The 553854-nt window shown below is 41.3% G+C and overlaps 12 protein-coding genes and 3 long non-coding RNA genes across 75 annotated transcripts; 6 read left to right on the forward strand and 9 right to left on the reverse strand.

Annotated features, from left to right (window-relative positions):
• Positions 1 to 5028: 5028 nt before the first annotated feature.
• Positions 5029 to 80674, reverse strand: IL17RD (interleukin 17 receptor D). Of its 6 annotated transcripts, none has more exons than XM_029996248.2 (13): positions 80579 to 80674; positions 28873 to 28930; positions 25369 to 25494; positions 20631 to 20749; positions 20061 to 20181; positions 18997 to 19041; positions 18746 to 18897; positions 17855 to 17920; positions 17258 to 17312; positions 16192 to 16302; positions 14292 to 14476; positions 10625 to 11561; positions 5029 to 8349 (listed from the first exon to the last, which is right to left on the reverse strand). In XM_029996248.2, exons 4-13 carry the CDS (start codon positions 20676 to 20678, stop codon positions 8234 to 8236), a joined length of 1836 nt encoding a protein of 611 aa, XP_029852108.1. In that variant the 5' UTR covers positions 20679 to 20749; positions 25369 to 25494; positions 28873 to 28930; positions 80579 to 80674; the 3' UTR covers positions 5029 to 8233. The 6 variants fall into 6 exon arrangements, with proteins under 6 accessions (XP_029852108.1, XP_029852107.1, XP_029852112.1 ...); XM_029996247.2 differs by lacking the exon at positions 80579 to 80674 and adding an exon at positions 57966 to 58204; XM_029996252.2 differs by lacking the exon at positions 80579 to 80674 and adding an exon at positions 57570 to 57585.
• Positions 71689 to 83106, reverse strand: HESX1 (HESX homeobox 1). Of its 3 annotated transcripts, XM_029996253.2 has the most exons (6): positions 83028 to 83106; positions 80579 to 80680; positions 75756 to 76007; positions 75438 to 75643; positions 75051 to 75152; positions 71689 to 74081 (listed from the first exon to the last, which is right to left on the reverse strand). In XM_029996253.2, the coding sequence occupies exons 3-6, from the start codon at positions 75967 to 75969 to the stop codon at positions 73983 to 73985; spliced, it is 621 nt and encodes a 206-aa protein (XP_029852113.1). In that variant the 5' UTR covers positions 75970 to 76007; positions 80579 to 80680; positions 83028 to 83106; the 3' UTR covers positions 71689 to 73982. The 3 variants fall into 3 exon arrangements, with proteins under 3 accessions (XP_029852113.1, XP_040974742.1, XP_029852114.1); XM_041118808.1 differs by lacking the exon at positions 83028 to 83106 and having other exon boundaries at positions 75756 to 76014; positions 80579 to 80679; XM_029996254.2 differs by lacking the exon at positions 83028 to 83106 and having other exon boundaries at positions 75756 to 75838; positions 80579 to 80665.
• A 348-nt stretch (positions 83107 to 83454) lies between these two features.
• APPL1 (adaptor protein, phosphotyrosine interacting with PH domain and leucine zipper 1) lies at positions 83455 to 115842 on the forward strand. Its single transcript, XM_030043840.1, has 22 exons — positions 83455 to 83632; positions 88345 to 88443; positions 89540 to 89599; positions 91542 to 91613; positions 92442 to 92529; positions 94134 to 94175; positions 95007 to 95065; positions 95556 to 95702; positions 97189 to 97271; positions 97376 to 97534; positions 98893 to 99081; positions 99581 to 99623; positions 101359 to 101415; positions 103198 to 103289; positions 103943 to 104125; positions 106490 to 106539; positions 106928 to 107102; positions 107206 to 107242; positions 108749 to 108895; positions 109146 to 109196; positions 109560 to 109649; positions 110233 to 115842. The coding sequence occupies exons 1-22, from the start codon at positions 83579 to 83581 to the stop codon at positions 110380 to 110382; spliced, it is 2127 nt and encodes a 708-aa protein (XP_029899700.1). The 5' UTR covers positions 83455 to 83578; the 3' UTR covers positions 110383 to 115842.
• Positions 101710 to 103946, reverse strand: LOC115353838. Its single transcript, XR_003927717.1, has 2 exons — positions 103518 to 103946; positions 101710 to 102215 (listed from the first exon to the last, which is right to left on the reverse strand). It is a non-coding gene; the product is annotated as an uncharacterized LOC115353838 (long non-coding RNA).
• Positions 104891 to 129306, reverse strand: ASB14 (ankyrin repeat and SOCS box containing 14). Of its 4 annotated transcripts, XR_003927716.1 has the most exons (12): positions 128973 to 129306; positions 128529 to 128568; positions 127172 to 127383; positions 126602 to 126657; positions 124499 to 124630; positions 124243 to 124401; positions 122113 to 122358; positions 120235 to 120406; positions 118732 to 119275; positions 117721 to 117874; positions 116573 to 116913; positions 104891 to 106527 (listed from the first exon to the last, which is right to left on the reverse strand). XR_003927716.1 is itself a non-coding variant. In XM_030043841.2 (11 exons), the coding sequence occupies exons 3-11, from the start codon at positions 127297 to 127299 to the stop codon at positions 116720 to 116722; spliced, it is 1785 nt and encodes a 594-aa protein (XP_029899701.1). In that variant the 5' UTR covers positions 127300 to 127383; positions 128529 to 128568; positions 128973 to 129306; the 3' UTR covers positions 115622 to 116719. The 4 variants fall into 4 exon arrangements, 3 of the variants coding, with proteins under 3 accessions (XP_029899701.1, XP_029899702.1, XP_029899703.1); XM_030043841.2 differs by lacking the exon at positions 104891 to 106527 and having other exon boundaries at positions 115622 to 116913; XM_030043842.2 differs by lacking the exons at positions 104891 to 106527; positions 128973 to 129306 and adding an exon at positions 128698 to 128802 and having other exon boundaries at positions 115622 to 116913.
• Positions 129307 to 129880: 574 nt separating this feature from the next.
• DNAH12 (dynein axonemal heavy chain 12) lies at positions 129881 to 204737 on the reverse strand. The gene is made up of 74 exons (XM_029995981.1): positions 204536 to 204737; positions 202511 to 202674; positions 200224 to 200314; positions 199903 to 199929; positions 198769 to 198958; positions 196818 to 196893; positions 195795 to 195953; positions 194897 to 195092; positions 193528 to 193716; positions 192296 to 192446; positions 192095 to 192186; positions 191651 to 191829; positions 189491 to 189626; positions 188506 to 188631; positions 186665 to 186799; positions 185474 to 185667; positions 184343 to 184583; positions 183000 to 183185; positions 182432 to 182632; positions 181118 to 181312; positions 180768 to 180889; positions 180358 to 180640; positions 179610 to 179729; positions 179066 to 179222; positions 178658 to 178830; positions 177027 to 177179; positions 176372 to 176611; positions 175058 to 175303; positions 174629 to 174748; positions 173780 to 173889; positions 172684 to 172867; positions 171413 to 171553; positions 170418 to 170501; positions 170146 to 170334; positions 169343 to 169462; positions 168312 to 168500; positions 167479 to 167630; positions 166619 to 166757; positions 166365 to 166531; positions 165034 to 165289; positions 161994 to 162293; positions 160610 to 160788; positions 158821 to 159013; positions 158569 to 158730; positions 156380 to 156574; positions 155424 to 155557; positions 154914 to 155076; positions 154380 to 154460; positions 153012 to 153188; positions 152039 to 152170; positions 151503 to 151592; positions 149809 to 149949; positions 149431 to 149672; positions 148941 to 149088; positions 147926 to 148071; positions 146230 to 146442; positions 145041 to 145235; positions 143981 to 144173; positions 142822 to 142994; positions 142172 to 142312; positions 141056 to 141214; positions 139886 to 140030; positions 138904 to 139054; positions 138322 to 138575; positions 137613 to 137753; positions 136651 to 136788; positions 135495 to 135728; positions 134884 to 135069; positions 134307 to 134410; positions 133004 to 133208; positions 132671 to 132808; positions 132110 to 132201; positions 131784 to 131851; positions 129881 to 130668 (listed from the first exon to the last, which is right to left on the reverse strand). Exons 1-74 carry the CDS (start codon positions 204539 to 204541, stop codon positions 130478 to 130480), a joined length of 11883 nt encoding a protein of 3960 aa, XP_029851841.1. The 5' UTR covers positions 204542 to 204737; the 3' UTR covers positions 129881 to 130477.
• Positions 204738 to 206311: 1574 nt separating this feature from the next.
• On the forward strand, positions 206312 to 211139 carry PDE12 (phosphodiesterase 12). Its single transcript, XM_029995980.2, has 3 exons — positions 206312 to 207581; positions 208668 to 208746; positions 209486 to 211139. The coding sequence occupies exons 1-3, from the start codon at positions 206349 to 206351 to the stop codon at positions 209926 to 209928; spliced, it is 1755 nt and encodes a 584-aa protein (XP_029851840.1). The 5' UTR covers positions 206312 to 206348; the 3' UTR covers positions 209929 to 211139.
• A 7060-nt stretch (positions 211140 to 218199) lies between these two features.
• ARF4 (ADP ribosylation factor 4) lies at positions 218200 to 230171 on the reverse strand. The gene is made up of 6 exons (XM_030043532.2): positions 229726 to 230171; positions 222781 to 222861; positions 222159 to 222268; positions 220696 to 220767; positions 220045 to 220170; positions 218200 to 219150 (listed from the first exon to the last, which is right to left on the reverse strand). The coding sequence occupies exons 1-6, from the start codon at positions 229790 to 229792 to the stop codon at positions 219064 to 219066; spliced, it is 543 nt and encodes a 180-aa protein (XP_029899392.1). The 5' UTR covers positions 229793 to 230171; the 3' UTR covers positions 218200 to 219063.
• Positions 230172 to 233066: 2895 nt separating this feature from the next.
• On the reverse strand, positions 233067 to 270667 carry DENND6A (DENN domain containing 6A). 6 transcript variants are annotated; one of them, XM_030043531.2, is made up of 21 exons: positions 270538 to 270663; positions 266642 to 266777; positions 259936 to 259974; positions 259799 to 259841; positions 256139 to 256251; positions 255052 to 255132; positions 254567 to 254672; positions 253428 to 253507; positions 251260 to 251322; positions 250534 to 250589; positions 250068 to 250190; positions 249793 to 249888; positions 246440 to 246534; positions 243915 to 243980; positions 243754 to 243818; positions 243047 to 243136; positions 237931 to 237984; positions 237729 to 237838; positions 237029 to 237131; positions 235482 to 235556; positions 233067 to 234964 (listed from the first exon to the last, which is right to left on the reverse strand). In XM_030043531.2, the coding sequence occupies exons 2-21, from the start codon at positions 266669 to 266671 to the stop codon at positions 234833 to 234835; spliced, it is 1620 nt and encodes a 539-aa protein (XP_029899391.1). In that variant the 5' UTR covers positions 266672 to 266777; positions 270538 to 270663; the 3' UTR covers positions 233067 to 234832. The 6 variants fall into 6 exon arrangements, 5 of the variants coding, with proteins under 5 accessions (XP_029899391.1, XP_029899389.1, XP_029899388.1 ...); XM_030043529.2 differs by having other exon boundaries at positions 267975 to 270663; XM_030043528.2 differs by having other exon boundaries at positions 266642 to 270667.
• Positions 270668 to 270899: 232 nt separating this feature from the next.
• LOC115333444 (sarcolemma associated protein) lies at positions 270900 to 358419 on the forward strand. Of its 34 annotated transcripts, none has more exons than XM_029996362.2 (25): positions 270900 to 271019; positions 271158 to 272622; positions 307188 to 307341; positions 312955 to 313027; positions 314443 to 314479; positions 316025 to 316087; positions 317556 to 317651; positions 317957 to 318028; positions 318879 to 319019; positions 320675 to 320812; positions 322109 to 322277; positions 322363 to 322413; positions 323009 to 323059; positions 327387 to 327449; positions 333728 to 333784; positions 337201 to 337281; positions 337548 to 337607; positions 343619 to 343741; positions 344498 to 344572; positions 348094 to 348414; positions 349721 to 349838; positions 351422 to 351593; positions 353069 to 353203; positions 356730 to 356819; positions 357860 to 358419. In XM_029996362.2, the coding sequence occupies exons 2-24, from the start codon at positions 272425 to 272427 to the stop codon at positions 356811 to 356813; spliced, it is 2532 nt and encodes an 843-aa protein (XP_029852222.1). In that variant the 5' UTR covers positions 270900 to 271019; positions 271158 to 272424; the 3' UTR covers positions 356814 to 356819; positions 357860 to 358419. The 34 variants fall into 34 exon arrangements, with proteins under 34 accessions (XP_029852222.1, XP_040974806.1, XP_029852221.1 ...); XM_041118872.1 differs by having other exon boundaries at positions 307188 to 307335; XM_029996361.2 differs by lacking the exon at positions 356730 to 356819.
• Positions 358420 to 384622: 26203 nt separating this feature from the next.
• On the forward strand, positions 384623 to 401499 carry LOC115353825. 2 transcript variants are annotated; one of them, XR_003927713.1, is made up of 3 exons: positions 384623 to 384762; positions 387737 to 387812; positions 401386 to 401499. It is a non-coding gene; the product is annotated as an uncharacterized LOC115353825 (long non-coding RNA). The 2 variants fall into 2 exon arrangements; XR_003927714.1 differs by lacking the exon at positions 384623 to 384762 and adding an exon at positions 386713 to 387270.
• Positions 401500 to 402604: 1105 nt separating this feature from the next.
• Positions 402605 to 477083, forward strand: FLNB (filamin B). 5 transcript variants are annotated; one of them, XM_030043800.2, is made up of 47 exons: positions 402699 to 403168; positions 427684 to 427932; positions 428911 to 429008; positions 429922 to 430069; positions 433252 to 433370; positions 434126 to 434203; positions 434989 to 435151; positions 436442 to 436639; positions 438358 to 438495; positions 439738 to 439864; positions 440420 to 440556; positions 440911 to 441104; positions 441456 to 441569; positions 442162 to 442305; positions 442654 to 442777; positions 443038 to 443198; positions 443779 to 443869; positions 444123 to 444292; positions 446481 to 446598; positions 447318 to 447580; positions 448126 to 448723; positions 448954 to 449127; positions 449580 to 449742; positions 450125 to 450285; positions 451424 to 451591; positions 452188 to 452277; positions 453110 to 453233; positions 453506 to 453662; positions 455395 to 455584; positions 457467 to 457714; positions 459452 to 459526; positions 460248 to 460350; positions 461248 to 461388; positions 462983 to 463111; positions 463588 to 463761; positions 463909 to 464067; positions 464457 to 464660; positions 465266 to 465418; positions 465734 to 465856; positions 466438 to 466704; positions 467163 to 467300; positions 467391 to 467506; positions 469337 to 469469; positions 470517 to 470693; positions 473176 to 473394; positions 474348 to 474551; positions 475262 to 477083. In XM_030043800.2, exons 1-47 carry the CDS (start codon positions 402820 to 402822, stop codon positions 475447 to 475449), a joined length of 7959 nt encoding a protein of 2652 aa, XP_029899660.1. In that variant the 5' UTR covers positions 402699 to 402819; the 3' UTR covers positions 475450 to 477083. The 5 variants fall into 5 exon arrangements, with proteins under 5 accessions (XP_029899658.1, XP_029899660.1, XP_040974610.1 ...); XM_041118676.1 differs by lacking the exon at positions 473176 to 473394 and having other exon boundaries at positions 402770 to 403168; XM_041118675.1 differs by lacking the exon at positions 459452 to 459526 and having other exon boundaries at positions 402772 to 403168.
• On the reverse strand, positions 418469 to 420865 carry LOC115353824. The gene is made up of 2 exons (XR_003927712.2): positions 419737 to 420865; positions 418469 to 418836 (listed from the first exon to the last, which is right to left on the reverse strand). It is a non-coding gene; the product is annotated as an uncharacterized LOC115353824 (long non-coding RNA).
• A 9557-nt stretch (positions 477084 to 486640) lies between the features above and the next one.
• DNASE1L3 (deoxyribonuclease 1 like 3) lies at positions 486641 to 494713 on the reverse strand. 3 transcript variants are annotated; one of them, XM_029996296.2, is made up of 9 exons: positions 494517 to 494698; positions 492501 to 492671; positions 490711 to 490799; positions 489981 to 490073; positions 489463 to 489575; positions 488825 to 488937; positions 488312 to 488469; positions 487377 to 487473; positions 486641 to 487143 (listed from the first exon to the last, which is right to left on the reverse strand). In XM_029996296.2, the coding sequence occupies exons 1-9, from the start codon at positions 494529 to 494531 to the stop codon at positions 487015 to 487017; spliced, it is 978 nt and encodes a 325-aa protein (XP_029852156.1). In that variant the 5' UTR covers positions 494532 to 494698; the 3' UTR covers positions 486641 to 487014. The 3 variants fall into 3 exon arrangements, with proteins under 3 accessions (XP_029852156.1, XP_029852157.1, XP_029852158.1); XM_029996297.2 differs by lacking the exon at positions 492501 to 492671 and having other exon boundaries at positions 494517 to 494713; XM_029996298.2 differs by lacking the exons at positions 490711 to 490799; positions 492501 to 492671; positions 494517 to 494698 and adding an exon at positions 490178 to 490394.
• Positions 494714 to 496031: 1318 nt separating this feature from the next.
• On the forward strand, positions 496032 to 515227 carry ABHD6 (abhydrolase domain containing 6, acylglycerol lipase). Of its 6 annotated transcripts, none has more exons than XM_041118720.1 (10): positions 496032 to 496224; positions 503380 to 503444; positions 505149 to 505296; positions 508793 to 508949; positions 509363 to 509476; positions 509693 to 509825; positions 511124 to 511281; positions 511916 to 511970; positions 512457 to 512557; positions 513302 to 515227. In XM_041118720.1, exons 3-10 carry the CDS (start codon positions 505178 to 505180, stop codon positions 513476 to 513478), a joined length of 1014 nt encoding a protein of 337 aa, XP_040974654.1. In that variant the 5' UTR covers positions 496032 to 496224; positions 503380 to 503444; positions 505149 to 505177; the 3' UTR covers positions 513479 to 515227. The 6 variants fall into 6 exon arrangements, with proteins under 6 accessions (XP_040974654.1, XP_029899798.1, XP_040974656.1 ...); XM_030043938.2 differs by having other exon boundaries at positions 505153 to 505296; XM_030043940.2 differs by lacking the exon at positions 496032 to 496224 and adding an exon at positions 499514 to 499640.
• Positions 515228 to 553854: the final 38627 nt, after the last annotated feature.

Here is a 553854-nt window from a genome sequence, read left to right on the forward strand (position 1 = left end):
AGGTGAAATATTCTTTTTAAGCCAGGGACAATTGAACTGGAATCGACGGAAAAATAGCAATCAAGATGCCATAGTGGTTTTACAACTACTTTTTATCTGCTCCTAAAGCAGCAGTTCACAGAAATTAGACAGGTGTATGGGGACCTGGCCCTTTTCTAGCCCCACAGTTAGCTACACAGGGATTTATGTTTTAATCAACACTATGTTATGGGCAAAACCTGAGCTCCCAGTAGTATTAATATAAATAGCAGAATAGAGAAATCTTTGAGGCTGCTCAGGTCTGATTATTTCTCATGGAGTCTTGAAAAGTTGAGCCTTCATCATGGCTGCTGCCAAGAAAACTAGAAAACAGACGTCCCGCCCCCTGCTCCGGTAGTGCCGCTGAAGTGGTACCTATTACAAAAGCAGAGCTGCAACAGGCAGCAAATCCTGTCCAATTTTTATTCAGGACTTACCATGCCTGTGAAGGAAAAGTGAGTTTTAGACCCCTGTTTTAAAGCTTAATTTGGTATTCTTTATCCAGAAATGGGAAGAGATGTTCTGTTTAGAGACCTTTAACTTTTAGTCTATTTTATGTGTCCTCAAAATTTCCACTTAACTTACATACACAGGGAATGAAGGATTAGTTGATATAAATTCTGTAACATACTGGAATCCGCTCAACCACATCAACTAAAAATGTTGTCCAGGGAGATTTAACACTTTTTAGTAATTACTAATTTGTAATTTCTGGGTTTTAAGATGGTAATATATAACACAACTTGCAATTGTTGCTTGTTCAGCATTTTTAAATCTTAATAAGCATGAAATTTTCTTTAGTATGCAAAATACAGAATGCGTTACATGTATTATTACTTCAGTCCAAAACATTATCTTAAAATACAGTGACGTTTGACAGTTATACTTAAAAAAAATGTTTAACAAGCCAATGTAAAGGGAAGAGCAGGAATACTGAAATAAATGTACCTGTATTTCTCAGGTCTGAAGGCAGTCTAAGCAGAGGGTAAAGTTTAGAAATAAGAATCCTGCCCTGCTTTGCTGATTCACTGTAACTATTATTTTCACTCCACCCTCAGTAGCTGAGCATTGTCCAACTATTCTGCAAAGAGATGGTGGTTTCCTTCCTAACACCTAAATCACACCTTGGCATGTTTGCAAAAGCTACAACAAAGAGTAGACAGTTTCCTTTCTGTTGATGACTAATGACTTTTATGGGTACATCCCCTATATTAGATGTTGCTAAAGACAAGGAGATCTAATTCTATTCTCACTTTTAATTATTCTGAAATAAGTATGATGTAACTGACAGCAATGAAATCACTCCTGATTTTCAGCAAAATTATAAAGGAGTCATTCTTGCAAACCAAGTTCACATCAAGCAATGCACTTCCAGAGGAGAAAGAGGACCAAGGACTGCTATGGGGCTGAAACAGGCCCCTGCAGAGTCCGTCAAAAGGCTGCCCTAAGGTAACTCACACTTCAGAAGTCTCTCTGGGATGTAGAGGAAATAAAGCACATTGCTTAACATCTGCCCCAAATCTACCTCTTCCTTCTCTTGCGGTTCTCGCTGTGCCGCCCTCGTTTCCCACCATGCTCCATCAGTAGGTAACTTGTTGCAGCAGTGCCACAGAACTTTGAGGCATAAAACAGTGCCCTGTTGATTGTTCCATCATGCAGGTTATTGCAAAACAGCAAAAGCTGCAATACTACTACCTCTAACCAAACACACTGACAGGTTACAGACTGTTGAAAGAAGCACCATTATGGCACAAGACTGACATGAATCCCTGCATTCTGTCTTCAGCTGACACCAGCCTCCTCTCTGTTCTGAAGTGGATCTAGTTCCTATCCATTTCTCATGTAACATGAGGATAATAACACTTGCTTATGGCCTTTATATCCCCAGTTGCGCACTTGTGAGGAAAAAATCCTGACTTGTGACACACCAAACAACTCCTCTGATGCATGTCCCACTCACATTGTTAGTGTCTGATTTCATAACCAGACCCACTGAAAATGTTGAATCATCTGATAAATAAAGCATTACTAAAAAGGGTGTGGCCACAGCATTCATAAAAGGCTTAGAAAATGTTACTGAAAAAGACCTTTATATCGTGATTCTTGTCCCGCAACTTGCACTGTAGATTACTTTCACCAGGCAGTCGCTAGCTGCAGTGAAAACACTCTTGGCACTCATTTCATCAACGTAAAATCCTTCTGAAAACTTTTTTCTTTGAAACACAGTTTAGTTTGGAACTATGTAAAGAATAAATAGAACAAGTCCATTCCCTAAGTGTTTAATTTTCTCTTTTGCCATGCTAGGCATCCAGTCTTCTGACAAGCTTAATCCTCTGTAATGGGGTTAGAAATAAAATTTTCTCAGCCACAAAAGAGGCAACTTCCATTTTTAGTTTTGATCTGTATTTTTAGTGTACAGTCAAAGGTAATAAAGAACTCTTGGTCTGCAGTTGTTGGCAATAGTCAATATTCCAATAAAAGGCAGAGCATAGCCTCCAAAGGTTGCTTCACTCTGATACGGGAAAAACACTGTATCAGTCTCCCAGGCCCTTTGTATAATGTCAGGTTCCATGTCTGTTAGTAAGAAATGAATTCCTTGGGAAATTATGTTATGATTATCAACAGCCAAATATTTTTGATTGAGTAAAATCTCATCATGAACATGGTTGGCTATTACAGAAATTCAGAGCAAGTTATGTGAACTATTTGATGTTGATTTACAGTCAAAGGGTTAATACAGAATTTGCACAGGGAGCACACGTGTTACAGCATTTACAATTATGTGAAACCACAGATGCATACTTCCCCTGTGGAGAAAAAATACCAATTCCATAGACTATTATGAAATAAATTTACCTGACTTGTATAATCAACAAGACTGCCTCTCTCCAAGCAGATCTTTTTGCACACCATTAGCAACTAAATAGTTAGAATTCCAGCTAAATCAGCAGCAACAGGATGGCATTCCATACACTCACTCACACTGGTTCAACCTTCCATCTATTGTCAAGGCCTGTGTACCTAATCGGCAGAATCTGGAAAAAAAGTAGTTTGATTTCTGTGGTAAATCAGCCTGGAATGTTACAGCTCCCTATCCATTAAAAATGAAGTCTTTTTATTAATTGATGAAGAAAATTCTCCAGATGTTAATTTCTTCTTGCACTGATGTTTACTATTATAACTATTACATCTATTAATAGTTTATTATAAACTATTATATATAACTAAATATAACTAAATTGCCCGCCCACCCCAGCATCTTTCATATTTTCACATTAATGTTTTCAAACTCCCAGCCTTCCCAAAGTATCTGCATTGGAGCAAAATACCAAAATCACTAAGAACTGAGCTTTCAGCATTGAGGTAGGTTATAGGCAAACACTTCAATTTCTGGTCATTTAGGTGACATCTGACACTGAGGAAAGAACACTTCCTTTTCCTCTGCTTTTTGTGAACAGGACAATGTGACCAATCTCTACTTTTTCCATGGACTACTGTAAGTATGAAATCATTGTCAAAAGTGCAGCTGCCCATAAAAATGAACATCATTGGTAAATCAGACTTTAGATGGAAAAATTCCTTCAGCTGATCTATAGCACCACCTTTAACTTCTGACCTTTTAGAAATAATTCAGGTCTGACCAGTTACAGTTTGAATGTACATACTGTGTGCAGTGCACGTTTTTCACTAACTCAAAAAGTATTTGTTGTTGTGTGGTTTTGGTTGTTTGGGAGGGTTTTTTTTTTTTTTGGGGGGGGGGGGGGTGGATTTCAGTATCAAGTCACCACAATATTTAAATGCAAGATAAAAAAAGGAAAATGAGAGCTTGTTTCCTTAAGTTTTTTGAGATGTATTATCCACATGCACATCCTTATATTGAAGCATATCTTTTCACATCCTCAAGGCGGAAGAATTTTGGCCAACAGTTCCCAAATATCAGGAAAGCATCCTGAGGGTTCTCATGTTTTAAACTGAAGATATAAAAACTAGAGCAACACCTTCTTTCCATTTTCTTTCAACCACAAAGTCCCTCATGTACAGGGCTCCAAGACAGAGGACAGAGATTAGGACTGTGGGATATACATATGGATAACACATCTGAAAGAAGTCCAGTTCAGATACAGAGAAGTAACTTATCAAATTCCCTTTTGAATTACTAATGCAACTATTCACATGCTTAGTGACCCTTCAGAATGTCTCTGATTTAACTGGTGATAGAAACAGAATTAGGAATTGTGTGATAGAGGCCCAACCAAAGACGACAACAGGTATAAACATTTTAAACATCATCCTGTAAATTCAACATAGCTAATGTGTACACAAACTATCTAATATTAAGGAAGCCGTTCAAGTCTTCAATAATAACAAGTTTTACAGAGTCATTATAGATTTTTCTACAGAATTCTAAGCTTCATTGTGCCAGACCAAAAGTCCATTATAAAAACCTTCATTTACCTGAGCAACTTAAGGAATATGAGTGATTTCAAGGCTTATCCCTGAAATTACAGTTTGCAGGATTCATTGACTGGAACAGTGCTTTGAAATCCACTTGGATGAAAACAAAAAGCATACAAATCTTAGGTAATGATTACATCTTCTTTGACAAAACTAATCCAATCCAGGTTATTATGGTTTTGTAGTTGGTGTGGATAGGTTTCACTTGACATGCAGAACCATGTACTGCTAGGAGACGTTCAAGGAGGATATAGGAAAAATAATTACATAAAATCATATTAAGGCAGTTTTATTTAAAAAAAAAAAAAAAACAAACCCCAGACCCTGTCTCTCCAATATAAAAGTTTTAGAAAATTAAAGTTTCTTACAGTTGCCTGACTATATTAAACACCCACCAAAATATCTGTTTCACTTCCAGATGTAGTATGAATAGCAGTTAAAGAGTCTGGTTACTTGTGTGGTGTCCATAACTGCATTAAAAGTGTTTCGGATAAAACAATTGGACTCTTAAGCCAAATCTTCTTATATTACTAAGAAAAGCCCAATGAAAGAAACTGAACAGTAATGTTTTATTTTGATATTTGACTTCTAAATTATAGTATCATAAAAATTTTATTTCTGCAAATGTCAGCTGCAGTCTATTTTCAACAGTTGATGTGTTTGTGTACAGGTACAAATTATGGCAAAAACTATACTTATCATTTAAAATGTTGAACACACTGCTGTATCTCAAACCTTCAGCTTTCCAACGTTTCTTCCACCCTCCCAGAAAATACATTTTAAAACATCCAAACAACATCCACACACTTGAGTCTAGTAGAAATTAAAGGGATCCTTTCACTGTTAACATTCTGTTTAGAGTTTACTAATGCTTGAAAAGAGTAGTAAGCTAACCTCTAATATGTGTATTAACATATTTGTTTCAAAAATATTTTTTACAAGGATTTTTGCTGTTATTCTTCTTGAAGGGAAAATACAGAATTCTTGCAAATTCAGTACTGTGTCCTTCCAGCTTCTCAATATACACAATATTTTTCTAATTTTTTAAAGCACTGTAGCTTTGTAAAACAAAACAAAACAAAACAAACCCCAAACTATGCTAAATCAGATTAAGTATTACTTTGCTCAATTTTGTATATTTTAAGTGTGGGCTTGTCCTACTCTAAATTTTCAATTAATTAATTATATTCTCTTTCTTCTGAGGACATATAATATGCTGTTTCCACCTTATGCTAAGAAGGAATGAAGGAATTCTTCTTTTCTCCCCCTCCCTCCCAACAGATTTGATTGGCATCTGCATAGATCTTACAATTTAAAAAATAAATTTGCAGGATTGTACAGCAAATTTTGAAGAAATAAAAATAAAAACATTAATGACAAGTGATTCTTTGTGCAACTGCCTTCATCTGTTTTCAAAACTGAGCTTTCTTAGAGCTCAAAATGAAAACCTAATTCCATTAAAGTAATACCAATTCTGCTACTGAATGTAACGGAACAAGGAAGTCTTCCCTATCTTTAGTCTAGCATAAAATAAACAGTATGTGAGCTGGGACTTTCCATGGAGGAAAGCAGCATTGCCTTCACCAACTAACTGCTAAGAAATTGCCTCCTCCTCATATTTTGCAGCTTTGGCATTTCGATGCACAGCAGCTCTTCAGCACACAAATTTTGTAACCTTTCTGCCTGTCTTATCAACCCAAACTCTCTATTAAAATGGCAAGAATGGCACTGAATCAAGATCCTTCACAGCTGGATTTAGTGGAGGACCATTTACCTCTAGATTATTCTGCCTAGTTTGACCGAGGTATATTTCCACTTCAAAGAATGGGAAAATATGAAGAATTTTGCTTTCAGTACAGCTCAAGGCACAGCACAAAAAAACATCACTGAAGGTGCAGATGATTCACTATGTACTTAAAAACTACCAAAAAATCACTTGGGTGTTGCAAGTTTGAGGTTTTCCAGTTAGTGTTCTTTCAAATTCAGAAAACAGGAAGCGTAAGAAACATAACATTAATGGACAAGGCCCTCCAAACCTGATACATACATCTAGTTGATCACAGAATTCCGTATTACAATTGCAAAGCATGTCGGAGTTATGCCATTGATGGTTATGTTCAAATAATTGTTACAGCACTTTCTTACTCCAGTTGTGACAACAATTTCAAGTCTTTTGTTTGGAAATTCAAATGATTAAGTATAAACTGATGCAAAAAAAAAAAATTACCCTGGAGCTTTAAAGCTGCTCAGCCAAAACCATCACTGGTTTAACAGTTCTATCTCATGCTATTAAAATGAATAATACAATGTAACAGTTAGCAATGTCTATTTCTCATCTATCAAAACTGAGGTGGTTTAGTTCTCATTTGAGGTGGTTTAGTTCTCCCTTGACGTACTCCTAAAGTAACCTCCTGATAGTTGAATGCGAAGACAGGTTAAACGAGACAGACTCTGACTCCATGAGCAAAATTAGCAAAGGCACATTGATAAGGTGTCCTTTACTATTTTCTGTTATCATGCTTATTCCAATAGTGCCTAGAATTGCAGTTACATAGATGGGTTTTACTTACGAAAAGTTGCTCTTTGGAAACAGCAGGGATATTTTGGATGATGGTATATCTACCTGGTCACTACAGAAGAAAGGACATGCATGCTCTGTGTCTTTAGATAAACATGTCCAGTTTTAGTTTTGGCATTTTTTGTTAATATAACACTAGTAATATTATACTGCCTCAATCACTAAGTAATGATAAGTAGTACGAACCACAAAATAACTCATAGGCTTCTGTTTACTGGTTGGCTCAAAACAAAGTATTCATGCCTGTTAACTGCTTAACTGGTTTTACCCCAGGTAATCTTGTAGCAGTATGTTCTTGAAGGATAATATGAAATCCCCCATAAAGCATACTCATCTCATGGCTGAAAAAATCCAGAATGATGCCTTAAATACAAAATCTGGTCTTCCTTCCCCCGTCTCTTTAAAGTATTCTTTATATTAACTGTTCCAGGAAGAAAACAGGAAACTTCAGTTTCCTTGGTATCACTCAGCATATGCAGGATCTATACTGTTGTCTATTATAAAAATGATACTTCAGACTCAATATGGTACTATTTGTGAGTCATCATCGCCAGATTGTGGAGAAGAGATAGAAGAATCATACAGAAGAGGGAGACATGTGCTTATCTGAAATTAAATACTGAGACACATTTACATTTGGGAAAGAGAGGAGACTGTGAGGAAAGGAGCTCAAACATTTCTAAAAGAAAATAATTTCTGCTGATGAATTTCTTGATCTCACATTTGGCATTTTAGCTTGCTTCTGCAAATAATCCTGCTCTCATTCACTACAACACCCCTGCCATCAAGTATGTCAGCACTTAAAACTAGAGGCTGGACTACAAAATTTACTAAGACTTAACGTTCCAAGCTATTTTATATCCAGTTGCAAGATTATTTCTAGCAAAAAAAAGTCGATTTTGATTATGGCATCTGTAAACAATGTAATATCGTAACTTTTAAATTAATAATAGGAATAATTTTGAAATGCGTTCTCATCTATTTTTCCAAGCTGCATTTCTCAAATCATGAAAGACCAACAGATTCAAGTTTACTGGCCATAAAAAAATCCCTTAGGAATAACAGATCTTCTTCAGGGAGTATTTGTTCCTTCATGTAGATGTAGTGCTGAGACAGTGTGGTAGTTAAAGCACAAACAGAGGCTGTTGATAAAGTGGCAATGCATAACAATGCTGTAATGTATTATAAAGGAGCAATTGCCTGCAGTTCGTCAGTATGGATATGGCAATGAAGTTCTGCTTTACATATTCCAGGCACTAAGAATTTTGTAGCAGTGATTACAGGAGGTTCTTCTTCTCCTATAAAAGGAAAAAAAGTGAGGTTCATTAATTGAAACACTGATTTTCTATTTGGTCAACACTTTAGAAACAATGCAAAGAAAACTTATAAAAACCCTCTGGATCATAACGCCATACATTCATAATGCTGAACTACCATGCTCAGTAACTCCTTATCTAAAGAATTAATACGAATTTTCTACCCAGGCAGGGCTTCTTAGAGAAAACCTTGTTAGTGAAGGGACCTAGTAAAGGTTTGGTTGTTGGTACTTCCTCAAAATTAAACTGGTTTGAACTTCAGTTGATGATGCCCAATATGATGATCTCTTTGAGAATCTGCAGAATCAGTACTCTGCACGTGAACTGCACAGAAAGACAAAGTATTACAAATTATGTGATTTATGATTTTAATTGAAAAGATTAAATCAAACTGTCCTTTAAAGAAGAAAGGAAAGATCTACCCTGAGATGCTAAATGATAGAGCTATTCACTTCTGTTCTGACCAAGTAACGGATAAAAAATAGATAGCCAGAACAGAAATGGTACTGTGAATTCAGAGTAACAATTTGGACATGTCCAACTCTTAGAACAGGAATAAAAGCTAAAAAATTCTATCTACTCCTCTCATGATTAGGCATATAAATACTAGGGCTATAAATATTTTGTATGTCCGGGACAGTAAAAATATTTAATGGGTTGCACTCTAAAAGGCAGATGATGCTCAGTTCTAGATATTGTCTCCTTTGTACCCTGTACCTAATTAGGGCTGTGGTTTGGGTGAGGGGAGGTTTGAGTGAGAGTCGATCAGAGCAGTGCTTTTGGACAGGGACAGTGAATGGGAAAATGGCAGAAGTTATTGTGGTTTCTTAAGATGTTGGAACATCAGTGTTAAGATCCAACTCTACCAGCTAGTGCTGTAATATTTAACCTCTATAGCTGAAACATGTGAACAAGTAAGTATGTGACTTGAGAATTAATTACAGGAAAGACTGCCTCTTTCTTCCAGTGACTCCTTGGCAGCTGGGATACCCAGCTGACAGCTCTGTGATTGAATCAGGAGGGGAATACTGGTAAAGCATTCTCACAGAAAGGCCATAAATTTTAAACTAGCATCCTACTTTCATCCAACACTAGAACCTTTACAGATATCATCTGTAATTTTTCCAACAAATGTGAAAAAAGGCTACGTTAGAAGATGGCAGGAAATTAAAGAATATATTAAATTTGAAACAATAACAGAGTATTTGTGGCTTATGTAACGAAATCAGTAAATCTGGGTTTTTTCTACCTGAAAAGTTTTCAGGTTTTAGTTATTTTGTCCTACAGACTATCTAGCCTATAAATATAGATGCTATGTCTGTAAATCAATATCTCTATTCTCTCCCCCCAAGATAATTCTGGCATCAAATATTAGTTATGAATTATCTGAATAATAAAAAAATTAATCCATTTAGCCAAGAGAAAAGTCTAACAAATTACCTCACTGTCAACGTGCATTCAAGAAAGCAGAACAGCATACCACCATCAAAATGCAATATTCACCTGTTGTAGCTGCTTAAGGAAAATCTCGGCAAACAGCAGTTTAATCCTATGAACACAATTGCTGGAACTTTCCACGCTGATGTAGTTGTGATGCCAGTTCAATGTACTGTAACTGGTAAGGTCACATCAGCTTTTTATATAGCCTGAGGCAATATCTACACCTTCTAACCATAGGCATCTAAGCTGGGTATCTATTTCAGAGAGTGTCTTCCAAGCATTTAAATTCCTCCACTGAAACCCGTTTGTTCATTCCCCCCAGCCCCATATCCAGTGAGAAGCCTAATGTCATTCTGAAACTTCAGTTAACCACAGTACAGACTATATTCCTAAAGGTTCCAGCATGTGTTGGAGCAAAATAGGATGTCAGTTCTAGATTTATGGCTGTTCTGTAAGAATGCTTCACCATATCACCCTCTTCATTAAACCACACAGCTGTCAGCTGAGTATCCCAGCTGCCAAGAAGTCCCTGGAAGAAGGAAGCCATCTCTCCAATAATAGGTCAATTAATGAGAAGTGACTTATTAACAGAATTTTAGTGAACTCTTACTTAGCTAAGAATCCCCACCCCCCAATAAGTTAAGGAAAAGATTCATTTTTCTGAAATTATTGAAACCTATCTTTTTTACCATCTTTATACAATGCTTACCTTTCTCTGCAGCGTTCTATATGACTCCTCACATATTAAGTATTTTGAGATGGTAGAAATATGCACACAGTAACTGAACATAATTTTTGAAACACTGCTGTATCTTACCTAAACCTGATGATGAAGAAACACTTCCTGTAATGGAAGATGTTTCAATTTGGTCTGTCAATAGTCCTTCCATTAAAGGTAAAGATAATTCAGATGAAGGAACAGATGAATCATAGATTCCAGAATCTCGAGGCATATCTTTAAGATTTGAAGCTTTAACAACATGTAACAACGGCTGAAGAACAGAGCTGCCACCACCTTGAACGTCCTGAGTTTCTATATCTTCTCCAAGGTTTAAGTGCTGAATTATACAGTGAGAGTCTGAATTCCCCGCTGAAATATTTACATCTGTTTTCAGGTAAAAATCGTCATCCATCACCTGTTTAGTCACCAAGTCATTTAAAACCAAGCCTGAATCAAATTTTTCCATGACAGGCTCCGAGTAATGTAAAGAAGGTGGAGGAAAGGGAATAAATTGTTTCTCAAACCAGTCTGGTTCCTGATCAATGAACTGATGCATATTGCAAATGGCAACATAAAGGGACCTCCCAGATTTGCTCCTGAAATAATTCCTTTTACTAATGTTAACAGGAAACACCTCTGAATCCTGTACACTAAGATCTCTGGAGTGTAAATGCGAATACAGCTGAGGGAGATTGTCCATGAGTTTGTATTTTGTACTTAGATCCAGAATACCAGGGATGTCTCCTTCACAGGAGTAATCAAAGTAGACTGCAATGAACTTGCAGAGGTCATTTGAATTCTGCTTTGCTTGACGAAGCTTCTCTGCAACAGTCAACACAGCAAACAGAAAGAGTTCTCCTTTTCCTGCATCTTTGGTTATCCCTCTGTGTTTCCAGTTCTTTTTTTCAACAAAGTATTTCATTCCCTTGGAACACACAATGATGATAAACTGGGACTCGTTTATTTTTTTAATAAGCCATTCTTTCTGACCTTCTTTACAAATTTTTAGATCTTCCCACAAATCTAGAGCCACCTGGAAAAGAACAGAACATTCTGGTTGATATTCATTATAAGATATATTTGCTAATAAAATTTAAATGAGTTATACTCAGTGAGTCAGCTTGTATTTATCCAACAGTTGAGAATTAATGATTAATTTAACTACAGCTTGTCTCTGATACAAATACAAGCTGTTTTAAAAGAGAAATAAGTAATTATTAACATAGCATTGACAGCGGACAACCTGGAATCAATGATACTAACTATGTCAGTAGTTATTTGCTAAAATAAGCAAGGCCTCACATTCATTCTAAACTTGGCTTACAGGCTGAATATTTCAGTGGGCTAAGGAAGTAGGTGAATTGCTAAGGTAAAAAGGAGAACCTTCTGGGCTTGCTTTTTTTTTTTTTTTTTAAACAAGGAGGCTACTTACTACATGAACCCATTTTGCTGCTTACTTATTACATACCTAATTATACCCATGTTATGTATAAATTTATGGAATCAACAAGTAACAGTGCAAAGCCAGGTAGTTGAATGTAAACTGGTTCCTTAAAAAATAATGGATTTGGTACATCGCAATATTTCTCCGGGAATAAAAAGAATACAGAAAATGTGGCTGGACCAAGTAAATTACTATTTACTTATCTGATCAAATTAGATATCATCAACCCACAATAAACAATATATTGTGCCTGCTCAAACAATGTAACTGTTGTATATTTGGATTCTTAATGTGCTGAATGTGAAGGAAATCCATATTCATTTATCATGTTTTTCATATTAATGAAATCTGATGCCAAGAATTTTCATATCTAGATACAAACATAATTAGTGCCTATAACATCAAGCCCTTTCAGTTAGGCTGCAAAACAGCAGCAGCTTATCTCTGATAAGAAAGCTCTGAAAATTTAATCATAAGTGTTTTTTTATTTTGTACTTTGTCAAATTTTCTGAACATTCTACATGGTCTGAAATGCCGGTATACACCAAGATGAAGGGCACAATGCTTTATCTCATGAAAGAAAGAATGAGCAGGAGAATAACAGAAAAAAATAGATGCAAAAGACTTCTATAATAGATACACATCAACACTATTTATAAAGTCTTCTCTCAAGCATTTTTCCAGAAAACAAAGTATTTTTGCTCTGCTACCTCACCCATAACAGAGCGGAAAACTTTGCCATGTCAGAAGACAGAGAGTAGGTGGATGCCTAGAACACAAGGACTCATGAAAACTGTTATCGCAGAGTCAGCTACAAGAACAAAGTAATCATGCCTGAAGTGGTCAGGCAGTTGGACCAAATGATCATTGCAGGTCCCCTCCAACTGAACTACTCTATTCTATGCGCGGGGAAGAGAAGTCACTTTACAGCTGCTTGGGACATACTCTGACACTACCTGTACAATGCAGGTAGTTTTTCTTTTGTGTCTGTTTTTGCTTCTGTTCTTCAAAACACTGTCTGATCTCCTATCTGTGAGAAAGGATTCTGTTCTTCAAAACACTGTCTGATCTCCTATCTGTGAGAAAGGATTTTTAGTATGGCCATGTTATTATCTTAAATGACTGTTAAATGCCACTGGTTTTGTCCTTTATGAGAAAACATTCCAATACAATGTGAAAAACGGTTGTGCAACTGTTCCATTATGCATTGAGCAGCACTTTTTTGTATTAAGCTCCACAGCTTCAATAATAACACATATTATTTCTGTATGTAGACGCTATCAATATTTTGTTATATAAATCTTAAATGATGCCTGATACCATGTGTTCCATGATACACAGTTATAGCAGTAACAGCTCACCTTAACACTATTTCAAAGAAGTATGGTGTAGCAGGGCTAAAGTACATCTCTAAAAAGGGGATTTAAGTAAGTTACCTATAAAACACCCTACCTGAACTATTTTAAACATTATGAATGAATTGTGACCATCCCCCAACATGCGAGGCATCGATTATGTTACTGTGTGTGGCCACTAGAGGCCAGACTTGCTGTATAGTTCAAAAACTAGTTCCCGTTCACATTTAAAATCACGGTGGCAGGAAAGGCAGCAAAAATAGATTAACAATTGTCTTGCCTTTTTACAGTTGAAAAGTGAAAGACTGGCCACGTATTGATTATATTTTAGAAAGCAGTCTGAGATTCTAAGCCTAGTCGTTCAAAGTAACAATTTTAAATGTCTTTCTCATAGCTTTAAATCAAAAACAAGAAAAAGACATGCTGATTTTACAGCATTAATGGAACAGAAGGGAAGTTAAAAAAAATTAAAATCAATAAAAATTAATACATAATGTCAACAATTAATCCTAATTACATAGATTTTGCTCTATGAGTAGGAGTTTTGATGCATTCAACTACTTTAAAATTACAATATAAAACGTCTTTCAGGATTACTGAAGTTATCAGGTAGACACCAATACCTCTTTGTGGCTGCTGACTATAAAGATGCAAGACCTACTTAACAGAAAAAGCAGTTAATATGAAACAAGCTAAACATGGCTGAATGAAAGTCCTGGAACCAATACAGTACACATTTTCCACTACTTTTTTTTTTTTTTTTTTTTTTTTTTTTTTTACATGGGCTATGATCTGTTCCTTTTCCCTAAGTAAAGGAAATGTATATACCCAATATTTAGAAAAATAATGAAAGTTATCTCTGTGGAGAGATTGAAATACCTCACTTTCAAGCACATAATTATTATGAATTTTGGGGGTGCTGTTTCAATTACGGAAACTCTGTTTACAGAAGAAATGAGTTTACCTCACAGCCACAAAAGTCCTGAAGAAAATAAGCAAAGCATTGGATGACGTTAACGTGTTTCTGGCAATCTTTACTGGAATAGCAGATGAACACTTTTGGCCGGGGACGAAGTCTTTCCACATGGAGACCTGCAGCATATGCTGAAGATTCTGAGCTTTCCTCATCTAGATGGGAATATATATTTTCTAGATTGGAAGAAAGAAAGAGAGTTCACACTATAAAGCTCGGTTTTGTTCGGGTTTTGTGGGGTTTGTTTTGGTTTTGTTTTTTTTTTTTAAACTTTTGTAGGCATGTTACTAATGCATACAGTAATGACTTTTTTCATAAGAGATTCCTTTCCTTTCCAGCCTGAAAAACAAAAGTTGCACACGCTCTATTTATCCAGCTTATGAGTTGCTACATATGTGGAAAAAACTTTGAAAGTGAAATGTGCAATTATTACTGTACAACTCAGCAAACTCAAGAAAGGTTTATTTTTACAAATAGTGAGCTTGTTTCAACTCTATCCAGCTTCAACAGTCTTCACCCCTCTGTTCAAATAGTATAACCCTTAAAGATGTATCATCATCAAGAGTTCCCTGTATAACGGTCTTATTTTAAAAAAAAAAAAAACCAAAAAACTACAACACAAGCCAGGTAAGAATATTAAACTCCAGGAACACAGATCCCTTCAGAACATCATATAGTATCTCTCTGGTGTATATAGACACACACACGTTTGGACATTAATTTGACATTAATTTGAATTAGGATATGATTAATTTAAATCAAAATAGCTATTAGTGTTTCTTTCCTTGTATAGATGTTTTTATGCTGGAACATAAAAGTCTGGCTTTACACCAGACTAATTCAATCTAATTCTAGAGTTGATTAAACTAATTTGGAATAAAGCATGAGTATTCCAAAATAAGAATATCCATCTAGGGATTTAATTTAGAACAATTCAAAAGGAATAGCTTTTCTGGAACAACTCTCTCTGTAGACAAATCCTTACTGATTTGTCTGGGTTTTGTGTTGGAACTGTGCTAGCTGTGAGCAAAGGGATAGCTACAGAAGACCAGAAGGTAAAAGGATTTAACCCAGATGGCATATAGCACTTGCAGTATACCTCAATGCCAAAATTCAGATGGATAACACAGATATGTGAGGTTTGGGGAAGTAATCTCTTTTTCCATATCCATGAAACCGCATGATTCCCTAGATTCTACAAAAAATGCCAATTGATTTTTAACATCTCAATGTTTAACAAGTGTGGCTTGCCAGCTCCTGGACACAGTGGAGAGAGAAGTCAGCAAAGAGGGATGGAATCTCATTTAGAGAAACATCTGCAAGTAAGTCTTCGAAAGAGTAAATTTAGGAAAATGGCTTAGGATGAAGTGTAAAGGCAACTTCCAGGAAAGTGAGCAAATCTGGAATAATAGATACAGGCAGTATTCCAGAGAGTGCTGAGAATTGTATTGTATCACATGGCTTTACCTTCCTTCTCATTTAAAATAAATATGAATTAGACATTTCTGAGTTAAATAAGGGAATGTTTAAAATATATCAATTTACAGATCCGTTTGTATTCTACATGGTCATGTAGTACTTTCACAAATAAAATGAAACCCGAAACCAAAAATACTTCCCAACAGCAATTTTGCTCTCTTCTTTCTACAGTGAAGTCTTGATTTGTGATACAGTACTTTCTATGGCAGCAAATTACCATCAAGCACTGATTAAGAATTTGCTACAAGTTTCAACACACAAAAAAAGCTGTGGGCAATAAGGAGAGGGAAGTAGAAAAGAAAAGAAAGCTCTTCAGATAAAGGTATTTCTGGAACAAACCTACCAGTTAAGACTTTTTTGGTTGCAACAGTGCATCTTTAAGTGGAACTCTGTATTGAATAAACCCTCTTACCTTGCTGTTTCTTGCGGCACATCACTGTGAAAAGTGTTGCAAATGCTGAAATGACAACTAATGGGACTGTAATGGCAATAGCTCTTATTGGTCCAGCCCACGGAGAATGTACTTTGAAAAATAAAGCAGAATTAGCCATAAAAAATAAGCTATATTATAATTATCTAATCAAATCTTCACACTAGGAATGTAAAACTGCTGCAGTACACTATTAGCAGGTAATTCTCAAATATCCAGTAGAATCAAACATCATCATGTTCTGCTCCATTTTAAATTGGTTTTATGCTGACTGTCTCCATCACCACAGCATTAGAGCAACTAACACAAGTATCAAGTGCTGCATACCAACTCATACTTCCCCCCACAAGAACAACTTTACAGGAAGTGTAGTTTTGGTAAGATATGCAATAGTCATTTGGACCTGACAGATTTTTATTCCAGGGTGCTGAACTAGCCACTTAGAAACAACTCTCTTCCTGCACAGATTATCTTTAGCAATGTGCATTAGGATTCAGTCCCTTTTGCCCATTGCCTTCATCTGAGGCTATGTTTTGTATCTCCAGTTACATTCTGAAATCCCTATTTAGCTTCTCAATAACTGGTCTTATCCACAGACATGCTAAGCATTCACCTGACAGGTTTTCTAGACTGCTTGATTTGACTTCAGGGCTGAAGTACATAGGCAGGTAACACATTTAGACTGCTCTCTCAGTTTCACTACATTATTTCCACACTACTGCATGCATAAGTTGCATGCAATTAAGATATAGACTATGATTCTTCATATCCATATATACAACAAAAGTGACTTTCCCACACAGATTTCCAATGACATATTGATCTAAACTGTACTAAATATAAATGTACAGACAGGCAGATGCGTATGTACAAGTGCGCATGTCTGCTCTTTTTTCCTTAGGTCAAAAAAATCACAGCACAATTGCCTCAGTAGCCTTGATTATGGCAAAGAGACACAGGTCAAATCGAGATTTGTTTCCAACATAATTAAAACAATCTAAATTAATAAGGTAAATACTGTATACTGTTTAAAAAACAAAATTCATACCTGGTTTTAGCGCATAGTGCATTGTTTTCCTTGTTGTATTAGTGTCATCAACCAGCTTTGAAAAGTAAAAGTTGAATGTTATTTTGTGGATATTTAATTTTATTTATTTTTGCAATACATAAACTATAACAGCTTTCATGACCAAATGTGAAGAAACTTACTGTTCAAAAAGTTAAAATTAAAGAACACCACAAACTAGTAATTAGTGAAATCACCTTTGTTGGTACATAGTTTAATGTTGTAACATTAATTTTCAGAGTTCACATACTGTCACCATCAAGAGAAATACACAGCTTTTAAGTGTAGTAAAAATTGACCAAACTACTGAATTCCAACTAAAAAAGTCGAAGTCCAAGAATTACGCAGGCCCACAACTTTACTTGAAGGCACAGATGAAACTGCTATGCACTCAGGGAAGCAAAGCTATGGAAAGGTCAAGAGCAATCTGTATAAAAACCTTTACTTGCCCAACGTATTTCAGTAGGGATGTGAAGTCCAATTTTACTAGAGTATAACCTGAAATACTTTAATTTCAGTTAATTTCTCCATTAACATACTCATTTAGCTGTTGTACAAATGACTATTTAGAAATATTACCTCAATTATATAATCCCCTGGAGACACATTCTGAAGAATACAACTTGTAGTATCTGTATTTTGCTCCTACATCAAAGAAAGAGAATACTTTGCAAGCCATTCACATACTTTTAAAACCTAATAAAATATACATTCACATTGATTTAGAAATCTACAGTGCCCTCCTGTATTAAGACACCTTAAACCAGCAAAACTAAGTCTCTCCATTCAAATATGCAACGACTACAATCCTCTGCCTGCAGAACTAAAATATGATTAATTAAAAAAAAAATAAATTTTAAAAGTTTGGTCTAATATATAAACTCTACATTATGCCCTGGAGCTCCCTGGCTTTCAGAGACTTTGGATGAAAGGTTGACCACTGAGAACAAACTTGCCGTTGAATACTAACCAAAGTTAAGGAAAATAACACAGCAAATTGCAGCTCCCATAATAAGATTTAGGCACACAGCTGTACAAAATCACAGAGAGCCTAATGCCATGCACAAACTAAAATAATGGCTATCTTGTGCTATGATCTCAGGTGGGTAATCTATAAAGTGGTCAAATTTGGTGCAAAGGTGAAATAAAAAAGTAAAAAATAATATGTATAACAAACATAATAAAACTGCAGTTTGAAGTACTAATCAGTTGTAGTGTCTTCGAGAGAGAACAGTCTCCTCCCATTTGCTTATACTGTCCAGCTCCAATGGAGCCCTCAAGCCTGGTTTTGACTGAGGAGTGCTATCACAATACAATTATTATTTACATAAACAGTACCAAATAGTTTAAAAATTTTAAAACTGATAGCATTCTATACTATATTAAGTTTTTAAAGTTTCTGTAAAACCTTAGAACATCTAATGTTAATAGGTTTTGTGCTTGTAAGAGTTGCAAAACTCAGCGACGTACCTGCTTGCAGGTCTTCTGCTTAAACGGCCCTTCATGCTTAAGTTTGTAGTGAAGAAAGTAGTATCTAAACCCAAAGTTGTGAGGTGCATGATCAAAGGACACTTGCATGTTAAAACCCTGCTGGGTAACATTCAGGTTCCTTGGCTTCCAGTCTGTCAGAAGAGATATTAATGAATTAGAAAAAAAGTGGCTCTTCAAGTACAGTAACTTTTTGTAAGATGAATATACAGAAAGTATTACACTATACTTACAAGGTTTGCAGACAAGGTTTTCTGGCTGTAGCAACAATTCACATGCTACAAATACACACAAAAATTATTAATGATACAGTATCAAAATGCTATGCTATGCAAACAGAAAAAAGGAGGGCAAAAGAAGAGAGTTCATCATTTTGAAGACAATACCCCCATTTCTTTCCCAGTCTCTAATATGCATGGAGTAAATATATTTTGCAAACTTAACTTCTTTGTTATGATTTCAAGTCCCTTCTCATCTTTATATGCGAAACACAAGTTCATTAATTTGAAAATAGCATTCCTTAGTGAGACAAAAGGGATAGCACCAGGCACAGCACAGCAGGAGAGGAAGTTGAAACCAGCCTTAAATACATTTACTCCAAGTAAATAAGCATGCTGAGCACTATTACAAAGACAAACATTACTACGGTCTGCATCAACTGACAGACTTGAAAATATTTTAAGAAAGATTAATAGGGAAAAAAAAACCAAACCCAAGCAGGACAAATATCAACATTTCACTCCAAAAGGTACTTGCAGTTTCTCATTATACAGTTTAAGCACTGAGGAGCTTATTCAAGTTTCTTCTAACTCCAATGAGAACTGCTATGTAATTTTGAGAAATTCAACTTGATTTGTTGCTATCTAATTTTATATATACTCATCTCTAGATACCTGGTTTTGAAACCGTGATCTCAAAACTAAAAACAACCTGAGCTTCTTCACAATGTCCAGAGAGGAGAAGGAGCAAACCATGCGTCAAATGTTCCTGAGAACCATGGGAGTAATCCTGCTGTAAGCAAACATGAGGTAATCTCAGGCCTACCTGAGACTTTTCTTCTGGTTGTTGCCTAACACGTATTATCATACACCACATATTTATCCGCGGCATCCGAATTCTTTCTACGTTGCACCCAGATCTTCCTTCAAAGACTATGTCATTAACGATCTTAACCCAGACTCAGCTAACATCTTCATCTACTACATTCCTTTGTTGGGAAAACTAAAAAGCTGGGGTGGGGGACATGCCCATTGGTGAAGAGATGATAATGCAATACTATACTGTATGCAATACTTACGTCTAGTTCGGAAGAAAAATGGGTGGTAATTACTTTCATTTTTAATGGAAGGAAAAGGAACAATCTTTACAAAGTAATCTGTTTCAAACTTCAGATTTACAAAGCGCTGGGATTCCATTCCCTACAAAAAGACAAGATTGCAACATATTGTAAAAACAACTACTATAACTGGAAGTATCTTTCAAAACAAGCCCACAGTTTTGCAAACATAAGCAGAAATTAATACGTTAAGAATCCTTTATCCACTCCTCCATTGCAAATGGACACAAAGGATCTCAAAACAAAGTTGGATGTGGACTATTACAGATGTGCACCTGTACTCCAGAGCCACCCAAATGACAGCTTCCAGTTTCAGGAAAGCTTCTATAGAAGGGGACTAGATCTGTCTCTAGAGCAACAGCTATCACTAGTTTAAAGAGTAATACTTTTAGGAAGCGACTTGCATCCTAGTAAACAACACATTGTGTATATGCTTAGATAGAGATAGATTTATATGCAGCATAGGAAAACTTTCAAGACTACTCACACAATCAAGCAACAATGAAACTTTTCTTGAAACAAAGCACTTACTGTTCGTTTAAAACTGGGGCTGAGCTGCTTTGGATCTTTTAAAACCATCTGCTGGCATTGTCTTCCCTCTGATTTTAACTCCTCAAGTATTACTCGAAATCCTTTCAGGTATTCAATCCCTGCAAACAGCAGGGCATTTAAATAGAAGACTAATATTTCAAAAAGCATAACGTGGTATTTTATGTAATTTGAATATATTTGTCTTTAAAAATAAAACTTACCATTCATATGAAATACATCTGTGTTTTAATATCTGTTGTTGTACGTCAGTTCTTCCCGCATTTTCTATCTTGCCTATTTAGAACTCAATCTTTGGCAAAGGCTGCAATTACTACACACTTGTGTAATGCTTAGAGCAGAGGGGCCCACATCTCAGCTGGGGCTTCCAAATTATCACTGCAATGTAAGTTATCATTTCCTTCATCACCCTCAGGAATACTTTATAGTAACTTCACATTTCCATTATTAGCAATTAAATATAACATTTTGCTAGCAAATTATAGAAATACTCCTTTATAACATCTTCCTATCATTTCTGAGACTAGCAGATTAAAGTGATAGCCATTGTTACAACTTCTTTAGTTCTAGTATAGCATGGGATAACAGAAAACTTGACTTAAATGGAATGGAATTTATTCCAGTGCGTGAATACTTCCAGTTATTTATAACTGATGCCAGAACTACACCCATTTTTTTCAAGTTACTCTAACACAACTAACTCTCAGCACAGTGTCTTTACATTTCTTTGCAATGTTCAAATCGTGGAATTACTTCATTACATGACTAAAATGAGTCATGGTGATACAAATGTCAGAGGACAATACCAGAGTGTTACCCTGTGATAGTTTTGTGGCTCAGGTACCAAAGTCACTGCATAGTTCTTCAAGACTAACTACCACTACTCCATCTAATTACATTGTTTCAGCAGCATTACAGATAGATATTTATCAGAATAGATATTTATCAAAGACACAGCCACAGCCTTCGTAAGCTAAATGCTACATAAATCAAAATGGATTAATTTGAGTTTATGCTATGCTTGTCAAATTAAAAAAAAAAAATCCCAAATGTATGATTTACCACAGACCTCCTCTGTTTCACTAGTTTTCATGGTTTTGTGGGGGGTTTTTTAATGTTTTATAATTTTGTAGAAGATAAAGACCATGAGTTGCCCAATGTGTTCTTAATATTCCATAGAACAAAAGCACTATTTGTGCTTACATGAAGACCATGAAAGAGAAAGTGTTCAGCCTCCATGTTACCCGAGATGCTTCAACGGCAGTTCTGTCCTCACGCTTTCCAAAGGATTAACCTCTGATCATTACAAGAAAGAACACCAAGCTTTGTTTCCCATAGAGATTTGATTCATCCAGTCTACAGCTGAAGATTATCAAATGTTTTCAACTGCAGTTTTGCAGAAACAAGTGTAATTTTCATATACTCTTTTAAACCGCAGAAATTAATTTTTTTTTAATTTTAAAAAATTATGAAAGCATGATTTAATACTGGGAGGCCACAAAAAAAATGAGCTTTTCTTACCTAAAATGTTTGGTTTAATAAATGCAGGTCTAGGCTAAAAAATTTATATCAAGTTTAATAAATACACATTTGCATTATTAGCTATATCTCATCATTTAGGATGCAATCCTACCACATAAATGGGAACTTCCAGCTCTCACTAAATCATAAGAAAAACCTGATTTAAAAGCTTTTTGAGGGAGTAGGAACCATGAAATATCAAGTTCAGACTCTGCTGTATGAGAAGAACAACATGAAAAAAAACAAATTTCTGTTTTAATTTTGAAAACTGTACTGTGCTTAAGTCTAACTAGAATTATTTCATTGTTATGGAAAAGCACCTTTGCATTTAAAATTCTTTAATAAAGTATTAAAAACATTCAAGAACGAAACTCCACCTCTTTTATTTGCTAAACACTGGTGACTAAAAAAAATGAGTTTATATTAAGTTACTCTACTTAGGACCTCAATTAGTGTGAAGAAAAAGAAATTATGAGCAGGTGTTGATACAGAGAGAGTGCACTATAGCGCAGCAGTCTCCAAATTTTGTTGATCATGCACTCCTATCAACAAAAAAACTTTTGAGCACAAGCCCCCAGTATATTTATAAAATATACATAGGTACTACTGTGGTAATAATGTACATTATAAAATATAAACACACACAAAAAGCACGAGATAAAGATTAAAAACTACTTTTAAAATAATTTTATTAATTATATAAAAATTTTATTCCCACTTAAATATTAATAATAAAATATATTTTTGAGTGACAGCTATGTGATTGAATAGGCTTTGGTTTTGTTTTTTTTTAACCTTGGTTTAACACTTTATGATAAGGCAATTTGAAGGTCTGGTTCTAAGTTCAGTTAATTTCGTTACTTGGTTTTAATGGCTGTCATAGCAGAAAAAAGCACCTCACAAAGATACATGGATCCAAATGAAGGAAGTGCATCATCGGCTGCATTTACTAAATCATGATACTCATTTTTCACTTTCATCCTCCAATTATGCAAAGGTTTTTCTTGAAATTTGGCTAGTAAATTTCTATCTTCCCTGATGTCAGTTTTCTTGCAAACTAATCAGAATGTGTTGCATTTTTGTATTTTTAACAAATGGGTTGAAAACCCACCGAAACTCTGCATTCAGAAGATTTTTAAACAGGCTAGGAAATTCTGTTTCCTGATTTTTTAAGTGTAAAAACATGATAGTTTTATAGGTGAGAAGATGGCATTGTTTTCAGCAACAAAATCACATAACAAAGGAAACATTTCAAACATTCATTTTCAAAAAGCTCTTTCCATAGCATCAGTTTCTTTTGAAAAGCAGTTACTCTCACCCGTTATTAAAATGTCACCTTTACCTTGAAGAGAGACATTAAACGTGGTTTTGGTTTGTTTTTTGTTGGTTTTTTTTGTTGTTTTTTTTTAAGTATCTGCTAGGTAGCAAGCATACTACTGACAGCCACTCGGCATCACAGAAAAGGTCAGCAAATTTGGAAGACTTGTCTTTTTGTCAAAGAAGAATGCTTAACTCAAAGATTTGAGTTTGACAACTCTTAAGCACTTTACCACAAGATAACCAGTGAACCTCCCAGTGGCACAAAAGATTTTCATGGCCACTCCCCATCTCATTACAAAGTACTGTAAAGATTCTAGTATTTAAATGTCTTGTTTTTATAAAACTAACCACTGATGACATCCTGTGCACTTCTGGCTCCAAATTCATTGCTGCAATAGTTTCCCTATGAATGATGCAATGACTGAATTTCACGTGTGGTGCTATCAATGTAACGTTATGCCAGAATCCTTCTTTTCATTCCCTAATTTCCCTGTATTATTTCAGCCAGTTTTACTGTTGCAGGAAGAACAAGTGTTTCCCCAGTGGCATGTGGCTTTTTGTCTTTCACTATTGAGTAAGAAATCTCAAAAGAGAGTTCACAAAAAGAGGCTTCCAAAGATTTATCATTAAGTTCAGTGAAATTTTCTACTTTATTGAGTATTGCATGGCTTCAAACATTGCTGAGAAATTGTGGAGGTTTGTCTTCATGTTCCAGATGCTCAGTTTTCAAATGTCTTGCCAATCGTGATGGCTTCACAGTATCAGCTAATATCTCACGGCACGCTATACGCTTTCGGCAAGGTTCGTCATTAACAATGGCAGGTGTAAATCTGTATTTCAAATAATCTTGAAAATTTTGGCCAACTTTTTATCAGAACTGATTGGATAGTAATTGTTTTTACCTTCTAATGTGGCTGACAAAGAGCCTGTACCAGGAGTAGGGGAACTGTCAGCTCTACTATTTTCTTGTTCGCCTATGCTCGCATTATTAGTATTATCTTCAATTATCTGAAGCCACTTGTCCATTTCATCATGATTGCTAGTTTAGTTAAAACTAGATAATATAATCAGTAAATCCACTTAACCTGGCACACATACACAGCAATAAGTCACAATATGCTGAAAGCAAATGAAAGAGTGACGGCACCACTGTGAACCCCTCCACATTGTAGAACACCCACTCTTCCTTTAAGATACCTCACATACCACACGTGAAACATGAACATCTGACATAGAGACCAAGTAAGGGTGCCAGTGTCAATCCATATATATAGCTTAGTTTTTCTGTTCAAGATTTAAAAAATATGCAAATAGAAGTTCTAAAATTTTCTACACGTGCCCCAGGGGATCATCTTGTGCACCCCCCACTTTGGAGACTACTGCTCTAGTGGGCAACAAGGTACTTCCAGTGACATTTAAGTGATTGAGGAATATTGTTAATGACCAGACCTGACAAAGAAACACATTAAAGTTTGTATAGCTATGATTAAATAATGTTTTCCACCTGTAAGACAATCTGCATCCTAATGAATCTTTAAGTGTATTGGCAATTAAACTCAATCAATGCCACTGAAATGCACCAATGCCTTGGGGCAGAGAATAAAATCAGGGCTATTACACAGTTCTGAAGAGCAGGAAAAATTCAACAAACTGGAATAGTAAAAAGCAGTGTATGGCTGCAGAGAGCATCCTACTTATAAGGGTATTTCAAGTGAGCCAGTAAAAATAGCAGCTTTGCAAAGCTGTTAAGAATTTCTTTCTTCCTAAGCAGTTTGCTTCAATGATTCCAAGCATAATTTAATTATTTTACCTAATACCGATCAGCAAGAAGTTATTACCGAAGACATGATGAATTAGTCCATTTCCCTCTACTACTTACCAATGGCATTTGCTGTCCAAAGTATCGTCACTGCAACCTGTTCATAACATGCATACTGACTGATAGTTATATTCTGCACATCTCCAATCACGTGTTTTCCCACTGAATTCAGATAAGGTGTACAGTCTAAAAATATGGAGAAATAAATGCTTTAGGAAAAACATTCTAACCGACGTTCTTGTGCCATACCAGAGCAATTAAATCTTAATCTGCCAACAGGACCTAATCTTAAAGATCTATTCAAGCAACCAGTTTCCAACATGACCCGCATCTTCCCATGTAAATAAAGAATTAAGTTAATTTCCTAACTTTTCTTCAAGATTGAGCAAAGTAAAAGTACATGTGCACTATTTATTCTATAAAAATAAGTACTGTATAGTAAATCTATATTAAGCTTTTGTTTCAGGATTCTGAAAACCACAAAACTTTCCAAATCATTGAGCACAACCACCTTCACCACTTGCAAAACCCTAGTTCACAGGACTCCAAAGGAAATTACTGGTTTATAATACCGGTGTAGCCTGTACCACAGTGTAAAAACGACACGTTGGGACTCCTAAAAGAGAACAACTTTTCCTCACTAATTACTCAAAAGAATATGAGGACTGATATTAATTTTGTGCAGGTACAGAGCTTAGAGCAAGAGAATATTGGTCAATGATCAGGCACGTATGAGAACAACGAACATGAAGCTTTAGAACTGGTACTCAATAAGTGCTTTTTAACCACGACACTGTTTGATCCTGACCATAGAGAACCTACTGCCTAAATCCATCTCATGTCTGTCATCCATTCAATAGCCATATCCCCAGTAGATCATTTTCCTGCCACTGGATCCAGTCAGAACTAGTTTTGTCTTGTTATCCTCACAAAAACAGTGTACTCCCTTAAGTTACAGCTCTGCAACATGCGATTATAGAAAACCTCAGCGTTCATTATGAAAATAAAATATAAGAAAAACATTCTTGATTTTGTTATTGAACTTGACCATGTGTTCATGCATTCAAAACAAGAAAACAAATGACCCTGAATTTTATTACTTTTAAAGCATTACAATGTTTAGAGTCATCTTTTGTGGCAGGAAGAGAAGTAGCGGCCAGAGAATTCAACAGTTCCAGAGCACAGTATACATGAAGATGTGTATGAACAAACATTCTGCTTTTGAACTAGTGAAGCCAACAAAATCCAGAAAAAGTTGACCAGTAGACTATATATTGCTGACTCACTATTAACTCTAAAAAACTGAGATAATCTATATGCTATGTATTTGTCTATACAGAGTTTGTAGAAACGAAACATGAAAAACCAAGTGTTACGATAAGCCAATGCAGGAAATTGGAATTTAATTCAGAGGTGTGATCTTAAAGGCAAGGAAAGGAAAACTATTAACTGAAAAGCAGTTTTAGAAAATGGCTTCTTACTGTGAATAACAATGGTAAGGGATCTTTTATGTAACTGCCATGCAAATAAGAATAGAACAGTTTGTACAACATTGCCTTTTACAAAAGCTGGGCAGTTGGTACTTACTTTGCTGTTTGTAGAATTCTGTTGCTACGAGTGAACTCAATGACAGCATGAACTTCCTCTTAGGAGAATAGAGTATCTCTTTCAATGGAAAGTTTGAAGTAACAGTTTTTCTGCTAGGTCTGGATCTAATTAATAGCAAGCCCAAGATTTTGGATCCTGGTTACTAAAATTTTATGGTCAAATGACAATTTGCCAAAATGGAATATAGCACAAACGTCTCAAGTTTGACTGTGAGTCACTGATTTACATTTTTAAAGAACAACAGATTTAGGAAGAAAACAGAAGGGAAAAATTGCACTTTTCAGGAAACCACTTCTTTTACTTGAATACAGATCAAAATACTAAAACATACAAACATTTGTTCTTCACCTGAATAAATAATCTAACCAACTGATTTAACAACATAAAACACAGTTCGCTAGAGTTGCTGTGTGACAAACAAAAGCCTTTAAGTCCCAGCCAGCAAGTCAAATTCTCTTTTGTGCTGGCTTATTCACGATAAGTATGTATTTCCATATTATACAAACTCTTTAGCCTTGATATCAGGGAACTCTTTTTCTAGTACTGCAGAACTCAAATAACTCCTTTGTCCAGGAAGCATGCAGTGCCAGCAGAATTTTGAATTAACACTTGTCATTGGTTAAACACAGTTCCTGGTGCCAGAATTAATGGAAAAAACATGACAGATATGGGGACTTAAACAGACTCCATTGTGTTAACTATATGTGGGGATCTCTGTTCTGACTGGTATTATTTCCTGTTTTTCTTTATGTAGATTAAAAAAACATAAGTCTTTCGTAGTGACCACTTACCTTTTGTACAATCTGACATACTTAAATTTTGCTCATTTTAAATATTAACATCAAATTAGATTTAAAAAAATTCACAGTGAAGGATTGCAAATTCAGAAATTAACGTAAAAATAGAGGAGCAAAAAGATGATCAGAATGAAACAAAAGCACTATTGTTAGGTTTCCTGATACATGCTCTCAATGATGAAATTATACCCACATTCAGTATCTAATTTCTTTGGGTAGGCAAAAAACCCAACCTGTAACTTGCACTGGCATTAATACAATCATTAGTGCTGTAAATTAGGACCTTCTCTTGACTGTACATTGAGTTGATATTGATGATGGCCACTAACTGCCAAATAAGGATAAATTCCCAATGTAGTCAATAGCCATACTTTACTGACTAGACAACATAGATGACAAAAACCTTTAAAAAATGAAAACAAAAAGATACAGCTATTTAGCAGACGTTTGAAGAGGTTTGAAGTATTATTGCTGCAACCTGCTTATTACTGTTATTATGCTAGAGATTACTTTCTTCTTAGTTTAGCTGCAAAACAGACCACATCTGCTACAGGACTAAAACCATCTGTCTTCACTGAAAACGTAAACAGTAGTTTTCCACTAACCTCGTCCTTTAACTCTGCAGCTAACGAAAAGTTCCAACTACTTCAACTAGATGAAGAGATTCTACTCATCTTCAATATTCATATTCAATATTAATTCTTGCAAAGACACATTTTTAATATATTCAAATACAAACTACACGTTTTCTACCTTGAGACACTTTACACCACTTTCCTCAAAAATTACACATCAAAGATGTATAAAGCTTGAAATAATCCTTTCTTATGACTTTGTGTGTAGTGAACCTTTCAATGGCTACATTCTTTCACAGAATAAAATCATCCTCTATAATTTTCCAGCCAAATACTGGGCAGATGATGTACATCAATCTGAAAGTGAAACTACTACAAATTATTAATTCATTTTATTATCAGTGAAACACAGGAAGGAGAAGATCCACCAGACGCAGCAAAAACAGATCTAGATTTTAAAATTATGTCAATACTAAAGAGCTCATGCTATTCTTAGAGCCATTTTTAAGACACATGTTGCTATATATTGACAACTGTGATGGAGTCCGTGATTTTTGTGAATATAGTGCAAATTTTCAACTTACTGTCATATTTAAAGGTGATATTGAGTAGTCCATTGTTCTTGGTGACTGATGACAGCCCCTGTAGAGAAATATCAAGAAAATAATTTGAATAAAGCAAGCTACTTTGAACTTACGTAGATTTTTATTTTGTAAATAGTTTGTTGCAGGATCATAGAATTCATGATTTCTTTCCTTCTGTTTGGGCATAGCATCCATCAGTCTGAACACAGGCAATGACAGAAAAGATTGCATATACCTGCATGCACTCACCTGTCATCAACTTTCCAAATGTAATACTCAAAGAAGTGAAAACAAAGAGAAATGAAAGTCCAAATACAATATTTGCATGAAGACATGAAATTGTGACTTCGGTAGTAAACCTTGCCCAGTAGATGTGAATCATAGAAGCTTATTTTTGGAAGAAGGTTATGTGACATTCTCAACTTCGACCATATAGGTTTATCATGCCCATAAAAAAACCACACCTATTAATCGAGGATTAATGACAAATCAAATTGGGTTCCCCAGGGCAAACACAATGTAAAAGAAGAGAAGAGAGAAAGAAGAGAGAAGAATGTCAGTCTGAAAAAGCTGATCTCAATTCCACAGTCGTGAAAAAGAGTATAAGAAGTTCTAACAGACAGAAGAAGGAAAGTCACTGCTAAGCACTGTGGTCATAGCACTTCAGCTCTATTTTCTTGGTGAAGGTCAGTTGCAGGAAAGAAATTAAAGGTAGGAGCAAAACAGTAGAAGAACTGATGAAAGAGCACTCATCACCTTCCAGACACTCCTCATCCCATTAACTACCTCAGAACAGGTGGCTAAAGGACTCTACTACCTATTTGTCAGTTGGGCAAACTAACCCACCAAATTTTCAGCACTCAGAATTCATCTACAATCAAGTCATCCTTTCTTTTTTTTAAGTCTAATATTATTCAATGCTCACAAGAACTACACAGAATTCAAAGCTTAACATAAGCTGAGGTATGATAAGCCAGGACACAAAACCTATGGCCTGGTTCATCAGTGTGTCTGAATTGTATATGGGAGAAACTCTTACTACGGAGAGAGTATCAATGTCCAGTGTCTAGATATGTGCCCACACCTACCCTTCATTAAATTATTTTATACAGATATATTTATATGTAATTTATGTTTCTGTGCCTGATACCATTCTTGTGGAATTTATACTTCCATGTGCTTTGAGTCTTACGCAGTTTATACGCTGGATTACTTTCCTGTTGTATGTATTTATGTGAGAGGTCCCCATATAGAGGCCCAAATCATTTTACCATGTATTGTAAATATTCTGAAGAAATTCTGGCCAAGAAGAGCGTAATTAGACAAAAACACAGATGGAGAATTTATATTTCGATCTTCCCATTGATTATTAGCTAAAATCAACAAATAGTTAAAGGAGAACAAATGAAACAGTGGATTTTCCAACTGGAATAATTGAGATAATTATATCCCTTAACTTTTCCAGCAGAAGTGCATATCATAGAAATCCATTATGCTACATCAGACACACTTTCCTATTATCAAATACTATTAAAACAGATATTGCCACCCTTGCTGAGTGTCACAGAAACTGAGGACCAACAGGAGAACTAGTCCATTGCTCTCCCAGGGAGGAATCCAGACACATACGCAAGCTGGTGCGTCTGGTGTCTCTTCTATACGTACACAAAAGAACCTTGGACTTCAGAGACAGCAATACCTTACTCTTCAGAAAGCACTGAAATTGTTTTTGGAACGCAAAACATAGCATCACCCTCACCCTTACTAGACACAAAGTAGAAAACCATAACACTGATTCTTATGGAGTAATATCACTCCCTGAAAGGCAAATAACATCATATTTACCATTATCTTTACAAAAAATATGAGCCATTTACATGGAATTATATCTGGGTTTACAGCTACATTGTAAAGGACAGAAAGAACTCCAACATTAATTAGATGTTGTCACGATCACATGTAAACATTCACTGCATCTCACTTCATAGTCAGACACAGGTGTTTAGAGAGAAAAACAAGGTATGAGTTAAGTTACCTTAAAAAAAAACCCCCACAAACCCTAAAATACTACATAAAGAATGAAAGCAAAGCAGATCTTGATAGTACTGTTAAAAGTGAAATTTGTAATCTCACTTTCTTCTTAGGTGGCTTTTCATTTGTTTAACTTTGATTTAGTTTGGCATTAAACAAGCTGTTATACAAAAAGGTTTCCTGAAACAGGAAGGCGTAAATTTTTTTTCAGTCTTAACTTTTCTATTAATATTTGTTCTACTCCAACTCATTTTCTGTTTCTCTTAAGCTATATAAAATCTCACTTTAACTCAGTACTACAGCAAAGCAAAGACATTATGTTTGATACAATACGCAAAAAAAACCTATTGACTTTTCATATTTATAAATAAAGACAGATAAACCATCAAATTAATTGTTACCTGTCTTCCTTTTGTCTCCTAGAGCTGAAGTTTTGAGACAAATTTCACCAAAGCCCAGTGAAAACAAGCACAAATATTTTAATTCTTTAGACAGGATCTTTTATATCCTGTATTTAAAAAAAAAATAAATGCTTTTTACTGCACCTTTAATTGCATTTCTACTGGAATTATGGTGACAGCACAAAATATGTAACAGTAGAAGTATAAATCAATATACCACAATCATTAATAAAGTAGATGCAAAAGGTAAACATAACATAAGCCAAACTCCGCTGAACTTAAGCAGCACTTACAGGTTGTAAAACTTTGCTCCCAAGTGTATAAAAGGTTCAAAAAAAGGCTGCAGTAATTTGGGTGAGAATTAGGGTCACTTTAAAGTGCTGAACTAGCTAATTGTCATATGAGTAAAAACATGTAACCTAGTCAGATAATTTGATCATGCTAAACTTTGGTATTAATCCTCCAAGTACTTACTGCTGTGAGTTTAAAAATATATTCTTCCAGGAAGCATCCTTGTATTTAAGCCATAAAGTAATTGTGCTATTTAAATGGCTTATAGCTAAGACAGCTTGTTTAGAGCATCTTTCTTTAAAACTATAAATACTAATGCTGTGGCCTTAGGGCTCCACATTCTTAGTTAATTAACCACAAACATTTGTGAATTTACACGAAGCTTTTAATTCTGAACTTTACTAGAAAGCAAGTCTCCATTGCCTGAAGCTTTGTCTATAAAATCCCTTTGGTCCACATACGTTTATACACACCGACTGAGAAGGAATACGTAGGAAAGAAAACAGCCAAAACATCTTTTATGAAGAGCTATAGACCACTGGTCTTTAAAGAGATAATCAAAGTTGAAAGGGATACAGATTAGATTACCAATAACCTTGTTTGTAAAAAAGCAGGGAAGGGGGAAAGGGGGGAGGTGGTTTATCCATAACAACATTAAATCTCATATTATGTGAGCTCAAAGCACAGAACTCCGCAGAAAACATGATAAACTAAGATCCAAATCCTGCATCTACATTGGGCAAGCAAGCCAGAAAGAATTTCCATCACATATCACATACCTCAAATCACAGAGATCAATGCTCGATCTGTTCCTCAATCCATATGAACAACTTGGACAGTTAAGGTTAAGATCCTAAGATATCTTAAATCAGCACAGTTCTGAATAACACTAATACATATAATCTCCTGAAGAATGAATACCTAATTTGGATGTTCAAGGCATGTGCAGACATTTAATTTTATTTAAATATTCACCTTTCAACATGAAAGAGCACAAGTATTAATAACAGTCAAAGACTATTACATGAAGTTAACCTGTATTTTTGTTTGTTTATATTTTTCTAATACCTACACTTCATTTATGGTAACAACTTATTAATGAAATGCACTTAAAAAAACTCTTTTTACCCATTACTATGCCAGAGAGGAACAAAGTTAGAATTACATTTCCAGAAATAAAGCTTAAATGAAAATTTAGCCACATGAACTAACTGTGCCTCCAAAAAAAGTTAAATTTAACTAATGCCCGCCATCAGAGGCATAAGTTAAATACAACAGAAAGAAACAAAAAAAATCTGCTTGATTTTTATTGTTGAACTTCCTCTCTTCCTTTTAATCTAGAACATATACTGTTTCATATTTGAAAGTAACATCTATTTTTTATATTTGACAATTCCTGCCAGAGATGGCATTGGTGATCTCAGAATTGTCCTATGAATAACCATTTTTACAAATACTATTGAAATACACTCAACATTCAACTTCTGTTGAGCAAACACTCTTTCTTTCAATAAAGGCAATTTATGCATATGAATAGGCACTGTCAGGCAGCCACTTTAACATCAATACTAGGAAACAGAGATAGATGCTAGCACTAATTACAGAGATCTGTTAAAGGAGTTAGGAAATCACTACCCCTCAAGCATAGCCTTGTGCACCAGACCAAAACAGTAATCATGATTCATCTTTCATATGTTGTTAATCAATGCACACATGGTCCTAATTTCATGCTCCCATGAGGCAAACTGAAGGGACAATTGTTTTTGAACTCTAACATCAAGATGAATAATCAATGTTTATCATACTCACCGCTCAGTAAACTAAAAGCTTTATATTTGACATCTGCTCTTTTCGTTTTAAAGCTTTCTTGATGCTTTCAACCAAGTTAAAGTATTTTCTGTTTCTACAATCATCAGTAAAAAGATTAATTATCTGTACTGTTTATACGCCTGCATTTTGGATTGCTTCCAACAAAATATAACAAAATACATAATCCATGCTAATGTTTGCTATATAACTTCTGTGTACTCCATTGACTGCAGAATGAATTCTAAACCCTGGGTGGATGGGTTTGTACTGTTACTACTATATCCTTGGTGTAACTGACAATTCCAAACATAAATTTTGTTCAGATTTGGCTTTATATATACATATTTATGTTCCTGCACTGCATGCACAAATTATGGGAAAAACATTTTAAAGAAACATCTCAGTGACACTGCAGAAGTAAGTTTTAATAAAAGTGAATTCAAGGAGCAATAGCCTTCTCTGTACCTATTTCATATTTGAAACAGGGAACTAGATTCTTAAAAACATTTCTTTAAAGCTCTTTTAATAAGTTGGTATCTTTTGTGTTTCTTCTTATGTAAGCAACATAATGATTTACAAGAAATGACCAGATTTTGTTTGGTTCTTTGTTGTTATTTATTTACTTTTTCACTGCTTCATCTTTAGAGCCACTGCACGTAAATTCAGCCACAGAGGAGCTGAATGTGTCTTCATGGCATTGCATCTTGAATTTGGCCTGAGATATGAAAGATAAAGCACTGGTTTTACTTCACTATAAAATATGTATTGGGGAGGAAGAAAACCATCATTTTTGAGCATGAAGGAACTTCATGATTCATCCAACCCCTGGTTATCCTCTTGTTATACAAGCTGGTTAGCTGATTCTTCCCCAACACATCCTTGTCAAGAGCAGTCTGACATGTTCAAGGATCCCAATTTTTCTTCTACCTTATTTGTGAAAATTCAATGGTCAATCTCCAGGTGTTGTTAGCACATTACTTTTACACAATTGTCCCTTTCAGACAGAGTATTAGGTTGCCTGGTAGATCAATTAGGCCCTTCCTCTGAACTGGAAGAACCTTTGTTTCATGTGAACATACTTAATGCTTTGACTTTCTCAGCACAGCTCAGCCTTCCAGGGAGTAAGTAGATGCCTGGTGACCTGAGGCAGGCACAATACACTTCCCTTTGTTTAAAACTGTCAGGCACGTTCACATTTAGCATATTCCTTCTCCATCTCCCAGAATACAGCTTATTACCCCAATTTAAGCCCTGTAACTTGGAAAAACATTATGAAGCATCCATACTAGCCTTTTTAAAAAAAATGTTCTAACTTAAGCAGCAGTCAAAATCTTCTAAGAAGTCAAAAATTCAAAACCAGTACTGTATAGATGGCCCAGACACTGTGCGTTATAATCCAGGTGAATCATCATCAACAACAAACTACTTTACATAAGAATCTGGGAGACAAAACGTGTAAAACTTACTTTCCTAAACCAAACACAAGGAACTCATACCCCATTTGTATAAGAATTGTCCTGACCTTTTGTGATCATTAAATATCTCATTTTTTCACAAAATGACGACATTATCCATGGTTTCATGGTTGACTTCCCACATAGGTAATTACATTTCGTCTGAACAAATTCTTCTGCCATTTCAACTAGACATGGTTTTCTCAAGTTCCTCCTGTCATGAAAGGATATTGAATTGAACAGCTGCTGACTTAAATCCTGTCCTTAAATGTATGCATGTATACTTGTATGCCAGCTAGCTCCATGGGGGTCTTTTCAGATTTTGGGGGTCAAACATGCTGATTGAAGATCATGAATTGCAGTGTATCCTATCTAAAAAAAAAAACAAACAAAAAAACCTAATAAAAACAAACAAAAAAAACCCAGTAGAAATGCCTTTTCATTATGCCTCATTCCCAGCTATTTTAGTTTCTATTTAAAAAAGGCAATGTGGAAGATTACCTTACACATTAGTCAGTCTGACAGAGAGGTAAGAAATCATTGTAATGAAGAAATACTACAGAAAGTATTTACAGCATGACTCTTCAGTATGCAACATGGCTTCACACAGCTGTTCACTGAATGTATGTCAACTTGTTTACTTTAAGGAACAGACAGTCCTGAAAGCCACAATTTAACAACAATAGAAGCAAGTTTAATCTATACTGTTTGCCACCTACTGTGAAAATCTGAAGTCTCCGAGTCAAACCCAGGAATTCAATGCAGCAAAGCATGGAAGAAAAAGGGTACCAGCTCTTATTTCTCTCATGCAATTTGCAAGTTTGCCTAAGCAGTTTTCTGTAGTTTGCCCTGTCACAATTTTTTTCCAACTTCCTTGTGTGAATAATGTTTGGTAAATTAAAAGCCGTCTAAAAAACCAAACAAAGAGCCCCCTAAAAATCAACAGAATAAATATTTTCAAACAATGCACATTTCCCACAAACTTTACTGAAACCTGCTAGTATAAGGATATTTGGACAAAAGCCAAAAGTGTGTAGTTAAACCAGCGTTCTCTTAACTCTGGGACATGACCCCTGGCAGGAGAGTTGGAGAAAAGACGAGGTGTTTGGGAAGGGGAGGGGGAAGAAAAGCAATGCCAAGACAGGTGCACGAATGGTGACTGTGACTGCAAAGGAAGGGTGGTGGAAACGGTAAAGTTGTTTTTAGAGGAACCCAAGACAAATTAGTTTGAGAAACACTGACTTGTGCTATAAACAACAAATAAATAGAGTAATTTACAACTGAAATAATGGAGGAGGAGAAATTAATGAAGCCTGTTATGCATGCTTACTGCTTAACATACAACACAACTGTAAGATGAACAAGCTAGCTAATTATTCCACTCAAATTAAAGAATATATTTCTTCTTATGGTGGGATGTTATCTACAACTTCAATAAGCCTACAAGGTCCCACACTTAGAGGAACAATTGCACAGGCACTGAATTTTAGCTTACGCCCAAGCACTTCTAAACTAACCTGTCTAGGAAACAACTAAACCATATATTTTCATTCATTTAATTGACTGTCCACTTAATGTGCAAACATGCAGAGCCATAAGCTGAGAAGCACAGTCTTTCTCTCAAAGATGTTCAAAGAGAGTTAGAAGACAATCAAGAAAAGGTATCAAGAGGTGACTGAAGCTTGAGAGAACAATGAATATATGTTGTTTACATTAATATGTATATAATACATATGGATATATTCATTCATTCATTTTGCTTACCACATTAAGAAATGATGTAGCTTTCAGAGGAGAGGGCATCAGGGAAAAAGGAAAGCAAGTAAGAACAATACTTTAGAGCTACAAATTGTATCTTTCAAGATTTTATGCACATAAAGGTTTGCTGCTTCTACTAAATCAGTAAGTACTTGGCAAGCCAGCCAGATCCAAAAAGAAACCTTTTTCCTTTAAAGCTGAGCATATGCAATGGCACCTGGAGAACAACTAAAGGAACTTATTTCCAAAATCATAAATGGTTCACTAATAATGTTCTGCTGCCAGATTCCTACCTTTCAAATTGGAAACTCCTAGCACGAGCTCTTTGTTTGATCCCAGGTTTCATCCAAAGAAACAGAAAAGCTGTAAAAGCAACTAGGACTGACTTCGTAGGTTCAGTTTTAAGCTTCAGCCAGAACACAATTCAGAGTTACAACTATTTCAGGGTGGGTTTTTTTGCTCTTGGCTTCTCAATCTAATACCAAAGTGCACACAAAACCCCCCTAAGAATTCTGAGGGAAACTGTCATCAAATGTGGATTAACTGCTTTATTCATAACTGTTCTACCTAAAAAATTCTAATCTGAAATTTACTGCATTTTTGGAGATTTTCATTGCAAACAAACTTAGAGCAAGCAGACTGGAGATACTCCATTTGCAGTACAGGGTGAGTTTACCCGATCTGTAACTTTTGAAAATGGTAAGAACAGCTGCTTGCAAGGAAATCTTTAGAGCAGAACATCACATAAAGGCTGGAATGTGAAAAATTGGACATAGCACATATATTTTATTTTGTGCATATTCAGACAGTATCTTCCCCAATCCTAATCCTTCTCCTGTATTATCTGAAAGTCACTGAAATTCTTTAAGAGCTTTACAGTCAGAAAATATGAAATGCATATTCTTAGAAACTTAATTTTAATTCTTACTTACATGAATGAAACATAGAGGGACAACTAAGGAAAGTACTACATATTCACAGGAGCTCATGAATGTAAAGGAAACTAATGCACATTGGCTTTGTAGAACCAACATGTAAACAGACCAAAGTTTTGGTTTTGGAGGATATGGAGGCAAGGTAATTTAGCAATAACTCCACTTTACTGATTAGAGTGCCACAGAACTCATAAAACTTTTAAAGTAGACAGGATTTGGGATTGTTCCATCTTAATCCCTCCCTTTGAAGTAATGCAATTATTTTGGACATAAAAACCTATTCTTAGGGATTTAGAAACACAACTGTACTCATCCATAAGATTTTAAAACTGAGAATTCGTAAGCAGTATGGTTCAGTTCCAGGGACAATCAATTATTTGCTTGCCAAAATCCCGTGTTCCAGCTTTAAAGAATCTTTCACCATTCCCCCAACAGTATTTTTAATACCTCACATGAAACATGTTTTTGCAGGAGATGAAGTAAAAAAAAAAAAAAAAAAAACAAAAAACCAACGTTCTTTAAAATGATACAAGCATCAAGCATCTCTTCCCAAAGTTGCCATCCTTGTGAGCTACATAACTTAAAAAGGCTCAGGCAATGAGAAGCTGGGACTTCAAACATGATAGGCATCTACTCAGTATCAATGCAAAGGTATCTTTCAAATTAAGTTCAATATCATGAGCGACATAAGAATAACATACCAAGAAGCACCACATTTATTCCATATACAGCCATGTTATACAATCCCCTCATCAAAAGTGAGGGGCAGATTGCTATAGTTTCAGAACAGACTGGCATGATGACTGTATCAGACTTTTTTAATCTGGATTGGAAAAAAAAAAAAAAACAAAACACCAGCAAAAACAGAGGGACCATTATGTCAAACACAATGGCTAAAAATACTTTTTGGTTCGAAGAAAAGTTCTTGTGCATCAACTATGCTAATAAAATAAATTACCTTTCCCTATATATCTGCCCCTAGGAAGCAATCAAGTATTCCTCCCTTTCTTCCTTTCACAAAGTTAATGGACAAGCTGCATAAGCTGGCTTCCTGCAGAGTTAGAAACAAGTCTCAGTTATGTTGCCCTTCCTTCTAACGGTGTTAAAGCTATGGGCTTTGGTTCCTTCACTGCTACCCATTGTTACTCCCACCTCCCTGAGACAAGCATGCAGCAGAGATTCTTACTGCTGAACTATGTGCTTTTAGCAAATAAATTTTGTTTTAGAGCCTCCATCTAGTCCTGGTCCACAGGGAAGATGAAAATTACTCCCACAGCTTAAGCAGTAATACAATCAGCAGTGAGGATTAGAAGGTCCAGTGCTTACTATTTACTGATGATCCACATGGTTGAACTTCAGAGACACAGGCAGATACAGATTTAAAGCTTCAACTGCCAGGGAATTTATACACTCCTGGTTACCCTCTATGAAGTACAGCCATCATATTTGCAGCCAAAAAAACTCCATTTGGAATGTGTCAGAAATATACACAAAGCTGCACAAACACTTCTGGTCCACCTGAAGGATACTTGGAAGAAATAGTAGTCAAATATTCCAACTATACCAGCCCCTCTCTGCAAGCATACTGGAGCTTCCCCACTTACAGCCATCTAAGTAGGAAAAGTTCCACCAAACGATCATCAACACCAGGAATTTGAACACAACACAATAAAACCATCCAAAATACAGCTTTCCGTGGAGACGTTCTTGAGAATGTTTCTGAGAACCTCCAGTCTTGAATTAAGTTTACCTCAGAATTCACCTGATCATCAAGGCTGACTTTCTTCTCCTACGGTTTTGATTTTCACACTCCGCAAATCCATGTATTTTGTCCCTAAGTGTATTCAACCATCTCTTCATACAGAATAGCTTCTGCCATCAAGATTGTTGAGGCTTTTCACAATGAAAAAAAGGATGAAGACAGAACACATTCAAATATTCCTGTGTGCTCATCTCTCTTCAGTACTTGGATTTGAAAAGCATTAAGTATTGCTAAATCTTACTGTTGGAAAAAAATCAAGGAAATGTGTGTTTTAAGTCTATCTGTACTGGCAATCTCTTCAGGCATTATGTGCTATCAAGTCCCATGAGGTCTTTAACTACTAAAAAAGGGAACCTAAATACAGTTTTTAAAATAGAGATTTAAAGTTTGAAATAGTATTGAAACTCCAGTCTGACTGCATTCAGTTTCCACTAATAAAAGTCACACCCTATGGATATCACACTTTATAACACACTTGAACAAGTAAAACAGTTTAAGAGATGCATTTTTCCTACGTATTTCATGTTAAGTGCTTTTGAAAGTAGGCCAAAGCAAAGGTTACACATTCTATCTGTACAGCACGTGGCTAGTTCATAACTGCAATTTTTATACTAATTAATACACTATTTGACATGAACTGTGGTATCTGCTAAAACACTGATACAAACTGTATCACAACCTGCTTGGGCTTTAAATTATTTCACTGGTGCCATTTGCTTAACTACCATTTAAGCTTTTGGAATATTTTCATTCTAAATCTTTCTCATGAAGGATTGTTCTTAGCCAGTTCCTAGAACTTTGGAGCACTTTTTGGTTTTGTATTATTGCTTAAAATTGGATTATCCAATTAAAAAAAACCTATGGCAAAGAAAACCTACATCTTGGTAACATTTTTCAGTCAAAGCAGCTTTCGTTTAAACGATGAATGTCCATACTCACTAATAAGTAATAAAAGGAAATCACACCTTGGGAAAAATAGGAGGAACCCTAAAATCAAATGCCTGATGCACAAACACAGGCTTGGCATATGGGTCTACCCTCTCATGGCCTACTCTGACAAGATGCAGGAACGGTACAAAGTGCATTTAGCCTCAGGAAAAATACCATTGCTGTGCTGCTCTAAAGAAATTCCTCTGGTTTCCACACAATCAGCACCAATAAGATCCAGACTCATTCCACACTAAGTCCTTACAAGTGAAAGGAACCCAAAGAGAGGATATCCTAAACTGTATTTTCACCTACCTCACTAAAATTGCCAGTAATAAAAAATCATTTTAGAATACTGTATCAAACACATCAGCTGTTCAAGTGAAAAAAAAAAAATCAGCAAATACGTGTATTTTCTTACATAGCATTTCTATTGCAGTAACACCTGAAAGGTCAAGCTAGGCTAGGTGCCAGTATGCAAGAGGCTGTAAGTGATTATCACTATGGCATATTTTATAATGTCCAGTCATAGACCAGCATGTTCCTGTGGTGTTGCACATACACGTAAGGAGGACAGTGACATTCCTAAAGCCTTTAGATTGAAAAAAGATTCTCAATCTCACTTTCCTTCTCAACCAATTTTCTATGAAACGCCATAGACATGAAGGACTGACCATTAAAACACACAAACACCTTTTGCATTGTATTTTGAACAGAAGAATCATCTTGTGATTTCTCCCTGCTCAGAGACTCAGGGAACAGATTCATTTCCTGCTTTATCCATACCCTCTATCAACAACTTTGAGGAAGCCATTTAACACCTTTTGTGCCTTAGCCTCTCATCTGTAAAATGGGATAACAGAATTTCTCTTCCTCCAGTTGTCTATGAAATAATTTCAGATAGCAAAGTACTCAGAGCAAGGAGTTCCATTTAGACTGTGTACATAGACACACCACACACTCAGCATAATGAGATGCAGATTTCAGTTCGTGTCCTTTGGTGATATTCATAGTAACTAATAAGTTTTACAACAAATCCATAGTTTAAACTTTTCCTCTCTTTAAAAGAGGAATGCTTTTGTTTTACATACAGATTTAATTATTCTTTTAGTCTACACCTCAGATAATAAAACTTTTCCAAACTGCCCAAGTAAAGTAATAAATCTTGACCCTATTAAGGCTTGTTTTTCAGCTTTGCAGGAACACAAAACAGAAAAAATCCCATACACCCAAATAACTTACTTGATGCAGAGTTGATATACAGAAGCTAAGGCTTGACTATAAAAGAAAATAGATGCACAGTTTTCCACATTATAATTTGTGGATTATTTGCTTGAGTTGTTTTGATTAGTAATAAGGTATGAGGTTAAGTTATTATAACAGTATAATCAGGGTAACTGCTAATAAGTGCTGATATAAATTTGACAGGAATTATTTGAAACCTAAATTATAATCTACTGAGGCTTAGGAAAAAAAAAAACCCATACAAAGTTAATGTGTAAAACATTTAAGGACGAACAAAGGTCACACTTACAGTGGCAATATGCTGAGCTTTCCACAAGGTGATGTTCAAGACATGGAATTACAATCTAGCAGAAACAGGGTGTCAAGTCAGGTAAAATAATCATCTGCTCTGATTTTATTGACAGGGTATATTAACTTTTCTCTTGATTTTTAAGTAAATAGTTAGCTTTGTTTAATAATTTTACCATGATTGGACAGAAATCCATCAAGCAAATATAGCAAGTATTATCTGAACCCTATTTAATCTCTAACGTGATGATCTTCATTACTCCAGCCCAGATCCTCCAAGTCATGACACACACCAAATTCACTGCTTACCCATGTTCTGTAAAACAATCAATAAAAAGCTTCAGAACAGTTTTCTCTGTTTACAAATACACCCGTGCCACATCCAGGTATACACACTCCCAGAAGGAAAGCAACCATACTAGACTTTTATTATTTCCTTTTGAACACTACCATGAATTCCTTTTTCCTTCCATCTCTAACTTACTCAAAGCATAAAATAAAATATAATTAATTAGTTGAAAATGGAAGAACTCAAATGAAAATTATCAGCCAGATTTAGTGTTCACATGGCCACTACATGGTACAATTTTCTTCTCATATGCTCTTCTCACATAATTTTCCTCACAGTAATGCCGATAAGCTGGTTTGCACTGAAAAAATTAAACACATCTTTCATTAAATGACACCCACCTTTCATTAAATGAATTTTAATCAGTCTTATACAGTATCTGTAAAAAAAAATTAACACTTCTGCCTCTGCTACATATCTTTTAAAGAAAGAAATACACAATTGGTTCCAAACTTTTATAACCACATATTAATGCACAACAGTATGAAAACGAAAAATTGAGTATTTCAGGATGTTAATACATGCTGAAGATAAAAATGTAGAACTTTTTTCCACCAATTATAATGTCCCTTAGACAAACACATCCATTTAAAATGTATAATTATTTGAAATGCTTTAAACACTTCAAAATATAGAGCTATTCAAGTACCACTTAACACATGAAAAATATACAGAAACTTCAATCTGACTGCTTGAAGTTCTATTAATAAAGTTACAATCCATGGATCTCACACTTTATAATACATTTGAAAAGGATTCAATTTGAAGAAATCCATTAAGCTAGAACCTAATCATCACACAGGAGTTCACACTCTTAAAAAACCAACCCATTACAAATACAAAGGTCTGAGACTTTGAAGCAGTTTGGCCATCGTACAGTAACTCATCAAATTGCTGTTTGCTTGGCATGTACAGATATTTACCTGAAAATAAACTACTACTATTCCTTCTGCCTTGAAAAGGTTAAGGGATCAATATTGAAATACAGAAAGTATGAGAAATAAAGTAAGTAGTATCTTTACATAAAATACTATAAAGCAAAAAGAAAAGTTTGAAAAAGATTATACTCTTCTTAAATAAAATACTTCTATTACATCGATATTCACAGTGATTTTTCTGAAATCAGACACTTTCGCCCTAGACCGTAAGATTGAAGCGATTTGAAATGGAAATATTTCCTGTCCACTCACTGCCAGTTTCTGTTCCCAGAGTGATACAACAGATGACATCCAGTACAATAAATTCTTTTATTAACCATAAATTTGAGACTGCTTTAGGGATTTGAAGTGTTCAGTTTCATGCTGAAAAAATGTAATGTTATCCACAGACCATCAGCATGTGTAACAAAAACAGAGCCACAGGTTATGCGACTTTGATCAAATTATGAAAAAAATTCTTTTGAATTTAAAAATACTTGAAAAAGCATTTACAATAATTTTTTAACCTCTTATTTTTAAAGTGACACAAACTAATTGATCTTTTTCTGTAGGAAACAATCACTTCTAACAAAAAAGTCTCTATACAGGAAGTCAATACCATGAACAAGTTTCTTTCTAGTAGTCATCTTACTTAAGAAGCCAGAACTGCAACCTAAGTTCTAAGAGCTTAAGCATTTAAATACACAGATTATAAAATTAAATTGAAGCTGTATTTCTCTCAAACTTTTACTTGACTTCCTTTTATCAAAGTTAAACTGAATATATAAATAGCTAATCCTAAAACATTGAACAGGAAGATAAATACAATACAGAATATAAAACCCTTTCAGTTTAAACCTTCATCTCTATTAAAATAAAATTACATTATTGTAGTAAATTGAGAAGTAGATCCAAAGGCCAGCAAGTTTCACCTGCAATATAAATGATAACTTACAACAGGAATACTACTTGGACGTGATTGTAAAATATAAACATGGAAACATTTTTTTTTTTTCTGTTGCAACAAAATCTAACCATATTGGGGGAAGAGGGGGGAAATCATACCTGTAACTACAAATCAACTTTCTACATATAAGCATGCAAATAAACTACTGGAGTTTACATACTGCTAACTCCTGTGGTTGAATGGTATATAACAAACAGTAACTAAAAAACATACATACCAAAGGTAATGTGGCTACACTGAACATTAGTCATCCTTATCTATCAGCATTGTTAGATGATACTGGGCATTATTCTATCACTTTTTTTGTGGCTTTGATGCCTACATTTACTGCCAGAATGTAATTAAAAGGAAGTTCTGTCCCTGCAGCTCATTCTTTAGTGTGCTGAATGTCCCATTTTCAAACCTCTGCATGACATTTCACGGCTAGTAGTCCTTACTGAAAGAGAACCCCAAAAGTGAATGGCATGATTAGTGAATTACTCTTACAAATGCAACTATATGGAGCAACCTAAGCTATCCCAACTTGCATTATTCCTAACTAATGAATAAAAGATAAAGGTTTTGTTTCCATTGATGTTCTGAAGAAGCATGGAATAATAACTTTTCACCTGTTAAGGATCAGGCTGAGTTAGGTGTTTGTTTTGTCTTTTTGATTATTTTAACTTTTTTTGTGTTTAACCTATTACTCCTGTCAGAAGGTAAACTAAGGTAAAGATAATTATTAAACATCACCAACGTAATTTGCTGAAAAAATTTAAACAATAAAGCAAAGCTGTAACTATTTTGGAATAGAGCATGTTACTGATCCTTTGAAAAATATCTCAGCTAAATATTTTGCATTATATAACAACAAAAGCAAAACATTAGATATTCTTTTATAACAAAAGCATCAGGCTATGCGTCTGGCCCTTTCTTCTTTTAGGGCTGTTAATACATGCCTTGTGAAGCAGTATCAGGAGGCCTCAGATAAAATTCTGATGCAATAAATAAAATCAAAGCTCTTCATAATGGGGAATAATCCTTAACCGTGCTCTGTAACTACACAAATTTGCTCATAGATGCTGTACTAATAGGAGATGCTGTCTTCAGAGCAAGATAAGGAATAGAGAGAGTTATGTAGGCCTAGTGGGTCATTCTGCAATTTTAGCGGTAATCTGCCCAAATTCCATTCACAAACTATAGGCTGTATAGTGAAGTCCCCGCCTCGGGTTACAAATGAATACACTACTCTTCATTTCCTGGCAGGAAGGGTTGTATAGCATTACCGTGCACTCTGTGTTCCACCAAAGAGCTGGCTGCATTTCAACAGACACTGAAGTGATTTCTGAAACATTATCATCTTGTTTGTGAAAAATTCACCGTTTAAAAAATCTTCACATGAAAAATCTTGCATAATTTAGACTTTAAAGCTTCATGTATGCTCCGTATACTAACCTTAAACTCTTTTGATGAGATACTTTTTTTTAAAGATATCTAAGTTAAAACACCTCAAGAGTGGGAATTTTAAAAGTACCTGAATAGTTACATGGAACATTGACTTAATCACAAAATTAGCGTAGGGATTTCCTGACTCCCCTGTCCAGTCCTTGGCTCTTCCTTCATGCTGTAGTTCACCACTTCTAAACATATACTTAACATAACTTCATGGGGACCTCATTTTATCCATGTCATTGAAATTACCCCAGTTGTGAAAAGAAAAAAAAAAATTGGGATACTTTCAATTCAACCTGTTTTAATAGTGTGATTTACAATGCAACTCATGACCAGGTGCATTAAAACAGGTGGGGAGGAAAGGGCAAATAGCAACACCAAAGTGGGAGGAAGCAGATGGGAGTGAAAATTTCACTAACCACTTTCACTGCTGAGTCAATATAAAATGTAACTACACCCTGAGCCACAAAAGAGAACAAATCCCATTGAAAGTTACTAGGAGTTAGGGCACTCCATTCTCTTTCAGAATCCCACTCCAAGCTTCTAAGGATCCACTCACACTTACAGGGTGAAGCCTAAATCACCCATTTATACTGCGTATCTCTAAGACTTCAAGGGGTAGCCCAGCACCAGCTTGAAAACTTTGCTAAAAAGGTTTGCGATTCAACAACACCCCCTTCCCACACCATATTTAAAGCTCATTCAGACAGAGCAGTCTTTATGCTCAGAGTAAATTGCACAACTTACCAGTTCCAACTTCCATCCTCATTTTGTTACTACTGCCTATAATTAGGGGCAAGCCCAGACAGGTGGGTAACATTGATCCCCATAGGAACTGGAGGAATATGAAACAGCGCACACATGCTTTACGAGGGCTTTGAGACAAGATACAAACTGGCACCTGAATAGCTCAGACAGGGGAAAGGGATGGAATTCTTCATTGTCTGGGCAGCTGTACCCAAAGTTACTCTGGTACATTTAAAAAAAAAAAAAAGAAAAAAAAAAATCTATCCCTAAGGGCCTGTTTGTAAAGGAAGTTATTACTATGTGATAAACTAAGACGTAACTTCACAGCACACTACTTACTCTAGGACAACATACTATACAGGCTGTTCCAGGACACACCTACGCAACACTGAGATTGAAGATAGCTATTATCAAGAAAGCCTAAGCATTAGAAGTTGCCATGCTAGCAAACTGCTCTGCTTTGGATCAGCCACGAGCACAAGTATGATGCCCCACTAACACAGCTGTCCTGCTTCTGGTATTCAGCCTGCTGGCTCACAGCTGGTCCAGCTGTCTGCAGCACTGCCCTGGGCTGAGAACATGCACCAAAAAACTCTCCACACGGGCCGTTACTGTGGAAGTGAACTGCATTCTGAACTTGCATCCGAGTTTACTGGGTAGTAATACGGCCATATACACAAAGAAGTAGCCAGATAAAAGGCCTGTTTTTCAAGTGTGCAAAGCACCCAGCTTCTACAGCTGTTTAGTGCTAGGTAATCACAAAGCATCGAGGCATGCTCGATGGTATAAAAATCATGCTTGAGGTATAAAAGGCAAAATCCCATCAAAACGGAAGTCACAGTTTTGCCAGTAATTTTAACAGGTAGGATTTTAGCTTTTTAAAGAGAGCAAAAAACCCAACAAACAACAGAAAAAAAACGATTCAACAAAACCCTTGGTATTCTATGTTTAAAAAGAAAACAGATTGGGGTGTTTCCACAAGTAGATGACAAATAGAGGGCTGCATATAGTTTGTTTAAATCATTGTATAAAATAAAAAGATAATGTGACTATTAAAAGTCTCTAAAGTTGTATTTTTTTATGCTTTCTGATTCCAGGCCAGTCACACCTGGAATACATATGTTTAACTGAGCAGCTGATAGCTTCTAGTTTTAACAATTTAGAAGATTTACTGTTTGGACCTAAACATTCTCATATTATGCCTTCCTACTAGCTAAGCTAAATTCACACATAATTTTAACCTGCATTATTTAAGAAAAAATAAAATAAAATAATTCTCTTTTAGCCTGTAAAATTAAAATTATAAAAAGGGGACATTTACAAATCAGATTACTCTTTGGAATTTGATATGCAAATAGACGAAACTGAATTTCACTATGGATATGCAAACAAAGAAAAATTCTTTTCCTGAATCCCAAAATCTAACCAAATAGCTCATTTGAATCTTGGAGTTCTACAACTTCAAAAGAAAATATTAGAAACATACATATTTTTTTTTAAGTTATAAACACAAAACTCAAGAAAATAGGTTTATTTTGTAAAGGTAGGGTGTATTTTAAGTGACAATATTATGAGTTTGGGATTCCCATGGAGGACTAAAATCCTCCATTTGAAAATACAAAGCACAATTAATTAGAAAACACAGTTTGAGTGAAAAGTATTCTTGCAAAGAGTTCTTAGAAAGGATCACCTTGAATGTGTTTGATGCTGAGGAGACGCCATAACTTTTCTTCACACAAAAGTAGTCATCAACAGAGCACAACCAGATGTTAAGTTTTCTTTTCTTAGTTTCTGTAAACCTCTGTGACCTCCCTCAAATTAAAAAAGGGAATAGCATTTTTAAAGCCACAGGAGCTATCATTAGTGAAGCATTCTAAGGATTTTCATTAATTCATAGCCAGCCAACCAGGAATTTTCCCACAGCCGTATACAAAAAAAGTCAGAGAAGTCACTGATTGCTTGGTTGGATTTGAATGTAGTCAGAAGTAAGATCAGAAATATCTAGTCCCTCCCACTGATATAAGAGTGAAGAACATAGGGAAGGTCAGAAATTAAAATCCAAGCCTGCCCACCAACCACGAGGAAAATCCAGCATTGCCATATTACAGTGGGTATAGAAAATGGTTATTACATACAATTCTGTAAGGTAAGAGAATCATATAGACAGATCAATAGAAATCAATTATTTGGAAACCTTTAAACACAGAACGTGCAGTTCCAAGCAGAATTGCATGCCTACCATCTTCTCCACATAGCAGCCTCAAGACTTAGATTGATGTTGTCTAGTTGTTAGTGTAATACCCACCGTTTATAGCAACTTATGACCTGATACACACATTTAGTTGGAGCCCTTTGAACTGTGCATGCTCCTCATTTGATCCTTATAGTTTCTGTCAACCCAATGCTCCAGCACAGAAGGAGCTTGTACTTTAAATGTTAGATCATCAGAATACAAAGGTTACAGAAAACAGAAGAATGCATTTCAACAGCACTTCCCTTGAAGACGTTACAATGACCTCTGCATTACTGTGACAAGTTATGCTCTGCACAGCATTTGTAAAGGAAAAGGAAAAAGCCAGGTACAGACTCAAAGACTACTGGCTTGCAGACTCAATGCTGCCAACAAGAAGGCACACCTGTCAACACAGAGGTCACCATTTCACAGCCACCTCTGTACAATGTCAGATCACCAAGTGGTGCAAATTTGATTCAGATCAGTCATGGACACACAAGTCTAATTCTGTTGAATTAACCAGAATATACATTTCAGAGTCTGTGCTTTCAGGCCTGCAAGAAGAGATGGGATACCTGATCCAGCATGAAATCTCCTAGGACAAAGCCACCTCTCACATTTATTTGGGCACATTAGAATAAGCAGCATGAGTGATGTGGCCCAAAACCAGATTTACTGTCTTGCTGAATAACAGCCCAAGATCAGATCTGTAAGTGTAAGAAAAATAAAGGGTGCTCATGCACCTACATCTTTACACTTAAGAGGCAACATGAATAAAGATCATAACACGCATTTAAGATTGCTATGACACATGTTCCATATGTTCAATACCCATTTATGTACTACTGATAGATTTTGACACTTCATTGAAAATATTGCTCACTTGTCTTGTAGTCAGAATCAATGTGTTTTTCATGCAGTAGGTGAGCTATTAGTCTTTTTCTTCCTACCTTCCCTAGAAGTGCATGGCCTTCTCCCAAAAGGTCTTGATGGCTATTCAGAGGTACAGTGTCCTACCAGTGAAATGGAAGAGCAAGCATTCTTTGGTCATCTAAAAGAAAGCAATCCCTACGCCTTACCTTCTGCACCATGCACACCTGCAGTACTTGTTGTACTCCTTACTTCATCTCTACATAAACCTACTCAAAAGGTTTTGCTAGCCATGATTCCAGCCTTAATTATTGATAACATATTAAGAAAAGGATTTCATACTCAACTCTTTTAACCTGGTCATGATAGACTAAGGAACTCATCTAGGGTCAGTAATGGATTGTTTAACTCGAGTTGAAAGAGGAACAGAGGAGTTTAATGTACTGGATAGCTCTGGCAGGAGCAGACAACTACTTTTCCAAGCCAATAAAAGGAATTCATCCACCTGTTAGAAGACATTCATCACCTACTCCCTAAAGAGCCTACCAAGGAATGCAGGGGGCTTAAAAAGTACAGAAACAGCCACTTACAATGTGTCCTTTACCAGAATCTAACAGCATTTTGAGTTTCAAATGTGTGAAAAATCCTCATCAACAGCCAAGAGATGAGGAAAAACATGGGTGATCATTGAACAGGATACCTAATTAGGATGCAGACACTTCCTAGCCACGAAACTAGCTTCCTTTTGCTATCCCCTTACTACCTGAATGGTGCACCAAGAACAGAGTACCAAGAGGCAATGTTCTGGCATACCCACGGGACTTATGCACCATTATCAGCACAAGGAATAATAAAACGGGATGTCTGGAACAATTCTTCAAAGCCAATAGTGATATAACACTGTAACAGCCTTTGAGTGAGACAGAATTCCAAAGAATATAGTATCTCCTGAAACATGTACTCATGCTTGCTAAACCTCTAATCCAAGCTTTTAATTATTTTTAATAATCAAGTCAAATGCTGAGAGTACAAATCCCTACCTGCACATTTAATTTCCCTCATGCTCTTGGAATCTATCCATGCAGTGGTGAGAGGTGACAGGAGGACTAGAACAATGATGCAACTTGTACACATGGTTTCATGTACTATTGCTTATAATACCTTTCAAAACGTTGTTATTAACAGAAGAACCTTCTTGCTAATCTGCAGTTTTCCTTATCTTGGTCTGGAATCTGCTTCTGTGAAGCTTCCTCAGTGGGTTCCTGAAGTTTGTTGGTTTGTTTTTTTTTAAAAACAAGTCACTGAGATTTGTTCTTAGAACATCCTCCAGTTGACCTGTCCAGGTGACCTGTTCTAGAACTTATTCCAGAACCATGAACTGTGCCTCATCTCTGTTTTTTACCATGACGGGCTCCTCTGGTGCTGTTTCCCTCTCTTCTCCCTCCAACTCTGCTCTGTTAGGAAGTCTAAAGAAGCAGTGCATTTGGACAGATACTACCAAACAGAACAGGCCCGATGAACTGAGCAGTTAACACACCAGCTATCAGCTTGCCTTCTGAGAGTTGGTGGCAAATGAAGCAATTTGTAAGACAGAAAGCTTGGCAAGCAGAGACCCACTGAAAGCCGGTGCCACTAGAAGACTTAGCAAAAACTCAAACACTGATACAGAGTCATCAGAAGTACCTTTGCTGCTATACTGGTTACACCAAGCCCTTCTCAAAAGCAAAACTCAGGGCCTTATCTGTACACATGGCCAAGAAATTCTGTTCAAAGTGGTTTTAAGCCAGATGTAAAAACACTGCTGATAGGATAAAACAAAAAACAGTTAAGAACCTGCAGTTATAAATTATTTATGAGCTTTAGAACATACAGCATTAAGAATTCATGTATTTATTAGAAATAGGTTTACTGATAGTCTTCTGAGTTTTGGCGGCAAACAGGAAGTAATTTCTAAGATGGAACGCTTGATATACATAGACCCAGAGAAAACTGGACAGCCGCTGTAGTTTATTAAGAAATACGTCTTAACTGTACTTTCCTCTGTTCCTTAATATTTATTGTCTACACAGTTTGAGTCATTTCCAAAAATAACATCTGCTTGTTTTATACCAGTATGCCCATTTGGTAAGGGGCATCTTCTCCAACCCATGGAGGTCACCAATACTTTTTTTAAATCCAGGAATGATGTCTTAGATATGATGTTGAAAGTACAATTTATTAAGTAAAAACAGGTTCAGGCATGTTAAAATACAAATTTATACCCTGGCTCAGCTGGCAGAATTTTGGATAATCAAAGTGATAATATATATGTTTCTGTTAAATAAATATTGCAGTAAAACTACAGAAATGAATCTATGCATTACTGGCATAAGCCTGTATGATAGCATATTTCATACATTCTGTATGGCATGTCTAAATATTTTGATGGTTTTAATATTTTGTACCAGCCATGGAAACTGGTTTGCTGCTAGGTGACTGTAAAAGTGAGATTTGGTAAATAATTATTAGAAATCTTATACTAACACTATGATTGAAACAATAGACAAAAGTATAGCCAAGCAATTAACTAGTAGAGGTAGTTACTCATAAGTTTTGCAGTTCTTTGCTCTTATGACTAGATGTTCCCATACGCTAGATGAGAACAACGTTGAAACTGACCACATGTGATAGAAACTGCGTTAAGCTTCAAGATCAAAGAACAAGGACAAGAATAAAGACTTCAAGGACAGTCAACAAGAACTTCAAATGGGTTGGTGGTCGCAAAAGCAGCCCTTCGACTCGAATGGATCCTTCATTGCGCATGATCGGATGTAGGCAGTACGATGATAATCAGTTGCAATCATTTTTATGTATATGTATACTATTCTGATTAATATGCAATTAGTTTTTCTATATAACCTGTTTGTGCTAAAGCTGTGGCACGCACGCTAGGTGGAATTATCCCCCGTGCATCCAGCACTGCGATAAAGAATGTCTGCTTTCTAAAACTCCAAAATGAGTCTTAGAGAGTTTCTTCGACTGGCTTTCCGGTATCGTGTATTCACTACTTTAGTAAGTATGTATCTGGTTAAAGACTTTCTGAGAAAATCATGTAGGAGTTTTGGGTGTCAAGATGGGTGACTCCAATTGAGGAGAGCTGGAAAAGACAAATAGCTGGACAATGTAACAATTGTCATATACTATATGCATAAAAGGATAAAATTCTTTTTCAAGGTTGCACTTCAATTTTGATCGTTAAAGTCTCACATTACCATAATCTAAAATTAAGTACTCATATATACTGATCTAGCCATAGTTCCTTATTTTAAGTTATTGTAACTTGCACTTCCATAAAATATTTTTTCATAATATAGGGAGAAGGATATAACAAATAAACATCCATGTATTTTTTATATAACTTTTAAGTGTTTTTCTAGGTGTGATGTATTCAGGCATAATGTTCATTTTTAAATGTAAAAACAACACATGGTATAGAAACATCAGCATTAACCTAAAGTTTCAGAAAAAATGTATTTCAAATACACTTCATTATATTGGTAGCAGTATATATAAAAACAAAGCAATATACTTTAAAACTAAAAAATATTTTTACTTTTAAAAATTAAAAATGGTATTCAAGCTTAACCATTCTCCTGTAATATTTCAAACTACTCTTACCTTGTTTGCTTTAAAAAAACCATGCTAAATTTATGGGTAAAATTCCGCCTTTGAGCAGAATTAAGCAGGCAAGTTCACATCAAAGCTTTGTTTCATCATCTTTAGACTGATCTGTTGGAAAAGACAGCTGGTCCTTATTAAACACCCTTTAAATGTTGCAGTTTTAATTAAGTAACATCCATGTTATATTAACATTACCAAATAATTAACTAAAGAAAAGCTAGCATCATCTAATCATGACTGCTTAACATCTTTTCACCAGTGGACTATAAAGTATTAATCTATTAAAGCAGAACTTGTTCTCAAATAAGTGTCTCAAGATTTTAAATTAACAATTCTGATACAGTAGTTACTACACTCCTACTTGCTCAAAAGCAGATTTTGCGGGGAAGTAAGGCAGGGAGTGGAGTTCAACATCTAAACTAAGGGACACGATCTAGAGAGGAAATTAATCAAATCTGTAACAGTCCTAAGAGACTTCAGCTGCACAAACCTTGTTAAGTCAACAGCTTATGAATTAGCATCATATTCAAATTGCCCAATTTCACACAAACACACAAGGAAATATTTTATTTGTTAATACTGAGAGTCAGTTTCAATTACATAAGCAGGCTTATGTTTCCTTAATTTTCTTCTCTAGGTTGTGTGTTTGAATGCTCATTCTGAAAAAGCAGCATTTGAACTGTTCCCTCATAGTTCCTGAGGAAACATTCATGTGCTTATTTAAACACTAACATACTTAAGCTACTTGCATTTTTAAATTAACTTAAATAGGCAGACGGTCATCAACACTTTTTGACACTGGAGTAAAAATGGGGTCACATTCTCTGCTACATTACTTGGTAAATGAAACTAAAAAAAAAAACCAACCCCAAAACCAAACCCTGGAGTGATCTTGAAGCCAAATTCTAAGCTAAACAAAAGTAATACAGATGCTTACCTGCTTGACTGACCATGCTTGCAAAGCCTTGCACTCAACACGTTGCATTGTATCTAATCAGAGAAACGCACTAAGCTTCAAATGACACATCTAATCAATTCTAAAATGCTATCACATTGTTCTATATGCCAGTGGAAAGGAATCTATTGATTCTAAAAATTCAGAAAAAACGGAGGATACAGAACTGCTGGCATCTGGTCTGCAGAGCTTTCAACCAACTCTGGAACTGGTCTATAGATTAAAGAACCCCCTGATGGCAAACATTAACACCTTCCACCATGCTTCATCTTAGGTCTGTCTTCTGCTCAATACCCTTTAAAATTTTTAAATACTCTGCAGGAGAAAATCTGATTTTTTAACTGTTGGAAAATAATAAGAAATAAAGGGAGGAATTTACTCTGGTAAATTATTTCTTACCATTTTACAGGGTATTCTTCCTCCTAAATAAAGTTCCCAAAATTTATATTCAGCTGGGAAAATTATTTCAGTATGACTTCGCTCTGTGCTAAGAAAAATCCTAGCTGAAGAGAAGAATGAGTGTGTGTTGGGAGGGATGCTTGAGGAGATAAATGTACGGACAGAGCAGCATAAGCCTGAAGCATAATGAGACAGGCACAGCTCCTTATAGTGGAACGGTAGGAAATGGGGATCTTCAGAGTCTCTGCTATGAAAGAGAAAAGGAAACAGAAAGCTCCTTAAATAAAGAGCATAGAAGATGACACAGGGAGAGTTTCAGGGGAGGATGCATGGGAACAGAGACCCCAGTATGTCTGATAAGCTTTGCTTAGCAGAGCAAAGGAAGGTACAACTCTCTACCAACAAAAGGGAGGGAGGGGGAGGTTTGCTAAAATGCTGTATTATTTATTCTCTCTCATCATACAGTCTCATTAAATTTAAGCTTTATACTGAACAAGGTTCAGTGCCAGGAACTTCAGAGGAATTAAACATATGAAAAAAATTACTCATGTGTGTAGTCCCATTAGAATCTACAAAACAACTTGAGAGTAAAGTTGCTCATGTGTTTAACACTGAATAAATGAATCTGAAATATATTCAAATCATCATCAGAGCCCAAGTCCGTCTTCTCTGCACACCTCATGGCTTGTTTATAGGATGAAGAAAAAATCTGAGACTCCTTTTCCAGAATAGCTCCCCATGTGGACATACTTATTCTAGATTAAAAGAGGCCCTTCCCTGATTTTTTTCTTCTGGATAAAGGTATGCATATGATGTAGTAAGACCATCCATATGGAAAGCTACTTTGCAATACTGTTTTGCTTTAAGCAAACATTCTACCTTAATCTGAAATAATATTAAGGGTACAAATACATTAAAATTTCTGTTAAGCATCAATGAAAGAAATTTAACACTTAGCAAAGTCAATCCAAATTCTAAAATCCTGGACCCATTGAAATCACTGATAATTCTTAGCAACAGTAATGTTAAGTTACTTGTCCTAATATTAACTGCTTTCCTGCTGCAGACATATGTTGAGCTTGCAAGACAAATGCCAAAGTATTACTAGAGAAGGCGATTAATACAGACATATATTTTGCAATGGAAGTTGTAAAAAAAAAATAAATATCACATCTAAAGACTTTAGTTTTGAAAACTTTAGCTATTAAGAATAATTTCAGGAGCTACGAATCAAAACATCAAATACTCCCTCATCACATTCTTTTAACCAGTAGTCCAGTAATATGCTCTCATCAAGTCAAGCTTTTACTGCCACAAAATATTGAGGAAACTTAAAACTGTATTTTGTAGAGCGAAAGGAAGATGAGCATTACTTGTATAAATGTACCAAGATGGAACGCAGATTTTCAAAAACAACACTCTAACAATAAAAAAAGATTCATCAGGGGTGGGAAGCGCACCACACACAGTTTCAGCAGAGGAAAATATCCAACATGTGTGCGTATCTAGATGTACATACAAACACCCAGCTATCTACATTTTATTTCTCCTTAAACAACTGTTAAAAGTTAACTGATCTTTTTCTAGATTGTTTATTTATGCCATTGAGAATGACTTCAAGTGCTTCATTTACTGCAATCTAGACATTTTTACTTTCTCTATAAACAGAATTTTAAGATTTATTCATACCCTTAGCATACATTAATTGGACACAACTTACAAATAACCTGCAATAAGAATATCTATTTGAATAGGATACAATTACTTCAGGGCTTGTGTCTTTTCAATCAGTCAGTGTCCCTGCAGTGTTTAGAGTGGCAGAGGGGAAGTGGCCTGTGGTTAAACAGAGGAAATACCAAGGAATTTTAATAGAGCAAATAGTCTCTTTACTTCCTACAGGGTACTACTTCAAAGGCAACCCTGCTCCAGAGCAGACAATGTGTTAGAGGGGCCATCAGTCATTTAATAGTATGTCAAGTCTACTCAAAACTTACATGCAGACCAAGATAAATACCACATTAACTGAGACGATGGGTACCATCCTGCAGTCATTACTCTAGTAACGCTGCCCTGCCTGGATTATGTAGGTTATCATAAGCAAGATTGACAAAATCAGACTATGAAATTATAACTAAACAATCAGACAAGATAGGTAATAAATTGGCTAGGGAGATCTGAACTTGAAGCTGAGAATACAATGAAAACAGAAACTAGTACAAATAGTTAATAAGCTAAAATATTACATTTGTTGTGAGCAATAAAGACAAAGGGGGGTTTATGCTAATTGGACAGAGTGTATTTTTTACTGATCTAAAAGCCAATCAAAATAATTATATTAAAAGAATTATATTGTGGCACATTGAGCTTTAATACACACAGTGACATTCATTATGTAAGGAAAAATAAATCCAATACAAACTGCATCTGCATATCTCTGTAAACATCTAAATACACTAATCGAACATTATGACTTTTAATAGTGATAAGTTACTTAATAGCTGATGCAAAACTCGACAGAAATATACACAGTGGTCGATATGAGCCTGTGGAGTATCCTGCCTACGTCTGGTGAAACATACAATAGACAAACCGAGCCAAAACATTTTATTCCTAATTCTCAGTTAAAAAGACCTAATAGGGAAGTCCAAACCTTCAACTAGTTCCATCCAACACAAAGATTTAGGTCTTAAGCTTTACCAGGGTTTTAAGTTTGTTTTTCCACACTCCTCTTTAACACATTTTCCCAATGCTTTCGCCTTTCTAAACTATGCCCTACAAACTTCTGAACCGTGTGTTGCTGTAACGTTCTCAAAGGATCTGATCTGAAACCAAGAAAATCCTTAGTGACAGTCCAACAAAAAGGAAAAGCAATGAAAGTCAGTCGTGTTCCCCCCAGTGTTCCTGGATCACCACGCTTCAACTAAATTTGTAACTAGACATCAGGAGAAAGGAAAAACACAGAACAGAACACACAACTCCAAAGTTACTGAAAAATATCAAAAAAGGAAAAGCAATCCAGGAAAGTCTGACAGCGAAACGCACCAGAAACAGGAACAAAAGGCAAGGACCAGTAACAAAACGTTTATCACCTTCCTCCCCCCTTCCCCCTCCCGTAAATTTCCTACATCCTCTGTATAATGATCAGGCCCGAAGCTAAGACCCCAAGCCGGCCTCGAATCATTAAAATAACAAAGCCCAAGCGATCGCTTTTATCCTTCTGGCAGCGCAGGTCGACTTCAGGAAGGGGAGAGCGCAGGCGGTAACAGACCTGTCGAGGAGCGAGTGACTTCTTCACACTCCCTGCTTACAGGATGCCTCCCTCCCCCAGGCGAGAGACCAATAAATATCCCTTCCCGGGAAATGCCACCCTCTCCCCCGGCCGCAAGCTAACTACCAGACGCAGAGCGCTGGAGCTGCTTTATTAGTTGCAGAAGACGTTTTTCCCCCTCCACGGCAGCCCGCTCCCTCCTCGCACGCCCGGGGAAGTGCCCGCCCCACCTGTCCCGCTCACACGGCCACTTGCCCGCGGGACAGCGCCCGAGACCCCAGGTCGCAAAACGCTCAGCGTCGCCCCCCGAACGCGGCGGTTCGCAAAACGCCCCGCTCCGCGGACCCGCCTGCCCGCGGGCGGAACGGAGCGGCAACTCCGCTTCGCTCTACTCACCCTCCCTCCGCACGCATCGCCCGCCGGCCCCCTCCTGCCGCTGCCTCCTCCGGCGGCCCCAACGAGCTGGTGGCCGCCGAAACAGGCGACGAGCGCGAAGAGGAAGGAGCCGAGCTTCAGCCCAGGTGCCATGGTCTGCAGCGAGCCCAGCAGCGCCGGAGAACGGAGGCGGCCCGCCGGCACCGGGGGCGGGGGGGGAGCGGAGGGCGGCTGCTGCTGCCGCTGCCGCCGTCCTGTGCATGCGCGCCGCCGGCCCGGGGGCGGGGGGCTCCTCCTCGGGCGCGGGGCTCGGCCCCGCCGCCCCCGCCCCGCCGTCACCGCAGCCCCGGGCGGAGGGCCGGCCTGGGCCGCAGCGGGTGGGCAGCCTCGGCCAGTCGTGACAACGGGAACGAGGGGGACGCCCTGCCGCCGCCTCCTCCCCGCGGGCACCTCTCCCGAGGAGCCCTCGCTACGCTCGGCGGGGACGACAGCGGCGTTGTGCTGCGTTCCTGAAACACGGCGGGGTTCCCCAGTACCTGACCGTCCTTCCCGGTCTGCCTTACACGGTGCGAGACCGTACTGCTGATCCGCGTGCTGCGCTGTAGAGCTGGAGGCAGTTCACAGTAACCTATGGATTTTGGCTGCTTTTGGCAAGCAAGAAAGGATAGGTGCCACTTCAGTAACGGGACCGGTCCTCCTGAAACCATAGCGGTACAGCGCAAGTACTTGGCAAGGTCGGGGCCACAGGCCAGAAGTCAATCGCGCATCTTTAACAATTAAAGAGTAATGCATGAAATACTAAGACAGACAAGCTGGAGGAATATCCTATCATAGAATTTCAACTGCAGAAAATGCAACAGAAGTTGTATGTAGCAATAAATACATCAGCTTTTTCAGTTGGAGTCTCTAATTTTGCTTCGACCCAAACATTCTTCTTGAAAATAAATCACGTTTCTAATAAATTTCAAATGCAAGCTGCTCTGATACCTATCAGTGAATTATATCAATTACAAACCCCTTGCCTGAATTTCTCCAAATCATGTAAGAGACACAGAAGCCCAAGGCTCCTCTGAAGCACAGAACCACAGCATAATTTGGCTTGGACCAAATTGACCTCAGGGGGTCATTAGGTCTAACCATCTGCTCAAAGTAGTCCTAACTTCAGTTTTAGATCAGGCAGCTCAGGGCCTCATCATACGTCACTTTTACACATCACCTAACTCCAATTATTTTTTTAAAAAACTGATTTTAGTACATTCTGTTGCTGTGATTAATACTGGACAAAACCATAATCCTAATGGAACAGACAAACCCATCAGTATTATAAACGACATTATGTTTTGGATCAAAATAGTATGCAAAACCACCACTAAGCCAATCAGTTGAAAGGAAACATGACCAGTTGGCAATTTTTAAACTAGTACTGGTTTTGCGCCTACCATAGGGTTTTCTATCCTTTGTGACTATTGGCAAAAATAATACAATAAAACTCTCTTAAACTGCTTATTTAAGTTGATGAATCACAGTTCCTGCACTCACAGTTACCTTTGACAACAGGTTTGTGGTCTCAGGATCGTCATAGCCCTTCACTGTGACATGAACAGAAATTACATTCTTGCCATTAAACTTTTTTTAGCACGAATTGGAGATTAGGCCATAGTCCTTTTAAGGCTCTGGGAACAAATGATGCTTACTTTTGATCTCCATTTCCCGTGCAGGGTGGAATCCTGAAAAAGGCAGTATAAAGACTACTCATTCTACAGGTCGAATTTCACTGATTTCATGATGAGATATTTTCTAAGGTCAAGTATATCCCAGACCAGAATTAAAGTTTAGCACATGTTTTTTCACTGTACACTTCTATCTGGGTATTCTTGCTTCACTTTCTCCTTGCACTACTCAGAAGTGACCAAACAGGCTTGAAAACTATAGATGCCTTTTCTTTTTTTTTTTTCCTTTTATCAAGTCAGGTTGTATAAAAACTGTAAATAACTAGTCCTTTTATGTATTACCAAGGACACAAAGCAACACAGTATCACGGCTAAAGAAAGGAAGACATACGTACAACTTATTTACAGGACAACAATGTCTCTGCTGCCCATAACCACCCATAACAAGCAATGACTCCCTGTTGAACACATCTCCATTGATCTGCAAACAGATCTACTAAACCATGGCGAAATCTCTTTGCCATTTTCTGTTAACAGAGATGTAGACTGCTCAAGAAGCTGAAATTTTTAAGTGAGAACTAAGAGGAAAATTAGCATTATCTGTGCTATTGATGAATTAGCCTACAATGATTTTAATACAAAGATACAGAATGAATAGTGACATTTCCTAGGTAGCAGAATAACTCAAGAACTAACTCTTAGCTACCAGTGATTACACTGGCAGTACCCAGAAAGCAGCAAAATGATTGGTCTTACTCACTAAGACCTCAAACTTATTAGCCCAAAGCAAAGATGCCATCTGACAAAATCAGCATTGATGCCTCCTTCCCCATAGTTCAGCTTAAGCTAATAACAAAATGACACATCTGAAAAAAAATTACCTCCATACTGCCACCGTGTTCAACTTACATGAATGAACTGACTGAATACAGATGTATTTCATTGTTTCGTATGCATTTAGAGTAACTAACTTCCACTGAAATCTTTCGTGGAAAAGGGTAGAGGAGAGGTGGGAATCAAATGATAGCAGTTAACATTTTTAGCTAGATTCTCCAAAATGCTGCTAGCTCATGTAAGGGCAAAAGTGGCTGTGGGGACTCTGCTTGTCTGTAGGCTCTTTTGTCCTTTTTACAACAGTCTCTTGTTTCCAAATAGTATAGAACGTGTAATATCCAAAAGTCATGGGTATCAATATCATGCATTCTACAGCTGTTTTTTGTTGCCACCCTACCTTCTTGCTTAAAACTAAAAAGCATTTTTTTTTTTCCTTCCCCTTTCTGACCAGCTGTTCCCAGATGGAAGGGACAGTGAGAACTCAACAGTTCCTACAAAAACATGAAAACTCATGTAATAAGATGTTCTGATAATATGGTTAAAAATTCACTACCGAATTTTTCTATCACTCAGCAAAAATTCCTTCTTAGACTTGGAAGTTGTATGCTCCATCCATACCTCATATTTCTAGCAATGAAATCTCTCCCAAGATAGACTGATCTTGACTGGAAAAGGAGTTATGAAAACAGCTCACTTTGGGGCCAGAAAGCATGCATCATACTTGTAGAAATATTCAGCTTAATCAGACAATTGTGACTATTGCAGTATCACACTTCTGTTATAGATAAACACCTCCCACTGCTAGGAAACGAAGATGAGCTACGGTGAACCAAGCAGTATGTGAAAAGATTGGCAGCATCTCAGGAACCTCTTACAGGTCTGGAATCACAAAGTATCATCTTACTCTCCATAAAAGCAGAAATAAGATCCCAGAACAGAAAACCGGCAATGCAAGGGTCTTCTGGAACTTCATCTGGCAGATAATGGAAGGCAGAAAACCAGATCTTTTGAAAATAACTGCTTATACTAAAGTGTCCCACATGGGGATGGCTTACCTATGGAATGAACAGCTAGCATAAAAAGGAGGAAGATCTTCTGGTATCAAACCTCAAGAACAAAATTAGAAAGTGTGACATGGATGTGGACACTCTCAGCAAGGGCATGAACATTCTCACTGGTGTCAAGGGTCCCAAAAATTCTACTCTGATGGCATCTTTCATATTATAACATGCCATATTTTCAAAAGATCTGGTTAAGCTCCAATGAAAGATTATCAAATGGTAAGACAGTGACCTCAGGCCATAAAATTGAATTGAAATTTGAATCAAATCTATCAACTGTTATGAATACTTATGTTCTTCAAGGCAACTTTTTAAATTGCTAGGCCTTGAGAAATGTGCCAAAAATTCGTGAAAAACACTGAGTTCTGAAAGAAAAATCTGTATTACTAGTCCCATTTTATAGATGAGGAAACTTAAGCACAGAGTCATAAAGATGCCTGCTTTTATGTCATGCACACATGCTCAAGGCTAAACCAATAATTAGATTTGGAGTTAGGAAAGACTCTGCCCCCTAGTAAGACAGGAAAAGACCCCTGGGTGTAGTGGTTTTTTGTTTTTAATTTGCTGCTTTCTATAGACACACACTCAACTTCCTAAGGTCATCCAGACATTACCAGTGGATGCTTCAAATAGTGTGGGCCATGGACCCCAGATCCAGCTTCCAGAACAATTCCATCCAACTGGCTGCTTCTATCTTGCAAGTGGCAAAGAGCACAGCATGCTGTCCTGGCAGCCAGCTGCCTCCTGCTGTGTCCAAACATTTATTGGCACTTCTGGAGTAGCTGCTGCTGTGTCCAGATGGGACTTGAAAGTGGAATTAGATGCATGAATTCTGCTTTGACACTGGTAGCCACCACTTCTATACCCAGATACTTTGCAACAAGTCTTGAAATTGAGTATCCAGTCCTTAATGCTGAATAAGCTAGACCCTACAGAATCCTTTGCAATATACTGACAGTAATATTTCTCTCCCGCTTACTCTTTATGTCACAGTGTCATGTTTGACTTTTTTTCTTAAAAATCTCAAGTCTATCTTCAGGTATTTGGGGATGTTTTGAGGCTTGTAGAGTTCAGACAGTAAGGAGTGAGTGGTCTTGTGACCTTTCTGGATGACTTAATGTCTTCTACAGGAAATTGCACTTAATGACCAAGGAAGTTTCAGTCCTATATTCCTAAAGGCTCAAGTTAGCATCAGATGTAAGATTAAGTGATGGTGAAAAGGAACTGACTGAAACAAACCAAACAGTCATTATACGAAAATTACCTCTGATGACCATCAAAATAACAATTTATCAGTGACCCATGGATGCAAATCTTCATATAATATTACCACTCCCCAGACCTCACAGTTCTCTGTATCGTATACAGGGCAACTTGTTCTGCTGGCAGAGAACGTTTGCAGTCAAATGTCAAGTCTCTGTACTTCTTTTTAGTTTTGCATCTGATTATTCATATGAATATAATAAAGGAACAGACAGATGAGTTCCCTGCGATGATTCAGCTTACTGATGTGCCACCAAATACACTCCTCCCCGCTCCAAAGGCATGCTGAATTGACTCACTCTGTGGCCACATGTTGTTTCTCAGAAAAGAGCGAGCAGGGCAGGACTGCATCTTTCAGCAGCAGTCTTCTGTTACCCTGGATTAGGTGTAATATGAAACTGCACTTTCAGAGAAAAGTAGATTTGTGATGCAAAGAAAATGAAAAATTGCAGGGAAGAGTCATTTTTCAATAAAAATTCTGTTGAACTATTAATATTCCAAACCAACAACTGTATCCCCGAAGTTATCTATGTTTTATTCTTTAATAATAATTTTTAATGTTCAATTTTAAAATAAATTTTTTCTGCAATATAGGCATTTCATCTCAATCAACTATTAAAAATGCAAATCAAGATCCCCACAATGCAGTTTGAATAAATGCTAAAATAGTTAATAAAGTAATGTTTTTACAAAAGTTTCTCAGTTTTAGTTTTGATCTCAACCCTTTCTTATTACAGCACAATACTTTCCACCCAGACAACTTGTCATTTTTCTTCTGCAGGGAAATACAGGGGAGGGGAAAGGGGTGGGGGGAGCAACCCTAACCTGATTTAACAGTCTATTCTGAAATTCAACAGCATCCTGTGGCAATGTCTGCAAAATTAATCCTAGCACACTAAGAGACCCCTCACTGAGCATAACCTGCCTTAAACCCTTTCCCATTTAACTGAGGGAGAGCTATTTGCTCAAGCACTTCAGGATGACATCATTTGTTATTTGAGGCCAAAAGCTAAGGGTAATTAAGACTAAAGAAAATGTTTTGAAGATTTTTGTAATTAAAATGCATAGAGACACTCGTAACAGATACTGTTACAGAACAATAGGAACATGGCCGGAAGAATTAAAAAAATCTTACTATTGTATAACCATTATGGGAGAAGATTGGAAAGCACTTTGTCAATAGCACCTCATTCTATTCCCACTATGGGAAATACACAAACAAAAGAAAATACTAAGGCTGGAAGCATATGGAAATAGCAATCTTTGTTTATGTGATAGATACATAACAATATTTCAGAGAAGAATTTTAAAACATTTTATAGCAGATTTATAAAAGAATCCACAGCAAATCTACAAGACTGGGCTAAAAAAAAGAGGAAGGGGCCTGCTAGGAATGACAATTGTTGCTGGCAGCCCTACCTCTCAAACAAGCAAACTCAAGGTTCTTTCTATCTACAATCTAGCACATTCTTTTAAAACAAAAATTTGAAGTAGTTGGATCAGGATTGAGTTATCTGCTTATTTTTTGAAGGAGTAAGATAAATATGCAGACAAAAATAGACTGATCAAACACAATGAACAAGATTTGTTAATACTTACATAGAAAGTTAATGCATGTTAATATAAGTTAATTATTATTTGTTTCTAATTTGATGATAATAGTAACAATCACTGAAAACACCACTCCTACTAAACTGTAATTTGTGATAAAACTTACTGCCCAGGACTGTATGTTTACAGAGGAAAGAAGGGAAAGACTGGATCAGTTTTCTCATTTAAACAAGAATGTCTACAAGAAAAGGAGGTTTTCCACATAACTTACTTAGGTTTCACAAAAATATCAGAGAATCATAGCATGGTTTGGGTTGGAGGGGACCTTAAAGATCAGCTAGTTCCAACGCCTCTACCATGGGCAGGGACACCTTCCACTAGACCAGGTTGCTCAAAGCCCCATCCAACCTGGCCTTGAACACTGCCAGGGATGGGGCAGCCACAACCTCTCTGGGCAACCTGTGCCAGGGCCTCACCACCCTCACAGGGAAGAACTTCATCCTTGTATCTAAGCTAAATCTACCCTCTTCCAGTTTAAAGCCATTACCCCTTGTTCTATCACTAGATGCTCTTGTAAAAAAGTCCCTCTCCACCTTTCTTGTAGGCCCCCTTTAGGGACTGGAAGGCCTTTATAAGGTCTGCCCAGAGCCTTCTCTTCTCCAGGCTGAACAACCCCAACCCTCTCAGCCTGTCTTCACAGGGGAGGTGCTCCAGCCCCCTGATCATCTTCATGTCCCTCCTCTGGACTCGCTCCAACAGGTCCATGTCCTTCTTATGCTGGGGGCCCCAGAGCTGGATGCAGTACTCCAGGTGGGGTCTCACGACAGTGGAGTAGAGGGGGAGAATCACCTCCCTCGACCTGTTGGTCACGCTTCTTTTGATGCGGCCCAGGATATGGTTGGCTTTCTGAGCTGTGAACGCACGTTGCCAGGTTATGTTGAGCTTCTCGTCAACCAACACTCCCAAGTCCTTCTCGTCAGGGCTGCTCTCAATCCATTCTCTGCCCATCCTGTATTTGTGCTTGGAATTGCCCTGACCCATGTGCAGGACCTTGCACTTGGCCTTGTTGAACTTCATGAGGTTCCCACAGGCCCACCTCTCAAGTCTGTCAAGGTCCCTCTGGATGGCATCCCTTCCCTCCAGCACTTCGACCGCACCACACAGCCTGGTGTCGTCAGCAATCTTGTTGAGGGTGCGCTCAGTCCCACTGTCCATGTCACTGACAAAGATGTTCAACAGCACCGGTCCCAATAATGACCCCTGAAGAACTCCACTCATCACTGGTCTCCACTCCGACATCGAGCCGTTGACCACAGCTCTTTTAGTGTGACCATCCAGCCAGTTCCTTATCCACCAAGTGGTCCATCTGTCAAATCCATGTCTCCAATTTAGAGAAAAGGATGTCATGCAGGACAGTGTCAAATGCTTTGCATACATCCAGGTAGATGATATCTGTTGCTCTTCCCTTGTCCACCAATGCTGTAACCCTGTCATAGAAGGCCACCAAATTTGTCAGGCACGATTTGCCCTTAGTGAAGCCATGCTGGCTGGCACCGGTCACCTCCTTATTTTCCATGTGCTCTAGCATAGTTTCCATGAGGATCTGCTCCATGATCTTTACCAGGCACAGAGAGGTGAGACTGACTGGCCTGTAGTTCCTTGGGTCTTCCTTTTTTCCCTTTTTAAAAATGGGGGTTATGTTTCCCCTTTTCCAGTCATTGGGAACTTCCCCAGACTGCCACAACTTCTCAAATATGATGGAGACTGGCTTAGCCACTTCATCCTCCAGTTTCCTCAGGACTCATGGGTGCATCTCATCAGGTCCCATGGACTTGCGCACCCTCAGGTTCCTTAGATGTGGATGGTTATTCATTCTCCCAGTCCCTGCTTTGCCTTCTGTGACTTGGGCAGTGTGGCTGGAGCACTTGCTGGTAAAGACTGAGGCAAAAAAGTTGTTGAGTACCTCAGCCTTCTCCATATCCTAGGTAACCAGGTCTCCCATTTCCTTCCGGAAAAGGCCCACATTTTCCCTAGTCTTCCTTTTATCACCGACATACCTATAGAAGCTTTTCTTGTTGCCCTTGACATCCCTGGCCAGATTTAATTCTATCAGGGCTTTAGCTTTCCTAATCTGATCCCTGGCTGCTCGGACAATTTCTCTGTATTCCTCCCAGGCTACCTGTCCTTGCTTCCACCCTCTGTAGGCTTCCTTTTTGTGTAGGAGTTTGTCCAGGAGCTCCTTGTTCATCCATGCAGGCCTCCTGGCGTTTTTGCCTGATTTCCTCTTTGTTGGGATGCATTGCTCCTGAGCTTGGAAGAGGTGACCCTTGAATATTAACCTTGAATTACATCTAGCCCTAGCTGCCTGCATTCTAAGGGCAATGCTTCCCTATGACTTCTTTTCTGTGTCAAAAGGAATTAGAGCAATTTGCAATTATATTGTCAGATAGACACATCCTGTAGCATAGAATAAGATGCTGTTCCAACTCTGAAGTGAGATAATTGCATTTCACTGTATGCCTCATATCCAAATATCTACCCGGTAACTTACAAATATTTGAATCAAGAAAGGAATTAAAGTGGATACTATCACATTTTTTTAATATTCTACCCTGACTGAACACTTTGAAATTCAAGACAAACTGTTAAGAAATGCACAGTATTTAAACAGCACAAAGTAATTTCTTATCCGTCTAATGTGTTAAAACAGTGATAAATGAAAAGTCTGGTAGTAATAAGTGTTTCTGATGGCAAACCTTTGCATTGTCAACTTTGATATTACCACAGAAGAATTATATTAGTAGATACTGTACCAGAAGTTATTCTAAGTTTTACACTATAAGGGGTGGATTTTTTAGAATTACTGGCCACTTTGTCAAATGCTTTCTGGAATGTAAAAAGATTTGCTACTATAAATTGACTATGTTGGGCAGTCTTATAAACATGTATTCATGAAAGCAGCCTAAATTAATTTAGAAGCAAGATTTTAAAAGGTTGGCTGCCCACACCTGAATTCTTAAGGTAATAGCTAATTATTAATAAATGTTCAGACTATCAAAAATATTAAGCGCCCACCAATTTTCACTAGGTTCAGTTCAATATTGATCACTCAGAACATTTGAAAATCAGGCCCAACGTCAAGCATTTGTATGCACGTACAATATAAATTTTGTCACAAAGTTCATACAACAATTAAAATAGGTAGTCACCTGCTGGCATTCTGTCTACCTACAGCCTAACTCATGACTGCAGATTTTACTCAAAATTAATTTAACATGTAGAACTGTAATTATAAAATCTAGCCAGAAGAGGGCAAAAGCAGCCCAGCATTTTTATAGGCATTTCAAATACAGACATCACTGTTTCAAGATTTAGGAAGTCTGATTTAAAACAAAAAATCAAAGTGGTTAAGATGCAGCTAATATATAGCCAACAATCTTTAATGCAGAATATTTGATCTGCTATCTTCTAATTTCCTTAATATGGTATCATTCATAGAAACTGAATCCCAAGATATTTTGGAGTATTACTATGATTGATGCAATACTATTCCAAATATTAAAAGAGTGTGAAATCTATCATTAAAATATATATATAAATTTTCATTTAATATATAAAACATAATTTGGTTATACACAGACAAAAGACTGCCCCAGAATCTAGAAATTGTGGACAGGCACTTATCACCTTAGAAGTAGTAAAATGATACAGATTGGTAAAATAAAAATTCAGTGTTAAAAGAGCAAGAAAGAATTAGAGAAAAATAAGGTACTGTAATTAAGTTGGTACAAAGTTACAGTTGGTTTTTTGGGTTTTTGGTTTTTTTTTTAAAAGATCACCATGAGATAACAAGTTTGAAACACATGCTTACATATGCAATTTAAAAATGGCAAATTAATCAAATTTTACAGTGATAAGTAACAAGACTAATAACGTAATGTAGATAACTTTTAATGAAGGGGACTATCTTATTCCACCAGCTGACCTTTGTCCTTTTTGCTCCAAATTGCACAATATTAAGGAAAAGAGTGATAGACTATACTCATTGGGTTCTCCAGCCATCACAGTGGCAGAGGAAGAGTGGTTTAGGAGCTAGGAAAAACAAAATATTGGACTGCAAATCCAAAAAGAAGGAATATGTATTTCCCTCCCAATCCAGGTATGGTATCATATTTACAGGCCACACATACAGATCCTTACAATATCCCAAACCAGATTACCATGCCTGAAAATTGGTATCAAAAGCATTACTTGAGCCCTGTTTGAATCAAGAGACAATCTGTTTGCTAAAGGCACTAGACTACACCAACTGATTCGCAGCATGGATCAAAAAACACTTGAAAAATCTATTATTTCACTGTTCTTTTGTTCTTTGCATTTTTAAATTTTTTTTAATTAAGGCACAGGCAATGCACCACTTGTTCTATCACTCTAATACCAGCACTGTACCACATTCATATGATCAAATATAAAACATATATGGTGGTATGAAAGTCATCGGCAATTACATCACAACTACACCAAGGCCTGTATATGCCTAAGCATTTTTGATCATGTTCTTGCCTCATTACTAATAAACAGCATCCTGCAAAAACAGGTATTAGAAGAAATTCAAGTTGTTGCTTCGTCTGAACACAACAAATATACGATTAGTTTTCTATTTTGCTAGTTAATCTAAGAAAGTAAAACAGCAATGCTAATACTGTGCCATGCTAACATGGCACTTCATACTTTCTGAGATTCTCCTGATTTGGTCTAATACTGCCAGTCCATGCCAATATCAGCTTTGGGTGCCCAAAGTAGAAAGACTGGTCTTCCACATTTTCTGTCTAACCCTTTCCCCCTGAAGTCATGCAAGTCAAGGGACTATTCCCCCACAAAGGAATCTAGAACTGATGGCTCTTCAACAGCCCTAGATTCCTCTCCCTCACTAACAATTCTTTGCCCATTATGACCACTTGAACTTCCTTTGTCATGCAATCAGATGGGATACTCCCTCCCCCCAAGATGCTGAACAGCCCCAGCTACCCCTCACATAATGATCATTACTACTTTGTCTTTTTACTGTTCCATTATCAAATAAGTATGTAAGATATTCTAAATAGCTCTAATAAAAGTAACAGAATATGGTTTTGAGTCAAGATGAATCCATGACACAAATAACAGGACATGAAATAATAACGTAGGTCAATCGCTATTGTTCAAAAGTATTTGTGAAAATAAAATACCTTATATTTCCCATCCTATTATGTAATATTAAGTCTGTTAAAGCAAAGGGACAAAGAGCACCAACCTAACAATTGATAGGGAAACTAAGTCAATCCAAGGAATCAAAAAAAAAGAAGAAAAAAAAAAAGGTTATTTTACAACCAATTTCTAAAAAGCTTTGATTTTATAATTGCTAGTTAATGCAGAGAGTTAATATCAACTTTAAAATTAGCTTAATTTCATGTTAGGTAAACTGAAGGTGTTTGCAAATGATTTTATGCTACTTTTGTGCAAGTCTTTTGTTAAATCCAGTCACATAAATACTGGATGATTTTTAAAGCCACATTTCCTTTTAATAATGTTATGAACACAGCATTAATCTTCTTACATATAACTATAAAAAGTCCTGGGTTTCATTGCTCTGGAAGTATTTTCAATACAAAACCTCAAACAACTAGAAAATTGTAGATGTACCCACACACACCAGGAAAATTATAACATACAGCTTGCTGGTGTGCTAGCTTCCTATTTGTAAGAACAGACTTGATAAACTAAATAATTGCAAATTCAAAGTTTTAAGCGACAATTTAATGAATGGTGTTCTAAATCTGGGCTTTCAATGCTAACATTGGTAATTTACAGACTAAGTTTCAAACTATGCTTTTATGTATGCTTCAAGTAATAATATTACAATGGAACTTCGGAAGCATTGGCTCTTTGGAATAAATTAATTTGAATCTGCTTTTAGACCGTGAGCATAGGTCATCTTTTTTGGACAGCATTGGGCACTGCTGAAGTTTGTGGTTAGGGAAAAAAAAAAAAGAAAAAAATCAAAGATAGAGACACTAATTAAGAGAAGAACATCAATTTAAAACAAATAATTATGCAGCCCAGCATCCCAATTAGGGTCACAGGAACTGGACCTATTTGATGGATGTTGACGTAACAGCTTGCCAATATTAAGGTACTACGACTAGCCAGGTTTTTTGTTATAAGAGTTTTTCACCATCCTAGTAAATGTATTAGCTTATCACAGGGTCGACTGATCACTGGAGCCAATGCCAGGCAACATGGCTGGAAGTAAAGGAGGTTGTGGCTTCACAAATCTTACGTCAGAATAGGAACCAAGAAGAGTGAGACTTTTCTGATCACAGTTCTGAAGGGTAGATACACAAACAGAAACACTGCAAGGCAAAGTATGCAAAACTGGAGTGGGACCAGATTTCAGCACACATGGTAGCCTCTTCTGACAGTCTCATCCACTACTGTTCTTTGGACTCGCTGTGCCTAGACAGGGAACATCACGTATTGCATGTATTACCAAGCTAGCCCAGAAAGCTGCATATTATCAGGAAGTACAAGATTAGAAAACCCTGTGAAGTCCAGGCATATTTTTTTTTTTAAGGTGGAAAAAAATTCAGCTGTATTTGAGAAAGTGATGGCCACAATTTAACCCCATGCTGGTCAAAGTAGGTATAAATGTAAAGTTGAGGTTCTCCTTTAACTTCTTGATGCATTTACTTTGGAAAGAACAAACTAAGCCAGGATGAAGCAAATAATGCAATTATGCTATTAAACTTTCTGCCCTTCAGGAGTATGTGCTACACTTGTACTACCTTACACCAACCATCCTTCTGGTAACGTCTGCTAATTGAGAGCTGGATACCAGGGCTGGTGCTATTATTATTCTGCTACTATTCTACTCCTCTTAAATTGCTTTGTCAGACTTCCGTCACTTGAGACAAGTTCCATTATAAGAGACATTAGGTGTATTTAGGTATTTGCCAGATAATAGAGTAAGGTTCTTAGGCATCAATCTGTACAGATTAGTCTAATCTGTTGCTGCTGGAAACCTTGTTTCCAGCAGTAAAGTAGACAATAGTTTCAAATTACCTGCAGTAAGGTTAAGCTATGGGCAATATATGTTTTGGGGTGAGAAGAAAAACAACATAGAATTCATGCACTCGCAATATTGTCTTTACCTTTAACCAGATCAGGTAGGCATCTGAATTGAGATTCCAATTTCTCTAAAAACTATTCCTAATGGATTTGGCTCCATTTCTCTTAGGCATTTTTTTGAATGCAGGATACAACAGAAGTTGTTACTAATGTTATTTCCTGAATCCAACAAAGCATGAATAATTAACATTTCAATATTGGATAAAAGTTTTTATTGTCACACTGAAATAGGATTTCCAGGAGCAAAGTCAAACAATTCAAGATTTTAGAGATTCTATAAAAATGAAGGCAATGGGCCCATGAAGTTAAAGGACACAAAATGGCAAATACCTGTAGCCTGGTTCTAAAGTAATGCAGCTTTTCAGTAATATTTTTCAGAAAATATAGAAATGTTTTTTATTCAAACTCTTATATCTCAACCTATCATCCAAAATATCAACTAAGGACTGAGGTCAGATCACCCTTCCCTTTAGTCTTCCTAATATGAGACTACATAAAACTAAGCTTTTTCTATCACAGCTTTTCTCAAACTTACCTTTCATTCTATAGGACAGCAGATATCATGGATGCAAGCATCGAGAAAGGAAGAGCAATACTTGGTTTGTTCATGATATAACAGGTACAATGTTCTCTGGTAAAATCCTAACTAACTGCATTTCGCAATACCTTGCAAACATTCAGCAAAGCTACATTAAATCATCCATTGTAACAACTGAAATGTAAAGAGATGTCATAAGAAAGAACACATACCGACGGAAAAGCAGAGCATGTTAGAAGAGTTATAGGAATCAAAAACTGTCTGGAAGCAGTAGAGACAGGTCTTTAAAATTTTAAGACTTACCTCTTCTAGACACTATACTACATTGAAAGTAACATGCCAGGAAAAAAAAATCTGTTGTCACTTTATTAAACAAGAAAGTGCAAGTGAAGAACAATCTAACTGTATTTGCACTACTAAAACACTGCAAGATGCTATGGATTTTTTTTCCCCTTTTTTGCTATTTATATTTAGCCTATATTAATAATGATATGCTGACTTCTACATCCTCAGTGTCCTAACTGAGTTCATAGAAGCTGAGTGTCAGACTGTGAATGAGTCTGGTGGCTACGGTATGTAGACTGAAGACTGGCTCAAATTCTTCCTCCAGTGAATATCAAAGTACTTTGTATGAAGCGTTTCCACAAGAAATCTGGAAACCAACATCATAGCTCAGTGGATAAGCATTCCTTCAATGTGGGATAGTTAGTCTGAGATCTATACTCTGAGTTAGATAAAAACAATTTGAATGTCAGAAGCACTCACATAATTTCCTCTCCCTAGTTTTCAAAATTTTTCCCTATGCTTTTTTTTTTTTTTAAATCAGATACAATGATTCAGTTCAGTTTTTTGACTACTGTAAATATATTTTTCGTTCAAAATAAAACATTTTTCAAGTCAGCGAAGTGGGAAAATGCAATTAACAAAGCTTTATGTCTAAATTTTTGGGGATTTACTACTTCTTTCAGGTTTAAAGATTGAAATATCATTTAAAGTCAGCGCTTCTGCTGAACCATCAGCCTAACACAAAATGACTTTTTGTATATACAGCTGGGCCCATGTAGAACATATCTCCAGTAAGAAACACAGGCTGAAGTCTCACTGAAGGACACCAGCACTTCAAGCAAGTGCTTAAAGCGCTGCTGAACAAGGAATGGTATAAATGCATACTTACAATGTTTTCCTACATCATGGCCAGGAAGAGTTGGTTTTTTTGGATAAGGCTCTCCTTATGCATGTAGACTTCAGGCTGAATATCAAACATACTTTCATGTATTGTTAGATAAAAATGAATTCAACACCCTAAAATTAACTTGGAAATAGCCAAGTTCAAATATTAAATAGGCAAATATCCTAAATTAATTAAAATATGATATAAAAATATTATAATTTTCAGCTTCTTTAAACCAAACAATTCTTCTAAACCGAACAGTCAGTTGAATACTAGCCCTTCCATTTGAGACACCTTTTTCTAAAAATTATGTTCTTTATGAAAACTATCGTACTCTTTATAAATAAGCTATTTAAACTCCAATGTAGCACACAATCTGTTTCAGGTAGCAAATTCTATTTTGCATATTGTGTATTTCAGACTTTAAACAGACTTTTTTTAAAAGTATGAGGCTTTGTTAAGTCATCTTCAGTTAAGCTGCTGTAATTCATACTAGCTGAAAGTCTTGTGCAACCTATGGTTTGGATTTTTTTAAACTTCAAAGATATCTAAACTCTTCTGAAAATACTTATTAAAATATATAGGAAAAGTTTACTTTTTCCACAAAAAGTAGATTATAATAACTTTAAGTATTTAGTTTATTTGAATGAAAATTATGATAAACTTTCAAATCTGGGGATAAAGTCATAATTAATATATCACCGCTACTTAATACAAGTTATGAAAATTCCAAAAATTCTTCATGTGCTGTTGTACTGCCGTAACAGCAAACCATCCTTCTTTCTACTCTAGCAGGCTGGAGGTGAAAGTATTTTTCACCATTAGAAACTGAGATTCTCGGTGTGACCTTTTCAGCTTTGCACGACGGTTCTGGAACCAGATCTAAAATTGAAAGAAAAGGCGTGCTTTTCAGAAATACAGCACTGTAAGCAGAATAAGCTTTGAAACTTAAAAATACTCACATAACTTTACAGTATTTTGTGTAATGACATTAGTTTGGAAGTTCAATACAAATTTAAAATCTGCAGATGATGGCCTGTAGCTACCTGCAATAATTTTAACACCGCAGATGAAGAAAATAATACCCCCAGCTTAACTGGAAAGTGAGGACCAGCTTCACTGTAATTACTATAAAAACTAATATTAACTTCAGTGACACTGAATCAGACCCTGGAATATCCTGAACGTCTGGAATTCACACACAAGTCTTAAGGTGTTATTTCTTCAGCTGCTTAATTAATAGCAACATCAAGCTTCCCACCAACCCTAACATAATATTTGCATCAAAAGCTTAATAAACATCAAGGTGAGGCCCAAATTCTAATGTTTATGGTATGCTTCTTATCACATTGGACTACTGGAAATCAATAATTAAAATCCCCAAGTAGATTTTGCTTTTGGCCAGATGAAGACATAGGCTCAAACATTGGTTTAACACATGTGTGCTCTCTACTGAGTGTCTCACAAAATACTTAGACATTCATACAAATTATTTCAATATTTGTTTCAAATGTTTTTCAAATGATGACCAGCATAATATAAACATGATTTTAAAGTGCGGAGGCAAATATCAAGTTCTGCACATGATAACTAGAGATTAACAGAGCAGATATAACAAAAATTGTAGCGATGAATACCTCATCAATGCTATGGAAGAAAGTTTCATATTTCAGAAGGAATTCAATGGCTTCCATTTCACAAATCACTGAGGGCATACTACATGTATAAATTTACATTGTTTTAAATTGAGATTATTAAAATTATTGCTACTGCTATCAAACTACTTAGTTATATAACCAGAGAGTACATATAGATAGAATTACAGAAAAGTTCAAATACATTTTTATTTACCTGGATCCTGTCTTCATCTAAATCTAATTTGCGAGCTAGCTCTTCTCTAATATCAATGCCAGGGTAGGAGTTCATTTTAAAAACATTTTCCAAGACTTCAATCTGAGGAGATTAAAACACACTTGTTGAATAGTTATCACTACCTTCATAGCAGTAATAAAAGAAAATAAATACAAAAAAGCGTTTAGTTTGTTCAACAGGAGACTTCCACGCATAAACATAGATCTGCTGAAATTAGCAACATTACTGTTAATTTACAGTAGTTCCTGATTACATTTCTCTCTGCAGAGGTACGTCATACTTAATTAATCAGCTGTTACAGGCTTCTACCAACATTTTACTAAACTACATTGTTACTCATTTATTAAATACCGAGAAAATCCCTACCTGGTTTCTAGTGAATGCAGTTCTTGGTCTTCTACCCCTGTACCAGCTCAATTCTCGTTTGAAAGATAGCCTTTCAGTGACTGAAAAATATTTTTCACATTTCAAAACTTTTTCCTCTTGCACTGGATTACTGTTAGCACAAAATAAAGGATTTTCATAGCAAACAACAGGGATTTGCAGATGAGGATTGCTGTCGTCACCTAAAACTAGAAAAAGCAAGCAAATGAGAGTTTCAATTTATTCGTTTTCAGTAGAAACTACTTTTTTACGCTTTTAAAGGAGTAAAAGCTTGAGAGGTTACAAAACAGACTGACTTACCCAAGTTGGCGCATGCATCCATCCATGGTCTGTGAGGTTTCACAGCTGGAATGCCATCTTTTTTCTGCTCCAGTCCCAAAATACTTTCAATGGAAAACGAGCACGGTGTGGTTTTATTTTCTACAAAACCAGACACTTTCTGAAGATTCTGAGACGCTGATGTATTAGTGGCACGTAGCGTTGTACTTGCCATGCTTTCACCTTCAGCCAGCATAGCATGTATACTGTACTTGAATTTCTCCACAAGTCCTCCTTATAGCTATGTTGACAAGGGGGTTGGATTTGCAACGTCATTAATTAAAATCTTTTATTAGAAAGTTTTAGCATGTCAATGAAAACTCTCCCACCAAGAGGCACGAGGAGTTAATTGTTTATTTGTTTGCAAGTAATTAGCAACTAATGGTGACACTAGGGGGGCCACCAAGAGGGACAAAAAGTGTTATCTCTCCTAACCAGAACATCGACTTAACTTTCTCAAAAGAAGCTGTGCACAAATATAGTACCTCTCTTTTATTTGAAATCATTAATGTATAAAATCAGTTTTTTAAAAAACTTTATACTCTAATAGACTCCACTTACCTAAACATAGCAGCACGATAGGAAACCAGTCAAGTAATAAGTAATCTCATTTAAGTGAATTTCCTTCCAAGGAAATTTAAAAAATAATCTCTTAATGCTATTAGGGTAATCCCAATGAAAATGCCTCTGTATTTTCATATGCATATGTAATGGTGAACATGGTCAATAGAACAACAATAGCTTTTGGCATAAGGCACTGTGCAGCGGGTTGGCAATGTTGTCAAAGCTCAGTGTAATTGCCTTCCGAGTGCCTGGATTAGCTAACAGGAACAGTTGCACCAACTATTTTAAATAATTCATGCATTCATTTTTCTTATTAAAATAACTTTGTTGCAGCTTTTTTGAAACATACCGTATGTGAAATTTCCTGATCATTCTTTACAACATAAAAACAAAACTTAAACTAATAGAAGCAGTATGCTCAAATTTACTGGTTTAAAAACATCCTTTTACTGCTAGATATTCCTTCCTTCTTGTAGGTTTATAACCAATAGAAATTTAAGTCCTACAGAGCAAACACTTAAAATGACCAAAAATCATGAGTAACAGGGAGAAAGGAGGTAAAGGTTTTGTAATGAGGTTCAAAGTTTGAAAACAGAATTCTGATTTCATTCATTATAAAGAAAGTACCAACTGTAACATTTTTATATTCAAGCTATCCTGTGTCAGCCACACAGCAGTTCACGTCACATATTCAACACCAGCTTTTGGCTCAGGATAACCTCTCTACAGAGATTCCTCCTTTTCTTATTTTGGACAAAGCTTTATTTTATAGCATGCAAAAATGAAAACAATATTTTAATTTCAGGATGCAAAAGTGACCCCTCTTACATAAAACTTTTAATTTGGAGCACATTATGTAGGAGCACATGAGCATGTAGGACTATATGCTTTTAGAGGAAAAATCTGGTCCTCTATTTTTTCTTGTTTTACCATTTTCTCAGAGTAGTTTATTCTGTGTAATCCATCACTTTCGCATGGCTACCAACTAATATTAAGGAAATAAACAGTACCTCCACTTTGATTTTCTGTACATTTGTAAGCAACCCAAGACTAACCTTTAGGAATAGACAGAAGTAGGAAAATTGCTAAGGAAATGGTGCAGTCTAGAATTGATGATACTGTGCTGAGGGAGATTCTACAGAGGAAAAATGCAATCCATATGTGGCTTTGTATCAGAAGGACATTCAGCTGAAGAATGTTGACTTCCTGGACTGACTTTGTGTTGTGCAGTGATATTGTTGTCAAACCAATCTATCAAAGAGTGACAATTCAAGAAATGATCTTACTAAGGATACCTTATCAGCACATATCAATGGATCTTGAAGTGGCATCAGTATAACTGCAATGACCACAGGCAAGCTAAGCTCCAACCATCATTTAACAGCCTCAGCAACCACAAAGCGTAGACATACAAAAAAGCCATAAGGACCTATGTATGAAACCACTGCTTGCTGGAATATTTGGTGAACTAGAGGTCAGCAGGAAACCCTGTTAAGCAAGGGCCTTACAGCCCTTTATGTTTCAGTACAGCTGTTCCCAACAAGGCAACCTATGACCTTAACAAAGCAACAGGACTCCTCCTCTTGATTGCTGGCAGTTATTTTAAGTATTTAGATTGCACACCAAGTCCAGAGGTTACTAAAGAGATAATGCAAAGCCTCTTACACAGCAGTGATTGGTAGATCAGTTTTTGCCTCTACAGTCTCTACATGGAACACCAGGTCTTAAAAAAAAATTAAAAAAAAAATTCCCACAAAACACATTAAGTCAAAAAGAAAACAATGCATCTCCTTCTGTACTGAACTTGGAGCTCCTTACCGATTGCTCTGTCCCAAAGAGGTGAAAAGCATGATCACTAATAGAGACACAGCCTCTTGAATCCAGAAACTAATGGATAAAAACTTTAATAATACAAAAAACCTCTTAATAATTATAATATAAATAGCTAGTTTCCAAATACTGCCCACTAATTTTTTTTAAAGAACTTAAAAAAAACCCAAAAAAACCCAACACAAGCAGTGATACAAAACGTTTCAGAAAATATTTATTTCTTCTGGATGAATATGAATGACATTAACCCGAGCCACACAGCTGAGACTCAGATTACCACATACTTCAACTCTCAAAGTGGTAAATACCTTAATAGGTGTTCTTCTCAGGAAGCTATCAAGAACTATCAATAAAGACGGGCATAAGTGGTGGTAAGAGACACATTTATGAGGCACGTATCTTTCCCAAAGCTAACCATTAAGTCAACCATGAATTATAACTTATTTTTGGTCTCTCAGATTGTGAAAGATGGAAAAAAACTTCTTTAGGGTAGTCTGCTTTTAATTCCCAGTTGGAAACACTCATTCTTTCAGAGTTTTTAATGACTTTTCAGGAAAAAGAGATCTTTGTAACTCTCAAGAAGAATTTTCATAAAATAGGCCAAAACCAGTTAACTCATTTGCTAGGCACAGGTTAGAAGCTCACCAAATACTGCCACCTGGTGTTTAGCCTTGCCTTGCTGTTAGGTTCATTCAGCAATGTTATCTGAGTAAGAAACAGTGTTGTTATTAAAATGATCATATTACATTCATTTGCTCAATGTTGAATTGAATCAGACCTGGAGACTGCAATGCAGTCACTGAAACATATCAACACTCCTGTTTTTAAACAGAGTTCATGACTGCAACTGCATATAGGAACAGCAAGTACCAATGCAGAAGGTCACAAGGTAGATGCTCACACTATGCTCTCTAATTTCTGAGAAATTAAGTGAATTTGAAACACCATGTATCTAAGAGACCTTTATAATGCTAATGCAGCTCCACATAACTGTTTATGAAAATTTCACAAGAAAAGAGAAATTATTCTAAAGATAAGAAGTCCACATTATGCCAAAATTCCATCACATCCCTGGAAGTGTTCAAGGTCAGGTTGGTTGGGGCTTTGAGCAACCTCATCCAGTGAAAAATGTCCCAAAGGTGGGTTGAAACTAGATGATCTTTAAAGGCCCCTTCCAACCCAAACCATTCTATAATTCTAAAACAACATATATGTAGAGATAAATCTACTGGAAAGTCTGGCTGAAGGTCCAGCATTCAAATGTTGCTAGATTTCTTTGAAGAGTAGCTTTCTTGTAGAAGAAAGCTATTTGTTATCAAGATAAACAGTCAACAAACCTTTCTCTAAGAAATAAGGATGAAAATGTATTTTCCACAGGGCAGAAAACTTGAAGTTTTAGATCTAAGAATACCTGGTAGTAAATTTCTAGGAATTCCCACTGCAAGTGTAAATAGACCTTGAGCTTTCACTCAAAAACTATATTTCCTTATTGTGGCCCATTAGAAATGATCAATACTTCCCTTGCAACCTATATGAAACTACCTATGGAGTTTTAGCTAAATACCATTGTAGGGGCAATTAGAGCAACACAACAAACATTAAGTCGAAAATCCTAAGTAATCAATGATAGGAGAAGTCACTGTTCCTTGGATATGCAAATCCAATCCTCTTACAGCATCACATACTTGATGAGGCAGCAAACTAATGTCCCTTTCAGATTTTGTACCACTGGTTTTTTTGCCCAGGGACAGTAGAGTTCATCTGTTTAGTAGATGAAGCTCTTGTTCTTTAGAGATGTGAAGCCTCTAAGGACTCTGATTATACCAGCTGAAGAGACCACACCAAGAGTTCTTGCTGGCTTTGGTCTAAAACCCCAATGCTTACTGTTGCTACCTTTTGATATTCTCACCCATTGCTACTCCACTGCCAAGTCACCTTTCACAACAGCCTGTGCAATATTTTCAGCTTTTTAAGAAGGTATAAATGGTATACATGATCTTTCTTGATTACTTATCACACTCAAAAAAATTGCCTTTCAACTCACCTTTCCCACAGCTTCTTTACCCCACCACACAAGTATTTCACCACCTCAGATATTCTGCTGCATATAGCTCACTTTCAAATATGTTTTGAACATGAATAACAAAGATTATATTCAAAGCCAACTTCAAAACTCAAAAGTTTTTAGTTTGTGGGTTTTTTGTTTGTTTTTTTTTTAGGCAAGAATACCTCAAAACTCTTAACACCAATTTTCACAAAACATGACTAAAAGCAGTTAGCTATTTCTTGGCTGCAGTAAAAGCTATTTTTACCCAGGGAGATTAAGTGAACACAGATAAATTCAAGGTAAATCCAAGGGTGGCACTAACAGAAGTCTGAGAAACGGTAGGTAACATGGGAATAAAGCCTACCTTATCCAGACAGCTACTTTCACCCTCCAGCAGAGGCAAAATGTTCTCTCCATTGGGGGACACATCTGGAATCCTCTATAGAGACGTTGGCTGCTCTTCTCCCTGTTTACACAGTGCCAAGTGTTAGTTCCCCCCCATTTTTAAGGCCTCTTAGTAAGTATTTTGCAGAAAGAACAAAAAAAAACCCACCCACGAAACCACCCCACAAATCCAAAAACCCAAAAAAACCAACACAAATCACACAGTAACAAAAAGGCTACAATGCTGAAAAAAGTGTAACACTAAAAACACACTTATTAGACGGTTCAGAGGGATTCTTTAATTCATTACTATCAAATCTCATCTGTTGCTGTCAAATTTGTATCTCAAATAAAACTTTTTGATTCCTTGTAACACTTGTAAAAAACATACAGAAAAGGTAAGAACAAGAGTAGTAATATCTTATAGAATGTTTCAACATAAGGGCTCTATTAAAAAAGCTGACTACTAATAGGACCTGGTATGCTACAAAATTATTAGAAAGGCCTCTGTTGCTACTAAACCAAACTGAATCATTAAACTGAATAGCTAAGATCAACAGGAACAAGACACATTTTTATGCTATATGCCAGCTGAGATACCAAAGCACATTTCCACACATTAAAGATATATTTGTTAGTGTTTTGGTTTTTCTTCTACAAAACATTTAATTGTCAAAGAGCTGTTCTCTATTCATAGCAGGTAAAGTTCTTTTTTTCCTCTGCTTCTTACAGCTGTAAATATACAAAGCTAACTAAAACCAATTCCACTTAACATTACTACCTTCCTGAATTCTGCTAGGGAAATACATCTTATAGTACAAAACAGAGAGCATTTCTTACAGAACACTGCTGCAAAACTTAGTCACAAGTTAACTGATCTCAAAACCAGAAAGCTATGCACATATATATAGGTCATGAAACAATGCTAGTGTTCTGTCACATATATAATTACAGATACCAGACTTAGTCTTTAAAATACCTTGTAAGATAACTCTATATTATTACCCTCATATGACAGGGAAAGGAAGAAGTGGTGTGACTTGCTTCAGACAAGTGAGTCACCACCAGCTGAGCTGGTAAATGAACTGAGTGAACCGAGTTGTAACTTTGAAATTTCCTCACCACTCCCTACAAAAAAACCTGCAAACCGCCCCCCCTCAAAAAACTTTGTTTGTAATTTAATACCAGCCTTTTCCCTTATCTGCTTTTAAAGGTAAAACATGATCTGACACAACATAAAGAAAGGTCTCCACAGCAAGACTGCACAATAGTTAATCATTTGCTCTGCCAGATGACTTGGTATACTTTCTAATCTGGTTTTATACTAAGTTCACCTGGCCACATAAAGGCAAAACCAGCAAGGAAGCACCCTCTTGTTTTGTTTTTTTTAAGCTGTAATAATAGATGCATCTAAAAAGTTACCAATCATCTATTAAAATGCAGAAATTTAGTATCATCAAATAATTTCAGAGTTGAACCAGTTTACAAACTCAAATATTATGTAAAATTTGTTTTTGCTTTTGTTAGTTTTAAGTGTGAGAATTTTATGCAGCCTCTTGTTTGACACACAGTATATTTTAATCTGTTTTTAAATTAATGGAAATTTAGATGGATATTCTTGATTAGCAATTTGTACATACTCAACGCATCCTAAGAGACCTACTCTTAAAATATTAATTGCTTAACCTGTAGGAATAATTTAAAGTACAATAACTTTGGTCAAAACATACTAATCAGAAGGGGCAACTGAAGAATACGCTCTTCTTTAAACAGTGCACAGTGATCTGGTTCAATTCCAGCGAGCCCACACAGTAGTTTCAAGCATTTAAAATTGGCCACCAACCTACAGCACTAAGCTTATCCAGCCTAAGAAAGTAGGGAGTCCATTAGAGCTGATTATATTCTTGCTTCTGAAGGGGAAAAATGGTAGTCAGCAATATTTTTGGTTTTTTTAAGACACAAGCAGGAACACCAGGTCCTCAGCTGAAGTTATCACGTGGTAACAAAAAGTCCTCGGTAGTTAGGGATAGAAATACTTTCTTGATAGAAGCCCTGGTGGACGGTGGAGAAAGACATGTCAGGGATAAAAAGGGACTTCTCAAAAGAGACACTCCACGTCACACCAAAAGAGTGCAAAAGATGCTTCCATCATGACAGGGACAGAACAGCGTTAGTCCGACTGTGGTTCTGCCCCCAAGATAATTGTCTGTTCTGAGAAAACAGCAGCATCCAGCACAAACAGGGCTAGGGGGACATACTGAATTGTAACACAGAGCATGTAACTGAAAAGGTAAAAAGCAAAAAAAAAAAAAAAAACTTTGCTCGTTTTTTCCCAGCAACTTCGCTTGGCAACCATCATCTGCCCGAGGCACCGCCGGACAGACACCTCGGCGTGCAAAGGTCCGTTTCTGCCTCCGCTCCCCACTCACCTCCCCGAGCCGGGGGCGGCCCGGCGCGGCGGGAGAAGCGGGAGCCGATCTGACCGCCAAAAGGGCCCCGCGTTTTACTGACAGGGAGACGCGGGCCGCGGCTGACGGGGAGGGACGCACTCCTCTGCCCCCTCCCCCCCCCGCCCCGAGGGACGCGGGCGGCAGGGGCACGCGGGCCGCCAGCCGGGGCGCGGGCGGGAGCAGCGCGCGCCTCCCGCCTCGGGCAGCCCGCACGGCGAAGGGCGGGAGCGCAGCCGCGCGCCCACGCAGAAGCACGACGCACCTCTCACCGCCAAGAGCCCCACGCGCGCGGGTAAGCAAACAGATGGGCCCGCTCGCCAATAACAAGCTGGGCGGGCGGGGTGGGAGAACCAATAGAAAGACCAAGCGGGCAGCGGTGGGGGGGGGGGGGGGGAGGGCGGGGACATCCGGCGCGAAGCGGGGCGGGGGCGCCTGTGTTGTGACTGGGGAGAAGGGGAGGGGTCCGGTCAGCGGGGCGTGCGGTGGGGTGCGGGAGCTGCAGCGCCGCAGAGTCAACCCCGGCCGCCGCCATGCCCGGCATCGACAAGCTCCCCATCGAGGAGACGCTGGAAGACAGCCCCCAGGTACGAGAGGCAAGACGCAGGCCGGTGGGTGAAGGCCAGCTCGGGCCCAACCCGTGGGCGTCGGGCCTAGCGCTGCTCCCCTCTCGCTCCCTGCCCCCGCGTTCCCTCGGGGAGACGTTGGAGAGCCTCGGCGGCGGTCGGGAGGAGGGGGAAGCCCTCCCCGGCAGCGGGGCAGGGACGCTGCGCGCACGGCCAGGTGCCTTCCCGTCCTCCTCGCTCCTGTGGCGTGGCAGGGGCTTGGGGCCAGAAGTTGACAGCTCTCGGGCTGTCAGCTTCGGCAGTCGCCCCGGTCGCCCCAGTCTCGGCGACGCCTTCTTCCCGTTTGCATCACCGCTTCCTCCCAGGTGTGCAGCGGGCTGAGGAGCTGTTCGTAAAGCAGCGAGCTCGTTGACGATTTTCCAGAGGTACTGTGCTTCAGCATCGGGCGCCAGGGTGGTAGCTCGCATTGACTCCCTTAGTTGCCCACCCCTGCGTTTACATTCGTGATTTATTTTGGAGACCTCGTGTCGACAAAACCCCGCCTTACTTCTCAAGAGGATTTTTCTTATCTCAGTCTTTTACTAAAAACGCGTTAAGGTTTAATAGATACGTATGAAAAGCAGTTATTGGATGAGATTATCGTGGCGGTTGTTAATGCTGTGAGTAGGTGGGAAACCCATGGTGCTGAGAGGCCTTTAATTGCTCTGATGATATCTTCACTTCCATTTCTGCCACTTGACCTTCATCAGTCATGCCATATATTGCATTGGCATTTCTTTTATACTACTGTTAAGCAGGAAATGCTTTATTGGGTTGCACTGGTTTCTCCTGCTGGCAGCAACAACAGCAAGTACTTTGTACTGCTCTTCCTAGATGTGAAAAAAAAGTTTACAATATATTTTCTTTTATTACAGCCTTTTGAATTGTTTCGCTGCACTGTTTGTGTAGATGAACGAGACTTCCTATATTGTAATAACATACGCATGGGTAGTTTTGATTCCTCAACCACAGGAAGAGAAACCTTCACTTGCTTAATAGGGAATTTTGACCCCTAAAATGACAACCATTTTAACAAATCTCCATCAAGTGGAGGGACAAATTAGAAAAGGCAGCAGAAGAAGGCCATGCAGAAAGTGTATCATTGCTTGCCGAAGGACAGTGCTCCATATAGCTCAAATACTAGATGTTAGATGAGATCTAGCCTGTAGTATGGTCTCTGGCCCAGAGACTGAACCTGATGTACTCCCCTGAAGAGGAAAAATTTTTGAAAGTGTTATAATAGTAGTAATTTAACAAAATTATCTGTTGAAGGTCTGTTCTTAGTATACAGAAGGTAGAACTATTCGTATTTATAGGAAATGTTGAATGTAAGATAAACTTAGGATCCCTAAAAAGGGGGGGGAGGAGGGGGGCGGTTCCAAGCACTCAAGACTGGAATTTCACTTGGGAAGCACATGGAAAAAATTACGTATTGGAACGTGATTATAAATCCTAGAATCTTCCATTTGAGGTGATTTGTGATATAGACTAGCAAAGCCTAACTCAGCCCATTGAGTTTGATGTGCTTAAATTATTAGACATGCCAATATCTTCTCCTATTTTAGGTACAAAATTTTACATCCTTCAGTCAACCTAATATGCCAGGTGAATTCTGGCTAACCACCTCTTAGAAGGACATAACAAGGACTCTGTGGTCTTCTATTACATTAGTTCATTTCTATTATTTTGAAATCAGTACAGTGAAAATGGCAACAAATGTTGCTTGAAGAAAGAATAAAACCTTGCTTTCTTTAGGAGTTGCCATGACTTTCTGATTGATGTGTTTATGCTGTAATATTGAAAAAGATCATCAGCCTAGGTTGTTGTTTAGTGCTGAACTATGGACGGGAGTTTTGCACATTTGGACATGTTTCAGACACTAACTTTAGGTACATAAACCTCATATCAAACTCAATCTGAGGGAAGGAAAGGCTTTTCTTAAATGGCAAAACCCATTCGTTTCCTCTTGTCACAGGATAAAAATCTAACCACTGTGTTTTTAGACATAAACCAAAGGCAAGTTTACATTGTCTTTTGCTATGCAAAGCAGTGCAATTTAAATATTAACTTAAGACATATATTACACACGTACTCAGTGTTTATATATATATTTAGAGAGAGTTTCTGCTCAGACTTAGTTGCATATCTGAAGCATTGCACAATAAAAAAGCCAAGAGACTTGATAGTACAGGCTCTATCTCATGTCTCTTACACTACCATACATACGATTACATAGAATGCTTAACAGTTCACCGACTTCTAACTAGGTCGTTTCTTTGTGCAGCTTATCACTGGCAGTTTCTAGTGTACCTGCTCATATACATGGGTTGAAAGGATCTTAAAGAACGTGCAAAATGATGCAAAATTTTACTAGAAACATGAGTACATAATTCCTCTAATTTTTTGCTAAGGAATAGTCTGCCATAACTTGTGTACAGTTTCAGATTATTTTCTTTCCATCAATATCATACAATGTCAGTTTCAAGTTCAGACATCAATAAGTGGTATTTTTACAATAAAATACAGAAATGCTTTTATTCCACAGTGTTCAGCTTTAAAGAGTAAGCATAATCCAGAAACCTCACATGATACTCCTTTAAAATTACAAGTTCAGATTTATTTATGTTGAGGTTTAAAGGTCATGAGTATATAATTCAGTGGTTATGGTACTATGTAATTTTTTCTTTTTCATTCATTCATGTACGTCTCCTTTAATGGGAGAGTCACGGCTATTAGGATGACACAATGTGTTGCCACACTTGGCAAACATTTGAGTTCTCCACCTCTTTCCTCCTCTACCCCCCTTTTCTAGTTTTATTAACTAGAACCACCATTAAAGTGATTTATTGTGTTGAGGATGATGTTTGGGGTTTTTTTTAAATATTTAAGTATCTTGTAGGCATTATATGATATGATAATATTTGTGAGACAGCCAGGCATCTAATTCAAGTTAAATAAAAGAATTTCATGTCAAAAAAATAGTCAAATAATATACTTTGTACAGGTTTGGTATGTACTCCTTGATTATCATTAAAAGAAGAAAATCAGAAAAGTAGCTGAAAAAGACCTCCATGCTTCAAGGGCAGATGGGCTAAAGTCTAAGTCATTTCAAGACAAGTCTTTGACACAGCAAGAACCCCTAATAATAAAACCCACACAATTCATATGGAGTATGATCCAGTGCTTTTCGCTGATCTCATGAGAGAGGTTTTCCTGATGTCCAGACTTGTTGTGTCAGTCTTCCATTCTTTTCCCAGGTCCCATTAAGTTCCTTCCCTTTTTGAGGAAATAACAGTTACTTAGCCTAGGAAAGACCAAGAAAGAGAACATCCAATTTCAAGTGTTTAAAAGTCATAATTTTGGGAGGAAAACCCAGTTATGTACTTACAATTCTTTCCATTTTCTGTCTGGACATAAATTTTAGTGTAAACTTAAAGCACAGTCCTCTTGCTAAAACATTACTGGATTTAAAGGGTTTATTTTGTGGGTTTTGCAAGCGATACTCCAGTTTCTACATCCAAGCATCCCAACCAATATTTTAGATTAAGAAAAGCAAATACAGCCTGTGCAGAGTTATAGGTACATTCGCTGCTCTTCCCCCTTTTGGGTTTTTTGTCTTGGTGGAAGGAAGCTATTCGATGTCCTCATGGTGAGGAGTAACATTGCTTCCAAGTGCAAAAAGGATGCAAGAACACTGAGTCAGAATCTCATTTAAGCTTAAGAGCAAATTATGCCTGGGCAACCTGATTGCCTTCTCATCCAGAGTCAGTCATTTCATCATAGGGAAGAGCAGTGGATGTCATTTACCTTGACTTAACCAGGGATTCTGACACGGTCTCTGGTAACATTCACCTGGCCAAAACAGAGAAGTACAGTGTTGCGGGAGGACTGTGACCTGGGTAGAAAAAATGAAGTCTAATAGGTGGACAGTGATAAAGAGGTTGATTTTGAGGTGAATACTGCTAAGCACCTTCATCAGTGATGCAGGCAGTGCAATAGGTTGCATAGTTATCAAGCTTGTGGGCGACACCAACTAAGGAACAGACTGGCTGACAAGCTGGGGTGAGGACAAAAGGACAGATCTTTTCACTCCCTTTCACCATGGAGTGGTGAGGGGGAGAAACATGTATCTTAAGAACAACAAGATGTAGGTTGTACTGTTTTGGTTTGGCTTTTAGTTCCTCAGCCTGTTGATCACGGAATTGACTCTTGTTGCCCAGGTGAATTATAGGTCCAAGCACAGCCAGCAACTGTCTTTGTGCAGGGTGGATAGTATCAGAAAGCCACAGCCTTTGTTTTGATCTCAGTGCAGAAGAAATGTGTATACCTGGCATGCTATTTAATACCAGTTATCTTTACCCTTTTCCTTAGGGATGTACTATAGTGGGTCCAGTAGCTGCCCACAGTTCCAACTTTTTTATACACTTATCTATCTCCCTTGGTCCTTTCTTTTCTGAAAATGTACTTGTATTAACCTGGAGAGAAGCTGACAGTAGGAGTGAGGCTGAGCTTGGGTATCTTCAAGATTCTCTGGCTTGCAACAGGTATCATTCCTGTAAACAGTGTTGGAGGGTCTATAAACTTTGCACTAGTGAAACCTGAAACAATGCTATTTAAGTTTGAAATTTCTGTTACATTTAAATACTACTTTTCTAACTTGACATGTTAGTGTTTTGGCTGTTTCATTTTTGCAGACACGGTCTTTGCTGGGAGTATTTGAAGAAGATGCTGCTGCAATTTCCAATTACATCAATCAGTTATTTCAAGCCATGCACAGAATATATGATGCACAGGTAGTGTTAATGAAATTCTTGAATGCATTACAAAGCTTTTGAACCACACTTCATGTCTCTTGCTTTTTTTGAAATTATTATAACCTTTTTTTTTTTTTAAATTCCACATTCTTTAAATGTGGAAGTGAAATAAAATCATTAAATTATTGTTTTCCTGTATGTTAGGGAATGCTAAAGACTAAATACTTGTGATTTCTTTTGCAACAGAATTTCTTATGACAAGTAAAAAGATTTTCTGGTCTTCTAGTAGTTCTATTTTATTTCCCACATGCTTTGAAAATGTTTCCCATCATGATTTTAGTATATATAATAGTATGTACCAAGTGGGAGATTATTTTTTACCCACAATATATTCATGTTTCACTCATCATCTATAAGAAACTGCACTTTTATGCCAAAGACAGAATCTATTTTGTGTGTTTTTTCTGAACAGCTGAGTTTATGGCTGTATTTTTAATTTATTTATACCTGAACTGTTTGACTTTTTTACTGATTTGTTACTCTTGCTTTTCATATTTTTATTTTACTGTTGTTTTTACTTTAATGACTACTGTGTTTATTGTAGGTTTGCTGCTGTGTTTTATTTTACTGCCTTTCTACTTAGCTTTTAATTTCTGTGCCTTCTGCTTCAACTACATCATGAAAGATGAAGTTGTTCGATACCATGAATTTGCTAATTAGGTCCTGTCTGTGTACAAGTACAGGGCAGTTTGTAATGCGGTAGTACTGAGATTCATTGTAGTCTTTTCTTTCCTTTACAGATAACAAATTCCTAATACTCAGCAAGTAGGGCAGCTAATTTGAAATAATTAAATGCAGATATACACTGCATAACACAAAAAATACAGAAATCGATGCACATAGTACAGGCTGTGAACTTGGTATTTGTAAATACCGATTACCTCTAAGTCTCAGTAATGTTAGAGAGATGGAAGGGCAGGATGCTTAACTTAGGTTTTCTGAAAATCTGTAGTCAGATTTTAAGTTCCATGTTTGTAATAGTTTCCTCCTCAAATATGTCTTTTTTTTAATATTAATTTAAATCCAAAAGTAACAAGCTTGGTTTTCGTTTTTTTGTTTGTTTGTTTTAAATCAGAATGAATTAAGTGCAGCAACTCATCTGACTTCAAAGCTTCTGAAGGAATATGAGAAACAGGTACTGTGTAAATCATTGTTGTCATTGTGTGGTCAGGACTATGTATTTTTGTAGTCTTTTACCTGCCAGAGCACAGTGTAGAATATATTTAGGTTTGGTCCAGATAAAATAATTTCTGTACTTGGTGGCTCAAATCTTTGCCAAAAGAATCTACTGTCTTCATCGTAGTTCTTCCAACTAAAACAGAATGAAGTTCCTCTTAACTGTTATGAATATTAGTAAGTTCTGAAGTATTTTACTTTTGGATCAGCGTTTTGGGGGTTGGTTAGGGGGGTGGTGGTGTTTTGGTTTTGTTTTATAAACCTGTTTCCTGTTAAGTGCTTTACTTTTACTAGTCACAAAGAGAAGAGATTGCATAGCAGTCTCCATTTAACAACCATCATTTACTCTTAGCATGAGAATAATTCCATCTCTGAAAGCACAGATTGTGGAATCCATAACTTTCTCCACTCGTAGCCTGTACTATGAAGGGTTTCCTATTTGGAGCTATGCTACTGGGACCCCCTTTCTCAGATGCACGTTAAAAACAAAAAGTTGCTTCTTTTAGGGAGGCTGGCATTCCCTATCCTCATTCTCCACCTAATGAGGTGAACTGGAAAACGTACTAGTTACAAATTAATTTTGATTTTGTGAGTCTTTCTAGAGGGGTGAGATGACACTTTGTTTTTCCTTTGCTAATTGTTACTAACAAATAGGTGTAATGCAGATAGGATCAAAAACACAATGGTCCTGATCCAAAAGAATAGTGAGTATTCATACCTACAGTAGTCCCATTAGGAAGAGATGGAGAAACAGAAAGATGTAGAGTGTCTTTTTTTTGGGGGGGGGGGGGGGGGGGGGGGGGGAAGGAAGTCTTATATTCCTAATGACAGACTGGAAATGCTGCCTAAGATGTGTGTGCACACTCTGAATTATAGCAGGAATTAAATTATTTCTGCTTTTTTTTTGTTTAGAAGTAGCTGCAGTCATTTGAATTGCTTTAACATTGTTGATACAATTCCAAAGTGACTTTAATGACACAGCTATTTAATAAATTGCACTGTTTCTGCCGTTTTCTAGCAAAAATACAGTATTTGCAAAATCAAAATGAAAAGAACTAGTTTCAGCTTAGAAGAACCAATTAGGGCAAGATATTCTTATTCACTAGCAGTTATGGATATCAAAATATACACTAAATATCCTTATTTCAAGTACAGTTTGTTAGATTCATTGATAAGAAGGAGGGGGAACCTAACAAGCTGGAAGGAGGTGCTCAAAATTTTTAATAAAAAAGTTGGGTTTTTTTAATATTTCCAAGTGTTTTATGTATAGCTGCTGTAAATTAAACGAAGAATTGAATTAGCGTTGGACCTTTTAACTTATTTTTCTGATTTGTCTCCTTTGGACTGCATTTTTCCCAGTCAGGAGATTAGCTTAAAAATACACAAATAATGTTTTAACTGAATTATTTCTTTCTCAGTTGTGACCATTTTGGTCATAGTTTTGCCTCCATCGGGGCATTATAGAAGTAAACTCTTCTGGATGGTTTAAAAATTTCACATAATCTAAGATCTAGAAGCTTAAGATGAACACCAAATATTGCTTAATTTTTAATAATTTTAAAATAATTTGCAAAGCTGGATAAAAATCTTCATGGATGTCAAGTCTGGGTCTTTCCTGATTTTGTAAAATACAACATATTAATTAATTTATAAGATCATTAATTAGATTAATTAATCTATTTTAAAAATAGATTTTTAAAAAAAATGAGAATTGTTTATTACTTCTCCCCACCCCCAAATATTCCTTCTTCACAGGACAATAAAGAAGTGCTTCAGTGTATCTTAACTGTATAATATTTTAAAATAATGGAATACTTAATACATTCATAGACATGATTAATACAGTTTTATGAATGGCAGAAAACACTGCAAACAACATGCCTTGTTTTATTTTCCTTTAGCGTTTCCCACTAGGGGGAGATGATGAAGTTATGACTTCCACTCTACAACAATTTGCAAAAGTGATAGATGAGGCAAGTACTTGTATTTGTTTCACTTACTTTGCTAATGATGTCATGTGTAGACTTTAACTTGCTTAATCATTCCAGCCTTTTTTTAAGATAGGAGGTACAGAAACGGCTTTCATTTGTCAATAAGGTAACACTTAATTGTATATTGCAGCATATATTTGAAGTTATATAACCTGAAGGTAAAGAATCAATTCAGCAAAATGAGGATACACTGTTGAGAAAAAATGTAGTTTAACGTACTGGAGATACAGACAAAAAACATTACAGAATGGCAGCTAGAAACTATAATTTTATGAAGGTATTTATATTGTCTGATTTTAGATACCTGACTGACAAATGAACCTCCTGCTGTCTGTATTAGAGACAGAGACTGACTCTTATGAAAGACAGCTTAGCACACTTAAGATCTGAATCGGGATTTTTTCTGTGATCCCTCACACTTAACACTACTTAAACAGCATTTTGGGAGGAGGAACACAGTTGTTCTACCTCTGTAACCTGTCAAAGATGGGCTGTGATGTAGCTGGAGGGAAACCAAGAAATAAACTGACTAGTCATCAGAATGTATGAGGCCACTTCTGACATGATCCAGTAAGTTGGAATAGAGTTGGAAAAGTAGGGACAAATGCTAAACTCTAAAGGTCTTCTATAAAAAGCTAGTGGTAAGATCAGGAACCTAGAAAAGAATAGCTGCAAAAAATGAATGCAAAATTGTGTTTGAGTTGTACATGTCATCTTTGAGTGAAATTGATGTCAGCCTATCTTAATTTGATTTGATTTAGTCTCAGCACTGTTTTCCTAAAATTTCTTTCTTTCTCTTGTCTTTTATAGCTCAGCTCTTGCCACGCAGTACTTTCAACTCAACTTGCGGATGCAATGATGTTTCCTATTACCCAGTTTAAAGAAAGGGATCTAAAAGGTAGAGTGCTTGAACAAATACTGGTTTTATCAACAGCAGCAATAACAAAAACGTAGCATTTGATCTCCATAGCTCTTGTTTCACTAAAAAGAATACGCCACGTATTTTTCAGCTCTCAAAAGTATGCATCTCCCAATTTAAAAAAAAAAAAGTAAGTTATTTCTATTCATGAGATCGTTACGGTTGAAGAACTTAACACTATTACTGTTTCAACAGAAATATTACATTATGGAAGCACTTATCTTCTATTCAAGATTAAAATTTTGCAGTTACTGTAAACATTAGGAAAGAATAATTTGCAGATAATTTGCATGCTCAGGAAATATTTATATATAGTATAATACCATGACATCAATATAATGGCTGGACTAAACTCAAAAGGTAAAGTGCTGAAGTTGTAGTACTTATTATATTATTAAGATTTAGTAAGGTGGTTCTTTAACCCTGCTGGTAATACAGGTGGCTTCTTATATGCAGGCATAAGACGCTTCCAACTTCTTATTTTTTAACAGTTGTATCTTACTTTGCCTGGTCTAAAATAATATATAATGTATCTGATTGTGATAGATTTTACTCGAGATGCCAAAGTGAATAGAGTGGTGTGGCAAATGGGCTTAAACTATAAATAATGAGTTAAAACCAAAATAACTTAAATACCTAATGTGAACATCCTAGAGTGGCTATACGTAACACATGAACGTTTTAAGTCTAAATTGAAATAAAAATTATAACTCTTCCATAAGTCTTGTAGCCCTTTACAAATCTTGGGAAATACTTCTTTGGCCATAGTTTGTTACAAAATTACGGATTAAATAGATTATGCTTTTTGAGCAAGGGAACATGAGTATCTCAAGGCTAATATTACTCCTCAGAACATGGAAAAATCTGTTAATATTTACTGAAAAAGCATCCGTGAGGCAATAATCGCAAATTGAATTTTCCCACTGGAAGTTTTTAACCACCAGCTGATGTAGTATTTAATGACACCATACTTCTTTATCGACTTCATAGACACTTTCTGTAAAGCTTTTCCATGCTTTTTTGTCTTTGCTTTACCATAAAGCTGAACACCACTCTCTGTTTGTTTATGTTGTAATATGACACAAAAGCACAGTCAAGATCAGAACAAGTGCTAAGTATTGTACTGTGTTCTGTTCCTTGACACAGCGAGACTAAGTAACCATCTAGAACATGACTAATTTTAGGTAGGAGGAATCATAATGTGTTTGGGGCTTTCCTTTGATCCAGTGATACTTCCCTGTCTCCTGTGCTTCCACTTCCCCAACTCAGACCACAGCTCAGACCAGAACTATAGGTGACACATTTGTATTGACGATGTCTTTCAAAGTCTTTTGAAAAGAAGTTCCTCCTTAATTTAGTAGAGTACAGTATCTTTTTTTGGTAAGCTGGACAGCCACATAAGTGACACACAGGCCTTACGTAGGAGCAGACTTTCCTGGCCACATAGTGCCTGTACTGGTAACTCAGTATGGTACAAAGTGTGAGCTACAAGTGTTCAATAGTGAAACATTGCATGAGAAACCTTAATATATAAATGTTCTGTTAATAACAACTTACTTAAATTGTGATATGTTGTTTTGTAGAGATATTAACTCTAAAAGAAGTTTTCCAAATTGCAAGCAATGGTAAGTGTAAAATACTTAATGTTATAGATATTACAAGATGACACTATTATTGTAGATTATTTACTCAGAAAACTAGTGAAGATATTTGTAAGGCTTAAAGTGACTAACTAAGGTGTAATTCTTTTCAGTGATACTTAGGCACCCAGCTTTCCTTGGTTCACTTGTAAATCCCTGCTTTGTGTACTGAAGTGTTAAGGCAAATTGACAGTATTAGTCTTTTTTACATATTAGTCTTTTTTACAATACTTAAAATGTATATATAATTATTAAATAACTTAGGATTATGCTACCAAAATTACTAAAGCAGTAAGGTGCTAGCTCACTTCTTAAAGTCAGGACTGGATTAATAAATTTTACCTCCCTAAATTTAGTTTGATAGTTCTCTTCCCTATTGTTGGAAGTTACTTTTTTTAGCTAACTCTACTATATCCTTGTAGAAACATATTCTTTAAGTAAGGATTAAGTAAGGATTCTGCTTCTCTCAATGTAAATTGCTTCATTGGTTTAGAGGCAAAAAACATTAGATACAGGTTTTCATAATGGAAAGTTGTCTCTATTTATAGAAAGCTTCTGTCTCTGAAGAATATTAGATGTTTAGGGAAATTTGTAACAATTTGGCCATATTTGCATCTGGTTAGTATTTTTCTACAGCCCAAGTATTTGTGGCAGTGAAGTAATTATAAACAAGCAAGAACAATTCTTGGAGGTTTTAATATGACAGAACTTTGCATTCAGCTGGCTGTGCAACACACAGTGATATAAAAGGTTTTCTGCTGTTTCATAAGTCATTAATTTATCAAAATGATCATAAATTCTCTCTTCATTGCTTAGACCATGATGCTGCCATTACCAGATACAGTCGGTTGTCAAAAAGAAGGGAAAATGAAAAGGTTTGTAAAATAAAATACTTAATATAAAGATGTTTAGAGGAGATAAGAAATAATTTTCATCTAATACATATATGTATGATGGAAGACAATGTATGGCAGATTCCAGCTGAAGTTCGATAGTTTATGTTTTAGCAGTCTAGACGGTTTGTTTCAGAGCAGAAAAGCAGATTTCCCCAATACACGCCTGTGTTTGTAACACTGAAAATGCTCTAGGATTAAGATTGTAATACTATATTCAATTTATTTTTTTAAAGAAATAACCACCCTTTCCAGGGATAAAAGAATGCTGTATTTGTTTTTCATGTATCTCTCATGTATAAGTTAGAGAAGCAGAATTGTAGGGTAAAATATGCAATTGCTGATGATAGAGGGTAGAACATTTCCTGTGTTGTTTTTTCCATGCTGGCTATAAAGCTGTCCAGAAGGCATGTGATGAATACCAAGTCTCAACCATTCCTTTTTCTCCCTCCCCCTGTCTGTGTCTCTTTAGATCAAGGCTGAAGTTACAGAAGATGTATATACTTCAAGGAAAAAACAGCATCAGACTATGATGCATTATTTCTGTGCGTTAAATACTCTTCAGTACAAAAAGAAAATTGCTATGCTAGAACCCTTGCTAGGATACATGCAAGCTCAGGTAATTTCAGATTCTGAAAGCTGTAGGTCTGAAAGAAGATGTAAAAGTACTTAATGAAGGTTGATGCACTGAAATCCATTGCAAGACCTCTTTTGCAATCCAAGGAAGCAAATGGAGAAAAAGACATACCCCATTCTCATCCCTGTAGCTGTCATAGCTGCTGCCATGAACACTGTCATTAGCTAGCACTAGTCATTTCCCACTCAATATATGAATCTCAGCATGACATGCCTTCACTCCCATCGGAGAATCCTTTAGGAAAGTCTGGGTGACAAATACAAAGGTCTAATCCTACCCAAAACCCCAGATGGCTAAATTTACTGCATTGCCTAAATTTTCATTGCTAGGTACTTTTTTCCACTCAATCACTAATAGGAATAGCATATTAAAACATTCATGCATGCAAGTCCACATGGAGGTGTACCTTCTTAGAAAGTAATGTGGAGACAGTTAAACTCTTTCCTGTGGCAGCTATTCTGAGATGAGATAGTCTCTACTGTTTTAAATCAAGGGTATGGAAGAACTGGAATGCTAAAAATCATTCTGGCTTGGTTTTGTTTAATATAAATGAGTTCATGACTGGTTTATTTGAGGATTGGTGCAATAGAAAATACAATTATGAAAAAGTTCTTTGGAGAGTCTTAATTTGTATTTTCACAAGTATGTCATCGGTATGTTTTTTTTTTTTTTAAAGAAAAAAAGTCAAACTTTCCAGCATGTGGCACTGCCCCAGTGTCCCGAGTAGAAATTAACTTCTACATACTGTTTGAAAGCTTTTTCAAGTCCAAGAAGAACTCTTGCTTCTTTTTGAAACTTTGCAGCTTGTATTTAAGAACTAAGCTGTGGACCTTTTCTGTAACAAAGTAGATAGTGCAACCTGTCCTTTAGGTGCCGGTTTTTGCTGAATCTAAGAATGGGAAGGGCAGGGCCATGTCCTGTGGCTTCTCGTTCTGAGATTTCATATGGCTAAACTCAATTTAGATGTGGCAGTTTTTCTGGACCAATATGGAGTACACTGTTTTTAAGATACATACTGTCAGTTCCCCTTGGCAGTGTCCACAGTTAGAGGATGGTCCCGGACAAGTCCTCACAGGTTTCCCCTCTCCTGTGCCCCGCAAATAACCCCACCCGTAACACAACAGTTAGCAGGCTGGTGGGCTTGAAAAAGTATAGAGACACCTTGGGACCACTAAAAGATCAAAGCTTGTTCCTTTTCCAGGGCAGTTTCTGCATATTTCTGTATTTGCTCCAGGTGACTCTGTGTACATCCTCTTGACACAATGAAATCCCACTGCAGTGTCAGCATCAACCTTCACTTGCAAACAAAACTCTGTATTCTGCTCCTTTTATTGAGAGGTTTCAGTGAGAATGAGGAATGAAAACAGATTTCTCTGAGAAACTTTAACCTCCTGTGGTTTCATCTGTTAATTGTTTATGTAGTTTTATTAATGACTAAATTCTCCCTTTTCCTCCTCTTTTTTTAAAGATAAGTTTTTTTAAAATGGGTTCAGAAAATCTTACTGAGCAATTGGAAGAATTTTTGACCAATATTGGCACAAGTGTACAGAAGTAAGTTGGTTTTGTTGAATTTTAAACTGTTATCAAGACAATTATTTTTCCTGTTTCTACTTATTAATAAATTATCTTTGTTAATAACACATTATTTACCTTAGTGTTCGCAGGGAAATGGAGTGTGAAGTAGAAAACATGCAACAAACTATAGAGGACTTGGAAGTAGCTAGTGATCCACTGTATTTGCCTGATCCTGATCCTACGAAATTTCCTGTTCATAGAAATCTAACACGGAAGGCTGGCTATCTCAATGCAAGAAAGTAAGACTAACTTGTTACTTAAAAATTCCAGAATATTTAATTTTGGGAAAGGAAAGCTAAAAAAGTATGTAATATTTTTTTGAAGTTAGCTATGCTGATTTTACATACTTAGTTGAGTAAGTCACGTAGGAGCTATTCTGTTTCTTTCTTTGGACTCCTTCACTTAATTAGTATTAATTTCACTGTTACACTGAAATTGTGTCATTCAGGTGCAAGGCATAGTTATCGTGATTTTAGTCTAACTTTGCCTGGATTTTCACATCAAAAAGAAAACGTTTATCAGAGTGTAATTTCACTGGATTTTAATTGGAAAACAACAAGATTGCAGCTATCGGGATTGTTCTATAAGTATCTGTTAAAGCTTTGGGATTCAAGGTGCTAAAAAAATATGATGACCTTGAGATACACAAGCAAAACATTCTCTCTTAACTGAAATACACTTTGAATGGCTGCCTCAGTTTCATGAGGTAGTCTTTTGTCCCCCTGAGGGAGCTGTTACTCTATTTACTAAAGTCTAGCCACTGATTTTTATAGTTAACTAAAATAAGTCGTTAACACTCAGATTTTTTTGGTAATTTATATAATAAGGTCCAAGCAATTTTTAAAAAAATGTAGATTACTTTTACAACAACAGTTAGAGTAAAATACTCACTGAATGAGGCATGAATTTCTGTAGTAGAACACAATTGCAGCACTTAATATTGAAGAAAGTATCTGAAGAAAAAGGGAGGCTGAACTGCAAGTGTTATTGATTTTTAGTTTCAGATTGTTCCTCTTCTGTTATTCTGGGGAAAACTAAAAAAACCCCAAACCAAACCAAAGCAAAAAAAACCCAAACAAACAGAAAAACCCCAAACAAACAGACAAAAAAGGAACATGCTGTAAGCAAAATTTTGGAAGTCTTGTTAAATGATACAAAATACTTGGAGAATTGAGGTATCTTACATGAATAAGCTACTTCTTAACACACAGCTCTTCAAAACTTAGTCTTAACAATGTAAGTGCGGAGTTCAGAGGTATTATCAATTATATTGATAATGCATATAATTTGAATATGCATATTGTGTAAAGCAATACCGTAAAAGCTGATCATCAAAACTGAAGTACTTACGCCTTTTTATTCTAAATTGTTTCACATAATTTAATAGAGAAATTATTATTTTATGTAGTCTTTGCCCAGCAATAGGTTTAGCATGAAAAAAACAACAGATAGAAAGAGACTAATTTAGCTGTAAAGCTAACCTAAAACATTAAATGGGAAAAAGGTTTTCTTAACTGCCTAGATGGTTTGTTCCAAGTGATTTTCAGCTCAGCTGAATTCCTAATCTACTAACCAAGAACCTCTTTTTATCTTTTAGTAAGACAGGGCTGGTATCTTCTAGTTGGGAGAGACAGTTCTACTTCACTCAAGGTGGAAATCTGATGAGCCAGGCAAGAGGTGATGTAGCTGGGGGACTTGTCATGGATATAGACAATTGTTCTGTAATGGCTGTGGACTGTGAAGACAGACGGTACTGTTTTCAGATAACATCTTTTGATGGCAAAAAGTAAGTATTCTTACGTTACTATTACCTGTAAGTAATACTGGACTCACTAATTAAGAGAAGGATGGTCTACTTTGGCCAGATTATGGCTTGATGGATTTGGGGGGTATTTAGAAGCAAAATCTGGGGTGTCTTTTTAACTTTGTAATGTCTGGGGTTTTGTTTATAAGCTCTATAATGCAGATGAGTGGTATTTCAGAATAAAATTACCATAATCAGTTTACAATTGTGTATTATGGCATTTTGTGAGTGCTTAAGTATTACATGGGCACAATTAGAATTTTTTTTCCTTTTCTGTTTTAAATTGAAATGAAAACATAGATTTTTATTTTTTTTTCCCCACCCCAATTAAATGTTGACTGCACTTGGCATGTACACAGAATCTTCAGCCTTTCTTAATTTGTTGTGCAGTGTACAAACATGACAATGGAGTTTCCTGTCTGAATGTATTTGTGAGGCATTTTAAATAGACAAAATTGTCTTTTCCATTCTCCTCTTTCAGGTCTTCAATCTTACAGGCAGAGAGTAAAAAAGATTATGAAGAGGTAAGCTTATAGGAGGTTCTCATGGAGTCCAGTAATCTGTTGCACAGAAGTAATATGTTCATAACAATAGTTGGAATGCTCGTTTTATGTTCTCTAGGTGGGAAGCAGTGAACTTTTAACTCATTCTGTCCATAATGACAGGTTTCAGGAAGTCTGACAAAATATTACTGTGTTTAAATCCTAGAGAAAAAAATGTAGTTATGATTGCCACCAAGACCTTTTCAGTATTATGGAAGAAAGAAAGGGAAAAATAAAAAAAAAAAGCCCACAGCAAAATAGCTGGCAGTAATGGAATCGTGACAAATGCCACTTCTCCTTCCTGTTCATGCTTTCCTAACCATCTTTCTTCCTACCTGCTTGTCGGGAATGGAAAATAAAGGAAGTCTTAAGTTAGGACACAGATAATGATACAGGCAGTTGAGAAATGAGGAAAAACTGTTTTTCTGCCCCTGATGCATGATGGGAAACATGTTTCTATTTCATGAACAAGTTGAATCAGGAAATGTGAAATAGTTTGGTTTTGGACTGCTTTCAAAGCTGCTAGTGATCATTATTTCCAAAGAGTTGCTAAGTCTGGTGATGCAGATTTACTTGCAGTGGATGAATACCAGCTGAGAAATGTCAGTATTCAAATACTAGGTCGGCAACCTTATATGTTGTAGTAAATATTGATGGGGAAAGGAAATGGAAAAAAATCCCCACCCAACCAGCAGGGATATCTTTTCCCTACTTTTTTTAGCTATCTCTAGAGGTGAAAATAAGAAGTTTCTCTAGACTTTTTGCAAATAATAGCCTAATGTTATAGGCTTGTACGTGTCTAACAAAGAAGGTTCTAGTTATTACAAATTATGTTTTATTTGGACACCTTTTTACTGCTTTCCAAAGGCTTGCACAGAAGGGCCAAACTGATAGATTCATTACATTCATAGTCTATGAATACAGATTTGTCCAGAAACAAAGGAACAAATGCAGTAAGTGACATAAAGTATTTGTTAATTAAAAAGGTATGTCTGTCTGTATTGTTATTCAATATAGACTCTTCAGTAAGGGGCAGGATGGGAAAGAAAATGTTTTAAAAGCACTGTTGATTTAAGATACATTTGAGCAAGCAGCTGGATAAGGAAATACAGAAAATGGGGTACTTTCAGCCTGCATTCAAATTCCTCTGACAACCCTAAAAACAAGCTGGGGTTCAGTGGAGCAGCACACGTAGAATGCGTATAATCCACTTGCTTTTCAATTTCTCTCTGAAGGAGAAAACTAAGGAGCAAGAGCAGATGGTTTTCCATAGCACAGGGAGAAAGTAGATTCTAGCTTACAGATGCAAGAAATGGGCAAATTCCACAAAAGACAGATGGAATCTTCATAATGTCTTGAGGAAACAATGTCTTCTGCAGTCACAGAATAATGGGGTATGGAGAATCCTGATTTTTTTTTTTTTTTTTTTTTTTTTAATTCCTTAGAGTCATGATTTAAGCTTGCTTTAGTTTTGATCTTTAGTGTGACTAAAACAATTTTTTCAAGTAAAATCTGATATTGTAAGGTGCAGTATGCAGATAGTAGTGAACTTAGTGACAAGCTGGGTGCGCAGAATACTGGTTTGGCTCTCTGAAGTTACAAAGGAAGTAGAAAAAGTGCTGAAACTAGCCAACTCGGGTATTTAATCAAGTTCGTTAAAAAACTGTGAAAAACTAAATTTTTTTTCTTTCTTTCTTTTCCTCTCTCTCTTTTTCAGTGGATATGCACCATAAACAACATATCTAAACAAATATATTTAAGTGAAAACCCTGAGGTAACTTTACTAAAATTTATAGTATCAGTAATATGTTAAGATGTAGATATGCACAAGATTAAAAAGATATCTAATTGGATAGCACAGTGTTAAGCTGAGTACTTCCTACATCTCTAACTATAAGCTTTTCATGGTATGGAAGCATACAGTTCATTCTCTCCTTCATCTAAATGCTTATATAGAAAGCATTAAAGATACATGACTTTTATATTTGCTATAACTTTTTGACATCTTCAAGATCCTGTATTTGTATTTTGTATATGATACTTTGTTACAAATTAATATGACAAATACTCGAGATGGATCCATTTAATTTCTACTAGAGGGAACTGACAATCTTATGAATATGAATCTTATGAGCATAGCAATTTTGTAGGAAAAACATTTTCACTTCATGAAAGAGTTATTTGCCTTTTGAACAGTTATAAATTGTTTATTTGTTTCTTATAGAGAATTTGGGTAAGTTAATGTCATTTATATGGTTTACATTTATATTTATATAGTAAATTCGTATTGATACAAACTTACATAGTGATTTTTACTTGCTAAATTAGGAGAATTGGCCCAACAAAATCTGTTGGTTTATAACAGAGCATTTATCTCTATATAAAGTGTGTTGAAAGTGAAATTGTACTCCTTGGTGTCCCTGCTGAGGTCTGAAGCAGGTTATTCGAAAGGAAACTTTCCAGTTATCATATACCAGAGATGAGAACTGTAGATGCAGCAGTCAACAGGCAGCTAGTTGAATAATACAGGAATCCATCATTCGCCTACGTAACACAAGGCTCTTGCCAAATGAGCTGGAAGATCAAGATGAAATGGAAAGTGTGTCATGCCAGTTTTTGGTTTAGGAACTAAATACAACTTTGTAGATAATATAAGTACCTGGTTGACTGTCTTAAGTTAACTATACAGGTGAGAAACAAAACAGTTTTAGTGCAGAGCTCAGTTACCTAAAGCACATGTTCTGATGAATATACAGCTGAGGTTCTGTTTAGTCCTGGCATAAACAGGTGCAGCTCCCTTACATCAGTGAAGGTGTGTGCATTTACACCTCAATGTTAGTGCCTTCTCCTCACTTGCCAATGGCTTTATAGTCATTCTTATTTTCTGAGTCATATGCTCACACTAAATGCTGCTTCTTGTTTGTCTCCTGCACCTTCTCTCTCCAAAAATCCTCTTTCCTCAAGGACTTTGCTATTGGCTTTACTCCACGAAGTGAAGCCATCAGCATTAATACTGATACTTCAGAATTAGTGATTTCAATGAAAGATTAAAATGGAATTCTTCAATGGCAAATGGTCCATTATTTACTGAAATAACACTGTTACATAGTCCTTACTTGATCGTTGTTCATGTCTTGTTTTTTCAGAAAAATTTAAGTGTTCCCAAATTTCAAGTGCAGACTTTTGAATCTTCATGTTTTTTAGTTAGTAGTTGAGGACTGCATTTCTCAAATGACATTTTTCTTTTTCTTCCTGGCTACATCCACTTATTTTGTCAGACTTGTCATTGGGACTTTTCTCTAATGCTGGATTTTATTAACATTTGCAGTATTATAAAACAAGTGTATTCATTTAAATTTAGAAAGTGAACAGCAGGAAATGTGTTGCAAGTTAGAAGAAAATACAACAACTATGTTGGTGAAAATTTAGGAATGGAAGATTCTCACAAAAGGTTGAGCTTACAACTTCTGTCAATTGCATAGAAATAAAAATAAAATCTTAAAGCTTATTTTGAGGAAAATCTTTTCAGTTATTTTTTCCCATCTTTCTATTGCAGGAAATTGCTGCACGTGTAAATCAGACAGCTCTGGAGGCTGTTACTCCATCTCCTTCCTTTCAGCAGAGGCATGAGAGTATGCGGCCAACTATGTAAGTTAATGAACTATAGGTCATTTGAAGAGCACGTCTATAAAGAGAACCCTGGATAAAGTTCCAGGAAAAAAAAACCAAAACAAACAAACAAACAAAAACAACAAACAAACCAAAACAAAACAAAAAAAAAACAAAACAAAACAAACAAACAAAAAAAACCCAACGAAACCTTCTATGTTCAGAATGAAATCTTTGATAGGCTAGAGGGAAGTTTCTTGGACTCACCTTTTTAGCATTGTTTAGCATCCACTGTTACAAGTAATCTGGATTTCCAGCTGACTAGACAGTTTTGTTGGTTCCATCATATGTCTGGTTTGTTGTAGTAATGCATAATGAGATTTTTTTTTAATGTGTCCAACTCCTGGAAGCAGACCTCAGATTGTTTGAACATTAACATATAATCACATATGAAATATAGTACAGTCTGATGCAATTATTAATGCAAGTAGTAACTTTAACTTACTTAAATTTGACTCGGAATGCAGACTCCATTTTTGTTGACTATACCCTGAACATCTTCAGGTTTTTAGTTTTTATTTTGGTTTACATCCAAGTTTTGGAATATTGTATTGGTCTCCCATACGGTTTAATTTATTATCAACCAACCTGAAACTAAGATATCTTCATTTTGGTTTTTTGTTTTGTTTTAGGCAATCTCGTCCTCCTGCAGCTCGTACTAGCAGCACAGGGTCATTGGGATCTGAATCAGCAGCTTTATCGGCACTTTCCTTGGATTCACTTGTTGCCCCTGACACTCCTATACAATTTGACATCATATCTCCAGTTAGTGAAGATCTGCCTGGTCAAGCAAAATCTTCAGGGCAATCAGGCAGGTAGGAAATGTAGAGATAAGGAAAAAAATTCCTAAAGTTAATGTTACTAATTTTAAAACAAACAAGCTAACTAACTAACAAACAAGAAAACCATGTTTAGGGTGCAGCTCCAAAACACACATTGCCTTTGCCCTGACTCATGTCACAAAATTTGCAGTGGCCAGCGAAGCAAAACAATTTTTTAAATTGTTAAATTTAAATTTGTAAAAAATTGGCTTAATTACATGCACTAGATTCAAGGTGTAGTTTTCTATTTAGCAGTAGCTTTTCTTGCTTTAACAGCTAATGCTTTTATTTATTGATTTATTTTAATCTTTTGGTTTCACAAAGTATTTTCCTTTCCTATTGCTTGCTCACCCAGCAGCTTGGGTTATTTCCTCTTGGAAACTCAAGAGAAATTTGGTAGCCCTGCCTCCAGGTGATGATGGCATACGATGACACTCTTCTTAACCTGAAAGGTGAGTGAAAATGATCTAGGCTTCTAGAGTAATCTAGAATACAGACAAGTTAAAATTGTCTAAGAGCTTTAAACTTTTCCCAAAATATAAAAACTTTTTCTCCTACTTGTTTTTTTGTAAACTTCCCACTCAAAAATAATAACAGAAACCTGTAAATCTGCACTGCATTTCTGGAACTATATGTACAGAATTCAGACATTAAGAAAATATATTTGCAGATCCAGCTGCTCTTAACAACAACAAAGCAAGCTAAAAAGCTGACAACTAATTTACGTGACTTTAGTCACAATAATGTGTTATATCCCCCTGTCCTCTAGAAAAATACTTGAATTTTCAGTTGCACCTCACAGATACATAAGATTTAAAATTATATATATTCAACTCTTTTTTTTCTTTTTTTTGACAGTTTTCTTTTTGTTGTTTGGTATAGCAGGATAATGAGTTGACTAGCTAGATCCTTAAGAATACATTGATTTAAAGTAGACTTGAACTGTATTCCAGGAAGTGGAAAGGTTAATACTTCAGCTAAATTCATGTCATCAGTTATAATTCCATTCTAGAAAGTCGTATTTTTCATAGCAGGAATTATATAGAGTTGTGCTCAGTATTTTCAATTAACCATCACTGTCAATAAAGAACCACAGTGTTTCTACAGATAGGCAACATGCAACTTTAGAAGTATTAATTAATAAAAAAATAAAAAAAAAAAAAAGACTTTCCTTAGTTTCTGATGCTGATGACATATATTTAAATTTTACTTTTGCCTTTTGAGAGATCCTGTGAGATTTTGCATTTACTGTTCCAGTCTAATCTCAAATGACAAGAAAAGTCTGAGCAATAAAAGATGCTAATAAAAAGAATTTCCCTTTAGTATTTATTTACACAGGTCAACATTTAATAGGATGATTCTTGATTGAGTCCATGTTATATAAACATTGTAGCAACGCCATCTTGACTTCAGAGTTCAATCTAGAACAATTTTATTACTTTAAACTAGACATTGCTCAGTTAATAAGATTTCACTGATAAATCTGGCAGTTGGTATGACGTAACTGAACAAGAGACTGACATTTTTTTCTCTTGGTTCTGAAATTTACTTTTAGAACACTAGCTATTGAAAGGTGACACCTTCATTACTCCCCTATAAAACCTGATCTGAAGTTATTGAACCCTTGACAATTGTTTTTCAGCTACCAGTTAACCAAAGAAGAAAGGTTTTTTTCCTCTTCAGAAGTTTTAAATAAAATTTCCCCATTTCCCATACGCTTTTCAGCATTGCTTTACTGCTTTTGAAAAATGTAGACTTGGAAGCCTAGAGTATTTTCACTTTTCATTGTAACCAATAGCAATTCTGTCTTTGAGAGCCAGAAATAGCCACATTTCTCTTGACCCTCTAGGAGTAAAACTCCCGTGATGTTTTCAGAAAGCTGCATTTGAAACAAAACCAGTGACTTCTCTTCAGTAAGTAATTCAACAACTTGAGACAGTTATGAGAAGTGTGGTGCTCCTATGGAGTTCTGAAAGAACTAGCTTTTGGTTGTACTTCCTGAAGCTGTTCTGTGAAATTTCATCCCCTGAAATTACCTTTTCAAATATTAACAAGGTTTTGACTTGGGCTTAATTCAGATATAAAAAAAACCCATGTGAGCAAAACTCTCTATGGCAGCAATAGGACAATAATATCTGGTATTTTTCCCATAATTTGAGCCCTCGAATATAGCAATTTATGTCTATTTATGTCCTGATTCAATTGCTTGTCCTTATGATTTATCATACATTATTCCTCCAGATTGCACGTCTGTGAAATCATTACATGTTCTTATTTGATGCAGCATGAGACTACTACATTATTCATTAGTGGTTCTTGTAATCTGACTCCTGGTTTAATGTTTTCATTTTTTAATAGACGCACAAATCCTTTTGGTGAATCTGGAGGCTCAAAATCTGAAACAGAAGGTAAAACAAAAATTTTACTTCAATGCAAAATAAAAAATATAATTTGAAAATTATTTTTCCTATTTTCATCTGTAGCTTCTCCTTCTAATTTAACACCTGTTTTAGAATGCTTAGTTACATTAGCAATGTATTAGACAAGTTGAGTTAAATCAGGCTACTGTCTGAAAATCTGTTTTAAAAATAATTCATTGCATCTTTTGTATTCATTAAACCAAATGAAAGGATGCGTGACTTGCTGTTTAGTAATTGTACCTCTAATTCCTAAGTGTGAGCAATCTCTTTCCAAGCTATTAGAAGTTTGGAGTTTTCCTGACTGCAGTCCATCTTTGGTTTTGAATGGAAGACCCAAAGGGAGTTCACTTTTTTTCAATACTTTTCTTTGTCTTAGATTCAATTCTTCATCAGTTATTTATTGTAAGATTTCTTGGCTCTATGGAGGTGAAGTCTGATGAAAGTCCAGATGTTGTTTATGAAACGATGCGTCAAATACTGGCAGCCCGTGCCATCCATAACGTTTTCAGGATGACAGAATCACATTTAGTAGTGACTTGTGACTGTTTAAAGTAAGTTTGCTTCCTGACTTGTACTGATGTTTATTTACAGAATGATCTTCTTTCACTTTGGTAAAATTTACTTTCTGGTTTGTTTTTAAAAACAAATTTTTAGGTTAATTGATCCACAGACACAAGTTACAAGACTACGAGTAAGTAACTTTACATTTTAAGATAAATACCCAACAATGTAATTCTTCTACTTTAATACTACTAGATGTTAGCAAAAATCACTGACAGCATGAGATTTCCAGAAAAATTTCCACTGAAATTAGGAGACTAATGCATACATTTAAAAATAGACAGAAAAACACTAGCAAATCAGATTTAAGGGAAGTGATTTCAGTAGGTCAAAAAGGCTTTTGAAACTTTCTCTCCCCTGATTTGACAGGGTAAAATCTTAGGAAAAAAGAGTATTTTATTTTAACAATGTGTTGAATTATAAACATTTATATTGTTAGTAGAGAGGTAACAATAAGGTTGGAGTCTAATTAGTTCTGAAGTCCAAAAGGGTTTGCTTGGTGTTTGGGGGTTTTTTGTTTTGTTTTGGGTTTTTGTTTTTTAATGCATAATTGGTTTTTAATGCACAATTGCATTGAGTGTGTTGCACAGTTTCTGGGTTTGGGTGTTTTTTCCTAATTCTTTACAAAAAATGCACTTGAAAGAAATAAGTGGAATTCTTCTTAGGATATCAAATAAGGCCATCTTAATTTTTCAGTAATAGCAGTCTTTATTTTTCATATTTCAAAACTGTTCCTCCCTCCCCCTCTTTTTCTTTATGCACAATTTACGGTCTGTCATTTAATTTCTTTGGATCTTCTTTTAAAAACATCCAGTTTTTTGGGAACTCTGAATTACTTTCATTTCCTTAAAAGGAAATCCTAAGCATGTGAAAATATCTTGATATTTCAAGTAGAGCTTTTTTTCTTTACCTTTGTGACATTAAGTTCAAACCTGCCGCAAAGCTGTAAGCTTTTACAGGTGAGGTATATCAACTGAGTGCATGTCCTGTATTCTAAATGTGTACATTTCAGGTTAGGAAAAACTCATCCTATCAGATTATAACAGCTGTAGTAGGGGCTTTCAGAATTTAAAAACTTACATTTAAAAAGATACATTTGAAATTTCTAAGTCCACCCTCTTTTAGGAATAAGAATGCAAAATAGTTTTATTGTAACAAAATAATGAGGATATGTGGTTTGTTCATTTGGGATTGGGTTTTTTCTTTTTTTTTCTTAGATAATGCAGGAGAACTGAACTAATTGCAGTAAAGGCTTTGGAGTAGTGCCTTCACCTGGCACCAAATATTGAAATCTTAGTCACAAATGTAATTTGTATGAATTATGTCTCTTTAAAGAAAATAAAAAAGAAAAGGAGTATATTCACATTTAGAAAGATGACTATATTGCATCGCAAATGTGGTCCCCTTCTCTTACATGGAATGTGTTTTTTAGAAGTTTTCCTATCTTTTGAATAATTTAGTCCTTGCCTTCTGATCTACTGTTTGTGTTGCGTATTTACGTGTTTGGTCAGGTCGTAACTTCCGATGTGCTTGTGCATTTATGATATTGAAGTAATTAATGTGCAATATATTGAAACCTCATATAGAAGATATTTGGAACCAGTTTTAATATCTCCGTATTTGATCCTTTTGGCAGTTTCCTTTGCCCAATGTAGTCTTGTATGCTACGCACCAGGAGAATAAGCGCCTTTTTGGATTTGTGCTTAGAACTTCAGGAGGGAGAGTTGAGAGCCGCCAAACTTCCATCTGCTATATATTTGAATCAAATAATGAAGGGGAAAAGGTATTGGTGATGGTTATACTTGTATGAGTTTTGAGCCTGATGCAGATTCCAAGACATTAGATCCATTCAAGCTAAGGGATTTCTATGGGAGAGTATTTTGTTTATGTACCAAAAAACAGTTAAACCTGACAGTCTTAAGTACCTGCAAGTGCTTTAATATGCTATTATATCTAATTTGGGAATCTGGCTTAATTTTAAAGGCATTTTTATTAGAGTCTTTTTGATTATTTCCAATCTGTTTTGTGTTTAGATTTGTGACTCTGTTGGACTGGCAAAACAGATAGCTTTTCATGCAGAACTGGTAAGAATCTTTTGGGGGCAAGGGATACTTGTGAATGGAAGGGAGAAAGTATATTTAGTATGTGCAATAGAATATATTCTACAAGATGCTTACAGATGCAGTAATACTGTTGTGGTGTATTTTAAGGAAGGCATTTGTTTTCTAGAATTTAAACCCAAGATAAAAAGACTGACCAATGTCTACTGTGGAACAATATTCAAGATTATAGGATTCAGCTTGCAACCTTTAACAAACATACCAGTCATTTAGAAGAAGAATAATCAAAACTGTGGTATAACAGTTTTGAGCAACTCCTATAAATCAGTAGTGTATCAAACATCTCAGGCTGTTGTTACTTACTTTATTTACATTTTTGCCCTTTAGGATCGAAAAGCATCAGAAAAGCAGAAAGAAATAGATAGAGTCAAAGAGAAACAACAAAAAGAACTGAATAAACAAAAACAAATTGAAAAGGTACATTTCATCATTATTTCTTAATATTCTTTTTTTTTTCTACTTACTTCTTTTGCAGTTTTGTACTCCAAGCTCCACTTTCATATTCTTTAGTACAAGTTCATAGAACATTATGGAGCTAATTAATAGGACTATTTCCTGTGCAGATTTTGTATTATTTTCTATAGTAGTTTTTTAAAAGAGCTCTTCTGAGGAGATAAACCACAAAATGTCTTTATAGGAATATTTAAGAGCAGTGCTTGAAGGAACACCTTTCACAGGCCCAAAATAATTTCATTTGCTGACGAGGGTTCAGTTACACAGTGAGGAAGGGGCTGTAGACGAAGATACTTGTTCTGACCGGCTGCGTTTTGTGGGCTATAGGTACAGATGCATTAATGTGTTAGCTGTTCTAATAATGCCAACTAGTGAAACGTACATGTTTTGGTTTCCTCTTCAGTCTTTTAATTTCCTCTGTACAGAAAGCTGTCCATTGATAGTATTAAAAGACAGTTTAGAAATCACAATAATGGTATCCTGTTTCAATTGTAGATGGCTTTAAAGTTAACACTCCTTTTCTGATCCCCCCCCCTTCTCAAATTAGGACTTAGAGGAGCAAAGCCGGTTGATAGCTGCTTCCAGCAGATCGAACCAGAGCAGCGGAGAAGGACAATTTGTAGTGCTTAGCAGTAGTCAGTCGGAAGACAGTGATTTAGGAGAAGATGGAAAGAAGAAGAGAGAATCTGAAGCCTAAGGTTGCTTACTTTATTAAAATCGGAATCATGGGTATATCTGGTGAAATGGCACAAGTTCTACAAGAAGTGAAATGTAGGTGGAGGGTCTGTTGTATTATATAAAAAAACTTCACAATATGTAGACCCTGTTATGCCTTGGTTTTCCTTTCTCAGTTAAGTAAGTAAGTAAGTGATTTCCATTTTCATGTCAGTATAATTTCTCTTCTGTATGCCAGATGAAGCATGGTGATGCTACCATGTTTATTACAAAATAATGTTTTCTCAAGGCTTCTCTGCAGTATGGAAAAAACTGTGGGGTTTTTTTTCCCCACTTACCTCTCCGTGCAATTGACTGCTCTTGAAGCAAAACTTAAACTCTCATTGGACTTCAGCAGTACACTGAAATTTTTTCTTTACACTGCAGTATGGAGAACACCTTGCTGGAAACGAAGGTGGATGTCCAAATAAGACAGTGCTAAGCTTTATCTAATTTGTTGCACATAACTGTTCTTAGATTTAGAAAGAAAAATCCTTATTAACATCAGTGAGATGTGCAATAGTTCTAGACAGAAAGATCTTACTTTTTATTTCATATTGCACTGTATGATACTGTCTTGATTTTTTTGGTGAATATAATGCTGAAAGACTTCTTTGAAAGTATTTTTTTTCTCCTGTTGAGATCTAGGTAAGAGCTGATGAGACGCAGTTGCACTTTGCTGAGGAATGTATAAAGCATTCCTTATCAAATGATAAGAATAATGTATATATTCTTGTAGCACAAGTGCCATGTTCTTGTTTTTTCCCCAGTACATACAATTAAAAGCTGTAAGCCTTTGAGTTCACTTCTTATAAAACACGCTTAGAGTTGCAGGAACATCTTGAATTCTATCATTTGAAAAATCTTCTGAATATGTAAATGCCTTGCCACCAGTACACTACATTTACTGAAAACGAGTTGAGGCTCTTTAAGTCTCTTTATGGAAATTGATTTTGCAAACAGAATTTACTAGCTCTGAAGTAAGAGACTATGCTAATCTACATCCTACAGTCAATCCCATAAAGCATTTTTCAAAGCAGTGTCTGTTTACAGCTTGTAATCTGAACTCCGTGTTCCATACACTGTGTAATATTTATTTTGTATAGTACTAAATGTGCATTCACCTTTTGATCCATAAGAGAAAACTTGTTTGAAGATAAATATTTATTTTTGCACTAATTACTATAAATACTAAAATCCAGTGGAACAGAACTCTCTAATAGTGGCATGAAAGTAACAGGAAATGTAGAAAGAGAAGAATATAATTATACTCCAAGTTATAGTTTAACAGTTATGAGTGTTTTACAGTTCATTGCAGGGCATTTCTGGTGTTCAGGAATGGAAGCAATTTCCAGAGTATCTCCCTGTCAGCTGATGATGGCCCAGTCCTGCATAGCTGGAGTTGCTCAGTGCTGATGAAGTGAGTGAGGAATCTCAGGACCTCTCTGCTAGACGGCTGTAGGTGCATGGAGGCATCGGTATCCTTAGCTCTCCTCATGCACTGGAGTGGCCCTGTGTTGGCTAAGGCGGCACTCTCCTCCTGCCCTTTATGCTGGAGATGCGAATTTCCATGCAGAAGTTCACTGCATCTGGCTCCTGTCACAGGAGAGACGGGGGAGCAGTGCCTGCCCTTGCAGCGCCTGGGCAGGACTAACAGTCGTCTGCACTGGGGCCGCTACGGCAGCAGGAGCTAGAGCAGCTCTTGGAGCAGATGTTACTGGCACCACAGCCTAGGGAAGGGCTTGCGCAGCCTCGGAAGGGGTCACTTTACCCCTGCCTTAAAAGAGGAGGTGGAGGGGGAGGCGGAGCAGCAGAGACCCTCCAGGTTCTCTTCCCAAGTTAGTTAGCAACTCCTGTTCCAGTACATATTCATCCCCAGAGTAGCCAGCCAGTCACTTGCAGAAATACCTGCTTTTGCTGTTGCCCAGTCAGGCCAAATGGCATTGCCCTGTGGCCAATTTTGGCTAGCACACTGTCAGGTGGACCACACAAATCCAAGGCTTTTTTCTAAAGAGGAGTGGCATTTTTATTTCATATACAGTCTTCTATTTTCAGCTCTCATCCTTAAGAGGCTGTTTTTATTCTTGACAACAAAAATGGACAGAGGCAGCAAATCCAATTATTTCCCTTTTTGTGCCTAAATCTAGGCTTACAGATAGTGCATGGCAGTCAGTTTGTCTCTGCAAATCGTTCCAGTTCATGTTTCTTTCTCTTTCGGGTTTTTTGGGTTGTTTTTTTTGGTTTTTTTTTTTTACTTACTGATATTTCTGTTTTCTGTCAAATAATATGACAGCATAGCTCAAGGTTACTGTGTCTTACTGTATCTTCCTCAAGTACATGCTGAATACGAAGTAGTTTTGAAACAGCACAGGAAGAATATGAAATCAGTGGTCTCCAGCTTCTAGTATCTAGTCCCCCAGCTTGTCAGAGTAGGATTGATTAACGTGTTAACCAGTTTAGCTGCAATAGCGCTAGCTCCATACGGAAAACAGATAATAGATTAGCAATCTATCTCATCAAAAAGCATTTCTCATGTGTAGCCTGTTTTGCATTAGCCTTACTGAAGAAATGTCAGAAAATGGAATTGCTGTATTTTTTTCTTGATACCTACCATTATTGTTTTAGACATAAATCTGCAAAGATGAGGACGAAAGCAGGAGAATAAAGTTGGCAGATGAATTTACTGTCATACAGGATTTTTCAGATTTAGCAATATGTGATTGGAATTATTCCATTTGATTTTCAGGCTTTCCATCTATGCCATTACATGCAGTTTTTATAGAACAGACAGCATAGGAGCGAAGTGCATTTTATTTGTGTTGGATGATTCTCATCTTAACCCTTAAAAAAAGGGGAAATGACTAAAGAGAGCGGTTAAAAGAAAATAGATTGATATGCATGAATGAAGAGGGGGGGTGTGCTTATTTAGGAGAGTTTCACTGGTGTAAAGTGAGCAAAAAGATATAAAAGCATTTGGGAGAGTGATGAAAGCTGCAAGAGCAAATGGCAGGTCAGAAGAGATGAGGAAGTTAAATGGTAATGGTGCAGTGAGGTAGCAGTGGGGTGAGAATTACTGAGTTTTGCTTAAGGGGAGGAGCACATAGCTTTGTAATTAGAACTACCTCAAGGCAAAAAACAGCTGCTGAGGTTTTATCCATGCCCTCCTCCCCAAAATAAAAAAACTATGTGGTACCTTTTTTCCTGTGAGGTTTAGAACTACTTCATCGGAAAATATTTTTGTTCATTAAAAAATATTAGAGTGCTTAGTATTTTCCTAGAGAGTGTGACTTCTAATATAAACACCTCATGTTCTCCTGGGAAGAACTGTGGTAGGATTTCACCGCCTGAGCATTTTATTATTGTAAGTAAATTACTGGTTGGTTTCCTCTCCTGTAATTTATTTCTCCTGTTTAATATTTCCTATTGCCTTTTACTTACAGATTGATCTTTCAGGCACTTCAGCTGAAGCTGTAGTTTGCTTCATGTGCATCTACTATTATTTCAGACACTCCTGAAAATATTCTTTCAAGTACATGATTTTAAAGTGGCTTTGCATAGGTACTGAATCAGCAGTGTTGTTTCGGACTAACTTTTTATGTTGTTGATTGCAGCCTCATAGTTACTGCCACATTTTTTTCCCTTAGGTAAGGGGATATTAAGTTTGTTACACTATGTAGATTTACACACTGCAGACCAAGCAAGTCTTCTTTATGTATGTAATGGCATGAATATCAAAATATATAAAAGTGTGCTTATGGGTATGCATTTTATTGCATTATAGGTAATACCTAGCACTCCTCTATGGCCACTAATAGATTTCTCCAAGTTTAAATCAGAGGACAAGTTAAGAGTCATACACAACTTAGCCATATATAACTGGTTACGAGCGGGTAGTGTAAACTAATCTGAATTTGGTAGTCTATTACTTCCTTAATCTGTTTAGGTTTGAAATTGTATCAAGACAATTTACTATCTAACAGTAAAGTAATATTTAAGAATTAAGGAGCATTCCCCCTCTACAGTGCTGTCAGATTTCATCTTTATATGGATGTAAACCCAGAGCTGAAAATCCTGAAACAGCTGAAGCTATTTATGAAGATATACTTTATGTACGTTGATATAAAGAAGCAAATTTGACTATGCGTATGTTTAAGGTAAATTCTGATGAACTAGTTGCACAGAATTTAGGAGAAGCCAATGGAGAAAACTATGTTACGATATAGCCTCTTGTTATTTCAGAAATAATTCACGTAGAGAAAGACGACCTGCCTCTGCTTAGTGAATTTAGTAGAGTCTAATAGCAAGAGCTAATATTTTATATTCTTTCTGTTGCTCTATTCTACAAAATTTCTTGCAAGTCAATTAGCCTCCAAGGCTTTTCTTTTTAACTAAGCAGTAAGTTGAGTTGTTGGGGTTTTTTTTCCTGCCACAGCGGTATCCAGGTTGTCATGACAAGAGTAAGTCGGTGTGTCATTGTGAATGCACTTGTATTCCTAATGAAGTTTATATTGCAAGCCAAGGATTTTGTACAATCTTTCAGGTCATTTTTATAATAGAGTGAAGTGGTCAAATTCTTACAATGCTGTTCTGGATTGGTCCGGTTCTAGTGAAGTGTAAGTGATTTTTGCAATGTTTGAGACTGACTTACACATTTTCCCTGAATAGCTGTATTAAAAACCTTCAATGGCATACTTACGTCAACTTTGATTGTTGTGTCTTAATCTTGGAAAACATGGATAGTAAACATATTATGCCAGTCAGCATTTTGTAGATTAAATAAAAGCTAAGTTATAGTAACTTTCTGGGTGGGATTTGTACTGTTGCAAAAACCTCCTGCATTTTTCATAATACTGACTTCCAGGAAGTACCATTATTGGTGAAAGGATGCGTTCCCTTCCATTAAACAAAGTTTTAACATGCAGCTATCCCTCTGTTGTTGAAGTGTATCTCAATTTTCTTAATTTTAATTGTATTAGCTAGATAACCTCAGAGGAAGTTATTGTACTTTGGAACGCTGATAACTTATTTTTGCAACAATCAAAGACTGAACATTAGAAGAAGAAAATCCTTACCATTGTAGCTGGCTCTTTATAGTGCACACGTTGTTGTAGCCACATGACAACGTGTAGCACTATGCAGAGCTGTGGTTGTGATAGTGATCAGAATTCACATGTACAGAGGCTATACCAGCACAACCATTAACGTGGGTACCGATACACATCTTCACGGGCTTCATTAGTTTATTATATGATAAACACCATGTAAAAAGCAATGGGTCATTGCTACATTATGGTTAAATTTGTATTTTATAAGGTTTGTAGATTTTTCTGGGGAAAAGCAGACTTTTGAATTATGTAACTTCCATGATAAAGATGCATGTATAACTAGAAAAAAAAAATCTATGCTTACTTGATAATGAAGGAATAAATACTACTAATGTCAAGTGTGTTGATGAACTTTTTTTTTTCTAAAATACGGACTGACATCTGCAGTATTTTTAGAAAGAACAGGCATGCTGTGGGTCTCTCTGTACTATGTAAGACTTCTAAGACAACTGTGAATGCTGACAGATGGTGCTCCAAAAACTTAAGCTCCAACTATTCAAAAATTGCAAGCATGCCTTTGGACAGCACTGTGAAATGAAAACCTAGTTCTAGAGCGAGCAATCAAAGTACGTGGTGAATGAGACATACCAGTACCTGAGAATGAGATGCAGAACTAACGCGTCTTTCATCGGTATTTCACACTAGCTGCTGTGCTAAGCAGAGCTTTCTATAGCTGCTAATCCCATTTCACTGCTTAAAATGTGGGATTGCTTAATTGGGTGAAAAAAATAAATCTACTTAAGCTGCTCTTCAGAACTTCACTGTAGGACTTCACAAATAAAAACTACTTCTTGGCAAGAGAAAGGGAAGTACAAGACAGAAAAGAAGTATGTCCCTTCCCAGTTTTAGTTAAATCCTTGACCTTTAACTAAACCCTGAGTTTAACCCTGCAATAGGGGGTAGCGTTATCTGTTATGACAAGCTTTAACTTAGCAATAACACCAGGTTTGCAGACCTACATTTTACAGTTCCTTAACTGTTCACACTGAGCATTTAAAAGGCTATTGCCATAACTTTCAGATAGTTTATATTCCAGTAGATATGTAGAATGGTATCACCAATACTTACATTTTGGGGTTCTCCCAGTTTTCTTGAGGGGTGAGGGGGAAATGCTGGTATTCCTTAATACATAGGAGATAAAATCCCAAAAGAAAAAAGCAGCTGCACAACAGTCTTATCCATGTCAACATTCGCTTCAAAATATAGAACTACTAATTATGTACAGTTGAGGTTGTAGGTTCCTGTGAAGTTTTCCTGTCCGTAAAGATCATACTCCTTGTACAGTATGTAATCCTTCAAGCAGTTTGGCAGTGGAAGGAAGGTCATGAAGACTGGACAACGGAGACGCAACCGGCCCATGCATTCCCGTATCTTCAGACGACAAAGATGCTTCAGAGAGCGAGGATTTGCTAGAAATGAGAAGGCGAGACTGATATTAATAAGCTAGTTATTAAATTTTGTTCAGTTTATTTATTCAGTACTCTGCTACCTTTCAAAAGCTTTGTTCCCAATTTTGCTGCATATTCATTCTGTAAATAGTCAGATAAAATGAATGTGGCTGTCCCTGGACAACTGGACCTGTCCAGATCTAGCCTTTTTATCTTAGACCATACACCTCAGTTATATATTTACAATCATTGGCAGCTAAATCAACAGATTTTGTTTCTGTCAAGTTGGCTAAATATAGGTTAATGCAAGTTTAAGTAGTGAAGTTTGGGGAATATACTTTATTCCTAAATAACTGGTGCCAGTCTTCGGTCAACCTAAAGAAGCTACTAAAAGTAGAATTTTGAGTCACTACTTCTTAATCTGTGTACAAGCAAAAAGGACACAGAATTAATCTAGGCTAGAATTAAATCACTCAATTAAAAATAGTGATTTATTAGATTTGTTCCATCAACTTGAGGCAGGGGGGAAAGCTTTTCTCCCCTTGAAGAGGACTGTGTTGTCTACGTTGTAATTAAAGTTCGCAAGTGCTCTACATAGATTATGCGGTTACTGTCTGTCAGACTTCTGAAAGAAACTTAGTTGAAACCCTGCATAGACTGATTTTTAAGAGGTCTCTTACTGTCAAAACGTAACTTTTGGCCTAACAAGGGTCAAGAAAAGCACCAGTGTGATGTAAAGAAAATGAAAACTAAAATACTACCAACAAAAAAGGCCCCAATCCCGAAACAGCTTGTTTGTCATTTCAAATTTGAACACCAGATACTTACTTAAAATCAAATTGATGTCTGGCCAGAGTTCCTGTTCTTTGAGAACTGCTTCTAGCTTCCAGCAGATATTGACGTGATCGACGTAATCTAACATTACTCGCACTACTTTCCCAGACAGATGCTTCAACCATGACAAGGTTATCACCTCACAGAACTGATAGACACAAAATGTTTAATAGGATGATATTCAATACTCCTGTAAATGACTTCCGCCTTTGCAGGACAAGAGCAATTAAATAACTTCAGCAGAACACTAGGAAGAATGAGTGTTCTGTCAGTCAGGGGAGCTTTAGAGGTTGTCACAGCTTGCATTAAGCCTCACTAGTGGAATCTGAAAATCTGAGAGATGGTTATTTTGTACTAGATCTAAAAGTGAACTTAAGTAGCTGGATATTTAGTAACTAAGTGCTTAAAAAGAAGTGCTACCACTCACTAAGTGGAAGTTAGACTTGTGTCCCCACGTGCTGAACAGGGGGACCCACCAGCCCAGTGCATGCCACACCCCCTTATCTTCAGGTTAGAGAAGGGTTTATTAGGTTCAAGTGGACTTTGCAGACTACAAAACAATGATGCTGATGGGTGTCTCTAGGAACCTCTTTAGACTGGTCCAGGTTTGTTAATTTCTGCTCAGTGCTTTTTGTGCCAGCTCCAGGGGGTCCTTGCAACAGCCTTCCAGTACTAGTGTTATGACACAAGACAACCCAGCGAGCCAACCTGCAAGTCCCTGCTTTCACAGCATGGACAAGACTGCCCTGGAGAGCCAATTCTGTACTGATCATTAGCATATTAGCTATATTTTCATGATTCAAAAATATTGTTTATGATCATTTGCTGTCATGAACCAGGCCTCCTGACAACATCAATTTAATTTTGTCTATTCCTATCTTTAGTTGTAAACTGTCCTACAGTTTCAAAACTTCCTTTTCTGACACTGCATTACGTACATTTTCATTTAGCTTTAGGAAGGATACTGGTAGTAAAACAACATATGAAGCCATCTGATATACTTACCATTGTATCTTTGATAACAGTAGAAGTCCATCCATCGGTCACATACTGGGAATGCGAACTGTTTCCCTGAGGGCAATCAAAGCAGCGGTGCACATCATACCCATAGTTCATCAGCATTCTTAACATGACTTCATCTTTCAGAGCATACTGTAGAGCTGATGGAAAATGTGTTGTATTCACTCTGCAGAAGTAATTGACATTAGCCCCGTGTCGGAGCAGTAGATTCATTAACTCATAGTTGCCCATTCTCAAGGCTATTTGGAGACAGTTGATGGGATCTTGGTTTGGCAGGGCTCCAGCATTCAACAGCAACTGTGCTGAACAGATATCCCCGTTGGAAACAGCAAAGTACAACGCTGATTTCCGGTGGTCATCGTAGCCTTTGCGAACTCTTTGGTCCAGCATAAAATTGGCATCAAACCCAGATTTGAGGAGAAACTCAAGGCACTGAGGATGTGCTCCTGCTGCTGCTGAGTGAACTGGACTTATCCCACTTTCTTTAATGGCATCAAAGTTAGTAACTGGAACTAAATATTTTAGGGCTCTAAAGAATTAAAAAAAGAAGAATCTCAGAATCTTAAACATACTGGTTCACCTAGCTCAGTGTTTGAATTTCTCTGTGTTGCTGAGCTTCAGAATTCTTCATGACTGTATACAATTTTCTTAGTCTACCAAATCAGTACCATGGCATGCTATACCTCTGCATTGACTTTAATTGCTAATGATTAGATTGTTAGCCAGCAATGGATACTGACTTCACACCTACTACGCATAAAATATTATTATATTATACTATTATTCAGGAACAACCCCATTCCCTGCTAGCGAAATAATGATTCCTTCTCAATAGAAGCTTTTCCTGAATGTTGAGAGCACAGTATTATTGCTTAACCTATAGGAATTAGGGAATTTAATAGAATAGAATAGAATAGAATATATAACATGAATACATATATAATTTAATATATATGATACATTTAGGTTTAAACATAGATATAAAATACTAACAGAGGAATTAAGAATCCTCAGATTCTTAACCACAATGCAACATTCCTAGTATTGAAGACTTGTTTCTCACTTCTTACTGGTTGTGATTTTAGCATAACTATCCTCCAGTAACCTTCCTGTCTTTAAAATAGGGATAACCTTATCCCCTAAGTCTATTTGTTTATTTAGTACATTTAACTTCCTGTGATGGGGTGGAGATGAGGCATACCCAAAGAGAGTGAGGACGTCCCAAGAACCTCAACATCAGACTGCACAGCGTTACTATTTGTAGCAAGTGGGGAAATACTATAGGAATTAGTATGTTCATCCTCAAATGATGAAGATTTTAGCCTGACCAGTCTCTTACATTTAGACACAGAAAACTCATATTTACACAGTCAAAAATAGTTCCTTCTACAAAACTACAGATTTGCTGCCTGCTTTGAATAACGTAGAATTAGCAAAATTAATATTTCTCATGTCACCATTACTTCATTTTTAAGCATATTAACTCACAGAAAGTGTCCTCTATATGCAGCTCTGTGGATTGGCAAATGACCCGAGTGCTTTGGTACATTGGCATCAGCCCCATATTCTAGTAAAAGACTCAGAGAATCTGGATTTCCTCCTCCTGCTGCTTCAAATAAAACAGAAGCACAATCCATTGCCTGTGAAAGAACATTCGCACCTGGAAAGAAGCATCAAGGATTTTCACAGTTGTCACTGTAAATATCCAGCAATAATTAATATCTCCAACCGTCCAGTGATACAGTATTGTGAATTCTATTCTTCAGCAAATAAAACCACTATGGGCATAAACCTTCATGTTGGATCCTCAATTTTAGATGTGTTTATGTAATCCTGGGAACAAGAAGGTCCAAACTGCTTTGAACACAATTACATAGTAAGACTTGCTGCTAGAACTGGGCAAAGAAGGGGTTTGGTTCTTATTTATACAGACAATTGTTTTTTGGCTTACATCCAATGCATTTCAATTCTTCTACTTTACAAAGACAGATATAACTAAATATGAGAGAAGCCAGTATTGAAACAGTTCATACAATCCAGTTCCAGCACTGCTGAGCCATCATACAAAATTCCCCACCACAAATGTCATCAGGCCTTCCCTAAGGTGACCTGTCTCCATGAGAAAACAATATTGCATTTAAAAACAATTACAACTGCTCACTAAAATATTATTTGAATATTATGAAAATGTAGTCTTTATCAGGCCTTTACTTAACTACATCACAACAATCCTCCTGGAGCAGATAGCATTTAATTTTCTTTAGTAAGGGAAATTACTTCTGCTGCTATTTCCGAAGGTGTATTTTACAGTAACCAGTTTTCATCCAATCACAGAACTTTCAGAAGACTAATAAAAATGTGTGTAAACAGGCTAACTACTTTAGAGGGAATATATGTGTGTGTGTGCATATATATATATATGTGTGTGTATATATATGCACACACACACACACACACACATATATATCTTATAACATGAAATTTAAGATGCTAGGAATTCTTTAGATGGACCTCAACTCACGTGATTTGGGAGTCAAATTCTTCAAATATATTAAGATGCCATCCAAAAATGCAAACAAAGTATCTATCTGCTGCAGTGTGTCAGATTTACTTGCAGTTTTGCAAAGCATTTACTGATGACTACTACTACAGTTTGCTACAAGTAAGTAATCTTTAAAAATATATTTTGTATATGTTTGGATCTATTAACAATACAGGCTGTATACTCAGTAGCATGATAATAGTCCATTTCCTTTCACTTCAGTTATGTGAAGTTTTACTGGCTACTGAGCTAAGAACAATTTTTTGCCTCTGCATTTAGGAATAATTTTCTCTGTTGGAAAGAGGATTCACTTTCTCCCATTTGGGCTTTAAACATTTCAGTACTAACACACGTAGCTTACAATTTCTACTCACTTGAAGACTACCACCACAGAACCTACATGTTACTAAATCAATATCTACTGAGTTGTAAAACAGAACCACAGAATAGCTGAGGTCGGAAAGGACCTCTGGAGATCATCCAGTCCAAGCCTGTGCTCAAGCAGGGTCAGCTACAGCAGGTTGCCCAGGACAGTGTCCAGTCAGGTTTATAGTACCTCCAAGGATAGAGACTCCACAACCTCTCTGAGTGACCTGTTCCAATGTTCAACCACCCTCACAGAAAAAAGTGTTTTCTTATGTTCAGACAGAACTTGCTAGGTTTTAATTGGTGCCCATTGCCTCTTGCCCTGTTATTGGGCACCACTGAGAAGAATCTGGCTCTGTCCTCTTTACACCATCCCATCAGATACTTATAACACTGGCAAGATAGACCCCCACCTTGAGTGTTCTCTTCCTGTAACATCCTATGTAATAAAGTCTCACCTTTTTGCAATAAGAGCTCCATAATTTCTGTATGTCCAATCTGTGCAGCCAGTGCTAGAGGTGTAAGCCCATATCCACTGCGAGGGTCAGGATCTGCTCCAGAACGAAGAAGCAGCTTCACCAGATCCTTCCTGCCTAGTCTGGCTGCCTCATGTAAAGCAGTCCTCTTGTGGACACACTGCAAATTCACTTTTGCACCAGAACTTATCAACAAGGAGGCAATCTCATACGAGTCATGTTTAATTGCTGTAAGACAATAAGCGGAGTATCAGCCAGAATGTTTCAACACTATTCTATGCACTATGGCTTCTGTTACGTGGCAGCCCAGGAAAGCTCGAGCTGTTCCTGGCAGTGCTATTTATACACTGAGAAATGTCACACTACACTGAAAGGTTTTACTCATCAACAAGTCTGTTCTTTGTTTGCAGAAGAACATTAACTATTCAAATAAATAATTTTATGGTAATCTCTTTTTCTCTCTGTAATCCCCTGTTGCGTTTGGTAATGCAACAGAATGCAACTTTCCTTGCCACTAGATGGAGATCCTATACAGGGACTTGGTGCAGTCAGGAGCTGGCCTGCTCAGCTCTATTCGATCTTACAGTTACCATAATATGAAACAAAGTTTAAAATGACTGTGTCATATGCCTTCTTAGCTTAATAAGCTTGATCTGTTAAGTCAGTAAGGATCTTAAAAGAGTAATTCGCATTGGCTCCAGTGGATGGAATGACTAGGCAGCACCTTTCCCTCCTTCTCTCTTTGATCTCCCAGGCTGTGCAGCATAGAACAGTGAGTGCCCTTCACTGAGACAGATTAGGCAGAGAAGCTTCATGTGCCACAGCTGCTTGAAATACCACTGACAGCATACTATAACCTGTGATATCCCATTATCTGTAACCTACATGGCTGCTTTAGATATATCCCATACATCCCTTTCCTGGGGGATGGTGCATTTTAATATAGTGCACTTCAAAAGTATTTAGGAATTCTCTACATCTTTTCTAAGCAGGTGGCCCTGACTAGAAGCTTTAGTCATTTCAAAAGGATGGACTGGGGGTCCAGTAAGGAAACTTACAGTGCTCCTTTAGAACTCAGATAATGAGAACATGCTTTCCTTTTTTTGGCTAGGACTCAGTAAGAATAATAGCATCACAGCCCAAATTGAGGGAAGCAAATTAAATGAACACAGAACATTTTTTAAAAGCATCTTGGAAAAATACGGTTCCTTACAAATCAAGAATTACAGTTCTTGTGCATGATCAAATTAAAATGGCATTCACATTAAGAGTGATACTAGGTATGGGACCTTCTTCTTCAGTTAAAAAAATTCAAAGAGAAGTGAACCAAGAATTTAGGCCTGGCTAGCTTCTTCACTTGTCATACTTGGATTAATTCCAACAATGTCTGAATAGGGAAAAACACTGTTTTATGCTTTACGTAATGCAGATAAATCAGGCTGGTTTGCTATAATTTTTGAAAATCAAAACCAATTACCTTAGTTTTTGGGGAAAGAGAAGCTGATGCAATGAAAGAGATACCATGTAAGCAGAGAATATGAATGTTTTATGCCTGCAGACATGAAGGACAGTAATAGCATGAAAAAGCAGGTGGACCTGGTTATCTGGCACCACTGCGTAAATGATGCCAAGGAAAGCAGAGGATGACACTCTGCACTTCGTGGAGAAAGCTGTTTGATTCTTTGAGGAAAAAGATGTATGTTCAACCTGAACCTCAAACTCTTTGCAACTGAGGGACAGAAAATGGCAGGCATCTGGAGCTCCCTACATTGGATCAGACTTTGAGGAAAGATTTTTAGCTCCTCCTAATTCTAGGTTTCCCACACTTCAGTAGACCAATAAGGATAATACTTTAATTAATAAACAATGCTAAGAACTTTGTGGTGACAGTCCCTAACTTGGAATTGTCAGGTCATTTAAAGGCCTTGATTTTATTTACGAAAAACGGACGGGGACAGACACATTCAATACTGAGATTAACATTTTTTGCTCCTTATAGCAAAATATTTTAGATATTGATTTGAAGTCAAATATGTCAAATTGAAACCTAAAATGTGTACCTATAATCTCACCTCATTCCCTCACCTCTCCACCCCTAAATAAGGTATTCACCTATAACTAAAGGAGAATCTCCCTCTTCATTCTTAACATTGGGATTGCAGCCATTGAGCAGGAGAAAGTGGACATTGTCTACAAAGCAATTTCTTACTGCCACCAAGAGAGGTGTTTCCCCTTTTAGAGTGGTCTGTTCCCACGTAATGGCACGGGAGGCTGAAATACAGAAAAGCAGAACACATTTGAAGCTGGATGATTCATCAAACCTGACTTTGTAAAACTTTTTTGGTGGAAAACCAGAAGGACTCTGTACCTTTCAAAGTTATTTCAAGGATGTTCTTATTTAGCTGTGCTGCAGCTTCATGCACAGGAAGCCAGCCTTGCTGATCTGCTTCCTCAAAAGCAGAACTGTGCCTCACCAACTTCATCAAGGCTTCTTCTTGACCTGTGAAATTTTAAGACAGACACATATCCCATTACTCATCATAAAACAAAATTCAGGCAACTAATCTATTGAGTGCCATTTATCCCATCAGTGTATCTAGAATAAAAAACTTGCTTTGTCAAAGCAATTTTTTCTGAGAGACTGGTTTATATGAATAGAACAATCAATGATTGACATTGACTCACAAAGCATTTTAAATTATACATTGAAAAAACTTGCTTATAATTGTACGATTAAAATATTTCAAATACAATCCTCTCATAAGCAATAGTGCATGCAAGTTTAATGTATAAACAGGTGTCCTAGTGAAACTGTAGGAAAAAATATTTAGGTTGGCAAAATGTCATGGTTTAACCCCAGCCAGCAACTAGGCACCATGCAGCCACTCACTCACTTCCCCCCCACCCAATGGGATGGGGGGAGAGAATTGGGGGGGGAAAAAAAGAAAGGTAAAACTCGTGGGTTGAGATAACATCAGTTTAATAGGCCAGAAAGGAAGAAACTAATAATGATAATAATAACAAAAATAAAATTATAATAATAAGAAAAGGATTGGAATATACAAGTGAGGCACAATGCAATCGCTCACCACTCGCTAACCAATGCCCAGTTAGTTCCCAAGCAGCTATCCACCCTCTCTGGACAACTCCCCCCAGTTTATATACTGGGCATGGCATCACATGGTATGGAATATCCCTTTGGCCAGTTTGGGTCAGCTGTCCTGGCTGTGTCCCCTCCCAACTTCTTGTGCCCCTCCAGCCTTCTTGCTGGCTGGGCATGAGAAGCTGAAAAATCCTTGACTTAGTATAAACACCACTCAGCAACAGCTGAAAACATCAGTGTGTTGCCAACATTCTTCTCATACTAAATCCAAAACATAACACTATACCAGCTACTAGAAAGAAAATTAACTCTATCCCAGCCAAAATAAGGACACGAAAGTAAAAACTAAAATGAAGCTGATCTAATAGGGATGAGACTTATCTCGCTATTCCTACTTTTACTAACAATCTTATTGGATCTTTAATCAGCACAAGTGATTATGTTTTCAATTTTATGTCTCATCAAGAAACAGCAAAACTTTCTTGGCTGGAAAGCCTGTTTAAGTAGAGGCCTGGTTTCTGCTCTTGTTTTTTATCCCATCATTCCTGGGAGAAGGCAGTCTGCCCTCTGTTAGTTACAACTATAGGGTGGGGGGACAGACTGTTCTTAATCACTGCTGCTGAAGTTCTCCTATATATGGAAGAATTATATATTCGTAAGGCCAGACAGCAAGTGTAACTAGAGTTTAGACACATTCTCCATTGTGTATGGAACATTTATAGCATTTGCTGTTCCAGAAAAGACTTGGCTTCTTGATTTCTACTCCACTAAATCTCTCTATAACTACTATGATGTGTGCAAGGACTGGACTGAAAGTTTCCCACTGCCAGAGAACTGTCCAAACAACTGTACTACTTATGCTCATTGTTTAGTTATCTCTGTGACTCAGAGATATAAATTGATTATATCACAAAAAGTAGAAGTTTCAGAGGAGCAGACTAAGAGCATCTTGTGCTGGAATACACTAAAGTTTGGCAATTAAGGAACAATTCTGGAACACTCTTGAGGCAGAGAAGGGATTTCAATCTGGGTATCTCACAAAGTGGCAAATGCTTTTATGAAGTATTGACTGACTGAGGGCCTTGCCATCCTGTTGTTTATATTACAAGAAAGGTCTGGCATTGTCCCCTAATTCCAGGAGATTAAGCACTGGAATCTGAGAGGAGTGACATTTGAATCCATGTTCCCATCTAATAAATTAGCTTTTGGGTGTCCTGTTCTTAGTTGCTTCACTCCTCCCAAGACTATATAAAGAAAAAGTGCACTTAAATCAGGTGATCAAACACCCAAAATGTAGGCATTACTCGACAGTGCAATATCCAAGTGATTCCTCGGAGTACAGGCTTAGTGCGGTGTATTTGTACTTAACTGTCCGAATTGCTGCAATTATCTTTCCATGTTCTTTGCTTGCAATATACTGGAAACTGCATAAACAGAACAAAAATAAAGAGATAATTAAAAATTAATGTGAAGTTCAGGATATAATTATACCTTAATTTAAATACTCAAGTCTAGACTACATGTTAAAGTTCTGTAAGTTACGTAGGTTTTGTCAGGGTTTAACACATTAAAACACATTTTTTGTTGGTCTTCCCCTGCCACTATAAATATTGGATTTTTCACACAAAGACAACAATTCAATACTAAAATGAGGGAAAGCTACCATGCCAATCTATTTTTACATCACGTACTTATCTCCTTCATAAAGCCTTGTACTCATTTAGATATTGATGTAAAACATCACAAATTCCATATTTTTGAGGAAATGGGTATACTTTTTCAGGGAGAACTCAGAACAAGTGAGCTACCAGTGGTTTCCAGTATCCATTAGACAAGGTCTGAGCGATACAACATATGGACTCACAAATGAAAATAAGGTTACTACATGCTTATAGTAATGTCAAGAAAACACCCAAAATAGAAGTAGTAACTTACTACCTTTCATCCTCTGTTGCACTGCCACTGGTTTCAATTTTATGCTTATCTTGTAAGCTTTCCTGAATAGCTTGTTGGGTAGGGATTTCATCATCAGAATCATCATTGAACAGATAGGTATTATTATACATGGCAAATCAACACAACCTGGATCACTTTTCAAAGGGAAACCCTGCTTTTTAATTGGAAGCAGATGTTAAATCTTCAGGTTAAATCTGGAATAACAGAAATAGCAATCGCTGGTTAAGTATCAAGAGAAATGAAACATAGTTTAAAATAAATTATACAGAACCTCTCCATCTCAAGCTTCAGCCTTCTCCCAATTATTTAATTTTGCACTGCAAAGAGTTATTCTATTTAGAACAGAGTAAAGGTTTTCTATTCCAATAACATGTGCTAGCTTTTATCTCTGTTCCACAGACTGAACATACAGAATAGCTACTTGTTCTGGCATTACTTATTAGACAGCGACAAAAATAAGTAAAACCTAGTTTTCAGATAAATACTCATTCCCTCCTAAGTTTTTTAGACACTCAAATATCATCACAATTGTGCTATGATGTTTCCTTAGTATGACAACAGATGTGTAATAAGACTCAGGATGTTTTTTCAGTTTGTTCACAGAAGGCCTGGAAGTGAACGACAAGTGAAGGACATGAAAGTTTTTAATAATAGCTTTTGTTCAAACTGTTTCAATAAAGATATCATGAGGGCTATATCTTGTAGTCAGGAAAGTATTGTAGATTTGTGCTATTATGTGCATCAGCCTTCCAACTGAAACAACATCAAACTCCATGCTTGAGAAAAAGACCAACTTTACCATCTTATCTACATAATCTACAGCCATTTAGGACAGATAAACTTACAATTCTGCATTCTCTTCCTCAATGCATGCCTTTTTTTTCCTCATACTTGTAAGGGATATATATATAAAATACTGCAACAATATATATCCAAATACAGGCAGAAATAAAACACACTAGTATAACCACAATGGAGTTAATAATAATAAAAATAAAAGCTTAAGAATAGCATTAGTTTAAAAAAAAAAAATTAAAGAGTTCCCCAAATTGAAACGGTTCAATTAAAAATATTTTTACCCTTTTAAGATTGTCATACAAACAATGGAGCATAGAAATAAATCCCATTGATACTATCTGTTAAGTCTAGATGTTAAAATTTAAAAGAAATAATAAAAAATTATTAACAATCAAATCAATCATTAAATAGTATAATGTGTGTAGATGTACACTGTTATATGCATATGTAGTCACACTGTTCTTTTGTATATTCAGCTATGTGCTATTATAGTTTAAAATCACAGATGTTCTGTTAGGCTTAAACTTCTCATCTGTTTTACCTTATCAAAACTCCCACTTCTGTCTTTCAAGAGAGTTGGCCTGAAAAAAACAACAAAAAACACAGGGCAAACTAACATAAAAGTCATAAGAAAAACTGAAAGCAAATAAATAAATTTGCAAAATGAATGAGCACAGCAAAATGAAGGAAGTTGTCAACATGCCACTTACAAAGTTTGGAATAATTCTAGAAACATCTTAATGTTGAGGAGCAGTAATTCATAGCAAATCTGCATCACCTGTTACCTGATCCACCTAATGTGTGATTGCAAGGCCTTGCTCTGTAATTGCACATGTAACAAAATATACACACAAGTAACTGTTAGTATTCGATTATATCTATAGTACAATGAGTATATAAACGTTTTAAATCTAGACTATTTCTTTTTTGTAAAAAGACTACTTATTTTTCATATGAATTGAGAAAATATACTGGTTTTCCTCACCTTCTGAAAGAGGGAAGACCTCACACTTTGAAGAAGTGATTATTAAGTTGAAAGTGATATTATCAGGATTGAAAATGATCTCAGTAGAGCCTATGTCCATTAATAGCTCACTATAAATACCCGATCATAAGATACTCTGGGACTTTCTCCATGTTTCTTTCATATAGGTTAGTTATGTTTAATAATCTGACCTGACAAATGGTGTCAGGAAAAGGAGGAATTAAAAATCCAGTTTCTTTGTAAAAATACTTGTTAAAATTTCTGGAACGAGAATTTGAGAACTCTAAGTAGTAGCTATTACATTATGGAAAGAAAATTCTTTAGTGCTTTCCTAAGAGAGTAAACTGAAGATACTGTTAGGAGCTTACTTTTTAAGACAGCGTAAAAAGAAAAAATAAAACCAATAAAAGTAAATATTAAAAAGCAAATAAAATCAATTAAGAATGCTATGAAAAATTACTATGTGTTTCTGATTGCTTAATCACAATTCTTATAAATAGAAAAGCAAACAAAAGATAAATATATAGAGTCTTTAAACGGAAAAGCACAGTTTCAGAAAGACAGACCTACACTGAAAACTTACGCTGGTGTAACACACAATAAGCACAGACACAAAGGACATAGATGCCTAGTTATAATAGTGATGGTAGGATGGAGTGAGACTTTCATGTGCTTAGTTTACGCCTACCGTATTTTACAGAGGGGTCTTTACAAAGAAATTACGATGGCTGTGGCTGAATGCAAGGTGGAAATAGTTCTCTGCTAGAGGAGATCTAGGAAGAATGAGTAAATTTTTTTTTTTTTTTTTTTAAAGGAAACAAAAGTGCAGAATTAGTGAAGGAACTGAAACTGGACTGCCTCTCTGGAGCAATAGGGAAACAGATAACATTTTATGGCAGGTGGTCATAAGGGAGGTTTTTTCATTTATTCTTCACAGAAACTATTTGGAAAAAAAACCTTACAAAAATCAGAATATCTGAATTAAATCCTGAAAGGATGAATTTGCTGAGGAATGAAGGCATCAGAAGTACCTACTATAGACAGTTAAACAATTTCTCAAACTGCAATCTTCACTGATGCTATGACAGAACATAGGCTATAGAGAAATCCAGATTGAAATCCCAAAACTTACTACCTACTAGCTTTCCACTCACATAATTCAGCACTCTTAATGCTTCAAGTTCATCACCTGTAATGTTCCTCTCAGAAAGTGCAGACTATTTTCATTTTCCATTAAGATATATGTTGTGGTATACAAGTAATGCATAAAATTGATGTTTACCCATCAATAATATTACCAAAGGCTAAAATCCTAGCTGTATCTTCTATAGATAGTAAAGATGCTAATAATAATACACACTTATTTAAGACAAAATATTGAGGATCAGAAAATATTTTAGTATCAAAAAAGTCCAGATGTTTCTTTTACACAGGATTTTCTACTTCCTCTATAGGCCAACGACAAGAATGGGATCTTGTGAAGTCTGAATCTGAACTGTCCAAAGTTAGTCATCCAGCTGGCAGAGCAACGCAACACCTCGCTTGATCCAGTGTTGGACTGGTTTATCCGTGTTAAGCATCAGAGCAATGATGAAGTTAGTAGAATGTCCAGTAGTAGATAAGACTCCTTTACGCTCACTTGTCTTGTAGAGTGGGCAAACATACGCATTAGATTTCTTGATGTCCGATTTTGCAGCTTCAAAAAAACCCACAAAATAATACACATTCAGCAGATCTATTGATAGAAACATAATCTACATACAAATATTAAGTATTCACAGTAACATCCTTAAAGCTAAGTAAAAATGCAAAATTGTTTTCTGAGTAACATAATAAAATTATCTGGCTTTTTTGTGTGTTTTCTTTTGTAGTTTGTTTTGTTTTTAAACCCAACTAATTTAACTACAATTTGTTTTCAGGACTGGATGCCTTTCTGTGATTCTACCAGCTTTGTAATCATTCAAAGACACATTAAAATCTGAACAGTTACTTATTTAAAGCATAGTTTATACACAAGCTTTTAACAGCTCCACAAGAATTCTGGTCCAGCAGCCACAGAACCTAACTGCAATTCAATCACCTGAGATCCCAAGGACACAACTCAGCAGGAACTCTTTGTATGCCTAGACTGCTTACATGCAACTTGTGCAAAGTCTAAAGTCATGCATATCTGAACAGATTCATCCAACCTTAAGAGAAAGCACAGGCAGAAAAAGTGGAAACTTTATAAGACTGCCTATTAGCTAATAACATCTAAGTTGCAACAGTTGCAGTAGAAAGTCCTGCTGAAGTCAATAAACAAAACCAGGGATTTACTGCTCCTGATCAAAGAAAACAAGAGTTATGGAAAATGTCTTACTAGTATGACAGACAACTAGCATAGCAGCTAAAAATAACCTGAGCAAACCTTGCTAAATCATGTGAGGTAAAACACTGAGTCTCTGTAAGTCAATTAAAAGTTCTCCTCAACTTGAGTAGAGCCAAGAATTCAAACACCATGTGCTTTCCTACCCAAATTAATTTTTGGTTGAAAAGCAGCACCTAAACATATTTATAAAAAAATTCATTTAGCTAGTCCTTTCATCTAATTCATAATTATAAACATCTGTGGGGAAAGGGACAGGCCTATTGCTCAGATGAGATGAAGCTAGTAGGATCAGTTTTTAATGTAAAAGTCATAGGTCAGATGCACTTGACTTCCGTGCACATTTGGGTAACTTTGGTGAGGGTAGGAGCATCGATCTGTAAAAAAGGAATTCACTGTTGCAACTTCTTGTTGAATAGCTCACACTTCAGAGAAGTTATACTCACTTGGCTTTATCCAAATGATTGGCATCATATCAAAGAGCAATTTGGGATACTGCTCAGCTAACATTCCCCTGGTGAGAGAAAGCAACAAAGTAATTATTTGTGGCTTGGTGTTAAACTGAAGAGGGTTTTGGTGTGTGGTTTTTTGGTTATTACTTGCTTGGGGTTTTTTGGTTTTTTCCTTCTCCATTTTCCATGCATGAAAGAGTATTTCATTTGGTGTGTTATTTCAACAATATGAAAAGTATCACTTAAAATTTTTAAACAAATCTTGTTTAAGCACCTAGGAAAGCTTTCCAGAACCATAGTAAAACACTTTTGTTACTGACTTGGTCCTGTCCCAGCGAGCTCCATCTAAAAATAATCCATGGATATAAACACCATCTTCTGGTGCAGTATCAGCAGTATCCTGAGGAATAACCTATGAGAAATAAGTGTTCCATGTTATTAAACGTTCACAGCTGTTTGCTTTTTGAGGTATTATGCTAATAGCCACTTTTCAGAAGATCAATCCAAACTGAGAATAATACAGTAATACCTTCCTTTCAGTACCACTTTTATACAAAACTATAAAGACAGCAGATTTCTGTGGGTTTTTTAATTACCTTTATTGTAGGTTAGAAAATAAGGCTTTAATCACACAGACAAACATGTTACTCTCTAGGCTATTTTCTTGAGTGGAGTCCAGGTCCAATGAGAAAACGACTTTTAATATAACTCTTTTACGGATGTTATTTAACATGCCTACCTTACCAAAGAATTAAATGTATGTCTTCAAATTGCAGTGAGTTAGCTGCAAAATGAACCTTCCAGTCAGAATTTACTTACTACATCTCACTGCAAAATCAGGACTCGGATTAACAAAAGATGCATTTATAATTTCTCCCTACCTGAAATTCATATCCCAGAAGGTCAATAGGGATCCTGTGCTTCCTAGCATAGTTTTGCATAGCTCCAGTTAAGAAAGCTTGAGTAAAATAGAATCCTGACAGCCAAAAAACTGTGGGCTTCCCTAATTCATACCAATCCTGGAAAGCGAAAAATGACACATTCAATAATCAGAAAGAGACAAATCCCATATTGTTTGACCATTTTCTACATAACTGTAGTCAGAAAATCTAAGCAAAATCTATCACTCCTTTCCCAATACTCCTTTAACATAAATGACAAATTATATGAAGACGAGGATTAAATAGTTGGTAGTACTGCCTCTTGTACATTACCTGTAAAAATTTCAGCCTTTCTAGAAAATCTAGAATATAGCTCCCTAATGGTTTTAGACTTGGGTAAGAACGTTTCGCCCAATTCTCAGGAACTTTTCCAATAAGTAGACTGCCACACAGAGCCTCCAGTTCAGCATCCATAACAACCAGTCCTTTAATGGCTTTCTTCAGGTTAATTAGCGTAATACGAATAGTTTGGATTAAACTAGAATTTAAAAATAAAACAAAATTTTCACACATTTTGCATGATTTGTAAAACACAACATCCTCCATGGATTATGAAACCATCTACAGAACTTGTATAGCTGCTATGTAACTGTGTAATTAGCCACATCTGTAAAGTCATAGGTTTGTGCATTTGTGACAATTTATTTAAGACTAGGAACGGTTTAATAAATTATTTTGTTATATCTGAGAATACTCTGTTGGTAAGAGAATAAATTTGGAACTCCAAATGTATACACCATATACTAGATGAAGGAAAAAGGTTTAGATTACAAAAGAAGAGGTGGGTAGGGTTTGCAACAAAGGAAAACTGGGAGACTGAAGGCAAGAGAGCATTATTGAAAGTTTAGGAGAAAATGAAGTGGGAGACATGAAGAGACAAATAGAAGAAGGGGAAGAAAGAATGGAGGAGCAGGTGAAGATAGAAAGAAAATTAGGAAACAAAGTCAAAAGAGAAACTGGGGACCCAAAGAGAAAAATAAAAGTGATTATAAGTTTGTAATGCTAGGAGAATAATTGTGAAAATAAGGTATAGGAAGAAAGGCATCAGGGAATGGGAAAAAAAGGAATAATTTAAAACAGAAGCATATGAGACAAGAAATAAGCAGAATTATTTCCAACTATCACGGAAAAGGTTTCTTAAACTATAACTGTGCGTGTATTATAGTTTCTAACCCCTTTACCCTACAGGTCATAAATACGAAGAAAATAAAATATAATTGAAGATAAAGATGGTGAAAGAGAAAGTGAAGTTAAAAAAAACCCCAAACATAAAAATATTGTTCACATTCTCTTTTCCAAGTGCCTCCTCAGACTCCCTTCTTCTCTGTCATGTATTTTCCTCTTTCAGTTCATTTTGCCACTAGATCATTTTTCCTGACATCTATCCTACATTCTGACTTTCCACAAGGAGTAATGGTGCTTGGACTGCAGATATCACTGCAGACAATTAGAAGGGAACAAATAAATAAATAAAATATTTCACACAACATAGGGTTTACAGTGTATGATTTGCAGGAAAACTTTTTCTGCAAATGGAAAGATTTCGGTTACATTAAATAAAATATAACACTCTTACTTGTTAAATCTTTCCATTTCTTGCACCAACACAGTGTTCATACTTTCTTCATATCTCACAGGATATTTACTTAGGCAACCTTCAATGTCAAAATCATTTGGAAGCTGTAAATGACAACATATTTGGAAATCATGCCATATATCATTATGCATCAGTATTATATTAAAAATACGCAGATGTAAAAAATTGCAGGGTAATAGATACCATTAAACTTTCTGATGAGTATCTTATCAATACAGTATTTAGCAGTTTAATCTAAACAAAAATTATGGGGTTTTTAAAGTGATGTTTATCTTTTAAAAACCACCTAGAATTTTTCATACCATGAAAAGTTATGAATACATTTCAATTTTATTAATTTTAATCTTGTTCACGTGAATGAATCACTGTTCTTCCAAAGTTTACTCTGCTTTCTCTCTGTCTCCCATCTCCTATCTATTTATTACTTTCATGTTGCATTAAATCCCTCCCAGGAGGTTTTTCCTCCAACACGAAATCAATTTGACACTGAAGATTCTAGTTAAAGAATTTCTGCTTTGTAAAAAGATAAATTGGAATCACTGGTGTAATACAATACCTTGCTGAGAATATCATCTGCAATTTCATAAAGAGTGCTGTCACCACCTCCAGAAGTTCCCTGAGTGCCTCCTCCTTGTGTTAAAAGCAGAGATTCAAAGAGGATCTTAGTTTGCTGAAGATCTTTTGAAATATCCACATTTTCATGCAAACCAAATACCTCTGGTTGCTGACTAAAGGGAAGACTCTAAGACAAAATAAACAACAAACATCTGCATGAGATAAAGCAGCAGGCTTGGAATTAGATCGAAGTCTTCTTTAAGAAGCAGAGTGAAAAACTACCACTGACTTTAATTGAAGGTGGATAAGGACCTTAATGGTAGGTATTTGCAGACAGTATTATTGGTGATAGAGCCATCACCTCACTTAAAGAAAGCCATTCCATTCCAAGGAATTCTTGATTATCTATGCCAGGCCCTCCTGTTTACCTACTGATTCCCTCTGAGAAACGTTCTAGATCATGGCAAGGATCATACAAGGAAGTTAGGCAAGAAGCCAAGCACACAGTTTAATGTGCTGCAAAACTACCTTTTCAACACAAAGAAGCCTTTAAGGATTGTTTTTTAGTGCATCATCATTATAACAGTTCAAAATCTTGTTGCTACTTTTTACCTTAATAAACTCAATGTAGTCCTCATATGTGCCTTTTGGTGGAGCATAATAGTTGCCACTGGGAGAAAAAGTGTAACGAGGATTTTCAATTATATCTGGATTGTAGAAGTCATCCAGCATTGTCAGCAGTAAACGTCTGTCCCAGTCATCTGTCACTCGACCTCCATAGTTGCACTCACCAGTTAGGTAAGACACAGCTTCAAAAGGAACATGGCTATATTCATTTATGAATAACTGAAACAGAAGACATGAGTAATTCTAGAGACAAAATATCTGCAGAACAAGTGTGACCTACAGACTAAAGGGTTGGAAGCTATAGTGCATGTAAAACTGCAGTTTATGGAGTTTTCGCCCTAAGTGTTGGAAATTCAAATTCTGAAATCCTTTTTCAGGTAAAATTTCTGTTTAAAATAAAGAGGAGTTAGTAGTAAAAGCCTCTTCTGAATATCCAAATTAGTAAGTAAGTCATTCAAGTAATTCTTGAATTATTTTTAAGTGGATAGTTTTTCCAGTCTAAACTTTCTAGATGGACACTTTTCTGTGTCATGAAGAAATATGCATTTCATGTAATTTTTCTTCCAATTTTCAGAACCCTCTGATCTCTTTCCTTAACTTCTTGATAACTTTTCCAACTGTTCAGCCTCAGCTTCTGTAATTCACAGGTTTAGCTCTACTGACTTTTCTACACAGGGCCTGCAGAAGACTCAAGGTCAAGCAGTGTTCAGAATTTCATTTTAGGGAAGGAGAACAGTCTGAGGCTCTGTTTAACTAACAGTCTATATGTAGAAAAAAATAATTCCTCCTACTAACCACAAAAAACACCATAATAGGTGACTGTCACTGACACGTTGTTACTTAAAACACAGTGAAGTCTTATATATGACAATTTTAACTCTTATTATACTCATATATACTCATTATATTCCATACATCTATATGAATCTAAATCTCTCAAAGGACAATTTTAAATTTTATTTCATTTGTAATTTTGAAAGTATTTATAATATGATTGACATTCTTTGCCTTTGTAGCTGAACTGAAGCCATGAAAATCTATGAACATTTGATGTAGCATAAGTGTATTGCTCCTTTTTGACTATCAGCTTGTTCCTATGTTTTGCAAGATCTGAGTTAAAGGTAGCAATATAAGATTTTACCTGCAGCTGTCTGATACTGATTCGCAAGTCTGATTCATTAAATCCATAGGGTATATTCCAACCAAGAGGCCCAAATTTTCTTCTCTCCTGAACAAGAGCATGGAAAAAACAAACTCCAAAGAGCAGTTTCTCCCACACCTTTGAGAAAAACAAAACAACAAAGTATTATTAACTAGCCTATATGCTCATGCCAGTCTGTAACTTACATAGAAAACACACCATTTGATTAACACTCTCCATCTAAAGTACAAATACAGGCAACTATTAAGTATGCTGTGGTTATTTGACTTGGGAACAAATACACACATAGCGGCCACATGCAAGCACATTTAGGTAGTTCCTCAAGTACCATTACACAAGATTCTTCTCTTCTTCCATGTAAAGGGCAGCTGACTTCGTAAGAATTCAAATAGCACCAGTTACTGACTTTTAAGGCTCATTAGACAAACACAAAATACAGATGCATTGTGTAATATAAGTCCTTAGATGCACCCACTTATACCTATGTATATTGATTACCACATTCATATCTCTGAGTAATCCCACTGTTTTTTCACTTCCTTCATAGGTAATGATTAGCTAAGTAGTTTATCACTTACTAGTAAGACATATGGGGACTGCAGTACTGGTCCCTGGTAGCAAGAAAAGACCTTTTCAGTGCTTACCATCTCAATAATGATAGGTATGCCCTACTAATTAATGCTCAGAGTTTATGTACATTGTGTAATATGTGTGTGTAATAGGTATGTAATTTAATAAAGCTTAAGAAACCATTTTAAATATTGCCACATGAAATTACTTGGCAGAGTAATTCTCAACTAATCATCTTTATCATTGCAAAACATAAACTCACAACCATAGTAAGAATTTTAGCTTATATTATTCACTGGACAGAAATCAGTGTATCTGTGGAAAAGAAAAAAAAAAGAAAGAATAAAACTGTCAAGAGATAGGTACATTACCAGCTCCTTTTCTGGGCATCCAGAGAAGAATGCAGGATCAGAAATAGGATCAGAAAGAAATGACTGCAGTAGGTTTAACCGGAGACCAGTAGGAGGTTCATTTGTCATCTTCACTCCATTCTGCAGAATGTTTACTGGAAACTAGAAATAAGAAATAGCAAAACTCCGTTCAGAAAGTGTGGAATAGATGCTATATTGTAATAACAATATATTATTACTCTGTGTTTGTTATATAAACAATTATCTGTAAGAAATTACATTTTAAACATTAGAAGCTTTTAAAAAAATTCTCAAAGCCATCAAGAAAGTAAGACCTTGCTGTAAACAACAAACTTATATTTTAAAATGTTTTCTTGGTATTCAACACCCTATAAATAAAATGCAAAATTAAATTTTTTAATTTATGTGAAACAAAACCTCAGTGATGGCATAAAAACTTATTATAAACGCTGGCGAAATGCAGTTCCATTCATTAGTACACAAAATATTACACATCACAATATCAAAATATTACAACGGAAGCTTGGTATTACTATGTTTATTATTATTTTTTAAATGTACTTTCTCTTAATTAAATTATCTCTTCAACAGCCTCATTGTATTTCAGAAAAGTTCTGTATCATCAGGTCATTCAGGGATATGAATATTTCCAAAAAATGTCATCAACTTTTCCTTTCCCCAAATACAGAATATTTGGCAATGCATGTACCTTTGGTGAAGGGTAACTAGTAAGCCAAAGTCTGAAGACTGGATGACATTTTTCACTGCTAAACTCTTCACATATTTTCTCCAGCATTGGCATCCAGGAGACAGCTAAATGACAATTTTGTAAACAAACCCAGGTTCCTTCTTCCATTCCTTTTTGAATCATCTTTGTAGCTATAGGTCCTTGTCCTTGTCCTAGTGAGATGGACTCAAACTTATTTCCAGCCATATCTCTGTCATTTGCAAATTTCAGGAGGCCTTGAACAGAAAGCATAAGATTTTAGCATTTCTTCGTTAAAAAAAAGTTATGTCAGGAAAAAAAAATATTTAAAATTTTTTATTACTGTTGTGTTAAAATGTACATCTAATAAGATGGTACAGCTTTGATATAGAGTGTAAAATTTATTCAGTTTAAAATACCATTCCCATTTTTAGGGAGCACAGAATTTTACCAGTTGACATGAGGCACACAAATCTACTTGCACTAAGTGCAAAACAATCCTCATTATGTATTGAAGGGGAAATTCAGGTCCCTAATCTGAAAAGCTGTACTACGCTTTTGCTTTCTCTTTCTGTGTATACTTACTAGACATGGGATCTGCTCCTGGAGATAGCACAAATAGTAAAGGGATTGTAGAATTTGAATCTAAGTAACTTTTTGTTAGATCAAAAGGTGGTGGCTCTACAAATTTCTTCCCCAGTTTATCAGTTACAAATGTTGTTATAGCTGGACCAATCTGGTAAAAAAAGTAAATAAAACCATTAACATAAATTAAACATAACTGGATATTTGACAGCATCTTTTATGTACCATATATCAGTTAAATTCCTGAGCCTACGGACACCTCTCTGCTTTGCATGGATTTAAGACTAGTCTTGCAGAATGCTTCAGGAGCAAAGATTTCACCTCTTGTTGACAACCCGCCCCCTTTTTTTTTTCCTTACAAGAGGAAAAATAATGCTTTTAGAAAATAACATACCTCATATAAACAATATTAAATTACAGTAAGAGTTTAATTAAGGCTTTACCTGATGTGGAGGACCACCACATTCCCCCTTAGTAAATATTAATGTAATTATTTTTAATTAATTCTAAGGAGCAACTGCAATACATACTTTAAATCCTAACATTGATTGTTCCTAAAGTACATCCAATATAATTTGCTAAGTGCACCAAAGGTAGAATGTGTTAAAAATTCACCTTGGCTGTTCAAATGAACACATTTGATCTCTCTCTGCCTTGGAACCCTTTGTATGAAAGCACATGGTACTGGATACTCTGTGTATTTTTTCAGGCTAATATATCCTGCTCTCAAGTATATAACAGACTAAACATGAACAAGCACTTGAAGAAAACTAGAACAATGAGTATACTCTGAAAGATGCATTAAATCACATCAGACAAAAGATGTCAGCTGATGCTTGCGGTGTTTGTATTGCTCAACTGAAAAATAAGAATAGCATTTATTTTCTTAATAAAACAACAGATTAGTTATTTTAACAACCAGTGCAAACTATGCTACAAGACACGGAACAGTCTACAAACACTTGATAACAGATCATGTTACCTTGTCTGGTCTTAAGCACCGAAGAATTATCATCTTTTGTAATTCATTTAATGTATTACTCAATTGTTCTGGCAACGGAAAGCTTTGTGGCTCTTTGCTGTCATAAATTTTTTGCCATTCGCCTATGTTTTCAGAGATGTGACTCCTAGAGAAAAAAAGCACTTACAATTACTGTAAATACCTGGAGTCTGTTTTTTGATGTTTATCAGAAGCCAATTACATTGTAATGTCATACAAGCCACTCCACATCTACATCAGCAAATAATCCTACAGTTGAGCTTCTCCATGCTGAAGAGTGAAAAAATCTTTTCCCACCATGCTATTGCAGACATACAAGACTCCACCTGAAAGGTTCCAAGCTGACAATAAATTCTGCCTATTCCTCCAGCCAGCACTGCTTGGACCTTCAAAGGTCTGGTTGAATTTTCTGCCTCTCATACTTCATGAAAACTCCACTCTTTAACGGAAGAAAATGACCAGGAAATTCAACCAGGGAAAAAAATTTTTTTGGTTTCACGCAACATGCAGAGTATGTCCTCTGCAATGGGACTACTCCCAGACTGTTTAAAGGCTGGATCATCATCCAAATTGCTACTAAAACTTCACAGGGGGAAAAACACAAAACAGCCCCAAACAATTTCTTCTAAGAGAGCAGTGTTTCCGCAATCGGATCCAAATCCTCCAAATATTCAGGCTCTGTCAGCTATTTATACACAAGACTTGTACAGCCGTGCTGGCTCCAGAATTTAGGGTTAAATTCTATTTAAATCCAGGGTGAAATTGTCCTGATTTCAAGAGATTAGATTTTACCAGAAAAACTCCTCGCCTGGCACTGCAGTGGAATTTTGCTACATATACTTCTTTTGGCCTCCATTGACCCCCTTGAAACACTGTTTCTCTACCATGGAGACATTCCAAAAGAAAAGGTTCTTTAGGGGATGCCTCAAATAATTTAGAAAAATAGTTTAATTAAATAATATTACAATTAGCCAACCAACCGTTTGACTTATTTAAGTGAAGCAAACTTAATGATGAAAAAACGGGCTGGTTTTACCATATTGGCATTCTGGCACTGGTTTGGAAAACGTACAGGAAACTTTTCTTTCAGCATGTTACACATGCTTTGGTCAAAAACAATTAAGGCTAATTCACATCAACATTTTACTATACCTCAGTCCTTTCAAAGCTGGGATTTCACTTGCACGACATAATTCATCCCAGCTCTTATCTGGTAGCCAAGATGGATCTGGATTCTTATACTTATTCTTGAGACCCACACCCCCAGTTAGTAAGAACATAAACTCTTGATGTTCTATTTCATTTTTAGCCCTATATTAAAAAAAAAGATGGATAATATTCAGTTACTGAGATACGATTTTACATAATATAAAGAGTTGTTTAAAATTAATTACACTTCACTGCCATTTAGTAATACTTCTACTGCAGTAGCAGCTGAAATCAGATCTCAGTATTCTATATAGTTAAAAAACTGTATGGTAAAAATGACTGATTAAGACTATAGTAAGGGTTTCAAGGGGTAAATGGTATATATCTGCTTATTTGTTTTTAAAAGTGCAATTATTCCTGATTTTTAAAGGCTTTATAGAAAATAATGGGTTCTGGGAATACAGTAGCTTTACAAATTGGCCCAGGAAGAATGGTCCATACACAGACATGTACACATTGTAATTAAATAAGTATGCACATGATGGTTGTGATGGTGCAATTTTGAACTTATCTTTCCTTTCACAATGTAGTCACACAAAATCACAAAAAACCCAGGAAGACTAAACTGAAAAGCCTGTGGAAGAGGGAAGACTGCAAGCGAGACCTCATGATGTATGCAAAAGGATAAAAGAGAAAGAAGAGAGAAAATTAAAAACAAAGACAAAAGCTTGCTGGGATGGCACATTACTGTCAGATTTCTTTCTAAAACGTTTTCTTAAATAACAGCAATTGTTCCTGACATAGGATGCTATGTAGCACTACGCAGGTCCTTTAAAGGGAGTCAAAGATGTATCATTGACAAAACCATTGATTTTAATAAGCATAGGAACATTCCTTATGTAAAATGTCCAAAGCCTATACATAGTAGTGATGCATGTACTCACATACTCCATCACTTGTAAATATTATCAGTATTAGAAAACCCCAAACATTCATGATATTACTCCAAAGGCTATATTATCAATATACACGAGAACACATTATCTCAGCAATATCTTTTTCCACTATAAGAAAATCATTAGTTTCTGTTATTAAGAGACTTCACAAAAATGGGCTTACATGAGAAGATTACAACATAGCAAAAACGAGAAGAGCAGCTTGTCCTTTTCAAACAGTGAACGACACACATTGCAATACAAATTGTATGTAAAGTGGTCATTTAGATATCGAAGTCGCTTCTCCAAAATTTTGGATTTGTTACTAAAAAGAAAAGAAGTGAGAAACTGAGACTTCAAATTGAATAACTTAGGAAAATCAGTTAAGAAATCTAAATCTATTTAGGGTTGCAGAGGAATCATATTAGGCCCACGTGCTCCACAATGGTCTTAGATGCCCATTTCACCCAAGTTTCAATTATACTCAATGTTTTACAGCTCTTCTAAAAGTCCCAAGCAAAATAATGATCTGAAATCAATTTGCTAGTTAGGTGGTGCACTCATAGTGTTCGTAACGGAGCCTAGTTCAGAATCAGACTTCACCCTTTCTGTAAGTCACATTCTTAAAAATACTTAAATAAAGCACATGCTTACAGGTCATTGTTTGCTCAAACAGTAATTAAAAAGAGCCTTTACTTCATTAACAAATCACATTTTATTTCAAAAACCTGCATTTAACAAGGCATAAGAGGTACATGGTTTCAAAATGGAGGGAACTCTTTATAAGAAGAGAAGGAAAACACTTTATTTTACACCAGAAAAGACTGTATTTACCTATCATGAATAGAGTTGATGAAGAGGTTAACAAACCAACTAAGGGAGTACTGGTACATGGGATCAATGTTTGCCAAGTCCGCAATACTAAAGAACAGCACTGATGAATGCTTTGCAATAGGTCGATAACCTTCTCGAGATTCGGCTATTTTAAGTTCTGTTTTCTCTGCAATCTAAATATGAATAGTAGTTGATAAAAAAAAGCTTTCAATATTCTCTTTTGTACAAAAATATTACTACTTAATAACATTATTAAAATACTTCCATACAGCACTTTATAATGCCAGAGTAAGACAACTTTTATGTTCCAAAATGCACAGTCACAGTAGGTGATAACTACATTAGGTAAAATGAGTACTTGCCCTTAACATAGTACTGCCTGATCTATTTACATATACTACAGGATGCAATAGACAAAACAAAGGACAAAGGAGGCACAATGGTTTCGATGCATCATTTAGCACCAGAAGTATCAATCTTTATCTCTGCAATATTCAAAAACATGGGTAATTTCAGACTGGTTACGTATTTAAGCTCTAGTTATTCTACTGTAAATCAGCTTTATACAAAACAATACTTTGAATATAAAGAAGTTTTTCAAAATTTGACCATCAGACATATTCTGAGATTGCATTTGATAGGCATTAACAAAGAGCAGGAAGGCCAACAGCAGCTTGAAGGAAATGCTAGTATTGGATTTCTGTTAAGTCTATAGTAATAAAAAAAATAAAAATATTTATTCTCTTACCAATGTTATTTAGCTCTCATTGAGTTCAGCTGGTATTTTCATTAAGTACAACAAAAGAATCTGCATTTGCATACCTACGTTGGTCACCCAGATTATTAATGTCTCCCTGAATATTTTTGTCGTTTTAAAAAATTAGTTTCTTCTTTTATCTTAACATGTTACCTTAACTTCAAAATTTGTTACTTGTCACCCAGTCCTTATAGATAGATACATATTATTTAAATATTTTTAATTGGAGACTTAATAAACCACCAGTGAAGATGTGAGAACGGATCCAATTTTATTTCTCTTCAAATTTCACAAGCACAGAATTTCCTCCTTACACTTTGCATCTAATTTGCATTCCTTCTGCTAGATGCAACTTTTAACATTTCTATGTACTGTTAACAAAAACACATATACACTCCTTACCTGCTGTTTTTTTGTGATCTCATTAGCCATTATTTTAGCAGAATCCAAGACCTCGATAGCAGTCTCGTCTTCCAGAATGTTCCCTTCAGATGAATGTAAGGTTTCTAAAATTTTCTTCTCAATTTCTTTTAGATGCTTTTTATTGGCTGCAGATTGAAGGATGAGAGCATTTCTTTCCTCTTCTAATTCTGGTCTGATGAAAAAACAAATACCATAAAAACAGTCAATGTTCACCTTCCACTGACTGTAAAGAAAGCCCATGAAGATGACTCCCTTTTCGTACAATAAATATTTGTGAATGCTCTCCTCAGTTTAAATAGGTTGTTACTGTTCAGCATATGTTTATAATTCTGAGTATAGATTTCTTTGCATAACTTCAGTTCAGTATTTGGAAATGATGGTCTAAACTTTAACATCATAGCATTTTGCACATGTCAGTACATCCTAGTTTTCCTTTATTGTACCTCTTCTGCCTGAAAAAACTCCAAGTGATCTGTGGAGTAAGCTTACTGCTGGAAACACTTTTTTAGCAAACAGAATTTAGCCTAATTGCATAGCCATTTCTGTACAACCTAGAAACTACTTCTCTGTATCTCTGTGAGGGTTCAGATAAGACCCATAATCAGTTTCAGAGGTACTGTGCATTTATTTCATATGAAATTAAAACTAAATCCTCATAATTCTGCATCCTTGTCTGGAAGCTCAGTCAAATTGCAAAAATCACAATAATGACTTAAACTTCAAATAATATTTACATAGTTTTCTAACATGAAAGGAATATTTCAGGAGAAAACTGCCATGAAAAAACAATGATTTTACATCTGCTATTTTAATTGACTTGTGGACACATAACCCACAGTAAACAAGACAATCTGTTTCCCTAACAAGCTTTTTAGATATGACAACTAAAAAAACAACTTTTTTTTTTTTTTAAAGCTGTTACTGAGCAACATTTACACCATGTAACATTCATTTTGCTTTCCAATAAATTAATCTCTCATTTCCTTCGAATTGTGCCATAAAAACTTTAAATGGCTATTTGCCATAAAGAGAGACTTACCTCTCTTTTGCTACGACAATACCTAGCAATTGGTCTTCAAGTCCCTCTGGTGTTATCATAAAATTGAGTAAAGAAACTTTCGTAGCAAGTTCAGGCATATAATGTGGATTTCTCAGTTTTGTGGTAATAAAAAACTTGAAATCACTGGAATACTCAATAATGGTCTCACCAAGCCTGATACATTCCATGCCTCCTAAAGTTGAGATAAGAAATGTTAAGAACACCATTACCTTCTTCAATTACTTACAGAAAAAAAATTACTTTTGTGATTAAATAAAAGCAAATTTCTTGTCAATGACAAATTTCCTGAGAAGGAACAATAATTAATTAATTAATTAATTAATTAAATCTGATACTCTGAAAAATTCTCACAGACTTCAGTGAGACCACATTTTATCCTTAGCAGATAAAATCCAGTCAATCCAATTACTGCCGTACTTTCAATGTGCATATACAATACTGGAAATGGCAACAGAGCGCCATGGAATTATTCTTAAATATGATATTCTTAGATTATTCTTTCCTTGAATTACCTGTCTGAAATAAGAAACTCTAAAAAAAAAAAAACCAACCAAAAAAACCCCCAACAACCAAAGGGATAAAAAGTGTTTGAGCTTTTCTCTCTCTCTTTTTTTTTTTTTTTAAGTACGAATGTGAAAACCAGAAAAGGTAAACTATGTAAGAAGGAAGGAAAACATATTTGTGCTATTCTGCAATTTTTCTCTTTATCCAGGAGGAAAACAAAGCAAAGTTTTAAAACCAAATTCATAGCTACTTAGCAAGTTTCAGAGAAACACAGGAAAATTGTGCCTTAAGCAACATGCCTTGACAACTTTTCTTGATTTGTGCAAAATTTAGTAAATATTAGTATTAGACTAAAACATATGAAAATGAACAACCAAAACATAATTTCATTGAGAATCTTCCCTTTGCAGAGTCAAGGGTCTTCATTTAGTCTCCTATAGTGACATGGTGAAGGTTTTCACATAACACTACTATCATGTGATACATGAATGATATTTATTAAAAAATAAAATAAAACATCAGGCCATTGTGAAGTTACCTTCCTCTTACCACAGGCAGTAGTAAACCAGAGAGTAATAAGAAAAACATCAGACAGTACCATAGACTACAAGATGAACATTAATGTAATCTACTTCAGGGTTCAAAATTAATTTTTGTGTACCTTGTTTTAAAAGTCTGTTTAAGTAGCACAGGTTCAAGTGATGGGTCTAGTTCTTCTCCAACATTTTCTAGCAGAAGTGGAGTTCCAAACTGAATGCAGTTCTCCAGGGTTCTCATATAATCTGTGTCACTGACCTTGATAACATTCAGGCGGTTTTCCTTCTCAAAATTCTTGATCCATTTATTTGCTTGACCTTGAGGATCAATCATTAATGGCCTAGAACATACAAGACACAGTTTTCTCAGTGCTTGCAGAAGTTTTTCAAAAATTTAAACTATTTAAAAATGTTTCTGTGTCAGGCTGTCAAGGAAAAAGTGATACAATTTTGATTCTGTTATTTTAACAGATCAGTGAGAAATGGAGGTATAGATGTTTTATCATAATTTGAAAAGTAATACCAAAAATAGTTTTAAGAGTTGCAAAAAATGTTCATAACATTTTTATAAAATACACCAGAATGCAGAATTCTTGTAAAATCTTGTTCTGCCTCTCCCCTGGAATTCTCAGTATTTAGAATATATTTATTTTTACAAATTTTGAGTTCTTTCTCATACATTTCTTCACTTAAAAAAAAAGTCAACAATTAGCTGCAATTTAAATCTGATATGTTGGTATATCAGCTAGTATAAGGCTGGAAATATAAGTGGGGCAGGGAAAGGTGACAATATTTTAATTTTGTTTGACACATTTGACCCCCTTTGTACTTGCTGATTTCACCTATATGTATGTATTTTAATGTGAGACATGAATGATATCAAACACCTCCTATAACTGCACCCTCAGAGAATTCAGCAACATTCTAAAAATGGAATTACACACTTTAAGCTAAATATAATCTGAATCTATCACAAAGACTAATTCTTAAGAGAACACAGATCACAAAAACATCACTAGAAAGTTTTATAATCTTGTATTTCTACTGAGTGCAGATTATTTGCAGACAGCTATCACAAGTTTTCATATAATGTAGTAGATACTACCCTTGAAATAAAATTTCAGTTGGAATTTAAAAAAAAAAAAAAGTTGTTAAAGGTCCTAAACTAATACTTTATATAGATGAAAGTTTCACACACAATAAATATCTATAAAGCATTAAAATGTCATCTGACAGCCTTATAACCATAAGAACCTGAAGTGGACTGTGATATATCTGGACCCTGCAATTTACATAACCTGAGTCTTATCATTAAACATGTAAAGCATGAGGATTTATGTGTAGTTCTAAAACCAATTCTTATAAATGCTTTGCTAGCTAGTAATAGGACAACAAGGTACAATATTAGAAAAAAAGGAGGGGGAAAAGGAGGGGGGAAAGGAGCGAGGGGGGAAAAGAGGGGGAAAAGAGGGGGAAAAGAGGGGGGAAAGGAGGGGGGAAAGGAGGGGGGAAAGGAGGGGGGAAAGGAAAGAGGGGGAAAGGAGGGGGGGAAAGGAGGGGGGAAAGGAGGGGGGAAAGGAGGGGGAAAAAACTTTATCCAAGAGCACTTTCCTCCTGAGAGGAAAGCTTTCAAGTACCTACATACACAAATCTCTAAAGTGTTACACATCTTAAATTTCACAGGAGCTGGATATAAAGGTTCCACTCTTGATTTCAATCACATTGTCTCTACAGAAGCTACACTGTCTCTAGACATTGTATGTTTTTTTTTAAAAAAAGTGAAAGCTTGTTTGGATTTGAAAATTAAACCTTTTTGTCACCTACCAACGTCTCGAATTGTCAACAATGACCCCATTGTCTACAGAAAATATGTCCGTTGGCAAACCAGCAATATTCCAGGCTCTTATTTTTATTGGGTCACCAAGAGTCTTACTTAAAGAGAAATTCTCAGAACAAGGGATATTTTTCTCCTGCAAAAAAAAAAGGAAAGAAAAGAAAAGAAAACCCCGTTTAACTTTATTCCATGTTTCTTTACATCTTTTATTAAATGCCACTTAAATCCAAAGTGACTATGTGCAATTCCTTAAGAGTTTGAAATAGGTCAAGTATAGGAAAAATTCTGAGAAAAATAACATCATAGTTTCAACAGCTAGCTATATTTCCCCACTGAGTATTTACTCTCTCTCCAAATTTTGTAGGATTTGTCTAGTTTTTTCTACATTCTAAATGTGGGGATTTTGTTACATAAAGTTATGACAAAGCATTACCTTAAGAAACTCACACACAGTTGGAAATCCTCTAATGACTATATCTTCCAATAACTCAATACAGTAATCCAAGGCTGATTCGTTACTGTTGAATGTCACAGCCACAATCAGTGACTTCAAGTCACTTGATTTATGAATTATGGTGTTAGTATAAGTATGTTGGAACTGTCCCTTTGCAAACAGCATAATCGACCATTTAATTAACATATAAATATGTGCCAGTGTAAGTTATTATAGAAGTTTTTTTACATTATACATAACTGCATTTTAAAGTTAATTCTTTCATTTAAAGGCAAAAAGAGAAAATTCTGAGATTTTATTTAAGTAATAATCAAGCCTTACAAAAGTCAATGATGTGCTCTTGTTTCTGATATGGTACTTTAATTCTAGAGTAAATTAACTGATTTAATTAAATTAAAATTTACAGAATATTGGATCAGCAGAATTTATCCCATTGATCTTAATGAGTTTTACTAGGTTAATATTAAATAAATGACAAGCTATTTTTGAGGCCTTTTGCAGTAGTGTGAAAAAAAGCAAACAGTCATTTAAATCTAAGATAACCTTCTAACCTTGCACAGTTTGCTCCAGTCTTTGGTACATTCTTGTCGAAATCCAGCAGTAAAAGCTCCAAGATATGCTATCACACCAGCTGATATCAGAACATCTCCTGTCAAATTATCGTATGTGTCTTGAAGATCATTTGCAGCATTATTCCATCTATAACAAGCAGAAAATACAGAAAAAAATGGTGCTGAAACCTCCACATTAATGATATTGACAATAAAAATCAACCTTTTCTGTTGTTATCTTAACTTCAGGTGGAGAATAAGGACACTGTGTTTATGTATTTTCTTATTTTGAAGACTTTCTCTACAATTCTTCAATGTTGCTGCCCATATTTTTACATTACAAACAATAAGGAATCTTTCAAGGGCCCAGACTGTTACAGTCTTCAGCAGTACAGCCCTGAGAGATACAGCATTAAAGGCTCAGAGAACTGATGTTCAAATTCAGTTTCAACAATGGCTGTTATATCTGACATTTGAATGTTAACCTGACCTTGATTTCTCTCCACCAAGGCCTCCAATCAACTTCTCTGCTCGTTCTAGTTTTTTAGCACACAGATCAACCTGGAATTCTAAACGAGCCTTTTCTTCAGTTTTCTCAGTGAAGGTTCGTTCCAAAGCAGCCAAATGATTTTCAACTGCTGCAAGTTCTTCTCTCTTCTGATTCAAGAGTGTCAGTGTCTCTGCTAAGGACTGCTGTGCCTCTCTTAAACGCTCTTTCTTGGGTGCAACCACCTATTCAATTACAACCAATACACAAATGCTTAAAGCACATTTTTGTAACTTCATTATTTAATACAATGCTTAGGGTGAATATACCAAGCTAAGGAAAGATTTCATAGCACTGAGGGGACTAGGATCAAAAACGCACCTTTGCAACCCTGTCATACACCTCCATTGCCATAATCCATTTACATAAACCCTCTGCTGCTGAGGAAGCTTTAGCCACCTTTTGTGGATCAAACTCAGGATTAGTCAAGTACTCAGCCCGAATCTTCTGCATGACAGCTGCCTGGATAACAAAAGCATTACAGCTCATCAAAGTCTTGTGGCTGACACTTTAAAATTTACACTGATTGATTGCCATTTCTCTACACAATGAAATAGGAAAGAACTGCTCAGTGTTAACTGTAGTAGAAACCGCTGCTCACTTATTTCTTTTGATTTTTCCTATCACGCTTTCTGGTCTTTTCTTATTTTCATCCTAATCCTGTCCTATGCCTTTGGTATGTCTTCCATGTGGCAGCTACCTAAGTGCTAAGAGCATTACAGTCACATAGAAGCCTTAATTTACACTGTCCCTTGTGCAAAAGATGCTGATTTCATTATTTGCTGTCTTTTCTCATGACACAGCTGTTAGGGGTCATTATAAAAACGTGTTTCTACTAATCTAAGACAAATCCAAATGAATTACATTGCTTGTGCCTACTTTTGGGGACTATTTTTATAAAGGGCTATTTTTTTTTTTTATAAAAGACTATTTTTATATTCAATTTCCACTGAATTGGGCAAACAGCAAGAATCATACTCTCAGTAAGGTCTTCGAGGGAGATGGTCATATTTTAAATAAAGTTATATAGCTAGTACATTTCTGCATTTACTCTATATTCTTCTAGTATACTTAACAAAACATTACCCATTTTGTCAACGTTCATTCAATCAAAATACAACTAGAAACAGCCATTAAGAAAAGCATGAACGTGGGCAGTTATTTAAAAATAGAAAAAAGTTTATAATGCCAGAGTAATTGATTTAGAAAAACTAGTACAAAATAAGGCATAGAAAGGTTGGACAGGGATCACATGTTCCTTGGTTCCACAAAAAAACCAAACCAAAACCCAAAACAGAATACATGAAATGAGGTTAAAAGGACCCAGGTTCAGAAGAAACAGAAGAAGATACCTCTTCATACCACTTAAAGTAGACTTCTGGGATGGTTTGTAAAAAGGTCTTGTAGATACAGAAAGTTTACTTGGGCTTAAGCAGAGTAGAGAAATTACAGAAGAGAGATCCACTGACAGCTACTAAACACACAGAAACTACATCCAGCTTTGGAAGTCCTTCACTTAAAGTGCTGGAGGCTGGAAGAATATTTGGAGAAATTATCATATATGCTGTTCCTACTCTTTCCAAGACACCTGCTTATGGCCATTTTTGGACACAGGATAATGGACAGGACAGACTATTTACTCTGATACAGGTTTTTTTACGTGTTATTTTTACCTTTTGATGAGATACTACCTATAAATTGCAAAGTTAGAAACATTTGTGCACAGAATGACATTTCATTCAAATAGAAGACAGGCTGTCTTCCAAAAGAAATTCTAAAACCTTCTGAAATGCCACTTGGAATGCTCACCATGAGGAATTTTGACTCACTTTCCATGATCATACTCATCCTATAGGGATACCCTATCATATTGTAAAGATCCTTGGTCATAACAGAAGTTGACTAACTTGGGACAAATGGGGCCTCTGATATAGTATTTTCTAATTTTAATTTTTTTCCCTGCAAGAAAGCGTCTACATGGTAAAAATCACTGAAAAATTACACAGAAGTCTTACTGGAATATTGTCCTTGTCATACTCTTTCAAATCCTTTAAGAAATTCATGTCACCAAGCAGTTTCTTGCTTGGAGTCCAGTAATCCAAAATCTACAAAATACAGTAGGAAATATCTTTTCAAGCTTTCAAACAAACACACGAACAAAAAATGACAAATCTCTTTTAGCTAAAACTCATGTATATTTAATACTGATGACCTCGTATCTCCTTGAGACGTCAATAAAGGAGAAAGTCTATCAGATCAAACATTTCCCCCAAACCATGCCCAAACCCCAAAACTGAAGAATGGGTCAGAGAAGAGTTATGTATTATCTATTATGTAAATATAGAGTCAAGCAAATTAAATGTGTTGCCTTTGCACATTACAAAACTTTAAAAATTTGGAGTTCTGCAAGTTTTCAGTAAAATAATGGATGGAGGCCGTAAGTACTGGCCTACTTTAGTGGACCTTGGGTGATCTTGTTTACTGAAAAGTGCTCTGTGTTGAGAAGAACATGAATTACACTTGTATTTGAAACTATTGTCTGCCATTTTACCTTGCCTCCAGTCCCTGAAGGATCTGCAATTTTCTCAGGTTTTACGTCTTTCATGACACAGACAGCAGCCATGACAAGTTTGACACCAGATGGAGGATTTTTCATTGATTTGACAATTGATATATCAGAAGGCTTAAATAAAAATCACATTTAAAAAAATTACGACAAATGTTATGCTTTTCTCACCACTAAGATAAATGAACTAACAGAAAAAAGGGGGAATTATAACACCATTATCAATGAACATAATTAGAGAGGACTTTTAGATGGGATGATACAGTGTTAGCAAGACAATTAACAATATCCATCAATGTGTCCTATGCAGGGGAAATAAAAATGAAATAAATGCTAGTAACTGTAAACTAATGATTAATTAAAATTATCATTTAAAAAGTCCAGGGGTTTTTTTTATTTATTTTTTTAATTTTATTTAAAAAGTCCATGTATTTTTTGATACAATTCCGTAAGTGTCATCTAAGACATATCATATACTTCACAACTCCTACTAAACTACCTCCTACTATACTAAGTTCCTGCAGGACTTTCCCAACAATTCTGCTTTCAGATCATGTGTAAGTCATGACAAGGACAAAACCTTTAAAGCAAAGATCGAGATAACTCTTAGCTATAAACAAATGCCATGTTACACACTGGCAGTCAACATTAACTTCGCTCTAAGAGGAAATTCAGCTGATACCACTGCTGGTAACTTCAGGTTTTGGTTACTTTTACCACAAGTGGGCTTTCTTGCAAATAAACAATTTTTTTAAATGCCCCCCTCCCATTGGTATTCTGAGTACATGAAGAAGAAATATATTGAACAACGACTGTACAGGTCCTGTCCTTTGCCAAAACCAAGGAAATTTAACACTTTTCAAATTCTTTTCATCTTAGTGCATTCTTTCCCAAATAAATGGAAGGGTTTAATCATGTTAAATAACTCTTTCAAATGCTGAAGTTTAGATCAGCTTGCCTTCAAAGTGTCAAGAGCATCAAGTGCGGCCTCCAGGGCTGGGATCGCTTCTGCCAGGTCACTCTCACATTCATTTTTCAATGTCTGAGCTTCTTCAGCTTTTTCTGTAGCAATTTCTTCATCTACTTTTACAGTTTTTCTCTTTTGTTCTACTTCTGCAGATTCTATTTCTATAGTCTAAAGAAAAACACATGGGTGAGCTTCCTACTGAGCAGTGAATGATCAAATAAACTGAAATTACCCAGTATAGCGCTTATGGAATACTCTAAAATATAAAGAGAAAATTGAAGTATTTCAATATTTTCATATATTTTCAAATTATATTAAGGGAATAATTTGTTTCTTAGCATAATGCAAAATCATCATCGAGCTTTAACAGTAGGTAAACTGCATGAAATCAGATTACTGTCAATAAAAGCTATTTAAAGTATGTTTGAAGTTCAGGAGACAAACTCAATGTTTGTGCATCAGGCTACAATTAAAAAATGACTAGCTTTTATAGTGAGTTTTCATAGCTTCAAAGTCTATAACATTGACTACTAAAAGTTATTTTCTTTTCAGTGATGAGTCAAGACTTCATACAAGTACTCCCTTTTCAGTTCCACATAAGTGACATCTAGTTTTCTTATATGTTTGTAACAGTAGGTAGAAGAGAGATCACTGTATCTAAAAACACTTACAAATCAGAAGTGCATAAAAACATCAATCAAATCTTGGTTTTTTGTGATGTGACAGTAACATACTAGATAAGTGTATTTGCAAGCCAGAATTTTCAAAAACATGCAAGAGATTGGTTCCTACATCCCACTAAATTTCTATGAAGTGAATCCTTTCAGAAATCAAGTGTGTAATCTCTGTGTATGCAAAGACAGACTGTGCAAAACTGTTCTTGTTTATTTTGTATGCTGAAGAACTATATGTGGTTTTTGCAAAGTTTGTGAATGATTTTGGGAAATCCAGCCTAACCACTATTAGCATGAAAGTTCCTCTAACATCCTTCAGCGTGGAGCTTAGGCAAGGACTGTACATCCAGAGTCTGTACCTTACATAAAGAACACAATTTTCTTACAGTTCTAAGGATATAAGCATAAATAGTGACAAGTTTCACAATACTGCAAACCCCAGTAAACAAGAAGTAAGCTCAAAAACCTGAATTCAACTCTTATTTTCTGAAAGTCACATATCAGCAACCTTATACAGGCATAGTCTTTAGAACCTGACTACAATCAGCTGAGATACTGAAGTTGAAGTACATTGTATGATTAAGATTCCTCGTTCAAAGCTAATTCTTACAAAGGTGAAATTATGGATCCCAAGCATACACATGCTTACATTAAAAACCACAAAATTGTATTTGTATAACTCTACCTTCATCATGTTTGCATTATCAAATTTAGCCTCTTCCAGTTTGGGCTGCAGCTGAACTAGTTCTTGTTTCATCTCACCAACCTATACATATGCAGAAGAATCAGGTAGGATTCAGAAGTGCCAAGTACAATTTCCAACAAATTCTATAAGACCTAGATTTTACCTAATGACTAATTTATTGATAGAAGGAAATAACATTGTTTCAAATCAAAACACCTCAGAGACTTATTTTTTATCTCATATGTGCAATCTCTAATTTTAAGAGCTACATTCACTTACAGTCACCTGTTAACCATTTAGCAAAGGGAAGTTCTGTTCACATACTGCTAAGCAATACATGCTTATAGGTCTGTGGCCTCTAACACAACTTCTATGACTGTAAGAAAGAAAAGGTAAAATACATTTCTTATAGTTTTACTGTCGAAGCTAGAGCTAAACAAAATCTGAAGTAATGCTTTTGACTGACTTCTCCAGGAAAAGACCAGCTTTTGCCAAACATTTTGTATTTTCAGTTCCATTTTCGTCCTAACTCACTTGTGATTCAGCAAAAGCTAGTTTATCTAGTCCATTCACGTATTTCTTCTTGGCTTTCATTACAGCGTCTCGTTTCTGAGTAAGAAGTTTCCGAAACGCAGCAATAAGCTCAAGATAAGAAGCAGGAGTAACATAATTATGGCGTCCCAGACTTTGCAAGAACCTATTAAAAAAAAAAAAAAAAAAAAAAAAAAAAGAGTACCTTTAAGTTTTGTTTTCTTTTTTCTAGTTTAACTATTGTTAGCAAAGTTATGTAACTGTTTGACTAATAATAGGAGTAAACAATTTTGACAATTTTATATATTTTTATGCACGCAGATAGTATACATTAACTTTTAAAACAGAAACTAGTAGTAATGAAACTCAATCACCTGCTATATTGTTGTTTCTTGCTTCTGAAAATTCAACTTTTGAATTGTGTTGCTCAATTTACTACTTTCAACAGCATAATCTTTTCCCTCTTAATATTTCTATAAATTAATGAGTTGTTTTCAACAGAAACAGACTGACCTTACAGAGAGTGACAAAACTGAAGTATGAAAGTATTTACAGATTGGCACAACTTCCTGACGCTCACTGTCTGTGAGCTGAAGTGTTTCTAAGAACTTATTAGCCACACGTTCAAGGGCATCTTCAGGCCATGGCTGAGGGAGAATTGAAGAGAGAAGCATTTCTAAAATTCAGCTGTTAGCAGTCTTTATAATTTAAAAACAATTTTTACCATTCAAACCACCAGAATGAGACACACTAGTCCCAATTACGTCTCAAGAAAAATTAACTGATATGAGGGTTAGATCGGGCAGCAGGGTCACTACCCATGCAATCTTCTCTGGCAACTCCTGGCTGACCTTCTAGTTGAAAGCTACATATTGCCATTCTACCCAAAGATTTCTGTGTCTATGTCATCCTTTGGCAGAAAAATTAATTAATGTCAGCACCAGGCCAAGCTATAGAGCTAACCGCACTTCAGTGAGAGTAACACCCATTACATCGAGGATTGTTAACTACAGTAATTTTCCAAGTTTTATTCTGCTATAAAAGATCTACTGATAAGCAACAGGACTTGTATTTGCTAGCCATTCCCATGATGCATGACCTCTTAACACAGAGCAGAAATTATGATAATTTTACAATCACATTGAAATGGTTTCTCTAGTCCTTTAAAACACACATACTATGCAATAAAATGACAAATCACCATCACCAAACTGAGACTATTCACTACTTCAGAAATGTAAAATTTGTAGCAACAAAATTTAAGTTTCCTTAGTTGTAAAAATGCTTAGATTGCATATCAAAGAGCTCCCAAAATATTACAAAAAATGCCTATGCTATTTTAAAATTCTGAAAAACATGGAGTACTTCTATACAGAAGACAAGAGAAAAATCTAATGGGACATAAAAATACAGATTCTTAGAAAACTGAAGTAGTTTGTTGAGAAAACAATATAAATACTTTCACATACCTGGAACCAATCAATAGTACAGCAGTTGATGAGTGAGGGAAACTGCCTCAGACGATTGCGGAAAGCATCTCCAATTGGGCTGAATGCTACCACAATATGGAGATTTTCTTTGCAATGGTTCACAAAAAATGCAAACAAGGCCAAGGGACTGAGTTCTTCATGTTTATTGCCAGCCTGAACTATTGCACGAACACCCTTAGGAATAACACATAGTGTAAAAACTGTTATATAATTTCTCATTAAGCACTTCTAAAGTCCTATAGCAATCCTGTTAATGAGCATCACCATGAAGTAAATTTTTTATTGATAAATGAAACAGAATAAACTAGAAAAACTGTAGTAAACAAATAAAGTAGTAGTAAATAAAGTAGTAAATACTATTTGAGAATAGGATTACAGTATTTATCTGTGACCCTGACAACTCATTCTAGAAACGATCATCTGCTGCTTTGAGCAACTGAGAATACATCAGAACAAAACCTAAAAATCCATCCCAAGATGAGTTCCAGATGGATAAGACACATTAAGATCAGACAGAGGGTTAAGACATTCTGAAGAATCAAAATTCATAATCATATGCCTCAAGAAATAAAGAACCAAACGCTTCTAATGATAAATACAACTATCAGGTTTAACTACAATCAATCTTCAGTCATTCAAAGATTTAGAAGATAGAAACAGATGACGCAAATTACTACTCTCATTACACAAAAGCCACTACAATAAAAGCAAATGTTTTTCTCATCATCTACACTTTAAGTGCCACGTAAGTCCCCTAAACGATATTTCAAGGCATTAACTTACTAAGAACTTTTTTAGCTTTAATATTATACTAAAATATGCTGTATTTACCTAATTGGAGAGGAATATTTAAGTTTCAAACATCAAAACATATTCCATTTGTTCATTTACCAAAACCAATAATCTCTCAAAACAAGAAGAAACCTCTAGATTTGAAATTAAAGACTACTTCATAAAAGTATTATTATCCTCAATTAATTAACAATCCATGAAACACGGACTATAAACCCCTAAAACTCAAATTATTCTTCCACAAAAGCATGTATACTTTACATAATCCCACAATTCAAATAAAAGACAAAAATTAGTTTAGTAGCAATAGAGTAAAAGTGGAAATATTTGGATGGAGCCAATTTAAATGAGTAAAAACCAACTTTGGTCCAGTTGGCATATTATGGATAGCTACCAAGTTCTAGCATACACCAATTGAATATGTTCGTACAAACTATATAATTGCAAGAGCGCCACATTATCTTAATATTGTTATTATATACCTGGCAAGAATGAAACAGTAATAGAGAAAGATGATTAGAATTATAATCTAACTTCTTTGCAAAATACATGGAATGCAGGTATCAACATGCTCCATAACTTAAGCACAAGAACAAACAATACAGTAACATTTATCAAGTGACATAGCTATTTCAATAAAAAACATTTGTGTATGTACTAAGAACCACTTTGAATGTCAATAGAAGCATACCTAAGAAATTTATTAGTAAACATACTACAGAGATATGAAGAGAGCACAGCGTACAGTTCCAAATATTGTTAGCTAACATTGTTTCCAGCTTGATGTATTCAAAGACTGATGCCCCTCCCTCCCAACTGGTGACTGCTATTTTGAAAATCTAAGCCTGATTTTAGTTAGAAATTTTTTGAAAATTGCCTGAGTACATTGCATCTTTACTTCTGAGCCTGAATTCATGGAGCACCCTTCCCCAACTTCCCTCTGAGTAGAAATGTCAGGACTGAAATTCTGTCTAAAACGCCATAGTGTCCTAGACAGCAAGGGTCTATTGACAAAAGCAGGCTGTGTTTTTTTAAAAAAAAGTCTTTGTCCTTAATTGATCAATGAAAACATTATGAGGTACGTTCTTTTTGTGCACAATAAACTGCAAAAAATAATTATGGCCACAGGGTGTTTGTGAACAATCAAAGCTCCCTACGAGCACAACTTAATGTGTTTGTGAACAGAATGCCAGGTCAGAACTAAAGCTAGTAGTAGGCATAAGCTACTCCATAAGTTTAATAATAACTGGCTGATTTACCTAAGGTCTCAAAAAAAGTCACAGAATTAAGTGCATATATCCAAAGGCCACACTTCACACTGAACTGACAAAATGGCTTAAAAGGGAGGTGACATTAAAGAGAATTTCTAAAGATACCTCTATAATTTCTTGTTTTTCATCTGCTGCAAAAAGATTGGGTACTTCCCCACTGTTGAGGACACTGTCAACATCTTCTAAAAAGCTTTCTTCTTTAATTTGTGAATCCGTGATTATAAATACAGTTTTCAAGCCTTTTACACCAGCATTCTTCAGAAGACTCTAAAAATGCAAGACAGTTGAAATATTGTATATTCCAAAACATCCTTCCTCAGAATTAAGTAAAAATGCAGACAGGTTATTAATACTCACTTTCAGATCTTCTCTCCACTCATTTGTACCATAGGTCTTAGAAATCTCTGGTTGAAAAACACACATTTTTGCCATGAATGCTGCTAGACGAGTCAAAGACTGACGTCCACTTCCTCCCATTCCAACCAACAAAGCATTACCCCCTGGCTGCTTCAGAATGTGACTTATACGAGACAAATGTTCCAACACATACCTGTATTTGAAACGTGCTGGTTACCAGAACGGCAGAAATACATATACATATACATTTGTGAATGTATAGAAGTAGCATCTCCAAAACAAATTTCTGAAGGTGGGGTGGGGTGGTGGGAAGAGGAAGAAAGGGAGTGGGTTTGCACCACAAAATAAAAGTGAAACTTACAACTCTTCTATTATACAAACATCAGTATTTAGCTAAATTACAAATTACTACAAATTACTGAAAGGAATAGGCAGTGGTGAGAACAGGAGCACTACATGGATAAAGGTGTCAAAGAAAACCAACAGAAATTCTCTACTTCTAAACCATAACAGTATTATCAGTTTTAACTTTCTTGAAGTATAACAATTTAAATACTTTTAAAGGAACAACTGGGGAAAAATGGGTTATATCAACACCCTCTGCCTCTGGCAGTATTTTATAACTTACATGTGAAATAGATATTGGAACAACATCTTCAGAAAGCAGTATCTGCACATTACTGAGAGTCCTATCTATTGTGAAAACACAAGTACAGTTTATCTTGGAATATGCAGCAAGGTCTACAGGAAATGGCCTGTTTAAGCACAAGGCTAGGGGTAGTTAAAGTAAGCTGGGTAGCAGTTAAAAGTGGTCTCAAAAAAAGGGTAAGGCATTTCAAAGAAGATAAATTCTTGTTTATTTTGATTGGTTAGAAAAATAAGAGAGTCAAATCCAGGTGTTATCCATGAGATTGGACTCTAAGCCTACAGTCAGACATGCTCTCCCAGCTGCTGTTCAGTGAGGTAACTGGGATATTGCTTCTACACTCAGGAAGTGCCCTCTGATCAGAGGCCGCCAGCTCTTCAAACTCCCAGCATAGCTGTATATAAAGGTACTCACAAATCCAGCTTGTCAAAACGACCTAGACTGAAATAGACTGCTATTAGAAGTGTTTAAACTATCCCTAATTACCTTTATAAAGCATCTACGTGTCAAGTTACACTGGCAAGTATGAAGAGGCAGTAATCTCTAGCAATAAAGAGGAGGGGGGAGTTCTGACCTCCCAATCTGTCTCAGTTGTAGCTCTGCCTGATCACAAGTTAAGGTAACAATAGCAGCACGCAGAGTCTAAACTTTCATAGGATTAGCTACAGCACCAGGCTAGGTACACACCCCAAAGTGGGGCACAGCTGTGCTGCATCACAACGGAGCAGGCAGACAGCGATGATTGTGCTATATCTCACTCTGTACCTCACAACCATAGAATCCTTGTCCTTGGTGAAATGAAAGTCCAGTGGCTGCAGACAAAACTGATATCCATCTTCACCCTTAACAGAGGCCTAGCAGAAGTAGAGCACCCACCTGATTTGGCGCACAATGTTTCTTTAACAACCAAGGGATGTATTCAAAGCCCCTTAGGAGAAAAACTTCTCACTATTTACTTTTGGATAGAAAAAGCAGGGGCATAAGAGAAAAATCAGTTCACTTCCATCCAGAACAGTGTAACACCACACACACTTTTGTGGATGCATAAAGGGGAGGAGACATACAAAAAACACAGCCCACAAAATTGGATATACTGAATTATCAACTACTGCTTAAAGCTCTTAATAATACAGATCAATGCACCTGAAAACTACAAGGTTCATTCTTGTTTTGTGGGTCTGATTATATTCATCCAAACACTGCTCCACAACATCACTGAACAGCTGAATGCTTGGAATTTCAACATAAAGTCTTTCATCTCCCTCAAGTTCTGGATTCATGTAGTCACCAAAAAACAAACTTCTCATGTTTTCTTCCGTTACCTATGGTAAATATTCAACAAATTATGAAATCAAGTTTAATATTTAATGAACATATCCCTCACTGGAATTTTAGAAAACAAAGGAGAATTTAGACAAATATTCAAGACACGAAACAAGCACTCTGAAATATTTTGACTCACAGATAATACCCACCTCAAAATTCTCTATTTCCCATATTAAACAATATACTTATTCTTAATTTGTTCTTGGAACATAATTGGCTCAAATAGCCATTAACAGTCTCACAATCATGACCTTCAGATTACACCAAATTTATACAGATGTATGTTTAGCAATTTTCAATATATTATGAAATGGATAACTAAGACCACAAAGTTATTTCTTCTATACATCAATGAAGTGACAGTGGAAGAAAAAAAAGAAAAACAGAAAAAGGAAGACAAGGCATACAGTCTAACATGATCATACAACATTTTAAAAACTAAAATTTCATAACAATTACAGAATGCTGTTTACCACACAGTAACTCAGTCACAGGCTAAATTTAAAAAGGGAATATTTCTTTATCCTGTAAAGCAGGTCTCTGGAAGTCCATTGAAGAGTATTTATACTTGTATTTCTCCTTGCAGGCACAATACTATGCGCAGATCCCAGCTACTTTTGTGGTAGTGATTTATAAATTACTCTGGTTGTTTCTGTTACCTTATCTCCCATTGCCCAAAGATTCAGTATGTGGTGTTACATCTCCAAGAAAAGATGTGACAGAATTTTTTTGAAAAGTTGCTCTGCTGACCTACTGATTAATTGAATGCTTTATTTCTATGTGCAGACATCTAGGAGCTTAATAAAACACTACGCCTGATAAATTGAATTTCATAAGATATAAATACCCAGGGGTTTTGGGGTAAATCTGAAAAAATGTTGCACTATTTTTTTAATTGAATAAGAAACAAGTTTTTGTTTCACTATCAAATACACAAAACTCTTTTATGGATAAATAATAAGTTTATCCACACCTTAAATGAAATGCTTTTGAAAAGAACGCTTACGTACAACACTTAAACCTTTCCAAACATTTTTACTCTTTTTTTTTTTCCAAAGAAGCCATTTTGCCAAATTCAACTCAAATTTTCAAGCACCTTTGATCCAAAATTTCACCTCTGATTGAGAGACTTACTAGTCCTAAATTTATAAGTCCTATAAGGAAAGCAATTGTTTTGTGACAGGTTAAACATAATACTCACAGGTGTGTTTCCTTGCTTCAGGTGTGCAAAAACCGAATCAAATGCTTCTTTGAAATGTTCTTTCACAATATCTTTCATTAAATTGAACAGCCAGGCTCTATCATTGTCTTCCACTAGACGGTCATAGAAGACCCGAAACACCTCATGTACAAACAGCCGAATCATTACATGTTTGCTTTCAACTGATTTTCTCTTAATGAGCAAGCAGCCATGGATAACACGTGAAAAGTCACGCAGGTTGAATGTATAATGAGATTTGGCTGGTGTGGGCAAAAGATTTTTGATGGCCTTCTTGTACACCTTAAGATAATAACAACAAAGAACAAAATCAACAAAACAGTAACACCGACTATATTATTACAATAAATCTTAGATGTTTTCTAAAATTATATTTCTCCAAGAAAAACATTTCACACTTAATAATCCTAATAATGTCTAAAGATCTCAAAGTCCTCCGAATGTATCAGATGCACCTTCTGCAGTTCTGGAACTAGGTACTACTAACCTAACTGCAAATGGAAAAAGTAACTGTAGCAAGAGTAAAGAAATCTGTTGTAGGACCAGGAATACCAATCAGGTCTCTTGACTTCCTTTAATTATATGATATCCTCCTTCAAGTGAAGGACTGAATGATATGTAATGGTAACTTCCTAGATTTTCAGTTGTTTAAATCTATTTGTTTGCATAACTACAAATTACTCAAAAATAGAGTCAATAAAAATGCTGAAGGAATAGGCAGATCAAGAAAAGTGTCTTTTAACTACATTTTGCTCTGATGTGAAATGCATCAGCTGTGGTTAGCTCATGCTGTTATAACAGAAACAGTGTCATTTCTTATTACATTGAACATAAATAACATGCTGAAGTAAATGCTGACAGAGGAAACTTTTAATCTGTCTCTGTACACTCACAGATGAAGACAATTATCAAACATCAGCCTGCTAAAAAAAAACAACGTACAGTGAAATCAAGTGTTACAAGCTTGACTATATCCATGGTACTGAGTACACATTCCACCTGTTGTCCCATGTCCAAAGCCCAGCTCTTGTATTATACTTTAATCCTAGGAATTAGAAGGTATTGCTTACCAGGATGAAAATTCATGTTAGAACAGATTTTCTAGCAGGTAAATGCATATGAGTCTAACAGTATAAACAAAATTTGATGCAGTCTGATGAGAAATACCTGCATCACTATTAAAAGACAACACTCTGAAATTGGTCTAAGATGTATCCTGACAAAACTGAATGTTTTAAACATGTAGTCAAATGCATTCAAATCGCTAGTAGCTGCTACTATTATTTTCTATTTAAAGAAGCAAAACTTGTGAATTTCTTGCAAATTATTTTTTTGTTTGTTTGTTTTGGAAAGATTAATTGGACCCACAAAAAGATTTCTAGTGGCAGTAGTCAGTCAGCCTTGTGATTCATACATTGAATGTATTATCTCAGAGTAGTTCTGAAACACCAGCTCTGCAAGTCCTTGGAATGAGATGGATTCAATCTTGAATATGTCCTTGGGTATAAGCAGAACTAGTGGAAAAGTCTGAGAAAGGCCTCAGCTCTTGTCCTGGTTTCAGCTGGAATAGAGTTAACTGTCTTCCTAGTAGCTGGTACGGTGCTATGTTTTGAGTTCAGTATGAGAGGAATGTTGATAACACCGATGTTTTCAGTTGCTGCTAGTAGTGTTTAGACTAATGTCAGGGATTTTTCAGCTTCTCATGCCCAGCCAGCGAGAAAGCTGGAGGGGCACAGGAAGTTGGCACAGGACACAGCCAGGGCACCTGACCCAAAGTGGCCAACAGGGTATTCCATACCATGTGACGTCCCATCCAGTGTGGGAACTGGGAAGTGGGGGCGGGGAATCGCCGCTCGGGGACTAGCTGGGTGCCGGTCGGTGGGTGGTGAGCAATTACACTGCGCATCATTTGTACATTCCAATCCTTTCATTATTGCTGTTGTCATTTTATTAGTGTTATCATTATCATTATTAGTTTCTTCTTTTCTGTTCTATTAAACTGTTCTCATCTCAACCCGTGGATTTGCTTCTTTTCCCGATTTTCTCCCCCATCCCACTGGGTGGGGGGGAGTGAGTGAGCGGCTGCGTGGTGCTTAGTTGCTGGCTGGGGTTAAACCACGACAGCTCTGCAGTAGAAGGAAGTCACATCCCCTGTGAAACTTCAGCGATTTGATTTTGCCTTTGAAGCTGACCAGATTTTCTGTCAGAATTTTTCGTCAGTCAAATATTAGCTACCTAATGCATTTCCATGATGAATACTTATGGTAGGCAATAGATTTGTTCACACTGCTAATGATTTCTGCTATGTAATAAACCGGCAAAGCTATACTTTGATATTATGTCTGCAACTTAATGCTTCATTGCAAAAATGTCACGATTTGCCATTCCTTTCTTTACATGTATAGTACATTGCAAATGTGACGCTCGCTAAAATCTGTCACATGGAACTTCACAAAACATTAATAAATTCCATACAGCCAGGCCTAATGGCTTTCAGTTTCACAACATTTCTGTGATGTCTTTTGTCATACTGGAGTCAGATTCTACAAAGTGGCATGTTCATGTTGGCTTCCCTAGTCTGCTGTGATGTGCCCATAATTAGCGTAAAAACTAGGAGAGGAAGGAGGAAAGTGGAGAGGGTGATTTCTTCATTGTTAGTCTCTCTTAGAAGGAATTTTGGAAGGGTTGTAATTGATATTTTCGTTTTGTCTTTGCGTGTGTGTGACAGCTTCCTGTGCCTGCCTGACCCCAAAGAGATTCCAGTCTCACCTACTTGACATTATGTGGACAGGTACTAGGGAGCCCACACTAACACAAATTTAAAGACAATTTTCCTAGAGTAAGACGGTTACTGCAACAATGAAACTAAGACACTTTTGTCAAAGCAGATGAGGCTGTGTGTTAAAAACAAGAAGGAACAAAATATCTAAAATCTCTACTTCACCAATTAAATTATTATAGAGCCAGTGGAACTTTACTGAACAAATTAAAGGAAACTTCCATTAAGGTATTTGCCTCTTACCTCTAAAGTGGCAGTGACAATTTGATTTCCAGTTGTGAAGAGCTCAGCAGAAAATTCACTAGTCCGCAGGTAGAAAGCTACTACGGTAGAGAAGATGCGGACCATTGTTTCATCGCTAAAAGAATTAATAGCGCAAATGTTGAAGTGTCGCAAAAATCGAGGAGTAACAGGATTCCTCCCACCGCCTGGAGGCCCCATAGCAGCAAGTAACTGTACATCAACAAGTGTAATTTTAGATGTGTCCTTTAAATCATACCTTCAAAATAAATTGCAATGTGACATTTAGTTAGTTACAGATATAATACATTAGTTACAGCTTAGATGCATCTATATTACAGAGCACTCTCTGCATGCATACCATATGTACTTAAAAATATATTACATTACATACATTACATACTATATTTTTTCTATATATTTATATATACTTTATATTAAAAAAAAAAAAACAAACAAAAAACCAAGAACAACTAGTCTTATAACTATGGCCCAGTTAATCTCAATACATCATGCTGGCCTGAAAGAAAGAATATTTATTTAAACTGGGTTACATAAAACCTGACATGAAATTTTGAGACGAGTATTTAAAACTGTAACGTGGCAAGATGTATTATCTCTATTCAAGAGCAACAGATATTTGAGCCTGGAATCACAAAAGTAACAGTATTTGAGAAGTGCCTGGAATCACAGAATATTCAGGCTAGAAGGGACCTCAGGAGACCACCTGTTCCAATCTTCCAATATAAACAGAGCCAATAACCTCAAAAGCAGGGCAGACCTTTAGCTTAGTTTTCTTCATGCCTATTACCAGTTGATTTCATTGTTACTTTAAAAAATTATTTTGAAGTGTTGTTAAAAAAAAAATTTGTGATCTTGGATGACAGTAAAAACCAATGCAATGAGTAACATCAAAAGTTTTATATAATTGCATATATATATATAAACCTGCCAATTCACTGTGAGGAGGAAGAGAAAGGAAAGAAACAAGGAACTGCACTGAAAAAATAAAAACAATGAAAAATGTAGACAAAAAAATCCAGGTGTAAAAGAATTATTTTATTTATACATACAAATACTGCTGAAGTTCAGCAATAAAATCTTCTAAAAAACCCAAAACCAATCTGATCATCAATTTCTTAAACTGAAAAGTCACTTAAAGAGCAAGAGAGAAGTTGCTCTGACTTTAAATAACATATTCTTATATAAACCAAAGCTATCTTAACATCCACAAAGCAGTTTAAAAAAGTTTTGAAAGTAAAATTCAAGTGAATAAATAATTATAACAGGAAATGCAGCAACAAAAAAGTTTAAATTGTATTTCAAATAATTACCAAAATCCATGGTCACAGAACTGTCTTAAAAGTTCTATAGGAGGCTGTGCACCATACTTCTCCAAAGAAGGCATGTTCATATCATCTACAAAAATAATGCACTTTTTTCCCACTGGAGGGCCAAAGACTCCTTTGCGCCTCTTGTCCAGCCTGGCCATAATAATGTTCTATAATGCAGACAGGAATATTCAAAACACAGAATAAATATTCATACATGTTATCTTTTTGAAACATAAATTATCTATTCTACTAACCTGGGTCTGATTGGCACTGGTTCGAGCTGAAAAATTAATGAAGAAGGGAAAGTAGCGCTCCTTTTCCAAGTTGTTCATTAACTTGTCCTTGACATACACAGATTTCCCAGTACCTGTTGGTCCCACTAAAAGCAGTGGTCTTCACAAAGAAAGAAAGAAAACGTACAGACTAACAAACTGTAAACTAATTGCAATTAGAAGTCAAAGGTTTTACTAATTTGCCCTGCTTGTTCTACCTCTAAAAACATTACACACCTTAAGAAGAAACTAAAATGTTTTAACATGTTCATACAACCCTCTCATAATTTTAGTTTGCTCCTGCCAACAAGACAAAGGGGACAAAGTGAAAGAGACATTTCTCATTCCCTCATTCTACTGGCTTTGGAGTATGTATGAACATACATGGGAGTTAAATTTCTTCTCATAGGTCTTGCAGTAGTTTAAACTTCATAAAACTTTCAGCCTTGACATTTAATATGAGGCTGTTTTATATTTCATTCTCTTATATGATCTGACCACAGATAATGTAACTGATTTTGATAGGACTAATCAAAGAAAAAAAAAAAAAATTTCATTACCAAAGAAGACAGAGGGTACAAAAACTCTTTGGGCTGTCATAACAGCATCCTCAGAACGAGCATACTAAAACTGGATTATAATAAGGCTTCATTAAAAAAAAAAAAAAACCAAAAAGAGACTTTAAGGCAACAAATTGCATTGGTTGTAGTAAATGTCTATTTTTAACAGGCCAAATAACTTTTGAGGGCTTGATAAAAACAATGAAGTCAATGGAAAGAATAAGAGATACTTCTACCCATGACCAATATTTCAGAAATTTGCAGTGAAGTGACATAACTTACTTCCCATGGGTAACGAATAGCTCTATCAAATAGGTATATCGGACTGTATCCATAGTTGGGACTATAATATCTTGAATCTTCACATTTTTATCACTGTAATTAACATTTTTAATAAATCCATTCCAATGAACCCAACATCCTCTGCCTTTCAGCTAGAAAGAAATACAGATGTAAAATAGAATCATGTTACTTCTAGACATATGGAAGGTTTTCTCTACTACTTCACTTTTGAAAAATTGAAATAATGAATTTTAATAAATTAATTAATATTAAATGTTTCAGAAATTCATATATTTAGTTCGCTTTATCTCACTAATAAAGTGTTAAAGTACATACATAAGCTTAGACCCCTTTCTTAAAGATATTGTTCAGCTAAAACGAACAAAAACATACAAAAACCCAACAGAAGGACATGCAAAAATTAAAAAGTGTAATTATAATCTAACATTTCTAATGGATACTATAAACAAAATTGTAATATAAACAAACTGCCTATGGGCTCAATATCCTGCTTTCCTTCTAGACAGTCCACATTTCTTCTATATGAAACTAGAGTCCATCAGCTTAGCTTTAGCTACAGAATAACTATAATGTGGCAACATTATAAATATAACTGATGTGTACATCTTGGTGTTTTCTAAAAAAATTTGGTCAGCACGTTAGCATTCAAAAAAGAAAAAGAAGTGAAAAATGCACTGTGGGATTTAATCCAACACCGATACTCTACAACATCCAACAAGCTTTGTAAAGTTAAAATATCCATCTAGCTATGTTTTCCTTCCATTCAGACTGTAAGAATCTACTTCAGTCAACACAGAAGCAATCAATCATACCTCATACATGTAGTCATAGACCAAGCCTTTCTCTTCAAAGGGACACTCCCATTTTCCAACACTTGTTGGTACAGGATTTACTCCAGATTTCCCAGCCACAGTTTCCCTCAAGAAAGTATCAAAAATTATCCTGCTGTCACCATCACAAGTTCCACCAATGGACCAGATTGTGGCAAAAGCAAAGCAACCCTGCAAGAGCAAAAAGATGAGCAACTGCCTAAAAAGTTGACATATTATGGGAACCTTGTACAGTCTGATTAACAAACACAGTTCTGAAAAATACTGTTAAGCAGATAGGTGTTACAAGTTACGCTTAGATAGCCCTGGTCTAAAGAGATTTAGAAATCTGATTAAAGACAGAGTAAACCAAAAACTTTATTCAAGGATATAGAGAGATATATCTATCTATCTGTCTATCTAGATATCTATAGAGAGAGATATATATGACAAAAAAATAAAGGCCACTGACTAAAGCATTATGTCCCATGATAAAGCCCAAGAAGAGTTCAATCATGTGGTCTCAAGATTTTCTAATCACAAACCTGGATCTAGGAATTTTCTAGTTCAATTTTAAATAAATACTTTTACATTGTTTTCTTCAGTTTTTCATAAGAACAGTCATATAAGATCAGACAGAGCATCCAACTAATACAACTCTCAGAAAACACTTCCCAAGGAAATTTTGCTCAAACAAGCCCAACAGTCTTACATGAACACATATTTTCTTTAAGGGAAACAAGACACTTTGCTTTAGCTAATTACTTGGTTAGTGAAAAAGCACATTTAACAAAAACACTATTTATCCCAGTTAATTGGAAAAATAGTAAAATGTTTAATCATATTTGTTACTTGCAAGACCTGCGTCTCATCTGGGCATCTCCAAAGTTTGGGGGGAAGGAGCAAGGAGGTAGTAAAATTGTTTCACATGTCTCTTATCCCAAACTAAAGTTGTTTTGATTAGTCCAATTATTTTTGAAGACTGGCATATGCAGAAACAGATACACATTTTTCTACAGGTTAAAAAAACCAACCATAATCCATGCACGGATATTTCTGTTGGTGGGATCTTCTTGCACAGTTTGACAAATCAACATTTCAAAAAGCCGTGTAAGAGCTACTACAACATTGGTATTGCTTGTAGGTACCAGCTCCTATGAGATACAAAAGGATGGGTATTATACTTTACATGTTCAGTTAGTTTATCTTTTGGAGCTAAAATACTAAAATAATTAGATAATTAGCTAATTCTGAACAAATATTTGAAGGCAAGGTTTACACTGACTTTTATCAAAGGATCATTTGCCTTCCTCTGTCCTTGAAACATCAAGACATTTAGCTTGTTAACCATGTTCACAGCTACCACGTGGCCACTACAATCATAAATCCTAAAACAAAAAAACCCCACGGAAGTAACTACAGCAATACATGAGCAAACGCCTAAGCGCTATATCACACAGATTTTGCAAGGAACTACATGTACGTTTCCCCTAACACTTAAAAAAGTACTTCCCTATTCAACATGACATTTTTAAAGAAAAAAATAATGTACAAAATTATCTTGGGAAGACTTCTCAATCAGTGTTTTAAATACTTACTTTACTTTTGAAAAGAACAAGGTGAAAACTATGATCAACTCACAATACAAGTCTTACTTAACATTCTCATTTTAACTTTCCAAATTAGACCCAAGAGTTGCCCTTCTCAAAACAACAGGAGGCTGCTGCATATTCATTCTAATTGTCCTTGTCATGAGAGAATAGTCCCTCCCTACCAAGCGTAACAGAATAGAAATGGCCACCTAGCTACTGCAGGAAAAAAAAATGGCAAAAAATACCTTGCACTGTTTCTGACGGAATCTTAATGCTGGTGGTATTAACCAATCAAAAAGTCCCTGCAGAAGATCTTGATGTCCCTTTAAGTTAAGAGGTTCAGGCAGTTTACTCAACCAAGAGATAACAAGTGGCCTCCAGCCGAGTTGAGAAGGTTCCAAATAAATCATACCACAACGACTGACTGTAGCAGGCTAAGGAAAAATTGTAAACTCATTTTATTATACATTTAATATATTGAACTTTGTTTTATATTTTCATTAAATACAAAACTTACTGATGCCTGGGAAAGATCCATTGTTTCAAAAATAAGATTCATCTGAAGGGACATTTGGATGATTTCCCCACTCATCAAACAAAGCTTTAATAATAACAAAAAAAAAAAAAAATCACAAGCAAGATTAGAAAAAAAAATTAGTTGTAAATTATGCATCCTATCACAGGAGATTTCTATATGAAAATCAGCAAAACCGAGTATAACCAAAGGCAAGGTCAACCACATAAAATGTTTAATCACTCGGAGCAATAATTATTTTTTTCAAGCTTTAGCTAAATTCTTCACTTAAACCACAGTACTCCACATTATCCTACCAGTAGGTTCATTACAGGTAACTATCAATCTTGCATATGACAGGAAATTTGCAAAAAGACAGCAAGCAGAAAAAAAGGAAGGCTATCTGCTGCTATTGTTGCTTATATTGAAGCATTCCAGCTGGAGACCCACCATTCCTACTTACTAAAATAAAAGTCCAGTTTGAGTATTTTGACACACTACCATCCAGAACTTAAACTTAAAATGTCATCTCTAATTTTTATATTCACTTTGAGACTCCTAAGGCCCATTTTCAGAAGTGCTGTAAGGTTACAACTTTGACTTCAGAAGTCATTAAACTTGAAAATACAACCCTTTGCGTCTTGGGATTGCCTTTAAGTGTAAGTGCCTAAGTTTGTGCAAGTTTTGAAACCGTGGGCTTTTAAATCTTTTAAATTTAAATTTCAATTTTTTATGTTACAAACTTACAATATGGCATTAAGGAAATATATATTTAATGTCTTACAGCAATTAGTTGATTCTGTGATTATGATTCCATTAAAGTCAAAAAACAAAAACAAACAATCAAAAAAAGCTTACAACTTGTTACCAAAGCCACTTTGCACTTACTCTTTTCAAATGCCAGGCACTGCTGTTTGCATTTGTGGTTTTATATGTAGAAGAATATTTTCAAAATGTCACATTATTTTATTTAGGCATTTATTTCCACTGACTGATACCTTTTTGTTGTCGTCCAGAACTGTGTTCATGCTTTCTATCCACAGGGTGTCAATTGGGCCATCAAAGATAACCCATTTGCGTTCAGGAGTCTCAGATAATGCAAATTCTCTGAAAGTATTAGCAATTATACCATCTGTCCACTAGAGGGGGAGAACATAGGAATGAAAGGTAAGACAGTACACATAGTTCAATTTAAACTGCAAGTAACAGAAAAACCTTCCATTTGCTCTTCATTATTCCTCTCTTTTATTCTCCTCTTGTTCTGCAGAGAGCAGAACATAACTTTGCAGTTTCACTGAGGGTCATGCAACATCAGCAAATTTTAAAGTAGTGGTTTTTTCACTTTAAAAAATATTGTAACAAACAGCAACTCAGTTTACAGAAACTTAGAAGTGCTTCTGCTCTATCTTGCATCTGTTTCTCCCCAGAGTCACCCTAAGTTTCACTATTTCACATTCACTTTTTCACACAGTTTTTTCTCCAAACCTACGTTTCACACTTAGGGACCCACGAGTCTGTAAGTTTTTCTAGATAGTTTTTGCATTACTTTGATTATATTGGTTAGGAACAGAGAGAGAAATGAATACACTTAAATACGGTATGATTTCCTAGCATAGATGCAACTGTATTAGGACAATGACCCTCAAAATGCTATTATGGGGTTTTTGCATATTTAAGCCTACATAAGTGCATACACACTTGGTACTGTATTTTTTTAATACTCTAATTTAAAACAATCCATAAAAGTATTGGTTAAAATAAAACTTATAATTGTGTTCTCATCTGTGTTTATAATCGTAAAATCATAAAATTATGATTTCAATGGTATACTATCCAGAATAATGGAGGTCTGACATGTACAGGAAAAGGAAAAAAAAAGAAAGCACTAGAAATACTACAAAGCAGAAAAAACAGACAGGATTATTAGCTTCTAGTCTTGAACCCACACTGGTATGTTTGCTTCTTTTTCTTAAAACCACACCAGTAATTTCATTTATAGCACAGCCCTATAAACACTGTCTGGAGTCCAGGGAAAAGATGAAGAAATGCTGTCTGGAATTGGGACTTAAAAACCAGAAGCAGGAGCCTTGTAAACTGCTTTTCCTGCCCCCTGAAAATAACTGGGAATGACACCTTGAGTTAACATGAAATTAGAATATACTTACACAAGTGCACTCATACAAACCCCATGAAAACCACAGCAGGTGAGAGAGGAAGAAACAGATAAAGATGGGCAATTATTATACACTATTTTAAAAACACACATTACCTCATGGGATACCATATCAAACTGCCCAAAAAGCTGACCCATAGTGATTGATTTTGGATTTACAGTTCTAAAAATTACTTTTTCTTCTTCACCATAACCACGCTCTTTCATAAGAGACAGTGTTTCTGCCAACACATGTAGAACTTTGGTCTTCCCAGAAAAAGATTCCCCTACCAGCATAAAGCTGTTAGATGGAAAAAAAAGAAAAAAGCTATTAATAAATTTGTCTTGCAATTTAGACTCTTATAGACCACATGAAGGCCAACAGCATCATTCATATGCTTAAAGCTAATTTTCACCTAATTTTCAAAAAGCAGAGCAAGTAAATCTGGTTGGTATATACAAAACTTCATTTAGGCAAAACCAGTTTATTTGCACATGCAAATCTGATTGCACAGCCACTGTACACAAGGTGTCTTCTAAAACACAGATTTACCACCACACTAGTTAATTTATTTGCTGAATCAAAGATTACTTTCTAGTTTCTTTTCAGTCTAGACAGAGTTTATAACAAAATTCTGGAGGAATACAAACAGTAAGCACGTGTACTATACCCCCCCCCCCAATAATAATAATTAAAAAAAAAAAAATAATCATGAAACTATCTTCACCCACATTTCAAAATAACTTTTTTAGTCACCCAGCAGAAGGATACAACTATAACAGTGTCACACTGAAAAGACTAATTAATGAGCTGATTATTAATAATCATATGGCTAATGTCATATTAAATGTATTTTCTCCACACAGTTGCTATTCACTAATAAAAGCTAGAAATAAAATGGCAGAGATATGATAACTAATATTTTAATATAGACAAACTTTTGCAGTCCTAAGTCTTCACCATACTGATAGCTGCACCTAAAATCATTACACAGGTGAGGCTACTTCTGCTATCAAGAGTAGTACAATTCACCAGACAAACATTCACAGGAATTTTTGTACATGTAAAAGCATTATTGGTGATCAACTATTGAAATACAAATAGAAACATTTTGCTACCCTTAAGACCTTTTATACTTGATATAAATAACCACTATGGTATAAGCCAAAATTACAACAAATACTGCTTGTGAAACAGTAATGAGAATCTTACCCATGTCTAACAATCATCATTTCATATGTCTGTATCATTTTCTCTATAAAAGCTTTTACAGGTTGGATATTATGTCGAATGCAACATTCACTGGCACATTCCAGAAAATCCTAAAATCAAAATAGATCGTAATCTTATCATTGCTACAATTAAAATTGCTGCCTTGGACTACAGTAGAACAGTTTATGCTCATCAATAAGAGTTTCAAAGTAATTAATGACTGAAATACTATTAATCAGAATATAGCAAACATCCCTGGGGGGAAAAAAAAAAATCACTTCTGTACTTCATATGCTAGAACAGGAGTTAACTACAATTTTTATCTTGAGAAGACATATCACCATCAGGAAACCAACAGTGTGTTTTGGAACATTATGCTTTTAACAAGACTCTAGTATTTACTGGAAATTTTTGAAAAGTTAATCTACTTTGTCTTTTCCAACATGCTCCTCTTCTTCCCAACCATCCTCCTACAAAGGAGCTATGCTTTAATTGTTGCTATAAACAAAAGAAAATACAAACACAAAGCTTAATCTCACTTAATTATGTCCAAAAATTAGGAAAGAAATCAGCAAAAGACCCTAAAATTTGGTAAAATCACAGATCAATTTCCAATCTGTAGGATGCCTTACACAACCCTTCTGGATGCAAGGGAACCCAGATGTGGATTATACTCAGAACAGATACAAGAATTTTCTTTTGTACTAAGTTTCATTGCAAACATTCAGCAACTTTCCTTATCTTACAATAGCTCACAAATTACTGTATTAATTACACTTAGTTAAAAACAAAACACCACAAAACAACCCACAATTATTATGACCAAGGAAAAATTACAAGTGTACTTACATTGTAGTCTGCATCAGGAAGCTTGATTCCAGGAAATAAATCACTAGTTATACCCATGAACAGAGGTATATCATGTGACAAAAATTTGGGCTCATTCACATCCTTAATTGATCTAAGAAGCTAGAGGAAACAAATATACATTCTACTGTTCTTATTAAAAACACAGAATAAACTGTTCAGCAATTAAAATAATCTAATAAGTAATAAAGATTGATTAATTAATTAAATGGTGCCTTTGGTAAGTAGTTAAGCACAACTGTGCAGTCATCAGCATAGCACTGGAAAGCACAGCATGTATTTTATTATCTTCATTTCACAAACTAAGAAACACAGATCAGGGATGTGACAAGACATGGTGGAACTACCTTCAGAACTCAGAATTACGTGCATCTGTAAAATTCCTTAAGAATTACTCCCTCAGGAACTCACCAATATATCTTCATCTTCCGTAGGAAATTTCAATTTTAGATTCCCAGCAGCCACCAACACAGCTTTAACTGCTCGCATGCCATAGTCATAGTGATACTGAGAGGAAAGCTGTTCTGAACAAAGCCTGTAGGTCATTACTATCTTCACTGACAGTGACTTAGCATTCAAAAATCCATATGAATAGAGCGAAATTTCTGCTATCAGAGCATAGTTAGGAACCATCATGGCTACTGTTCGGAAAAGAACCTGAAATACATACCCAAAGAAATATCTTTAAGTAATTAGTTGAGGAATGGAAAGTAACTCGCAACTTGTGCAGGTGATGGATCAGTATTCATCCCATCACAGCATTTCTAACTGAAAACAGTAACAACATTTTAAATGAAGTACTGCTTAGTATGATTAGGTAAGCTGTGGATCATTTAAAACAGTTACACTGGTAAGCAGTGGCCTGCAGAACACTTGGCAGCGAATGAAATAGAAGAATTATCATTGTTTGCAGCTTATGACTCACTAGGAAGCTAATGTAAGCAAGCTGCCACCAAGATCCATCTCAATGTACAATCCAGTGCAGAAAAGACACTTTCTCTCCCAGCTCTTTTCCCTCACCACTGTCTCAAGAATGCAGTTTGCCCCTTACACTGACACATCCAACACAGCAGTAAGCAAAGGAAGGTGTTGTACATGGCAGGTGAGAGAATGCACTTCCTTTCTTTAAGTAATAGCTCTGTGCCATGTTGAGTCTTACAGAATAGATGCTGTTCCAAAAAGCTCCAGATTACTTTGCTAAAGCCAAGTCTCCTCAATGAAACAGCTAGTCCAAAACAATCATTTCAAAGATTTTATTTCATCAGGTAATCTAAGCAAATTCATTACATGTATTAAGTGTAGTTTGCCAACACCTCTTTTAAATAAGACTACAATGAATGCAATGTAAAAATACTTTCTTAAAGCATTCTTGCAAACTATCACTCCATCTTAAAAAAGTTAGCATCCAAATCTTATCATCTACCCACAACCTGAAACTTGCCAGTTTACTTGCTACAGTATTACAGCCTTTGCCCTGGAAAAATAATCATGAAAAACTCTAATAGACACAATAAAAAAATATTTCCAATTCCTTCAAAATGAACGAAGTACTTAGGAAAAAAAAGAAAAAAGGAAAAAAAGAGGCTTAGTATGTGTAAATTGTATAACATGTAGATGTTTATACTCCAGGTGGTACAGTCTGAATTAAAACCAGCAATACACGTGTCCCTCAATTTAAAAAAAAAAATTCATTCTTAAGCAGAAGCGTGTATTTTATTATTTTACCTTCAGATTATCTGGAAGTTCAGAACGTCCTGCGTAACCTGGATTCATAGTAATAGCTACAAAACAGTTGCGGTTAAGTTTCAGTTCAGTTCCTTCAAAAATAAATGTTTCTAGCTTTATCTGTATGGCTCTCTGGATGCAAAGGATCTGCTGTGCCACAACAGACAGTACTTCCAGTTCAATGCGATTGAATTCATCAAAACATGCCCATGCACCTGATGAAGCCAAACCCTTGAAAAACTGCAAATAAAGAAAGATAGCAATAATATCGCTAACAGAATCTTAGAAGATTCAAAAGAAACTAAGAGTATCATGCTGGAAGTTTAATTACATGAAAGATACAGTTATGATAATAATAGCTAAGCCTGTTTAGAGCAAAGATCAGTGATGTACTGAAGAACAAAGTCTTCTCTTGGTTCTAAAGAAAGCTAAATCAGAAGATCCTGATCCTGTGAACTCTTGTTTCTTTCATGTTTTAATTAGCAACTTAATAGGATTTTGTAAAGCACAGAAAATTAAACCTAAGTAGAGACCAGTATATAGTGTCCAAGGGTAGCAGACCACAGATGCCACATTTATTTGTCTCTGTGAAGTAGGGACCCTACAATTTTCATCCGAAAAAATAAAATACAAAATACATTTATTTTCTATTTACCTTTCCCATTGCCAGGTAATCAAGGCCATCAGAGCAGTTGAAGACAACACACTGAACAGCAAGAGCTTTAGCTAAATCTTTGGTGGTCTCTGTTTTACCTGTCCCTGCTGGACCCTCTGGGGCACCACCGAGGTTTAAATAAAAGGCTCCAATCTAAGAAACAGAAATAGTTTATGGAAATTATTAGTACTTCATTCATATGAAATTATTCTGAATGAAAATGCTAAATTAAATTGCACTAGATATTTTCATGCAGTCATATCTGACATAAAGAGTATCGTTATACTAATTAAAAAATAATCTGAAATTTACTTACAGCTTGGAAATATATACAAGGGAATTGAATTTTGACCCTAAAAGAGTTTAGTTTTATTATCATCATGACCATGATTAGTTACTCAAACTTTATTGGACTCAATCTTTCAGTCCTTGCTTAGATACATCTTTCAAATTAAACTCAATGCAATTACTTGGTTGCTACTCTTTTCTATCCCTGTTTCTCCTTTAATATACTTTTTTCCTCTTTTCTTTTTCTTTCCCACACTGTTCCCCTTTGTTGCATGTGTATTCCATTTACCATTCCATATTCTCTCCCATATTCCATGGAAGTAGGAGGAAAATCTGACAGAAAAAAATAAAGTTGCAGACTCTAAACAAAAACTCAGATGTGTTTGGCTTCTGATCCACAGTTACAGGGACACATCTATATTGACAAGCTCTGGGAATACTGTATTAAGACCTTGGTGGGCAAAGGATGAGAATTCCATTTGCCAGAGTGCCAGGCTTTCAACTGCTTTGTTCCAGGATTCAAGGTCTGTCAGCCTAAAAAAGAAACAAACTACCAGCTGCATTGCCCTCTCACACCAATGTACCTTGAAGTTTTGACAAACTTACCAAGCATCAGCTACAACCGTACCATAAAAATTGAAGCTACAAAGAGGGCAAAAAAATATCTGCAGATGCATCAGTCAGGTCTTTTCAGACCTTTTCTTTCTTAAACCCTACGGAGTTGGTGATTAGGTCTCCACAGCATGAAAATTACCATCTTACAACAGGAGGAGGCTGGGTGCCTAGTAAAACTTGAAACTCCAGCCAAATAAACTCCAGTAAATGATAGTAAGAAAAGCCATATCTGAGATGACTTTGGTAACTTTCAGTTGCCAGGTTAGCTGAGGGTAGACCAGTACAATAACAAAAATGTCTAACGAGCAGGGATACTAAAATGCGGCCAAACTGTTGTACTAGACTTAGGAACAATATGATCACAAGTGGGTCCTTCTCTACTTTATTTAGCAACCACAGAACATCAGAAAAGGATTTTGTGTTCTCATAATCTAGACAGCAATAAAAATATTGGGCATTTTTTCTGTTTGTATTTTAACAAACACATCCACAACAGAACAATCCACTAATGTTTCAGTCACATTGGTGGGCTGTCCAGATTTGTTGTTACAAGTCAGTTTCACGTTCAATATTCTATAGAAATTATAATCTTTGAAAACTGCATTTTAACAGAAATACCAGAGTCTGACAGCAACTGCAAGCCCTAAAAATATGGCTGTAATGAACAGTGTGAGAAATACTATACTACAGTAAATACAGTATTTAGTAGCACTGGTGGAAGATCATACCAAGGTGCGGTAACACCTGTCTGTAAGAGGAGTAATGACAAGGCGTGGTGAGTTTCCAAGGTATTCATAGGCATATTTTACATTGCAATTAATAATGTAGACACGAACGTTCTCAAATTCCCAATAATATCGTAGTTGTGCAAGCCACTGAAAGTCTGTTTCACTCTGCACGCCTGATAAACACAGAATTGAAAGCAATCATAAAAGACATTTTAGGTAACTGGATTTTCTATTAGGTTTAAATTTAAAACAGCTTTGAAATTACTAATGTTGATGCTTACATCCAAATACTCACATACATATCTTAATATTGTTGTGGTTTAGGCAGCAAAATCAGATTGGTTAACTATTTTTAATTAACTACGTATTAAGACACATGTGAAGAAAAATGTTTTAAAAGATAATTACCATTTTCAATCATTTCCATGAGGATGTCTCTAGCATGAACATCAATAGTAACCAAGGCACCTAGTGTAGTCCTTGTTTGCTTTGACAGTTTTCCTCTTACTAGCTCTACAATATCATTGAGTTGAAGCTGAAGCGTATCATAATAATCCTTTAAACCCTAGGAGAAAAAAGGTAATTATCAAACTGATTATATGACAGTTTCAAGTGTTCCAGACTTCTTCATGTTGACTAAATATCTTAATGGAGATTGCTTATTAAGCTATTCTTTTACATTGTCATGTTTTTGCATCAACTTCTCTCTCATTTACAGTTACTCATTTTTGTTGCAAAGCTACATTTTAATCTATGCTTGCTCTAAACAAGAATATTCAAGTGCCTGAATAAAAGGTATAAAACACTGTACATAAACTCATGTATATCAAATGCATATGATGATCCTTATTCAAATTTTATTTTTATTGTAGAAAAATATTTAAGTGAAATACATTAGCTGAAATGAAAAATTAATAAAGATTTTTCAAAAAGATTATGCATTACAAAGTACCTGTGGTCCACTGCAAAGAACTTCATGTACCTCACTTGTCCAGAACATTTGAGACACACACAATACTACTTGTCCAGGCCACTCCAGAACCCATCTTTTTCTCTCAGTCTCTAGATACGCCTGAAGAGTTAAATACAGTATACAAATACAGTGCCAGTGCCTATATATCATAATGTAATACAGAAGCATATAATGTGATCTTATTCCTATTCTTTGCTAAAAAATATTATTTTCCTATTTTCAAAGCCCAAACAAACTTTTAAATGCTCTTTTCCCCTTAGATTTACAATTTGTTATCAAATACTTTTAAAGATTTTTGCAATTATCTTTCCATATTATGTAAATATTCACAACTTGCTAACTTTATACAAAGAAACATTTCCTGGTTAATGACTTTCTTTTAGGAGGGAGCAAACACATTACAAGTGCTGTATTTCTAACTTGTAATTAAATAAAAAAACTGAATAATTTATTTACGTCAGGTGAGATATCCTATAAACACAGTATTGCTGCCAAGCTTTTAAAAGAATTTATATTCAGTGTTACAGGAAAACGACTTGATTCTTATTCAAACTAAACTCTTACTTATCTCACTGGCCTATAAATACAAGTCATGTTAAGTTGGTCCTGGCCCCATAACTTCATCAACTCCTGTGTTCAGGAAGAATTTTAGGAAGCCAAGGGACAGCCTTAAAGTAAAGAAAGGTCTATTTGTGCCACAGTTATTAAAATATTACAAAATCTGTACCATTCTTGATCTAGCAATAACATTGCGTATACTCTTCAGCATAGTATCTTCTACTTGAATTAACCACTTCTCCACTGCACCTCGAGCTTCAGAAGTAGAAATGGTTGAAACCAGTTCTACACGCTCGCCTTCAGAACTATACATTGCTTTAATATCCAAATTGGGAAGGAAGTGTAGCTTAGCAATGCCTTCAAAACACTTCTTCAAGTGAGGCTGAACTCTGAGAGGATCCTTAGTCTCTGACAGGATCTCCAACATTTCATCATTGGACAAGAAAAAGAAGCTAAAAAAAAATTAAGAAAAAAGAAAAAAGGCAAATGTATTATCAAGCAACTTCAAAGGCCGACCTTATTCACAACAAAATAAACATTCAGAATCTTGGTTTTCTAAATAGCCAAAACTCATCATACCGGGGAAAGAAGAGACGTTTTTTCTCAAGATAAGCATTAAGCCCTTTCATGATTTTGTCAAGAAGCTCATCACAGTTCTGAAGCTTTTCCAATAACCCTATCAAGGAAGTAGCAACAAGAACCTGTAACAACAAACACACGCAAACTGTAAATTATAAATAAGATACTTCAAACAGTAGAAGTTATTTGAATAATGTACAACATGGCTTTGTTCCTAGAAAGCCTAGGCAACTGATGTAGTAGTTCATTGTATATATTCTGAAAACAAAAGCACTGACAAAAAAAAAAAAAAAAAAAAAAAAGAAAGAGAGAAGCTACTGTTTCATTTTAGTACTGTATACTTCCTTTACCTTTGGGTCTTTGGCACAATACTTCATAATATCTCTCCAGCATCTATCCACAGTCTGAAAGAGTCGCCCCTCTTCTGGCATCTGTTGCATAATATCCTCAGAAGAAAAAATGGGTTCCAAATAAAGCCACTGTGCTTGCACTTTCAGCCATTCATCGATAATCTCCTGAATTTGAATTAAGCGATTTTCCCATTCCTTAATAAATATTTAAAGAATGTTACCTTAATATTTCCAAACTAATAATGTTAGAGAGAATAAATGCAGGAAAGGTAGACACTGTGGTACTCTAGTTCCCAAGGAGAAAATAAAAATGTCTAGCAGTAAACAAAATAAACCAAAAATATTTAGAAGTATTTATGTTCTTCCTTGTATACAGATGGCCAAAATATCAGTAAGTTTAACTCACCTGGAAATTAATTTTCCAAAATGCAGTTATCACTTTAGTGCTATGATCTTTTAACAACTTAATGGTTAATTAATACCCAGGAGGCTACCACTGGCAAATTCTGTTTCATCTCCCCACAGCAAGGAGCTCTTGGTTTGCAGCCTAATTACAGCAGAGGCACGGGAATACCAGAAAGGCCACACTACATCACAGGAGAGATGCAGCCAGCCCAGTATCCTGTCCCTAAAGTGGACAATAGCAGATACCTCTGGAAGAGGCTGGAGAGGCTGCCTGTAAAGGGTAAATACCGCCTATGTTCACTGAGCCCGCCCGAATATGAAAACTTCCTACATAAACCAACGAAGAACTAGGGAGGGTAACTGCAAAGCAATTTCACTAGCTTCTCTCCTGTCAATAGTCATGGTGTTAGCACCACAAAGACTACTCAAGCCCTGAAAATACAAAAGCAGGTGTAAAGCAATCCCATCATTGTTCTGAGGCCTGATTAAAAAAAACTCCCAGCCCTCAAGAAGTTTCCTTGCCCAGACAAAAACATTATAGTTCAAAATTTGAGTCCAAAACTCAAGGATTAAGTCACTAAATGTTCTTATTAACAATAATAAAAACATAACTTCCAGTTATTAAGAAGCAAGGTTAAAGACACTAACAGAAACAGTGGTTTTGCAAAATATGTGAAAAAATAATCACATTCTCTTGGTTGCAGTTGAATCTGAATGAAAGAGGGAATTCCAACACAGAAATAATGTAAATAGGACTTATATGAACTCAGAAGAATCTTGCTGAAAAATCAATGAAAGCATTTCATTAATAAGTCAAACAATAAAGCTGTAATACAATTGGCATACTCTTACATTATTGTCATCCTGCAAATAAAAACAGAAAAAAAAAAAAAAGAGTACTCATCGTACCCTGATTTCTTTATCAAATGGTTTAATGAAAGGTGATCCTCTCATTGTCTGAGTTTTTATAATCTGATCATCGAGAACAGCTTGAATCTCATCCACCGCAGACAGAATATGAATACCAGTCTCACGATACACACTTGTATTGAAGGAAATTGAACCCCAGGTTTCCATCATGGCATGCATTGATTTCTCTAAGGAAAATTCCTACAGTTTAAGAAGAAAATAGTTTATTTCAGTCACTGTATTATTTTTTTCCACCTCACTAATTCAATATATAAACTTATCTAGCTGAATAAGCTATTTTGCTCTAACAGCATAAACTAACTTCCTGTTATTATTTTTCTTCGTATATCATTTTCTAGTGCACAGAAAGCAGTATGCTCAGGAAATACTAAAAATGTAACGTGAGATACAAGTGTTTACACACTCACTGTTATCATCTAATGGTCCAAAGTCTCACCAAATCTCTTTTGTTGCGTAAGGGCAAAGACAAAAAAATTCTAGTAAGCCATAAAAGCCATCACTAAGATAACTGATGTTGTATTTGTCACTATCAAATCTCTATGCTTACCTTGCTTGCACCTACACTTATAGCTTCAAACTCTTCCAAATAAGGGGCTAGATTCTGCTTTAAAACTTTTCTCAGGGTAGTTCCAGAGTCTGGTGTTAAATCATATCCTACTATATCTGACATCTGCTGCCAATGACGAGTTCTCATGCCGGGGTTACAAAAGATAGTCACTGTGGGAATGTTCTCCTAATTGAGGAAAAACATTTATAAGGTAAAAATTGTGATGTGCATGATTTCTTAACTTTTTAATAATCTTTGATGTTGTCCTGGTTTCAGCTGGGATAGAGTTGATTGTCTTCCTAGTATTTGGTACAGTGCTATGTTTTGAGTTCAGTATGAGAAGAATGTTGATAACACTGATGTTTTCAGTTGTTGCTAAGTAGTGTTTAGACTAATGTCAAAGATTTTTCAGCTTCTCATGCCCAGCCAGCGAGAAAGCTGGAGGGGCACAAGAAGTTGGCACAGGACACAGCCAGGGCACCTGACCCAAACTGGCCAACGCGGTATTCCATACAGTGTGACATCCCGTCCAGTATAGGAACTGGGAAGTGGGGGCGGGGAATCCCCGCTGGGGGACTAGCTGGGTGTCGGTGGGCGGGTGGTGAGCAATTGCACTGCGCATCATTTGTATATTCCAATCCTTTTGTCATCACTGCTGTCACTTTATTAGTGTTATCATTATAATTATTAGTTTTTTCTTTTTATATTCTATTAAACTGTTCTTATCTCAACCTGTGAGTTTTATTTCTTTTCTCGATTTTCTCCCCCATCCCACTGGGTGGGGGGAGTGAGTGAGAGGCTGCGTGGTGCTTAGTTGCTGGCTGAGGTTAAACCACAACAGATGTGCACTTAAAATTCTGCTACAGTAGCTGATGACGTGAAAATCTTTTCTGAAAAGTGCAGATGGATCCATTCAATTTCTAAATAATTGTAGTAAACTACTGAAGAAGAAATATAAAACTATTAAGCACAGTCTTAGCAGAAAAGAGAAAAGGAACAATTTTTCAGCTATGTTATATTAAATTGGGCTTCCATTAACATAACATATAGTCCCATTTCAAAATTCTCAACTACATCCTTAAATGTTTCTCTGCATCAAAAAATTACTTTTCTCCTGTATGTGTCCACTCTTTAACAATTCACAGTCCTAAAACTACAAAGATATCCAAAATCCAATTTTATTAAAATCAATGGGACAGTACAATCTGGAAATGGTGATTCAGAGCGCTCTCTCTCTCTGTAATAATAGGAGTCTCTGACATTGCATCATCTACCTATACAGACTGCTGAATTTCACATTTGTCCCTCAGCATGAAATATTAATATCCCTCACCTTTTCTTACCTTAAAGTCTTTAATCTGCTCCAGAACTGAAGAACACATTGAAAGAGTTGGATTTGCCTTTGTTTCTTCTTCTGTCTTCTCTTCTGCAGTTCTGTGTTGTGATGTCTTTTTCCACTCCTGTTGAATTTTCTTCTGCTTTTGTTGGAAGAGTCTTGACATTTTGTATATCTCTCTCAAAAACTCGTCAACCTCAGCCTCCATGCTTTCCCCATTTAGCTCCAAAAAGGTACCATCCAACCATCTGAGGAAACCACAAAGTTAGAAAACAGAATAACAAACATAGTCCACAAATAATTAACACTTTGTTTTGCAACAGAAGCGAGATGTAGATTAATAGTTATTTACATTAGAACAAAGCTTGTTTCCAATTATTGTCATTCTATGCAAAAGACTAATGCACAACTAAAGGTGGCTTGATCACACTCTTCTGTGTATGTGTGTAATTCTCTCAAGTCAGTCATGTACTGAAACCAAGTAACTGCATGGATTGAGAAATTTAAGTTAAGCTCTGGATAGAGATCAACATATTACATCAAAATATACTAGGCCTTTGTATTTTCAAAAACATCCATACTTTCTAGCCATATCACGTAACTTCCAAAGAGTGCAGGAACTGGTAAACAATCTCACCTAATTTAGACTCAGACATACTACAGTTTTTGTGGTAGGATCTAGCCACCAGATAGCAATGTAATAATTTGAGCACATCTATGTAGCATTTTGGACAGCTGTTAGGTTAAAAATGGTTTTCATTACATACAGGTTGTGAGCTTTCCAGCTGAACTTCTTCCTTTGCTGCTATACAAAATGGGTCACAACTAACCAAATTCTTTCTTCCTAATACATTTCTTTCACAGAGTTTGTCTTATTATAGACTTCACCAGCATAACCAATACAGTTAGAACCCAGTATGCGATACACACCTTTGCATTAAAAAAAAAAGCTGACATTTTTTCTAGCTAAATTAAAAGTAACAACCTGATATGTAAGTTATATTACCATTATACTTGGATTGCTAATAATAAATAAATGTTTATAAGAAAACAAATCTGTATTCTACATCTGACATGAACAAAACCAGCATAAGCATTTTCCCCACTCTCCCTCATTTAGCTTCAGGAGCTGAATTACCTTTTTTCTGTTCGTTGCCATTTCAGTATAAGATGAAAGAGTTTCTGATATGGTTCAATCTCAACTTTTAAGTTGTTGAGGAGTGGAAAGTCACTCAGTTTCCATTTGAGCAGAGTCTCTTCTTTATTAATAAGAGCTATTGTTTCATCAGCCTCCTGTATGCGTTTCTGTAATGCCCTCAGGTCAGCCACATACTGAAATCAAATAATTTTATGTCTTGAGAGAAAACTAAGTTATGCTCTGAACAGCTATCAAAATAAGATATAAAAATATAATAAGTCTTTGTATTTATTAAAATTTTAGAAAACATGAGTTAAAAAGTTGTCGTCTTATCCTTGAGTAGATAAACTCTGAAGAACCCAGATTAACACTAAGAAAAATAAAGTTGGTTTTATCATTACTGAATTAAAGAGTATAAAACCATTTTCAAAATGTTTCAGCTTTAAAATTCACTGTTCCAAGAGGCAGGCATACACGTTTTTATGTACCTGACATATCATATGGGCAACTGGGATTTATTAGCTTAGGATTTCTGTTTTGTGCTTTGAAGTGTTTTTTTTTTTTTTTAAAAACAAAATTACTACGCACAATTGTGATATCCTCCAATCAAAGCACAAGACATACTCTGGCAATTATAAAATAGTTCTAGAAATTTGCGAAGTTTTGGAATCAGTGGTCTGCTCTTCATTAGCAGAAAAATGAAGTCTTAAGGCTCATAGGAAAAAAAAAAAAATCAAACTGCTACCAATCACTCTTTCTAACCTGCTATTTTTTCCTTCAGTTCCTCAATAAATCAAAAACAGGGAGGGAAGTTCTGATCTCACTGAAGTTACTTACAAATAATGTCACTGGGGCCAGAATTCCATGCTTTATATAAACCAGAGTAAAAAAAATCATTCACTTTATACATCTGTAGTATCTCAGTCCTTGCTGGGATTACCTATCAGCTAATCTAAGCACAACTTTACAGTAAACTTTCCTTTAAGTCAAATGTTACTGGCAATGTAATACAAAAAGGGCGGGGGCAGGGGTCATTTTATGAGTTTGTTCATTGTGGCAAGAGGATAATAAATGTTTTAGTTCACATGTTAAAATAACTGATTACTTTTAATTCTAAGTTTCTTCCATGACCTCTGTGTATTAAACATAAAAAACCATTTCTACCCATTTTATACTAAGTGTTAATCAGACCTGTTGCATGCAGTCCAGTTCTGAGTATTCTTCAAACTCTGTCACAGAACGTGTCAGCTTGTCTAATTCCACCATCAGTTTCTCACATTTATGTATTAGTTCTTGCTCTCCTTTACGTTTAGACTGTTCAATCAGCTACAAAACAATCAATTTATTTTTTTAAATGGAAAAAAGCAATGCAAAAGTGGTTGTAACTCCTTTCAATGATTAATATACATAGTACACCTAAATTAAACATTTAGCACAAACAGACAAAAAATAAACAATACAGATAAGTAATTATTCTTACAGTAACAGAAATTTCTTCAGGAGTTGCTTTTTATATGTCCCATTTAAGTGGTTGCAACCTCTATATGTTAACATGGAACCCTTACCTCAATAATCATAGCAGTTAGGAGTGCCTTAAAGGCCTTCTTCAGCAATCAGACAAAAAATAGGAAAGTATTACAGAAAAAACCAGAGATTTTCTCATCTTTGGGATTTAGTGTTTTATTGCTGAAAGAAGACAGCTAGAGTTGTTGAAAGCCAATGCTGTCGCACATGTATCTACTGCTATGAAAGGCAGAAATTCTAGAACATAAGACCACTCCAAAGCACAGGGTCTGCACACAGAGGAGTTATTTTTAAGGTACCAAACAAGAAATCAACTGAGGCAGAGGAGAACTCTTAAGACAAGGACACCTACTGCCATGCAAAAATTGTGAAGCAGACAAAGAGAACTTCTCCAAAGGAGGAACCTGTCTTTTCCTACTGCATTAGAATATGAATGGACTCATATCTGAGAATATAAAATGCAAATACGCAGACTCAAAAAAATTTGATATGAAACTATTCTTGTCCTCAAGCTCTAGCACAATGCAAGTTGCTAGATAGCCAACTACAAAGAGATACTCCTGAGGGACTCTCATTAAGTCAGATACACCCTGTACTACCATTTTCATTAAAAAGAATTTAAATAAGCATCATGGACTCCCTGTGTACAGGTAGAAAATTAATTTCACTCATTCATTTTTGGGGATTAAAAGAATGATAACATGCAAACAAAATATTTTACAAACATAGCAGTCTCCCAAAAGCTGGGTATGTTTTAAGTCAGAGGCATATTTACTGCTCTTGGACATACTCCTTAGTATCTAAGTAAGACTTAGTGAAAGAGAAATCCTCAATTGTGATTTTTAAAGGATAGGTATTTTTATTTTAAAAAATGTCAATCGTTAATTCTTAAACATGTTTAGAAGCAATTATTAAATCTATGCTAAATTACTATAGAGAGGTAAGAGAACACCAAGAGGCTTGACTTACTGTATCATAGCCAGAGAGAAAGAATGCTAGCAAGACGAATACAGACAAGTAGAAAAGAGTAATCTACAGTCACACAGAGAAAATCAGATGTTGCATATTTTCTATTAATGATTGCTACCTAGATACCACAATTCCCACTGTTCTTTTATTAACAGAACAAAATATCATTTTAACTAAATGACTTCCTGTCCAGAGCACTAACTCTTATTAAGGGCCTGCCAGTTACATTTTCAGTACTAGTCAACCGCAGTGTGGTGAATTTTCACCTTCCAATGAATTACCTAATACTGACCACAAACAAATTATAGATAATAAGACTTGCTGAAGGTTTTAAGTTACAGTGAAAATTTTTAAATTACTCCACAAAAAGCCCACTGTTGATATAAAAATCTGGAAATACGTTATTTATGCATGTCTAAATTAGTATGGTTCATGTTATATGTGTAGATACATTTAGCCTGCTGAGGAAATAAATAGCTCAAGTAAAGTGAAAAGTCTAACAAGGAAAAATACACCGTAAATTAAGAAAATGCTCTTACATCATCATGCTCATCAAAAATAGGGTTAATCTTCTTTGGCCATAATAGAACTTCTGCATTCAGTGCGATGTCTTCAGGAGCAAACAAAAAAACATCTAAGAAGTAATTCATTTGCCGACAGGACTCCTATAAAAAGAGATTTCACAAAACTTTAGGTATCATAGGTCTGTTTAAAATATAGGGTAGAACAATATTATTTACAAAGATAAAATAGAAGTCTACATTTCATGGACTTTTCTGAATTCAGAGCTACTTCAGCCAATTGAATATTAATATTCAAAGTACATATAAAAAGTTATTCAAATCCCTGCCCCATTCGTGAGCTTACTTCTCCAAATATGACTCCTGTGGTCTGTAAATCTACATACAAAAATCCTAATATTATTAAAAAAATAAAAAATAAACGTGTGTTATACAGACCTATTACCAGAACAGAAAATCTGATGCATATCATAACATAATAGCAAAAAGCTTCTTATCCAGTAATGTTTTTGGCTGACCCACACCTTACACAATTTTTCAGTTTTGTTCTCTGAGCGCACACAAGTACTACTGCTAATGTAACATCATCTATATTCTGCTCAAAGAGTAAATTGCTTCTTGTGTGTTCAAAGTCATGACTCTTTTTACACATAAAATTCTCTTTACACTTGTGTGTTACATTTTCACAAATACCTTTTTAAGCAGCCGTGAAGTGTCTAAGTACGGACAATAAACTGAGTGTCTTACAATCTGCTATGATTTATTAAAAGCTGCATTTTCCTCACTGACATGCAGAACACATCGGAATGGGGAATAAGAAGGAAAGGCATATGGCAAATAATGAGCTGGACTTCCCACTTCTGTCTGAAGTAACACTGAGGGTACAGTTTATTCATACATGCAGCATGATCAGAAAAAAGACTCTGCGCTCCAGAACAAATTCTGTATTTGTATAGGCCAGCATGTTTGGTAAAAGATTAAGAATTAAAGGATAGTCATTTACCTTGATCCTTAACAACAGATCCTGAATACCTCTGGTTTTGACCTTCTTAATGTAAGCTATTGTTTCCACCATTTCTTCTGTTGTCTCAGGAACTTTTAATGCACGTTCCTTAATCGCTTCAAATTCCCTGCATATCCTATAAATTTATTTTACATAAAATATCAAAATTTTAAGATTTTAATTTGACTGGCTTCAAGCACAGATTTAATGGAATTGAAAGTTCAAATTACTTCTCTAAGTATTATGCCCGCACTAACTCTATTACTTTATAAAACTAAATAGGGAATATGAATAAGTCAGTCTAGAAAAATACTGTTTATTAACTTGCAATAATTGATTTGTTTGGATTTTGGGGTATTCTTTTGCAATAAATGCTTCAACTACTTTTGGTACGTACATGGTACGTACAGTATCATTAGCATACACACAAACTTTCCTAGTAAATATTTTGTCATTTTGATAATGGGGAATCACTATAAAACTTGACTGTAATTGTTCATTTTAACCAAACAATTTAATATGACTTCACTCATATTTAATACATAGCTCCAAATTAACCTCCTGTTTAACTAATTCGATACCCTTCTATGATAAGGTTCACCCGCCTAGTGGATGAAGGGAAGGTGGTGGATGTAGTTTTTCTGGATTTTAGTAAGGCTTTTGATACTGTCCCTCACAGCATCCTTCTGGACAAGTTGTCCGACTGTGGGACAAGTGGGTTCACAGAGCACTGGGTGAAGAACTGGCTGAAGTACAGAGCTCAAAGGGTTGTAGTGAATGGGGCTACATCTGGCTGGTGACCAGTCACCAGTGGTGTTCCTCAGGGTTCAATTCTAGGGCCAGTTCTGTTCAATATATTTATCAACACACTGGATGCAGGAGTTGAATGCATGATTAGAAAGTTTGCTGATGACACCAAACTGGGAGGTGCTGTTGACTCTCTTGAGGGATGGGGTGCCTTGCAGAGGGATCTAGATAGATTGAAGCGCTGGGCTATGATTAACGGGATGAAATTTAACAACTTGAAATGCTGGATTCTGCACATAGGATGGAGTAATGCCAGGCACAAGTATAAATTGGGAGAGAAGCAGCTGGAGAGCAGCCCTGCAGGAAAGGACCTGGGCGTGCTGGTTGACAGCAGGCTCAATGGGAATCAGCAGCGTGCCCTGGCAGCCAAGAGGGCAAATCGCACCCTGGGGTGCGTCAACCACAGCACGACCAACCCGACAAAAGAGGGGATTATCCTGCTGTATTTAGCATTGGTGCAGCCTCACCTTGAGTACTGTGTGCAGCTCTGGGCCCCACAATTTAAGGAGGATGTTCAGGTACTCGAATGTGCCCAGAGGAGGGCAGCAAAGCTGGTGAAAGGGCTGGAAGGCGTGTCCTATGAGGAATGGCCAAGGACTCTGGGCTTGTCTAGTTTGGAGAGAAGGAGGCCAAGGCGTGACCTGAGCGCTCTCTACAGCTTCCTGAGGAGGGGAAGTGGACAGGGAGGTGCCGATCTCTTCTCCCTGGTGTCCAGTGATAGGAATGGTGGGAATGGTTCAAAGCTGCGTCAGGGGAGGTTCAGACTGGACATTAGGAAGCGTTTCTTTACCGAGAGGGTGGTCAAACACTGGAACAGCCTTCCTAGAGAGGTGGTCGATGGCCCAAGCCTGTCACTGCTTAAGAGGCATTTGGACAATGGCCTCAATAACATGCTTTAACTTTTGGTCAGCCCTGAATTGGTCAGGCAGTTGGACTAGATGATCGTTGCAGGTTCCTTCAAACTGAAATAGTCTATTCTATTCTAATTGATCAGTGTTATTATCTGCCATTATCTATGAAAACCTAGAGGTATCTATCATATAATAAGAGATTCTAGCTAGTCTTTCCTTTGACAGTGCAGTATTACTGTATTACACATTTAAAAAGCCAGAATGGTAATGAAGCTCTTTGATCTTTTAGCTCCTCTGTATCCAAGTCTACTAGTAAGGTCCCCAACTAGTTTTTGAGTCTAAAACAGAGGAAAAAAATACATCAGCTGGTGTAATTTGCATGAGATCATTAGTTAGCCAAGAGTCTTCATTAAACCGGAGTATGGTTTAATTGCATTTCTTCTACATGTTTCTGCTATGCATTTAACACATATAGCATTCACAAGCAGAAAATTTTACTTACTTTTCATTTTCCTCTCTGTAATTTGCAACTATTCTGTCCATTAGCACTTTAGCAAAGGTGTTTGCCTTACTAGCCAAACCTTGCTTTAAATCCTCACAATTCAAACAGATCATAGGGAAATGAGCCACCTCTGGCAAACTCAAAATTTCCTTCTTGTGGGTGAAGAATTCATCTATGAACTTCAGAAAAACATTAGATTTTACACTTCAGAGCTGTTACTGAAATACTTGGCTACATGAATAAGTATTACACATTGAAGAAAATAAATAGTATTTTTTTCTATTTACCACAGACTTTTAGGGGAGAAAACACTTATGTTGTAGATTTGTAGGTAGTTAACATAATTTTTAGCTAAAGGCTAAGCACCTGTTATCCTCTGTTCCCTTTTTATTATTGCTGTATGTATAGTAAAAAATATATATAAAACATAGAATTAAAACTTACAGCAGTATATTCATCAAAACTGTGTTCTTCTGCTTCAAATCTTTCTATCCGTGCCTGTGCAGTTCCATCTACAAGCCAGCCATACCTTTCAACTAGAATTCAATTATATTGTATTAATATTATTATAACACATACACTGTACAGTAAGTTACTTATGGCAAAGAAGTAACACAATTATTTAAACACTCTTCTATCACTCACCATAGTTTTCAAAATATTCCTTTGGACCTTCTAAGTTGTCTCTGATAGACTTTCTCAGTGTAGATGTGGCCCATACTATGACATGATTAGGAAGCTCAGTGTCCAGAGTTGTAGTGTCTCCCATTAGCCAAGAACGTACTGTTTGGATGTTCTAATAGAAGTGCAAGTTCTGATTATTTGAATTTTAAAACACAATACAAGGATACATATATTTTAAAAGTAAGTTGCAATCTGCAGAAGACACTGTATCAGAAAAGTATGAGACCCTAATCGTGACCAAGGCCAGGTGCTTCATACACACCTAGAATGACTCTTCCTAATTCAAAAAGTTTAACAGGAAGCATGTAAAACGGACAAAAAATAATTATCCAATCTTACATAAAGTTAAATTCTATCATATGTGCAAACACACAAAACTAAATCCAAAACACTCCTCTGAAAGTGCCATCATGTATGATTAAAGGCCCATACTCAGTCCACAGGGATACATCTAAAGCTGCCAGAAAGGCTGTCTTCCCTGGAGTCACAGATTGGTTCCCAAGACAGAAATCTTTAGATATTGTATATATTAGTTGTTAGAGATCTGAGGCTTTTCTTTTTCTTAGAAAGAAAAGGACTATCAGCTCTAATTTTCCTTGTCTTTCTCTGGGGATCTTAACTATTAATGCAAGTTTATTGTAAATCATCACACATATAAATAAGGTGCTAATTATATTTCTATGCAAAATGATAGTTCACAGAAAGTATACACTGCAAACCTACTTGATTTTCAATGTTAAAAATAAATACATAAATAAATTAGAATATGTGGTTACTTATACTTAAAGTACTCTCAGGTTTTCTAAACATACCACAGAAGAAAACAAAAAGGTTATCTTCCAACTAGTTTTCTTTCCTGGGTAAGTTTTCAGCTTGAATTCTATTTAATGAACAAGCAGACAATCAATGTGTAGACATACACACAGATTTGCAGATTAAAACAGCAGACTAAAACAATCAGCAGCAGGTGTACCATTTTTTTTATGAATAAGGAGTAACAAAACAAGTTTCAGAGCGTAGAGTTGACTGGGCATCAAGATTCATCATGGGACCTGCAGAATGCTCATGAAAAATAAATACTTCAAGTTTCATTCTACTTCCCATTACCGTGGTAGTCAGAGTCCTAAATTACTAATATTTTCATCTACTGCGCAACTTAGCAGTTACATATTTAAGTAAAGATAAAAGCATACCTGGAGAGTCTGTCCTATACGATTTACTATAAACAGAATTGCTTCTTCTAGGTCTTGGAAGCTTGGATAAAACTCCATTTTCTTTTCATCAAGAATCAATTCCATCTTAAATAAAGGTAGACAATTTCTGTCTTCAGGATCAAAAAGCTTCACGAAAGCTTCAACTGTTCTTCTCAATAATTCTTTCAGCTAGGTATTAACATATATCACATATTAGTTGAAAGAACAGAAAGCCCCATCCTGCTTTCCCTTCATTCAGTAAGCCAGGATTTCCATTCTTTTTAGTACTTTTGGCCTGATTCATGGATAACTGAAGTAGTGTGAGTTTTTCTGATGACTTCAGTGGGTATTAGTCCCAACCCTTAAAAGATGTAAACTAATGAACAAGTAAACAAGCATTTCAGTATAGCCCATGCATTTATTTTTGCTACAAAAGTAAATCTATTACTAATACATGCCTTAAGTATAAATAAAATATATGGAATGCATTTTCCTCTGACTACTTTTTTTTTTTAATATGACAATGATTTCATTAGACTATTGTACTATTATTTTTCTACAAAGTAAATAAATGTTTAATCCTAAAAATTATTGCCTTCTCAAACTGCTGAACATACATATTCCCACTGATTATTATATTCTTAAATGCTTTAATTGGAAGTTAATGGATTTTTAATTTTCAGTAAACCAAGAACTTTGAAAAACAATTGTCTCAGTCTGAAATCAGTGATTTCATTTGAATGTTCTCGTTTTATTATTATTAGGAAATAAAACAATTGGAAATTCCTTAAAACAAAAAAAATTAACTGAGAAACACTTCATATAACTTCCATCTTGATATAAACAATCAGGGAGAAAAAAAAAAATTAACTCACAAAGCACTGTGGTATCATTTTCCACAGAAAAAAAAAGTGTTTGGAAATTTTGCAGAACTATAGCCACTTGCACACATGTTGGTAGAGCTGGACTTTCAGTCTGGTTTTGTAAGTATGTTTACTCTCAAGGGAAAGAGACCGGGTTTTGTTCATTTTGCTAATATATGACATAACTGTAGTGCCAAGATTGGCGATAGGAAGGGTCCTGAGAACACTGAGATATTTCCTTCTTTTAGCTAATTACACTGTAGCTGGTAGAATGAATAAATTTTCTGCATCTAAAAAACTAGAAGAAAAAGAAGTAGACAAGACCAAGTATTTATTTTAAATGAGGGAAGTTGACAACATCTAACACTTCGAATACTTTACTGGATTATATGCAACAGATGGCTAACAATGATTAATTAAACAGGCCCCATATCACATAATGTGCTGACTCATTAAAATTACCTAAATTTCACATTAAGTTTATCACGGAGAGGAAAGATTTTTACCTGATTAGACATAAGCATAGCCACACAGTTATAAAAAGAGTCAACCTGATCCAACTTTACACCGTTCAATGCCGCCTTCTGACTAAAGAGACTGATAACTCTTTGATACCATGTGTTCAGTATCTTCTCTTCTGCTTTAGAACAGCTTAGAGAGACATCAGTCTTTAAAGATTCACAGTCAACTGGCCCTTTCAATCTAGAAAAGAAAGTTACAGGCAACTTTACAAACAAAATTTAAAAACCCATGGAGTGAAGTAATAGTAATATATACTGTATTACAAACCCATTCTTTTTTAGCAGAAAGCACAGTGAGAACCTAAGCATCACTTCTGTAGACTTAAATGAGGAAAAAATACCCCATACCCCAGAAAATAAAGAACAGTTACCAGAAAAAATAACGAGGAAAAAGATATTGATAATTATGAAACCAAAAAGTTCCAAGATTAAAAATAAAATTCAACTGATGAAAATCGGCAAGGAATCTGATCTTTAGGATTCGCGTAGAATTCCCTACAGATAGTAATACTACTAGAAGTCAATTTTTCAAATGCTAGTTCAACCAGACTTCTATGGGGATCACAGCATTAAGATTAAATAAATAATGAGACCTTTACAGAATTAAAGGCAAAACATAACCTTTACAGAATTAAAGGCAAAACATAAATCAAAAGGGCTGATACTACCAGCAACGTAAGCACTGATAAAATACTTATATCTAACAGAGAAGAAAAGTTAAATGTGTCATGACACAAAGTAACCTACTCAAAGAACATTAAATGACACATTGAAGAAATTTATTACATAAAAAACCCTATGATGAATAACAGAATTGAACAAACTCTTCTTTGCTAGCTTCAAAAATCTATATGGGTTAATAATTCACCAAAACAGACTTTACCTGAAACTTGAGAAATCTACTATGAGACAGGTAGAGAATGCTGCATAACCAAAATCCAGTAGAGTTTTCATTGTGGGGTGAAGAATGTGCAAGTTGGAAAGGATTTTATTTTTTGCTTGGATAAAACTGTTATGCCATGGTCTAGAAAAATCCAAGCCTCTGAAAAAAAAAAACCAACACACAAAACCAACCAAAACAAACAAACAAACAAACAAAAGTTAAGAGCTCAAGCAATACTTGAGTAAAACATTCTTACATATAAAAAGTAGAGTTAAAAAGCTTATTCCCTAACATGAAATTTAAGTGCCATACACATATCCTCAATATGATGCAGTGGAAGCCATAAAGATACCCTGTCTGATCAACGATGTTTTATACTGCAGAGTATTTTCAGATCACCTGCTCTTCCTGAAGCTCTTTCAATGTAAACTTCTAACTTCACCAACTGCTAACAGGAAGCATTTATCATCAGCATTTAGATGGTACACATTCTGATGCTTCAGCAAATTGCGCAATTTGGATAATTATGTTCCGTCTACCTGAATTCCTCTTCTATTTCAGCAGAGCATAATAGCCTTTCCTTTGGTCTCAAGGTTTCACCTCGTAACACCAAAGCCCTATGAAACATTGGCATTAGATGCAGTTTTAGCACGTTAAAGTACTGTACAATGCTGCTGTCTGCCAGTAAGCTGCCCTGTACACATACACTTCATTCCAGAGGTGGCTGCACTACGACTTTAGTGTCTGGACACTCAGAGCCAGAAGTCTCATTTGCAGTCATTAGTGCTATTCTATGTAACTGTAAAAACAGTAATAAAACACTGTCAGTGCTAAAACTTTGTAAAGCATTCAAATACAAGATGTTCAAATGTAAGATCCTCTACAGAGAGAAAAAAATGTCTCATTAAGGGACTCCAGAACTAATATTGTGCCATAACTCTGTTTATGCAGCTCAATGAGAATTTCACTCATGCAACCAAGTTTGTTTTGCCAGTGGGTTATTTCTTAACTTAATCCACTCACAGAGGTGATAAAGGCAAAGGTGCCTCCTCTTCATCTTCAAGTCCTTTTACATCTGGCTTAATAAGAACATTTCGCACTAGGTAAAAAAAAAAAAAAAAACATTAGAAGAAAATTAAGCCATATTCAATAGGCACTGTACTTCCTCAGTCTTTCTCCAGGTTGAATCAAGCACATATTAGAATGGAAAGGTAACTATCATCCAAGTCTTCAAAACACATTCTCTCAAAGGTAACTCAAAATCACAGCTTCTGCTAAATACACACAGATTCAGGTGGCTTAATTCCAATTCTGTCCCCTGTTCATGAAGGTTTTCAGATAGACTAGTGTTTAAATAATTAAATACTTTGTTAAGTAGTTTCTTCATTGAGAGGATAGTTGGTCACTGGAACAGGTTCCCCAGGGAAGTGGTCACAGCACCAAGCCTGTCAGAGTTCTAGGAGCATCTGGACGATGGTCTTAGTCATATGGTTTAGTTTTAGGTAGTCCTGCAAGGAGCAGGGAGCTGGACTTGATGATCCTTATAGGTCCCTGTCCTGGTTTTGGCTAGAATAAATTTAATTTTCTTCTTAGTAGCTGGTATGGTGCTGTGTTTTGGATTTAGGATGAGGATAGTGTTGATAACACACTGATGTTTTAGTTAGTATAAACACTGCTTAGCAACAAGTCAAGGATTTTTCAGCTTTTCATACTGCCCTGCCAATGGAGGCTGGGGGTGCATAAGAAACTGGGAGGGGACATAACAAGGGGAGCTGACCCAAACGAGCCAAAGGCATATTCCATACCATATTACGTCATGCCCAGTATATAAACTGGGAGGAGTTGGCCGGGGGGGGCACTGCGGCTCAGGGATTGGCTGGGCATCAGTCAGCAGGTGGTAAGCAATTGTATTGTGCATAACTTGTTTTGTATATTCTATTATTATTATTTTCCCTTCCTTTTCTGTCCTATTAAACTGTCTTTATCTCAACCCATGAGTTTTACCTTTTTTTTTTCCCCTGATGCTCTCCCCCCATCCCACTGCAGGGGGGAAGTGAGCAAGTGGCTGCATGGTGCTTAGCTGCCGGCTGGGATTAAACCATGACAGTCCCTTCCAACTTGAGATAGTCTACAATTCTAAGTATTTATATTGAACAAAATTGCCATAATTATAGTGGGATACCATAATTATCCCACTGATGACATTACAAAGAAGTTAGTCCCATGTTAAATTGTGTATTTTTTTAATCTGCATTTTTAAAAAGATCAGCCATCCACCAAAATATTGATAAAACTTGGCTCAATTTCAGATTTCAAATACTATAAATGTAAATAAAAAAGATAGTAATACATGACTTCACGGGAACAAAATTCCAGTTCATGACTCTCTTAAAAAAGGTTTAAAAATCAAAGTTGTATGAGTGATATCTGAAAACTGCTAATTATCTTTGCAGATTTTTATTGCGAGCTTCCTCCTGCATAGAAGGCAGCATCAGAAAACTTATGGATGTGCTTGTGGATGAACAGCTTAAAAAAAGCTGCTGTTCCTGAAGAGGCAAAAAAAAAAAGAATGACTAGTACATAAAAAGTTTCTACCTTCTTTAGTAGAAAACAGCAATATATTCTTGCATCAAATTAACTAAACAGGTTAAAGACTTGATGAAATAAGGTCATCAGCAATCAACCTTTTTCTCATGAAGTCTACAGCTGCCTTTGTCTTTGCTTGAACTATACCTTTGGCTGGTTAACTTTTTACTAGTCCAAATAAAGTCAGCAAGTTTTGCCTTAAACATTATGGCAAATACACATTTGATGAGGCAGAAAAAGATAAATCAGTGGTTAATTACAAAGATCATGCCTGGCTGAAAGAACAATCTAGAAAAAATATTTTCAATGGGAGAACATGGAACAGCTTATAACATATATATACACATTAATATATTAATATTACTACTGTGTAGTTTCTGGTACTTACCCACGCATCTTCTCATGCTCATTTCATAATCCCTTATTATCTCCCCTAAAAGCTTCTCAGCTAGCAGCTGTCTATCTTTGCCTTCCATAAGCGACTGTGGCACCAATGCGAGCATGGACATTAGCCACTGCTGCTGAATGGGAACCACCGGATTACTTTGCACGCACTTCTTCATAAAGAGATAGTTTGTCTGAAAGGACAATATTGTCAGAGGTCTAATAATTGGTTATGTAAGTATTTTTGCATTAGGCTTGACAATTAAGTCTCTTTTTATTCACCATTTCTTATGCTTAAGGACAGGCAACATAATCTAATCTTTTTAGTGTTCACTGACTACTACACTAAAAGCTACTCTATGGTGGGTAAAATGGTCTCCTTATCTCAATGCTTAAATACAAAATACTGTACTTTTCAGTACAGCATTTTCCTTGGTTCTCTGCTGAAGTTTATGAATGATGATAAAACAGTTCAAGGTTCCTGTTATTGTTCTTTGGACAAACATTTATCTGGCAAAAAGAATGCACAAACGGGGGGGGGGGGGGGGGCAAAGAAATAGTTATTTATGCTTTTGAGTGATAGCTTTGTTATAAAATAAAAAAGGATCTGAATCGCTATAGTCTTCAGAATGAGTTTACCTAACATTGGCTAGGAAAAACAGATGTTCCCTTAAGCTACTTAATATTTCAATGCTAATTTGAGTTTAAAGTGGCTCTCAGAGATAAAGTCTTATTTTAAAAGCTATACACAAATTCCAGGATTTGTACATGTTCCTCAAATCAGGTGAACAATGTCAAAGACTACTTTTTGTACAGGCTAAAGTATGATCTATGACCTCAACTGAAAAAATCCTGAAGCCTGTTATAATTTTTTCTAAGTAATGATCTTTAGCTAAGGTTTAGATCAAAACTGAAATTACTGACGGACATACTTTCTGTGATAGAAAAATACTTTCCTTCTATTGGACCACAAGAAAAGATTCCTATTTTGCTTCCTATTCCATTTTTCCCCAACAAGACTACTGAAAAAGCTTTTCCTGTTTAACCACCATTAATTCCACATAACATACTCAACCCCACTGAATAGAGACCATTCACTCTTCTACTCTAAAAAAGCAGAAGAAAGAATTTAACTCACTCTTCGTTGCTTTTCCTCACTGTTCATCTGTATAAAAAGGAACAGAAAATCGTAATGTATTATGAACAAAAATGTATTATAAACAAAAAAAAATCAGAAATATAAAATTTAACAAATATTATTCCTAAATAAAGACTTTATTCTGTAGATATACAGGAATCAATTTCAATGGGACTACTTCAGCATACAAATACATTTATGAATTACTAAGGATTGAGATAAGTATCTTTAAGCAAATACTAAGAAATAAGAGGCATAAATGCCCCAATAACAAAGAACAAAACAGGCAACAGTTAAAATATTAAAGAAATACTTTCTCACAGTGGAAGGCAGTTCTGGGATAGCAGGTACAGGACCTCTGTGATATTTTTCTTCCATTGATACACGACAAACTTTTAAAGCTCTATCAATTCTAAAGTAAAACATACGAGTCAGAAGCGCAGAAAAACTACAAATAATATATTAAAAATAACGCTATCATTTTAATTGATGCAACCTGTTTTGTCATGTTTACCAACTCTTTGACCACTAAAAGCTAAGGCTACCTTTGCATACTCTGTCTTCTCTTATGTAAAGAGCCACATTTGTCTTGACCACAGTCGTCATATATACGTGCCTTGACTCACTTCATCCAATTGCCCAGTGCTCCTGTTAGGATTATACCTTACTTCACCTCAAACAACTGCAACAGTTCTTGTCCAACTGTATTATGAAAACAAAAAAAAAGTGCAGAACAAAACTCCTAAAGATGTTTATTTTAACACCAGCTCTTTTTTACTGCCTGTGGTTATAAATTGCTAAATAACTATCAGAAAACTTTAAATTGTTAATGTTGGCATCTCCTGCTGACCTTATGCACTAAGACATTTCAGTCCACCCTTTTGGGATGCACTCTGTACATATCTTGCAAAGAGTATTTCAGCCTTATCTCAATATAACTCAGCTAAAAACTCCAAAGTGTAAGTTAGTCTGCCAATTTCAAGTATACACTCAAATCATTACTTCAGTTCACTTTGTACAAAAATGTCACTGAATCAATATCCCAGCAGAATATACACTGTTTGTGAGGTGGCTGGTCAGCAGTCATCTTACTGCACAGTAAGTTATCACTACAACATAGTTCACATTTTCAGCATACTGAACACCTGCATTCTAAAAACTGCACTGTGCCACTGGAGGTATCATTGAAAAGTCAGGATTTACTTTCCAAGAGCTAAAATTAAAAGACTTTTTGTTTGTTAGACTTGTACAATAACAGCATTTAAATTGTTAAAAGAACCATTTCTCTGCTTTTAACTTCTATATAGATTAACTGCTTTCTATAACTATAAAAGAGAGAAGGAGAGAGGACAAGGAGAGAAGAGAAAAAGAAGAAAACGCAACACGCCCTCACTTATCTTTGGCACAAATCAGATTCCCTTCTGTGATCAATTCTTCTCAGACTTTGATCCTTCAGCTTAGTTTTACACCACTGCCAACCTCCAATGAAGCCAACAATTTGGGACACATACAGGTATCTTACGAGAAAAAACAAACTGTAATACTTGGCCACTTAAAAATTTAGCCACTGAAGTAGAACATCAGTTGCATAGGAATTAGTTAAATAACTGGTTACCATCACCAAATCTAGTCGCAGCAAATGGAATCACTAAAAACCCACACCAACAAAAATAAAATTATTTACATCAGTGACAATATCTAAAATGGGTTAAATTAGGACTGTATGTGGGTCTTTAATTTCCATTTCTTCTTCTGAAGGGCCAAACAATTTCTTTCTGTGCTTTTTAATCCTTTCAAATACCACTAGATTTCCTTACCTTTTTAATCTTTTACATGAAAATGCAAGTTGCTATATATTTCATAATACTACTATAAACAATGCAACCTTGGCATAAATATGAAAGGATTATGTGGGGTAAGATAATCAACATGTCTAGAGATTCTTCAGTAAATTCCTGAAAATAATGTAGGTATTTCAGGAATAAATTTCTATCAAAATAATAAACTTTTAAAAAAGAACTTAATTTTCTATTAGACCTACAACAATTACATGAAAGCAGCCCCTTCCTATTGTCTTTCCTCCTTTGCAAATGAAAATCTTGAAAGACAATTTTATGTGAATTTACCAATCATCTTGGCAGCTGTGCTCCTGTGGCGGCAACACAGATCACTAAGCTCAGCAGCAAATGCATTAAGATAGTGACAGAGAAGCCTGGTAGAAGTAGACCCACGTTTCGATCATTCACACAAAAGCAAGCAAGTAATCCAGACTTTGATTCTCTTTGAAAAAGGCTTTCATAAAGAGAAAGGATTTTTTTTTCAGTCTATCATAAACAACATTCAAAACATGAAGGTCACTTTCTCCTCACAACTCACCCCAACAAACATACCTCAAGCAGATTTTTAGGTGCTATAAAAGAAAAAACATCAGAGATTCTATCAAATGTTCTTCTATTATTAATGATTTTAGATGGAAAGTGTTCAGCACTGCAATAGTGACATCAAAAACCTCTAAAATTAACAAACACCATTATTATTTCTCAGATGTCAAATGTGCAATGTTTCTTTCATTTGAACTTCAACATTTCTTGAATGACATGAAACTCACAGTAACTGATTAATCATCTTTTGCTGTTCATTGCATCTTCGGTATGTCAGTAGTTTATTCTGTAATGATGACATATCAGATGTGACTGATGAAGGTAAAACAGTGGGAAGAAACAAAGTTCTCAAAGTCTTTTTATTGGAAGGTGCTCCATCTGAGTGCGGCATCTAAAACCATAACAAAGCCAAGATTCCAGAATACAATTAATCCTGTACAGAAAGCAGTTTAACAGATGCATGTATTAAGTTGAATGTACAGAAGATATAAAATGAGGTAGTCTCGGAGATTTCCGCAATCTAGGTATGAAAGTTTAGCTTTCAGAAAACAGAAAAATACTGTATGTGTTAAAATGGTAAAGTTCAACATAAAGTGTGTACAAAGTCTGCAATAGTAAAAAACGATGGTACAGTTCTATTAACTCAAGATGAGCACATTGCATAAAAGTCAAGTTTTATTACAAATCTCTTTCAGTGCTTATCTACCAGCTGTACACAGCACAGAAGACACCAGAAAAGCAGCCTCTTAAACCCCCCAGCAGGCTGCACCTGACTGGCCCTGTTCTAGGCATATTTCCTGTTCTGATGGGGCCTGAGACAGTGTTGCTGTTCCTGTGGCTTCAGGAGGTGACTAACTACTTACTCCTTTCTTGTTTGGTCACTAAAAAAAAGTTACTGCCTCATTGAGTCCACCCATACTAGATAATGTGGAACAAATTCAGACAAGGATGGCCTCTAAAGTTCTGAGGAAAAAAAAAAAAAAAAATGCCTGAAAGCATCCTTGATGTTTGGTATTATTGTGAAGATAAAGCTGCAGCAACTTTTCGAATACAAGATCCTAGAATTCTACTGAAGTGAGAGGCACTCTTTAAAGGAAAAGAAACAAAAGCATAATGACATCAACATAGACTTACAGCTTCACCACAGTGTCAAACAAATGGGAGCAAAATTATGAGAAAGTTACTCTTTAGACACTGTGTCACTGTTAGAGAGAGACAAAGTGCAGGAAATGATCAAAAGAGCATTTATGTAAAAACAGCACCCTATTCTTCCTTTCATGTTTCTCAAGGGAAAAAAGAATTAGGCTTATCTTTTATGTGCAAAGTAGACATTAAAAGTTCTATTCCATACATGGAAAGGTTAAGAAACTGCATGATCATCTTGTAAAAAGCAGTGTAAAATTGGAGACTTCAGAAATAATTTTCTGGTGCTGAAAGTCTTGCGGTAAACTTAGCAGGCTGCTTAAGAACCCTATCTTGCATATAAACATGTATTCCATCAATAGGCCCTAGTGATAGTGTTTTATGTATTTACCTGAGGCAGAGCAGGGCACAATTTCATTTCAACTGCCTGTCTGGAAATGTTTATCTGAGCTACCAGAACAAGTGCCTCTGTAAGTACCAAGCAGGTGCTTGACAGTAATTGACTCTTTTAAACTGCACCAACTCCAAGCTCTCTAGATAATATTCACTTACAGTATGCCAAGGTGCACATCTTCAGAAGCAAGGCTAAACTGAGCAAGGACTAAACTGAGATTATTGAAATGAAGAGGCAAGCAAGGTGTTAATGTGGCTGAGGGGATGTGGCTAAACCCTGGCTTGTGGATGCAGATTCCCAAGGAAAAGAAGGCTTGTGATTTGGTGGGGTGGATATGGGATTCAAGCTAAGCAGATGGTAGTTTTGGTTATGACCACAGTTGTGGGTAGCTGGGCTCTGGAACAGGAAAGTGGCGACAGTTATGGGTTTGAAATAATAATCCTAGTCTGGGGGCAGGATGAAGATGTGGAGCAGATAATTAGGTAACCATGGTTAAAGATACTTGGCAACACAAGTTTGATAATCACCTGGTATAAAGACAGAAAAATGGAAAAAAAGAGGGGAAATAAAGAAAAAACCCTGTTGTGTGACTGGGCTCAGGCTCACTAAAAGACTATCCTTTTATAGCGGCTTAAGTCCTGCTCGTGTCTGAGTACGGCTATCCCAAAAGATCGATGGCAGGGTTCCCCTGGAAACACGAGGCACAAACTCACACCTGCATTTCAACAGGTTCTCACAGGGGAGCAGAAAGCCAAAGCTACCTCCTAAACAAGCGGTACGGCCTAGAAATGAATTAAGACGGGTGGTGGTGGAGGCATCAAAAGAAATACAGCTAAAGAGAGCCGAGACAGTATCCCGTTTTCCCGGCTCCCTCAGCCCAGCAAGGCCCGGGGACCACAGCCCTGCCGGTCTGTGGCGGGGGGGAAGAGCGGCATCAACCCCCGCGACCGCCCCAGCCCCACGGAGGGCCACCCCGCCGCCCACGCTGCCCTCACCTCTCCCGGGGCCGCGGTCCCGGGGCCGGGGGCCGCCGGGCAGGACGGCGGCGCGGAGGCGGCTCGGGACAACGAGGCGGTTGCCAGGCAGCCGAGGGCGGGCGGCGCGGCGGCTGTCAGCGGAAGGGGCGAGGCGCGGCCAGCGGGGCCCGGCGCCGTGCGGGGCTCTGGCCTCGGGGGCTCTGGCGTGACACGCTCGCCCAGCCACAGCCCCAACGCCGGCCGCCGTCCCTGACGCCATTTCAGAGACACCCCGCGGTTTCCAGCCCACCTCCGCCTAGCAAATCAGCGCCCGCACCACTAATCCCCCCCCTCCCCGGAGCGCCCTTCGCACCTGCGGGCGTCAACCGCGGCGCTTCTCTGCTCCCCGACGGCTTGCGTGCAAAACCCTTGACTTCACGGCCAGACCTTGAGCCGCGTCCCTCCTGCTTTCAGAGCAGGCTTCTCCCTCGAAGACGCAGCAGCACACTGCCCTTGAAAGGGAGCTGTGCCTGCCTAGATCCCTACCGTTAACAAGGTTCACCTGCCCAAAACAGAATGCTCATTCGGCGCCTATTTATTCACAGAAAGGGTGATTCTTGCGCTTTGTACAATACCAGGCTACTAATATACTCTTGTGATGAAAAAAAAAAAAAAAAAAGCAGTTACTTGGAAAAATCTTACCTTAAATTTCCTAGTCTGCCACTAACACAGCCTAAGCAAGTCAGTAAGTCTCTTTGCTCCAGCGCTCTGCCTGCACAAAGCAGATAAAAACCTTCTCGTTCCAGATCACAGCAAGAATGCTTAAGAAAGGACAATACCCTCACGAACCAGATAGCTGTTGCTAAGCTTCTACGTTTTGTAGAACTATAAATGGAAATTTTAAGAAATTCCAGAGATTTACTACGCACTTGGCCGCATTTGACAGAGCCTTTAAAATCCTGATTTTGTATCTGTGTGGGCAGAGCCCACAAGAGCAGCTGGGGAGAAATTCAGATCCTTTTTCAAAAGCCCCGGGCACCTTCCTCACACGTTTCACAGCCCAGGACTACTCCGTTTGAAGTTTCAATCCAGACGTGGAATGTTTTCTCACAAACAGTAAACAAACCCAAACCCTTGGTATCAAGAGATTTATCCATGCGCAGCCTACGCCCATCTGCGCCTTGTGTGGGAAACCAACCCCCTTTACGGACCAGCCGTTTGCCAGGCGGACGGGAAAGCCTTCCGCCGGAGACGGGATTTCGCGGCTGAGGGAACAAAAGGCGCTGCTCCTGCAGGCGGTCTCGCCCGCGCCGGACGGGCGGGCTAATCGCCGAGAGAGGGGCCACGACCGAACGGCCGGCAGAGCGGAGAGCCGCCGCGGGGCCGCCCTCTCAGTCACGGCGAGGCGCTAACGCTCCCGCCCGCCGCCCAAAGCGACGCGGGGCGCCCTCGCGCGCCGCCCCTCCTCCGGGCGCGAGCGGCGGCGGCCGTTGGGAACGCGGCCCCGCCCAGCCCCGTGAGGTCGTTTCCGGGCGCGCCTCTCGGAAGCGGGCGAGCCGCGGCGCCGGCTCCATGTGGCGCAGGCTGCGCTCCGCCCTCGGGAGGCTCCGCGGCTCGCCCGGCGCCGGCCGCGGCGCCATGGAGCGGGCCGTGGTGCGGTGCGTGCCGTCCGAGCCCAAGCTGAGCCTGCGGTTCGTGCTCCCCGACGGCAGCGCCAGGCACATGCAGCGGGACCAGGCGGAGCCGCTGGGCCGGGCGCTGGCCCGCATCGCCACCAACGCCGCCAAGGGCCACGCCAAGGCGGCGAAGAAGAGCAAGAAGGCGCGGGCGGAGGGCGGCCCGGCGGGGGAAGCTGCGGCGGCGGCGCCGGCCGTGCGGCTCTTCTCCCGCGACGGGGAGGCGGTAGCCGAGGAGGTGCCGAACGCGGCGGCCTGGCAGGACGGCGCCGTGCTGCAGATCGGCGAGGCGCGGTACCGCGTGGAGCGCAACCCGCCGGCGCTCACCGAGCTCCAGCTGCCGCGCTCGCTGCTGGCCGGCTTCCCCGTCTGCCCCAAGGTGAGCGCCGAGTTCGCCGCGCCGCAGCACTGCCTCTTCCGCTGGTACCGCGAGCAGCGGCCCGCGGCCGGCGGGGAGGCGGCGGCGGCGGGCGACGGCGGCCCGGCCTGGGTGGAGGCGGCGGCCGAGCGCGTCTTCACGCCCTCCAACGCGCTGGTGGGGCTGCGGCTGAAGCTGCGGTGCACGCCCGGGGACGGGGCGCAGCGCTACGGGCCGCCCCGCGAGGTGGAGAGCAGCGGCCCCGTGGAGGCCGGCCCCGGCGCCTGCACCTTCGACTCCCGGCACCTCTACACCAAGAAGGTCTGCGGCGAGGGCTCGCTGCGCGCCGTCTCCTACAACATCCTGGCCGACGCCTACGCCCAGACGGAGTTCTCCCGCACCGTGCTCTACCCCTACTGCGCCCCGTACGCCCTGGAGCTCGACTACCGGCAGAACCTCCTCAAGAAGGAGCTGGCGGGCTACAGCGCCGACCTCATCTGCTTGCAAGAAGTGGATAAGGCCGTCTTCGTGGACAGCTTGGCTCCAGCCCTAGACGCTTTTGGACTCGAAGGGCTCTTCAGGATCAAGGAGAAGCAGCACGAAGGCCTGGCCACTTTCTACCGCAGGGACAAGTTCGGCCTCCTTAGCCAGCACGACGTAGCTTTCAGCGAAGCCCTGCGCTCGGACTCGCTGCACAGAGAGTTGTGCGATAAGCTGGCCAAGTACCCCTCGGTGCAGGAGAAGGTGCTGCAGAGGTCATCTGTGCTGCAGGTACCAGCTTTGTACATGCGTGCTTCCTCTCGCCCCTCTCCTCCTCCCGCTGTCTCCAGGCAGGCGCAGCCAAGCTAGGTTTGTTGAGCGTCAAACCGCAGGCGAAGGGGCGAGAGGGATGAACAGTCTGAGACATAGAACAGGTTAGCTAGGGTAACGAGCAGGGCAGAAGAGCAACTTAGGAACAAGAACAAAACATTGAGGCTTTGCTGAACTGGATATATGGAATTACCAACATTTGGTAAAAAAGGCAAAATTATTGTCTTCCTCTTAAGATGAAGACAGCTGTTGAGCTTCTGGGCCAGGTTTCGATTCCTGGTTGGTAGTATTGGCTGCTGAGTTTTTTGCTACTCGCTCCCATACGTCAGAATACGTATTTCATAAAACTCACATCTTGTAAATCAGTTCTAAAGGAGATTAATTTAATTTAGCTTGTCTTAATAATGCCACTTTAGAAGGTAACAGCAGGGAGAGAAATAAGGTTGGACAGGTTTGTGAGCTTGTTGGTGCCAGGGGGTCTTCCAGCAGAGCTACTGTGTCAGTACGAATGTGGAAGATAGAGGTCTGTGTCAGGAATTTCAGAAACGCTCACTGGTAAAAGTTTCCTACTCGTGGACTGAGTAGGACTAACAAGCCTTCCTTGATAACCGAAATCACCTCTAAACTTACGTTCAATTTAACAACTATGCAATGCTGCAGTTTGCTTGCTAAAACCAGAGATACAGCTCCAATTCTGTTGCAGAGGTGGGAGAATAGAAAATAAAAGTAGCTAAGAACGGTACAGCATTAGCAACATCTTGGGGAAAAATATGGAATGATTTGAAGGGGAAAAATACAGCCGAACCAGACACTTAATGGACAAAAGAACATTTGTTAAATACCTGCATGTAGTGGTAATATATTAGCTGACATGCAGACCTTATATAGAAGATAAAGAGACTCAACTTAGGAGCTGTACTGCTTATTAGTTATAAGCATCAGATTCTTTGAACTGGATTGCCATACAGGTATAAGCTAACCATTGCATTTCTGAAAATACACCGTCTCTATTTAAGGCTTAACAAAGATTGCTTTTTTTTCTTGAAGGTTTCAGTTCTTCAGTCTACAACTGATCCTTCCAGGAAGATTTGTGTAGCTAATACCCACCTATACTGGCACCCAAAAGGTAATTTTGTCGTGTTCCTGGATGTAGGGTAACGGGATTTGTAAAGGTTTTTCTCTTTCCTAGGGAGAATAGATTTCCCCCCATTCTTTTGCAGCTATGACCTTTTCTTCTGAAACTGAGGGTTTCCTGCCTTGCTCCTTATCTAGATGAAGCAAGCCCGGCTGCTATTTCTTTATTTTCCTTAGAGTAAGATTGTTCTAGTCTGCCTGGGAGTCAGTAGAATACAGCTGAAAGCAAGGCAAGTCAAGTTACACACAATTCGTCCAAAGAGTAGACCATAAAATATAGCTAGCTTTGTGTGTGCTCGTGGCTTCCCAATCCTCCTGTACCTGAAGGAGCTATACTGGGGTACTGCCAGCAGGGCAACCAAATCGGGCTACAGAAACTTTTAGAAGAAATTCTCCTCTTTTAAATTAGTTTTCTTTTGGTTCTGTGCCTTTCAGGAACGTTATTAGGATGGTTGTCATGGAATGGGAAGCTGCTGTAATACGGGTGTTGAAGGTTCAGAGTTCTTGCATGTGCAAGTTTAAAACATTGTCTGCCTCTCCAAAACTTTCATAGTCACAAACTTCAAAGGCTTCTTCATTTATGAAAACTGTTCTAAAACGTAGTGCACAGAAGATTTAAAATGAGATTGCTGTTTCAGCACTATACATGATATATGCTTAAATGAGCAACTTGGAAAACTCCTCCAATGCTACTGTGAAGTATTTAAAATAATACGTTTTTGTGTTTTTAGGTGGGAACATCCGTCTCATCCAAATCGCCGTAGCCTTGTCTCACATCAAGCACGTAGCATGTGACTTGTATCCTAGCATACCAATCATATTCTGTGGAGATTTTAATAGTACACCATCGTCTGGAACTTACAGTTTTATTAACAGTGGTGGCATTGCTGAAGATCATGAAGACTGGGTCTCAAATGGTGAAGAAGAAAGATGCAATATGCCTCTAAGCCATCCTTTCAAACTGCTAAGTGCTTGTGGAGAACCTGCTTATACAAACTATGTTGGTGGGTTTCACGGATGTCTGGACTACATTTTCATTGACAGAAATGCTCTAGAGGTTGAACAGGTCATTCCCTTGCCAAGTCATGAAGAAGTAACAACCCATCAGGCTTTGCCAAGTGTTTCACATCCTTCTGATCATATAGCACTAATATGCGACTTAAAGTGGAAATAGATCAGCTCTTGCATGGTGCTTTTGGGGGTTTTCGAACAAGAAACTTAATTCACTGCTAGGGAACTGAGGTTACACCCTGGCTTGTATGCTATTAAAAGGAAGGTCAGAATGATTACTGCGAGGTTCATGTGTTTAATGGTTCTACTGAATATTATCACAGTATTCAGAGTATCTGCATGACAACTTTTCCCTTCCCTTTTTATATGCTAATAGGAAAAATATATTTAAGACAGGGGGGTTTGAAAATTGGATTATCATATACCTTTTTATTGGTATTTTTAAAGGATTAAGAATTATTTTGGTAAAAAAGATACATGAATTTAATCTGATTTATAAGACAGTGTACAAACTGAACCCTGCTTAATTCAGAACCAAACGCAGAACCTGAAAACAAATGGATTTAGTTGATTCAACCTCATTGTAATTACTGTTATGACAAGACAATTTTTTAAAAATAAGTTCAGAAATTGTCTTGTTCACTTACCATTACTGTGTCCCAGTTTTTTAGTAAGTGGCATGAACAATGTACTTGTACCTACTACCTTCTGAAAATACGTTCTTTAATTATCAGTGAATAGACTTTCTGTCAACAATCAACCATGTTAAATTCAAGGTTATAGTTAATTTGGAAGCATTTTGCTTGCCCACTTAATATGGGTAATGAGGGTAACTTTAGCACCTCGTAAAATTGGATACATACATAGGTAGCATCTACTTTGACCATCCTTCTGTTGTTTATAGTCATTGGCAATAAAAGAAATACTAAAGTTTAAGAGAGCCAACTCTGGATGGGAGGGAGCTTTTTAACAATATAATATGTTTCCAGGTAGGAGGAGATACAGAATAGTTAATTATGTGGTGCATTAGCTATCTGTGCCTAAATCTTTAAAAAGAAACACAAGTGACTTGCAAACCTTTATCACAATTGTTCTATTCTGTTCCTCTATTGCATACAAAGATGACCTGAATTCTGAATAGTGTTTTTACCTGCATTTTTTCCTTCTAGAAATAGTCTAGTCTTACCTATTTTGTAGGAGATAATTTGGATGTGGGGAAATGTGTTTTATCTGTACCTTCATTGAATGTGTTGGAGGGGTTTGAATCATTTAACAATGTTTTTCCCTGCATCATTAGTCCATATGAAACAGCATTTGAAAACCATTTCACTAGATCTCCCTCTTTCACCTAATAAAGTTCCCTTTTCAATTGTCTGTCACTGTTGTCATTGATTTATTTTTTTCTAGTTACTGGTGTCTTTCATGGCAAAACAAGTCTGCCCAGGTTGATAAAAGCTGTGTACCCTATACTTGCACAACTACTCACCTCCACTGCATTCTAGTGGACTGTAGGTTGTAGCTGTTTATATACTACTAAAAATAGCCACTTTCAAGTAGCGTATTGCTGAGGGTCATTAGTCCTGTCTCTTGCGATAGTACCTGCTATACTGTGAAGGGTATGTGTAAAGAATGCTCTTTACACTTTTGTATGTTATTTCCAATAAAATTACTACTGGTCTTCGTTACTGTAGTATCTGAGCATCTAACAAGTCAATGCTGATAAACAACTGCACTAGTAAAGCCAACAGGCAGGTTTAGCCTCAGAGGTCATACAAGGTTAAAAAGATGCAGGCCTATAAATCTCAAAACGTGTCTCAAACAACATGACATGAGAAGACAAGTCTCATGAACTGTCCAGAGTTTTGTTACCGACTCTGCACATAAAACCACAGGTAAATGGAAACTGACAAAAGGACTGCTCCACTAACACACAAGTTTGTAGAAGCCCCTGTTACTAAAGGTCTCATGTAAATGTCCTTTACAAGTAGCTTTTTTCAGCAACATAAGCAGTTAACCTTCCATCTTCCTCTCATCCCAACCTTTCTTACCTGATCCTGCTTTAGCACCTCTGAATCCTGGCTGCTTGTTCCCACTCATGCCACACCAAGCTAAAACAGGGAAGCGATCCAGCTGAAAACACAGGGCCTTTAATTTTCTTGACTGTATTACCATTTTAGTGGGTCATTATATCCTGAGCTGACTCACCATAAAGCCTCTTGTGCCCAAAGAGCAAGATACAGGCTTGGAGGCTGGAATAAGTGATCAAGGCCTGGAGCAAGGCATCCAGCTGCTTAAGCAGATCTGCCACAAAACATAACACAAGACCGCATTGAAAGAGCGTGCATTTATTGTAACGGGCTTTGGCAGGCTTGCATGTAAACCTTCAGATTTCAATTTTTGCTAAGTCAGCATTTTAGCTAAGCCAAATGGTAGCTGGGGGCCTTTGGATAAAAAATGGAAGCAAAATGGGGAATGTGGCAATAAAAGTGGCCAAGGATGATGTTAGATCATTGCAACAGAGTGATGGACAGTACTTGCCCTGTAAAATTGGACCCTAAATACTTCAGGTGGGTCCTTGGTCAGTTACTGTTCTAAGTCTAATTAAAAAGTAAAGTGTAATTCAATCTTGCATATGAGTTGAAGGTGATGTCTGTACTCTTCCAAACTACAAAGTGGATAATTAAAGCATCACTGATTCATAACTAAACTTCAAGATACAGGAGCAAGGACAAAATCTTGCAAACGCAATGGAAGCTGTAAACCTCGTATCTGGGCAAAGAATATTTACTAATTTAGTAAATGAGGGAAAGCTTGCACCTGAAGATGTAACATTCGCAAGCATATGGCATCTTAAAGGGCAGAAAAATTAATTGGAAGATCTGTTCAAGAACAAAATCTAAGTATTAACACCTTGGAAAAACAGCTGAGTCAGAGGCCTTCTACAATTTGCCAGCTCTGAAAAATTTGACGGAAAAAAAACCCCAAAACCAAACTCCACTAAGTAATGCAGGCTTGCAGCCTAGCAAGAGAAATGTCTCAGTTTCAGTCACTTAGACCAGTAAGATTGCAGCTGTTTGGAAGTGAAATAGTATTACTCACATAGGCTAACTGAGCTCCCCTTATGACTCCGAAAAACATTCTTTTTCTCCTTTTTAAGTACCTATCCATTACAACTGCATTACTTCATCTTATTTTCCCAAACCAAAACATTAAAAAATCTCTGACTTTTCCATAGTACCAGAAGATGGAGCTGCTCAGAGAATAGACTTGCCTTGTATTCTGCCTCCCTTCCAAGACACAGCAGGTCCCTCTCATTCCCTGCATTGGTACTTGGGCTGCTGGTTCTGTCTCCTTGCAGACCAAGGAGAGGGAGAGCACAGGACAGCTGGCATCTGCAGGAAGCAAGCGGTAAGGGAAAAACACAGCACTGGAACAGCCCCAGTAAAATTAAACGGCCCTTGCGCATGGCAGATAATCCTTTAATATCTTCAGGAGGAAATTCAGCCCCACGAGCTAGTGCTGGAGATTCTCCAGTCCAAGTATCCCTCGTTTAATTAGTAAAATGCAGCAGCACAGGCTGACTGCCAATAGCAGCAATGTGTCAAGCAGCAGTTAGACATTTCTGGAGTGAGAATGCAATGCTAGGGTCTAGGTTAGGAAGAAGTCGTGATTCAAAAGAATTGTGATTTTTCAGGGGGTGAAAGGCAACCCTTAGGTACACCTTTGGCCCATATCCCCCATATTCCCAAGCTACATTTAAACCTATGTGAGGTAATATACAGTGCTTCATGCTTCATACTTCATATAAGGTGTTTCTAGCTTCCATTTTAGCTCCCCCTACACATCTGGATCTTGCCCAGCAATTAATTCTTCCTCTCTAAATCACCTCTAAAACCCAGATTTGTAGAAGCCCCATTAAGCTTGTCCCCATTTTACTTCATAAACCTAAACTCACCTGTGTTCCTCTTCCAGCAACTGGAATGCTCCATATCCTTCACATACAAAAATTGGGCAAGACTCTCTGCATCTTTTCAAATGTGTGCGTTTGTTTTGTTTTGTTGTTACTTTGCTTTCCCAGACCAGCCATTAAGGAAAAAGGAACATTTCCCTTTGCTTTCTAATCGACTTTCCCATCTCTGATGCAGTAAACTCAAGAGACACAGCACTGTTCCAGCATCTGCTCTGGCTAGCTGATGTCTCAGGAAGGAGGAGCGTCTTCTTTCACCCTGTCTCCTGCTGTGGACAAACTCAACACAAGAAATTACTAGAACTAAGAGCACTGGAAGACTGGCCTTCTGGAGGTAACAGATACTTGGCTAGTTTTTTGGGTTGTTCTGGTTATTGTGAAATGTAGCTTACCTGATATGTACAAAACCCAACCAAGTTCTGCCAGATCCTTCAGACTGATCTGGCAACTTGTAACTTGTATTATTTTTTTCCCTGACCTTGTCCATTCCAGACAAAGGGGTCTTAGCCACTAGTCACAGTTAGTACTTGAAGTCTTACATATCAGTATTTCTTGTATCACTGCTATTTTTGAGGGGACTAAATCAAGCCTGCAGTAAAATGCCTTTATGTATCACAATAAAGCAAACAATAACGCAAAGTACGACTGAGAGAAGGAGGAAGAAAAGGAAGGAGAAAAATGGTACAAGAAAAAAGGGAAAAAATACCCAAAATGCTAAGGAGTCAGATCTTTCAACACCTCAAATTAATTGTTGAGTTGCCTCATTTCTCACATTCCTAGCATCAAAAAAATTGGTCCAAGACTTTCAACTCCCACCCAGAGAGCCTGAAACAGTTCAGTTTTCCACCAATTTGCATCAGATCCCTTAACAGAACCTGATGCTGTTAAAATTTTTTCTGCACAATGCACAACACATTTGGTAGCCAAGCTTTATTCATAGGTCCAACAGCAGCATATCAAATCTCATTTCTTACTCAAGTCCCGTCAATACCATTCTTGACAAGAGTGGGAAAGACATACTGGGACAAGGTGATGTGCATTTTCATCATACTGCACTCAGATTGCCTTTGTCCAGACTTTAATAGATGAGTGAGGGACTGCAAACTGGGCTCTGACTTCTCATTACTGGCAAAACCCTAAACCACTTTTTACACAAGCTAGGGCGGTGCTGTAAGCACCCTCGTAGTGTTCTATTGCCGCCAGTATATTGCTTTATTGGTGTATGTTGAAAACACTAAGAACACACCAAGCAAGTAGAAATGCTTATAGCATTTGTTGCTAATTCCTGATGCGTTTAGAACCAATTTTTGTTCTGCTTGCAAACAGTCGAACATGAGTCTGCAGATTATCTACAAAACAGCTACAGAACAAGTTCTAGATTATGTTGTTCATGAAGCCTTTTTTTTAAAAAGAACAAACCAACAAAACACCAACAAATATCCACTACTATTTATGTTGTGGGATTGAGTGATCAGGTTAGTTACACACAAGAAAAACAAAACAAGCCTTTTGCATTGGTCTGCATGTAGATCTAAATATTCACGCAAAACTATTCTCTGAATGTTGGAAAAAAATGGAAAGCAATCATGCATGTAAGCGTTTTTTCTTCAGTGTTTTGCTCTACAGTTAAGCTGGCCATCCGACACACTGAAATAAAAACTCTTGTATACAAATATTACTAGACTGACTCCCCAGTGCAGTAGAATTTACTCATTGTTTGAGTAAAGGAGCTGATGCTACACAAAGAAATATTTCATCTACTGGAACTCAGGATTTCCTGTCATTAAGGTAGAATGAGGAACAAATTTTTAGCGGTCTTGTGCCTGCTCAAGATTTTGAACTTCTGGGACAACAGCTCAGTTCAGGTATTTGACTTCTGATAGGGAAATGACAAAGCATCTAAACTCTTAAGAGACATGACAAAATTGGATCTTCATGGGAATTTCATCTGCCTCTGGAGAGCAGGGCTGTATTATATGTTGTTACTGATATAAAACATACATAGGTCACTGTTATAATTGCTTTAACCAGAAAGTAACAATTTTAAAGGATGCCAAAAAGCTAAAAAACTATTTTTACCTATCCACAATGTCTTAAATGATAGTCAGTGCCTTTACAATAGAAGAGTTGTACTGTGTTCAGTTAAGACTAGCATACAAATTATCGTTTTGGTCAGTTTAAGAAAGCATCACTGCCACAGCTAATGGATTTACTAACAGATAGCCATATTAATGGAATATGATACAGATTCCAACACCGCATGTGATCCTGGTACTAAAAGAGATAAGGCAGCATAGTAAAAAAAAAACTCATCAGGACTAAGTTTGTTCTTGTACTAACAGACAAGCACTACCTACAAAAGTAGCACTAACTCCAAAGGAGAAAGAAAACCACCAAGATTTCAGCTCACAGCAACAGCCAGTAAGAATATGTGTAACAAACTACTTCATGTTTGTCATCTGAAGACAAGGCAGCCTTCTAAGCACAGGCACTAATCTCAGGGACTCCGGCTTAGAATCAAGAACACGTATCTGGAGTGTACCTTGAAAATGTTAAGAGAACAGTTGATGACACTATAATAACCTGAGGGAAAGTTTATTTACTTCTGTTGATTGTGACACTATTATTCCACAGCCCATCGAGTGTCTTGTCCCTTCCACAGCTTAGTATTACTATGAATAAACTGTGTAACAGAGGCCTTGCTTTCCAAGATTACAACCTTACAGAGTACTAAGAGACAAATATCATTTTAGTAAGAGGTCAAGTGTGATTTACCTATTTACAGGAAGACTGAAGTACTTGCTTCAGTTCCTCTCTATGCTCTGTTTAACACTACAGAGACTACTCAATTACACCCAAGACTTGTATTAACTTTGTCTTACTACACTTCAGTGTAAACTGTAGCCTTAACCCCGCATGCAGACTCTATTACTCTTAAATGAGGCTCAAGATCTTTACTACTTTCTGACTTTGACTTTGGGAAATTACTCACTTTATACGGAATTACAACCTGCTGGTACACAAAGCCAAGCATGGTGACTCTTTGAAATGTGAACTTCTATACACATGCTGTAACTCAAAAGCATAGTGGCTAAACAGAGCTCACGTAAACCTGAGTATTTAATTACTTAAATGCACTTGAAATAATTAAAACAATGAACCTTCATCTCTACCAGACAGAATGTTTCCTTCAAGATAAAAGGCCTACTTTGTTTCTAAGTATCTGTTTTTTTTATTTAAAGTCTACCTTCAACTTCTTCCTTGAAAGAGGAGATGGCATTTTGTTTGTCACAAGCATTGTTTCATTTTAACCTATTGGGACTACCACTACAATCCGTATTATGGACAAGCTGCCTCTTCTGAACAAGGTGCTCCTTTTAAGGTTTATTTCAAGGAACTGCATTGCTAGAAATATGTATATTAACAGCTACCGATGCAATGCATGGATATATCAACTTTGGTCGATATGTAATCAGCAATTCATTAAAGGTGCAGGCAAAACCCTACTCACATTGTCTCCTGGGTTTCTGTTACATATTGAAGACAGTTAATGACTGTATTCAAAAGCTCTGGCATTTTCTCTGCTTAGCTGTGTTCTCAGTAACAGTACTTCCTAGAAACTTAAACCTCAGTTACAGCAGAAGCTGCTTTGGAAGGTGCTCTTAACCTAAATTAGCTTGAGTTTACCAGACTTTGTCACTGGGATTTCTTGTAGCAAGAGTAACAAGATCTGGGCTAAAAATACGAGAGGAGCTTAGCCTGAAACTGCACTGAAATCATGCTTCGGGTTCCTGAAGACATACAATCAATAGAATAGAATATTTCAGTTGGAGGACTGAGCCATATTTGCATCCATACAGCAGACAGGCAATAGAAAAATAAATTTTGAAATACCCATTAATGTTAAACTAAGTCTTTTGAACTACAGAGGTTTAAGGGGGCAGAAACATGAAAGCAGACAGCAGCAGTTGCATAAAGCTGATTTTTTGGGGTGACTATCACCATTAATATAACATTGACTAAATCCCTGTACAAGTGTTCAAGTTAGGTTTCCAGCTAGCCATCAACAGAATTTGTGATTCTCCTGCGGGAACCCATGTTGGTTTTTAAATGTAGATATAGCTATGAAACAGACATGCATGCTTTTCAGACAGTTCATATTTGTTTTATTACAATTTTTGTAACTGTTAGTATTTTCATATCTGGACATCTTAAAAGGAATTTTAGATTTACAACTTCAGAAGACACTTACAGAATTATTTAAGTCTTCAGGACAGCTACTCTACTGCACTGTATACAACTTCGATGCCCACCTTCCATGTCCCGCTCTACATAGCTCCAAACAGGTGAAAATCTGACACTGATGTTCACATTCAAGCTGCAGGAAAGCTCAGTATATGGAAAAAGAGTAAGTAGTAATTTGCAATTCAACTATTTCAGGAATCAAGAAGAGCGTACACAGAACTATACATTTTATCATTTTATTAGGAATAATTCCAAGTGGGTTATGAAGAAACTAATCCATTGAGTTTGATGAATTTTCCAAAATTTCTTTATGAAGATATGTTCACCAACAAACAGTAAAACTTCAGCAGAACTATTATACACTGGGCAAAAATAGTCAGGCTGATACCAAAAAGCAACATGCAACATAAAAAAAAAAAAAGATACAATATAAAGGAAGACAATCTGCTGAATATTAAAAACAACCTCAACATGAGCTCTTCGCAACCAGCACAGAACTATTCTACCCATCAAATCCAATTCACACAAAGGCAAGTTGGGCTGACAGAACCCAAGGATTAATAAAATGTTCCTCAGTGCAGTAGATTTGTATAGTGTTTTAGAGCATTTCCTTGGCTGGAACAAGCAGTATTAGGAATTCTTTTTGGCAAGGGAGAGAAATAAATACATACGGAATGCTACATTTTTAAATCAGCAGACTGTCTGAGGAATGAAACAGGGCATCAGTAAACTAAAAGTAGCGGGGAGAAAAAAACATTAATTTATTGGGGCTCAGAAGAGTATTCAAAACAGATCTTAAAGATGTCACAATAACTATATTCAGGCATTTAGGCTAACAAGGGGAATAAAATCAGAAGATACACTTTTTCCAAGTTAAGGAGATTTTTACCCAAGCATATTGCTACCTTTGCAACATGTAGCTCGGTAAACAATAATTGGCAACAAAATAAGTTGAAACGCTGTAATATCCTGCCCAAATATCAGTTCCAGATACTGTAATAACCAAGATGCAAACTAATTTTGTTGTAACAAGCCTAGACCACTTATATCAAACATGTCCCTGGTGAAAGAGTCATCCAGTTTGAGTTAGCGTTTTGAGAGTTCATTTGACAGCCAGTCAAGTCCCTCATACAGACCAGTTCCTTGCGTAGCACAGGTAGCCTGGACATACCACTGTTAATGTAGAACACAAACAGAAATTAAATATAAATACTGACAAAATGCAAGCTAAGTTATCACAGTATGTGACATTCAGATACACACTCAGTGTTCTTTAAACACTGTTTCGTGCCATAAGTAGAGTAAATATTGAACGCATGGTATTTTTTAAAGTTTTGAAAAGTATATATAAAGCAGATGGGGTTCAGACATTATCTGGAAACTCAAGTGTTGTCCTACCAAATTCTAGAACACCATCTAGGGCATCAAGAAACAAATACAGAACTTGCATTTGGTTTATATGCTGAAAACTAGCTTCTTGTTTTTGAAAGACTGCTTTTTAGGAAATGGGTCATGGAATTATCTAAATCAACAGACCTCTAAAACATCTTCTATGGATACGATCTTAGCGTGTCAACATACAGACATTAAGCGAGTATTACAGAAGGCTAGATGGTTTATGTGAAGCAACCCTATGTCTCAAAGGCTTGTGCAGATGGAATCTAACAATTCAGGAGCTACTTAATTTCTTCTCATCTTTGTAGTGGTGAGAACGCAGAAAGCATTTTCTCCCCCATAATAACAAATATTGAGAAAACGGGAAAGCCCACCACATACTTTGTCAAACATGTTTGACAGCTGTATTTCAGTGACAGACTGGAATATTTATTTTTCCAGGAAAAGGTGAGAGATGAAACACCTGCAACAGCTATACACACTGGATTATACTCCTAAATCACTTATTTTCAACAGGGACCTTAAACTATGCAGTACAGAGTTTAATAGCAGGTATGTGCACCTTTTTACAAAAAGAGGTGAGAACTTCCCTTTCCTTTAAAGGAAAACTTATGTTTATGATATATAATAAAGGAAGACAAGAGTTCAGCAAGCAGGAAGTTTAGCACTTACAGTTCTGTTACGCAGAGACTGAAGACCTAGTTTATCTGTCATTTCACTGATTGCCATGGCATTTGGCAGATCTTGTTTGTTTGCAAACAGAAGCAGCACTGCATCTCGCAGCTCATCCTCCTGAAGCTAACAGAAGACACGGTCATGTTATTAAATTAGCTCAGTTAAGTACTTCAACAAGCACTAAAGAAACCTAAATACTGGTTTAAGGGTTATAAACATTTTCATTCTTACTCCTGAAGTCACTAGTAAGTACTAAGTGAAATGGAACTAGTACCCAACAGAACTTCTCCTACAAGTAAGGAAATATTCTTTCAATAGGCAGTTTAAATTTACTGGCATCTTGCTGCTGAAATTCTTAGCACCGATTTGTTTTTCCAAAATTCTTTCTTTCTCTGCTGCATTTCTATTATGGTTTTAAGACAGAAAGAAAGGTTCTGACACATTAGTAGTTCTTGAGCTAAAGCTCTCTACAGAGTTGTAGTTACAACTCAGTGCACTACGTCATCCAGAATTACCAGGTGAATACGATATGCACTGTACAAACTCCCTAAAATTTTAAAATCCTAAATCCCTTGGGGAAGCTGACGGACATCCAAAAACATGACAAGTGAGTTTAACAATCGTATGTCAGAAGGTATCTATAGTTACCATTTTCTGCAGCTCTTCTGCTGCTTCCTGGATTCTCTCTCTGTCATTGCTGTCTACCACAAAAATGAGGCCCTGTAAGAAGTTAAGCAGTTTTGAAAAACCAATGTAAACATACAATACTATTTTAAAAACCAAAAAACTCATATTGAATATTGCGATCATCCCCTTTCTTAGGTAAGCAAATTTGACAGAAATTTCTGTTTAAGCAGCGCAAGATGTCTATCTGAACAGCTATATAATAAGTTTCAACTGCAGAATAAAGCTAGGCCTTCTAAATCAATAAAGTTAACATACACAAATGTTGGTTTACAGATTACTGTGGGATTCATTAGTTTGGGGGGCGGGGGGAGACTCCAGCAAAATTTCAGAAGCTAACTCTCCCCCCTCCCTTTTCACTCATTGTATCACATTAAATGCAGCAAGAGAATTGCAACTGCTTCACCATCTCATGTTTCACTGAAAAAAACGCACACCCTTAAAGTAAGGCCTGAATTTGTTTTAAAAAGTTTGTACCAAACAGCACGTCTCATGGCATCTCTGTTATTCAAGTGTCCTCCTTACACACACACACTATTTACTCTTAAAATTTCAGTCTGAAAGCCTTACATTTTATCGTTCTAAGAAAAGAGAAGCATCTTTTAAAAATATTTAGTGACAGGGCTGAATAAGGAACTGAAATTAAGTATTAGTCTATTCACAACAGTACTTTGCTAGCTCCTTTTTGTCAATCCAGACTTCTCCATTTTTCTGCACCAATCACATGCTTTATGCTGCACAGAAGTTTCTTGGAAACAATTCTATATTCAACACAGAAAAAAAAAAAAACAAAACCAAAAAACCCACAAAACAACAACACACTCCCAAAGTTTCCTGATACTAATAAGCAACTTACCTTACTACTTGTGAACCAAAGGAAAGAATCACATTTATGTCACCAAAAATGACAGCAGTCACATCAATAGGAAGCTGACACTTTCTAATCAATTGGTAACAAGATCTTTTACGCTATTTTTAGATAGTCAATGTACTAAATACACTGATATAGCACAGCAAAAGCTGTATATTTTAAGGCTGATTATTAAAAAAAGAGTACGTAGAAGGGTGTTTAAACAGTGACAATCTTTATGCATAAGGCAATGCCAGTTCAAACAGATCAAAGCATGGATAGGGTAAAGTTGAAGAGTTCCTCGCAAACAAAGCAGCTGCTCTGGCACATTACAGAACACTGGTAGATCCTAGAGGACTTCATCCTTGCCAGGCTACACTCATGACTAGACTTGAAGCCTTCAGGGTAACAAACTAGCTTAAACTAGAATAAAATCTGGGTATCCCTCAGCACTTGCAGGAAGTGGTGAGGAACCTTTCTGAAAGGAAAGCACAGAGGACAACTTTCCACATATACTCTACAGAACATGAGACTTTACAAAACAGGTCTTTAACTATTGCCATCTCAGAACTCTTACCTGTGTGTTTTGGAAATAATGCCTCCAAAGAGGTCTAATTTTATCTTGACCACCAACATCCCAAACTGTGAAACAAATGTTTTTATATTCTACCGTTTCCACATTAAAACCTAAAAATAAAAGAGGTAAGTAATTAGAAATAGTTAATGCTAGTGTTAAAATGTAGTTCTAACCACGTTAAAGATAGCTACTTCCTAAGTTATACTTCTCCCAAATATATATAAAATGGCTTATCAGAATTGAACTGCTAGATCAAGAATAACATTGACTGAAGTAGAGAAAAAAAATATTAAACGCTTAAATTCACGTACACTACCTTTGGTTCAGCAAATCTTTCAGCCATGAACTGCTAGAGGGTCATGATGTTTGGTGGAAGTACTGCTACTTAATCGGTTGCTATACTCCTGAGCACCTGCTACTGGCCACTATCGGACATAGGATTCTGGTCTAGATCTATCTTTGGTCTGACACATTTACATTATGGCAGTACTAGAAAGCCCATGTTCGTCTTGATTCTTACACTAACAGCAAAGATAGCAAATCCCTATGCTCTTCAGAAGCCCATCTCTAAAACACAAATTTAGAGTAAAAAGAATGAAGACATGAGAATTGGTTATCTTACCAATAGTGGGAATTGTGGTGACAATTTCTCCTAGTTTCAGTTTATAAAGAATAGTTGTCTTACCAGCAGCATCCAAACCAACTAGAATAAAGAGAAAATTTGATTTAGTTCACAATATGAACTACAACCTGCTAATTTTAAAATATGCCATTTTACATGCAGAGTATTAGGGGTTTTTTTCTGAGAAGAAACACCTTTTTAAACACTCTTAAGTCATTGTTGATATACTACTGTATGTTTCTCCCCATCTCCTCTACCCAGCACTGAGAGAGAGAACAAGCAATGAAGAAAACAAGCTCAATAACACACTTCCACCCACAACCTACAGGCTCACAAGTTTCTAGTCACCTTCCTTCGTATTTGTGTTACTTAATTAAGTTTTATCATTCACTTTCAAAGTTTTTTCTGTCTAAGTCAGGATGGTTTTAAATGCTTAGCAACAATCTAGAAGCAGCACACAGTTTCTAACTGATCACGTTTGCTACTTTGCACTCAAGTTGGAGAAGGTCTCACTTACTCAACCTTCAGCTAAGGCCAGTTTCACATGCACCTGAACCAACAGGCACTATCCATAGAAGACACTTCAGTCCCCCTTATTCCAGTCTCTTCTCCCTTTGCTAAAACATTTCTTTTGCATTGACAGAAACACATAAATTAGGAAAATCCTGTCGTCCCTCTGCATATAGCCTAAGGACTGTAACTCTTCTTTAGAATATCAGTTCTATTTATTGAGATCCACTAGGATGCTTTCATTAGGAGTCTCCACTTTCAAAATTTGCTCTTCTGTTTCTACAACAAAACTTAAGCTTGCTGTTTTTTCAACGTAAGCTATGTGGTAAATATGTGATCCTTAAAAAAGAAACCAAACCAAAAAACAAACCAAAACTGGAGCCTCAAAGACATTTTTTTGAGAAGCATGACCAACACCACAGGTGCACACTGTTGTTTTCTAGAACTGTCTGTGCAACTGCTCATTGTTAGGCATTTCAGAACACAGAAGAGCAACTCAAAACACAATTCTTTATGTTAGAATCCAATGCCTAGCACATCAGCACCTAAATAAACAGTAGGTACTGAACACCACAGCAACGGTTTGAATAAAATATCTATTTGTGAAACTTAAAATAGTCAATAAAATTTTGCCCAAACAAAAATAAAACCCCCATCAAAGAATTAATTAAATAATACTTGCACAAGAAACCAAATGTTATCCTTGTTTGATAACATTCTTAAGTGTTCTCAGTTAATTTCCTACTTGGTGATTGTGATATATTAACTTTAAGTGGTTTGATGACTTGACTATTAATACAACTGTTTCCTTAGCATTACAATAAAATGGAATTAGAAATTACCTGCTTATTCAGAATGAAACCAAACTCTTAAAAAGCCGCCTCTTTCTCAAGACACAAACTGCTGTTACAGCTAACTAATTAAAAAAACCTATCTATAATTGTCCTGTATCTGATACTGTAAACAGGATTATATGTGCCAACGCAGTTTCTTTGGTATTATCGTTGTGTGTTTAAAAAAAAAAAAAAAAAAAAGTTGTTCTAATTGTTAATGTCATGAAGGGGGGGAGGAGGAGGGGGGGCAGAATCTACCATCAAAACCAAAGCTCCTTCAGGGGTAATAAGCTCCCAAAATGCTCAAATTAAAATTTAACAGTTTTACATTTGCTATTGTCTAAGTGTTGGGCTCTTAGAAACACACAGAAGCATGAACAAAAAAAAAAAAAAAAAAAAAAGGTAAGACATGGTGCAGCAGAAGTTTCACAAGAGCTGGCAAGTCATGAAACCTGTAAATGTCAGCATTTTCCCTACACCAATAAAGTTTTGGGTAGCCTTAGAAAACCCTTTAAGCAAACTCTGAAACCCTCGAATACTCCATCTATGCTGAAAAACTATGTTTTTGATAGCACAATGCTTGAAGCCCAACACTATGCTCACACAGCTCATCTTCAAGCAAGCATTTGTAGGGTGCCTAGATCTTTACAAGAAAATATAATGCATGTACACAATATGTATGTGATAGTTTTCGAGTAAATTAAGATAGTTTAGTGAACCATCAATTAAAGCTACTCATACCCACAAACTCTTCCCCCACCCCCCCCAAAAAAACCCCAAACAGTTATCAGTAGAACCAACACTGACAAGATTTGTTAAATTTAGCAATGAAAGAAAGATGGTGTTATCTACACAAATGGTTTTAGTGTATTTAGGGGTTATACTAAAGATACAGACAACGACAAAAAGAAAAGAGCTAATCTCATTTCAAAGAATATACACAGGGTATTGAGAACCATTTGAAGATATGACTCAGAGTTAAGAAATTAGAAACTAGTCAAGAGTTTTAAACTATTTGCTAAATTTAAGAAATTACTGCCCCAGTTATCCACTCTACTCTTTTACCAGGACTCACCAACACCTCAATGGTGTTGGCAGAAGGCTACATTAGCTATGTTAGCGCAAAGCCCAGAGACTTTGCTTAAATCCACTCTTATCCTCAATTCTAATTAAGCTGTTGGACTTTGCACTGAGGCAGGCTGAGTTATGGACATGCGTTTTCTTCTGACTCCACACTTGAGACAGCAGCTTTTAACTAAGGGAAGGCAACTCTGCAAATCACAATGACCCTATTTGCAAAACCTGCCTCTTTTAGCCAAATTGCTAATGTTATGAAGTCTAAACAAGCAATAGTCATCAAGAGCATAGCCTCCATTCATACTTCTTACTCCAACTTGCCATTTAGCACCCTTTTTAGAACAAGAAATTTCATAACACCAAATCACATTTAGTCTTTTGAGCTACTAGGAAGCGTAACTATTGCTTTTAGCAGCCCAAGAACAAACACGTTTACATTTGCACTGAAACACTAAATGTAAATCTATGAGCTACCTCCATGTCATAAAGTTTAAGCTGATTTAACTATCAAGATTAAAACTTAAGTCTTAAATCCCCCAATAATGTAAATTTCCAATTCTACATTTTCACTCTGATTCCATTACCTGACTGACCATCAACAAGACCAAGGCGTAAGCATCTTGATGTGGGTATGATGGTCAGCAGTTGTACCACAAAGCATAAAGATTACAATCAAGTACAAATGGGAAGCACAGACTTGCACTTGCAACCATTTATCTTTAAACGGAGTCAAATATCCTCTTCCTCTAGCTGGAGAAAAAATACCTATAATGCTTTCAGTTGCTCTTAAAACCATTGTGGTTCTAAGCCCTTTACTCCTCTTAAGAGTGTTTTATTCACAGCCTGTCAGTTGTGTTTCTAAATCTCAAGCTTGTAGTTCACTTGTCCCTGGGAACACCACCCCTGTGACCCCACTGCATTCCTCATTTACCAACTTTCTACTTTGATCATTGGTGGCTAAATATCAAGCTGCCTCAGTTATCACAGCACAGAGCTTCATATAAACTATAGATGCAGAAAAATTGAGAACTGACTTTTTAAAAGGAACCCCCATCAAGACCAATAGATTTTGGTTGTCAGATTGAAATTTCCAAAGTTTACTATAGAATACAGCACGTTGCCACTTCTAAAATGAATGTTTCCCATAATAAGAGAAGGGGGGGGGGGGGGGGGGCGGGCGGAGGGAAAGAAAAAAAAAAAAGCAGCTTCTACTGTATTTAACCAATTTGTGACATTCAAGTTACAATCAAAAGCCAGCTTAAAAAAATGAAATTAACGAATCCCAATTTACTACAGGTTTGTATTCCTTCAGTTTTCTTTCACCTTTATACCAGTTCTCTCAAAACTTATTTATCCTTTACACACTATTCCTCTTTCAGGTTTCATTTCAATTGGTAAGTCTTTGTGGGACACGAGGGGCCAATTCTCAATACAGCTTCTCAAGAAAACACACACACACAAAAAAAACCCAACAGCATGCAAACCAACAGTGGTTTAAAAAAAAAAAAAACAAACCACAAACAACACAAAAGACCTCAAATAAAAACAGCTAAATGGTTTTGTGCTGTACAGTGACACAATTCCCGAAGAATCTGACAAATTCTTCCCCAATGTATTTAATAATTACCTTTGTATTTGAAGCTCCTGAGTAGCTATTATCTCAGTTAACACTTGCACAACTACACCAAGACACAGAACACTAAATTATGATACTGAAAGGTGCACAATGAATCAATAACTTTTTTAAGCACGAGAAACTACGAGCGAAGAGTTTTACAGACAGGTACGTGTAGGGTTAGGACTCAGTTTTTCCACTCTAATGCCCCCATTGCCTAGTTTAAGTCATTCAATCCTATCCTACAGTTACTTCTTCTCCCTCATGTTACTTCCACCTATAAAGAAGACGCAGGAATTATTTTGCATCCATTTCCTCAGAATGTTAACTTAATATTTCTGAAAAATACTTAATTATACAAGTGCACTTTTTAAAAATAAAATTTCAGTAACAGCATACCATTAAATGTCCACCTTCTATCATGAATGTAATTTGAGAATATAAAAGCTAGTATGTCATGTTTGCTGTTGGTAATGGTACCTGATGAGAAATACTCAAATTCTGCAGAACTCAGTAACACAAAGTCTGTCTTAATAGCTAAATTAATTCTACTTTATCTTGAATTCTGCAGAAACAGAAGAAAGCTGTGAAAGGGAAGTCTGAATTATAAATTAATCATCTGTTCATTATCAACTCACCCATATAATATTTTCCCCCTAAATATTTCTCCATAAACACCTTACCCCATAAAGTTACTTCATTGGTATACTACATACAAAAACTTAAATGCCTAGCCTTGTACAGCTCATTTTCAAACCATACACTGAAAATTATCACCCTGAGGAGAAGTTTAATTCAGTCACAGTATTAATTCAGACACCTCTCCTCAAAGTGCTGATATATAATGTAGTATGCCATGAAGAGCTTCTTTTCCATGTTACAGGTATAAATGAATTATGTCATATCCAATATAACATATTCTGCTTCTAAACATCCAGTTTAGGTCCTATGATACACTCTCATCACAACATAGCAAAAGTTTTAGCCTCTTATACTACATAACAAACATGGTGCAATCTCATGCTCTGATCCAGTCCTGTATTTGAATATAATGCCTTAAAATCAAAATTATTAAAAAGCATTTGAACAAACTGCTAGAAAGTACAGCTCCCTAACTCATATCTAACCTAAATTTGAACTGATTACCTACCAATGAAGAAACTAAAGTCTTGCAAGCTGTTTTGATCTGCATGACATCGCTTTCCTGTTCTCATTATTTTGCAGAATGCAACAGAACTACAAATACCATAGACACTATCTCATCCTACAGTCAAGCTCATTTGAAGATTCTACTTCATTCATTCAGAGTCGTATGAAGAGTCTGGCTGCAAGGGAGACAGTCAAATCACTTCCTTGAAACCAAAAGATGTACTAAGTTGTCTTGAAGACAAAAACTACCCAGGTTATTTTGAAATGGATGAGAGTCTCTAATTTCAAACAGAGAAGATACAATAAAAATTACTGTGCATGCAGTAAAGAACTCTGTCACCACAAAATGTATGGAGACCATGGAAAATTATAATTAAAAAAAGCTTCATTATTGTGTCTGCTGCGCATACCCAGGCAGCGTTAAGGATGAGTTGCGTGCCAAGAAGTTTCACAGTTAGGACCTAGCCCCATCACTGGCTGTATTGAAGTGAGCACTTCGTGTAATTTCTTACGACAAGCTACTTCAGTCAATGACCATGAATCAAGTTCCATTCCCTCTGGTAACAGAATTTGAGAAAAATTTGGGGGTTAAGATCTGTTTGTACATAAAACTTGCAGGAGTGGGTAGGTGGGTGGAAGAAGGCAGGAAGGAGTTGAAGTGGAGAAGGAAATACCGAATGCAGTATGCGCTTGCTTTGACCTTTTGAACTGTAATCTTAAAGTGAGAACCTTCAAGAGCCACTTGCTTCAACTCTTACACAGTCCGTGTCAAGAGAACCACAATCTAATTCCAAATAAATAGTTACGGGCAGACAGTAAAACTAAGCAGGCGCCGGAACAGCAACCTACTGGGTTTTATGGTTTTGTACGTGAGGTACAAGAGAATTAAAGCACACAGTTGCTATACCGAAATGTCCTTTCACAAGAGTCAGAGATACAGGCTGAAAATTGTTGCTGAAAATCGGCCATTATATGGCAATTTCTTAAGCTCTCGGTGTCAAACACACCAGGCTTTGTCACATCCTGTTCGAAAAGCCACACTGCTCGGGCAGGAGCGGCGTCTCCAGGCCGAAGCACAACCGCACCGGCAGCGCGGGGAAAAGCAAGGCGCAGACCTCGCTCGCCTTTCGGAAAAGGGACACCCTCCTCCGCCCGACGTACTTTTCCCCGGCAGGCGGGCACCGGCTTCACCTACTGCAATTTGATCTTTGTTCTACGTTTTCGCTCCGGCTCAACGCAAGCGGAAACGCAGGTGCAAAGAGAAGGGGCTGAAGCCTCGCACGCCTCGCTGCAAACCCCGCAGAAAGCGGGGCTCTGCCTCGCCCGGTCCAGCGCAGCCGCGACCCCCGATCAGCGGGACTCGGGGGCGGGGGGGGGGGGGGGGGGGGGGGGGCACAAGAGAGAAAAAAACGAGACCACGGCAGAGAAAAAGGAAGGGCAGACATATCCCGATCCCCACCCCCTTCCCCCACCGCTCCTTCCCTCCTCTCCGCTCGCTCACTTACCAACGACCCCGCAAGCCCTAAGGGAAGGGGACAGAGGGGTGTCCCGCCCCCCCCCCCCCGCGCCCCGGGACGGGGCAAGCCCCCCCCCGCCTTGAGCCCGCGGCCCCTTCCCACCCGCCTCCCCTCCCCCACCGCGAGCGGGACGCGTCCGTGAGGGAGCGGGCGGGCCTGGCGTCGGCCGCGGCCGCGTAGGGCGCAACGGCTGCGGCGGCGAGGCTCCGGGGGGCGGCGGCAGCGTGCCGCCGTCGCCCCTTACCCATGAGGATGCGCATCTGCTTCTTGCCGAAGAGGCGTGAGAAGAGCGAGGAGATGGTGAGGCCCATGGCGGCTCCGGCGCGGGGCTGGGCGGCGGCGCAGGCAGCGAGAGGAGCGCGGCGAGGAGGGAGGGAGGAAGGGAGAGAGGGAGGGAGGGGGAGCGCGGCCCGGCGCCTGTCTGCGCTCACGGATCCCTCCGCGAGCGAGGAGGCAGGCTGCTGAGGCGCGGGGTTCGCCCGGCGGCGCCGACTTATAAGGCGCGGGCGGCAGCAACGACGGCGGCAGCTGCTGCTCTGTGACCGGGGAACCTCGCTCGCTCGCTCGTTCTCTGCCACGTCACGCTCGCCACGGCCGCCCCGGCTCCAACGCGGACAGAATCACGTCACGCTCGCCACATCCCCCGGCCGCGGAACCACCCTTCGCCACACGGCCCGAGCGCCCAACGGCAGCGGGGACTACTACTCCCAGCGAGCGCTGCGCCCGCTCCGCGCCTCGCTCGTTCTAACCGCCGCTGCCGGCGCACGACGGGGGATGTAGTTGACGGCTTCCATCCCGCCTCGCCGCAGCTTCCGGCCGCCCGGGGCAAGGCGGAGCGCGGCATGCCGGGAAACGGAGTCCGCCGGCCGCCAGGCAGCTCCTCCGGCCGAGGCCGAGCGGCCCGCCGCCAACGGCCGGCCCGGAGCACCGCCCGGCGGGGGCCCGAGCGCCGCTCCCCGGGGCACCCCCACACCCGAGTAGTTCACCTCACTGCAGCTCCCGCTCCCGCTGGGCTGAGGCTGAGGCACGACAGCCAACAGGGTCTTCTGCCCCAGGGCCGGAGGAGAGCTCAGAGCACCAGAGAGACGTAGGGGGTTCAGGGCAAACCAAATCCTCAGAGGACCCCCAAATACACCCTAGTAGCAACAGAGCCGGGTAATTAAAAAAACCCAACCTCCATCACGAGAACGCTGATTACCAGAGGATCTTTTTCTTCCATTATTTCTATAACCTGGACCCTCGGCTGCGGAATCAAGGCGAAACACGGTGCGATCTCGGCACCAAAACAGCACGTGGCTTCTCAGCCAGGAAGCAGCAGACAGATAGAGGGCAGTTAGATGGGAATAAAACTGAAACAAGCCATGGTTTTTTAGAAGCATGCCATTTTTTGAGATACATTTGACTTCATAACCAGCTGTAACAGCTTCTTTCACAGCTACTGTAAAAAGCCCCCAGTATGGCAGTAATTAAATTTGGGGCAACATAAGACGAGCTGCATTTAATACCTAAGTGACTGAGCTCCCTCTCCCAAGGAAGCATTGGTTCAATCAAAAGCCCTACAAATGTTCAAGGGAGTTATAGCCTACCTATGCGAATTAGAAACTATGTCAGTACACAAGAGCTAACATTTTTCAAACAGAAGCTATTTACTTATCTTCCATTAAAGAAAAACATCTTTAATGGTCGTGATAAAAGAGACAGTCCTGGACCAGATGCTAACAGTAGACAACTGTGAGTGAAACTCAACTTCGGCTGTTCTTTTCTTATGTGCCATGTTGAGTCTTACTCAGGTTTTAAATTGTGTTCTTCTGAACCAAAAATCTGTTGTAAATTAAGATTGAGGGTTGTATTTTTATAAAATTAAAATATCATGTATTTGAAACTTAAATCTAGTTTGTAAGATATTAATATGATCCTGATGAACTATTAGATTTCAATTTCCTCATAGTTTTAAGGAGTCCAGTTCTACGCTTCCAATACTTAACAGTTTCCTATTCAGAGCACTCAGCATTTTTACTTTTGTTTTTGGCCATGGAAATTAAGCTTCCCTGAACTTAGCTGAGGATAAGTGTACTACAAAATATTTGAAGGACTCTCTCTGAAAGGTTACTTCCCAGACCATCAAGCTGGCATATTCTTACTATAGCTACGTCATTCATAGATACCTTCCATTATTTCAGTTGTTTGAGTACAATCTAACAAACATTTGCTTTAGAAGTGATCGTCAATAATCAGCGTTTCAACATTAATGTAAGTGGTTGCTCTGTATAATCATACATAACTATTATTCACAACATATTTTTGGTTCACTCTCCTTGACTCAACTCATGGATGTTAGCACTGTGGAAGGACTAGCTGCACCTTTACCATATTTGATTGCACTCCATCTCATGTTTTGGTTCTTGGCATTATTTTTACATTGTTTAAAAGAAACCTGAGAAGTCTCAAAGCTTATGTGTGTCCAGTTTACTCTCCCGTTACACTAACTGAGGCAGTCTTAACTTTTTCTGATGACCCAACTGGGGCCCTTGATCTTTAGCATTTCTTTATTCAACAGCTGCTACCTCTTTTGTAGGACCCTTTCTAATCACCCAGGTATTCTCTCCTTCACTTAGGGACTTTTTCCCATCCTGGTCCAAACAATGTGTGGGTATACATACATATATATATAATTTTTTTTTTTTTTTTTAAAGTCAGGTGAACACTGAGGCAAAGTTACAGAAACTAGTAGTTTTGTGCACAGCCCTTTAGCTGTCAAGCCTCAGATGAATGAGGTAAAGGCTCTTTACCTGTATTTTAAGCACATTGAGTTAAAAAAACAACAACAAAACAAAAAACAGGGGTGGGAAAATTCCAGCTCACCAAGTGGGCAACTACTTTCTGCAACAGATATAATTCCGCTGTTGCAACACTATGAATGGCTGAAGCATCCCTAGTCAAAAGATGCATGCTCAGTTTAAGAGGACTGCAGGGAGAAAGGACAAGATCAGAAACCTGCAACAAGGAAAGGCTGTTCCTGTTGTAGTGACTACATTTTGCCTAGACTTGTGGTTATAGGTTAAGGTCCTTTTCAACCACCATTACTAAAAGCATTACAAGTCACTGAGGAAGACGGCAAACAACCCAGTACAACTCTTCTTTTTGCCTTTCTTTTGAACAAGATTCTAATTCTGTTTAAGCATCTAGTTATTCAGGGATTTAAACTAATACCAACTCCATTAAAGAAACTGGAATTGAGTTTTGCTTGCAGTCTACTTCCCACTACCATGTTTCTCAAAGGCCTCTCAGATGTGTACAGGAAATAAACTGCAGATTGGGTGAATTTTGCTTGGAAGCGAGTCCCTGCCATTTGCTTTCTTGAGGATCCTGCAGCTCTATCATATTACAACTATGATGCGTGATCAAACTACACCACTACTCCATCACATCAGGTAGTTCTGGGCACCTAAGAGGTACGGCTTCATCAAGTCAGACTAAGCAGCAGTCTCTATAAGCTGCTGAACAGCTTTGCTTACACACAAGAGGGGAAAACCAAACAAATCGCATCCATCATCTAAGTCACATTAACTTCCAAAGAAAAAAAAATAAAAATCAAACCCTTTATTTTCTTTTACAAAAATACATATTTGCAGTCATGTGATAGTTATCATAGTTGTTACCAGTTTACATGGTTCCGAGAAACTACACAGTGCTCCAGGTTAAATATTTAAGATAATTTCGTATAAGAATGGCCACTTACTAATTTCTAGATTAGAAATGCTATTCATCGGGGTGTGCAAAAAAAATTTGCAAGTTAGAAATTAATGCTGAAGTGGTGTAGTTTAAGTAACATAATAGATACATTAAACTTTTGGTCATGAGTAATTGTATACAAACCATAACAGTATTAAAATACATTATTTTCATAAAAATACTGTTGTGACACTTGATATCTAAATAAGACATCTTTAGAAAGATGATATGAAATATTTATCATACAAAAGCATATTCTTATAGCAGGATTATGTCCTAAGTTTTTAAAAATTCTATCCAAGCACTTAAAAGCAGAGTTTATTTTATAACTGTGATCCACTTGTCATATAAAAGTGTATGCTGTGTGTACACTACAGCATTAAGTTTATTCTACTTGAAACTGGTCAAAATATAACACTGCATGTGGAGCAGCTGAGTTCTTATATACCACTGAAACTTGTTCAAGAAGATAAACATCACATTCTTGTTGGTTAATATGCAAGAGGAAATTACTCTTTATGCATGTCTGCTATATGCATATACTGAGAATAATTTTATGCTACAATCTTTTCTTGCCACAGTTCGACCTTTCCATAGGCTTTTTTCAGCAGAAGCCAACATCATCTCCCTCCAGCCCCATTAACTCCTCAAATACCCTACTGGTATAAGTAAAAAAATAAAGTTAAAAAAAAAAAAAATTATAACAGGAGCTGACTGGTATGATCTCCAGCTGAAACAGATTGTGTATCAGCTAACTCTACTGAAATAACCAATTTTAAAATCCATATTAGGACACTGTGTTTATTTCCTGTGATGAATACTGCATGCTTACATTTACACTAGTGATACACTTTAAATCCTGAATGTCAGCAGTTTAAAACCACCAATTAGTATACAATTACTTTAAGGCATGTGAGTAAGAGCACCCTAATTAACTGACATTGAATGGAAGAGACTTCTCTTCAGGAAATTTGTCAGCTGCCTTCTCTTCTTTAAAGATGCTAAATTAATATGGTTTTGGAAAGATGGTAAGAAGGAGAAAGGAAGAACGTTAAGAACCTATCTGATTATTTCAACTGTCCCTGAAAGTTTTGAAAGCAATGATTTACCAGTAAAATGCCTCAACTATAATGTATTCTGACCAAGTCACATAATATGTCAGTTGGACTTACCACTAGATGAAAACTTAAAAAAAAAAAAAACCAAAAAAAAAACCACACAAAAAAACCCCCAATCAGATACTACATCAACAGGACAGTACAGGATCAATATTGCTTACCCCTGAGTTAACAGGATTGGGTATAGCAGCACCAATTGGAAAACATTCTGCAATGCCAGCACTGCACTGTGGTCCTATACTGTGGTATAGTCTCATTATGCCCACATTTTTCTTTAAGAGCACTTATTTCAAACATTATTAGACACAGGAATTCCTTCAGTTGCATTGGTATTTAAGTGGAAAAAACCGTGAAAACAGTATAGTGGGCTATACTATTAGTACAGTCCATTTGTAGTGTTAATATACTATTTAGAGCTGTGTTCCAAACTTGGTAAGCCACTGTCTTCTGTGAAACTGTATTTGCCCTTTTGTTTTCTGCACAAAAATAGCCCAGTAGAAATCACGTTGTGCCAGTTTTGAGCAAGATGTCCTGTAAGTCATCTGGAAGTGCTAGTATAATATCATTGATGTGCATCTGCAGCTTTTTCAGCGTGTCAGTTTTCACAGGAAGATGTTCTCTGTCAGCCTGCAACTGCAAAGGTACAATACAACATGATTTCTACTGAAAATGCAAGTTTACCTTAAGACACACCAAAGCGACATGTTAGCGAATCTGGAAAATTAATTCCTTGTTTACTGACTGAGTAGGACTTTGGACAATAGCAGGTTTCCTCAACAACCACACAACAGCATGAGCTAATGCTGATTTGGACTTTTAGTAATCACAAGAAAGTTTGACTTTCTTCTTTGAGTATTCAGCCTTGCTCCCACTCAGATCAGTTACAAAATTCCAACTAGTTTAAAAAAAAACCAAGATCAGTGCAATGCTTCCAACATAGCTGGACAATGCTGGGAAGCTAGCTAACTTTTCAGTCACGGCTAAAATGAACTGGTTTTGTTTTAAAAACCTGAATGATTGATTCCTTGAGCTACCTAGATCTTAAATGAAAATATTCTTAAAGTTCCTGTAAACACAACCATATAATATTTTTATATTTTTATCTAGTTAAGTCATGCAAATTTGAGCCATGTTCAGTTCAGTTACTTACCAGTTTATTCTTTAACTTTAAGACAAGATCCACCGTTTCTACTTCAGTATGCTTCTGACTCCAGAAAACCAAGTTCTAAAAGAATAAAAATTAAGCACTGAAATATTTATGGCAACATACGTAATTTTCAAAAGTAGTATTGATTTACACCCACTGTTCAGAATGGGTCTTCTCCTTGTCCTTATTCTCATGCCATTTACTAAGCGTATTTTACTCATCTACTGCCTCTACAGTGAGCTGCAAAATCTGCTTTATTTGCATGTTTGCCCAGGACTTAGCATAACAGGAGACTAGCACACAAACACAATACAAACAAATTAAAAAAAAAATAAAAATCATGCCAAACAGGCTTAGTTTCAAAAATAGCATCTACAATGCAAAATGGCTGTGAATGTTTACCAAATTGGATCTGCCAGCACAATGAAATATTAAAATAGTGCCAGGCAGCACTTCTTGTTTCTACAGCATTAAAGGAGATCACATAGTCAATAACTATTAAAATATACTCATTAAGTTAATTTTCGTATGAAAGTTCTGTTCCCCTACCCCTTTACTATTCACCTATTAAGGACATTTGCTCAGAAAGATGTTAACACTTGGATCAAAAGAAAAAGCTAATAAGGGGCAGAATCAGCAATAAATTTGTGACACATTTCTTTGCAGTAAGTTAATGTCAAATATAGTTGGATAGATTCTAGGTGATATAATAGACCTAGGTATTGCCCTGCAAATTATTTGGGCTGCTCTATTTGAACAATCTCTTTGGGTTGCTACAATGTACTGTCTGGGAATTGACAAGGCAAGGGATAAAAATCGATGGCTTATTTTAAAATAACCAGCACAATTTTTCTGTTTGTTTTCAAGCTGTGGTGTTGACTTACTTCTTTTTGTTCTTCCTATTCTCTCTTTAGCTGTACAATCTCTCCTCCTCTTCCGATACCTTTCTTTATCATTGTTCCAATTCAAATTATACTGATACCCACTTCAGCTTCTTAAGTAAAGAATGGATCTTACAACATAAGATCATTTATGTGGCATTTCGTTATCCATCAATAAACAGTTTTCACTTCTCAGCTTCCAATTACTATGGATCAGTTGTAGGCTTATTTACTATCCATATCTAATTAGTTGTCAATTTTCTGTGGTACTCACTGAGTTTATACCTTCAAAGCTACAAACGATATCACAAGTAGATATGTGTTGTCAAATGAAATGCCAAGGAAGGAAGCTGAATAAAATAACATTATCAAGTAAGAGGAAAAACTTTTTTTGGGGGTGGGTATTCAATTTCAAAATACACAACAAAACAAAAAAAATACTAAAGATAAGTTTTACAAACAAACTATATTTCATATTGTTCTCTTTCACTATGTTAGCTCTAGCTTGTACTTGGTTAACAAAATCACATTTTGCTAGACCAGACTTCACAAAATCGCCAATGTTTTTATGTTCAACCAATGAAAACAGGAGAAGTAAAACGGACTTGAGGGAGAATATATTTTTATTACAAGATGATAAATATAATCGTAAGCACACATTTTTCTAACCTCATTACAGAGTGCTTCTAAATGAAGGGCCTCCAACTTCTGTGTCATTTCTTTCTGCCGGCTTCTAAACCAACCATCGAAGTTTGGTGATTTCAAAAAATGCCTGGTAAAATACCGAAGCAAAATACATTTTATATTTTAATTACAATTTTGCTAACACTGTTTTTCTACATCATCAAATGTAAATTAATTATGTTTGAGGTTGAAGAAGATATTAGGACCCTTTCTCTGTTTACTTTCAAAAAAATGTAATATTCTGAAGTGGAGTATAACAAGTGCTTCTATTAATCAAGACAAGGATTGAGAAAACAATGTAAAGAAAAGGTGTCTGAAAAACAATAAAGATTAGGAATTTTTGTCAGGAAAAAAGCAAGGCTCAGTTTGAAATATCCTCATTTTTACCTTTGTGTTTGATTAGAAGGAGGAATCAAGTTAGAACCAGAAATAAAAGCACAAATAATACTGGTGTACAGAGACCTGTAGTGTTAGTAGCATCTTATGAAAACCATTAACAGGTTACAGAGAAAGAGATTTAAGCAAGTAAGGTATACTAAGCACTATCAATTCCTATTAAGGCATATATTCTAAAAGTAAGTCTTATTCAAATCAATACTAAGTTTGCTCAGGAAAAGAACATGCATAGTACTGATTTGTCTTCATTTATAGAAACTAATTTTTTTATGGTGATGAAAGAAATGACCTGTAAAGTCCTATCCAGTCTCCTTTTAAACCTGATGTGAGCTGTGGTCCTGCTTTTTCCAGTGTCTTCATGAAGTCATCTTGGCTAAACTGCCTCAGCTGTGGAGGACTCTATGGAGAGAAAAAAAAAAAAAATCATTCACATACCATAACTGTTTTCTCTAATCACCAATTTCTAGCTCATTTGAATTATATTTCCTTACCTTCCATGGTGATATGCATTTTTGCAAAGGCATTAGGCTTGCCACATAACGTTCCTAGGGGAAGGAAAAAGAAAGGTTGTTTGCATTACCAGTCTTAAAGATACACAGTCCACGTGTATGTTTACTTATCACTTGTGACCACAGCCTTTTCTCTTCTAAGTATTGGTACAGGGTGGGATCATGCATATTTACCACATGAGAGCATAAGGAGCTTATCTAATACCATTTGTATTTCCCAACTACAGAACTTTATGTCAGCAAGATTTAAGAAGGACATGAGGGAAAGGAAGACAGGAAGCAAAAGTATACATGGAATATATATATCCTCAACTCCAGCCACTAGTAAATAATCTCTTTTCTTTGGTGACAGTCCACAGGTACCTTCATATCATACTTCCAAAAATATTCCCATTTTGTATCAAGTATTTGGAAGTGATTTTCAGAGTCCCTCATACAAACATTAAATATACAACTAACCTACAAAACGCTGTATCAGCTGTGGGCATCTCTGTAGTAGCAATGCTTGGCAAAGGCATGGCTAGAGCCCCAACAGGCTATCTAATGTGTGAGTAGTGGAGACAATTCTCAGCAAGGCCACTGCTGAAGCTTAAGGTCTGATGACAGGAAGCAGCTCTGCTCTGCCAGCTCACACAAGCACATCAGAACAAGCTACATTTTGAAAGCGTCTGTACGCAAATGGTCATACCTTTCGATCTATGAACATAACCAGCTTTGATAACATTATGAAAAGTCTAGTTCTATCTTTTGAAGAAACAAAGGACCCCTCCAGATAATCTTCTTGTGGCAGAGAATGTAAAGGGTGATCTCACCCTATAAACTAAGATTTGTGACAGAAAACGTATGAAGTTTCTCACTTGAAGAGAAAGTTTGAGCAAGATGGGGGGGGGGGGGGGGATGCCAGGAAAAGATTTTAGATTCACCCTACATGGCCATCCTGTCTCAAAATTACAGAGAAAGACAATTTTTAAGGAAAAACTCCTCTAATCATTAACACCTAAGGACAAACAAGTCTCTCGGGATGTCCCAATTCTTGCAGACAGAAATTGGAACTGATCATGCATGCTCTAAAATAATGAAAAGTTCAGGTCATCCACAAAAAGTGTTCAGAGGGCTCAGAATGGGACAGCTGATATGTAAACATCCAATGCGCAAGGTATCACTTCCCAATTTTAACCACTTGCCCAGAGAAATGACTTAACTTCACACAGAACTTTTTGGGTTGGTGAAGTCCATCATTGCTCTGACTTCATACCTCCAAATGCTACATAAGAGCATATTGAAACATATTTATCATTATCCTAATGCACAAATTAGAAAACATAACAAATTTCCATTTCAGTGCAAGTCAAAGCCTACAAATCTGCGTGAATTCAGCAACCTAAACACAAAATCCATTTGTCAGCATAAAGGTATGTCAGGAGTCTGCAAACACTACAGCAGCATTTCAACCTACAAGACAGGTAAGTTTTTACTATTACATTAGATATGAATTCCTATTTTACAATTTGTCTCAGCAAATTGAGATCTCTGTCCGGAAGAAAAAAAATAAATCCATGAACATTAAGCATTCCAACGAACTCTGCCAAGTGGTTAGAAGTCAGACAAAATTTGTCCCCTAACTTAGGCTTAGAGATTTGAACAGGTGAAGTACCATGTTCAGAGAGCAAAACACCGGATATCTGTCATTTCCAGAATAGCATGATGCTGTACAATAAAATACTCTGATCCACTGAAAAAAATATTCTCTGTGTCACGCCCTGATACAAAGTAGATGTATCTCAACGTTCAGTAATAGTCTCTCCTTTGAAAAGTGTAATAGCATCTTCCAGGGTCACCTGAACTTGCAGTTTCCTCAGAATCTGTTTTATTGCACCCAAAACCAGAAGAAATTATCACCTGATAAAGCAAACTCTTGTGAGAATCATTCTTTTACAGGAACAGCATATAGAAACTGCTGGGAGGAAAACAGAAAGTCTTGAGATTTACTTTCTAGAATCCATTCTCATGAGACACTGAGGAAAAAAACCCCAGCTTATCACTAATCAGAAAGAAAATTCCTGAACAGAAATTATGGTTGAAGGAACTAGATTCCATTAGTCTCATTATGAACCTTCAGATTGCTGGACTCACCTCTACTACAGTTTAGAACAAAAACTGGAGGCTCTTCACTGAGGTTGACAGAAAAAAGAAAACTAAAAAAAAAAAAAAGGAAAACACAAACTCCACAAACTCTGAAAGCTTTCAATGTTGTTTTGGGATTCCCCCCCCCCCAGATGTCAAACTGTATCAGGTTTATGGCCAAGCAGAGCAGGACTGAGAAATGGCAAGTCATCATGAAAATGTCTTGTACTCTAAAACCCAAGGCTTGGGGAAAGAGCAGTACTGTGCGTGATCATTGCAGTCACCAGTGATCTAGAAGCTGTATTTACTGCCTCTGAGGAAGACAAAACGTGAGAATAATGACCAAAGCCTTCTCTAGAATCAGGGGACATAAGCATGTTGAAATTAGTCCAAAAGTTATGCCTATACTTGTAAAGCAAGGTTTGATATTTAGCTATGTATTCATATTGGCCTTGTTCTGAGCAGTGGGGTTGCATCAGATGTCCCAGTTAACCAACATTCATCTTTGATTTTATGATCTAGTGAAGAGCTCTGTATATGTGATTTTTCCCCAAAGGTTTTTAAGTGTTTGAAATAGCCACCCATACTAAATTTCATTTGCCCATTTTTTTCTGAAACAGCAGTAATAATGAGGAAAACTGAGACCAGGTAAGAGAAAGCCAATTCTGTAGCCCCTGCTACATCATGTTGACCCTTAACACTTCCTGACAGGAAATGAGACAGAGGTAAAGCTGAGTTTCATAATAATCCTTTTGCCAGTTCTAGATGCGCTGAATCTAAGCAGAGATGTTTCCGCCTTCTCGAAAGTCTCTTGTAACTTTTATTTATGTAGGTGCAAGATTTGAAAATCCTGCAAATACCGCAGTAATCTGAGGACATAGCTGCCCTGAGGACATAAAACAACTGCCCAAGGAGGTTTCACTGCTGAAATTTGTCTACTGCAGGTAATCCAATGGCAAAAAAATTCCAAAATCAACAAACAAAAAAAGAAAACCAAAACAAAACCCTAAGCTGTCTGTCTCTGGATACAGACATTGTTGTCTGAAAGTCATATAGAACATCGGTAAAAATGGAGTTGCAAAGATAAGTAAGTCTGCAAAGAAGTACGAGAAGTAAATGAATTGCCTGGAGGACAAGTAATGAAATGTTCTGTCTGGACAGGGCAGATGAAAGAAACTGGCATGTGCTAGATACAGTTTCTAATGCCAAGCATAATAGCAGTGAGTACACAAATATGACTGGAAAAGGGGAAAATTGTCTAAACTTTAATGATTAGTATGGAAAAGAACTACCACTAGAAGACAGAATAAATACTTAAGGAAAAAAGTTAAGCCAGTCTAATTTACCAGTTGAATTGATTGATCTTTCACATATTAACAGAAAGATTACCTTATAGTATCCCCTCAGCTATCATAGCAAATAGTAATTTGCTACAAGAGTATACACTTATAGACCTCTTCTCATTACAAGGTACTTTCTAACCCTACCTTTCCAATATTGACATTTCTCAAGGCCAAGGGAAACACCCTTATACTTAAATAAAAAATAAAAAAAAAATTCAACAGTGGACAGCGGTTCCATGTGTTGAGGAAGAATTAAAGAAATTTCCTTCTTACTCCATGATAAAATACACATACACACACAGAGTTTTGCTTTGCATAAATGCTACACAGTATGTCGCAAGCAAACATCTGAAAACGCTGTCTAGCAACACATACAAAAAAGCATTCATTTTTGATATCTGAACCTTTTGTCTAGGTATATAAATGTTTCATTTTTAACATTAAGCTATGGCCTCCATCATTTTTATGCTAAGTATGGTAATTAAAAGACCTGTAATAGTACAGTATTTCAGGAAAGTCAAGACATAGCTTAATGGTAAATTTCTGTAGCTCAAATAGTATTCACAGAATCACAAAATGACTAAGTTTGGAAGGGAGATCTGGAGGCCGTCTGGTCCAACTCCCCTCTTATCCCCGCTGCTCAAGCATACCTGCAAGCTGCCCAGGACTATGCCCAGACAGTTTTTTAAATATCTCTAAGGATGGAGACTCCACAAGCTCTCTGTGCAATCTGACCTGTTCCAGTGCTCAGTCACCCTCACAGTCCTGATGGCTGACAAACACTCCTGTGTTTCAGTTTGTGCCCACTGCCTCTTGTCCTATCACTGGACACCACTGAAAGGAGCCTGGATCCATCTTCATTATATCCTCCCTTCAGATTCATATACGTTTGTATACATTGATGAGATCCCTCCTGAACCTTCTCCTCCCTAGGCTAAACAGTTCCAGCTCTCTCTTTCCTCATATGAAAGATGCCCCAGTTCCTCAGCCATTTTAGTGGCTCTTCGTGGGACTCTCTCCTGTGCCTCCATCTCTCTCTGATACTGGGGAGCCCAGAACTGGACATGATACTCCAGGTGTAGCCTCACCAGTACTGAATAGAAGGGAAGGATCATCAACTCCCTCAGCCTGCTGGCAACACCCCTCCCAATGCAGCCCAGGATACCATCAGCCTTCTCTGCTTCAAGGGCATTTTGCTGGCTGGTGTTCAATTTCACATCCATTAGGACCCCCAGATCCTTTTCTGCAAAGCTGCCTTTCGGCCTGGTGGCCCCCAGTATATACTGCTGCTTAGGTTTTTTTTCCTCCCCAGGTGCAGGACTTTGCACTTCTTTTTGCTGAACTGCATGAGGTTCCTGTCAGCCGATTTCTTCAGCCTGCTGAGGTCCCTCGGAACAGCAGCGTGACCCTCTGGTGTATCAGCCACTTCTCCCAGTTTTGCACCATCAGCAAACTTGCTGAAGGTACACACTGCCCCATCACCCAGACCACTAATGAATACATTGAACAGTACTGGACCCAGTGTTGACCCCAGGGGTAGTTACTGGATAGTTACTGGACTTAGCCAGGCTAACACCAAAAAAGCTATCCCATATTAGATCTGCAAAAAACCCATTAGTCTAAGAACTCACTAATGGAATAATGAAGCTTTCCGTCAATTCCAAAAAATACCGCCGAAGAATCACACTCTGTGCTTCTGTAGGACGTTTCTGTTGTACACCCTTAAAAAAAGAAATGAAATATCACAGTAAGTCTGTTACCCCAAAATATGTAAGTAGTTGTGGGGTTTTCTTTAAGAATATTTACTCCAGTGTTTCTGTATTCATTTGCCATAAGCCTACACATAGCACCCCCTACCCTGAACCACAAAAGGAAAGCAATAGTGTCCAGTCCTTTTGCACAGATACCCATCCCTTCAATTGCTGATTTTTTATTTTCATGTAAATAAATTCAAGGAAAGAGAAATTTCTATAAACAAACTTGTGCAAATCAGTTAAAGTTTGGAAGCTCTGATTCTTACACATCTCATGCATGAGATTTCTAGACCAAAGAGACTAGAGGGGGATGGCAGAGGGTGGAAAACCCAAAACAGATGAACTGATCAATCACTTCAATTCTCTAAATTATTAATCTAACTTCCTGAGTTCTACCATTCATGTTGTTACAGAAACTGCTAACAAGGCAGCAGCCCTTCTTCTACAATGAGGGTGTACATCGATCCAGTTATAAATTAGGGCAAAGGAATCAGAATGCAGTTAACAGAGTTCAGCCTTAAATGAAAACACCATACAACAGTACCACAAAACAGTTTCCATTAAGAAGAGACTTGCAGTATTACCTTTTGTAACTGTTTAACAATTTCTTCATCTTTGTTCAAGTATGGCTTGTAAGAGGTATAAACACCTAAAGAAAAAAAAATCAGCATATAGCCAAAGGAAAAATGGGGTATGCTTTTTAAAATTAAAATACTGGTAATTTAACTCTGATGCAACTTATTACCAGGTTTGGAGTCCAAAGTTTTTAGGTTCTTCAGTTTTTTCACTTTCACCTGTTTTGGAACTTCACCTGCCAAAACATTTAAAGCCACCTTACTTGAAATCTCCATCTCTATTACTAGATACTACAGTTGATGTGCTATACTTTGCACTGATTTTTAGAAACGGATGCTTTCATTTAGAAGACTACCTAATATTGTAAGAAGCATTAGAAACACTGACAAGCATCCAAGTACATATCCAGAGACATCCAGTAAACATGTGAGTAACAGCATACAGGCTTTTCACTTTTATATAAGGCTTTCCTGTTGAAAAGAAAAAAAAAAAACAAAACACCAAAAAAAACCCCACCAAAACCAAACCAAACCAAAAAAACAGAGGAACAACCTTCTGAATCAAAGCAGCCAAAGAAAAATACTGACTATATAGCTGTGAATGACTGTTTCATTAATTTCAAATTATTCCATCTTCCTTTGTTCCCCTTAAGGTAAATGCTTTCAGGCACAAATCTTTAGTACCTTAGCCAAAACAAAAATTGTATACAAGAAATTAAAACAGTAGCCAAGGATTAAGTGTTGTAAGAAAATGAAAGTCTCCTTTTCCTTAGGCCAAACTAAGTTTTTTTTGGTTTGTTTTTCAAATATATCCTTCTCCAGCCAGAACCCCTAAACCCTGATAACAGTCTTGCAGCCTCAGCAGAACCTTCCTCTTAAGATCTAGTTGGATGCTCGGCTTCAGAAAAGATAATAGTATAAATTGCTATTGAAAGTGCAAAGTGGAGAGAAAAGGAAAAAAACCACAGATAAAAAACACACCACCACCACCACCAACAACAACAAAAAAATCACAAGCCCTTTCTCTGTCCCTGTCGTGGTTTAACCCCAGCCAGCAACTAGGCACCACGCAGCTGCTCACTCACTTCGCCCCCCCACCCACTGGGATGGGGGAGAGGGTGGGGGGGAAGTAAAACTCATGGGTTGAGATAAGAACAGTTTAATAGGACAGAAAGGAAGAAAACAATAGTAATGATAACAACAACAACAAAATGACAGTAGTAGTAGTAGTAATAATAATAATAATTGGCATATACAGAACAAGTGAGGCACAATGCAATCGCTCACCACTTGCTGACCAATGCCCAGTTAGCCCCAAGCAGCAATCCGCCCCACAGGCCAACTTCCCCCAGTTTATATACTGGGCGTGATGTCACACGGTATGGAATACCCCTTTGGCCAGTTTGGGTCAGCTGTCCTGGCTGTGTCCCCTCCCAACTTCTTGTGCCCCTCCAGCCTTCTTGCTGGCTGGGCACGAGAAGCTGAAAAATCCTTGACTTAGTATATAAACACTACTTAGCAACAACTGAAAACATCAGTGCGTTATCAACATTATTCTCATCCTAAATCCAAAACATAACACTATACCAGCTACTAGAAAGAAAATGAACTCTATCTCAGCCGAAACCAGGACAGTCCCTAAAGAAATAAAATCTAAATTTTTTAAAGGCAGGTCAGACAGATACATCTCTGGAACTTCCTGACGAAGCATTTCACATAGCTACACCAAAACTTTAGAATTTCATACTTGAAACTGTATAAAATTTGAAGGCAATCTGTGTACGTGGCTTTGCAGAGGTTTAATATTTTAAATAAGATCCTATTTTCCAAATCTTAACTACAGAGCAGCTAGCTAACTCCTCCCTACACAGCCCCAAACCCCCACAGGTATTCTGAAGCATGGACAGGCGTGATATTTTAAAGTAAAGCAAAACCTTGCCTAATTATATTGAACACAGTACGTAATCCTTAATTAATTTGGTGTATTCAGAAACTGAATGTAACTTATTCTACAAAAATGAATTTCATGGTGTATTATCCTAACTGGCTATTTACGCATTCCCACTTTCAGAACAGAATTGTGAACCTGTCACAGCAAACAGCTACATTCAGGAATTTCAAATAATAATTAGAGTACTGGAGTATTTTATTACAGGCTAGCAATTGACATGTTATCCAAAGATTAATTAAAATTCTACTCAATCATGTAAGGAAATCGCCCAACTTGAACAATTAATTACTGGAACATTGCCAGATTAGAAATATATATTATCAAAATACTGTCAACAAGCAACTTTTTATATTATTGTAACATCCAAACTTGGCTTTCACATGGGTCTTTCTGTGCACCTGCTGTGACTGATTTATTACATTCTACTCATCCCAAAATTAACATCAGTAATAAATGATGTTTCTCATTTTAATACCTTATCGGTAGAAATACAAAAACAGGATTGTGTGAAAGGTAAAACATTATTACTAATGAGTATTACCATCTTTTGCATTTAATATACTAGATTTGGCAATACAAGACATACAGTACTCAAGAGCCTAATTTCACTTGACAGATTTACATCCATGAGGATTTGGTTAGTATTAAACTAAATTAATTGAACTAAATTGCATACGTTCGTAAATAAATAAGCACACAGTTAGATCTTGTCACACAGGATTATAGAAGATATTTGTACTTTACCTGGAAGTTTAATATCTCCAATTCGGATAATGTGAGGCCAGTGCTGAAGTGTTTTAGCAAAAAAAGGATTCGTCACCCCTAGAATGACAGATGGTCTAGAAAAATAATGACAATGTTTAAAATATGATAGTAAGAGCTTCTGTCTTAATGAATATAAAAGGTCAACTCTGTTAACTTGAAATTACTTTCCTCTTGTATTTAAGACTTACATTTTAAGTTGCATGTAAGAGCACAGTACATTTATCAAAGTTTTTAAGTTTTAGAAAATAGCAAGACAGATGTATCTTGAAGTCCAAACAGTAGTAGAGAATAAAAGTGACATCATCTGCTTAGACTCTTGGCTAAATTCTGCCCATTTGCAATAATGAGAACAGGCTATTATCTAATTTTTTTATTTTTTTTTAATGAGCAGGAATCTGACCCGTATTTGAAAGACAAATTGCTACTTTTAAAGGTTTGATTATAACAAACTATCAGTACTTGAACGTGCATGTCAACATGACTGCTATTTGCATTAGACTTCTCAGTACAGCTACTGCTCAGATGACACGATTAAGAAAAGAGACAATTAATATCCTACTTTCCAACACTTCAGCATTCTTCGTTAAAAAGCAGTTACCAAGTGATGAAGTACAAGCACATTAATAGCATTGTGCCCAAGCTCACAACCTGTCAGATTTTTCTGTCTACTCTGTGCATAGAATCTGGTTTTGAGGATGACAGGGGCACCCTGAGAAAAAGAGGCAGTAAGAGCATTGGGCTGCTGCTACAGCATAGGCCTGCAGAATTTGGGATTTATAGCACTAATATGATGAAATACCAACATATTTTTCAGTATAGTGGCTGCCATCCACTTTACAGCCAAATGTTAGTTAAGGAGAGAGCATAACTGCAAGCCTCATTGGAACTGCCATATTAAAAATAGGTTATCATCACTTCTTCAGATTGGTTTTAAAAATCCCAAATTTTAACACTTTCTGTACACCATCCTTAAATTTCCTGTTCCTCAAGGCAAGGTGGGGAGAAAAACAAGTAATCTTTCTTTAAATTTTTATTCAATTCTTCCATCTGTATCATGATAGCAACTGGGCATCAATTTCTATGTTAACCTACAAACATTTCTGACTTTCATTCCTCCCTCCACTTGCTAATTATAACTAATATATATGTAAACATATAAAAACTCCTTAGGCATTCACAGATAGGACCAAAATCTGATCATACAGCTCTGTAGCTTAGTATAAAGTTTGGGCTACGGAAACAGCAAGTTTAATCTCTCCATTCCATCTCAGCATGAGGAGCACCAAATTGTATCAGTTTCTCAGAAGTCTCTTCTTGCTTGTCACTAGAAAAATCATTTCTTCTGAGTCCTACTGCTGTTCAAGTATGATCACCTGAAAACATTTTTTTCCAGATATATTTTCCCCAACTCATTTGAATTTGATTTCATTATTTTTTGCTGTTTTTATAATCCTGTTAAACTAATTTGCATTATTGATTTAAATTCATTGGGATCTGCAAATGTCATTCATGATTTTTCAGTATTATCACACATGATTTGCAATCTCTCTTCCAAAACAATAAAGACCAGTGTCCATAAAAAAGTCTCAACAGATTCCTTCGTTGCACTCTGAAAAATCAATTTATGATGTTTTCTCTTACATTCTTTGCATGGTCATGTCACAGGAATCAACCTAAGAAGCAAACAGGCTCAAAAGAACCCCAGCAATGGGCATTCTCCTTCTCCCTGTGAAAGGATTAAGTCTAACCTAACAACTAATATTCTCTTGCCTATTTTGTGGGAACCAAAAAGAGACCACAGAATTGGTTTGGACCAATGTACACAGACATCCTTTTACTAACTGGAGAGTTAAAGACTGTAAGAGAGTTAAAGTCAAGTAAGACTTTCATTTACACATGCACACACACACACACAAATAATTCTTCTCTAGGTCAAGGTAAACTGGTAGCAAATCATGAGGAGTGTTGTTTCACTGCTACTGGTGATACAATAGCAAGACTTGTTAAGCTACCTGGTCACTTTTAGGAGCCTTAATCCATCACATTTACCAGAACCAATTCTGATTTTAAACCACTGAAGTAATTTCTGAAAAGGCACAATAAATCAAAACATCCAAGTGAAAAAACAGCCTTTTGCTCCCCTCTCACTAAAGGTAATAAAATACACAGAATCTGCATCATATGGATTCTTCCCCTTCTTAGAACCACTGCTTTAAAAGCCTATTTCCAATCTTTCTAATTTTTTTGTTTTCTGTAAGAGAGCCAGAGCAATTCTAGCTCTATTTCAAATACTAACATATGTACTGAACAACCTTTCTATTTTGCTACAGAGGAGCAGATGCAATTTTTAAACATGGGTTACTAAAGTTTAACCAAATTCTTCCTGGAATTATTTTTAGAAACTAAATTACATACTGCATAACCACTCCCATGGAATACAATCGGAAACATAGTGCCTACGTTTGTATGTTTTTCCACTGCTGTATCTCTGGCAATACTTTCATTGAGAGGAAAAATACAGTAAAGAACCAACGAAACAAAAAACCCAAACACAATAACCACTGCCTGTTCAGACATTAGGAAAAAAAAAAATTATTTATAAAAAGATCAGTGAATCTAACACATGCACTCCATTCCCAAATCAAGTTGCATTTATATAACATACAATAAGAAATATTGGAGGTGTATGCTCTCAAAATAAGAGTAGGATTAAAAAAAGAGGGGGAAAAGTGTGTCCTTAAAGCAGTTTCAAACAGAATTGTTTTTGTAGACTTAAGCTCTTAAAAAAAAGAATCTTGATTTCTGAATTATTTACAACATTTTTCTAACATGTTTAATTAAGAGATATTTACTTTTATAAATTATTCTCTCAACTAGGACACCCACTGGGTTAACTTTATGAAACAGCTGTACAGATGTTACTAAACAAAGTGACTTCTAGAATGCAATTGCTCAAAAATAAGAACAATTACAGAACAATTTCCCAAGAAGCTACTACAGAGCTGGTGTTGCATACACAAACCCTTACGGAAAAGCAAAACTCTTCTTGCTGTCATATTTGCAGTTTTCCTTATTCTGTACAGAAGTATCCTATGAAGCTCAAATGTAGTTTAATTATGACGCTGTTTCATAACTGCTTTATCCTATCTAACTGGAGTGAAAACTTAAAACAGCTAATTAATGCACTCTGCAAGATAAATCTTATAAATAAAGGGTCTAAATGTAATTCTCTAATGATAGAAATTCAGAATAGTTAAGCAGTATCTTAAAACAAATTTATGGTTACGAGTGGCTTTGAGGAACACCTTCACAACAAAGTTTGATTTACTTACGGGGCTTGTGTGCGAGTTGTATATTCTTTGAATTCACTGTCATGTATGGTAAAATATGGCCTGAAATCACTGCAGTACTTTAATGGTGAAATACAACTGCAAGGTAGAAAGAGGATAAGCGTGTTGTATGTATACAGTGCAAAATTTCATGAAAGAAACAAGCAAATCTAAAATTTGTAATGCTTTGTTATATTCAGATCAAATGAAGTTGCACTCAGCTACAATCTACAATGACTCACTCAATCATTAGTTAGGAAGCTCCACTACATATTTACCTAACAAGTGCCAACACAGTTTCTGAAGATTCTGATGGTGATGGTGCCATCACAACAAGTGGTTCTCCTAGCAGTACTAGTTCCCAAAGCATCTGAATGTGAAAGAACACTGGACAGAAACACCTAAAACCAGACAGAGGTATTTTAATACACTTAACATAACCAGAATAAATATGTATTTGATGAAGAACTGGATAAAAAGGAAGTTTGCAGTAGTATTTAATAGTCATTTGAAACATATAAAATACTCTTGTAAAATGGAACACTTAATGACCTTGCTTATTTATTGCAGTTTCAGCCCGCATGTTGTTTGAATTATTCTTTTTCTGTAAAGCTGGCTAAAAAACATTAAAACCAATACTGATAAATGCTAGCTTACAAGCTATGAGATATGTGTTATGGAACCATCATAAATCTTTGAATTGTGGGAATTCACAACTAGAAATAAATCAGTCCAAACTCCTACCTGAAAAGATCTACTTCATGAACAGTTGGTAAAGCCATGGAGATCTGAGCATCTGCCTAAAAGACATCACAATGCTTGGTTTTTAGTCATAAGAACACCTAGGTATTAAATGAAATAGTTTCCCTTAAACGCTTACAGACAGTAGATGGTATATACCCTAATTACCACTACTGTACTACTGTAGTACGTACTACATTATCTCCACAAGTAATTATTTTTGTGTGCTAAAAGCAAGATTTTCCCCAACACACACACCACTTATAGGCATGCAACTTTCAGTCCAGAAAAGAGATAACACACTTAAGCTGGTTTAGAAAACAGTCACACAACACTTGAAGGCACAGGCAGATCTTTTTTACATCCATCTTCTAAAGCTAAAGATTTTAAATTCAGTTTTCATCCTCAAAAAAACCCTAGTTTAGTATAGTTTCACCCATTAGAAGGATGTTCACGTTCAGTAACTTTGTCAGCCAACTATGCTCTTCCAGGAGCCAGACATCCCTCTTCTAAAGTACTTGGGGTAACTGGGTTAGAATACCTTTCCTATGAAGAATCCAGCTCTATAGACTCCCCCACTCAAAGTTTCAAAGACTGGGGATTTCATTATTATCAAAGTATATGAGGATTTGCTACCAATCTTTTATGAACAAGTTTAAAATAAAATAATGAATGCAGATATGTAGCTTTGCCTTGGGGTTATATACAATAGAAGCATCTAATCTCTACCTGGTGCATATTCTGTACTATTGGTGTTGTTCCAGGCTTGTCACGATATGTTGGAATCCGCAACTTTGGAAAAAAAAAAAAAGAAAGATTACTTTTTCCTTGTATCGAATTCAGCAGAGACTTAAAATACTGACTTACAGACAAGATGTATCATTTAAAGAGGATGTACTACAGTATGATGCTTAATTTACTCTACATGACATCCACATAACACTGAATACATAGTTGAAGACTATAGATCATTGCTACAGGAATCAATATGCAATACTATGTAGTGCTACATTGCAAATTGAGTATTAGGATATTAAAATTATACTTCAGTTAAAAAAGACTATTGATAACACTAGTCACAACTATTAAAATAATTTCAATAAAAATACATTTAAATGTTGGAGAGAATGATCAGAAATAAGGTTACGGGGTTTTAAGGTAGTACAGAATTACTTTTATGAAAAAATCCTCTCCTAAAACATCAGACATCCCAGTGGGTATGAGGCAGAACCCAAATAGACTGAACAACAGAAATATCATTCTTCTGATCTCAGTCTGCATCTGTAAGTCTTGAGTACTACAAATTTAATCATACTGGAAGCTGGTGCGCGCAAATAAATGTAATTTATACACAACAATTAAAACTGACTGCCCAAGCAGTGTAAAAAAACAGGGACAATATCACTGAAGATGGTAATTATGGCTCTACTCAATTTAGGAACGCAATTTGAACTCTCATGGATAAGAATTACTGATGAGATAAATGCAGGCAATACCCAAACAAGACATATCTGACACTCATCATTATCATCGAGCATCCAGAACATTGCTTTATTAAATTTGTGCTTTCAGAACAGCTTCAGACACTTCCCTTCCTCTCCCTGGTGATGTACATGCGTCTAGCCATAAACTTGAGAGTATCTGCTTGTCGTGGTTTAACCCCAGCCAGCAACTAAGCACCACGCAGCCTCTCACTCACTCCCCCCACCCAGTGGGATGGGGGAGAAAATCGAGAAAAGAAGTAAAACTCACAGGTTGAGATAAGAACAGTTTAATAGAATATAAAAAGAAAAAACTAATAATTATAATGATAACACTAATAAAATGACAACAGCAATATTAAAAGGATTGGAAAGTACAAATGATGCACAGCGCAATTGCTCACCACCCGCCCACCGACACCCAGCTAGTCCCCCAGCGGGGATTCCCCGCCCCCACTTCCCAGTTCCTATACTGGACGGGATGTCACACTGTATGGAATACCGCGTTGGCCAGTTTGGGTCGGGTGCCCTGGCTGTGTCCTGTGCCAACTTCTTGTGCCCCTCCAGCTTTCTCGCTGGCTGGGGATGAGAAGCTGAAAAATCTTTGACATTAGTCTAAACACTACTTAGCAACAACTGAAAACATCAGTGTTATCAACATTCTTCACATACTGAACTCAAAACATAGCACTGTACCAGCTACTAGGAAGACAGTTAACTCTATCCCAGCTGAAACTAGGACACTGCTAAAAACATACTTCCGACTGTAACCTCCGGATCCATCAAATCCATTTAATTGCATTTCATAGGAAGATGCTATGGCTCCCAGAGGCTCAGTTCTTAGCCACCATTTAACCTCCACAGTTCCTCCCCATGCACTAGATACAACTTCTTCAATAGCTTTCTTCAGACATATTTCACTTTCATCGAAAATTATCAACAGACCAAGAAATTAATTTCTGATGTGTGGGCCAAAAAAGATTTTTACTTGTCAAACTTCAGGAACAAGAATTATTTTCATCAATATATTTAATTTGCTTAACTGGAACTTAATTCTCAGTATTTTGAAGTGTTACTTAATGTTTGATTTGACAAATATAATTAGCATTAAAGTCTCCTGGAATGCATATTCCAGAAGGATAATACAGACACTGCAATTAGTAGTTGTATTGAAACATGGCTTTTTAACATCTACAAAAATTACATGTTATCTTATGCACTATAAAAGATCCTTTACTCCTCCCCCCAATCAAGGAACCTAATCAAGATCTCCCAGAACTTAACTCTGAGGTGAGTATACATCTATTCCTGTTCTGAAGTATGAGACACTGAAAACAAGGCAGAATACAGTGAGTACCTATACAGTAAACGAAGGGGAAAACATGCTCAGACAAAAATAAGTGCAGGAGTATTTACCTTCATTATAATACCCATAATAGGCAAATGCAGTATTTTCCCTGGAATTGGTGGTGGCCAACGATCAACATCGCTACAAACTTGAAAAATAAATGTATAATTTATAACTAGTTTATATATACTGTAACCCATGATATTGTAGTCATCTTTGTGCACACTGTAATTTTAAATTAGTGCTGACAGCCCACAACAGTTCTACTTATCTCTTAATCACTCTAACTCCAAAGAAGTTTTACAGCCTTTTTGACATTCTTAATGTATTATTTTGTTAGAACTATAAAGTTTTTATTTCAAGAAAACAGTATCCATTTGTCTTAATTTTTTTGTAGCAACTAGACTTGCAATTAATTGAAAAAGTATTGTATGAGAAACATGAAAGTACATATTAAGAAACTTTGAAAAGAACACACATTTATGTATATTTGCTATGGTAGAACAGATGAACACAAGCAGTTAAGGAAAAAGCTAGCTTTCTAGCTTGGCTAGAAAGTTTTTCAGCATTTTGTTGTAAAAAATTATTAATATCATTACTAATTCTAGTAGTTTCTGCAGAGCTTATTTTGTTCATAATACCACCTGTCAAAAAAATCCTGTTTATCTACAGGTGATTAAAAAATACAATTCCTTCATCAAGAATGGTTTCCACAAATTGCTGCTCAGTGAAAGCACAAAGACATGAATGTTGTATAGGGCAGACACAGTACAAAGAACACAGCATTTATAGGTCAAAAAAACCCAAAACCAACCCCCCCACACCCCCAACAAGAAACCCACACACAAGATGACATCTGTACCAGCTGCTTAACAGAAGTTGTCAGAATGCCCAAGAGGACTAAATTTGTGAAGAGTGCAAACTAAGGATTGCCATCAGGTACTTCTGCTGAACAGCGGGTCCTGAAACATACAACAAAACCCTAGGTGTTTTTTTAGGTGGGAGCTTCAGCTTTCCCATGGAGAATCCAAAATTAGATTAGTTCTGTTCAGCGATCTAGAAATCAGCCAGTCTGCTAGTTTCAACCCTCTAGCCTGCAAGAAGACAGAAACACAAACTAGAATGTGACAGTGGTGTTTGTTATTTCTCCAAAAGAATTATGTGATATTATAAGAGCTCTTCCAGAACAACATAATAGTACCAGTACCTGCTTCCAGGAAAGCTTCACTTTTTTCAAAATATTCTGGTGCTATTTGCTTAAGCATGGTGCGAAAGAGATGGACATACGGTAGCTTGCTGATGAGGACCAGTGACTAGAATAGAGAGTAAGAAAACAAAAAATAATTTTAAGTTAACCCTTGCCCTCAGTTCTATTGCAGTTCTACTGGTTATCCTCAGAGAGCGTCAAGTGTGATTTTTCTCATACCTGCAAGCCAACCACACATTTGACTACAGGCAACTGCAAACAAACAACTCCTGAAAGTTCCCAACTTTTTGTTTTTAAACACACAAAAAAATTTCTGTTCTGACAGTGCAGCTGGAACATAGCATAGCTGATGTAAAATTAGACCAATTTACTATAAATCAACAATGAATTTAGTTAAGAGAGCAAGATATTCTTCCTGCTCCTCTGAGGTCACTGAAAAATAATTGATTTCTGAATTAATATTTTCCTAAAAGAATTGAAATTACCTTCTGGAAATAGCCTCTTTTTAATGATTTGTCTCGAACTTGTCTGAAATATACATAGCCGTAGTAATATGCTGGATCTTTCTGCAAAAGATAGGAAAGAATTCAATACAACCACCTGATACTGTCCTTTTTGAAGCATTTGATACGCATTTTAAAAGTTTATTTCTCTGGAAGCTCCAAAGATCATTAGATACAATAAACTAGAAGGATTACTCTCTGTTTATTGGCAGGGGTTTTTTTTAATAAGTACTTCAAAGAGAAAACACCACTGTTTGGAAACAGCTGTGCTTTCTGGCTTTACTATTTTTATATCTATATTCTCCTGACGCACCATGAAAGCAAAAATAGAATTAATTTCCTGAGGAATAAATCAACACTCATAATTTTGCAAAGTAGCACTAAAAAGATTTTAGCAGTTAAAAACCTTAAAGCCCTGACTTGAAAAGATAAAAACTAGTCTTTCAATCTATTAGTTTTATAAAAGATTCTTGGAATATTAAAGGAAGCATGCTTTTGCATTTCAAAGATAGAGCATCAGCTTCATTCTTTCTACAAGCAGGAATTCAAGTATTTGCCACATAAACAGATCAAAACTGAGTCTGGGAATCAGACTCCCACTAGCATAGTTAAAGGCCTCAATATTCCCTAAGGACATGCTAAGAACACCTTTTTGGCCACTACCTCTTTTAGGTAACTGCTCCATCTTCAAGAAAGGAAGGGTAGAAACAGAGAGAGACATCTCAACTTTTTTTTTTTTTTTAAGTTATAAAGCACTTCAGATTTCCAAAAAGGTAATGGTTTTTACAATTTGATCTACAGGTTTCCAGTCAGTAACAAAATAGGTCTGGTCTTCAAAGTAATTCCTTGCAGTCCAAACCCCATAGTAATAAAACTTAAAGAATAGTTAATGTAATTATTATTAGTTGATAATTATGATAATTACATGCTACAAAAAACATTTGCTGAGCTTTGTCTTTCAGGACATCCTTTTCAGAGATATTGTTTTTCAAACATTAAATCTAAGCGTAAAGACCCATAAATTAACATTACCCAAAAGAAATTAACTTCATTTTTTCTTATTTCCAACCTTTAAGTAAACTGGTAGATCTCTATCCAATTGGTCCAGAAAACAACAAAATGAGACTTTCCTTCCAGTAGACCGTCGAAATCTAAAACAAAACTGTGTGTCCCCAAGACAACCTACATAGGGGGAAGAGATAAACAACAAATAGACAGTACTCTGAGTTTGAGCCTTGTTTAACATGAGGACTTGATTACAGCCAAAGAGGTATAATAGTTTTGGTTCATTTATCTTGCACTGCTACAATGCTCTGCCATTGTGACCATTTACACATTTATATTTTTACAAGTGAATGATTTGGCATCTTTGGCAACAATAAATACCCTACGTTCAACAAGAAAAAAAAAGTCACTCAGCCTCACAGTGAGTTTATTAGACTGTCATGTCCTTAAACAGCTCTACTAATGGCTGTCTTCCTACTGTTATTCCACATTTTATTGGTCTGCCTCTATAGTTCTGATCATCTTAACCACATGTCATTTCTCTGTTGAATGACTGCACTTAGCCTTTTTTTGACACCAAACAGTTCATACGTAAGTCACACGATAAAAGTGTATTATGCTGATCTCTTATAACTCCATGTGCACGCCTAGGACTCAGTATTTTTGAAAGTCGCAAAACTAACTGCAGAAAACTCAGTGAAACTGAGTCCTACTTCCCAGTAATACTCCCAAGGAGTGAAGTTTCCCTTAATTTCTGTCAAAATTACTTTCTGAAAGAGAAATGTAACTACATATATTGACTATTTGCAGTCTGAAAATAAATTTGGGCTGAATTTGCATCAGGTATCAAAGAAACTTTCTCCAGGTGGAACATGAGAACTACAGTATCAGAACTTGTATCACTGATACTGTCATGGCTGTGTTCTCACCATTACAAATGCTGTCTGCTGTTAAAAGAGAAGCTTCAAAAAAACTTCAGTTCAAGTAGAAGCTATATAAGCTGAACAGAATGTGCTGTTCATGGGAATAGTCATATGGGGGACTGCTAGAATCTTCAGAACACTCAGGTATTTTACTCATTCTAGCAAACCTGTAAAAAAAGTCCCTTTGGAATGTAGTGTTATTAACATGAACACAATCAATTGAAAGACAACCTCCTAAGCATTGCCAACCTGTGGTAAGCAGACTATCTTCCCCGCAACAATGTAAACGTTCATGTAAGTGACTACAAAAACCAATCTACTATTAAACGTGTAGCTACTGTTACAGCACTAAGTCCTGGCAAAGGACACTTGCTTCTCCACGCTGAATCTAACTTCTTCATTAGTGCTTTGCTCCTACACCCTTTGGGCATAATTTGCATAAGACCTCCAGGAAAAAAAAAAAAAATCATTAAGTCACTACTGATCATCTGAACTCTTCACAGCTGTCCTGTCTTACATCAGCCAGTGCTAACTGATTAAACAGTAATGCAGAACTCTATTCTCCAGATAACTATTCTTCAGACTTAGAAGGTCAATTTCATCTTCTTCTCTTTCAGTCACATACATACTGCTACAGCAACCACAGACAACCCAAACCCTCAGTCAAATTCACTGGCTGTGCAACTGGCAGTGTGGATTAATACTGGCATGTTCAGAGCATTCAGGTCTGAGTCTTATGAACCCCGTGAAGTTGCAGCAGGAAACCCACAACGCGCCAAGACAAAACCAAAAGTAGCAAAACACTGTATGGTGGGATAACCATCCAATTCAAACAGGTAACTAAAGCAAGTACTTAGCAATATGGATCCAATCATAACAAGAAAAAACACAGCACATGCCAATAACACAGCACTAAACATTTGCTCCAAGTTTTCATAGCTAGTTCCCTTCACCCAAAGCAAAAAAAAAAAAAAAAAAAAAGCTATTATAAAAAGCTATACACAGAAGAGCTAGAAGTAAATTACCCTTAATCATTAACATGTTGCAGTATCATTCAGAATATGATGGCTTTTTATTTAACAAGCTCTTCTGGTATGTAGAATTTAAAAAGATTGGTAAATGTCTATTCTTTCTTCAACTATCCATGCAGAAAAGGCAAAAGCATTATTTTAAAGATAACTGTACTATGAAACTTAGCTTAAAAACACAAAAAGTGTCATGATCTAGTACCTGATTAAATCAATTTTTTCCCCTAAATTAATAGCCACTACAAGTCCTAGAATGATATCTGTTTGTAGTTGTAAAAGAAAAAAAAAAAAAAAAGTTGAATTCATCTTTTGAGCCATGAAAACCTAAGACAGACTGACCTCAAATTTAGCTGCAAGCTAGTAACTTTCTTCATTGCTATATTACACAAAGCTTTTCTTTTTATGTTACAGCCTACAGTGAAAAAATAAATCATAACAGAGAGCATACACTCCCAGCTAATTTCTAGAACACAGGTTTTAGGCAGGTAATCCCTCTACATAATTTCAAACTTCAGCCTACCAAGAACGATCAAGAACCTACAGGTTCTTAACAGGGACTTATAAAAAGCAAAAATGTGGGATTTTTTTTTCCTGCTGAAAGTAAACCATCCTTACGTATACCTATTCTGCCTAAAATAGCTTTGCTACCACTCTTATTTGAAAAAAACCCAACAACCAAAAACAACCCCCCCAAATTTAAAAAAATCGGCCTTTGTTCCTAATGCATTATTTTGTACCTTCAATACACCTTTTGAAGGTTGGACAGATTTATAACCATTAACAATGAGAGTAATAAGAAGATACAGTTAGCTCATCTTCTCTTTCAATAATAAGAAGCTCTTCCTCTATTTACACACAGGATATCAAGAACAGAGAAAATACCTTAATTTTAATTACATTCAGACAAAGGGGAAAAATTAGCCAAGATATTTTGTAAAATTACATAAGAGAGCTCACACACATTAAAAGCACACAACTCCCATCACCCCATATGAGAATTGTTATGCTGCAGAGCAACCAAAAGCAGAGAGCAAAAGCAGTTATAGGGACAAGTCTGTTACTACAGGTTCTGACTTTTGTAAAGAAATAAATGTGAAAGGAAGCGTCTGTACTTCTGCCATATCTTTCTGCAGGTGGTCCAAGTCATCAGCCACATGCCTCCACTTTCTCTTTGGCAGCAGAACAGTAGAAGTTTAGATTAAAGAAGAATTTAGCAAGCAGGACCACACACAGCAACAGAAGCATCAGGAATAGAGAAGATACAGGATAGGCTAGGTTTTCCCTTCACAACTGTTCTTTCCAAATGCTTTTGAATTTAAAAGTCAGTTTTGCTGTTATGAATTTAGAAAATACACATTTACTCCTTTATGAGAAGAGGGTTCCATATCCCTTCCATTTGCTTTATTAAACCCTTCAAATTATGTGCCTACACTCCCCTCTACAGTGACAATACCATTATTTTGTTTCAAAGCAAAATTAAGATGTTCATTCTCTACTTGCAAAGTATTCTGAAATGTCTGCATGTCTGTCATCTGGACATTCACATTCCTGATATTTCACTTGCATAAAATAAAAAAGAATTCTCAGACCTTACTGCCATACAGGCGATTACAGTTTTATATTTAACCTTATTTGCAACTTTGCCGTATTGTAATATTAAGATATTCATATAAGTATTTAATCTAAAACCATTAATATATACTGTCAAATTCTATCTTTTTTAAGATAGCTTAGTCCAACAACAGATGACTACAAAGTGAAGGAAGCACTTACCTGAATTAGAATCTGGAAAAGACAAATAGCAAATATTGGTTTTCTAAAGGGTGGGGAAAAGAAAAGAGCGCCATTATATTTCCTGAAATTACTAAAGTAAAACCAAATGATACATTTATACAGCAACCACGACTCACCTCTTTATCTGTGAGTTTTGAATGTAGAGGATATATTACCTACAGGAAAAAAGTATTATTTTACTTGAAAATAAACTGGGTATAATCAGTAAGCTTCTATTAAATATTTTTATGATACAACCCTCGAACACCTGCCTAGCCTTAGGCTATTTTCAATGGTAAGCTACTAATATGTCTCTGTTCTTATTGTTCATATGCTTTTAAGCTAACTTGATCACCCATCTTACAGGGTATTTTGGATGCCAGCTGGAGACCATATAGATACATTTAAAAAACAATCAGAGTACTTGAGATTTTTGGTGCAACAAAACTCAAAGGAGAGCAACATCACACCCTTTAGATTTAACTTTTACATACAAAATTCAGTAGACAATTCCACAGAAAGCCAAGAACACATTAGCGTCCAAAATCTGCTGCAATGGATACTTAGGAGTAATCAAAATTCAATCACAAAATACCTTCTACATTAATACTAACCATTGGAGGATGAACATTGACCCCAAATGAGAGCTGGGAACCGAGAAAGCTCAAGGAACACACTCAAAAAGCCACGGCTTTCGTACGGACAAAAAAAAAGTAAATTTATTTAATATGTTTTTACAATGCAGAAATCAAAAATGATGCAATACAATGTAAGATAAGGAAGCACTCTCATTTAAAAAAAAACTGGATGTACAAAATCAGTGATTATGCAAGTAAGTAGAAAAGAACATAGAGAAAAGAGAACAAACCTGAGATACTTAAATTTCAGCTAAAAACTTCCTCAAAAAACCCCCAAAACTACTGAAATGGGTGGCTAGCAAAGAAAACTCAATATAAATTCAAAGATTATGTTTCAAAGAAGGTTTCAGGGCTTCCACAGGTGGGAACTTACTCTAAGAACTGAAGTTCAATGCAAGAACACTAATGTAGAGTCCTCATATTACCATGCTGCTAACATCCAGTTATCTAATTTAACCTTGTCCGACAAAACGTAAGTAAATGTATCTCCTGATAGTACAACACTATCCTACTCTATAGAAAACTACAAATATATCCACTGGCTGGTCTCTGACTAAGCAGGCTTTCTGTCCCCTGGCCATAAAGTCTCCAATTCATTTATTTTTCCCTCAGTCTTCTATCCAATGACGTCCAGCCATACAACATACTCTCAGTTTCACCAAAACTAAAAGTAGGCATGAGTGGAACACCTGCGTACTGCATTTAGTAAACCTCCCATCAACTTTTTTTAATCTCTTAACTTTTTCCTATGCTATCTTATGCTAAGCAATACACTCAAATGTAACTCTTTCAGCAGCTGAATTATGCTGAAATGATCTGCATCTAGTCAGATGATTGGAGTACAGACCAGACTTGAAAATACTCCTTTTCCTCACTAGCTGGTGTATCTTCCCAGAATTCCAACTGAAACTAAAAGCTAGTTACTCTTCCTGCAGCAACATGACTGAAAAATCTCAAGCCTTAGTTACGTAGACATTTTCAGCTTCATTTTATGCACCCATTCAACTAAAACTAATGGGAGTGTTAACAGAATTGTTTGCAGACAGGACAGAGCCTATTCTGTGCTTCCCTCAGCCACCGAGCACATTATCTGCTTAAGTCACAGGTTATAAAGAAACGCTCATCTTTGTTGCTAACAACACCTTATAACATCAAGCGAATATAATTTAGATAATTAGCACAGTATCCTGTTTTTTATTTGCATTTCTCTTGCAGCCAACAATGCACATCACTTATGTATTTTAAATATTGTAACAGCTAGCTTGGTTGAATTTTAGGCCAGTCTGCCATACAGTTATGCTAGCACCACTTTAACAAAAAAGAAAAAAAAAAAAAGAAAAAAAAAGAAAAAAGACAATACGTTTTTCCCTGCACACCGTTTGCTGCACAGTCATATGGCGAACATGGTGAAACACGATGTGAAACTGATCCAAATGATAATTCTTCTTTCCAGTTTATTTTTCAGCCCAATCAGTTCCCTAATGCAGTTTCATACACAATTTCATAGATGTTTGCCTGTTGCACAAAACGGCAAAGAGCAGCAGGGAGTTAAAAAAACCCTGCCGTTTGTGGCAGCGTCACTAACGCATCGTTGCCGCAGTTTGACATTCATTTAATGGTGCAAGGAAAACGCTTCAAACGTTTAAGGAATTTATTTGCATGCCTCAGCGATCTGGAGAAAACTATTAATTGTGAAGACTACTTGCACTGACGTTATTATCGCGCTCTTTCAAAAACTTTAACATCTAGATGTCATGGAAATTAGTGCTATCCGTATATAAAGCGAGCTGACGATGTACTTAACGCAAATCTTGGCACGAGATGATAAACCGTCCACAACGGCTCACTGATGTGACACCCGGCAGGACGAAAACAGTTCCTTGAAAATAACGACACTCACCTCACGCTCCGTGAGAGCTGTTTTCCCACCAAAGACTCCCTCCCGCTCTCTCCGCACGCTCTGCCAGAGCTGGCCGAAGCTCGCTCCCTCCCCTCAGTCGCCTTTTGGGGATTTTGCACAATCACACTTCTCTCCGAACGCCGCCGAGCTTCCCCCGCTGCTGTGCAACACCGGCACCAGAGGAAGTGCCCGATTCCGGCGGGGCCCTGCCGCAGAGCCGCCCGCCCCCGCGGGGAACGGAGCCCACAAGCCCACCGAGGCGCCCCGCCGAAGCCCGGCGGCCACCGCGCTCCCGCCGCCTCACGTACCTCCACGGCCTGGCCCAGCTCCAGGTCGAAGCCCACCACGCACACGCAGTGCAGCCAGGCCGAGAAACGGTCCCAGGGCAGCAGCGACAGGCACCGGCCCGGGCCATCCGGCTCCGCCGGCGACGCCGCCGCCGCCTCCGCCGCCGCGTTCTCGCCGGCCTCGCCGGCGCCGCTCGGGCTCCGCTCCCGCAGCGACATGGCGCTGCCGGCCGCCGCGCCGGCTCCCGCCTCGGCCCCGCCGCCGGGAGTCACGTGACCCCCGGCGCGCCGCCTCCTCCGCGCTCCCCCGGGGACCGGAGCCGCCTGAAGCGGAAGAGTCCAAGCGGGCACCAGCGGAGAGGGGGGCGGCCGGCGCCGGGGAGTCCAAACCATTACTGCGGAGGGGGGGGGGGAGAGGTAGGCGCGGAGCTCCCCCCGGCGGCCCGCAGAGGAAGGGACGGGCGGACTCGCCGCCCTTGGCGCGCCCACCGGCGGAAAACCCCCCCGCGTTCCTTCTGCCGCGGCCCGGCCGCGCGCGCGCCCTGCTCGGAAGGAGCGAGGGGGCCGGGTCGCGCAGCGCGCTTTGAGGGAGGCCGGGGCGGCGCGAGCCGGAGCAGCCTCGCGCCCGAGAGCGGACCGCCCGCCGTCATTGGTGCCCCGGCAGGGTGCTAGTGCGGGGCAGCTTCTGCAGGCGGCGGCGCAGGCACACGATCACAGTCGTCTCCTGTTTGGCGTGTGAGCGAACGGCATCTGGATGGGGACGAGGTTGTCGCTAAGTCACTAACGGGCACGTCTACGTTTGGGCCTACACAACACTGAGCATCATTCAGGAGTCGGTTGGAAATAGCCCGTAGGCTGATGATGCTTGGACAACTTTACCCTGCGCAGGAAATTGGAATAATAAAAGTGCAAGCATCCAAATGCCTGAAAACCTATTTCAGTGCCTTAGCCAAAAGCCAAGCTCTTTATTTAATAATGTAAAAGCTTTCCAATACTCTTTTAGCACACTCCACGTCTCATTTCTATTTCAGCAGGAAACGTTTTGTGGCGTTGAAAGTGCTAAATAGCTACTTTATTAAACAAATCACTCCCCCGCCCTGACCTGTAACTCATTATTTAGTTATTCACACCAGACTTTAGGTTGACTGCTACTAGAACAGCTTCAACCACAGTAGATGCAGACAGGCTGGTTGCCTGAACTACTACATGCTGCTTTTTCCCAATAGAAGTTGCAAATACTAAAACCAAGATACCACATCTATACATACTTCATAGAAAATTTATGATTCCTTAGATGCACTGTTTCCTTAAGACCCATTAACAACATTTGTTTATCTATCAAAAACAAACTGCTAGAAATCAAAGTATGCTTTGATCATTACACTAATTTCCTAGACAAAGGAGGAACAAACATGTAACTCAGACAAAATTATAATACACAAAATTATCATTGTAATAATTTAAGATATAGCAGCCTTCAGTTATCATAAACCATTAGCGGCAAAGTGAATTTTAGATATAAACTAAGATATGAATGGAGTTATGCAACAGCAGTGGCTGTACAAGAAGGCTCTTGCTGTCTCTAGCTGCTTCAGGTACTTTACCATGATGCCATGTAAGACTCACAAACTTTTCCAATAGTTAACTCCTGAGTTCTGTAAAAGATTACTATACGAAAAAAGACACGACTAAACCTTAACTTCATCAGGTTAAACTCAGAGCAGTGATTCTGCAGCGATATTTCATTTCCTGTTTCCATCTAAGAGCTGAAACAGGGCCCAGCCAAAAGCTTTTATCACTCGCTTTAAGAAAAGGTATCATCTCTCAGCTTCTTACAAGCCTTCCCTTGTTTATATTTTTATAACAAAATTTTAGCTATTATTATCACACATTGCCTTCTAGTTTTTGCTGGCCTCTATTTGGAAGTTTTCATGTGAATAAAAAGTATAAATATATACAAGTAAAATAAGATGAATAAAGTACTTAGACTGATATTTTCTGCTCATTTTCTTAAACAAACAATAACCAATAACTTAATTCCACTTGATGCTTAACAGAAATCATCTTTTGGCAGGAGAAAGTTTAGAGACTACAGACATGATCTTTGAGAAGGAAGTCACTGAAGAAGAGAGGATTCTCACCTACTGGAGATATTCCTGTTTCTCCTTCAAGAAGCATATCACTGTAGGACAAAATTTGGACTTCAAAGTTGGGAATCTATTAACTGAGAACGTTTTGCTACAAATTGCAATACAGTCTCATGAAACAGTAGGGCTCTGCACATGGAATTTGCCCTTGCAAAGCACTCTATGAACTCTTATTTTGTCTTATTTTGCGGACAGACAGCAATCTGTTCATAAAAATACTTGGCAGGGTTTGGACAAGAGTATCTTCTAGAAAAAGCATCCCATGCGATGTCAGTTGCTGGAATAAAAGTGCGTATAGGCCTATGTGGGGCAGCTGGATTCTAAAGAGCCAAAACTGTTCAGCATTTGAGCCTATCTTGCTTTCTTCCACCCTCTATCTTTCTCCTACAGCTGCTATCTCTACCGTTCCATCCTGCCTCTCTCAGCAGGATGCTTTCTATCAGGTAGCAGCAAATGTTGTGTTGGCTGCTGGTTGGCCAACTTCCATCAGCTTCAGCAGGGAGTGACTGTGCAGACTGTTCATATCCACTGAGTAACACCAAAGAATTGGATAAACATCTTCTGCTCACCTCACTTACCCCCCTTCACCCCCCGCCTTGAGATTTCACTTTAAAGCAATATTTTATTTGTATTTGAAAATTAGATCTGGTCTAGTAAATACATCTATTTAAAACAAAGAAACAAACAACCAAACACCAGAAATGTCGTACTTATTTTTAAAACACTTTTCCTTATTTTTCAAACAGCCACAGAAAACATCAAACATTTAAAAAAGTCAACCTCATATTAATAGAAAAGCAACTAAGAGCTGGTTACATGATGACTATGTTCTACTAAAATGATAAAGCCATGAAAATGCCAGATATACCAACTTACCTAATTTCATTAGAAATCAAGAAACATTGTATGTAAAATTAGTTATATATTAGCATAATACTGTATTAACAGTATGCATGTTACATTATACTTATTTATATATACCATATACATATATTATCAACAGACGATACAATGTATGTTGTGTATATAAATATAGGATATATAGAGTATAAATAATACATTTTATATATAATTGTATAAATATAACACATGCATATATTTAATATACAAGGTAAATTAAATAGTATATTCAATATATGCTTACTATGTATATTACATTAATATAATTGTCTGTTATGTAGTAAGATCCTCATTTGTATACTGGGTATGAGCATCTTTTAATAAGCTTAATGCAAACTGGAAATAGGAGTAGGGAAGGGTCTGAATGAAAACAAGATAAATGGAGAATCTACCTGACAAAGGAGGATTAAACCAGCCGAGTTGCTTATTCTTTCAAAATTAATGCTGAAAGATAACGCAATTGTTCTTTATATAATCAGTCAGAGAGTTAAAAGATCAGGAACAGAAAGTCTGAAACTAAAGAACAATGATAATGCTACAATAAAAAAAGTGTAACCACCCTTCAATAAATCCGGGCTGATAATTAGAATAAATTTTCTAATCACTGGAGAAATAAGGTTTTGAACAAAGTTTTCCAACAAGAGTAGTGAGGAATAAAGTCCTTATAAGTTTTAAGGAGGAGCTTGGGGAGCTTATAAAAAGGATTTTGTATGATCACTGCCACTGGAAGCAGAGACTCAGCGGTCAGACACGTACATACCAATGCCTATATCTGTGCAGAATCTTTTACAAAGTGGTTTACATACAGTGGTTCAAACACTGTATAGCAAAGTTCATAGTTAAAACTGAAGTGGAAACCAGCTCTTAGATGTATTACAGCTTCGTGTTATCTGTGATCTTTATTAATCTAAGATAATTTGTCTCTTTTTCAATGTGATCATGAAAGCTGCAAAAAACCTATTAGAAAATACCTGTTGTTGTTTGCCAGTAACGATCATCATTCTGAGGACATGATCTTGCTCCAGTTACTTCTAATGATACACCAGTATGGACAGAGACACACTGCTAGAGAACACATTTGTAGAACATATATGTATTCACCAGCTCCTAAAACAAACAGGTATCCAAAAATTCAAATGAGATTGTTGCTGTCCCAACATACACTGCAACTACACCATTTACTCCTGTGACTGTTCAGCGATATCCACTATCATGCATGCACAGAATATTGTGAATTTTATCAAGAATTGCAACCAGAATATTTCAACAAATTGTAGAATCACCACGTCACAATAATCTTGCCACTCCTTGTTTAAATTATTTCGTGAGATCACGTCTCCTACTTAAGAAAAAATTGATTACATTTTCAGTCATTGCATCTCAAAAGCAACTATAGATCAGCAAACACTGGTCTGAGATAGTCTGACAGGCCATGCAGCTAGTCCTCCTCCCAGTCCTCTAGTGGACACAAAGTGCTTGCTGTGAACTACGTTTTTGTAGCGTTAACACCCAAATTGACACATCTATAGCTCCAGGAAAATGAACCTACTGCTCTGAAACAGTTCCTTACTTTTGACAGTTCAGCTTGTTTCTAAATGTCTCAGAAGCTACTTCTGAGGCTAGCTTGTTTTGCAAAAGATATGTTAGGATGTAAATAACAGTTCAAACTTTGCTATACGTTTCCACATTGCTCTACGTAGCAGTAAATGCCTTTATAGACTGTCATATTTTAAAATTTGGTATGGCTTAAAAGAGTGCAATTATACATAAAATTTGTTGTATTACTGAAAATCAATGCAAAACTGATTAGCAAATTGCTGATGAGTGAGTTTCAGGGATGAGAACTCAGTAGAAAACTGTGCATCTCCAAATTTCTCCTTACCTGTTTATTCTGTTTTCATTATCAGTTTGCATCTTAATTTTTATACTAGAAACTGAGCTTTTGCTATACAGCATGCCTCATTCATTCCAAATGTAAAAATCTCTCTTGAATCAGGATCTCCCACTAAGCAACTGGTTCACAACACCACTCCACTGACAATCTTAATCTGATGTATATTAATATTTTGGTAGCTTTTAGATCATCATTGCACAATACTCAGAAATCTGGCACTGAGTTGCCTAGAACGATGCTCAGTGTTTTTCTTCTCTAGTCAGTTACAGTTAACTTAGAATTCACAACAGGCTTCCTTCAGCAAAATATCTTATTTTACATGAAGTCATTAAGACCAAAGAATCTCTCCTGCGCTTTCACACACTCAAGCCCAAATCCAGATATTTGGCAGGTATGCACATAAACTCTACCTCTGCTGCATTTCATCATCCTGAAACAGACACTAGCTCTTTAGGGGACAAATGTGACAGTCACCTCCCTTCCATTTCCCTTATCCAAGATGGCTCTAGAGCAGGCTGTTTCTGCCCTCAGCTATGATGGCTATCATAAAATTTTTATGGACTTCCTGCCCGGAAGAAGGATGGCCACCTAAGTGGCATCTTGCTGCCCTTACCTAACATGGCTACCAAAGCTCACTGCCTCTTTTGGTTGTGTGGCAAACAGTGGTTCGCAGAAACGAAGCATGAGCTTACATGTCCTCCTTACTCCTCCTGAGCACAGTGCAGCGGCTGAGCATTTTATACCGAACTCTTTTCATCCACCTGTTGCTTTCCACAGTTCTAAGATGGACACTTTCTGGTAAGCATCAAATACCTCATAAAATACCCATACAATAGTTGTATATCATTTCAGAATGCAACCACTTTCTATATTTTTAACTTAGTCTATGAGTCTGCCCCGATAACTTTTGAACTTGTTAGGCAATTTGAAACAGGAGTAAAAAAGTCTGAGAGATAACTAAACCCATCCAACTTCTCTGAAAGCTGGCACCCATACAGAAAAGGAAGGCTTAAATTAATGCCCTCGCTGAAAAGTAGGTAGAACTCTGTTGTTACATGAGCCACTTGGCAGCGCCAAAAAGTGTTAGAAAGGCAGCTGGCACGTACCATTGCTTTCCCCGTGGGACTGTCAAAATGGGATTTCTCCAGGGGACGGAGAAGGGTTCAGGATACTGTAATACAGCAGTGGCTTACAGTTTAAAGGAGACAGATATTTAGAGTATTAGTTTGTTCTATTGGTCGCAGAAAGACTTGAGAAAGATACTGTACACACTATACAGTATGAAATTTGTTTGAATCTCAGGATCTAAAAATTATACTTACAGAGAACATCAGAAAAATATATCCACTGCTCAGTTTATCTTTTTAACTTGATTCTCTTAGGCCCTATAGATGGTAATGGTTCTTCATGTTTAATTTTACTTTCAGACTCCTTTCTCCATTAAACATGCATACAAAAATATAAAACATGCTCTCATAAACGTTCTTGTCATTCCAACACCTGTAGTACCCTTTGTTCCCACCTTTTATGACTTTGCAATTCCAAAACGTTCTCAATTATTTCTACTTTTGCAACTCTTTCCCTCAAATCTAACTCCTGATGGACTTAAATTTATTCCTCATTTTCCCCATCCTCTTTTTATATCCCTTTCCTTCCCCCTTTTGATTAATTATGGCACCTTGTGTGCTATAAGCAATAGCCATATGGAATTTCCATTTACTTAAAAAAATGAGTAAATTAGGAATATATTTATCACAATAGTACAATTTCATAAACAAGCTGATGAAAGCCATGAAGTGGTGTGCAAGATATTTTTTCATTTTTCTCCTGTCAGGAGAATTGAAAACTATGGACATACAGTCCTAAAGCTTCCACCTATTAGTCCTTCTTTTTTTGTCTTCAAAAATCAGACTTGTCTCTCATCTTGGATCTCATTTCTTTGCTTCAAACACAGATGTTACAGCCTGGTTTTGCTGTCTTTTTCTCATTGGATCATTGGAAGAAAACAGAAGAAATCTAGGCTGTAATGAATCACCCCCCCCCCCCCCCTTCACAGTGCAGTCAGAAAGGGAAAAAAAAATGAAGACAGCCCTGAGATTTTACTGTGCTATAACTAATAACACAGCAATCATGCTTTCTCTCATACACTGCACTGCCTTACCTCAAATGTTGCTTATTTCCCTCACATATTGCTGGCTAAACTGCCTGGCCCAACTCCACTTCTCTCCTCCACAGCCGCCTGGCCTTTCTGGCATCCTGGCATCAGAGAAACCTGCCATACCCCTAATCCTAACACCTTGTCACAGAATAATTATAGTGCTGGCACAACTCCAACATCTATCTTATATCAATCAATCTCCAGTTGTTTGCTTTATAGGGAATGACAGACTTAAAAATGAATTCAGACCTGAGAGACCTGTTAGGCACTAGCCTACCGTATGACCTTGAAAGAGTAACAACCTTTCCTTGGCTTCTAGAAAATGGGGATAAATATGACCTTGGATGATGCTCCAAGACCTGCTGAGGGAAAACACTGCACCAGTGACCCCACCTCTGTCCTGCCCTGACCTTTCTCTGTCACTCTGCCTTGAGCTTGCAGTTACCACTTCAAGGGCTCCCCCCCGGCTCCAGCTGCCAACCCGTAACTAGAGACGGCAAAACACGGCCAGCGTTCCTCCCTCGCCAAGACACGTCAAATGACACTGCGGCTTCCAAAATGTTCAACCTGGGATCATAAAACGCCAATAAGAGCACGGGGAAAGCAGGAGGATGCGGGGGAGACTCCTGCACTCTCGCCGGAGAGCTCTGCTGCTAACGTGTGACCCCAGTTTCTCCTCAGGGTTCCCCTACTCAACGGCAGACGAGCCCCGCTCCCTCGCTCCCTCGCTCCCTCGCTCCCTCCCTCCCCAAGGCAGCGCTGAGGAGAACAGGGGAGGGGAAAGAGATGGCACCCGGCCCCGGGGGCTCACTCACCTCAGAGACCTGCCCCCGCTCCCACCTGCTAACACGTCCTAGCTGTGCCCTTCCGCAGCAGCCCCTCTCCCCCTTTTCCCGCTTCACAGGAGACCGCCCGGCCCCCCGCACCCCTCACGGCTCAGCCCGCCGCCCACCTCCCCTCACAAGCGCACCCCCCCGCCCCCCGCACTACCCCCCCCCCTCCGCCCCGCGCACCCGGAAGAGGGCGGCAGCGGTCACGGGGCGGAGCCTCGGCCGCTGCCGCAGCTTCACTGGGCGCAGCGCGCCGGCGCAGCCCCCGCTCCCGCGCCTGCGCAGCCGCCCGCGCGGAGGCTGGAGGCGGCCGGCGCGCCTTCCCTTTGGTCAGGCCCCGCTGAGGACGGCTCCTCCCTCCGCCACCGCCTGCCCTCCCCCCCCCCCGACCCCCGCCCCTCCCCGGCAGCGCCGCGGCTGCTACACCGGGTAGGTTTCCAGTCACTATGGCGGCCGCTGCGCTGAAGGTAAGGGAGGGAGCGGAGCCCTGGTGCGCCCCGTGCCTCCCTCGGGGCCGGGCAGCGCTAGGCCGGCGGGGAGGGGGGAGGCGCGGGGCCGCGCCGGGCGAGGGACGCGTCTGACCCGGTTTGTTTTCGGCTCTGCAGGTCGGAGGAAAGTTTTCGTGGTCGGCGGCTGCCTGAGAGGCAGAGCTACCGAGCGGGGAGGCGTCCGGGCCCGGCCGCCAGGCCTCTCCCGCCGCCGGGCCAGCGGAGCCGCGCTCGGCGGGCGGAGAGCGCGGGGGGCTGAGGAGCGGGCCCCCCTCATGCGCAGCCACCTGCGGAGGGGCTGAGCGGAGCGGAGGGGACGCCGCCTCTCCCGGCCCGCCGCTCCCCGCGCCGGGGGCTTCTGGCGGAGACTTCCTGGAGCCCCCCCCCCGCTCGCCTCCCTCCTCCGCCGGCCCCCGCGCCCCCGCCCGCCCGCCGCCAGCAGACCCCGCCGCCAGCCGCCCCGCCGCGGAGGGACGCTTGCCCGCTGCTGGCAGCCGGAGCCATCGCGGGCACCGCCTGGGAGCAACCTGTCAGTGCACCTCGTAGGCCGTCCCCGAAGGACCCTTCCCACGCGTTAGTGTCCCCCGTCCCCCCGCGCCCCGAGGGAAGGAGAGTTTGAAGCCCTCTCCATGCCTTATCAAGTTCTTATCTGAGCGGCTGCCTGAACCTGTAGACCAGTTCAGCTTTATCTGGTGTAGGGGAGGAAAACAGCATAGCTCTCATACCCCATCCTAAATCGAGGACCACCTTATTTTGCTTTGGTTTAATACGTGAAGATGGTGAAATGCGGATTGCTGTGTGAAGCGACTAGATCCCTGTTGCGGAGTGAGGGCTTCGTATTCACCTTCCAACTCCTGATCTGTGTGCTTTGAGAGAGGACGCTAATCCTCCTCCCTCATTCCCCTTCCCTAAACCTTTCCTTGCTTCCATGTTGCATTGGTCAGAATTTTGGTCAGTGTTGTTTACGGAAGGGGGGGGGGAAAGAAGGCAGTTGAGGTTACAAACAAAAGTACTCGTATGACTCATCTACTTGGATTTAAGACTTTCTATCCTTCTTTCAAGGAGCCTTTGCTTCTCTTTGAAGGAATCAGATGCTTGTTCCTATTCTTCCAGAGGAGGATGGATTGAAAGTTGTACATTTTAGACTTTTTTTGGGCCACTGCTGATAGTATTAAAAGACATAATGGGGCTTTTTCACTGGATTATTGCCAGAATTAGTTTACACACTGAAACAATGAGTTGTTAGGCCTCTCATATGATAATGTTTGTCCTGCTTTAATATAAAGTTGCTGTGGAGGTTTGGGTTAAAAATTGTGGAGGACAGTCTGCATCCGAAGAGGCTCTCTTCATCTCTGGTCGGTGTGGCAACCCCAATCTGTCCTCGATGCCTTCAGCCTTGGCCATCTTCACTTGCCGCCCGAACTCTCATCCATTTCAGGAGCGTCATGTCTACCTGGACGAGCCCGTCAAGATTGGCCGCTCAGTGGCTCGCTGCCGGCCAGCTCAGAACAACGCAACTTTTGACTGTAAGGTGCTGTCCAGGAACCATGCTCTTGTGTGGTTTGATCACAAGACAGGCAAGGTAAGATGTCTTCTTTATTTAAAAATAATGACCTGCACGTTTGTTTTAGCAAGTCCCTGTAGATTGCAGATCACTTTCGTTTTACTGTAATAAATATGGTTGCATGTGGAAGGAGTAAGATTTGTGTTACAGTTAAAATGATTATGTTTCAGGTAAGGTGATAATTTCTTACTACGCAGAAACTTTAAATATTAAAAGTACATAAAACAGTTGAAATGGTGATAAGTACTGAAAAATTTGCATGCGTATTATTAATTGCTGGAAGTATGTGATTTTGAGGTGAGTAATACAAATCTGAAAGCATGGGCTTGTCTGAATATAATGGTGTAAGTATTTTTTCAAATGCTGAGAAATTGCTATTTTATCTCAGCATGTAAAGAAATCTCATTGTGAGGAGCGTCAAAAACCGGATTTAAAAAAAACAGCTGGGTTGGTTTGGTACTCTTCCTACTTGCCCTTTTGAAATTTTATAAAGAGTATTTTGTTGTTTGGGTCTGATAGAAGCTTTGTTACTGGCAGCAGGAGTGTAACAAATGGCATGCAAGATATTTCCTCATTGATAGTGAAAATGGTTTTAAAATATATCCTGTGTTGTCTTAACAGTGTCTCTTAAAAGGCTAGCTGTCTGGTTAAGTGAAATTAAGAGGTTCTGTAGTGCATGTTTTGTCCACTAGGGATTGAACTGGGACAAGTAAAGTTATTTTACTTAATGACTGTCAAGTTAATTTTAAATATCCAGCAAGAAATGAGCGAAGTGCAGATTTCAGTTGCTCAGCGCTGTATTTTTTTTTTCTTCCAAATGTATTGATGTTATGTCCTAGAACTTCATATGCTCTAAATCAGCTGGTTTCTAGCTTCGCAGCATGCCCTTCTATGAAATGCGGTCAGTGTAGCTCTTGATTTTAAGAATAATATGGTCTGTAATTAATGCAGTAATTTTTAGTAGTATGACACAGCATAAGGAACAGTACAACTCAGTCAAAGTTCTTAAACCTTCCATTGTTAACTATCCTATGTTATGCAATACCTGGGCATGATGGGACTAGACAAGCGTTTAATTTTTTAAGGCTGGGTTATGGCATGGCTTTCAAGTTACCTGCACGTAATTGTGCAAACTGCTATCTGTATTAGTGTTTCATTAAGCATGTTGTTTTGGCTCTGTTATGTATGTGATGTGCATTCTCGCACACTTTAGAAAACTTAAGTGCATGAAACAGTTTCAATTTAACCTTAGTTTTTAACCTTTCTTGTTTGACTCAACAAAGTAAAATGTTCCAATTTATTGTACTGTTTTTAAATTAAAAAATATTATGCATATAGCTTTTTATCAACAATTCTCATGATTTATAAAGATTTTAAGGCCCCCATGTGCTCTTTTATGGTTACAAATAGCCTAGCCATATTAAAGATGGTTAATTTGACAAAGCGTGTTGAGTGTTGAGCAAGACTGCTAACTAACAAGCTTAAAAGACAGTCAGTTGTGGGGTTTTTGTTTGTTTTTAAATTTCAGTTACCTTTGGCTTTATCTAGCTGATCTAAAATAGAAACTTGGTAGTAGTAAATAAGAGGATGGTATGCGATAGTTCTTGAGATACTGTCATGTGAGGATTTGATGGGGATCTTGATGAAAATTGCCCGGGTGGGTGTCGGGATCAGTAGCCATAGTGATCAACTAAAGAGGGGGTTTAAGGTCATGCATAGGCATACATTACTGTAAATGTTACATGTTAGATGTTGTAGTACTATAAAAGGTTTAAAGCATTGATAAAGTGGTATGGAGAATTTTGGATTCTGTGTGTGTTTCTTGGCAATATGGTCTGGTTTTTCATCTGGTTGAGTATCAGAATGCTAAATTGTGAGATAGTTGGAGGAGAGGAAGAAATGCATCATTGCAGACAGTAAATATAAATGCTGTTGTGAAAAGGCAGGTAGAAGATGTTGGCAAATACAGTCTTAATCTTGAATTGCAAAAACTACTTTAAAGAATTCTGTGGTGTTTTCACAGTACAAAAAAACCCTTAAAGCTATGACAGAACATTTGCATGCAGGAATGTTTATTATCATTGTTTACAGAACTTCTAATAAGTACATATCATTTAGGACTATGTCATTATCCTATCAATGAACTTTATTTAAACCTGCATAAATTCTTTTTGCCACAGTATTCGTAAACTTTTCTTAGAAGCTTATATACAGGACTTCTATCTTTCGTAAAACTCAGAATTTATAAAAGACTTTGAAATGTTAATTTAGTAACAGAGAGAAACCTTCAAATAATTCAAAATGATTCATGAATGATCTGGGGCTGCAGTTCCAAAAGTCATGGACTTTGACTACACCAGTTTCTGGAATTCCCAGTCACTCAGTCCAGTCTCTGTGCTGCCTCCTGAGAGGTGCCTTTCATTTATACTCTAATTTTTGTTTTCTTGAGTGTTTGGAGTTTTGTTTCTTTTGTTTTAGTGAATCATGTGAGTGATCCTGTTTACTACATAGACTGTAAACTATTGTGGCAACATAATCTGTAAAGAAGGGTAGAAACTGAAGAGAGGGAGCATCAGTAAGCAGTGGCAAGGAAACTAGTACACTTTTTTTTTTTGTGGCAGAGGTAGGCTTCAGCTGAAGTATGTCACATAAACAGACCAAGTTGAAGATGACATGTTACTTACAATTGAAAGATGTGAATGTTTACTTTGTATAAAGGCACTTTAATTATGCATGGAAAAAGTTATGTGCCCAAAGGAGATAATGTCTATGTAACACCAGCATTATTAAGGATAAAAGTAGGATAAGTCTTCAAGATCACCAGTAAATAGCAATTAAAAGTAGATATTTAAAGTTGGATTTGCTTTTAAAAATATTTTTAACATAATATGTAAGCCTAAAAATCTATAAGATAAAGGTGGAAGGAGGTGGTGCAGGCAATACCTGTACTCAGACTTTTTCTGTGCTTAGTAATACTTCTATAGACAACCAGTGCAATGCTTTGTTTTGCTTGTGTTTGTAGAAACAGTGTAATATCTCCTTGTGGATTTTTCATACAGCAATAACATTAGAAGCTTATGCTTAGAATTGATTTTTTTTTGATTAATTACAAGTTAATGAATCTTCTTAAGAGATGCCTGAAAAAGTGAGTCACTAGATATGTAGCAAGTGGATGTTGTGCTGAGCATGGAGCATTCCAAAAAGTGTGAATGAAAGCAAAATAAAAAGTGGGCTGTAGTTCAGAAAATTTAAATAAGTTTGTTTAGCTTCTATCATTGTATATGGGCAGAAATTCTGTAAAAACTGCTTAATTGAAATAGTCTTAAACTTGAGGTTTTGGGGGGGGGGTTGTTTGTATTTTCTTGGTTTGTGGGTTTTTGTTTTGTTTTGTTTTGATTTTGTTTTTAAAAATAAGCAAGTTGAAGACCCTTGAGAATTTTTATGTGAATTCTCCCAGGCTGAAATGCTTCTGGCAGATGTGGTGGAAGCTTTTAGTAGAAACCTGAAGTTTCCGACAGATATCCAGGCTTTCAAAAATTGGAATTACTCAGTGCCTTAGTTTGTTGTGAGTGGCTATTATAAGTACCTTTTATAAAGAATTCATTGTCATAGCTTACCAAAGGCACTGAAAAACTGTATGAGAAACAAAGTATTTTCTTAGACCAAAAGGACTCCAAATAACTGGTCATTTTTAACAACTGAAAAAAAATGTGTAAGCACAAGTTGTTGTGTTAAGGTGGTAGCTAATACTACTGTTTTCATTTAATTCAAAGTGGGCATGAATTGAATTGAGCACATTCATAGTATCTTGGTTACAGAAATGCTAACTAGTAAATTGAGAGCCAAATAGTCCACATGATAGCAAATTAAACTTAAGGCTGTCCTTTATGGCTTCCAGGCTTAAACTATGTGAGTTAATGTTACAGAACACGTCCTGCAGGGAGCATGCTCTTTAAAGAAAACGAACAAACCCTGCCCCCCCCCCCCCCCCCCCAACCCAAAACCACCCACCAAAAACCAAACCCCAAACAAACCAAAAACGAGCACCCCAAAACAACAACCCCAAAGGTACAGGCAGGGAATTACAGACTGGCTAGCTTTGTTTGAGTCCCTGGGAAAACCATGGAACAAGTTTTGAAACACTTTCCTGGGCACATGAAGATGATGATTTGGTAAGGGACAGTATGGATTTAGCAGGCATAAATCATGCCTGACAGGTCTGATTGCCTTGTATGATAAAATGACTAGATTTGTGGGCAAGGGAGAGCAGTGCACACTATTTACCTTGGCCTTTAGCAGGGCTTTGACTGTTTCCCACGATGGTCTTGTGTCTAAGTTAGGGCACTGCAGTCTGGATGTATGGACAACTAGGTGAGTGAAATAAAACTGGTTTGAGGATCAAGCTCAGTGGTAGTGGTTAGTAGGTGGTGCTCTACCTGGATGCTGGTAACAAGCAGAATACAGCAGGAGTCTATATTATGACCCGTCCTGTTTAACATTTTTATCAATGACCTGAAGGACATGGTGAAGTACACTCTAGTCAAGTTTGAAGATGACACCAAATCTGGAAGTGTTGGTGTGGTGGGGAATGAGTTGATAGGCTCAAGGACAAGGCGACCATCCAGGGGGACCTGACCTTGCTGAAAGGACAGACAGGAGCCTCAGGAGTCTGAACAAGGACAAATGTGGAGTCCTGCACTGGGAAAGTAAGAACCCTTTGCAGCTTGTTAGACCATGTCTAGGATAGTGCATCTAATTTTGGACCACAAATGCAAGAAATACATTGATAAACAGGAGCTGAAGGATCATATGCTCTCTTTTCTTGCTGTATGGTACTAAGGATAAAAGTATATTGACCATGAAAGAAATAAGAGAAAGAATTTGTAAAAAGGAATTATGTTGTTCACTTAACATCACATAGAATGTTTTGTGGATATCAAGGATTTGGCAAGATTCAAGAAGTATAGGACACCTTCTCTGGACATTGTGTGTGTTCAGAACTATTTTAGTAAATCTGTCTTACAAAATTTAGTGAGATGTGAAAAATTGTATTTGGGGTTGCAGGATTTTAATGGGAGATTTTTTTCTGTTTCTTCCTATAGAGATTCCTGTATGATACTCTGGGCTATTGGTGCTGACCTATGTAGAGGATGCTTAATTTCTCATCTGTCAGTAGCATTTCTTTTGGTAGATACCATGTCTGTTACTTATTTTTTCCTCTGTTACAGCTTTTCAGCTTTGTTATGATTGTTGTCTGTGACAGCTGAACAAATGTTTTATTTTTCAGTACTTTTGATGCTGCTATATGCTTGCAGTCTGTAGTGTCTGTAGAGAAGACACTTCATCTTCCAAACACTGAATGTTTATTCCAAGTGCCCTGGGAGACTGACCTGGGGTCTGCTATAATGCACTAAGGTGAAATTCAGTGCTTAGATGCTTTTGGTAAGAGGGTGATGTCAGCCAGCCCTTACATACACACCTGTTAATATTTTTATGTAAGTGCTTTTCATCCTGAATGAACTATGCAATATTATGCTGATATGATCATAAGAGTAGTATGGACTATGGAGCTCTCGGTTTCGGCAAACTTCACTGCCACACTTCCTTTAGAACACAGTGTAGGAGTGCTGGTGGCCATTTATAGTAGAGGTAAGTTGCTGCTGACAAGGATTTCCCTGCAGAGATACCATCTAGAGCCACTGCTGCAGAGCTAATACTGTAATTCTTGGAGCTGATCCATTGCAGTCATGATGCATCTATCCTGAGCCAGGAACACCAACACATTGATTAGGTTTTAAAAACAAACAAATCCCTTTTGTAGTTGCAATGAATTTTTACAAACTTCAAATTAATCAGGTTACTTAGTAATGAAGGCCAGTAAATGTGTTTTCCTTAGGTCTCTAACGGGATGGTTTGGGTTTGCTCCTGGTCCCATGCTTATAAATGTAAACCTTGCCTCCCTAATACACTGTGATTATATAAAATTCTTTTTGACTTTTACTTTCTTTCATGTTAGTTGCAGCAATCCATTGATCATTTGCAGGTGGATTACGTTACATTGGAAAAATACTTTTGATTTGGCTTTGCCCTCTCATTTTTCTTACTGAATTTGAACAGTTTTGGTTGCTTATTTATTTAATTTAAGTAATTGAATTTATGTATGCTGTCAAGGAGCATGTGGGTTAGTAGTGTCTAACTGTGTCAATGTGCTACTTTGTGTTGATTTTAATCTGTTCTGGCTAAACCTCTGCGAAATGTGTAGACAAATACTCAGCTGTTTTGTTGCATTTTGGATTTTGTCATTTCTTTTAATAGATATTATAAAGTGAAAATTATTGTTTGTGGAACCTGGCAAGTGAAAAGGAAGGAAGAATGCTGCCTTCATCCCTAAAGCTAGCAATTTTACAGGCTATTGCTACGAAATTATACAATTGTTTATTGTCTCTGGATTTTCTTTTGAATCGCATCAATAATTGCTTCCTGTTAATGTTGCTCACTTGCTGAGAGTTTGGATTATCTAAGAGCTCTGAGTTTTGTTAAATCTTGCTGTGACAAGATTAACATTCCCAACTTGTCTTTCTTTCCAGAAACATTTCTGCTTATCACAGAATTGTTGGAAGAAGGCTTACAGTAGTGTCATGTTTTTGTTGAGTATAGACAAGCATTTTTTCAGTTTGCGTTAGGAGTGGGAACCTCAGGCAGAGAGATGGATTGGACTGTACCATCTTAAGCCCCTGCAAGAAGACATATCTGTCTGCCAGAGGCCCAGAACAGTTTCCTTTTTGAAAAGGAAAATCATTGTGCTGGAGCCAGACACTTAATCAGATAACAATTTTTGTGTTATGTTGTACCAGACACATATGTATGTGATTGAGCAATGTCTTAGAGTTTATTTCAGTCTTGAGAAAGTATAAATAAATGATGAACTTCCAGCAGGCTTATAACAGAAAGTCCAAAATCCTGTAGCAACACTGTAGTTGAGTGGAAAAACAAAGAAAATGCTAGCAGCAGTTTGACTTTTTTTTTTTTTTTTTTTTTTTTTTTTACTTTTCTAAAAATGTAAAAGTACTGGGATTCGTTAAGGGTAGTTAAGGGCATGAAGAATTTATAGTATCTTTGCAAAGCTAAAGAACATTTCAGTATTGACAGTTGAACTATGCTGCATACTGGAGGAAAATACATGCTATTCTTAGATCTTTTTAGGTTATAAAACAACAGGAAGCAACCACTGAAAACACTGAAGAATTGACAAGATGGACTTAATCACAAATGTTCTAATAGTGTAAAATAGTGAGAACTTGTAACTAAATACAAAAATATTGACAGTATTGTGCTACTGTTAAAGTAAGTTTGTCCCCAGTTGAAACATCTTGTTCAGTTTTGGTTTTCATATGATAATTCAAATATGTTAAAAATATTTATTGACAGAAAGACTTAGATATAGGAAACGTGCAATGTCTGAGATGTCTGTTCTTACATAGCTTCCATATAAGTGACCTTTTGTTCTTGTATTAAGACTATTGAAAATAAAACTAAGAACAAGTTATTAATGCTGTATATTCTCATAATTACAGTTGTAATAGTTCTTCTATAAAAATAAAATGAATGCAAGAGCTTAAGATACAGGACTTGTGAATGCTTTAACTGTGTATTGAGTAATAAACTTTTTAAAGGAAGGAATGGAAATGCTTATGTTTCAAATCAAGGAAGAAAAGTTTTGTTATGGGCCAAATAGATATGTGTACAGTAGGTTCTTTTGAAGATATTTGGTACTGGCTGCTGCTATTTGTATATACCATTAGTCCTATCTGATATGGCAGGTTTTGCTCTTAACTGGCACTTTTTCAAAGAGTTGTTCCTTTTCTGGATGTTGAGCAAGACTATGTTTAAACATAGATTTTTCTAAAACTTTGATGTCTTTGATGCAATATTATTAATGATCTGTAAGAGGTTTTTTTGCTTGTTTAAACCCCTGCCCCCCCCCCAGCAGATTTTGATGACTCTGCCTTGCTTTCTATCTTTTAATTGCTTTTCTTGAAGTGTAATAGTTAACTGTATAGGTTAGAAGCCATATCTCTTGGTTTTGCAAAGCTTGGCTTTTAGCCTGGCTACCTGTTTACCTTTCAAATTTCTGGTGACCTTTCCCAGTAATTCCTAGCACAGTTAACTGTCATTCTTCTCTTTTTTTGGTTGTTAGCTATAATAGTTGAATGGACTTATGGGCAATAGCATTGCAAATCAGTTTTGGTGATATTACTTGTGATTTTATTCTGGCATTGCTGTTCTCTGCACTTAAACTTACTGTTTCCAGGTGCTTGAAAAATCTGAAAGCTTTCGGGAGGTGTAATGAATTACTTGTAATTCTTCACATTTTCTATTTTGTTATTTTAAAAAAAAGATTTTTTTTTTTTTTTTTTTTTTTTTTAAATATCTGGTTGTGGAAGAATCCATTCTGCAGCCAAACTATTTTTTCAGGTCTTTGATCTTGGTAGGTAATTGCAACTCGTTGTTGTTTCCTTGCTATCATTACAAGGATTCCTCTTGCTGAATGCCAGAGGATTTTTAAGGCTATGTGGAGTTAATATAATCACATATTAGTAAGGGACAAAGAGTAAGTTTGGTAAAGTTTCTTTTGTTTCTATGGGTTCCAGAGCTGTAAGTCATTATGTATAGTTTGGCTGGTACCTACTTTGAGGGGAGTTACAATACTATGAACAAGGACAGCCAAATTCTATGGCACGGATGTACTGTCAGAGGATAAGTTAGGTTGGTATGGACCTCTGGAGGTCATCCAGTCCAATCCTCTGCTCCGCAGCAGGTCTAATTAGTTTAGGTTGCTTGTGGACTTGGGATAGAATTTTGGGTACAAAATTAATCCCTACCAACAAATAAGCTTCTGAGGACAGGGTCAGGCATATTTGCTAGGTAGGCTAGCTTATGTTGCTGTTGTCTTAAGTTATGTTCTGAACTTTCAGCGTGTGTGTGTGTGTGTGTGTGTATGTATATATAAAATAGTATTATGAAATACCTGGAGTACTTCTTTTATAGTGCAACTTAAAATTACCTCCGAAATGTGTCAGATAGAAATTCTTTTAAAATTTACCTGGAGGAAAAGAAGCACTGAATGAAAGACATAAGAATGTTCCTAGTTCCACCCCTAATTCCAAAAGGGTGGAAATAATACAACACTTTCACTTACAGCTCTCAACCACTACTTCCTTTTTAAGAACTCAAAGGGGAAATGAATGGTTTTTTTCCAATCTTCCCCTTTGAGGAGTTTTCCTAGACTGCATATTCCAGAAGTTGTAAGGGAAAACCAGGAATACAAATCACAGAAAGGGCATATTTGTTTTTGCAATCTCTGTAACTAGTTGACATTATGTAAAACTACAGGTTGTGCTGTTTAAGCAGGGCTTTTGGTAGGTATATAAATAATGTCTGTGACGTCAAAGGCCAATGATTTGGTCTATGAACAGAAGCCTTTCTATGTAATTAAAGGAAGAACTGCTAGACTGCTATTATATTAATAGTATGTTACCTATAACATAGAAAGGCATGTGGATATTCTAAGTCTATTTGAATGCTCTTTGCCTATGGTGTCATCCTGATTTTGAGTTAAATTTATGAATCTGACTGTTAATGAGGAAGTTAAAAGTGTGTATGCTGTGTTTGGATAGCTTTTAACTTTCATGTGAACAGAAGGGAAAATGTTTTTGGTGCTTTTTGTACTTGAACAAATGCATTGCATTGACACACATAGACAACTTTCTCTGAAAAACTTGGTTTTTTGTTTTGGAATCTGTGTACACATGCTACCTCACCTACTGAAATCAGTACAGGTTATGCATACATCCTATTGCGGAATACTGCCTCCTGATAAATTTAATGCTTATCTACATTTTAGCTGCAGGTTGACTTACTCTGACCCCATGTTCCAGAAATGGGAAGGATTAGTCTGGCAAAACACTGCACCAGCATCGCTGTCCTGCTTGCTTTGAGCCACTCTGGGACATCCAGATTGCATTCCTGTGGGCTCTTTAGGTCATCCTGTTCTGGGATTTTGCCTGCTTCACAGCCTGGTGTGAATGTGCCTGCAGTTGAACAATTTTATACGCAGATGTGCAGATAGGTGGTTTTTTTTGGTCTCCCCTGGTTGATGAAATGAATATGTGCTCCATTTTCTGCTTCCCTTTCCCACATAGCTTTATGTTGAGCCTTCCCAGGATAGGTGTTGCTGGATGAATTTTACATGATGATGTAAGTTTTATAAACTAATATTAAAGGATCTTGATGAGTAGTCTTTCTTTTGAGATCTGTAACTTGTACTTTCTTTGATGTGTGTTATAGTTTAAACTTGCTGTACACATCTTCCTTTATAATTGCTGTTTTGTATTTCCAAAAGATTTACAAAAATAGTTGCTTTGTAGTATCCTTTAAAAACCTTTTATGAAGATGTAGTTTTCAGTCTAATGTTAGGGTACCTGTAATCTTGTAACATTATTTCAGTGACTGGATCTGCTTGCTGGTGTTGTGCCTCAAACTAAGTCTAGAAAGTATGTTACATACTTCTGCTATAAATACTGCTTTAGACAGTTTTTATACTCAGGTTTGCTCACCTGTGGAAACGATTCTCTTCTATTCCAGAGCAAAAGTTTTCAGACAATAGAAGGATTTGAGAAATCGTAAGTGCTTGCTTATACTTGTGGACATTTGGAAAACATAATTTTGACTGCTGCACTCATGCTGAATACTGTCCCAAGTATTCTTTTTCATGCGATTGTTGTAGCTGTGAACCAAGTCCTAGCTGTGCTACATGAAACTGCTGTTTAATTGTCAGCAGTGCTTGAAGTTGGTAATTTGTATAATATTTTAGTGACCTAAAATTGAGAGGTCCATTATCTGCATCCAAAAGGGAGCTCTTGCCTGGTGATGTTTAATGAGGTCGTTGTTGTTAGTAATAAGGATACTTTTTTTTGATACCATCAGGGTTAAAGCTGTTTGCTGAGACACAATGCAACTGTGACTTCTCCATTAGAGCTAAAACTACAAGTTACTTTGCAATTACGGAATAAATATCCAGTGATCTGAATCTCTTTTGCCTTTTCTTAAACTGGAATAAAACCTCAGAAATTGTATCATGAACATCTGCTTGATGGCTTATTAAAAAGAAAAAAGAAGAACAACTGACCTTCCAGAATTGACGCATTTGCATCTGAATTTTTTTTTGACAAAAAAATACTGTTGAAATTTTTCATTTGAAATTTCTGTTCCTGGACCATGCAGTAACTAAGCGTTCTTACAGCTGATAAAGATTCAGTGGCTTAACAAGTGACTTGGTGCAACAGTAGCTGCTTATGTGTGAATGTTCACCTTCATGGCAAGCATGAAGTACTTTGATTTAGTCTGTAGGTGAAAGCAGAGGGTAGCTATTATGTATCTGAGTCCCAAGCTGTTGATTAGAATTAGTAATATGGCAGCAAAACCCATTCAGTGGCCATACTATTAGCATTTACTAACAAAACAATAAATGCTGTTTTAGTGGGGAATTGTATTAGAGTAAGGAGCTTTTATGGAAGGATCCGTTTCAGAATGAGAATCTGTGATTATATGTGGACAGAAAATGTTTTTTATCTTAAAACTTAATTATTGCATTTACTGACACAGCCAACTTGCGTTTTTTATTTTAAAAATGGTTATATTTCATGGATGAGAGAGTGGAAACATGAATAAGAAGCCAAAAAAACACCCAAAGGCAAATCAGCTTTCTAGGAATAGTCTTTTTAATCTGAAGAGAAGTTGCAACTTCTGGAAAGTTCTAGTTGAAGTCTGAAATAACAAACAACATGGTGTAAAGAACACACAAACAAAAAAAGTATTTTGGAACATAGGAAGGGGCCAGCTTTTTGTAATCTTAGTATGACTATTGGCTGTGTAATTGCTAGGACATTAGAACCGATTTTAGTGAGTGTACTGAGTCAAATATGAAAAATAGACCAATTCAGTCTTTGCTCTTATGATTTTTTTACCTTATTGGGGTTTCCTTTCCATAAAGCTAGAGGTACTACAGTGGATAGAGGGGACCAACATGTTACTGATCTTCCAGGTTTTTTCTCCCCATCATTGTTCTTTTCATGGTCTTTTTTTAACTTCATTGCACTCATTCAAATACTAGAACAGTTATTAACAAAACTTCTGATTGCAGTGGAAGAAAAGAACACCAGTAATAAATTACCACAAAATCAGATAGGTATTAGATGCACTGCATTTGCTCATACAGCTGGTCAAGAGTGCAGATTCCTTTAGTTGTGGCCACAAGTAGGTCTGAGGGCCTTTTTAACTACTTAGCAAGGTGTTTTTTTAGTTTATGCATATGCTATGTGGATTTAGGTTGGTGGAGATGAGCTCCTTATTTTCCTGATGCATTGTATTTTTGAGCAATTGAAAGAGTATTAGTTGTACTAGGGCTTACTTTTTTTAATGCAGCCTTTGAAGTATAAGCTTTGTCTGCTGGCATCTTAAAAGAGGGAGGAGGAAGTTTGTCTGCTTTGATAAACAAGCCTTTGCAAAGAACTGTATGACCTTACATGAAGAAGAATTATGATGGGAGGAATCTCTTGTATATTTATTTTATATAATCAGAAATGGTGAAGTCAGTTAAAGTGCAGCTTGTTTAAAGTGTAAAGCACTAAGATACCTGTCTACACTGGAGGCATAGTAAGGGTATTATCATTTAAATGTCTGAATTATAATAATTAACATATTTGTTTAACATGCTAATGGTGTATTAAGCCAAACTTATAAGTTTTGAAAACATTCTAATTTAAATGCTTGAGTAGTTTGTTTTTCTCAGGTATTACAGCTTCAAGTTCAGGAAAATAGACATGGATGGCTATTCTTTATAAAATAAAATACTAACAGTTATTTTCAGACATGTTGATATTATGCTTGGGTAAAACTTAAAAATGTCCCATAGCAGGAAGCTTGTATGTCTTATGTCTTCCCACAATACTAATGAGAAATTGCATTGTGAAAACTGTGGTAGAATATGGAGTCTTTGTTACTTTCTGCAAAACTCAGTGCTGCAATTCAGAGAGGAATCATGCATGTTAGTTTCTAATTGTAGTGTTTTGCAGGATTTTGTTCCAGCTCAAAAGATACTCTTTTCAATATTGATTTCTATGTTCCTCTGCTTTCTAGTTCCCTTGACAAAACAACTAAAGCAAATAGCATGAAACAAAATCTTGTGAACTTGTTCATTGTCCAGTGAAACTATCTTTTTAGAAAATCCAAGGTCACTGAACCTACACATTTCTGAAAATGTGGGTGATAACACTTATTTAGAGCAAGGATGCTCTTGTCAGCATTAGGGCAGTAATCTGGTAAGTTAACGGGAAGAGTGAAGTAGAGTAGGCAGTAAAAAGCATGATGAACCACAACATCAGAGTAGAGTGTTCCTTGTTTCCTTTATCTAATCCTCTTGAGACCTAAAGCCTGCATAGCAGTGAGTTGTCGTGTTTCTTTGTGAATTTTGAGGTAGTAACTTCCTTTATTTGTAATGTGTATATATTACTGTTAGAAGATATGGTACTTCAGCTTGTGGAATTAAGTTTCCCTTTATTTTTTCTACTGAGAAGGTAAAAAATAATGTTCTGCAAAATACTGACTATTAGCAAGGTATATGACAAAACTGAAGAAATGAGAACAAATCTGTGGCAGAAAAGCTTGTGCGTGCACACAATTTTCCCAAACCAGTTCTCAAAGGTCAGATGAGCCCTTCTGCATAGCTGGTCCTTCATCCATCCTATCTTCCGCATGCTAACTCTCACACTTGGGCCACTCTTAAAACAGCTAGACCTTAGACTTCAGCTCCCTTGTCAATGCTCTATACTGTTGGTCCTGTCTTCTTGCCACTCACTGAGAGGAAAAGAATTCCAAGCTTTCATAAAGAGCTACCTTATCTACCCTCTCTGGTTTTGGGCACTGCTTCCTCATTGGAGTCAATAAGGCTGTCTTCCTGAAAACCATTGTTATCCTAGCTGCCACCTTCCTCTTACTGCTGTCCCTTTCTGCAAAGACAGACAGATTCCCAACAATCTGTGGTAGCATCCCATCTCAGCTGCACCTTTGATTCCCCTCATCTTTTGTCCAAGTGGGTTCAAGGTAAGTGTCACATGGTGATAGAGCAGCCATACATAAGTGATTTTAGGGGGCTGGAGAGAGCAACATTAGGGAAAAGAGGAGTGAGATGAAAGGCTGGAAGAAACTTTCCTGGTTCTGTCTCTCATTCCTTCTAAATACAACCAACCAGTTCCTGAGCTCACTTTCTCTGATTTGAGCCTGCTAGCCATATTGAAAGGCGGTCTGCAGGTGCTTAGGTACTATGGGGGGCAGGAAGCACATCTGTATGGTCAGATTGGAGAACTGTAGAGGTGAGCTTCATATCAGCACTGAGGCACAGATCACTTTTCAGTAGTAGGGATAAATAGTCAGGTGAGAAGAGCACTGATCAGTGAAGATACCACAGAGTTTGATTCCATTGGAAATTCTATGAGGATGGGATAGAGACAAGATGATTGATGTTGCAAGTGGATGAAGTGATGCAAAAAGGAATAGTGAAACTTAAGAACAATTGAAGTCATGATTACACACTTTAGATTGCAAGTTGCTTTTAAAAAAAAAAAAAACTAACAGGAAACATGTATTACCACTTCTCCTTTTTAAATTTACTTGTACCATTAAGCATAGGTGCTTGAAGAGCAGAGTTCTGTGCTGTTGAAAAAATTCATCATAAAGGTTAAAATTATCGTTTAAGGTAATAAAGCTTTTCCTTGAAAATTTTCTGTGTTAAATCTGCTGTTTGAATGTTTCATTTTAAAAATGCTTATTTTTCTCAGCTTAATTTCTTAAGTTCTATAAAAATATTCTTAACATGTTAAAAAGAGCATTACAAGCAATGCAGAAATGGCAGTCGTAATGAGCTTCATTTATAGCAAAATAAATATTTCTTGATCAGACAGATTTGTTTCATTGAACTACTCATACAGTTGGAAGATAGGTAATCTTCCATGAAAGATTTTAGGGAAAATAGTTTTATATCTTGACTTGCTAATGAGAGCACTGGATGTTAGAGTTTGCTTCAGTGGTTTTGGTTTATGTTTTAAATAACAGCATGGAACTTCTTATGTTCATTTACATGGTTCTTTCACAGCCACGATAGTTTATTTCGTACTTAATGCTGTTTTGAACGTGTTGCTTCATGAAGAAATCTAGTAATTCAGTTTGCGTTGTAGTCGATACTAAGTAGAGATTAATGTTTGTATCCTTGAACTGACACAATGGTTACTCTTCATATCTGCAGACTGTAACTGTTCTAGTAGTTTTCTTTAAAAATCAATGGTAATTGTTTTTTTTCCTGAGACTGTCACAGTAAATGATTTTTATCAGGTAACAATTTGAACTTCTTTGTAATACAGTATCTGAAGTGAATGAAAAATAAAAATTCAGGTAAAGTGCAAGTAGTAAAAATATGGTCACTTTAGTGAAAAGCCTTTATTTGCTTTGATAGTTATGTATTTGCAGAGTGACTCTTAATGTAATGGAAGGGGGGAGTAAGTATTGCTTGAAAAAAAAATTTTGTGTTTCCCAAAATGAGCAGTCTTAGCAGCTCTTTATTAAATTCATTATTTCATTGAATTGAGTTGGTGAGTTTCTTCTTGTGGTTTTTGTTTTGGTTTGTTTGGGTTTTTTTAATTTTTTTTTTTCTTCGAATCATTTAGGGACTGAATTCTTCTAACATACATTGAATTTTCAGTTGAAATTATGCTGCTCATAAATCTGAGAGAAGATAAGCAGTAATCTATTGCAGTTTAAGTGGTATTGAGGTTCCAGCTGATTGACTGACTCACCGTGGGTGCACTTCTTTCTGGGTTGCAGAGTAAGATGTTTGTAAATCACACACACTTGGTAAACCTTTAGAAAGAGGGGAATGAAAGAATAAAAGGTGATCGTTGTTCCTCAGTGAAGTTTTATAATAATTATTCTCTAACTGGCAAAGAAGTAAATGTGTTGCATTCTATCATAAGGCCCAGTGCAAGAATACTTCTAATGTAATTTGTCATAGAATATTACTGTTGAGTGACTTGCTTTGTGTAAATGATTATAGTCTTCTCTTAAAGTAATAAGTGAAAACTGGATTAATAATTTGCCCATTCGTTATTGTATATATGAATGACTGATATAATCCAGAGGAACTTTCTAAAATTATAACAATTTATGTTTGTAAACTATTTATTTCAAAATAATTTAGGTATTGACAGAACAGTTAGGAATAAAGGGTTAAGTTCAGTTCGTTTGAAATGCCTACCATTTTTCTTCCAAAATAATATCTGAGTTGACTTGGGATTTTTCTCCTCTACTTTGTTGCTCTGAACTATTGATGTGGTTTACACATTTTTGTTTACTATACTAGTTTACTGTTTCTGGCATTTAAATTTTCAAGCTAAACCTTTCAAAGGGAAGTGAAGAAAACATCAACGTTCCTGATGTGCCTATTAAGAAACACTGAGGTTATAAAACTGTTGAGAAACAGAGAAGGAGAATGCTGCTGGGTGGTGGTTGATGATAAAGTGTCATGCTTTGAATTAGTTCTCATGGGCGCTGGTTGAGTGGATGGTATTGGAAGTCTAGAGGCACTCAACTGCTGAGTCTGGAAGTTGTCAGGCAATCCAGTTTGTGCAGTCTGTAGGTAGATAAGCAGCTCAAGTTGTCCAGCTTTGAATTGAGTGTGAAAAGTGCAATTTAACAAGGTAAGTGAGGGACCTTGGTTAACAGGACGTGTTTATTTTGTCTGACTTGTACCTAATTTTAAGAGACAGAAGAGCAAGCCATGGAATAAACAAATATAGTAAAAATACAGTTTGTTTGTCCCATGAGAACTTATTAAGAATTAAATTAGGTATTTGTGTTTATGTCTGGAAATGCAGTACCCCTTTGTTTCTAAGGTACCTTCTGTTGAAGGTTGCAACTATAGTACAGGATATTCTGTGGTGTGCTTCTAGTCACTGGTGTACTTCGCACATGTTGCAGTTGCGTGATGGGAGGGGACCAGTCTACACTCAATTCCTCCACGTGTCCAGTTTTTTTTTTTCTTTTCCAAAAGAAACCCAAGCACATAAGCAGGGAGGAAGCTGGAGATGTGCTGTGGTGCAACTCTTAAAGCAGTTATTTAGGAGAGTAGAACAGCTGTGTGCACTTCACAGTACGTCTTTCCTGCAGTTGGGTACACTGTGAAACGTTACTGCTCCACAGCGTAGATGTGGTGCAACAGAAGGAACATGTTAGGGTGAAACATCGTTGAAATACATAGAGAAGAAAGCAGAGAGCCGACTCCTGACACTTCCCTGAAAGCTTAGATGGGAGAGTGAGTGCTGTCGAGGAATGTGCTATCTAGTAAAGCCAAGAGATATGTAAAGGCTGAGGTTGTGGACATTACTTTCCAGGAACTGCTGCAGAGTCTCTCATTTAAGAATATCTAAAATACAGCTGCTGCTTCAGCCCTAGGACCTACTGTCAGGTGGCAACAGAGGAAGGAGGTAATTTTAAGATCAAGCAGGAGAAGGACTTGCTTCCTACTCTTGAAGTCCATGGTAGACAGACTAACTCCTACATATTAACAGGAGCAGTGTGAAAAGGTGCTTTCATGTAAGGGGGTCTTACCCTTTACTTGTTACCTGTATCTGCTAGATTTTGTAGCTTCAGTGGATATTCCCCTGGATCTGTGTATAAGCAATCAGGAGAGCTGTTACTGACCTATATATAAATTTTGTATTCTGTTTTTATTATAATGATAAAATCTTAATTGTTTCAAGACTGGCTGGGCAGACTTCGAAGCCTTTTTTCTGGTTTTGAGTGGTAAACACTTCTTTAAAATTGTTCTAGCAGAAGTGTTACAAATTTGGGTTTTTGTAATGACAGGGTTGAAATAATGCAAAACGGTAATAATCCAATGAAACATTCTGTCATCCTGCATCATCTATAGGGTTTGATATGCCTGGTATTTGCATAGGACCTCAGTATACTGCTTGGGTGAAGAAGAAAACTATTTTCCAAAAAAGTTTAAAAGAAAGAAGCAATGGAGACACACATATTTCTCTTGAATTTGTGTTTAACCATGTTGCTCTTAATGCTGCCAATTCCCAGTGGCCCAGCCTATTTTCCTTTGAAACAAGCTATGGATAGCATCTAATCCTAATTAAAGTTTATTAAACCTTCATACTAATACTAGACTAATTATAGGTAGCGTAAAAGTCTCACTGATTTTTCTTTAATCAAAGAATAGTCTTGTCTACAGCCATATTAAATTTAAGCTTGGATGACAAATCTCTTGGTATGTCAAAGCTTATTACTTAACAGCAAACATGTTTTTTTGTGGGAAGGCTGTGTTTGTACTGGGAGTGCAGTTTGAATTTTATGTGAACTTAATTTGAGGGTTCATCTGTTCTGGTGATACACAGTACAGATTTTTTTTTCATGGAGTAGATGGGCCAGTGTAGATGGGACTGATTTGATGCACAATGCTAATGCATTGCCACTCTTATTAAATGTCATTATCTTTTTTAATGACTGGAGAAACCAAGCTTGCTGAGCTTTCTTCTGTGTTCTGTTGGGACTGTAGATCTTGAAATAATTCTTTGAATGTTTTTGCTTTGAGTTACCAGTGCATATCCTTGTATGAGTTGGTTTTGTTCTTGTTCTTTTAGTAAATGACTCATTCTCCGGGTTTGCTTTAGTTTCTGGACTTTCTCTTTTGTTCTTCTAAGAGCCTAGTTAATGAATTGTAGCAGAACTTAGTATGTTAAATGTAAAGAATAGATTTCAGGAAAGTGCTATCTTTGTAAAGAAAAAGCTTAACTGTTTTCAGAACAGCAATATTTTTGAACTGCTGATTAGACATGGAAAAAATTTGCACGTTAATTCCAGTTCTTTTGCAGCAGATGGCCAATTTCTAGCTAGATATTTTTTACCATTGATTAGGAAGTTCAAGTTCTATATTTAATGTGAAAAAACTTTGACATCATTCTGATTTTTACACATGCTTACTTATTCTGGGTAGAATTTCAGTAACTTGTATAATTTCAGTAGCAGGAACATTGAAGTTGAGAAACCTAATTTTAAAATCTGAGAAGTAGGAGAGTTGTTAATATGGATGTTGTAGCTTAAAAGTAGCTTGTATTTGAGGCTCTAGACTGTAAAGATGGAATTAATAGTTTAGACAACGCACAGTATACATGCTATGATTAATGGAAAGTCTAGTATTAAAAAAACACCACCTTCATAACATAAACAGTCTTCAACTTCAGTTTCTGATATGTACTTATTTATTGAGTTGGTTTGCTTTACCAAATCCAGGCAAAAGTGTGTATAATTATGTTGCCCTCTAGTGGTTGCGACTCAGGATTAAATATTAAAAAGAAAAGGCATTTTCATGCTTAGGGAAAGGATTCAATGATTCTTGCTTGCAAATGATTAGGTGTGTTGTGTTTTTTACAGTAGCAATGTGTTCACTGGTCTGTGGAACAGCATGCTACTTCCGTGACAACTGAATAACACCAGGATTGTACAAAGAAAATGTAGTGTGTTGTTACATAATTTGATAGCGTGGAATACCACCCATAATTATGATGATGGAAACAAACAAACAAAAAAGAACTTGATGGATTTATTGTATAATTTAACTTTTTTCTAATTGTATGAGATTATCGTCAGTGCCCTATTGGTGTGCTGGTTGCAATGTTTGGGGATGTGCCTTGGGCTATCTCATGGGAAGAGTATAGTAGCACTGGTAACCTTTTGATGAGGCTTTGGATTCGACTTTCAGGTGAGTCAATGTTTAAAAAAAGTATTCAAGTCCTTCAGGCCACCTACATTAATTTGCTTTTTTGTGATTCTTGGTAGGCAGAATGATTTTTTTGCTTCATATTTTCTCTACAATTGCCCTTTTTTTGTCTAATTCAAAGCATCGCAACTGAGTTAATGAGAAAAATCACTTGACCCTTCATTCATGGGCGAACAAGGTACCAGCTTTCTACGTTGAGTGGGAAAAGTTCCCTGAATTGGCAGCTGCATGGAAAAGCTCGGTAGTCAGAGGGACTAGTCATATTTCTATAATTTTGCATATGCTTTTCAGGATTGAAACTATCTGTACTTCTGTCATCTCTCCCTCTCTTCCTCTCATCCCCCCTCCTTTTTTTTAATTAAATCAGTTTGGAATAAAAAACTTATCAAGCTTATCCTAACTGCTTTGTTTAAAAAAAAAAAAAAGAGGGGGGGTGGGGAGAGAATTACTTTTCTGATGATGATACTGAAGTACAAAGAACAACCTAAGTGATTCAATGTACATAGTATCAGCTGCTTTTAGGAGGTTAACTGAGAAAAACTTCACTGTATGTTTCTATCCATTAAAAATGCTTATCTTCTTGGTAAGAAAAATGTTATATTGTGTTTTTTCAGTTAGACAGTGTGACCTGAAATCTGCATATAGATGGTTGGAGGTATCTCTGGTTTTCATACCTGGAAGGATCTGCCATTTGGAAAATGCCTTGATGGCTGTTTAAAGAATTAAAACATCGATGGAGAATAGTTCTTCTTAGACTGACAATCTAGAACCACTGGTGCTAGAAAGAGGTTCTTTTCGTGCTTTGAAAGTGTTTTCCATGTTTTGGAGGGAAATACGGCACATTTAGTCCAAAAAATTGCAAGGCTTGATAATGTATTTCTGAGAGGTGTGAACGACTACTCTCTCAGGCTTTACAGCTGAAAGGGTGCGAGATTACCAGCAGTGCTTTGCAGTTCCCTTGCCCCTGCTCCTGTCACGGGCACTTATGTTCTAAGTACTTCTTTTATTGACAAAGATTTTAAAAGGCATTCAGGTTGGTTTGGTGTTTTGTTTTGTTGTTTTTTTTTTTTCCTTCTCTGAAGAATAAAATTTATGGGCACAGTGTTATCAGTGTAATGTCCCTGATGACTTTGTGGATATGATGGAAAATAGCTAGAAAAAAGACATCAAAATACTTTTGTCTGTGTAGAAGGCTGTACTGGAATAATTACTTTGGCAAGTTTTGCCATGTTAGCAAACCTTTTAATCTGTAGATCCAAGGTACCATGTATGTGACTTTTGTCCTCAACTAAGACTGGTATGAATCATGAGTCACTGTTGAAACTGTAATTACCATATCTTTGAACATCTTATCTGCGCTCTGCCCATTCCTCTGTGTCTACTGGGCTTGTTCTGATGTTGCGAACTGGTTAGAAGGCTGCAGCAGCTGCCCCTTGTTCTGAAGCCAGTAGGACACAGCTAAAGAAATGGCTGACTAATATTCTCTAAGATCACCTATAAAAATCAACTCGTACAATCTCTCACATTGTTGGCAGACCTGTCTCAGTATGTGGACGCATGCTATAGGTATTTCTTTCCTTAAGCTTAAAAAAAAAAAACAAAAAAAAACCCTAATCTTTTTTCATTGTAAAATTGTTAATCTCAAAGGAACACCAGAATAAACTGCCTTTTGTTCATGAATACCAGCATTCAATTACTGCTTGCTTTGAAAGTCTTTACTCGGGAATGAGTTGCAAATAAATACAGCCTCCTCCCAGATTATTTTTGCTCTCACTTTGTTGGAGGTATGGCTTGGCAGTGCCTTGAGCACAAATATTAAACTCCCAATTGTCAAATTTCTCTTCTGTGCTGGAAAATGAATTTTCCGTCTTTGGATGGAGCCGCACCCTTCTCTGACGGTGTTTGGTTTCCAGTTAATTGCATTTGCTCTCTGTATGGAATGCTGAAGTTCAAAACACAGAATGAAAATAAATTAAATTTAGTATTTCTTTAAAAAAAGTTTTGGTCCTTACTTGATACAGAGAAGTCTTCAGAAAAAACATGGAGGAGCATATTGCTCTGGTGACCCCTTGTTTTCAGTATGAGGAAGTATACAGTGAACTCTCACTACACTATATTTTGGTACTATTTGTGGTTTGGACCTGTTACAAAAATATCTAGTTTGACGTGAATAAAATTAGTACAGTGTCTTGGGCAGTTCTTTTGAGTTAAGACTTGTACTTCTGCATCTTTATTGGCTGCATTGAATTTATATCACCGTAACAGTAAGCTTATCGTCAGTATGGTCATTTTAACTGTAGTTTAGACATGTGCTGAACATTATTTTCATCGTGACACCTGTCATCTGTTAATAAATATTTCAGGAGCAGATGATGTCAGAAAGCAAGAAATCTTTGCTTTGTGAAAGGAGAGGTGAATTAACTAGGACTGCTGCAGATGTTTGTTTAAAAAAATATTAATAGAGTAGTTGCATTAGAAAAGCCCTTTCAGATTGAATATGTCCCTTGCTAAAAGGAAGTGAGACAACTTCTTCATAAATTTTTCAGGATCTTTTTAGAGTTTTTATGTAGTGTTATTGTGACGATACCAAACCACTATTGCATTTGGAGGTGTTTGTGAAAACTGATGTGTGTTGGTTTTTTTTCTTTATCTGAATGTGTGATGACTGGGAGTTTTCTCTGTCATAAAACAGCAGTAGTATGGCATTAATGATAGTAGGTCAACACGCTACCTTATGTGGAAGGAGTAGAAATGAGGAAAGGTTGAAATAGTTTCAACAATTTCTCCGTTTATTCTTTAAACAGTTGAAAAGTCACCACGTGAGAAGAGATTTTTATTTGCAAGGAGCAGAGGAGCTTTGATGTAATGATTAACTAGTTGGAGAAACTCAAGTGGTGCGTAGCAGGATAGTTAAGCAGCTTTTGCGGTACCGCACCTGCCTCGAAATGTCTGGGATTATGGTTGAGAGTTGGAGTTTCCTGATAAACTAATGAGCTGCCTTATACTTTTTGCTTTTGTAGAAGTAGATGTTCTCTTCTGGCTGTTCATTTGGTGGAGTATCTGGTAATCTTGGCTTCTGTTGTGGTTTTTCTCCAATTTGCTTACAAGTGAAAAATGTAATTGTTTGCTGATAGTAGTTTAACAATGCAAATTCCTTAAGGAAAATTTCAATTTCAGTTAATTTTTTGCTAATAACTTAGTCATCTCATTAATTCAAGATTTTTGAGGAAGCAGAAACAATGGATAATGATAGTGTTGGATTTCTTGTTCTAAGTATTTACTTTGCCAGATCCTGATAGTATTTCAAGATTTTCTTTTTTTTTTTTAAACATTTGTTTTTCATTTGTTTTCTGCTTTTTCTGTCAATTCTGCCTATTCTTCAATGTTTTCCCGCTAAAACAATTTAGTGTTTATTTTAGTAGGTGTTGTAGATCCTTGGTTTTAGTTTTTATTTATGCAAGGATTTAATAAGGTCAGTCTCTTAAAATCTAAAGACCAGGAGAGATTTATGCCTTACCTCTGGTTTTAAATTAGGGCAAAGCTACGTCCAAACATGACAAATCTCCCTTTTTACGTCATACTTTTCACTGCAGTAGTCAGAGACAAGACCACAGTTTATTTTGATCTTGCACTTCATCAAGTTGGCCAAAGAACGTAACTATCAAGTTTAATCACTTACTGATCTTTAATTTAAAAATAAAAATTTTAGTTCTCTGAATACTTGTAGTGTTTTTCCCTAGTGTAGAATATTAGTAGTGCTTTTGCCACTTGAAGGTAAGAGTAAATTGCAATGACAAATTGCAAACCTTTAGGAATATACTTTTGAAAAGAACTCAGAGTTATATATGGGAACCTGCTTTTTGCAGAGCTCATAATTCTTACCTGGATACATGCATCCTATAAATGCAGTGTTTGGGATTTTGTACGCTTCAAGATAATGTTTACTTCCGTTGTTGCAAAGTTTGAGTATGTCATGTTGCCAAATTCTCATTAAATTTATTACAGTAAACAGTAGTATTTAGCTTTCAGTCTAGTTTTGGAGGGAAGTATTCATGTAAGGGCATCAGGATTGATGAGTATTTCAGCAATATTTTACACTTAGAAGTTATTATCTTAAATGATTATCCTGAAGAAGCCTGGATTTCTGGGTAATGGCCTATTAAGGTGTTTTCTTTCTTTATTTTAAAGCCGTATTAAGTTGCAGTATATTTCTGTAATTGATTAATATAGAGAACACAGTAATAGTAAGTGAAATCTCAGAAAGTCACCTTGTCCGTACATTTTCCCCAGGGTGAATGTTTGATGTGGTGATAGAAGTTGATGTAAATTATACAGAGTAATCACTGGTATCGCAGTGATACATGATACATAGCTGTATAAATGTCTTGCGTTAACAAGAGACTGAGCCTCCTTAATGAAATGTTGCAAAGAAGTTGTTCTGCTCTAAGTACAATATCCTTCTAGAAAGCTGGTTTTTATCTAGTTTTTATGAGTCCATTACACTAGTCAGGTTTTTAATATGGAGCAGGAAAGTTTTTTCGAAGTCTCTGTATGTTGTGTAAGATACTGTCATCTATGACAGCAGTAATACAAAATAAGTCTTCTCATTATATTGCTTTTGTATTCTACTGAGTCAATTTGAGCATCTTGGGACCGTGTGTGAGTAATCATTTCCTCAGGAATCTTGCCCTTGATTGCAGTTTATTGTTAATATATTTTAGCTTAGCACTTAAAGCAGCAATATACCTTAAAATCTCTCAGCATTTTCAGGATGAGAATTTCACATAGAATGAAAATTGTACTTGAGAATTTTCATGAGGCTGAAAATTCAAATAAATTTTTGTTTTCCTTAAGAAAATTGTATATAATTAGTACTGAGTTGGGGAATTTTTTTATAGGAAATTTCTGCTTTGTCTATACTCGGAATAGAGCTGCACCTCATTTTCTGAGGCTGTTAATGTCCTTAATCTATTTTGTGATTTACTTACAAAAGGAAGTTTTAAAGCATGGCATATGTGAAGGGACAGACTTTGATTCAGCTGTGAAGAAAATAAATATAAAATTTTTCTAGTTGTCCTGAAACCATCCAGCATTTGAAGCAGAAGGCTGATTTTCAGGAATTCTTGTGAACTGTGAGGACAAAAGTTAAGGTATTCTGAAGAGTAGTAATTAGTAACTATGGTGACAGATGTCTCCCTGTAGCAAGTCAGTCAGCTATATATAAACCAAATTACTTATAAATTAGAACTCTTCCTCTAGATCTCTTCCTTTTAAAAATAGCCTTTTGCATCAAAACTAGTGACATTGATCTGGAGAGAGATCCATTTTTGTATGGTGTTGTCACACTTTGTGGTAAAACATTTTATCTTGAGGTTTTTGGGGAGTATCTTGTCATCCTCCTGTTGACAGTGAATGCATTTCTGGATTATTTGAGTAATCTATTGATAGATCAGTGCTCATGAGTAACTTTTACCTTCTTGAACTACTTTATTCCACACCTGTTTACCACCGAAAACTTTATTCAGTAAGAAGAATGAATATTGTGTACTGTGCCTAGCATTGCTTCAGGTCACATCCTTCAGTATGAGTCTTCTACATGAATGTACTTATTACAGAATTTTGAGGAGTGAGGTGTTACTGTGTAATAGAGGGTGGTCAGGACTTGTTCTTCTGTAACTGGGCGTTTTACTGCATTTTGCAGTTACAGAATGTGATTATTGGGAGGAGTTAACTTCACAACTGTCAAGTTAGGTTACAAATTGTTGTTTCTAGAAAATAGAGTTTGTGAGGGTACTTGAATGTCACCAGTTCTGCCAGAGGAGGGTGAGGGCAAATAGGTTAGCAAGGGAAACAATCCTTTCTGATAATGTTTCTATTCATGTTTGTTGATTCCAGGGGTTTGTTTTGGTTAAAGAAAAAAAAAAAAAAAAAAAGACAGGACTTGGGCACGTTTTGTGCAAAGTCTTGAATGAGTACACAATCACAGAGTAAAAGCACTGTTTTCAGTATAAGCTATTACTTTAATATTGTTATCCTATGACGACATATAAATTACCATCACCATACTACTACTGTATTTTTTCCAGAAGTTTTGTTGTTCTAGGTGTTTGGAGTGTTGATAGTTCCTTTTAGAGCTAAAGTAAATAAAAGAAATCTGGAAGTGGGTTTGTACAGTTCTGTTCTGACCATTGGGATATTGGGGGTTCCAGGAATTGTAATGCAGTTTGTTTGCTTATATTTTATGAAAGCAAAGATGATGCAGGTCATCATGGTTTTCTTAATTTACTCCAGAGAGCTATCTCCTAATATGGAGAACTCCAAATTCTGGTTGTGAAATGTACTTTAAGGTCTTAAGATTCTGACATACAGCAATTGATAGAAATCAGAAGGTTGACATTGTAAATACAGCCTGCTCTCTGCTGTTCTCTTCTTGAATGCTGCTGCGGCTGTGGGAGGTGTAAGTATATGGCTTAGGAACCAGCTTCTAAAGTATGCTCACTTTTAGCCCAGGTCATGGTTATATACCAACCAAATTAAGCAAACTGAAAATGATAGGAATTCTGAAACCATGCCAAGTTGTTCAGCTGTCCCTGCTATCGAGCCAACTTTGCTGCTTTCTATGATGGGTAAGGAGCAGATAACTAGGGTGGTGGTGGGTTCAGCTGCCTCACTTCTTTCATCCATTACCACATGTGAGTTGAAGACCTCAGTCTTGAATAGTATAATGATTGTGAAAGATGTGTGGGACTATGGTTTGAAGTTGAGGGCAGCAATGCAGCAAACTCTCAGAGACAAGTGGTAGAGATCTTAATCCTCATTCTTTTATATATATGCATAAGCTTTAAATTGTGAACATGGGTTTTTGCTTTTGTTTTAAACTAGAGAACTTGGAGTGTGATGTAGTTTGAGGTCCTGAACTTAAACATTTAGCCATCTTCTGCCAATCTCTTTAGTATGAATTACTTTGAAAAATGCAAGAATACTGCTGAAGAATTTTATTTGATAAAAAATAGCCCAAACCATTTAATTAGAATGTTTTTAAGCTCTACACAGCTAGTTCTAAAACTGAATAATTGAAAAGTATTGCTTAATCTTTTTAGTAGCCTTTCTGTTAATAATGACCACTTCCTAATACAAATAAAAAATCCTTTAAAAATAAGTATCTGATGTCCTGTTTGTGAATTTTCCTGATGTAAAGTAGATAATGTGGATAACTGCAAATATTGAAGAATAGTATAGAGCTATTGACTAATAGTAACCTTGATCCCAAGCTTTTCACCTTCAGACCAGTAAGTTCAGTTACAACTACTAGCAAATGTGGGGTTTGAATAGTGGTTTAGAAAGTAAATGCTTTTGCCTAATGGGCACAACAGGTAGGGGATGGTGTTTAACTCTGCAAACATGCTTTCATGTTTTTCTTTTTTGTGAATGCTTTTAATATGCCATAATTTAAAATTCTGATAGGTGTAAGTGTATCTGTAGAACTGGGCAGTTAAAATAGGTGTTGCAATGTCGTATGTTAAAAGAAAGGTCTTATGCTGAAATGTATGGAGGTACAACAGACCTGGAAATGTTTGCGCTGTTTTGTTGAGGAAGGTGACATTTTGCTACCGAGGAACACACTAGAGCAACTCAAGGTTGTAGGCAAACATACGTTTTGTGCACAGTTTAAGCTGTTAGTGCCTCTTGGTGTTTGGCATTGCCACTCTACTAAGGTGGTTCCTCCTCCTCCCCACAAATACAACCCGTCTTCCCTTCCCTGTCATAGCCCCTGTGCCATTTTCAGGGAGTCTGCTGACTTAGCTCAGACAAAAGTTAAGCTGAATTACAGGGCCTGTAGTGAACTTCAAAGCACTTGAACTATCAGGACGTGGCAAGCAGCAGAGGGATTAATACTTTACAGCACTTCACATGCATCCAGAAAAGGCTGAACTCTGTTTATACCCAGCCTCAGTTATGCTGGCACAAAACTGCTTTTACTGCCACAGTTTATTTTGCTTGACAACAGGTATGAGTAACCAGCAGGGTTGTCCTGGCAGTACAGTCAACAAAACTTAAAGGTGTAAACAGACACGGAACAACTTGGTCAGTAGAAGAGCATATTCCCTGCTGTCCTTTCCCTCCTGCCCCTTGAGCTACTGGCAGGTTTGGAAGAATAGCACTGAGTTCCTGGGGGTAGCTCAGGATTTTAACCTTTTTCATCAGAGTAGCTGAATTTACATTAGGCTTACACTTCCAGGTGAAAACTTCAAGTGAATATTTTTTGTCCAGTGCTATATCAAAGATGGTTAATTTTTTCTCTTTTTCTTTTTTTCTTTACTGCATAGAAAGAGTGGTTAAGTTTATTATTTTCCAGAGAAGTTACTGAAAACTACTAGCAAGTTGAGCTTCTCTCTGGGGACCTTCAATACTTATGGTCCCTGAACAGCCAGCTGCCACTCCTTCAGGCTGTTCAATCTCACTGGAAAATCCCTTTCTTCACAGCTGGTCTCTTTTAGTTTCATAGTGTGTGCCTGTCTCAGGTAGCTAGAATCGTTTTAAAAAGGAGATTTGCTACGAACTCAAAAGTTAATGCACTAGTTTTGTTTCTAAGTTGAAGGAGCTGGAGTTCAGTAAGCAAAGAGCTATTAGATCCATGTGTTTAAGAACTATAAAACTAAACAGAAAAGCAATTTTGCTTGATGTACCCCACCCTGTGAATTATGCTTGCTTATGGAGACAAATACTTCTACTTCCTTGATAGGTGGGTGGAGTTAGGCAAGTGAGAGGAAAGGAATTTAGGATGTGTCTAAGCAGACCAGAATGAGGAACTGAATTGGATCTGGAGATAATTTAGCATTTGAACTTCTCTCTTACAGCCAAAGGACCGACCTGGAATTAACTATGGTTTGCACAGTGTACTCTGCTAGTAGAAGCGCTGTTCCCAAAATGGGAAAATACTCAGTGTTAACACTTCAAGGAAGAGAAAATGATCTTTTAATTGTATGGGAGAAAAAGCTTTCTGGCTGCAGTGTGATAAATGTTGGCTGTGTTGGTTTGACCCTGTTATGTATTGTTTAAAAACCTTTGTGCACAATTCAGATTGTGCAAAGCCAATGTACTTCACCTCCTAGTAGAATATACTCAGTGTGAAACAAATAAACGAACACAGTTGTACTACTACTCAGTCCAATTTTGAACTGCAGTATTACTCTAGGGCAAGTATTCCAATTTCCAGATCCCTATTTACTTGCTGCATTTGAGTATTAGCTTTAGTACTCAGGGGGTGCATTTGTAATGCTAGCATTAATTGTTGAATGACTGATCATGTAGCTTGTAATGTGAGTAGGGGAAGAATCTGTCAGCTTAACTGCAGCATTTTATGGCTTAACTGCTCTAGCTGACAGCCTTGCTGCCCCTGTGTGGTACTAAACATGGCAAAAATGAAGCTGTTATCTCCTTAGTGGCTACAGTTCAGAATTTTACAAATTAATTTAAACCTTTCTGGTTTAAAGTAGTGTCTCAAAGCCTGTAAAACGGCTCTGAAGCACATGGGAGTTGTGTATACTTCTTTCATACAGGAAATGAGATGAGGTAAAGAATGGTAAACTAGGAGGTCTTGACATTGAGATTTTCTTTCTACATTAGTTGCCTAGGCAGTGAAAATATATTGAATGAATAAAATGTATTGATTGACTTTCCGTAAAAGGCAATGGCCTACGTTTTGGTGCTTATTATTTACTTAATTACAAATTCAGCTATGGAATAAGGCTGAAATATGTTTAATTATACCCTGTGGTCTATGTCTGCATTTTTACATGTGGAATTTGTTCCTCATCATGGAGTGAATCTCACATCTCTGCAAACAAACTGTCTCAGTTCTCTAGTAATTCTCCTCACTGTAATTCTCAGTGTAATTGTCCTGAACTGCAGTTTCAAGCTGGGTTAGATGGAGTAGCAGTAATGTGCTCTTAAAATGGAAAAGGATGGCTGTACATAGTGATAGCAAATGTTAGGTGAGTCTGTCTTGATCCCAGTTCTTGGTTTACTGCCTTACTGCTGTAGCGGTACAGTTCTACTCTAGAAGAGACTTGAGGTTCTTTTGTTCATTGTATTGTACTTGGGGTAGTTACATCATAAGAGTTTTTGAAAAAACACTATTTAAATAGTCAATAAGTCATTAATAGAGCACTTACTCTTTAAAAATTGATTTTTCTGTTGTCCTGTGCGTGGAGCACTTATTCTCCATCTTTACCTTGTACCTTGTAATGAAGAGTTATGCAACCGAAAGATCTCTGATATCTTTGGCTTTTGAGTGCGTGTGATTGATTATTATGCACTGCTGTTATTTTGAGATTAACATTTTAGCTTTCTCAGAACAAAATTAAAAACTAGCAAGGTAATTACAAGTTCATTTTCAATGATGCATTTGCCTATACTTTAGGCTAATCCTAGAACTTCATGTTAAATTTCTAGTTTGATCCTTAGTGAAATAGTGCAGAGAGAAAGGCTGTATATCATGAAGATGAAAAAAGGCAGTGCTAAAAGCAGGTCTTGTAGTAAGATACTAAAAAGCTCGTTAGTTGTTTGTTCTACCATTGTGTTGTACTGTAATTAAATTACTGAAAAAGTGTGCTACTTTCTCTTCAAGATTTTCTGTGCATCTCTGAGCCCATCTTTAGGCTTCTCTGAGGTCCTTCAGAAGTGTCTCATTCTATATCAGGAGTGCATATGGCTTGGGAAACAAAACACTTCATGACTTCCTCACTTGTCAGTCTAAGTAAAGGGGTTCTCTTCAGACTGTCTCTTGGAAGATGTTATGGTAGTAATAGTTAAGCAGAATGGGTTTTGTTGTGGTTATTTGTTTTTATTTCTTTGAAGAAAACAGTCTACCTAGATTTCATAGGTAAAGTTAAAATATGTCCTTCTGGAGCATAGCAATTTTGCAACTTCCTAATATCAGCTAGGATTCCTGTATTGTTTGTGTATAAGTTTAATGTATTGATAGTCTGGGATATCTATGGAAGAATTTTTCTATTTCACTAATCAGGAAATATTAGGAGTTTGTTACAGGGGGAAAAATTGTAGTGGTATCTAATCTAACTGCATGAAAATAAAATGTGGACTGCGTTTTAGCAAGTTGTTGGTACTCTTCTGAGTCATTGACCCAGAAAGCAATAAAACTTAAATGGAATGAGATTTTTATACACCACAGATCAGAGCAGAGGAGATACTTTTGTTCAGTTTGCAAAACTGAATAGTAACTTGAAATATGATAAATACTAAATTTGTGAAATTAACACATAATTCCTTGCAAAGCATGGAAACAAAAATCTAATTTTTTGAAACTTCCTTAATGCAGTTTCTAAAGATGATGAACTGTACTGGAGAAGTTTGAGTGTACTGATGAACTGCAAGTTTTACTTTAGAATAAAGTCTCCATAAATTTTGTGGAAGCAGTATGGTAGGATGTCTGCAGTTAACAGGGTTTATTAATGGCATATAAATGAGAGAGAATGCAAACAATCATGAGCACATAAATTACTAAGGAAGAAATGTGGGCTAGGATTTCTTTTTCTGCCTGAGAACATGTTACGATACTGGAGAGTAAGTTTCTTAAATAGTTGTATGTTGCCTTGTATTTTAAGAAAGAGGGGAAACTACCACTTGATCCATATATGAAGTTACCTGAATTAAGGATATGATAATTCTTTAACAGCCCTCAAAAACTGAGTTGTTTTAAGTGTGCGTGAGCTACCATCTCTGCTCTAAAGTGGACCAGTTGTTAATATGAGGCACAAAATGGCTGGGACTTCAGATGGATCTGGAGAGAGGTGTGAATTATAAAAGCAAGTATAATTAGGTCAGTGTATGCTGCCCTTTTTTCAGGCAGTATGGGCTTAAGCACTTCAGAACTGGTTTGCAGTGACTAAACAAATGCCTGAGCCAGTACAACTGAAGAGGTGGTGGTGCAAGTTAGCAATGAGCCATTGGGGAAGGGAAAGATTTATAGTTAGTCTTGAAGCTGGCACTGCTGCTGAAGTTTGTTGGTTTGTGCTGGGAAGCTGGAAGAACAAATGGTGCTGGTTTCACGGAAGGCACTCTATTACATAGCTGTTGTGTAAAAGGCATTGTTTTGGGAATTGGATAACATATCAAGGATTCGCATAATTAGCAGTATATTAATTACCAGTATATTACCATAAATACTAGTTAACGTATACATGTGTGTGTTTCAGGGCTTGTGCTTGATTTTGTTTTCTAAAGGTAACTTTTAGTAATGATACAAAAGTGATGGAGGGATTGATGTTTGAGAAAGATAGTTTGAACCAGTGAAAACTAGTACGGAAGTAACATTTGAATTTGCTATGTGAAAGGGACCAGCTCTGTGGGTTCCTGACCAATTGCTACATTAATGGTAATGGAATCCTTTTTACTAAGTCCTGAAGTCAGTGCATGTCTCCTTAGACATCAGCTTATTAACATGTTGCTGCTATTACTTCTTTACTAGATGCAGGAAGAAGAGTATTTTAATCCTGTTTGCAAAGACTTCAAGAGCATCACTTCTCTAAAATTTACATGATGAAATTCAGTAGCATGCAGTTAAATGGACATCAGTTTAATAATATTAAATTTAATGTGTGTTTTCTGCAGCCATTTGTTTACAAATATTTCTTTGCAGTTTGAATTTTGTGTCTGTTGGCATTTTGTAAGTTTTGTGTTGCTGATGCTCTGTTGCACTTCCTTTCCTGTGGTCACTCTCCTGTATTTCCTTGTGCTATCTCATGTGTGCCCTGTCTGCAGATTCTGCAGAAGTGTGATTACAAGGGGCAGTGATTAATCAAAAAGTTGGAGGGATAAAAGGCAGATATTACACATAGGAAAGAAAAGGGTGGGGAAAAACAAATAAGCACAAGCATGTTTGTTTCTCCTTGCTTGTGACTCACTTTTTCATAACAGAAGGATTTTCAAATGGAGCGGAATGCTAATTGAAAACAAACAGGAAGTAAAAAAATAATTATCTCTGCACTGAGCCATGAGAAGGTTCAGTACTTTCAGATTAGTAAATTAACAAGCTAATTAATTTGGCTTTTAAACTTAACTGTTATAAAAGCTGTATTATATACTATTATATTATTATTTATTAATATGTAGTATTTCATAATATATGAAGTATTATTTAGAGTAGGGTGGGTCTGATTGTTAGTGCAGTGAATGCAGCCGTAATTTCTTGATCTGTCCATAATTTGTGTTTACCTTCATCTTTATGAACATATGACTGATTATTACTTTCTTTTTCTTCAGATTAAGATCAAAGGCATATCTGTTGAGGGGAAAAAAAAAGTCTTTCATGTGCTGCTTTTCGTTCTGTCATTACATACACCTAGCTGAGCTTTCCTGTGCTGGCATTTCCTGTGGTTACTGTATTGAGTCCCATCTTCTGGACACAGTGGCATTTAAGCTCTCAAATTAGGGGCACTGCTTTGTGCTACTCGGGATGAGCATGTAAGATATGTATCATGTGGTTGGTGTCTTTCCAGTGTGAGATCTGAAGAGTCCTAGTGCTGGTGTCTCGCTCAATTTAAAACCCACCTTTTCCCTTGACACTATGATTTTGAGCTATGTATCACTTTTTTTTGAGGACTGTGGTAATAGAGGCAAATAAAAGCATGGAAAACTTTTCATGGAATCCTGAAAAAAATCGTCAATTGCTTTTATAGGAAAAACATGGGAATACGTTCATTTCTCTGAAGGCAACATCTCTCCCCCAGCCTTATGATTGCTTTGGTACTTGATGAGATTCCTTATGAGGGCAGGAAGCCAGGGATTTCTACCATCCCATCAGGTTCCTGTAATAACTGTTGTCATCTTGAACTACTGCGAGTGACTAATTTCAGTAGTTACACCTGGCTGGTTAGTAACATTCCAGTCCACTCTTTCATGCTGTCTGCTGATCAGGTCTTAGCCAGTGACTCTGGTCTTCTGCCAGGTGACTCACTTGTAACCTCGTCTCAGATGCAGCAGTTTTGACTAGAAGTCTTGTGTCATAAGCAGTTTCAGATTTAGTACATTGCTATTAAAATTTAATTAACTCTACAAATGGATATTTACAAAGGTGCTTGATGATGCAGCAATCTTGAGATTAACTTAATGGTGTGAACTAGTATTGCTGAGAGGTAAAAGCATTCTAATTTTTTTTTTCCTTAGTTTCACCATGGTCTTATATTATAATTCCCGAATTCTGTCTTCTGCCAAAGCTTTTCTTTATGCCCTTAGTGCTAGTCTTCGCTATGTCATGTTTCTGTCATGGAACAGTGGTACCTTAAATGTATGAGCAGTTAGAATTTTTGTGTTGACCAACATAAATATAAATTCTTACATATGTGTGGCAAAAGGTGTTGTTGCTAACAATGTCGTATCCTTTCCATGCAGGCAGTAGGTTAAGTACAGTTTATAGCAATTATTTGCATAGTGTATGTGCTAGAATTCAATCATATGTTAAACAACTAAAAATCAAATACAAATACTTCTTGATAGTGTGAAAGTGTTGCATCCTGAGAAGGGTGTTTTGAGTTTGATACATTTGTCCTCTTCTACATTGGGAGATCAAGCTATATTTTATAGCAAAAATTTTGCTGGAGCTTATGTTTCATCATACTTGTTTTGTTTTTTCCAGATACTTTACTATTCTTTTTGTTTGTTTTTACAGTTCTATCTTCAAGACACTAAAAGTAGTAATGGTACCTTTATTAATAGTCAGAGACTGAGTAGAGGATCTGAGGAAAGCCCACCATGTGAAATTATGTCAGGTGACATCATCCAGTTTGGTGTAGATGTGACGGAGAACACGCGGAAAGGTAAGGGTATGGATCATTATTTTTTTTTTCCAAGAATATTTATTTCGAACATCTTATTACAATCCGAACTTTAAGAGTAAATGGTATTTCTGTTGTAAGAAAATAGTTTTTCTGGTTTTTTTGGTTACCTCTTCCCTCCTTTGTGCTGGCGGTGAGTCTTGTGGCCGCATGGTGAACTGGATCAAGAAACTGATCTGCTGAAAACATGGAGTATACTCTACTACCTGCCCACCCCCTCACCCCCAGCTAGATTTTAACTGGGTTGCTTCCACAGCCCACCTTGTTCTGTGGCTGTACGGGTGCTAGTGCATGCTGTGGAAGTGTAGATCCAGAAAAGGAGGTTCAACTGGGACCACGTGTTTAGCTATTGCCTCACTTAAATTGACTTAAAGCAATTTTAAAAGTTCAGCATGGGTATGTGCGTGTAGTGCTGTGTTGGGGTGTTTTGGGGGGGGGGGGGGGTTATTATTTTATTTTTGTAATGACCTTTCTTTCAAGCCTATGAAACCTAAAGTTTCAGCTAATAATGTGGCAGAAGTATGAAACTGCATTTCTTGATGAAGTACTCAGCATACGTTTGAAACAGGCTAATTTAATTCCTGTCAAGATACCTACTTGTTACTTCTGTGACTGCTACTAATTTTGATTTCTGCAGGTACTTTAAAATGAGGATAGAAAAAAGTTGCTGGCTGAAAAATGAGGTGATGGGATTTTTGTTTGGTTTGGTTTTCTTGCTGTCTTCTTCCCAGTATGCATGCTCAGGAGGTCTTGTATTATGGTAATAGCTATGTATCTGTGTTAATCAATAAAAATGCAGCCTCAGTCTCTTTTTCTTTTGCATTTATGTACAGTGTTTCAGGAGCCATTTCTTTCTCTTTCTGAAGACTGGTCTTGTATGTGTATTATTAGATTGTAATCAATATTGTCAAGGCTTTTTAAAGTTACCTATGGGTCTGTTACTTTCTGTAAGCACGGAACTTCTGGCTGTGTTCTGAAGAATCCTAGTCCGGTAACAGGCAGATTTGGCAGTAAAATGGCAGAACTGCCATCACTGCTCTTCCACTTTACTGCTTTTCTGAACAAGACCTTCACAGAGCTCATGCTTAAAGAGGGGTATATTAGGAAAGAGTGAAATGAAAGAATAATACTAAATATAAATGCTGATGGTAAAGTTCTTTAAAAAGAAACAAACAAAAATCCCCAAACAAACACTCCCCCCCCCCAAACCAAACCAAACCTCCCCAAACCAACCAACTCATAGTACAACAGTAGAATTTTTAAAGGGCATTAAGTGAACAAAACAAAAAGATGAAGCCTGCTCCATCTGCTGCTCATGAATTCTATCTGTCTTAAGCCAGGTAGGTTATAGTACTCAAAGTCTGAAGTTATCAGGGGAAGGTTAATGAATACATCTTTAAAGAAAACATTGTTAAGCAATGGTGGTGGTGAAGTTGTCATGGAGAGCTTCTGGAGCTATAGTGTTTTTGAGTGATTCATTGTAGTGAAGGTCACATCACATTGTTTCACTTTTCTCAAAAATGATGTTGGAAAGATTTAACTCCTGGATATCTAGTTGAAATTGTCTGGAAGTTACTTAAAATGTTACTTCATGTGAAGTGATTGCAAATATTTATGAATACTAGAGGTATACATGGAATAAATCAAAGGAATAGATTGCATCTAATGAACCTGGAACTATTCATTTGACGAGATGCTGTCTTTGCTAAAAGAAGCTGAATTTCTTCATGTGTGTTTAGACCTAAAACAATTTTTATTTTAAGATTTAGTTGGAAGAAAAATTGAGTTCACTTGGATTTTATCAGCTATTACTTGCAATTGGTTTATGTGAAGGTTGGTGGAAAGTTCACTGTAAGCAAATTCTTGCCAGGAACTCTTGCCAGTAGTAGTTGTTCCCAATGGTTTTATGTTAGTTTTACAAAACATGATCCCAGGGACCTGGCATTTGTGTAATGAGTGATCAGGTTGTGCAGCCTTCCTTTTCTTATTCTCTAGCTTTGAACATAGGAGCTGTACTCATGTTACTTACGAATGTGTTGAGCTAGCTAATGTGGAAGAGCATACAAGTTTGCTTTCTTCCATCTCCGTGCTCCCCAAGCAATGAATGAAGATCGTATTATCATGCTGGGGCATGAAATAGCTGCATCGTTGTTGAAGTGTTTACCCATGAATGCAATTGGAATGCATATAAATACTTTTTTTTCACCAGTTCATTTCAGTAGTCTTAGATGTTACTGTTAACCTAATCTAGTAATGAAACAGACATGAAAGTAGTTTTTAAACTAGTGATTCCCTTTAAAACCATTTTGTATTCTGTATTTACATAGTGCCTTACTTGCACAGGACACTTCAGTGTTTTGGTCTGTGTAATTATAAGGTAATGACAGGATAGGCTGAGTTTACTTGCCTATGTGAATTCTGAATTGTGTAAATATTTCTAGAATAGATCTATTTCTGTTTTATTGTTCAGGCTGTGTCTTAGTCATTTCCTTGCAAATACGATCTTGATTTGGTTCATTAAGAGTGGCATGTTCGGTATGTGATTTTTCAGGATATCTTATACGAGCACCGATTCCTCCGCGTTCTGCTGCTGAGCTGAAGTCATTAACAGGCCCCAGAGAAATGTTTCCAACCCCCCCGCTTCCTTATTTGTCCACTTGTGATATTATGAACAAGAACACAGGCCTACTCATTTCCCTCTCCTTAATACCGTACTTATCTATTAATCATCTTACTGTGCTTTTCTCTGCGTTAGTGTGGTTTATGTTCTTTTAGCCCTTCCTAAATTTCCCAGTCAGGGCCACAGCGTTCCAAGAGTTAACTGGCGGTGACTTCCCGGTTTGGAAAGGAGCAGCAGGCTTTCAAGTAGGGTCAAATAATACCAGATGATTTAGTTCAAATGCAGTTTATGCACTTTTTTCCTAGTCAAGTTTGGACTCGTACATCTCTTCTCTTGTGTGGCGGTTGAAAAAGGCTGTGCGGGAGGAGGGAACCCCCGTTCCTTAGCGCTCTCTTGATCATCGCCACGGCCGCTGGTATCGCACCAACAGGTGAAAACAAAAATGAGAGCATCGTTTGCCAACTGTCCCTCTATGAAGCAAAAACTCGGAGGCAGACAAGAACTACGTCTTTATTCCTGTTCCTACGCTCCTTTGCAGCACGAGCGCCTCGGCTGGGTTCAGGGCAACCCCGGGCGGCTTTTTGGCGTTGTGCGGTGAAGCGCGTGACAGTTAGGCGTTTGGGCACGACGCAGCGAGGTCGTGGCCGAGGTCGGGAGCGGGGCTCCTTGCTCCGGCCGCGGTTGTCCGCCGTGGCCGAGGCGGTCGGGAAGCGGCGAGCCGGGGCTGCGGGGCCCCTCGCCGGTTGGCGCGGCCGAGCCCGCGCACCGGCTGCCGGCCCGGGGCGCCCCCTGGCGCTGCCGGGCCGAGCGGAGCCCCTTGGCAGGCGCAGCCGCCCGGCAGGTGAGTGCGCGCCGTGTCGGCCGGGACGCGGGGAGGGGAGGGAGGGGAGGAGCGTCTTCTGCTCGCAGAAGAGCTCTCTCGATCCCGTTGGGCAGCCGGAGGCCGCTTTACTGCTCATTTTTTTTGAATTGCCCGAAAGGAATAACATAGACTTGAATTCAGACAATTGCCACTGTCCTGTCCAGGCAGCGCCAGAATAATGTTTTATATGTTGCTTTGCCTTTCTCTTAGGCCTTCTCGTTATTCTTCCTATTATAATGAACTGATAGCTAAAGGACAGAGTGTGGTTTTGGTTGCAGGGGTTTTTTTTTTCTTTTTTAAATTATTTTTTTTTTATGAACCTATCAAAATGCTCGGTACCTTCTCGCAGCCACTGTCTATTTGCGACCCTCTGCTAAATCCCCTTCATTCCTTAATTTTTTATACAAATAAAGCCCCTGCAGCTTTTAGGAGATATTTTTTTCAGTCTGAGTGTTGATAGAAAAACTTCAGAATTATGTAATCTCACAGCAGACCAACCTGATGTATGACCCAAAGGTAAAGCTGTGTGTTGGTCTTTAATTTCAGATACCCTAACATGTTCTTCTTGAAATCACTAATTTCCTTTTTATGCCTTAAAGGAAAGATTCTTCATTATGAAAGCTGTGTGTTACATGCTACAGCTAATATTGCTAATGTATTTTTCTTGTTTTTGCAAGAACAGATTTGTGAATTCTGGGGACCCAAGTCTAAAGCCAAAAAAGACCCCCTAACCCGTGGATCGCTCTGTTTTGAGAATGAGGTCCTGGCTGTTCTTCCTTGGCATGTAAATTTAATAGTCTACCAGGACAGCTTGAAAAAACAAGGTGCTGTAGCCAAGAGGATACTTCTCCAAAGCATTAGCTTTTAGCACTGAAAAAAGGTTAACGACTCCTCTGTTTAGTTGGATCACTTCTGTATTTTTAGATTCTATTGAGGTAGCTTCCTCAAAGACCTGTCTCGTTTCCCTGGAGCACTACTGGTGTCCTAAAACACCCATTGCCCTTTTTTTTCCAAAGCCAGATTAACTGTTTTGCTGATATTAATAACCATGAAAGTAGAGCAGCTATTTGTCTTTGTATGTTCGTGGGTGCTTTAGGTATAGTGGTAGATAATAGGTGACCATATACTTATTTGTTTTTAGCTTGCGGTAGTAGTTTGGGAACAACATCTGTCTGTCTTTCCATGTAACTGGAAAGAATTTTTACTTCCCAATTCATAGAACCATACAAGAAAAAAACCCCAAAACAGACATAATTTGACTGTTTGCAATGTCATTGAAAATAGTAACTTTTGGGGGAAACATTGTGAAGAGAGGTTGAGCCTGATGTAAGAATCAAATATTGCATTTCTTCCTCTGACTACTTGGGATCTGTCTTGAGTTCAGACATCTTGAATTTAGTCCTGGAGAAGCAAGCTTTCTCCTTCTGAAATGAGAGGCCACTTGTCTAGGGCTGTGCATTAGATGTGTACGTACTACCAGAATAACGAAATAGAGATGTATTGTCTTGAATGATGCTGCTCATAGTGTTCAAGAGGATGTACTTCTCAGTGGTTCCTATACTCTTCCTCTGCGTTCCCATTTTGTTCCTTGTGTTTGTAAATAACAGTCACTTGACAAGTTCAGATGTTGAAGTGAGTGTCTTGTGACACAAATTGGATGTGTTACCTTTTAAGTATCTGGATATGCTCATAGGAATCTTGTCAAAAAGGCAGCTCATTATTTTGTTTATACTTATGCATTCCCATTACCTAGCACAGGTAAGGTGCATTCCTTTTCCCTCATTTTATGATCAAAACATACAGTTAACTTTTTTAACTTGCTGCACTAAAGACAACTTGCAAGTAATGCTGCATGTGGAAGAATTGGAACTGGAGCTGCTTCACAGTCAGGACTAAGTACATATTAGAAACTTGAAGAGGTTATGCTAAAGTGTCCTGTCCCCAGAGGAGGTCCGAAAAGGCAGACCCAGGCACTAGTGCTTGAAGGCTTTCATGCCTCTTCTTGTTTGCCTGCTTCAGAGTTTCTTACGACACTTCGCTTGGTTACTATAACATTAACCATTGAACTTACAATTGAGTAGTAATGAATCATGATGACTTAGTATTTGTTTCTTTTCAGTTACCCATGGATGTATAGTCTCCACAATCAAACTGTTTCTTCCAGATGGAATGGAAGCTCGATTGCGATCAGAGTAAGAATAAGTATCTGTTCATGTGTAGCAAAATTAAACTACTGTATAATGAGGATTTGATGGACGTTATATTTAAAATCAGCATAGGAACAGTTTACTTTCCTGCAAAGATTGTGCAAAGGAAGTAACTGAGAGCATGGTTCTTTTGCAGGCATTATGAAAAAGAAATCTCATTTGCTTGTCACGTTCAGAATTTAAGACAACTATGAAAGAATAAATAAGTTCTATGAAAGAATAAAAAGTTCTTACCGAGTAGGGCTTTTCTGACTGGCTGTGGTTTAGTGTACTGGAATGGGTATTATAAAGAGAAGAATATAGGAAAAAAGACGGGAAGTGAGCAAATTCTCCTTCCCTCTTTTTTTTTAATTTGGGATTATTATTTTTGCTCCTTTAAATGCACATAGACTCTACTAAAGTCAAGTTAATGGTGTCTCTGTGTGTACACATAACACTGTTTATATTCTTCAGATAAGTAATACAGTAACTTGTCCTTGTGGTGCACTTATTTGGTGTCACAATGCAAGAAAGCTTTGCCTGGTATGAGGGGAAAAAAAAATTCATAAAAAATGTTGGATGGGATAATGTTTGGAAACTCAGATGAATATTGAGAGGAATGTTGTATAAACACATACACACATATACTGTGTATATGTGCAGATTTTGGAGAAAATTTCAAAGAGAAGTAGAAACAAAAAATTTAAACATTTTGTTTGCAGTAACTGAGTGCCAGTCACAAATGACATAATTTTAATCATCTTTCATTCTCAGCAATTGTCTGTTTTTGATTGCTTATTTAAATATTCTTTTACCATTAGTATCCAGAAATATTTGCATGAAGCTTTAGGGTGTCTTTGCTTCTGGGAAGATGAGTCAAAATAAATTATTATGGGAATTTTTCCATGTGATGCATGTCCTAATAAGAAATACTAGAAATGTATGGTGCTAGATTTTTAGTTCTGATGAAAATATGCAAGTATAATAGTTGCTCTAGTGAAATGGACAAAATTCTGTAAGTTACCAAATATTATTTTACTCACTCTGTTGAATTTGTAAATGACAGTAGTACATGCGCTGTCTTTTCATATCTATTGTTTTGTGCATGTAAATTGGTTTAAATCTTAATAAATCAAATTTAAGAGTCAAATATTATGTAACTACTGAAATAAAAGTTGGTAAAGAGAGTTTTTAGAATAGACCTTGGATTTATAATTTGAAAATAGTTCTGTAACTTTGAAAACATAGTTTAGCGTAGTATTAACTGGTTTTGCACGTTTGTATATTAACTCTTCGTTTTTATCTGAAGAATAAACTTAAAAATACAAAGCATCTTGATTAAATGCACAGTACTAGGGGTCTTCTGGATTTTTTTAACTGCTATTTTGCACCTGTGTTCACTTTTTAAATTTTTTTTTTAGTGTTATCCATGCTCCATTACCAAGTCCTGTTGATAAGGTAATTAAGTAAATTGCTGTTTTTCTGCCTTATTTAGCTATATGCTGTTTTCTGACTTGTTATAAAGATGAAGAAGTGGTGAAGTCCAGTTACATTTAGATATATCTTCCACTGCCTGTTTTTACCTAGTTTAATATTTAGAAATTTCAGACAATTTTAGAAAATTCAGGAAAAAAAGAAAGGTAAAACAAGAGGTCATTTCATGTGACAAAGCAGAGAAGGTAATACAGTATCATGGTGTATATTTTAAGGTAGCTTGACTTGTTACAGTATGGCACCTGAAACATAGCTTTGAAAAAAAAACCCACCAAACCATTGGCATTAAGATGGTTAAATTTCCAGGTACAGGTTGACTGACTAACAGGTCTTAGGTACTGCATAATTTGATACTTGATCTGTTCTGTGGGACCCAAGAGTAGCTCATGATTTGGTGTTTGGATGAGGTCTGTTGTCCCTGTGTTGTCTTTTTTTTAATAGAGGAGAAGCTGCACTGCACAGGCTGTAAAGTGCTCTGGCATGTGCCAGAGGAAGACTGAGACCAGACCTCTCTGGTTCTGCTTGTATAGCCAGAGTTGCTCACTGCAGAGTCATGGAGTCAGTAATGTCTAGTGTAATTTTTAAACTCAATTTTGATAATGTGGCGGACTTGTAGAAAAGCTGTTAATAGATACAGCCTTGAGACAAGCTATAAGGAATTGATCGTCTCTCTAGCCTCTAAAAAGAAGGGTTAACTTAAATAGGTTTGAATCAGAGTTTTAAACATGGAGGACAAAATTTCAAGAAACCAAGGAAATTTATTTGCGAAGTCAGCAGCCCAGGGAGTTCATAGACTTTTCATTTAAGTTGAGGTTTCAAAACAGCATATGTAGCTTGAATCCAGGGCAAGCCCCTCTGAGGAGGGACTTGCAGGTATAACTGTGTGAATAACAGCTTCAAATTTATGTCAGTGTAGGAGGAGCCTACAAGAGCTAGTAAATAAATAAATTTGCCAACCCCCCCCCCCCAAACAACCCCCTTCTTCCCCACCAAGTCCAGAAGAGTTTCAGTTATGATTGAAGATAATATAGGTATTCCCTAAATCTGAAATAGATACTTATCAAGTGGAATGATGATGATGATGGTTAGGAAATCAACAGGAAATGAAATGTGTGTGTAATGATGACATTGAATTGGAATATGAAAGACTTCACTTTGAGTTCTGGAAGCCCCCAGTTTTCTGTTTGTCCTTGTGTTTCACCTTTGTGCACCTTGTTTCTTTTTTGTCAGTTCAATCTCAACTGAAACAAAAGCCTTAAAACTCTTTGGTGTGTTGGCAGTTCAAGAACTTGTAAAGACATGAACACAGTGGAGCCTCAGTCCAGAGTCTGGAAGTTCTGTGATAAAACATAGAATAAATAGTAGCAGAACAACAAATGATTGAAAATGCCATTATTAGATAATCTTAAATTTACCTTAATGACTAGATTTAAATTATGAATTTTGTATTACGTGAGTTTAATGAAAAATCGCAAACCATTTTGATTCTTAAATTCTCTTATTTTTCAGGTTGCTGCTAACACTCCCAGTATGTATTCTCAGGAATTGTTTCAGCTTTCACAGTATCTACAGGTAGGTTTTCTCTTGACAGCATTTAGTTTGCCTAAATATTTAATCTTTGTTTAAAACACAGATCCTATGCTCTGTATGTCTTTGTTTGGCTTGCATTTTGTAAACAAAACTGCATTTTGTTTGGCTTGCATTTAACTAACTTTTCTGTAGTGAAATAATGTAAAATGTGTTTAATTGGACATAGTATAGTTCTATGTAAACTTTTGGGGTTTTGCATGAGCAGTATAAACTGAGTTTTTTTTGTAGAAGAAACACAAAAGCTCCCTCCTTTATAGAAGGCTCCCAGAGCGCTATATACCTGCTTTTCCTGGCCTTTCTCCTTTTGTACCTCACTGTCCCCAATTTTCTTTTGCTTACAATATTTTTGTCATCATCCGTTGCTGTGGATGTACTGTGTATGTGTATGAAAGTTTTGGTAGAACAAAAGAAAGGCAAAACAAGAGGTCATTTCATGTGTCAGGAACTAGTTTGTTTCTGTAAATATGATTTCTTAGTGTGAATATTTCTGTGTCTGTATCTGTTGGAAATTACAAAGGAGGGGATAGTACTGGCAGCTCTTCCTCATTGGCATCATCAGCCTTTCTGTGCCTGCTCCTGTGTCAGTTTTAATAGGTGCGTTTTTCTCCCAAGATACCATGTCACAGAAAGGTTAGACTGCACAATGGCAACACATTAAAGTGTGTGCTAATATATATATATAAACAAACTCTTTAGAAAGGTTCATAAAATCAGCTCTCTGGAAAATATATGAAAATATTCTTACTGGTCAATTCTACCTAGGTTTAATTTACATATAGTTCTACTGATTTGTTTTGCCTGGTTTTGTTTTGTAATGGTAATTTTTATTCACATCAATGATGAGGCTTTTGAGATAGGTACTAACTTTATATATATTTGCTGACATAGCAGGAGCAGCTCAGGCAGATGCTCTTTCTTGGGAGGCCAAATAGATACTTGCTCAGCAATCTGTTCACTTTCTGTATCCTGGAATTGTTAACGAAGATGCTCTTCTATGTTACTGTCATAAACCAAAAATCAAACAAAAATAGTAGTTCTTGCTTGGCATTTTTCTTTTGTGACCTGATTTGAGGATGAACAGCTCATTGCATGGGAGCTGCCAAGCTGCCTTTTGGTGTTTACAGTTTTGTTACTCAAATCACTGAGAAAAGTCGAAGTGTTTTTAAGTCTTGGAAAGAATAACTTGTTACGATGTGTACTCAGCATGTGCAACATATGCATGAAAAATGAAGGTTTTCAGGAACCTGAGGTTATAGCATAACATTTTCTAATTAAAATATACAAATAAATGCGTGGATGGATAAAATGGGATGGGCTTACTGTAGTTTTGAATGTGACAATTTTTGCTACTCACACTTCCTTTTTTTCTTGTATTTTGGTATGTCTTCTGTTGCTTCTGTTTTTCTGAGTTGTTCTAGCTGAACTGACTGGTGCTCTGCTCCCTTCATAGGAAGCCTTACATCGGGAACAAATGTTGGAACAGAAGCTGGCAACCCTTCAGCGACTACTTGCTGTCACGCAAGAGGCTTCAGATACTAGTTGGCAGGTATCTGCAGGCATCCTTTTCCTTTATGGACTGAAATATGCAGTAGCATATAAATTTTAGCTATTAATTTACAAACAATGGGGAAGAAAGCAGCAGAAAGAATAAAAAGCTTATGGTGGTTTTCTTAAATTATGGTTGTTTTCTTAAACTGTGTAAAAGATACTGTTTAATAAATTTAGTGATTATGTATCAGTTTGAAATAACTTAGTACTAAGTACTCCAACAAAATTAGTCTTTAAAGCAGAACTCTACTGGAACTACATAAAGCACATGTTAATACTAAGGTAATACTTCTTTTCTGCTAGGCTTTAATAGATGAAGACAGGCTGCTATCAAGATTAGAGGTTATGGGAAATCAATTACAGGCATGTTCAAAGGTAAGTAGTTCACTTAAAGTTGAATGTTAGGAATGCTGAAAGATAGCTCTTTTGAAGTGTTTTGAAATTAGCTAGTTAGGAAAGCAGTTGGAACATAAACTTTCCAAAATAATCCTGTGCAATTTGGATAATCTGAATAGCATGAAAACTGTAGATCTGTTCTGTATTTCATGGAATCGCTTTAAATCTAGATAAACGGCTGTTTTTCAGCATTTTTTTCAGCCCAAACTGATTTCTTTTGTATATGCATATAAACATGTATGTAGTGAAAAGGAATTTCTGTCATTGGTGAGAACCATCCTGTCCTGTTTGCTATGGATGTTTCTTTCCAAATAGGGATTTGAAAAAAGACATTATCAATGTGCTGTCTGATACTCAGAGACAGAGTAACAAGTATGCCCTGCTTTGATTGTTGTTGAGGCCACCTATGTCTGCCTTAAATTTTTATTTTTATTTTTACTTCCTCTCAATTACCTACATGATAAGAACTTTTTTGCAGGTCCTGTTTGAGGTCTTTCAGATGGGACCTTGTAGGTTTCTGGTTTGTCAGATTGTAGGTCTCTTAGGCTTAACATTGTCTTAGCAGGGTCCAAAAAACCCCCATAGTTTTCCTATAATCAAAGCTGATCACTGAACGTGTGCTGCCATACATACTCTTCTAAAAATAACTGGTTTACACCCAGTCATGTCAAGAATCTTTGATCGCTGATTTGTCCGTAACATTTTCCCATCTACCAGAAATTGCTAAACCTTTTGGAATAGAACGGGTCTTATCGCAACCTAATATATTTAATGAGCAAAATACTAATTTGTATTCTATCTTTGTATCTGAATTATCTTACATGTACAGAATCAAACAGAAGACAGTATACGAAAAGAGCTTATAGCATTACAAGAAGACAAACACAACTATGAGACAACAGCCAAAGAGTCCCTGAGGCGGGTCCTTCAGGAGAAAATTGAAGTGGTCAGAAAACTGTCTGAAGTGGAGGTATTGAAGTTTCATGCCTGTTCTGGAAATGCTGAAATAGTTATAACTGCTGCTACATAGATCCCTGTTTTGTTGCCTGTAATATGCCAGCATTTGTTGTATTGTGGCACTTGCAGTATATTAAGTAGTAGTGTTTATTTTTCCTGTTGGACAATACTTAGATTGTTAAAAAGTTAATGAGAAATTATTCTTTAAACTCTTCCTTTTTCTGTGCCAGATTTCAAAATTTGTGAAGCTGTCTTGCAGAACTTAGCATGTGTGGGAAATACGTGAGGAGAAAATGACGTACATGCATTAGAAAAAATGCTGTTAGACCTTGTTTAAACTGTAAAATTTATGGAAATGTAAGCTTAGTCACTCATACAAATGGCACTTAAGAATGAGCTTTTAAGATTACGAAGTGTTGGACGCTTTCTTCAAAGAAGATTTCTGCCCTTATAATATCTCTCATTACTGTGTTCCTTTATTTTCTCTTTCCATTATCATTATTTGCTATACTCCCTTAGGTCAAGAAATATCATAAGATTTAATTTTAAGTGCACAAAGTCTCTACCCTCTTCATGCTTTTTAGAGATTGCAATGCACATAGTGTTGTAAATAAATAAGAGATTTCAGTTAAATACACTTTTTTTAGATTGTAGTAGTTCTTGACAGGTTTGTTAATGGTTGGAGTTTTATGTTTACTTCTAGCTTTCTTCTCCTTTCTAATCCTGTACTAAGAGAAGAATCTTCTGACCTATTTATTCTACTTGTTCCTCTTTACTCTTGGAGGAGAAATACGAATTTAACTTTAGTGAGAGATTTGCCTGAGTGCTTCCTGCCACATAGTTTTTTCTCCATACAGAAGAATCATTGGCTCATGGTTGAAAGTTGTCCTTCAATAATTATTATATAATGTAGTTTTGAATGCACTTTTGTTTAAAGGTGTTTTGATCTGTTTTGGTGGTGAAGGAGAACTAAGTCAGAGCTTGTTACAAAAAAAAAAAAATTGTGTGACTGAAGAAACAAATCTTGAGCTATGAGGAGGAAACTCTATACACCATTTAGTTGTGCTGCTATCTCCAGCTGATGCACACTTCTGGAGCATTTCTTGCCTCCTGAAGACCCAGCTGTCTCTTGAGTAAGGGGATCTTAGTTTAGATGCCTTTCTACATTATGGAGTACAGAAAAAGATTTAGAATGCTTCTTTGGAGCCATTTGGCTTTTATAATGTGTTAAATCTTCTTTTGCTGGGTGAAAAAGTATGATGAAATCTATTGATTACATTGAATTACAAAATATTATGAAACTTCCACAGTTAAGCATAAAACAGAATTGAATGGGGGAGATGGATCACATGTTTCAGTTCTTTATTCCTATCAGTCACAGTTAATTATATAACCCACTGTGGGTTTTTTGGTTTGGGGTTTTTTACACATGCATGAAGCAAATATATTTCCACATAATCTGTTCTTTAAGTAGAACATTACAAAGGTTTGTATAGATAGCATTTTTGCCAGGACTTGATCTGTTTGTTTAACCTTAATGCTTAGGAACAAAGCAGTTAAATACGATTAGTTAAATATACTCTTTGGAAAAAATAGATCTACTTCAGTGTTTGGTAGATTATTAGTCTCTATTTTTTTTATTTATTGCATAATAATTCTATCTTACAGCGGAGTTTAAGTAATACAGAAGATGAATGTACTCACCTGAAAGAAATGAATGAGCGGACTCAGGAAGAATTAAGAGAATTAGCTAATAAGTACAATGGAGCTGTAAATGAAATTAAAGATCTTTCTGACAAGCTAAAGGTAATGACAGAACTTCATCTGACTTACAATACTTTAATGCATGGAACAAGTAAATACAATTTAATTTCTAATGTAGCAATCAAAGGTTAAGAAACTTTTTCAACAACAGGTTAATGAAAGAAAGATGCATATCATCTTTTACATATTCTTTTGGTTTACATTTAATGTGCTCGAAACTGTCATCAGTTAAGAAAATTGCTAAACGATTTCCCTTCTTACTAATTTTGCAAGTTACAATAGTTTTGGAGCTGCAATTTATTTTAGTATAAAATTATGTATGATGTAAAACTTTATATTCAGCTGCTTTTATATAGACAAATAACTTTCAACCTAAACATCTTGCAGTTAATGGGAATGAAAACTAGAATTAGAAATAAATTTGCATTTCATGTTGCTTCTTTGTGCAGTTACAAACATAACTAGCCTACCACATAGTAATAATATGGCTCAGCTGTCAGGGGGAAGAAGGGTGCTATCAGGTTTGTTATTAAACTAAACATCTACGTATATTAGTATTTAAAGGTCCTTTATGCTGGAGAACAAAATAATCACAGTATAATAAAGCCTATTCCCAAGGAGTCTCCAATTTAGATAAGCAGATGATGTGGAGGAAGAAGGTAGTAGTGTTCCCTTGGTAGACCTGAGACAGTTGTTGCATTTGTCTTGGATAAATACTGGAATTTGAACTTAGGTTCTTCCAGTCCTAGTTCAGCACCTCAGACAGAAGATTTTTCTTTCCAAATTAAAAGGTTAAATTGCTGGTCTTAAGGCAATTGGTTTCCCAATTATGAGTTAATCACTGATGATGATGGGTATACACAGAGGGATCAAAATTTAAACTTATTACCTAGCTTTGAGGGAGGAGAGTCCTTGAAACTTATTATCATGAAATCCAGCAAGGAAGATGATGTGGCTTTTGATCAAGTTGGTCTGTGCAATGTACGTTCAGTTCAGAAGGACTTTCGTGTTTTGATTGTTTTGAGATGCTGGGAGACTTTGGGTGTTTCATAGTTCTTGGGCCCTGGTACTATTCCTGTAAAATTTAGGTTCCTCAGATAAAAAGTTAGTTAAGATATTTTCAGATTCTTTCTCTCTTACTGTGCTTGAAGTGAAATTTATAGAAAAATAACAGTAGAAAAATGTTGCGTTGTTTCCATTTTCTTTATCTGACTAGCAAAGACAGTTACTTATTTACATTTAGTTATGTACATTTAGTTATACAAAAATGAAGGAAATCTGTTCCTTTACATGTTAATTTTTATTTGTTTGGGGATTTTTAAAATCTTTTTTGAGCAGGTAGCAGAAGGAAGACAAGAAGAAATCCAACAGAAAGGACTGGCTGAGAAAAAGGAATTGCAGCATAAAATAGACGAAATGGAAGAGAGAGAGCAAGAGCTTCAAGCAAAAATAGAAGCTTTGCAGGCTGATAATGACTTCACCAATGAGCGGCTAACTGCTTTACAAGGTTAGTTACTAGCGGGGAAGAAAATTTGATTATTTGTTTTTCTTTTAATCTGTGAAATATCTTTTTCTTGGACTTCTGTTTACAGTACGGTTAGAACATCTTCAAGAGAAAACTCTTAAAGAACACAACAGCTTAGGTAGGTGTGATCAGTTTCTTGTTTCAAGCTGGTTTGCAGATTTTCTGTTCAATTATTTTCATTGTAATAATCTTGTAGCCTAGGTGTGTGGCAAAAGAATAATGTTTTACAGTTACTGCAGTAGTGCATTCTTCTTGGTATCACTTGTTAACATTGAAAGACATGTGGCCATAACAGAATGCCAGTAGAGGGCACTGCTGTTGTGAGTGTTTAGACTTCTGGTTCATTGCTCAATTTAGAGCTCTGTTTGCACCTCTCAGCTCCAAGATTTTGAAGGGTTTTTATATACATATATATACACGCACGCACACACATATATATATAAAAAAAAGGATTTTTAAAATACATATACATATGTAATAGGCAGTAATTCTTTGGGTGATAGTAACCTTTTATGTGTTTGAACAAAGAGGAACATGATCTGGAGTGTAGGAAAACACATTAAGTTTTGCTTGTTTTGTTTGATTAGATTAGATACTTAGAAGGAGGAGGTAATATGAAAAGCCAGATGCATTTCACAATGCTGTATTTATAAAGAAACAAAACCCAAACCGTTTTGCTTGGTTCCAGAAATAATACCCTTTCTTAATCCTAGGCATACAAGTTGACGACTTCATACCTAAAATTAATGGGAGCACAGAGAAAGGTAGTGTATCTTAAGGCTACCTTTTGTCTTACGGTTGATGTTTGAAGTTGAACAAATTCAAAATGTTCTCTAAAGTTTTACTTTGAATAATATTCTCTTAGAAAAAATGAAATTTAATTTGTCCACTCCTCTGACCAGCATATTTTGCTTAGACTTTCAGTCTAGGTGGTTTTGGAAAGTTCTGTAAAATGTAACAAACCAACTTGGAAGTCGTCTTTTTTTTTTTTTTTTTTTTTTTGCTTGTTTTTGATGGGCTCTCACTGGAATCAGTAGGAGTCTACTGAATGATATCAGGTTTGTGACACAAGAAAGTGGAAAACTCATTGACTTTTTTTCCTCTTAATTTTATTTTCCCTTGCAACACAGACATACACCATTTTTCTAGTAAATTGGGTATGGTAAGTAAAGTCAGCAAAACATTTTTTTTTCCTAACTATAACGTATGAAAAATGTGATTATGTAAAATATATAAACAGCGGAAACTAACTTTTTAAAACTCAGGACTGTCTTTATGTAAAACAGTGAACTAACTGTTAGGCTTTTTAAAGACAATTAGTTAAGCTAAGTATTTTAACTAATGTGTCTTAACATACACTTGAAGTTTTCTGAATAAAATTAGTAAGAATATGCCCAATATCACATATATCAAAGAATAATCCAGTTATGCTTCTGAATTCACTAAATTGTTCCGTTGGCTAAGATATATTTGACCTCTTACATTAATTGTAAATTTTTCCTTGATGGACCTTGCTTCAGCAATTGCTGTGTCTTGCTGGATAGCGAAAGCTCTGAGGAATGGTGGTAGTATCAGTTGGAAGTTTGGGGTACCTATATAGAGAACTCCTGGTTTTAACCAATATTCACAGTATTTAAGGATTACTGTATACATTTTTGAAACAAAATTTTAAAACACTCTATGCTCTAGTTTTTAGCTTTTTTTTTTATTTGTTTTATAAATGAAGAGCTTCTTAACTAGGGAGACCAATAGCAATGTAAAAGAGATAATCATGGCATAACCTCATGTCTGGTTCTTATCTGGAGCAGGAGGAGAGATCTGTTAAACAATGACAGGAACTGTACAAAAACCTCCCCTTAATCTAAGTACTAGTTATCCCTTAAAGTCTTAGCATTTTAGGCACTTAGCTGTGATGCATGCTGAGATTAGCAAGCAGGAGACTTATGTTCCCAGTTCTCTGGACTGCCATACTTTGTTTTTAGATAGATTGTTCCATCTTGCTGATGCATAATTTTAGGTTGGTAATACTCTTAATGCTTGATAGAATGGTTAAGAAACAAATTTGCTTTTAATTTCTTTTTAATCTTCCACCCCACAAAATAGTAAACTTCTTTACAAAGCAAAACTGAGGTACTGTATAGGGATTTTGATTCTTCATTCTAACCAAGTAAACCGTAAAAAGATTTTTGAAAGTTAGGTTGTTGGAGGTTATTAAAAAACCATGCAGTACTATGAACGAAAGTAGCCTAGAGCTGAGTTGAAACCTATAGTAAAACCTTTGAAGCTTCAAGTGCAAATACATATTGTTTTATAGAGTAATAATTGGTAACATCACACTAAATATGATATGTTGTTTTAATAAACACTATTTTTGTTTGTTTTTTTTTTAATTGTTGGTAGGAATGTCATGTTAGTTTTTTAAATACTGCTATCTCTTATCAGTCTGAGTTTAAAAATTGTCTGAAATACTATTTCAAAATTGAATTCATTATTTGATTATAATAAATATCACTGATATTCACTTTTTTGTCAAAGTTGAAGAAGCAATCCCTTTTTGACTTATTTTGGATTGCATAAGAGTCAAAATGTTATCTGGATGGATACGTGAAAATATAGGTTCCTCCATGCTATGAGTAACAGTAGAACTTGTACTTAAACCTGGGAGTTTTAGGAAGCTGTCGGCTAATTTCTTTATGAATATAGACAGCATATAACTGCTCATTCAAGTTGTCTTTCTGTGTGTTTATACAGTCTTATCACCTTTTTCTGTCATGCACCTACCATGCTATTTTATTATTCTGTATTTTAGTGTAGTTTTCCATTATTCTGTCTGTTGTACCACATTCTTCTGTATCTCTGCTATACCCACCTGGTCCATCCACATTTCTTTGGCATTTTACAGCTTTGCTGGCCTGTGGTCTTTTCATGACAGTCTGTGCCTTTCTGTATCTTCCTGTCCTTTATCTAGCCCTTGTAGAATAACAGATGGGCAGTAATTTTTCTCTGCCAGATTTTGGATTTTGTTTTCTTAAAAGCAGCAGGAGGCAGTTATTGGTTTTTTTGCTGAGTAGTCTGCATTATTTTAGAAGAGCTAAGAATTTAGAGTTTATAATGTAGATTCAGCAACTTCAGCAGTGAAAGAGGTTGTAGGTATTTTGCATAAGGAAAAGACTTCACAGTTGAAGGCAGACGTCAGAAATTAAATTTTTTTTTGGTGCTAAATAGCCTGTAAGGGAATTAAAAAAAAAAAAAAAAAAAAAAAAAAAAGTTTCCTCTATTTGAATACACAGGTTATACATACCTTCCCCCTGCCCCTGTCAGAGGAAAATTGTAAAACCGTGTAAAATCAATATGTTTTTTAAGATTCCTTTTGTCTCTGTCTCTCAGAAGTTCAGGTCAAGTCCTCGAGGTATGTTTATAGTCATACTACCTAGTCGTTGCAAGAATAAGGATTTTACATTACTTCTTTCTGTGGCTGTCCATAACATTAAAAGATCTGTACTCTTGAGTAGAGGAACTAAGAAGTCATGTTATAGCCTCTCTAGAGGCTTTTTATAACAAAGTGTATTAAGATGATGATAGTTAGGCATCCATTTTCTCTCATTGCACATACAGAAATTCCGGTGCAGAAGAGAGTAACTTGCTTATACATCAAGCCACTGATAAATGTTGGGTTAGAACTGAGATATTTCAGTAAGTGGTGTGTTTCTCAGTGAGTTGCATCACACCTGGCTTTCATATTTAAGTTTTGAGAGCCATGTATTACATAAAAAAGATATGAGGAATTTGCATACAGTCACTCAGAGGATCATGTAAAAAGGCTAAAAAAAAAAAAAAGAAAAAGTTTAAATATGGAAATAAATGTTATAGCTGTGGTGCTGTCTTTTAAAAGCCTTGTCCTTGTGGGTTAGAAAAAAGTTTACTTTTTAGAGTAACTTTGAAATATGCTAAAACTTGGTATTACAGATTGGATCTTAACAGCTAAGATTCTGATATCACAAGGTAATGATTGAACAATTTTGTTAGAATGTAACACATTTTGTCTGTTTCGGTACTAAAATCAGCCTTTTCAGATTGCTAGACTCTTGAGGCTAAAGGATTTTTGAGGTTCTTTAGAAAGGAAGCATTAGCGCCTTTTTACTTGAAGAGATACAAGATTCTGATGGAGTTGGGAGCTGATCAAGGTCATATGGAAAGACTTGGGTAAACCTGGGAATTGAGCCCAGTTTTAGGATCTCTACTGTAGAACTGTCCTTTCAAAAATTGTTGTTTCTGTGCAGTGAAACTTTGTGTAAAAAGGGTGATATTCAGCAACACTTACCCTCTTGAAATGAAAAGATTTGTATTAGGTATGAAGAATAAACATGAAAACTAAAGAAAAATGTATTAAACGCTAAATAAAAGCTAATTAAAAAAAGCCGAAGAATATAGGTTAAATAGATGTTTCTTATTTCTTCAGTGCTTTGATTTGGTATTTGCAATTATCCATGTCTGATCATGAATTAACAAATGGGAGGAACTAGAGGCATCAGTGCTATGGAGTTGCATGTTTCAGTAGTGTATCATCTGTATTCTATATTTATTGTGATTTAAATATCACTTATGTGTATTAATCTTTTTTTGCCAAACATGCCAAGTTGCCAATGGAAATTTAGTGGAAGTCATTTGTCACCACCTAACCTGAAAAAGCAATACAGCAAATGCCATATGCAGAATGTCTGGACTTTTAATAATTGGGTATTACTAAATTTTATTAAATGAAGTGGTTTATTTTTTTTAAATAGCTTCTGTTGAGGTAAGGGGCTTTTTATTATGCTTAAGAACTGCTATTAGATTTTATTATTTAAAAGTACCCCTTGAAAATGCAGATAAAGTACTTCTTTCTTCTAATCAGTTCAAAAGAGTAATCTGTTTTCTAATATCACTCGGACATCATTTCAATTACGTCTTGTCTGCTTGCATATTAACTCAGATTTCAAAAATTCACTGTAAATATACAATTACAAATATTGTTGATATACCTTTCAAATTTTTTGTTGCATCAATTTGAAAATAAGAAGATGTAAACTTAAGTGTTTCTTTCTTTACTAGAGCACTTTCTTTCAAAGAGTGGAGGGGACTGCACTTTTATTCATCAGTTCATAGAATGTCAGAGTGAGTACAAGAGTATTCATCACATTTGCTTTAAAAACAACAGAAAACCAGAAAAGGTGGATAAAAGACAGGATTTGTCACTACTATTTAATATTTCTGTAGTAGCAGAAATTTTCTAAGCATAGAATTGTGGCACTGTGATATTAAGCAGATGCCTGTAGTAGTAAGATACCTTTGCTCTTGCAAAGTGATGATCACATTGTCTCTTCTTACCAGTTAATCCATTATTGTCCTCTGACCAATAAAAGGGTGGTAATGTTGCCACATGGTGTTTAAAACTGAGTGTAATTTTTCACCTGTTACAAATTAAGAAGTTGAAAGCCTAACACTTGAAGCAAACATCACAGGCAGCAGTAGGACAGAGATAAGGTAATGATGTCTTTTCTTCATTTCACATATCTATAATTTATCTGATAATTAAAGGTCTTACACATTCTTCAAATTAGTTGTTGCAAAGAACAAAAAGGAAAACAAGACCTTAATTTTTATGTAGAAATATAAGAGATTCTTTTAAGAAAAATAGAACATAAATATGTAATACCAATCTTACGACGTGCTATTCTGGAATAAAAAACATGTTTTTCGAAGCAAGTGGCTTTTGAAAATGAGTACTGAAACAGCGCAGTCTGCATAACTATAATTAAAGAAAAACTTAAGATGTTAATACTTTTTGTCCACTGAGAGAAAAATATCATTAGGATGAAGAGAGAAAAGTGCTATTAAACTTCAAAGAAAACTCCTTTGTAGCATAAAGAATTATTTTTTTGACTTAAGAGTTTACGGAAATTATGTACCAAAAGTTGAGCAGAGAGAAGTATTTATAAGCAGAAATAAGGCAGGTTGGGTTTTTTTTGACATTATGCCCATTGGACTCTTCCTTTCCCTTTTAAACTTCAATAAGGAGGTGTAACAGACTTATTTGACTTCACTCCTTGTGATATGGATTGCAGTGCTATAACTGAATAACAGGATACTGCTAATGTTTGTCTAAGAAAATTTAAAATATTTATTTGAAAAAAATGAATTACTTTTTAAAAAGTGAATGACTGGTAGCTGTCTTCTGTCAGGTTGAAGTTTAAAGTAATTTTAAATTTTGCCAAGACCTTGTATAAATCTTCTTTATTCAGTACATAAAAATGAACTGAAGTTAAATATTTGAGTAAAAATATTTTTCTGTCTAGAGTGAAAATGAAGAGTACGCGGAATGATGTTCAAATACAAATTGGTTGCCTGTTTTCATTGTTTGGATGTTAGCTTAACCTATTTTAGCAAAACTTATATTAGTATCACCGTTACCAGTCTTGTCACTACTGAGAAGCAAAAGTGACCATCAGGATCTAGTAAAAGATTCTAACATGCAACTGAAGTAGTAATAAGAGAATAAAATAAAGATCAATTTACTTATGCCTCCCTTTGAGAGATTGAAAGCTAGAGTAAAGACACTGTAAGGCCTCGATTGCCTCATTTTTAAAAGAATGAATACGAGTTCAGAGGGTTCAGTAATCTGCATTTTTTGCGACAGTGTAATTTTTTACTATCTAATCAAAACCAAAAAAGATTCCAAGTCAGCAACTGGTGTATTTATTCCTAGACTGAAAGTTTGCCTTTTCCAAATTCAAACATGTTTAGTCAGGCCCCACAAAATCATAGGTTAAAAAACTGCAAACTGTGGCATCTACTATTTTCATTTTGTAAGTAAGTGCTACCCTTCAGTCCTACTCCTACTCTTTGCTCTCTGCAGCAGTGAAGGTTGGGAACTAATGGGGAGAAAAATCATAGTTCAGAGATTGCAAGGAACTGGAATTCCGGAAAAGACTTGCAGCAAATACCACTGGAATGGAAAATAATATCATAAAGATCAGCAATATTGAGAGAGTATTATATGATGAACTATACATTATGGTTTTTTTGCCCAGAGGTTTAGGTATTGGGAGAGGAGCAGGTTTATTATTTAAAAAATAATAATACAAAGAAAAAATCCTAGAAATAGGAGTCACACACTGAAGTTGTGTTATGTAGGGTTTGCTGTTTTGTAATAGAAGCAGAGGAATTAAAACTATAGGATCTGCAAACCATAGGAGAAATCTAAAAAGAAAGGAAAATTGAGACAACCATACAGTTTGTCTAGAAGAGAAGGTTCTGACTTGTGCTGGTACAGCAGGGAAAGTGTGCATCTCCATAGTTCTGGGGAAGAAGCACTTGAATTGGGAAAGCACAAGCAGAGAAATGAGGAAAACCAGCTTGAGTCAAAAAGTGGAGTACGTAAGATAGCAGAAGGAAAATTAGATGATTAAACAGTCTAGTATTCTATAGAAACAGTTGCTACAGAGGTATAGGACAGTTGAAAGTGTTATCAGTTAAGAGCAGTCAAGACCTGTCAAGGTACTAAAGCTAGAATTTTTTTGGTGGGGGAGAAACAACAGGACACTAAATCTTACTTGCAATGCAGTTTGAATGCTTAACTTAGGTAGCATTGTTTGTAAAATCTGGCTTCTGTAGGTTTTAGTATTTTTTATTTATTTTTATTTTTGAAGCAGAATATGGCTCACGGTATCATCCAGTAACCTGTCGTGATCTACAACATCTGTAGAATGTTATGAAATCTTGCTCTGAATGATCTGGAAAGTCTGTTACTTTCTGATCATTATTACATCCAGTTCACTTGTTGCTCATTTCATAACTTTTTTTTTTAGTAACCACTGGTGAAAACCCGTGACATCAACAGCAAAAATCATGGTGCTTCTTTTTGATTAGTACATGATATGAGTTATTACCAAAAATGGTGATGATGTATAGACGAAAGAGAGATTTGGTGCCCTGCTAGCTTCCTATCTTTCACTCCAATCTGACTCTTCTTTATTTGTGTGCTTTTTTTCCTTGTTTTGTGATTTTTTGCATTTATGATTTTAAATGCAAGTCAATTTTTGCTTTTTTGCTAAGTTTTTGATATTTTTAAATTTATCTATCTAAAATGGAGTTTTTGGATGGATTGAATGGCTATTTTCAACTTTTCCATTAATTTATGACCTGCAGGTGGCAAGTAAAGTTAAAGCTGCTCAGTATCACTTTTTTCAGATGGTTTGAAATTTGTGTGCTGAGGGCTGGGTTTCCTTTCATTGGTCTTGAAACCTGGCCTCCTTCAAAGAATAATTTGATACAAAAACATAAATGTATTGGGGGCATGTTATGTAAGTAATTGTTGTAATGTTAATAGATCTTAACTATTATATTACACATGGTGATAGGGAACCTAAATCTAAAACGGAGTTCTTAAATTGAAAAGATAGGAAATGCCTAGAAACCCTAAAGGAAAGCTGCCTTTGAACTGCATTCATCAGCAAAAAGAAACACAAACTTTCACAAAGATGAACTGAAAGCTTAACTTCAAAGCAGATTGGTTCAGTAAAAATTAGTATTATTTATTGTATGTATCAGTAACTGTTTGCTTTCTGTTAAGTAGTGACTGGATAGCATGAAAGTAAAGATTGTGCCAGAAATTAAAGCTACAATCCTCACCCTAATTTATACTTTGATAGCCAAAAATGCACATCTTGACTCAGGGAAAATGTGGATTGATTTAAAAAAAAAAAAATCAATCAAGTTTATGAAGTTTTCTGAAATAGTGATATGAAAAGATGCAGAGGTCTGAAAAGGCAAAGTTTTAAAGATATGTCTACCTTTACTTTCTGATTGTTGTCTGGATTCTGCCATTAGTGACTAGGGTGGTAACAGAGTGCAGAATAAGATTCTATTTAGTTCTACGACATCAACATCCCATTTTCTGTTAATTATCTAAATATACACAGATGCGTTGAAATAAACTCTTTTTTGTTGGCTTTGAAATATACGAATGTTAACATTCTTAAAACACAGAGAAAGCTTACTTGTTTTCTAAGTTAGGAGAAATGTCAGCCACCAAGTGAAAAATACTGGCTGTACCAGCTTTGGGTCACACTGGGCAAGGGAACTTGTGTGTTACTGCTGAAGTTCTTTGCTGAAGAAGTAGCATCAAGAAGAAAACTTTTGTACAAATTTTGAAATTCATAATCGACATTAGAAAACAGTAAGCCACCATGGAAAAGAAAAAAACCATTATGTCTGTGCATTTTTTTTAATCATAGGAATTGAGAATTCTTAAAAGTGTAAAAAGCTTCTGCAAAGGTTTCAGTTAGGAAAAACATCCAGGTCAAGAAGACTAGTTTCTTTGGTTTGTACTATAATTATTCTGGTTTTAACAGTTACTGAATTGTGAAAACTCTAAGATCCAGCAATTCCTAATGCTAAGTAAGTTTTCTTCTGTAAACTGATTATAGAAGCCTATTTTAAGCTAACAGTCTAGCATAGATGAGGTGTTACCCCTTCGGATCAAGCAGTTGATAGCTACTTTGAGTGTATGTTTTTCTGCAATCAGCTAACTTTTTCAGACATACGGGCAGAATTCCTCAGCTGCTTTCTTGTTGCCTTCCTTGCTGCTTCCAGTCTCAGCTGAGTCCTGGAATAATCACATATGAAGACTTTTGTTTAGATTTTTTTTTTTTTTTTTTTTTTTTTTTTTTTTTTAATGGAAGAGAGCTCATGATATCACTCAGTAACTCTTCACTTGTGGCTGCAGTAACTTGATTCCCACTGCGGTGCCTTCCTCAGCCTAGGCACAGGGACTCTCTCCAGCTCTGACGAACTCGAGACTGTTCTGAACTTGGGTGATGAGTGATCTCCTACAGTTGCTTGAGACCTGAAGCCAAGCCTGAAAATCCAGTGTGCTGTTCAGTGTGTTTCTGAAGCAGTATTTGTCAAATGTTACCGATATGCACGGCAATATTTGTAGATAAAAGTAGATGGAGGGAATATCTCTTTTAGACTGGTTTTTCTGGCTGTAGGGGAGGGAAGGGGACAGGAAAAGCTTTTGGCCATGCAAACCCTTCCTCAGACCTCTGGGGTTTTTTTGTCTGAAAGCTTGTCTACTATCTAGGGTTGAAAAAGATATCTCCCTGCAAATCTTGTCCTTCCTCTGGCTTTAGATTGTCGTGGTTACAGCAACATGCCATTGAAGGAGTACAGAGACTTCTTCACCTTCAGAGCTACTTGAAGCTGGAAATGCTGACTGAAGCTCCTTTTTTTTTTTTTTTTTTTTTTTTAATTAAAAATTTGAAAAGGATTTACTGTCATCCAGCTTCCTTAATCTTCACTCTCCTGTATGTGCTGTTCATCCAGTCTCCTCTGCGTCTCAGTTACCTGTTAATATTACACGGGGTAACCAGCAAACTCAGTTGCCTGCCTGGCTGTTAGAAGTCCAGCAGGGAGACTGCAGAGTGGAGGCAGAGGCAGCTTTAAGCCTGGTCTTTCAGTGGATGTCAACAGCTTTCAACATTGTCTAAATTGCAAGATCTACTGCGTAGAAATTGATGATGTGATCTGTAAGATACGTGACCCTCGATAATTTTGCGCGTTGGCATCACTAGGCGGTTCTTAAGGAATTTGAAATAATGAAATCTCCTCCAAAAAAGTAATTAATTAATGGTTCAATAGTTCTTTTAGTGTCTTTGATTAAGCCAGACCTGTTCTTCCCTTGGTCTTACAGTCTGCCTTCATGTCCTAGCTGGAGTTAGGATTAATTTAGCAATCTAGTTTCAAATTCCATGGTTTAGGGTTTTGTGCACCTGACATACATGAATAGACTTTCCTGTGAATGCTATATGTAAACTCAATTTTTGTGAACCTGAATGTGGTGCATGCACAATTTTTTGGAAGTTTGTGCAGCTCTCAAAGTTTTAAGCTAAGAAAGGCTATTTCTGTGTACCTTTCATAGGCACTGTTAAAGCTGTTGTGATGTGGAGGTGGCTTCTCAGTTGCTGTTTTACTGTGGTGTTTCTAGATTTCTGCTGTATCAGGTGGATATCTGTGTCAGGCAACTGGCTCTTAGAATTCCTTTTTTTGATTACTAACTTGAGAAATGTATTAATTATTTATTATTCCCAGTTAGATTTTTTTTAAAGTTCATAAAAATTAATTTTCCTAACTTCTCATTAGTGAACTGAAGCATTAATAATATAAGCTAATAAATTGCAGAAGAAATAATTATGTACTTTATCACAAAGTTCTGGTAGACTCGTGTGCTCTGTCTCATTATTCCATGCCAGAATAAAGTTTTTGTTCAAGCCTGAGTAGGAAGTAATATTATCAGCTTTTAATTTGGTCATGGAATGTAGTCTACGTAGATGCATGCAGGGAAAAGCTTGCTTAATTTGAGCTTGGAAAGTAACACTTATTTTGTTTGGCAGACAAGATCATAGATGAAGGACATCTAACCAAAGTGGAAGAAACAAAGCTTTTGAAAGGTTAGACTTCTGGATTATTTAACTGTTTTTGAAGCATGTTTTTTGTGTCATTTCAGTGCATGTTCTGTCTTAAACTAGCAGTTTTGAGTTTTGTTGAATACTCGCTTAAGAAAAAAATCAATGAAGGGAAGGTATATTGTTTATTGAACTCTGCTCCAAATACTATCATAGGGTAAAAAGATTTAAAGGAAACAATTTTTGAAGATTGAGTGCATGAAATGCTAGTCTCGGTTTTTAATGAGTCCTTGCCTGAATGTGCACCTTAAAAAAAATTAAAATATAATAGTTTTTGTAAATTGATTTAAAACTTTAGTGTCTGCATAAATTTCAAACCAGTTTTTGTTTTTATTGTAGGACTAAATAGAAATAATATTTGGTCTCATTTTAAGTTTTAAATAAAAGTGTATTTCAATTTGACTTCTTCCTAACTTACACCCTCATAACTTTAAAATAACTATTAAACTCCTAAACGTGCCTTTCCTAAGTAAAATGTATCTGTGTATCTCTACTCTTTTCTGTATAAAACAAGTAAAATACAAGGAGCTAATTAGGAAAGATTTCTCTTGTCAAGGAACAGCCATATCTTACAGGGCCAAAATCAGGAATGCTACAAAGTGTGCAGATCAGTATTTCCTATGTGTCTAATAATGTAAGATTGTTTGGACTTGTAGGCTGACTCCACTTTTGTAGCTTTTTATTAATATCTAGACATACTAACTCATTTGTTTATCCTCTGTCCTTCTGAAAAGTATTATTGTATTGAATAAATGTTAGCTTGTTAAAAGTTCTGGTATTTTAGAGACTTTTCAGTTTATCTTCTCTTACCTCAATGTATGAAATTGCACCTTTAATTTGTTTCCGTATGTGAGTAAGCTATAGACAACATGCCATATTTGGCAAAAGAATGCATACAATAACTGTAACGTAACACTTGGATGCCAGTTATCTTGCAAAGCAGTGAGCTATTTTTAGTGTTTGTTAATATATTCTAACTCACCAAGTAAGTATGATGTCAACACATTTTAATATACTTCATCATTTTGTCTATATTCAGCTCAGCTTTATTATGGGAAATAGGGATAACTGCCGTGAAATAACATAGTATAGGAAAGAGTTTTGTGCTTATGACTCTGGTTCCAGAACAGGAAGCAGGTTTCTAAACTTCTGCTGTCTCAGATGTAGACACTGATGCATCTTTCCTCTGGTGCCTAATCCTGTTCCGTGTTTCAGGGGGAGGAGGACAGGAGGGAGGAAGAAGCTGGTGTACCCGAGGGTGGGTGGGAGGGGAGTATGAGGGGGAGGTGGGGGAAGAGAGAATTAAGGCAGCAGTTGGAACTTGCGCTGTTCCTCCTGTTTCGCACAGAGCAAGAAAGCTGTGTTTCCCATGTATGACCAGATATGGTAAAGTTAGTTGGATACAGATACTGCTCAGCTTAGCGCTTCTGGATTGGCCACTAATATAAACGACATGGGTGAGGCTTTTAGGATATACTTTTCTTAATACTTTAAAAAGAATGTATTACTTGGTTTAGTAATTGTTACAGTTTTAATGGCAATCTTGTGAGCTTGATTCTGTATGCTACATGTAAAATGCTTTGTATCGTAATGTCTTTAGGAATAAGCTTCCTAACTAATATCTAAAAACAGGCAAGTACCCTTTTTGTTTTAGCAAAGAACCACCCCCAAACATCAAGTTTTTAACTACTCCAGTCATGATGAGCTTTGAAGTCTGCTGAAGTCATGAGAGAGATGTTTGGAATAGCTGCCAGGTCTGAACCCCTAATGTGCTTTAAGCGTATGGGTGCTTTCCACTTCTTGCTCCCCAGTGATTTCAGTTACATTAGGATTGGAAGAGTTTGGCTCTTGATCAGCTGCTTTGTTTGTACTTGCTGCCTTGTGTTTCATGTACAAATGGATGTTATTCTGGCACAGAGAACTAGAAAACTTTTCATGTTAGATGTAGAAAACTCATTTTTCTATTAACCTGTCTGTGTTTTGTAATCTTGCTAATTTCCCCGTGTCGGTGCACAGGTTGTCTTCAGTTTTTGCTTAACTTCTTTCATTTTGGGGTGATTAGTTTTATTTATTCTCTTGTTATTTGAAAAAACAATGCACGCAAGCTTTCTCATTACTCCTTTGGTTTTTTACATATTTTCATATATTAACACTATTGGTATAACAACACTTTATTTATTTATTGCTGTGCATCTTTCCATGTCCTGGTACTTTTTTGTTGCATCTACAGTATCTATATGTGAAGAAATTATTTGTTCACTGTGCTTTTCTGCATGTGTGGTAGAAGTAAAGTCTGTATACTAGGAATGTTGTAATGATGCCTTTTTATATGTATCTTTCGACCTGGAACTTCAGATCCAAGAGTAAACCTCTGTTAATGTGTAGGTGGGCAGCAATGCTGCTGTCAAATCAAGGCTCTGCATAGTCAGCCAAGAAGGACTTCATTATGTGTAACCTCACCTGCATGTTGGTGACATGGTTCCCCGCTGATAGACTTACTGGGTTTGCCCACACCAGAGATGGTGTGCCTCTCTTAATGGACCCATCAGAACTAAACTGGAGTGGTTATTTAACAGAAAAAAAAAAAAAAAAAATTACAGCCTCATAAAGTATCTAAACTCTGAGTCAGGGATAATTCTGTGTGGGAAAAGGATGCACTAGTATAACTAAGTCCACTCACCTTTTGAAAATGCCTGGTCTCCATTAAAAATCTAGAACTGGTAAAAAAAACCAAACAAACAAAAAACCAAACAACTGTGTGGCTTCACTAAGCTGCATGTAATGTGGTGAATTGTATATGAACAGGTATTTCATTGAAGTATTTTTTGGTGGAAAGGATATAGACTGCCTTCTCTTAATATGATTTGAACTGAAAATTCTTTTTAGAAATTAGTGTATTAATTTATATCGCTGTGATTCTTTACTGGTTCATATGACACTTCTTTTTAACAGTATGTATATACAAGACTTGTTGCTATTATTTTATTTGTCCAAAATACTGAAGCACAGTTTTATTCTTAACAGCAGTTTCTTTCTGACTTGTTACAGTATCTGCATTGTTCTAGTTTTCTTTTCTTATTTGTTCCCTGATTGAATCAGCTTTTGCACAGAGTTCCAACTGGCAAGAATACAGCTTTAACAAAAGTTCAAGCTGTGCATGAGGGAGTTGCATCCCCTATTAGATGCAAGGCTAGATTAATGACTTTAGTGATGCTGAATCCATTTTAGCCCAGATTTTCAAAGAAATAAACAACCACCAGGTTTTTAAGTGTTTCTTCAACTAAGTTGTTTTCTATTGACGTTTAGCAGTAGTTAAATAAATAGATGTATAGAAGAAATTATGATTAAGAGACTGAACAAAGCATTTACTGATTGTAGTTGATTTTCCTTGTCTCTTACAGAGAATCAAGCAAGAGTCAAAGAATCTGATTTGTCAGACACTCTTAGTCCAAGCAAAGAAAAAAGCAGCGACGACACTACAGGTAAGCGTTTAACTGAGGTTTCTGTAACATCTAATTAGTTTGAATTAAATCACTTGATCATGAGCGTTTTCTGAAAGAGTAGAGAAGGTGTGTATTATGCAGAGCCAGATACAAGTTTAGAGCATTATTGTCTATTTTGCAGCTTCATAATTAACTGTTGTAAAGTGAGAATAACGTAAAAGCTTCCCTTTGCTTAAAGAATGCATATAGGAAAGCTGTCTGCAGTCTACCTGCTCTCTGAAAAGTGTGGGTTTGGTTTTTTTTAGATGCCCAGATGGATGACCAAGACCTAAATGAACCTATTGCTAAAGTAGCTCTTCTAAAAGGTAAACAAATTTATTTTTGTAAGTTTACATGCATAATCTGTATATATGTCTTTTTGTCTGCCTGGTTTTTTTATCAAATGTGCATTGAAGTACAGTGCTGAAATTCAAATGTTTTATTCATGGTAGTATGGAAGAGTTGCATTTAAATATCAATAATGATTCCACTGGGTGATGTCATATAAAAGTATATTTCTGAGTGTTAGTATAGAAATAATTTGTGCATAAGGCTAGTTTCTGCACTGACCAACACTGTTCTGGGAATTTACATGTTATAACTTCAGATAGAGTTGAGAAATAGTTTCAGCATACACTTAAGTTAGGGCTAATAGCTGTGAGGTGGAGGGATTCTTCCATCACTGACATGTTTTAAGCATTGCCAAATTTTGCTTGTATAGTTTCTATCGCTGTCAGAAATGCTTCTGTTAGTTTGCACCTGATGGGTTAAAAAGAAAAATCTAAAATCTTTTTTTGGTTAACACAATCAAGATTTGAATTTCCTGTTGTAACTGTATTAGAATGATTGCTGAGCCTTAGCTTTGAGCTTCATAGCTATAAAATTAAATTTTTTTTACTGCTCTTTGCACTGAAGGCATGTACTTAAAACTTGATTAGCAAGCTGATATTTACATATTCATGAGCTGAAAAAATTTGTGGGATATTAATTAGTTGTTACATTTAGCATACTGAAAATTAATTATTTTGTGCTTTATGTACAATTAGACATTGGATAAGATCTGTAAAATGATGCTTATGTTGGGATCACAGGTAAAAAGAATGTCATTTCTTCATGGTTCAGAAAGACAGGAAACCATAATGAAATTTAGGAGACCTGTAAAAGAGCTTTTTTTTCTGTAATTGTTTACCCTTCTCTAATTTTATGACAGAAGGACTTCCAAAAATTGCATGTATTATATGTGTTTCCAAACAGCAAAACTAAAATTGAGTTTGCTATTTTCCACTGGATATCAGTTCAGCAAAGTAGTTTAAAAAGGAGTTTTTGAGATACTGAGCATGTTCCATTTGGGTTTTGTTCTAATGTCTGCAGTTAATAACAAGTATATTTAGTGACTTCCTATGTTAGAAGGTAGAATCTGGTGATGTTGTTCGTAGTGATTATGATAGTCTTGTTTTTGGTAATAAATTTGGGTTTGGCGGCAAGTTTTATTTGAAAAAAATTTTGGTTGAAAAGCATGATGTTCATTATCAGAACTTTTAAGTCCAGAATGAGATACACATTAAGGAGTTTGCTTCCTGTGAGCATTGTCACATGCACAGAATTCACAGCTGGAACAACCCTTTGTATGTAAAGAGTACAGTAGAGAAACTGAATTCACCTCCTGTCAAAATTATTTTAGTTCTAATTCTTACAGTTCGAAGATAGGCAACTGAAGACTTCTACTAATTGGCTGGATTTCTTAGTTATCTTCTGCAGACACATTAGAAGTAGTCCATGGACCCCTCAGGCTGAAAACCACTGATTCCTGAATTTTCCTTATATGCAAATGAAGTCTTCCTTAATTCTGTCAGAAAGGTTCGTTTAACAGCCCAAGACCAAGATACGGCTGCTGTGAGCATGCTGCTTCCTGGATTAGAACAGTCTCATGTCACAGCAAGGGTCAGGTGTAGTTATACTTTCTCTGTCCAGAGTATATTAAACTGGCAGAGGAGGGTTAATTGAACTCTTAAAGGACTAAAATCAAGTTTTCTGTAGTAACATGGAAGCAGTCTTTTGCTAATGTGGATGTTTTCATTGCTTCACCTGTCTTTACTCAGTTGAAGTTTTAAACCATAACTATTACTGAACTTTTAAGTGAATAAGTAGAAAAAAACCTATTTGCATAGACCGCTTTGCTATTGAATTGCATATTGCAATTAACTAAAATAATTGCAGTAACTCTTCTTCTCTTGGGGCTATTTATGGGCATTCCTATTTTGCTCTCATGAAACCATTAAAAAAATATCTGTACGGTGAATCATTTGTATTTTTTATGAAGAGCCTATAAACCTGCAGTTTTGTTTGAGGTTTTGTCAGAGAGCTACTTCATATGCTTGACTTTGCCCTAAAAAGGATCTTATTTGCCACAGAAAGACTTTCAAGTGGATTTGTTACGCGGTTGTACAATTCAGGAAGAGTGAGAACATTTCTGATCTGGCAGCTGTTTGGAATGCGGAAACAGCTGCTGGAAAAGGCAGTGTTCCTTTTTGTTTAACTGTTGGAAATTACAAAAAAATTAATGGAACAAGAAAATGATGAGACTTTCAATTGCTGTAGTTTCCTCCAAGTGTATTTTCCATCAATAAATTTTGAGTGCATTCAGGATTTGTTTCAACTTTCTACAAGTCAGAATCTGGCAAAGGGGGGAAGGGGGAAAAGCTGTCACAAATTAGTAGAACTGCCTTTTTTTTTTTTTTTCTTCCCCATGAGGTAAATGACTTTATTAGCCGTTAATAACAGATTCTATTTAGACAGGCTGTTTGTTACTACTTATTGCAAAGTTAAAAACAGGTAAATGTTAAACAGATGGAAAGAAGCAATAAATGTCATTGGAAGGTTAGTAATCTTGTTCTTATGAACTTCCTTCCATTTTCATAGTAACTACAAGACTGATCCATGGAATCTTAATAAAAAGCGTTTTCAGTTGAGGGTTTGCTGAATAATGGTAGTTTACCTAAGAAATTTTGAAAATCAGCAATGGTCTGTTGATTCAGAAAGTTTCGGAACCATTGTTTTATGTTGCAATAGCCAGATACCTTATTTAAAATATACAATACATTTTAATTTATGTGGATCTTATGAAGCTGACGAAAACTCGGGGTTTTAATTATCTGACTTCATCTGAGTACTCTGAAAATAGTCATCTGAATAACCTGAGAAATCCTGCAAAATTCTGAAAGTGAACTGCTGTGAGACTTGGAGAAATACCAGCCTACTCATAAAATTGCTTCCACAGGCCAGGCACATATAGAGAAGGGATCAGTTAAGACCACAGCCGATGTGTGGTTCTATATCATCTCTGTTATCAAAACAAAAGTGTAAAGGCAAACATATAAGCAGACCTCTGTTAATATCTTCATGTTTGTAAATATTAATTTAATCTGAGTTTTGTTTTTCTTTTGGTTTTATTGAAATTTTATGTTATAGATCCTAAAATTGCAAAATATTCCTTCACACACCATCATATTCTTTAATGATTTGGAAATGGTCATTTTTCCCCAAAACTGACCCGTGGGTTAGACTCCTTTTCTTGAGCCAGATTGAAGGAGAAGAAATTTTCCTGTGCTTTGGGAATGATTTGTACAGATCTTGCTATTTTTTTTTAACAATTTTAAATAATTGATGTTAAGGGAAACCTCACTGTGAATGTGTGGGAAACAAAGTGGTGGTAATTAAGAAAGTTTCTTGTAACATGGCAAACAATCTGATCACGGATTAAAATTTTCCATGAGCTAGAATAAATGAATGAGGGTTTTCAAACTGTTGTATTTGACTTTTTTTTTTTTTTTTGGCACCTTGTAATTAATGATAGAATTCCATAGAGTTCTCTGAGAACAGTTAGTCCAGTGCTGAATACTTCTGGAAATTGTTCAAATACTTTCTTTAATTGCAGCCTTTTACATTGGTTCTCAAACCAGGTTTTTGTGATGTGAATTTGCTTCTTGAGGAAACTAATTCTAAGCCTGATGATATTTAGTAGTTTTATTACTTATAAATAGAGCAATCCTACTCACTAAGGAATTTTTTTCAAAACTAGTTAGCAGGAAAATGATGTTTGCTTTGAACTAAAAGACATTAAAGAAATTTTCAGTTTGGGTAGGACAGAAAAGCTGTTATTTTCTTGTGCTCATATTTCTTGGCTTTTGATTTAGAAGTATGTCAGGCATATGGAAATTCCCCTATTGCATTTGAGTAGGAAAGAGTTTTTTACCTTGATTGTGTCTTTGCTAAACTGATTATGTTGTCCCACAAGTTGAGTTCCTCATCTCCTTTGAAGCAGTATTATCTTTTATGATGTGTGCTTTCATTGATTGGAAAACACTGTCCCCCAGAAAGTTCATTTAGGGTGTCTATTGTTGGATTTGGGACACTGCTTCTTTATCAGGCATGATTTGAGCATAATTTGTCAACTTCCTCACCCATTTCTTCTGAACAGTCTCATTAAGGAGGGTTGAAAGTCTAATTGCCCCAAGTCTTTATCCATGAGAAGCTAAGAACAAAACATGTTCAGTGAAGAGAAACTTGGATTTGGAACTCTAATAAACTGTACTAGAAAGTATTTGGATGAAATATGTAGTCCTCTTTGTTCTTTCTGCTCTCATAATTCTGTTCTGAAAAAGTCTAAGAGCACATGTGTGCCCTCAGCTCTACTCGATCCCACGAATTCATTACTGTGAGAATACGAAAAGCATAGCCTCTTTTCTTAGAGGGATACAGTATGAATACTGTAGCATAATTTGATAAACAATTTTTTTAATTAAGAAAACAGCAGAAAAAAATTTTATTTACTTTATTGGTGACATATACAGTCAAATACGAATGTCAAAAGTATAATAACGAACTAAACTATAGCTTGTATTTATTTTTTTCTTATTAGTGAAAGGTCCAGGCAACCAAAGTAATTTATCTTTTGGGGTTTTTATTCTAAGCAGTGTGCCTTTATCTGAAATCCATATGGTCTGTAGTGGTAGGCATTTATTAACGAGTTAGCTGTGTAACACACCTAGCTTTTTGGTTTCCCTCTCCTATGATGCACAGCTGGACTTTTTTCACTAATTTCCTTCCTCTACCTTTCTCACCTAACAGGCCTTATATAAAGTTTTAGCCCTCTGCCTATATAGTTTAGTAGTGCTGTTTGTGCCTATTGAAGGATCTGTTTCCACAGACACTACTTAAGGAAAATGTAGTGAATGAGAGTTTCCTGGATCCAGTTCCCGGCATTGCAGATGCCTGCAGGCTAGAGTGTTGTCTTCCTCCCTGTTACTGCATCTAGTTTCTAGTGTGTGCCCATTAGAGGACACTGCTGTTTAGTTACAAATACTTATTTTTCCTCTTTTAAATTCCCCGAAAACTTCAGCTTTAGAAGTATTTAATTTGCCTGTGACTGCAAGTCATGACTTATAAGCCCAAGAGGTATTTCATATGCATTTGAGCTAATACAAAACTTGTGGGGAAGAGCAAATGTTTTTATTTAGAGGTTAAATAACATGCATAGATATCTGATTGTATTAAAGATATATCTGATATTTGAAGACATAGCGAAAAAAAAATTTGCGAACAAAATTTAGCTTAGTATTCACTAGGCCACTGAATGAAACAAAGAGGGTGGACTTTTCTTCATTTTCTTAATTTTGTTTTAGAAAATTTCCCTAAATTATTTCTTTCCTTGTCATTACGGTCCACAGAGGTAGAGGGGGAAGCCAAGCCTTGCATGGTAGCAAGCTGATTGGCAGTAGCAAACCACTTCCTAGCAAATCTTTGCACAATCTCTTGCAGCTGACTGGCATTAACCAGCCTCAGTAGGAGGCTGGGTCTGTAAGCGTGCTGGTATGCTGCCTGCCAGGGCTGGTACGTGCTGTTAGGAGCAGGGCTGTGGGAGGGAGGGGATGGGATGCAGGATCAGTGCTGATAAGCGTGTGCTAGGAGAGAGGGTTAGAGTAGCTTCCTTTTGAAAACAGACAAGTTGTAAATACAAAGATTCTTATGCTTGTTTGTTCATTTTTATCAGTCCGGGAATCCTTGCCAATCTATACAGTGTTTTTAAAACCTCTCTAATTCTTGTTTGTTATTTTTTGTTTTATACTGCATGTTATATATGATGAATGTTTTGAAGTTTGCATATGTTTTCCTCCTTTTAAAAGTATATTAATATTTTTGCTAATATTTACCTAACCCAATTCTGAGTTCACTTTAACTAACTTCAGATTATTTGAATAAATGTTGCCAGTCACCACATGGCAGTGCAAAATAAACTGTTGTACAAATTCACAATTTAAAGAAAATGTTCTTTTATCAGATGAATTGCAGGGTGCACAATCAGAGACTGAGGCTAAGCAAGAAATTCAGCAACTGCACAAGGAGCTGATTGAAGCCCAAGAGCTAGCTAGGACAAGTAAACAAAAATGCTTTGAACTTCAAGGTGAGACCCAGATCACTTGATTGTGTAGGGTATCCATTAAAATTGTCTTTATCAGGGAGTCTTAAAAGGGGGTCCAGTTTTGCGGACTGTCTGATAAATTTGTTTCATCTCCTGCGCAGAATGTGAGAACCTTTTGCTTTTTTTCTAAACTATATGCAGTCCAATTGAGCTCTGACTTTTTGGTTCTAGAGTCTTTTCTCAGTACTGAATACATACTTGAACTCCATGTATTTCATCCTTATATAATATATTCATCTACAGATATTTATTAATCTGTATTTCAGTCAGATAATGCACATAATGTAATGTGTTCAGTGGTAGTTCTTTGTTTAGATCATCCTATCAGATATGTAGCTCTATCATTATCCTCAGCAAAACTGTGGGTTGTTTTTGACAGGAAATAGTATAGTCCAGTTTAATTGCTTATTGTTCAGTGTTCTTTATGGGGTATATTTACAGATTTTTATTTTTTTTCTTCTTCCACACCTGTTTGCATTTAGCACACATGGAGTTTTTGGATCAGGCAACAGATTATATTAATTTCAAATTAATTGTGGTACTACCATAATAATGGAATGATGTCTTAATATTAACTTTTTATTAAACTACTTACACAGTTACTAGCTTTGATAACTTACTGAAATAATATGATTATTTTAATCTTTTCAGTTAAGGGGGAGTTTTGACTAAAATTAATTACACAGCTGAAATACTTCTTACAAAAACTTTTGGGCACATTTTCACTTTCATTTATAGCGCTATTGGAAGAAGAGAGAAAAGCATATCGAGTGCAAGTTGAAGAATCCAACAAGCAAATAAATGTTCTGCAAGGTAGGAATTTATTTTTTTCACCCCACTCTTTAGGGAAAATATATAGCTTTGGCTGTTTCTGTGGCATCATAAGCACTAATAAAGGAAAATATTAATTGAGTGTATATTTTAAATCTGATTTCTTCCACCATATCTTTGAATTTTATCGTGACATGTTTCCTGTCAATTCCTATGGTTCTAATCATAACTTAGAAAATGCAAAAGATGTAACCTGTAACAGATACCTCTTCTCCTTCCTCTCTCTTCAGTCTTTCTCAGCTTTGGATGATCCAGGGCTTCTTACTGTGACTATTTTTATCTTCAGAGCACTGAGAAGGTTTAGTCTTTTTTATGCTACTCAGTCTCTTTACTTCATTGATAGGATCCTCTTAAAGAAATTTTTAATCCAGATCTACATCCAACCTCACAGCATGCATTAAAATTTCTGCAACAGGGACACTTTCTGTGCTTTTTAGAAAAAACAGTATGACCAATCATGCTCTTTTCAGCCCAGAATAATCATAGTGGAATGGTATCCTGTGATTTACTTAACTTGTGTGTCACGTATTCTGTATTACATTAACTTGTCACCCTGTGCATGTGAGTGACCTCATTGGTCAAGAGGTTGTCTAAATCAATATGGGCTATATTGTGACTTCTTTAGAGCAAGCATTAGTTTGAACATCTACTCAGCCATTGATTGTTATAAAACTTGTAGGAGCTTCATACCTTGGCATCTCTGTCAGCATAACATTTGATTTGGACCCAAAAATGGTTGGAAGGCAGATGAGCAGGCAGGCAGATGGACTAACAGTCCTCACTTTCTTAGGAAATCAAAACAGCTTTAGCAAATTACTTTATGGGCAGTAGTTTGTTGTGGAATGTGGTACTTGCCATATACCAGTTACACTGAGAAGCTTATATAATAGCAATGTTTTATATAAATGTCAGGAGATAATGTTTATGTTTTCTGCCATTGCTCCTGTAAGAAAGAGGAGCTTACATAATACCCATCTTCAGAACAAGAGGAGCAATTTAATTTTGACTCTTATCCTGCTAAGAATGAAAATTCTCCAAGTAAAAAATGCTGTAGTGTTAGAAATTAGAATTTGATAGTTATTTTTATGCAGAAAAAAGAAATCTTCTTCCCTCTCAAAAAAGGAGAATCAAAGTAGAAGCTTGACAGAGCCAAACTTAACTGCAAGGTGCTTCTTTTCAGTTCAGTACTTTCTTTTTGTTTTGTTTCATGAACCCTTCTCAAGTGAGGTCTTGCTAATGTTTCCTCCACTTCTCTCTCCATTGTAGTTCAGAATGTTCTGATGTTCGTTGTATGCCTGCTGCTTCCCAAACTTTTGGGGTGTGACACATTTCACAACTTGGGAAAAGTTGTCAATATGTCAAGATTCTCTCTTGGCAGTCTCTGTGAACTGTAGTGGAGAAAAAAATCCTGGCAGCTTCATGCAGTAACATTTCTTGAAGTATTTTCATGGAATCAAAGTTTCAGGCCAGCCCGTGCTACATGGCTTTATATGTTTGTCATAGAGAAGAGAAGGTGCCACAGAAACAACTGAGATCCTGTCTCTACGTGTGAAGTTCTTTAGATGAACAGATAGATAAGGCAAGGAAATTCAAGTAACTTGTCATTACTTATTAAAAAAAAAAAAAAGTTAAGCGTTAGTTTAGATGAGGTAATGGCTTACATAAATAAGAGATGTAATGGAAGTTCTCTTTCTAATTGCCCTTTCAAATCATATCCAGTGCTTCAGAAACCATTCCAATATTCTTAGTAGTAATTTTCCTCTGTAAGTTATTTCTACAACTCCACCAAATTTTAGAGACGCATGTATGTGTTTGGATTTTCAGTCATACTATGCTTGTTTTCATGCCTGAACATTTAAAGGGAGAGTTGTTCATCAACAATGCAAACAGAAGGAAAAAAAAACAAATTTCTTTGAAATACTGCCATTACTGAAAAGCAGGAATTTAGCTTGGCTTGATAAAGATAATAATATCAGGAAGGTATGGTTTGAAAAAAACTTTCCTTTGCTCATTAATGGGCACCTGCTATGTTAGCAAGTTATAATTCTTGGTGTTTTAGAAACATGTGGGTTCCTAGCATACTGGTTTGGTAGATTCAAGGTTTCTAATGTAAGGATACATGGAAAGGCAATTTATTAATATGTAATGTGTTGTATTGCTGCCAGGTTGTTCTCATCTACTACTTTGCTTGCTATTCTGTTAGTATAAGCCTGTAGAAACTATTTCCAAACAAATGAGGTGGTAGTAAGCCTCATGTTGCTCACATATATTAAAAAATCCATCATGCTGCAAATGTCTTTGTTATGGAACAGGTAGACCATTTCATCTTACACAGAATTGCTGTGAAATCTAACTTACTGTTGTCTATAACAGCTCTTATGTATTACAATATATAATAAATACAATATTTTTTTCCCCATACTGTCTTTTTCCTCCAGAGTGTGGAACTGGGTAATTCATAGGTTCTTTAGTTTATCTAATGAGCTAAATGTCTTGCTGGATCCTGTTCAGAGGAGAGGAGAAAAAAGTTGCATTTTTCTTCTTCACTGTATATCAACTAACAGCAAAGTTTCTAGATTGTACCTGTATATTAATTCTACTTATATTACTACTATATTTGAACTCTCATATGTGTTCTTTAAAAAGCAAAACAAAAATGCTGAGCAAATTAAACACTTCGCTTCCATCAGTCAGGGTTTTAACTGTAATTTTTTTCCTCTTTCTTTCATACTTCCTTTTCCTCTGTACTGTACTTTTTTTTCCAACTGTTGGCACTGGATTCTATGTGCATGTGTGTTTATAAAAAATAGTTGCGCTCAAAGAAATGTGTTTAGTAATGAAACAGTTTTGAATGGGTATAATTTATAAGGTTTGTTCCATGCAGAGATGTAAAATAGCCTAGCATGTGTGACTGCTGCACATTTACAGTAAACTGTAAATGCTTAAGGACTTCTGATAGTTCAGTATATTTGGTGCAGCTGTCCCTTTCAATTCAGAATTCACCTTGCGCTTTGAAAAACGCTTTTTGCAAAGAAGTCAAGTAATTTTTATTTCCTTTACTACATGTTGAGACAAGTAGAAATTAGACTCTGTACCTCAAATTTTATAGACGTTACAAGTTAACTGCTGAACAGGCAAACATTTCCGTTGTAGCTTTGCAACTGTTTGGCTTGTCAGAGAAGCTTTCTTGCTTTCCCTGTTGTCCCTGAATCCCATGGTGTCCTCGTATAATACTTGTTTTGCCTACAATGAAGTTGAATCTAAATTTTGGTTCGCACACATAACACAACCCTAAGAAAGCTTTGTCCAACTATAATTCTTGTTTCTTTTGACTCTGTAATACATGACCCCATACACATGCCTTTAAAGGTACATATTTGACAAGATTAGTATCTTTTTTAATTGCGTTAGGATTCTTTAGTCCTATTAAATGTTGAGAAAGGGAGTTATGTTTTTTAGATTTTCTGTTTTAAAAAATACTAACGTTAATGTATGCTTTCCAGCTCAGTTGCGAAGGTTACAAGAAGATATTGAGAATCTTCGTGAGGAAAAGGAGAATGAAATTTCAAGCACTCGAGATGAACTAGTCAGTGCTCAAAATGAGATTCTGTCACTTCAACAAGTAGCAGAAAAGGCAGCATCGGAACGAGATACAGATATTTCTGCATTGCAAGACGAGCTGCAAACAGTGCGAGCGGAACTTGAACTCTGGCGGAAGGATGCCTCAGATTACGAAAAAGAAATTGTCAATCTGCAAGCGAGTTTTCAGCTCAGATGCCAGCAGTGTGAGGATCAGCAGAAGGAAGAGGCTACTCGCTTAAAAGGTACTTGTTTAAAAGGATGTCACAGACCAGTGCTAACAGTAGCATCCTTATCAATCTGATGAATGTCAATTATTCAAATCACTGTTTGTCTGTCTCTGTAGTCATTTACTATGTCTATATATATACACACATATGTGTGTATTTATGTATGTGTATCAAGGCTTGTAGTGTTCCAAAAGCTGTTTTGTATACTTCATTAAATGCCTAAATTAGCTTAGGTACCCTTTGAAATCAAGAGCAGACCAAGTATAATTCCATTTAAAAAAGATCGAAAACTTGTACTGTTTGAGGGATTGATACTGCCACAGATTTTCAAAGGGATTTGTGTAACTTCTGTATAATTTAAGCCTGTAAATGGATAGCTTCTGACCTTTTAATTTTTCTAGCAAACCTTCACTTGAGACAAATAGCTGTATTTTATGGCTTAATAAAACTGTTCATGCCATCTCACTTTTAACATAAAAATGCTAAAACAAATTTAAAATTAAAGCTTTATTCTGGACACATGATGTAGAGGTATACAATTATGTTGTGCTGAGCCAGCATAGGGCTTCTTTTAGGCTCATTCATTTGTGTTTCACTTTACCTGTAATGCACCCACATCTCATGAGGACTGGTTGAGAGTCACTACTCCAGGCCTATAGATTCTTGGAGAATCTGCTAGTAAGAGTTCAAAAGTTTGTGCTGAAACTTTGTACATGCCACAGAGAAACTGGCATATGTAAAATACACTTTAAATTCTGAATCGGTTAATCTTTGTGAAGTTGTTGGAGAAGCCTTTCTCCAGTTCAGACTCCAGTCTCTGTCATTGTATTATGAAGATATGAGGAACATTGATTTTTATCTATTTTACCAGGGACTGATTTATTTCAAAGGTCTCATTTTCACCCTTTAGTTATTGCTTTAAACATTCTGTTCCTGGTAGCAGAGTCATGGTATCTAGTGATTCTAGTTTGCTATTTTCAAGTCAGGGAAATTAATTTCTTCAAATACATTTTTCTGTCACTGTTTCTAAAATGCTAAAGTAGACCTATAAACAGACTGTTTTCTCCTCCTTTGTGCCTTAGAAAAAGCTTGCATAAAAAAAAAAAGCACTAGCTTGTGTAACAGCTCACAAACCTCATAACAGTAGAAGATACTGTAATGTTTTATAGGTGCTTGTGAGGTAATTCATGTGACTATAATCATGTCAAGTATATTTGAGATTTATGATTGATACCAGCTTTTCTTCTGTTTATTAGCTGGTGATACTTGAAGCAGTCATGAAATAATTTTACTCAATTCAATTAAATTTTATCCATTGCAGGTGAACTTGAAAAGCTGAAGGCAGAGTGGAGTGCTCTGGAAGCTGAATGTGTTACACTAAGGAAGGAAAATACTATGCTTACATCTGAACTTCAGCGACAAGAGAAGGAGCTTTCTAGGTGAGGGCACAATAGATTCGTCTAGGAAGGTATCGTAGTAGCTGAAAAGGTTTTTTGTTGTTGTTTTTTCTTTCCAAAAGTGATACTAAATGCCTGATGGTGTTTCAATAAATGTATTGAAATTTTATTTATATCATAGCATTGGGCTGAACACACTTTTATGCCATATTGTTATACCAAGCTGTTTTTTTCTATTTTGGAAATGCTTCTGTATTACTTACCAGTTGTGTTATATAGACATAAGGCAACCTGACTTATTTTGCTGCTTTTAATAAGGACTTGGAAGCATGCTTTGTGTAAGTATTTAGACTTAACAGTTATCTTTCTACTTAAAAGATAATAAACCACATGGATCTCCTAACCTAAAAATTTCTCAACATTCAGGGTTGGAAAATGATTCTCAGTATGGTGTCTCATGGAAGCCTGTCACATTATAAATAGTAATGATGGGCAGAAACAGTATTCTGTATCATGTTTTGCTTAACAGAAAAATACAAATCTTCTTATCACAAGTGCCATAATACCTTTGGGAGGGAATTTTAGAGTGCAGGAGTATTTGTATTTTACTGTATCTCTTTTGTATCATGTTTGAGCACATGATATTGCTAAAGGCTATCTAAATCTTCTGCCTGGAAGTAACTTCCCCTCTTATCCTTTCATCTGCCATTATTACATTGTTTTTCAGTTTCGGATATTGGAATTTAATTCACAAAGTAAATATGGGACAGCAACTTTGTTTTATTGTAGATCTGAATTTTACCAACCATCTGGTTGGGTTTTTTTGGTTTGTTTTTTTTTTTTTCTTTTGGCTTCCTTACTGTTGTAAGATCTAATTGAAAAAATAGAAATTTGCCACAGTAAAACATTTCTAGAACTAATATGTTATTTAACAGGAATCAAACCTTTCTTTTTCGTTTCATCATGCCCCGTTTTCCACTTTTTTTGTTTTCATATGGAAGGTCACACAAGCAAATACAGGATTTGCATAACGGAGATATGCAAGATCTCTCCTTTATTTTTCTTTGTTTTGCACAGACAAATTAATACTACTTGGTTATTACACTGGAGTTTGTAATGGCTTAATTTAGAGCTTTCTATGACTGTTACACAATTGTACTAAACACCTGAAGAATATATACTAGATATTAGCTTATGCCACTGGAGTAAAGCAGGTGTGTGTGTGCAAACAAGTGAAATACTTCTAACAACCTTGGATGGATGACTTTTTGTTACAAATTGATTTCAAAATACTTTGGAATATATAATAAATACTTAGTGAATAATAAAATTAAAATAAGAAGCTAAAAATTACGAATGCATTATTAAAATTAGAGATTATGATTAATTATACACACTGAGCTGTGCACATATATTTAAAAGCAAGACTATGGCTGCCCTTTTGTGTCAGTACTTTGTATAGGGAGACCATGATGATCTGTACTTCTATGATTGCTCTAAGCCAATATTTCCATATTATATAAAAATAATGTGTGAAGCTTTGGAGGATGAAAAGTGCTTTAAAAAAACCTTGTGTTTATTTAAATTTAAAACACATGAGGAATCAATTGGATTTTGTTTTTCAGCTCTCAGAAACAGAGTTTAGCGCTAACCAGCGATATAAGTGTTCTTGAAATGTCTCGAAAGGAACTTGAAAATCAGATGGGATCTTTGAGAGAAAAACATCAACGGGATGCAGCTAGTCTAAAAAGCCAACTCAGTGAAGCTGAGAGTCAAGCAAAAGATGTTCAGAAAGAGGTAACACAAAACATTATTTCTTTTTTGAGAGAATATAATGGCCAATGACTTTGACTTTTAGGCTAAAAGAAAAAGAGAAATACAAGATTTCTAGTAATCAAAATTTTTCATACTTTTATTGCAAGTACTTTTATGGTAGCTAACAATATATAAACTGGGGGTTAAATCTAAAAAGGAAGATTACAGATAAAATGACTTACATATATTTTAGGAACCTCCTAAAGTTTACTTTCGTGCATTACCTTAGTGAATTTACTTCCAAGCTGTTCAGACAGGTAAACCCTTATTCAGTCTTCCTCAACATTGTGATACAGAGTTTCATTAGCTGTTGTGAGTCAAAATTAATTCTTTTTAGTCAGTGTGATCTTCCTAGCTAGAGTTAAACTCTTTTATTTGCCAATGCGACTATGCATTCTTTACAAAGGTCTCCTTTCATCTTACTGGATCACTGGGCTGCTGAAGATGATTAGCAAGTGCATAAGGAAAAGCTAGCATTTTGAGCATATATTTCATCTGCCTAGCCTCTAAAGATTATGTCTAGAAGGCAGCCATACTCTCCAACAATTACTCACTTTAACTTATGATCATTTCGAGTGAAGTTTTTCCCAGTCACTGCTTTTAGTTTCTTTTGCAGTCCTTTGCTTTGCTTTGTCATAAACTGATCCATGTCACATTCCTTAGCTTTTTCAGAATTTTAAAAACCTGGTCTTGTTAGTCTGTGTTTTTGTAATCAGATGTATTTGTAAAGGTGCCTGGTCTCTTAAATTTGTGGTAAATGCCAGTACTGAGAGTCATTGGTTCTGTCCTTACTAATCCCTGACATGAGGACTACTAGAAAGCTTATGATCTATAGAAAAAATTGAATGTATGGAGAAGCTGCCCACACTGCAGGAACATGAGGCACATTCACCCAGTATTGTTTGTACTTGACTCACGCTGAGGATTATGGCGTGATACTAATAAGGCATAATATTTTTTTAATGCCTTTCTTACTCTTACGTTTGAGTTTGCTATGTGGGAAGAGGGTTTGATTTACTTCATACAGAACATTGATTTTTGCACCTATTTGATTGGTATAGCTATTTAAGCTACAGCCTAGATGCAAGAACACTCTTTAAATGTAAAGGACTCTTTGTTCTTCTTTTTCTTGTTTTGTCGTCATAGTTTTTACGGTCCTTTCCAATATGGTAATGAGTGATTGTTTGGTATGCAAGGTGAATTAAGGCCTTGCATTTATTTTGTATTTCCTTGTTTTTAGTAATTCTAGCCCTTCAAAGTCATTGATAAAAATCTTCATTTAGAAAAAAAGAAAATCTAAACTAAGATTTTTCTACCTTGCTTTTATGAAAAGAGAGTGTACTGATCCAAGGCAAGTTGCTTTAGGCAGATGACAGGAAAGGAAGCTGTGCACTAAGCAAATGTAAGCATGTGTTGGGTGTCCAGAGGTCCGCAGACTTTTTTCTCTTTGTCTTTAGTATGAAAGAACACAGACTGTGCTCTCGGAGCTGAAGGCAAAGTATGAGATGGCTGAACAAGAAAACCAGTCACTCACAGAAGAGCTCAAACAGTGTAAAGAAAACCTGAAGCTGCTACAAGAAAAAGGAAACAACGTAAGTCTGTACAAAATATGTGGGGAAATCAGGTTATGACACTGGCAATTCTGTTGATTGAGGGAATATGTAAGTGTCAGATAGAAAAGGACGGACTTTAAAAAAAAAAAAAAAAGGCTGTGTACCATAGTATATGCAAAATTCCACTCTGGTACTACCTGTGCAAATTTGCGGGTCACTACACTGTTACAATTATGCATGCAAGTTAAACTTACAGTTGTGTGACAGTTTTAAATATGGCCTTAGATATCTGCTGTCTTGGAAACATCTGGCTTAAATACTAGTGAACCAGAACTAAGTAAAACTTTTTAATTTCAGAGAATGGCACATGGGTAAAAGCTGAGAAACCTGTATCCAAATGAATTAAGCAATCTTTTTCAAGATGCTTTTTTTTATTAGTACTTATTACAATGGATGTTCCCTCCTTACTCTTGCTCATGCTTCTTAACAGTGGTTATACTTCATGGGCTCATGCTTTAAACAGCGCAGTTGAACTGTCCTTTCTACTCACTAATGAAAATACTCTTTTCTGTTGCAATTAATTTGAGAGGTGGTATCATTAGAATTGAGTTTACAGCTAGGGACAACTTTTGTTTATACCGAAACTTCTGAAATCCTCCAAACATTAAGGGTGTGGCAGACATGCTATAACGTGGTCATAGCCTTATTTTAGAAACCTTAGTACCCTGGGATGGCTGGTTTATTGTCTTTCTGTACTACCTCTATAATCATTGCAGGGTGAACAACTCCTGTAGTGGACAGTACAAAACAGGAGGATAATGGATGCTTTGTAATAGCCTTTTAGAAAATTGTTTCTCTGATTAATAAGAAAGTTTTACAGGTCCCATTCTCTAAAATCAGCTGGCTGCTAGATGCCCAAAGTTTGGATGAATATGAATTGCCGTAGCCAATTACTGAATGTAAACCTCTAACATAGTAGAGCTGTCAAAGATGTAAAGAATTTGAAGCCCTTTGCACTTTTTCAGCCATATTTTCAGGAATATGATGTTATAATTAATTCTCTTGGAACCTGCATCCTGCTTAGAATTCTTCTGCAATGCTTAGATAATAGTGAGTTACTAAAGTAGGCAGAAGTCAACAAACAACCAAAAAAACCCCACCCTAACAGAAGAGATCACACTGAATAAGTGATTGTGAATGTGAGATTTTCTGCTCTCTTAAAAACATTAACTTCAGGATTAAAATGATCAGTGGAAAAAGGGGGATAGTAGAGGGAAGAAATACTGTGAAGGGAATTGGAGCACCTGATGAAAGTGGAAAAGCTTGCAAGGTAAGGGAAATTTTAGGAAGAATTTGAGGTGAGTATTTGAAGAAATCAGGAACCACAGCAGTTGCCAAAATCTGCTTCCAGAGGAGTTAGTTATGACAGTTGAAACCTGGAAGTCAGGGTATGATGAAGAGCATCCAGCCACATAAGGACTTGCAGGATAAGCTTGCTGTTCAAGCAAACGTTACTTGCCATCAGTAATGTAAAACATATCTATCTTGTGGATTATTTGAAGCATCATGGATACTGGGCTGAGTTCCAAAGTCAAATTTTTCAAGTACCATTGTCCTCTTATGCTGCAATCATTATGTGCTACTTCATTTCTGAGGACAGTGTCCCACAGAATGTGTCCCACAGAACGTGACTTACCACTGTGGGATTTCTTCCTTTTTTGCGGCCCATCTGTATCTGAGTTTGCATATCTTCATATTCTAATACAAGCTGCTCGTTTTTGATGAAGCACCTACTTAAATGCTCCTCAACAATAAGGGGATTTGTTATATATTGATACGTTTGTGAGGGGAAAAATTTAATCATTTGGAGGCAATTTCATTTAATGTGGTGGATATTTATCATCTGTTTCATTTGCCAAAATGCCACAGCCATAAATGCGTATAACTAAAAAAAAAAATCCATAGGATTGTTCAGTGAACTAACAAATGTTAGAAAAGACAAGGCTTCTGTACTCCATTTGGGGTATCATTTAAATATTAAGTTTTTATACTTAAGTTTTACTTTTTAAAAAATTGCAGTGTTGTGTTCTTGAAATGCTTAGCAGTGTGGTGTACTACTTGTGCTTGCATGCTTGTAGTCACTGATTATTTCCTGATGCGCTTTATATGACAGATTTATTTATGTGAATGGTTTGAGGACATTAGCTGCTCTGGTTGACTTAAACTTCTGACACTTTTTTGAACACTGCTGTGATTATTTCTACCAACATGCTTTCTGTGGGAAGGTGGCACTCCGATTTGTGGCACCAATGACACAAAAATAATCCTGCATGAAAATTACTTCAATAGTTACACATAATTTTTCTGTGAAATATTTGCCTTGATTAAAACAAATTTAAATTGAGTGGCAGAGACTAGAATACTTTCTAAGATCCCTGTGTTTTGAACCATATTGGAGGCTCTATGATTAAGTGACTTCTGCAAATTCATAACAGGATGAGATTTTATTTATGAATCACGAAGTTTTAGAAAGTCTTCAAACATGAATTTTTTATTTATTTGTTTGAACAAAATCAAGGTGGCTTCAGCACAAAAAAGTTCTTAAAATACTTAGCATGGTTTGAACTTAACCTCTGTGTGTCTTTGTGTGTGCACAAATATATAGGTTAGGATACAGAGAAAGCGGAAGTCTTCTAAGGACAGCTTAAAAAGAATTTAGATCCATTTTTGCTTTTAATTTGTCATATTAAGGATAGGGGCTGTCCATCCAGAATGTGAAGTAGTTTACAGTTAATTGAATGTAGCTGAGAAAATATGTAGATGGTTCTAATGAGGCTGTAAGCTAAATTAACCCTGCAGTCTTGCCAGCTGGTAGTTTGGCGCAGCTGCAACATTTGATCAATTTTTTCAGAATTGCATTTGGTCACAAGGCTGCTGACCTTCCAGAGATGCTGATCTTTGTGGTATCTCTAATCGAAATGTACTTCCCTGCTTTTATAGTAATTTAGTGTTGATTGTACAGTCATGTTACAATCTCATGGAAATGTCTGAACTGGGTTTGCCTGTGGACATAGTTGTAATTGATTCACTAATGGAGGAAAAAAAATGTTTTTCCTGGAGGCTGGTGATGGAAAATGGGAAAGGCTAACTAGCAAGGAATGAAGAAGTAGCTGAAAAATTCAGTATCTGGTGTGAGTCTTTCTACCTTAAGAAATCCAGATGGGATTTCCTATCACTTAAAAAAACAAAACCCAGCTATAAATAAGATACAGGCAAATCAGTTTAAGATTTGTATTGTTTTTAAGTGCTAAATTCCAAGTTGTGACAAGAGGTTTCTTAGAACATTTTCTGCTTACTTCCCTTTATTTTTAAACATCCCTGTTGATTTGAGTAGAACGGTGTACTAACTTTGTATACCAGATTAGATAATGCTGTATTGTGTTAGATGTCTTTAATACATTTCAATTAAAACACAGCTCACTGACTTATTTTCCCCTCTCTAAATCATCTTTACCTGATTGATTTACAGCACAAAGTGATTTTTAATATCCCTTCCCTTCTTTAGCCTTCCATATTACAACCCGTCCCAGCCGTATTCATCGGCCTAATCCTGGCTTTCCTGTATTGGTGTTACGGCCCATTGTGGTAGCGAAAGGTACAAGCACTACTGTTCAGTCAATGTATGTTTGTCCCTCTCACCTGTTTGTGCCATTTCTGTATAAAATAGTGCATGGTGAAATGCTCACAGGTATTTCTTTACCTGAAGCAAACCCTTCATTTAATATGCCATTCTGTTGATACTGATGAGCTGAGCAATCAACTAATCATTTAACATCTGTGTGATTTCTTTAATTCTAACAATGGATTTCGTTGTAACTGGTTCTGAATGTGCTTCTTCTAACTTGGTCTCAGTTTGTCTTTAGCAAATGGGCTACCTTTTGCACAATGCTGTGATGCTAGGGCCTGTAAGAAAACTTAATTGCTTAATTAACCATGAAAAATGAAGAGTTTGCCTCTAAATAATAATAAAAATCAAGAAGCTTTGGTTCCTATTTATGGACTAAGAAATTCCTCTCTGGCTCTAAACACTTTAATTTTTCTCACTGTTGCTATGAAGAAGATGGAAAAAAAGACAAGATGAGAAATAGGTGGTTGGTTTGTATTCTGAACTCTCAGCTTGCATTTTCTCTAATGTCTCTCAGTGTGTCCTCCTCTTAAAATGCTATTGTCATGAAATGTTGTGACAGTCCATTAGAAATGATGTTGTTAGGATTTGCTAGAAACTAACTTCATAGATCTGGATTTGAACATTCAAAAGCTAAGTTCAAGATGTCAGTACTGCATAAACCTTTGTCTAGCGATTACTTGGCATGAGCGATGTCTTAAACATCTTAAGCCCTCACATGTTTAATAGCAGATTTCTTTGAGGTGCGTACAGTAATGAAGGTGGAAGTACGGAACTGCCAAAAGTTCTCCTGATGATCTTCAGTCATGAAGAGTTGTGGAGTTCCCTTTGCTAGAGAAGCACGGTTTACTGTGATGCTCTAAGTCAGGACTAGCCTGCAGTAGGGCTCATGGGTAACGTTTTAGTGATGCCTATCAACAGGTACTCAAGACTTTCAGGAACCACGGGGTAAACTGATTAGTATGAATTAGAGCAAATATGATATTGATTTTTTTTTTCTCTCCACACAGAGACAATGGCCTTGGATGCCTGTGATGGCAGCTTTGGTTGCTGTAACAGCCGTGGTGCTGTACCCAGGCCTAACCAGAGCTTCTCCATGAGAACTGTTGTTGAATCCATACACCGTCCTCCCTTTAGAAGCTGGCAACATTCATATACTGAGGGAAAACAGATTAATTCTCTTCCTTTTTACCTCTTAATACAGCACAGCTCTGCGTGAGAACAGCAGTAGGGTCATTTGCTTTAAACTGTATAAAATGTATCTGTCTATAAAGAGGGAATAAAATTGTGATTCATCATACTGTGAGCAATATTTTTGCTTACAATTTCATGCAAGTTTTAAATTAGTATGTTGGGATTCTGAATACTATAATGGTGGCCTAAAGTAGGCTTCTTGGTACCAAATTATTTATAATGGCTAGGGTTGTGGACACTTTCTTTAGAATCTGATTGCCAGATTTAAAAGGAAAAACACATTTCTGATTTGGACGCCCAAGCCAAGTAACCTTGCAGATACTTGGAAAACAGATGCCATGTGCTCAGTGCCTTTCAGTATGATTTTTTTTTTTTTTTTTTTTTTAAACCGGTATACCATTTTACTTGCTGTTAGTCACTGAGCTGTTGGGAACAAGACTTAAGTAAACTTCTCTTACCATGCCTTTTGAAGGAAGCATATTTTTCTTTGATAAGGATTGCTTTATTAATGATTTTTGGGAATAAACACAATTCATGTCCAGCCTTAAAGAGATAGAGATACTGATGGTGAAGACCAGCCTAAAGTATTTAGTGTGCGCGTGTGCGAGTGTAAGCATGTGTGTGTTCTTGAGTGAACTAAGGTATTTCTGGGAGCAAGTACTTGGTCATTTGATGGACATAGTGCGGTGATTCAACTTACGTTAACTTTAGTTTGAATGTAATTTATTAAATTTCATATATTTAAAGAGATATGTTCTTTAAAAGTATGAATACTTTCTCACATATCACATGTATCAATTTATTTTTTCAGTCATTTGATACTTTCTGACTTGAGCTGGAGAAGCTCTTTAGATAAGCTTTTGTTGATGTAACTTTATTAAGAGAACTGCTACAGTACATCTGTGATTAGCTGAAAAAAAAAATCAAAGATACATAAAATACTACAAAATTGGAATCATGTACCTGATGAAGTATTGTCAGGTGAAGGTGATTTTAATTTGGTAGTAAAATTTTGTGCATCCTCATCACATGGCTGTAAGTATGATGCAGTGGTCCCCATTACAAAGTTTATTTTCCTTATCTAAGTACTATAACTATTGCTATTTGCTGACTTTTGGTGGGAATCACTGTAGTTAGTACTGAATTAAATGTAGACTGTAGTTGTCTTGTTCAGCTCAACAGTTCTGTCAAAAAAGTTTATTAAAGACTTAATATGCTAAAGAATGGTAAAGTAAAATGGCTCTGCTAAAGGAAACTTCAAAATAGGGAGGTAATCTCAGCAATTCAATTGGCTTTAAAGAATGTTATGGCAATCGACAGATAGTTTAAATATTTAAATAGAAATTTAGCATATAATTTACTTTGTGAGGTTTTGAGGGTCATTGTCCTTTAATTAAAGGTTCTATCTTAAGTTACATGGGATTTGCTAATGGGAGGATTATTAGTTGGAAAAAATAGTCCACAAGTGACTTGTAGAAAATAAATATTGTCATTTAGTTCATTCATTTCATCCTTTTCAGTTGCAGGAAGCCACCCAACCACAGAACACTCGTATGCCAGTGGTACTTAGTACCTCTTGTATATAGGTTATTGCAAATATTGTTCTGAAATGCTTAACTTCAGAATTACATTTTTTAAAGTAAATAATTGTTTTAAATCTATTTTGTAAAGATATAAAAATACAATAGAATTTCTGGAGTACAGATTAAACTATTTGCACTAACACACGTGATGTGCATGATTTAATAAAATAACTTTACTCTCCCTATGCATGTTTGAGTTGAATGTCATTTGAAAACAAAAGATTCATGCTAAGTTTCTTTTGCACTAGATATTGCCACAGTTACTAGGCACAATGTCTGCAGCATGTCCAGTAATAGCAAAAGACTCTTTTTTTTTTTTTTTTTTTTTTTTTTTTACTTTGTATTTCACATTTGCACTGGTTTAAGTTGTTGTCTAGCTGATCTCTCTCCTGTCTGTGGTTTTCAGAAAGAAGGGGGGAAGGAGAGAGCCACGGAAGGCTTGGGAGCATATTGCCATGGGGTGGAAAAAAAATGTTCACAGCTGAAGGGTGGATCGTGCCTGTGGCAGGGGTTGTGAGATTGGAGAAGCAGTGGCTGCAGGTAGTGGGGCGATAGTGGAAAGCCCTTCGAGGGGAAGGGAGCCTGATGCTGCCTCCTCTCTTTTTTAGCATCTTGAACTCCCTATTTGTCCCTCTTTCAGCTACTGTTTCTTTTCCAGTGGATTCCGTTCCCTCCTCCCTGGTGGTAGCATGTAGACATGGTGTGAGGAGGTGGAGTGGAGCCTGGTGGAGCAGTGGTCCCTCCTGGCTGGCAGCGGGGATGGTGCTGGCTTCCCTGGGACCAACCTCAGGGCGGGCCTGTGCTGCCGGTTGGTGCCCCATACTGAGTAACGCTGCCCGTGACATGCGTTTTTTCTTGTATTCAAGACAAATGTTGTGTTTTCAGAAATCTTGAGAGCATCAGAGAGCTGAAATTTGAGACCCAACATGGTTGTATTAAAGGAGAAAGATTTCTCATTTAACTATGTGCATGTGTGCATATGTATATTGAATACACAGGTGCATAGTACACATTGCATGGGGGTTTGTGCTTACAAGTATAGCTGTGGTTCCCTAATACAGTGCCTTTCCCGGGAGTTCTTGACATTTGCATGTTCAAAATGATCAGGAATGAGCTAAAATGCACAGTTCACTCTTTCGTTGTGAGAATCCCTGGAGAAGGATTGGATAACTGGGAAGCTGCTGTTCTTCAGTGCTTTGATACTAAAGCAGCAAGTGGAGTTATTTTGCAAGCACTCTATGCGCGAACCTTTCTATTTTTTTGTTGCTTTTGTTTATGATAAATGTGTGTGCTCTTTTACCTTCATATTTAGGTTCTTTTTAGTTGTGAGGCTTGATTAGCTAAGCCTTGAAGTTACTGTAACGAGCAGCTTTTCACAGATGCGTAAGATGCTCTATTTGTAAAATAAGTGCTCTGAGCTTGCACTGAAGTTTGAGTTTTTAAAAAGGTTCCTCATACTAGGAAAACTAGTCTTGAGTGTTGTTTTATCAGTTGCTAGTTCAATTTGGAAGATTCAATATAGTAGAATGTCTGAACGCTACTTCAGTTTTGTCCTGGTGTCCTAAAAGAATTCCACCTACGTGGGGACTACACCAGCAGGCCTTTTATTTAAAAATATAAATATACAATATATAAAAAATGTAGTGTAATTTTCCTGTTCCTTGTAGCTGAATTAAATGCATTATTCCAGAGTCTTAGCCTGATCCTTCTTGCAGAATCTCTGGATTTTTTTGGTGCTAAATGGAGAATTGTGAGCCTGCACAATATATTGCAAAGTTTTCTCATAAAACAGTCTTAGTGAGACTTAGTATCAAATGACTGATGGCTGAAGCAAAGGTAATCTGTGCATGTATTTTGGGAGTATATTTCTAAGTTATTTTTCTTTCTCTAATTAAGTCTTCTGAAGTACTGGTTCAAATTTTCAGTGTGCTTTACATAAGATTTTGAATGTCTGCTGCCTTAATCTGTAGGGTTCTGCCACTTGCAAGAATCATGTCTTCAGCTTGAATCTTCTCCATGACAAATCCACTGCTGAGATTCATTCCACCAGCAGCATCTGAGTGCTTTAAAACACCAGGTCACCACAATGGCTTTTGGGAAGCCACTGTAGTTTGCACTAGCTCTGCAACTAGGGCTGGCTGGTTTCCACCAGAGGCCTTTTTTTCCCTCTGGCTTTTCATTCACCATTAGTATTTCATTAGCGACTGTCTCAAGATTTTGAGTCTCCGCTAATATAGCAATTGATCATACGAAAGAATTAGAAGCCATATTCTCTCCCTCTCTTGCGCGTGTATACCTCTGGATCTGTTTAAAGGGTGATTGCTTCCAGCGAACAGCTGCACTGAATTCCCCAGATCCAGCTGATTTGCTCATCCCAGTCCCTCTTTGCGTGTGCTTCTGGACACAGAATTTCTTTTTTCCTCTCTGGTGGGGAATTGGGCTGCAGTATGGGGGTCTCAGTTCTTCCTGCCTTCCTGGGGTTTTTAGTTTGTGCCAACTCTTTCAAATTAGTGAGCAAAGGTTTGCCTACAGAGCCAGGTTCTTTTGCTTGGAGAGAGGGTTGCACCCACTACTGCTTTAAAAATGGTGGGTGCTACCGGTATTTGACTAAAGGCTCTTGTAAGTAGAAGGCAAATGAGCAATTGAAATAAAGTTTCAGTGGTAAGGGCCATTAGAGGTTCAAATTTCCGTTCAATGGTAGAAGTAGAGGGAACTCATATCTGACCGCTTTTCTGGATATCACAGGCATAAAACTTTACCCAATCATTTCAACACCAGAAGCATAATGTCAAGAAGTTAAGCATATATTTTAGGAAAAAAAAGAATTCTTGCTTTAAGAACTTCAGCAAAAGAATCAGTCACCTCTGTAGGTAAGTTACTTGAGCAACTACTGTCGTCTCGGGAAAAAAACCAACCAAAAACCAACCAAAACCCAACTCCCTGTTTGAGTTCATCTTGCTTTGGCTCCCAACTATTGGATTTCAATATATCTCTCTTGAAGGATGTTCTACTACTGCAAGTGTTGTCCTGATCCAAGGATTTTGACATACCATGATCAAAATACCTTCTAATCTTACTTTATATGAATGGATTTAATTTCTTAATTTTTTTCTTCATCCCTCTAGTTTTTGTTGTCAGCTTTTTAAACTATTGTTTTCTAAATTTTTTTTTTCTAAGAATAAATGCCAGAACAGAACATGTCCTTACAGTAATTACCTTACTAACATCATATAAATAGACAATAAGCTTTATATCCTGCTCTGGTATTAGTATTTGGCTGCCTACCAGAACCTTTTTGGGGATTCACTGACTTCTAGCATCTGGATTTTAATCTTGTGAATCAAAACTGTGCATTCCTTGCATCACTCCACCCCCATGGTATCTGACTTGGCAATATTGTTTGGTAAAAAACGCTGTAGGCAAGCATCCCAGGGCAACAACCCGTTCCCATTACTGTTCAGCACTTCATTGATGGGTTTTTTTTCCACCTTCAGGTTTTAGCAGGTCTGACTACTGAAGCATTTCTAGATTATTGATTATACACTGTTGAATGGTAATGAGCCAAAACCAGATCCCTGTAGGACACTAGGGAAAACATTCATAGAATAATTCCTTCACTTAGTTTTTTGCAATCTGTCATCTGGTTTGTAATCTGGATTATTAGTTACAGTGATAGCAGTGCACTGATCACTTTTATTGGAATGGCAAATGATTTACAGAAGTCTTGGTTTAATAACACCAATAAACTTAAGTTTTTTAAAACTCATAAAAGTGGAATTTTATTTTAGAAATGCCTTGACAGGCATGGATTATTCTCCATTCTTGAATTTTGTACTGATTGCTTCCAATAGGTTACTCTGTGATTTGCTTAGATCTTAAGGTGAAGCAAAACCACTCCTTTTCCCAAGATCATACATTTTATTCTCTTCCCTCAGCCCCATCATGTTGTTGCCTGTTACTGCTGTTTCCCTCTATAAGGAATTTCTAATTCTAAATTATTCATGTGACTCTCAATTTTTCAGTCTACTTAATTTGGCTCAGCATTATTCCCAGTGCTGGAAATGTAACAGTTCTAATGCACTGAGGGTGTGTGTGCATGTGTATACATTGCTGTTCTGAGACTGCGCTTGCATGCGGTAAAATAGATCATGATTACTTGCGTTTAGCAACCATGAGAATGGAGATGTAGTTGAGATTCACGTTTAAATTATTTTCAACTGTGGGAATGGAGAAGTTCGTATGGAGATGTAATTCTTTTATTATGTCAGGTGATAACACTGAAAATGTGGATGTGCTTCCAAGCATGTCATCTCTTCATTGTATCTGATGAAGATACATCCAAAGCTTGGGTTAAACTAAAAGTAACTTTTTCTTACCTGATCATATTAATCAGTAACTTGAGAGAAAAAGGTTAAGTGATCGATTCATTCTGTTCTATTGGAATAAAATTTATCCAAAAGCTAGCCTATATTTGTTTCAGTATGTTCTGTTAGGAAATTGATTTTTTTTTTTTTTTTACTGTTTTTTTTTTAGAAGCACCACACACATACTATAAGTGCTAAAGGACTGCCTTCAGTATGGAATGGATTTACTATTTTAATCTTTTCATGCTAGATCATTTATGAAGTTTATATTCTATTTAGATTTCTTGTAAGGAATTCTTGCTCTGGAAAATACTTTATTGGGCATGTCATCAGTTTTGATGTGACAAAACTACTACTTATCTTGGATAATATAGTGTCTCTTATTTAAAAATGTTCCAAATATGCAATATGTCTTTTGGGATGAATAAATGGTAAAAATTCTGAGAATAAATTTACAACACAACAGAAAGCTGGTTTGTATTGTACATAGTCTTTCATTCAGCCTAACTCCAAATTTTAGCACTCCACAACTTCCAAATAACCTCCTGCACTCTGCTTTATTGCAACAGAAGACAAGTTACTAGTTAATGAAATCAATTAAAACTTATTTTAAAATTGGAATCTATTTACCTGTTTACTTTGTACAAATGGGGTTCACAGCCATATGACCTTTTACCCTCTGTGTAATGTGGTAAAGCAGTGCTCCAACAGATGTGCACGCAAACCCAGGGAGAGATGGGCTGGAACACAGATATGAGTGCAACCTCGGTTTGTGCAAGGGTTACGTATTTTTAGTGACCAGACACTCTTGGGGTATCATTCACAGATCATCCTTTAAGAAAACCAACAATCCTGCAGTCTTTAACCTGCACTGTAAATCAGATGCAATTCTGGAGCATTGCTTCAGTGCTGACTCAGGAGAAGGACATTTCCTGAGTCACTTACGTAGTTTTCAGCAAGTTTGAGCAGTTTGAGGAAGGGAAGTCTCCTCCCTGTTTGCTGTGTGGTTTGGATCCACCCCAGGGTATAGTTGAAGTAAGCATGGTTCCACTCCGGGCTGTGGTAAGTCCTGGTGTAAGAGCCTAGGTAACTTGCCTTTTCTTCTGTTTCTCTGTTTAAAGAGTTAAAATCAGAGTTGACATTAAAACATTCTACCAGATGCATTAGATGTTTGGGGCTTTTGGAGAAAAAAAAAAAAAGCCTTAAAAAAAAAAGTGTTAAATATGTCTGTCTAGCTGCAATTCATGGGATGCTGTTTGTAGCACCTAAAACCTACCAGTAACTTTGTCTTGAATTCGTGTCTCCCAAATACCAGTGCGGAGCGCTCTTCCTTAGACTGAGGAGACAAACACTCATTTAGTTTATTTCTGAGTAACGCTATAGATTAAAAGTGATGATAAGGTTTGCTCATTTTTAAAGATTCAGTATCAATATTACAGGCTCGTTAGGTGTGGTATTAAAGGTGTTCAGTTTTTCTATTTTATGTGTAGCAGTCACAGTTGATTGGCGGTTTTTCTGTTGCAGAACTTGGCTGTAATCCAACTGTAGCTGGGCATTGTAATAGACATTTATTGCTCAGTTTTTTCCACTTCATAATTATTGTAATGGCATATAAGTGAAAATGTAGCCTGCAGCAACTTCACAGTAATTTTTTTAATTGCGCTTCCAGACTTGGGTTGGCCAGGTGTTGGTGTCTCTGCGCTACATGTTGCAGCAGTAGTGCATCCTTCCTTTGCAGACTTCTCTGAATTATGATTCTTCCTTAGTTTCCAATACTTTCAAATTTAAAGGGCTCTCATCCATCTGATTAAACAGTAAATTTGAAGTTGCTGCCATGGTGCACCTGCAGGGTAGTACTGTGTTTATGCATTCCTTAATTATGTCCCGGCCAATAACAAATTATTAACAGTCTCCCTTCTTACTATTTTATGTGGAAGACTGCTTTTGCAGCGAGCGAGGGTGCTCCTTAGCACATCCATGCCCCGGTTCAGGAGGAGACTTAGTAGACGAATAGCAAAAAAAACCTCTAGTGACTTACGTGGTGTTTCTCATTTCAAATCTAGAAAGAGTGGCAAAAAATTATTTGCCCCAGACCGATGCTTCCCCCAATAATTAAGAAACAAATACTGGAATAATTCCAGCAGAACGAGTACTTCTGGGATATTTCTTTGGTGAGAACTGAACTGCTTTGTCAGATGTGTAGGATGTTGCATCTGCTTGGAAGGTGGGTCTGCTGGGCGTCTCTGCTACTGATGACCCTTAGATGGGCAAGGAAATTTATCGGTGAAGCCTTTGATGTGATGTATATCAAGATGGAAGATGAGACTACTGTACTGACAGAGATCTTTCCCAACTGAGGCACCTCAGTTTGACTCATGTGCACATGGACTCATGTAACAGTGGTGTTCGTTCAGTTCATTTAATGTAAATGGTTTCCAGTTCCCATGAAATACATTACCCTGGAGATTATTAAAACATGGTAAGTTTTTTATTCTAAAACAAAGAACAAAAACTGGGTATTTAGTCATTCTGCATCTGTATGGGTTAACTTTTTAATTTCTTGGACTGCAAGTAGGGCTTCAGCTAGATCCTGCTGGCTCAGATATTTCATCAAAAACTGCTATATTATTATTTAAATTTTGAGCATATATTAGAGGTCTTCAGTCCTTTTGGTTGTGAAGATACTGTGAAAATAAGAAGTCGTAACTGTTTAATGTGAAGGTTGCTTCCTGCAGCCTCTGAAGAGCAAGCTTGGAAAGCAGTCTGTCTTGATGAGCATTACCATAGGTGTCCAGTGATCCAGGTGCGAGCAGCCATCTCCAGTTGAGGAGAAAGAGGATGATGACTCAGGGTAGAGTCACGTCCTGTTAACGCTGGTTAGGGACACCACCGCTTCACCCACACGATCACCCTTTGAGCACTTGCCCATCAGTGAAAAGTAGTCTTGCATCTCAGTATACTGCTGTCTGCCTTGTGGGGTTGGCTTTCGGCTGGAGTCCAGCATTTATGTTAACTGTATTTACGCAACATCTATTTTACCAGTACAAATTCAATGAGCTAGCTAAGCTGTGTGTTTGCATGGCTGCTTGAATCAAGTGAACACTGTAGCAGAGAGAAGTTGTTGTAGCAGAGCATTGCATAAAACTCAACTTATCTATACAGTCCATCTTAGCGGGATGAAGCTGTGTGCTTCTCAATACAGTTTTAATGGGGTAGGTTCAGGTAAAACTATTTCAAGCTTTTAAAATTCAGCATGTTGGAAGGGTGAAGTTGGAGTTGAGATGTGTGGCATTTGCTGTGTGCACAGATCTCTGCTGAGGCATCTTTTAGTTTGCAAGAGGGAGTTTAAAAAGCTTCCCTAAATATATTGGCTGCTTCCCAATAACTTTTAAACTGGCATTGAAGTTGGAAAGGATTTTTTTCTTTCTTTTTTTTTTTTTTTTTCTGTGCTGCATTGCTTATTGCATGCAAAACTGACTCTTTTAAGCAAGGAGCATCTACTAACAGCTTGAGATGTCAAAACACAAATTCCAAATACATTTCATAACACGTTGCAGGATGGAAAATACCTCCCCTACAGCCTTCTGGAGGAGTCCTTGCTGGTTGTTGCTGCTTCTGTTTTTCCTCAAGTATGTCAGGCTATTTTTGCTGAAATAAGTTACTTGTCATCTTCAGTACGTAAAAACCTTTGTATCCGTAGCTGCGTTGTCTCTGAGCGTGCCGCCCCAGCAGCCCTGTGCTGTATGTGTGATTGCTTTAGTTTCACAGACAATAAGCCACCGCCCTGGGAAGCGCGGCCTGGCCCCTGTCACCCCGAGGGGTGGCAGGAGCCTGCAGGAGGGAGTTCCAGGTGCCTTGAGAGGAAGGAAATGAGGGGAAAACAGTGTGGTTTGGGGAAAGTTCCCGCCCAACGCAAAGGAGAGGCATGGGGCCGGGCGGCACCAGGAAGGGAAGGGCAAAGCGAGCGGATCTGGGAAGGACGGGGCTGTTCCCGGGTTTTACCTCGTAGGAGAAGAGTACTCTTCAGGCCTCGAGGGAGCGTCCCCACCTTCTCTGTGGCTGTCTGCTGCCCTGCTGCCTCCCCCCTCAGCCAACGTGGCGGGGACAGCCTCGCCACCAGCTGCCGTGCGCAGGGGGGAGCCGGCCCTGCCCGACTTGGGCCGCGGCGAGGTGGAGGTGCTGCCTGATGCCCTGTGCAAGAGAGGGGCCTCGGAGACAGTATCTGCCTTCCTGCCCCGTGCCTGAACCTCGTGGGAAGCCCGCTCCGTTCTTTTCCCTTTCCTGGCGTTGACCTGCGGGTCTGCTGTGACCCCAGGCTTCCTCGCACCGGTGCGCGAGAGCGGGGCCCGCGGACTTCCCTCTCCCCGAGCGCAGAAGGCTTCTGCTTTTTGCAACGACGCAGAGGTGATGTGGAGCTTTGCTTGCAGCATTAAGCAGGGGAACGATAAAGTAGCGGCCGGTTACGTCCGGCGGTTTTAATTGGAGACACCCTTCTAGTCACTGAGGTCTTCGGGAACCAGGATTGTCTCAGCAGTCGCTGCTGCGGGAAGCGTTGTGGGGTGAGATTTAGCAGAGATCGTCTTGCAGAGTGCAGATGCGCGCGCTGCCGTGGTGCACGGTGCCACTGCGGGTGCGAGCGCAGCCCTCGGCAGCAGCAGCTCTACTGGTCAAAGTGCCAGAACTTGTTGTAGGGCACGGTGAAGGGTGGACCTGTGCCTGACTACGTCAGGAGAAGGTAAGATCTGGGCACCTCTTCTGCTGTAGAAAGAGCGATGTTGGTGTCGGCACGTCCTCTGCGTGGCCTTAGTATTGCTTTGGCTAAATTGTGTGTTAGAGTGGGATGCCTTTGACGCATCTGTCGCCTCATTCATTGCCTCATCCGTGGAGCTTTGCTTAAGCCATCCCTATGGCTAAGACAGACAAAGATTCTTTTGAAACTTCAAAGAATCTTTGTTCTAGTTTTGTTTTGTCTAATTCTCTCTTGTATATAATAATGTATGTAATATAGATGGAAAAAATGATCTTCACTTAAATGTTTTGTTCTCTATACACATGCAAGTGGAAAATGCTTCGTGGATATTTCCTACAATCCCGCAGATTCAGACAATGCAGTTCACAGTTCTGTTTTAATCTACGTTTAATGTTAAATAAAATGAGAGCGCGTGTTAATTTTACCAGAAGCAGATGTCAAGTATGGCAGACTTAAAGCAAAAAAAAAAAAAAAAAAAAAAAACAACCAAAAAAACAAAAACCCACAAACCAACAAAGCCCCCCAAAACAAGAGAAAAAAACTTCAGGCAACCCTCAGTGTGTGGCCTAAATGCAGCAGTCCTTTTGACTGTGCAGCCCCCAGCTGCGCTCTTAATTGGGCCCTGCTCTTCACCCTCGTTAGCCCTTGGGATTGTGTACACTGCTCAGAAGGAACCCCCCCATTACAAGGCACTATAATACTTAGATGTTACGACGATGTATCTCTGTGGGAAGAAAAATTCAGTTCACACCCTGTGAGTCCAAAACTATAAGGTAAAAATAATCCCTTTCTATTCTCTCCTAAACAGAACTGCTCCTGGAAAGCAGAAACAAACCCTAGTAATTGCTCTATGTCCCTGGAGTCCTTAACAGAGCATCTGCAGACATGACAGGAACAAGACCTGCTACGGGATCCCTGCAGTTTTCAGCAATGGCAGAGATCAGTTCATGCATTACTGTTTAAGTGCTGTGTGTGTGCACTCAGTGCTGTGGCATTACAAAGAAGATGACTTTATTTTCCTGCTGCAAGGAGGTTGAAATCTTAACATCCTCAACATATGGAAGGAGAGTTTTCTCTGACTGTCCAAAATCTCATAAAATGTAAGCTGGGGGGAGAGGGGAGGCCACGTGCATGCTCGGTGTTCAAGAAAAAGCTATTTGTGCTTAGTATAATGGCAATATTTTTCAGTTGCAGCTCTCCTGTGCGGAAGTTTAATCTCCCTAATATGGACAGAGTGAGAGCAATGAGAACTACATCACTTTTAACTTAGCCAGTTTTCTAAGAACAAAAGAAATATGTGTCAAGTATGTGTTTTGGGTCACTTCTGCACCTTTTTCGTCTTTCTATGTTTCTATTTATACCCTGGCCAGTTCCTACACTCTCCGACCTGGTAAAAAAATTAATGTGGCTGCTAAACTTTAAGAGGGAAGAGAGTGGTTTCCTAGATCTGATCTGAGCACCATTACCTTTATTAATATAAACAATGACATCATCTTTTATTGTAGAATGGGAACCTTAAACGGTTATGGGAGAGCGAACTTTAGGATCAGTGTCCTTATGAGATACATGTGATTCATCTTCAAGTGTGCATATTTGAGAAAGATGCGGTATCCTGAGCCAAATCAGCTCTGTGAATCTGACTTTACTCCATTTCGAACTGTAATTTATTAGCAAAAATTATCCACTTTTTTTTTCCCTTTTAAACTATGTGAAAATTGGTGCTTGCAGCCTGCTGGGGAGTGCTACGCGACGCACAGGCAGCTCTTTTGTCCTCTTCCAGCTTCCTCCAGAAATCTGCTTTTGCACTCCTCCAAAAGCCTTTTGTAAACGATGCCTGAACCATAAAGTAATGGTTACCGCTGTCTCATTTCTGGGATTCAATGTGTTAGTCATTCAGAGTGGTGGTGTTCAGGGCACTGATGAACTGCCAGTAAAGTGCTCGGTTTCCTACCGGAGGAGGTTGCTGATGTCTATTAGAAAATATCACCACATTCGGGTTCAGTCTCTTGTACATAACACAGCGTGGAAGAAATGTGCATCCTTTTTGGCCAGAGCTGAAAAAGCAAAACGATACACCACAGTATGGCTGTAGTTGCTGCCAAGGGCGAACATCTGCTCTACAGCTTGTCATTCAGCTTTTAAAGACGTCCTGTGAGCAGCCAAGAGTGCTGGACTGGCTGGGTTCTTGCATCTGTTTTGTACCTGAATGGGAGATAACTTGCTCCGAAGGGGAAAGCCGCAGACTGGCAGGCACCACCTCTGTGCAAGTTGTACATTGGCAGCAACACACTGATCTGTCTGCTGCCTGCTGGAGAGAGAAAACCCTGTTTTCTCCTCACCTGGATTTTCTGTGCCATGTTTACTGAAAGGAATTGGTCCTACAGTGAATTGCCATGAGGAAAGTAGATGTATGCTCCCCATTTCTTAGCACCTGCCTTTGTGCAAGGGCATGGTCTCAGTGTGCCTCTCTTCTCGCTGTCAGTAAGCAAGTCATGCAAGGACAGAAGACTGAAAGTTGTTTGGGTTGGTTGGTTGGTTTGTTTAAAAAAATGGAAAAGTGTTTAGCAAGCATTAGTGATTGCTTTCAGGGAGTTTGTTTTCAAGCCTGACCTCGTGCCATGTGAACGGCCAGTGTTACAGAGCTCCTGGGGAGGAGAGAGCCAGGAGAGCCTGGAGTGAGGCTCATTCATCCTTAAGCCCCTGCCTTTACCTTTCTCCCTTCTTGAAGCTTAGGAGGAAGCTCTTCTGCCACCTCCTCTGCCCCAGCCTCGGGGCCCTTCCCTCCTCGACGCAGGACTTTGCTCGATGCTGTTAATGAGGAGCAGGAGCCCTGTCTGCTAGATAAGCTGTGCAGCATAACTGTGCTGACCCACAAATGGGGGGGTGCCATGGTCGTAATATCCTCCAGCTGTGTCCTAAGTCTGCATATCTGCTGTCCTCTCTGAATTGTTTCCTCGGTAAATGAAGACAAATGTTGCATTATTCCAGGGGCAGAACAGCGTTTCCCGAACCTTTCTTGTGTAGTAGCTGTTGCCACTTCTCCCTGGCTTTAAGCCAGGGCTGGCTCAGCAAACTTTTGGGTCAGATTCCCGATGTCTTTCATCTGGCTGTTGCCTTTTCCCGTTGCCACTCGCAGCGTTGCCAAGCTGTCAGCCGGAGCGGGGGGAAGCACTCATGGACTGACCCATCAGCCTGGTGCCTGGCTCTGTGAAGGGCTCCAGTGCTGCTGAGATGGTTTGGAGGAGGCCACCAAGTTGCTTTATATGGCTCTTGCCACGTTTTGCTTGCTCTAATGCCTGAGTCTCCCACTAAAAGCTGAGGAAGACCACATCTGAAGATGTTCTGTCTTTTCAGCTCCCTGTGGGAGGGGTGACTCCCTGATGGCACTTCATGCCTTATTTTCAGCTTATCAAGTGTCTTCACCCTCATCCTAAAACAGCAGCTTTTATAAAAGCACCTGAGCCCAGCTGGCATGGGGGCAGAAGTAAGATGTTTTGGGGCATCTCACAAACATACCCCAGCTCCTCGCTGGGTCAAGGATTGTCTTACAGCAGTGCCCCAAACAAATCCTCCCCAAAGGGCTGAGTGTGCACCTCCACTGGCGTGGGTCTGCCCAGGGCTATGGGCTGGTATCCTGGCTGACGTGGGGAACAAGAAGCAGTTTTCCCTCTTCCTGCTTCCAGGAAGCTGAGGAGGTTTTGACTACTTTTAGAGAGTTTGGAGAAGATTTTGGGTGCCACCTTCATGTGATGATTCTCAGGAGTACCCTTGAGATACCATTTATCTAGAAGATTTGTTGTCCCTGGTAACTTCAGGGATGCATGTTTCTTCCTTGGTCTTACTGAGATCCGGGTTAGCCATCTGGAAATCTCATCCTGTGATTACTCCAGAATCTGGAAGACCTTTTGTAACTACTAATCCCAGAAACAGATTTTCCCTTCATCCTGTCTGTCAACACAGCCTTTAACTTATTTTTATGGGCTTCAGCACATGTTTGAAGCATCACTGCCTTAGGATACAGTCTATGTTTTCCGGACTATTTCAGTAGTCCTTATATCTACATATAGCACTTTCTGAAGAAGGGCTATTTAGTAGGATCTTCTGCATTCTTCAAAACTGAACACATCTCCATTTGCACATCTAGAACAGGAACCAGTGTGACTTTGCGTGCCATGAGCATGAAATCCTAGGAAATTATACTTTGCAATGCAATCTATTTTGCCTCAACAGAATTGAGTAATGTTTTCGTTAATAAGATGTGATAAAGATTGTATTAAAAAGTATTGATCCAATTGAAGCAAGAGGGGTAAAGCAAAAAGTATTCTAAGCTAACTGGTGCCATACTAGACTCTTAATTTTTTGCCTTTTTGTGTGTGTGTGCGCGTCTCGTCCACTAGTTGTTGTTTCTGCACCAAAATAACTTGTGTATGAATTTTTCTGTATGTGTCTTAACTGCTTTACTGAGGCAGCAGGATATGGCAGGTAGGAATTGATCCTGTGTGCAGCAAAAGCTGTCTCATAGTGCCATCTGCATCAGAGTAGTTTAGGAGTGTCTGCGTTGTGATCTTGCCTTGAATCGTAGCCCCCTATTCCTGCAAGGACATAAGGCTTCAGGCAGAGGTTCAGAGAAACTCGCTGCATGAGGTTTGCAGGACATCTTCCCCGAGGCTGGAGCATGCCTATGCGTTGGAGAGGGCAGGAAGATGTCTCTGCATGTACACAGACCACAGCAATGGGCTCGCTTTGAGTCCACAGTGCTTCCGGGTTTGTTGGGATGTGCTTCTTTGTAGGAGTGGGCCCTGGTCTACATGTGCTCCTTGAGCCCATCCTTGTGCATTTGCAGAGCATCATGTAAAGCCACACTCTGCGAGTCAGGAGCGAAGTAGGGAGAGCTGCCTCCTTTTTCTCTCTTGTAAGGAAGAATTCTCAAGAAATGTAGAAACGTTTCTTGAGAACAACAGAAAAGCTTGACCTAATTGCAGCTCTAAATATATGCCTATAGCCCCTGAAAGGCCCAGCAGGATATAAAGCCACCAGTTCCAGTTCTCATTTTTGCCAGAACTTCAAAGTGTTTCCTTTTATGCAGTAATCTTAAAACTAGTCCAAGAAAACACTCACGCGATTACTTAGATATTCCAGTTATGCCACCAATATGGAAAGTTAAATGATGGTATTTTCCACAGGCGAAGCTGCCATCATTAGTTAAACACGATGGTCTTCTGCTTGCTTGTAGGGAAGATACGACCTCCTTTCCATGGTCTGAGAAATGGTTGCTGCTCATAAGCTGAGTCCAGAGTGATGACTGATGGACTAAGAAAATGGGACCATAACACAGTCACCAAAGTCCAATTTAGGCTTTAAATGTTTTTTAATCATAGTCATAGCCTCCTCTGGAAGGGAAGCTTTGTATGGACTAGCCAGTTCTTATTTAATGAACTTTGCTATTTTAATATTTGAGATTGCAGTTACCATCTTTATCAGTTGTGCATCATGTCCGAACTTTAAGTAGAAATAAAAACTCGTGTACCTCCGTTGATTAAAAGCAAAATAAGTTGTGCAGGACCTGCTCCTATCCCCCAAGTCTTAGTCTGTTCTTGAAAACATTGTAAGCCGTAGTTGACCTACCTCTGCCAGTGCGGCCGCATGTAATCTGGCAATGCGTTGTATTTTGTTCACAAGGCCAATGCGTAGGCTTAATCTGTGCATACTCAAGGAGCCATGGCTGGTCTGCTCCAGAGATTATAAATATATAATATAAATATATTATAAAATTGAGGGGGACATGGGGTTTTTTTGGTTGGGTTGTTTTGGGGCTTTCTTGGTATCTTGGTAAGTGCAGTTATGTGGGTAGGGTCTGAGATTTGGGAGGGGGACGGTTCCTGCTGGAAGGACCTCATGGTAGCACTTGACCTTGTTGACCTTGCAGTCCAAGCCAAAGTAGGTTCATCCCTTGGCTGCTGGGCCCAGGAGAGCCACAGCAGATGCTCCAGGTCCTGGTCAGGAGGAATTTCTGGAATGCCGAACAGCAGCCACCAGGGTCAGCAGAGACCCGTAGTACTTGAAGTGGTTTCAAGGACTACAGGAAGCGTGGTCAAAAATGAAGAGATCATTCAAGGATCGTTTAGATGTAGAGAATTTCTCCTGGTTAAGCAAATATCCTGCTGAGTTGCTGCTGGAAAAGAATTCGATGTGTAAGGCTGTGTCTTCTCCAGATTATGAGGGATGGGATGCAAGAGAGAGAAACTTCTATTTCTACAGACTTAGAAAGCACGTGGGCCTCAAACTCTTTTCCCAGTTGGAAGGCTTGCTGTTAAGAAAAGGAAATAGATTTTTATAAGCAATATTTAATTCAAGCATTTGGCTAATTCTCCTACAGCAAAGGTTTTAGGTCAAAGTCTGATTCATTGATGTGGAACTAGAATGAAAGGGATTAGGAGAGGAAGTAGACTTTGAAGTTAGGAAAACTCTCTGGTTTCTTGTCTACTAACCATTTTTTTCCTACCCATCAAATGTATATTTGACCTATGTTTCTAATTTAAGTGTTGTAGAGAAACTTATTCCTACACGCCTTCCTTTGCTCTTTTTCTGCCCATTGTCATCAGTTCTGCCATGGGTGTGTTTGATTTTGCTCTTTCAGGAAGGGATCCTGATCTTTCCATATTTGGGAAGGTTTCTGGACATGACATTGTTGTACAGATGCTGTGAATTTATACATTTATTCCGTTAGGTTAGAGAATGGAAAATGGGTGGTTTATTATTCTTATAACTCATTAAAAATATTTGTTAAAATAGCGCCCTGTTCACAATGGGATGTTCTGCAGTAACGCAGGCGTTGGGGGAAGCTGTAGCCAGTACCTTCCTTTTGTTGCTATGCGTATGTGTATTTGCATAGGTGCGTGTGTTTTGTTCAGGATTCCCACAGGGATCGCTTTGGGGATCCATCTGAAAACTTTTTTTCTGGCAGTAAGGTCAGTCTCCCTCTGTCTGTCCTTGCAATTTCCCCATGGTGTGTGTGACCCTCAACTCCTCTCAACGCTCTCTCCCAGTCTCCAAAACCTTCCCTTTTGCTCTTGTCCTCACTGGTAGGTTGTAGAGACCTGGCTGTCATCAATCTAATGTCACTTAGAATACCCATGATATCACGAATGGTTGTTGTGAGTGCTTTTCCTAGCTGTGTTCATAAAGCAGCTAGAAAAAGAGACTGTCAGAGGAGACAGGTCCGCATCCTGCCCCGGCTCTGTTACTGCGGAGCTGTGATGGATTTACTGCTTTCATAAATGCAGCAAACGGCATTGCCAAACCCAGTGGTTTATCTGGGGCCACCCATGTGCTTATGCAAAAAATAGCTCATCCTCAGAGAAAAGAATGAGGTGGGGTTTTTTCCCTGAGTTTGCAGTAATTACTTTGGGAATAATCGTGTTGCTCAAGAGAAAGAGAGCTGCCTTTTGTTTTGTGAAAAAATGGAGATAAGAACAAGGGGAGGTTAAATGCGACAAGTCCTCAGGCTGGCTGCAGGGCTGGGCAGCGCAGGCAGGCAGGCGGCAGGCAGGCAGCAGCGGGGCTCCAGCCCTGCCCGTGCTCTGGAGACGGGGGGAGCACACTGGTGATGGGCAGAGTTCACCTTGGGGCCAGTAATTAGTCAGGTCGGAGCTTCCCAGTAGGTTGAGGGCATCCTGGGAGGTCACCGAACAGGGAGAAAACAGGGGGCTTGGCAGTGCAGAGGACCTCATCGGTTTTCTCCCAGTTTTTACCATGTAATTCATGCTTTGCCCTGTAAAGCATTGTGATATAGTTTGTATACATTATGTAAAATAAGTTGTATTCTATTATATTGAAGAAATACGAATATAAAATAAAGTCAAAGGATGGAGTAAAGTAGCTGTGTGGTAACTGGACCCCCAGTCCCTGGTTGTCCCATTCCCCAAGGCTGCAAAGCCTCTGGGGCAAAGGCTGCGGTTGCAGGTCTCTGCCATCCCTGGAATGATTTAGGAGTTTTCCACATGAAGACACGATGTTAAATACAGTCTGTCCTGGATGAAAAGGGAAGCACAGATCAAGTTCTGTTGCACATTGCTCACCAGTAGAGCCTGACTCCAAGGTCTCAGGTTTTCCTGCTGTTTGTGGCACTGTGGAGCTCTTGCGTCTCAGGAGTTTTAAGAAACAATTTTTAACTGTGCTTCAGATTTTTGAAGGCTGGAAAAGCTCTATTGTTGCTTCAGGCACAACAGATATGTGGGCCCTTTAGGGGCAGTACGTGTTGGTAATGGGACAGCGTGTGGCAATTTGTAATCTAGGGAAAGCAAAACCCCGCATCTCCAGGGTTTGTATGGGGGGGAGGCTGGGAGGGCGGTGAGGATGGCTACGAGCGCTTCAGGTAGGCAACTTGCTATTGCAGAAGGTGGAATCTGCCAAAAAATGCCAAGGTGGATCTTTTATGGGAGGAAAGATGTCGTCGTGAGCTGCCCGACGCCAGCGTGAGACCCTGCTTCTGCATTTCCTCCCCGAGACGTGAACTGCAGCCCGAACCCCCGTCACCCGGCATGCGTTGCAGGAGACCCAGCTTCCAAGGGCGGTCGGGAGGAAGAGCCGTAAATCCCAGCGGCTCCTGAGCACAGATGCTGGGTCGGAGGAGTCGGACGTTTGGCCCTGCGAGGGCTGCCAAGGAGGTCGGCGCAGGGGGGCTGCCGGCACAAATCCTTCTGCTCTGTGGGAATTTCCCCCTCGAGCGACTGCTGCGCTCTTTAACCAGAAGATTAATGGAAGGGGGCCGTGGAAAGGGCCAGAGTGCCGGGTATTAGTTCATTAGTCTCCAAGCAAGCATGCAGCCGGTGAGTCACCAGCACCGCTTCCTGCGCGCTGACGCCGTGCTTGGAGCTCTCCCAGCGCCGGGCGATCCGGCCCAGCCCTGCAAAGGCTGGGAACTTGCGGGACCAGATCACCTCATGCTGTGACTGCGGGCTGTTAATGCTATAAAATAAAAACTAATCTAGATTAATTACACTGCACATGTTATTCATCTATAATCCTGCTCTTGGCCTCTTTCCCTCCCAGCACAGCTCCCTGTTGGTTTCTGTTCCTCTCTTAAGGTGTCCTTGACTCCCTTTGGGTTTCTCCGTTTCGTCCAAGGGGTGGGAAGAAGGTGCCTGCGGCTGGTAGCAGTGTGCCTCCTCTGCCGGTTCTGCTGGGGCAGACCCGTATCTGTGTACGTGGAGGCATAACTAGCTGGTCAGAGCTGTCAGTTGGCTTTGGTGGGGCACCAGCGGCAGCTACGGCTTGTGATGCCAGGGAGGTGCCGCAGCACAGCGGGGCAGGGGGCTGGAAGCGCTCCTGGTGTCTGGCACCAGAAGCGATGGTCCTGCGAGGGGACGCGCGCAGGACGCGTCTGCTTCCGTGGTTTTACAAAAATTCGCTGCTATATCCTACAGAAACGGGTTGAAAATTAAATTCAACCGTGCAGGGAACCAGCCTGTAGCTGCCACTGCTTTTTACTCAGAAAGAGCGTTGCGCCAAACCGGTCATCTTCCTCGCATAAAAGCAGTGGTGCTTATGTGCAAACTCGTGTGCTGTCACGGGCCTGGTCGGTCCTGGCCGCAGCACTTTGGGGCGAGCCAGCTCTTCGCTGTGCCGCGAGGGCCGGGAGGGAGAGTGGGAGAGCTGGAGCAAAATGCCAGAATTTCTCATTCCGAAAACACGTATCGCACCTGCGGTGCTGCCCCACGGCCAGGGAAGAGAAAGCCTAACCACAGGTCCAGAGCTGGAAGGCCGGGGGCAGCCCACGTGGCCCCTCCGGCTCATCCCCGCTGCCGGGGGTCCCGGCACACGGTTTGTTTAGCAGCGGGCGCGGGGTTTGGGCTCGGAGGGACCCACAGCAGTCGCGACCGAGCGTCGTCACCTGCCTGCGCAGCACCAGAAAGCTGCTGTCCGTCCCGCTCTACCTGTAGCAATGCTCAGTTCTGGCAAATTTATTGTTACGGTAGGTGCTGGGAAATTAAAAGGTGTCGGCTCGACAGATAAGCATGTAGGATGAGGTCTGGTTGCCGTCTGGAGCACGTGGCAACGTTCCCGATGACTTGAGTGGGAGAAGCACCAAGGCCCCAGTCTCCTGAGATGACGAAGAGCCAAGAGTTGCTAAATACAGACAAAATAAGCCATACTTTTGGTTAGCTGTGGGTTGTTTCAGGCAAGAAGAGATTTTGAAAGGATCTTCATACCTCACAGAGGATTGTTGCACTTTCATGTGATGCCAGCGGGATCAGTGGATGCTCCGATGGGGTCCTGGGGTGAAGGTGGGTTATGGGCATCATCCGTGTATTTTCCAAAATGCTCTGAACTATTTTCTGCTGTGGTCGCTTCCAGCAGGTGTTTTTAAATATGGTGACCATTCGTTCTTTTTCCAGCCCTTGTTTTTCTCTCCTCTTCACCTGTTTGAACATTGCTGCCATAAGGGAGCGGACCAGGAGGATTGGACTACTGGGCTGGAATTTTTTTCCTTTTATTTTTCTGATTTTTTTTTTTTTTTTAAACAACTGCATTTTTAAATGACTTGTTTATAAGTATGGACCTTATTTTCAAAACAAAGCACACCACTGACTTTGTGAACAGCTGTTACAAAAGAGGGCCCCGACTGGAGGCCTTTCACATCTGTAACTCTGACCATGTCCCTGCAAAAGCAGCGGTCGGTGCAGAGGACTTCGTTCCCAGGGTATGCACAGGAGAGGTTCCGCAGGGCTATAGACGGCTGTGTTTTGAACCACTTGTTTTAGCCTGCTGTCCCCAGGCAAGCTGGGCCCTAGCTTGAGTAGTGACTTGACTTGAAGTTGGTGAAAATGCTGAACCCCTGGGGAGGGAAGGACCCCCTCGGGAGAAGCCCCCAGGGACGCCGTTAGCAGGGAAGGGGATCTACGGGAGAGGAGCTGGCAGCGCCGGCGGTGGTCAGGGCGGCAAGGGCTGACGTGGGGCGGCCACGCGGCGCTGGGTGTCTCGGCGTAACCGGGTGCCGGGGACGTTCCCTGGCACCAGTTGCAGAGGAGGTCTCCGCTCCTGGTCCCCGCCTGAGGTCAAGCTCTTCCACCAGCCCCGTCGTCCCCAGCACCACTCTTCCTCAAGAAAACATGCAATTTCTTAAATGGTTTAAATACTGTCATTTGGAGAATCTGCACGTTGTCTTGGCGGAACGGACGCTGTCAGCACCCGAACGCCTTCACCCCGCGCCTGCTCCCCAGCAAGCACCAGCCTTGCCTGCGCGTGCCGGGAGGTCGCGGGTGCGCCTGGCGTTTACCGACAAAAATAACGACACGTGTGCGGGTATGTTTTCAGTGGCACTTTGTGCATCTGCTTTAAATTGCTTTAAATTACAGCAAGGGGTCGGCTATGTTTAAATGGACTCAGAGGTGATACCAAAGAAATGAGGCTTAAAATTCAAAGCAGTCCAACCTGCCCCGCCGTGGCATAACTCTCTGAGTAACTCGCTGGCGTCGAGCCATCACCCTGACTCCAGGGAGAGATGCTTTAAAAGCCCCTCACACGGGCAGTTCGAATGATGTGCGCGTGGGGGAAAAGAAAATAGCGTTTAATTGAAGTGCTGCACATGTATATGTATTTTTAGGATAAACAAAACAGATTGGGCAAATATTTATTTCTGCCCCTACTGCTACAAAGCAAACTTTCCCACAGCTTTTGACAGAGATAATCTGTTTTTTAGCCACGGTGGTGAATTTGTAACGACAAGTTTTCATTCTGAATGTTTCAGGATTTCCTGATTGGTTCTCATGCAATTATTTTGATTAACAATGAGGTTTTCAGACCAACTTGAAAGGGGCTCGGAGACTTAGGAAGAACCTGGCTCTCTGTTACTCCTCTCTCACTGGGATTATTTTCCACAGCTTTTTAGCACTTTAATCGAATTCTTTGGAAATAAAAGAAAACTGCATTTTAGAAATATTTAATATCTTCACGCCTTTTGAGAAGGGTTTCTTTAAGTTTAGAAAAAAGCTTGTTCCCATATAAAAAAAAAAAGAAAAACATAGGGCTGTAATAAGAATGAGAAAACAGCATATCCTTTTTTAATGAAAAGGTATATTTTTAACAAAAAGATGAATGCTTTAGATGGTCATTTCTGTGAGAAGACAACATCTGAAAACAGAGACTAAGAAGTATTTGGGGTGTTTTTGATTAGCAAGGAAATGAGATCTCAAACTAGGAACCTCTGGATGTTTCTCTTTCATTTATAAACATAGGAGGTGGCTTAAGAAATCAGGAGAAAAGTCCATTAGTGGTGTTTGCTCAGATTTCATTGTTCTACTCTTATAATTTATATTTTTTACCCTTTTTTTTAAGATGACATGGAAATCTCAGACTAGCGTTAGAGTGTGCATGCCAGCAGATCCCCACCGCGCTGCCTGTCGCTGTACCCCAGCCGATGGCATCTTTCTGCAGATGGGAACGGTCCTCTGGAGCTCCTGTTCCCCCCAGAAAATGCTATCAAGGGCAGGTAACTATAAGCAAAAGCGATGTATAATGTGCTTGGACCTAGCGTACCCTGGGCAGCGTCCAAATCAGCTGGGACTGCACGTCCTTGAACTGCCCCCCCCCGAATGCCCGCAGCCCGCTGGGCTCCTCCTCGTGGGGAGGTGAAAAACAGGAGACCTCGCTTCTGCTCGCCAGAGACGCGCGTGGAGGTAACCCAATCTCTGTATTTTCAGTTGAGGAGTCACCGGCGTTTAACGCAGCTGCTTAATTAACATCGGCAAGGGCTAAGGCCAGAGTGGCCCGGGTGCCGGAGCTGCCTGGTGCCGGTGCCCGGCGGAGGGCAGGGTCCCGCAGGGTGCCCGGCGCGGCTCCACGCTGCCCACCCCGGCACCCTCCCTGGGCGCTGGCACCTCACCCCTCGCCTCCCCTCGGGCAAGAGGGAAGGTTGACGCCAACCAGGTGAGCCTGGGTGTTCGTGATGTAACGCTGCGAGACGGCTGCTGGGACTGGTCCTGCCTTCACTAGTCACCTCCTAGATTAATTTGTCGCCTTATAACAATCTAAATATAACAGCAGATTTAAGTATCGTAGGGGCGGAACCCAGTAAGGACTGAGAAGGGTGGTTTTGATACAAGCTGAGAAGCCTGTAAATGAAAAAAACCCCAGGTTTTAGCTTTCTGTGAAAGTGAACCTTTCTGAGTTCAAGCAATTACACAACCAAACTATCCAAGGTTAGCAAATGTATTAGCCGAAGGTAAGTATCTTTAGCAGCCTATTTTCTTGCACACTGCAGAAGGTGGAAATATAAGCCACGCGTCTGATGTGATCTCCGTACAGATGGGTTTGAAACGCTGGCTCTGTTCTGAACCATCATTACTTTTACGGTGGACTTTTTAAAAAGTATATTATTGCTGCTAATATTATGTGTATGTATTTTAAAAGTAATTTCCCTGGACTCCAATAAAACGTTCTAACAGAGTTTTGTTCTCTGAACAATTTTAACCTGCGTTTCGCCTTTTGGGGAGGACTTTTGGCCCCCAGGCAACACAGAAGAAAAATTGCTGGCTAAGTAACACCACATGCAGGAGAGACTGCTGACCGCTAGAGAGCTCCCAGATGAGAAGGCCTTCCAGGCTGAAATACAAATAAGTTTTGTAATGAAAGCAGAAACCTTCTTTTACTGTAAGACACAGGGACCAGCCATGAAACACAGAAAGGTTTCTCACTTGTGCTGCAGCAAGAGGCAACATTATCCATAATTACATTTTTCATGCTTGAAATCAAAAGCCTGAAAGCTGCCCTCCCTCCAGAGCAAGGTTTGAAAAATTATCTTAAATGTTAGCCTTTAAATCAAGTCACATAGTGGGGCTGATCTCAAGGATGAATGAAAAGCTGCTGCAGCCCTTCGATAAGGGTGTCTGCACGGGGATCACGTGTCGGCCGTCGCCTCGTGCGCCGTCACCGGTGAAGCCCCGGGGATGCCGTGCGTCACCTGGAATTACGGCGCTGCAGCCGGAGCCTCCTGCTCCGGGAAAAAAGGGCAGGGGTTGCCTCTCCCCTCCTTCTCTCTCGCTCGAGCTCCTCTTTCATCGAGGCTCCTACAACTGGGGACAAAAGTCACCGTTTGTGTAACTCGGGGTGCCTGGGTGCTCGAGGGGGCTGGCCATGGCACGCGCCCATGGTCCTTTGGGAATCACCTGGGCGGGAAGATACGCTGCATCCACCCTCGAGGGGCTGCCTGAGGTTCGTGTTATTTATATGGGGCTAAAATGCTCTGGATTCATTCAAGGGTCTAGGCAAAGCCCGCGCCCCGGGGAGCTCGCAAGCGAAGCCCAGACGCAGGGCGCGGGGTGGGACGTGCCGGCATCGGAGCCGCGAGTTGCAGGAGCCTCGTGTTCTTCGTTTGCTCCGAGCGCTTTGTCGCGGGCGACGAGGCCCCGTGCGGACTCCTGCAGACGCGCGGGCCGATGCGCTGGAGAGGATGCGGAGGTTCAGGGGGGGTGGGCAGCAGCTGGGCTCAGCACAGCGAGTGCCGCTGCGCCCGGGGCCAGCGCGCACCGTGGCCACGGAGCTCCGCGACGCCGCAGAGCACGGCGGGTCGATGAGCAAACCTCCACCGCAGCTTAGCCCCGCTGCCTTCCTGCCGGCCCCGTGAAATGCTCCTGCCCCTGCCACGCGTGGCCTTCCCTGTGACGACCTGCAGCCTGCCCACCCGGTGCATCCTCCTGCAGAGGAGGCTGGTAAATGTTCGCGCCGTCCCTTTCCTCCGGCTGCCAGCGCAGCTGGGCGAGAGGGCAGCCCACGTGTGACAGCAGCTCCGAGAGCAGGGTTTCATGCTGAGCCGTGATTTCATGCCTAACAAGTGGTGTTTGAAGAAGCCTTTGGCAGGGCCAGACTTAGCATAGTTTTCAGGGGTGGGGCAGGAGCCTAAAAATTCCCTCTGCCAACTCTGAACAGTCTGCGTGGGGCGCATGTGGTGGCTAAAGGTGAGAGCGAGCCTGCAGCAGGGGACGGGGGACAGAAATCAGCGCCTCGAGATGCAGAAAGCGTTTCCATCGCTCCACAGTTGTACGGCAGAGAAGTGCAAGAGGAACATGGAGGTTGGGGCTGACATCATCACGTAACTGTTTTCTGCATCTCGCTGGAAATAGCGGTATTTTGCGTTCCCGGTGGTCAGCCCTACCCTGTCCCGTGCATTACGGTAGTACCACATGCAGGGGCTGGTGCCGGTGCACAGGGAGCTGGAAACCCAGTGGGCTGAGAGGGCCAAGCAGAGGCATCTTCTTCCCTCTGCTCTTGCACGAGCAAATGTCCTTTCATCTTGAGCTGGACCGCCAAACCCTGTCCCCAGGAACCCCTCTCTGATCAGAGCGAGGAGGGAGGTGGGTGCCCGGGAATGGGCACAGCCAGGCTAGGTCTGACTGGGGGGTCCCGGCAGCAGGGCTGGGGCTGGGAGGTTTTAGGGCCACCTCCCAGCGCGCCCTCGCGGATGCAGGTTTCTCATCTGCCAGAAGCGGTTTCCATCCCCTGCAATTTCCCAGGGGCTTGGTGAGAAAGGGAAAAAAGTGCTGTCAAAGGTTTTCCCCTTCCCTTCCCAAGCGTAAGCCCCCGGGGTCTCTGGTGGGGATTTGGCAGCCACAGGAATGCGTGGGAATATGGGAGGCTTCGGGACGGGGCTTGGGGGTGTAAGTTGCTAAGAGGGAGATCTCACCGTGGGCTTCTCTGCAGCAAACTCACCCCCAAGTCTCAGAGCAAAACCGCCCACGTCGACCCCACGCGTCCCGGTTTCGGTCAGGCGCCTGTCCTCGTTTTCGGCAGCCTGGCGCAAGGGTGTGCTCAGCGTCCCCGGCGAGGGACGAGCGCGGCGGCTCAGCTGGCCCTGCCGATATTTCGCCTTCCAGGGCGTGAAGGAGTTAAACTTTTGAGATGGAAAACGCGCTGAAGATCAAACTAGCAGCCTGGTGACCTCCCGCTGCTGGGACAGCAGCAGCTCCCCAGCCCAAGCCCGGCAGTTTCATCCATCGGCGGGCCGGGGCCGGCGGGAGCAGCAGCCGGTAGGTGCGAGGGGTGGCAGGGTTGGGCACCCTGCGGGACCTGCCCTCGCCCCCGGCGGGACCCCCGGGGCTGGAGGACGACGGCGGGGTGTGATGGTCCGTGGGATGGAGGGAGCGCCGGGAGGGTTCTCCCTGATCCCCCTGCAGAACAGGGGTTGCTCAAAGCGAGCGTGTCCTAACGGCGCCTGGGGAAGTGCTGTTTCTTGCCTTTTGGGACGCCCAGTCGGCGGATCCTGAGGCTTCGGGAACGACGTGGTTTTGTAACAGAACTCCTTGCATGCAGCAAGGGAGGATGTTGTGGGTTTATTTCTCCCTGATGAGGAAGGAATGATGGCCATATTCCTTAATCCTGTCCTCTGAAGATGGGCAGCTGTTTACCAATAAATGCAAAAAGCGAGGGATGTGGGTTTAGTTTCTAAACAACGAAAGATCTTCTCGGTATAAACGGAAATTGGCTTTTTTTCCTTGAGCTGAAAACACTGCGCTCTGATTTTAAGTAATACCAAGCATAGCCTGGTGTGCTAACTCTGTGTTGTCTCCCTGGCTCTTTGGTTTATTGAATGAAAGCAAACACTCACTGGTTCAAAGACACTGTGTCAGTAATTTGCATGTTTATTTTGCCGTTGTAAAGTGGTATAGTCTTACCTAAGGCTTTGCATAAACATTTATAATATAATTTACATTGTAAAATGTAATCACTTTACATTACAGTAACAGTTCCTCTTGTTCAGAAATCAAGGCTGAATAAGAAGTCACCATCATTTCTGTCCGAGAAACAAGGATTACACTTAGTTTAAAGGAAAACAAGTACAACCACATCCCAATAAAATTAAAACTGAAATAGCATATTGTTCCCCCCTCCCCAAAGAATACTCTCACCTTTATGGCATTATATCTTTTTCCTTAGAAAGAAACCACAAAAAATATTTCCCTAAAATCTGAGACTTTTTTTTTTGTTAAACTGATCTTGGGGTGGTGTCTGAAGGAGGTTGCCAGGCGGATGGCTGCTAAGCGGTAGTTTCTGACCAGGTGAATGGAATTGCAATCACTGTTTCAGAGTCAGAAAAGCTCGGATTGCTCTTTACTGGCCTCCCAGTCGCTACAACCCAATTCCCAAAAGGTACTTTCTGGCCAGAGATGAGGCTCTTGATTACAGAAATGCAGATCTCCTGGTAACTGCGCTTGATTTGTTCTTCCGTATTACGGAGAACAAGTCTGTGTTATTCTTTGGAAGAATGAACTCCTCCAAATGCTAACGTGCAGGGAGAAAGAAAACAGCAATTTTTACTATCTTTTTAAGAACAGCCCGCAGGAATGTGCTTTGCAGTGAGCGCAGCCTGCGAGTCCTCCTGCCTCGGCCCCGGCACCTTTCCCAGGGGCTGCTGGCACAGCCAGGGACCCCTCCGCCGACCGGCCAAAAACCGAGCAGGGGAAGGAATAATCCAAGCAGGGAGAAAGGAGGCTGTGGGATGCAGTAAGAGAGGACATCTGGAAAGTCATTAGTAGAAACGCAGCAGGGAGCCCCGCTCCTGAGGGCACCCCAGAGACAGCCTGCTGCTGCTCAGCGAGGCCGACGGGGGATTTGGGGGCATCTCCTGGGGCCAGGCAGCACCTGACGTAGGTGACATCGGATGGGTCCCCGGTGTTTCGTCTCTTAGGACAGCAGGGAAGGGATGCTGGATGCTACAGCCTTTGCCATGCAAAAAGCCAGTTCGTTGGCTCGACGCCTTCCCGCGATGGTGGGGTTTGCCCTGCGGACATCCCTGTCTGCCCGTCGTTGCCCGTAACTGAAGTCGCAGGGAAAAATGCCCGTAGGCAGATGGCAATGCATCCGAGGGGAGCAGAACCTGCCCGGGCTGGTGGGGTTTATTCAGTAGGGACTTGATGCTACTCCCATTCAAGTGGATAATGAAACTCCCATTGAGATTTTTCATTTACTTATGACTTTCTATGGACTCTCGATTACCACTGGAACTGTGCTCGGAGTGTGCGAGTGTGCGGGGGGGGGCACAGGGCTGCAGTGCAGAGGAGTCTGCTGTATCCTGTTTTTGTAAAGGGCTTTTCCTCTTAGTAGTCGTAGTGAAAACAAACATGTGGGAGAACAATGGGATTTTTTTTTTCTGTTTTCCTCTACATTTTTTAAATACAATAAAAAAGCCTATTAAAATTAAATAAAGCACGTTAACAGAAAAGGGATACCTATATGTTAATGAGGAAAATAAGCGTAACTATGTGAACATGCAATCACAAGCACAAAGGTCATTTGCCTTCCTGATCTCAGCGTGTATTTTTGCAGTTGAAAGCCTATTCATTAAATACCTTGTGAAAACAGGGTACTGGTAAAGCAGAACAATGCCTGTGCCCTAAAGCTGTTATCTGTAATAAAGGCGGGTCAGCTTCACACCCCAGAGAAACACCCTCGCGCCGCTGCAGGACTTTGCAGTCTTCTGAGTCGTCATCTCAGCAGGGAGCAAAGGGGAGTCCGCAGAAAGGATTTCCTTTCTTCAGGTAAACATGGAGGTATTTTATTGGTTGTGTCTAAAATATTTTGCAATGAGCAAATAAGAACAATTCTAGTTGCTGTAAAAATGGAAGTAATAGTAAGATATTAATTCTTTCTAGGAGTAAAGCTTGGGATCGCTGTTCATAGGATAAATTAGCCCCAAGGAAACAGGGAGTGTGAAATCAGTGATGAGGTACAATACAATAGGTGGGACAACCACCTTAAATTGTTCCTATTTAAATTGCCTGTGTTTTAGAGAAACATCTGATGTTGATTTTTCCATATCAGAGGTGGAGGATCTGCCGTAATAGGTGGATAAGGGTACAGTTAGTTGTTCACAAGGTCAAGTTGCTCCTGTTTGAAAACGTATTTCCCCAGCGCGTGCCTGCTTAGCTGCAGCTTTCTGCCAGAGTCCTTTTCCCTCTGGGGACGGAGGAGCCCTGGGCTCTGACATTGCTCTTCCCCATGCAGGTGCCGCAGCCGGTGACCACGTCTGGCCTCGACCTTCTCAGCAGCAGATTGGGGTCCCGAAGCCCTTCTCTACAAGGTGCGTTTCCCATGCCATAGCCATCCTCCTCGCCACTCTCCTGTTCTTGTTGTCTTTTCTGAGTGGCAAATACCACATCTGGATGCAGTTTTCCAGTATGTTTATATGGGATGAGATTATTCATGCCACTGTCAAAGTCCAATATTCTTCTGACAGAGAAACTTGCACTAGACCCAGAAAAAGATGAGATAAAATTTACTTTTAAAAGAGACCACATCCAGGGCTCTGCAGATATTACAGACTTAGGTTTGCTTTGTGATTGGGTGTCACCAGTTTATTAAATAACAGCTGCTTGTCACTGCTGCCTCGAGTGTGGCTGTGTGGGGACACCCGGGTGGGGACACCTTCCCAGCCCCATCCATCAATGGGCAGGTGAGAGAGGCTCAGGACATATTGGTGGGACCAGATTTCATCCTAGTGTGTTTCATTTCTGTTGAGATCAAAGTGCTTTGTGAAATCGATATGAATTTGAAGGGATTATTTTAAGGGTGGGAGAAAGGAATAAGGTGTAATAATGTCAAAATACTGGATTCAATATTATTTGGGGTGTAACATTTCAGATTTATTTTGAAAGAACGTATCCTTTCAAGAATTGGTTTGCTTTTATTCTGTTCTAACACATAATACAAAGTTGAAAAGAACAGTTTTGAAGTGCCTGAAACTGAGGGGAGCAGCTTTTTACCATCCTCCTCCTGAGAACCGTACACATCGGCGGTTTGGCTCCGACTCATAGAGACGCTAAATTTAAAAATCCTTTCAAATAGGGGTCAACCTTTCTCACAGCTCGCTTCGTAAAAAGCTGAATGTTGAAGTGATAATGTTTGGAACAAAGAACACTTATTCTAAACATTTCGTTTGTACTAAAGAAATGACACTTGGTCTCACAGTCACATTATTGGTGACAGCTCATACAGCCTGCACCCTCCCCCTGTAATGCACCAGGATGAAGTAAATATACATCGTTGGGAAAAATTCCTTGTCTTTTGTCAAAGGGCCCAACTGCTGTCAGCAAACATATTGTGGGAATATGAATCTGGAAACAAACAGATCATTAGAGGGTGAGTTAAGGTTTTGTGATTTAATTCTAAACATGTTGAGTGAGGGAACCAGAGACGTGCAATGCCAGGAAAACTGCTCACCAGAAGGGTTTTTTTTTCTCTAATGAAAGCTGGTATTTTTATTGAATACAAAGTGCTTTGGGTGACAAAGATGGTTACATATGGAAAATATGAAGTTCCGTTTGTTCTGGAGAATTATGAAGATCACTTGATTAGAAGTAACGTTGTGCCGATGCAAGCTTTACATTCTTTCCTTTGTGGAAATTGTTCTTCCATTTACAGAACTTTATTAACAAGGTACAACAATTTTCCGATGTTAAAAAGAGAATGCATACCGAGGACCTCTGCTTGCACAGCAAGTAGTGACTTGGGCTTCTGCAGTCACATCTCTGGTTGGATTACATCTGTGCTTTGCCCTGTTGCAACTACGATGGGGTTGAGAAAATAAAGGTCCTTCCCCGTTCAGGGCATCCTTGGTGGGAAGAGCCACTGCCGGGGTCGCAGCGCTGCCCGGCGCGCTCTGACTGCCGGAGCCGCTTGGGCTGAGGACCGTCGGGAAGCCAGGGAGCCAGAGGAGCTCTTTGGAGGTCTCTTGAGAGGACCTGGAAATAATCTGTGGAGTCCTGAGAGGGTCCCACAGTTCCCGGTGTTGTAGAGAAATGCAGTCCGACGTGGCGGGGCGGTGGGAGCGCCCCAGGGGGAGGGAGGGAGCCAGGCCCCGTCCCCCGGCGTGAGATGCTGCATCCCCTGGGACGGACCGAGCGCCCGCGACCGGGCTTGTGCCTGTTCTGGGCTTTCATTCTTCTGCCGCGTCTCAGAGGTCCCCTCCCCGTGTCTGGACACATCCCTGTAGAACGGATATCCCGACCTGCCCCAGCCCCTGCTCTGCAGGGACAGTCGCAAGGCAGTCTGTGTCCTTGTGTATTTTGGCAGATGCTGGAGCTTTGCTCTCTCAGGGGAAAGCTGCTTTGGTCTCTCCCCTTCCTATAGCCAGACAGCTACTGTCTTGGCCCTATAGCTATTCTAATGGCAGCCTGAGCTGCTCCGCTCTACTGAAGAGGAGAAGGTTACGGCGAGGGAGCAGCAGGACATCTCTGCCTCGGAGTGCACCACCGAGCTCGCGCAGACCTGGAAGTCTTCAACGGCTGCTCCTCTGTCCGGCACCTATCCCCCACCTATATTCAGGCAATAGCAGCTCTGGACGCCCCTGCCGGTAATGGTTTCCTGCGTGGTGGCACGCTAATGAAAACTGAAAATCCCCTGAGATGGTCAACCTTGTCCACCTGCCATTTCCCCTTCAGTACTGCCCAAGCGCATCCTGGTTTTCCCTAAAATCCAAGGATCTGCTTCCTGCGATGCTCCGAGAACAAGTATCCCGCCTGCACCATTAACCCGAACACGAATAGGATCTGAGAAAAGGGGGGAGAAAAACATTCATTTCCCAAAGTCTTTGACAAGGTAGCAAAACACTTCTCTTCCTGAGGAGCAGAAAGATGCTTTCATTGAAGCAAATGCCCCTGCAAAGCTGGCCGCAGCCCCACGAGCTGCTTGTGGCCGGGCAGACCCTCCCTGCGGGGACGATGGAGCTCAAACTTGGAGGTGGCTTCATCTGCCCCCACTGCTCGCGGTGCCTTCGCTGCCACGTGCCGCGGTCTTGCCCCGTGCCGCGAGCACGTCTTCTCTCGCCCGGCCCTTCGGCTGTGCTGTCTGCGGTGCGGTCAGGCTTCCAGTTATTTCAATACTGAGTTTTATATGCTGTTAATTTTATAGCGAGGCAGAGGTTGATCAATACTTTCTGCTATTTCCTGCCTTCTCTCATAACGCTGGTTCAAATTGTTATTAACAAACCAACCCCTCCCCCCAAAAGCCCCAGCCAGCTCTGTGAATCCAGCCCAGCTCTCAGGGCAGCGGTTATGAGGGATGCACGGGATGCACCGATGCTCATCTCAGGGTGAAGGAGCAGCTTTTTGCTGCCCTTCTTTTCCAGCTAGGACATAGCACCGATGCAGGAGGAGGCTGCGAGAGCACGGGAGCACTGTCTGGAGGTGTTGGGCTGTAGCGAGAAGATACCAGATGATAGTTTCAGAAAATCCGCCCGTCGGGATCTGAGGCTGCGTTCAGAAGTGGTAATGGCCGGGATAATGTGTTGTTTATTGCAAACAGGCATCTGCAGTGGCCTCAAAGGTCTGGATGTCCGACTGCCCTGCTACACGCATCAAACCCCCTGTTAAGAGTTTCAGCCCCAAATTCAGCCTCCAAAGCCAAACGGTGATGGTATCACATTCGCTTTTCATTTCTATGTAGGCACCGTGCCCGTGCAGTTATAACACAGCTGATTCTGATTTTCATATAGTTCATTGTTTACTTATGACTTACTATAAAGTTGAGCTTGTCTTATTTATGAGCAGCCATGAAGATATGGGATTTCATCCACTGGGTGATGACTCATTCACTGGGTTGGACTCTTTAGCTCCTAATACGTGACATATTTTGGACTATTGGATGAACAGCATTTCTGCATGAGCCCAAATTAAATGCAATGAATGGAAATAATTAGTTATTTGTTTTTAAAATCATGTTTGTAGCTGGGTTTGTGCTGGTTCAGCTCCCGGCTCGTTCCACCGATGTGCACAAGGGCAGGATGAGTGGCCGTACGGCTACAGCAGAGAGGTGATGAACAGCGTTTCAGGATCAGACATCTAAACACGTCAGGGGCGACTTTGCTTTGTTTCTGTCGCACAAGGAAAAGCTTTGCAGCGCAGGAGCATTCGATACTGTCTATGAACTTTAACGACTGCAGCATTTCTCGTGCTGCTGCAAACAATTTGAGAAACTAATTTGTAAAATCACTCATAAAAATCTCATGTTCTTTCTGTAATAATAAAGCTCCTCGGCTGGAAAAAGAAATACAAATCTTCAGAAGGAGCAGCCCAGCAGGACAGTACTTTAGCCGCTCTTGTCTCGGGCATGCTTTCCCCTCCCGTGGGTGCGTCATGCCCAGTGAGTTCAGCGGGAAGGATTCACGCACAGTCAGAAGTATCGCCCCCGGCAACGCTCAACTACGTAAGGAAAATGAAAAGTTTTTTAAAAACCCTTTCCCGCTCCTCCTGCCCACAGCTCTCACGGATGGGACAGGTACCAGGGGAAACGTCGGAGTAACCGTGTCGCAGCGAGCGGTTGTTACGGCTTACAAGCTTTCACAGCCAGGAGCCCCGCCAGCAGAAATTTATGCCTCCATTTCAGCGGTAACGATGCTTCCCAGAGCTTTCGGCTGGCGGATGGCTGGGAGGCAGTGGCAGGGCGTGTGGGGGACTCGCCATGACCTAACCGCATTCCTGCGGCATTAGGAGATATTCCCAGGCCGCGGCAGGGGCAGCACATCCCCTTCCCTGCCTCCCGCCCGGCCGCGGGGCTTCTCGGGGCTGCGGGAGGGCGAGCGAACCCTTCTCCCACGTTTAGGTGACCTCCCCGCTGCGGCTTTGCGGGCGTTTTGGTCAAATTAAACTAATAACTCGTTTCACTGGGGTTTGTCCGGTGCTGGGAGGGTGAGAGCCCCGCGCCGAGCGGGTTCGCGGGGAGCAGCCGTGAGGGCAGGTTTGGTGCCGGCCACGGCCCCGCGGGGAAGCGTCCCGCCGCCCCGGGGGTACGCACCGAGTGCCGGGGCCCCCGCCAGACCCCCGCTCAGCCCCGCGCCGGCGGGCTCGGTCCTGCGTGGGGAACCCGCTGGCGGCGGCCGTCGCCTCGCCGTGTCCCCCCCCCGGCTCTGCGTTCACAGCAGAACTGCGGAGCGCGGCGGCGTTCCTAACCCTCTGGTAATTTATAGGCTTTTATCCAGCCCCGGGTTGAAGCGCCCTTCGCAGAGCCCTCTGGGGCCGTGATTGCCTTTACCGTATCCCTTCGTCCTCCAAGGCCGGCAGCTAAACGGACTTTGTGCTAATTAGCGTTTCTAAGAGCCGTCAGAGGGGTTGGGATTTGCCGGGAAGGGAAACTGAACTGTACCGGCTGCTGCTCTCCTGCCTTGAGCCTTCTAGGCTGGAGTACGAATGACGAAGCCATTTTCCAGTTGCACTTGACCAGTTTGCAACCACTTCATCACGCCCCCACTTTGCTACTGGAAACTTGCTGCTGTCAAGGAACCAGGGCGAGGATTTTTGCTTTGCAGAAGGAAAATTCGCTGCTGCTGTGGGGATTACAGAAAACACAGCGGGCCAGTGCCTCCCCGGGTTTGCACATGGCTGGGCACACCGCGGTGGAGGCTGGCGAAGGAGCAGGAGGAAGGCTCCTACGGGGCCGAGCCTGTCACGAGGCAGGGCATGGCTGGTCCGTCTGTACACAGCTCACGGGCACCGGCAGCACCAGCGTGTTAACAGCCAGATTTGTGCTTTTCTCACAGGAGCGAAGGCTCTCGCTGCGGAGCCATCCCAGCTACCGCTCCCAGGGAGACGGAGATAACGCAGGTGTGCTGGCGCGCATCCCGCGCAGCCCGATGCTTTAAGACGCAGTCATAGCAGGAGCTTGCCAGCCAGCGATGGCTGCTGCCCAAAGGACCAAAGTCCGTGCAGAACGGAGGAAAACCTTTACGTACAAAGTTCAACAAAAAGGAGATATATCCAAAAGACCGTTGCCGTGCAGAAAGCAGGAGAAGGGGGCTTCTCGTGGGTACGCCTGGCCCTGCTGGCGTGTGTTGCAATTCGGGGGGGTGGGTCTGGTCCCCAGAGGAGCTGCTGCCACCTCCCTCCCCAGGGTCGAACCTCAGAGAGGCCAAAAGCAAACAAGGGCGATCGGAGGCGTGTGAGCGGCCACCGTGCCGTGCCCGTGCAAGCAGCCAGTGCCTCTGAGAGGGCAGCGGTGATAACCCAGGGCTTTTCAGAGTTCCCTGCCCGGGCACTGGCGGGGTCCCCGCTGCCAGGCCCCTGCGGGGCTCCCACGTAGCACGACTGGCCCCCGCTGGATCGCTTCCAACCTGCTGCGACCCATGTTATCACCACGGCTGCAAAGATAAAACCGCTTACCTGAGGCTGCTGCATCTGTACCTCACTCTTCCCTCTCCCTGCTCTAACAAACCCCTTGCAGCAATGGGGCAGGTGGGACTAAGACACAGTGACCACCCTCAAAAAAGGGTCTCAAGCCATGCCCCAACCCTGTTCCCCTGTTACATTCTGCTCACTCTGATTAGCAGGACTGGGCTTGGTAGGGCTCCTTTTTTCCCCTCAGCATCATTCCGGCCTCTCTGTTGGTGTTTTAACCCAATAGGGAAGCCACAGCGCGTACGGCTTACAAGGTTCCTTGCTGGGAGCGCTGTACCAGATGGCTGACGTGAAGTGCAGTGCCAACTACCGCAGCACGGCTGAATTGCCCTTTGGAATACACTGATTGAAAAGGATCTATTTTTACTTTTTGGTCCTTTTCAATCAGACAGCATGTGGCTGGGCTCATTCTTGGTATTATCTCCCATTTTGGGTCTCTGTCAGGCACCCAAGGAGCAAGAGGCGCCAGCTGCCCAGCTAGTTCCACCAGTAACACCTTTCTGATGCCATCTTCTCCCGGTAGCATACCTTTTATTGCTTTTTTTAGCTGGTGATTTTGGAGCTGCTTTGTAAAATCCAGGAATCACCGTTGTGAGACAAGCAGGAACGTGGGAATCACAGGTTTTGCCCTACAAGACAGGGGCAGAGCTAGAGCAGAGCAGGAGTCCCCACAAGCGAATCTCACAGTTTTTAGGAAAAGTTTACACCCAGAAAAGCTCCTGGGAATAGGTAAGGCACAGACTGTGCCACGGCAATGGGTGATCTGCTCAGCTTTCTTCCTGCCCTGTCTTCTCCCATCTGGGGGCTCCGGTTTCTCCGGACAAACCCGGCGGAGCCGTCCCTGGACACCCAGCCCCCCAGTTCCTGCGGGGGGCTGTGCCAGGACACACAGCCCACGGTTTCCCGAGGTGCCACCTTCCTCCTGCCCGCCCTCGGGGTGGTGTCTTCCATTATTTTCTGTGACAGCGGCAACACCCTGCCCTTTTCCCCCGGCTGGTGTTTCTTGCACCCATCTCCGCCTTTCCTCCTCGCAGGGTGTTGCTGGGCAGAGCTCAGCCGCGGGATATTGCAATGTATTAACAGCAGAACTGACGAACAACTACACGGGGGCAATGGTGGCTTGAGGCTGGTAACTGCTGGCCAGGTCCAAGTGCTTTTCTTCCACCCTTTATTATTCCTAATTCTCACCCAAATCAATGTGATGCTGCCCACAGAGGCCTCTGCCATTCCTTCTGGTTCTGCAACGTGTTTAAAAGGTTAGCTCCTTTTCAAGCAGTGAAATGGCCCCAAATATATGGCCTCACACATACAACCGTTTATGGAGGAAGTTAAATACCCTAATGGCTCGGCTGGATCAAGATCAGGCTGCCAGCGCCGCACCGGGCTGAGCAGCAGAACAATGCACGGCCCTTGTGTCCTTACGTGCCAGCCAAGGCTTATCAGCCCATGTAGGGGCTAATAAAGTAGCTTTCAAAATGAGTCAGTAGACTTAAGCCTTCTTACGCAAGATTTCTGTCTGGGAATATTTTTGTGAGAAATGTTTAAAAAAAAGAAAGGAGAGTGACTTCAGCCTTTTGCAGAAAGCGAAGGCACTTAAAGCGTTTTTTTGGTTGATTATTCACCATCATGAGAAGACTGCAATGGGGATGGTAGATATGAGCGCTGTGCAGCATCATGCTTTTCTTCTGAAATAGCCGGGATGTGCATGTTTTCACTCACTCCATGCACTGGCATTCTCATCCGCGTGGCTGCCGCATCCTGGGGCGCGTGCCAGGAGAGCCGAATGACCTCCCCCTTTGGCTGCACGTAGGTCAACAGTGTTGTTTATGTCACGCAGAAGGGCTTTGGTTTGTTTAAAAAATGTACACTGTTCCCCTGGAAAGCGTTCCTTCCTACGCTTCATCCAGCTGTCCCGAGGAGGAGCTCGGCCACTCCTCTGCAGTCAATCACAACTATTCATCTGTACCCCAGGTTAAAACAACTCCCGAAGAGTAACCGGGGAACGCCTGGAAATCTGTGCAGTCCACGAGATCTGGCAGATGTGAGATGTTTTATTCTGATTTTACACCGTCACTCCTGGAAACTCCAACTCACGGCGTAAAAGCATGAGAAAAGAAGCACAAATCCCAAGAAAAATGGGCATGCCATCTTAGGAAGAGAGCCTCAGTTACTCTGAATGCGAACACAAGCAGTGGGTAAAGCTGGAAGTAAGCACACAAAATGTCTAATGAGGCCCGCGCCTGCGGTATCTGATAGGGGCAGGAAGCTGTGATCAGCTGCACACTGGAGCATTGTGTGGCTTTGTATAGGATCTGACTTCCCAGGTCATGAAATCAGATCCTGAGTTATTTTTAAAATGAGTTGCTATTTCAAATTATTTTTCAACTTCATGTTTGATATGTCAAGTCACATTTATTTGGGTAAGCTATGTCTCGCTTGGACACCCACAGCGTGGCCATTGCTGCATTCCCGGTGCTCGGTGGGGGTTCTGGCTGAGAGCAGGCGCTGCTGTGGGGATGTTTGCACTGCCAGACATCGTCCTCAGGTACCAACACAACTTTTATTTGGATTTTGCAAAAAAAGAGATGCCTATCCATGGCTGTGAGTATACATTTTTTCACTTAAAAGCATCTTCACAAATTAGAAGATTAAACACCCTGCAGCAGTTTATCTATCAGAAAAATAGATGAACCTAGAAAAATAGATGAACTTTGCAGCATTTCCATAGGAACAAGCAGCGAGGGTATTTTGGACAAACAAACGAGGCCAATTCCTGCATCAGACACACTCTGAGGGAATGCCCTGTCCTTGCTCTTCCAGTATGTGCTAAATGGATACCAGTTTGGTTGTCTCCCCTGACTTCAGCTGCCACAGGATAGCAAAAAGCATGAGCAGCCTTGCTCTTGGGCCATCTGCAGCCTGTGTCAAAACCAGAGCTTTAAATTCCAGCTGCGAGTCTTCCTGGGATCCAAAGCAAGAGCAGCACTGTAAGTTCTGGCAAAGGGCTGTGTTTGCCAGATGGATGGCTGCTTTTGGCACCAGTTTCAGCTTCTGTATACATATATAATGCAGCAAGACCTCTATGTACAGAAGAAAAATCATATTCTTCCAGACACGGAGAGCTGAAAAAAATGCCCCAGACACAACTACTACAACAAGCAACTGTTGCCGAAATAGACTTTTGAATGATAAATTCAATACAAATTCCAGGACAAGTTTTCTATTTTTCAGCATATTTCTAGAGATTTCTCTGCCTAAAGACATCCTTCTGTCTGATTTGGACTGAACTGCTGCTGTGTGCTCTTGTATTGCTGTCTTCCCTGGATAACAGAGGTAGGAGGAAAAAAGAAGATGGAAAAACTCAGAACAAGTTGTATCAAATGTCGTAGCCAATATTCGTATAATGCAGAACTTCTTTGCCTTCCATAGAGCTGCTGAATAAGGAAAATGCAATCCATGACGCAAGCCATTTAATTCATGCTTTGACTTGAACAACTTGTCTCAGTTTTGCTTCGCTTGGGAGAGATCATGGTAACGAAAGGAGAGGCTTAACAACTACTTCATCAATTGAGAAGAAACACTTCTATTGTCTTTCAAAACACAGTAAACAGCATACCCGGTGAAGAAAATGTGCGGTGTGTTTGGAAACCTTTGACGCGCGAGGCTGGGTGCTGCTCCCAGGGACCTGGCTGTGATTGCTGAGCCAGGATCAGTGCTGCTGGCTGCACGGCAAAGCCATTTATGGTCACTTAGTCATGAAATCCCATTGAGTTACGGTGTCTGCGGCTTCTGAAAACCCAAACCTTTAACTACTTTGAGTCTCAGCTTCTCTATCTTTAATGTTACTGGCTGAGCGCTGGATTAGCGGATGAGTCTCCCTGCGGCGCTGCGAGGATTAGCATCTGCACAGTGTTTTGAATGTGCTATAATTTATTTCACGGCATTTGTTGCGCATGGCTTTTGTTGCAACACACAATGCTGTCCTGTGTTTGGATAAGGCTATTACGTGCCAAAAACTTATAAATATTTAAAATCTCCTGATAAATTTCTAAAGCTACCCGCGTGCTATAGCCTATGGCCCAGTTATTCCTTTTCTAAGCCATTGCCCTGACAACTCCCAAGCTTCAACAGCCCCGGGGTACAAACCCTCAGGGTGCTGCAGCTTTGACAGAACCTTTGGAAAGGATGGAGGCATCTCCCTGGCTTTTCACCACACGTTTCTGCTGAGATGTGATGCATCTTCAAAGTCATTTGTGTGGTGTTAGTTGTAGTGTGGGAAAAAAATCAGTGCTCCTCATGTATTAGCAGCACCACTGAAGTCTTTAAAAGATGACGTTTCTAGCTGTACTGATCCTCAGAGAGGCAATACCTGAACCAGGATCTGCCAGTGGTAGAGAAAAGCCCTTCCACCTGCAAAGTGTCAGCCCTGAATGGTCAGCCACGGCCAATTCTGCTCTAAACAAAACGTGCAGATGTTGGATTAACATTCGATATTAATTCTGATTCTTGTCCTCTTACGATAAAAGCAAGCTGTTGCTGAATAATGTGTCAAGCAGAGAGCACATACAGTGTCCCAAATGGTCGGGATCACTCATAAATAGCCGATGATTTGGAGGAATCCAAGAACATATTATCACATGAGACTGTGATAAAGTTGATTACCCTGAAGCAGACCTCAGACTTCATTAGTCACCCCATCATGCGCTGCCTGTCCACTGATGTCAGCGAGGGCCCGCGCCGCCGCTCCCCACACCCTTCTGCTTTTGCAAGCCAGCCTTAAACAGACCTTTCCTGAATGAAACAGCTGGTGGTCAGAGCTGCTATTTCTCCCTGCTCTAAGGATGCTCCAAAAAACTAATGGCAAGTGTCCACCGCGGAGTCCCATGGTACGCTTCCAGGGCCCCCAAAGATGTGATAAATAATCTGTGCTGAGATTAAATTTCCATTAAGGATTATCACTGATCCCAGCAAGAGCAGCAGCAGACCTGTAAAGGCCGGCCAACTTTTATTTATCTTTACGGTTTAAACTATGCTCCTAATTTTTTTTATTCCTGCCTACAAAGCAACTCCCTGTAAATTCACAGAGCCTAATGCCATATTCTGGTTTGAGAGACATTCTTCAATATCTTTTTGCTAAAAATAGAGAAACCGAATGCCATTACAATTCATCCCATTTGTCAAGGCTGCATTTTCAAATGCAAAATATTCTGAACAGTTCTATGATAAAACAGTAAGCATTTGGCAGTGGAAGACCTCTGCTGCTGAATAAACAGGGTCTTTTTAAGTCCAGCCTTGCAGTGAATTGTCATAAAGAGGGAGGAAGAGTATTTTTAAAACAGTGGAAAAAATTCAATGCTGTGTTTTTGCAACTGCTTACAGAGAACCAAAAAAGCAATGACAGTGTTCTTCCTTCCTTATATCTGCATCTAGTGAGCAAAGGAAGAGCCGGGATGGAAAGATCCTCATCAGACAGGACAAATCAAAAGAAAAAAGTGTATCTGCCCCAGTGCGTAGTGTTGAAATCTCCCTCCCTCTCTGCATATATACATATGTCCACACAAACATCTACCCGTATAAATATACACATAAGGTATTTCTGCAAGGCATACATTACTTCATTTGTAATAATATACAGTACCAAGACGGTATTCCAGCAAGTACAGATTCATGGGTTAGCTTGTTTTTACTTCTCTGCCTCCTGATGAAACTTGAAACACATGTTCACTCGTGTCAAAGTGCCTTCCAACTTCATTTCAAAGGAAATCCAGTGTTTCAGGCCAAACATGACCCCAAGAAGAATGCGATCACGGAGCAGCACAAGGCGACTCTCATCGGTAGAGGCGGACAAGGCATTGATGCCAGAGGAACTGCCCGGCGCGGTGGTCACTGCCACAGCCGGGTGCCACGCTTGTGGCCAGGCAGCTCCCAGACACGGTGGCTCTCCCGATCTCAAACACCCATGCGGGCGATGGGGTGCACGCAGGGGCTGTCCCCCTCCGCTGCCCGTCAGCCAGGAACGTTACTCAGACCACAGCTGGGAGGGTCATCTGTGAATGGGAAGGAAGGAAGGAGGGAAGGAAGGAAACAAGATCTGTTCCTCAGAGCAGAAATTATTTTGCTTTTTTTCATTCTCTTCCCATAAAGCAGTCTTTGTTTCCCAATAATCGTGAAAGCAATCGGGATGCAAAAGGCCGAATTATGTTCAAAAGCCCTGTGATGTGCAGGGAAGGGCAGCTGTGACACGGGCTGCTGCGTCCAGACCACCAGCATCCCGCTGACCCCGCGCGGTCCCAAGCAGCAACAGCCCCGGCTGGGCCGCTGCCCTTCTCCCGAGGCTGACAGGGTGAGCTGGGCTTACAGCTCCATGCCAGCGCTTCGCTGAGCACTTCACGTCTGGTTTAGTGCCTCAGTGCTTCTGGTGGGATGGACGGGAGGATGATGAAGTGGTGCAAAACCACTCAAAGAAACCGCTGTCCTGCGTGCGCAGAGCATGTTGTTGCACAGCACATTGTTGGGATGAAAATTTTCTTTGCTGGGTCTATGGAATAAATGACCCTTATTGAAAACATTAGCTAAAAATCTAAGTCAGAAATTAAGGTCCTGATACTGATTCTGCCTTTTTCCTGTTTAATTTTTATTCACTTGTTACAGAAAAAAATGGCTGAAGCTTCAACTTTCAGTGGGGCACAGGCACAAAACGATATTAAAGAGAGTGTGCATGACTAAGTGCGGGAGTGGAAAGGAACTGAAATTAAAATGTTATAAGCAATCAGCTAACCTGGATGTGGAATAGTTGCTAAGGAGTCCCAACCCAGGCCAAAGTCAATAAGCAATTAGCATCTATTAAAAGATGAAGTATAGGATGATGGGAGAACAGCCCTTGAAAAAAGGCTCAGCTCCACGTTTGCAGCCTGCTCTCCCCAGGGCTGGACCAGCCTGCGCTGACGGCAGAGAGCTGCTCGCGGACGCACAACCTGCCCCGGCTGGGGCACCGCTCTGGCCTGTCGCTGGTTTTGCTCTGTAAATAAAATCCCTCAGTTAAAGTCAGTTTTTATTTGAATGCTTCTTGCTGCTTGGCTCAATAATTTGCGGAAAGGGCAGTGGCTGCTGTACCATGAGATACACCTCATCGTTTCAGTATATTACATCTGATCTCCGATTTCTTTGACCGTTTTAAAACAGGAGGCGATGCTGGTTGGGGAGCAGTGGAAGTTTAGGCATAACTCCCACTTTACCACACCTTCATCTTTGCTTCTTTCTCATTTTCTTGCGAACAAATTTATCTAATATAACTTAGTCTGGGGGAAGGAGCTGTTAGGTCACTGGAGAGAAACCACAGTGCCACGGCTTACTAAAGGCATTAGAATAAAACCCTTGAAAGAAAATAATTGGAAAACTGTATTCTAATTTTAGCGGAGAGTGGCTATGGTAATTTAATTAAATTAGACTTTATTGATTGTGTTTTAATGGATTTGTTTTCTCTGACAGACTCCCGCATCTTTCAGTGTGACAGCTTTGATGTAAATAGATACGCACGCATACACTTCGCTTGAAATCGGTGGAGCAGCTCCTGGTAGCAAAGGCAAGGCTGTAAGTATGCGCAGGATCAGTCCCCGAGGGGAGGGCGAGCGGGTGGGCACAGGCTTCCCTCGGGGCAGGGACACGCAGGGACACCTCACGGCAGCTTTCACTGGCCCCGTAAGTGTCATGAGACGTCTCCGCAACCTGCACAAAGTCAGCATGTAGCAACTGCAGATGGGGTAGTTCTGTTGACTCTTTGCTGTCATCAAATGAGTCAGCGGCAAGTCACAGTCTTGTATGTCGGCAGGGAGTGGCAGGCCAGGAAATCAGTCACAGAAAGTGGGGGAAAAAAGGAGAGAAACCCCCGAGAATTCAAGCCTTACTTGACCGCTTCTTGAAGTTTCAGTTTTCTTTAAACGGTTGATAAAATCCTGCGTATCAGCACAGAGGGTGCTATCCCTTAGCAGCGTGCTGCATCTCTTGCGAGCACGACCAACCTCCCCTGGCCCGGGCCGTACTTCGCACAGCGCTCCCGACGGTTGCAGCGTTTTACAGACGTGCAGAAGCGAATCCCACCCAGCCCACAGAGATCAGGGACACCCGCTCCGTGCAGGCCCCCGCGCGGGGTCACCCCCCCACTCTCCCCCGTGGCTGCACGTCCCCCCCAGCAGCGACCTGGCTGGTGGCACTGCCTTTGCTCCGGGGGGGGGGTGCTGACCCGCCCTGGGCGCGCACAAGCCGCGCAGGGGCTGCGCTCCGGCTGGCGCTGGGCAGTTCAGTTGCGTTTGCGGTGCAAGGCGGGGGGGGGGCTGGCGCCCCCGGCCACGCACTACTACCGCCAGGTGAGCTGCGCTCCCGCCCGCGCATTAGTGTCACGGGGGTTGCGCTCCGGCCCACGCAGCGCTGCAGCGCAGCCCGCGCTCCCGCCTGTGCCCCGGGGCAGCAGTGCCGCGGGGGGGGGGCCGCTCCCCCGCCCCGCCCGGCGCCACGGCCAGGTGAGGGTCGGTCCGGCGGGGGTCTCCCGGGGGGCCCCGTCCCCGCCGAGGGAGGGAAAGGCGATGGCGCTGCCAGCCCAGCCCGGCACCCGCGCAGCTCCCCCCCCCCCCCATCCCCTCACGGGGCCGGTACGGCGGGGCGCGGGAGGCTGATGCAGCCGAGGGCGTGCCGCTCCCGGCGGATAAAGGCCGGGCGGCGGCGCGGGGCCCGCGCAGAGCCGGGGAGCGGCGCGGAGCGGGCGGGCCGAGGCAGCGGGGGCGGCTGCGGCGGGACCAGGCGCAGGAGCGGGGCCGCCGCTTGAGCGCCGCGCTCCCTCCCCGCAGGCGGGCGGGCGCGGCCGGGCGGGGCGCGGGCGGAGCGGAGCGGATCGCGGCGGCGGCGGAGGAGGCGGAGCGGGGCCGCGCCATGAGCACGCAGGCGCGGAGCCAGGGCGGTCGCAGAGCGGCAGATCCCGACGGGGAGATGCCGGCCACCGAGAAGGACCTGGCGGAGGACGCGCCCTGGAAGCGCATCCAGCAGAACACCTTCACCCGCTGGTGCAACGAGCACCTGCGGTGCGTCAACAAGCGCATCGGCAACCTGCAGCACGACCTGGGCGACGGGCTGCGCCTGATCGCGCTGCTGGAGGTGCTCAGCCAGAAGCGCATGTACCGCAAGTACCACCAGCGGCCCACCTTCCGCCAGATGCAGCTGGAGAACGTCTCGGTGGCCCTCGAGTTCCTCGAGAGGGAGAACATCAAGCTGGTCTCCATCGGTGAGTGCATCCCCAGCGGGTGGGTTTGGGTTTTGGTTTTTTTTTCTCGTTTTATTGTGGTTTTGGTTGTGGGCTGTTTTGGTTTTTTTGTTTGTTTTTTTTTTTTTTTTTTTCCTGCGCCGGACCTTTGCCTCGCAGAGCGTGGATGGGCTCGGGGCACTGGGAGGCCGTGGGGTGCCGCCGGCCGGGCTCCCCGGGGCTGCGGGGTCGGAAGCTGAGGGGTTGCTGCTTTTCTTTCTTTCTTTGGAGCCTAAGCTCTGGGGGTGTAGCGCGGAGTTGGTCTGAAGCTGTGTGTGCCATAGGGCTGCCCCGCAGCCCTGCTGTCGGGGCTGGCAATGCTCTCCTATCCTCCTGAGGTTCTCTCTTAGTCACTAATTCCCAGGTGAGGCTTTGCTTTCAGGTCTTTTCCTGAAGAAACCCAGTCCCAGAGCACGTTCGCTCCCTGTGCAGCCCGTTTCCTCTCCGATAGCCCTGGCAGGAGACGCAGCTGGGACGATGCTTGTCCCAGCCTGTGTCCAGCCGGGGGTCCCTGGGCTCCGGCAGGGTGCTGGAGCCTGGCTCCCGTGGGATGAGCTTTGGGGAGGTACACGCTACCATAGGGGGTAGAGGAGGGTGAGGAGACTTTCCTTGCTCACTAGAGCCCAGTAGATGATGCCAGCGTTCAGGTTAGCGTGGATGCTTGCCTAAGCGTGGTTGCAGCTTTTGAACAGGGCTGTGCTTTCTCCTTAATCTTTCAGCTGTGGTAGGTCATGGGTGGAAAATGTACAAGGACCTCTGCTAGCTCCAGGAGATAGGTGGTTTGAGCTAATGCCTGCCCTGGCTGGCACTGGGATTGACTGTCCGTGCCATGCTGGAGGGTGCAATTGCTAGGTAACTGGTGGGCTGCTCAGGAAATCAAAGCTGTTGGCATGCATGTCAAATTGCAGATGATCCCTCAGGAATGCCTGTGGTGACTGTTTTGGGAATAGCTCAGGTGTGGCTGCAATGCAGTCTGTAAAGCAATAATTTGAATGCCTGAGAGATCTCTGGGAAGGAATGTGAATGCCTTTTCTAGCTCTTTGCCAGATAACTCTAATTACTGCCTCCTGATGACTCTGGCCTCGATGAATTGCACAGCTGAATTTGGGTGAGTGCAGCTCTGCTCAGTTGCCTAAAACTCTTGGCCAGGGTGAAAGCTGTTTCCCTTCAGAGGCCTTAGCTATAATAGCAAGAAAATAGAAACTTCTCCAGTTTGGGAGAGACCTGGCCCTCTCTGGAAACCTGTGGTTGGGTGGAGTAGGTGGGTACCCTGTTGTTCCCCACTACTAGTGTGTAAAAGCAGCTTTGGACAAAGGAGGACTGTTGGGTCCCGAATGGCTGATTATCCTCTTGGGGGAAGACAGCTATCGTACTTGCAGCTGGGAACAGAGCTGGTGCTAATTATTTACTCAGAGATGCACTGCCTTTGCACACAGTGGGGTTTGAGTTGCAGCTGCTGAGTCCTGGGCTGAGCTTGCTTTTGCTAACGTTGGAGCTCACCTTTCCTCCTCAGCCACTGGAATAGCTCCTTACCAGCCACAATGCTAACACCAGGCCAGTGCTCCCCTCCTATTGTATTGTTTGCCCTAGAAGAACGTTGCTGCTCCAGCTGCCTTCCTATTTGTCTGTGGGACTTCCCGAGGGCTGCGGGTTTGGGAGATCAAGGTTAGTCCGGTCAGGCCTGGCTTCCAGTGACTTCCTTTCTAGAAATGCTGCTCCAGCAGCACAGCTCCCTCACAGGATTAGACTGAGCTGCAGGGTGGCTGTAATCGTTTAAGACTTGTCTAACTGCTTTGCAGCTTACTTGCATTGTGCTGGCTATTAAAAAAAAAAAAAAAAAATTAAACCCCCCCCCCCCCCCAAACCCTGAAAAAACTTGTAGTTGAAGCTTTGGGAGAATGGAATGGCTATGGCTGCTAGTGCCTTTGCCATACCCCAGCCTCTGCGTGAAGGGGTATACAGCTCCATCTGTGCTGTGCCACCAGAGCTGGAGCCAAGTGGTAGCACAGGAGCCCTGCTGTACAGTCCTGGCTAAACTGAGCCACTCCTGAAAAAACATCCTGCACTCACTTTCCGAAAAAGACACTCAAAGCAAGCCTTGCAGTGCTCCACTTGGTTGAAGGGGCTGAAGCCCACACCACCTCTCCTGCAGGCGCAGTGTCGGCTGGGATCACTACCTGTCCCTATCCTGTTTCTCCCTGCAGGTTCTGAAGAACTTGGGGCTTGCTTTGTGTTTCTAGCTTTTAGTCTCCTTTTGTGTTGCTGAACAAAACCAGGGCCGTTACAGGGCCTGGAGCTATGTACCAGTAAAGGCTTTTAGGTGGAGAACTTTTATGACCAGGTTGGTCTTTAGGGCCTGGGGTGTTTAGGGCCAGCTCTGAGCCAAATCAGCTGGCAAAACCTGACAGCTGCAGCTGCTGGATTTCTGGCATTAATAATGCCATCAGATCTCTGCTAAGTGGATGCAGTGCCTGTTCCAGTTATTATTTAACTTCCAGGAATGTTTTGGAAGCCATGTATTATGGCTCAGCTACTGCTGCTATACTACAACCACACTTTTAAACTTTTTCAGTAGCAAGCTTTTGGCATTTGATATTTGTCCATTTAAAATAAGTCTGCCTCTACACAGAAATCAGTTAAATTTATAGTGTTTGACCACAACCCTTTCTGGATGTAGTTAGGAGTCCAGCCTCTCATGCTGCTGTTACCCCTTGTTCAGTCTCTGCTCAGTCTTTTGGTAGTTTCAGGATGCTTTTCTTCTAAGCATGAAGTGCCTTCACTTCAGTGCAGATTTGACTGCATGTGTGGCCTACTATAAAAACGGCCATAAAGCACATAGGTGCTTTGTGCCATCTAGCAAAGATGGGATTGAAGGCTCTGAAAAACCTGCTGTGAGGGCAGGTGACTTCACAGAGTCTTCTGCTCAACATGAGGTAGCTGCTGTGTTACTCAAGTGTTAACAAGTGTTTAAGTCTAGCTTTTTTTTTGTCTGCTAGACTGAGATAATTGCAGATTCCTGGGTGCTGAGTGGTGTGCGGAGTGACAGGCGCTGGGGAGTAGGATGCCAGGAATGCAGAGCACAAGGGCTTTGCTCTTGGCCGAAGGAGCTGATCGACTCCACAGATTACTTTGTATGGGAGCCGCATTGTGCCTTGCTAAAAGCTGTAGCAAGTGGCAGAGAAGGGGGGGCTGAAGCTAATTTGGCACTGAGCTTGCCCCTAGAAACCCTGATAACAGGCAATAGGAGTCAACTGATTTAGCTTAGAAACAGAGGAGTTCAGTGTCTGAAGCCTGTGGTTTCGGGCTGTGACCTGCCAAGTTGCACCCAAGCTTGCAGCCAGCAGGTCCTAGGTGTGTGCTCCGGTGCTGTTCGGTGTTTCTTGGCAGCGTCTTTGTGGGCAGTGCTCGCCTGGCAGCCCTGTGTCGCTGGCAGAGGCAGGATGGACGCCGAGCAGCTGGCTGGCTTGTTTGGTAAAACTGTAGTCTTAGACTGATGCAGTCAGATTGATCAAACTGAAAAACATGTGGTTTCTTTGCTGGGTTGTGCTTTCACCAGATAAGTGAGCTGATATGGCTTGCCTCGCAACTGCAGGATGTCAAGTGGTGATGCAAGTAAATGGATGGGCAGGGCCAGCCGGGGCTGCGTGGCAGCTCTGCTGCCGTGGCACTGGGATCCAGTGCCAGTCTCGGCTACGGGTGTGTGGTTGGTTTTCAGGTTTGTCTTTGTGGTGGTCCTGAGTCCCCACTGCAGTGCCTGGAGGGAGCTGAGCCATGCCAAGTACTTGATGCATGCACTGCGCTCTATAGTGCAGACCTCCAGCACGCTCTGAAGATGAAAGTATCTTGACCTGGGAGTCTCAGTACCTTATGGAAATCTTATTTTAGGAAAATACTTGAAAACGAACTTTCTTCCCTAGGCCGTTCATACACTGAAGGGTGACAAAGCAAATCTCGAGTTCCTAGAGGAAAATGCATCTCTTCTAAAACTTGGTAAATGTGTTATCCTGTAATGCCCAGAGCTAGGTGCTTGAAAACTGAAAAAAGGAAAATGTGTTTTCAGCCTGTATACATTTAGGGTCTCTCTCTGTCTCGCTCCAGGTGCTGTTAACACATCATAAGGAGGTAGTCAAAATACACTTGCGTTTTGTCTGCCACTTACCTGTGACTTCCCTGGAGGCTGTTTTCTGGAAAATATCCAGTGTGTCTTGGAAGCAGGTTTCTGCTTCTTGGAAATGTGACACTTAATCCTTCCCCTCAAATTATTTTTGATAGACTGGCAGTGGGCCTCACTGCTGGAAACTGGAGGTGGCTTCATTTTCTGAGGGTGGCTGGTCTCCTCAGGGCCTTCTGTTTCAATAGTTGGACTGCTGGTCTAGAGAAAAAGGGGCTTTGCATGAGCTATGTGCTCCAAGGTACAGGAACCTTTAAGGTAGCTTACACAGACTGTTCTTGCATTCTTTTACATATGAGCGGAAACTTGTAAAGTGATCAAACTTCAGTAAAATTACTTGGGACCAGTGAGACTAATGTGCTAAACAGCTTTTTCATTTAAGGCACTGAATGCTATGCCAGCTATTCAAGAAGGACTGAAGTCTTAACTGCTCCATATTCTAATGCCATGTCCTGTATTGACTTACCTGGGGATGTTTAAATGGGTCAGGATAACTCTTTTCCTAGCCTACAACTGTAATCTAAGAACGTGGTTAGCCCTGTGTGTGGCCATGCTCCTGCATTGCCAGTATTGTTCAGTGTCCGCTCCAAGCGATGGGAAGTAAAACAATGATCTCTGAATTTCCCAAGCTGCAGAGGAATTCTGTTTTCTCTCTGCCCTCAGAAACAAGGCTTTGATGTGCAGCTAGTTTGGGACCTGAACAAGGGCTCACCAAGTTTAGACCACTAATACGTGCTAAGCAAGCACACCAGAGCAAAACAGTGTGTTGCGGGTGATGCTGGTGTGAACAGACCTCTGCTCTACTGTGACACTCGCCAGGCTTCTGCCACCAGCATCAGGTGGGCCTGCCTGCGGACCTGTCTTCCTTTACTGCCTGGTGTGGTATGCAGCTCACGAATACGGCACCTAACCTGTAAGTCACTGCAATAGTGCAGGTGCAAAGCTCGGCGACCCGGGGTTTGGCTCTGTTAGCGCTTGGTACCGGTGTGCCTGAAGAGCCTGTCCCAGTGGCTGTTGCTTACAAAGCATCAAGCCCAACTTTGGCTCTTGGGGAGGTAGCCAGGCTTTCTGTAGAGAAACCTGTAGGTTCCTGTGAGATTTTCTCGCTTTTTGTGGGTGTACTCTGATAGTACTGTGGGTCCTGTTCCAGAGCACCCACCCAGGGGGAGGGGGAGTCATCTCGGTGCAGGTGCGTGGAAGTAGGTAAGGATGTGTTGCTGCAATCTGCTTGGACTTGGCAAGAAAAACAGAATCGGGTGTTCCAAGCGTGTCTATGCTGGAGGAAGGAAATGCTGTGTAGCTGAGTGTTAGCTATTGGAGGAAGAATCCGAAACAAAATACGTGTAGAAAAGGCTAAGGGAAGGCACTACCCATCCTTGTAAGGAGATCTGAGCAGTCTTTGCTACAGCCTTCATCATATGGCATGCTCATGAGGCTTAGTCTGTCGCAGGCTGAATTCATGCTAACAGTGGGGGGGGACCAGATATGTGCCTTCATGTTGTGTTTGGAGAAATAAGAGTAGCAGTTGTGATGAAAATACAGTGTCTGTGAAACCTGTGCTAGCTGCTCCTGTATCTTTTCTTGATTGCTCTAGTAGTGCCTGTGTGGTAGAGGTGGATACTCACCCACTCCTCTTGCAGCCGCCGCCTGGGTGGGGTGAGCGGAGCTACCCTTGCTCTTCTGGGAACTTGACCTTGGGTTTAGAGTTGAGTCAACTGAGATCTGAGGTTATCTCTTCAATGGGCTAAGCGAGCTCTGCCTGTTGATTTGGATTAATGCAATGAAGCTCGAGTGAGGTTTTCCCCTAGGTCTTGCTTCTGGGGACTTGGTGCAGATTTTTCTTTTTTTCCCCACAAGGCAAAAGGTTCTGTAGATTGCACTCCTACCTATTTGTGTTCCTCCTGAGGGAGGATCAGTGCTCTGTAATCTAATACGGAAGACACTTTCTTCCAGGTCATCATTAGGAGATAAATCCTACTTCCTGCACCCAAAAGCCTTGCAGTGACTGTATGTTCTATCCTAACCAGATGGTTCTCTGGGCTCTGATGTGGTCTCTAACCTGTCTGTTGTAAGCCTCTGTCAGCTTTCTGTCCCTCCTGCAACTAACCTTGAGTTTTGGAGGTATTTACATAATATCATAGTGAGGATTGGATCTGCTGTGGTGTGCTTTGCATTCAGCTAATGGATTGCAATTTCTTGTGTAAATACTACTCTGCTGTAAGCAGTTGAAGTCTAACATCCATAGTGAGATGGGTGCAATGTCTAGTTCCTACTGTGCTAGTACATGGCAACTGTAATACTCGCAACCACTGCAAGAATAAACCGGATTTTTTTTTGTGTGTTAGCGAAAACAAGCTAGGCGACTTCAAACAACAGCCAAATGAAGCTTTGCCCAAGTTCCTGGGGAAGCAAGGGGTTGCCTTGCACATCCTCCCTTGTGCTGACGAACACAGCAGACACTGTCCTGGAGCTGCTTGGGGGTGGGCAGAGGATAGAGCAGCTGAATCCTCTCTCCCCTGGTGTGATGGGTGGGGGCTGTATGGATCTCCTGCTGATACTGGCCTTGGAAGAAAGCAGCTGTGGCTCTCTAATAAACCCTCTGAGAAGAGTGGCCACACATAGAACTGCGCTGTCTGGTTGCTAATGGGATGTTTCCTCTGAGGCAGATGATGGTCCTCTGCTGTTCCTTACAACTCGCAGAAATAGACAGCTAATCTAATGGAAAGGAACCAATAAATACTGAAGGCAATCTCTAGCTTTAAAGCATAAATTCAGCTGATATTTCAGAGCTGTTTTCATCAGTGAAATATAGCAATTCTTACTGATAAGGCTGGTAGGTTGTTAGTGGCAGAGCTTTGAACATCCAAGCTGGGATCTTTCTTGCAAAGGGACAAGCTGTTTTCATCTAACAGCAGCAGCAGGTTGCATGAACTCTCCTGCCAATGTTACCCAGTAATAGCACAAAACCGGCTGTGGGCTGCAATGACATCATGGGCTGTGGCTCCTTCTCCCTTGCTTCAGGGCATGCCGTAAATCATGATGCGCTTATTTGTAAGAGCATTGAATCGCTCCAGCATGAGCTGGCCAGGCTGCGTGACAGCACAGCTTCCAAACGCTGGGCCCTCTGAGGGCGAGGTGGGCACAGACAGACAGACAGACTGCCACGCTGACGCCCACCCAGCCTCCCTGCTGCGAGGGGAAGGTTGGGCAAGGGCTGCGGCAGCAGCACGTCCCGGCATCGCCCGGGTGCCCGCTGGCAGGCGGTGCATTGCCGCAGGCAGCGCTCGCCTGGCGTGGGTGCTGTGCCGAGCAACCGGCCAGAGGCCGTGAGCAACCCTCTGCTCTTGCCACGCTGTTGGGATGCTCTTGCTGTCTTCTGCAAGCCTGGGTGGGGTGCAAGCCTTTGCAACGCTGGCCACAGGCCCTCTGCCCCGCTGCTCTGCTGTGGGGCCGTAACCGAAAGCGGTGGAGCCGCCCTTCCTGCTAGACCACGGCTGGTGCATCTTCCACCCGCTTTTTTTTGCTGAAATCTTGGGGGCACTTCAAACTGCGAGACGAGCTCTGGGCTGAGCTATTAAATGCTGCTCTGAAGCACCAACTCCTGCGCCTTGCATAGGTGCTGCAAGCACGTCTGCACCTGGGGGCAGCTCCAGCCTGACCTGGGGTGGGATGCTGGCGGCTGGCTCTCCTCCACCGCTCGCAGCCCACAGCCATTTCAGGCTACCCTGGGCGCTTGCGGCTGCCTAATGGTTTTGATCAGTCTGCGGCCGCTCTCGTGAGGAGACAATGTATGTGTCTGTATTTCTGAGCCTATATTAAAGGGCATTGTCACCGTTGGTGGGCCTAAGACGAGCTGTAGGTGGCAACTGGTGAGCTACGTTGTGTAAACAAGCTCTGAAAGGTCTCCTCTGGAACCCTGCAGCAGAAGGCACAGTGTAAGGAGCTGCTTTGAGCAAACCACCCATGATACGTGCATCTGAAGGTTATTCAAACACAGAAGAGGAAATACTGTTCCCCTTGGCTAGGTACTAATGTGCTCTATCTATGCTTCCTTTAATTGGTATAATTAACTGGTTTACATTCCCTTTTCTCACAACAACCTTGCAGCAGTAGGTGCAGCATGGTTTTGGTGGACTTCCCACAGGCAACAATACTGGCAAGCCAGGTCTCTGAGCTAGTTTAGGTCTCTAGGCTGAAACATTGACAAGTACATCTTGGAGGTGACCTTCACCTTTGTGCAGATCCTCCCTTTATTATAAGGTGAGTGGTAGCAGCAGGACCCTCTGGGCTCAGACCACAGGAGCGAAGAGCCCGAGCTGAGGGGTATGTGCAGGGTCCTGCATTTGTCTCTGATGCATCTCCCTGGCTGGGCACTGCCAGTATAACAAATACACCTTGCATCTGTCATGGTGTGAGACACAAATCTTGGATTAACCTGACTGGTTTTGATCCTCACTACAGAACAGGGAACACTGGCTTGCTAAACAAGGTTGGTGTCAAACTGTCATCTCGATGGTGCAAGATATCAAGTGTTACTTCACCTCTAGCTAGACGGTGAATTTCTGTGGGGTTTCCTTCTCTCTGCAAGGCTCAGAGTAATTCTGCTTGTTGGTCCCCCAAATAATCCAAAGCCCAGGCACCTTTGAGCCTGCTCCAACACCTGGATGCTTCTGCAGAGCAGCTGTTTGCTGGTGTTGCTGGTAGTTGTGGTGGCCCTCTGAGCAGTTGTCACTTGCTCAGATGTGGCTTGTTATCAAATTCCTGTGTCAGGGAAGAGTTGGTGTCTGAGCAGACTTAACATACCGGCTGTGGGAAGACTTAGGATGCTAATCATGGTGTTTCAGCTTTGTTCCAGTTGTTGATCAACAGTGTGGCTGCATGCAAATATCTGATAGCTTATGTAACTGCTTGAACAAGATCAATGATCTAATTAAAAGTCAAATAGAAACAGCTTTAGTTGTCTCTGAGGATTATTTCTTTTGGTAACTCTTTTAGGCTTGTGGTAAAATGCCACTATGAAGAAATAGAAAGACTAGGCTGGTGGCTGCTAGGAAAATTTGTGGTGACTCTTGAAAGAGAGTGGTGACTTCCAGTGCCACAGCCTGAGCTCAGCAGTGCTGGACACTGTGGCTGTCAGATGTCAGGACAAAGACATGGGTGCTTTTAAACTGGGACCACAGGACCCTCTCTAGTGGTGCCATCTTAATGCTCTCTTAATCCTTTGTGGTATCTAGCTGTGGTATGTAGCTCTGTGGTGTCCAGTGCTGGCTGAAGTGAGTTTGACACTCTTAACAGAGGATGCAGCACGTGTGCTGGACAGCTGAACTGCTACATCAAATAGAGATGGCCAAAGGGAGGAGGGTAACTCTTACCACAAACCCAGTACAGCTGCTATCGGAGAAGACCCTGGCAGGCGGAGATTGGCTGTGTGTTGATAAACCGGCTCCTGTGCTAATAGTACTTCCCTGACCTAACCTGAGTAGTGAGCAAGAATTGCCAGCCCAGTCAAGTCACCAAAGACCATGTGAGATGCCTACTTGAGGGGCCACAAAATCAGGCTGCTGAGGAGTGCCTGCAGATCCCTGTGGCCCTGGGCTGCAGCGTGCCCCAGGGCTCCCCAGAGCTCTGCAGAAGCAGGACTGGCTCACAGGTAGCCAGTTATATTTTTTGCATCCAAAAAAGTTAGAAAAGCCTGAGAGAGTCTTCTGGGGGTTCAGATTCTCCTCCAAAATGTAGGAGTGAAGAAGCACTAATTGCATTCAGCTTGCTGCCACAGTAAAGTGGGGCTGGCTCAGCCCTGCCCTTGGTGCTGTCATATGGGATGATTAGTGGCTGCTAAGTGAGCATTACTGAGCATGCTAATGACTTGCAGACATCTGCAGTTATAGAGATAGGAGCATGTGGGACTCCTGGACAAGGGTATTGCAAAGACCTTGTCCCAGAGAATTAACCGCATCGCCACTGGGATCCTCGCTTGAGTATATCCCAATATACCACTTTCTGGGAGCATACAGTTCGGAGCTGCCCTGCGAGGGTCAGCTCACAGAGGTGGTTTGTTCTGCCATGAAAGCACCAGGAGCAGCAGAGTCCAGTGAGGAGCTGCTAGTTCAGGCCCTGGAAACAGCAGAGATGTCTGGGGTTTCCTCGGTGGAAAGCTCTGCTTTTTCTGACCCTGACTCAACCAGGGAAAACCCCTTGAAGTTGGTGGCATAAAACCCTACTTCAGCAAATCTATTTCAAATTTCAAATTTTGCTGTGGTTTTGTAGCCTAGCTCTGAGATCAGTGTTTAAAGAAATACCTCTTCTGATATAGATAAATAACTGAAGAAAACTATGTACCTTTAACAGGTTTTTAATTGCAAGGAGGAAAAACAAACTGCTTCACATGAAGTGCTGCAACTATTGGTTGAAAACACTGCTTAAGGCAAAGGAAGCCTAAATATTTTAATTAACCAGCTTTATTACTTAAACATAGGCTTTAACAAGCTGCAGAATATTTCGTACTCTACCTGTAAGAAAAGTAGCTCAGGCTTCTGAAGCAGTACCTGGGCGGCAAGAGTATTCAAGCTCAAATATAGAAGCTGAAAGGAGCATCCCAGTCTTCGTCTAGGAGTAGGACAAACACCTGTGGGGCTTTTGTTCTGTCTGAATGGAGGTAATAGCATGTTACTAAACATTTTTCATGGTGAAATGGAGGAACTGATAACAAATGAGGTGGCCTAATGCTGTACCTAGCCTGGTAGGTAACTGGAAGGGTGTGTGAGATCAGGCAGAACAGCGTAGCTTGCAATGTTGCTGCAACTATTCCAGCTCTAGCAAAATTGCCCCTAGAGCCAGTGCTTTATTTTTTTTGTGCTGTGTTAAAAATGTGAAATACAATAGGCTTGCAAATCTGAACAATGTGAGACTGCAGATTAAAAATGAGATCTTGCAGCTGGTGAGAATTTGGGTAATTGCCTGCACCCTGCTCAGTCAGCATGTGTGTGGTGGAGTGCTGTCCCTGAAGACTAGGGAGAGCTGCGAGCTTATGAAGTTTGGAAAGACTTGTGTGAAGCCTTTACTTGGAAGATTTTGACTGTGTCCAAGCTGGACTTAGAAGTCCAGCGCCCTGAGAGGAAAGGTGGTATCCCTCTGAGCGCTGGCTAGCTCAGAAACACTCTTAGCAGCCAGAGCCTGTTATGGCCGAGCAGCTCCTGACACAGTTGGATTAGGCGGATGGTGTCAAATGAGCAGAGCTGCTCCTGCTTCTTGCTACGAGCAGCCTGTGGGGGGAAGAGGAGGAGGATGGCCCCTGAGCAGAGCCTGTGATGGCAGAGGACCCATGGTGTGGGAGAGTAGCACTGGGGGCTGGGGCCAGGCAGCCCAGGCAGCTGGTGAGAGCCAGGGGGGTCCCTCAGGCTACTCGGAGTGATGCAGAAGTCACCCATACGAAGCAAAGCTTCGCTGTGCAGTGAGTGAGTTTGGGTGGGAGGAGTGGGTATGTGGTCCGCACAAGTGTGCATCGCACAGCTGTGGCTAATATGTGCTCAAGCTGTACCAGTAATCCCATATGGTCCTCTTTAAGGTGCTCAGAGACCACCCGTGCAGACTGTGCCTCTGCAGATTCACCACCGCTCTCCTGCTCATGAAAGCTCCTCTCAAAAGAGGTCTGTCTGATAGTGGCTGCCACCGTCGGATGAATTACCTGGGCCTCAAGCCAAGCGTCTATTCCTTATGTTAGCGGCTTGTAGCTGAAACCGTATAAACACAGCGCTGTTCTGTGTGGGATGTTAAACACACAAGGCTTAAATCTCGACCATGCAGGGGCGAGCCTTGTGCTATGTGCAGATGGAAGTGTGTTTACTGTTGGGTTGCACAAGTATACAAAAATATGTTCAAACAACTTCACTCCTTTCTCCAGAAAGAGGGAAAAGCTGCTTCCTTCAAGGAGCAGCTGCACAACACTGAATGTTTTTTATTTAAGGATTGATGTTCCAGGAGAAAGTGGCCTTCTTCCTTCTTGGACAGGGATGGTCATGGTTTCCAGTGGAGAGGAGGGTAGGTGTCGGTATGTGAAAGCTCGTGAAGAATTAACATCTAGCTAGCTTACACACAAAAGCATTAAGACGTCTTTGTTGTGGTCATGGAAAAGCAACAGTTCCTGCTCGGGCTGCAGGGATGTGCAGTGGATGCATGTGTTGGTAGTGACTGTCCAACTGCCCCAAGCATCCTTGCTCGGTGCGTGGCTGCAGAAAACAGCCTGGCTTGTGCAGATGTGTAATCCCCCTCCTAATGGGCACTGGCGTGGCAATGCGGTGGCCAGAGCTTGGAGGCAGGACCACAGCTGATTTCAGGTGGTTTGCACCATCACAGCAGTCCTGAATTGCAGTGACATGGCAAGACATGTTCTGGTGGCAATGCGTGGGTGTAGGGCTGCTTTTGGTGCTATGTGTTTGTTAAGGGTGCGTACCTATGTCTGAATGTCAAAATGAATTGTTGAAATGGCTCACATGTTGGAGGGAGATTTTCAAAGCGGCTGTTCCTGTCTGCAGTGGGGTGCAATTGCGTGTTAGAGATTAATCACCTTTCCTACTGCTTCTCAGGGAAATGGTAGGACAGAGATAGCTGACCTGCTGATTAATTCTGGAATAACTTTGTCACCACGCTACAGAGGGCTACAGAGCATCTGTAACAGGGTATCTGTGCTTAAATGCTTCAAAACAAACCCGGGTGCAGCTGTGCCGTTAGGTGCTCAGAATCAGAGACTATCAAAACTGAGACAAACCACAAATCTTTTGCATAGCTAAAGTAACTGGCAGGGTGTTTTCTGATGTGTCACCAACCCCAGACCACAAAGCATGCTCCAATCCTGAGCTCTTTGGTGCTGCAGTGTGGAGTGGAGATGGGTTGAGCCATGCAGGGCTGCATGAATGGGGATTTCCTTCCAACAGCCCTGTGCACAGTGAATCAGTCAATACAGCGATTCTCGTTTCGGATGGAAAAATTGAATCTTGGTGTATGTTGTGGCCAAGGATTTCCCCAAACAGTAATCACTTCTGATAATTTCCAATGTGTTGGTTTTGGCTTCAGAAACTTCATCCATTGCAGCTTTCATGCCTGGCGTCTGCCGCGCAGAAGATGTTAGACAGCCCTATCTGAATGGGTTCATTTATCTCGGCAGGATTTTACATGCTGTTTCTTATAACTATCTTGACCTACCCCCAGTGTGAGTAAACATGCTCTTCAGTAACGCAGAGGTCACTGGCGTCTGGAAACCTCTGGATTACTCATTGCTCTTTGGCCTTGCCGAGGCCGCTTTTTTTTTTTTTTTTTTTTTTCAGCTGCATCTTTTGCACCTTTTCCATCTCCAGTGCATGCTGGTGCCTGAGGATGGACCTTCCTGTTGGTCTGCTTCACTGAAGCTTGGGTAACCTTCCTTCAGTAATGTAAGGTGCAACACGGTGCTAATGACTTGTCCCCTAATGCCTCTGCCAGCCGCTGGGAGGTCTTTGCACGAACTAGCCAGGTTTTTAACCTTGATGCAACCTGAAGTGACCTGGTGAGATTTAGGATTACTTTAATCCTGCAGACGTGGTTACAGCACTCTCATGCTTCAGAGAGAATTCTCAGTTTTGTTGTGTTACACGTGCAGAAATAGGACCCTACAGCCGTTTTTATCACTTCACCCTGCTGATCGAGGCTTGGCTCTCTAGTTGTGTACGCACACCATGTGTTGTGAGGAGGTGCTTTTTTTCGTTTGCATGCGTGCATGAAAGAACCGCCTCCCGTTTATCAGACTCCTAGACAAGTATTTCTTGCTAAGGTTAAGACAATTTTGCATTTGACTAAAATATTAGTGTCTTAAAGTGGAACTTGTTTCCTGTGAATTGGGTAGCGGTGTTGCTGATGTGGGCGTAGGAGCCTGCTCTGATGGGAAGGCGAAGCCTTGCAGTGCTGTGGCAATAATTGTACTGAGCCCTGGGGAGCAGGAACCTGGCACAGGATCATTCCCCTTTCTTCTGCTTTCTTATCCCACCCCGTGCCCAGAGGAGGGGGGTGTAGTTTGCGTCGTGTCCCTTGGTTTCAAAAGCCGAGCCAAGCATTTCTCAGCAGAGCATGGCAAAGGCAGGAGGGCTCCTCTCTTCCCCCCTCCCTCCATTTAACAGAAATCGACTTTCCCGCACGTTCACTCCCCGCTGCAGGGACTTTCCTTCACGAGATATTCCCGAATGATTAATCACCACTCGGGTCGCTTGCGCTGCCCTGTCCCCGTGGCTTCCCGGTGCTTCCCTCCTCCGGCGTTTGACCCTGGGGCCGCGGGGGCGAGCGGCAGCGCGGGCGCAATCCTGCGGCCCTTCCCACGGCCCGATCCCACGCTGCCTGGCCCTTTCCGGGAGCTTTCCCAAGCCGCCTGTCACCCGTGGGGTCGACGCAACCGGCCTTTGGGGTGCTGCCAGCCGCGCGGTCCCGGAGCACGGCGGGGGGGGGGGCCGCTCCGTCACCGCGAAGCGGCGGGGAGGGGGAACACCCGGTGTTGGCGCGGTGAGGCGCGAAGGGGTTGCGGGCCTGTTCCCGCCCTTGCCGCCCCGCGTCCCCTCGTTCCTTCCCCCGAAGCGCGGAGCTTTGCGGTCGAGGGGGCCGCGCCGCAAACCGGCGCGTTCGGCGGGCGGCGGCGCGGGCCGCTTCCCCCGTCCCCGGCGGAGGCGAGCGGGAGCCGCGGCGTCCCGGCCGCTGCCGGGGCCGGCACCGGAGGGGCGGTGGGATGAGCTCAGCAGCGGGGAATGCGCTTCGCTGGGCGCGAGGGGGGCCGCCGCTCACAGGGCCCATTGTCGGGGTGGTTTTGGCGATGATGTCACGGGCCGCGGCGTGTCGCGGCAGGCCCCCGCGCGCTCGGGAGGGCGGCCAGAGCCCGCTCGTCCCGCGGGTGCGGGGAGAGCCGCGGGGGGGGGCGCGGGGCGGGGGGGGTACGGGAGCGGGGAGCGCTCGGGTGGCTCCGGCCCCGCGGCCGCCCGGCGCTCGGCCCAGCCGGGGTTTCGGGGTCAGAGCGCGGCGGTGGCGTGCTGGCGGGCTGCCCCGCGGCGCTGGCGAGGGGCTGGCTCGCTGCGAACAAAGCAGCACTCATGGAAACTTGCTGCTGTACAAAGGCTGAACGTTCAGGCTCCTTTCTCTCGTTTGGGTTTTGTTTTTTTTTTTTCCCCCTCTCTTTCCCCCCAAAGCAGCATTCCTGTACGCGGCTCGGCTGGGTGGGCATGTGCACCGCGGTCCTGCAGCTGCGAGCGGGGACCTGCTTGGCAGCGAGCGACTGAGTCCGAAATAGCCGGTGTGAATGGCAGCTCTTATTCTTCTGTCTTCCATCCTTGCTCGCTGCTAATCCTGTCCCAGCATCCCAGCGGCGTGTAGGCAGCGTGGAGCCCTCCTCGTGCTGGTGGTGGAGATGGTCCCCGGGAGCACTCGCGGCAAGAGTCCGATGTGGTCTAACGCCTCCTGCCCGGGGCTCTTCCTGAGCATAAGATTGCACGTTTACCTTCTCGTATCCATAACTTGGTATATGGCTCTTAAGGCAACAGAAACCCTAGGTGTGTTCAGACTGAAAGTATTAAGGAATTTGATCGCAAGCCACCCGCAGTTTGACTTTTTTCCCTTCCCACCCTAACAATTCCTAATTTTGAAATTCTTGACTTCTCCTCCCAGCCCCCTTGGGTGTTTTCAGTTTCTCTTGGAGAAGCTGGGTTGGTTCTAGTGTTATGCCTTTCTCTTCTGGATGCAAGACGTAAGTGGTCTCTGGGTGCCCGTTAAGAAGTTGGGCAGAGCTATTTTAATCTGTATTTCACTCCTGTGAGCTCCACTGGTTTGATTCTTTTTGTTCTTTTCTGTATTAAAAGTCTATATGAATTTTTTTTTCTTGCCAAACCTACACTGAAAGGACTGGATTTGAACTTATTTTTACAGTTGCCTGTTCCACCTCATGAGAGATGCTTTCCAGAGGCCCAACCTGCATCAGTAGACAGTACAGGGTGATGGATGCAATAGTGGCCTGAAGTTCTCTTGACTGATCCGAAGGGTTTCAAATCCAGTTAAAGTAAAAACTATTAAAACCCTCTGAATTGTAATGTTTAATCTCTCAAATCCTAAGATGAGTCTTACAAAGGAATCTTACTTCTTTTTAATAACCAGACAGCCTGGTAACCATGGAGGAAAATGGTTTCTGTCTCCTTGTAAAAAAAACAAAAACAAAACAAAAAAAAACCAACCACCAACAAAAAAACCCCACCAAACCAAACCCCCCAAACAAAAAAACCCCAACATCTTTTTCCATGCTCCTGTCTGTACCCAGGTCAGCACTCGGTTACTGTTCTTAGAATCCTCCAGTGAAATGGCATTCCCCCTCTGGAAAACTCACCTTGTAAAAAGCTTAGTGGATGTGCTGTGTAAATGGTGTATCACTTACACTTCCTGAAGATCCACTTCCTCAGGTAACGAATGCCCTGAGGCTCGTTAGTGAAGCTGACCACTGGCTGCATTTTGGCAGGGTGCAGGAGCTAAGCTGGGAGCGGATGAGCCGAAAAGCCCTCTGGTATTCAGGTAAGCTGGACGTCGAGGAACAGCTCTCCTGTGGGTCACAGCACTGACTGCAAACACCGCTGAGAAGCAGAGGCACAATGGGGCTGGAGCACGTTGCCGTTAGAGGTTAGCGGGTCACAGCTAGGAATCCACAAAACTGGCCAGAGTTCAACCGCGCGGGTGCCAACTCTGTGCAATGGGCACAGCCTGTGCTTTGCGGGGTAAGCTGGCCGCGCGCGGGCAGGCGACGAGCTATGTGCTGAGCCCCGAGAAGCTGCGAGGTGGACCTGGGCTTAAGGGTCACTGGAGGAAATGGTTGCAGTATGTTCTCAAAGCACAGAGGAACCTGTGTAATTGATTTAAAGACATACTATCCCTACAGAGGATGTTGCTAATGTCTTTAGCAGGCGCGGTAAGCCTGTGAACACATACTATATGCTTCAGCAAAGAATTTCCTTAGGCAGCTTGCTCAGCTCCATCTCATCTGCATACTTCTGTGTGGCATGTACGCAGTGCGGAGCAGGGCTTTGGAAGAGCTCAGTTCAATGTGGAGTTTCCACTGTTGCAGAAGATTAAGCCCTAATGAGTGCTTAATTTTTCTATCCCCCAATTGGTACAGCTGTTTAACAATAAGTGAGAATAATTAGAGGTGGGAAAGTACTCAAACTTCAACATAACAGGACTTAAAATTCCTACAGTCTCTACATAAATCATCCATGATTGAGGTGAACTTCGTCTGTTGTACAGAGTTCCTTCCATGTCTGGAAATAGAGAGTAAGGGCTGTTGAGACTGCTCCTTTGTTTTATATTAAGGATCACACATTTTGGGACTCTTCCTCCATATAATACCTAAAATTGTAAATGGGGAAGACATCAAGATTGAAGAGGGTGACCACTTTTTAGAGCAGCTGGCTGCAGAGATCAGTGCTGGTGGTGGCAGAACTTCTGCATGTGGAGATCAAAACTCAGATGACTTTGCTCAGACTGAGGACAAGCCATGTTGACTGTAGCCTCAACCAAGAAACTTTAAAATAAATAAATAAATAAATAAATTCACTACTCAAAAATTGCTTTTTCAGTCCTTCATTTGTTTTACAAGACTCTGCATAGCCTGTATTGCTAGCTCAATTTAGTAAGGAAGCTGTCTGCTGCGGTAGCTTATCTTGTTTCCACTAATTGTCCAACAGAAAATGACTCGCAGCTCTGCTGTAGGGCAGAGTTCAAGGAGCATTGCCACAGTTCGGGTAATACTTGTGCTTAATCTGAATGCAAAGCAGCCTTGCACATAAGCAAAAGATACTAGTTGCAAAGTTGTTTGTAACAGTGGATTACTTTTTTTTAAATTGTAGAATAGCTTTGCAGAGACCTAATGAAGGTCATATAGTTCAAACCACGTACTCAGAGCAGACCTAACTTGATCAGGTTGCTCAAGGGTGTGTCTAGTTAAATTTGAGTGTCTTGGAGGACGCAGACCTTATGGACTCTCTAGGCTTCTGTTCCAGTATGTGGCAGCCCTTGTGGAGAAGGCTTTTTCCCTTTTTCCTCAAAATCTGCTTGGAATTTTCCATGTTGCAACTTGGAAACCCTTTTGAGCAGAGGAGTGAGGGAACTCCCAGTCTGCAAGATCTTCTTTTGAATTTTACTTTTTTTTTTTTTTTTTCCCTTCTGGAAACAGTGCTTCTTCCAGTATAGAGCTGACTGACATAAAGGGTGTACACTGGACTGGGAAAAAGCCCAAGAAGGGCAAGTGAAGTGGTTCTGAAAGATGCATGAGGTCACAGGAATTTCTCTAGCAGCACTAGCTCTTGAAATCAAGTGATGATGGATTGTAAGTCTAATAAATATTCTTACAGCTCTGAAGATGCCTAAAAATAATTTGTAATGTGCCCTAGGTGCTTAGGTTAAAGGCAAAAGATGCTGAATTTACTTAGTCATGGATATTGTGACTTAAAGGCTGTTAAGACAGCTCTAAAGAGCCAACAGCAAGTGAGATCTTACCAGGCTGCTGGCTGTGGCACAACACTCCAGGTAGAGTTCGGGGATCTCTGCTGCAGCAGATGAATTTGCAAGCTTCAAATCAGTGCCAGGTTTCAGTTCTGGTGCTTGCTCCTGGGGCAGCTGCAAGCACAAATACAGAGGAGCCAGCTCTGCAGCGTTGGCGGTTTTCCACTTGGTAGGTTGGGTTGGGAAGTTTTTTGTGGCCCAAGCTGTAAAAATGACACACGTTTGTCTTGAGATGGTCACATTGCTGGCTCAGGCTAGTCACGCTGCTGGCTGAAGGCTAGGCACTTCAACATCTTTCTTTGTGCTTTAAGGAGTGTGATGTTAACAGTCCAAGTGTAACATATCGTATTAATATTTAGTATAGAGCAACAATTATAAATCAGCTCTAGCAGTTAAAACTTGGTTCCTTTTCAAGACTGAGACTGGTGGTGTGTACTGCTGACCTATGGAATTGCCATAATCCATTTTTTGGGCCAGTTGCCACTTAGTTAATAGGATAATAAAAGGGCTAAGAATTACAATCTAGACTCAGAGGTGTGATGGGGGAAGCAAACGAGCTCTGGTTCAGTCTGTTTTCCTCTTCACCCTACCAGGCAGCCACTTAAATCCTAATAGCTGACTAAGAAGCAGGATACTCCTACATAAAACTTAATGTTGTAGGCTATATATAGGCTTTTTTTTTTTTTTTTAACAGAAAAGTGAGTGCTCGCTTGTTCAATGCTGGTGTTGATTCTGCAGAACAGCTTAAGTCTGGTTGGCTGGTTTTCCCCAGCAGTCAGCGTGCAGGTCCTGTCGAGCTGCAGCCCGACGCCAGGACCTCTCGGCAGCGGGCTGACTGCAGCCTCTCCCCGCAGACGGCTTCTGCCTGCGTGCAGCTGAACAAGGGCTGCGTCTTGTTCATGGCGGTTGCTATTTTGTTGGCGTTGGATTGCCACTGGGTACTTTTAGAGGAGGAAAGCAAGTTAGAGTGGAGTAACCGGAGTTAAAATGCACAGTGAACAGTGTAGGTGGGAATGAAGGTTCCTGTTAAAGCCAAACTTGAGCGTTTCTGCTTCTTGCTGGTTCTGGACCATGTGTCTAGCCATGATAACTTGCAGGCTGTCTAAAAGTGGTCATCTAAAGGCATTTGCAAATTTGGAGTCTGCAGCTGAGTATCAGCAGACTTGCATGTAACAGCCCAAAAACTCTAGAGTTCTAAGGAAACAAACAAACAAAAAAACCAGCCAAAGAAACCCAAACCCCTCACCCTTTGGCTGTTCTAGATGGCACTTGAAGAGCTGGTTGTCTGTTTTCCCAGCTGAGCTGAAGTCCTCTTAAGTACTGGTCTGGGGCAGGCGAGAGGTCCTGTGGTGCTCCAGCCATGGATTCCTGCTTCATGCCTGGGCTCCCATAAAAATGTGTCCTTTGAAAAGTCCAAGTCAAATGGCTGTCAGCAGGTATCCCGCTCCGCTGCCGTGGCGTGACTCAGCTGTGCAGGAGCTTTGATCTCCAAAGCACGCATCTCCTGCCGGGTACAGCGAACCAGTGAGCGAGTGTGCTCTGGCATATGCGTAAGTACATCTGCAGATGTTAACGTAGGCATTGTAACGTGAATAAAGCAAATTATGCAGATGACCACACTTTCTCCAAAAAAGGTTACATTAAGGCTGTCTTGAGTGGTGCTGTAAAGAATTTGTTCAGCCCTGCTAAATTATCTTGGCGGATGAGATGTGACAGCTCGCTTCCTCTGAGCCGCGGGAAGGCAGGGATCGGTGGCTGTCGCCTGCGTGGAGAGGCCTCCTTTAATCTGCGGAAACTCGCCTGGTACCATGGAGTAAATACACACTCGCCGTTTCAGCTGAAAGCAGACAATTCGTTCCCATCTACCTAATTCATCAAAGCTGAAAGCCAAACACTGCCGCTCGCGCTGCCAGTGGTGGAGGTGCGTCCTCGAGGGGCTGGGCACTTGCACCGTGTTTCTGAAGCACTGACCACAAGCGTGCATCTCTATGCTGTAAATTTTCTATAAGCTCCAGAGGAGTAATTGAGACACGTAGCTTGAAAGGCTCTGTAAAGCTTCAAAGCATAGATTCTGTGAGTAATAAGTATGCCTAAAAGTAGTGTTCGTAATAGGAAAGCAGTGTTGCAAGATCTGCTGTTCGTATAATCCGTTTTCCAGCATGGGATGGCCAGAAAATGTGTCTTGAAGCAGACCAGGGAATGGGGGAAATCCAGTGGAAAGCCAGCTGAGCTGGGGTACATGGCAGCGCCTGCAGTAGTGATTGTTGGTGCTTAAGTGTCATTGGAAACACATATTTTTTTTTTTTTTTTTTTCCCCTCACTGTTCCAAAACCTTGGCAGCATTACACTGGCAGTGTGCACTTGGAGCTGGTGGGGGATGCCTGCGAATTTGGTTGCACTAAGAGGGTTTCAGGGTTCTCTGGGCCAGCTCGGTACTCCTTGTGCAAGACATGTTAATGGATGCTTGTCTTCCTGGGTGCCGCTTGCATCTTAATGCCCAAGAGACCTCAAGGAGAATGCACTGAATGTTTTTAGTCAGTTAATTAAAAAGGCGGCAGTAAAGCGGAGGCTTTTCTGGAGAGGCTGAATGCTTGGGTGGAGCTGAGCTTTACACCAGCGCTTGGAAGCCAAGCCTGCTTTGGGCTGGACTCTGGTCTCTTCTCGTATATGGAGGGTCCTTTCATATCGTGATAGAGATTGCGTACCAGGGCTGAGCTGCTGGTGGGATCCCCTGTAGCTGGGAGCGGGGTGCCTGTGGAAAGGGTGTGCGGGTGGCTCTGCTGGGTGCTGATAAGGTCTACTGTCCTGCCCAGGAGTTCTTCTCCCTCCCTCCTCCCCACCCCAAATGAAAGCAGACAAGCCCTCCTACAAGCAGGCTTGGAAAAAATTACGTCATGAGATCCCTATGCCTGTCAGGAAGCCGGCAGGCTGTAAGAGCTTGCTAACTTTGCTAACGAAGTGCAGTCGCGGGGATGGCACCAGCCCCGGGGAGGAAGAGCCGTCCCGTTTCTGCGGTGACCTTTTCCTCTCATCGCGACATCAGCTCCATGCCTGGCCTCTCTGGACAGGGCTGATGAGATGGGATGTTCTTGCTCTGGATGTGAAGCTGTCCTGTGCTCAGGCTCTTTTCCCCAGGTCAGGGACCGCTGCCCAGCCGTGCCCTCGGGGATGGCAGTGGGGGCTGGAGGAAGCTCTGAGCACACGGCTGGTTGCTGCAGTAACCGCAGCGCATCCACATATAGCCATTATTTATGCGCTGTAAATACGAAACAGACCATTCTTTATCTCGAGTAACGTGCGTGTAGCAGTGTGCTCGAGGTGATTCTGTCCCGCTGGCTTTCCTCCCTGGGAATGCTGGATGGCTTTCTGAAGTGAGTTTACTTGTAGCATACTTAAATCATCACTGCGTCCACTCCAGTAAAAATGCCGATGTCAGTATAAATCCGAAACTGAAGCTCGGAGGCGTTTCTGGCGCAGGGCTGCGGTGGCTGGCGGTACGCTCCAGCACCGTGGTGTGAGCGGGTGGTCCTGCCGTGGGGGTGCAGGATGGAGGTGCTGCAGGCACGGGGAGCGGGTGGGCGGGGGGCTCGCACCCACGGTCTGGTTTTTGCACGCTGCAGCCCTAAATTCCAGCTTGTGGAGCTCAGGCACCGTGGTGAGCCTGCCAGCAGGGCTTTGGGTCTGTCTCTTCTGTAAAATGCAGCTCTTCCTTCTGCTCTGATACAACTTCTTTGAGGAAAGCTTTCCCTAATAGGTTGTGAGAGAGCATCTTCCTTCCACAGACCAGTTTGCAGCTCAACTGCTCAAACTGGAAAGAGGGGGAAATGGCTAGCAGCAGGGACTGTTTATTTGTCGCTAGGAGACACACTCCTTATGTGATGCAGGCTTTTATCTTGGAACCTGTAATTAAAACCCAGCGGGGCTTAATCACCTCATAGATATCTATTGTATATCGCAGACTGGATGTGAAGTCAGCAGTGAGCAGTCAAGTGGCACACGTTTATCATAACACTGTAAGATTAGTCAAAACTGATGTTAAAAAAAATCCAATACAAATAAAATCTGAGTAGAAACTAGATGTTAACTATCCAGAAAGGCCAAACACCATTCAAGGTCTGAAGTTACAGTATTATCTTTTCAGGACGTACTGCCCTATTGTGAAACCATGTAAATATTAACCACTTTGCCTGAGCATTGGGTTAAAGGGAACACCCTGGTGCTTACTGTTCTTGGTTGCTATTCTGTATAATTGGTATCACTTGTTTTGAAAGTCAGGAGATCTTTTTGTATTAATAAGATGGTGTTGGATTGCTGCTGCGGTCTCTGTAGCTGAAGCAGAGCAAGTAAGGCATGTGCAGTGGGTGTTGGGCATAGTAAGGTTCAGCTTGGAGTGCACTACCTGTTAACACTCTGAACTGGAGAAGGCAAACAAAGTACTGAACACTTTTTCTTTTCTAGCTAGGACTCAGTAAGATCCCTGTACAATTATTCTGGTGGCATGAAAGTGAGTTTATACTGCTGTAGTTGTCTTTACTCCAGCATCTGCTCTGGGAGCTGGAGAGGAGACAAAAGCTTCCAGGTCACTTCTGTTGACTAAAAAGGGGTTTCTGTAACAGTTTTCACTGAAACAGAGGAAAGAACAGAAAAATGCTCTGCTGTAATGTGCTGCTGTGAATGAAAGGATCAGTCAGGCTGAGGGCATCCCAAAACATTGCAGCCCTGGTTTGGGTGAGCTTGGACAAACTGGAGCTGTTACAAGTGTAATACAACCTGAGTGGCAACTACGAGCTCAAAGGGAGTGCATCCAATCTGTGACTCACTAAAACCAAAGTAAATTGCAAGAGCGTTCACAGAACTGTAGAGGTCACTTCATAAGGCCAAACTGATGCAGAAGAATATCCTGCCCCTTCAGACAGCTTCTTACAACAATCTGATCTTGCTACCCAGCAGCTTTAAACTTAGATGCATGGTGTGTCTTAAAGTAGACCTGTGGTGTGGCTGCTGCGGTGATAAAGTTTTACTAGGCTAGAGCATGACATGGAAAAGCCAGAGCTGGCTTTTCCTTTTCTTCTAACTCTGAATTTGTAGCATGAAGGGATGACTTTTTATGCAAGCAGGAGTGTGATGGTGCAAAGGATACCCGATGGCCCTCCGCTCCTTGCTTTGCCATTTGTACCCAGGTCATGATATATCTCAACTTGGTTCTAATTCCAAACTCTGGCTTTGCTGGACTTCATTATATAGCACTTTTTTTTGCTGCCATTTTTAATGCAAACTGTTGATGTGTGTGTGGAGGCAAGTTTCTGTGTATAAATGCAGTTTCCTAAATGGTGCTGCTAGGTATGCTCTGGGGTATTTCACGCCTGTTGGGATGCTGTTCTTGTGAACTTCATCACGTGCTGTTTGGCTTTTTTCATAAGATACAAATGCCATTAAAAATACCAGGTGGCACTTATCATCTAAGTGCAAAATACCAGAGATCTTAAACTGCCAGTTCTCCTAAGCTTAACATTGTAAAGCTTCAAGGGCAAGTCATACCACCCTTGGAGAGCACCGAGCTCTCAAGACAGCTGGAGAGCACTGAGTCATTGGACTCGACTCTTTCCTCCCGTCTAATGCGGGGCATGAAGAATGGTGTCTCTGCCTGAGCAAGTGTCTGCAGTGACCTGGGTTGCTTCTTTTGTCCTTGATTACCTGGGCATGGGTGCAGACACAGTATTTTAAAAATATGCCTCTTTCCTTTGGGGGGGAAATAATCAGTTCTGTGTCTTTTGTCTTCCAGATAGTAAAGCCATAGTTGATGGAAACTTGAAGTTGATCCTTGGCCTGATATGGACCCTTATCCTCCACTACTCCATTTCCATGCCCGTGTGGGAGGATGAAGGTGATGATGATGCAAAGAAGCAGACCCCTAAGCAGAGGCTGCTGGGCTGGATCCAGAACAAAATTCCTTACTTGCCGATCACGAACTTCAATCAAAACTGGCAGGATGGCAAAGCACTGGGGGCTCTTGTTGACAGCTGTGCTCCAGGTAGGTCCTTTGCTCTGATGTTCGTGTTCTCCTTATTTGCTGTCCTTGTGGCTGCTCTGCTGTTCCTATGGGAGGAGGTTTTCACTGCTGAGCTGGAGACGGGAATGAGGCTTTCAAGAAAACCCGAGACCAAAGAGGCCAGCTGTGGGAAGCAGCAAATTGTAAACGACTTGGCCAAGAGAAATACTGGCCTAAAGCAGAATGTGTGATTGCGTTATTGGAGGCGCCATGTCTAAGCTTTGTATTGGGTGCAAGGGACAAAGGCGCAAATGCTGGCTCCTAAATGCAAGAAAGACTTGTTCCCACAGCAAGTGCCAGCAACCTTTCAACTTCAGGGCGCAGCAGGAGGCTTCATGTGTTCTCCTGAAATAGGAATGCAGAGGGAGCACAGAGCAGCCAGAAGCCGCACGCTACCTGAAACTTCAGTGTTCAGCTAGCTGAGGCTGTGCTACTTAAGGCGAGTAATGTGATGAAGTGTGAAAAAGGCACAGTTTCCTCGCCTTCTTGTAAAACAGCCTTGCTAGTGCGATTGCTGGTGTTCATCTAATGCAATCTGGGGTGCTATGGCAAGGAGTTGAAACTTTCTTTTCTGAATTTGCTGCAGGAGAGCCAGCAAAACATAAAGGATGGCTAGCTGTATTCGTGCTGAATTTAAAGTGGTGTCTTATACAGCTTAAATTTAAAGCAATGCAGTTGTGTGACTGACTGAAAAGCTATACGTTTGTAGTTGATAGGCAAGGTGGGTGGGAGTCTTTTTGAACTGGCTGTTACTGCTTGTGCCATAAGGGCCTGTGGAGATGCTGGTTGTTGTCTCAGAAGCGTTTCAGTGAGCAGCACGTGCTCACCTTGGTTTGGCTACTTCTGCAAAGCTCTATTCAGAGCTTTCTGTATAGCAGTGGCTGCAGTTTTTGTACTTGGTTTCCTCAGCTGGGGAAGCTCCTTTGCAAATAACACCTAACAACTGAAATGTGCTTGCAGGCCTGTGCCCTGACTGGGAGACCTGGGACCCGAAGAAACCGGTTGACAACGCTCGGGAAGCCATGCAGCAGGCGGACGACTGGCTGGGTGTGCCGCAGGTAAGGCTGCGCAGCCGCCGAGACGCAGGCTGCTAGTGGGAAGCACAGCGCTTAGCTTTGTACTTGCAACCAGTTTCCATTTAGATTGAGGAAAGCAGGTGAAGTTGCTTGGACACTTCCAAAAGTTACAGTTTACTTGTGTGAAATTGCCTGAGAAAGGGCAAGTTGTAATGAAACGCACTATTAGATTTCAGAGCTCTGGTTGTAAGATTTTGTGTAGGTGTCACCGCTGAAGACAGCTGGTGTTGGAGCATGTAGGTGGGGTAGGGGAAAAAGCACACGTGTAGTGGTGCCTGCTTGGTTAGTCCATGGAGTGAGTTTGTTTTGCTGCATTGAATTCCACAGAAGAAATACTCACTGGCTTCAGAAGTCACCTGCAAAGATGACTTTCAAATGGAGAACAACGTATTTGCAAACTGGGTTGTTTTCACGCTGATAAAGTTGGACAAAAGTGCCGAAGTCTCTGAAGCTGTCAGAGCAGCTTGTATTGTGGGAGCAGGAGAAGAGACTGGTCACAAGTTTCACTTTGCAAGCACTGCAGTTCAGAGCTGTGGAACACAGGATTATGAATTACTAATTCTTTCAGTTTTAATTATTCCTCTGTTGCTTTTCGGGGGGAACGTAGCCACCGTTGTCTTGCCTTGCTACCGTTTAGTTTGTCACTGTCTCCTGAGAACCCCTTATAACCAAGGCACAAAAAGCCCCCAAATCACATTTGGACCATAATGAGCTTCTTGACTTTCTTGCCATGAGATAATAAATGATGTTGTGTGTATCAAAGGGAAAATAAATGTAAGAAATTGCAGTAGCATGCGGGAGTTTTGAAATGTAAGACTGTGTTATAGCTCTGTTTCTGTGTTGACACACGGTAACCAAGCACTGGTACAATATACTTAATTGCACTGTCTTTCAGGTTATTACCCCTGAAGAAATTATCCACCCTGATGTGGATGAGCACTCAGTAATGACTTACCTGTCCCAGTTCCCCAAAGCCAAGCTGAAACCAGGAGCTCCTTTAAAACCCAAACTGAATCCAAAGAAAGCAAGGGCTTATGGCAGAGGTAAGGACTTGGTGAGCTTAAGCTGCACAGAGCGTTTAACTCTTCAGAAAGCTGGGTGGGGTTTTTGCTTATGTTGAACTCCAGCCCTACTGTAACTGACTTCAAAGTTTCACTTGTATACTCTTGGTGTGGTGCCTAGTTTCAGAAATACGTGGATATAGTCCAAAAGACACTCCTAGTTCTAACATGTAAATTCCCCAGTCTCTGAACCTGTTCTGCAAGCTGCCAGCCTTGCAGTCCACAGCTGGAAGAAGTAGCATGATATGGGGCTAAACCAACCTTGGTGTGAAATTTAGGCTAGCAGTATTGCTGCTGACAGTCGTTGATCTAGCAGTGAATGCTTCTTGTGATAAAGCACTCCTTTAAAGAGGAAAAACCTCTTTATATCTGTGTGTATGTATCACTGAGAAGGCTCCCTGTAAAGGCAGTCTCCAATTTCCCAGACTTGGTGGCAGATGTGTATTAAGGTTGGCTAATTCTAAATAAGGTATTTGAATTGATCCGTAGGTGTGAATGCTTTGTTTGCACATGCACAAAGGTGGGTTGGTAACCCTTCGAACATGAAATAGTGCTGAGCTTTTGTTGTAAAGGCTGTGTTTGCTTATTGGAAGGACTTGTCCACAGATGTTTATACAACTGTAGATCTACATAGGCATTTGTATTTTTAACTTACCTTTTAAATAGATAATTCCTGTAACTTCTGATGTGGTTGTACTCTAGATTGGAATACAATCACAACTAAATGAATAACATATTTTTACCTTTAATGTGCTTGGTGTGTAGCTAGACATCACTTAGGTATTACACTTTGTTCTCCATTCCATCTTTTTTTCTTTTAGATCTGGGCCCAGCTGCGGTCCTTCAAGACTTTTAGAATTAGTGGGTTTCAGAATTGGGTGTACAAGAGTGTAATGGAAAGAAACAAAATTTTCCTCTTTTTTTTTCTTCTGTTTTTCTTGGGGTTTTGTGTTTGGGTTTGTTTGTTTGGTTTTTTTTTTCCAACCTGATTTTCCATTGAAACTTAACTAGTGGAATGAGTGGACACGGACACTATCTCTGCACTGACGAGCAGTCACTATAGTCAGAAGTGGGTTTAGCATTTACCCTACTTGGGGTTTATGTCCTTTGTTGATGCCTTCCATCGCAAACCTCGATACATAGACACATTTGTCAGATCCCAAGTATATAGACTACCTATACTCCACTTACTGTGTAAATGACTGATCAGCCTGCCTCAGTCTGTCAAGTCTGGCTTTAGTCATGTTCTTATTCTTTCAAAAACTGGAATTATTTTGTTGTCTACTTTTGTGCATGCAGTGCTCTGGAGCCATTGTAATGGAAATTGTAAAGGGTGAGAGACTCTTCTTGAAAGATTGATGTTTTCCCAAAGTTAGTTACCAAAACAGATTCACTAAATATAATTGACAATTCTGACTGCTAATGTACGTCAGAACCGAAAGGTGACTGCAGCAGCAAGGGGCTCACTGCCAAACTGGGCAGGGTTTTTTGGACAAATGAGTAACAGGTCTTCATGCTTCTAGAAAAAGGTGATTGTCAGGTGTGAAGTTGGTCAATCTTAGCTTTTTTTATTGCTGTTTTTCGATGTACTACAGTAAGTTATTAATAACCTCCCGATGTGAATCTTAGTTGTAGCGCATCACGCTGGACGCTGCAGTGGTGTACTCCTAGGGCGGCTGTGTGTAGACGTGGTGTGAAGTGAGCCTGCAGAGGTGCTGTACGCAGCTGTGTGCATCATCACTGACCCACTAGGAGCGCTCGTTTACCCAGCCAAAGCAGATCTCTGAGAAGAGAATAAAATCTGGAAGATTAAATGTAGGCTAAGAAAGTGCTGTGACTAATGCTGTCCTGGCTGAAGCCTTCTGCTGAGGATAAGCAATCCTTCTCGTGCTTGCAGAAGGAGGGATACTTGAATACCATATCCTAATGCTTGTGTGGTGGACTGAAGATACGCAGGGCGAATTTATAGCTGTTTAAACTAGATGATAATCTAGGGCTTAGTCTGACAGAATGAATATGTCAATTGTTAACACCTTATCGGAATGCTCAGATTTCCTAGTAAAAACATGATCTTCCTTGCACTGCTCTCAAGTTATTGTTTTCTGAAGATAAACAAGTTCAGGAATTCTGTTGTTCACAACCACTTCCTTTATAATCTATCAGATGTTGCACTTTCCACTAATTGTGCTGTGGAGCAGTAGTGCCCACGGTTTTATGAATAAGCCAAGGAGTAATTCCCTTCAACGGAAAGGTATATATGTTTGGGCTAGTCTGGAACCAGCAACTTTGGGAAGTTCTTCCACCCACTCAGTCTGACACCACCATGACAGGTGTCGTGACCTGGGGCTACGTATGGGGAGATGATGAAACCCTGCCGGTAAATGCGTGCCGTAGCAGGCCCTGTGCTGAGGAATAAGGAAACTCTGATTAAAAGTTAAGCGGAAGTGCCACTGAACTGCAGGATTTTCGTGGCTTAGAGAGGTCCCTGCGTGCCATTGGTACAGTGTTCACTCTGGCAAAGTAGTTTGAGCAGCTTTCAAAGAGTAATAAATCTGAGCAGTGTCTGTAGAGCTGAGTTCTGAAAATGGAGTAAAATGGGACAGTATAGGTAAGAACTGTCTTGCTTAAAATAAGTCTTTCACCCTTGGCTCTAGGATAATGCCTTTACCAAAAAGCTTCCCAAAATTTCTCTCCTGCCTCCCTGGTTGCCCTTCCTGCGGTGCAGCACTATTGCAGCATTTAGCCGCATGAAGCAGGGCAGCTCCTAAAGAGCAGCTAAGGCACGTACCCTGCTCGCTGTCAGTGTCGGCTGGGCACTCGCCAGCGGTGGGGGTGACTCTCGGTGCCTTGCTCAGGCAAACGGGGTAACTTGTTTTCACCTGAAACCAGATGCCAGCCGGGTTCCTGACTTGGCCAGAGATCCTGAGATGAGTTGAGCACCAATGATTCAATGAATTTTTAAAAATGCTTGTATTGTAAGAGTAGGGATTATTGTGAGCATGGTGCTCTGGGCAGCTGGTGAAGAGATGTCATGCAGTGGCCTGGGGAAGCTGGTGCTGGGGGCTTGTACGGGAGGATGGGTTGGACAGCTTGTGGGTAGCCTCCAAACTACCTTTTGGGTTTTGTAGCAACAGCTGATGAGCTGCTCTTTGTCTGTCTCACAGGGATTGAGCCTCACGGGAACATGGTGAAGCAGCCTGCCATCTTCACGGTAGATACCATCAGTGCTGGGCAGGGAGACCTGATGGTCTTCATAGAGGATCCAGAAGGAAATAGGGAGGAGGTATGTATGCTAAACATTCTTTGTGGAAGAGTAAAGCTGGTCTGAATGCTGAAGTTTTTGCAGTAACCCTCATCTTTCACAAGTGAGGTCTTAACAGATAAGTAATCTAAAAAGAAGTTGCAAAATACCAACTATCAAAAGTGCAAGCCTCAAGCTTTTCTTCATAATTGCGTTACTGGATGAACTTGAAAAAAATGTCACTATCTGCAACTAAGCAACACAACTCCAATGTCCAGTAGTTGCAGTGATTTAGCTTGACTGGCCAAGTACTTTCTGACACACTTTTAGATAACACACATCACTAAATCACTGTCTGCTCTTACTCATTCTTCAGGAATGGCTAAAGCAGCTATTTAGATGCCATGAATCATTTTGAGTTAAAATGCTGGTTTTAATGTTTATAGAAACTTCGCATCCAAGTGCTCCACTTGATCATGTTACAACATTCCAGAAAAATACAGCTGTACGTTGGACTTAACGTCTCCTCAGTTTTGGCCTGCCTTAGAAGAGCAATTAACAGCAAGGGAAAGGGCTGAGGTGGGGAGAAGGTAGCTTGCTTTGTCTCATATAAAGACAAAACCAATGGGGTTTTTTCCATATGAGAAGAGGAGGTAGCAAAGATCCCTGCTCCCACAGCAACGTGTCTCTGACATTGCTGACTCTGGAAATAGTTTGCACTATCAAGTGCTACCCAGGAGAGTCTTAGGCTGGCGTGCGTGGGCACAGCTCAACAATGGATATGTTTTCTCTCCTAGGCAAAGATAACACCATCCAGTGACAAAAACAAGACCTATTCAGTTCAGTATGTGCCAAGGGTTACTGGACCTCACAAGGTAGGTTGTGTGTCAATAACTAGTATTCTCTTGCGCTGCTCTGCTGGTTAATGTGAGCCCCCGAGGGCTGCCTGTTTACTGATGGCAGCGCAATAGCCACTCTGGGCATCCTGAAGAAAAAGTAACCTGATGTGGCCTTAATTCTCAGCCTGGGCTATTAGGCTGCCCCTTCTCAAGGGGGAAGGGGGTTTGCGTTAGGAGAAGGTGTGTGTGTGTGTGTTTCGGTATGAAGTGCTACAGCTGGCTCTCCTCTCATGTGAGGCCACTTCTTGCAGCTCATGAAGCCAGTTTTGTGAGTTGTCACAGAGGTGCAGAGGAAAATACCAGGTTGTCTCTAAAAGGCGTTTCCTTAATGGTATTGTACACCGTAGGCGTTTTGCAGAGAAGGTTCCCCACCCAACTCTGTCCCCAGATGCCTGCAGAAGCAGGTTTACGATGCGCAATCCTATTGCTTGGCACTTGCCTGAGTGGCTGGTCCGCACAGCCAGCCTGAAAAGATAAATGCAACTTCTGTTGCCACCTCATTGCTGGCTGGCGATCTGCCTCTTGTTGGCACATCCAGATTCAAGCATCCCCGCTGGTGTGGCTGACCCCATGATCAGCAGCACTTTAAGGAGGTGGCCAGCAGTTACACTGCATGGACAGGATGAAGGTTGTGGGGTGGATGGTCTCTCTCACCTCTGAGGCATAGACTCGCTGCGCTAGGAACGCGGGTGCTCGACCCCTCACTGGGCTATCTGGCGGTGACGCTGAGCTGGGTCGGATCTGACACTGTCTGTCTCTAGGTTTCGGTCCTGTTTGCTGCGCAGCACATCTCAAAGAGCCCGTTTGAAGTGAATGTTGACAAAGCCCAGGGAGATGCGAGCAAAGTAACAGCAAAGGGACCAGGACTGGAGGCGACAGGGAACATTGCCAACAAGCCTACCTACTTTGACCTCTACACAGCAGGTAAGCAGGATGAAAGAGTGCTGAAATCCTGCAGCTTCCACAAATGTGAAGAGAACCTAAGCCCTGGAGGAATAAACAAACAGAAAAGTGGATGAGGATTTGTAGCCCCATCTAGTTCAGAGGTGAAATAATAGCCAGGCTGCTCTGGAGGCTTCAGCTGTGTATGAAACATTTGAAGTATGGAGCTGAGCTGGGGCAGGAAGGTGCTAAGCATTACCCAGAAATTCGCCATGCACTTGCTGAATGGCAGCAGGCAAGTTCCTGGCTGGTTTCTTCCCCCAACTCATTTTAAACAGGAATGTGAAATGCCCACCTCTGAAGAATGAACTGTGAGTAAACTGTAAAGGCTTAATGTGTTCTGAATTTAGCTTTACAGAAAGAATCTGCTACAGTGCTGCTTTGAGTTCATACTTCAGTGCCAAACTGGTTTCAACCTCTGTTGTAATTATTAGAGGGCTACTATCTTCATTAGAGCATCTCCATCACGTGACTTGTTGCCTGCTATTAGGCCAATGCTGTAGCCTAGAGGAATGAGTCAAGAAGATGCTACAAATGCTAATTCATTTAGAACAATGTGAAACTACTTAGGGCAGTTACTTGAAGTATTTAAACACCGGAATATGCTGAGTAGCATATTTTAAATTGCCTTCTGCCTGAGGGTGCTTAGAAGTAAAATTAAATGTGGTTATAGTGAAGGGAAGTGTTAGGTTCAGCCTCTAATTGGGAGAGGGAGTGGTCTGGATCATGTAAAGACATGTCTGGCCTCCAAAAGTGTCTGGAAAACTGTTTTTGTTGCATGACAAGTTGAATAAAACGTGAGAGGAGCAGGTGTCTGAACAAAAGTGAATACGTATAGTCTGGCAGAGAAGGATCCTTGTCCAGACCAGCATGCACATTGTCTGAGCTCTTAATCTAAACTGCTTCGAAGCTTGAGAGATTGATCTGACTGGTGAAGTTGTGGGCTAGTCTGTGACAGAGGTGCTACAGGGTGGTAGCAATAGGGTAATCAGGCTGTGTGTGTATTCAGTACTGTAATACTGCTGTGAGACTCTGTGGCTGGAGCAGCAGAGCCCTGTCAGTTTGATGGCTTCATGGAGATGCCACCACCCTGTCTTGCCCCCTCCCCACTTGAATGTCTGGCTGCTGTCAGCAGAAGCTGAACATTCAGGCTGTGCCTGGAAATGGTAGCAGAGGACAGCTGGCTGAGCCCAGACAGATGGCTGTGATCCTAAATGCAGTGCATGTTGCTGTGGGGAAGCCAAGGCTCAGCTGGGCTTGTTTCCTTCGCAGGTGCTGGTGTGGGTGACGTGAACGTGGAAGTGGAGGATCCTCAGGGCAGAGGCCTTGCTGAAGTTGCAGTAGAAGACAAAGGCAACCAAGTCTACCGTTGCACCTACAAACCTGTTCAAGCTGGTCCTCACGTTGTCAAAGTGACTTTTGCTGGGGAGGCAATTCCCAAAACTCCTTGCACTGTTCTCGTTGGAGAGGGTATGCTTTTTAAAAATGCACCTAGATGTATATGGCCACTTTTCTCCTTGGATGTGATCACAGAATATGCTTGAATCTTGCCTTGGACATTCTCTTACCATTCAACATCTTGAACCTGATTCAGTGGGTCACCTGGGTATTCACAGGGTGAAACAGTGCTCTCTAACAGTAATATGGCTTTTGTTGCTAGAGTTCCCTCTCTGCCTAGACCTCTGAACATTAAGCTGCCCTTTGTATTTTTTTGAGGTGTTTTATGCAGCTATGCAGTGTCTTGCTGTTTTCCACCTTTGTTCCTCAAATGACTATATTTACTGTTTTCCTCCTTAACTGACACCTAACTTGCTTTCTGTTCCATCCTTACGTGCTCCTATGCTTTTAGATCTCTGCTCATCTCTCCTGAGCTACCCTCCATTTGTGGAATTTTGGACTTCACTGCTAATGGCTTCATAGTTGGTAAGAGGTGTGCAGGATGCTCTGTCATGTTTGCTTTTCGTAAGCTTCTAGCCTGCAGCTTGTCCCGGCCAAAAGGGTTTTTGGTTTTGTTGGGGTTGGGGAAGAAAGTTGCAAGCGAACTGAAGCGGTGTGTGACCCAGTCAGTGAAACTGGCTTAACCACAGGCTGCCTGACTCAGTTGTGTAAAGGCTCAGCGAGCCGTTCCCACTCCACATCGGGCATGCTTCTGTATGTTCCCACTGAGTTTTCAGAGCTAGCAGATGGCATGCGATTTTTGCTTACACCGTCCAGTGTAGGATGCGGAGCGATGCTGGCTGCTGCAGGGGTGAGGGTGAAACTTGTAAGCTATGGAAACAAGTAAAAACCTTAACAAGCTGCTTGGCAGACTTGTGCTCCTGCTGTAAGCACGGAGTATTTTGGGGAAATGCATGTTGGGTTTACGCTGCTGGGAAGCTGCGATTATTTGTAGGTCTCTTCAAACCCTTCAGGTCTCTGGAGTTGAAGGCCACGTGATAGCTGGGATCGTGTAATGAAAACTGTTCATAAGTGCCTGTTACTTATTTATGTAGCCACTCCGCAGGCCTGGAGAGGCACTTGGAGTAAACGGGTCAAGCATAAGCTTAAGCTCAGCCATATGTAACCTACTGCCCTTACCCATGGCTGCTTCGGTCTGCAGAGGGCTTGATGGCTTCTCTTCTGAAAGCGTGAACTGCGACAAGCAGGGGGTTTTGGCGTGACATCTCTTAACGAAGCACGTGCAGAACTCGGCTTTGCTAGTAGCAGTTATTCCAGTCATGTGCTTCTGAAAGAACAGCACAATAATACTGTTCACTGGGGCTTATCTGCAAAGGGAAACTTCACCCCATGCTGCAGTGTGCCTCTCAATGTGAAAGGCATCAAGAAGTTTGTGCCTAGTACGGTGAATATCTGTATGCGATAGCGGTGTAGAAGTTTTGTATTGATAACTGGCATCAAATTGGAAAGCAACAGGCCTTCAGCATTTACTTTAATTCTCAAAAATGGCCCTTGAGGGGGTCGGCGTTGCCTGGCTGCACTGAACGCTACTGCCCAAAAGCCATGGGACATAGACAACAGCTGGGCAGACTCCTGTCTGTCTGCCTTAATGCTATAATGTTAAAACTTGTCCTGAAAGCTAAGCTGTGGTAGCCCTGAGTCAACATTAAACTAAAGGTTGTTCCAGGCTGGCTAGGCTACATGTATGTTGAGAATCAAAGACAGTATTGATGTCTGAAATTCCCTTGCAGCCTGCAATCCGAACGCGTGTCGTGCCACTGGTAGAGGTCTGCAGCCCAAGGGCGTCCGCATGAGGGAAACGGCTGACTTCAAGGTTGATACGAGAGCAGCAGGGAGCGGAGATCTTGGAGTGACTATAAAGGGACCGAGTAAGTATTCAGGTGAATTTGTGCTGTGGATGTGTTTTGGAGAAGGGGGGGAAGTGGGGACTGCAAAAAGGAAGAGCAGTGAGGAGTTGGTGGCCTAATGGAACAGATGGGATTTGTATCACTGTTAAAAGCCAAATTTCAGAAGGGTTTTCTGGTACTTTGTGTCTAGTGTGAAGGTTTTGATCTGTAGGGCTGGGTAGGATTACACCTGGTCTTAGGTGTCTCCATTTTAATCCATATCAGGTTAGCAAAACTGAGAAAATGAACGCATCTGCCTGCCGCGGTCTCCAAGCTTTATGGGTTTGCATTGCATCTTCATCCGATCTGTGGGAGCAAGTCACGCTCCAGGGTCTCTGGCAGGGTGGAAATCCTGCTCTCGTAAAGCTAGGAACGGCTCAGAGCAGCACTCCTGGCTGCGCTGGATGCTCGGGCACGTGAGCGGGGAAGGAGAGGGTTGAAGGAACCCACGGGCTGACACGGAGACCTTCTGCCAGGATCCGTCCCCAGGTCCTTTGCTGCGTCCTGAGCTCTGGATGCGGCCCCTCCGCCTGGACCTCAGCAGGCTGGGGCGATGGGAGGGCCGGCGGCCGCTGGCTGGCGCGGCAGGCTCCCGGGGCTGCCGGCAGCGGTGGCTGTGCGGCTGCTGCTGCTCTCCGGGAGCTGCTGTGCCCGAGTTGTGCTTGTGTTGTACTTGGGAGCCGGTCACCTCCCCCCGGCTGGGACGGTATTAAAAGGTGCATTGTATTGCCTTCCCCTCCTCCACACGCACAGTGCTCTGACTGTGTGGTTTAATGCGGTTGGTGGGGCGGAGCGGGAAGCAACAGATGTATCGATGTAAATTTTAGTGTATTAAGCTTTTCTCCCTAAATTCTTCATCTTGAAGAAAATGAAAAGTAGGCATTCCCGGCATACTTGTGGTTGCAAAGTCTGACAAATGTTAAGCTTTTTTGTTTTAACATATGACATGCATCATACTGCAGACTAAGAAAATAAAACACAAGGGAACCTATTAAGTCTGGTAACTTGAAATACTTTCTGCTGTATTTCTTCTGGAAGTGTTTGCTGTCTTTGTCCTAGAGGGCAACTAGAGCTAACTTCCCTTATGACCTGACCCTTTTTTTTTCTGGTGGAAAAAATTTATTCTTGCAAGCTAAAATAAATACTAGAAAACATGAACTTGTCTGAGTAATTGAAGGCAGGATGGAAGCTGTTAAGTTTAACACTGGACTGATCTTTCAACAGAGGGCTTGGAGGAGCTGGTGAAACAAAAAGGCTTTATGGATGGTGTATATGCATTTGAATATTATCCAGCTACCCCAGGGAAGTACGTTGTCACGATTACCTGGGGTGGGCACAACATCCCAAAAAGGTGAGTTAGAAGTAGCTTTTTTGGAGTTTTTGTGCCCTTTGGTGGGTTGTGTAGTTGGTGAGCTTTTAAAGCAATGCTGACCTTTGAAGAAACTCTAGGGGGACAAAGTTAGCGGCAAGCAGTTGCTGTGACAGTTTATCTACAGCCTGTTTTGGGGCTGCAGCAGCTTATATTGGGAAAGCTTTGAATGGTGATTCGCATCAGTCTTGCTAAACCCAAAACGATGACTACAAAAAGCAATAAAACTTGGTGGATCGTGCAGCTTGGACTTCGCTGTGAGTTTTTGAAGAGATCTGTTATTTTAGTGTCCAGAGCTACATCAAGCAGTGCAAGCCAAGTATTTGACACTCAGGATTTGTGGTGTAAGATGTAAGCACGTGATGGGTTGGATGACCTCTCTGCTAGAAAGACAGTCTGCTGGGCACTGTGCCACCACATGATAGCATCTGTTAATTTGGGAAATCCAATGTAAAGCCTCATTAAAATGCCTGAGGAAAAACATGGATGCTGTATTTGTCCTCATTTCTAATCCCATGCTTTGTTTTTCTCTTGTAGCCCTTTTGAAGTTCAAGTGGGTCATGAAGCAGGTCCTCAGAAAGTGCGAGCCTGGGGGCCAGGACTGCATGAGGGGATTGTGGGCAAATCGGCTGACTTTGTGGTAGAGTCCATTGGCACAGAAGTTGGCTCTCTTGGTATGTTACTTAGTTTGCCTGAAATACTTCTATATTGCAACGCTAGCAACGGACTTATGAGAAACAGTAGCTTTCCCAGCAGTAAAAAAACATGTCCGTAAGACGTTTTGGTCTAAACACAAACTTATATCAGAGTATCAAAGGCAAGTCCTAGAGACAGGAACATGTGTGATGGGGAGTGTTGATCTGTGGTTTTGTGGGATAAGATCCAGAAGGGAATGATGAATTTTCTCCTGTATTGCTGAAGAAGGGTGATAAAGAGCATCAGGCTAATAAAAAGCAGTTTGGGGAAGTGGTGTTAAATTAGCTGCCACCACAAACCTAACACAAGGAACCTACTTGTTCCTCTTTCAGGCTTTGCAATAGAAGGCCCTTCTCAGGCTAAAATTGAGTGTGATGACAAGAACGACGGCTCATGTGACGTGAAGTATTGGCCCAAAGAGCCTGGTGAATATGCTGTGCACATCATGTGTGATGATGAGGACATAAAAGACAGCCCTTACATGGCCTTCATCCGACCGGCTTCAGGAGACTTCAACCCAGATAAGGTAGTGTATAAGAGTTCACCCGTGGCGTAACACATCTTTGATATAACTATGGTTTCTGAAGGCTTCTGGTAACAGACTTGACTCTTAAGCTGCCTCTCCTTAAAACTGTGAACTTGCCGTGTTCCAGCCAGATATTACTCAGCTTTTTCTAATAACACTGTTGTGGTTTTGATTTAATGTCATGAAAACTTGCTGAATTAGTCCACATTCTCAACTTTCACACTAGCCTCTACTTGTATCCCGTGCTTCATGGGTTTTCTGGGAAGGGGAAGGACTTTAGAAATAAGTCGCTTTAGAGTTTTACTTCTCTTTCCGAACTGCAAGCTAAGACTCTTGGGGTGTTTTTTTTAGGTGAAGGCTTATGGCCCGGGCTTGGAGAGGACTGGCTGTATAGTGAACAATCCTGCTGAGTTCACAGTTGAAACCAAGGACGCTGGGAAAGCACATCTGAAGATGTATGCACAGGTAAAAAGCCAAAGGCAGCTATGTGAAACTTCAGCAAAAGGGCTTTAATATTGTTGAGAAAAATGCCGTAAGTATTTCTACTCGCTTACACACCACTTAATTCTGGGCATGTATAATTCTCTCAAAGCTCCGTGCTTTGATCAGTGTAATGTAGTCAGGCAACAAACCTAACTCAAGACAAGGTGACTTCTCCCTGGCATATGAAATACATGGCTTTGCTTCCTTACGTGGAGTCTCCTCAGCAAAGCAAGCTGTAATTTCATGGAGTTGTCATTTGGAAGCACCTGAAGTGTCTCTGAGACTGTGAATTTCAGGCGAGCTTGTTAAAATATGTGTTGTAGGATGGTGTTAGGAGTGAGCGAGTGTTGGATGAGGAAGACTTACAGAAGAGTAATTTGCATGTTCCTTCAGTATTTCTGAACTGCAGTTCTGGGGAAAAAAAAAAAAAACAAAAAACCCCCTAAAAACAACAAAACAAAACAAAAAAAACCCCAACACCCACGCAGTGCACTTTGGAACAGTCTTGGGCTGTTCAAGCTATACAAACTTTTTTCAAGTACCTGAAACTTCTGCTTGTATTACTGCTTTTCAGGATGGAGAAGGAAACCCTATAGATATCCAGATAAAGAGCAAGCCTGATGGTGTGTTTGCCTGTTCCTATGTGCCAGTTAAACCAATCAAACATACAATTTCTGTTGTCTGGGGAGGAGCCAACGTGCCCAATAGCCCATTTAGGGTAAGTCCAGAGATGGATATTACTAGTTCTAGTCAAGTAGGACATTTGTGCTCGCAACTACTTGTTGTTACTACCTAGGATGACAAAACCTTTCTGTGAACTTCAAGGAGGCGTGCCCTTCTGCTCCCTTTTTTTAGGAATCTATCCACTTGAAAAAAGCTTTCTGTTTTTACAAGCTTACATGTTGGAGGTCTTCTATCAGTCCAGCTGCAGCCTGGGGGAGTCAGGGCAATTCACTCTTACCTTGGAACTGTTTTCCTGTAGCCTCCATCCAAGCAATGCTCCGACTTGACTGTGATCTTGAGCGTGACACAGATGTGTGATTCTGACCCTTGTGAATCCATGTAGGTCCTTATAGGTCAAGGGAGTCATCCTCAGAAAGTGAAAGTGTTTGGACCTGGTGTGGAGAGAACTGGCCTGAAAGCGAATGAGCCGACCCACTTCACTGTTGACTGCACGGATGCAGGAGAAGGTAAAGGCAGGCTGGGCTGTGGCTGTGGTATCGGAACCACAGGTCATGCAAGGAGGGGGGATTATGTACTGTTTCATGCTGGTTTTCCTTGTTTCGTGGAAAAACCTTGGGAAGCAGAACATTGCAGTGAATTGTGATGTGATCTGTTGCATCAGTTAATGTGGTGACTTGAACAACTACTGGAAATGGGAAATATGCTGGCTGTTTGGCTAGCAATGTCTGTACCGTCCACTAGCAAAACCTCCATTTGCTCTTCCTAGGTGATGTCAGTGTTGGAATTAAGTGTGATGCTCGTGTGGTCAGCAATGAGGAAGAAGACATAGATTTCGACATCATCCACAATGCTAATGATACGTTCACAGTGAAATATGCACCACCTGCCGCTGGGCGCTACACTATTAAAGTGCTTTTTGCAGGAGAGGTTTGTAATCGTTGTCTTCCAGCCTGATGTTTCTGGAGTCTGTTTATCTGCTCTTTGATCACCAAGCATGTGCCAGTTCACAGCTGGCTGTGGCAGTTTATGGCTGGCTCCTTTCATTTCAGCTCATGCACTTTGTCTGGTCACTGTTTTTAAAAACACTTTTGTAGTACTTGAAGGTACACAAATGAGAGGGGTTGGCTGGAGACACTGAAGTTCAAGCATGTGATGTGTTGGGCTGGCATAATGAGTGTTGTCTCAGTGATGGCGCAAAGCTGCTTTCTAAAGGATAGAAAGCGTAAGTGACTCTCTGAGGAACATGGGAATAAAAATAAGTTTTCCTTTAAAAAAAAGGGGGGGGTGGGGAGGAGCAGAGAGGTTGCTGCAAACTGTCCAGCTGTTAAGTTTGCCCTAGACTTTGAAAGATACTACTCAGTAAGGCAGAGCAGAGTGTTTAAGTGAGGCAAAATTTTACTGAAGATGGTGCTGGAGTTAAAGCAGAAGTATCTTAAAATGATTTTCTGTCTAGTTTTGACTAGTGAAGAGTGACCTGGTTATGTTTAGAACTGTGTTTCTGTTGCAGGAAATTCCTGCCAGCCCTTTCAGAGTTAAAGTAGACCCATCACATGATGCCAGCAAAGTGAAAGCTGAAGGACCTGGGCTGAACAAGACTGGTGAGAGTCGAGTTGAGATGGTGTGGCCAGAGTTGAGATGGTGTGGCCAGTGCTGGACCGTGAGGGGCTGTTGCGGGGTAGCCACTGCCTGGCTCAGCATTGCTGGATACAGCAGGGTGGGGTGTCAGGCGATTAGAAACTACTCCATTTGCTTGGCATTTTGCTTGATTGGGCTTTATAGGTACCAAATGCTTCTTGGGAAGAGTTTCTGTGTGCAAGCTCTGCATAAATTAGAACGAACGTTTTTCTTCAGGCGTGGAAAATGGCAAGCCAACGCACTTCACTGTGTTTACCAAGGGAGCTGGAAAAGCGCCGCTGGATGTGCAGTTCAGCAGCCCGGTGCCAGGAGAGGTGGTGGCAGATCTGGATATCATTGACAACTATGACTATTCCCACACTGTTAGGTATACTCCAATACAGCAGGTAGGTCCGACTCCTGTAGGAATACAAGAGTGAACGGCTGATGTTGCTGTAGTGCTGTGACCTCCCTCCCTGGTACCCGTGCACAGAGGAGCAAGCAGATAAAGCTTGCCAGGTTGTCCTGTTCCCCAGGATCCCTAAAGCCTGCAGGACAGTTGGGATTGGAAAGCAGTAACACAGTTTTCTGGTGTAGCTATTGATAGCTTGTCGCTGTTTTCTGGGAACAAGTGAGGGACTGAAGCAGTAGCGCACAGCTCGTGTTGTCATCCCACACCTTATCAGTCGAAGAGGAAAGGTGGTGAACCTTCCTGGGGTCCAAAACGGAGCTGGCTGCTGCACCAGCTGCTCTGGGCTGCCGTGGTCCTGCGAAGTCGGGGCCGTGGTGTGCCGCCTCTCAGCAAGCTGCTGTTGTCAAAGGAGCTGTAGTGCCAAACAGAGCAGGGACAGAAAGCACAGCGTTTGGGTGATGGTGCAACAGCTCCTCTGTACGAAAGTGAACGAGTCGGTGCTGAGGAGGGAAGCTGGGCTGCAGATTAAATGCGTCAAAGTATTTGTCTGTATTTGAAGTTTGCCCTTGGTTTGGAAAAAAATTCAGTCTAACTCATTTTGGTTCACAGACAGATGCTTCCTAGCAACACCATTAAAGAGCTGAAAGTGGAAGCTGCTAATAACTAGAAGTATTTCTCCTTATGCTGCGCTTGCGTGTTTATAAAGGGCCATTAAATGCCAGAATGCATGAATCTCATGTATTTCTGAAGACGTAGGTGCTGTAGTGCTGAGATGAAAGTGTTTTGCTGCTCTTGTTCTGCTGAACAAACACGAGCTACTCGGTCATCTGCACCAGCTTCCTTGAATGTAGCTATATAAAAGTGGGCTGATACAGAGGACTGCAGCATTATTTATCTGATAATGCTGGATTAGCATTCTTGGAAGCACCCTAGAGCTAGCGTTTGTTTTTGGATAAAGCAGTTGCGTGATCTCAGGATGTGGCTGGCGTGCCTGTTTGGAGAAGATTTTGCTTGTTCAGTCCGGGTTGGTATGTAGAAAGGAGCAAAGTCATCTGAACTCCACATCTGTGTGTGAGCAGTACCAGGTTGCTCTGTTTCGCGTGAAAAGCAGTGGTGAAACAAGCCAGGATGCCCAAACCAGGTTTCCCACTTGGGTCTCCTGTTTGGAGGAGTACCTTGGGTCACGGAGGAGCTGTGGACTTACAGGAGATAGTCGCAGATAGCAGTGGCAGGAAAGCAATGGTTAAAAAGAGGAGATGAAAGTAGACTGCACAGTAATTAGAGTAGCCATGTTGTCCCTCCAGGCTGTGAGCACGTAAGTCATTCCTGGACCCTGTCTGTCTTGGGTTTGTAAGCAGTAGCTTACGAATGAGACTCTGGACTCTTCAGAGCAGGGGGAGGATGGACTAGGTAGTTAAATTCCTGAGGGGCTGCGTCAGCAGCAGAGGAGCCTTGGTTTAATGCTGTTTACTCAGCCTTATCTATCTCACGGTGTTGCTACAGCTACCCGTGTGTGTGTTTTCTAGAAACAACCAAGAATAATCATGGAAGCTATTCACTACTTTGTGTGAAACATCCATGATTATTTCACTTGGGAGCTGAACCGGCCAAGAACGAAAAGTAAGCAAACAGTGAATATAGCTAAAATATGGACTGTGGTAGGAGGGAATAAAGGGAGCACACATCGTGGGCTGGAGCTTGCCATGGCTGTGTGGTATTCCAGCCAAAATACACAAGAGCATTAATCTTTCTGACTTGTAGAGCTTAAAACCCTGGTATTTCAGATGCTGTAATAATACGGCCTCTTTGCAGGCTTGGCTTTAGCCTGGCCTCACCATGCGGTGGAAGGGGATACCTGGTCCGCAGCACTGGGACATTCATTCAGCTGTCGGGTCTGAGCACCGGGAGGGTGGGAGCGAGCCTGAGCTGGAGGTTTTGCCAGGCAGCTTGAATATAGTCTAATTAAATGTTGGAAAGAACTGTCTCTTTCTCTTCCTGCATTAAATAAAAACCATTTAATACTTTGAAGGGCTGCAGCGGGATGAGAGATTGAGAGTCCATAAACCCGTAAGTTTGGCTGTGGTCAGCTAAAATGGATTAGGTGAAGTGGTTATGTACTCCTTGGATTTTAGTGCATCTGTATGAAGTGAGGAACTGAGCTAACTTGTAAATTCTCCAACTAGGGTCCAATGAAGGTTTTGGTAGCTTACGGTGGTGATCCTATCCCTAAAAGCCCTTTCACTGTGGGCGTTGCTGCTCCGCTAGACCTAAACAAAGTTAAAGTCAATGGACTCGAAAACAGTAAGTACCTCTGGGCTGGAAGCCCCATAGCCTGCCTCTGAAGTGTCTCCTGAATCTGGGTCATAACCAACGTGTCCTGTTGGAATAGAAGTGGGCAAAACAATCTTCTTTTTAACTTGCTACAGTTGGGGATCAACCAGCTCCAACTCTATAGCTTGATCACTCTTAGCTGGTCCTCTTGAGGACTGAATTTCAATTTAGGTTTTGTTTTGGGGTTTTTTTTTTTTTTTGGCAAAGATTACGTAGCAATGTGGACAAAGCATGTGTTGAGGTTTAGTCCCCTACGGTAAACAGAGCTGGACTCTTCACCAGGCTGGGCACCTGCTGATGAAACCTGGTTTCCTTGGGGCTAGATGGCTGTTTGTTCAAATACATGTAACTGCTACGGTGCAGAATGTCATTCATGCAGTCTCTTTGTTTTCTAAAAGTAGAAGAACTTAGGGCTGTGAAAAATTGTTGCATTTCTCAAGTGAGCCTCTGATACTGTCAGGCCATGTCTTACAGGCTTGTTTAGCACTGTAGCTTTGTAGCTCCAATTAACCAAAGCACTTGTTTATTTTTTTATTTGGTTTGGCAGGGTTTTTTGCATGCAGAGGGATGCAGACTGAGCAGGGCTCTGCCAGTGCTTGCTCCCTCGGTGGTGTGTGCATGAGAGATTTCTTGGAGCACTGTCTGATGTTGAGTTCTTCCATGTTACTACATTGTTTTGTCTTTTTCAGGAGTGGAAGTAGGGAAGGACCAGGAATTTGTAATTGATACCAAAGGAGCTGGTGGGCAAGGTAAACTGGATGTTAATATTTCCAGTCCTATGAGGAAAGCTGTGCCATGTCTGGTGGAACCGGTTCTGGGTAAGGAGTGCAGCACTGCAAAATACATCCCAAGGGAAGAAGGACTGTACGTGGTGGATGTGAGTTATGATGGCAACCCAATCCCAGGGAGCCCCTATACTGTGGAGGCCACGCTACCTCCAGACCCCTCCAAGGTAAGTGAACGGTTTAAGGCTGTAACAGCAACTGATACGCGAAAACTGCATTATGGGCTATTGCATGAGACTTGACTTGGTTTTGGCTAAACCAGACCCAGGAACATCCTTACTCAGAGTGCTGAGCCATTCCACTGCAAGCATCCTGCATCGGGTGGCAAATGCAAGTATTGCTCCTAACTTAATAGAAGTTGGCCTCATGAGCATCTTGAATGTATTAATTGAGATACTTCTTTCTAAGGAAATAGATTCAAGAAGAATGTGTGTACAGCTATCAAATATTTTAACATTTCTACCTTTTATATCCCATGGCTATATAAAAACAGCTGTGGTGAGAGTATGAATATCCTTGCCTAGAAACCTCTTTGGAGGAGAGATACCAACTTTACAGTAAAACTGAGAGGAGTGGCAAAGGAGATGTTGCTTTCTGTGTATTTTTAAGAGCTTGTTAATCAAGTCCCACGTACAAACAAGTCTAATTAGGCAGTCTGTGCTGGCAGTAACATGAAAAAATGAGTTTAGTTCAACTGCATATTCTCTTCTAGGTAAAAGCTCATGGTCCAGGTCTTCGAGGGGGCCTCGTTGGAAAACCAGCCCAATTCACGATAGATACCAAAGGAGCAGGAACTGGAGGTTTGGGTTTGACAGTAGAAGGCCCGTGTGAAGCTAAAATTGAATGTTCGGACAACGGCGATGGAACCTGCTCCGTCTCCTACCTGCCTACGAAGCCTGGAGAGTATTTTGTAAACATTCTTTTTGAAGAAGTTCACATTCCTGGTTCGCCATTTAAGGCAGACATAGAAATGCCGTTTGATGTCTCTAAAGTCATTGCCACGGGCCCAGGTCTGGAACGTGGTAAAGTGGGTGAGGCAGGGCTGCTGAACGTCGACTGCACAGAAGCAGGTCCCGGGGACCTGCGGGTGGACATGGTGTCGGATGCTGGTTCCAAAGCTGAGGTCCAGATCGATGATAACAAAGACGGGACCTATGTCGTAACGTATGTGCCGCTCTCAGCTGGCATGTACACGATCAAGATGAGATACGGAGGAGAACAAGTGCCTAAATTCCCAGCCCGGGTCAAAGTGGAGCCAGCTGTGGACACAAGCAGAGTTAAAGTGTTTGGGCCAGGAGTAGAAGGCAGAGGTGAGAATAACTGTTGTTGTTATCAGAGTTTGTAGGACTTTCGGTCTTTTGTCCTGCACAGAGTATTCTGAGCATTAAAAGTTGTGATAGCCTTGCGTGTTCCCATGGTGACCCTTGGACAAGGGTTTTTCGTTATGTTCCCAAATGCATTATCATGCTGGTTCACAAGATGTTTTGTCATTGGAAATACATGCGATTCTTGAAGTGACTCTTCAAAATGTATCCTGCAGATGTCTTCCGAGAAGCTACAACTGAGTTCACTGTGGATGCTCGACCTCTAACGAAGGCTGGTGGTGACCACATCAGGACGCAGATCACAAGCCCGTCCGGCTCCCCCACAGACTGTCTCATCCAAGATAATGCCGATGGAATGTATTCAGTAGAGTACACGCCGTTTGAAAAGGGTAACTTCTGGGTTTTGGTGTTTTGTTTGGGTTTTTGGGGGTGTTTTGTTTTTTTGTATTTTTTTTTTTTTTTTTTTTTTTTTTTTTTTTTTTTTTTACTTGAGAGGGGAAAACCAAGAACAAGCAGCTTTCCTGACACTTTCATCTGGCAAACTGCTGAGGTCTGCCAGTAACTTGTTGACATCTTAGCAAGACTTTTGCCAGCAGAGGAGCTAATTCTGCAGGAAGTAGCTCTATTTTAACTTGAAGAACTGACTTTTACAGTAACTTGGCTTCAGAAGAACAGTGCATAGATGGCATCTCGGTTATGAAACATTAGTGAAGTCTTGTGAAATGCAGGAGGAAGCTCTTACCCATATACTGATGTTTAAGTCTGTAGCATCTTGTAGAAGTGATGTTTAGTGATGAGAATATTTAGGGAATTCAGAGTGTTTTTTTCTTCCTCTTAACAGGTCCACACACAGTCAGCATAACGTACGATGGCGTACCTGTGCCAAACAGTCCCTTCAGAGTGAACGTGACAGAGGGCTGCCATCCATCACGTGTGAAGGCACAAGGACCTGGGCTCAAAGAAGCTTTCACAAATCAGCCAAATGCTTTTTCAGTTGTCACCAGGTAACTGGGCCTACTTGATCCTTAAGGAATATCTGAGGGAGGGAAGAGTGTAGTGGGCTGTGTGATGCAGGATGCTAAAGCCAGTACAAATATTTATTAAAAGGCCAAGCTGTGTCCTTCTGATTACTGTTCGTGCTACCTCATCGCATACTGAGCACTCTGCAGAGATTAAGGGTTAATAGTGGTTGGGAATAAAATTCTAGGAAAATGCGAGTGAGGGTATGCTGAACAGTTTTGCATGCCAGAGCACACTGAGGGCTGGGCATCAGAAGTCAGGTTCCCGCATTTCCAATAAGGGTAAAAACGCAGCCAGAGCATGCAAAGGCTACGAAGCTGCTGTTAGAAGCAAGTAATTCTAACAGTGTGTGTTTCTGTCTTGCAGAGGGGCAGGAATTGGTGGCCTTGGAATAACTGTTGAAGGACCTTCAGAGTCTAAAATTAGCTGTAAAGATAACAAGGATGGGAGCTGCAGCGCCGAGTATGTTCCTTATGTTCCAGGCGACTATGATGTTAACATCACGTATGGGGGAGAGCATATTCCTGGTAAGAGCTCTTGCTCAGTGGCTTTCAGAAGAGGGAAGGAATTGAGCTAAGGACTCAGTGCCTTGGCTGCATCTCACTTGTGTTGCGGAATGGTGAGGTTTTGACTTTCTGCTTTTCCTGGGAATTCAGGCAGAAACAGCGGTGGCATTTGTTCCTCACAGCCAGCAGGGAAGTGTGGAGCACTTTGTGCTGTGGTGCCGTAGTTTTGAGGAAGGGCTGTAGTCTCTTCTCATTTCTGAAACAGCCTCTCTGGGCATGTGGAGGAGCCTTGTCGAGACTGTAGCAGCTGCAGGGAGGAACAAAAGAGCGAGTATAGGTGGGTGGGACAGGGAGAGGGATGCTAGCCCTTAACAAATAACTGTTATCATGCAGAAGTAGTGCGTAATACGTTAGGTCAAGAAAATAGCCCTTTAGTGTTTGGATGCCTTCAAGACTGTTCTACAGTGAGATGGTCTAATGGGTGAGCTTGTCATGGGGATTATATTAAACACCATGAGTTTTGGTCACTGCAGAAAGCATAGTAACTGTTTCCTAAACCAGACATTTACCTGTGTATGCATTTGCCCTGGATGTTAAGCTGAAGTGAAGTAGATTTAAGGAATGTTCCGGGTACGTCTGGCATCTAGCATTTCACAGTTAAAAGAAGGGTATTTTGCTTAATACCAAGAATTGAATGCTCTTAAACGCCAGATACATTTTGCTGCAATGTTCGAGGTGTTATGTGCTGTCACACAGCATACATCTAGGTATTCTTTCCTAAACATTGCAAGTGAGCTGATTCTTTCCCGTTGGTCCCGTTTTATTTGTCAACATACTGAACTTGGTAAAATATGAAGCAAACGAGTGGCTGCATGACACTTTGTTTGCAGTTCTGGTTTCTTTCATGCATTTTTTTCTGAGGTGTGAGAAGCAGATGGATCACAACTGAATTGTTGAGTAGACAGTGAAAATATAGAAGCACCATTGTTACGCTTCTGGCTTTTGCAGAAGCAGAGAAGTAGCATGGAGGCTGTGGGGTTGTCATTCCTGCCTGAGGTTGAGTAATAAAAAAAGCCTAAGAAAAAGTAGGAAAAAAGACCCTTGCTTTCCTGTAACTGTTCACTTTGTGGTGTTTAATAGTTGCTGTGTTAACTTCCAGGCAGTCCTTTCAAGGTTCCTGTAAAGGATGTTGTGGATCCCAGCAAGGTGAAGATAGCTGGACCAGGTCTGGGAACAGCTGTTCGAGCCAAAATCCCACACTCCTTCACTGTAGACACCAGCAAGGCAGGAGTAGCACCCCTCGAGGTGGTGGTGGCAGGACCCAGAGGTAAGAACCAAAGTACTCCATCCAGCTGTGCCCCCATCTCTGCATTCGGGTGGGTAACATGGTCCTGGCCGTGCTTGCAAAGGTGGTGATACCACTTGCATGAGAATTTCCCTCTGTTCCTGTTCATCCAACGTGTGCACCTTGACAGCTGACCCATGTGTCATGCTGTAAAAGGAGGAGAACTGTATCCTAAGTAGTGCTGCTTTGGGCAGTGTCTTTGATGGCTTTATCCTAATCTTCAGAGCTGGGAGAAGTGACGTGAGTAACCATGACCGGTGAACAATTGTGGCTTAGGTTTAGACACCGAAAAGTAAATCCAAAGTCTCACATGCAAATGGTGACTTAAGCAACCCATGTCACTGGGTTGCAGGGGTCTCTGAAACATGGTGAAACCCCTCAGTGGTCCCCAGAGAGCAGCAAGGCCCTCAAGCGACAGCATTAACCTAGGAAGCTGTGTCTTGGCGGCGCAGTATCGTGGCAGCGAGTACCTTTTGGCTGCAAGTCTCACCTTGCTGGGAGGTGAGAGCTGCTTCCCCACTCGAGTGTCAGGTCACGCTGGTGCGGGTGCCCCTCAGGTAACCCTTTTTTAATTTTAGTGGATGAGACGGATTCACAGGGATGGCGCTCCCCACTGAAAGTGATTTCGGATTTCTTTAAAGGTGATCCAAAGGGTGACGCTGAGACAGGTTTGAACTCTCACTAACTATTGGCAATTTTGGCTCTCGGAAATCCAACTGGCAACAGCAAGAATCATCTGGAGAAGGGAGTGGGAACCAACGGTGTTGCTTTTAGGCTTTGCATGGCAACTATACGTTTCTTTTGCACTTGCTTTACTGCTAATCCTTCCTGTGTTTTAAAGCCAACTTGTAATTGTAGACTGCTCTGTGTGTTGATCTGAACCGATAGGTCACGTAATCTCCTGTAGATTTAGCTTAATGCAAATTGAAATAATTGATCCTGCTTTCTTAGGACTTTGGCAGCTTGCAGGGCTCTCCTGCCTAGGCAGTGAGCCTGCCTTTCCAAATACCTGATTGTGAAAGACTCAGTTGGTGAATGCTACACCCCAACTGGCTTTAGGGCTCAATTCTGTACAGTGAATCCCAGTAACAGTATGTAATCTTGTAAATGACAGTTCAGGCAATTATAACCATTACTCATTTTCTTTCTCAAAAGATCTTCAGTGTATTTTGAGCAATTGCTCTTGACCTGGACTGTACAGAAAGGCAGTTTTTTCTCCAGTATTTTCATGCTAGCTTTTGTTTACAGCGAGAACATGGGAGCCCAGAGAGCGGTAGATAACAAATCGATCTCAAGTCAGTGGCTCTTGAATACAAAATAAGGGAAACTGATCACTGATTCATGCCCATTGCCTTCATTTAAAAAAAAAAAAAAAAAAAAATTAAATTCACCTTGTTGCAAACTGTAAATGAGCAGTGCGTCTTGGAGCTTTGTGCAGCAAGTGGCTGGTGATGAATTGAGTTTTAATAGCGTAGCTGATAAAATCTATTGCATTTTTAGGAGTTGTGGAGCCTGTTAATATAGTAGACAACGGAGATGGCACCCACACGGTGGTGTACACCCCTACGCAGGAGGGACCCTACATGATCTCTGTCAAATACGCTGATGAAGAGATTCCTCGCAGGTAAGGTGATGAAGATAAACTTAGATGAACTGAAGATTTAATGACCTGATTGTGCTCTCCCAGCGCATGAGCACCATTTAAGGGCTGGCTGTGGTGCTTTCTACGTAACCAGTGCAGCTCCTTGCACTACTTCAGGGCTCAGCAGTGGTTTGAGCCTGCTGCTCCCATGGCAGAGATGCCATGGGGGAGCTGTATCTGCACCTCAGCGTGTACTGCAGTAACTATCAGCCATCATCTTAGGAGGAGGGGGCAATAATGGGTTTCCCTTTAAGTCCCTTCAAGGTGAAGGTGCTTCCTACGTATGATGCCAGTAAAGTGACGGCAAGCGGACCAGGTCTCAGTTCCTATGGCATACCGGCCAGCCTGCCTGTGGAGTTTGCTGTGGATGCTAAGGATGCCGGGCAGGGGCTTCTGGCTGTACAGATCACTGTAAGTAACTACAAAACCACACAGGAGTGGAAACACATTGTTCTAGGGGGGCACGAGTGGCTCCTATAGGAAGTGTCCACAGCTGTACTCTGTCATACCCAGTGTCCTGGAGACTGGGCTGCTGGCTGGACCTTAAGCTCTGGTACAGGAAAGTCTTGCATTCTGTGTTGGTGAAGCTCTGGAGGCTGCTTTTATGAGACCTCTGTGTTAAAGTCATCACCCATGCTGTATTTGGCTCTTGGTTAACCTTGCGCTCTGCAAATGCCCAAAATGAGATAAATAGTTTCTTGTAAGATTATGAAAATGCTGGAATTTGAAATGGAGACAGCCTTCTAGCAGTGTAGTTCAGCAAGGCCATGAGATAACATCCACACTGAGCATTACATGATGATAAATTAACAAACAAGTCTCCCTCAAGGTTGCCAAAAGTCATAAGCTGCTTAAGGAGGTAGTACAGGAATGTTTTTATTTTACTTTTGCTATTGCTTTTCCTGAAATTTCTGGTGCCTGGACTCTGTGGCCTCAGCAAAAAGGTCTCTGGTTAGTGGGCCATAAAGCACGTTTGTCAGCTCTGGCATGCCTAGGTCATGGCATGGCCAGTTGTACTTGCCCTTCTGCATTCTTGCTCCCATGCTGTCCCAATGTCTGCTCAGGTGCAGCAAAGCAGTTGCCTTTATTCTGGCATGCAAGGGTGCTCTTAAAGGATCCAAAATGCTTATCAGAGCTCCCAGCCTGGCTGCAGCTTTGAAGATCAAGTTCCACAAGTCTTGCATGATGGGAGTGCATAGGTGATTCTCCTCACAGTATTTGTTTGCTTCTCGTTCTGGGCTGTTGAATGTCAAATGTTTCACAAACATTCCTGAAAGAAGTAAGCTCTTCTGTGCTCTACCTAAAATCTCAAGTCCTTTACAGCTTATACTGTACCCCAGGCAGTGTTAAGTCATAAAATGCAGAATGGGGTCAACATGCGGTTACCTGTAAGCAGGCCTGGAAGATGTTCTAAAATGCTTCACGCTTTGCAGCTGATGAGTTGCACTGAAAGCTGAGGCTGGGAGTAGCTCTGTCAGAAACGTTATGCACAGTGCTAATCTTGGTTGTATATATGAAAGCTTGATGCTGAAGCTCAGATTTGTATTGTTTATGCATCTCTAATTCTTGTATTCAGTGTAGAAATGGTAGTTGAAGGGACTACGAAGACCTGCTTTTAACTGTAGATCTTGCAGTGTGTCAGGAGCTGGATGCCTCATCCAGTAGGGTTGACGGCAGACTCCAGTAACGCTTCCCCTGACCTCAAACCTTTATGGGAGCAGCTGGTCAAAGCTACCCAGTGCTTGTCAGGACAGAGCTGCACAGTCTGGCTCCTGATCTGTGTCTCGGGGACCTGGGAAGTATTCTTCATTTCCAGCAGCGATATGACAATGAAGCCTAAAACTTCTTACAGTTAATATCGAGTTCATTAAAATGGCTTGCTGCATCTTATAAACATTCTTATATCAAACAAAGGGTAGTTAGTGATAGCACTGATTGTTTTATAGTGGTCTGATATCTTTTTGCTCCTAATAGTCTATTCCTGCTACTAGTCCTTGAGAGAAATATATTTAACCCTCAAAAAGCTGCAGTTCTGTATCTGTTTGAGACTACCTAAATATGGTTGTGAACAGATTTGCTGCCCTGCTAAAGGAATTCGTAGCTGACTTCATAGTGCCTAAATCTTCTGTTTTGCATTCCACAGGACCAAGAGGGCAAACCTAAGAGAGTGGACATTCATGACAACAAGGATGGCACTTACACAGTCACCTATGTCCCCGACAAAACAGGCCGCTATACGATTGGTGTGAAGTATGGTGGAGATGATATCCCATCCTCTCCCTATCGGATCCGGGCGTCTCCAGCTGGGGATGCCAGCAAGTGTTTGGCCACAGGTGAGTGTTGGCTCCTCTCTGTTGCTGCTGTTTGTACTTGGTGTAAAGCTGTCTTCTGAGCATGGTACGGTTGATGTAATGGGTGTAGAAGATGCTAGAGACTTGTGTAATCCGGCTGCTCTTACAAGAGGGGCTTTCCTAAAGATAAAGAAGCATCCACCCTGTGGGTGAGCAGGAATCTCTTGTAGTCTCTAGCAAAATCTTTCAAAACTGTCTGGGTGGTTATAAACAGCCAGATGCAACTGAAGTCTGATGCTTCTTTTGGCCTAGATAAAACCTGCTGAGAAATGCAGTGAGTTGATTTAAAAATAACACATCTGCACACGTTCACTGCATCACGCCTCTTGCATTGCAAGTGTTGCAAGAAGCTATTCGTTCGCAGCAAGAATAGAATTAATTCTGAGGATGTAAGTAGCTGGCCGTGTGCTTCTGCATTAGCAAAACCTGTTCAGGCTGGGTGTTACTAGTGGAGGTTTCTGCTGCTTTTCTGGCTGGTCAAGGTTGGCCAGGGTCTGAACAGACTTTTGGAAGGCATGGGTGGAAGGAGAGGACCTAAAGATAAGATGTTACTACAACTCAAAAAAATCATTGCCTCAAAAGTCAGTGCCTTGGTGTAGGGGAGGGACTCCAAATTTGTTGCTGTAGGAGCACACGTACAGCTTTGACCCTTACCCATTCTCAGGATGAGTGGTCATCATGCGGCTTTGGGCTGGCCACCGTGGCACGCTGCCACCTCCCAGCCAGCCAGAGGCTGTGGCAGGGAGCAGAAGTGACAGAAACTAGTTACAAGAATGCCACTGAATGTTAAATCCCCTGATTTTAAAATAAATAAGGCAAGACCAAATTGAACAGGGAAACTTAATCTGTGGTTGTAGACCTGCGAGAGTGTCTGGCCATTGTGCTGACCTGCATCATGCAGTTAGAGCATACCTGATGCCTGTCCAGCAGCTGGCTGCTTTCAAGCCTGCTTAAACAGAAATATATTCCTGGCACAATGGAAAACACAGAGCAGTATCCCCTTTGCTTCAAAATTTGTTTAAAAGAGACCTTAATGGCTGAATCTGATACTCTTCCAAGTAACTCAAGTCACGAACTATTCAAAATAACTGCAATGGAGATTACTCTCAGATGCCAGCTTAAATTTCCCCTTTCCAAGAAGTGCCTCTGACTCTCTGCTGTAAAGCTGAAATACAATCGCTGTAGGAGTAGATGCTGGAATACTGTCAAGGTATTAAAATGGCAGGTTCATTGCCACTTGAAAACAAGCCATTTACCTGGTAACAAGTGCTGGTCAAAAGCAGGACTATTAAATATGTACTGCAAATAAGACTTAATAGTTCTCATTTAAACGCAGTTTTCTTCAGGCTGGATCTGATTGCTACAATTTGGATGTTGTTTCATGATTTTCCTTTTTTGGGATGTGTGGCAGAACAGTGGAAAATCATTTGTGGGTAATGTGAGAGGAAACATGGCCATCGCTGCTACTGTGCCCTTTTGTAGCTGCTTACACAGGGAGGCTTATGTTAAAGCAGTGACAGCCGAGTCGCTGGCTGGGGCAGAAGATGGTGCCTTTGGCTCTGCATAAAGGAGTATGAGGATAAGAGTATGGGTTAAAGAATTGCTTTCTTCAAACTTAGCTTTTTTCCACTCTGTTCTTGTCCAGCCTCTGTGATTGCAGAGGAGAAGGAAGGCTGGTGGCCGGCTGTTGCGTGCCACTGTGCTGACCAACACTACGAATGTCCCTTGTACATCTGCTCCCAAAACCATGTGTGTGGGTCCCTGGGACCGGCATTTTGGTGCCGTGCTTCCCAAGCGCCTCATGGGCAGCCTGCCTGGGAAAACTGTCCTCTGAACGCTTTCTGTAACGAAAATTGCCTTGTAGGTCCTGGAATTGCACCCACTGTGAAGACTGGTGAGGAGGTTGGTTTTGTGGTAGACGCCAAATCAGCAGGGAAGGGAAAAGTGACGTGCACCGTCCTGACGCCAGATGGGACAGAAGCTGAAGCAGATGTTGTTGAAAACGAGGACGGGACTTACGATATCTTCTACACCGCCGCCAAACCAGGAACCTATGTGATTTATGTCCGCTTTGGTGGGGTGGACATTCCCAACAGTCCTTTCACCGTCATGGTAAGCCAGCTCTGCTCTGAAAATACCTCCCACTCGGATTCCTGCTGCCACGTTTTATTTAGTGATAGGTTAACTCTGTGTGTAAATGTTTGTTTAAGCATTTATGACACTAGCAGGAGCTAATGAATTCTTGTTACTTGCAGAGCTTGTTTTGAGCAGGCAATACAGTTAAGTGAAGAGGGATAGAAGCCATCAGAGGATGAAGACTTGGCTTCTCTGAACAAATTCATTTTTCACTTCCTGACCATGTAGTTCTTTTTCTAAATGATGTAAGGGTGGTTGTAATCGGCTTCTACGGCTAATTACTTCAGCCGTTGTCAGATACAGTGCTCTGACTTGTCTGTCTCACTCTTTATAACGTTGACCCCAAAATAAGGAACAGTGTGCTGACAGATCCCAGGGAAGCAGGCTGTTAGCTCACACTTAAAAATTATTTGCAAGTGCTAGTTAAACTGTTACAGCCAAATCCCCCTCCTTCTAATTATGTTCCTTCCAACACGCAGTACTTCAGTGTGTTTAGGTTTGAAAAGCAGACAAAACCCCAGCCTCTCTGAGGAGCAGACTACGTGCCTCTCAGGGCTCACAGAAGCCCTTCACGTGAAGAACAGCTCTCAGTGTTGGCAAAACAAGCCCTTGTCTTGTAATCTCAGCTGAGGTGGCTCCGGTGCATCTCGATCGTGAAACCACACGGCCGTAGTTGTGCCGAGTCTGGCGGGAGCCCGCGGGCGAGTCCTTGGGGCCAGGCATGCCGGCTCTTCCTACCTGCCACCCTGGCAGATCGCTACCGGTGTCTCTGAAGATTTCCATGAGAAAAATGACTCCCTTGGTCGCCACTCAAAGCTCACCGCAGGAAATGCCTCTCGAGGTCAGGGAGCCCGCTCCCAGCCAGCCAAAATTCCCACTTCCTAGCTGACTGATACAGTACGTGTTTGACTTGGGTGTCTCAGCTGGGGACAAAGAGCAGTATTTCTGTTTTGCGTTGGTTTTCTTAGAGGAGTCTTTCCATGCATAAGTTCCCAGCAGGTTATTTTGTTAGGGTGGTTTGCAGTGGTGTAAACGGGCAGGAGGAGCTGGGTGCGTGGGTGCCAGCCCCAGCCACTCTTGTTGGGTTAACTGGGGGAGATGGGAATTTGCAAGTCATCCTCTTGGCATGCCTGGTGGGAAGGGAGGCTGCGCCCGGGGAAAACACATTCCGTGTCTTGACGACGCTATCCCAGCTATGAATCAGAAGAATAGCTTTGCAGCTATGACTGGACGTGGGCTGGGTCATTCACCCAAGAGTATGAGCCGGGAGCAGCCTTCCCACAGCGGCAGGCTCCCCTGCCTCCCAGCTCGCACGCTGTGCTGCGCGGTGCTTGGGGACTTGCATCTTAGGTTTAAATCTTTCGCTTCCCGCCCTGCAACCGTCCCATAAAAAACCAACTCTGAAATTCAATTCCATCAGTGTTTAGGCACTGCTTTCCAGATTCCCTCCCAAGCTCCCAACAGTGGCACGTACCAGCTTTGTCCCTTTGCTGTGCTGCTGGTGGCTTCCCCCAGTGCCCAGTGCCTGCGGATATGGGCAGTTTCCCAGCTCCCCGGCTGGATCCAGGTCCTTGCGATGGCGAGAGGACTGGGAGGGCTGCGTGGTGGGTGGAAGGTGTTGAGGAGCTGGAAGGAGCTGTGTGTTCTGTACTGTGAAAGGTGGGAATGCCTCCGTGCCAGAATAACACCTAACCTGCCTTTACCCCTGCCCAGGCTGTAGATGCAGATGATGCCACCGTGCGGTCGCAGGAGCCAGTGGGCGCCTCCCCCCCCGGATTCCGCCCTTGGGTACACAATTTTTACATTTTTCAGCTGTTTTTCCCCCATCTGTGTTTCATTTCAGATGACAGCCTGCTTCTTGGGACTGCTTGAATTGCTCTGGTCATTGTGTTCATTCTTTGTTTGATCAGTTGTTCTTGGGATCCAGACCTTGTTTTTTCTTTGCTGCTTGAAGGGAGTCTCCAAATAAACTCTCATTTAAACACGAAGAGGATCATTATACCTACAGCTTCTACTTCTGCAATGTCTACTGTTGGCAAAAGCAACCTGAGTGCATCGCTTTGTTTTCCCAGTAAAATAGCACAGTGTCTTGAGTCCAGAGTCGCATTGTGAAACTTGTTTCTTTTGTCCATTTTATGTTGCAATCACTCTGCCCCATTCAAAAATCACTTTCTCTTCCAGGCCTTAAGCAACTAAATCCTTTCAGATGGAGTCACTTTGGGTCTTGTGTGCGCTACATTGTCTTCCATCCCTTTGTGTTCCATTTTTATCTCTTAACTTTTTTCCAGCATGTCTTCCATTCGCACCGTGTTTGATTCGCTCTGCTCTGCGGTGTGGTGGTCTTACGAAGGAGAGCTTGGCTGGACACTGCTCTGACTGAGCCCAGTCCTGTGGCTGGCTGCGATAATCACCGCACGCTCTCTCCTGCTTGTGCTTACAGTGGAGTTGCTCAGTGCTCATTTGGGTCTACCATCCTTTTTGAAGTGTCCCATCCTTTTGCTTCCTTTAGGTCACAGAAGAAGCTTATGTTCCCGTTGGTGACATGAACGGCATGGGATTCAGGCCCTTTGATATGGTTATCCCTTTTGCCGTAAGGAAAGGAGAAATAACAGGTACCTGGAGTACGCATAGCCGCTTGGGGAGGTTTTGCTTTTTGTTAGCATGTTTATCCATTTGCAGCTAACAGTCTGGGTGGTCTAGACCACAGCGTGGGGGGGAGGATTGTATCCTGCCAGCAGCTTAGTTGTTTAATTTCACATCAAGTGGCACCCGCTGAGGGTGGGTAGGATATGCCCCGCTGATGGTTTCAGTTAAATGAGGGCATTCTTGGTGCTGCTGTGGTCCTCAGTGCTAAACTGTGAGCTACTGCACTGTAGGACCTGTTGCTGCCTTTTCCCCTCTGGAGCAGCTACATGCCTCCTTGATAAGCTCCGTTATTTATTTTGTGCAGATGCTGCAAAAGTCTAATCCTGCATTCCTGTCACATACCTTCTCCAAAGCAGGTGACCCCTCTTCCACAGGTCTGGCAGCTGAGAGCATCACCCCAGTAACACCCCGGTTGCACTAAGCTCCTGCACACACAGGCTGTGTCCCCTCCTGCCCTCTAGCTCGGCAGTCCCACCCCAAGCCCCGGTCTCTCCCTGCTGAAGGGTCAATTGATCTTTCCTTTTCAAAAGAGCCGCAGGAGAGGGAGCGTCTTGTGACAAGGTAGATCGGTGCCTTTCCTGGGGCTTGCCATGGAAGTTTCAGTGGCTGAAGCAAACAGCCCTGCCTGTAGAGTTTGTAAGGTCACAGGACTGTTTGCCAGATGTCTACCGCTGTGTTGTATTCATGTAGCTTAAGTAGAAAACATGTCTGGTTAGTGTTCCCATTAGTCTCCTATTTGTGCCTGTGGGTAAGGAATTTAACAATTTAAAATGCTTGTTTAAAATGGCTAGACAATCTTCGTGGGTGGGAGAGGGGAAGCAGGCAGCTTCTCCTTCTGTAACTCCCACGGTGGCTTTTTGTAGGTGAAGTACACATGCCCTCTGGAAAGACGGATACGCCTGATATTGTGGATAACAAAGACGGCACAGTAACAGTGAGATATGCTCCTACTGAGGTCGGGCTGCATGAAATGCACATAAAATATATGGGAAAGCACATCCCAGGTGAGTCTGACAAAGCAGGTGACTCAAATCCAAGTGCAGTGTCTTGCTGATGCATCTGCTCCCTGTTGAGGTTTCTATAGCTTAGCTGTATATGCTGCAGTAAGAACTGCCCAGGACAGCTTATCATTCAGCAGCAGTTCATCTGCAAGCAGTCCAGAGAGAAACTAAAGCAAAGGAGTAAGCGCTGGCACATGTGAGCTTCCATTGTGGTTTAATAGTACCAGCCAGGCTTAAAATGGATTTTGGTTTTGGAAACTAGCTTTTGTGGCATTTTATTATGAAGAACAAACATACAATTTTCAAACTACTGATTTTTTCAGGTTGAAATTTACTGCCGCGGTGCTCAACAAAACTAGTGGTTACAGTATATGTTTACCCTTAAAACTGCATTGGCATAAAATCTCCAATCTATTGGGAGGACTAAGTGGCTAAAACAATATAGTTACTCTTTCCATCTCATTGCAATAAAATAAAACGGACATGTACACTATGCTGTAATCTTTCTTTCTTCCTGGCTGCTTCTTAACAAACAGAAACCACTGCCTTTCATTCCTGTTCTCTTCTTTGTCCTTACTTCACCAGCTCCCCAGCTGAAGTTCTGCCTCGCCTGGAGGCTGGGGCTGCCCCGCCGTTCTCTGAGCACGCCGACTGCATGGGGCTGGGGCAAAAAGAGGCAGATCTGTAGAAGGATGTGTAGACATGAGACAAAATACCTTCAGCACTGCCTGAACTGGGCTGCTTGTTCTGTGGGTGTACAGAAACGCAGGATAGCTTCGACTGAAGCAGGGAGCACGATAATGTGATGCGTGGTGCTTCTTCGGTATCTTCAGCACTTTGTATGGATATAGCACCTCCATTAAGTGCCAAACCATTGGAGGTATTGGTTCAGTAAGACCATTACCCTGTGCCTGGACAGAAGGATGATGTGCCGTAATGTTTCCTTCTTGAAGGCTATCATGAATCAAACTTGCTACTGTTTCAGCAGCAAAAGCTAGCTTTGGACTTAAGAGCTATCTGCCTTTTTTTGAAACCATTATTGGCTGTTGCTGACTGTACTTTTTGTTCTTGTGCACCAGCTTAGCTAATCTGAGGCTGGCAAATGTGTTTTTGGATACCCTTCAAATTTGCTAGTTCAGGTTCATTGAGTCAGACAATGTGCTGTGCTAGTTCCTAATTCTGAGCTACCAAAATTCAGGATCTGTGCCTGAACCGAAAGCCTGCTTCTGAGTCATGTTCTGATTTAATGTGCTAAAAATAAAACTTGTAACGAATAAGACCCTTTACAACATCATTGAAGCTTATCTCTGGTAATCTGAGTAACACTTACTTTGTCATGACTGAATGAGGAACAAATTGTTGAGAATTATCTTTTGAAGATGAAAGGGGAGGCTTACTCAGTTTTTTTTAAGTGCATTACAGTCACATAAAGGTTCTTCAAATATCAAGTAGTGAGAGTGGCATTTAAGAACATGGGTATCAGTGAGCATAAGAATAAGGTCCTGTTGTGTTGGAGCAGCTTGATGTCTGTTTCGTTCTTGTAGTCCAGGCCACTCATCCTTAAAAATGCTTCTTTTGTTTTGTTTTTTTCCTTTAGAGAGCCCTCTGCAGTTCTATGTGAATTATCCAAACAGTGGCAGTGTGTCTGCTTATGGGCCTGGCCTCATTTATGGGGTTGCCAATAAACCAGCAACTTTCACCATTGTCACGGAAGATGCAGGAGAGGGTAAGTCTGTTCTTCAAACCCATCGTACCCTAAACTAGGAACTTCTTGGAAGTGTAACGCACGTCGGCATTACTTCGCATTCATCTGTCCAGCTATGAATCTCTGGTGTGATACAAATGACTTATGCAAATATCAGGCTGTATCTTGCAGTAAAAACTGGTTTATGACCTCTTCCCAAGAGCAGTAGAAGTACCCTGTGGCACAGGGTGCAAATGATTCATTTAATTAAAAATAAACTGAAGGCAGCCTAGATCTAGTGGGTGATGACTGGATGTGGAATCACTGTTAGGTAAAGCTAACAGACTGAATAGAGTTGTGGTCGTAGAGGATTGGCCTGAGCTCTTTTTGCTGCTGTCCTTTGAAAACATGCATCTAAGCTGCGTTTTCAGTATCAAGTACTGGATCTTCCTTTTTGGACCAAGTCTTTGGGCTTGGTGTGCTCAAAGATTTACAGAAGTGCTGTTCTTGTTTCCTAGGTGGGCTGGACTTGGCTATTGAAGGACCTTCAAAAGCAGAGATCAGCTGCATTGATAACAAAGACGGGACGTGCACAGTCACGTACCTGCCTACTCTACCTGGGAACTACAGCATCCTGGTCAAGTACAATGACAAGCACATCCCAGGCAGTCCGTTCACGGCCAAGATCACGGGTATAAAGTTTAGAGTTCTGGAAGCACTTCATAAATTAACTTCTGATACCAGGGGGACATGGTTTGTGGCAGGAACATGAAGTCCTTTGACTTGTTCTGCACTTAACCTTGTAATATTTTCTGACTTGTTTCTCTTTATATATTCAGGTGATAACAGAAGACGGTCCCAGGTTAAGCTTGGTTCTGCTGCTGACTTTTTGTTGGACATCAATGAGACCGATCTCAGTCTCCTAACAGCCAGCATTAAAGCCCCATCAGGTCGTGATGAGCCTTGCCTTCTGAAGAGGCTACCCAATAACCATATTGGTAAGCTCTGGCAGTCCTGATCTGAGACAGTAGTGTATAGTAGCCTCTATGCCAGTTTGATCTGCTATGTAAAATGACTGACTTCAGCTTCTTCCCAGAAGAGCGTTGTCAAACCAAGTGGTTGATATTGTTTGGTACAGTTGGCCAAAGACAGAAGAGTATGAAGAATGACCTTTCGTGTTAGCTTGCGTGTGACATGCCAGGTTGTGATTGAAGTGCTTTTTGTCAGCTTATGTGAATGGGTCTGTGGCCCATTTGAGAGCAACACTTCAACATGTGTAAAGAGAGTGCTCTTTCAGTATTTCATTTCTTGGTGTGATTAAGGCATTTAAATCGAGTATAACCTGCATAAAAAGTGAGTAAGTTTGTCACATTTCTCTGCTTTGTAGGCATCTCATTCATTCCACGGGAAGTAGGAGAACATCTGGTTAGCATCAAGAAAAACGGGAGCCACGTACCAAACAGCCCTGTAACAATCATGGTGGTCCAGTCTGAGATAGGAGATGCCAGACGAGCAAGAGTTTTTGGACGTGGCTTGGTAGAAGGACGAACCTTTGAAATGTGTGACTTCATTGTAGATACAAGAGACGCAGGTTAGTTCCATCGCAAAGGGGCTGTGAGATATGTATCCTCTCTAAATGAGAGCATTGTCTCCCTCAGCGTCTGACCACCAGGTCACAAGCCGCAAAGCAGCAGATGCAAGTAGTGTGTTAAGCATACATGGTCATTATTGTCAGTTATTAACTACAGACAATGCTATTAACTTCTAAATGCTTTTCATTGTCGTTGGCTGATGTCTTCCATTACAGCCAACAGGCACTGTCACTGAGGCACTGATGAAGCTTTTCTTTCATTTGATGGTGCTGGTTCTAGTATCGTTGTGTACAGCAAGAAGGAAATGAGGAAGATATTTCCTGTTGGTTTAATGTGGAGCCTTGGCCTCAGTCTTTGAAGCTAACTTTTCAACATTAATGAAATAAAAGGGATATGGTCAGTGCATTTTGGGAGCTGAATGCATGCTGTGCCTTGAATATCTGATGGATTAGGACTACAAAAATGTCATTCAGGCATCATGCAACTCCCGTGTGCCCATTATGATACAAACCTACCAGCTAGCTACTGCTATGGGTTTGGACTATTTTATGTCAAATGTATAACAGCACTATGGAAATCTGAGGCTAACTTAGCTGTATTGTAGGTTATGGTGGCATCTCACTGGCAGTTGAAGGACCTAGCAAGGTAGATATCCAAACTGAAGACCTAGAAGATGGAACTTGCAAAGTGTCCTATTTTCCAACTGTACCTGGCGTGTACATTGTGTCCACTAAATTTGCAGATGAACATATTCCAGGTAAGCAGAAGTGTTTGGCAACTTTTTGGTTAGTACAACAAAAGTCTTACCAGCGCACTGGAGCTGCGGGTGGGCTGTGTGATCTGGCTCGGACTATAAATCCCAAAGATTCAAGGAGGTCCTACCAGTACCCTCCGCAAGCAGCAAGCATCCAAAACTGTTTTGGTTACATGGGTGTATTCCCCTTGGACCTGACTGTTAGCTGGCTCTAAAACTTCCCCTATGATCCACTACAAGTCAGTGGAAGCTTTCACTCCTCCCCTCGATGCAGTGTGTAAGGAGCAGAGGAGGAATGACTTGCTGTGGTACTTACAGGCAGCCCATTTACTGTGAAGATAAGTGGTGAAGGAAGAGTTAAGGAGAGCATCACACGAACAAGACGGGCTCCCTCTGTTGCAACAGTAGGAAGCATATGTGATCTGAACCTAAAGATTCCAGGTGAGCAGCATCCTTATCCCCATAACCATAACTTGCACTTACATAGCGTGGGTGTACCTGAAGCAGTGGAAATACGAACTTCAGTGTTGTTAAGACATCCTCATATTAAGATAGTTTAGGGAAGAAACACTGGTAGTGGGGTCTCTTTGAAAGGTTAACAATAAGCATAACCGTGATCAACATATTGAGAAATAAATAGTAGGGAGGCCTTAATCTATTCTGTGTACAGCAGGCTGGAGAATGGGCTGCACAGCTCACCCTGTCTCCAGGGTTTTAAGATGATCATGTTGGCTGTTAAGTGTTTGTACTGCTGTCTGGCAAATGTGAATTACGTAGGCCAGTTTTAGCTGGCTGCACTTACCCAGCCTTTTCATCTGCCTCCATAGCACCTGGTAAGGTGTAACTGGCCAGGCTTGCTGCTCAGCAGCACGCGTCTAGCTGAGCGTACAAACTGGTACCTACATGCCTCTTCTGTCATTTGTACTGTGTAGTCACTTGAGCTCAGGTCCTGCTTCCAAAAACAAAATACCAAAACACTTTGTCACTTTCTAATCTGCATTTTTTTATTCTTTTCTTGTTAGAAATTGATTGTGGGGATATGACAGCCCAGGTAACTAGTCCCTCCGGAAGAAACTTTGATGCCGAAATTGTAGAAGCTGACAAAAACACCTATTGTGTCCGCTTTGTGCCACAAGAAATGGGGGTCCACACCGTGGATGTCAAATACAGAGGGCAGCCGGTGCCGGGCAGCCCCTTCCAGTTCACCGTGGGGCCGCTGGGTGAGGGAGGAGCCCATAAAGTGAGAGCTGGAGGCCCTGGGCTGGAGCGTGGAGAGACGGGAGTCCCAGGTGAGTCCTCAGCTCTCGCCAGGCTCCAGTGCCTGCCATGTGCAGGTGTGCAGCGCAGTGCTTTGGTTTCTGTTGGCATCTCCTCCGAGAGCTTGAGCAGAGCTTGGGGTAACACTGTAGGGTCGCCCCAAGCCAGGGGTGGTCCGTGGAGAAACACGGAGAAATAATATTGCTGTGTCATGCGGATGGAGAAGTCTGGAAATCCATGGTGTGGAAAGTGACTGCTCTCTCAGGATGAGCTTGAAGTTGTAAGGTGTGTTATACAGGGCTGATAGACCTAATTCAAGGCTAATAGAAGCCTTGTGGAGAAACTGCTAAGTGTTATGACCCAGGGTGGTGGGACAAGGAACCGTTCCTCATACACGTAAGTATGGGATGCTGCACGGTCTGTTAGGAAGAAGCTGCCAACCCAGCAGCAGCAAACTTACTCTTGCGTGTGCTCTTGTGTGCTTCAACAGCCGAATTCAGTATATGGACACGGGAAGCTGGAGCTGGAGGACTTTCTATTGCTGTAGAAGGCCCAAGTAAAGCAGAAATCGCCTTTGAAGACCATAAAGATGGATCTTGTGGTGTATCATACATAGTTCAAGAGCCAGGTACCTACCAAGACCAAATCCCACTGAAATGACACTGAATGCTACTCTGAAATAAACTAAGGACACTCACTGCTTCTTTTCTCCCTGCAGGCAACTATGAGGTGTCCATAAAGTTCAATGACGAGCACATTCCTGAAAGCCCCTACCTGGTTCCCGTCATCGCCCCCTCCGATGATGCTCGCAGGCTCACTGTCACTAGCCTTCAGGTGAGACATAAGGAAACATCTCCACAACTTGCCACACAGACTGATTTCGTCCTTGTTCTCCGAGACCAAAATGGTTGTCCTTTCTTCTTAGTAATAGCCTTGCCTTGGTTGGTGCTTGTTTCCAAGCTCAGCTTGCAGCCAGAGAGGTTTTTGGCAGCTGGCCCCTTGGAACTTGGGCCGGTAGAGCTGGCCCAGCTCTGGCTAGCCAGAATTTGAAGGCAGAAGGTTCAACTGAGCGTATTACAGGTGGTAACGCTTGGGAATTACAAGTAAGAGGCTCTCTACCCCATTAGCTAGGGGAAGGCCAAGGAGAACTGAAACATGAACGTGAACTAGCGGTGATCATGCTGGTACCGAGTTACTCGGTTGGCATCTGGACTGAAGAGCTGGGTTTCCACGGGTGAGGCAGCATAGGGCTGCGTGGTTGGGATGTTGCTGCAGCCTTGCTGGAGCATTTGGGTGGGCAGATGGAGGGGGCCCTGCCGTGAGGTCAGAGTGCAGATTTGCTCTGGCTGACGTCATGAAACCACACAGTCGCAGCTCAGATGATTCATGAACAGTAGCAAATCTCAGAGTGAGTCACAGCTTTGTAGTTGGTCTGGGCACATCTGTTAACCTCACCACATCATTTTTTGTATGTGTGTGGTTACGTGAATTAAAATAAAACTAACATTAAAGGCCTGACTTAAATCTCCAAAGCCAGAAACTTGGATGTGAGACTGAGAAGCTGGGTCTAAATATACTGTACCTCAGTCTTCATCAAGTGGTGATAAGCAATTAGTACTTCAGTTGAGGCTTTTTTTGGATACGTCCCAGCTGTGGTCCCCAGGAGTTTGCCTAGGCTGCAGGACTCCTTCACCTTGGCTGTGTAAATGAATCATGACAGCCTGATCTGATAGTATCTCTTCAAACCAGGAGTTACAAGGGCGTTAATTAGTCGCTGTGGTATTGATGTTTGCCTTGTGTTTCATTTAAAGACTCTTTGACAGGAATACTCACTTCAATTAAGTCCTGGAGAGGCAGATAAAGCTGAGTATTTGGTAACGGAGCGCAGTGTGAGGCATCAGCCTCCGCTAAACCTGGATCAGAGACTTGCTTTATACATTGTACCTCAGTTCTACTCAGTTGCATTTATTTCCCTCTTCAGGATTTAGTTGAAAACAAAATCAGGTAAAGTACATTCAGCATAAAATATTACTGCTGCATAGCTGCATGGGCTGCTCTGGTTGAGGACTGTTGCAGCACGGATGCTGAGCTGCCTCGCCTTCCACTGATGGCCTGACAGCACGGCAACATCTGGTTTCACGTTTTAAATTACTTTCTCATGTTAAGATGTCTTGTGGTGACGTTCTAAATGCAGCCTCTTGTGGCAAATATAAACATGCATATTACTCTTTCAGACAACTGGATTACCAGAGGCTTCTCCCCTGAATGAATCTGGAATGAATGAACTGGCTCAAAATGGAGCTATAGCTTAAACATCCTTTAAATCAAGTGCCTGAATACTGGGGGGCTGACCTCAATGATAACGGGTGACTAGTCTCGTAAACCTGCCTCTGTCTGATTTGGCAGTCATCTGGCTTCCAGAAACAGTCTGTTACTATGGGAAAAATTAGTCTAGCCAATGTGGGTGACTCCTATATCAGCCACCCCCAAGAGGGAGAGAGCTTCTGATTTGAGAGTTAATGCAATTCACAACTTTACACCTTTTGTTGAAATCTTAAAAAAAAAAAAAAAAAATTGTGCTGAAGTGGTTATTTCCCTGCCACAAATCTTGCTCTGTCTGAAACAAGAAGTTTAAATTTGATGATCTGACTGTTGCGTTCTCAGGAGTCTGGATTAAAAGTTAATCAGCCAGCATCCTTTGCTATAAGGCTGAATGGGGCGAAGGGCAAGATCGATGCTAAAGTCCACAGCCCCTCCGGAGCTGTAGAAGAGTGCCACGTGTCTGAGCTGGAGCCAGGTGAGCACGGCTTTACGTCGGTCAAAACAAACTGGGTGACCTCCAAAGCGTGCTTGCTGCCCCATAGCGCAAGGGGGTTTAGTCCCTTTGGCTTGCGAGCAGTGTACCCAAGGGACAAGCACCTTGCCTGGAGAATGACTTCTTAATGTCAAGAGTTGTTCGGTCAGGGTTATGTCCATGCTTTTCCTAGATAGCTCATGAAATGACTGAGCCCTAACTTGTGTAAGACACAGATATTTAAGTCTTGGCTTGCCAGTGAAGGTACAGTGATATTAGTCATGAAAGAAATACAATGTGGTTGTTGAATTTAGCCAGGGAAGAAGTTTATTTTTCAAAGGTACGCTCCCATCTTTGACTAATAGTTTATTTTTAACTCACACTCACTCCTTCATACAAAACGTCAAGGAAGCTGAATATAAGCAAACACTACAGAAAGCTCAACACCTGTTTCAGCAATGAGCTTTTCTTTTTCACTTGAAGTCTGAATGAGTTATGGTCTGTACTATGGACAGACAGCAGCTGTCCGGCTGGGGAAGACCAGTCCCTTCTCTGGGTTAACATACAATCAAAAATGTTAAATATCAGCAAATTGCTAAATGATTTTATTAAATAAAGGTGCCGTATCTGTGGTGTCAGAGCAGCACACTCAGCCCACTGGTAAGATTTGGCTTGCTCTTACCAGCTGCTTTTCTTCTCTGCGCTGCTCCGTTGACCGCTGACAGGTTGGGCTGTGATTAAGCTGTCATGTTTAGTGCATGTGTGAGGCAAATAGCCCTAAAATTCACCCTGCAGACTAGATGACAGCTGAGATCGCATCCTAGTAGACAAGGTGACAATGCAGCCCGTGACACCTCCTGTGATAAATACAGTGTTTTCCTACTTAAATATGCTTAGCAGCTTGTGTAGCTGAGTTTGCATAAGCTGGGACCACAATATGTCGAAGCGTTACAGAAACCTTGCTTGGGTTGCTAACCAGCCCTGCGTTGGGCTTAATTGCTGTTTTATTGTTATCTCTGATATATCAGAAAAGCCACTTCTCTCTTGCAGATAAGTATGCCGTTCGGTTTATCCCCCATGAAAATGGCATCCACTCAATTGACGTGAAGTTCAACGGCAGCCACGTCGTGGGCAGCCCTTTCAAAGTGCGTGTTGGCGAGCCCGGGCAGGCGGGCAATCCCGCGCTCGTCACTGCCTACGGATCTGGCCTGGAGAGCGGTACCACGGGTAACCCTTCTTTTACAGCACTGATACAGTCCTGTTTGCACTTTGGCTTTGAGAGAAACAGAAGCTGTTCCTAGGCATATTTTTACGTGACTTACCCTGCTAAGGCAGCTGAACTAACCCCCATACTCTGCCGACCTGGGCGTATGCTAATTTTGCTTTTTTGCATGCTCCTCGAGTCTTATAACCATCAATTAGTGAGTCTGCAGGCTACACTGAGCCTTATTGAACCTAAAACCTCTGTAAACCAGCAACTGCAGCACAAGTTCACTTGAACTGGTTAGCAGCTGGGCTATGACTCCGCCAGTTAGCTTAGCTCCACGTCGGTGGTCCCTCAGAGCTCCGAAGATGCTCTGGCTCCCTTCTGCGTGTGAACACGATGTCTGCAAAAGCTGGAGGCTTTTGTGAATGCAGATACTGAGTTGGCTGTCTAATTGAAGGAGTCTTGTTTAACTTGCCTACCCCTGTTAATTAAATGGGTTTGAGGGTGTACCCAGTTACCTTTTCTTCAGTGCTTGCACCTCTGAGAAATTTCAAGTTAAATGCAATATGATGCGTAAACTCTAGGGAGTATAGTGGATTGTTCTGTTGGTAGTGTGCTGTATGTGCTTCAGATGCAGCGTGAACACTGACTCTTCTTGGAAATCTGACACCTAGTTATCTGCTGCGGCTGCCCCATCTGATAGTTCTCAACTCAAGAATGTAGGGTTTAGGTTTTTGGGGTTTTGTTTTTTGGTTGGTTTTTTTTTTTTTTCATTTATATGATTTATGGCCTTAGTAAGAAAGTATGAAAACATTCCAGGATACGCACTTCAATTTATTTAATTGTGTGCTTTCTTGGGCCACACACACAGATGAATAGCAGAGTAAAACCCATTTAGTTTTTTTTCCTTTTGATATGCAAGGTGATAGCTAGTTCCTTACCCTATCTACTGCTGTATTTTGTGGATTCCATTTCATACCTTTTTTTCTCCATGGAAAAAAAAAATAACTGCAGTTATTCAGTCAAAGCTTCTGCTGTTCTGGAGAAACCAAGCAGTTGATTTTGGAAACGTGTATATACTATGTAAAATAAAGATATTATAGCCTGTGCTGCTTTAATAGGTGGAAACAAAAGCACTCATTAATACTAGCCACTGATGCATCAGGGACAGGGGAATTTTTCTCCATCTATAAAGGTGCTTGGGGTTGTTTTTAATCTAAATAGACTGTTTAACTTCAGCAAAGTTACTCTGTGCCCCCTTGTTGAATCCTGGCCGCTGCCAGAAGTGCAGTGCCCTGGGAGCTGCTGAGCAGCGTTTCCGAACAATGATCTAGTGTAGAGGTTTCAATAGCCGGTGGCTGAGCACCTGAAACGTCCCCCCGGGAGCGGTGCGCGTCTGCAGCCTCCAACAATGCGAGCCTTCATTTGGGGCATAGGGAAAAAGCAGCGATGTCGGAGCAAGAAGTCTTCAGTGAGAAGCTGTGAAGCTTGCTGGCTTTGGAAATTAATTTTCCTCTGGTTGAGCAGTGCACGTTGCAAGCTGCCTGCCATACCTCCCAGGCAGGCGGTGCCAGTGAGATTTACTGCTAAAGAACTGGAAGATGGTACAATGCTCTGTGGAAGCCCGGTTCTTCCAGCATTGTGACACAGCAGCCTCTTGTGTGGAGAGGCTAGAAACTTCTCCCTAGTTTATCACCACGCTTGCACGCTTCAGTCGCAGCTGTAGTAAACTTTCCCATAACTGTCCTGGTTTTGACTGAGCTCGAGCACTTTATTCCTCCTCAGCAGTGTCTGATAGAGCAGCCCAAAGATCATAAATATTTGAAGCCAGAGTTTGACAGTAAATTATTTGGGGCTGAAAGCCTCGCTTAATTTTTTCTTGTGTTGCTGGCACTGTGTCGTTGGCTTAGTATTAGCAGAAGTAATTCAGCTGTGTTAACCAGATGCTGTAATTAAACAAGCTTTTGTTCCACAAACTGCTTGGAGTGCTGTTGCCGAGCAGTTCAAACAGCCATCCCCTCCAGGAGATCTCCTGCCCCTCGTCTCTCTTGCTTTTTTGTGGGCTCTTCGCTGCTGATTTACGGTCCAGGCAGCGAGATGGTTCCGAGCTTTCCCAGACTTAGCGGTGCAGGAGGCTGTGTTGGCAGGGGCTCCGACGCCCAGTAGAAAGGCTCTTGTTCTGGGAGTTGTCTCTCTAAGCCAGTCTTCTGATGCCAAGATCCTTCCCCCTTGGTCCTGAAGGGCTCTCGTGACCCCGTTTCCCACCTGCCCCGCATCGCACAGCGTGAGGGGAGGAGGGAGCCGGGGTGCCGGCAGGGACACCGCCAGGCTGCAGAGCCCCGGTCGCGGCTGGCCGTGCGGGGATGCTGGCGGGAGGCGCGCTGTCCCTCCCTGCCTGCAGCCTTGTCTTGCACCGAATTACCTGTTCCGATTTAATAACAGGCTGCTTTTGTAACATCGGGTGTGAGGAAGAGTGTGTCTTACTATGCTCCGTCTTTCTAGGATTGCAGTCGGAGTTTTTCATTAACACGACCAAGGCTGGTCCAGGTACCCTCTCTGTTACAATTGAAGGGCCGTCAAAGGTGAAAATGGACTGCCAGGAAACTCCAGAAGGTTACAAAGTCATGTACACACCCATGGCTCCAGGAAACTATTTAATTGGAGTTAAATATGGTGGACCTAACCACATAGTGGGCAGCCCCTTCAAGGCAAAGGTTACAGGTAAAAAGCTAACCAGTATTTACTGTGTGCCTGAAGCAGTTTGTGTCATTCAGCAACTATGTCCCTCCGAGATAGTGTGGCATTCAGGTCTAGAGGCCCAAAAACATGAGAAGTGAAACGTTTCTCCCCATCACCTCCAAAGCCTAGGTGAGGGATCTCAGGAGAGGCTACAGGAGCATTAGTCACAGAGCTTGCCAGCTTGGCTCGGTGGAGGGCCATAATCAGCTTCGGGGAGAATATCAAATCCTGACCTAGTGCTAGGGCGTTGCACTGGCGGTGGGGAAATACGACTTATTTACCCACTTCCCCCCCAAAGCCTGAAACCTGGTTGCTTGTAGCGTACTCGATGCCCCTCTTGGACTCATTTTGGTGCGGTTGCCACCTAACCAAAGGTCAGTAATATCTGGGAGGGTTTCAGATGATATGAGGAAGGCTGGATTAGGAAGCTTACGAAGCTCTTTCTCTCTTCAGTGCTGTGTTTAAGCACAGGCTGGAGTTCATCTCTATTGCTTCCCCTGAGCTAGTGAACCCTCTCCTGGTGCCTGTGGCGTGGTGGTGTTTTTGGGAGCGGAGGCAGGGACTGCGCTCCCCCGGGCTGGGACATGCTCTGCTTTCAAAATGGGTTATTGCAAAATTGCACCTGCTTTTCTGCCAACTCGTCGTTTTTGGCATTTGGTGATTGGAGCACAATTAACTCTTCTTAAGCAGCCAGCTTTGCTTAATGAATCCTGAAGTTCCTGTGGTCCTTTAACCACTCAAGGGCTCTGGGATGGGATTGTTGCCAGTGTTGCTGGAAGATGTCAGCTTAAAAACCCAAGTAGGAAATTGCTCCTCTCTAAAAATGCATTTTGGATGCAGAATGCATGCTAGTCATTAGGAGCGTTTCAAAACCTCCTTGTAAATGCCTTTCAGAAGGGGTGAATCTGAATGTCAGAAATCTTTTCTGTTTCCAGGACAGCGACTGGTTAGCCCAGGCAGTGCCAACGAAACTTCTTCCATCCTGGTAGAGTCGGTGACAAGGTCGTCAACTGAGACTTGCTATAGCGCCATTCCCAAATCCACCTCGGATGCTAGCAAAGTAGTTTCCCGGGGAGCAGGACTCTCAAAGGCTTTTGTGGGTCAGAAAAGCTCCTTCTCCGTGGACTGCAGCAAAGCAGGTACGGGTACAGGAGCCAGTGGGATGTCAGGGTGGTTTAGCTGGACATTTTTTGCCCTAAACCGACTTGCAAATTCAGAGCTTGAGGTGATGATCTGGTTCTAAAGAAAAACTCTAAATGCTACTCTAATGGTGCTCACCAAATCAGTCCTAATATAGAGGCTGTAAAGATGCCAGTTCCTCTCCAAATGGCTTTATCTGAGCCAGGTGCACCTGAAAGAAACCACAGGGTTATGGCATGAGAACAAACAGGTTGCTGAACTTAAGCAACCTTCATGGTGCATAGTAGCATGTAATGCAAGGTGTTCCCGTAAGCCTCGAGCACTGATCATCATCATCTGGGAGCTTTGCGGTGGTGGGTGGATTACAGGCCAGCCGTGTTCACTGGTCTCTGCTGTTAACTTCTAATGAAGTACTTGAAAGGCAGTGCCTGTTCACTTTCACGAGCAGTGTTAATGCCTCCTGTGCTCTAGTTAGATAGTGTTAGCCTGTCAGGTCTGGCAAAATGCACAAACAGACCCTTGCTTCTATGAGGTTGAAGGCTTTTTTAAATAAAATTCCTTCTTATACCAAATTAGCTTAGCCATACCTCAGACTACCACTCTGAATTAAAATAACAAAATCCTTGTATTATGGAGCTAATATATTATGGTACAACCATGCTTGCTTGTTTAAGCTTAGGAATGCTAACAGTCTGTTAATTTGCTGTAGGTTCCAATATGTTGTTAGTTGGCGTCCACGGACCTACAATACCATGCGAAGAGGTATCCATCAAGCATTTGGGCAGCCATCAGTACAATGTAACGTACGTCGTCAAGGAAAGGGGTGACTACATTCTGGCGGTGAAGTGGGGTGATGAGCACATCCCTGGGAGTCCCTTCCATGTCACCGTTCCTTAAACTCGCCAAGCGTCGAAGTCGATCTTTGCGTTTGCAATTCAGATGTAGAGTTATACTGGGTGCAGTCCTGTTGCAAAATGCAATATCTAGATACACACGGCTCACATTTCAATTCAGTCAGAAGTAAACTCTGTAACTTTTTTTTTTTTTTTTTTACAAGCATTTCACTTCTATCCTACTTACCAACCTAATGTCAATCTATTTAATGTCCTTCTCAAATTGTACCTTTGCAGTACTGTCCGGGTCACTGTTAATGTTTGGAGAATCATGTGGATAACTAGACACTAATTTCCCTTGCGGATGTTAAAGACTTTAGATGCTAATTGAAAACTGGAATTTGTCTTTGTAATTGGGTATCTTAACTACTGATTTTATTTGACTGGAGACTTTACGTTTTAGTTATGGAATATGACTTGGGCTGTCCCCAGTTCAAATTCTTTTCTGTAAAGAAATGAGGTAAAACTGGTACTATAATAGGTGCCTTTGTATACTTGATCAATTTTAATGCTTAACATTATAAAAAGCTACTAAAAGTGGCTTTACCACTCAAATTTGAAATGTTCCTGAAAATGCTTTGCTAATGGTTTACATTTAGGAAAAGTTTATCTTTTATAGCAAACCAAAAGCAGACTGAAAATGACTTCCTGGAAGCTTTCAGCCTTTTTATGTTAACGCTTTGTAAATCTAGACAGGTAGCTTTTTGGCCATGATGCTAGCAATGTGGTTTTTAATTCGCTTGGGATTCTGGTGAGATTTTTGTAACTTTGCAGGTAACTCCCCATACTCTTATTGATTTACTTTAAGAACAACCCCTGGTTTGGCTGGGTTAAATAAAGCCCCTAAACTTGCCGAGCCAGGTGTAGCTCTTGCCTGTGTGACCCAAAATGGATGCAGGTCAGTGCACAGCTGTGTATGGGAAGATCATCAGTGGTTTCCCTGGAGGCTGCAGGCCAGGCGAGTAGCTGAGATGGTGCAAAGCAGCCAGCCTGGGGATGGCACCCCACATCTGTAGTCAGGTATGGGGTGGGAGGGAGGGTAGGTGTGTGAATTTACCAATAATAGCAATACCGTTCAACAAACCTGTCTTTGGTCAAAGTCGGTTTATTATATCTCGGTCCAAGGACATGCATGAAGCACGCTCATCTCTCCTGAAATCCCCTTTGTGCTGCAAGAGGCATTCTTGCTGAGGGTCAGGGAGTGAAAACTTCCATTATAACGTGCCTGTTTGTCCTGGATTACGCCATGCTACTTCCCAAGTGCATATCTGAATTGCTGTCGGCTGCTGGGGCTTTAGTAAACTCTCCAAATGAGCTTTAACTCTGCGATTAGGAGAAGGTAGGATTTGTTGAAAATGTGTTGAAGTGTCGCTGTCTGTCCCTAGGGAGAAGTTTACGCTTACGGTTCTGTAGTTATGTGTGGATGCACTACTCTCCAGCACAGTCATTGGGGAAATAAAGGAAGGTTGGGTTTTTTTACTGTGCTTTGTTTGTGCCTTAATGTGAAATGCTCACTACATTGTAAACTAGGAAGTAAAAACAAAATAAACTGGAATAAAATGCAGGATTGTAAAATTGTATCTTATAACTTATTAAATAGAAATGTTTGCTTCATTAAAATGTGCATGTTAAAAACAACATTGGATTCTTTTCATATGTAGTCAGTAAAGTTCAAACTGAAACTACAGCATGCAGCAGCTTCAGGCAGACCGAATAACCCCAGCCCACAAGCTGTGCCGGTAGCCGTGAAAAACTTGGGCCTTGCCCTCAGGGCCATTCTTTTTTTTTTTTTTTTTTTCCCTAAAACTTTTTTTCCCTTAAAACAAAATGTCTGGCAAAAGTTTAAGCCGTGGCATAAACGTACCGGGCGGCAGCAGGCAGAGCGTGAGCGGGGCACGACACGGCCGTGCCGGTTTTCCCTGCACAGACCCCAGCCAGGTAGCGGGGCGGCGGAGCTGGGCAGCGGCACGTCGCCGCGGGTGCTGGCAGAGTCACGGGTCTGATCCTGGGGTGCTGGCAGAGTCACGGGTCTGATCCCGGGGTGCTGGCAGAGTCACGGGTCTGATCCCGGGGTGCTGGCAGAGTTACGGGTCTGATCCTGGGGTGCTGGCAGAGTCACGGGTCTGATCCCGGGGTGCTGCCGGCGGCACCCGCCGGCTCCTCCGGGCTCCCTGCGGTTGTTTGCAGAAGGTGGTTCCCGGCACGGCACTGCACCTGGGGCCAGCCAGCTCTGGTGCATGACCATGGAAACCAGCAGATGTTTTCCCAAACACGGCTCCCACTGGAAGCCCCGCTGAAACCTGAGATGCAGCAGCTGCCAAGGACTTTCCTGCCGCAGGTTTATCAGATTATTTCCTTTTTCTAGTTAACTGTGTTTCATTAGCTTTGTACTACGTCAGCCTGAACCTCCTATTTAATGTTTTTGAACAAAATAAAGCAAAAAAACCTGGATATAGCTTTGGGTTGAGTAAACCTTGAGAGCCTCATGCCCATGTAACTCCTATTTCCCAGTAACCCTGCTCTCGTCTGGCCTTCTCTTGCCTGTTACTGCTTGGTGTCTCAGTCTAATCACACTAGCTGAAATTAATGGGAGTTGTTTGTGAAGTTGATGGACCCTGAATGTTACTTTGTCCGAGGTTACCTCCTGCAAAGGCTGAGCTCTGCTTCAAGGGAGCAGTTCTGCCTTGCCTGGGCACTGACAGCTGTGGGGTGGCCACAAAAATTAACTTGCTATGGTCAGCAAGCACCCAGTGGCGTTGATGAGAAGAGCTTCTGGTGCAACTTGGTTGCGTGGATGATCTTCGGCAGCAACGTTCAACCAACTCCACCGGTTCTGGCAGCTGGGGACTGACTTTGTGTTGGGCACAAAGCAGTGCTTTGCGGGGCACCGTGCTCTGCTTTTGGTCTTTGGCACCTTGACGAAGGTTTCTGTTTGCAGTGCCCACCTTAGCAGGCAGCTCTGGGGCTGGGGTGTCGGTGTACCGGATTACTGGTGTCTCAGTGCTTCTTGCTGGGTAGACTTGCAATGGTATGAGATGCACTGTCTTCATTATTTATGGAGGACTGGCATGGTTGTTTTGCCTGTAGCGGTGGAAGGGGGTTTTTTTTCTGCCAGTTCGCTTGAACTTAAGGTCTTTTTCTTTGTTTATAATCTGTCTCCTTGGTGGTGGTTTGCAGTAGGATTTGGCCACCTGGTACCTATGAGTCTCACTGGGAACTCATGCATTCCTTCTCAGCTGGCCCAGACTGTCCTGCGAGCACTTCGCTAGGTCTGGCAGTGCCCTCGGCAGCCAGCTGGACCCTTGCCAGGGCAGCCCGTAAGTCAGGGCACCGCCACATAGGAAAGCCTGCCGGCACCCACTGCACCTCCCGGAGGTTCACCGGATTTTTTGGTGGGTGGTGGAAGGTAAGTCCCTGCGGCACACCAGTTACCTAGGGATGGTAACTCTCCAGAGCATCCCATCGCTGTCTGGTATTGGTGGTCTTTGATGCCAGAAGCATTTGTTCATCTCGGTGGGCAAGGAGAAGGGGTCTTTGGAGATGATGTCCTGGAGCTGGAGCTCCTTACGACCTGCACACTCAGTCTGTCCTTCGCTCCACGCCGCTCAAGTCCATCCTGTAGCAGTCCCTGTGCTGCGCTTGTTCCTGCCGTACCCTGGAGTCTTGCCTGCATTTGCTGCCTGCTGGCCTTCTCCTTCGGTTTGGGGAGCTATTGGAGTTTGCTCTTCACATCCCTCTGGGTGTCCCTGGCCTTGCCTCCGTCTGTTCCTAATGGCCATCGCTGGAGCCAGCATGGCAAATACCTCATATACTTGGGCGTTGCTCAAAACTGACAATAGCATTTCGTCTTGTGCAGCTCTCTTACAGAAATGCAATCAGGAGAGCATCCGCCACTTCTCTTCTGATGGAAGCCCCTTGGAGGCTGCTCCTGGGGGGAGGCGAGGTGGGTGATGGCCTCTCCGCACGCACATAGCGTACTTAAACCTGCTGACAGCATCGCCCTTGCTTTCTGCACCACTCACAAATGTGAATGGATGCCTTTTGTTTTACTGTGCCCGATACAAAAGATGCAAGAAGTCTCGTGTTAGCTGGGGGAGGCAGCTTGTTACAGGCCTGGCTCTGTCCGGCGCTGACAGTGGTAAAGGTCCCAGTTTGCTGTGGGTGTCCTTCACGCTGGGCACAAAGCTGCCTTCTGCAGGGCTCCGGTGCCTGGCTGCGCGTCATTCGGGGGGGGTCCCTTGGGCATGGGCGCTTCCAGCTGCTGGCTGGTGCCAGGCTGCAGAGCACGCGCTAAATTTTGCCAGCTCTATCGTTTGCCCCAGCATTACCCCAGCAGTGTGGGGATTGCTTTTCGAAGTAGCTTCAGCCTTTTTGAAATAAGGCATTGAAGTGCAGCTCCTTCGGAAAGGTGTAAGGTGCTGTTTCTGCTCGGCTCATTGCCTCAGGCAAGGGAGAAGGGGATCCATCCAGGGCCTGCCAAAAGCTGGTCTTCTCCTTCAGCGCTTGCATGCCAGTAAAGTAGTTCTTGTGCCATTCGTCACCTGGTATATACTTCTTGCAATATAATAAACCTTGGGTGGTATTGTTTAGGGTGTAGCACCAAGTGCCTTGCTTTATTAATAGGGTAAATTGTGTCCCCCATGATGCGTGTGCTGAGGTTTGCTGGTGAACTCGTGGCAGCTGGGGTGTTCGGTGACCGGCCGGGCTGGGCGCGGGGTGCATGGGCAGAGGGGGGACTGACGGTACCTCTTTGCCCTTTCCAGCATCAGTGTGAGTGGTTATCTTTAATAAATTAAAGATAAGTATCTTTAAATTAATTTAATTATTTAAATTAGTAAATCTTAAATTATTTCAAATTAATCCTTGAATTATTTTAAGAGGATATATATATGCAAAAAAAAAAAAAAGATAATCTAGTATACTTAATTTTTCTGGTGATGTTACTGCAGCAGTAAGTCTCCAGTCCAGGCTAGGCCTGAGACTGTGCAGAGTAATTTGTGTGTCCTAAATGGATCTCCCTTCACCCACTGAAAAGCCCTGAGCTGCTCTGACATTTATCGGGTGTATAAGCAACAGCCCCACCACCTGCATTGCTAAGCAGGACTCTGGTTTTGGTCAGATGATGCAAACCCTGTAATTAGTTTTCCCTCTAATTGTCTGTGGAAAGTGAGATTGTGAAGTTTCCAATCCAGAACCTGCTTTTTTTTCCTACTCAGTTTTAACTTCTAATTGTAATTGTTTCAAACTGATTTGATTTTATTTTCGTTTTCTTTTACCCCACATTAAAATGTACTTGCAGTACAGACAATGCACCTTTCTTTCTTTAAAAAAAAACCAACCACCAAACTGTTTATTAATCACATTGAAAAGCCTGTCTGAAGTGGTTACATACAAACAGACATCACTTGACAGAAACTGGGATTGAGTTGCATGAAACTGTTAATCCAGGGAACGGCACAATGTTTTTTACACAGTGTTTTTTATTTGTTTGAAGAAAGACTCTTTCCAAAGCATTTGTTATCATGACAGCTGGCCGCGCCGCTCTCTCCCACGGGCCAAACGAAACTGGTTGCCCAGTTTGGCCTCTGCCAGGTCAGGGACAGCTCTGGACCCACTGGCACACGGAGGGACAGGGTCTTGCAAAGCTGCCATCAGCATCCCCAGGTGTTTTTCTGTACTCTGTGCCAGCTGGCTTGGCGGATCTTATTTTTTCTTATTTTATATATCTCCTGTCCACATCCAGAGCAGCAGAAAGAAGCGTCTGAAGTTTTGCCAGCGGCAGTGCAGGATGTGCCGCCGGAGCACCCAGCCCCACCGTATTGCTGCGGGCTGGGAGCAAAGCCGCCTGGTACCCACACCTTTCAACATCAAACTCCCCAACTCCTGCAAGCAAATGTTTATTTTAAAAAATATTTTTTCCCCGTGTTACAGTAACTTAGAAATATTCCCATCCCCGTCCCACCGTGAGGTGCCACATCTTCACAGCTCCATCCGAGCTGGAGAGAAAGCAGCAGGATGGGCTACAGCAATTTTTTTTTCTCTGCAGCTTGCAGTAATCGTTAACATTCAGCAGGTCCCTCTCGCAGAAGGTTATCAAAACAGCCCGGCTGCCAGTTCTCCCTCTGGCACGGGGCTGTTTCCCCAGGACCTCCAGGGAAAATGCTTTTAAATGGCTTTTCAGAATTTCTCAGACTTCCAGAGTTAATTTTCATAGTTGTGAATTTATATTGCACACTTAGAAAAAACATTGTCACTAAATCAGGCTGAATTTATAGCTCATGTCACTATTAATTTGACTAGGATTTAAAGCACGTTCTCTATATAACATGAATGAAAGGCTAATATATGTGATTTTTAAAAAAATTGATAGGCAAAATATAATTTAGTGGGACCTAGAGGTATGTTTGACAGCTCTTTTCTGTGATGAACTGCCTTTCTGCAGGACCTTGGTACTGCAAATATTTACATCCGTGCTTAGCTGGAAGCCTGTGAATCCTTTGAGCCCTGTGGAAGAGCTGGCCTTGCTGGGAGGGTATTTCTTTCTGACAGTGACGTCCTGCTAGGGTATTTTGGGGGGGGAGGGTGAGATTTTGCATCTGGCTTCACTGAAAATGGCTGGGGTCAGGCCCTCCTCCCAGCTGCGACGCACAGAAAGTGGGCACGTCTCAAATGCCAGCATTTGCAGAATTTTTCAGGGAAGTTTCTGGTTACTTTGCCAATATGGAAATTAATTCCTATAAATCTGTCTCCTGACTAACAGAAAATACCCTGCAAACACTAACAGCTGAGGCACTACATTTAAAATGACACATTTCAATGTATTTAACCTTGGTTTTCGCACCAGCTAGAAAACCGGAGCGCACAGAAAGGGCGTTCATAGTTTTATACCACGTGATAGCGGAGAGGTTGTGTCGCTTAATCCTTGGGACGGTGGAGAGGAACGTGGAATAAATCTGGCCCCAGGGGTTGCAGAAAGAGCCCCTGATCCAAATTGCAGTTTCCCCCAGCACCAGAGAAGGGGGTTGGCGGCATTTGCCCCAGGCGGGCACGGCACGGAGGGGATGGTCGCGCTGGTGCTGGAGCGGCAAACCGGGTACAAACCACCAAAGGGCAGAAGCGGAGTTGCTGAAAGAGGTCCCGAGGGGTCGAGCAGACTGGAAAGGCTGTGATCGCTGGTGGGCTAAACCAGCTGCCCTGATGCTCTTGGTGCAGGTATGGCAAGGGACACCAAGGAGTCCCCCGGGGGGATGTGCCCCGTAACCTGCCAGCACCTACCTGGTCCTGGGAGCTGCTGCCTGCAAGCAGGGCAATCTTGTAAAGGTCATAGCAGCATGTTTCCTAGTTAAATAACTGTGGGCAATGAATAAACAGGCCTGGAGCAAAAAACCGTGCTACCTTTTTTGTTGCAAAACTCATTTACAGACACAGCGAGACCAGGGATGCTTTGCCGGCTCTCGACAGGGAATAAGAAAAGGTTTGTCTAGAGACGCGTACGGGAACGCAGATCCATGAGCTCCCAGCTAAGGCTGGAATCGTGTTTCCTTGCCGGAGCTGGGTTTGCCGGCTGTGCTGGGGCGTCTGGGTCTAAATACGGCGGGGACACCCCCCCCCGGCCCGATGCTGGATTTATAGCGGTGCCACCAGAGGGGGCCCTAATAATATTTAATGCGTGCGCGGCCCCGCACGGCGGGGTGGCTGGATGCCCTTGCAGAGGGAGAAACCTGCGTTATCCTGGGCAAGGGGCTGACAGAGGTTGAGGAAATACTTTTAATGACCCATAGGTGGAGGGAAAAAAAACCAACAGTGAATTTTCACATTGTTTTCCATTTTGAATAAAGGCAGGGAAAAGATGACTGCTGTCTTCAGCTTCTGCTTGCTATCTCCTTGGCTTGCTTGGCAGAGAAAAGCCCTACCAGGGACCACCGAGCACTCCGCTACAGGGAGATTGAAAACAAGCTCCCCGCGGGTGCCATGCGAGCACTGCCCAGGGAGTCCCTGCTCTGCTCTCGGTCCTTTTCTGCAGCAGATGCTCCATCAGTGAGCGGCCAAGTCCAGCCTGGGGCACCGAGCTTCTCCCCACGATCCCTCCAGATGCCCAGGGAGCCAGGAAACAGCCAGGCTCGGACCAACTGCTGCTTTTGGTAGTCCCGTGCTGGTAGGCTCTTTGATTTTTCTGTCTTTGATATTGCTATCAGTGCTACCAGTCCTGCAGTGCGATAGCGCAACACAGTCTTTCTCGGGGCTGCAGCTCAATTGCTTGCTGCACACCTGCAAGTGGTCGTGCACCTGTAGATGTGTACGTCTGTATGTCCAGATACAGGGTGCAGACAGGTCCCAGCCCAAACCCCGTCAGTGGTGGCTTTGGCACCTGCTTCTGTTCGCCCATTGCCCACATGGCGGGGAAGCAGCGGGAGCTTTGGAGGGTGTTGAGGCTTGAATTGCTTGTGTCTGTGTTTATTTGTGCACAGTTAAACTTTCAGGAAGGCAAAACAAACGTAGATGTAAACCTAAATAAGAGAGGCTGTGGTACACATGGGTATTGCCATGCCAAAGGGCTTAAGAGCTGGGGACACTTGCTGTGATGCAGAGGGGACAGTCCCTGGTCCTGCTGACCCCTGTCCTTCCATGCAGTTTGTTAAACGGCACATCCCAGCGTGTTTGATTGATGAAGGTTTATATATAATTTTTTAATGTTCCCCTAATGCTGCATGTTCAATCACAGTGCATGCTCCACCAGTCTGTGTCTGGGGATGTACAGACCCCAAACAAACAAGCCAGGTGGGTCCCTGGGGGGGTTTGTACTAGCTCTCCTGTGTCCTCATTGCTGCCAGTACCTAAAAGGAGGCAAAAGGAGGTATGTAGGGCCTTGCCTGGGTCCAAAGGGTCTCTCATCCTGCGGCACAGGCACAGAGGTGTCGGGGCCCTCCAGGGTTAGTGGGGAGCAGTGCCAGGGCCAGGAAGAGGACACGAGCCCTCTTCAGATGAGTCCGAGGTGCGGGTGGACAAACCTAGCCAGTGGAGATGATGGAGGCTCTGGAGAAATGGCAGTCCTGCCTCAGGCTGCTGCGGTGGGTTCCTGGGGGGTTCCCTGCCAAGGGACTCGCTCCCCCAGGGCAGCAAAAACCATACTTACGTGGGTTTCTGCAGGGCGAGGGGCAGCCCTGGCCCCATCCCCGGTGCAGGGCAGCAGGGACCTCCCGTGGGGCTGGGGAGGGGGGTCTCTGGGGGGTGGTGGATACCTCAGGTCTGTGGGAAGCGAGGATGCCTCCAGCATCATGCATTGGAGAAGGGCTTCCCAAGGAGCCAAACCTGAGGGTTTGGGGTGTCTCAGCACTTTTTGTTCAGCTGAACCCTATCTGCTCTCTGTTCTCACCTGGCCAGGGCTGCTGTGGAGGAAACAGTTTTCAGCTTCTGAAGAGCCTCTTTGTTTCTCTCCCAGCCATGATCTGAGACCTGGCTTGTATGAGACAAAGTCTCTCCAGGCCATTTTGGATTCCCAGTGTAAAACTTCTGTTTGATCGTAAATCAAGCTCAAGAAGCCTCATTGATTGAAAGAGAAACTTTGTTCTGGCTGCAGAATACATTGAGGCTCGTGCAAGCTGGGACAACTTAAAAACCCCTTTGCAGTTGGGACAACTGGGTAATGATCCCCTGGGGGGGGGAAATCTAGAGATGACATGAACTGTTAAACATTTCAGGATGTAATTATAATATTGTCTAATGAATGCATGGAATAAACACAGGAATATCTATAGAGACCGACTGTGCTGACTATTTGAGGTTTGGACACCTCCTGGCCCCTATCAAACATTATGAACCAGCCACAGATGCTGTCTGCTTTGAGTCCCACAAAAGTGCATCCCAGCTCTCCACAGAGGAGCATGATTTTGCATTAAGATGTCTCTCTGCCGGTCAAACGGTCAGTCTCTCTGCAATAGCATCTCTAGACTGACAGCCACTAACATCATGCCCGAGGCTGCAGCTGCTGCAGCAGCTACTCTCTGGCCACATCTCTTAGCTTCAAATGTTGGGTAAAGGATTATATTTAATGTCACAAAGAAGGACAAAGATTTTCAGTAAAACTTAGTCGTAATTACATATTTTTCATGTTTAAATGTATCCGTTATTTCTTTCCTGGAGTGTGATTTATTCCTTTGTGCACTGCTTCTTTCTGAAAGCCAGGAAAGAGTAGGGACTTATGTAGGACTAAGACATGAGGCCAGATACTTAGACTGATTTCAGCCTTCACATGAACCATCGCTGCTGTCAGCCAGACAGTGGCATTTCTATAAAAATCCCAATGTAAATATTTGTTCTAAATCAGGCTCTTTCCTTTTGCCTTGACTGGAGTATAAGCAAGGGAGCTTATGAAATGCTGTATCGTTTCAAGATTAATTGCTACTGAAAGTCAGAGGATTTGTTGCCTGCCCTGCACGCCCCTCCCCCAGGATGATAATCCCTCAATTGAGTTTCTTTCCTCAAATTCTTTCTCCCCAGACAGTGAGTTTTGCAAAGGCCAAACTGTTTTCCTCCCCTAAAAGCCTATCTCGTTCGCTAGCCCTCCCTGCCGTGTCAGCAGCCAAATCGGGGAGCGTTGAAGAAGGGAGATGAATATTTACCTCTACGAACAGTTGGATTATTCTCACTTTGCAGATGCCATCTGTGTGACAGGGTTTGGTTTGCACTAAATACAGCCTGTGGGCTGAGCTGAGAAAACGGATCGCTGCACCACTATGTTAAATAATCATCGTTAAAGTCTGGTTCGTTGGAGAACTTTAGGCTGCCATGGAGGTTTTTTTTGCAGGAGGAGATGCAGCTCACTTCCACGTCAGGATGCTGAAATCAGATTTTAATGTAACTTTTATGACACTCTCTGTTGGCAGCGCTGTCACCTGGGATCCGCAGGACTTCTCACCTGAGGTTTGCAGGCAGGGTGACGGCGGCTGACAGGCAGGCAGAGCTGAGAACCACCAGCGCTCTCTTCCTGCTGCTCCTGGCTCGAAAAGTGCAGAAAAGGGGCTCTCACCGCCTGTCCCTCTGTCTTTAATTTTTGTCCTTCCCCAAGCCCTTGATGCTGTGAGCAGTTTCAAGCCCACACTGAGCAAATTAAGTTCAGCAACGTTTTACATTGCAAATCACCGCAGACCTGTGTCCTGCCAGTTGCAGCTCTGAAGCATGCACACGCACACACATGATGCAGAAAGGTCCTTTTAATCCTTCTGCCCCTGCAGAGGAATGGCAGAAGTCCAGAGCCCACAGGAATGCGTGGAGATCCCTGCCCTTCAGGTGTTACAGATAAAGCACGCACAAGTATTTTACCCTTGCAGTAGCTCCTTACATTTGTGATCAGTGCAGTAAGTATAGTACGGTGCTTCTAGCTGATTTATTTTTGCATACAATGAGGAAGATAACCTGAAGGTAAAATTTGCCTTCTTACCCAAAATACTTGAACTTTAACAAATAATCGTTTTTTTTCCACTAAATATTGCACTTGCTGTGAGTATATCTACACTAGTCTTCTACAAGATCTATCGGCATCCGTGCATTTCCACGCCATGACTCAGCATGCTCATGACCTTGAGTGGCGGCTCTTTCTTGGTCTCCTCTTCTTTGAAAACTGCGATTTCAGCCAGTTGAAGAAACCACCTTTTGGTTTTAACTCAAACTCTACTGGGAAGTGGTCACTCACCCCCAGCGCCTGCAAGACAAGGGCACAGAGGGGTTGGGAGCTGGTCACCCGTGCTCTTTCCAAACCCAGTGCCAGGAGGTTTCACCACCACGGTGGGGAGGTGCAATGTGAGCATTGCATCCCTTCGGGAGGATGCAGTGGTTTTATGGACAAGACCATGTTCAAAACTGCCTGGATACCATAGGCTTTGTGCTCCTCTGTTAGCCCTTGTCCCACTGCTGGAGAGGCCGTGCTGTGCCTACCTGCTCCTCAGTCATCTGAAAGTCCTTCTGGAAATCAAAGATGTTGACAGAGTGTGGCATGATGGCCTGGATGAGCTTCTGCCCGCTGACCACGATCCTGCAAGGAGCAAGGGAATGGGGTGCTGTTACGGGGTGCCCGACCAGCAGCCACCTCACTGCACCGAGCTGGTGGCCAGGGAGGTGGCGTTGATGGAGTCACAGCTACGTATGGTTTGTCCTTAGCCATGGCCTGCCTACTCAGGGATGCCAGCACCTGCTTTCTGCTGAGTTTGGCTGATAGCTTTTCTTGGCAGTGAGGCACCTAAATATCTTGGTGTCCTTTGGCCTTGGAAGCCAATATTAAATGACTTGTATCTAAACCCACCCCAACAGTGCTGCAAAGCTCAAGCCGTACTTTGGATGGATACAAAAATCATAGGACACCAATGACTGGAGTCTTAGTGAAGTCCTGCTTTGATCCAGAAGCTTGTTCTGCAAGAGGTTTAAGCGTTGACTTACTCTGGGCTCTAATAAGCCAATGTATTTATTGTCCCTGCTGAGGGAGCCGCAAGTAGCAGCAGGACTTGCCACGTGGCCGGGGAAGGCGAGGCATCCCACCTCCTGAGCAGAACCAGACTTTGCATTTGTCAATCCAAATTACAAATGCAAGAGCAAAAACCATGGCGCAAAGCCGGCACGGAGGAGGCAGCAGCACCTTCTGTCTGGGTGTCTGCAGGGCTCCCTGCAGATGAGAAGTGCTGCATAATTGCCTGTCATTTATCTCCACCTAAGCTCCTGACTGTAAGTATTCAGATCTCATTTCCCCCTGGACACTGTTTTATCTTTCAAGGCCTCATGCACGTTTGCTTTATCTGACAGTCACTGACACCTTTCCATATATTTTTTTTTTCTCAGAAAGTCGTAAACAGGGAACGGTTTGACAGTGAACCCTTTACCTGTCATACGGGCAACTTGTGCTTATCTTCACCGTAGTGTCATTTTTGTCACCGATTAGCCAGACGAATTCAGAGTAAGTCCTCAGCCGGATGTTCTTCCACTGCTTTTGGGGAACGTAGCTACATCCAGCATTAAAGTCCCCCAAGAAGATGAAGTTCTGGAAGGTAGGAGGATTTTCAAAAGTAATCATGAGGTCAGCTTTTCAAAAGAAGACCGGCAAGGACTTTTAGGGTCAACAGATGCTCCCAATAGCCCATACAGCTCAGATAGCAAGCTCTTACTGAGTGCAGTGCGGCTTCTCCTTTCTGCTGGGCGCGCTACCAAGGCATGCTGATAAAAGAGCAGTTTTATTGGGAGATCAAGTTTACCAATTAAAATGTGGAGAACTCAATTAAAATACGTCAGAAAGATACTCAAAATCTGGGGCTTGTTATCAATGGTTTTAAGGCTATCAGGCTGTGAATAGCGAATAGCATGCCAGGTGACTCAGTTACATAGATGTGTCAACTAACCTCGGTTTTCCAGTGCTGTTTTACGTCTAAATACACATCATAGAGCTCATCAATCTCCCGTACTGCTGTCTCCGGTGTGGTGTGCAGAGGGATTATAGCAAACTCTTTGACAGCTTAAAAACAAGGCAAAGGAACAGGAAAAAATGTAATGGTTAAACACACAATGAATCACAAAGAAACAGAGACTGACTTGGAAGCAAGAAGGTTTTTCTGAAGAAGAAACAGCTTCCGTTCTGGCCGTGGATCAGAGGCGATTGCTGTGTAATTGCACAGCGCTCCCCACCAGCCGCCCAGCCGAGGCTGAGCTGCGACGCGGTGAGGTGCTGCGTGAGGGCAAGGCAAGCCCTGCTCTGGCACCCGCGGCAGTAGCTGCTCCCGCGGCCGTGCCAGCGGCATGGGGCGCGTCTGCCAAACCACCGCGGCAGAGGCTTTCCCGGGGCTGCGGCGTGTGCTGGCCTGCGGGCGACGCTGGAGGCGACGGCCCCAAAGGCAAAATGCTGCTCTTGTAAGGAAATGCAGCGTGGGGTCAGGATGCGGCCCCTTTCGCCTGCCCCCACCACACGCTTGGGGCCAGCCGGCACTGTCTTGCTCTGTGAGACTCGTTGGTGGGAGAACAATTTGTTTCCGAAACATCTCACCGGTTTTTGGTGACTGGAACCAGATGATGAAGGGCTCTCTGGAGAAGGCATCCTCGTCCCCAGGCTGGGTGTCAGGGTACTGGTAGGTTTGTTTCACCGATATCAGATGTTGCCTGCAGCAGAATAAACAGGATAGGGGATGTCACGCTCGTGGCTCACCAGGATGTGTCTAACACCGACTCCGTGCTCTGACCCGGACCCTGGGCCATGGTCCAGGATGGATACAGCCAGGACGGACACAGCCAGGATGGACACAGCCAGGATGGACCAGCCAGGATGGATACAGCCAGGACAGACACAGCCAGGATGGATACAGCCAGGATGGACACAGCCAGGATGGATACAGCCAGGGGGACGATCCCCACAGCCGGGCACAGCCCATCCCACCCGCACAGCCCGCACCTCTCCAGCTCCCCCGGAGCAAAGCCATCACCACCACGTCCAGTCTGCCTCTACAGGGCTGCGACACGGCAGGGCAGAGTAAGGGGCTGGCTGGCTGGCAAGGGCAGCTCTCTTACCTGTAGAGGAAGGCGTACTGCTCCTTGTAGCTCTTCCTTCCCAGCCTCTCGCTGATCACGCAGCTGTATTCCTCCTTCGGCCCCTTCAGCTGACTGGAAGGAAAGTGGTGTTCCTGGGTTTATTTCTGTATTTACAAGGGGCTGAGGAGGAGATAATTTTGCCCGTGCCCAAGGGTATGGGACATTGCCTGACTGACCTCAGAGGCAGGTGGTAGAGAAAATAAACCCTTCTCGGGACCTGTGGTCTGGACCTGTGCTCCATCGCTGGCTCTTTCATCCTACCCCCTCCCCGCTTGTTGCGGCCTCTCTCCCTCTTTCAGCTGGGTCTCACGTCCAGCCAGGCATATGCTGCTCTTTCCTCCGGACTGTCAGTCCAGACAGGCAATCCCCAATCTAAAGCAATTCCTAACCCTGCAGAAAGGCAGCTGCCCTGCCGCAGCCCGATGCTAGCCAGATGAGGGCCTGTCCCTCCCTTCTGTTTTCTTTTGAGAATTAATCTTTAACAAATTGAATCTAACCTGGTTATTTTGATTTAAAAACACATATCCTACAGAGGTCTGGAGCTGGCTTTGTGGCCTTCAGTAAGGCTGCCAGAGCCTGGTCCTTCCTCGGCAGCTGGGACAGAGCCCAGACCCTGAGCTTTTGCCCCAGTAAGGTGGTGCTGAGCAGAGCACGGGCTCTTGCCAAGCATCTTTCCCAATATTTGCCTACTTGCCTGTGGCCGCCTTACCTGGTGAGCTTCTCCACCAGGAGAGGACAAACCCGGTTCTTGTTCTCCTTTATTTCCATCAGCAACATGATGTCACAGCGAGAAATGATCTGCAAGGGGAAGGAGCAGAAGCAAGTTTGCATGTAGTGGGTTTTGGAGGATTAGAAAGAGGTTAGAAAGAAGTGGTTACTCATGTGGGGGAAGTCCTTTGTGGAAGAAGCAGTGCCCAGCCTGGGGTCATGGGAGGGGGGCAGCGGCTGGAGCAAAGCCCTTCTGCTTTCGGAGCTGCCTCACGCCCCCGCAGGAGCTGGGAGAGGGAACTCGGGAGCAGAGCAGTTTCGGGTTTGTTGAAAAACTTCTGTGCCCGCTCCTGAGAAGGAAGTGTGGGGGCGAAGGGGCAACGAGAGCCGCTGCTGCGAGCCCGCTCTCCCCCACCACTGCTGGGGTGCAGCCCTTGTCCCCCCTCCCACCTACGGTCGGTTGCGCTTTTCTCTCCTCCCTGCCCCTTTCCATGAAGATTTTCTTCTCTGCTTCGGCCCAGTGCTGCGCGCAAGCATCCCAACTCACTGGGTGTCCGGATGGTAGTAGCAGATTTGGGGGGCATCGAGGAGAGCCGGTTTGCATCTATCATCAGTCCACTGCAACGGCTTCCATCCTTTTTCTGGTGTATATACCCCTAAGGTCCTACTGCTCTGCCGTGCCTTCCGAAAGGCGCGTGTGCTGTCTGCGTTCGCCCGTCCCAGTCATCTGTTGCAGACCCCTCTGAAATAGCCCGTAGAGCCCAAAGTGCCCCCCGGCCTGAAAACAGGGTCCTGGCACCTGTGGGCTCAGCACTGCAGAGGAGCCGCAGGGTGCTGGGAGAGGGGGGGAGGCTGTCCCAGCCTGGCTCAGCTCCTGCGGCCGGCGCTGGGATTCCCCATGGGAAAGCCCAACTCACTCCGCAGCCCAGCATGCTCGGGGGGCTTCCTTCTGACCCCGGTTTTGTTGCTCTTTGAAATTTGTGGGTGATACTCATGTGAAAAAAGCCCCCTTTTGCCCCCTGAAACTTATAGAAGTTTGCTCATAATTTGGTATATATTGCTGACGGTATAGGAAGGATGGTCCAGAAATGCAAACCCCGGCAAACCCCTCTTCTCCAGCTGTTTGTAATGAAAGGATTAAAACCCAACTAAATGGTGGCATTCCTCACTGCTGCCGTTCGGCACGCACAGCCACCCTGCTAACACCAAACACCGCGTCCTCTGTTACTGCGGCATCTCGGAGGGAACTTACAAAAGCTGTAAGTCCAAAACATGGTTCTTTTAAAAAGCTGAGTTATCTTCAGTTGCTGCAGAGGAAGCCTGAGGGTGAGGGTTTGTTTACATAAATTAGTAATCAGGCTTTTCCATTTTGTACCACACTCTAATGTGATACTCTCTGCTGTCCTGAGAATACATTTAATTAGACAAGAATATTTCAGAATAATTAGCACACAAGCAAGGTAAATAATGTATCACAAAATGAAGCTCTGTGGATTCAAAGTGAAAATTATTTTTACTGTCCACAGAGGTTTTCCTCCTTTTCTAACTCCACTTCCAAAGGAAACAGCAAATGTTGTTTCTGTTGTATTCCCATGCAGGCTAAAATAACAGCAAACATACTACACAACCACAGGCTGATTTTTACTTTAGGAGTATAGAATTATTTAAATTATTCTTTTTTTTTTTTTTGCTTGAAATTCAACTGTGAGAAGATAAATAAAGTGCAAGATTATGCAGCTAAGAAATCCTCACAAAGCTCAATGTCTGTCTCATCCAGGCAAATGAACGTACCTTTACCACAGCATCGACGACTTCAGGTCTGGCTATTTTAGTTTCTCCAAAAGACCTTACATTGAAGGAGCAGATTTTTAGGCTCAGAGATGGGTTGAAATTGACGAGCGAAAGCAAGATGAAGAGCAACATCTTCAGGGACTTGGACAAAATGAGTTGCTGCGAGTATGCCTATAAATATATATGTGCGTGTGTGTGTGTTTGTGCATCCGTCCCTCTGCGGCCAACTGGGAGGTTAAACTGAGCAGTCAGCTGTGTCGATTACGAACGTGAACAGGAATTGCCATTTCCTCCTTTCCCTCATTTCCATCTCCCAGCACAAAGCAGCATGGAGACTTTGAACTCCTGCCTTGGGGCAAAACCTGCTCCTCCAAGCCAACCTCCCCATCCTGGAGGAGCAACTGCTCTGCCAGACACCAGCATCCCTCCCCACAGGGAGGGACCTGCTGTGGGATGCCTGCCATGCCTGGGCACCAGCCAGGACCACCCCGGGCAATGCTGGGCCAGGACCAGGATCCCTGGGCCGCCCCAGGCAAGAGGTCAAGACCAGGAGAGTCAGGATGGGGCAGATGGTGAAAGGGTCTGGGAAGCAGCAGTGGGGAGAGGAGAGTTTCTGGAGGGCACCAGTGTTGGGCACCAGGAGCCCTGGTGGGCATCAGAAGCCCCAGCGAAAGGTGATGGTGGTGGGACACCCTGGACACAGGCTTTGACCATGTCCGTGTTTTGTTCTGTTTTCACGGTGGTCAGAAAGTCACGCTGTGAGAAAACAATGAACCATCCGTCGCCCCAGGCTATCTGCTTTTATCCACTTCTCCCTTCGCCCAGAGCTGCCACGGGCCCTGCTCTGGGACAGCCACGTTTGTTTGCCCACAGCTAACGGGGCCCGCTGGCTCAGCCACCACAGTGCAGCTGTGGGAAGGTACGTGATGCCCCCAGCACTGCCCCCCAAACTCCCGGCCAAGTGTCCCCATCACGGCAGTCTCAGGTTAGTGACCCGAGGTGTGTGCACGTGGGTCTGGCTCGTGCTGCGTGGTGGAAGGGGACACACAAGTTTGGCCAAGACGATGCTCGAGTGAGGACGCTGCAGCCGGATGGCTTGGTCACACCGGGATGGCTTTTGCAGGGAAACCATCCCCCATCCTCCCTTACTCCTCTGCCATGTGCCAGCCCTCAACCAGAGACACGTTTGTTGGCCCCCAATCAGGTATAACGGCGGGAGGTGTAACAAGAAGTCAGGCTAAATGGTGTCTTTAAGTGTCTTGGATTTTTTCCCCTGTGCTTACAGGGTGCTTTCTCATCCTCCCTGCTTTTCCTGAGAACAGCCGCGCTGCCTGCTTGCACCCTGCTGCCCTGCCTGCACAGCCACCCATACGGATCTAGATCCAGAAGCACCAGTGCATGGCTCCCAACACTGTCTAAATCAATTAAACGGGGTCAGGTGGAGCTGGCACAAAACACAGCACATGCTGGGGCTCCCAAAAATGCGGCACAGCTGAAAGCAGTGAGATCCAGGTTTTGCTGGGGAGGCAGCCACAGCTCTCCAGGGTGCGTGCGACAAGCGCAGGGATGGGCACCGCAAATCTATTTTGGCTAGACAGGGACTTGAAGCAATTGCTGCTAGCGAGAGGTGTGCCACCATGCTGCCCTGGTGCTTGCTAATAAACACAGATACTTGGGGAGCAGGCATGCGACCCCCCGAAATACCAGGGTGGTACAGTGCTTTCTCTCCGCTGGGTCTCTAATGAGCCAGCCTCGGGCAGGACAGGTTCTGGAGGAAACTAATAAAGAGGGAGGGAAAGCGACAGCTATAGGGGTTGTAAATCTCCCGCCTGACCTTGCTAGAAGCGTAGCGTGAGCCAAGGGCTTGTGATGGCTGCTGCAGCCTCGGGGTCAGAGTCATCAAAACCCAGAGCTCCCCCCCAAAAAACAGGCTCGCTTTGGCTACCCTGGCATCAAAAAGCAAATGTTTTTTGTGGTGCCTATGAGGGCCTCTAACCCTGAACCGCAGGGACCCACCTTTGTTGATGCCATGTTTGTCCCTGGGACTGCTTGTTTATCAGCCTCCCCTTTCCCCTTCACCCCAGGCGTTATCAGCGGGACAGGCAGAGCCACCCTCCGCAGGGACAGGCAGCAGCAAGGCGACCTGCGGTGGGGACATGGGGAGCTCACGCTCCTTTCTGCACCGCTTTATCTCTCTGTTTACTGCACTTTCTGTGCATGTACTCTTTGCTCCTTATCGGGCCATAAAACCTGCTCGGTGTGGGCTCATGAACCCTGCCAGTTCAGGGCTGTCCTGGTCTTGCACAAGAGGGGTGAAGCTGCTGGTGAAACCAACCTGGGTTGGGTTTTTGCCCCTACTCGGAATGATGCTGGGTGACAGGTGCCATGTCCTACTGAGCAGCACCTGCGAGATTTTCACCAATAAAGCCCCTCCTCAGCCTCTCCCCACTCCCAGGGGAGAAGAGGCAGGTGACGAGGCTGCCGGCAATGCCAAAGCCATCTTGGGTAAGAGCTTAGAGCAGCGAGTAGGTGCTGCCAGGCCCTGCCCGCTCCTCCTGAGGGTCCTTCAGCCAAGCTTTGCTGACAGCCTGCGCTGGGCGTTATAAGGGCTGTGGCTGGCGGGTGCCTCTGGAGCAGCAGTTCAGCCCTCTGTCATCTTTCCACTCTCAGGAAAGTGCTGAGGGATGGATGGGGTGGGATGTATCCCCATGTTGTACGCCCGCTTAGGGTCCCCATGGGACAGCGGGGTTGTGAGGGTCTGGCAGCAACGTAGAGGTTCCTCCTCTCCGCTCGGGCGCAGCCGCTTCCTTTTGGCCGCAGCCCCACGGCTTTGTTTTTGCTGGCAGAGATGGACAGAGAGGATCCTGCGGGTAAGCCCACATCCCCTTCTGCTCTGCCAGAGGAAGCCTATTCTGGGCTTGAAGGGCAGCATGACTCACGGGGTGCCCCGTGGGGGGAGCACCTGTGGGGCACGAGGTCGCCCCGGGGCTTTGCTCGGCACCTGAAAATAATGCTGAAAATGTATTTCTCCTCCTGTGGGAAAATGTGGTGTCTGTGTGCCGGTTGGGGGCTTAGCACTGCTTGGGGACGCCGGCGCTGCTGTGCGCCTTCTGCAAAGAGCACGGGAGGCTGGCCCGGCCTGCCCAAGCCCCGGCCCATCAGGGTGTCCCTGCTGCCCCCTTCAGCACCCCCATAAGTCTGTCCCTCCAAAGGCGAGCACGCGGCTCCGCGGAAGCACTGGAGGCATGGGCAGAGGGTAGAGTTGGGGTGTGCAGGGGCGGCGTGGGGACCGGCACCTCCAGGCTGGGGCTCCCCAGGTGCCACCACAGCTCTGTTTTCCGGACGAGGGGCCCGCGCGCTCCCCTTCCCACATGCCAGGCTTTAAGGTGTTGGGTGTTTCTTAATTTTTATCATTTTTACCCAAATTGCAACTCTGTCAACATCCGCCGTGACGAGGCGAGGTCTGTGGGAGGAGCAGGAAGGGCCAGCCCCGAAGTCACCAACATTACCATAAAAGTAGGTTCCTTTGGGCAAACGAAATAAACTTTGGGCTCTCGGTGACCTTATCACAACCATCAGGCAGAATATTTCATCGCGGTCTCCTGGAATTACAAGTTAATAAGTAGCAAAGCACTCGGGCTATTTTGTATTGCTGAAGTTCACAGTTGGGCTGCAGACCGAATATGGTCATCTGGGAAGTGGCTTCAGTGTCAGCCTAATGTCAGTAAGTGTCCCAGTGTGACCCTCTGGAAATTCAGTATAATTGAGGGTAAAAATATGTGGTGTGCAAGATACGTGGTATGTTTTGAATCAATAGGGTCTTCTTGGATACTTAATCTTTATTTGTAATTCTGGAAGGTACATGTTCCACTTGATAAATTACTGTCAGGGCATAATTCCTTTGCTGGTACAGGACTCTGATAGGGTTTTCTTTTTCAGCTTAATACGTCAGTATTGTTCAAGTAGTGGTTCAAAGTGTGAAAGCCTGCCCGCTAAAGCAGTTCAAGGAAAAATGCCTCATCATATTTTCAGTTTCTTGAACGAGGCCACTTAGCTGAGACATAGGAGAGCACGCCATAATCTGAAATAAAGGCTTTGACGTATGGTGATTAGACAAGGCTTTGAAGTTGCCTCTCCATAAAGATATTGCAGCTACCAAATAAGGAGGTTTTTGTGACAATAAGTACACCCTTATTGTTAGCAGTTAAAGATGTAATTAAAATGTGTGTAATATATGCATTAACTTTGAACAGAGTTAAGAAGGTATTATTTAAAGCTGTTAACAGGCAAGTAGGTCTTGCTTTATAACATTTTAAAAGTCAGGAGCATTTGTTCCTGCATTTGTCCCAGGTTGTGCAACGAAGCCACTGAAGAGCGGCAGGGCGGCTGCCCAGAGCACAGAGCAGTGCCCGGAGGTGTTACTTACTCCTGTGCTCACTGAGAGCTGCTGTTTGCAAACCGGGGTGAGCCGAGATCTTACCCCCTGCCCTGGGGGGTGATTTTGGCAGCTGTATGTCATTAAAGTTGCTCTCTGCTTAGGGCATGGCGAGGCGTTCCTCAACAGCGGGTCCCACGGGTGGGCTGTGGGGCCATGCCGGGTTCGTGGGGCATCTGCCTACCCCGGCGCTCTCCCGTGCCCACGGTCCCCTGGGGATTGCTCATGGCATTGTGCCGCAGGGCCAACACTACGTGAGTGGAAATAGATGGGGACGAGTCACCCTGGGAAGATGATTCACTTCACCAAAGCGGCATGCTGTCACTTGTTATGGTTACAAACAATCCCGCCACGCTCCCTGGGAATTCATCACCCAGCAGTGGAAAGTAACATGGAAGCCTTTCATCTGATGGAGCAACGCCGCTCCTCAGCTTGGTGAGGTAGAAGCTTCAGTTCCCCACAGCTACCCTGGCCTGAATCCAACCAGAGCTTCCACCTTTCTATGGAAAACAAGACAGTTTCTGTGCAAGTCTCGCTGCCTCGTTTCTGGGGACATAGGACAGCTGATTTTTGATTATTTTTAATTTTAATTTTTTTCCTATGGCTACTCTGATTTAGAAAGATATTTTGTTTCTAACTGGATCATAAGTCATCCTCTGCCCTGCTCACAGCATTAAAGCTGTGCTCCTGTGCCGCTGGGAAGCCTGGCTCCTGACGCTGGCATTAGGAATGAGGAATTTTCAGCTGAGGGCCAGGATAGCTGGCACTGGGCTCCAAAAGGCCGGCAGCCTGGGGGGGTGATGTGGGGGTGACTCGGTCTGTGCCTGCTGCTGCAGCTGCGTGATGAGTTGCGTCTGTGGGCCGAGAGGAGACGTGAAACGCGCGAGGCAGGTCAGTGCAGGCGCTGGCCTTTAATTTGAGCTTGCCGTGCCGCAGCCACCCCAAACATGGCTTTGCAGGGCCCTCAAGGAGGTGCCCAGGGAGCTGCTGGGGCTTCCCCTCAAGCCCGGGAAGCTCTCCGCAGGGACAGGGAGCCCAGCTGTGCCCTGTGCTCCCCCAGGGTCCCCCATGCCACCCCGAGAGCCCAAGGTCTCCTCCAGTGTGCTGGGACGGAGGAGCAGCCTTGGCGCCTGCACAAAGTCATCACGGTGCTGCCGGCCGCCTTGCCGGGGCCGTGACCTGCTGAAGCCGTGGCCTCGTCCCAGCAGTGGCTGGCTCAGGAGAGCCCTGAAAATCCCTCCTTTCCCCATTGCCACCAAAGGAAACACTTGACGACTCTTCCCCGTGGCTGCACACTGAGATTGCGAGAGTTGGTTCCCTGGTTGGCTCACGCTGTGTTTCAACATAAAACCACTGCAGGTCTCTGCTTCACCTTCTCTATTTTAAGAGTCATCGCTCGCTATGACTATTTCCAGGGGCGTTCCCACCAGGTGGCCTGGAATAATCACCCGCTGGGTAATCCATCCCTGGCATGAGTCAGCCCTGCCCTGCACGTGTCCTGCAGGAGACTGGGGCCGTGCATGAGAAAGTTGAACAAACAAATACGACTGCAAACAATGTTTAAAGGCTTGTAAAATACCTCCTGTGTCTGCTTAGGTCACCTTAGTGGAAGCTCATCTTTGCTTAGCCTAGCTTGGCTGGGAAGCTTTTCAAACAAACCCCCCAAAAAGCTGCACGAAGCTGTGCCTAGCCTTCACTGGGCCACCTAAAAACCTTGATTTCAGTTATAAATCTCTTCAAACAGCTCACGTTATCGAAAGCTTTTGGTTATTGTAGTAAACTCTGACCTGGAAAGCCCTTTACACCAGTTCTTCTCTCGGCTCTCCCAGCCTGCCAGACCAAAAGGACATCCTTTATCAAAGCACAGATGCAGCGAGGATTTGACCCAGTTTGCTTGCATTTACTCAGGAGCTGATCTCATTTCCAATTAAGTTTTCTCATCTTTTTGGGCATATCTTAAAGGTGCATACCAAGCTGATATGCTACCCGGAGGGAATGAAAGTAAATTTGCTTATAGGAAAAGGATTTGGGTGGCAGTTTTAAGAAAAATCAGAGCAGATTTTAAACGCAGGTTGAAATGCAGCTCTTGAGAGCAAACGGTGTGATCTGTTGGGAAGAGAGGGCAGGGAACAGCCTGGTAACCTAAGGCTTAGAAATCCTATTTCGGGTGTAAAAGCAGCAGTGGGATGCTCTGATTTCAACCTTTGTGCCCTTTCCGTGGCAAATGCGGCAGAACTCTGCGCTCCCTGATCACAGCCCCATCCCGGGACCTGGGGAAGGGACAGATATCCCCCCCCCCCCCCCCCCCCCCCCGCGCCCCCAAACTTGCTCCCAGGCCTCATGCAAGGGGGCTGTGCCGCTCTCCGTCGGGGGGGGGGGGTCCAGCCCCGCGTTCCCCTTTGTATCTCTGTGGCAGCTGTGTCGCATCCCTGGTGTAACCCCTGGTGTAACCACCCTTGTCTCTCCCTTTTACACACCCCCGCCTTCCACATCCCGCCCTCCCAGCCCCCCCCCCCTTCTCCCCTCTCCCTCCGCACCGCGCACGGCCCCGCCGCATCCCCGCCTCGCCGCCGCGCTGCGCTGCGCCCCCGCGGAGCCGCAACCGGCAACAACCGGCACCGGGGCGGAGGGAGGGCGCAACGGAGCCGACGTGTTTTCGCCGCTCAGCGCTGCCATTGAGGCCCGGCACGGTTCGGATCGGCACGGTGAGAGGCGGGGGGGGGGGGATGCGGGACTGATGGGAGCGGGACCCGGGGGGGGGGGGGGACGGGGACCGGGGGAGGGAGGGGGGGCCCGGACGCCGGAACGGCGTCCGGGCCCCCCCCTCCCTCCCCCGGTCCCCGTCCCCCCCCCCCCCGAGTCCCCGAGCAAAGCCAAAATGCAAGAAATAATTTAAAAAAAATAGATTTTTTTAAAAAAAGATTTAATTAATTTGCCTTAAAATCCCCCCCCGAAAATAATCAGAAAACGGGGCATGAAGGGGAGGAGAGCGGCGTTGCATCTCGGCCGCTGCTCGTTGGAGGATGCCGTCATTTTCCCGGAGGAGGATGCTTTTGGGAGGGGGGGGGGGGTGTCTGTGTGGTGGGAGAGGGGACCTGGAGGTGGCCCCCGGTACCCCTACCCCATCCCTCCCCAACTCTTTCCTAGCCCCCCCCCCAGGAGAGGACTGAGTCCGGGCACACTCGTGACATCAGTTGTGCCGTGCATCCTCCGCTGCGTGCATGTGCGGCGGGACGGGGGTGGCGACGGGGTCCGGAAGGAGGTCTGGCACGTTATGATTTTCTAAATCAGCGCCTGGCTGGCAGCACGGCCTGCTCCGGTCGTGCTTTTCAGCCACCTTGTCCCCAGGCTCCTGGCAGTGACACCGGCGGCTCGTCCCTGCGTGTTCCCAGCCTGGGGTGCAGCAGTGGGGCTGGGGGCCAGCCGGGACTCTCTGGCTCATGTTTAAGAGCCGTGTTGCACAGATACAAATGGGCCAGAGATGCATGTTTCGTGCAACAGCGCTGCAGAAATAATGATCTCATTTCTGCCTTCTATAAATAAATGAAGGTGAAAGGGCACGTTTCCTATTCCCAGCCCTCCAGAGGCTGGATTAAGACCAAGAGCTGGCTGGCTGATGGACAGAGATCTTTCAAATATTAATAGATCTTAAATTATAATTTCAGTGTGACTGGCATCTAAAAGATCATGCCGCAAAATGTACCACTGAGGAATCGTAATATTAGTTATGTCATTGTTTATGGTCAGTATTATTTTTCTGGCTGTTGAGGATGCCAAGGGGGAGGCGGTTTCCAAGAGAAATGGCTTACTTGCGTGTTTCAGGTTTTTCTTCTTACACGGTCAGTGGTGTGAGTCAGGGTTTCTGGGGGCCCCATCTCAGCCGCTGAGGCCTGTCAAAGCCCCCTGTTTCTGCAGTGGGATCTTAAAATTGGTTGATGTTTCTTCTTCTTCAGTTCTTCAAAAAAAATTAAAGTATGCCTAAATGTGCCACTTAGCTTTCAGCTATTCGGAGGTTTTAAATCTATTGTCTTTTCAGCCATGGGCTGCTCTGGGCACGGGGAGCGGTGAGTGAAACACTGAGTATAGGGCAGTAGCCCTAGTTTTGCAGCCCAGTCCCGATGAGTACAGCCCAATACAACCTTTGTGCTTGAATTTTGGCACGTCTGGTCAGTGAGCGCACACGTGTGATTCCTGTGTTGTGAAAACCCTCTCGGGCTTTGCACGGGGCTGCCCAGTGCGTTAGCTGCTGCTTTCCCCTTCCCAGCCGAGCCCCTCTGCCTTGTGAAGGCTGTTGTGCCGCAGCCCCTCTACGTGCCCCCCCCCAGGCACCCCCATCCCAGCTCTCGCCCCGTCGGTTCTGCGAGAGATGCTGATCCTGGTGAAGAGCCTCCTGTCTCCCTGGGTAACAATCCCAGCTGCTTTCACGTTTCTGGGATTGCTTTTTTTTTTTTTTTTTTTGAGCTAAATGCAGTTTTTTGATCTCACACACTGGAGTGTGCTGCTGCTGCTGCATCTTACACGGGGCTTGGAAAAAATTGATATATACACCTGAGTTGCACCGTTGGGTCTTCTCCAGCCTCCCTGGTGTGACCCACCAAGCTTGAAAGAGAAAAAAATACTGATGAGGATTCAAACCTTGCTCACAGTAATTTGTTGTCGCTTTGGCCGGTAGCCCTGGGGACTGTTGTCAACATGCTGTCCTCTGTAGCAACCCACAGCCTGCTCCTGCCTCTTGGCCCCTCTGTTTGCAGGTGATGATGAGTCCCCTGCCTGAATTCAACACAGGGAGGAAAATAGGAGACAAGTGGAGACGTGGAGCCTCCCCTTAGCACCTGTCCTGGGTCCGTCCCGTTACCTGGGGTGGCTTGTTTGGGGCGTCCTCCCAGGTGGGATGCAGGGGCCGCGGTGGTCAGTGCCTGTGGCTCAGCTGCCGGTGTGGGAACCGGTGCTCCTGGTTTGGCATCCCGTACCCTGCCGGGTGCACAGCCCGCTTGGCCTTATAGCCACCATAATCACACGGCATTTATCAGACTTGTCTAATTGATGTTTGCGAGTTAATTTATGAGGTACTTGGAGACCCTTCCAAGAAGCAGTGGCAATGCTTGGGACCATTTGCTGTGACTCTTGGCCACAGGGCGCCTCAAAGTGATGAATGAGCTGTGGTCGGAAGACTTACAGCTGTTACCAGGGGGCTCGCTTTTATTTTTAAGCCCACAATGTCTCTCTAGCTGGTAGCAAAGGACTGTGCCGGTGCCTGGGGTGATGCTGCCCATTCCTGTCCCTGGTACCGGTGCAGCAGGGAGGGTGATCATCCCCTGAGCAAAGCACCACTGCGGGGGGGGTGGTGGCACCGGGGGTGCTCCAGCGTGGCTTTCGGGAGCCGGTGTCCCTGCAGCGCTGCTGGGGGCAGGGGTGGCTTTATGGGGCTGGGGGTGCTCAGGACCAGGGTGATAATGGCTGCCTCCAACCGTGGAGCTGGGCCTGCCGGCATCGTCCTCCCCACCGCCTCCATCGGAGGTAGCCACGGAAATCGATGGCGACGCTCTGGCCACGCAGAAGGAGGCTCGGCTGCGCCGCGGGGCTCCCCGAGCATCCTCCCCCCCCCCCGAGCACCCGTGGCCGGCGGGGGCCCCGAGCGAGGTTTGCTGGGTGCGCGTGGCCGGCATTGGGCGCCAGGGCTCACGTGGTGAGCGGCGGCTGCCGTGGCCCTGCCGAAACGTTCCGCCACGATGGGAGTGGGAACCCCAGGGTGCCCCTGGCCCCGCAGCCGTGGCAGGGGGGATCTCTCGCGGATTTTCTGGCTCGAAGCAGTCCCCAGCGCTCAGGGCGGGGGGGGGGGGGGCTCTCCGGTGCTCCCGCTGCGCCTCCAGCTTGAATTTCCACAGCCAAAAGCTGCCGGCGAGTTCAGGCCAGCGTTTTCCTGCCTCTCAAGTAATTTCCTGCGGCTGTGCTACGCTTCAGCCCGACTCGCGTAGGGAAGGCTCGGGGGGGTTGGCACTGAGAGCGCTTAGAAAATTACATTTAAGACGAAGAGGAAGGGGATGGGAAGCAGCTTAGCTGGCTTTGTTCTAATAGCTGTAATCACCCGAAGCGCAACCATGCGCCCCGTTTCGCTGGGTGCTGCGCAGCCCTGCCGTGGCGGGGGCTGCTGGCGTTGGCTCTCCCCGCCGTGCTGCGCCAGCTTTTGCTTCATCTCAGATGGCAGCTTGCACTTTGCTCCTACTTGGAACAAGTGCCCTTGTTTGGCTTTATTGTACAAAAGACCATATTTTCATAAACAGGGGAAAGGTTGGTCAGATGGTGAAGATGAGGTGTCTTGAAGGGAAGCTGGTGGCTTAAATACCCCAAACTCACCATCTTGCCCGGCTACCGAGTCTGAAAGGAGGAGATAAAGCAGGAGTGCGATTTTAACCTTTTTTTTTCCTCTTCTGACGGTGTTTTCAGACGCCTACACACGCTACTCACAGCGAGCGGGACCTGTGCCGAGAGGAGGAGGGGATCTCTGCAAAGTAAGCTGGGCTTTTTAAAGGCTTTCTCCTTCTTGTTTTGCTTTCTGAGGGCGGTGGAGGCGGAGGTGGTGACCCCGCGCTGGGGAGCACAGGGGCTCCCACCGCCCCGCGCTTTTCCCGTGCTTTCTCCTAGCTGCAACCTGCTCTTGTTACGGGTCGCCAGTGAGAATGATGGTGATTTTCTGTGCTTAATTTCTTCTCTGTTTTAGTGACATAGCGAAAGGCAGCAAGTGCTCTCAGGTGGGCTCCAGTGCAGCCCTGCTCTCACATAAAACGTTTATCTGTTGCACAAATTGTTTATCTACGAACAAGCCGTGCAGAGATCAAAGATCTTTCTACAAAATGTTAATTAAATGAATAACGGCGTGTTGTTGAGGCTTGAAGAAGGAAATGAGGTTTAGCTTTGTTAAGGAGGTGCCTGGTGGAAATACATACAGTATTCCTCAAATTTCAGTTTTTCCTGTTTTCCCTGGGGGAAGAGGGCAAACCTGACTGTTGCTTCAGAGGTTCTATAAACTGTTTTTCTTGGTCGTGTGTAATGTGGGGGTTTGATGTGATCCAGTGTGACAGCATTGGAGGGGGAGAGAATGTGACCGCGGCGATTCTGTTCCTGCTTCATGCCATAATATACAACATACCACATACTGCCGTGAGTCTTGCAGGAAGCAGAAATAAATCTGCCTGTCCTGGCACGGACAAATGTGGTGGTGGTGATGGGGGGGGGATGGCTGGTGGGAGAGCAGGCATTGAGGATGTTTCGTTTTATAGATGTGTGACAAAAGAGCTAGTGCCGAGGAAAGGGCGAGACGTATGTTGGTTAGCAGGGGGAATTAGAGGAGATGCGTGTGCGACAGGGTTTAATCTCTTAATGAGAAAAATATATCCCAGCTGCCTGTGGTGGGGCGAGTTCAGGGACGAGCATGGCGTTGCGTGAGAGCTCGACCTTGCACCTTGTGTCCTCTGCCCGCCGCCCCTGAGATTTGTCCGAAGGATGCTCGGGAGCCGGGATGGGGACCTGTGATCGACAGCAAGTGCAAAACACCCCGTGGGGCAAGAGCGAGGACGTGGGGGAGAGGATGAATTTGTCTCAGATAAGGGCTGGTCGCCAAAGAGCGCCCTGCCAGGTTGTTTCCTTCAGTTCCCGAGCCCATTACTAAGCTCTGCTCCCTTGATTAGTTGGTGCCTGTGTGGAGCAGTAATGAGAGCTGGGCTCAAGCCATCAATTCTAGGTCAGTGGTTGTGTGCTGGGGATTTGGGATTGGGCAGGGGGAGGGGAGCCGGAGCTGGACGCCTGCCTCCGAAAAGCAACGTGGAGCCTGCGTTAAGGCAGCCCTGCCTGCACCCATCGGGGTGGAAAGGCTGCCTGCACCCAACGGAGCGGGGCTGTGCTTCCCCGGTCTGCAAAGTGTCCCAGGGGCCACGTTGCACCCCGTCACCCTGGAGGTGGGCTGTGCCTGTTAAGGAGGCTCGTTGCCCGTTTGAGATGTGCTCTCCTGAGAGGATAACATTGGAATAATTAGCTCCATTAAGGAGCCAGAAGAAATAATCGAGTTTTAAAACTGGAAGAGACTTTGCCGTGCTCCTGAGCAGTATCCTTTGCCTCTCGCAGAGCTGCTTTCCTCTCCCCCTGGCAGCAGAGATCTCATTTACTGTCGACTTGTCATTGTTTCTGGTGTTTAACCTCTGATCCTTCCCTAAATGTGGGCAGGTGAGGCTAGGCGGTGAAGAGCAGCATGGACCTGGATGTGCTGAACATGTTTGTCATCGCCGGCGGCACGCTGGCCATCCCCATCCTGGCCTTCGTGGCCTCCTTCCTCCTCTGGCCCTCAGCGCTCATCCGCATCTACTACTGGTGAGTTCATTAGCCCAGCTGCTCTCATTTTAGCGCAGGGGTGGAATTACCTGATGGTGATGGTCCCCATCAGGTCCCTGCGCCCTGGCACACACAGAAAAGCACAAAGAGCCCACAGGCAGCAAGGTGGCACAGACAGAGGTGGGTGTTCCTGCCCGTGACGGCAACAGGAGCAGGTGAGGTGGGGTTTTCCACAGGCATGCTGGCTGTGTGTAGCTTTAAGCATCTCTGGGAGAAGAAAACGGCATTTTCTTACTGTTTTTTTGTTGCTGGGGCTTAAGTCTGTCAGGGCAGCCTCAGCTGGGCTGCAGGATGTCTCCGAATGTTTCTGGGTTGTTTCCCCCAAGGACAGGACTGCAACTGAGAAAAGCATCACCGTTGCTGCCTGTCCCCCAGCCTGGCAGCCCCACAGGCTGGTGAGCTCCCCCCTTACCAACGCAGCCGTCAATGTGGGTGTCCTCGGCTCTGCCGCAGCTCCCCGGGCTCACGCACTCCCTCCCGGCTAACAGCCTGCTCGGCAGGCAGGGACTTTTCTCTCGCTAGTAGCTACAAAGGAGGCTTTTCTCATTCTCTCCCTCTCTTCTGGGCTGGAGCATCGGAGAAGATGGAGCGATGCTTTTCCTTACCCCCTTGCATCTCGTGCTTTCTGATACCAGGAGGCAGGTGCTACATCCTTCAGTCCTTGGCTGTCCCTGGAAATCAGTGATAAGCACGCTGCTAGCTTTCCCGTCTGGGTTTGTTGCAGGGGAAAACTGGAATAATGCTCCTTTCAGAAGCTGGGGCAGCATCTCATCGCCCGGTGCAGGCAGCAGCAGGCGGCACGGCAGGCTGCCCTCACGTGCTGCCGGCAGATGGTGGCTCCTGCAGTTTTGCTCACGGGGTGTTTCCAAATCACTGACCTCCTGTGAGAGGAGGACGTTAGCCCACCCCGGCACTCAGATGCAGCAGCGTGATGAAGCCCGTTTCTAACAGCACGTTTATTAGCAACCTTTTAATCACAGCATCTGGGGGCTGAGAGAGGAGGGAGAATGGGATGAAAACTCCAGCGACTGGATCGACACAGGGGAGAATTTCTTCCCGTTGTGCATTGCATGAGGACCTGAGAGGCCAAATGTTGCTCTGCAAAGGAGAGCAGGCGGTGGGACAGCCTCCTGCCCCAGGGACGTCTGGGCTGCTGCCCGGGGCAGGTCCAGACCGTACCGGGTTTGTCAGTCAAAGGGGTTTTTTTCCTTTGGACATACGAGTGGCTGGTGGAAGCCAGGGAGGACCCTGATGGGCTCAGGTTCAGAGGAGGATTGCTGGAGAAATGCGACCGCACCAGAGCAGAGCGAGTGTGGTCGGGGCGAAGCCTTTGGAGGGCCACAGGCAGGGGTGGCAGAACGGGGCAAAGGAGGCACAAGGGGCTGATGCCGGGAGCTTTGAGGAGCCTGGTTGAGGGAGATAAAAAAGACCCTGCTGCCTCGTCCTTTGGGGTTGCAAGTTAGGGGCTGAGTAAAAATGCACCGTGGGTAGGTCAGGCTGTGTTCGGCTGAGGGAGGGAGCATGTGAGCAGAGATCAGCAGGGCTGTTTTCTTTTGGAGGGTAAGTGCCTCCGTCCTCTCTCCTCCAGCATTTCTGGCAGCACTGGCATCTTGCAGGAATAACCGCAATGCTCTGTTTCACGGCCACCTCTTTTCTTAGGGATAGTGGGTGAGAAGAGTGGGTTTGCCCTTTACTCTTCCTTTCCTGTTTGCTTCTTTCTGAGTCGGCTCTTTTTTGGGACAAAATCGTTGCGCTTCCCCATCGGCAGAGGCAGGAGAGGGGGCAGGCAGCGTGCCATGCTGTCTGGCCGGTTCATCCCCGTGCGGCTCCAGCTTTGCGGCACCGCTCCTGGGAGGTCCCCGGGAGGTCCCGGGGGACGCTTCTCCCTTCTCCCACCACTCGCTTCCCCCCTCCTCCTCCTCGGTGCCGGTCTGCGTGTCCTCAGCTGGCGCGGCCAAGGGTCACGCCGGGCCCCCGTCGCCGACGGCCTCACTCCCACCGCTGCCGCTAACGCATCTCCCCGCCGGGTGTGACGTCCAGGGCTGCCCCGCTGACCCCAGCCCCAGAGCCTGCCTGCTCTGCCTGCTCTGCCGCCAGGGGTTAATCAGTTTAGCCACTGCCACTAAGCGCGTTAACACCTCGCGAGGGATCAGTTCAGCTTTGCACAGATTATTTTGCCTTCTGCTGAATTGATCCATCAGGATCAGTTGCTAAAAATGTTATCATCTTGCCCATCGGTAGTTTACACCAGTGCCTTTGAGGCGAGGACTCTTAAGACACTTATTCAGGGAGAAATTCACCTCCCCTTGTAGGACCAGCACAGAGCCGAGATGCTGCTTAAATTCCACTAACTCCCTCTAAAAAGGGATTATGCTAAAAGAGGATTGCACTATGCATAAGCTTTGTGTGGGCAGAGAGCTAGGACAGCCCAGCAGTGTTGGTGACCTTGCTCTTGTGTCTCAAATAAATTCTGATATCACTTATAAAAGTATTTGCCCGTATCTTGGCCCTCAGGAGTAGCCTGGTAATTATCCTGACGAGGGTTACGTCTGAGCACAGGGGAAATGCAGAGGAAGTGAGCCTCCTCCTCCTCCGTCTTGGACTGCATGTACACATCATGTGTCCAAAGTGTCACCGATAATCTCTGCCCAGGTCCCCTCTGGCCAGCAGTTTCACTGCATCCTCCTTGAGCAGGCTCCAAGCATGCGCTGGCAGGAGCTGTCTGCCTCTGCTTTCAGAGGAATAACCCAGGTTTCCCTGGGCTTAGCCTGGTATCTTCTGGGGTGTTTGACCCTGTGTAAGGGTGGCCCCCCCCCGATCCTTTGTGTACGTACAAATAAATTTTTAAGGCTCATCTAGTTCATATATGGGGAATGGATTTCTGTGGTGCTCCTGGGCGACATGGTTGTTTTGGCTGGGATCCAATGTGGTGTGATGTTGTCCCATGGCTGCAAGGGTGCGCCCCAATAAACTCGTGACAGATGCATCTTACCCACCTGGAAAAAGTGCCTCCCTTGGCCTGCCCATCCTGCATGCTGCCTTGTCGTGTGTGTTCTGCCTTGCTTTCTTGAGCCTCTCTCCTCATACCAACCTTTGGGTGTTTTCAGTTTTAGGTTTGTTATTTTGGCCCATTTCCATTGCCTTGAGGGATCTGTGCAAATTAATTATTTCGGGTATTTTTTGAAGTTTTTGACAAACAGAGTGTCTCCACAAGCCATCTGCAGCACAGCCATGAATAGCCAGCGGCTGGTACTACACCTGTAAGGGATCACATGTAAGCATAGGGTCTGGTCCAGGGACCAGATGCTCAGAATTAGTCCCAGTTAGGGCCATGACAACACTGACGTGAGCCCAACCTAATTGGCCTTAGCAAACTAGCAAACCGCAGCTGAGTTTGGACTTGTCACCTGGCTTATATTACCACTGGGCCCCAGTCTTGCCTCGCTCACTGGTGGTGTTTTCTCCTTGTTTCCAGGTACTGGCGCCGAGCCTTGGGTATGCAGGTTAGATATGCAAACTACGATGACTATCAGTTTTGTTATTCCTATAGAGGGAGACCTGGATACCGACCATCCATCCTGATGTTACATGGGTTCTCAGCCCACAAAGACATGTGGCTGTCTATAGTCAAGGTGGGACTCAATTTCTATCATATTGCTACTTAGTGAGAGTCAACAGTCCTGGGCTTGAAGGTGGTGTGGGGACGCAACGGTTGCATGCATGGGATGTGATGATCACTGTAACATGCTAGAAACACCCTCCTTAGCTCTGTGCTCATTGCTTGTTGGATCCCTTTCATCCCTATGACATGCCGAGCTGCAGGGCAAGAGCAATACATACCTGCCTTCTCCATGGGAAGCGAGTCTTGCCCGTGGTTTCTCGTCATGTCATCCTTGGTAGGATGTGAGCTGACTTATTCTGGTGCATGAGTAACCAGGGGCTGCCAGGAGGAGCCTACCTGGTCCCACCCGTGGTCACCAGTTTCCATCCCTGAGCTTTGCAGCGGTTCCCCTGCACCGTAACCACCCCTGGTTTGTTTCTGCAGTTCCTGCCGAAGAACCTGCACTTGGTGTGTGTTGACATGCCCGGGCATGAAGGCACAACGCGCTCCGCCTTGGACGATTACTCCATTAGTGGGCAAGCTAAAAGAATACACCAGGTAATGCCCCGGCGTTGCGTCGCCTTTGCAGAGGGATGCAGGGATGTGGGGACATGAGGGATGCTAAGCTCCGTGAGCCCTGCCTCGTGTGGCCCCGCTCCCTCCCTTCCCAGGCAGCCAGAGCCATCGACCTCAAGCTTTTGAGCTGAATTTCTCTAATGACCCCATGCCGTTGCTTCGTCCCCGCTAACAATGCTCCTTCTGCTCCCCTGCCAGTTCGTGGAGTGCATCAAGCTGAACAGAAGGCCCTTTCATCTGGTTGGGACTTCCATGGGCGGAAACGTTGCCGGCGTCTATGCTGCTCAGTATCCAGAAGACATTTGCAGCCTGACCCTTATCTGTCCTGCAGGTGGGCAATGCAGGGGAGGTGAGATGGGGAGAGGGCAAGCAGGAGCCAGTGCAAAAGCCCAGAGCAGCGCTGGAGGCACAATAGGCTTTTAGTGCAAAACATTTTGAAAGAATTTGTATGTATGGTCTGAAAATTTCTAGCAGGGCGAGCCTGCAGGACACGGGAGCAAATCACAGTCTTGTCCTGACTGCTCTTCCCTGGGGCTTTGGAGTCTGCCCCGCTATGCCATGGTTAGAGCTGGGACTAGAGTAAATGGGACAATTCCTGCTCTGGAGGAAAATGTGTTTCCCCTTGGGGTGGCAGCCGTTTTATATGGCATGTCCGTAGCCTCTCAGTCTGGAGGGGGAACCCAGGCAGCAATGGGAAAAGTCTCCCCAGTCTGACTGCTTGAGACCCCCGGCGTGCCAGAGGGCTGGGGCTCTGGGAGCCGGCGAGCTCACTCCTCCCACGTTTGGGTGCTCCAAGATGGAAGACCATTTTGGGGCTGGGTGCAGGTCAGCGGGGTGTCCCCATGCCCGTGCACCACTCCTCCATCCCCACTGTCCCCTCGGCCGGTGGGGGGCTCGGGAGAGGCTGGGCAGGACATGCCGCAGGAGACATGGGGGGTTTGGCAGGGAGCTTCTCTGCCAGGGAGGGCTTTGCTGCATCCCGGTTGTTACAGCAGCTCTTTCCCTCTCCCATGCAAGGAAAGCGGCTCCCAGGTAATTAATGAAGCAAAGCACAAGGTTACCAAGCTCCCAGGCGCTGGGTGTGACAAGGCTCCCCTCCTCCCTGGGAGAGGTGCTGGCCAACTCTCCAGGGTTTCTGGATGTGCAACCTCTGTGTGGGGGCTGCAGAGAGGTTTGGGGTTAAGCTGCTGGGGGATTCTTCCCCGCAGTGGTGCATGTGGACGGGGCTTCTGAAATTTTCTGTCTATCCCTTTGCTGTAGCAGGCTGGGCATGGGCATTAGTATTTGCATCCACCATCCACATAAAAATAGACACTATATATACCATATAGTTTTTGCCGAAGTATTCCTGCCTGTCTACAGGGAATACACCTCGTGTTGCATCAGCCCGCAGGGCTCGGTGGTGTCCTGGAGCAGGAGGGAGCCTGGGGTACCTCTGGGTACATATTAAGGTTGCTGTATGTACAGATTTAATTCTCCCCCTCTATTTTAATTTTATTTTTTTAATGATAGAGCAAGTGGCAGGCCAGAGGCAGGGATGATGCAGGTCACTACAGTGATGCTCTGTTCCTGGGGCTGTTGGGGTCTCATCCGGGTTTTAGCTTGTGTCCCCCTTCTCGTTTGACCCAGGCCTGCCAAGTACCACCGACAGCAAGTTCATTAAGCAGCTTCGGGAGCTGCAAGAGTCCAAATGCATCGACAGGATCCCTTTAATTCCCTCGACGCCCGAGGAGATGGCGGATATGCTGAAGCTTTGCTCCTACGTTCGCTTCAAGGTGCCACAGCAGGTGAGGAGCCCGGGCTGGCTACAGCAGCTGGGAAAGGGGGGTTGGAGAGCAGGGGACAGGTTTGCTTCTCCCTGAGCCTGCACGGTGGCAGCCGAGGCGATGCCAGGAGCAGAGCTAGTGCTGCCATCCCCCCATCAACCAGGCGGGACACCCCCAGCCCCGCTCCCAGCACCTTTCCAGCACTTTCCCTTCAAACTCGCTTTTCCCACCGCCCTCTCGCAGCGCCCGCTGAAATTCCTCCTCCAGCGACGCCTTTGGCAGCAGGCTGGGATGTCGAAGGGCTTTTTAGTAAATATGGCTGGCAGGAAGAATTAAATAACTAAGGCAGCTGTTGTCCGGCCTGGAGGGGAATTGTTTGCTGCTTTTTAAGCAAAAGCAATGGAAATGTTAATCACCTCATTGTCAGGCGAGAGGAACTTGGGGAGGGACTGGCCATTAAGCTGGTTTTCCTTAGGAAGTCTGGGGTGAGTAGATCGGAGGGTAAGAAAACAAAAAGTATGGTAACGCCAAGACTGTCGGGGTGGTGGGGCCGCGATCCCAGCTGCCTGCCATGCTCATGGGCGCTCTCGGGCGCGCTCAGCCATGTGCGGGGCACGGGTCCCCCCCCAGCAGCTCTCCTCTGCTCTCCCTGCAGATCCTCCAGGGCCTCGTCGACGTTCGCATCCCACACAATGATTTTTACCGGAAACGTAAGTGTGTGGCGGCAGCCCCCCTCACCAGGATTTCCAGCCGGACCCCCAGGGCATGGGGACGGTGCTGTCACCTGCCCGTGTCCCCTGCTGCCATCTGTCCCCTGCACCCCCCTGCTGCCTTGCTGAGGGTGGGAGGGGGCAGTGTCATTAACAGATTTGGGGATGCGCCTTGGTCACTGGTAGCAACCCACTGCCACCCCCACGGGCGATGGGGTTGCTGCTTTACCCTCGTCCTGCCAGCTGGGTTAATTAGTACTAATACCTACGAGGAGATGGGCTCGGAAGAGGGTCTCTCTGCAGAAGGGCTTGGTGGCGGTGCAGGACTCAGCCTTTGCCAGGACAGCCCATCGGGGCTCTCTCCATCACCCCCGCCTGGGTTTCCCACCGAGGGGATGCTGGCAGGGCTGGCCCGCGGGGACCACAGTGAGAAGGGAAGGCAAAGCATCCCCCTTGTAGGACTGACTCTCCTCTTGCCCCCACTAGTGTTTTTAGAAATCGCGGATGAAAAGTCCAGGCACTCTCTCCATGAGAACATGAGCAAGATCAAAGCACCGACGCAGGTCATCTGGGGAAAGCAGGACCAGGTACGCAGCCTCCTCCGCCTCCCCCGTGGGACCGCGTCTCCATCTCTGCCCGTGTCCACCCGTGGGAGCATGGCGTGGGCTATGCTGCCAGGCTGTGTGCTGCTCTGCGTCGAGCTGGCACACGTGTGTCCCCATCCCCAGTGGGTTTGGACACGGGGGCTCGGCGGGGTGACGGGCAGAAAGCCAGCGTGGGACCGGAGGGAGGAGAGGGCAGAGCTGGGGCTGGGGAGGGCGAGGGGGCAGGCGGGGGGCAGGTGCCAGCGCCGCAGCAGGCGTGGGCTGGGGAGAGGAATAAAGTGCCAGCAAAGAGAGTTGTCCTGGCAACTGGGAAGAGATGTGCTGTTCGTGGGCAGGCGGCGAGGTGAGGCAAGGCGTGGGGCTTCGTAGGGCTGGTTACACAGGGAGGAGTGAGAGGGGGAGGAGGCAAGCTGCAGGCACGCAAAGCGCTCTGTAAATGCAAGGGTGCAAGCATTTGCTTGTAATGACCCCTTTGCACTGAGGCGGCAGCCAAAAAGCATCCAAGAGAATTCCCTGCCACGTGCTGAGACCGGCACCGTGCAGCCTCCCGGTCCCGTCCCCAGGCATGGGTACTGCATGATGGGGCTGGCATCACAAGGACCGTGTCCGCATCCCTGCTCAGCATCTCGCTTGGACTTGCAAAGGCAGCTGCAACGGGGTTTCTATGGTGTCCAGCAAAACCTAGCCCTGCCCGTGGGAATGACTATTTTTTCCCCTGCCATCCAGGTCCTGGACGTTTCTGGCGCCAGTGTTTTAGCGAGCGCTATCCCGGACTGCCACGTGTACATCCTGGAGAACTGCGGGCACTCGGTGGTGGTGGAGCGGCCCCGCAAGACGGCCAACCTCATCCTGGAGTTCCTGGCGCTGCTGCACAGCATGGACAGCAACAAGAAGCAGGCATGAGCGTGGCGGGGAGCCGAGCACCCACGCCGGGTCTTTTAAATTGTAAAGTACTGCAGCTTTGATAAGTTCTCAGGGATCTTGTATGAATCGGGGTGAATGTGCCAAAGTCCCTGAGGAAGGCAGAATCACTGATACCTAAACCTATAGCACCGCCGGCACAGCGACCTAGGGGTCATTGAGCAACCTCCATAGATACAGGAACGGAAGCAGAATCTCTCCCTTTTCTACTTAGAGATAAAGTAGGAATGAGCCGAAATCACCAAGCGCTAGCCATGCAGTGTGCTGAAGCTCCTTATGCAGCCACCCATCTTACCCGAGTTACCGGCACGTAGTTGTAATGACATTTACCTAAACTGTATAAGAAACGTAGGAAGGAGGAAGCGTCCTGGACTGAGACTTACGATATTTCTACTACTTAGAGTCTGTTGCGTTGCATGCTGCCGTGCTGTAAGAGAACCCCAGTGCTCCAGGCGTCTGCTCGAGTGCTCTTTGTGTAGCTCCTTAACTCGTGATTTACGCAGAAAACACCAGAAAACTTCATGCGTGGAAGTCCAATGACTGTATGTGCAAAAATGTTTACACTTTGAGTGGGTTTTTTTAAATCCCCCAACAGCTCTTGTGTATATGTAATGCCTTAACATTGCCCAGGGTACGGCATCCATGCACAGCCTGCCTTGCCCGGGGGATGGTTCCCCCTGCGGGTGAACATGGCGAGTGAAAACTTGGGGTGCAGACAGCAGCTTTGCCACTGTTGTGCAAACCAGAGGGATGGAAACCCCCCGGGGCAATTTGGTCCCCAAGCCCAAGTCAGCAATAAACCTGTGGGCAGGGTGCGAGTCAGCAAACTCGGGTGAACTCTTGTCTCAGCTCTTCTACCACGTATGCTGCTGAACACGTTGATGTAAATAACGATTTTCTTAATGAATTCTGTGAATTCTGTGAATGCCGACGTCACCGAAACCAGGCGTGAGGAGTGGGAGCGGGCTGTGTCTGCGAATAGCGTGGGTGTGCGGGCTCCTGGGCTTGCTGGGTGGCGAGGAGGGGGACAGCTCTCCTGCGAGGCGCTGGGCGGTGGCGTGGAAACGTATGGTGTGCTTGTGCTTCTTCTTGATGGTTTGTAACTCCTGGCCAAGTGAAATTATAGATAGAAACGGGTAATGCAGACAAGCTACGCTTTGCAGCCTGCAAGGCGAAGCACGGGGACGCATCCTGCACCTCCCTGGGTGCAGTCCCTCGCCGCGTGTTCAAGGGGAGAGGGCTGGTCCTAGTCTCGGGCAGGACCAAGGGCCGCCGGAGGGCAAGGTGGCGCGTGGTCCTCTGCGAGGCGAAGCAGCAGGCGGCCGTCACCCCTCGGACACCCCAGCCCTCCTTCCTCGGGTGTCGACACCGGGTGCTGCCAGAGCCCCCGCGCAGACCGGGTATGCACACTACACTTGCGGTGCTGACAGCCATCTTCTCACCGTCTTTGTGAGGTACCCCAATCTGTACGTATATCTGGAACTCCCCGTCAGCTTCTCTGCTCTTTTTAAGAGAAGAAACATTGTTCTTTTAGAAAATTAGAAATTTGCTGTTAATTGCTTGTTTATTGTTTCTACTACAGGAGTTGATTTAAAAAAAAAAAAAAATTGCTGATAGTTTTATGTGGTAAAAGCCAGAAAAAGTTGTTGGGTATCTATATGGTTTCTCATATGCCACAGATTGCTGTACGCAAAGGATTTATATGGCTATTAAAATCTAGTGATTTAAGGAGTCTGCTGTGCAATGATTATTTTTTCCTTTGAGGTGAAAGGGGACTGTGGAGTGGGATGATGCATGTGTGGTGGTTTTGGCTGGGATAGAGTTAATTTTCTTCATAGTAGCTAGCATGGGGCTACATTTTGGATTTGTGCTGAAAACAGTGTTGATAATGCAGAGATGTTTTCATTACCGCTGAGCAGCGCTTACCCAGGGTCAAGGCCTTTTCTGCTTCTCTCACCACCCCACCAGTGAGTAGGCTGGGGGGGCACAAGGAGTTGGGAGGGGACACACTGGGACAGCTAACCCAAACTGACCCGAGGGATATTCCAGACCATACGATGTCATGCTCAGCATTTAAAGCTGGGGGAAGAAGAAGGAAGGGGGGGACACACATTCATAGTGTTGGCCTGTGTCTTCCCAAGTACAAGTAACCGCTACGCCTGATGGAGCCCTGCTTTCCTGGAGATGGCTGAACACCTGCCTGCCCACGGGAAGTGCTGAATGAATTCTTTGTTTTGCTTTGCTTGCGTGCATGGCTTTTGCTTTCCCTATTAAGCTGTCTTTATCTCAACTCATGAGTTTTTTCACTTTTACTTTTCTGATTCTCTCCCCCATCCCACTGTGAGGGAGGTGAGTGGGCGGCTGCGTGGTGCTTGGTTGCCGACTGGGGTTAAACCACGACAGCATGGCACAGGGGTCTTGCTCTGCTGCTTCTTTCCACCCCACGTTTCTGGGAGGTGCAGGTTTTGCCTCGAGGAATATCGGATAATGTCAACAGAGATGGTGAAGACCAGGAAGGCTCAAGTATCATCTCTTCAAAGACAACATGAATTTTGCTTTTTTCTTTTTATTAAGAGGAGGTGGCCCTAAACACTCAAAAGCATAATAAAACCTCAAGGGGCAGAGGAGTTAGGTTTTAAGCACCAAGATTCCTCTTAAAACTCTTGAAAGTGTGTTAAATACCAATTTCAGCTGTAATTACAAGTCTTAACTGAATTCATACAGTGTGCTAGGAATAGCGTTACATCAATATCCAGGCAAAAGTATTTGCATTTCTCCTTTCCCCAGGAGGCTGCCGAGGCCCGGCAGCTGCTTTGTTTGACCGAGGAGCTGCAGGGAGGGCTGGGGACCATCCTCCTGGCCCCTTGTTCCTCTGCCTGGGCCCTGCCATGGCACCCCGGCCCCACTGCTACAGTAACGCATGGGTCGAGGTGATGGTGGCTGCAACAGACCTATTAATTACTGCAGCGCAGGGGGTGGGAGGGAGCCTCTCGCCTGCAGGCGGGGGTTTGGGCAGTTCGGGCGTCTGCATCACACATTGCAGCCTCTCATGGTTCAGTAATAAAAATCCCCAGGTCTGTTTTGGAGGGGGGGAGTCTGGGTGCTGACCCACAGCTCGCTCCAGCTGCGCAGTCAAGGGTGCGGGTGCGGGTGCGGGTGCCCGTGCCCAGGCTGGCCCCGTAGCAGCAGCTGAGCCCACTGACGAGAGGCAGGGAGGGAAGCTGCCTGCACCTGGAAACACACCTGAAAGCACATCTGATAACACTGGTCGCTATTCCTGCTAACCCTCATTTCCTGCTGGGAGCCAGAAAAGCCCTATGCTGTGCGAGGGCTGCTCCCGTGTTTTCAGTTTCTCTGCCTTGGCAGTGAGTCCCAGCCACCCCGCAGGTAAGGCTGCGTTCCCGGGCTGTGCGTGGGGCTCAGGAAGGGGCAGAGGGTCCCGCTCCTCCCGGTGGGTTTGGGTGTCCTGTGGGCAGAGCTGGGGGAACTACAAGGAAACCATTGGATCCCAGTCGTGGTGAGCCTGGGCACCCTGGCATGGTGGGAGGGAGGAGTGTGCCTTTTGGTTTGTTGCCCGGTGTTGCTTTCCTTGTAATGTGAATAAACCAGATCTGGGCTGGGTGGCAAGGCTCAGGGAGGTAGAGGCTCGTATAAAAGCTAAGTAAGGAGTCAGCTCTTGGTTGTTATGGGCCTTGCCAAGGCTGATCCACTGTATCCCGAAAAGAGGTTGCAAAACACAATAGGGCTGGATTGCTAATAAACATAACGATGCCTCCAAGCAAGCTGTTGTGCTGCTGAGCGTCCAGGTCTATGGTGGTGCCCATGGACCCACTCCCGGGCTGTCGGTGGGAGCAGGAGGGACAAAGCTGGTGGCAGCTGCTCCTGGGCACTTGGTAAGTGCCCAGCTGCTGCTGAAGGGGAAAATGTGCTCTCAAAATGTGGGCACACAGGGAAACCTGGGCTGGGTCCTGCTCCATACAGCTGCAGTCAGATGTTTGTCTGCAGTGGAGAAGTACCTTTTTCCCATTTTCCCAATGAAGGAGAATAACAGTATCTGCTGCCTTGTGGGGGGGTGTTCACCCATGCAGACCTGTACAGAGCATCCTCTGACAGCTGGGGTGATGCTCGGGGTGCCTGGTACCGTGGTTTGCGTGCTGCTGTGGGTGTCCCTCACCCCAGGAGCCTCTTACCCGGCTGAACCTTCCTCTGACTCAATGCGTTTCACAATCCTCTTGGACACAAACCGTGTTTTTCCCACGGAAGCCTGGAGGGGAGCGCTCTGGGGCTTGGCCCCTCTCACCCACCGTGGGAGGGGGCACCGCTGTCCCCCCACCCGTGTCCCCGCACGCCGCGGCACAGCGGAGACATCCGTTCCCCGTTACGCCTGCGACTGCCCCACAATGTGGCGAGGGTCCCCTGCCTGGACCCTCCAGCTGAGACTTATGGCGAATGCAAGGAAAATATATACGGGGGGGGGGGGGGTGGTTAGTTTGTAGGTTTGGTTGATTTTCTGTCTGGGAGGCCCTTTTCCGAACACCAGCCTCTTGGGGGCGGTTTGGGATTATTCACTGAACACCTGATGGGCCGCTGGTACCGGGTGGCTTCTCCCTGCCATTCCCTGCCCGACAGCGCTGCCTGCCTGCTGCCTCCTGCCCGCAGCTTGAGGCACGGAGAGCAAGCCTTGATTTTCTTTTCTTACAGAAAAAATTTATCTTCAGCCATCTCAACAGGGTCACTGCCTTTTTTTTTTTCTTTGGTTTTTTTTTTTTCCTAAATGCCCAGCAAACAGCTGTGAACAGGGTGCTCTGACAAGGGCTTTTGCTGTTGCCTGAAGCTGGGTGCCCAGCAGAGACGGTGGCATTACACCGCTTTCTGAACCCCACTCTTTCCCAGAAACCTCTGTTTTGCTCTGGAGAGCAGGAGCCATGCACAGCCCTGGTGTGCTGCTCTATTGATTTTATTTGTATTCTTGCTTTCTGGGAAAAGCTGGACAGGAGCACTGGGTGAGCTGGCAGGTTCCCAGTAACAGCATGGGGATTTGTGCTTCCCCTGGTTTTGCAGGGCACTCCCTTGGCCCGGGCTCTGGACCACCTCAGTGCAGATGACCTGCATTCCTCAGGTGGATAACATAAAGTCCTTGCAAGGCACAGGCAAATACAGCTGCAGGGGAGGCTTCGCACACGTTTGCCTTAGCCTCTGCCTTTGGCACCCAAGTGTTGGGGAAGCCCAGGAGAGCTCAGGCACCAGGTCAGAGTCTGTGCCTGTGCCCTGAAGGAGTAGCCTGTGCTGCTCCACAGCCATTTCATGGGATAGTAGTAGTAATGTAGGGCTGGGAGAAACCTTGGGAGATCACCCAGGCCCTCCCTAGATTGACTCCTGCATCAGCTCTGAATGACCCCACTCGTCTTAGAGATCCCACTACAGCTCTCTGGGAGCTGCCAGGCTCACAGGGCGTCCTAACGAATAGCCTGAATCTCTACTGAAATTTAAGCTTATTACTTCTATCCCCGCTGGATGCTAGGAATGTGTTCATAACTCCCTGCAGCACCCTCTTGCATGTTTGCAGACTTGCTGTGTCCAGGATAAAATCCTGCAGGCTCTGCCAGCTGCTCCTCCTGTACCTGGAGGGGTAATGCAGGGAGCTGGGCATAAACTCTGGGCTCAGACTTTGCTGGATTCAAACAGTGGGTGTCTTGCTTCATGAGTGTGTTAAGAGCAAACATCTCAGTCAGTTTGGTTTTAAAATAAATAAATAGTAACAGTAAGAGCCCCCCCCCAGTGGTGTTGCTCAGCCTGTGAGTCACCCTTTCCTGGAATCTTGCTCTCTAGCCTGCCTTTGCACACTGATTATTCATACCTGAGAGCAGAATCCTGCATTGGTCTTTCTAGAATGACATACTCCTTTCTTTCTCCCCCCTTTTATTTTATTTGCCAAGATCATCCCTTTCCCACTCCAGCTCTCCAGCCCACCCCCTTGGGGCAGTCTCAGCTGTGTATTCATTAAGCACCCTGTCCTCCAGATCAATTAGTGTGCTACTGATGGAGCTGTGGAAAACAGTGTGTCTCCTTCCACTTCTGCAGGGAACCACTGGTAACAGGTGAAAATAATTTTGCCACGTGTTTTGCAGCCACCTTGCAGGTTGAGTTAATCTTGAGTTTCCTTATTTTTCCAGTGGGAATGACACAGTCTTGTTTGACAAAAACTCAACTAAAGAAATATAGTCCCTACTGCTCTCTCTTTGCCTTGGGGGCCAGTTTCACATTACTCCAAACCAATGTTCTTTTGCAATAGTGTATAATTCCTGTTATCTACCACCCTGCTGGTTTCTAGGTGCTTTGCATTCCCGTTCCCAAGCTGTTCTGGGACACCGTGGAGGCCACTTCCAGATTCCATGCCTGGAACAGCCACCTGCCTTAGGGGAAATAACTCTCGGTGGTGTCCGGGAGGTTGGGAAATATTTGGAGTCCTGGCTTTGACCCCGTAGGCAGGAGAGAGGTCACCGGCCTGTTTGGAGAACCAGGGGAAGGTTGTCCTTCGGAGGACAAGTGGGACTGCTTGGGGCCACGGGTGTCGAGGATGGGGACCCCGCGGGCGCTTTGCCTTTTCCCCCACGGGCCTCCCCACTTTCAGCACCCCAGGTCCCCAGCACTTGTGGCGAGGTGGCACCAGGTGGCAGCAAGCGACCAGCGTGGGGAGATGCTGCAGCCCCCTGGGGGGAGCAGAGGGTAGTCCTGATGCTGCACCCCACTCCAACCTGCGCCCAGTACAGCCCAGCACCCCACTGGGGTCCTGCTCCTTGCTCTGGGCTGGTGCCCGGGCAGGGTCTGGCAGCGCTGCCTGCGGGAGCTGGGTGCTCCACACATCCCCGACCCATGTGTCACCCGTCCGGGGGCAAAGCCCAGCGTTCCTGTCTCGTGTTCGGAGCTGGGTGCTCTCGAGGTCAAATTCTCTCCTTCCATAAGATGTCCAGACTTTCAAGTTTAAGGGCAAGCCACCCCTGAAAGGAGTTAAATCATTAACTTGTTTTGCAAAAGCCTTGATTTGGCCTGCAAGCAAACCCTGTGTGCTCCTGGGGATGCTGTCACCAGCTCATAAAGGCTGTTTCTGAGCTCTGGCTCGGGGCGGATGAAGTGAAGGGTGTGAAACGAGAAAACTAACGGGTGCTGAGCCAGAGCACCACTGCTGGGAGCAGTGACAGAGCGTGCGCCCCATTCCCCGGGGGGGGCTGGAGGAGATGGGGGCAATGCATGTGGGATCAAACCCCCTGCACCCCTGGAAAAGCGATGTCAGGCCTCCCATCCCACACAGCTCAGGAGAGCCTGTGCAGCATCCTCTTCTCTCTCTTCAGCACCCGCTCCCCTGCCAGCATTTCCCATCCACGCAACCAGAGCCCTGTGGCCAGGAGGGCTCCTGTAAATCTCCCCACAATCCTTGAGGGCTGCTGTCTTGGATTTGGTTAGTAGGAGATGCACCCGGCCACAGGCTACCTGGAAATATTATCTGTCTCACTGCCTGACTCTGGGTTTAGCTACGTTTGAAGCCCGAGCAAGCGGCTCGCACGGCACCCGCACAGAGCAAATGGGATCAACAGCCTCTTCCTGTTGTGCAACCGCCATGCAGCCCACGTAGAGAATTTTTGGGAGATTTGTCAGGGCTTTTGTGTTTCCAGCTAATATTTATTTGCTTGTTTCAGGTCTTGCTTTCACAAGCTAGGGATTTAAATAGCACAGGCTGAGAGGGAGCATGAACCTTGCCTAGTCTTCCCTGAAGTGCCATGTCCTGCCCTGGGGGCTCCCCGTGCCCACCCCAGCAGCCCTCACCTGCCCAGCCCCAGCTTCCCATGGGCACAGCTCCCCGGTCCCACTGGCTCTAGAGCTGGGATTCTGGCACAAATGTTATTTATGGTTTCACCTAGCAGCCCACACGTGTTCCTGCCCTTATGTAATAGTTCAGCTTGGGGTATGAGCCCGCTCATCCATCCCCTGCCTGTGCGGGGGGTCCTGGGCTTTCGGTACCGACACCCCTACCCCAGACCTTGTGCCGGGGGCAAAGGACAGCTGAGCTCATCCCACTTGTGTCCAGGACCCCAGGTGAGCTCTGCCCATGGGGCTTTGGGCTCCTGGCCAGGCAGGCCTGAGATGTGAGCTCCTCTCTGCTCCGAAACCTGATGCTTTGCCACTTTCCTACTCCCTAGTTCCAGCTTGGTCCTCTTCTGGTTGATCCTGGGGTGCAGCTGGGGCCGGGAGTAAGGTGCAGAGCTGCTTACTCTAACCAGCGTCTTCTAGCAAGACCCGTATTTACTTGATTTCAGGCATTTTGGCTGCGTGTGCCTCTGGCCTTGCTGCATTTCTGCTTGTGGTTCCCAGAGCAGGCACGGGGGTGCAGGGTGGCCAGGCTGCAGGAGAGCTGGCTGCCCGCGGCGTCGGGCTTCCAGAGGCAAAGCTGCCCGTGATGCATGGGGGAGAAAGGCAGGGAAAATTTGCAAAAACCAGGGCAGGGGCCAGAGCATGAGGTGTGCGGCTGACACGTGCCGTCTGTGGTTCAGGGGGCGTCAGGGTATGGGCAGCATTTAGAAAAGCAAACCTTGGAGAGGCTACTAATGCTGGCGAGCATCTGGTGCTCACTGGTGCCCTGGTCCTTGCCGGACGAAGCACCGCTGCTCGTGGTACCATTGGCACACGTGCCATCCCTGGGCTGGGGCGCTCGGTCGGCAGTGGGGTGCAGGGCAGTCCTCTCCCCGTCTCGGTGTGCTGGACGCCGAGAGCTGATGGCATAAACACCAGCTGCTGAGAGCAGCCCGTGCATGGCTTGGGGGGGGGTGGCTGTGGGATGGGGCAGGTGCTCCCCTTGGCCTCTTGCTTTTGGGTGGGTGCTGCAGGGAAGGAGTGCTCTCCTCCCACAGCCTCCAGCCTCCTCCCCACCCCGTGCCAGTGGTACACCACCAGCAAAAGGCAGTCAGGTCATGAGAGGTGTCCAGGGTTGGGGTGGGAGCAGTGGATCAGATGAGGCAGGGAGCAGCCGCCTGCAAAAAATCCCCTCTGCTTTTTCAGGCTGTTATTTTAGCTCACCCTCGTGGCCCCCAGGAACGAGGTGACCATGCCCTCGCGCTGGGCTTACTAGAAACCGAAGACTTGTCACTTGACTTCACCCCAGCCCTGGGACACTGTTCTCGGTGGGTTTGCCTTTAATTGAGCAAGCGAGGCGCCTGCCAAAAGAGCAGCTCAGGGTCGGCTCCAGCTTTCCCGGGTGCGATCCTGTGCCAGGCAGGGGTAGAGGGAGGCTGACGTCTCGCCCTGCTGACCGAGGGAGGCTGGCATGTGAAAGGCCACCAAGGGCTGGCAGGTGGCATGTCCAGGCAGCACGCTCCTGCCTGCTTTGAGCTGCACAGGCAGGACCAGCTATTTAAAACCGTGTGCGTCAGCATCAGGGTTGTGGGTCGCTCCTATAACCGGGAAGGTTGTTGGCTGTGCTGGTGGGTTCAGCTGGAGTTGTTCATGTTGCTCCAAGAAGCTGAGGGATCCCCAGGGAAAGGGGCAAAGCCACCGCAGTGGCATTGGCCAATCCCTGGGATGGGAGCATCACCCCGTTCTTAGGGAGACAAGCGTGGGGATATGGTGGCATTGGGAAGCGGCAGTCTCTCATCGGTGGTGCTGGGAGGGACTGGAAGAGTGGCAGAAACCTTTGAACGGTCCCAGCTGCTTTCTTGATAAGAGCTACTTTAAATCAAAATCTGAACTGCAACCAGGAGCTCTCCTGGGACGTACCCTCGTGTCCCAGACAGCAGGGTTGGGATGTGACACCGACACTCCTCCGCAGTGTGGTGGTGGCCAAAGCTTGCTCCCATCATACTTACCCCTCTCCCCATGCTGGGTCCCAGCCCCTAATGCCTGGAGGGACAAAGGTTGGTGGGTGGGGGAAGCAGAGCCTCCCTGTTCCCTTCCCAGATACCAGGAGCAATGAGATTCTCGCAGCTCCTTTGGGGAAGTCAGGAGTGGTTTGTCTAAGATTTAGTCATCGGAGGTGGGGGGTCACTCTTCCAGGACCGCTACTGTGGCCGGAGTGATTCCCCCCGCTTTGTTGTCAGCGGGAGCCAGTTTCCAGGCTCCGTGCCACATCCTGTCCTTAACAATCCCCATGTCCTTCAGTAATCTGCCCCAAGGTAATTACGGGTCCTGTGCCGGCCCACCCATGGCTGCAGGTGTGCTGGAGCCGAGAGCACCCGAGAGCTGGCGCTGGACCCCTGCCCCGCTACAGCCCTGCCAGCGCTGCCTTCAGCACGGCCAAATTTTGGACCTTAAAACCTGTCCGGGTGCTCGCGAAGCAATCTGGCTGTTGTAGGCTAGGCTGATCAGCACTGCTTAGCATTAATTGCCCAGCAATTCCCTTTCTCCCCCCCCCCCCCCCCCCCCCCCCCCCCCCGCAACTTTATTCGCAACTGCTCGCTGCTTTATCGATACCGTCTCAGCCGTGGGGCTGGTGGTGTATGGGACAAGTCCCCCACCTGAGGTGGCTGTTGCTGAAATTGTTTTAGATGTGGCCAAACAGAGCCACATCATCATCTCTGCATAATCAGAAAGGAAGTATAAAATCTAAAAGAAAATGAGATATGGCACTACAGGTGCTGGGCCCCTGTGGGATGAGTCTGGGCATACCTGGCCTGACATGGGGCATCCTCATACCCCTCTCAGACCCTGTCCTGCTTGGAGCCCATGCCCCTGGGCTTCACACAGGGAGCTGAAGCAAAGGGGAAAGGCAGCCGTGAGGAAGCTGTCTCCCCTCTCTCCAAAGCCATGGTTGCATTGGAGCATTTTGGAGGAGCGCATGGCAGCTCCGTGAGCTTTGCCGATGGGAAAAGCCTCCTGGCGCCGCTGCGTTGGTTTCTGTGGTGGCTCCCTCTGCTAAATGTCTCATTACAGGGTGAGTTAGTGTTTTCGATATTTTTAGATGCCGCTCGGCACAGCAAACACAAGTGCTCGGGACTTTATAATTAAAGCAACTGTTTTGGCAGTCAGATGTTGCCAAGCTGGAGCTCTTGGTTTGAAACCTCCTTCCCGCAGAATGATGTGCGACGCTGGTAGCCCATCCCAGCGAGGGCATGCCCAAGCTGGGAGGGACAGGGTTCCTGGGTTCCACCTGCCTGCCCTGCCGAGAGGGATGGAGAGGCTCAGGAGGCACAGCCAGGGTGGGCTCGGGTTTTTTTGAGACTTGCGAATCTGGAGCTGTGTGGTCCCCATGCCACTGCTTCCCCAACAGGGGTGGCAGGAGTGGACCTACCGGGCAGACAGGGTGGCGTGATGAGGACCAGCGCGTTGGGGCTTGTCCTACTGCATCCACTGTGCCCTCGGTGCATCTGAGGACCATCCCTCCTCCATCCCCACCGTGGGAGTCACTCGTCCCGGCGCCCAGCCATGCCCCGACAGGTTGGGCAGAGCCTGCCTGAGCCAGCAAAGCCTATTTCCCTTCACGGGCTGAGAGATAAACCTAAAAATAGCCTTGTTATCTTCTACTTGATCCCAATCAACATCAGCCCCAGCTACAAATAGCTCTGTGTGGGTCTAGGTGGATCGATGTCGGGAGAAGGGCTGTCTGCAGAGGCTGCGAGGGCAGGTTGCAGGGGACGGGGGCTTGGTGGGGTCACTGTCCCCCGACAGGAGCTGGCCCCGCTGCAGAGGGGTCTCTGCACCAGGCTGCAAAGTCGCTGCTTTGCCCCCACCATGGGTCCGAGGTGCTTGCTGTGTTGGCAAGGGCTGTGCCCCCAAGGTAACTGCATGCCGATGGGCGAGGAGGTTCTGTCCCGTTGCAAAATAGGTCCCCAAAATAGCCTGGGATAAGTGCTGAATAAACACCACCCCACGTGCCCTCACTGACATGGGGCCTCGTGCAACTCATCACCTGAAAACCCTCCGGCACTGTTAGGGCTGCAGGACCCTGCCCCGAGGGGCTTCTGTGGGGGTCTTGCCCACTCTCATCCTGCCCACAGTCTCACCCCGTGCTGGCACGCCACGCCATGCCATGCTGTGGCAGCCAGGGCTTGCTGCGGCCCCTGCGGTGCCCCACGATGGCCAAGGGCAGGCTGCCAGCACCCCCTAATTTAATGCCTGCACCCCAGGTTTGTCTGCTCCCCTGCACTGCCCCCCCCCCCCCCCCCCCCCCCAGGGAGGTGTGCCTTCTCCCAGATGCAAAGGGAGAGGAAGCTTTGGGATGGAGGCAGAAAAAGAAACTGTTCTTCTGAGGGGAGAGTGGTGGGGCCAGGTGGGTCAGTGAAGGGGGTGAGCAACCAGCTGGGAAGCGGAAATGGGAACCGGTTCTGCTCCCTGTAGGTTCAGGAGGAATTACTGTGCCAGTTAATCCCTTGGCTCAGCCACTGGGAACAGCTGAACTGGGACAAACCCCTGCTTTCACAACCGCGTGTACGTGCTGGGAATGGGCTGCTGTCCCCTCACAGCATGGCCACCCATGCTCGTCCCCATCAACGGGGAGCAATGTCAAATCAACACATTTCACACCGGTCCTAAAGCACGGTTCCCTCTGGCCCAGCTGGAGGATGCCTGGTGGCAGCGGCAGCCGCGTGCGGCTCTCCCCGGCTGCTCCGGACTGGGAAACCCCTGCGGTGGCACGCTGGGTGGAGGAAATGATGCAGAGATCTGCAGCGTGCCAGTGGGGAGCCTGACCCTCGTCCTGGCATCGGCAGGCACAGGCGGCAGCGGGGCAGGAGGGACGGAGCAGCCTGGCACCGCACCAGCCGCTGTGCCGCCTGCTAGCGGGTTTGGAAACCGGTGCTCTAGGTGCTGCTGATGGGGTGAGCCCCCAGCTTGGGGCCGTTTTGGGGCGCAAGCAGCCCTTTGCGGTAGGGCTGGGGCTGCGCTGGCTTTGCAGCGGTGGCAGGGTAGGGAGCCCACGGTGTCCCCGGTTCCTCGTGCTGGTCCCCAGCCAGCGCCCTCGCACTCGCTTCTCTGAGCACTGAAATTAGCCACCAACATCAAAGAGGACCGGGGAAAAAAAAGAAGAGAGGTAGAGGCTTTGTTTACTTGAATCAAAAATAATTTGTGGCAACACATCTTCGTCCAAGGCAAACAGAGCAGGAGCCTGCCGTGCTAATTTGGGAAGCTGAAAGGGAGCTAAATAAAAACATGAACCTCTGACAGAGAAACAACCGGTCTCTCATGCTAAAATAGAGCCATGGATGCCAGTCAGCTTGAGGTGGAGGAGCTGGGGAGGGGCAGGGAAGGTGGGGTGAAGTCCAGGGTGGCGGGAAAGAGGTTCACCCGCTGCGCACCAGCATCGGGCAATAAACGATAACGTCACCCCGTGCTGAGCCCTGTGCCAGCAGCCAAGGCCAGACTGCGTCCCTGGTCGGGCAGGGCAGGGCTGGGGTGCTTGCACGGGTGGGTCTGCTTGTGTTTGTATAAAGGGGTTTTATATATTTATATGTATATATATGTGTGCGTGTGTACGTCTGCCCAGTCCGCTTGGGGCTTAGGCTGGGGACCCAAACGGGCCATCGCGTGAGACACAGAAACCCCCAGGAGCTAATGTGCGTGGCCAGGGTGGCAGGGGGTGAAGCGTCACCTCCTATCGCCCCATCTCTCGTGAGACCCTAAGTGGCTGGAGGTGTCGTCGGCACTGGAAACGTGTCACCCCCCGGGTAGCGGTGACTCGGGGGTCGGCACGCCCTGGGGACCCCAGTGCAAAGGCTGCAGGAGGGCGGGGGGTGGCGGCACCCCCGGCCTGGCAGCGGATGGGCCGTGGGGAAGGGTCCGGGTGCCGCTGCTGCGGGACGCGAGTCCCCCTCGACTGTGTTTCTGCCGCAGCTCCTCTGCGCGGCCCGAGCAGCTGGGGAAGCCCCGAGCTGGGAAATGCTGCGGCAGAGCTGGCGGCCGAGCTGCAGCAGACGTGGCTCCGGCTCCCCGTGCTGCCAGGCGAGGTGTCAGAAATCGCCGCCTCCGACGCCGAGCGTCACCCGAAAGGCCTCCGGTGCGTCACTGCGCTGCTGGCACCCGCTGTGGGCGGAGGTGAGGCCGTAGGGAACCCGATAAGAAAACCAGCCGCTTTTATGAGCGAGGCGATGCGTGTGTTTGGGCAGCGGGGAGGAGCGGGTACGTGTGTGTGACATTCGTACCTGCTGTGGGAACGGCACAGGCTGTCCTGGGCTGCAAAGACAAGCTGTTCTGGCGCGTTTCCATATGCTCCAGGTGGGGGACACCTGGGAAACACCCCCGGCGTCAACCCCACCGGGAGCAGAGGGACTCCCCAGTGCTGCAAAACACCGAAGGAAGCCCTCCGCAGTGTGTCAGAGGGGATGGGACCCCGTTGTGTCTGCTGGGGCAGGCTCGGGATGGAGGATGAGCCAGCAGATTTGCTGGGGCTGCTCCCATGCTCCTGCAGGAATATCCTCCGTTAGGGAGGGTGCTGGGCTTGGCCTTGCTCAGCTCCAGCCCCACTGCAGCTTTCCTGTGGCCAAAAGCAATTAAAAAGTTGCCCATGGGATCAGGCGCTTAATAACAGCACCCAGCCTCTCCTCTGCACCCTCCTGGGAAACGGGCATGGTCCTGCCCACGGTGCTGGCTGTCGGCAGGAGTAAATAACCTGCAATGGTGGGGCACCAGGGTACCGAGTGCTAGGGGCCACTGTTTCAAAGAAACTAATTCAATAGCTTGATTAACTAATAAGTAGGTATTCTCTATTGGCAGCACTGGGTGTGCGGGGGATGACGACTCCTGACACACCGCCGGGCCTAATTGTGCAGGTTAAGTACATGTTCTACATACATGTTCACTAGATTTCCGAGAAATGTTATACATATTCATTAGTTTTCCAGGAAACTATTAGCATATGCAAATGTCCTTTACGCAGGCACGTTGAAGGTCTCTGGTGGTCTTCCATAGTCTTCCTCACTCGTCCGCTGCTTGACCCTCCTCAGGTGATTCTGCGCAGTGTGGTCCTTTACATGTTTTGATACACCAATGCTTGTTAGCGCTCTTAGATATCTACGTTTTCATTAGTGATGTGAAACCATATGGCTAGTTTAAGCTAAATTATCTACAAGGACGAGAACAAAGGCAGGAGTCCTTATCTTTTCCGGCCCTATCTATTCAAGCAAGGCCTCTGCTTGTGCCTTCTCAACAAGATCATAAATTCATCAAACATTTAATTAAGTTTTGTGATCGCTCATGGCTCCCTCTTGCTCATCACTCCCAAGTACCAGTCTCTGACAGGCTTAATCCTTGACAAACACCAGTCCTTGGTATGTAAAGTTACAGGGAGAGAATCAAGACGAGCTAGATCATTAAGCAATAAGCAGTTCATTCTCTACAACAATCACCCCTTTTCTTTAAACGTTTGCAAATTCTTTTGCAACTATAGGATTCCACTATTTCTGAGAGATTGTGTAAAATATTTTCCAGTTTCTACTTGATGTCTGATTTTATTTCGTTTCCAGCTTTCGTAATTTTCTACTGTGCCCTGACAACACCACATAAAACACTTAAGCATAATACAGACCATTATTCCTAAAGTCATTAAAATTATAACCATCATAAAAATTTGCTTCAGCCATCCAATATTTGACAGCCAAGATGTTAGTTTATTCCACAATTCTTTAAATCCCCATGAGAGGTCATCCTTAGTTATTTCATGTAGTACTTTAGACTGTTTCCAAATTTCTTCTAAGTCAGTGGAGATCCTTCCACTTTGATCTATATACATGCAACAACTCATATTTATAACTGTGCATACTCCACCTTGAGAAGTCAATAATAAATCTAAAGCCAGTCTATTTTGTAGCACAATTTGAGATAAGCTAGATATCTCTAATTGTTGAGCTCTTATTGCATCAAGTATTCTATTCTCAAGGTTTTCTATTACTGCCGAAATGTTAATTATGGCTTGTTCTAACTCACTCACTCCCAACCATGGAAGAAACCATTGGACAAAACTATGAAAGGCAGTAGGCCTCTTTACCAAAGGATTCTCAACATCTCATCTAATCCTTTGAAAGTGTGTTCGCACCCATCCTTTTGGTGGAGAACTATGTATAGTCATGTTCGGAACCACTGCTCCCAAAGTACATGTTCCCATCCAATTCTTTGGTAAAACCTTCCAGGCAGTATCATTGCATAGCCAGTACCATCCTTTTCCTCCTGGCACTGGCCGTGCTGTAGTATTAACAGAAATTGAAGTTCCAATATCTATAGTTTTGTTACAAACTGTATGATTACCCACATACATCCCATTAACATAGTCAATTTTTCCAAGTCCTCTAGGTGGATTACATCTCTGTACACACGTACAATAAGGCTCCTGGGCCTCAGGACTAGTTATTTCTAATCTCTGGACTTCGTCATTGTCAGTATACCATGTGGTACTTTCCCAAAGAGTGGCCCAGGAGTGATTACTTGGTATCGGAATACCAATTAGTGAGATTCCTTTTCCCCCATGTTCTGGCATGTGAGTACATATCCAACAGTCAGTTCTGTTCAGGATGTGGGAAACATTTTGTGTCAAGGAAAAATGTGAGTTCAAGTTCCATCGAGCTTCATTTAAACCAAGTAACAACTCTGTTACCATCATGATCTGGAGAATCGCAGGCCCGTGGGTCCTGTGGGGATGACCATCCATGGCCTCTCAGATCCTCTCTTCACTCTAGAATAGTGAATCTAGGCTGGCTGTTCTTTGATCTTAATGGCAGTGAAGGTCATCAGCAACACTTGATAGGGTCCATCCCACTTGTCCTCCAGAGGTTGCCCTGAAAAAATCTTTATATATACATAATCACCCAGTTTAAAGGGATGGATCGGTTGATCTAACCCTCTAGCCCTAGTTCCCAAAACTTGTTTATTTATATTTTCCAGCTGCTTCTGGAGAGATACCATGTAGTCACACAAATACCCTGCACCCAGTTGGGTTAAATCTTCTCCTGTAAATTGAAATTGAATGGTCTCCCATACAATATTTCAAAGGGACTTAAATTTTCCTTTGTTTTTGGTTTCATTCTCATTCTAAGCAATGCCAGGGGGAGAGATTGAGGCCAAGTTAGATTAGTCTCTTGACCAGTTTTTGCTATCTGTTGCTTAATTAAATGATTCATCTTTTCAACTTGCCCACTTGCTTGAGGTCTATATGGGGTATGTAACTGGCAGTCTATCCCCAAAATTTTGCTCACCTGCTGTACTACTTTGGCACAAAAATGAGAACCTCAATCGGAAGATATTGTTGCTGGAATTCCAAAACAAGGAATGATTTCATTCAACAGTATCTTAGTTACTTCTCTTGCTTTGTTTGTTCGGCAGGGGAAAGCCTCTGGCCAGCCTGAAAATGTGTCAGTCATGACTAACAAGTATCAGTACCCTCCTTTTCTTGGGAGCTCTGAAAAATCAATTTGCCACTGTTGTCCTGGATAATTTCCTTTGCCAATTATCCCCAACTTTACTTTATTTGCCACATTAGGGTTACTGCGCAAACAAATTTCACACTGTTGGGATATTTGTTTCACCATCGTATACAGATTGCGTCCTATTAATTTCTGATTTAAGCTTTTGTACAGGGCATCCGCTCCCGAATGCGTCTTATTGTGCTCAGTTAAGACTATTCTCCATATTAAGTTGGACGGTATCACTAGACGATTATCTGCTAAGTGAACCCATCCATCTGGCTCTACTTTGCCATCTAGGTCTTCAATTAATTTTAAGTCTTCCTTTGAATAATTTGGTTTCTGATTTGTACTTACAGTTTGGATTTTACCGTCTGGTATTAAGTATAATGCCTCTGTTTCCTCTTCTTCCGCCACTCGCCTAGCCTCATGATCTGCTAGTTGATTTCCAATTTCTGAATCAGTGTTTCCTTTTTGGCGTCCTCAACAATGCATGATAGCTACTTTTTCTGGTTGTTTTGCGGCTTCTAATAGTTTTAAGATTTATTCTGCATGCTTTATTTGCTTTCCTTGAGCAGTTAGCAATCCTCGTTCTTTCGAAATTGCACCGTGAGCGTGAACTACTCCAAATGCATATTTAGAATCTGTCCAAACGTTTATCTTTTTCCCTTTTGCCAATTCCAATGCTCAGGTAAGGGCAATTATCTCCGCTTTTTGGGCTGAAGTTCCAGAAGGTAATGACTTAGATTGAATTACCTGTTGCGTGGTTGTGATTGCGTATCCTGCTTTACGTTGTCCCTGTTTTATAAAACTACTCCCATTGGTATACCAGGAGTTTTCAGCGTCCTCCAGTGGTTCTTCTTTGAGGTCTGGTTGACCGGAATATATAGCTTCCACTGTTTCTATGCAGTCATGTGTCACTGGCTCATCCAAAGTTTCACTAAGAAAAGCGGCTGGATTGACAATGTTAGTAACTACAATTTCTACATCATCTTGTTCTACTAACACTGCTTGGTACTTTAAGAATCTCTGGGGTGAGAGCCAATGGCTTCCTTTTTGTTCCAAAACCGCTGAAACTGTACGGGAGACTAACACCGTTATTTTCTGTCCCATGGTAAACTTTCAGGCCTCTTGAATATTAATAACAACTGCTGCAACAGCCCGAAGGCAGCCAGGCCATCCTTTACTTACCTCATCCAGTTGTCTGGAGAAATAAGCTACTGCTCGTTTATAGGGACCAAGTCTTTGTGCTAGTACTCCCAAGGCTATTCCTTGTCTCTCATGAGAAAACAGCCAAAATGGTTTTGAAACATCCAGCAGTCCCAGAGCAGGAGCTCTCATTAGTTCTCATTTAAGCTGCCTAAATGTGTTTCGTGCTTCTCCAGTCCAAGTTAATTTTGACTGGTCTCTCTTTATCAATTCGTATAATGGCTTTACCAATAATCCGTAATTATATATCCAAAGGTGACACCAACCTGTCATTCCCAGAAAGGTCTGCAGCTCTTTTACCGTTTGGGGCCCCGGGGTTCGGCAAATGGCTTCTTTTCACTCGGTCCTGAGCTCCCGTTGTCCTGCCGAGATTTCAAGTCCCAGGTAAGTCACACACTGTCGAACCAGCTGGGCTTTCTGTTGAGAGACTTGATATCCACTTAAACCCCCAAAATTAAGGAGATTCACAGTCTATCGAATACAGCTTTCCCTGGTTTCAGTAGCTATTAAGAGATCATCCACATATTGTAACAAGATTCCTTCATTGTCTGGAGATGCCCAAGTTTCAAGCTCTTTCGCCAATTGGTTTCCAAAGCTAGTGGGACTATTTTTAAAGCCTTGGGGTAATACTGTCCAGGTTAGCTGAGTTCTGCTTCCGGGCTCAGGATTCTCCCATTCAAAAGCAAACAAATTCTGACTTTCTGTGGCTAAGGTCAGACAGAAGAAGGCATCCTTCAAATCCAGCACGGTAAACCAAACTTGGTTGTCTTTCAGTTTTGTTAACGAGGTATATGGATTCGCAACTATTGGATGTATATCCTCACTAATCTTATTTATGGCTCTCAGATCCTGAACCAACCTATAGCTTTTCCCATCTGCCTTTTTGATTGGTAGTATGGGTGTATTATATTCTGATTCACACTCAATTAATATTCCATATTGTAGAAACATATCAATTATTTCCTTGATTCCCTTCCTATTGTCTAATTTCAGGGGATATTGCTTAACTTTGACAGGTTCTTCTCCTGGTTTCAGCTTAATTACTATAGGGGCTGCATTTTTAGCTTTTCCTGGAACCTCGGAGGCCCAGGCTCCAGGATATACTTGATCAACAATTTCTGGAGGTACTTCAAATTTTGGTTCAGCTTGTATTAATGCCAAGCTTAAAATGTTAATTAGCTGGTCTTCCTTGATTTTTAATTCCATTTTTCCTTTTTCAAAAACAATTTCTGCTTCCAATTGTTCTAGCAAATCGCGACCTAACAAAGATTTTGGAGATCCAGGCAAATACAAAAATTTATGTATTCCTATCTGTTTACCCAATTTATATTTAAGCGGTCTTAGGAAAAAAGCCTTTTCCTGCTGGCCAGTAGCTCCCACTACAGTCACAAACTCTTCATCCTCCAGTATTAGCCTTTGGTTTAACATAGAATAGGACGCTCCCGTATCTACCAGAAAATCCACCTCTCGTTCTATTTTCCCTAGCTTAACTTTAACCAGTGGATCCGCTAGGGTTGATTCCCCTGGTCCCCCTCACTGACCAGAGGTAGCATTGGCTACGACAGCCTGTGCTCCACTCAGCTTAGGACATTGTCCTTTCCAATGGCCTATTTCTTCACAATAAGCACATTGATCCGATCTTAGGGGCTGGCGTGAGCCTCCCCTCCTCCCAATTCCCCGACCCCTCACACAAAGGGAGTTGTCCTGCTTTTGCAGCGCAGCTACGGTGGCTGCAGCAATAGTTTTTCCTGATTTTCGTCTCTCATCCCCCTCTCTGTTCCGATACGTTCTCCAAGCTTCCTCTATCAATTTCTTTAAGTCCCTTATCTCAGGCTCTTTCAGTTTCTGAAGCTTTCACCTTATGTCTTCTGAAGATAGAAACAAAGAGACTAACTGTTGTCTTCCTACTTCAGATAAGGGATCTAAGGTAGTAAATTTCCACGTAGCTGCTCTTAACCGATCAAGAAACTCGGTGGGAGTTTCAGTCTGACCTTGTTTTACTGCATACAGACTTGACCAATTAACTGCTTTCAGTATTGCATTTTCAATACCAATCTTTATCCATTCTTGATATTTCTTCAACAATCGGTAATCACTATCATCATTAGGGTCCCAACTGGGGTCTGTTCTCGGTACGTGATTATCTACCACACCGGGTAAAACCCCAGCAGTTATTTGCATTTGGACCTGAGTCTGAGCAGTCTTTATTATTAATTGCTTTTCAGTTTCAGTTAAGGCATCTAGCATCAAATCGATGTCCTTCCAATCTGGATCTTGATTTTTAATAATTAACTCAAATCTTTTAGCACCTCCCTCAGGATCATCCTGATATCCTTTTACCATTTCCCTCCATGAGTCTAAATCATTCATTGCAAATGGTACTTTAATTCTCGCAGGACCGGTAGGTCCTATTGCCTGTCTTAAGGGAGCCTGGATTATTGGACCGACCTTACTCCGAGTGCAAGCTGTAATAGGAGTAAAACCTAAATCTCTCATGTTTGTACCTTCATCAAGTTCTTTTGCACCCGTATCATCAGTAAAATTACCTCCTATGGGTGTTGGAGGTATTAGGGGTGGTGGAAAAACAAAATCTTCTAATCTTTCCTCGGTTTCTTTTAATTTTACACATCTTCGTCCTATACTACATGCCGAACAACATCTCTTCATCTTTCCTGTAGTCTTTTTCTGCTCCTTTTCCATTGCTAACACAAGAGGATCTTGTGGGGCCAAATTAATGCCACATTCCTTCTGCCATTCTGAATGATTTCTTAAAGTGAAAAACATATCTGCGTACACCACCTCATCCCATTTTCCTTCTAGTCTCAAAACCAACATCAATTCTAACAAAGTGTTATAATTCAATGTCCCATTAAAGGGCCATTTTTCATCATCGTCTAACTTATATAAAGGCCACCACTGATTGCAATATTTTATTAAAGTTTTCCTATCCACACTTCCACCTGGTGGTGCCCCTATCTCCTTCCAGTGATCCAAAATACAGCCTAAGGGGCTCTTTTTCAATATTCCACCACTTTGTTTACCTCCCATATTACTCCTTTTGATTTTTACCTTTCCAACCACAAACCACCTTAACTGTATACGTAGCCCATTCCCTCTCGTCCCAGGGAGTCCAAACCTGACACTCAGGACATTCAATATCCTCTCCACAATCTATGTGCGACCTCTGTTTGCACCATACGCATTCCAAGATACACAAGGGCATACGCTCATTTCCTGGATGTAAAAGACACCATTCAAATACCCACATTTATACAACGCACCATACAGGGACTTTCTTACACTAACAACACAAAATGATTAAAACAATCAAACTTAAACTTACAATTATAGCGCTAACGTATAAATTCAAGTTCCAAATCATCAGTGAGTCACACTTTGTTCGTCTCCGGCCGTACCCTTCGTGGAGTTACGAAACTGTGGATCAGAACTCCACACTCCACAGCTGAGCTGCATCTCGTTTACTCAAACACTCAACCCACAATTTTAGTTATTGTTTCAATTTGCAATCCAAAGACCAAAATCCGCAAATGATATCCATAATTCAGTTCCAATAGCGTTTACCACATCCGGTAACCAAAAACGTCAAAACCAAATCCAAAACATAAACAAAAGCACACGAGTGGGTATCAAACTTGAAGTACACGGAGTGTACAAAAGCATACAGAGTGTACTGAAATAAAAGCACCCAAACATATACCACACCAAATGTATACCAAGGGTGCTAGCTAACTGGTATATGCCATCCTGCATAAGTTTACCTTATGACTTATAGACAACTTTTCAAATGACCGGTCTCAAAATAAAATAAATATAAAAGCAGGAATAATACCTTTACTCCTTTAGATGGTCCTTGTCTGCTCCCGCAGTGATCTGGTTGAGGCGAGGAGTCCCTCCGGGAAATCCCGGGGGTACCCTAGGGAGTCCTGTTCTCAGCGGGTCCTGCAGCCGAGCAGAGCAGGTCCCATCTGGGTCGCCAGATTGTTTCAAAGAAACTAATTCCATAGCTTGATTAACTAATAAGTAGGTATTCTCTATTGGCAGCACTGGGTGTGCGGGGGATGACGACTCCTAACACACCGTTGGGCCTAATTGTGCAGGTTAAGTACATGTTCTACATACATGTTCACTAGATTTCCGAGAAATGTTATACATATTCATTAGTTTTCCAGGAAACTATTAGCATATGCAAATGTCCTTTACGCAGGCGCGTTGAAGGTCTCTGGTGGTCTTCCATAGTCTTCCTCACTCGTCCGCTGCTTGACCCTCCTCAGGTGATTCTGCGCAGTGTGGTCCTTTACATGTTTTGATACACCAATGCTTGTTAGCGCTCTTAGATATCTAAGTTTTCATTAGTGATGTGAAACCATATGGCTAGTTTAAGCTAAATTATCTACAAGGACGAGAACAAAGGCAGGAGTCCTTATCTTTTCCGGCCCTATCTATTCAAGCAAGGCCTCTGCTTGTGCCTTCTCAACAAGATCATAAATTCATCAAACATTTAATTAAGTTTTGTGATCGCTCATGGCTCCCTCTTGCTCATCACTCCCAAGTACCAGTCTCTGACAGGCTTAATCCTTGACAAACACCAGTCCTTGGTATGTAAAGTTACAGGGAGAGAATCAAGACGAGCTAGATCATTAAGCAATAAGCAGTTCGTTCTCTGTATCACCACAGAAACCCCGTGTCAGCAGCACTAGAAATTGTTTTCCTTGTAAGTTTTCTGAATTAATGGTGGAGCTGAGCCTTGGCCATGCAGGGATGGGGGTTCAGCTGGTGGAAGGGTTTTGAGCTACAGAGCACATGTCCCCAGGAAGGGGCAAACTTCAGCCCTGTGTTTTCAAGCAGAAATGTGCTGCCTTGCCGGTCACCTTCTCACCTTCTCACTCACTCAGCGTTTTGTAACTTGGCCTGTGTCGTGGTTTAACCCCAGTCAGCAACTAGGCACCACACAGCTGCTCACTGACTTCCCAGCTGCCCAGTGAAAAAAAGTAAAACTTGTGGGTTGAGATAAAGACAGTTTAATAGGACAGAAAAATAATAATGATAATAATAAAATGACACTAATACTAACAAAAGAATTGGAATATACAAAAAAAGTGAGGCACAATGCAATTGCTCACCACTTGCTGATTGATGCCCAGTTAGTTCCCAAGCAGCAGTCTGTGCCTGCCACCCCCCCAGCCAACTCCCCCCAGTTTATATACTGGGCATGGCATCACATGGTATGGAATATCCCTTTGGCCAGTTTGGGTCAGCTGTCCCGGCTGTGTCCCCTCCCAACTTCTTGTGCCCCTCCAGCCTTCTTGCTGGCTGCGCAGGAGAAGCTGAAAAATCCTTGACTTAGTATATAAACACTACTTAGCAACAACTGAAAACATCAGTGTGTATCAACATTCTTCTCTACTAAATCCAAAACATAACACTATATCAGCTACTAGAAAGAAAATTATTGCAGCCAAAACCAGGACAGCATGGTTTGGCTTCACATCCCCACCTGCTCTCTGCAGAGGGGGAAAAGTCCCATCTCACAGAAAGGGATTAATTGCTTGTCAGTATTTTTAGCCAGCAAAGCCTGAAATTATCTGAAATTGGAGCAAAGGGGAATGCGGTGCTGGGGAGGTCAGAACTGCCGGGGTGGCTGGCTGAGCTGTGCTCCCAGGTGAACGCCCAGCTGGAGCTGCAGGAGCGAATACCAAGGAAAACAAGTGCACGTGCAAAATCCAAAGCAAACAAAGCCACCCACACCCCCGAAATCTGCACATCTGCTAATGATGGGGCTGACTGGCTCCCTGGGCGCAGGTCAGTACTCCAAAGAAAGCCTGTGTGCATCTGTCTGTGCCAGCTTTTTAAAATAACCATAGAGCAAGCATGTTTAGTGCAAGGAGACTAAACCAAAGGCAGTTTCTCTTTGGTGTGATCCTGAAGGGGAGGGCTCCAGGACAGCCGTGCCAGCCAAGCTGCAGCATCGCCTCACCCATCTCGCCACGAACCAAGACATTTTGCAAGGCTGAACCGCACACGCTGCTCCGATGGCTGCCTGTGCCACCCTGAGTTTCTCACCTCGGGTGAGTGTAGGCTGATGTCATCGTTAATGACACGACACATGGGTTTTACCCCTGAGGGTATTTCTTTAATTGAAAAATTGGGCTGAGGAGAGACCTACAGTTAATTGCTAAGAGGAGCAGGGAGTTGTGGGGTGCCAGCCCTGATGCAGGGAGGGAGCCAGGATAATTCAGCATTCCTTTCCCATCCAGGTAAATTGGCAACACTTTAAAAAAAAAAAAAAAAAAAAAAAGGAGGATGCTGGCTATGCTCTTGGAGAGCCCCTTGAAAGCAGGATCATGGCACAACTGAGCAGGGAAATGCTGCAGCTGGAGGCAGGTACCAGGGAAGGGGTAGGGGACAGTGGGGGGACAAGGCAGAGGGGGCTGCTGGGACCACAAAATGCTGCTCTGGCCTCCAAGCAGGGCTTTTCCCTGCAGCAAGTGCTGGCTGCCCACTCCTCCCTGCCCTGCCAGCAGCGGGGCCGAGCCGGATGAGCCTGCATCCACCCCTGAGGACCCCATCGGCACTTCGGTGCAGACCCCCAGCTGGGTCCCAGCCCTGGGAGCAGCTCCCTATTGGAGCAGGGCGCTCCCTCGGATTGTTCTCATGTCCCCATTTGCCTCTGCCCCTGGGTTGGGACCACTGACAATATTTACCCATGGGGCACGTTCCCCACCTGATGTCACCGGGACTGTCCCCAGACCCATTCTGCTGACAAGCCCTATCTAAATCACTAGCACTAAATCCAAATCCCTCCTACGGCAGCGACACAGCACCTTGCATGGGGACTTGTCTGCTGCCCCTGCCCTGCGTCCCAGGCTGCCGGCGAGCAGCGGAGACCCGTGGCGGCACACAGCCATGCCGGCGCTCGGCTGCAGGGAGCGGTTTTGCAGTAGGTGAGCCCTGCTGCTCTCCACTGGGTGCACAGCCCCCAGGACCCCCTGGGATGTGGGGGGACACCCTATCGCGGTGCAGCCCCTCTCTGCACCAGGCAGCCTGAGCGGTGTGGCTGCCTTGTCCCAGGCACATCCTTGGCAAGCCCTGTCACGTGCCAGTGTCACCTGGCAGAGAGGGGGACAGCGCGGACCCCCGGGCGGATGGCAAAGCTGTGGGCATCCCAGGGAGGACATGCTGCAGCTCTTGTCCAGGGCGGTTACTGCAGCTGGCCGTGCCTGGGCTTGCGCTGGCTGACAGGGCTCCGTGGCCGTCAAAGAGCCGATGGCAGTGTTTGGGGTGATGATTGCTCCTATAGACCCCGAGAGGAGACCCCCCCAGTGCGGGGCATGAGGGAGCACACCTGGGACCAGGGCTGCCCGGCAGGCCCAAGGGACAGCGATGCATCCCCTGGGATGCTCTGGGGCTGCCACCGGAGCAGGAGCTGGCGTAACCCAGAGCTGCTGCTGCGGTAGTGTGGCTCAGCCCTGCCCGGGACAGAGGACCCTGGGGTGGGTGAGTCTCTTAGGGAAGCCGTTGGCCGGCTCCAGCGTCAGACGGCTGTGGAGGGGGAGCATCAGTGCAGGGCTTTTTTCCTGGAAAATCTTTAAGTGTTTGACTCAAGTCATTCCCTGGGGAAAGCAAGCGCAGCCTGGTCCCCACTGAGCTGCACAGTGGGGAGGTGATGGCACATCCGTCCGGTTTGAGACACCGCTGCCTCCCACGGCATCAGCACAGGGGGACGCCTCGCAAACCACAATTAAATGGTCCCTGCAGCCCGCTTGGCTCCTGATGTGCAGGACCCCACACCAGGAGGAGTCGTGAGTGTGCCTGGCCAGAGGGAAGAGGCTTTGGGTTTTGCTCCGTGCGTCACCAGCCTGGGGGGTGACTTCTCCGTGGCCTCTCCCCAGTGTGCTGGCAGATGACGGCCAATTTTGCCCGGGTGCTGCGAGGGCGGTGGTGGCCACCGTGAGAGCCCAGGCAGAGGACAACGGCTGCCCTGTGCCTTGCTCCTCTCTGGATTTCTCCCTGTGCGGTTTCTGCAGGGGGCTGAAGGCTTTGAATTGCTGAAACTGGCACAGTCAAACCCAGAACTTGCTCCTGCCCAGCGGGGCTGTGTGCACAAGTGAATACTAGTGTGGGGGCATGGGCAGTTGCCTCCTCCCCCCTGCAAGAGCCCTCGCCACTGGGCTGGGAAAGGTTCATTTCCTCTGGCATATTATAATCTATTAATTAGGTAATAGACACTGTTGGTCGAGGTTTGGGTTTCACCCACCGTGATGTCAAACAGAGGTCAGGCTCTTGGCTTGCCCGCCCTCATTTAAAGGCTGTGCTCCCCGCAGCCATTGTGAGGGCAGCGAGGGCATCTCTGCTGCCTGCCCCGTGCTTGGCACGGGCATGCGTTAGTGCTTGGCAAGGAGTGTGTTGGTATGGCTGTTTGTGGTGCAGAAGATCCTCCCTGGGGTCTCAGGGATGGGGAAGGAGCACAGAGGGTCTCCAGGACATCCCCCAACATTCCGGCTCAATGGGGGACTGCACGGACGTTGGGGTGACCCTGGCATCACCCCGTGCTCGGGGTGTTCCCAGTTTTGCCAGCCAAGGGAGGGAGCGTGTGCTGCTGGCTGGCACGGCAGCAGGATGGCAGTGCTGGCTGCAGCCCATCCCTGTTCCCAGCACATCCATGGCTATTTTTACAGCACAGAAACATTGTGCTCCTAATGCCATGGTTTAGCAAAGGTACTGGGATGGATCAGATTAACGAGAGCAGCTTCCTCATGATCTGGAAAGGTGCAGGGAGTCAAGGGCTGGGGGGGCTCTGAGGACCCTGGGGGTGGTCCCACAGCCTCATTAGCTGTTGGGGGACCCAGAGCCTGTACCTGGAGCAGCGGTAACATGCAGCCAGGCTTTCCCTGGGATGCAATCTGGTGAAATCCTGGCATAGGTGGCTAGGGAAGGCTCACTCCATTTCAGATGGAGGAGAGCCAGCTGCCCTGTGAGGGCTTGCTGCATTGCTACCAGTGCGTCCACTCGCCACTGCAGCTCTCCTCTCTTATTTTAATTTGCTTTTCTCATTTGCTGCATTGTTATTTTGTCCTGAAAGAGCTCTAGGAGGTCACTTTGCATCCGACCCGCTGGGAGGAAGCAGGGCTGCCCCTCCACTCTGCCCGCTCCCCAGTGTAAGGAGGCCTTTCTTTTCCCCCTTTATTTTAGTGCTTTGATGTCCTTATAATTTATTTTTGCAGCAGAGTTGTTTTCATGATAAAATGGAAATGTTTCCCGTGGGTGGCTTTAAAATGAAAGGCTGAGTGAGGAGGCTAAAAATAGCCCCGCATGAGCCTGGCTGAATGAGCCACTGGGCTGGGCAGGGGCTGCCTGCTTGCTGAGCTGGGGAGGGGACCTGGTGGTCTCCAGGGCTGTGACCGTGGGGACCCTCACCGATGGTTAACCCTCCCCACACCGGCACACGTGGGCTGGTTCATGGGCAGAGCTCTGGGTTGCTTTTCTGTGGAGCTAGGCTTGGTTACGCTGTGTTTGGGGCAGACGTCCCCTCTCCCAGTGTGAGCCCTTGTTGCCTGGGTGGGGACGCGGAGAATCCCCACGGGACCATTGCTAAGGGCACAGAGCGCAGAAGGCAGCCGGGGCAGTGCAAGTGGGGGGTGCTGAAGCCCCCTGCCTGTTCCCACCACCGGGAAGGAGAAAGCCTGGAGCTGATGAGCAGGATGACGCTAATGGGCCGTAACTCGGTAGCTGGGTCTGCCCACCCCCCTGCCTGGCTGCCAGCCCTAGCTTCTCTCCCCGGGGGTGCACGGAGGGCTGCCTCCGTGGGAGCTGAATGTGTCCTGCGTAGGACGTGGCTGTCAGCCTTTATCCACTGGCAGTGATGCTGCTGGGGAGAGCTCTCCCAGTAATGTCTCTCTTTACACGAACCAACTGCCCCGCTAGCGGGAAAGTTCAGCCCTATTTACCCTGTTGACTCATCTTCTTCCCTTTCATCTTCTCTCAGAAGCAGCTTATTATATGTGGCTATAAATAGGGTTTGTTCCTGATTACATGTGCCCAACCATTACCGTTTCTCACCCAGGCGTGACGTGAGCAGATAGCCTCCCGGCAGGGATGCATAACACTTCGTTATGGCTGTGGCAATGTGAGTGGGTGGGTGGGCTTGTCTGGGTCTACTTCCTTCTTTTATTTTTGATGGCAGTAGCTCTGTGGGTGCCTCTGAATCTCATTGCAGCACTCCTTTCTGCTGCTCACCCACATCTTTTCTGTCCTCCAAGTGCTGACCCCCAAATCCTGCTGCCATTTGCTGGGGCAGTGCTGACTGGTTCCCACTGTCCTGGTGCTACAGAGCAGAACTGTCCAGGCTGTGACCTTGCTGCAGAGCAGCTGTGAGCGGCTGGGCAGCGTGGCAGGTCCCTGTCCCTGGGGACGGGGATGATGCAGCCACTTGGCATCCCGTGCTTTGGTCGCATCTCAGCAGCATCCAATGTATTTCCTGAGAGCAGCTTCGGAGCCCTGAAAGTGTGCCAGGGATGGCAGGGATACCATCATAGGAGCTTTATTCCCTGCATAGGTGCTCTGAGGCTGTGATTGAGTCACCCTGCAGCCATCTCTGACAAGGTGCTGGGTAGGCTAGCCCGGCACAGCAACGCTTCTGGGAGGCGGTGGCACATCACTCAAAGGCGCTTGATATAAATAGATGTGAGGCTGAAACCGAAAGCTGTAATCGTGTGCGTGCCAGCACGAGACGGGAGTGGGTAAACACAGGTGGCTGCCGCGTCCGCCAAATGGCTCCCTCCTGAAATACAGCTCAATGATACAACTGGCATCCCGTAACGGTGGCCCGGTGACACAAATACCCCCAGCATGGCTGCGAAATGGGGAGCAGGATGAAGGTGCCAGCAGAGCCTACAGCTCTGCTGGGATGGCAGTCAGAGTCCGCAGGGCTGATGGGGACCTTCAGCCTCCTCTTCCTCCTCCATTGAAATCTACCCTGGGAAGTTATGGACACTGAAAATCCCAGTAGGGATGAGCTGACCCCAACCGTGAGCCCTGTGGTGCTGGGGATGTTTGCTGGGGTAGCAGTCTCTGCAGACTTTGGAATTTGGGGGCTGGCGATGCAGCTCACATCCCCCGAGGCGCAGTGAAGTCAGCCATTTACTTGGAAATTACTCTCAGCTGAAGGCAGGCGAGGTTAAATTGCAAATGAAAGTCAAATATTTACAGCATTCAAATTAGCACTGTGATCAGCTGGGCTGGGAAACCTTGTGCACCGATTCCTATGTTGCACAGAAATGTTTGCAAGCTGACGGCTTTGCCCTGCTCCGGTCCTGCCACAGAGAGCATGGATCTGGCTGGCCTCGCTTCCCAGTGCTGCCCTTGAGGGATATCAGTTCCCTGCGTGTTTTCGGTGCCAGTCCACAGTGGGTGAAGGTGCTGGGGTGTACTGCCAGGTTTTTAAGGCCAGGAAGAACAATGATCTCCATTTAGTGGATCTGCTCCATAATAGGGACTATTGTAACTCTCACATTCCTTGGTCACCATTTGGGTGGTTAATTACCCTTGCTCTTAAGTAAACAGATAATTGTGCATTATTTAAGAGTGGATGTTGAAGAGACAAAAGATGAGGTATGGGCTCTGCTTCGCTCATTCACAGCGGCTCCTCCTGGCCGGGCCATGCAGGGTGAGGACGGATGGCTGGTGCCAAGTCTCTTGTATGGGGCTGCATCTCCAGACCGTGGGCCACCACGGCAGCTCTGCTCTCAATCTCCTCCGACACTTTGGGGAGCCTGTCTCCATGGATCTGGGGTGATTTTTGATGAATTTGTGTGACTCGGTGAATAGGGAATTGATCACTTGCCAGCAAGGCTGGCGTCACCGTCCGGCGTGAGGGAAATGGGATGGGAACAACCAGTATTTATTAAGGAGCTGGCACTGGAAGGGAAGCACCCTGGTGAGAGCCCTGGGGAAGCGGCTGGGACCGGAGAGGCTGGGTTTCCTGGCAGATTTAGGCAGCAAGATCTGGGCAGCCTCAAGCTGGTGGAAGCAGAAAACCTTATTGCCCTGATTACTGCTGTGCCGTGGTTTCTAGTTTTTCTTTGCATTGATGGCCAGAGACTTAATGGTTTTAACATCAGGGCTGAGATGCTGGAAACTGCTCCAGCGATAAGGAGCCCGTCAGGGCAGGGATGTGTGAGCTCACGCTGTGATGCCCCCAGGTCTCCATTCCCAAAGCCCTCGGGGATAAGAAAGGCAGGAAAGTGAAACAACCACAAACCCACACTTTGAAGAACTTCTCTGTTCACCTAAAATAAAGGGGGAAAAGAGCCTAAGCACGTTTCCCATCTTCCCTGGGACAGCCCACAGCAGTGAGGCTGCCTTGAAGCTGCCCAAGTAGAGATGCAGGATTTGGGACTCTGCAGGCGGGTGAGGAAAACTCTCCTGGATGGGTACCCGCACATCACACGGGTGCAGTCCGGCTCTGCCCGCGATGCCCATCAGCTGCGGCTCTCCCGGGTGGCACTGGCCGCGGCGGGGTGGTGTGAGCTCTGCCCCAGAAGCCCCGGCTGGGGCAAGCAGGGCTGGGGCTGCTCTGAGGGGGCCGCAGCCCTCTCCGAGCAGCACAAAGCACGTCCCCGCGAGGTGACGACAACAGACGACAATAATCCCTGCCAGCTGTCAGCAGAGGTGCTCCGCCGGCTTCACAGGCAAGGGTGAAGTGAGCCTCTTGTCGCCTTTGTGAGGACAGGAAACCCGGCGCGAGCCCCGGCCGGCTCCCTGCGGCTCACGGCACGCGTGCACGCCGCCGGCCTCGCGCCTCCCCGCCGGCACGGCGCCAAGCCGCCCGCGATGAGGGAACCAAAACGCTGTGGCCGGGAGGATTTTGCAGGCTTTCATTAACCTTGGCCCAGATAGAGTTTGGTTTAATAATCCCTACGCAGATTGCCCAGACCAGGGCAGCGTTCGCCTCATCTCTGAGATGAGAGAGAGAAAATCGTCAGGAATATTTTTTCAGATCAGTTCATCAGCTCTGTGACCCCGCTGACAGATTTGGCCTGGGAGGGGGGCAGCAGCCTGAACACAGCTCACGTTCCTCCCATCTCTAGCGTGGCTGCTGGGCCCGCTCTGCTTGCGAGCCTGCCCTACTTCGGATCAGCCCACAACATCCTTGATTTTGAGGTCAGTGACAGCTGCTGGCAGGCCTGGCCTTATGCCGTGTTTACTTTTTAAGCAGCTCAATGCAAATACAAAATGAACAGCTTCCTTGGGCTGCTGTAGCTGTTTCATTGTTCCTGCTGAGGAATTGAGGATGAATTAGTATGGGGCTCAGGGCCTCCACACAGCTGTGGCCATTTGCACCAGATGAGGCTTTGGTCCTTCTACTTAATCCTGGGTTTGGTTACTGAGCCCTCACTAATAACTGCTTTATGCTGGGCTCGCGTATAATCTGCAGCGTAACTCTGCTACTCCTTTTCCCTTGGGGGATGGAGGGGATCTTTGCAGCTCTCCAGTGACCTTCCGCATCCTCTTCCCTCCAGGGGATGCCAGGCTTTTCTGGCGAGGTGTTTGCCCCACGCCGCTGCAATGCACCCCCTGCCAGCCCTTCCCCGGGCACGAATACACCCTCCAGTCCTTCTCCATCGCCAAACCCTCCTGCTGCCTCGCTGGGAGAGCCTTGGCCCCGTGGTGACAGGCAGCCGAGGAGCGGCGGGAGGCCAGCAAGACGTCATCTCTGTGCTGGGAGCACACAGTGTTCCCTTCTGCAAATGACTCGGGAGGAAGGAATTTAACTCAGAATTTCCTCCTTAAGAGCTCCGGCCCTTGTTCTGGGCAGAGTCTTCTGGGAGAGGGATTTTGGCCGGCTGGGATGCAGGGGGAGGGCAGAGGGTGGCTGTGGGGACCAGGATGCTGCTGGGGAAGGGTGGTCGTCCAGTCTGGATCCCCCTATTTCCTCACTTCTGCTAATAGCTCCTGCGCAGGTTTCTGTAGCCCCGGCTACCAGGCAGGCTCAGAGATGGAGAGGTGGGGAGAAGGGAGGTTAAAGTTTGCCATAGCTCAGGCAGCCCCCGCGGGGCCCCAGAGGTGCTGGTACGTACAGTGACAGTGTCAGCGCACAGTGACAGTGTCGGCGTGCCTGGGGAGGCAGGCGAAGCATTTGCAGCCTTGCAGGCATGCTGAGGGCTGGCTGCGGAGATCCCCTGCCTCTCCTCGCTGCCCCAGGGCTGCATCGCTCGCCCCACGCTAGCTGCCAGCAGCTCTCCACCCAGGGGCTGCCGGTACCCCAGTGCCTGATGCACAGCACCTTTGCAAAGAGGCGCAAGGCAAACCTTCCTCTTTGCCACGTGGCTGCTCGTGCCATCTCATGGCCAGAGCCACCCTTCCATGTGGCCAGCCAACACGTGAGTCACTCTTGCCCAAAAGCAAGAGCCAGTTGCCAGGCTAGAAATCGTGACTTCCCTGCAGGAGAAGCTCTCTCTGTTACTTGGTCCAGAGCCGTGATGTTCTGCTTTTGCTTGCTGCTGTCTCAGCTCTGCAGTGGCCTGGGTACTGGGAACAACTAGCATAATTAGTGCATTCGGTGCCACTTGCTTGTCATAGACATTGAAGCCCTTTGCAAATTTCTCTGTAAGAAGTAGGTCAGCATAAACTCTCTCTTTGGAAAGAGGAGAAGCACAGAGGATTAATTAACTTGCTTGGTATTGCACAGCCAGGCAATAGCAGTGCTGCCGGAAAGCATCCCCCGGTCCCAGGGGAAGCGGGGACTCTCACGGCAGGGTGCTCCTTCTCCCCGTCGGGCACCAGCACAGCTGAGATACTCCTTGTTTGCTCCCCCAAACCAGGCTCCATCCGGCAGCTTGCAGTGCAGCCTGGTCATCTGCTGGCTGAGTGATAAAGTTCCCATCCTTACAGCCCTGCAGCTTGCGGTCGCTGATGCCTGGATGTTCACAGCCAGTGCCTGTTTCAAAGCAGCAGAAGCTAGCAGTGATGTAACCCAGCACTAAAAATAGCCTGAGGAAGAGTCCCTGAAGCAGCAGGAGAAACTGCAGGGAAGGGATAGATGGGAGGGCTGAATTCACAAGAAATTACATTCCCAATCGATGCTGATTCAGTCCATCATCTTGGCATTGCCCGGAGCCCTGATGCTCTAGGGGCAATGGGCCAGGAACACTTGCTGCTGCTGGTTCCCTGGGCCCTGGAGACATGATGGAGCATGTTCAAGCCAGCTGAGAGCGCACCGCTTATCCCCATCCTTCCCAACTCTTGTGTGGCTCTTCTGGTTTGTACCCTTAGCCATGGAGATTTGGTGGGGAAAACTACAGCCAGGTGGTGGGCAGGATGGAGAGCCTGCAGCAAGGAGCAGGAGGGTGCAGGTCCCAGCCATGGACACACATATTACAGCATTTTTTGGCAGAGGACAGGTCTGTTATCAAGTGGAGCAATCTGCTCAAGAAGTCCCCTGTGAAATAACTACGAAATCTGCAATAGCTGAGCCAGCTCCTCCATGGCGCCCATCACATGAGGCTGAGCTTCCCCTGCATGGCCATGGCCCCGAGGGGGCTTGTAGCCCCGGAGCTCGCAGCCGCTGCCGGCCTGCCCCGCAGCACCACGGGCTCTGCCACGAGCACTGTCAGCTCTTCAGTGGGGACAACTCCATCGAGGGGAAGGATTTTGCTCTTCCATTAATAAAGAGGATTTATTCTGAGGTGGGCTGGACCTCCTTGTTTAGGAGAACCTGGCAGAGTTTTTCCCTTCCAGGTGGAATGAAAAGGCTCACCTACAAAGCTAAAAGATACATGGGGGTATATTCTGACTTCCACAGCATCATCTCCTCCCTGATGGCTGGAGTAAGGGGCAGACTGGTAGGTGGCTGCTCAGAGGAAAGCTAACAGGAGGAGCAGGCAAGGGGAAGGAACAGGAGGAAAAACACAGCCAAGCTTCTCCACAGGAGATAAAATGAGAGAGCAATGGGGGGCTGCCTCCAGGGACAGACCAGGGAGGGTGAAAGGGAGGGAGGCCTTGGTTCCAGTGGCAGGGGGTTAGTACCGGAGCATCTGTAACACGAGCCTGGGGTTATTCAGTTGCTGCAAGCTTGGTGGGCAGGGAATGGAGCTGCCGGTGAGTCTGTGCCATCACAAGCCAGAGCCACGCTTGATTTCTGCAAGAAAGCAGGTATCACAGACAGCGCCTGGCCCATCTGTGGCGAGATGGATGGCGGTGAGGCATCACGAGCCCTTTCCTTCCTGCACAAAAGGCGCCCTGTGATGTGTGAAATACAGACAGTCCCCTCCCAATCGCTATTTTTGCCAGCATTTATTTCTCTTGTTTGACTTACTGGTGCAAAATCTTGCAAGCATTAAATTTGTTGAATGGGGATGAGAAGTTTTCTGTAACCCATTCTTCACCCAAGGGGACTCGATGAGGGATGTCTGCAGCTGCCGAGCCAAAGCTTCTGACCTTGTCTTGCCTGCAGATGCCTCCCAAAGGGTCTGCTGGGACTGACCCTGATCCCACAGAAATGCAGCAGGAGCAGGATCTGTGGTGTATCTCTGGGCAAAACCAGGCTGTGCAAAGTGGCTGTAGAAGCGAAAATGGAAATTGAAGGCTAGGGGTGGCAGGTTTAAAGCACCTGAAGGACAAGCTGACTTATTTTGATTGATATTTATATCTGAACTGGCTTTTCCCTGTCCTAAATAGTCTGCATTGCTGTGCTGTGCTGAGCAGTACCGTTGACATTTCGGCAGTGCCAGGCGGGTAGGTGTGGCAGGGTGTGCGGCTGCAGGATGCCAGCCAAACCCCAGTATCACCCGGCTTGGGAAGTTCCCAAAATGTTCCCTGGAGGAGTTTCAGCTCTGAGTCGTGCTCCTCTTTGCATGCTGGGGAGTTGGGGCTGTTTTTGCTGAAGGTGAAGCCATGAAATTGTGACTGTACAGAGGGCAGAGAGCAGTGCCTTGGGGCAAGCACATGAGCTGCTTCGTGGCGAGGTCTGGGTGCACCAACAAAGACCGAGGGTCTCTGGGCAAAGCCTGAAGCGGAAAGCGCAGTCCCAAACGTGGGAGTCTGGCCCTAAGCACCACCATGATAAACATACTTATTCCACAGATAATAACACAAATAGAGAAAATTATTCCAGCCTGATGGAATGGCCCTTATGGCGCTGCCCGGCCCTGTGGGACGGGGAAAGGAGTGCAGGGATTTATTCACCAAGGAGCGCCTGAGGGAGGCTCAGAAAAAGGAGAATCAGATGGCGAAGCTGCAGGAGGGCATGCGCTGGGGAACGGAGCTGCCGCAGCCTACGAGCACAAGAGGAAACCGAAACTGCCGGCTCTTTCCAGCTTCAGCTGCTGCTGAGATGGTCACCCACGGAGCACGGCAGCACTGACACGGAGCAAGGGGCTGACCCAAACCTGTGGATTTGGGTTTTCACTCTGGCTGCAGAGTCTGCAGCAGGGCCGTGAGCTGCCCCAAACACGCATCCCACCAGCCTGACAGATTCCCAGCGCCCTCTCCCTGAAGAGCTGGAAGACCGCATGTGGGTGATGCCACCGTGCCGGAGTGGCCACGGCTGCATACCACCGGTGTTTTCAGTGTGCGCTGGGAGGTGGGGTCCCACGGGAAGCTCTGCCTGTGCATTTACAGGCTCTGCCTTGCCCTGCAGGAAAACTTAGAAAAGACTGTGTGGAAAAAAACCCTCTGGCCTCTCCTAACCTTTGGGCACTTGCTATCTATGTATTGTTCTTTTCGTGTGTTTTTTGGCAAGTGATTGTTTTATCCTACAATAACACATGAATTCTGCTGTGGCAGCAGTTCGCTAGGTAAGAGAGTCCTGCTGGAGAGTTACAGCCTCAGCAGACGGGACTGATGAAGGGAGGGGAGCAAGGGGACACAGCAGTAACTGGCGTTTTGTTATTGAGAGCCCAAGCCGAATCTCCATTAGCAGCCCACGGACACCGTCTCCAGGGCTTAGTGTGGCTGAGTGGGCAAGGCAGGCTTTCTGGGGCTGGGGGGCTCATTCAGGACACCCAGGAATGGGTCTGACAGGAGTCCTTGCTCTCTGAAGAGGCTGAAGATCTCCCTGGGACAGGCCAGAGTGTTGTTTGCACGTGTCGCTGGCTCAGAGGCAGCTCTTTGTTGCTGCCCTCTTTTCTGATTGCTTTCCTGCATCTTCCCTGGACAGCGGAGCAGGCTGCAGCGGCGTAGCATTCAGCCCTTTCCCGGCAGGTGAGCAGCCTGCCTGGCTGGGCACTGCCGCCGTCCCTGTTTTCAGCGCACCGTGGATCACGTGTGCTCCCTGCTTGCCTGAAGCATAGCCAACAAATTAAACCTTAAACCATAAGTTACACATGTTTTTGCTTGTGGTTCCTGGGTCTGGTCAGATCAGTTAAAAGGAACTTGGGGTGAAGAAAAACCTTTCCATTAATCACAGACTTTTGCAGGAAAGCACAGATCCTTCACCTGCGATCCCTCGCGCCCTGGCTCGTAGAGCAGCAGCTGCCAGCTCTCCATCTCTGCAGCTCTTGAGAAATCCCAGAGCTGAGCTTCCATCCCAGTAAACAAAGTCCGGTTGTGTTTTTCTTCTGTGACTCATCCATCAATTTGTAATTGCTCAGGAGTAATAGAAAGTGCCTGGCAAGGGACAGGCCTGCCTGGTGGGCTGCTGAACTGCTGGGGCTCAGGCAGCTGGCTTTGCTGCTGCCCCGCGCAAAAAACCTCATCGTTATCCTTCTTCTTCCAGCTCCATTCTCATAATTATTATTTTTGACCCTGAGAGGACTGAGGATAGAGCATGGAATCTATTTCCGTGCAAGACATCTTTAAAGCATGACATTTCCCTGCTACTTCATTAAATTAAGTGCTGTCCTTCTTTAGTGGCCTGGCTTTTTGAGTCCTGAATCAGACACATCGTCTGATGAAATGTTTTGCAAGTAAATAATAACTAGAACCATGTGCATTAATTTGAACTACCACAGGCACGATAAAAATGGCATGGACCACACCATGCAGACAAAGCACAGAATTAAGACTGTGGGTGAGGACTATGCAGTTAGAAAACTGTATTGGGTTGGAACTGGGCTGATTTGGTGACAAGTGGCTGAATTTTGGGGGGTTTATATTTTTTGATTCAGGGTCTCAGTTTTCATATAAACAAAATTTTGCAATGCTCATCATGGCAAGAATAATATTGAACTAGGGAACTTCATAACAGTCCCCTGTTGCCTGTAAAAGGAACAGTTCCTAGATCCTTATCAGGGGAGAAAAAAATGAATATGCATGAACTTTGTGCTCAAGGATGTTTTCTATGGATCGTGCATTTGACATAGCCCAAGAGGGAGAAGTATGCTTTGCCACTTTGTATATTGTACCAGTTCTGTAAATAATGGGAAGTGCTTGTTCCTTTAACTGTCAATCTGGCACTTTTCACCAGCTCTTTAAAAATTTTTATATATATATATATATATATATATATACATATACACACATGCACACACAGTGTACACAAGTGAGAGGAAGGTGTTTGTGGAAGCATGATGTTATTGCCTATTTATTTTGTGAATGATTTTGGCAGTGGGAGAAACAGGCACCTTTCTGACTGCCTGTGTGAGCAGATCCTCAGCAGCTTAAACACTGCATCTCCTTTGTCTCGGCAAGGAGGAGTGTTGAGGAGCAAGCATTGCTATTGCAGTGACTCCTAGAGCTAAGTGTCTTATATTCAACAGCCTCATGTCATTGCTCAGGGTGAAATGTTCTCAAGAGGTGGTGAGGGGTCAGCTGGAGTGCCGGGCAGCCAAAGGATCAGCCTTGCTTGTGTGTCTGGGGGCATGGTTAGCTGGAGGTTCATCCTAGAGCTGATGGGATGGGGAGCTGGAAGTTTAGGAAGTGACCATGAGCCGTGTGCAGGCAAGGGCAGTGAGGGAATGAAAGGCTTGCCAAGCTGAGGTCAATGTTGACGTCTTATTACAGGCATGAACTGTATCAGGGAAGCTGATCGCGGGCGAGGAAGGAGATGGCTGAGTGCCTGGCATAGCCTGGAATTGCTCCCCCACTAATTAAGAGGAACGGAAAGAAGCATAGCGAGGAGCAAGGCGTGAGGAAACCTAATGCTTCCCAATGAGCACATGGGAATATTCCCAGCCTCTGGAGGGATCGTGCAGCCACTCACTGGGGAGGGGTCCCATGGGGTGGCACCTCAGCTCCCCTCTCCTCATGGCTGGGGAACATAAATCAGACGTGAGCCCTGGACCAGCTCTGGGCTTGCAAACGAAGATTAAAACTAGTAGCATGTGTCAATAATCTCCAGCTGTAACTGCCAGTCTCTTGAATAAATTACAGACCTGCTCTCTTATGACCAGCTTCAGCCCAAAGAGGCATGGATTTAAAACAAAATCTTTAAATATCTAAAGAAAGTCACCAGTTTTAAATGGTGAGAGACACATATGAAAACAGATTTTGAAATTAAGAAAATAATGATGGTGCCAGCCAGATAAATGAGGAGACTCCCAACAGGCAGCCCTGCGTGGCTTCGACTGTCAGCCTGATGGACAAGAGAGGCGTATTTTAAGCAGTGAGAACCAGGGGGTATAATTGTTTCTTACACAAGACTGTACGCGTGCTTGTACTTTAGAACAAGGAGAAATCTGAGATCTCTTGCCCTCTGAATCTCTTTGGTGAACCAGTGTTCACCCCTCCAAACCAAGGAGCCGTTCCCAAGCCAGACAGGCCCTGGGCCTACATAGGGGCCAGCAGTCGGGGAGCAGAGGCGGGAGGTTTGAGCGAGATGCTCTGTGTGCGCAGCCCTGCCTCGGCAGCCCGTGGCCAGAAAGGCTGGGTCCTTTCTGGAAACAAAGGATGCCTTTTGCTGGGTGCGTTGTACAGCAGAATTGTGGTGGCTTGTGTGGCTTTTAGCTCTCTGACCTTTATTTAAATGAAATGCAGAGTAATTTGTATCTAAGTGGAGTTGTTCTGTCTCATTAGTGTGATTAAATAGATGGCAGAGCGTTACTAAGTTCATTGTCAGAGAGACTGTTGCTTAGTAATTTAAACTGCAATAATCTCATTATTCAGTCTTTTTTCCTTACAACGATGGTGGCTCTGTTGGTGGCTCTGTTGTTACAGGCGCATTCATGGGCTTGCATGCAAAGCCCGACAACTGCGATGACATTTAAAACACGAGGCCACAGGCTCCGAGAAGTCATTCAGGGTAAAGCTGAGTAGGGGGAGCCTCCGGGACTTTCAGCTGTGTATGCCTGAACGAGGTTTTTGGTGGTACAGGAACAGAAACGCAGAACTAACGGGTGAGCTCAAGCGTATGGCCCCATGAGTCTCCTCTGCTTCAAGGACTCGACAGATGCTCTTCCTCTGCCTCCTCAGCAGGGCGAGTGGTAAAAGCCCCCCTGTAGCCAGGCCCCGGTCACATCCAAACTAACGGCACGTGCCGCACACAAACAGAGATACACCGTTTTCAAGCGGGCACTGAGGCTAAGTTAACCAGAGCCCTACCGATGGCTCCTGCGGCCTGCAAGTCAAGGAGGTGTAACTCCAAAGATCGTTAAGGGGCAGGAAGAGGAAACCCAACCCATCCCGCGCAGGGCTGGCACCAGGCTGAGGGCAAGGGGGGGACAAGGCAGGGGACAAGGCAGGACACACGGCAGGGCCACCTCGGGCGGAGGCGTTCGCCTTGCAAAGGTGGAGGTCACGTCCCGCGTTTGCCTCACAAAGCTGAAGGCAAGTCCCGCGCGGAGGCTGTGAGCCACGGAGGGGCTGCTTCTCCCCGCGGTCCTGCTT

This window comes from Aquila chrysaetos, chromosome 20 (assembly GCF_900496995.4).
Source record: "Aquila chrysaetos chrysaetos chromosome 20, bAquChr1.4, whole genome shotgun sequence".
NCBI classification, from domain to species: domain Eukaryota; kingdom Metazoa; phylum Chordata; class Aves; order Accipitriformes; family Accipitridae; genus Aquila; species Aquila chrysaetos.

Bases quoted from the DNA above. Each gene is read 5' to 3' on its own strand.
- IL17RD (XM_029996247.2), bottom strand. From the start codon at position 58,097: ATGGCACCTGGGCTGAAGCTCGGCTCCTTCCTCTTCGCGCTCGTCGCC. The intron at 18,898-18,996 runs GTAAGTATAGTG...CTCTTCTGACAG, and splicing joins AAACCTTGTCTGCAAACCTT to ACTGGAAGCCAAGGAACCTG. The intron at 11,562-14,291 runs GTAAACTCATTT...GTTCTTTTCCAG, and splicing joins AGGACTTTTGTGGCTGTGAG to GTGGCTCTAGATTTGTGGGA.
- HESX1 (XM_029996253.2), bottom strand. From the start codon at position 75,969: ATGCTGGCTGAAGGTGAAAGCATGGCAAGTACAACGCTACGTGCCACT. The intron at 75,644-75,755 runs GTAAGTCAGTCT...TGCTTTTTCTAG, and splicing joins GGATGCATGCGCCAACTTGG to TTTTAGGTGACGACAGCAAT. The intron at 75,153-75,437 runs GTAGGGATTTTC...TAATCTCCTCAG, and splicing joins CTGCATTCACTAGAAACCAG to ATTGAAGTCTTGGAAAATGT.
- APPL1 (XM_030043840.1), top strand. From the start codon at position 83,579: ATGCCCGGCATCGACAAGCTCCCCATCGAGGAGACGCTGGAAGACAGC. The intron at 91,614-92,441 runs GCAAGTACTTGT...TGTCTTTTATAG, and splicing joins TTGCAAAAGTGATAGATGAG to CTCAGCTCTTGCCACGCAGT. The intron at 97,272-97,375 runs GTAAGTTGGTTT...TATTTACCTTAG, and splicing joins ATTGGCACAAGTGTACAGAA to TGTTCGCAGGGAAATGGAGT.
- ASB14 (XM_030043841.2), bottom strand. From the start codon at position 127,299: ATGTATAATAATACCTATCTGTTCAATGATGATTCTGATGATGAAATC. The intron at 117,875-118,731 runs GTAAGTATATCA...TGTGTCTATCAG, and splicing joins CTGTTATCAAAGATACAATG to TTCTGTGAGGTGATAACCTT. The intron at 116,914-117,720 runs GTAAGTATCTGG...TCTCATTTCTAG, and splicing joins AGACATCAATTTGATTTTAA to CAAATCCTCGCTCTCTGAAG.
- DNAH12 (XM_029995981.1), bottom strand. The intron at 155,558-156,379 runs GTATGTGAAAGT...ATTCTCCCTCAG, and splicing joins GTACTATTGATTGGTTCCAG to CCATGGCCTGAAGATGCCCT. The intron at 142,995-143,980 runs GTAAGGAGTGTA...ATTCATATTTAG, and splicing joins AGATCACAAAAAAACAGCAG to ATTGCAGAGAAAACAGAACT.
- PDE12 (XM_029995980.2), top strand. From the start codon at position 206,349: ATGTGGCGCAGGCTGCGCTCCGCCCTCGGGAGGCTCCGCGGCTCGCCC. The intron at 207,582-208,667 runs GTACCAGCTTTG...TTTTTCTTGAAG, and splicing joins AGAGGTCATCTGTGCTGCAG to GTTTCAGTTCTTCAGTCTAC. The intron at 208,747-209,485 runs GTAATTTTGTCG...TTGTGTTTTTAG, and splicing joins CCTATACTGGCACCCAAAAG to GTGGGAACATCCGTCTCATC.
- ARF4 (XM_030043532.2), bottom strand. From the start codon at position 229,792: ATGGGCCTCACCATCTCCTCGCTCTTCTCACGCCTCTTCGGCAAGAAG. The intron at 222,269-222,780 runs GTAAGATAACCA...TTTTATTTTTAG, and splicing joins CACCACAATTCCCACTATTG to GTTTTAATGTGGAAACGGTA. The intron at 220,768-222,158 runs GTAAGAGTTCTG...AACTTCTTACAG, and splicing joins ATTATTTCCAAAACACACAG to GGCCTCATTTTTGTGGTAGA.
- DENND6A (XM_030043526.2), bottom strand. From the start codon at position 263,016: ATGGTTTGGACTCCCCGGCGCCGGCCGCCCCCCTCTCCGCTGGTGCCC. The intron at 243,981-246,439 runs GTAAAGTACAAA...ATGTTTTGGCAG, and splicing joins TGGAGATATTAAACTTCCAG to GTGAAGTTCCAAAACAGGTG. The intron at 243,819-243,914 runs GTAATAAGTTGC...TTTTTTCTTTAG, and splicing joins AACTTTGGACTCCAAACCTG to GTGTTTATACCTCTTACAAG.
- LOC115333444 (XM_029996361.2), top strand. From the start codon at position 272,425: ATGCCTTCAGCCTTGGCCATCTTCACTTGCCGCCCGAACTCTCATCCA. The intron at 320,813-322,108 runs GTAATGACAGAA...TTTTTTGAGCAG, and splicing joins ATCTTTCTGACAAGCTAAAG to GTAGCAGAAGGAAGACAAGA. The intron at 344,573-348,093 runs GTAGGAATTTAT...TATGCTTTCCAG, and splicing joins GCAAATAAATGTTCTGCAAG to CTCAGTTGCGAAGGTTACAA.
- FLNB (XM_030043800.2), top strand. From the start codon at position 402,820: ATGAGCACGCAGGCGCGGAGCCAGGGCGGTCGCAGAGCGGCAGATCCC. The intron at 433,371-434,125 runs GTATGTATGCTA...TTTCTCTCCTAG, and splicing joins CAGAAGGAAATAGGGAGGAG to GCAAAGATAACACCATCCAG. The intron at 443,870-444,122 runs GTGAGAGTCGAG...GTTTTTCTTCAG, and splicing joins ACCTGGGCTGAACAAGACTG to GCGTGGAAAATGGCAAGCCA.
- DNASE1L3 (XM_029996296.2), bottom strand. The intron at 488,470-488,824 runs GTTAGTTGACAC...CCTACCTTCCAG, and splicing joins AACAGCACTGGAAAACCGAG to AACTTCATCTTCTTGGGGGA. The intron at 487,144-487,376 runs GTAGGCACAGCA...CTTGTCTTGCAG, and splicing joins TTCAGATGACTGAGGAGCAG to GCGCTGGGGGTGAGTGACCA.
- ABHD6 (XM_041118720.1), top strand. From the start codon at position 505,178: ATGGACCTGGATGTGCTGAACATGTTTGTCATCGCCGGCGGCACGCTG. The intron at 505,297-508,792 runs GTGAGTTCATTA...CCTTGTTTCCAG, and splicing joins CTCATCCGCATCTACTACTG to GTACTGGCGCCGAGCCTTGG. The intron at 512,558-513,301 runs GTACGCAGCCTC...CCTGCCATCCAG, and splicing joins TCTGGGGAAAGCAGGACCAG to GTCCTGGACGTTTCTGGCGC.